The sequence below is a fragment of the Ursus arctos genome, unplaced genomic scaffold, assembly GCF_023065955.2.
Source record: "Ursus arctos isolate Adak ecotype North America unplaced genomic scaffold, UrsArc2.0 scaffold_30, whole genome shotgun sequence".
NCBI lineage: Eukaryota > Metazoa > Chordata > Mammalia > Carnivora > Ursidae > Ursus > Ursus arctos.
This window is the reverse complement of record NW_026622986.1, coordinates 29,637,278-30,161,746: the sequence shown is the minus strand read 5'-3', so window position 1 is coordinate 30,161,746 and position 524,469 is coordinate 29,637,278. Positions and strand designations below refer to the sequence as shown.

The 524,469-nt window shown below is 42.9% G+C and overlaps 5 protein-coding genes, 2 long non-coding RNA genes and 1 pseudogene across 15 annotated transcripts; 4 read left to right on the top strand and 4 right to left on the bottom strand.

The window, feature by feature from the left end:
- Positions 1-98,721: 98,721 nt before the first annotated feature.
- LOC130542198 (uncharacterized) lies at positions 98,722-101,624 on the bottom strand. Its single transcript, XR_008956573.1, has 3 exons — positions 101,064-101,624; positions 99,591-99,687; positions 98,722-98,970 (listed from the first exon to the last, which is right to left on the bottom strand). It is a non-coding gene; the product is annotated as an uncharacterized LOC130542198 (long non-coding RNA).
- LOC113241164 (U2 spliceosomal RNA) lies at positions 99,049-99,192 on the top strand (annotated as a pseudogene).
- A 19,156-nt stretch (positions 101,625-120,780) lies between the features above and the next one.
- ITIH5 (inter-alpha-trypsin inhibitor heavy chain 5) lies at positions 120,781-199,614 on the bottom strand. Its single transcript, XM_026478732.4, has 14 exons — positions 199,414-199,614; positions 189,920-189,964; positions 178,281-178,444; positions 177,212-177,313; positions 173,684-173,934; positions 158,401-158,570; positions 157,666-157,782; positions 140,159-140,327; positions 137,230-137,539; positions 134,438-134,991; positions 132,826-132,879; positions 130,665-130,781; positions 129,126-129,503; positions 120,781-128,080 (listed from the first exon to the last, which is right to left on the bottom strand). The coding sequence occupies exons 1-14, from the start codon at positions 199,501-199,503 to the stop codon at positions 127,779-127,781; spliced, it is 2,823 nt and encodes a 940-aa protein (XP_026334517.1). The 5' UTR covers positions 199,504-199,614; the 3' UTR covers positions 120,781-127,778.
- A 33,519-nt stretch (positions 199,615-233,133) lies between these two features.
- On the top strand, positions 233,134-269,508 carry ITIH2 (inter-alpha-trypsin inhibitor heavy chain 2). The gene is made up of 21 exons (XM_026478733.4): positions 233,134-233,473; positions 234,817-234,891; positions 236,466-236,498; positions 238,130-238,299; positions 240,924-241,028; positions 241,557-241,719; positions 245,657-245,764; positions 246,406-246,534; positions 247,930-248,046; positions 251,478-251,646; positions 252,248-252,373; positions 254,065-254,246; positions 255,278-255,463; positions 255,845-255,984; positions 257,516-257,685; positions 260,084-260,221; positions 264,629-264,742; positions 265,148-265,346; positions 265,878-266,050; positions 267,224-267,335; positions 269,219-269,508. Exons 1-21 carry the CDS (start codon positions 233,390-233,392, stop codon positions 269,364-269,366), a joined length of 2,841 nt encoding a protein of 946 aa, XP_026334518.2. The 5' UTR covers positions 233,134-233,389; the 3' UTR covers positions 269,367-269,508.
- A 6,799-nt stretch (positions 269,509-276,307) lies between these two features.
- Positions 276,308-310,041, bottom strand: KIN (Kin17 DNA and RNA binding protein). The gene is made up of 13 exons (XM_026478734.4): positions 309,864-310,041; positions 305,375-305,469; positions 301,018-301,061; positions 300,812-300,934; positions 299,610-299,791; positions 296,741-296,789; positions 295,667-295,724; positions 288,412-288,541; positions 286,147-286,197; positions 283,028-283,096; positions 282,025-282,124; positions 280,222-280,322; positions 276,308-276,619 (listed from the first exon to the last, which is right to left on the bottom strand). Exons 1-13 carry the CDS (start codon positions 309,975-309,977, stop codon positions 276,557-276,559), a joined length of 1,179 nt encoding a protein of 392 aa, XP_026334519.2. The 5' UTR covers positions 309,978-310,041; the 3' UTR covers positions 276,308-276,556.
- An 81-nt stretch (positions 310,042-310,122) lies between these two features.
- On the top strand, positions 310,123-330,294 carry ATP5F1C (ATP synthase F1 subunit gamma). Of its 6 annotated transcripts, none has more exons than XM_026478737.3 (10): positions 310,145-310,312; positions 320,430-320,464; positions 320,980-321,111; positions 323,645-323,849; positions 324,399-324,542; positions 324,648-324,712; positions 325,932-326,087; positions 326,548-326,644; positions 329,510-329,546; positions 330,148-330,294. In XM_026478737.3, exons 1-9 carry the CDS (start codon positions 310,257-310,259, stop codon positions 329,514-329,516), a joined length of 897 nt encoding a protein of 298 aa, XP_026334522.1. In that variant the 5' UTR covers positions 310,145-310,256; the 3' UTR covers positions 329,517-329,546; positions 330,148-330,294. The 6 variants fall into 6 exon arrangements, with proteins under 6 accessions (XP_048075386.1, XP_026334522.1, XP_026334524.1 ...); XM_026478735.4 differs by having other exon boundaries at positions 310,222-310,391; XM_048219429.1 differs by lacking the exon at positions 329,510-329,546 and having other exon boundaries at positions 310,123-310,312.
- Positions 330,295-331,308: 1,014 nt separating this feature from the next.
- LOC130542162 (uncharacterized) lies at positions 331,309-337,609 on the bottom strand. Its single transcript, XR_008956521.1, has 2 exons — positions 337,507-337,609; positions 331,309-331,682 (listed from the first exon to the last, which is right to left on the bottom strand). It is a non-coding gene; the product is annotated as an uncharacterized LOC130542162 (long non-coding RNA).
- On the top strand, positions 336,977-513,516 carry TAF3 (TATA-box binding protein associated factor 3). Of its 4 annotated transcripts, none has more exons than XM_048219427.2 (7): positions 336,977-337,069; positions 342,885-343,127; positions 464,572-466,400; positions 476,818-476,900; positions 505,356-505,611; positions 508,586-508,692; positions 509,497-513,516. In XM_048219427.2, exons 2-7 carry the CDS (start codon positions 342,935-342,937, stop codon positions 509,609-509,611), a joined length of 2,583 nt encoding a protein of 860 aa, XP_048075384.1. In that variant the 5' UTR covers positions 336,977-337,069; positions 342,885-342,934; the 3' UTR covers positions 509,612-513,516. The 4 variants fall into 4 exon arrangements, with proteins under 4 accessions (XP_048075384.1, XP_048075383.1, XP_026334525.1 ...); XM_048219426.2 differs by lacking the exon at positions 336,977-337,069 and adding an exon at positions 337,680-337,834; XM_026478740.4 differs by lacking the exon at positions 336,977-337,069 and adding an exon at positions 337,680-338,060.
- The last annotated feature ends 10,953 nt before the right edge of the window (positions 513,517-524,469 follow it).

Below are 524,469 nucleotides of genomic sequence, written 5' to 3'. Positions count from 1 at the left end.
CTCGGAGAAATTAAACCGTGTAAGTCTCGCGACTAACCACACAAGATTTCTCTATATATTGTTAACATTTTCTGAAAATCTTGGCAAAAAGAAACTTGACCACACCAACTGGTTTTAACTGTTATTTCATTCCTAAACAACGGCTACGCCGTGAATTATATGATTTTTAAAATGCACCTACACATCCCAGTTATGCTTTCAGAAGGACTTTGGGATTCTTTCATATGAATGAGGCTGAAATTATACAAAATATTAAATTTATATTTGTTAACTGGAAAATATATAGATGTTATTTCCATTTGCTTGATGATACAGCACAAATTAGGAATAAAAAATAACAGTTGGAAAGTTTCTTTCTCATATACTGTGGGTTCCTAAAGTACTACTCCACAAAAATTATTGCTGAAGAGTTCAAAATTATATGCATTTTTTTTTCATTTTATCTACGCTGTGATTACTTAAATCTTATTTCAGTCTTCACACCAAGAAAAATATTGGTCCGTTTGCTCATAATTATTTTGTGATTAAGTTATTTCCCACTGAGAAAAGGAAATGCCCTATGAGCACCTGGGTGGCACAGTCCGTGAAGGGACTGACTAGGTTTCAGCTTGGGGGGGGATCTCAGGGTCATGGGATCGACCATTGCTTTTGGGTTCCTCGTGGAGTGTGCTTGAGATGCTCTGTCTCCCTCTGCCCCTCCCATTCATGCTGTCTCTCTTTCTCTCTCAAATAAGTGACTAAATCTTTTTAAAAAAGAATAAAGAAAAGGAAATGCCCTAAAGAAGCCAACCATTATGCTTTCTTAATATAGCAAATCTCTAAAGAGATAATAGACATACTACCGTAACACAAAAACAGGAGAGGGGAAATGTCTCCCAAATACCCCTCCCTAAAATACCCAAATATTTGAAGAATTTGTGCAATCTTCCCCTTACGTATCCTGTCCTAGGTTAGTTAAGATGGTATTTTTCCATCACCTTCCTACAGTCAGTAATTGTGAAATCTAAAGACACTCCCTCCCTATGTTTTCACCCTTTTCCCTGATCCCCAGTTGAAGCACTGAGCTCCAGTATCAGGGTTCAGATGACCTCAACACTGCTCCATCACTAATTTCCTGTGTGACCTATCTCAGTCAAGTGACCTCTCTGAGCCATTCTTTTGTCATGGGTAGAGTAAGGGATTGGACTAGATGTTCTGCAAGGTCTTTTCAAACTCTCAAGAGTGCTTGTCAATCTACCCCAGACCAGTACCATAAATTGCTTTCCATAATATTCTAACACCATCTCTGTCCACTTGAAATGGCCAACGTGTAAATTCTGAGGTCACAAAGAGGAAAACAAAATGAAGAAAACACGGGGAGGAAGGGAGAAAGCATCTTCTTTGCCTGACTCCCTTGAAATAAAAGAATTGTTTGGTCATCTTTCTGCCTCGTTGAGATGACCGTTGTGTTTTATATTTGCTGCATGGGTTTTTTTGGTTGCCCACGGTAGTGTCAGGGCTGAGGTCAGTATGCCCATGAGAGTCCTTCTGGGGAAAGTGGGACAATAGAGATCACTATTTAAACGGGTAAAGTGCACTAAACGCACAGAGTGATTGAACAGTGGTCCACAGACCTATCACCTATCAGACAGGGCACTTTCTCATACATTTCTAAAAATTTCAGAAACCTGCTATTGCTTCTTATAAAATTTGAAGGAGTTTCAGCCTTCCCTGGCAAAAAAAAAAAAAAAGAAAAAAATACAGTATACGGGGCATATTAAAAACTGCATGATGTCTGAACTCCCCTATGACATTTATTTAAAAAGCAGACACTGTTTGCTTGCGGATGAGCCCGTTCTAACTGATGGCTTCTTTCTCGGCAGAGGACGAGGAACACCCCGACAAAAGTTGCACCCAAATTCTGAGGCTCCTTGTAAAGGTGGGTGCCTGGTATCACACACCTCTCTTGGGAATCTTATTTTATGTTAGGGAGAACGTTCTCCATCTTGCAGCCCTGCTTCCAGCCATTTCCAGAGGCGAGGAAGGAGAGGTAAATTCTTACACATGGCTGCAGAACAAGGCCTGACTCTCAACTACTGGTCTCTTCTTCTTCTACCACAGAGGAAGGGAAGAAGGAATTTATTTAGTACCCACTCAGAGCCAGATGCTCTTCTAGGTGTTTTTACATACCTGGTAGCATTTAATGTGTTCTAGTCTTGAAAGGGTTTTCAAGTATGTTTTAAACATATATCCCTTTACATCCAAAGCTAGGTTTTGGTCTACTGTCACTGGAACTCATGTGTGTATCCACGTTTTCATGGTGCTGGAGTTTCCTGGAATCATTTACATTCTCTCTGAGTAAGGAGATTTATTGACTAAATATTGACCAAAATGCACACACACGCGTGCACACACACACACACACACACACACACACGTACACGAAAAAACCAGCCCAGGTCAGGGATGTGGTTTATGACCCTGGAACAGTTTTGCTTCTGTACGTTAACTGGCTTAAATGAGACTGAATTCAATACTGTGCAAAAGTATAAAGAGTCCCATTGGGCTTATAACACGATATAGACTAAACAAATTAAAATAGGCAGCCGAAATCCCACATCAAGCAGTGGGTTTTGTGTATAAGCAAGTGGACAATTTTTATATGCACCGCCATAATAAATACCCAACTATCATATACGGAGAAGAAATGCCAGTGTTCAGATGCTGTCAATCTAGCCTTATTGTAACTTCAAAATCCCCAACCTATTTGTTTTCACTGTGTAAGTCACTTCAGATGATATTACTACAGAATAAATAATTATTATCATGATCAAAGAAGTCACGGTTAATAAACTTATAAAAATTTGATTTACAGCGCCACCTTCTGGAAGCAAATAATGACTCGCTTTCAGATTTTATCTATATCATCTATATCTATATCTATATAGTTGTTTTTTAAAGGAGAGACTGTTGGGAATAAGAGACATCACGGGTAAGAGAAGAATTGGGTTCTTACTATGCTTGATTACAGGTAATGATCCGGAAGCTCTAATTTTAAATAAACAGAAATATATTCGTATCAAATCATGTATTCTTTGAATAGCATGTAAAGTTCTTAGGTGCTTCTTTGAAAAGCAAAATTTTTTCCATTTTTTAAAATGAGTCCTTATAACTAGATTTATAATAGAGCACTATACTTTTTTTTCTTATCGATACAGTTGATGAATTCTTGGAGGTTTTCATTTTAATTTCATATTTTGTGGGGGGAGGGATGCAAAGTTTTCTCAAGGTTTCCCAAATCAATTTCTTGAAGAGGTAAATGTTTTAAAAACTAGATACAGAAGAAAATTAGCAAACGATAAATAAAAATAAACCTCTGCTCATATTTACTTATTCAACAAATATTTACTGAGTATTTCCTATGTTCTAGCCTCTGAAATACAGTGAACCAAACAGATACTTCATGTTCCGTGGTACTTAATTTTCATCATGGAGAGCTCTATAATAAATAAATATGTAACATGTCTTGTGGAAGGTAGTACAATGGAAAAGAAAAAAGCAGGAGAAGCTATAGGAAGTGGCAACAAGATCAAGTAGGGAGGACATTTGCATAGGAAGGGGTCAGGGAAGCTCTCCAATAAGGTGACATTTGAGCATCAGCTTGCTTGAGGGGTGTGCAGTATGTCCAGGAAGAGGAACAGTAAGTACAAAGGCCCTGAGATTGTCTTGGCTCCATTTCAAAGAAAGAAGCAAGTTTCTTTCTGTGACAGTTTCTTGGGGTTTGGTTGGTTGGTTGGTTGTGGGTTTTTTTGTCTTGTTTTGTTTTGGTTTTGTTTTTGTTTTTGTTTAAAGAGGGAGGGGCAGAGGGGGAGAGAGAATCTCAAGAAAGCTTTACACCCAGAGGAGAGCTGGGCAGGGCTCGGTCTCACAACCCTGAGATCATGACCTGAGCCCTGAGCTGAAATCAAGAGTCAAGACACTTAACCTATTGAGCCACCCAGGTGCCCCGTCACCCAGTTTGATGATATGCAACAACAGAAGCATAAAGCATTAGTTAACTTGTAGCGTCCAAGTGAAGCAAAGAGCGCTAGTACTTCCAGATGAGAAACCACAGCAAAACCATCAGTTCCAATGCTCCCGAGTCCACGCGTTCGCCAAGAGATCAAACCCAATTTCCCTGAGTTTCATTAGATTCTTAGGTTGAACAGGACCGTAAAATCACCTGGTCTAATCTCTGTCGTGCCTAACACCTGCCTACGTTGTCCCTGATAGTCATCCAGTCTGTGTTGGAACACATCACTCTTGACTCCCTCCAGAGACAGCCGGTCCCATCTTGGGACGGCTCCAGCTCTTCGCAAGTCCATACTTACACTGAACAAAACCCATTTCTCTGTTCCCTGTGTTGGGCTGAGCTTGCTGGCAACAGGAGAAGCCAGAGGGTCCCCTCTTCTTTTTTCTCACTGTGCAGGTGGCCTCTATAAGCAGGAATTTTACATATATCCTAGGACCTGTGGCTTTGCACCTGTCTTAATGGACATACAGTAAATACTGTATCTAGAAATGAATTCATTCATCCTCATGAAAATGACCCCACCTTCATAAAAAGTCCTCGGGCACACGGTGGTCCTCACAAGGGAACTGTGTTTCCCTCAGAGCCTTTAAAGCAATGGAAATGGAGTAGTGCTCTCAACTGAAAGACCTCTGTTTTTGGGCTCTGCCGACCTTTCATTCCTTGCTTGGTTTAAAGTCATGCTGAATCAAAATCAATCGCTTAGAGATGACATGAATGAAAACAGTCTGGAGAACATCATCAGTTATAAATGAATCTGCATCAACAGCATGGTACCTTTGCTGAAGGCAAGTTTCATCTGGCTAGAGAATTCAGAACAACAGCTAACCTTCGCCGAGTACGTGCTCCGTAGGGCCTAACACTCTTCCAAGCGTTATACATCAATTAACTCATTTAACCCCACGGCAAACCCATGGGGTGGGCAGTGTTATTACGCCCACCTTCTAGATGCAGAAACTGAGAGGCTGGGGGCAAGGAAGCAACCAGGTCACGAGTGAGCGCTAGTCAATGTTGGAGCCAGAATTTGAACTCAGGCAACCTGACTCCAAGGTCTGGGTTTTCATCCCAAAGCTACACTCCTATTATTTGTAAGAATAGAGATCCTAGAGTCTAAATATCATGGGTGGAGTGGGAGATTGAGGGAACTTGTGTGATTTAGCAGTGAAATTAAAAAGGGGGACCAAGGACAAGTTGCTGAGCATCGCCAATGTAAAAAAAAAAAAAAAAAAAAGAGGCAGTGAAACATGCAATTGTGACCGTGACCTTGTAAGTGACCTTGAAGATAAAAAGTGCTGAGGACATTTGGAACATGACAACAGCAGCAACAATAAAGAGCTACCATTTACTGCCCGTACATTCCATGAGAGGCTCTGTGCTAAGTGGTTGGCTTGCATTCGTCTTAATTAATCCTCATAAAGCCCTACAAGGCAGTTACTATCATCATCCCCATTTTACAGATGAGGAAACTATGACATAGAGAACTTACAGAATTGCTTAAGATAGTTATGACAGTGAGTTATGGAGCCGTTGCCTTATATGGCACATATGTATTCTGACTTTCGTTCTATTTGAGAGCCAAAACAGTTCGTGCTAAAGATGGGGCTACTTTGGGCACCACAAAAAGCTAATGGTTCTGTTTCCCAAATTTACCAAAGGCCTTCAGACACTCCCTGTTTCTGCTGAATCCAAGTCGGCCCCATGAGGCTGCGCGTACTGGAATGGAAAGATTGTGAATTTGGAAGCTGGAAGGACTACTTAAATCTCAGCTCTGCACTCTCCGTCTCCCTCCCTCTCCTTCTTTCTTCTTTGTCTGTCTCTAACTCAGTTTCCTCTATGTAAAAATGGGGCTAAGGACACCTTCTCCCCACTGCAACTTACTGTGAGGATTAAAGTTCTGTTTTAGAGAGATAGACTGGTACATAACAGAAGCTTAAGAAATATTACCAACATCTCTCCTACCATTGCCACCTACTCGAAATAGACATTGTTCATAAACTTTTAATACAGTGTTGAAATATTTTTAAATTCACATTTAATAACTATGTGTTGAATGACAGAATCAGACCACACCCCAAATTTGTTTTCTCTATTCCATGATCTCGTACCCCGTGTGATCCTTATTTTAGTTTTCCTCCTAAGTGAGTATCTTCTCCCTATAAGCATGATCCGTTCTCCATCACTCAGTAGTTTCCTGAAAACGAGAATAGAATATTCCAAAAGAAGAATGTGGCTAGCAATTGATTCATATGATATCAAAGGGCTTGAAGTTCTATTCTACTCACTGGGAACAAAGCCTTCACATATACCAATGCTATGTTATTTTTGTGAACCTATGTCAATCCTTCAAATTCTAACAAATTTTAACGCCTGATTTAAAAAGCAGACAAGCGGGGTGCCTGGGTGGCCCGTCTGCCTTCAGCTCAGGTCATGATCCCAGGGTCCTGGGATCGAGCCCCACATCGCGCTCCCTGCTCGGTAAGCCTGATTCTGCCTCTCCCTCTGCCTACAGCTCCCCCTGCTTGTGTTCTCTTTCTCTCTCTGTCAAATAAATAAATAAAGTCTTTTTTTAAAAATAACAAAAATAAAAAGCAGACAAGGGCATCAATCGCAAGTTCCTAGACAAATTGTTTTAAATTCACATGAGATGGGTAGTCACAGAATAATACTATAGTGCCCCCCAAGAATGTTAAAAGCAATGAAGAGACTTGGATTCAAATCTCAATGGCAACCCTTAGCAGATTCTTAATAAGTCAGTGAATTTCTCTGAGCCTCAGATTTACCAACTGTGAAAGGGACATAATAACGTCTTACCTCTTAGGATTGAGAGAATTGAGGGAGAAACGGTATACCCGGTGGCTGATGCAGGGCTTTGATTTGGATGCGACAAAAACAGAACCACATTTCCTTTAGTTCTTTCTCCCTTTTTGTTTAATAATAAACTAAGTTTTCAAGTCCAAACCATGAGGCAAAGAAAATCATAAACACCTTATAAGGCAGCTCTATAATCCAGGTCACTATAAATTATTGTCTGTTTATTCCAGGTATTGACGTGTGTGTTTACGTTTCACACTGCTTTAGGCTCTTAGAAGAGAGCTACAGAGATTTAATATATGACTGGCATTTCTTGGGGGTCTTTTGTGAGTGTTCCTTTGGCTCCTAAGAAAGAGAAGAAAGAAAGAAAGAAAGAAAGAAAGAAAGAAAGAAAGAAAGAAAGAAAGAAAGAAAGAAAGAAAGAAGGAAGGAAGGAAGGAAGGAAGGAAGGAAGGAAGGAAGGAAGGAAGGAAGGAAGGGAAGAAGGAAGGGAAGAAAAAAGAAAGAAAGAAAGGAAGAAAGAAAAAAGAAAGAGAAAGAGAGAAAACCTGTAAAAGCAGGAAGTTCTTTGAGACAGAAATATCTCCATCTTCTTTTCTCTTGACCCTAAGTAGCATAAATAACGTTGAATGAGCCGATATTTTCTAGTTAAAAAGGGGGGGGGCTTTTTTTTCCCTCTTCGTTCTTGTGTCAACTAAAGGAAAGTTTTCAACAAATTTTTAGTAGTGAAAAAAATCAGTATCTAATTGTCAGACCCTGAATCTGACACTTGCCAGATTAATGTGTTATTCAGCACACACACACACACACACACACACACACACACACACACACACACAATTGGTTCTATTTCTCTGGAGAACCCCGCCCATGATTCTGTTTCTCTGGGGAACCCTGACTAATACGGGTGTTTCTAAGGGATGCTTTAGAAATGTCACTTTCCTCTGGTTCTTTTCTGGCTATAAGCACAGCCTTACTGGTCCTGTTTCTATTTATTCGTTTATTTTTATCTATTTATTTATTTTTCTACTGTTTCCACTTCTATGCACCTGTTCTAGGTTCACACTCCTCTATGCTTTGGCCTCCTTCACCACAGAAGGGATATTGGGAATCAGGCAGAGGTCGGGAGAAGTTGAGACAACCCGATTTCGATGATTTGGGCCTGGTGGAGTTGTCCCCACCACAGCTAGCCTTCCCACGGCCACGAATGACCTAGAGTCTTCCTGGGCCGCTCGCCACTTAAGGGGCTGACCCCCTGGGAATGGTTTATGGCCCGTGGCCCATCTGACCCCAGTGTTCTGCTCAGGCATTTCTTCATATTATTTTCTCATACCACGTTATTTTACTATTAATCGCTAGAGACAGATGGGTATCAAAAACTCAATCTGTATATTTATAAACTGACATGTTGGTGACAACTCGACCTTTAGTCACAGTTTCTGACACTTTATATTTTACTGAGTATCTTTCAGTTTTGCTTCTGTAAACATAGAGCAGTATGTGGGAAACAAAGGCAAAAGAAAAATCAAATTTCCTTACTACTTACAGTGCACTGACAAGTTCTTAAAACAGGCAGAGTGACCTTCCTCTAGGAACTCAGCTAGGTTGATGCTGATACTTTGCTAACAGCAAAAGGCAATCTTAGCCAACTCCCCAAGGATCCTGTAAGCCTCCTTTAACATATAAAAATACTGTTGGAAACTTCCTTTGGCTCTACCCCCCAAGACACATGTTGGCAATCATTCTCCAAGCATATGGCTCACTGAGATATATCTGAAGGGTCTCATGACTAAGGTTTTATTAGACAGTAATAAATGACCTTTTCCTAACAATAGTTAGCCCCTCAAGGTCCTGGAAACCTTCCTTCTAAAATTCCTTAGAGACTTACGCTATCCCTGACCCCCTCCCAACTTGAAAGTATATAATGGGCCACTCCTCATGACCCCAGTGCATCTCTTTCTGCCTATGGGTCCTGTCCCCATGCCTTAATAAAACCACCTTTTTTGCACCAAAGATGTCTAAAGAATTCTTTCTCGGATGTTGGCTCTGAACCCCAACACCTTTCCTATCTCAGCAGTGCCTCAGTGAATAGATATTGCAAAGTGCTTTAGCCCCACCTTCAGAAAAGGTTCTGTCTGGGATCGCTGCTTCCCTCCCTGGTCCCTGGTCCGAGCCACCAGGCTCACCTGCCTCCAGGTGAGCTCACAGCAGTAGCTTCTTCACTGGTCTCCCCGATTCTCCTCTTACACTCTGCTGTCGGGGCTTCATACAGAAGCACAAATGTGAACTCTTAAAAAGTCAAACAAATCATGCCACTTCCTGCTTCAAACTCTCCAGTGGTTTCCATTCTGACTCAAGTGAGAATCTGAAGTCCTCACTCAGCCTATTTGCTTCCCTCTCCCACCTTCCCCTTGGTTTTGTCCTTCGCTTCCCTCCCTTGCTGTTCCTTGGACAAGGTGAACAGACTCCTTTCTTAGGAAAGAACAGCATTGGCTGTTCTCTCTGCCTGGAAAGTGCTTGCGCAAGTATTGGCTAATGTATTCCTTTATTTCCCGCAGGTTTCTAGTTCCCCAGCCACTCCATATGTACCAACACCCCGTCCCCCAGGGCCTCTCAGCTTCATTTTCCTTCACAGTACTTACCGTCATCAATATCGTATTATTTTTAAGAAATCTTATTATCAGTCTCTCCCATTATCATAGCAAGATGAGAATTGGGAGTTTCTCTTATCCATAGCTGTATCCCCCACCCCCTAGAACGAGCCTGGCACACAGTAGGTGCTTTATAAATATTTGTTGAATCAAAGATGAAAGAAATGCCGTAAATACAAAGTCTATCTCTGAAAAAGGCTCAAATGAATATGTTCTACATAAATTCTAGATTTTACACGATCTGAACTTCTAGATCAAATAGGAACATATTCGGGCGGGGGGGCATGTTTTCTGACCACCAGAGTGAGAATGTACAGGCAAGGTGTTTGCTGTACTTTAGGAAGGTTCAGGCACATGAGCACAGGAGCCACTGAAAGATCTCTTGCCATTGAGCACTTTGCCTTGTGAAAAAGGCACCTCCATTTTTTTGATCCTTGCCATGATCCCAAAATAGGATTTGAGGTCGGAGCTGCAGATTATCTTCCTTTTCTCTGTGAAGCTCCCACACTTCCAAACGAAGAAGAAAGACGTTTAAAACATTTCTTGCTCATCAACTTTTCTTCCCTGACTTTCGAGTAGATTGCAGGCATTATTCAAGCCTTATCTCATTCGTTGCCTTGATAGTCTGACAACAATGCCACATTTCACACCAGCACGGTAGAGAGTGGATCCTTCAAAAATAACCCATTGGGGGGCGCCTGGGTGGCTCAGTTGGCTAAGCATCTGCCTTCAGCTCAGGTCCTGATCTCCGGGTCCTGGAACGGATCCCCATGTCAGCCTCCCTCTCTCTCTGCCTCTCCCTCTGCCTGTGTACTTTCTTTCTGTCAAATAAATAAATAAAATCTAAAAATAAAATAAAATTTAAAAATACAAATAACCCATTAGGACTCCAGTACCCAGAAGGCTGGCAGAATAAGGGTTTTGCTATCGGGTGTTCAGCTCCTGCCCTGTGAAGTCTGCTCTTCTAGAAGCTCATAGCTCCGCATTCTGCACATTCGGTAAGGCAAGCTCCTAGATGAAAGACTTGCAAACTCCTATCTCATCTTAATGACCCTACAGTGCCATAATTAGGCTCCCGTGGTATAATGCAAATGACTCTGACTTGCATTTTAGGTGTAACTTCCGCTTCCGCTCCTGAGCAGCCTTTCTCCACCTATATGATGTTGAATGAGTGAATTAACCTCCTTCAGTCTAAATGCCTTTGGCTTAAAAGAGAGAGAGTAACAGAGAACTAAAGCACCCATTCCAACTTCTAAATCTAATGTTTTCCCTTTTTTTCCATTTCTCTCCTGTATTTCGGTGCAAGATGTCATCTAGGCTTAGCCATCTGAACGGCTATTCTGATCGCCTTCAAATTCTACCTCCTTCCCCATGAAGGAAACTATTAGCCACCACATCAACGTTAACTACTTCCAAGTCCATTAGCAGAAAATAAATCGAATGGTATTTCAAAGATGAAAGCAAAGGATTTCCTTTTGGAAAACAGAGAGGCAAAAATAAAGTTCTGCCAGGAACATCAGTCATAACTTGTTGCCAAGACCCAACCTTGTCCCTTCCATCATTTCCCCACTGGCAAACTGAAGAGGATGCTTGAGGTAAGCAACCACCACCACTTCAGGATGGAGAAGCAAGAGTGACTCCATCCCCTTTGCTCCTGCATGTAAACCACCGTGCACCGCTTTCCTGGGGAGAGAGAGCCGAGGGACATGGCTCATTGCTTTAGCCATGCTATTTTTCTTTTGAATCTCCACTTTATGTGCAGATCTTTCGTCCAACAATTGAATGGCTAAAAGTATATTCTTTTTTTTTTCAGATTTATTTATTTATTTGAGAGAGCGAGTGTGAGCACGAGTGGGGTAGGGGCAGAGGGAGAGAATCTCAGGCAGACTCCGTGAGCACAGAGCCCAATTCGGGGCTCAATCCCATGAACCATGAGGCCTTGACCTGAGCCGAAACCAAGAGTCAGGTGCTTCACCGACTGAGCCACCCAGGCACCCCTAAAAATACATCCTAAGAAAACAAGACAAGTTCACAAATATGTATGTACAAAGATGGGCATCACAAAAGTGTGGCAAATACTAACTTATAGGTGCTCAATTAAACCATGTAAAGTATAATAAAGCCTAATAACAATAAAACATAAGAGCAGACATTAAAAATTATGTTGTAGATTTATATTTATTGGCATGGAAAACATTTCAAAAATATCTATACTATGATCTCGTTTCTGTAAAAAAAAAAAAAAGTTGTAAAAAAAAAAAATACATGTACAGATGCCTAAAGACGGCATCTGGAAATACAGATACCAAAATGTCAAGTTCATTTCATGGTGGCATTATGCATATTTGCATTTTCCATTTTGTGGTTTTCTATATGTCATGTGATGTATGTTACAATAGGCATTTATTAGGTCAGAAAAAAAGCTTATCTTTTAAAAGATAACTCTTGCACGTGGTACAAAATTTAAAGACTGCAAAAGAGTCAATGATAAAAATTAAGGCTCCCTCCCTCCCATGGGCTCTTCCAGAAGGCGATTACCACTGCCTCCGTCTCCCCTAACCTTCCTGAGATGGTTTATGCTTTTCCATATATTACTTTCACCATCCAAAAAAAACAATAGCACTAGTTCCATTTTGGAAAAATAATTTTATTAAGATTAAGATGAAGTCTTTAGGAGTTAAAAGAAACAGAGGAGCCGAAGCCGTGACGTAACGACTTGGGTTTTCTTCTTCGTTCTGCACCCGAGCGGTGAATAGGAAATACTGAACACGGACCCAACTCTGAGTGAGGCGTAGGCCTTCTTTGTTACGTTACACTGACTTAAGGACACATCTTTCTCCCCCATAACCTGTACATCTTGGGAGGACAGAACTGGTGTCATGCAGTTTTTGTCCTGCACAGTTGTGTACATAGAATAAAATAATTGAAATAATCTTGGAATCATAATGTTTATAAATAACCAAGATTTTATAAGTTTTAAGGTTTTATTAACACAAGGAATTATCAGGGCACCTCATTTGGGCGGCCCAGTTGGTTAAACGGCCGACTCTGGATTTTGGCTCAGGTCATGATCCCAGGGTCGTGAGCGTGAGCCCCGTGTCAGGCTCGCAGGGAGCTCGGAGTCAGCTTGAGATTCTCTCTCCCTCTCCCTCTACCCCTCCCCCCATAGTCCCCTCTCTCTACATAAACAAATCTTAAAAATAAAACAACCCACTAGGGTTTATCATGACCAATAAATATTAGTTTGTATACACCAAGCAGGAAATCTATATCTGTTTAAGAAATAAATAAATGCATATGGTCTGAGACAAGATTGAACAACTTGTTAATCATTGATCTTGAGTGGCAATGTCGACAAATACTTATATGGTACTCACAACGTGCCAAGTATAGTTCTAAATACCTGACAGGCATTGACTCACTTCATCTTCTTAACAATCCTATAAAAAGTTTCCATTATTTTAAAGATAGGGAAAGCAAGGCACACTGGCTCACCCAAGACCCTCAGATGGGCTTGGGGCCGGGGGTCGAGGGAGGAGGGTGTGCGGTAGGGGCAGGGTGCTTATGTTAGTAAAATAGTATTTTTCCAACTAAGTCCCTTAAAGTATTTGGTAGAAGATAAATAACCCAGTGCTTCAATAAGACACTTAGTGTTGCTGTTTGTTGTCACGTGTAAGTGACTATCTCACTGTCACTGAGGGAGCTAAGGACTCTGATTTGGGCTCCTTGTTCTAGCATCTAGACCCGTTTCCCTCACCTGGAAACTCTGAGAGTTGCCTATTTTGAGGGGATGGACCACCGTCTGAGGAAATGAAAGGAAATACAGTGACTATTGGTCATTGAACAGGATGATAATTGTACTCAAAGAACATTAAGAGATATTGAAGGTAACGTGGATGGAGAGGGAGGTCATTGTATCAATGTCAGGGTCCGTGCTCTTAAATGTGGGTGAATTGAATTTAATCATTTCCCAGCACGTGGCTGTTATTAAACTGACTACGTTCAGCCTCTGATAGAGACTCCAAAGAAACTGTGAAAAGTGAAACCTCACTGGACTTTTTTCCAGGCTGCTGAGAGAAGGCACGGTATCAAGTGTCCTAAACTCCGTAGACAATTTCAAGCAGTGGGACACCGGAAACAGGAATCCTTGCTCATCTAAAGAAATACCTTGGGGAGATGAAAGGAAATGTGTGAATTATCATCATTGCCCAAAATATGGTCCTCAGAGCAACAGCACTAACGTCACTTGGGGCTGGCAGACTCTCAGGCACCCCCGTAGAAATCTCCCAAATTCAACAAGACCCCAGATAGTTCAAGTGCACATTCGTGTTTGAGAAACACTGACCTGTTCGATCTCAATATTTTACGTATAAAAACACTGAGGGCTATGAAGGAGCCCAACTTGCATGGCTCAGTCTTGATGGAGACAGGGTCAAAATCCAAGCTGGAAAATATAGGCTATTAATACAAAACTGTTTTACACATTGAGTTATAAAATGACCACTCTGTGTATAAATCATTTTTGTGGTTAAGTGTGGGAATGACGGGTGATGCTGAAATGGGAAGTAACTCCAACTTCTTTGTAAGCAGGTTGACCTCTATAATCAACGTCCCACTAGCCATCCTTAGCCCTACAAATTCATACTGTATATTGGGCAAAATGTATTTCCTTACAGAAGGTTATTTTTTTTAAAGTGATCAGTGAGTTTCTTTTCTTTTCTTTTTTTTTTTTTAAGATTTTATTTATTTATGTGACAGAGAGACAGCCAGCAAGAGAGGGAACACAAGCAGGGGGAGTGGGAGAGGAAGAAGCAGGCTCCCAGCAGAGGAGCCTGATGTGGGACTCGATCCCGGAATGCCAGGATCACGCCCTGAGCCGAAGGCAGACGCTCAACGACTGCGCTACCCAGGCGCCCCAGAAGGTTATTTTCTTAACATCTGTTTTTCCACCCAGTTTACAGGTGCAACTGCAGGAAAAAAAAAAAAAAAGAAAGAAAAAAGAAAAAAATTCTTTTTAGGCTGTCTTCTCTATGATATGGTAATTACTGTGATACTTAAAATGTAATCCTCTCCTAAAAATATAAATGTTAAATGCAACATCTTAGCTGTACACTGTGATTATCCATCATTTCAATTTCTCCATTGATTCTGCAAACAGTATCAAATCAACTACGTATTTATTAGAAGAATTTTTTTCTCTTTTCCTTTTGGAGTAAAGAAGCATTTGTATTTTCATCCACGGGAAAGAGAAAGCAATTATAGATTATTTCGACGTGGTTGGTCTCTATTTTAATTTCTTGGGAGGGGTTAACGATTAATTAGTACTTAGATGCAGATTGAAAATTGAATTAGCCCCCAAAGGCTTAGAGATAGTCATAGTGCACAATCGTTTGTCTTTAAAAAACTCAATACACGAGAAACAAATAATCAAATCAAAAAATGGGCAGAAGATATGAACAGACACTTTTCCAATGAAGACATACAAATGACTAACAGACACATGAAAAAATATTCAAAATCATTAGCCATCAGGGAAATTCAAATCAAAACCACATTGAGATACCACCTTATGCCAGTTAGAATGGCAAAAATTAACAAGGCAGGAAACAACAAATGTTGGAGAGGATGCAGAGAAAGGGGAACCCTCTTACACTATTGGTGGGAATGCAAGTTGGTACAGCCACTTTGGAAAACAGTGTGGAGGTCCCTTAAAAAGTTAAAAATTGAGCTACCCTATGATCCATCAATAGCAAAACTGGGTATTTACCCCAGAGATACAGACGTAGTGAAGAGAAGGGTCATATGCACCTCAATATTCATAGCAGCATTGTCCACAATAGCTAAATTGTGGAAGGAACCGAGATGCTCTTCAACAGATGACTGGATTAAGAAGATGTGGTCCATCATAGATATATATAGAACACTACACCCCAGAACCAAAGAATACTCATTCTATTCTAATGCCCATGGAACATTCTCAAGAATAGACCATGTTCTGGGTCACAAAACAGGTCTCAGCAGATACCAAAAGACTGAAATTATTCCCTGCATATTCTCAGACCACAATGCTCTGAAATCGGAACTCAACCACAAGGAAAAATTTGGAAGAAACTCAAACACTTGGAGACTAAGAACCATCCTGCTCAGGAATGACTCGATAAACCAGGAAATCAAAAATCAATTTAAACAATTTATGGAGACCAACGAGAATGAAAACACAACGGTCCAAAACTTATACTGCAAAGGCAGTCCTAAGGGGAAAATACATAGCCATCCAAGCCTCACTCAAAAGAATAGAAAAATCTAAAATGCAGTTTTTATATTCTCACCTCAAGAAGCTGGAGCAGCAACAGAGGGACAGGCCTAATCCACGCACAAGGAAGCAGCTGACCAAGATTAGAGCAGAAATCAATGAATTAGAAACCAGGAGTACAGTAGAGCAGATCAACAGAACTAGAAGCTGGTTCTTTGAGAGAATCCATAAAATTGACAGACCGCTGGCAAGACTTATCCAAAAGAATGGAGAAAGGACCCAAATTAATAAAATTATGAATGAAAAGGGAGAGGTCACAACCAACACCAATGAAATTGGAAGGATTATTAGAAACTTTTATCAACAGCTATATGCCAATAAATTAAGCAATCTGGAAGAGATGGAGGCCTTCCTGGAAACCTATAAACTACCAACACTGAAACAGGAAGAAATTGATTTCTTAAACAGGCCAATTAATCATGAAGAGATTGAGTCAGTGATAAACAACCTTCCAAATAACAAAACTCCAGGTCCAGACAATTTTCCTGGGGAATTCTACCAAACATTCAAAGAAGAAATAATACCTATTCTCCTAAAGCTATTTCAAAAAATAGAAACAGAAGGAAAGCTACCAAACTCATTCTATGAGGCCAATATTACCTTGATCCCCAAACCAGGCAAAGACACACTCAAAAAGGAGAATTACAGACCGATTTCCCTAATGAATATGGATGCCAAAATCCTCAACAAGATCCTTGCTAATAGAATCCAACAGTTCATTAAAAGGATTATCCATCATGGCCAAGTGGGATTCATCCCTGGGATGCAAGCGTGGTTCAACATTCGCAAATCAATCAGCGTGATACATCACATCAACAAGAAAAGACTCAGGAACCATATGATCCTCTCAATTGATACAGAAAAAGCATTTGACAAAATACAGCATCCTTTCCTGATTAAAACCCTTCAGAGTGTAGGGATAGAGGGTACATTCCTCAATCTCACAAAAACCATCTATGAAAAGCCTACAGCAAATATCATTCTCAATGGGGAAAAGCTGGAAGCCTTTCCCTTAAGATCAGGAACTCAACAAGGATGCCCACTCTCGCCACTGTTATTCAACATAGTACTAGAAGTCCTTGCAACAGCAATCAGACGACAAAAAGGGATCAAAGGTATCCAAATCGGCAGAGAAGAAGTCAAATGTCTCTCTTCGCAGATGACATGATACTCTATATGGAAAACCCAAAAGAAGCCACTCCCAAACTATTAGAAGTTATAGAGCAATTCAGTAATGTGGCGGGATACAAAATCAATGCTCAGAAATCAGTTGCATTTCTATACACAAATAATGAGACTGAAGAAAGAGAAATTAGGGAATCCATCCCATTTACAATAGCACCAAAAACCATACGTTACTTTGGAATTAACTTAACCAGAGACGTAAAGGATTTATATTCTAGAAACTACAAATCACTCTTGAAAGACATTGAAGAAGACACAAAAAGATGGAAAAATATTCCATGCTCATGGATCAGAAGAATTAACATAGTTTAAATGTCCATGCTACCCAGAGCAATCTACACTTTCAATGCTATCCCGAACAAAATACTGATGACATTTTTCAAAGAACTGGAACACATAGTCCTTAAATTTGTATGGAACCAGAAAAGGCCCCGAATCACCAAGGAACTGTTGAAAAGGAAAAACAATGCTGGGGGCATCACAATACCGGATTTCGAGCTGTACTACAAAGCTGTGATCACAAAGACAGCATGGTACTGGCACAAAAACAGACACATAGACCAATGGAACAGAATAGGGAACCCAGAAATGGACCCTTGGCTCTTTGGGCAACTAATCTTTGATAAAAGCAGGAAAAAAACATCCGGTAGAAAAAAGACAGTCTCTTCAATAAATGGTGCTGGGAAAATTGGACAGCTACATGCAAAAGAATGAAACTTGACCACTCTCTCACACCATACACAAAGATAAACTCCAAATGGATGAAAGACCTCGATGTGAGACAGGAATCCATCAAAATCCTAGAGGAGAACATAGGCAGCAACCTCTACGACATCGGCCAAAGCAACCTTTTTCATGACACATCTCCAAAGGCAAGAGAAACAAAAGATAAAATGAACTTGTGGGACTTCATCAAGATAAAAAGCTTCTGCACAGCCAAGGAAACAGTCAAAAAAACTAAGAGGCAGCCCATGGAATGGAAGAATATATTCGCAAATGATGCTACAGATAAAAGATAAAAAACTGGTATCCAAGATCTACAAAGAACTTCTCAAACTCAATATGTGAGAAACAAATAAACAAATCATAAAATGGGCAGAAGATATGAACAGACACTTTTCCAATGATGACATACAAATGGCTAACAGACACACGAAAAAATGTTCAAAATCATTAGCCATCAGGGAAATTCAAATCAAAACCACACTAAGATACCACCTTACGCCAGTTAGAATGGCAAAAATTGACAAGGCAAGAAACAACAATTGCTGGAGAGGATGTGGAGAAAGGGGATCCCTCCTACATTGTTGGTGGGAATGCAAGTTGGTACAGCCACTCTGGAAAACAGTGTGGTGGTCCCTTAAAAAGTTAAAAATTGAGCTACCCTATGATCCAGCCATTGCACTACTGGGTGTTTACCCCAAAGATACAGATGTAGTAAAGAGAAGGGCCATATGCACCCCAATGTTCATAGCAGCAATGTCCACAATAGCTAAATCGTGGAAGGAGCCGAGATGCCCTTCAACAGATGACTGGATTAAGAAGTTGTGGTCCATATATACAATGGAATATTACTCAGCTATCAGAAAGAACGAGTTCTCAACATTTGCTGCAACATGGACGGCACTGGAGGAGATAATGCTAAGTGAAATAAGTCAAGCAGAGAAAGACAACTATCATATGATTTCTCTCATCTATGGAACATAAGAACTAGGAAGATCGGTAGGGGAAGAAAGGGATAAAGAAAAGGGGAGTAATCAGAAGGGGGAATGAAGCATGAGAGACTATGGACTCTGAGAAACAAACTGAGGGCATCAGAGGGCAGGGGGCGGGGGAATGGGATAGGCTGGTAATGGGTAGTAAGGAGGGCATGTGTTGCATGGTGCACTGGGTGTTATACGCAACTAATGAAGCATCGAGCTTTACATCGGAAACCGGGGATGTACTGTATGGTGACTAATATAATATAATTAAAAAACATTAAAAAAAAAAGCAAAAAAAAAAAAAAAGAAGATGTGGTCCATATATACAATGGAATATTACTCAGCCATCAGAAAGAATGATTTCTCAACATTTGCAGCAATATGGACGGGACTGGAGGAGATTATGCTAAGTGAAATAAATCAAGCAGAGAAAGACAATTATCATATGGTTTCACTCATTTATGGAACATAAGAAATAGGAAGATCGGGAGGAGAAGGAAGGGAAGCATGAAGGGGGGGTAAACAGAAGGGGGAATGAACCATGAGAGACTGTGGACTCTGGGAAACAAACTGACGGCTTCAGAGGGGAAATGGGTAGGGGATTGGAATAGGCCGGTGATGGGTAGTAAGGAGGGCACGTATTGCATGGAGCACTGGGTGTTATACGCAAACAATGAATCATGGAACATTGCATCAAAAGCTAAGGATATACAGTATGGTGACTAACATAACATAATAAAAAATTATTATAAAAAAATTTAAAAATAAAGAAAATAAAATGTGACACTTACTAGTTTTTATCAAAGCTGAATTGAATAACCGTAGTTAACATCTGCTTCAGTCAGTTCAAGCTGCTGTAACAAAATAACCACAGCCTGGGTGGCTCACAGTTCTGGAGGCTGAAGCCCAAGATCAAGGTGCCCCCTGATCTGATGAGTGTCTGATGAGCACCTTCTCATCGGGTCCTCACATGGCCCAGAGGGAGCCAGCTAATCCCGTTCCTGCAGCTCCACGCTCATGACCTACCACCTGCCAAGGGCCCCACTTCCTAACACCATCACACTAGGAATTAGGATTTCAATATGAGTCTGGGGGGCACAATCAGTCCACAGCAACATCCCACTCCTGTACCCCAAATTCACATCCAGATGGCATACATTCACCTTGTTGGATTTGTCCACATCACCTATGATAGGGACCAGTCTCTTTCTCAACACCGATTTCCTTCTGTGCAAAAGAGTCAACTGGGATATTTTAAGCTCTTACTGTGTACCTGGAACCATAGTGAGCGTTTGCACTCACTTGATCCCATTGACTGTTCAGTGTGGGTTTACGTCTTAAACGGGCCATGAGTTTCAAGTTTCTAAAAACGATCATCCTCATCTGAGATTTATTCCAAAGAAACTTTTTTTTCCTCATTCAAGTGACTTCTTATTTGAAAATTCCTAATTGCCTATGGCTAAAAAATGATCAGCACTGCTGGGGAAAATGCAAGACTTGAGGCATTCCCAGGACCGCAGTTCCCACTGGACACAACCGTCTCCCTCGCTGGCTCAGGGAGCATGTCTGCGTGAATGGTAGTGGATGCCGGGGAGGAATTCTTATCCTGGAGCCAAACTCTCAAGGTCCTCTTCAGAAAGAGTCTTGGGGCGTCAGTCATTTGTCCTTGACAAGAAGAAATATGGTATTTCCCAATACGTTGCGAAAGTATGACGCTTTCTGCACAAACGGGGCTGTTAGAAATAAAAATGTTAAAAAATACTGTTAAACATGCCAAGCTGTGTTTTGAGTGAGAGTTAGCAAACACGAAGGGAAGTAAAGAATCTCTTTAAACTTGGGTTACTTGGACCATATCTGGAACGTTCCTCTCTCGCCTTCCGACCCAAAGGCAGAGAGGTGAAGAGGGAGGGAAGGAGGGCAAGACGGACAGAGAAATTCAACTTATATTCTTCAATTATCTGGCTCTTCAGGTCTGTGAGGACGGATGGAAAGGCTTACCTGAATCAATAATGAAGCATCAATTAGAGTATGTGGAACGGGCTTTAGAGACACCAAGAAAACACGTGTCATGACGGTTTGAGGTGATTACTAGAAAGAAACCCTACAGTCAGGTTTCGATTTAACCAATCTCATTTCATTCAGTCTTCCGGATCCTATTTGATTTAGAGTTTTTACAATATGAGTCTCCGTAGTCTCGCCGATGACATGGTGCCTAATTCCCCGAAGGCTTCATCAAACTCCTTTTTAATATATCTTTCATCACTGTATTATAGTCTGTCGGGTGATATATGTCTTTCTGAAGATAATTATATCCCTCTGGTATTTTTTTCTTTTTTGTTCTTCAATAACTGTCACAGTGTTTGAAATCTACAGTCTCTGCTCTTTTATCTCGCAGGGCACAACGTTTTCCCTCCTGAAGAGTTCTTTCATAAAGAGATCTTAAAGTTCTGTACAGATGTTAATTAATTCTCTCGCCAGGAAATGACTCTACCTTTTTTACATCTTTGGGAAGTTGAGGCAGAAAACAAAGCAACACATTGAAGTCAGGTAAAAACTCAGCCCCGGAGCTGGAATGATTATCTGCCAGATAAATTCTCAGGGTTCTCTTCGGGAAGAAATTGTATTCTGAACTTGAGACAAAGAACGATGATCAAAAAATCAGATCATAAAGTACAGAGACCTGCATAATTTCACTTCACTGACAGACAACCCGAAAAACCACTTACTCTTAATGAAGATTTAGTTGCTCAGGCTTCTATTACAACATTTTATTGCCACACACATACACACACACAGCAGGGCTTTAGTATCCTACTACGAAGTGTTATTTGAAATCGTTAAAGACTAAACTGCCCCTGTCAAAATAAATCAACCAATACATAGAGTGAGTCAGAATCGTCGCCTCTTTCTCCTTTCTATACACTCATTAATTCTTAATACTGTTTCCCATCATTAGTGTGGAATCTCGAAGTACTCCTGTCCTATAAAATAGTGAATCCAAATGAAATTGGGTATTTAACGCACAATTCTGTCTCTGGATTCGTCTCTCGGGCTGAGCTCCGTCACACAGTATGCCCTTAGAGTGCTGCCGTCTGGGGTTTCCACCTATAAAATGTTTTTACAGCTTTACGCTATAAAAGTCAATCCAGCTGACAAATTTTGGCTGTTGCCTTTACGTATGTCTGTTGATTGAACATGCTTCTGATTAACAATGGGGCTTCCTGATGCTGTCAAAATAAGTAAAGTCCGAAATGCCTTTCTAGAAATGACTGTTTTTAGAAGAGAGAGTAAGTAAACAAGCCATTCTTGCTGATAAAATAATTGATTATGTTGCTGACTATTTCTATTATGTGTAGCCAGAACTCCCTAGGGACAGTTTATGACATTAGCAGAAACAAAGAGCGAACTGAAGAACCAGCAGTGGCCATACTGTGAGGGCAGCACAGAAAGGGAGGTTGTAGATAATTTGTGTTTGAAAAGAACAGGACAAATTCTTTCCTCCTTGAAGTAACCAATGGATTGCAGGAAAACATACCCACGGATTGAAGTGTTACAAGTTTACCCACACTGTATGAAAACAGGGATGGAGGTGTTTTGTAAGTGACTCTAACAGTCCTCTAATGAAGTATGCAATTAAGAAAACGCTTTGGTTAATAAAGTTTAAATTCCTGACTTTAGCAGGCAGGAAATCTGGCCGGTTTTCGTTTTTATTTTGCTTCCTAACAGTTCACAGTTTTGTTTCCAACATTCTGGTTACACTCGGGAATATCTATTAACCTATTTTCCATGGGCTCCCTCGGTTAGAGTGTCAGAAAGAGAAATTGATCCACTTTCCAAGACACGCGTGCTGAGTTAGGCATAAAATGTGTTATTAGGAGACCCTGGGCTAGCCACTACATGGTGTTCCACTGAGATCTGCATGGTCCGTGATGGCTCGGTCATTTTTTGAGCATGTGTTTCCATTTGTGGATTAGGAAACATTTGTTTCTCCTGCTCCCTTGGGTTTTGCCAGAAGGAAAGAAGGAAGCAAACAGATAGCTGGTACCAATCCACTATGTGGATTTTCTATTGGGGAAAACTAAGGAGTTTTTACAAACTTTTTTTTTTTTTAAAGATTTTATTTATTTATGTGACAGAAAGACAGCCAGCGAGAGAGGGAACACAGCATGCGAGTGAGAGAGGAAGAAGCAGGCTCCCAGCGGAGGAGCCCGATGCGGGACTCGATCCCGGTATGCCGGGATCATGCCCTGAGCCGAAGGCAGACGCTTTAACGACTGCGCTACCCAGGCGTCCCTACAAACTTTTTTTTTCTTGAAATCTCCCCCGAAACTGTGTGAGGTAGCTATTATCTGCCTTTTTACAGTGAAAGAAGTGTAGACTTACGGGCACACAGCTAGAAAAGGCAAACTCTCCTTGGTGGCAAAGGGCAGGGTATTTCCAGGATGCCTGGGTGGCTCAGTCGGTTAGGCATCTGCTTCAGCACAGGTCATGATCCCAGGTCCTGGGATTGAGTCCCGCATCGGGCTCCCTGCTCAGCGGGGACCCTGCTTCTCCCTCTGCTGCTCCCCCTGCTTGTGCGCTCTCTCTGACAAATAAATAAATAAAATCTTAAAAAAAAAAAAAAGCGTAGGGGTATTTCTGAGCAGAGCAGGTGCCAGGGTGAATGTAGACCCTTCCTGGGTGGGAAGGATGGTGCTGAGAAGGAGATGGGCGAGAAGTCCCCTGCCTCCATCATACTGTGCCCGCAATGCTCCATTCAGATGATTACCTAGTATTTATCAACAGCACTAATACTAACTGTTCCTCCCATTTTTCAGAGGAAGAGCTGGCTGAGTAAAAGCAGCAAGAGAATCGTCTAAATTTAAGGGCCTAAGGGAACTAACTTGAAAATGGAAATAGTGTGTGAGGGTTGGGCAAATAACACCAGTGGATATAGAGATTGATACTAATTGTTTCTCTTCCTTAGATATTTACCGTGTAGCTTTTTAATTTAAGGATAAATGAAGGTCAAACATTCCCCCCCACCCCCGTCCTCGTTGTCAGTATATTTTGGTCCATTATATATTTGCCAATAGAAGTGTTTTCTGCCTTAAACTCTACTCATAGTAGCCCCCACCATGAGTGTGATCACAGCCCTTCCTTAGCACCTGTCATGGCCCCCAGCATGTATGAAGGGTCAATGAAGTGGAGGGGAGGTCCTGGGAGATTATCCCCGGAGGTTCAACAAGAATATCTTGTCACCTGTGCTCTCTGGGGTATAGTTTCAAAAGCATGAATTTTGAGATAAGAAAGGCTTGTCTTTATGTGTCAGTTAACTTGTCAAACACATGAATTCAAGGTTCCAATTCTGACTCCAAAACTAACCATGTTGCCTTGAACTTCACGTGGTTTTTTGTTGTTGCTGTTTTAACTCCCCTGAACTTCATCTATAGATGAATTTCTTCATCTATAAAATAGGGAGAGTATTTCTCATCTTACTGGGGTGTGGAGGTGTTCTCCAGGTCATGATTTCAAGGCTGATAAAGTGCAGGCTGCAGTAGGACCTGCAGGGCAGCTCCTGGTTGGGGGAGGAGGGCTGGCTGGAGTGTTGGAGATGATGAGGCAATAAAATCAGAAGTAAAATTTAGGATGAGAGAAGGGCATGGTGGAAAAAATCTGAGAAGAGCCAATCGTGTAGCTGGGAAGACAACAACAGAGGTCAAATCCACGTTCACAAGGCATGCTCCGAAAGATGAGCCCAAGTAGAGAAACGAGAACAGAATTGGGGCATGATATTGCTAGGACTAGTGCAGTGGCTTAAGGGGATGTGGGCAGCCCAGGCTGTTGGGAGGATTAACCAAGGTAATGTGAAGGAATCTTGCCTGGAGTTTGGAGTGGTCTCCCAATTTTTCCTTCAATTTTTTCTCCCCCTTTCCATTCCCTGTCTCTTTCCTATGAAATAGAGAGGATCAGCCGCTTATAAAGCTGCTAAAATCCAATCTGACACCACTGCAGTACTTTCAAATGGCGAGGCATTAAGTCAGTGATATGGCTGAGTAGGAATGCCCTAAATTCACACACCGCCAGATGTCCCTTCTATTTCGAATGACTGGATGTTCATTTGTGCACATTTTGAATTTTTTAAGTGATCTCTTCCTTAATGATTTATTCAGGGATAGAAATCAAAGTTCAGCCAACTTTTTTGGCTCAAGAAACCTACCTGTTAAGGAGATGGAAGTTGACATGATTTTAAATCCCTACCACATTTTCCGAAGCTCGGCTCATATCGTGAAAACACGGAATTGACTTGTGTGATTGAAGTTGACTCGAATAGTATATTTTGCCCTATTTTTAACTTTCATGCAAACATTTACAGCAATGTCATACTATAGGCCTTTTGCCATTAATCCATTCCCTGCCTTTCCCTCATACTATACATTACCCAAGACGGGAAAGGATTTCTCTTAGAAGGTGGCACCAAGTTTCTTCCACTGAAGCACCGATAAACAGATCTCATCTGGATGAGCCTCTTTCGTTGCTCCAGTCACCCAGACACCCACAGTACAACTCTACTCCATCCCTGGGAAGGTGCTGGAAACTCCTCTGGTGACAAGACAGTAGACGTGGGAAGTGACCAGATGTTTATGGCACGGACTCCAATTCCTCCCAAACCCAGCACACACTTCCAAGGCATTGGAGATGGACAGCCCGAGGTCTGAAACATACTAGCAACTTACTTCATCTCGCCAGTTTTCCCATTTGTAACATGGGGACAATAATGACAACTATATAGAATTTTGCAAGGATTAATGAAGATAGTACATAAAAGCACCCATCACATACTAGTGACCCACTAAGTGGTGAGTGCAGACATAATGGCTAATATTTATGGAGCATTTAACATACTCCAGGCATGGCAGTAAATGTTTTATGGGCATTATTCTTTTTGTTCCTTGTAACAACCTCAAGAACTAAGTATTATTGTACTCATTTTCCTGGCAAGGAGATGGAACTGTAGAGAGCTTACAGGATCTACTGAGGGTCCCCCAGATAGTAAGTGGTAGATGCAGAAAGCAAACTCCAGCTTGTGGATGCCCGTGATATGTCTGGTTAAATGTATCAAGAATAGACGCACAGAAACCGAGCACTTTGTAAATGATTTAGAACTTCACTGAGAAGTTGCCAACTGATTATTCTTAATAAAGAGCAATTTACATTATATACGAGTGAAGCAACATTAACTTGAATTACAGTAGACAGTGGTGTTTTTCAGAATCTATTTTTCTAGAACCTATTAACTCCAATCTTAGTGAGCTCTAAGTATCAAAGTCACATTATGATGAGGACCGTAGAATCAATCCTGAGAGGTAGAGGTGGCTAGAGAGAAGGTCATAATTCGCGGGCTCACCTCCAGGACGTGGTTTGGAACCATAAACTCTATTTGGGTTATGACATAACCATTGACTATCATCCAAAACCAGTTATTACTTGCATATAGCACTGGAATTCACTCTCAGACTAAATTTTTAGTGGTTGTTGTCAGCTTGTTTCTAAAGAGAGGATATACTTATTTATGAGACGAACGTGGTGGGTGTTTTTCTGTGTGTGTGTGTGTAAGGAAAAATCTTTTAAGCTAACTGAATGGGGCCGGCGAGTATTACAGACCCAGAGAGAGACATCATCTTATATAAAAGAGGGGGAACTTCCTATGACAAATGTGATGTTTAATGACATGAAAGCAGAATAAATGTGACAAAGAACAGCCCGAGCTAAGGGACGAGGGAAAGAGAGCATCTTCCTGATCTGGGCGTTTGAGGACATTAAGTATTATCATTAATTGCGTTCCTGTAATGCGCCGGCTACCAGGGCCTTAATGTCCACTTGAAGCGCTCTCTCAAGCTAGAGCAATTGAAAGATAATACGAGGAAAATGAGTAATGAATCCTTTTTATTGTGCGTTGTAAATGGCCTCCATTGAAGGTCTGCGTTTGGACTGGTCGTAAAAATGAGTGATGAAGGCTGACGTTTAACATGGGAATTGGTTTGAGCAAGGAACGTATTTTCTATTTTAAGAAAAAAAAACACACCTCACAAATAATTTAGGTTATGGAGAAATTCCTTGCTTGGAAACTTTCCGCAACTACTGTACAGTTTTTATAAGCCTTGGCAAGGTGGGTGTGTTTTGTTTTTCTTTTTGTGGCTTGAAACGTTGGCAAGAAGTGTAACAGTAACCAAGGAGCACAGGACTTTGTGAATTGTCAGTGTCTAGACCTCCGCGCAAACACGGGAGCATTCGGAAGAATTACGTTCGTAAAACACGTGGCACTTCGTAAGCACCAAGGACACTGCTAACGTGCAGGTCTGTTATTCAGATATTCAAACTGTAGCCTCATCTAGACCCTGAAGTCATTCATCCAACATTTTATCAGCTCTTCCTTCTTGTTTGCATTTTCCCCTAAAACAAAATGAATCCGCTTTACTGTTTTCTTACCCATCACGGTGCAAGAGTCTGAACATTGGGATAGCTCATTTTTTGAAAATTTACGTGTCTGGCACCCTAACCACAACCCTTACAGCTGCCCAGCAAAGTGGGGAGTTGAATCCTCATTTCGGGGATCAGTAAATTAAGGTCCAGAGAAGCCTAATGACTTGTCCACTAATAGGTGACAGAGCCTAGAGTTTAAAGCTGAGTTGGACGGGCTCTGGAGGCCATAGTCTTTCCACCGCACTGCCCCGCATCTCAGCGTTGGGTGGTACGTGGCAGTCACCTACCGAGATGCAACGATTACAACACCAATGAATCCCCTCCAGGCCTGCACGTCGTACAGCTATCTAAGCACCAGCTGGGAATGGAGATAACTGCCTGCACGTGCACACACATGCATACACACAAAAACACACACTGCGTTGGGGGGGGGTTGGGGTTTGTTTTTCTGTGTGTGTGTTTTTGTATGTGTTTTTTCTTTACAGACCTTGGCTTTGTCCTCAAAAGCCAATTCCCTGGAAAGAATGGGTAAAATGGGACAAACATGAAATCAGAACTTTGAGAGACAAGCAGTGGGGGAGAACTGTAGGATCCCTCCCTATGTGCCCCCTTGCCGGGAAGTGATCCATCATGGGTTCCCCAGTGTGACGGGGAAAGATTTCAGGCCATAGAGGCCGCACTTCACAGTGGTCTTTGTCACAGGAAAATAGACATGATGGCATGGTAAAAAGGGCTCCTTTGCCAGTCCCATGTTGCTCCCACCTTCAGACCACGTATGCAATGTCCTTGGACCTCTTGTGTGTCTTGGAATACTTAGCAACTGCTGCGAGACAGGATTGTTGTCAGGGATTCAGGTCAAGGTTTACGCTGTTTTTGAAACTGAAGCAGCAGGTAACATGTGCTTAAAATTAATAGTTTAAAAGATGGATTCCCACTTCGAAGCAAAAATCAAAACAAAACAAAAAAAACTCTCTGTTTGGGGCATCTGAGCACATCAGGGTGTTAGAATCCAAAGGACCCCAAAGTCGCTCAGATATCTTCTACAGACGGTATACGGCTTTCTTGCACTCACTCCGAAAACCCCTGCAATGTGTAAAATATTAATACGCCATAATTGGAAATGAAACATAACTGCTTCTGGGAGCAATCCATAGTCCACGCCAGCCAAACAGTAAGGCCGCAAGGAGATACAGCAAGAATGATTCTAGGAAGAATTTAAGAAACAGCAGCATAAAACCCGAGCCCTTGGTCTGGCCGAGCTGGCTCATTAGCTGTCAGAAGGAGAGTCTCGGGACACCCCTTTCCGATCTCGCTGTGGACTGAGCACAGTCATCGCCACACGTCTGGGGACCACCCGTGCTCCAGCTGGCTCAATCAGTATGTGAATTTCGCGATTGTCACCCACCCACTGTCGCTCACCAGTCTCCATGCCCGGGGAGTGACAGTAGCTCCATTTCTTCAGATTTTATAAAAGAAATACGTTGGTTTTTGCACACGTGCTTGTTGCTTTTCCATTGGATGCACTTCCCAGGGAAGCTTTCCTTGAGCCACTCCATTAGTTTGCAGCCCGGGCTGCGGCTGGACATAGGCGGTGACAATGAGGAGAGGTGGCGGGCAATGAGGAGGTAACATGGGGAGCCCAGCCTGAGATTCAAAACTTGTTGCGGGAAATTCAACACGTCGAAACTGTGCTATGGGGCTGGAGAAGATTCGGTGCCATGACAGAAGAAAGATGTGGGTCCTCGCTGTGCTTTCACAGTAAAGCTTAAATCATGCCATGCCGATGCCCGGCTCGGCTGTGAGGCCGTCCACTTGCTCCCCGTGGCCCTGGCTTTGTAACCCATCATTTATTTTCCCTACCCAGTCGAGGGAGAATCCAGTATGAAAATACCCTCTCGACAAACCAGTCAGGGGACTCCCAGGCAGGATAGATGGAAGGCCCAGGTGTGCTCACGGGGTAGTGCGCAGACTCAGTCCACGGGCTTGCGGGCCTTGCGCGGGTCCTGCTCCACGGTGGGAGGAAAAAGAGGTAGGGAAGTGGGGTCCATAACTTGAGGACCCCTCTGTGCCAGAAAAAGGATCATTTGTTTTCACATTTTACAAGTGAGCGTGCAGTTATGTCTCCAGGAACGTACAATTGTTTTCATTCCCGAACTGACTTGAAAAGTGTATAATCATAAGTTGCGTTGAATCTCTCTTTCCTTGTCTGTTCCTCCATAAAACATGCCACCACCTTGCACGGGGTTATGGAGATACTCAGTTACCACGACAGCCAGCATTACCTTGTGACTCCGTCACGGTGAAATAGGCAGGAGCGAGGGGCAGAGCCGTGATTTAAACTCTAGATTCCAAAGGAGGGGTCTCCAAAATTGTGTATTGCATCATAACCCTCCCTGTACAAAAATAAATAAGAAATAACCGCATCTATACTCTTTATGAAATGCATGATTATTATTATTGGTTATGCACTAATATATTTCTACTACTAATAGAATGCTAATAATATATTAATAGTACTAATGTGTTAGATATGGTATAAAACAAAAAGTGGGGAGGGAGAATTTAAAAGATGAGAGATAAATAAACTTTATTAGAAGTTCTCAGTTTTCTTCCCACACATCTTTTTTTTTTTTTAAGATTTTTTTAAGTAATCTCTACACCCAACATGGGGCTCGAACTCACAACTCTGAGATCAAGAGTCACATGCTCTACCGACTGAGTTGGCCAGGTTCCCCCCAACACACCATTAGATTATCTCCAACACCCCATTTTTTGAAACCATGAATCTAATGCAAAAGGAAAGATGGCTTAGTAAAAACATTCGTGATGGAAAGAATGGCTTTTTTCCAACTGTATTCATTGCAAATAAAGAACCCAAGAAAACAAAACTGCTAAGAAGCCAGCGACAGCATTTCAGTCCTAAAATATTTGCAACCCTGCAATGTTGCTACAAGTGCATTTTCTCTGGCAGAGAGAAGTGCCTTGGTCTCCACAGGCTTTGTCCTCCGTGGCTCCAGTGGGATGGGGCTGGGGGCACAGGCTCAGCCGCGTGTTAACTGCGGTGGCTCTGCACCTGCCGTTTCTCAGGAGATCCTGCCGGGGCTTCAGTGCAGAACACCCACCCTCCAGTTCTCCTGTATCTGTCTCTGCCGAATTGAACTCCCATCGGCTCTGTTCCAGCACAGACCTGTTTCACGTACTGATAGTCTCTGGTTTTCTAGTTTTAGAGCCAAATGAACCCCTGGAAGGAGCCACTGCTCATCTTAGCTGTGTGTCCCCCGTGCAGAGACCCGAGCATCGGGCAATCGATAGGACTTCGCAGCAAATTGGCAGGGTTCTGCTGTTACTTGCTGGCACATCAGAAACCTGGACACAGAATGACTTTTCCCAGAGGCACCCGGGAACTTCGTTTGAAGGTTTGAGAAAAAGACCTTGGGCTTCACTCTAGCTTCTTGCCAAAGTTTGGGAGTTCCAAAGGATGGCCCGAGTAAACTCATCAGGTAAATATTCCTTCACCGAGATGAATGAGAAAAAACTCAGCCCGAAAAAGGTAAAAAAAAAAAAAAAAAAAAAAAAAAAAAAAAAAGATAGTCTATCTACCCATAGATAATATAGGAAACCGGAAACTGTTTAAGTTCTCTGAGCTCATACAGCCCCAGAAATCAGAGTAACCAAGTTTAGAGAGCCAAGATTTCCACAGGTAATCAAAACCTAGCCTCACCTTGATAAGGACTGAAGTCTATGGCCTGGCTTGCGCCTCTCCAGGAAAGTGAGTTAGCATTAGGATAGTTACACAAAAATAGAAATTTTAGGAAGCACCAATGTGGGATGTGCTGCTTATATTTTTTGTTTTGGGGTTGTTTTTCGTTTTAATTTTAGAGGGCCAAACAACCTTAAGCATGAGCCACCATTTCAGTAACGAATCCCGGCTAGGAGAACTCACTCACTTAGGGTCACACGCTAGGTGGTAGTAGAGCAAAGACAACAAAAGCCAGACTCCTGACTCCCAGATCAGTGTTCCTTGATTTCCAGAAGGGTGGTACAGTTCATACAAGACGAGATGCTTTTCTTTCCGTAATGACAGCTCAGCCCCACCCAAAAGCAAACGTTCACTTATGTGTTTTTCAAAGCCTTTGTGACGAGTAGCTCTGATTTCAGGGCAGCGAAGTAAGTCATTATCTGGAAACCGAAGAGGAGGTTTGCCACTTTCACCGGCATTTTGAAATTGTCAGTAGATTCTGCAAATTTGCGCATCTCACACATGCTGTCGATAAATTCATAGTTTCACTTATGCATTCATTCCCCATATGTGAAAGGCTCTGGTTTAGACTCTGAGAATATTCAAGAGAGAATATGACACGGTCTGTGATATCACACCCATGTAAGTCACTTAATGATAAGCGTTATTGCTAAGCACCCTCCTTCATAGCATGGGAATAACTCACTTCCTTTATTTTATATAAATTGTTTAAAGTGTGGGACGCTTGGGTGGCTTGGAAATTAGTTAAGCCTCTGCTTTCAGCCCAGATCATGATCCCAAGGTGCTGGGATCGAGCCCCACATCAGGCTCCCTGCTCAGCAGGGAGACTGCTTCTCCCTCTGCCCCTCCCATGTTTGTGTGTGTTCTCTCTCTCTCTCAAATAAATAAATAAAATCTAAAAAAAATTCAAAAATTTTTTAATTTGATTTTTAAAACTTCAAATAGTGGCGCCTGGCTCAGTCGGTGGAGTGTCTGCCTTCTGCTCAGGTCATGATCTCAGGGTCCTGGGGTCCAGCCCCACATCAGGCTCTCTGCTCAGTGGGGAGCCTGCTTCTCCCTCTCCCTCTGTCTGCTGCTCTTCCTGCTTGTGCTCTCTCTGTCAAATAAATAAAATCTTAAAAAAATAAATAAATAAAAAAACAAAACTTCAAATCATAATATGGTTTGAAATGAAAAACAAACTTCCTTCCATCCCAGACTCCTGGTTTCATTCCTCAACAATTCCTTGTGTACCTTCCAGACATCACCTGTAGACACACATCCATTGAGGTTTGTTTTTTTTTTTTTTTTAGTGCAAAGGAGAACATCTAGATTATCATTCGATATCTTGATTTTTATGCTCGGCAGGATACCGTGGCAATCTTTCTATATCAGCACGTACCCCTCTACTAATTTCCTTCCAGCTGTGGGGCACTCCATTGAGATGATATACTGTCCATCTTTAACCAGCCCCCTAGGAGGGACATCAAAACGACTTTGTTTTTGCTCTTGCCAACACCACAGCAACGGTCACACTTTTGCATACATCCTTCTGTGCCTTTTCAGCACGCTTGTAGACTGAATTCCTGGAACTGAACTGCCGGGTGGAATGGTGCATTCATTTTCTAATTTTGTTAGATATCTGCAGTGCTCTAACATAGCACGAAACAAACACATCTAAGGACACTGAGCTAATTTCCAGCCCCATGCACAGTGCGTGTGAGGCTGGTTTCCCCAGGCCCTTGGAGCCTCTAGCTTGGTCAGTATTTGGGGCAAAATTAGGACCTCAGTACACCTTGCGGTTCTTAATTTTCAGTGGGTGTGAGCATCTGTTCATGTTGATACTGTATTTAGCATGATTTTTATGTTAACTATCCATCTTTTCCGTTGTCTTCTTAAAATGTATTTATTTTAATCTCTTTTTAAAGTTTTTTGAAGCAATCTTTCTTTGTCTTATGTATTGCAAATACTTCTTAGTTTCTCGTCATCTTTGGTATATTTTACTATCCTGAAGTTGAAGAGATTTATAGATCTATACATAAATGGAGATCTATATATCCATACCCATGTGTGTATAGCTATATATAAGTATGTATATGTCATATACATGACAGAGAAGGGGAGAGATGAAAATGTTTTCCTTATGACTTCTGAGGCTCTAAGGTTTGGCTCTTGCTTCGAAAGAACTTTCTTTATAGCAAATTGTAAAATAAATTATCCCATATACTCTCCTTGTGATTTTAGCGTTTTATTTTCTTAAATTCAAATGTTTGACTCTGACTTCTACTTCAAGTTAGAATGTAGAACATGAAAGACCTTCATTCACATGGAAACACCAAGAAAAATCCAGACATATAAAAATCATACTTTCCCATGAGACTAGCAAAGATCAGGCACAGAGAAAGTCTTAATGAACTGAATTTCAGAGACATGAGCCCCAAGCTGGCAAAGGCAGTCAGGACAGCTCTACTCCTGGGGAAGTTTCTGGTCTGGTATGGCAGGGTCCTGGAGAGACCTTGCAGGGAGAAGAAAGTGCCTGAGTTTTGGGGGTACTGGAGGCTAACAGGAGTGAATGCAGTGTGGAAATGTCCTAGCTGCAAAAACAAATGGGTCCAACCACTCTCATGTTTCTACCCCTGCCCTCAAACTTTGACCAAAAAGATTCCGGGAAGAAAGGGCTAACATACAGAGAAAGAAGACAAAGACCCTTGTGCTCCCACAGTACTTAGATTCCAGGGATCTTCTGACTTGAATCCAAAGTAAATGAAAAATATTAAAAATGGAAGCCCATCAGCTCAAACATCAATAATGTCTCTCAAAGTGTGAGAGTTCGAGGGTCAGCCTAAGCACATCTCATCTCAGTCTAATTAAAACTTCAGCCAAGACCCAGGTCAATTTGACTCTAGAAGGAATCTGAATAGCGAGACCTTCTCTTCAGCAGACAGAAGGAGACAGCCTATATTCTCTGAGAAATAAAGTTAAAACATTGTTGTACTTCAGCCTTCATTGTCTGTCTTAGATACAATAAAAAAATCACTAGGCATGCAACAAATGGAAGACACTCCCAATAATCAAGAAAAAAAATAGCCAATAGAGGCAGACCCACAATTAACCCCAGTTATTGGAAATAGCATCAAGAATTTTAAAACAGGGGCGCCCTGCTGGCTTCGTCAGTAGAGCGTGCGACTCTTGATATCAGGGCTATGAGGTCAAGCCCCATGTTGGGTGTAGAGATTACTTAAAAATAAAATCTTAAAAAAAAGAATTTAAAAATAATTACTATAAACATTTTAAACATTGAGAGAGAAAGGTGAATACAATGGGTAAAAGATAGGGGTATTTCGGGAGAGAAAAGGGAACTCTCATGAAGGACAAAATGGAAATGGAAATTCTAGGGGTGTAAATTGCAATGCCTGAAGTAAAATATTCACTAGATGACATTAACAGCATGTTGAATCTTCAAAAGAAAGTATTCACCAACTTGACATGGGTCGATGGACATTATCTGGCTGAGTCAGAGATTGAAGTGTAGACAGAATGTGGACTGACTTAGTGGAAACAATGCAAGTTAGAAGACAATGAGGAGTAACGTTAAACACTAAGAGAAAAAGCGCTATCAACCTAGAATTCTATATGCAGCAGAACTATCAGAAGCAGTAAATGGGTGAACCAGATGGAAAAGAAACAAAGTCCCAAGGGTGGCGATCCTAAGTAGGGAGTGACAGATGGTCAATTCTGAGGCCACACAAAGATGTCTGTCCCCAGAGTTCTTGTTGTCACGTTTGCTGGTCCTGGCTCCTAACTGATAAGAGACCATTGTTCTGTTTTCTCTGGGGTAGTGGATGCCCAGTCACTGATGTGTTTTCCTGATTCCTCTGTTTCTTTTTTTCTCTGTGCCTTAGGATAAAAAAAAGACAAGTCATCATTTAAAGTAGGAGAAAGTCTATTCCTGGCAACCTGAAAGAGAAAAAATAATATAATTTCTTGAGACAAGGTCACTTCCCATCCAAGTTTTTGATACATCTCACAAATACTTTATGTTAAGGCACAGGGAAGGCGCCAACATGGCAGACAAAAAGAACATAGGATGGCTTCCAGGGTACCAGAGTCCCTCCACACAACCGTCTCCTTATTCTACATGAGGACTAAACATTTTTCAATTAAAATTATGTAAAATTTCACAAACTCTCTTCAGAAAGAATGCAATACTACCCATTGGTTTACAAAAAATAGAAACAGAGAACAGGGGTGCCTGGCTGGGTCAGTTGGTAGAGTGTGTGACTCTTGATCTCAGGGTTGTGAGTTCGAGCCCCATGTTGGGTGTAGAGATGACTTAAAAATAAAATCTTTAAAAAAGAGAGAGAAAGAGAGAACAGATCATTGGCTTTGATGAGACCGTTCAAATTTTTAATGAAGAATGTAGACAAGCGTGGGGGGCGGACTGATGGCCATCAGGAGAGGAACAGTGAAGAACTTTTCATGGGTTTCTGCATTCTAAGGCAAATGAATTTGTGAGAGTCTTTTCAACATTACCATAATTATAATAAACTGTCCCCTGGTGGTTATCACTTAGCAGTGTGTTTTCTCTACAGCTTATATTCCACGAATAGCAGTTGAGCTCTTACTGAGAATCCTTATTGTAGGAAACATCACCCACCGGTCCCTCTATTATGATGCAATGTCACCAGTTATTTTTAGGGCAGTGTTGATTTTCTTAATAGTGGTTGGATTCCACCCTCTGCCAAGAGCAGGCTCAAACACGGATGTCCTGGGGCGCCTGGCTGGCTCAGTCGTTAAGCGTCTGCCCATGGCTCGGGGCCTGATCCTAGGGTCCTGGGATTGAGCCCCGCAGCGGGCTCCCTGCCCCGCTGGGAGCCTGCTTCTTCTTCTCCCACTCCCCCTGCTTGTGTTCCCTCTCTCACTGGCTCTGTCAAATAAATAAATAAAAGCTTTAAAACAACAACAACAACAACAACAACAACAAACGGGTGTTCTTCCATTGGTTCTTAAATCTTTATTTTACATACATTTGGAAGGGCTCTTTAGTAGCAATTTAATGAAGACATTAGCAGGATTAATAAAATGCAATTCTGACAAACCACCACCAATAGTTTACCAGAGTTTATCAAAGATTCTAGCTCAGATTTCTGAAAAGCCTAATTGCTCTTTTAGGGCTTGTTAACGTCACAAAGTCTCCCAAAGGGCATTCTGTCCTCAGTGCATGATCGCCCTCGGTGTGTCATTATATCAGGAAGGTTTGGGCAACCAGTGGTAGTATTCGCAATCCCATGTAACAGCAAGTCCAAAGTTACGGTAGCTCCTCTTCTCTGGGTCCGTCTTGGTTTTTCTGCCCCCAACCCCTATGTCCAGTTTGTCCCTCAAACTAGCACCTCTCAAGGTCGCGAGGTAGGTAAAGCATGTCTGGGCATTACATTTGACCCAGAAATGTCCAGAAGAGACTTGTGACCTGCCCACGCCTAACCCAATCATCAGCAAGGAGAATTGGACATACATAGACAATCTGGAATATACCATCTACAGCCAGGGCGGGGCCAGCCTCTGACCACAGGCTTGGTTGTGGAGAGGGCAGTACAGTCCTCAACAAATTCGGAGCTCTGTTAGGAAGGAAGAAGGACAAATGGATGTTAGGTGACTCAAGAAATTCGGCCCACGTTAGAATTTTCCATTGCTGGTATTATTGGGTTTTCATCACAAATTACAGTTTCTTTAGTTTCGATATTATTAATTTAGTTTGTCATGGACCGTTTGGCTAAGCATACAAGTGGAGCAATGCATATCTTTTGCAACACTGTTTGGACTGCAATTTTTTCCGTAACTACATTTAAAGACATGTGAACTTTGGGGGCCAGGAGTAGATTATCCACGTCCCGTGGCCAAAGCAGATACAGCCACAATCCTCGCCACCATCTCAGTACGCTCCATTGGCTTCTCTGGTGACCATTGTTGTTCCCAGAGTTTTTCTTATGAAAAGAGGAGTTATGTGTGCTTCTGGGGTGTGTTATTCTGCCTAAGTGGACTTCGCTCAGAAAGGTGTGAGAGTCTCTGCTTTGGGCAGGAACTCCCTGTGAGTTTCTTTCCATTCTCCTGTGCCACCAGGAAGAGAGGAAGTGACTCTGTGCCTTCGGATCATATATGCTGACCTCGGTCTTAGGGTGTGAGGACCCAGGGTCTCCTCATTAGTCTCCCATCTGGAATCGGCAGCAGCAAGATCACTTTCTCCAGCTCATGTAGAAAGTATAAAGGTCAAGTTTCAGGGGCGCCTGGGTGGCACAGCGGTTAAGCGCCTGCCTTCAGCTCAGGGCGTGATCCTGGCATTATGGGATCAAGCCCCACATCAGGCTCCTCCGCTATGAGCCTGCTTCTTCCTCTCCCACTGCGAGAACTTGTGTTCCCTCTCTCGCTGCCTGTCTCTGTCTCTGTCGAATAAATAAATAAAATCTTAAAAAAAAAAAAAGGTCATGTTTCAGGAACTACAAATACAACTACTCTGGCTGGAGTCATTCCAAGTCAATGACTACTATCATTCGGTATTAAATTAAAACATTGGCACTTAAAGTTATACATGTTTCAAAGTTCAGGTTCTCATCACCTCTCACGTATTATTACAACTGCTTCTCCCTTGATCTCTCTGGCCCCTCCAATTCATCTTGCCAGCCATTCCCAAGGGCTCTTTCAAAAACACAAATCTGGTCATGTCGTTTTTCCTGCTTAGAATCCTCACAACAACATCTACATGTGCTTGAGTCCATTTCAGCTACTAGGACAGAACACCGTAGACCAGGCAATAATGATAGGAATTTATTTCTCACAGTTCTAGAGGCTGGAAGTCCAAGATCAAGGTACCAGCAGATTTGGTGTCTGTTGAGGACTGCTTCCTGGTTCATAGATGGCCACCATCTTGCTGAGAAAGAGCTCCTGGAGTCTCCCATATGAGGGCACTAATCCATTCATGAGGGTTCATTTCTCAAAGGCCTCACCTCCCCATACCATCACACTGGGGATTAGGATTTCAACATATGGATTTGATGAGGGTGGGGGGGGGGATGGGAGTGGAGAGGAAAACAAACTTTCAGTGCATAAATGGTCATACTGACCATTCATGTTATGGCCTCTGCCTGTCTTTCCAAATTCATCTCTTGTCCTATCCCCCTGCAAAATTTCCCTGGGCACTACAGTCTGACACCATCATTCTTGCAGTGTCTAGAACATACCAGATGCTTCCAGACTGCACGACTTGCTCCTGCTACCTGGAATGTTCTTTCTCCTTTATCTTCTGTCACATTCCCATTTATGCTTCAAAATTCAATCGAAGCACCACATTCTCTTAAAAAAAATCTGCCTTTACTCTACTAGGAAAAGTTAGTTACCTATCTTTGATGCCATGCTTGTGATGTTTAAGACCATGGACTTCAGAGCCAAACTATCCAGGTTCAAATGCAAAGTTCACCAGCGCTTACTGGCTGTGTGACCTTGTCAAAAACAATGCAGAATTGAGATTTTATCCTACTTAATGACCATCAACCTTGCCTGTTGGTGTTTCATAGAAGCTGGTAGAAGACCCAACCCCTGGGTGAGAGACAAATGCAGTTGATCGAACTTCCTGTTGGCTCTGTTCGCTCCCCATGACCACCAAGTCTTCCGGTGGCCATGCAAAGGGCCCATTATGACGGCTACATAAATAGTGAGTTACATTATAGGAGAGGATCCCTGAAGTGGGGGAATCATCACTTTCATAATACGTGGAATAAAAAGCCTTCTCCTTATCCAGGGGGAGATGTTACCTCCTCTCTCAAGGATGTGCTCTGCAAACACAGCCCTAGGGATCAGCCCACGGAAAGAGCAGGGAGGACCTCGAGTTCTTGGCACACCCAGCAAGATCCTTCAGGAATGCTCGGGGTCCGCAGTGGACTGTCTCTCCCAAAAGTCTTGTATGTGCCATTTCACCTCTGAGTATCTCACTTTTCTTGTCCCAAGTTGGGAAAATAATAGTACCGACATCATAGGAACTTTGTAAGGGTTAAAAGCTGCCATGTGTCCAGCTCTCAACCAGCTCCCAGCCAGAACAAGTGATCAGTAAGAGCTGGTTATTAGTATTACTATCCCTCCCATCCTCCCCCCTCCCACTGTCCACATAGCTGATTTATAGCTTCATTACATCTCACCGTATTTGTTCACCCATTTTTCTTGTCCACCAACCTAAGTGCTTTTTCAGGCCATTCATCTTTGGATCCCAGATGCCAGTCCAGGATGGGTAATTCTTACACCTGTTGGCTAAAGGAATGAGTGAATCCTACGTATCAAACAGTGTGATCTCTGTGGCATTCTCTCCAGACGTTTGATCAAATTCGAAGACTCTCAACTCTTCAGTCCTTGGCGGGGTCGGGGGAGGGAGAGGACATTCTCTTTTACGTAGCTCTTTTTTCTCCCAGAATGACATGGCAAGGCAACCATGCACCCCACACAGGTAGATTAAGTCGTTCCTCCAGTTGAAGGAAAATCATCGATTCTTATTTGCTTCTAATTCAGGAAAATGGCAAGAATAGCAGGGTCGGCCTCCTATGCTTAGGACAGCGCTGAGCACCCACGAAATGCATGTTCGCCTCCGACTCCTCACTGGATCCCATATTCTGTTACCCCCACCCCGTTAGAGGAAGTCCTAGCGAGAGGTGTTTCAGTCACTGCTGATGCAGAAGAGAAAAGACAAATCTGGTTTCCACTGTTACTGTTTCAATCCAGATCACAGAACACCTGGGGACAGGGGGCAGCTGGGCCACTGCTTTACCAACACTGCTTAGAACTTAAGCCAGGTCAGCCCGTGGAAGGTGTTCTTGGGGTCCTAGCCAGACCCTGACCCAGCACCTATCACGGACCCTGGTCTGTGACTCCCGCTCTGTAAATAAAGGCACTCACGACTAAATTCATGAGGAAGGAGAAAGTTCCCAAAACTGTCTAACACGGTCCTCTTTTCACGCACCTGATAGAAAATCGTCACTAGTACTTTTTTTCTGAAATCAAACAGGCTCTCAATGGATGGCTGATTGTCCTACTTTAATGTCCGGTCCTTTTAGTTGAGTTTCGATGAGTTTAGGGTCCTTCACGCCCAAACTGCTCTGACTGTCCAGACCTTGCTGGAAAGAGACTTCCCCGTCAGCTGGCACCATGCACTGTTTTGTTAGCTAAAAAATGTCGCCTTTTCATCGGTGCGTGCTTTACTGGTCTCTGGTGTGTAGTGAACAGCCGCAGCCCCTCTGGCACAGAAACACAAGAGCAGAGAAACGTGCCCGGCCCTGCAGTGAGAGCGGACCGACTCCAGGTCTGAGCTGTCACGGGGCTTCACAACAGGACCCGTGTTTCTTCCACCGTTGGCCCCCTCCGACGGGACCGAGCCCGCTGTCGCCGCCAGTCTTCTGCTCGCCCCCAACGACACCCCCCTGCCTGGCTGATCACCCCGCAATCTGCAGAATACACACACTTCTTCTCGGAGACCGTCAGAAGATGTGATGAACAGAGAAGGTAGTTCAGCAAGTATAGAACATTCGAGAGTGGACCTTCTAGTCCCGGGTCTTACTCTGCCTGGCCTCGTTATCTGTCGTATTAGTCAGGGTTCTCCAGGAGAAAAGAACCTATAGGACGTATATCCAGAAACACCCTCGCGGACACACCAGAACTAATGTTTCCCTGTGGCCTCACTCTAGTTGACTCTAAAGTTAATTCATCACAGATACGTATAGTTTTTTACATGTGTGTATAACATAATACATATGTGTATATATTAATATATGCATAATATACATATATCTATACAAATATAAAATATACCTTTATACACATGTAAAAATATATATTCTTTAAAAAATAAATAACTAGTTACTTAGCTGAAGCGATCATAGAATATTATAGCTCTAAGAGCCTTTATTAGTTTTTACATCAAGACATGTGCTTTATGTCCAAATTCACATGCCCAGTCAAAAGCAGGTCCCGAATGAGCTCTTGGATGTTCTAACTCTCATTCTAAAGCCTTGCCACCCTGGACCATGGTTTCCCTTCTGTGCTTCTCGGTACTAACTATTCTATGGAATCCTTTGCATCTGAAAGAGCCTACATGAAGACCTCAAGCTCATTTTCCAAAACAACTAGAGTGAAGTACCCAGGAAGTCCGAGCGCTTTAGAGCAGTCACGAGTTCAGACAGAGAAATGAGGAACATGTCAGGATGCGGCTAGATGCTCACCACGCTCCCACCCCCTTCGTGGGCACATAGGACAGTCCACTGCCCCACCTCCTGGGAAGTTCGGTGGGGACCACGGGGCTGAGTTTTGGGAAAGGGCACCTGCAGAAGTGGCATCCTCACTATCAGCCTGGACTACCCAGCACCTTCCACGCTCTGCCTCCTCCCTGTCCTCATGGAGGGGGGCAGGGGGCTCTGAGACGGGGAACACACAATGGACGGAGAGGAGATTTGAGGACAAGCTGCCCAGGAAAGCTGCCTGCCCTGCAAAGAAGTGTATCTGAGCAAAAAAGAAAATCGTATTCTGTTAAACTGTGATATTAGAGCTGTTCGTTACACGTGGTACGAGGTTCTGTCGGTACACCCCCCACGTCCCCGGAGTCCATCTCAAAGGTCCCCTGCGGCTTCTGACTCAGGGCCCCGGGTCTCTGTCCACCTTAGGGCTTTCTCGGGCCCCAGGGTATTGCCTGTCATGCACGTAGAGCAGGTGGGAAGCGCTCGGGAGTTAATGCCTTTGGGATAAACCCTCAACCAAATAGGGATGGAGCTTGGTGGATAGAAAGCTCCGCTTTCTTGCCTTTTGGGGGGAGAACTACAAGGTATCTCCACATGTTCTTTCGGAGGTCCTACACAGACCTGAGCCCCAAGCACCCCGAGGTCCCCCTACTACCAAGGACTTAATTGGTTTTCCTTCATTCCCAACTTGCTACTCCATTCCCTCACCGTGCTTCTGAGATCCCTTCCCAAATGAACTACTTACCCTCGAATCATGCCTCAGAGCCCCACTTTGGGGAAGGCCAAACTAATACGTGGTAACTAGCACTCATTTCCCGAGTAAGAAGAATATAGTTCAACGAGTAAACGGTGTGGTCCCCAATTCTCCGGACTGTGACTTCTCACTCTGGCTGTGGTTCCCAGGCTTGATGCAGTTAATTACGGTAGTCTTACTTATCAAATATCTAATATTTGAGGGAACCAGCAACCCGGTCCTGAAATTATTTGCAAATGTTAAATAGTACTTTCAACATAATCAGCAAAAACAGGTAGTTTGTAAAGAGCGTTTTCTGGTTACAAAAGCAAAATGTAAATTTTGGAAAACCTATAAAATGTGGAAAACAGGAAAGCCTAAAGAGGAAAGTAAAATGCTTCTGTGGTTGCTTTTACAATTTGGTAAATTTGTAAAAAAATTTTTTTTTAGGGGCGCCTGGGTGGCACAGCGGTTAAGCGTCTGCCTTCGGCTCAGGGCGTGATCCTGGCATTATGGGATCGAGCCCCACATCAGGCTCCTCCGCTATGAGCCTGCTTCTTCCTCTCCCACTCCCCCTGCTTGTGTTCCTTCTCTCGCTGGCTGTCTCTATCTCTGTCAAATAAATAAATAAAATCTTTAAAAAAAAAATTTTTTTTTTAATTTTTTTTTTAAATTTAAAAATTTAAAAAAAAAAAAATACAATTACAGCCCCTCGGTACTTGGTTCTAGGCAGGGACTGAACCCCAGCTGTGTAGCCTTCGATGGTACTGCAGGTGTGTCTTAGGAAGTGGATTAGCTCCATCAGTCTGTGGATACAAACCGATAGATTATTGGGCTGTATTTAGCCTTTCCAGGTACCTGATATACTGAAATACAAATATTCAAAGATCAGGACGATTTCAAATTTACTGAGCGCCCTCCACGAGATCAGAGATCTTTGTTTTGTTTTTATTTTGTTATCTCTGGAGTCTAGAGTGATGCTTGGCACAACGAGCTTTCAATAAATATCTACTAAATTAAAAAATGAATAAAGGCAGCATTCGGCACCACAGTCCTGCTGGGATCAGAGCCAGTGTGTAGTTAGGGTGAAGCCAAGCTCAGTGTTTAGTAACAAGCCCCGTGATAATTGCTTATGCATTGGATCTATTTTATTCCTTTATTCTTTTTATCCACGCCCTGATTTCCAAAACAACCGAATGCCCCGGAACAGAAGTGAGGTTTCCCACGGGCAAGGCACAATTCATTCCTGTGGTGAGAACTTTCCCTTTCCCGCAATATGTCTTTGTAAATCATTCATGTATTACATTCGTCATGAAAGTGGTTGAGAGCATTTTACGATGCTGTCACCTAAATTTGATCGCTATTGCCAATGTGTGATCTTCCATTATGGGGGCCACAAAAAAAGAATCAACCCCTTTGCCTAAAAATGACCCAGCAAGGAGAAAAAGCTATCTGAAAAGCACACCCTAAGCTTTGCAGCTCCTGGTCTACAGGCAAGAGCATGTGTCTGGGAGAGCCGGAGACCTGGAGGAATCCTTCAGGAAATATTCATTCTGTGTATGAGGCCGCAGGTGCCGTGGGAAGCTCCATGTTCTACCAGAGAAAGAGTTCTGAATGTAGGGCTGATAGGAACCCAGCCCCAAAGCGCCATGTGGGGGCAGTGGTCGGGAAAGGTCAGTACAGGGCGGTCTGGTAGCCCAGGGGTCTGAGGGGTTTTCACAGAAATTATTCCCGAAGTGACCACCACCCTGAGAAGGACAAATAGAGGGTGGGGGTGGGGATAAGTGGTGGACATTTCCAAGAGTTTCCAGGTGGAGAGTACTGTGTATGTGGAAAGAAGCCCAGAAGGGAGACAGGGCACCCCCCCGACTCCTGTGCAACTTTGCGCAGGTTTTATCATGAACTTATGAGAAGTTCTGACACGTAATCCTCATGTCCCTCCTGGGAAGTCCTGAACTCATTAGAATGGTTTTGCTCTCTCTCATTCACTACATGACCGTTTGCAGTGTTCACTTTAAAGATTAAAATTAGAATTCATGGAAGGGAAGACTTCAGCGTGAGAAATGAGGAATTAAGGGCCTACATAAAGCAATAAACAATTCCGAAGTTATGTATCAGGGTATGGAACAGGTCGTTTACAGGAGGAAGTTACATTTTAAAACTCTATTTCACTCAATATGACCAGGGCACCTTGCCAAATAATCGGCCAAAATGTTGATAAAGTGACCCTGTCAAAGGACATAAAACAAACAAAAAACAACAACAAAAAACACCACACCAATTCCAGGGAGATTCTCCTACAGATTAGACATTTTATGCAGTGGATTATCTGAAGGGGTGGGTTCCTCAGGAAGATACAGCCTTGACTTGAAAAAATGTTGGCCAGTAGCAAAGAGGCGGCAAAGAGAGGTGGCGTGGCTGAGGCTGAGAGAGTAGTGTGGGATCGAGGCTGGGGAGCCTGGGGCAGCTTGTCCCATTTCTGTCCATCCCTCCTCCGTGTCTCATGTCCTCGTGAGAACGCCTCCTCCCAAGCCCATCGCCGGCCTTTGAAGAAGTGGAGGGAACCAGAGAGAAAGAGTGCCGAGCGCAGGAAAGGAGGCTGGAGAGGCTGGTGGTGGAGGGGATAAGGGGGAGTGGAGTGAAAAGAGGAGTGTAGAACCGAGAGGAGAAAATCAGGACCACCGCTCAATGCTGAGACGCCGAAAGCAAGACCATAGCCAATGTGGGTTTTAGTGTTTTTTTTTCCCCCCACATGTTTTTGCTTAAAAATAGAGCGAAAGTGTGGATCTGAGCGCCAGGGATGGGCTGGAGGCAAGAACATGGGGGACAAACGTCTCCCTAGAGCTCACCCTCTGGGCTTTAGGCCTCTCTATTCCAGAGCACCGAGTTGTACCAGGTGGCATTCTTAATTCTTGGGTCTTTATTGCCTTTAGTACCTGTTGCTTTCTAGGGTCTAACAACAGCTAAAAATGCCCAGGTTTCGCTCAGCAGGGCCCCTTCTGGAAGGCGCGTGATTCCTGACTCTTTATCAACCATCGAGATGCACTGTCTTCCCTGTGAGTGGGCTCTCTGCCGGAGAGTGGGTGCAGGGGATTGGCTGCACCTAGAACATTCACGTCTGCACACACTTCCTATCCCTGCCGTCTCAAACAACAGCCTCCCGGCTTATCGGAAACCTCCCCCTTCTTCATAGGAGTTCAACGTTCTTTCTTTTCCTCACTTAACCTTGACCCGCAGTGAACTTGGTTCAGCAGAAGAGTTAAGTTTCAGTGAGTGGAAACCCTCAAAGCTTCTGTATGTGCTCCTAAGGGCTCGGTGTGACCTCCTGATCTTTCTTTGGAAGGTGTTTCCCTGCCCTAAGCTCTTAATGGAGGACCAACTAGTTCCCTCCTTTCTCTCTGGGGCTCTTTTTCCCTTATGGTCAAAGGAGGAAGCCCCTTTCTCAGCGGCAGGCCAGGTTCTTGTGAACGGCTTCTCGTCTTTATTTCCAAAGGACCCCGTAAATGATGGGCTCCCTTCCACCTTCCAGAACCTAATGGACTCCTCCAGTTCAGGGCCCTGTGCTCCGGCTGCCCCTGCTCAGGAACAACCCTCAGGCCTTCCTGTGCTCAGCCTCTTCCGCCCAAGGCTGCAGAGAAGAGGTGAGCGGCTGAAACAAATACAAAAGCTCAAAACCTCACAGAATGGTGTGTGTTCCTATTCACGGCTTCAGGAAACAAAACCTACTCCTTCTGTTCCCAGTGAACTTGTTCTATTTGTTATTTTGCCCTTTAAGAATCCCAGTTAGGAGCCACGGCACCTGTCACAGCCCCATCACTGGTTTATTTTTTTATTTTTTTTAAGATTTTATTTATTTATTTATTTGACACAGAGAGACACCCAGCGAGAGAGGGAACACAAGCAGGGGGAGTGGGAGAGGAAGAAGCAGGCTCCCAGCGGAGGAGCCCGATGTGGGACTCGATCCCAGATCCCCAGGATCACGCCCTGAGCCGAAGGCAGACGCTTAACGACTGCGCCACCCAGGCGCCCCAATCCCACCGCTGGTTTCAATCCTGCAGCTTGAAAGTGCTGGTCCCTCAGCTCCTGACTTTCTTCAAGGACACCTGCAGCCGGCCTGGCCTTCTACGTCCTTCCTGCTCAAGCATAGATCTGCTGAAGCTGCCTCCGTGGGGCCGTCCCCCTGGAACCCCCCTCCAGCTCTGGAGTGCAGATAAGTAGTTGGGATGAGTAGTTGCACCCCGCAGGCCATCCAAGCATTCCCCAGGCTCTGGCGGAGTCCTTTACATCTCAAAGGAACTTCTGGCCACCGAATTCCCCTGGGGCTGGGATGCCGAAGTAATCTCACTGTTCCTCGTCTTGCCATCTTCAAGAATCAAAGTGATTCCTGACCGTGGCTCCGGAAAAAGTCTGTGATCCCCAAACTACATCTTCCCTGGGGAAGTTATCTGGCTTTTTGATGCCATGATCCACCCTCGAGAATTTAAGCAGCCCAGAAAAGTGCATGGAGCACAAATACCAAACCAGCTAATTCACTCCTCAGGACCGCGGCGAGGCGTGTCAGAGTCCCTGCTAGACCGCTGCTAAGCGGGCACATGGGGGAGACCTTACTTCAGAGTTCAAAGTGGTTAAAGAGTCAAGGGTCTGCCCACGGGCTGGAAGATTGTCAAGATGACAATATCCCCAGCTGATCTTCAGGATCAACACAATCCCTGCCAGAATCAAAGTCACTTTTGGGGCGCCTGGGTGGCGCTGTCGTTAAGCATCTGCCTCCGGCTCAGGGCGTGATCCCGGCGTTCTGGGATCGAGCCCCACATCAGGCTCCTCCGCTGGGAGCCTGCTTCTTCCTCTCCCACTCCCCCTGCTTGTGTTCCTTCTCTCGCTGGCTGTCTCTCTCTGTCAAATAAATAAATAAAATCTAAAAAAAAAAAAAAAGAATCAAAGTCACTTTTATTTTGCAGAAATTGACAAACCGATCCTCAAATTCATATAGAAACACAAGGGACCCAAAATAACCAAAACTGTCTCGAAAAAAGAACCCAGTGGGAGGACTCACACTTCACAGTTTCAAACCTCGTTGCAAAGCTACAATAATCGGGGTGGCATGATAGGGCCGCAGGGATAGATGCGTAAGTCAGTACACCGAATTAAGAGTCCAAAAATAAACCCTTGCCCTAACAGCCAGTTGATTTTCTACAGATATGCCAAAATGATGCAATGGAGAAAGAACAGTCTTTTCAACAAAAGATACTGGAACAACTGGACATCCATATGCAAAAGAGTGGATCTGGGCCTTGACATCCCAGCGTACATAAACATTAATTCAAAGGGGATCAAAACCCCGAAGTGCAAGAGCTGTAACTATAAAACTCTTAGAAGGAAGTGTGGGCAAACATCTTCATGCCCTGGGATTAGGCCATGGTTACTTACCCTGGGAACCAGGACGGTTGACCTTTTTTAAGGTCATCCTGCTTCCTATGGCTCTGAAGGTCTGCTATACGGTCCCTCTTTACTCTTGTTCCAGTCAGAGCACCAGATGCCATTTTGAAATGCGGCTAATAGTGCAGCTGAACGTGTGCGTGCTTGCTTGGACGGCACATCTGCACACCCGTGCTCGTGCACACACACACACGCACAGAGAGAGAGAGAGAGAGAGAGAGAGAGGTTGTTCCTTGCCACTCACAAAGCCTGAATTAGTCTCTTCAAAGTTTGGGCTCCTAGAAAAATTTCTACACACGCCGCAGTTTGGGTAAGGGAAGCACTTTGCTGCAGAAGCACTGGAAAAGCCAGGAGCCCCGGGGTCCTGCTGGCCTTGAAATGGTTTTAAATAGAGCCTGGAGTATTCTCTACCTTCATAAGCAGAAACGAAACTGGGTTTGAAGAACTACCAAGACCAGATGGCACAGATGTTCTGATCGTCTCTTCAGAGACCCTGAAAGAGGAACGCAAGAGAGAATCCTTCCCAAGGGACAACGTTCAGCTGCTGGGGCGCATTGGGGGCTTGCCCAGCCGGCAGCATCTGCTGGGGTGCGAGCACTGAAGAAGCCCATTCTCTGGATTTTCAGGCCACTAATGTGGTCGCCAGCAGCAGTCCCAAAGCAGCGGTATAGAGCTCTCAACACAATCCTAGCTCTGGACATTGTTCCAAAAATGATTCACAAATGGCCGATAAGTGGATGACAACACTCTGGACATCGGTGGTCACTAGTGGAATGCAAATCAAACCCACGATGAGATGCCCCCTCATGTCCCCAAGACTGTGATCAAAGAAACAGAAAATCAGTTGGCGACTATGTGCGTTAGCTGGAACCTTCCCACACTGCTGGTGGGAATCTGAATGGCACAGCCACTGTGTGCAACAGTTTGGCGGTTCCTCCAAGAGTTAGACTGAGGGTTTCCATACAATCTAATAATTCCTCTCCAAAGTATATACCTGAGAGAACTGAAAACACACGTGCCTACAAAAACTTGTCCACGAATGTCCACAGTAGCATTATAAGTAATAGACAAAGTGTGGGAATAACCCAAATGTCCGTCGGGAAATGTACGTATACCTATGGTATATCCATTCAGGGGAATGTTATTCACCCTTTAAAAGGAATGAAGCACGGGTCCATGCAACCACGTGGTCGAACATTGAAGACATCATGCTAGGTGAAAGCAACCAGGCACGAAAGGCTACATTTTGTATGATTCCATTTATAAGCCCACGGTATCCAGAACAGCCACAGAGACAGATCAGTGGTTGCTAGGGGCTGGGGGAGGGAGGAATGCAGACCGACTCCTTAGCACTACAGCATTTCTTTTGGAGGCTGTGGGAATGTTCTGGAACTAGATAGTGTGATGGTTGTACCACTCTGTGAACATACTAAACACCACCGGCCTGGATGCTTTAAAATGACTAAAATGTAAATCCTCAGTGAATTTCGTTTCCATTTAAAAAATGAAAAGAGAAAAAAGAAAGAAAAGAAAAAAGAAAGGAGGAAACCTCGTCAAGTATGTGGTTCTGGTCTGGAGGCAAGCCTTGTCCCTTGCTTTGCCCCAGCGCGGCTCTTGCCAGTCTGCAGAGCTTGCGGTCCGTCTCTTCCAGCCACACAGAGGGTGCAGCATTCAACGAGCATTCACAGTCTCCTTCTCTGCACGTGGCAGAGTAAACAATCTTACTAAGACTTGCTCCAGCCAGTGGGATGTGAGTAGAAGTCACACAAAGTTCCCACCAGGGAGCCTAACGAGCTGGTATGTGCAGCCCCACGTTGTCTCTGGCGTGGCGTGTGTCACTGGGCGGGGGGGGGGGGGGGAGTCCGGGCGCCTCCGCTCTGCATACCAGCTGTCCCACGATGGCCACTTGACATGAGAAGCAAGCCTTTGCTGTCTTATAACACTGAGGTTTGGGACATTGCTATATCCATGGCATCTATCCTGCCTACCAGAGGATAGTGGGCCCAGGTAACCCTGTAGGCATTCTCCCAATACCCCGAAGGGCTCGATAAGTAGGTACGGCTGCCCATCCTTCTTGTGCTCAGAAACATTTGCTGCAGATTCTTTTTAGTGCACTTAGGACGGTGAGAGCTGACAGGTCCTGGTGAGCCGAGGGCGTCTAACTTGAATGACCTCTCCCTCCCCCTCCCCTAGAGTGGACGGGAAGATACTCGGCAGGCCCATCACGCCTAACGTGCTTCGTACTCGTGGCAAATACAGGTGAAGGGAGAGCAATACGCTTTAGATACCATCAGCTTGAACTAGGCAGCAAAATAGCAAGACAGAAAAATCTCAGTTGCGGCCAAAGCAGACCAGTGTGTTCCAGGGATGCGTTGCAGAGAACGCAGTCATTACCAGGCTGTTCCCTGCCTCCCCTGGGTCTAATTAGCCAAGAGCTCAGCCGGGTGCTGAAGGCACAGTGGGAAAAATTCCTAGACTCTGCCTTGATGGCAACAGGTTGAAAGTGCTGATTTATGACTCTTGGCAGGAACAGCTTGGCCCCATGCCAGGGGACGCCACAGTGGCAGCCCCAAGGGCTGGTGGGCTCTCCCCTGCCCCCTGCCACCTCAAGGACAGTGCTCTGGGTTCCCAACTGCACTGGCTTTGAATAGAGAGACACAGCCAGAATCTCCAGGGATGAACTATAAAGATGAGGGGCACCTCCTGGGAATGGCCTGGAGTTAAATCAACACTGTGCTATTTTGCTCCGAACCTTCCTCCCCAGTCCCTCGCCCCGTCTAGCTTCCTGCCAAGCCGTCTAGTGCCTTCCTGCTGATCCCAGCTGTTTCTCCCTCGAGGCGGCCTGGCAACCCTTCAAACCTCTGATTCTGGTCTTTGGAAGGCCACCAGCGTCCCTCCTGTCAGGGCCACGGAAGGGGACTGGTTAGCGTACCCTGATAAAGGTAACCACACGAAAGTGTTCATGGCGATGTGTCTTGCTCCCAGGGAGGCTCGCCGCTTAAATGCTGGCTTCTGGACACATCCTTCACACAAAGAAGTGAATCTTTAATGGGTGTTTATTTTCTTGGAAGAATGAGGTGAAGAAGGAAACTTGCGGCATCTCTTAAAAATTCACCCTGAGACACATGTCCTTGTAAAGTAAGGCCATTCTTGCAGGCAGACTGTGAAATGTGTGTTGGGGGGAACACAGGGACTCTAGCCTTTGGGACAGTGTGGCAGAATGAGGCCCAGGAGCACTCGGACAACGGAGCGAGTTGGGGAGAAAAGTGTGTTTATAAACGACGATAGAGTTAGCTCCTACAAGAAAGAGTCCTATCCCAACGACGGGTGCGTTTTATTTTATTTTTTAAAAGATTTTATTTTATTTATTTGTCAGAGAGAGAGAGAGCTCAAGCAGGGGGAGCAGCAGGCAGAGGGAGAAGCGGACTCCCCGCCGAGCAAGAAGCCTGATGTGGGGCTCGATCCCAGGACCCTGGGATCATGACCAGAGCTGAAGGCAGACGCTTCACCAACGGAGCCACCCAGGTGTCCCCTGGCGCATTTTAAAATTGTCCTCTTTAAAAATTCCTCAATGTGTTTGGATTACTAACTTTAATAGGTATACAAACGTTTTAAAAACTTACCAGAATGGGAATGCAAAATGGTGCGGCCTCTTTGGACGATAGTGCAGCAGTTTCTTACAAAACTACACGTCCTCTTCCCATGTGATACAGTAGTTGTGCTCCTGGGCATTAATGCAAAGGGGAGGAAAACTTAGGCCCACACAACCTGCCTGTGGTTGCTTATAACAGCTTTACTCCTATTTGCTAAAACTTGCATGTGGCCATGATGTCGTTCAGGAGATGAGCCCATCCAGACACTGGGATATTAGACAGCACTGAATGGAAATGAGCTAGGAAGCCAGGAAATACATAGATGGACCTAGAATGCATTTCACTAAGTGCAAGAGGCCGGTCTGAAAAGGTTCCATATTGTATGATTCCAACTGTAGGACATTCTGGAAAAGGCACAACTATGGAGATTGGTGGTCGCCAGAGGAGAAGGGAGGGAGGGACAAATCGGCCAGAGCACAGAGGATCTTAGGGCCGTGAAAGTACTGTGTGTGACACCACAATGAGGGACACATTTGTTCAAGCCCATAGGGTGTCCACCACCAGGAGTGACCCCAGTGTAGACTCTCGGTGAGGCTGCCGTGCAGTGTAGTTTTGTGGACTGTGACAGCTGTCCCCCTCAGCTGAAGGATGTGGATAGCGGGGACACGGTGTGCGTGTGGGGCAGGGGGGATATGGAAAATCTCTGTACCTTCCCCTCAGTTTTCCTGTGACCCTAAAACTGTTCTAAAAAATAAAGTGCTCTTTAAAGAAGCTTACCAGTATTGATAACTTTCCTATAGATTAAAAATATTCTTTTTAAAAAGATTGTATTTATTTATTAGAGAGAGAGAGCACAAGCAGGGGGAGCAGCAGGCAGAGGGAAAAGCAGGCTCTCCCCCGAAAAAGGAGCCCAATATGGGGCTTGATCCCAGGACCCTGGCATCATGACCTGAGCCCAAGGCCGATGCTTAACTCACTGAGCCACCCAGGTGCCCCTAAATATATTCTTAAATGTTCACTGCTTACATCTACCAGGTAGAAACAATGAATTTCAGGGCAGAAGAACTCCTTGCCTTGAAACACTCAGAATATTACCAACCATGATATTGTTGTCCGCCAGGTTACAAATAGGCATAATTGCCTTTTCATAAGGGTTAATTTAGGACCTTAAGCTGTTTTTTGTATTTAAAATTCATAAGCTCTTATTACATTTATTTTTCTTTATTAAAAACGTATATTCTTCCTTACTACTTTCACCATACTAGTTTATTACAGAGAATTGAGAAAACAGAAATCCTAGAAAAATAAAGTAAAAGGCCCCATAATTCTACCACCAGGGATTCTTCCCTTAATTTTTTTTCTAAGCATATCGATTTTTAAAACTCAAGCTCAAACTATATTTAGTGCAATCTTTTTATATTTACTGGGTAGCTGTTTTCCATTTCTGGCTCCCACAGGGCCTGGCTGACCATCCTTTCTCTGCTCTCATAAGTTGGCTTATTTTGATCTCTCGATATTTTGCCTTTTTACTTTAATTATTTGCGTAGACTTCAATGGAAGTTATTGACTGAGACAATCTGTAATGTCATTTTGAATAGCTGAATACTGTTCTCTTGTATAAATACATAATCCAATTAGTTAATTCCCTGTTGGTTATATATGTATTAACTTGTTGCTATTTCTGGGCCATTTCAAAGAGCACTATAATAAATATCACTGGGGCATGATCTTTGCAAATATTTCCTTAGAGTGAATTATTAGATGAGGAATTAGGGGTTAAAGGAAATTAATATCATTATGCATTCCATACCCAGTCACGGTGTGTATGAATATTCCTGTTTTCCGCACCCTTGCCAACATTAAATTGACGACTGAAAAAAAGAAACCATTCTTCCAATTAAAGTAGCTAAAAATATTGTCTGCCTATATGGATTTATATTATTTCATCGCTGGAATTGTAGATACTTTCATATATTGATTACTCTATCAGTTATGCTGCATTATGAAATACTCATCTCACATCTTTATTCATTTTCTTCTATTTATTTGTTCATCTACATCCTTTCAACTTGTGAGTGTACTCTTTTTTAAAATTGTATTTATTTATTTGAGAGAGAGCGACAGCATGAGTGGGTGGGAGCGGCAGAGGCAGAGGGAGAAGCAGATTCCGCGCTGAGCAGGGAGCCCGATGTGGGACTCAATCCCAGGACCCGGGATCATGACCTGAGCCGAAGGCAGACGCTTAACCGACTGAGCCACCCAGGTGCCCTAACGAGTGCACTTTTTAAAATTAAGGACATTACACTTTTGAGGGTTATATATTTTTAAATTCTTCCTCCGCATTAGTTAATTGCTCTTAATTTTACATATGAGATATTTTGATATGCATTAAACACAGAGTCGTATCGTCATGTGGTTTATTCTCTCAGTGTCATAACTAGAAAGTGCTTTGCCTACCTAAGATTACATAATTACATACTTTGATTTTTAAGTGGGTACATTAGAAAAACAGTAAAATACCATAGCACTTAGAAATCAAATACTTAAATGACGTAAAATGGAGACATAAAGCAACATATTCTAAAATAAAGACAAAATCCATTGCTAGACCATCTCTAAACTTCAGGCATACTGCAAGTTACCAATTACGAGGCATTCTCTCTATAGGAAAACAAAGATGTTCTATCTCGAAATGAATTTCTTTTTAAAAGCTTTCCATCCTGCCTCAGATTTGTCTGGATTCTTCAAGCCATTAAACATTACCAGGGAAAAAATAAGACAAGAAAATATTAAGGAATTCAGGTGGCAAAGACTTTTAACTATTTGTCTCTTTCCTGTGGATAAAATTGCACAGAGGCAGTGATAAGAGAAAATTCAGTCTGGACCTCCAAATTCCTATGACCCCATTCTTTTGTGTAGGGAAGGAAGACTGTGATCATCTGAATGTAAAATGCTCTCATCTAGGGGATTGTGGAGTTCATCAGTGACATGGTTCCTATTCAGAAACGTCCCTGGAGAATCTTGAGTTGTCTGCCGCTTAAGGCTGCAGCCCGTAATTCACATGATTGTACGTATTACCAATTTTGGGGTCTTGTGGCTAGAGAGGGGAGTAAAAGCATGCATCGGGGGTCACAGGAGCTGCTCAGTGATGAGCTGTGATGCATACCAGGGATGTGGGAGGTGGAGAAGGAGAGGAAAGGGAGACCGAAACCAACATTACTAAGGGTGTGTAGCAAACTAGCTGCTCCGTAGCACATGTTGGGATTATTACCCCATTTTATAGATGAAGAAACAGAAGCCCAGAGAGGTCTAGCAGCCTCCTGTGGTCACACAGCCAACAAATGGGGAGAAGGGATTTGAAAACCAGGATGTTGGAAATAGCGGGAATAAGTGAAGACACCGAGAAGGGTAGCTTGTGAGACTCACATCAGTCCCCAAGGGTAGTGTTCAGGAAGACAAAATTTAGAACTAAGCATCGAATTCTTTCCAGTCAAGCACAAAATCATACGCCTTATTAAGGCATGCCTTCAGTTGGTTTGCAGAAAGTTGCTGACTTAGAATGGCTTCGACATGATTTTTCAACTTTATGATGGTGCAAAATGATACGTATTCAAGTAGAAACCGTACTTGGAATTTGGAATGTGCATTTGTCCCGGGCTAGCAATGTGCAGTCAGTCCTCTCTCGGACGCTGGGCGGTGAGCCGCAGCTCCCAGGCAGCCAGCGATCACGAGGGCGGACGACCCAGCCCGACCGCCACTCTGCACCCATCACCGTTCTGTCCTTCACTTTCGGGGCTGTCCTCAACACATGACACGAGACCATCAACCCCCGATGATCCAGTAGGCTTCCTACAACGTGATTTACCCACCTGCCGGCTGGTGGGAGTGTCGTGGGCACGTTAAGGCAGGCCAGGCTGAGTAAGCTGCGATGCTTGGTCGGTCAGATGTATTACACGCATTTTCCACTTACAGTATTTTCCACTTCTGATGGGTCCGTTGGGACATAACCCCACTGTAAGTCGATGATCTGTATTAATTTCCTCCTTCAAGCCTTCACTTAGGTGGGTAACTTGTGTCTTTTGCTTCCGAGTCAAAAGCGCTTGCTAATTGGTTTTATGTAAGAATATCTATCAATATGTTGCGATTTTATGGCCTGGTTCTCCCATAAGACCCAAGTCTAGTCAGGCTACCTCCCTATTGAAAATCAACAGATACACACTCCCAAGAACGTTCTCCTTTGAGGGGGGCCTGCTTTCCTCCGAGCATCATAGTGCTGCATACAGATGCTCTCTGGAGCCCTAGCTTGCTTATTCCTATTCAAGGGATGCGTTCTGCTTTTCCCGCCAAATAAAGCATCTCCAGGAACACCAAGCACATCTTTCTTTTTTTTTTTTTTTTTCTGTAGACTTCCTCTTGGCAGGATCAATACGGTTGATGCACAAATTACATGTAGGTGTGCAGAAGAGATGAAGTTTCCTCGGATGTGAGCCCGCTCGCTACACCTCCCACATGAGCAGATGTTGCCCTTAATTCTCAGCTAATCGCTTCTGCAAACATTGTTAGTTCCGGCCACTCAGGCTGCGCTCTGATCAAAGCAGCATTAGCTGTCCTCCGCGGAGGACAGGGGAAATAAGGTCCTTCGTGTTGCAAATGACTACACTCGAAGCACGAGTTCCCTCGTTTGCTTTTTGCTACTCCATATTTGCAATAGGTCCCTGTGTCTCCTTATTAGCGATCTTCATCGGGCGGAGTTAATTTGCCTCTGTCTTTTTTCACTATCAGATGCAGCAGTCTTTCTATTTGAATAAAATCTTTACAGGAAAGAGGAAGTAAGTGCCTGCAGTGATGTGCCTCTCCCATCTCTGACGCCGGAATGCAGCTGAGTGAAATGCATGCTGCTCCCCCTGACCGTGGCCACCCCAAAGGAGGAATTCTTCGGCACCGAGGACTAATTACCGGAACGTTGTGTGTGTGTGTGTGCGTGTGTGTGTGCATTCCAAGATAAAATTTTGGAATGGCTAAAATGTCTGGATCTCTGCATCATCCTACAGTACAACACATAAAAACCACACCGGCACTCAGAAACCCCATGTTCTCTCTCTGCCTCCCCCTCCCAGCTAGCTGCCTCACCTCTTTACAAAGGGAAGAGAAGGGCGGGGAAGGAAAGGCACAGGCAGGTGCCCTTGCCTCCCTCCCGCGTGCACACCCCCCTCTCCAGTGCGTGCTCTGGACTGTACCCCACCGATGGTGACGATCTGCAGGATGTGGCCACCTTTCCCGTTCCTGGCACCTGGAGAGAGAAAGCCACAGCCTAACCCTGGGATGTCGTGACTGTCGATCTTCTGTGGCAACCTGATGGGGCAAAGGGTTGCCCCGAGAGCCGGTAGAACATTATTTCCGGGCACGTCTGTGAGGGTGTCTCTGAAAGAGACTTCGCGTTGCCATCAGCAGGCTGAGTAAAGTAGATCCCTCCCGTGTTGCAGGAGGGACTCTCTAATCCATGCAGGGTCTGAGTGAACCAAAAAGATGGAGGAAGGGCGAATTCGTTCTCTTGCTCCACCTGTGACATCCGTCTTCTCCCGCCCTTGGACATTGGGCTCCTGGTTCCTCACTTGGACCTTCGTACTTGGACTGAATTATATCTCCGGCTTCCTCGAGTCTCCAGCTGGCAGAGGGCAGGTGCGGGACTTCTCAGCCTCCATAATTGTGTGATCGAATAGCTCATAGTAAATCTCCTCTTTTATATCTGTATCTGTGTCTATCTGTCTGTATGTCTACATCTATAACTATACCTATGCCTGTTGATTTCAGGAATATACAGCTAGCTGAAAAATATATGTAAATAAGAAACTGTGTAGACAGACAGAGATATGGTGGTTCTGCTTCTCTGGAGAACACTGAGCGACATGTGTTTAAAGACTAGAAATGACCACAATCCATTAGACACGAGGAACTAAGCGGTAAGACAGAGGGGAAGTGATTTTTCCGTGGCCGCCCATGCTAACAAGTATGAGAGCCAGGGCTGGTGGCTGGTTTTCAGTGCTCTCTGTCCATCGGCACCCTGCTCCCCGCTACAAGGCTCAGTGCCCCACGTCTGGCGCCGTCACACCAGACCCCGCCTTCTGCTTGGCTCAGCCTTCCCTGCTTGGCCTCACCCCAGTTTGGCGACACCTGTTACACAAAGTGGGAGGAACTGCCACCATATTTACAGACACACCAGAAAAGGGGTTTTCAACCAGGGGTGATTTGTCTCCCCAGAATTTTTTGTTTTTTTGAGCAATGTCTGGAGATACTTTCTGTGGTCACAACTTCGGGGTGCTGCTGGCTTGTGGTTCAGTGGAGGCCAGGGATGTTGCTGAGCATCCTACAGTGCACAGGACAGCCCCCCGCAACAACGACTCCTGCCCCAAATGCCAAGAGTGACAAGCTAGAGAAGGTTGGTCTGCCAAGTCCAGAGCCACAGGGCTCCCCGGGATGTGGTTTCAGCGGGAGCCTTCCCAGATCCGTGAGGATGATTGGGTACGGTGCAGAGCAGGGTTGCAGAAGGGCTAAGATATCTGGGTTGTGGCCCCGGCTCTGCTCTGAACCAGTCCTTGCATGAGAAGAAGTCACTTCCTGTGTCAGGCCTAAGACAGGAAGACACCTATGTTCGCAGAGTGGTCATGGTTGCGGAGACTGGGAATCGTTCAGATAGCACCCACAGGAGATGCCGAGGACACATCTGAGCATGCTCAGCCAGGCTCGGCTAAGGATGGAGGGCCACCTGCTGCCTCCCCCACTCTGGGAAAGTCTGAGCCAGAGCACAGCCCCTGTGGGCTAGGGTACGGTGACCTGGCTGTGTCGGCTTCCTCACCCCTCAAGTGCTCGGCAACCCTCCCCGACAGGCCGGGGCACAAGCCCCAGGCCCTTGGCATGTACCCTCCCCTTTCCACATCCCATAGCTTCCTGATACCATTGCTTAATTTCTGCTTTTGCTTTGCCTCCAGGCTTTAATTCCATTTTTAAAATAATTATCATTGACAATATTTAAGGCTCATTGCAGACCAGATGTTTGATAACAGTAGGTCCACGATTCCATCAATTCTCATACTAGCTTCCCACTAAATCCTGAAAACCAATAGGGAAGGCTTTCTACCTACTCTGCTGCTAAAAAGAAAGAGAGAAAGAAAGAGGAAGGAAGGAAGGAAGGAAGGAAGGAAGGAAGGAAGGAAGGAAAGAAAGAAAGAAAAGAAAAAGAAAAAGAAAGAGAAAGAAAGAAAAGAAAGAGAAAGAAAAGAGAAAGAGAGAAAGAAAAAAAGAAAGAAAGAAAGAAAGAAAGAAAGAAAGAAAGAAAGAAAGAAAGAAGAAGGAAGAGAGAGAGAAAGAAGGAAGAGAAAGAAGAGAAAGAAAGAAAAGTGCGGCTTTCCTGGTCCACCTGTCCACCAGCTCTGGCCAGATCCCCGACAACACCTGAGCCACTCCGCAAGTCCCATCTGCCTTCATTTCCCCGGATCCCCTCCAGCTAAAAAACACTTCCTGGAGGACCCTCAAGGTTCTTTGAGAATCACTGTTCAAAAGAAATTTTCTGTCCTAGAAATTTCTTGAGGTCCATGAATGGTTGTGTTTAGTGCCTCACACACAAGAAATGCTCAACAAATATTTGAACAAAAACTTGATTTGATAATCAGCAGCCCCGACAAATATCACTGTGTCCTATTGCTATGTGTGATCATTGCTTTATGTCTCAGGAAAGTCAACCGTGGGGCATTTCTGGAGTTTCCACGTCATCGGTACCGCACAGAGAGAGCGTGCCTTTTTCTTATCACTGTTAGTTTCTTATCCTCTCACCAGAAACCTACAGCAGTAGAGAAAAAAACAAAAATAAACAAACAAACAAAATCAAAGCAAAACAAAAAAACCAAAACTCTGAAAGATAAAGAGATGGAACCCAAAGGAACTCTTAGGGCTCCTGCTGACCCCAAATGGGAGTTTAGAGAACCCTGCTCTGATTCAAAGCCTTTCAACAAGCACGGATCCCATGAGAACACTAAGTTAAAAATTAACAAGTTCTGGCTCTCGTTTTATATATTTTAAAATACGGAGACAGGAACACATTCTTTGGGAGTCTCTGCCTTGTAGCCCAAAGGAGAACCAATTTCAGTAAATTGCTGTAAATGTGTCAGTTTGTGAACAAGAATCTGCTGATGGGCAAAGCCCATACTCTTCCATCAGGTCTACTCTTTTAACTGATACATCTCCGCGGAGCAGAAACCACAGCCACAAGATGTCACAACAGGGAGTGAAACACGGAGGGCACTTGTAACTCACAAGTTACCACTCCCTAGCTCCAGGGCGGGGTAGCAGCGAGATTTTCATTAATTGTGTGGGGCCCCAGGATGTGTTTTGGTTTTGCAAAGCTCTCTGGCAGAGCCTGCCTTCCTGTTTATCTGCCTCCGTACGCTCGCACAGCACATGCAATTCAAAACACAAGTGCATGTGTCTTACAATTCAGAACCAGAAGAGACTGGAACATTTTTAATTAGACTGAAAATAAAAAGATAGCAGCTTTGGAAGATGTGTTCCCCTAGCTCCTTTCCTCTTGAAGGCTGCAATTAAACATGTTTTCTGGAGAACTGATCCTTGCCACCCCAAGGAAAGGGGGAACACGAACCCCATTATTTGGTAGTCAACTTCGCCCCTAAAATAAGTGAAACCGCGAAGCTGTCTTTTACCAGACGCCCGGGGAACTGGCAGAAAACTGCACGACCAGAGTTTCGTACCCTTGGGGCATGATGTACACCAAGAAATCTGTCATCAGGGAGGTAAGTAGGGAACAGCTCCAGGGAGAGCCGAAAAATGATGGTGAAGGGTTTTTGTCTCCCTTTCAACCCTGTAAAACTAAGTGAACCCGATCTCTGATTGATTATTAAACACTTTGCATGAAATGGCCGGGAGATATTCTGCTCATTAAATCCATCATTCTTAGCAGAGCTATTTCTGCCGGATTATACTGCGGGGGTGGGGGGACAGGGACACAGATAATGAGGAGGAAGTAGTACCAAGTTGGCAAAACTCCTGAGGAAGTTGCAAAAAAGAAAAAGCAAGCAATTAATGTAGCAGCCTCCCCTGCAAACTGGAAAGCGTTCTTTCTGATGAAGGAATCAGGTGAGCAAATACAAGTGGGAAGCAGTTACTACGGGGAGCGGAAGAGTGAGGTCTAACGGAATCCTTTCTTTGTTCGGAAGGGCATGCACGCTAAACATCTCCCATTTGCCTCAAACTGTTCCTTGAAGTAGTAACGCCAACCAAGGTCATTGTGTTTCTCTTTATTTTGGTCATGAATTATAATGATTTCCGGCATCATTTGTGTGTGTGTGTGTGTGCCTTTTAAAAGATTTTGCACACCAGCGCCTCACACCATGGTATTTAAGAGAAATGAGATTCCTTGGTCTTAAGCAGACTCTTTAGTGGGACTCTGTGGTGTGAACACGGGAGGCATCGTTATGCTTTTATTTACTAGATGCGTTTTTTCCCCCGTTTTCGTGGTTTTTACTTTTTGCCCACTTTACTTCGAATAACATCGTCTTCACTGTATCTGGGAATAAAAGATGATTACCTTTTTGTTCAGAATTCCCTAAACTAATACAGTTATTCCGTGCGTTGCTAAGCAACTGAGCCGGATTCCCCAGAAGAATCCCACTTCACTGTTAGATCCTGGTTCTCTTTTTGGTAATTGACCGCGGAGAGAGTCTGCCGATGGGAAGAAGGAGCTCGTGACCAAGAGACTGGAGGAGTAAAACCATTTCACTGTCCCGAGTTCTGTGAAAAACTTTCATCTCAGATCAGCAAATGGTGGTGTATTCCTCACCACAGAATGCTATTCGGTGATGAAAGGAGCAGGACGCAGACGGACACAACACGGTTGAAACTGAAATGTGATAGAAAGGAGCCTGACACTAGACAGTCCTGGGCTGTGTGTCTTTCCTTCATTTGCATGGGACTGGGGGGGGGGAGGCACGTCTACTCTCCAGGGACAGGAAGTGGGGAGGGGTCACCTGGGGCTTCAGGTGGGGGTTGTCTGAGGCGGGGCACAGGGACCTTCTAGGGATGATGGAAATGTCCCCTCATCTGTCTCTTGATTGCGGTGGAAGTTGTGCATCAACATGAAATGGAAATGGGTGCGTTTTATTAAATGTAAATTACACCTCAGTGAAGAACCCAAAGCTACATACATATTAGACTTAGACTCTGTTGTGTTATTTTTAAGACTAGGAGTATCTTTTTCTGTTGCATCGGTTTTTTGTTTTTTGTTTTTAAACAGGAATAAAATTGACATCATCTATATAGGTAAAGTGCAACTTTGTTTTTAAAGAAAGAGTCTTACTTGGGAAGAATCACAACTAATATTTCGCCCTTGGTTGCTTTTCCCCTTTTACTTTTATTTTTTCTTTTTCATTTTTTATTAAAGTTACACATGCAAATAATTTGAAGAGTCTGCTACTTCACAGACACAATTACTTTCAACTGTTTTTTGCTGTTTCTCTTGGAAATAATGTCAGAGTTTTAGTAAACTGCTTATACTGCTGCTTCTCGATCTTTCAGATTTTGCTTTATTGGCTTCTCACTCTGGAAATTTAGTATCGAGTATCCCCCCCCGCCACATTTCCATCCTTCATCTTCCCAATGTGGTTATAACATAATTTTATTTAACTTTATTTACCTTATTGTGATCATGGAAATGCCATTCATTGCTGAGACAAATAGCAAACTGTGATTCTCTTTCCTTAGGGAAGGAAAGAGAATTTGTTTGTTTCCCCTGGAGTGACTGAGAGCTGGGGCTTGTTTTGCTGTGTGTTTATAATATAAATATATATAATATAAATATAATATATATTATATATATTCCTCAAAAATTATATATATTTAATATATATGTGTATATAAATATATATACGTATATATGTATATATATTTATTTATACATATTTATATATATTAATATATATATATATATATTTAGTTAGTTAGTTAGTTAGTTTTCTCAGTGAGGCCCCGTGATGTCCAGGTCCACGACACGATTGTCATGTGGGGTCCTCCTTCCTCACCGTCGCATGCTCGCATGCTCCCCTTCACCTCTCATTGTACTCACCTCTTTACCTGGCTTATGAAACTCTCTTACAGAGGATACATGGCAGGTCTGCTTGATTAGAACCCTTTTTTTAATCAGCCCTCATACGTTAAGGACTGCTTACCTGGGTGTAGATGTCTAGATTGAAATTCATTCCCTTTCTGAAATTTGAAGCTATTTCTCCACTTTAATCTCAGGTTCTAGTGTTGTTTTAAGAAGTCTGTGCCTTTCTGACACAACTTGGCTACAGGAAACCATTTTTTTTTCTGTGCAAGATTCTCCGAGATTCTTCTATCGTCCCAGTGTTCTGAAACATCACAGTGACCTGTCCTAGTGGGGGTTCCTTTTCACCCATAGTGAGCACTCAGCATGGTGGTTTGACTTACATATGTTGTGGAGTGATCACTACAATAGGTTCAGCTAACATCCACCTTCTCGTATGGATACAAAAAAAAAAAGAAAACATATTTCCTTCTGATGAGAACTCATAGGTTTACTCTCTTAACATCCCCATATCTCACCTGGCAGTGTGGGCTGTGGTTATCATGTCGCCCATTACATCCCGAGGACTTATTTATCTTATTACTAGAAGTTTGTTCCTTTCAATCACCTTCTTCCAATTTCTCCTCCCCACTCCCACTGCTGCCTCTGGTAACCACAGGGCTGATCTCTTTTCTATGAGTTTTGTTTTGTTTTAGATTCCATTTATAAGTGAGGTCATCCCGTGTTTGTCTTTCTCTGTCTGATTTATCTCACTTAGCTTAATGCCTTCAAAGTCCATCCAAGTTGTTGCAAATATGAGGATTTCCTCATTTTGTGTGGCTGAATAATATTCCATCGTATATATATTTACCACAACTTCTTTATCCATTCATCCGTCGATGGACACTTGGGTTGTTTCCATGTCTTGGCTGTTGAAAGTAATGCTGCAGTGAATGTGGGGGTGGGGCAGACACCTTCTCCAGTTTGTGTCGTTCCTTTTGGATATGGTCCCAGAAGTGGAGTTCCTGGATCATATGGTAGGTCTATTTGTAAGTGTCTGAGGATTGCCCATACTGTTTTCCATAGTGACTGTATCGATTTAAAGTAATTTTTTTAAAAAAGAAAGTCTTTTTTTTTTTTTTTTAAGATTTTATTTATTTCCTTGACAGAGACAGCCAGCGAGAGAGGGAACACAAGCAGGGGGAGTGGGAGAGGAAGAAGCAGGCTCCTAGCGGAGGAGCCTGATGTGGGGCTCGATCCCAAAACACCGGGATCACGCCCTGAGCCTAAGGCAGATGCTTAACGACTGCGCCACTCAGGCGCCCCTGATTTAAAGTATTTTTAAAAGTGTTTTAATTTTATATTTTGAATCAGTAATAGAACAAAAGAAGGACCCAGGAAAATATGCCCATATAGACAAAGTAAATATGGGAAAATACACAGAGAAGAATGAGAAAACATTGACCAAGTGAGACATGCAACAGGGAGGGACACTGAGGGCTTTAAAAAACACAGATTACTGGGACGCCTGGGTGGCTCAGTCAGTTAAACATCTGCGTTCTGCTCAGGTCATGATCCCAGGGTCCTGGGATCGAGTCCGGCATCAGGCTCCCTGCTCAGGGGGGACCTGCTTCTCCCTCTGTCTGCTGCTCCCCCTGCTGTGCTCTTTCTCTCACACACAAATAAATAAATAAAATCTTTAAAAACAAACAAACAAACAAACAAACAAACAAACAAACAAACACAGATTACTCCGGGATGGCTCAGTCTATAGAGAGTGCCACTCTTGATCTCGGGTTCATGAGTTCAAGCCCCGTGTCGGGTGTTAGATTACCTAAAAAAAAAAAAAAAAAAGATTTAGAAAAACCACAGACTATTCTGAAACAACAGGTGGGTGGGGTGATGTTACTGTAGGTAGCATCCTAGTTACATAACAGAGGACTTCAAGAGCAAAGGTCTTCCTGTAACTGACCCGAGCCACTGAAGCAAAGCCCGGCAAGACGGTTACTTGTTACATAAAGACTCCGGATTTATGCCTTTAATGGAACTGGGTTTTTCCTCTGCACGTTCACCATTTCCTCTCCCACGTCCCCTGCACGCCGTAAGCAAAGGAGGATAACTCTGTGGGTTCCCGCAGAAGGCGAAGCTCCGAGGCGCACAGAGGAGACAGGACCTCAGGCGACCCTGGTACGTTTGGATCGAAGAATCTCTCTGCCAACAGGCAGTGCAGTCCAATATTATCTATAATAACCAATCACCCCCAAATAACCAAGTGTCCAGCAATGGAGGGACAATTTAAAAAATGTTATATTTGTGTACTTTGGACCGATATTATCTCTAAACTTCACAACAAGCCTGCAAGACAGATATTTGCATCATTATTTTACAAAGACTGAAACTGACATGCAAAGAGGTGATGTGAGGCCCATAAAGTATTTACATTTAATGCCCAAGCCAGTGATGATCTCCCTGCATCTCGTGGCAAGAGAGGCAAGATGCCCTTTCCAGACATCCTCTCCTACGACTGTGTGTTTTTGTTTCCCAAGTTGATTTAAATGCAACCGATAGGTCTTAATTCTTACTAACCAGGGAAGCAAGAAACTGCAAGCCTTGCCAGCCGGAGAGAAGCATTTCAAACAGGCACGGGGGCAGACCCTCAGCAAGCCAATGAGCTGCCGACAGCGTCAGACTTTCCAGGTCCCTGGGTTAAAAAGGCAAACAGCACAAATCTACTGGCAGACTGCCCGTGCTTCTGTCTGTCCTCACAGCACAAGACTTTCAGAACTGTGTGCCCTTTGCTGATGGAAACATTGAAAAATACCTTCCTTCGAAGTATTTTGAAGCTTGAGAGGACCACAGGAAAACATCAGATGGCTCCTTCCCAAGCGAAGTTTCGAGAGACCACAGAAAACCTAACAAGCACTCAAAAGTGAAGATTTTCAATTTTAAAAAGTACAGTATGGAGCAACTTGTGACACTTACCCCCTCCAAAAAAACAGCTGTTCCTTTGGCTGCCAATGCCATAATCTTGTTTCCTAACTGAGACTTATTGGAGGAGATTAATCTTTACAGGCTTACTTTGAAATCAGTCTGCACGAGAACCAAGCCCCAAATCAGAGAACACACAGTAGAGTTGGTGATTACCCTGCACCATTTCTGCAACGACTGGCCCACCGAGTGCTCTGCAAAGCACCCAAGGGTTTGAAGGAGAACCTTCACTTTGAGGAAGATTAACAGATCATCTGTCCTTTGTAAAGTCATCTATATTATCAATGACAAGGCTCAAATTGAGGGGCGCCTGGGTGGCTCAGTCGGTTGAGCGTCTGCTTCTGCTCAGGTCATAATCTCAGGGACCTGGGTCGAACCCTGCATCAGGCTCCCTGCTCAGCAAGGGCCCTGCTTCTCCCTCTCCTCCCTGCTCCTGCTATCTCTGTCTCTCTCAAATAAATAAATAAAATCGTTTAAAAAAAAGAAGACTCAAATTGAGGTTTATGGCTTTATTTAATCATATTCCAAACAATAGTTCACGCTAAAGTGTAAACTACCCAAAGTGCGTTAAAATGCCACCCCTCCCGGGGCACCTGGGTGGCTCAGTCATTAAGCGTCTGCCTTCGGCTCAGGGCGTGATCCTGGGATCGAGCCCCACATCAGGCTCCTCGGCTGGGAGCGTGCTTCTTCCTCTCCCACTCCCCCTGCCTGTATTCCCTCTCTCGCTGGCTATCTCTCTCTCTGTCAAATAAATAAACAAAATCTTAAAAAAAAAAAAAAATGCCACCCCTCCAGTGAGCATTTGCTGTGAACCCCAAGACAGGCCAGGGGAGCTTCAGGCAAAGACGGGATCTCCTCACTGTAGAATTTTAGACAGGCGGGAGCAAAAGCAGAACCCCAGAGCTGGAAAAGACCCGAGGGATTGTCTGCACCTGTTTCCTTGTTTACAGAAACCTTGGGCATCAAGGCGTGGCTGGTGTCAGAACCCAAATTCCCCGACTCCCCAGTTCTGGGCTGGCTCCACTCCGCCACCTTATCTTTTCTATGGGGGAGGAAGGTGTGCGTTGTGACAGAGGGACCCGAGGGACCCCAGGGTCAGACAACTGGCTCCCCATCGCCTCCCCCAGGGTTGTGTGTGGGGTGGGGGACACGGGATGGGGGGGACAACTCTCAGAAAGAAATCCAATGCAGAAGCGTTTCCTGAAGACCTATCTCATGCAAGGTGGAAAATAGGGAAGACCATCTTGCAGTAGCATTTTGGCTTTAAAGCTCCTTACCTGTGGATACAAGAAAACCCTTCCCAGCAGCCTAAGTGCTCCTCGTTGTATTTCCAGTCATGATTTAAAGCCTTCGCAATGATCAGCGGATCGACCGTTTGAGATGTGACTAGTTTCTGCAGAGTGTGCTCTCCACAGAGCAGTTAAACAGCTTTATAGATGCATGTTTTCTGTTTGGAAAAGGCTCGATTTAATCTACATGTTAACGGCCCCCCTGAGCTGCACCTACAAGATGGGCCACCATTGCCTACGCTCTTCTGTTCTTTGGCTCTCCCTTTATTCTTTCTTGTACGTTCTTTTCCCTTATTCCGGTATGCACAATTGTTGCTTGAGATAACAAGGACCCAGCAAACAATTATTACTAATTATTCCCATGGACAATTCAAAATTTTGACGAGTTGGCCAACATAGTTTATTCATTTGCAGAAAGCTGGCATTTTTGGGAAAGTTATGGGAAAAGTCTCAGCAACTGTATTTTGTCTAAAGCTTGAATAGTTGAAGGCAGGGGGATGTTGTCCAATAGGAATCGAAGTGGAATTAGATTTTTGCTTCTAACAGCCTGATCAGATGCCGGAGAGAGGAAGAGCTGGAGGGCCCACTTCAGATACCCCATGAGCGACCTCTGTGTCCCTTTTACCCGAGCTTCTCATCGGGCACCAGGCTCAAGCTGATTGGAGAGAAAGAGCCAATTCTGCTTAGAAACATCTCCATGACATATTCTGCCCATTAGCCAGCACTCAGAGCGAACATGCATGGAACCAGGAAAGCAGGGGCAACAGGTGGAAACCCTGAGAGGAAAAAGATGATCTTTGCAGGCTTGCCGTGGACTCTGGTTACTGCGCAGATTCCAATGCCTCGGTGAGAATAGTACGGCCAGGTTGGAACGCTTCTCTGAAGGAGAGCAGGTGAGAAGCAACGAAAAGGACAAGGAGGCGGGTATGTGTAGATATTCCCAACATCTCCCCTTCTCGAGTGGCTCCTACGTGCCAAGGAAAAAGACGGCAGCCTCTCCAGAGTGATAGAATGTTTGATGAGTTGTGTGGTCCCATGAACTGACTGTAGGTCCTATCCCTGAGAACAAAGTTCTCAAAGGTACTTAACATAGTGCTTGCACATGGTATGTGTTCTAGAAGTTTTCCTTAAATCTCAATGTAATCTGAGTGTCTAGGCCCTGTTGTGCTTTATTGTAGGAGTATGACTTTCATGGTGTACAATTTCCAGGGAGGTAGGGAGGAAGGGCACAGTGAGTGAGATTGGATTGTTAGGGGACAGCACAGCTCCGGAGATAGAAGGACAAAGGAGAACAGGCGGCCAGTTACTACCCAACACCCATCCGTTCTCCCTTCTGAAAGACCAAGCCTCTTTTTTGAGCTGGGCACTAAATATTATGTTTCCTGACAGTTTGAAATGGCCACACAACTAAGTTGCAGTTGATAAAATGTAAGTGAAAATCGGGGGATTCCCATGAAGTTTTCTTGAAGGGCATAGACTACTAGGAAGAGACCTTTTGGCAGCGCTGTCATACTTCTTTCTGCTTCCTTCCTTGAGGATACGATGGCTGGAGCTCCAGCAATTATTTTGGACCATGAGGTGCCCTTGGAAATGAAAGCCATGGATTCACTGAAACTGTCAGAGTGGAAAGGTCAGAGCATGGGTCCCTAAAGACCACTGTAGTAGCTCTGTACTGCCCATTTCTGCCTTGCTGAAACAACCATTATCTGTGGGGTTTTTTTATGTGTGTCTAATCCTAATTTTAACTAACCTAGAAATCCATTCTCTTTTGCTCTCCAAATGCCCCAAGTGAATGTGAATGGCTTCCATTTACAGTTACTTACATCAAGTATGGTGACAGTTTTCATATCATTAAATGAGGAAGATAACTTTAAGGATTTCTTTGATTAAAACACTCATTTCTTTTTTACACATGCTCTTTCTGGTTTGCTCTTAGATTTCCAAGGAAGGGAAAGAAGTCACCCTGCTTTCGATGCACCAGTGGTGGCCAAAAGTAAAGCAGGATCCCAAAACTAGAACAGCCCTGTCTCTCGGTCCTCTCCCTCTAGCTCTAGAAGGCCCAAGAAGAAAGTCTCACTCTTGCTGCTGACATAGCCTTTTGCCCAATGACACCTCTCCTCCCTGAAGCTGCCTATGAGAGGCCTTTGCTCCTGACAAGCGTGCAGTCCAGACCTGCTCCCCTCTGTTCAGGTAATGACTTCTCCACCCTGCGATTTACTCCAAATGCACCCTTTCCATCTTCCTGTATAGCTTGCCACACGTCTGCTCTAACAAGGAGGTCTTGTGCTTTCGATGGCTTAAGTCGCTTTATTGAAAGAGCTCTTTCAATATTTGCTTGGTTTTTCATCACAGACCCCCTTCCCTGGAACCCCAGCTGGATTGCAAGTCCCCGAGGGGACGTTTCTATTTTATGATTCTTTGCATTGCTCACACCTAGCATAGTGTCTTCGTCTCCTGGGGCTGGTAGAACAAAAATACCACAGACTCGGGGGCTTACAAACAACAAACATTCATTTCTCTCAGCTCTGGGGGCTGGAAGTCTAAGATCAAAGCGCCAGCGGGCCTGGTGTCGGGTGAGAGCTGCTTCCTGGCTCATGGATGGCCGTACTCTCGCGGTGTCCTCATGTGGGGGTACGGAGCTCTCTGGAGCCCCTTAATCTACTCCTAAAGGCCCCACCTCCTAATACCATCACATTGGGGGTTAGGATTCAATGTATGAATGGGGGGGGGGGCGGACACAAACATTCAGATCGTAACACATAGTCCCTGACACCTGGAAGGTACGTTTTAAAGTTTTTGAATGAATGAGGGCCCTAGTGGCCCATAACATAAATCCATGTATTCTCTCTTCTATTAGTCTCTATTCTAACCTAAATAATCACCCTGGAGTCAAACTCAGCTCTTGTCCTTAAAGACAAGCTCCTTCCCCGGGGACTCGTATTGACCTATGAATATCAAAAAGATCTATCTTGGGATTGGGCGCTGTGCACAGTCCTGGGCCTCTTGGAAGGTCGGGGGGGGGGGGAGTGGGGAGAGGAGACAGTCCTTTGCCTGGGATGCTTGGCGGATCTTCCGAATTATTCCTACTCCTCTCGTCCCTACTCATAAGCTCAACATCGCAGGTATGGGGGTCAACATTTACCTGCAGAACGGCACACCTAAGCGTTCCAAATCCTCAACTTCCTGTTTTTCTCCTCCTTGTGCTTCCACGGTTCCTCTGATGATGGGGACACAGAGGAGGCACAGGGAAATGCTAGCCCTGGGACACCCACTTGGGAACGGGCAGGTAGAGGCCAAGAGGACAACTTTTAGGGGCCCGGGCTCGACTCCCTCTCGGGATAAGTTTAGGTGAAGGTGGGGGGTTAGTCCCTTAGCATCGTACGGCAGGAGAGTGCAAGACGGACACACTTCAGCTCCTGAATCTGGATGAGAACATGAGGTGGGGTCCTATTTACTAAACTCCTGTTGGAAAGAGCCATGCTGCTCAAATCCAAAGGGTAATGCGTGTATCCCATGAGCAAGTTTCTGCAGCCTCTTTCTTAGGAAGGTGGGAGGTGGTGGGCTGCTGTGCCACGGAATTCTCCAGAGTGAGGTGGGGACTGCAGCCACGGTGCCTGGTGGGGGCTCTCAGAGCAACAGAACAAGGGAAACTGGCCTAGCAAGTCCCCCCCCCCCACCAACACACACATCAGCTTACAGGACAACAGCACACTCCAGCTCATGAAATCACAACGGGGCGTGATCTGTCCTGCTTACTTATTAACTACCCAGCACCTAGAACAGTGCTTGGTATGGATAAGGAACCCCATAAATATTTGTGGGACTGATAAATGACAGCACGCACGTGCAATTGCCGATCCGTGACTTTAAAGCATATCTTCGGGAACATCACAAGGAGTTAATACAAAGCAGGTGAGGACCTGGGAAGCTTTGGTACATGAAGGAGCAAGTGCTGCCCTGAGGCCTCAGGATTTTGATAAACAGAGTGAGAAATCAGTAGGGTGGCACCGACCCTTATGTCCTTCCAGCCAGAGACAGCCAAACCTCTGGCTCAGCCCCCAGACGTCCCAAAACTCTTTCCTCTCTTTCCCGTCAAGTCAGCGCCTTGCTCTATGAAGCAGATTGGAGGTTGAGACACCTGGCTTCCAGCTGGAGTTGTTTTTTATTTTTTTCTTCAGGTTTCAGGTATTTATGGATCGGTGCAAGCCCCAGCACAGTACCCCAGCGTGATTCCGTGTGTTTAGACGGGAACCGTTTCCTGGGCGAGTGGGGGATTGTGCAGACGGCTTCTGGAAGACCTTCGTGCTCAGCAGCTTTGTAAGTGAAATGTTTCATTCCGAAGCCAGGACTTTCTCCAGTCTGTTGTCATCCCCATTCGCGGAGTAGAGCTTGCACGGATCACGGGCACCCGGTGCGTTTCCAGGGTTCTGGGTGACGCCCTCCTACCCCAGCTGACGTCTGGGTTGAACGATGCCAGGCCCACGACCTACGGCGCTGCTCCCGTACGTGCCGCGAGGGGCTAAGCTCGAAGGTGCCTCCCCCTGACCGAGGATCTCGTGTAACGGGGTTGGGGCCAGGGGCCTTGCCGTCGGAAGGAGGAAAGAATAAACCCGCAAGGCCTGGACTCAGTAGCCTCTACACTGAGGACGAATGGATGTCCAAAGTTACCCACATCCCCAAGTCCAAGTTTCACCGTTTCATGTGCATGTGAGTAAGTGTGTGTGGCCAGCGTGGTCGGATGAAGTCATCTCCCTGCCCCCCTGTCATGGGAATCGTGCACCTTCCTGCTCAGCTTAGCTCACGAGGGTGGGTGGACACCAAACGGAGGAATTAGCTTGAAAAACACCTTTAAACTTCAAAGTCGAAAATGCTGGGGCACCTGGGTGGCTCAGTCATTAAACGTCTGCCTTCGGCTCAGGGCGTGATCCTGGCGTTCTGGGATCGAGCCCCAGGTCAGGCTTCTTCCTCTCCCACTCCCCCTGCTTGTCTCTCTCTCGCTGGCTGTCTCTCTCACTGGCTGTCTCTGTGTCAAATAAATAAATAAATAAAATCTTTTAAAAAAATTTAAAAAATAAAATGCAGTGCGTGATTTATATTTTCTGGCTTTTTCTGTTTTCCCCCTTCTTCTGTCCTTAGCACACGTGTTCTCTTTTCTTCTTTTCCAACAGTCTTCTTATCTGTCTTTGTTGCGCTTACATGGGTTTGCAGCCTTTTAAAAAATGCTGGAAAACCTTTTCTGACCCTTGAGCTCCGTGTGGTTTTCTCTCCCACAAAACTGAGCAAAGGACTCGGTACAAAGCGGGTGCTCAGTGTAGACAAGGACTGAACTCACAGCCTCGACATAATTTTGAGGAAGCTCCTCATACGTTTTACGTAAAGTTTTTCCATTTCACCTCTGCGTTTCCCCAATTCCCTTCTAGAACATTCCTGGGTGAGTAACAATATACAATCTCCATGGGAACGTCTGTGCAAAGAGCAAAGGAGCTCTTCAAAAGCAGGACCCAAAAGCACCCAGTCAAAGGAGGAAGATAGCTTGAGTTTCCTTCAGGACATAGAACTTCATTTTGGCTAAAAATAGGACAATGGCGTGAGCGATGAGAGGACTTTATCCAGCCAAGCATGTCAGCGCCATGACTGACTCGCATCCACAGAGAAGGGGTAACATCTGACACGGCCTCTGCTCCCACGGGTTTGCTGGGCTCTGGAACGCTAAGGAACAATGACCACGCCCGACACTTAGCAAGTCCACATTCATTGCATCATTTAACAGCTCCCCCCACCCCCCAAAAAAGAAAGAAAGAAAAAAGCCAGCAAGATTATTCCAATCATTTGAGCAGGACAGAAATTGAGCTTGAGAGAAGATTAACAACACGCTGAGGGTCACCAAGGATGAACTAGCTTCCGGGTTCATTTCACAGTTTTCTTGATAGTTAATTTATAAATTTATTTTGGTTTTAAATACAGGAAGAACAAGTGATGCCATTCATTGTACAGTAATATTTGAGTTGCTCCAGACCTAAGCCTGCGGACAGCCTGTGGTTCCACACACCTTGCCCAGTCTACACCGCAGCCCTTGTGTGTTAATTTGATAAGGAATGTTCCTTGGTCATGGAAAGTCATTTTCACACATTATAAGTTTTGATGAAGTTGGTAGTGATGGTATGATACAGTGGGCTTGAACATCCTGTTTTTCATTTATAAATGTAATTTATAGAAATTCTAAAAAAGTTCTATAAAAATTATTAAAAACATTGAGAATCTAACAGGAAAAAAATCCCTGTTAATTTACAAGCCACAGGTTACGGAATATTGGCAAGTTTGTGCTACATTTCCTTCCAGCCTTCGTTCTTAAGTCCATAATTGGCATCACGCTTTGTTTGCCAGAAGGGTGCTATTTTCTTCATAGTAGGATTCCCCCCCCATGTCACTAAAACTTATATGAAAACATTTTTATACTTTTCAAAATGGCGCAACTTGCCATAATTTATTGAACTGTCCTCCCTGTCGTTCATTGGTCACTTAGATTATGTCCTTTAAGGAAAAAAAGTCATAAATAACTAAATCTATTTTTGCTTAGTACACATTCCCAGAGGAGGGTGACTGGGATGGGGGAAGACACCATTTGAACATTTGCAATGCAATCTGTTGCCAGCAAATTGCTTCGCAGACAGGCTGGGTCAATTTGCCCTGGCGAGGCGGACGCTCTCCTTGGGGGGTCCCAGGTCTCCCCAACATTTTGGGATTCATTCACTCCTGCTTCAGTCCTCTGGGGCAAATGTTCCCACTGCCACTTCCATGGTCTGGTCCCTTCACCTCAAACATCTGTCTCCTGATGGAGCCGGCGACACAGCTAGATAGAAGAGGGTGTCCGAAATCCCTTTTAGAAATCTGTGTCCATTGCCCAGCACAAGCTTGGGTGTCCTTGAGCATCGGGAAGCTTCCCACACACCCCCTGGGCCTCGTGGTCCACATGGTATGTCTGTGCTCTGGGACCTGCCAGGCTCCCCCTCCTGCGAAGGGTACTGTCTCCTGCCTGGGTGGACGGGGCAGAGGACATTTCCCAAGAAAGCCAACCCACGGTGTTAGGCGTGTAGGGGGTGCTACTTTGATCGAACGATGCAGCGCAGATGGCAGAAGCCTAGGACTTGAGCCTTTTAGGGTTCCGGCAAAGGAAAGGATTAATTCAGAAGCCGGCTCCTTGTCAGGGGTCCTGAATCCCCCAGCTGGTGGGTGATGTGAATGGAGACATTGATGCTGGAGAAAGCTGGGCGGTCAAGGACCCCAACCCGTGGTCTCTGGGTCAGTCCTGAATTGAGGGGGACGATTTCCTCATTGCAGACTCGAGCCTCCAGGCTGGACCCGGAGGAAGAGATCTGATTACTCTTGTGAGCCAGCGACCACATCTCTCATTCTCAGTCCTGTGATTTTTCTAGGTCAATAATACGACTTCCCAAGTTGTGGATAAAAGCCAGCTTGTAAAAAATGGGACTGAGTGCCAATGGCTTAATATACACTGTTCTACTGAACTATGATCATTAAGTCCATCTGAGAGGGTCTCCGAATGAGAAGTCAGGACGTGACTTTTGTTCTATAGAGAAAGAATATGTGGCAAATGATTGATCAGATACAACTTAAATCTTTTCCGGATGAACGTTGTCATAACATCTGAAATGGAAGGAAATGGTACGATGATGAGAAATGAACTCTACCCTGTTGCTTCTTTAGGCAGGAGGGGAGACAAAGCTGGGTTCTGCGGCATGAAAGCCCGGCCTGGTGAGGAGGAGAAAGCGAGAGGCTATAAATACTCAGGCTGACAGAGCAGCAGATGGCTGGGTTGGAAGTGGATGTCTGGGAGGGAAATGTGCTAAGTGGGACTGGCATATGCTTCCTTAAGTCTCTGACCTGCTTGTTTCTCAGAAGACTTTATTAGATGCTTGGAAAAATAGATTGGGAAGTTGATGCTGCAAAAGAAAGTTAGAAAAGGGAAAAAAAAAGAAAAGAGTGGAAAGAAGGAAGGAAGGAAGGAAGGAAGGAAGGAAGGAAAAGAAAGAAAGAAAGAAGGAAAGAAAGAAAGAAGAAAGAAAGAAAGAAAGAGAAAGAAAGAAAGAAAGAAAGAAAGAAAGAAAGAAAGAAAGAAAGAAAGAAAGAAAGGGAAAGAAAGAAAGAATTCCCCAAGGCTTGTGCCTCTCTCTTACCTATGTGATTGAGTTGTATTACCAATAAGCATTTCTTTCATCCTGAAAAATATCAAAGCTACCCCCTCCCAAATTTCCTGCTCCCTTGTCCCTGGCCGCCACCCCCACTGGCAGTAGATGGCAAAGCAGAAAGCCAGGAGAGCAGCCGGGCCACGGGCCTGCGGGCAGGTGCAGAGTCCCATAAGGACTTCCTGTTGATGGTCATCCCGGGACCATCCACACAGATGTTCATGGTGCGGCCCTGTTGGTAAGAAGAGCCCATCAACTCTGAGCTGTTTATTCAATAAAGAAATATATTTCCAAAGTGTGACAGCAGTTTTGTTCATGTTGGACCAAACTTTACGTTTCTGTTTGGCTTGAATTGATATTTTTTTTGACTGAGAAGTTACCCAGTGACCTTATTTACATTTATCCTTGGTTCACTATATTGTCAGCTCCCTGAAAGAAGGATGCTTCTCTTCCCTGCACCTAGCATGGGGCTTCTAGCTTGAGCCAGAAGACGCTCGTTCATTATTCATTGCATTGTTTATGAACAGTTCACTAGATTATACATTGATGGCATGAGTCATGTGTTCTCTTTGGATGTGGTGATGCTTCCGAGGACCAGGCAGGCATCTCGCACTCCAGACACTCACTAACTGTGGAATCGTCAGAGTCTGAGGTGGACAGAGTACACTCTCCTCTCTCCCCAGTGGGAGAGAGCCTCAAGGATGGAAAATGGGCCACCATGGGTCCATCTAGACCTGCCGGATATACCTGTGAGGACCAGACAGGGAAGCCAGCATTCCATCTGCCTGTAAGGTAGAGCTAGAGGAATCCTAATACTCACATTTGAGAAGGAATCTCACCTCTCATGATCCAAAACCTGGGGGGTGCGGGGAAAGTCAGTGGAATCCATGGGGGGGGGGTCAGATCCTAGTATGAGGGAATGAGTGGTGTGGTAGAGTGATCTAGAGTAGTGCCAAGACTCCCATCTTCTTTCTCCAGAACTTGCTGGCCTCCAGTCAGTCGTGACTGCCTGTCTCCTCCCTGGAACTTCAGTCCTACAGAGAGCAGAGCTCTGGATGACCAGTGGTGTATTGCTTCCAAGACTGGACCTCTGCATCCCCAAAGCAGCATTCCAGACCTTCTGTTGGCAGCTGGTGGATAGACAAGTGGACCACATCAAACCAAAAATCTTCTTTACACCAAAGTAAACAATCCAGAGAGTGAAAAGACAACCTACAGATGGGGAAAAAGATATTTGTAAACCAGGTAAGGTGTTATCTCCAAAATATATAAAGAACTCCTGCAACTCAATGACAAAAAATCCCCTGATATCCCAATTAAAACTGGACTAAGGACCTAAATAGATATTTCTCCAAAAAAGACATACAATGGCCAACAGATATGAACAAATGCCCATCACCGCACATCATCAGGGAACTGTAAATCAAAACCACAATGAGGTATCACCTCACACCTGTTAGAATGGCCATTAGCAAAAAGATAGGAAACAACAAGTGTCGGCGAGGATACAGACGAGTTAGAACCCTTGCAGAGCGTTGGTGGGAAGGCAGACTGGTGCAACCACTGTGGAAAACAGTGTGGAGCTTCCTCAAAAAATTAAGAATAGAAGTACTGTGTGATCCAGCCATTTCACATCGGGGTATTTATCCGAAGAAAACAAAAACACTAATTCGAAAGGATATATATACTTCCATATTCACTGCAGCATTATTTACAGTAGCCAAGACATGGGAAAAACAACATGTGTCCACGGATGAATGAATGGATAAAGAAGATGTGGTATATATATGTGTATAATGGAATATTATTCAGCCATGAAAAGAACGAAATCTTGCAACAACACGGATGGACCTTGCGGGCATTATGCTCAGTGAAATAAGTCAGACTGAGAAAGATAAATCCACATGATCTCACTTATCTGTAGACTCTGGAAAAAAAAAAAAAAACCACCAAAACCCAAAACAGAAGGAAAAAAAAAAGTTCATAAATACATGGAACAGAATGATGGTTGCCAGAGCGGGTAGGGAGTGGGAAAAACGGGTGAAGGGAGCCAAAACCTCCAGTTATGAAATCAGTGTCATGGGGTGTAACGTACGACATGGCAGCTGTAGTTAAAATACCGTATTGCATATCTGGAAGTTGCTAAGGAAATCTTAAAAGTTCTCCTCACAAGAAAAAATTCGCTAACGATGCATGGTGATGGGTGTTAACGAGACTGACTGTGTTGATCATTTCATAATACATATGAACACGGAAGCAATCGTTATGCTGAGCATCTGAAACGAATATAGCGTTGTATGTTGATGATGCCTCAACTGTTACATGACCACTTTGAACGTAATTTTATGTATTTAGAAAGCATATCCAACAGTTTAAACACACACACACACACACACACACGGAGGATACCATGCCTATGAGCCTCTCATTGTTTGTTGGGTGTTAAGCATATCCCTGGACTGCTCGATACAACATCTTGTTCTTAGGGCAGATAAATGCACCACTTTTTAACATCTTGTTGTCACCTTAGAGATTTCCAGCTTCAACAATGTAAGTTGCTTTCTCCCCCGTGTAACCAGGCACTGGATCAATAGAGTAAAAGCATAATGACTTTCCTGGCTTTATTTTAGTAGGTTATCTGATACTATTTGCTTTTTTAGTCTTAGTCAATATGGGTGTCTCCCGGGAGGCAGAGATGATATCGCTTCAGGAAACCCATTTCTTCACCATCCCAAATAAAAAGCCAGCCCGGACAAAGGATGTGGACCGGAACTGGTCATTTTTAAAGAGGTTTTCCAACAAACGAGAGCTCAGCCTAATTTGTGTCATGATAATTTCCTTTGCTATCCGAAACTGTGGTGTCCTCGCCTTTCACCGGTAGCTCCCAGTTGTGCCGGCTTTAAGGGTTGTGTTGTGTCATAGGGCAGCCCGTCCACATCGCTCCACGGAGGGCCTGCCACACTCGGTCCACAGCTTGGGGACAGATCTGAAATCTCAGGTGCAGAAATTCGGACTATGTTATCGAACAGGAGGGAAAAAAGAGATTCTCCCCACCCCCCACCTCAGCACACCCTGGTTTTCTCAAATTTACGACATTGTGGGAACACCATACCTTTCCCTTCCTCGTTTCTGAAAGCTTCCACTCCTTCCTTCTTTCTCTCCCTCCTGATTTCCTCAAGGGCTTATTTCAAATGAGTAAGACCCCCCCACCAAGATGAATTTTGGAGCTGCCCGATATGACCAAGAAAATGAGATTCCGCATAGAATAATTACCCACAGATCCTGTCTCCTCGGGCTTTCAAACAATCCAGTGTCGGAGAGCCCACCTTCGTGGGGCCTGTCTTCTTCCAAATCAGACTTTGACATCAGCCGTGGCAGCGGTCCCCAGGAAAGCCAGTCAGACAACTGCTCATCAATAATTTAAAAAAAAAACACAGAAAACTGTTTCCCCAGAAGTAGTGACAGTGTCTTTGGATGCTTTAACCTCGTGCTGTGACCATGGTCATTGCCTGGGCTCTCATTCCGTATGTGGATAGACTGAGGCAACAAGGAAATGGACTCTTTGAAACCCATAAATTGAGTATTGAAAAGGCACCGCTGCTGGACGAGGTCCAGTGTGGCTGTGAAAACAATATAGAAAGTATGGGCTGCTCTGAGTTCGATTCTCAGCCCTGACGGTAAGTGGCTGTGTGACCCCGAACAGATCCTTTTACTTTGTTATCCTCACTCATTGAAAGGGAAGAGGTGGAATTAGGTGGACAGGGCTTTGAGGTGCTACCATTTTCTGATTTCTGGTCGCATGTCCCACAGGACAAGGGGCATGCTTTGAAACCTCCTTACAATTTGCAAGTTATCTGTGCAATGGAATAAAATACTTCTTTCACGATGTTAGAATTTGCAATAGGGGAAAACTTTTATTGGGAACACTGTGTATGAGTCACCAATAAAACATAGCTCTTGAAAGCTTTATCTGCCAAATCATCATCTTTCATGGCTTTCCCACATGGAAAACGTTACCCTCCTTTCCTTGTCTCAGAGAGGCAAGATGATGGATGAAGAGGGTCGTTTTCTGAAGTTGCATTTTTAGCACTAGCATTTCTGGTCTTTCAAGCTGCTATTTCCAGAACATTAAGCATAACGTGTTGAATTTGGAGGTGCTTCCTTGCCTTTTCAGTGTTTATGAGCTAGACACTCTACTCATTGGTTCTGCTTCAAAAACCGAACCATTTTTACCCACCTAAAGATGATAATTCAGCACACAGGTCCTAGAAGAAATACACTCAAATGAATTCATTTTGTTTTCAATAAAATTACCACTCCGTACTTGTATTCAACTCCTGGAAAACGTTCAACAACAAAATTAAATATGGATTCCTTTACTACCTCTTTTCAGGATATTTCTAGATTAGCGTTTCTTAACTAGGGGTGTGTGCACTGTGTCCTGAACAGTATAAAATGGTTTTCAGTCCTCGTAATAGGGTTTTAAAAGACTTCACATGTATGTCTCTACCTGTAACTTTTTTCTTTCTCTCTCTCTTTTTTTTTTTTTTTTAACCTAGGAAGAAATTTAAGGGTTTTCATCCTATTTTCAAAGGAGACCATGACTCCCAACAGGACAGGACTCTCTGCTGAGACAGTAATTCATACACCTGACTCGCTGACAGCACATGAGTTCTTTTCATCCACTTCCTTAGCAGATGGGAGCTGGGTTACTTGAACCGCACTAAAGTTTTCATTTGAACTAGTGAGTGCCTAGGTTTAAAAAATAACCCACATTTCCAAACTGTCCACTTTGTGGATCAGAATCGCTACCAGTCTGGGGAGATGGGGAATTCTGTGTCCTCGGTACTAAGGATCTCTTTGGGCCCCACCTGGTACAAAGTTAATGTGCCGCGTTTATTGGTCTCAGGAAAACCCTTTTGTAAAATGAACGTGTACAAGACTGTGAATATCCTTTTAAAATCACATGTCTTCTGGGAAGGTGATTATGTTTCCTTTTTCTCTCATTACCAAGCAAACAAATAAAAATGCTACAAACCCCCTCTTTTGCTCTACAACTGAACTATCAAATCAGACCATTTCAGGACAACATTGACATGCCTGTTTTTCTTTTTCTCCCTTCCTCTTCACCAGTTTTGAAATTCGACTGAAGTTAAGGGACATCTGGGTGACTCAGTCTGTTAAGCGTCTGCCTTCCGCTTGAGTCATGATCTCAGGGTCCAGGGATCGAGTCCCACATCAGGATCTCTGCTCAGTGGGGAGTCTGCTTCCCCTTCTCCCTCTGTGTGCTTACTCGTGCACGTGCTCTCTCTCTCTCTCTAGCATTCTCTCAAATAAATAAATAAAATCTTAAAAGAAAATTCGACTGAAGTTAAGTGTATAATGTCTTCAGGAAGACTATTGGCAGAAATTGAATAACTACAAAAGGATTTAATGAAATAATCTGTCCTGTATACAGTCATGCAATTTATAATCTATGGCAAGAAGGTTCCTCTTTCTCTTTCCACTATCCAGCCAAGTAGGCGTATTGGACTGTATTTTTAAAAATAGATTCCCCTGTGACCTCGGCTGCAACAACTTCTTGCTAGACACGTCTCCAAAAGCAAGGGAAAGAAAGGCAAAAATGAACTATTGGGATTTTATCAAGATAAAAAGCTTTTGCACAACAAAGGAAATAGTCAACAAAACCGAAAGACAACTGACAGAATGGGAGGAGATATTTGCAAATGACATATCAGATAAAGGGCTAGTATTCAAGATATATAAAGAACTTCTCAAACTCAACACCCAAAGAACAAATAATCCAATCAAGAAATGGGCAGAAGACATGAACAGACATTTCTCCAAAGAAGACATACAAATGGCCAACAGACACATGAAAAAATGCTCCACATCACTCAGCATCAGGGAAATACAGATCAAAACCACCATGAGATACCACCTCACACCAGTCAGAACGGCTAAAATAACAAGTCAGGAAATGACAGATGTTGGCGAGGATGTGGGGAAAGGGGAACCCTCTTACACTGTTGGTGGGAATGCAAGCTGGTGCAGCCACTCTGGAAAACAGTATGGAGGTTCCTCAAAAAACTGAAAATAGAGCTACCCTACAACCCAGCAATTGCACTACTGGGTATTTACCCCAAAGATACAGATGTAGTGATCCGAAGGGGCACATGCACCCCAATGTTTATAGCAGCAATGTCCACAATAGCCAAACTGTGGAAAGAGCCAAGATGTCCTTCAACAGATGAATGGATAAAGAAGATGCGAGATATATATATATAATGGAATATTACTCAGCCATCAGAAAGAATGACATCTTGCCATTTCAATGATGTGGATGGAACTAGAGGGTATTATGCTAAGCAAAATAAGAGAAAGACAATTCTCACATGGTCTCAGTCATATGTGGAATTTAAGAAACAAAACAGAGGAACATAGGGGAAGGGAGGGAAAAATAAAACAAAACAAAATCAGAGAGGGACACAAATCATAAGAGACTCTTAATCATAGGAAACAAACTGAGGGTTGTTGGGGGGGAGGGAGGGATGGGGTAACTGGGTGATGGACATTAAGAAGGGCACGTGATGTAATGAATGCTGGGTATTATATAAGACTGATGAATCATTGAACTCTACCTCTGAAACCAATAATACATTATATGTTAATTAATTGAATGTAAATAAAAAAATAATAATAGATTACAAAATAGATTCCAAGTGCATAATGGGATCCACATAAAACAGTCAAGGTCATCCTGTAGAAACTATATTGTGGAAACTTCACATCCACTTAATTCATGTCTTTTCCAGGCACCTCCTGAGTGGCTGGCACCCGGGGAAGGACTGAGGAAGTGATGTGGGGTGCCTGATCCTGTGGCCTGTTCACTCAAATTGGTGGCTGGGATTCTCACCAACGGAACAGCAAGGAACCGATGTGTGGAGTATACGGTGCAGTTCTAAAGTAGACCCTGATTTAATCTACAGGAAGTTGGAAGAGGGCTGATTGAAGGCACTGAAGCAGTTGAAGACAAGAGTTCTAAAAATATACTTGGAGGAGGCCCAGGAGGTGGAGAAAGTGCTAGAAGTTGGGGCAACAGCATAACAAAGACTTTCCCGGGAATAGTGAGAACCTACTAGAAGGACGAGGATGAGCTGGGAAGAGTATGGGAAAAGCTGCATGGGGGCATAAACTGGGACTGGTGGTGCCAAGAGTCAAGTCTCAATCTTACTGATATGATGGCTGCTGGAGGCGGCGGTGGGTGAGGACACAGACCCCTGAAAGTCCCCTCACTTCAAGGTACCTCCAGGGTCAAGCAGTCCCTGTGGCGGGAATGGCACCCTAAAGACTTGGACATGAGCTGTGGTAGAGGGAACAAGAGAGAGGATTAGGTGGTGAGGAAGGGAAGAGAGAGAGAGAGAACAGAAGGGAATGCCTTATTCCGTTAGATAGCTACTTGTAAGTAGGGCTTCATAGGCCAACCCAACTTGGTGGCATTTCTGCTTCATGAAATGCTGCAGTGGGTATGGGAGCTCCCGTGTCATAAATACAACTCCGCAGAGATGTTTTCATCTCCCTAAGCTCATTTCTTTCTTGGGACCACGAGCTTCTTGACGTAGATGGACATCTCCCCCCTAATCAGGAGACCAATAAATGTGAATTAAACAGAACTAAATTTCCCTTAATATAGCTTATGAAGGATGACCTTGATTTTTTTCCCCACGTGGATTCCTTAACTTGGGTCCCACTGTTCACCTGGAGTGTGCTCAACAGTGTATGACCCGAGGGCTACTATGCAAGACAAAACAACAAAACCAACAAACAAAAAAACTCCAGGAAAAAAAAAAGACTTGGCGGGGATATGGAGACATTGGAACCCTTGTGTACTATTGGCAGACTTGTAAGGTGATCTGATCACTGTGGAAAATAGTATGGTGGCTCCTGAAAAAAATTAAAAATCGAATTACCACATGATCCTGCCATAACGGCTCTGGATATACACCCAGGAGAAGAGAAAGCAGAGTCTTGGAGAGGTATGTGGGCGCCCATGTTCACAGCAGCGTTATTCACCGTAGGCAAATTGTGAAAGCAACCCAATGTCCCTCACCAGATGAATGGGTGAGCAAGATATGACATATACACACAACGGAACGCTATCCAGCCTCAAACAGGAGGGAAATTCTCCTCGAGGACATACGAAGTGAAAGAAGCTAGTCACAAAAATAAAAATACAGTAGAATTCTGCCTGTAGGAGGCATCGGAAGCAGAGTCATAGACACAGAAAGCAGAAGGGGGGGCTGCCAGGGGCTGTGGGTGGGGGGAATGGGGACCTCTTATTTAACGGGGACAGAGCTCCAGTTTTGTGAGATGAAGAAGTTCCGAAGGTGGAGGGTAGCGATGATCGTAAAATGATGTGTGTCATGTAACTAATGCCACAGAACTGAACGCAGAAAAACGGTTAAGACGGTAAATTTGATGTCACGTGTAATTGACCACAATAAGAAACTTATAAACAAAAGAGGGTGTAGTCCAAAATAGAACGTAGCATGAGGTCCCACCGAGCGGAAGGCCCCCCCTGCAACCTGGCAGAGTCTGATCACTGGACCAAGCGGCTCAGCGAATGCCCTATTAAGCACTTAATTATTTCTCTTTGATACTGGCTTTTTTTTTTATCTTTTAATACAACAGTTTTACTGTCTCTGATAATTACTCCGACTCGATAACTCTGTTAAATCTAATGAGGCGTGGCAAACTCTCGCTCGACGAGGCAACACATCATTAGCTTTCTGCCTTTTTTGTCATCTTTTCTCACTCAATTACTGTATCGCCAGCCAGACACGAACCTGTCACTTGCCATTAGCCAACAGCGTGAAACGACCGGCCGGCCGGGCAGTGAGTAGCGGTACTTAATAAACTCCCGGTCGTGCCTTTTCTCCTGCCCACAGTGCGGGTCGAGGGGACCCCTGGTAGAAATCAGCTTTCCACCTACCTAATATTACAGGATCTTTAGACAGCGCCATCTGCTTTCTCACCCTCTGCTTCCAGGAGCGTCTAAGGTTTTGTCTCAAGAGCCCCTGAGAGAGGAGAGCAGTGAGAAGTAGAGTGATGAATGCTGGGTTGAGTCAGAAAAGGTTGGGACCGTCTTGCTGCACGGCTCACCATCTGTATGGCTTTGGGCACACCATTTCTCTCTGAGCCTAATTCTTAGCCCAAATGGCATAGGTTTGAAGGTGTCTTGAAAGGTAAAGGAGTTCATTGCCATCTAGGTTACAAAGCCACATCAGCTTGGAAAAAAGGTGACGTGGTTCCTTCAAGTCTACCTTTGAAAAGAGTGAGGGTATAAGTCAATAACAGAGTCGAGATGCTGTCAAAACTCTCTTTCTGGGGGCGCCTGGGTGGCACAGCGGTTAAGCGTCTGCCTTCGGCTCAGGGCGTGATCCCGGCGTTCTGGGATCGAGCCCCACATCAGGCTCCTCCGCTATGAGCCTGCTTCTTCCTCTCCCACTCCCCCTGCTTGTGTTCCCTCTCTTGCTGGCTGTCTCTATCTCTGTCAAATAAATAAATAAAATCTTAAAAAAAAAAAAAACTCTCTTTCTTTAGGTCTTCCTTCTTCCCCACACTCTGTATAACAGCCACCAAATTTCTGTTGCTTCGTTCCCAGATCATCTGCGGAGTCCTGGGGGTTTATTTACTTATCCGGCATCTAGCTACATTCCAGGCGGTGTGCACGGTGGCCAGTGAGACAGAGATGGACTCTGGCCTTGGGACACTGATCGTCTCAGTAAGTGTGTGCCCTGTGCAAGGGCAACCATAGCCACGGCTTCATGCAAGCGAAAAGAACAGTAGAAAGCTGGCCACCTTCCCCTTCCTTCTTCCCACTGCCCAGAGCAGTGCCCGGTCAAATCCAGAGTTCTAAGTACGGACAGCCGTGGCCTTTACAGTGAGCGAGTGTAGTGAGAAAGTGGACGACAGTGACCACACAGAGGTACCATTTTGAGGTTGTGCATGCGGCGTGGCGGAAAGAGCAGAAGATTTGGTGCCAAAAGACTGAGTTTTTGTTAACACTATGCCCTGGGCCATTAATAAAAGGGAGGGGATAATGCCCCTCATAGGCTCTTGTGATGACGCGGACTGAAGCATCTGAAAACGATAGACAGTAAATAGCTATGGGAAATATTTTTATTGATTTTGGTCATTTCTTTGAGCTGTGCACAAGATAATTACGATAGAAAGGGATGTTTTTAAATTAGCTTCTATTCTATAATAATGCTAATAATTCTATTAGAATAATTCAAATTTCAAGAACCGTCTCTCCCTCTGCCGTCTTTTTACGCCCATATTCTTGCTTTGCTGGCAAGCTCGTTCTAAATCTGATTCTGTCAATGAACCTGGGAGGCAAGATCCCAGGGAAGGCTTTCCATCTTATCGGGATTACTGATACCATGTTGAGGTGGGTCTCAAACACACACCGCCAGTAGAAGACCGGTTTTCATCCAAGCACACACATCTCTTCCATTTTCGGAAGATACAAAGTCAAGCCATTTGTCATTCGTCTTGTGTCTCTTCCAGGCTGTTATGTTGTGAGTTTGATCAGTTTACAATAAATATATCCAACTACATTTTCATGCTTGAAAGCCTGGAAAGACCATGGGAGTGTTACCTTCAAAAGTTCCATCCTTAGCCCAAAGCAGAAGAGCACGGGGAGTGGGGTGTGAGTGGGCATGGGGGGCTCTGAAAAATGTCAGCAGCAGTGGGTGTCCTTCTTGTGGCTGTGAGACCTGCTGGCTCCCGGGGTGCTCAGGTGCCCCGAGAAAAGCCACACGTCTGTTTTCCTCACACTGTCCCAACATGGTCACCAGGGTGCTTCCTCCTGGTCTGTTCCAATGTCCTGGAAGTCTCCTTTTCTCCCAGAGGGAACAGGTGAGAGGTGAGAGATTCCAGCCCCCATGAGTTGGTGCGCCCTGTTCGAGGGTAATAAAGTTCCCCTGCTCGCTGCTTGTAACCCCACGTGGAGACTGAGAGGGCAGTCACCTGAAACAGAGCTGGGCAGGCTAGAAACGAAACCGGGGCTGCTGGCTCAGAATGCCCCTAGAGTCCTGTCTGCCTTAGATCGTGAGCTCCCTGAGGACAGGGACCGCGTCCGCCCTGCCCTCCTTACGTCCGCAGTGCTCGGTGCAGGACCTTGCACCAAGTCAACACCAGGCATGTATTTCTTGAGCAAACGGATGGATGATGAGTGCGAGCCTGCCCCCGACTCCCTCACCTTGACCGTAAGTTCCTTCCCCACCCAGAGGTGTAGACTTGGACCCACCCCGGTAACCATAAGGTCCGCCTCAGGGACGCTCTTCAGAACATTGAGTAATGAGAGTTCCTCATTCCCTATAGGCCACACGAAGTGAGCTATGATGGCCACCTCCACCTGTCTAGTCTTCTGTATTCCTTCCAAACTTCGCAGGCTTATTAATTAATCCGGTCTTTCTTTCAACATAATCAGCTCAGCACCTGCCATGTGCCAGGCAAGCACTTTAAAGAAAATACATTATACACTTACACAACTCAGAGTGCAAAATGAGATTAAAAAGATACAAACTGAGAAAGCTCCCCACACTGGTGGGCATTTTTTCTTGTTTCTTATTTATAAACAAATATAAATACCTAAATCTTGCTTTGTGTGTTAGGAAGTGCCCTATGTATCCTGTTTTGTACCTGGGTCTTTCCATGTCTGCACCCAGATAGCGTCTTCAATATTTTTTATAGCCGCGTAGTATTCCATTACCATATGTACCATAGTTTATTCAACTTGTTTTCTACTGATAGGCATGGGTTGTTTCTAATTTCTTGTTACTGGAAGACAAAGTCACAGTGACTCCTTTTATACACACGTGTGCAAGCGGATCTGTAAGGATAACTGCCCACGAACGGGATTTGCTGGATCAAAGGGCAAAGGCATTTGTACTTGGAGGAGGGCAGATGGCCTTCAATAGGGTTTACATTCTGCACCCCCGCCAGCAATGTATAAGGTCCAGGCACTGTCACCAGGGGTGGGGACACAGTGGGGGCCAAGACGGACAGGAACTCAGCTCTTATAGAATGTACGCTCCGGCGTGGACGGCCTGACACCCTTCAAGTCCAAATACAGAGATAGTTGCAGCTGTCATTGAGCCCGGTGAAGACAGTCAGGAAAGCCTGACGCTGTGGTAGAGAGACCTGCAGAGTGGGGACTGGGGGTGATCCAAGACACAAATGCTGGGAAGGAGGCAGCCATGAGATCAGCCATGAGATCAGGAACATTCCAGAACATCTGGGGAGACAACACTGCAAAGATGTTTAGGTTCCTTCTGGAAAACAGTCCCCGCCCAACTCGCCAAATTGCCCCCCAGAAACAGGTGGATCAGCAAGGCACACGGCTTAATTCTGCGATTCCTGCGACACGTTAATCAAGGGCCATTGAATGTAGCTGTTCTAGATTTCCGACCCAAAGAGCATGTCAAGGTAGGTGAGGTGGAGAAAGGCAAGTTCGCTTTGTTGCTTAAAATTGGATCGTTTTGTTGTTCCCACATAAGATATTTTTTCATAATAGTTTTAAAGTTTCCAGAATCTAGTAGATACACACATTTTTTTAATTGTGCTTTTCAAAAAACCACATAACCTAAAGTTTACCAGCTTAACCGTTTTTAAGTGTACAGTCCCGTAGTGTGAGGTTATATTCAAACTGTTGTAGATCTTTCCATTTTTTAACTAAAAAAATAGAAGCCTAGGCTGTGATGGAGATTGAGAGCGGGGAAACATAACTAGAATGTTCAGCGGAGTTACGTGAGTGCCTATGACGCCACAGTTCAAGGGAAATCCAAAGAGGAAGTAATCGCTGTGGGTGAGGATGACACTGAGGGTCCTTGGCACCTGGAAATGTCTTTTCCTAAAAGGTTTGGGATGCAGTATGCTCACTGCCCACCCCCACCTGGGTTACAAAATCGTAGCAGCTTTTCAACTCCTACAGAGCACTTCCATGCTCGGGAACGAATCGCAGCTTTTACTCAGCAATAGGAAAGAATTAATGCCATTTAGTAAATGACTGAATGAAATGAAGTCAACAGCAGGCAGGTCGGTGTCTCTCCGAGGCTCCCCGGCTCACCCGTGTGCCTCCTGGTTTGCAGCGCCGCAGTCCCAGGTCATAACCGTCCTGGTTCCTGCTGAATCAGTAAGTTCCTGACCCCATGTCCCACGTGTATGCCCACGTGTGCTCTCTAGCCTCCCACATCCCCAGTGGGGATTACAGAGAGGATAAGAATTGGCTACTTTATAATTTTATAGCCAATGTATTAATTTAAAATTCTATTAGAGATATATCATGTTAATAACAGACAGTGGGCTGTATTCTGAGCCCTCCTTTATGGAGAGAGGATGATGCGATAGAAACTAGCTCTACTACCGAGAAATGAAGTGGGAAATCTACTGATAGTGAAATAAATATATCCATGAGTGTCATCTTGAGCTAGGAGCGAGGACCCATTATCCTTTTAGGTTTTTTTAATAATAGGGGCACCTGGGTAGCGCAGTAGTTAAACATCTTCCTTCGGCTCAGGGCGTGATCCCAGCGTTCTGGGTTCGAGCCCCACATCAGGCTCCTCCACTGGGAGCCTGCTTCTTCCTCTCCCACTCCCCCTGCTTGTGTTCCCTCTCTCGCTGGCTGTCTCTCTCAGTCAAATAAATAAACAAAAATCTTTAAAAAAAAAAAAAAGGAAAAATTAAAAAAAATAAAAAATAATAATTTTTTATTATGTTATGTTAGTTACCATACAGTACATCTTTCGTTTTTGATGCAATGTTCCATGATTCATTATTTGAGTATAACACCCAGTGCTCCGTGCAATATATGCCCTCCTTACTACCCATCACCGGCATTACAGTTTTTAATTCGTTCAGGTTGCCTTATGACTTTGAGCCACTAGATGGTGCTATCCACCTGTTTATCTGCCCTCTGCAGCTGCGCTCTTCGTGGAACCCAATTTTAAGACTTCAAAGCTAGAGGGCAAGAGTTCCTTAGAAATAACTTATCAGTTAAAAAATAAATAAATACACCAAAGATCCCTTTGAGTACAAAATGCCCACGAAGATCCCAGGCTTCTTACAAGGCTTGGCTTGCCGCAAGGAAGCAGTGCACGTGAGGGATTTGTGATTTCCTGGAGGTGGACAAAAGGCAAGGAGGACAGAATAGGAGACACCATAGAACACCCTCCCTAAGTTTCCGTGACCTGTGCCGCTGCGCGGACAGTGCGTCTTAGGTCTGTGAGCTTTATTCCCGGTTTCCGGCCCATCAAGGACGGGAAACTGGGACGCGGGGGGCATCCCCCCATTCCCGGGGTGGGCGCGCGGAGCTCCGGCCACCACGATGCGTCTGGGGAAGACCGTCATCTGGAAGTCATAAAGCCACATTGGATGTTACTGTTGGTGACCGAGGCTCATGTTTCAAGGTCTTTCCCTGGGCCTGAGCCCCGAGGCCCGAGTGGGCACGCTGGAACGTGCATTCCCACGGGAAGGTGTCCGGGCCGCTTTTGCCACAAGGGAGAAAGCTCGGCCTTTCTGGGGGTTCCCTGGCCTCGACCCTCAGCTGCCCGCACGCTCTCCCTTCCTTTCTGCTGACTGCCTTTGTCCCCTTTCTCTCTTACAGGAGCTTGATTTTCCCCTGTTCTGTGCCCTCCAGCCCGAACAGTCTGTCACTTTATCTCTTTTACAATTGTCCTTTTCAAAGTTTCCTCTAACATATTTGGGGCGGCGGGGAGGGAGGTACAGGGGCTGATTATTTCAGATGCACAAAGAATCGCACTTGTCCTTGGTGGGCAGTGATGACCAGACCCTTCACGCGGATGATCACCTCTCAACCTGTAAGTGGGGGCGGGGGCATCTCGGAGGCTGGGGAAGAGGCGCCCCTTCCTGCTAGACCGCCAAGCTGATGAGATGCAGGGTGACTGCTCTCCCCAGACCACCCCGGGCACTCCCACCCGCGTTAATATCAACATTACCATGGCGACGCCTCCCCGCTCCCCAGGAAGACGCCGCTGACACATTCAGGAGACGAATTCAAGCAAACACGCCGCCCCCCCCCCCTCCCGTTCCTGCGTGGTCTCCACCAGCGCCACCTGTCCCGTTCCACGCGCCCTCTGCTCGCAGCCCTGCTTTCCCCGGCCGATGGAGCCCTGACAACATTTGTTCCAAGCAAATGTTTTCCAAAACTGATTTAACTTCTTATTTATTTATTTATTTATTTATTTATTTATTTATTTATTTATTTAAGTAGACACCACACCCAGCGCAGAGCCCCAGCGGGGCTTGAACCTACCACCCTGAGATCAAGACCTGAGCTCAGAGTAAGAGTCCAGTGCTTAACCGAGGGAGCCACCCAGAAGCCCCTTTGATTTTGCTTTTTAAGTTGAAGAAGGAAGGTGTGGGGAAGCGGGAATGAGTGTGAACAGCTTGGACAATATGGGGTGAATTTCCCAACGTAAGTACAGTCATCGGAAGAGTCAAATGATTGTGGTCATTTCATTTAACCAAGGAGATGACAGAGATAGAGACAGAGATTGAGACAGAGACAGAGCTAGAGAGAGAGACAGACAGAGAGAGAGAGGGAGAGAGACACATGCCTGACAGATGATGGACAGTGGAACCTGGGCGGATGGATCTCGTAACTCTAGTTTATTTTTCATATCTGCAAAGGTAACCCAAAGACACTATTTATTCGTTTACCTCATAGAGAAATCCTATTAAAAGTGAGCTGTTTGCATATTTTGGTTAAATGAGCTGGAGATCCCCCTCGAGTCTGCGATGTCCAGCCAGGTGCCCTGCCTGGAGGAAGCAGGCAGTGGGAAGGGGCTGGAGGGTCGATCTCTATGAACAGTAACAACACAGCAGAGCAAGAATTTCGAGACAGGACAATAAATACGTATTTATTCTGCCTTTCAATGGCAGAGGGTCAGGAGACCTCCCCCAGGACACTGCGTGTACCTCCTTTCGAGGCAATCTCGAGGTGCAGGTCCAAGGTCATCCTGGGAGCACTGGTCTTCAACCCAAGAGCACCCTGCTGGTCAGCCAGCCCTGAGAGGAAGATGGACTCCTTTTTTTTTTTAAACCTATTTTAATTCAATTAATTAACATGTAATGTATTATTGGTTCAATGATTCATCAGTCTTATATAACACCCAGCGCTCATTACATCACGTCCCCTCCTTCGTGCCCATCACCCCGTTACCCCGCCCCTCCATCCCCCACCCCTCCAGCAATCCTCGGTTTGTTTCCTGTGATGAAGAGTCTCTTATGGTTTGTCTCCCTCTCTGTTTTCGTCTTACTTTATTTTTTCCTCTGGAAGATGGGCTCCTTGATGGAGGAATCTAACTGACAGAGTTCGGGCCCTTTTGTTGAGAAATCAAAATATTCAACTGGAAGTCACGTTAAGGAAATGCTCGTATAAATTTCTCTATGAGTCTTACACACATTCAGTGATCTAGGCATCCCTAAGGTTTGTATACTTACCTTGAATAAGCCACTTTAAAAATAAGAATGATTAGGAGCGCCTGGGTGGCTCAGTCCTTAAGCTTCTGCCTTCGGCTCAGGGCATGATCCCGGAGTCCTGGGATCCAGTCCCACATCGGGCTCCTGCTCTGGGAGCCTGCTTCTTCCTCTCCCACTCCCCCTGCCTGTGTTCCCTCTCTCGCTGGCTGTCTCTCTCTCTGTCAAATAAATAAAATCTTTAAAAAAAATAAGAATGATTAATTACGACCAGCTCCCCCTAGTCCTATCTGCTTTTAAAAAAGGATCCCCCTCCCCCCAACAACAGACTTGTTTTCTGGATTGGTTTGGATACAATGGGCTCGCTTGATCACAATACCACAGGGTTCACATTTTTTGCTGAAACGGATCAGGCCCCAGGGAGACCCTCCGTCCCCCAGGGGAGAAAATGAAGATCACTTCAAAGGTTTTGGTCTTGTGATTAATAACAATAAGAAAAAAGACTCGACAAAGTTGGAAGAGGACAGGGTCGGGCCCTCTGCCTTCACCTCCTTGTCAAGGGCTTTTCCTACCTCGGTGAATCCGGAAACATTTTGGTGGAATTCGGACTTTCTTTTTCCTTCTCCTCTCCTGGAACATTTTAAGGAACCAAAGGAAGAAAGACGTCTGTGGACAGCTGGTCAGATTTGGCTACTTTCAGTGCGGAACTGAGGATGAAAAGAGTGCTACCAGTTTCTCTTAATAGATGGTAATCATACTGCTTCATGATCCTAACTAGCCCGAACGTGACTGCTGTGGGGGGCATTTTTTCTTAGTTTATAATATAACTTCTAACGCAAAAGAAGTTTTTCTTATTTCTGACTACACGTGAAAGTCGACTGACATGAACCTAACATTGACCCCCCCCCAATCACAAAACTACTTCCTGACTGTAACCTCAGCTTATCCGTAAGATGCTATTGGTTTGGTTAAGTCGACGTCGGCTTTCTAGTTGATCTAGTTGACCCCCGGTCTGGCTGATTCATCCCGGGATGTTCCTTAAGCTCTCTGCATAATTTCCTCATTTCGTGAAAATGAAATGGCCTTATTACTTATGATCAGAGTTCTAGCAAAAGCAAGTAAAATATAAATATCATCACTTCATTCCTTCATTGAAGTCACTGGCACAAATGTCACAATGTATAAAGAACTACAATGTATATTTTATGTTCCTCTCATTCGTTCCTAGATGTCTGCCCCCGTGAGTGGCGTCAAATTGAACGCACGTGCAAATGTGTGAGCTGGAATGGCGCCGTGTAGACTCGAGGGGTGCACCATGATTATGGCTTTTAGGGAAACGTATTTCTTGGCTCTATGAGGATTCGAAACGGGTCATAGGAGCACTTTCATACATTTTACTGCCATTTCCCGAACGGATCTTACAGAACAGGACACCGTTCTCTGCACATGCAGACTCTGTCTCTAAAACATGCCGTGGTCCTTGTAACCAAAATTAATTGAATTGTGCATATAAATAAATACAAACTATGTATTTAACTGTCACTCATCGCTCTGCAGCAGAAAACTGGCTCTCGTGGGCAATCAGCAGGTGCTAAGTGAATCTGTAATTGCTGTTTGGTCTTTCTTTGCCTCCAAGGCACTTTTTAAGGAGGAAAACCTGATGTCATGGTGATAAGCTTTTCCTTTTCCTCAATCCTTATTTATTTGACTCATAGCATTTAATATTAAATGAACAGATCTTTAGGAAAACAGCTCAATCCATTTTCACTGGCTATGCCACCTTGCACTTTGCCTTTGATCTGGGAAAGTGGATTGGTCAGTTTCTTCGAAAGCTGTTGAAGATTCGGTGGTTGTCAGAAATGAGCCAAGTGTTCAGTTCGACAGATATTGGTTGGGACCTACCGCTACGTGCCAGACACTGTGCTGGGTTTGGAACATGCAGAAAATAATTAGTCTCCGCTCGGCTTTTGGGTTTGTGAAAAACAGACATCGGATGCTCCTGCCCTGTACTATGCTAGGCCCCGTCCTTTTCTGTTTATTTCTAGGTATAATCAGTTACTCAGCACTCATCTATTTTACAATTCATTCATTCATGCATTCATTCAACAGTCTCTCCTTAGGACTTACTACGTGCCCGGCACTGTGCTGGGTACCAAGAATGGAATGAGTTGCAACAGCAGGACCTGATTCCTGTTTGTGGAGCTCACTTCAGTGGGGAGAGAAAGATGTTAATCAAAGAATTGTCATGAACACACGTAAAATTGTACCCATGGCAAGTGTTGTGAAGGAGAAGGGTGGTGGCTGCTTTGAGTCATGGCATAGTGGAGGTGGGCTCTGGGCCTGGGATTGGAAGGTAGGTGAGGGGGTGAGAAGCAGGTGGTGTGACCAGAGCAGAGAGCACGGGGTGGGAAAGGCAGTTTGGTGTGAGACCAGAGAAGAAAGAAGAGCAAGAGTCAAAGCATGGCGGGCCTTAGAGGAATCATTCTGGAAGGAGTAGGGACACGTCAGATTCGGGTCTTCAAGGGATCTCTTTGGCTGCTGAAGTGTACCTTGCTGGGGGTTTTTAACTCCAAAGGATTCGTGGTATATGAGGGAGAGCAGAAGGATGGCTGCTTGTGCCTTGATGCCTAAGTGAGGGGTACTGTGTCCTGGTACTTCCTAGCCAGTCCTAGTGGTCGGGACTTGCCGGGCTGGTCTTTATAATCCATCTGCCAGAACAGACCAATAGCCCTGGAATAAAGTTACTTCCAGTGGAACACTGAAAAAAAATGTGGATTTTATCCATTATCTGTCTGTTGTAAAAAAACTATGAAAACATGGCAGAGTGAGTCAGATGGTAGAAGAAAATAACACTGTGGCCTCCTAAAATCCTCAGTACTTTGCAGCCTGCTCTCTCCACGGGGGCAAAAATCCATGCCTTCATTGCTGGGAAATCATGGTGCCCACGTTCTTCAGCCAAAGAATAATGGGAAAAGACTGGATCATTTAAATAAAATGGGATTGCCATTAAAGAACTGGCTGCCAATATAAAGTCTGAATTTTTTTAAGCCAGGGAAAGAGAAGCCACATTTTCCACCGTGGAGACCGACGCTGACTATTCTGATGGGACAAGCCTATGAACGGTGGTTTAGCAGCTCTGTTCCCTTCCCTTTTTGCTTCGTCACCCAATGAACCTTGCCTCGGATGCCACCGTGGGAATGCTACTCATATGGTCTGCAGCAGAACCAGGGGGACACTGGGGTTCTTCCTGGTGGTGTTTGGAGAGGATGCTGAGTAGAGTTGAGATCCAGTTTGGGCAGAGCTCATCTTTGCATCATAGCAAGAGACACAGGTGTGGAGTTTCTGTTTCCTCAGAGCTTCAGCTCCATGTCCCTCACATGGACCCTCATAAAGGTTCTTCGTCAGACCCCTGCCCCTCTGGTGTCCCGCTAACAATAGCACTTCCAGGAGCTTAAATGACCAACGTGCCCCATTGGTCAGGGTTCACTTGCCAAGAGCAACGTCTAAGCAGAGAAGGATTGATTACAGGGCGATAAGTGACTCCCGGGCTCATTGTGTAAGGCAGGAGAAATTGAAGAAACTCGACGTGGAGTTTCCAGGAACGACTCCCAAAGTCACAATGCAGAATTGGGCCACCAGGGAGCTGCGATCCCGTCATCATTACAGCCGCAGCTCTGCAAGTTCAAGGTCCCGGCCGTGTCTGAGCCCGCACACAGCCTGCCTTGCACCCCGCCTCTGTCCCTTCGACAACAGCTTGGGATTCAAATCCAGAGCAATTGCTTCTGTTTGGCCCAACATAGAGTTCATCTGGCCCTTGGTATCTGTCAGGGCTCTGGGGAGAGAGAGAGCCAATAGGACGTGTATACAGATAGTAAGAGATTTATTTTAAGAAACCGGCTCGTGATTATAGAGGCTTGGCTAGTCCCAGATCTGTAGAATGGGTCGGCAGACTGGAGACCCAGGGAGAGCCGATGAGGCAGATGAAGTCCGAGGGCCATCCGCTGGCCGAATCCACTTTTGCTTGGAGGAGGCTCGCTCTTTTTTTCCATCCAGGTCTTCACTGATGGGATGAGACCACCCACATTGTGGAGGACGATCTGCTTTATTCTAAGTCTATGAACTTAAACAGTATTGTCATCCACAAGCACCCTCCAGACACATCCAGAGTAATGTTCAAGCACCTACCTGGGCACCACCATGTGCACCCACGCTGACACAGAAAATGAACCGCCACACGCCCATTGACAGAAATGTCCGCTCCCCGCTCCCTGTAACACGGAAGTGGCCCCTGAGGGAGGCTGGAGGAGGTGGGCATGAGCCAGTCTGCAGAAACTGCTAGATCATCCTTCTGCCGTTCTAACAACTCGTTACTGTTTAAGTATGGAATCCTGAAAATCAAAGATCAGGTATCACTGTTCCTGTTCTTGGTTTCAATGGAAGGCGAACAGGTCTGTTTAAGTTCTGTCCTGGATGTGGGGGTAAACATAGCTCCATTATAGGGGCGCCTGAGTGGCTCAGTCGTTAAGCGTCTGCCTTCAGCTCAGGGCGTGATCCCGGGGTTCTGGGATCGAGCCCTGCATCAGGCTTCCTGCTCCACTGGGAGCCTACTTCTTCTTCTCCCACTCCCCTTGTGCTCCCTCTCTCTCTGGCTGTCTCTCTCTGTCAAATAAATAAATAAATAAATAAATCTTTTTTTAAAAAAATAGCTCCATTATAAGCATGACGATTTAAATTACTAAAACAAGAGCAGGGTCATAGGAACAAAGGAAAACTTACAGAGAAGTTTCTCCTAGTCTAGTTCACGGGTATTTACAGGGACTCCTGAAACAAAGATCTTCAGTTTCTGTATTTCCCGTAAATAAGGTAGAAGTCTCCCCATTTTTGCCCACTTCCCCAAATTAATAGAAAGTGACCAACTTCCAAGGTTTTTTAGCTTCTCTCAAAATGTCAGCCCAATGCTCCCCCTTTGAGAGAACGCCTCGGGTCCTCCCACTAGAACGGAGGCAGTGCAGGCTCAGAGCTTCTGTCTTGACCACTGAAGAGGCAAATCAGGTGCTAATTAAAGCACATAATGTAATAATCCTTCACCTTTCTCTTTTGAAATGTTTTCCTATCTGTTGCATTCTTTGGGCTTCCTGACAACCCTTGAGGTTTGTTTGTTTGTTTGTTTGTTTCAGATGAAAAACACCCCCGAAGTTCAGGTTCATTGAGTGCTCCTTGGAGCACAGCCATCCGTCCTGGAGGCTCCAGGACTCCACGCCAGTTAGAGCTTCCGGTTCCCGGGATGGCTCAACACTCGTTCCCGAATTCCAACACGATCCGTAGACCTAAGAACTCTTAGGTCATCGCAGCCTTGGTTCGTGATTTCTGAGGTGAGCCTCCTCAAACGTGTCGTGAGTACGCCAGGCCTTGACCCCAATTCCCTCCCACGGAAGTGCCTGTGAGGTGTCTATTCACGGTGGACCCAAGCCTGCTTCCTCTGTCTCAGTATTTCTCAAGCCGTCCCACAGGGGGACCCACGGTTCTTGGAGTGGATGAAAATTCTAGTACAGTCTTTCTTGTGATAGCTTGTTAGACGTTCTTTATTCATCACCAGACCAGAAAACTGACCGTTGGTGAATTTTGTGACCAAAACCTCAAGAAAATTGACTACAGCTTACTTGGTAAAAATTCTATTTTAATTCCCTAGTTTGAACTGTTTTCCGAAGGTTTACTTCCCTCACCCCCTTTTTGTTTGTCTCTGCCCTGTGTGGGTTTGTGTCAGTATTCTCTTATAATAAGGTCCCTCTGATGTTGATGAGACCCTCCCCCGCTCGCAGCACGCCCCCCTGCACAGGCCCCGTGGCATCCTGGGTGCAGCCACCCGAAGAACGGAGGTCAGAATCACGTTAATTTAGTGTTGTAGAGAAAGGAACCAGGCCACGGACTTCTTTGTCTTTGTCATAAGCCTGGACAATGGGGCCATCTTGGTGCCCATGTGGTAGGGTAGCTGTCCTCTGCATGAAGCAGCCCCTTGAACCCTTGTCGAAGGTAGAGAAGAAGGAAGGAGGGCACGAGGGGATTAATCAATGGTTGTTCTGCAGGAGAGATGGAACAGGAGGACCACAGACTCTTGAGTCCGGTGCTCATCCCTGCGACACACGCGTGTCTCCTGAAGCTTTGACTGCTTTGTAGATAATAGTCACAAACCCTGTGGGTGCGTCTCCATATCTCAACTAAATCTCTTGGAGATGCTGGAACAGTCGTTTCCAGCCTGCAATGTGTGCAAATCACCTCTGCAGCTTTAAAAAATTCAGATGTGTGGGCCTCACCTCCGGAGATCCGGACCCAGTGAGTCTCTCCTGGGGCGAGTTGTATGCACGTTGAATGGTGTATCCGCACACCAAAGGGTAAAAACCACCGTCCGAAAGAAGACCGCGGGTCCAAGCTACTGAAACCTGCAGGAGCTTGAAAGTAGTTCAATTTTTGTTCTTCCTCTTGATACGCTTTCTGCTGAGAAAGATGAGTCTGTTTTTCTCTCTTATTCCCTACAAAGAGAGCACTTCCACTCCATTTACCCTGGGGAGGTCCTTCAAAGAGTATTTCCAATTCTATCACCTGAGTGAGGCTTGGCTAATTTGTCATCGCCTCCCTGAGATAAACTGATACCCTCTTCCTCTTTGTCACGCTGGTGTCACTGGATATGAAAGTGGACTTCTAGAAAATTACAGAAGACTTAAGGAGATTCCAGTGGATCCTCTCTAAGTCAAAGCGATACTCGCTAAACATCATTGAACGCCTCGTGTGCCAGGTCTTGCGTGTCTCATGTAGCATTTTCTCATCTAAGCCACGTAACAATCCAATTTGCTACACTTTCTTATCTACACCTTAAAGATGAACAAACGCAGGCTCCCCGAGGCTAAGTGACCTGACTGGAGCTAAGGCACCAGGGCTCAGGGCCACCTGCTCTTCTTTGCCGATTCTCAACCACTGTGCCACCCTATTTCCTTCTGGAAACTCCATTTGAAAAGCATACATTTGAGCTTCCTTTAGCTGTCTTTAGAATTTATTGCCCTTTTTTGTTGTTGTTAAGACAATTGAATTACAGAAGGAAGAAAGGAAGGGAGGGAGGGAGGGAAGGAGGGGGAATGGGAGGAAGGAAGGAAGGAAGGAAGGGAGGGAGGGAGGAAGGGAGGAGAGAATCAGGGAAGAAGAAGATGCTCTTTGATCGTGCTCCAGGGAGTGGATATCTGGAAACTCAGCAGACCCAGCCGTGAATTGCAAGCTGGGGATCTTTCTAGATGGAAGAGTTTCTGGCAACTGCCTGTTATTTTGGGTGGGAATTGAATATGAACTAATTTCCAGCTCCCCATACAGACCTTATCAATTAGGGATGCCTCCATTGCACTTGCCAAAGACCCCAGTTTTGCCCTTGCTAAGTTTTTACGACTGCCTTACCCAACTGAGAAAAGATAATGCATGTTTGCAACTAGTTATGGCATCAATGTATCAGAACAATGGAAGAGACATACAGAGACTTGAGACTGGAATTTTTTGGTTTTGTTTTTCAGTAAACATAGGTGTGTGTTCCTCCAAAGCCACGTGTAAGACACAGAAACTGGCTTGCTGGAGAGACTACAAGAGTCACGTGGACATGGATGAGACTGGAGGGCATTATGCTAAGTGAAATAAGCCAGACACAGAAAGACAAATATCACATGATCTCATTTATATGTGACATCTTTTAAAAATGTCGAATTCAGAGTACCAGAGGGTAGAATGGTGGCAACCAGGGGCTGAGGGGTGGGAGGAAAGAAGAGATATTCATCAAAGTGCACCAACTTTCAGTTATATGACGAATAAGTTCCGGAGATGCAAGATACAGAGCAGGGACTGTAGTTGATAGTGTATCGTGTACTTGAAGTCTGCTCGGAGAGTAGATTCCAGGTTTTCTCATCACACTCACAAAACAAGGCACCTAAAGGAGGAGACGAGTGTGTTAGCTGAGGGTAGTGATCATTTGACAAGGTAGCCACGTAGCAGGACATCCCACCGTATCGCTTCTCGGCCTTTTGGCTAAGATCAAGTGTAGGACATCCCACCATACACCTTCAATGTATACTTTTTGTTAAAAGTAAATTTAAGAATTAGGTTTCGCAAAGGAGTTACGTAAAGTTCTAACCCTATCACTTATCTCTCTGAGCCACAGGAACAGGAAGACAAGTTTAAATAAAGGGATGTGGACCATGCGTTCTAATGCAGGTTTCGTGGGAAATTTAACCTGAAAAACAAGTTGATTGGCATCACTGACATTGAAAGACTGTGTGTATTCAACCAAAATGGCACTTCAACCTCAGTGCCTTTTCAGATACTCTGATTTCCTGCTGGAGTTCTGGTACTAAATAAAGGGCCGATGTGGGATCTGTTCTATTTATTGATTACCGTGGAATGGACAATTCCACCAGTTAGAGACTTAGAACAATACTAATATCTATTTTGTTCGTGAGTCTGCAGTTCAGACAGGGTTTGCAGGGGTAGCTTGTCTCTGCTCTACTCTGTCCGCTGGGGCTGGAATCTTCTGAAAGCTCATTCACTCACATGTCTGGTGATTCACACTGGCGACTGGGCTTTTCCACTGGAACATTTACATATGGCTTCCTCACAACGTGGCAGCCGACTTCCAATGGAGCACATCCTGAGAGGGATAGACAGAAGCCACATCACTGTTGATGACCTAGCCTCTGAAGTCCACTGCCATCCATTCCTTGAGGCAGCCACACAAGGAGTCCCACCCACATTCAAGGGTAGAGGAAGACTCTATCTCTTGATGGGGGCATTGGCAATACTCTAGAATAGCGTGGAGGACTAAAATATTGCAGTGTCCATTTTCTTTCAAAGATTTTATTTATTTATTTATTTATTTATTTATTTATTTATTTATTTATTTTGAGAGAGAGGGCATGTGCAAGTGGAGGGAGGGGCAGAGGGAGAGGGAAAGCATCCCAAGCAGATTCCGTGCTGAGCACGGAGCCTGATGCAGGGCTTGATCCCACGACCCTGAGATCCTGACCTGAGTCAGACACTTAACCAACTGAGCTACCCAGGCGCCCCTGTCCCATTTTTGGAAAATAAAATCTGCCTCGGAGTCCATTGTGTGGGAGTGCCCAGAGAGCCATACGAAGACAGCAACATCCTTTGATGGCAGGTGGGCACTCTGGAGAGCAGATTGTCACCATGGTAGGATGTCCCACTGCCCTCCTATGTAAGCTCTGTCTGTTGCAGGAAGGGCTGTCTTCTCAGAGTGGGCACTGAGCATTTCTGTCTCCTCTTGACTCCTGCTTATCCTACCATCTTTCAAGGCTCAAACACACCAACTCCCAGGCCTCCCCTGGCTTCTCTAGTTCACAATATTCTCTCCATCCTCTGAACTTTGACTGTATACGACTGACCGAGCCCTGCCTATAATTCCTCCTATTACGAGTTAATTTTCTTGTGTGCGCGTTTGCCTGGCAACTAATAGTAAGCCCTGCTGCACTACACAGAGTGGGCATTCAACAAACGGTCTTTGATTCAATTATACATTCACTGCGTCCCTGTAAAGCTAGTCTCCATGGGTTACAGATCAACGCAGAAGAAAACTGTAACCTCGTGACCTATTTAAAAATGTGACATCTCGCTTGAGTGCTGGATTGTCCTTCAAAGGCGAGAAAATAAATGTCAGATTTGTCTTGTTTTTCTGATCTGCGTGCAATCATGGCTTTGTACCTCTCAGGATGGGAAGAATTAGATCATTCCGTGATTGCTTAGAATTAATCATGAAAAGTGCTGAGGCATGTAGCCCTGGGGGTGGTAGGAAAGGAAGACGCTGGGAAGGGTTGGCATTAATGGAATCCGGTGGGGCACTCCTCGCTTTCTCCCTTCGTGGGGAGAAGAGCAGATGGTGGGAGGGCGGAAGAAATGACTGTTTCAAGTTGCTCCAAAAAGTAGGAGTGGGTGGGAATAAAGTGACTATCAGGTCAAATTACTTCTGGTTAGTTAGGGAAGTGGAGGACGGTGAGCCACGGCACTGACCTGTTGAGAAGAAATCCAGAGCCCTTCCAACGAAACACCCCGGCGCTCCCCAATGCAGTGCTTATGCTGCTTTTCCAGACGCGATTCCCATTGACTGACTGAGGCTCTGTTGTCCCTACGAGAGAAGGTTCTGTATCTTTCCTAATCTGAAAAACCCAGTGGGGAGAGAATTTGTGTTTGTTTTCTTCTGATCTCTTTGTTTAATAACTCCGCTCCCGGCTGTCTTCAGAAAACGTTCTTGGCAGAGGGGATGGGCAGAGCCTCCCTCCTACGCCAAGGACTTGAAGAATGTGCCCTGGGTAGAAGTGAAAAACAGACCGTGCGATGTGCTCCAGAGCGGTGGGCACCCGGGGGGAGAAGGAAGAAGGCTGAGGAGCTGAGAAGAATTGTAGCCGTAACGGGTTTAGAGGAATGTGACGATCCTGTTACTCACGGAAGAGCGGAGAATCCGGAATTCAGTTCTTTTTGATTGAGAATGCAATGTGCTGTCTTCATGTCAAGCTTTGCTTTTCAAGTAGTGTTCTCTCCGTATCATGTTACAATTTCTCTCTATTAAGATAGTGAAATGTGTCCTGGAAACACATTAGTTTCAGGAGTGAGAAATTTGTACCAGGTATCCATTCACAGATAACAGATGATTTTCTTTCATTCTTAGTTGACAAATAACAGCTATGATGATAAAAGGTGAGAAAACTTTTATTTTTAGCATGTTAGGTGTCTGTTTGAATTCCTCCATATTAAAAAATTTTTTTTTAATTTTATTTAATTATTTGTCAGAGAGAGCACAGCAGGGGGAGCTGCACGCAGAGGGAGAAGCAGGCTCCCCACTGAGCAAGGGAGTCGGATGCGGGACTCAATCCCAGGGCCGAAGGCAGACACTTAACTGACTGAGCCACCCAGGCATCCCAGTTCATCCATATTTTTAAAGCAGAGATTGAAGTTCAAGGAGGAGCCTTATTTTATTTCATCTTTTGTACTTTTGAGGTTAAACTCCTTGAGGACAGAGACAGTTTCTTAGGAGAAAACCCTGGGGTGTGTCATACAACACCACCAAAATAGGGAGTGTGTGGATGCCTGGGGGTAAGAACTCACAAACATCACGTACAAAGAACAGGATGAAAGTTTGACATGACATGAATTCTCCTCCTTATGTAAGAACAAACCTGAATATTACATTCAGATGAAGTCCGGACCAAAACAAGCCAGAGCTCTTTTCTCTTGTTTCCCATGACTAGATCTCTACATATGGCCCTTGGCATCTGCAGTCATTCCTTGTCCAAAGGATGTGGAGGCATCACTCCTCTCCAGAATAAGGTTGATTGTGAACGTGGCTGGTCCTTTGCAGTCCTGTCACAGACACACACCCGGCCAGCAGTGGAGACAAGGGAGTTGGGGGGGTGGGGCTCTCGGCGCTGTTGCCACGGCGCCCTGCAGTGTTTCCACAACACGGCCTTCCCACACTCCGGGCAAGCTGGCTTGGACGCTTTGCCCTGCGTGATGCGAGCTAGTCAGGCTGGAAAAGGATCAAGGCCCCTCTGGGATTGATACTCTGGTTTTGTGGGTGAAAGTTTGCCTCTGGCTGGAACGGGGCAAGCCCATGAGCGCAGGCTCAGGATGGAAAGGGGATGGTCCCAGAGTTGCGCAGGGGGCACGGTCCACACTCCGCCTCCTTTCCTTTCTGTCGGGGTTTGGTGAGCTTTCAGGGCGAGCCGAGCGTGTGCGTGGTGGGGCGTCTGTGTCTGGGAGACACAGGCAGCTGTAGGGGGAGGAACCAGAGTGAGACAAAGGGGAGGACGCGGCAGAGCTAATGGCAAGGGCAGGCTGTGGCTGACGTTTGTGGCTTCAAGATTTTAGCCTTTTCTACAAAAAAGGGTGTGCCATCTTCTCTGGTCCCCAAGCCCACCCATCTCACGATGCCTCCCTCGGTCCCGCTGACTCCATCGCCCATCCTAGTGACCAAAACAGACAGACTATCTGAATATTTCTTCCAAACTTTACCAGCTGGTGAAGTATGAAATCATTACATATTTGCTTTTCTTTTCTTCCCTATTAAACATCAAATTCATTGAGGACAGACATCATGCTTGCCGATGTTTCTATCCCCTAATCAACACGTCTGCCTGTACGTAATAAGTGCATGGCAAATACCTGTTTAAATAGCATAAATCAAATACGGTGGTGTGTTCCAGAGTGGACGTCTTCCAAAGTGGTTTCAAACACAAGGCAATGGTGCGATTTCGGGACCCCTTAATCTACCGGGAAATTTTTGGTGACAGTACAGATGATTCCCCCCCCAATACCCCACTCTTCCCAGGGAATAGATAAGTCAATACTTTTGTCAATCCATAAGCAATACTCACTTTCTTTCTTTTTTTCTAGACCCATCCTTACACGTGTGTATACATAAGGTACTCCATGCACTGCAGTGTGGTCAACACATTCTTTCACTGAAATAACACTGTCTTGATTCACATATGCAACCGGCATCCTTAGAAACACCTCTGTTGATTTATTTCTGTTGGAAAAGCACGTACCATGGGATCTACTCTCAACAGAGTGTTAAGCGTGCAGTGCAGTTCTGTGAGCTACAGATGCAACGTGGCGCAGACAGCAGATCTCTAAAACTCGCTCACCGGGCAAAAGTGAAGCTTTGTACCCATTGACTCACAGCTCCCCATCTCCATTCCACTCTCCGCTTCTCGGAGTTGGCCTATTTTAGATTCCCCGTCTAAAGGAATCATGCAGTATTTGTCTTTCTGCGACTGGCTTAGTTTCGTTAGTGTCACGTGTGAAATTTCACCCATGTTGTCAGACACGACAGGATCTCTTTTCTTCTGGAAGGTTGAGGAACACTCCTCAGTATGTGCATGTGTGCCGTGTTTTCTTTGTTCATCGCTCCATCGCCGGACTCTCAGTTGGCTTCCGTGGCTTGGCCATCGGGAATAATGCTGCAGCGAACGTGGGAGTGTGGGTCTCTCTCTGAGATCCTGAATTCAATTCCTTGGGATATACACCCAGAAGTGGAATTGCTGGGGCACCTGGGTGGCACAGCGGTTAAGCGTCTGCCTTCGGCTCAGGGCGTGATCCCGGCGTTCTGGGATCGAGCCCCACATCAGGCTCCTCCGCTGGGAGCCTGCTTCTTCCTCTCCCACTCCCCCTGCTTGTGTTCCCTCTCTCACTGGCTGTCTCTATCTCTGTTGAATAAATAAATAAAATCTTTAATAAAAAAAAAAAGGAGTGGAATTGCTGGATCGCATGGTGGTTCTGGGTTTCATTTTCTGAGGCAGCTCAGTACTGTTTTCCACAGATCCAGCACAGTTCTGTGTTCTCATGACCAGCGATTAGACTTGCTTTCACCGTTAGTAGATTGGGTTAGTAGTTTGTCTCTGGCCGTTTATTTGCTCTGACGAGATCCCCTATATAAAGCACCGCACATAGGGCGGGGTTCGGTGAGTGCTAGCAACTGCCTTTCCTCTGGCTGCTGCTAGGATCCTAACAGCACAGCACAGGCAGATGTGAGAGCCGGGAGCCCTGCGCTGGCTCCAGACTCGGCCACCTCAGCCACCTCCCTTAGGTGACCCGGAGGAAATTGCGTTAGCTTCTCTCATCTGCCGAGCGGGAGCCCTGGCTGTTTTCGCATAGGGATAAGACACTACACTTAAAGCACTTGGTGATTTCCCGAGAAAAGAAAGCTCCAGACCCCCGGCCACTTCTCTACTGCTTTTAACTAGAGTCACGTGTGTCGCATCAAGGCCTCCCAGCAGATAACTGGGTACATGCTTGAGTGAAAGCAGCCGCGAAGGCTGGACTCTCAGCAGAATGATATGTCAGGTTTTGGCCATCTCCTCCTTTGGGCACACGTCCAACTGTCGGGGAACTCCTCTGCTTTGAGCCCCGCCTCCCGTGTAGAATTATATTGTGGGGCCAAGTTTCCAGTTGAACAAGAAAGCTCTGCACTCCACCCTGCTGTTTTTCTTTTCCCCGGGGGCATGCTCCTAACAGAAGCCTGCTGGGGAAGATGCATTCCTAGCAGAGGATTTCAACTTTGGCCTTTCTTGGTCTAAAAAAGTTCAAATTCTGCAGTCCTGATTTTCAGAGGGAAAGAGAAGCACGAGGTAGAGTCGTTGGACAGGGAGGAGGTTGAAACGTCCACGGTCACGACTCAGGGTGTGGTCCGAGGACTGCAGCCTGGGCCTCCCCTGAGACCTCGCTGGGACCAGAGAATCTCAGGTCCATCCTCTTCTCACCCCAAATCAGAATCTACCATTTCGCGAGTTCTCCGGGGGACGCGTGAGCACTTTCACGCTTAGGAAGACTGGTTTAAAGAAAAGCCTGAGCAGCGGTGTTCAGAACTGTGAAAGGGAATGTGTCCTTGACCGAGTCAGGAACAGGGACCTGGTGTCAGCACTGAGAAAGAAAGTTCTAGAAGGATACAGAAAGAAGGGTGTAGTTCTAAAGCAGACATTCCATTGAAGAAGCTTCTGGGCTCCTTTAGCTGCAGATTACAGGCAGATTAAGGGTCGAGGAGGCGCGGGTAGGGAAGGCAGCGGTGGGCGGGAGAGAGAGGAGAGAGATCACATTGTTTTCTTATGAGTTTTAAAGTGATACATATCCAAAATAAAAATTTTAAACGCTACGTAAGAGCATCAAGTAAAAACAGACAATTATCATATGATTTCTCTCATCTATGGAACATAAGAACTAGGAAGATCGGTAGGGGAAGAAAGGGATAAAGAAAGGGGGGTAATCAGAAGGGGGAATGAAACATGAGAGACTATGGACTCTGAGAAACAAACTGAGGGCCTCAGAGGGGAGGGGGGTGGGGGAATGGGGTAGGCCGGTGATGGATAGTAAGGAGGGCACGTATTGCATGGTGCACTGGGTGTTATACGCACTAATGAATCATCGAACTTTACATCGGAAACCGGGGATGTACTGTATGGTGAGTAACATAATAAAATAAAAAAAAACTTTAAAAAAAATAAAAAAAATAAAGAATTGCCTTCCTGGGCACAGGCTCTGGAGCCAAACTGTTGGAGTTTGAAACCTGACCCTCGCGCTTGCCAGCTGTGTGACCTTGGGCAAATTATGAACTTCTCTGTGTCTTCATTTCCTCTGCTGTAAAATGGAGACAACAGCAGAGATGATGTTATGTGTGTAAAACCCTTCAAACCGAGCCTGCACGTAAGTCATGCATTGGCTCTTACAATTCTAATACTTTAAAGATACTTCACATTTAAAATTTGATCCCTTTGAGGGGTGCCTGGTGGCTCAGTCGGTTAAGTGACCAACTCTTGGTTTTGGCTCAGGTTGTGATCTTGTGGTTGCGGAATCGAGTCCCACATCCAGCTCTGTGCTAGTGCGGAGTCTGCTTCAGATTCTCTCTCCCTCTTCCTCTCACTCGTGCTCTCTCTCTCAAATAAATAAATAAAATCTTTAAAAAAATAAAACTTTGATCCCTTTGAAAAAAATAAGAAATAAAAAATAAAACTTTGATCCCTTGGGTATGAAAAGAGTAAGGAATTAAAGGAATTCGTTTTTTCTCCCAAATGGTTAGCTCATTAGCCGCACATCGTTTATTGACTAACCTCTCTTTGCAGGTGTCGTGTGGCTTGAATCGCATCCCCACAGCAGATACATTGATGTCCTAAACTCCAGTCCCTCAGAATGGGACCTTATGTGGAAACAGGGTCACTGAAGATATGATTAGTTAAGATGAGGTCGTGCTGGAGCGGGGGAGGGGGGTTTCGTCCGATAGGACTAGTGTCCTTATAAAAAGATGGAAAAGACAGAGACGCAGGGGTGCCAGGCAGCAGCAGACTGAAGCAGGGATGGGAATGACGTGGCCACGAGCCCACGACCACCCGGGGCTGCCAGAGCCTGGAAGATGCGAGGAAGGGCTTCAGAAAGAGCATGGCCCTGCCAGAACCCCGATTTCAGACCTCTCGCCTCCAGAACCGTGGGACCGTAACTTTCTGTCATTTCAGCCACCCAGTGTGTGGTACTTGTTCGTGCAACCCCCGGAACCAAAACAACGTATTTTTGTTCTTTTGGCCTCGTGGCTTAGTCCAATGCATTAGTGATAGGTTTTAATGAACTGTAAATCCAGTTCAGAAGAAAGAGATATTCAACATTCCCATTTTTTTCCAATTTACAGTTTTTGAGATAAAATTTGATATCTTGATACCGAAAGGGCCAAATCAGCAACTAGAATGGACCGTTGTAAAAATTCTCCTAGTTTTCTGAGAGTCTGAGCTCCTGTCAGCCCCAGTGCCCACTGAGGGACTCCCGACACCGTGACCTCACAAATAAAGAATTTAACATCTCAGCCGCCATGCCTCCTCCTATCAGTTGAGGGGAGATCATGAAACCTAGTGGGATGCCACCAATTAATAAACTCTATCCATGGAGGGCGCTGAAGACTCCATTTGTGCAAAATACGCCTTCATTCCTTGGCTTGATGACAATGTTAATTGTGTTAAGGACTCTCGGTGGAGCTGGAGAAAGAGAAGGCCAATGCCAAGTTCGATTTCGCTGGAGTAAAGAAAATCAGATTAAAATAATGAATGACACTCCGGGAACGCTGAGGTTTCCTGGGGGAGCTAATGAGTGTCCATGGTCTTAGCACGAGATCCCCTCTGTGGCATAAATAGGGATGCATTTCATAGCAGCTAAGCGTCAGGAAATATGCTTTTAATTATCACTTAAGATGTAACCTGTCAGAGGTATTAGTCTCACTTGCATTTAACGAGAATTGATTTTCAGATTGCATTACCCAGAAAGCTGAGGATAATGGAAACCCTGGTGCCTTCCTGAGACCTTCGTAGTGTCTATGCCTGTGCTGTCCCGCATGGCCAGCCGCCCGATATACGATCTCCCCACATGTGGCCCAGGCGGAGGCCTGCTCATTAGCCTTGAAGTGATTCCTGATGAATGAGACTCTGCAGAGCTGAGCCTGGCTCACAAGTTTCACTGCGAAGTGGGGGAGCCCCAGGGAAGGTTAATTAGGGGTTGAACTGCTGGCTGTGGTCACAGACGGGTCTGGCGCAGGGATATGGCGCAGAAACCAGGGCTGGTGGGAGAAGCATCCGTGTGAGCAGTGCCCACCTCCGGCTCGACCTTCCCCTGGTTTCCTTTCTGAGCTGGTCAAGCACGTCCTGGAGAGGCCGGCCAGGTGTGTCTCTGCCGAAAGGCAGCGAGAAGGAGGAAAAGATGTCTGGTTTTGCAAGTGTTTCCCCAATTTAACTCATTCACGTATCATAACCGCCTTCTTGTTTTTCTTGCTATCAACTTGTACTGCCTTTGCAATGATTTCTCTGATATCGTGTAAGCCTGAGGTGTGCCCCATGCTGGTTTGATACATTTAAATGTTGCATGTAGTGTTAGCACCTGGGTTGTGCAGCATAATTATTGTCTCTTTTTTGTGGTGGTGGGAGTAATTACACTTGTCAGCTATAGATGGGTATTGTGATGGTCCGACGGTCTTGCCTGGGATTCCTTTGTTCAAATGGATGCCGGAGAGGTGTTCCAGGCACAGTCACATTATCTAGAACCTTCTCTTTTTCCTTGTCAGACTCAGAAGTGTTGAACGAGAATTGGACAGGGAGTAACTTATTCACTATGAGATCCCACAGTGGTGATTTTTATGTCTGCATAAAACCTAAAAGAATGGTAATGTGTGTCCCTGTATTTGGGAAAGTGATAGGATCCATGCGTAATCCTGCGGGGGGCCGTGCTAGCAACGGTGGAGAGGAAGGTGGAGGAAAGGAGACAAAGACGAGCGACACCCCCTCCCCCCACGATCAGAGGGCTGCTTCTCTCCAGTGTGGAAGAAGCAGCTCTGAAAAGAAAAATGGTCCAACCTAAAATCAGCCCCATCTCAGTCTCGTGGTCCCTCCAAGTCACTCTTCCGCTTGGTGGGTATCAGTGGCCTCCTTGTATCCACACTGTGAGGTATCCTGGAGCCATGAGGACAAAGAGCACTGTCCTTAAAGGCTCATCTGGTTTGATAGAGACAGAGAGGTATGTGGACAGCTGGGGGGTCTACTAGGAAGTCCCCTGACTTAGATTGTGGGAGACAGGAAGCAGCAGAGGGGAGAACGTGGTTATTGGGGTACCACCCTAATGGAGTATTCTAATATGGGAAGTGGAAAGTCATCCCAATCAAACAGGCACGTTTTAGAAATAGTACACACCATTCTGGCTGGTTCGGCCCCCTGACTTTCCGGGTGAAGGGCAAGTACTCTTCCCTTCTCCACTGTTTGGCTGACTACAGAAGGGGAATACCAGTGCTCAACACCAGATGGCGCCAGTTATTAAAATTCCAAAGCCCAGCCCTGGCCATGTCCTAATTAAAAGTTCGCTCTGAACTCCCGAACAGTGTGGCTGAATGGCCTGACGTGGGGTCCCTGGTGTGGGTATTAGTCTGTGGCTCCCACTGGGCTCATTCTGTCTTCCAAGGTGACCTTTCCAAGCCAAGGAGAGGACGGGGCTGTGTCTCCTGAACTTACCGACCATGGTGCATGAGGAGGTGGCCACTGGCCTTGCTCTGCTCATCCTGGGCTGGGCCACAGTAAGAATCTGGGTGACGTCTCTGGCAGTTCTGTGGGTTGATGGTCAAGAAAGTGGTGAGGCTTGAAGCCAGAAGGATCTGGATCTGGCCAACTCTTGCCTACTCAAGCGCTGATGGTAGGGGTTCAACCAGTCACTCATAATTGAACCATTTCCCTGATGCTGTGTGGTTGTGAGCTCTACGCTTAATATCCATTTTCCTTCACCTTTCCTGATGACGGGGAGAAGCACAGGGGTTTTAGCTCCCCAGTGGGAGGTTGCCATGGGGTCGATGGCTAAGACCCCACGATGGACTCCACTGCCTTGTGTGGAGATGTTACTGTCCTGCCCAGCTCCGGAAGATTTTACTGCACAACACCCCAGACGCTCTGTGAGAGCCGGTCCTCATGATGCTTACTGTACCTTTCGTTGTCCTCATAAGTGGGTCCCGAAGGGTTCTGGAGTAGCACAGCCAGGATCACGGGTCAGTACAGGAAACTGGCCTCTGACGCCCTTCTGTTCAGGAGGGGGAGGAGGCCAACAGAACCCCCGTGTGTCTTCCTTGGCAGAGGAAGTTCTCTCAAGGACTGAGATCCCCCCCGAGAAACCCGTAAAACAATAAAGCCATCTGTCCTTCGAGTGGACAGAGAACGCTGCTCATCTCAAATGTCCCACCACGGAGTTTTACTTTGTTTGTTTTCGAAGTATTCTCCTTGGGGCATAGATCTATCTTGGTTTTCTGTGAACAGCCTGGAGACTTTGGTGACTCAAATTGTGTCCTGATGCTTCTTGTCCTTGCGATTCAGCCTCCAAATGAAGGAGGCATGATGGCAAGTTTAAACTAACATACTTGGTGGCTCTATTGCCTCGGTTCAGTCAAAGGACAGGAAGTGGAAAATAATCTGTCTTTGTTGTAACCCCAAGTGCATCAGTTGTAAGAAGTAGAGTGACCCCTTAGCTCCTTAGAGCATTCAGATGCTTCTGGTTTTTTCCAATCGCTGTGGTTCTACACCATCCACACCATCACACCCCCTTCTCCCCAAGCACTTTGAATCATAAAGATTCCTCCCACGTTCTTTTCTTCCACTTCCTTAGCTGCTAGAATCTTCTTTCACCAGAGACTCATCAGATGACCAGGAACATTGTGGTTGCGATGGTTGGAAGCGAGCCGACTGTGGGGAAGGAACTGGAGACACATGGACAAGAAGTCATAAATACTCTGTCTTCATTTCCCCCCTTCCTTCTACGACCTTCACCATCGTCACAATCCACCGTCAGGATTTTATTCAAAATCATTTCCCATCAATAGTAATAATTATTAAAATTTACATATCTCATTTTCTTTTTGAGGCCACGTTTTCTGGGTGGTGGACAACGTACCAAAAGAAGGCTAATGATCTTTAAAGCAGACGGGAAGTGGGCAGGCTACTGCTCACAAGGCAAGGGAGTACCAGGCTCCGATTAGTCCGCGCAACTTTAAACGTGATCCTGTAGCTGGGTCAGTGTGCGTTAAGTCAGGCATCTGGGTGCAGAAAGGATGCAATTATATTTGCAACGTGTGTTACAAAAGATGGAGACACACACGCATATAAATTCACCCGGAAAATGTATCTTTATTGTTGAAACTTTGGATACCTTTAAGTTAAAAAAAAAAGAGGAAGTAGTAATCGTGCATCACCTTACCACCCAAAGATAGTCACTCTTATTATTTTGGCTCATTTCTTCCAGTTTTCTTCTCTGTGGCTTGTATGTAGCTTTCTTTTCCATGAATATAGATGAACATTTTCCCATGTCAGGACTCCCTCGCATGACCACACCGTGATCAATGTCACCAACCCTCGCCTGTTAGACGCCCGAACCATTTCCAGTCGGGCTACACCATCGCCCATGGATCTCTTGCCTTCACTGAACGTCTGATGACGTTCACAGACGACACCCCTTGAAGCAGGACACGGAGTCGAGGAGTGTGGGACCACTTAAGACCCCACTTGCTGCCAAGTTGCCCCCAGACAGCTGGCACCAATCTTTCCTCCCACCCTCCGTGTACGAGGGGCTTGTTTTGCTGGCAATTATCCCGTCTCATGGACGCTAGAGCAGGGCTTCAACTTGGAATCCGGAGTGAGTTGGAGAAGACTTGATAATGATGAGGCAGGAATGGTTGCCCATAAAAGAAGAATTACATTCTCCAAAATTACATGAAATTTGGGAGTCCTGAGTTCGAGTTTGGTCCCCACAAGCTGCATGACGAGCTTGCACAACTTCCTTCCTCTGGCCCTCATTTCCTTTCCTAAAAAGTGAAGTGACGATTGAGGCGATCAGCAATAGGCAAAAAAAATCCCTGACGTTAGGCTTCCCGCTTCCAAATGGGCCCCGAGTGTGGGGCAGCTGCTCACGCTGCCTCCGTGGCTCTGCGTGAGAACCAAGGCGTGGTAATGCTCATTCCCCACGAGGACGCTCTGTTTTTGGCCAAGGCACGCATAGAGCCTTCCTCCCCTCATAACCGGTGGGGTCAGTTGTCAGTACTGATAACTGACTTGTAGGGCTCTTAAAACATTTATTGCCACACCAGTGGTCCCCTTCCAGAACTGAGGGAACCAAGTAGGCCGTGTGTTTGGGACCTGCCTGTAGGTTTTCTAGCTTTGGTGGACAAGACAGCAGGCCAAGCCTCCTCATTCCTCCCTGAATGCTTTCTTCCCGTGGGTGGCTGCCTCACGGGCCGTCAGCTCACCTGTTCGTGGATGACACGGATTTAGGAATGTGCAGATCGAGTTATAACCACACACTATGGACTGAATTGTGTTCTCCCAGAAGTCACACATTGGATCCCTCACCCCCAAAGTCATGGTAGTTGGAGTAAAGAGAGAATGAAGGATAAATGAGGTGATGAGGGTAGAGCTCTGACCCAGTAGAATTTGTGGCCTTACAAGGAGAGACACCAGAGCTCAAGTGCGTTCCCTCTCTCTCTCTTTCCTATGAGGACACAGCAAGGTGGCAGCTGTCTGCAAGCCAGGAAGTTCTCACGGAACTTTCTAGCATCATGCTTGTGGCCTTGCAGCCTCTGGAACTGTGAGAGACGAAGGTTGTTTAGCCCCTCAGGCCGTGGTGTTTCAGCATGGCAGCCCCAGCAGACACCCCACAACAGATTCAGGGAGAATCCCCGAGAAATAAGCCTGGCTTTCACCACGGCATGACCTCCGTTGTCTCCATCAAGCCCCAGAGAGGGTGAGGGAGGGGGGACGGCGCGCCAGGCACCGGTCTAGGGGCTGAGCGCCGAGCTCCTGGCGGCCTCACTGCTCTGGGGCCCGGGCTCCGGGCGGCCACCGTGAGCGTGGGCCCGGGCGCTGCCGGCCGTCGGGGGGCGGCCCAGTCCCGTCGCTGAGTCCTGTGTGCGGCTGCTGGCAGCCCACGCTTCTGGAACGCCACGGGGCGGGGGGGTCCAGTGTGTCCCGTAGACCTCAGCCTCCACCCCCCGCTCAGACTGTCTCTGGCCTGTGGTCCGGGCAGTCTCACACGTCTCACTGGCAGCAGAGCAGGAAGACAGAAACACGAGGAGGCTGCCTCCCCACCCACGCCTGGCGCCTGTCCCCCAGCCCCGAGAACCTGATAGCGCCCCGCGGGCTCGTGGCATCACAAGCCAAGTCAAAAAAATAAAAATAAAAAAGACCATGCAGGAGCAAGCTGGCCACTCCTCGGATACGCACGCTTCTATTGTCTTGTTCAGGAAGGGTCCCTGCCTAGAGGGTTCGCGGTGACTCAAAGCGTGTTGCGTCGTCGAGAAATCCAGCTGCTGGGCTGGTTACGGGCTAGGCAGCCTCCCCTTTTTTGAATACTTAGTGTATGCCAGACACAGCACCGGCCTCCGGACGTTAGCTCACTGATCCCTCCCAACAGCTGGGAGGCCGTCCCCGAGATTTCCGTATCACAGGTGAGGAAACTTTCAGGTCACCACGCGCGCACCTGCAGCCCAGGGAGGGGGGACCGGGACCCTTTCCCGCTCACGGGATGCACTTCTCCACAGGTCCAGTGCCTTTCTGGAGGGTCGGATAGACCCTCACTGGCAAGGGACAGGGAATCTAATTATATAAAACTACTGGGACCCTATCTTTTTCTCAGTGTTAGCTAAACACTCTGAATCTCGCTTCTGAGAACACATTTCTAGCTGTTCCTTGGCTTGGCTTACTCCAACTGTCAGAAGAGGGGTTGTACTCACAGATCATCTCCTGGAAGTAAGTCTCCCTTGAAAACAGCCTTTCCCCCAAACGGGACCAAAGAAGATACAAAAATCAAATTAAAAAGAAATTGGTTCTCTGGGATCTTCCTTATTTTCCAAGGTTTATTTAGACAGTCCACTTGCATAGAAATTGGTTCTCTGGGATCCTCTGTATTTTCCAAGGTTTATTTAGACAGTCCACTTGCATTATTTTGCAACCCAGGTCACAATTGTTCCTTGTTTATGATTGCAGATGGAAGGCCATCAGCCCAGCTGTCCGTGGGAGCACAGAGCGCCATCTTGCAACGTGTCCCCCCCTCCACCCCCACCCTGACTTGGGGTGCTGGCTTCGTGGAATGTTCTTTTCCACTGCTCTCCTCATGAGGGAGGCTAATGCAATGTCTTCCAATCCAGGAACAAAGCACTTCCACAGACAGTATCCTTTGTCAGCTACTCACAAGTGAAGCAAAGTCCTTTTCAACAGCTGAGAGTTTAAATACGAGACTAAAAAGCTGAATATATTTGTAATCATTTTAGAAGTGATTTTAAAAGTAGGGGTGTCTACTATTCATCTCATAGACCCACGTCAACTTAGTACCTCTCTTTTTCTTTAAAAAAGGATGATGTAAAGTTGTTGAAACCATGGTGTCAATGAATGATGGTCCATTTTGAATATTTTGAATTATGACAACTACTACTCATTTAAAAGGTTTTTTTTTCTTCTTCAAGGTTTAGCTTCTTGCCATGAGAGGGGTCGGTCACAGTGTTCTGGGTGTGCAGATGGGAAAGGGATGTGTCAGGGACACGGTGTTTCGCTCAGCTCAGCACGGTCATGTGGGAACCCTCCCCATCACAGAAGGGTATTGATCTAATCACGCCTTCGATCACATCAGAAAAGTGGGAGAAAAATATGTTACGTGGCTAATGTGTGTAAGCATTGGGGTGACTTAGTAAGAAACATAAGAGCAGATGTAAGATTTGATACAGAGAATGGAAGAGGAAGAAAGAAGGAAGGAAAGGAGGGGGAGTGGAAGAGAAGGGGCAAAGTGGGGAGGGAGGCCCAGGGAGGAGGGGGGAGGAAAAGAGAGAGGAGTTACCCTGCCCCATCCTACAGAGGAGCTAGATATTTTCCTTTTAGATTTCTTAAAAAAATTTTTTTATTTAAATTCAATTAATTAACATATAGTGTATTATTAGCTTCAGAGGTAGAATTCAGTGATTCATCAGTTGCCTGGAACACCCGTGCTCATCACATCACCTGCCCTCCTTAATGCCCATCCCCCCACTACCCCATCTCCTCACCCTTCTCCCCTCCAGCAACCCTCAGTTTGTTTCCTAGAGTTAAGAGTCTCTTATGGTTTGTCTCCCTCTCTGATTTAGTCTTGTTTTATTTTTTTCCTTTTAGAATTTAAGAACGATTTCTGGATCTGTCATCTACTTGTGCTGTTCTCTGCTTCCTACCTCTCAGGAAACTTGTCTTTACACACCCTCTTCCTTTTGTCAGAAAGAGCATTTTATCTTATTTTTTAAGTAGGCTCCATGCCCAGTGTGGGTCTTGAACTCAAGACCCTGGAATCAAGAGTCACACAGTCTATCGACTGAGCCAGCCAGGCCCTGCCTAGAGGGGTCTGGGGTCCCCTTTCCATCCCAGATGCTGATTACCTGTCTTCCAAGCGAAACCTTGAGTCGCAGACATCCCCGAGGCCTGTGAGGAAGGCCCCCCGCCCGCAGCTGTGCCACGGCCCAGAGAGGACCCAGGACGGGGCGCCCGCCTGGGATCCCCCCGTGGTCATGGGCCTGGCCCTCACTGCCCAGCTCACCTTCCCTTCTTCACTTTGGAGCCCCTGAGGGTCTGTTCTTCAGGTGGGAAAGCAAAAGACTGGGAAGGTTTGTTTAAATCATGGTAAAATATATAAAACATAAAATTTGAACCATTTAACCATATTTTGTATGTCATTCTTTTCATGTGGATTCTCTTCCCCCATATTTCGTAAGAAACTTTTTTGCATCCATGTTCATAAATAAATTTTGTTATTTTCTCTCATTGTGCAACTTGTCAGGTTTTTCTATCAGTGTTGTGCTCACTTTGTCTGTTGTGGTGAAAAACACAAAACACTGGGTGATGGCATGTTGGCTCCGGCAGGGGGGTTGATGGGGGTGGGGGGAGGCTGTGGTGGGGGGCGGGAGGCAGAAGGAAACCCCCTGCACCTTTCTCTCAGTTTCGCTGTGAACCTAAAATTGTTCTAAAAAATAAAGTCTAATTTTTTAAATAACAGAATGGACCCTCGTAACCACTGTTAAGTGTAGAATTGAGGGGCTTTAGGTTGTAAATTAGATCTCCTGAACTTTCTTCACCTTGCAGATCTGAAACTCTGCACACATCAGACGACTGCCCTCATCCCCTCTCCTCCAGCGCCTGGGAACCATCATCCGACTTCCTCTCTCTGAGTCTATTTTCAAAATCACATAGAAGTGGAATCATACAGTATCTGTCTTTTCGTGCCTGGTTCATTTCCCTCAGCACGACGTCCTCAAGGCGTATCCCTGTTGCAGCGTGGGACAGGATTTCCTTCGTCTTTAATGCTGAATTTGATTCCATTGTATGGAGAGACCACATTTGGCTCGTCCATTTACCCACTGATGGACCTTTGGGTTGCTTCCGAATCTTGGGTTTTATAAATAATGTTGCTATAAACATCAGTGTCCAACTATCTCTTCAAAACCCTGTTTGAGCCAATTTTTTAAATATTTAAGTGTTACTCTCTTAGCAAATTTGAATTCTACAACACAGTGTTCCCAGCTGTAGTCACCACACTATGCACGAGACCCTCAGATCTCATTTGTCTTGTAACCGGAAGTGTGTGCTCTTTGCTAACACGTCCCCCTTTCCCCCACCCCCAGCCCCTGGCAACCACTTTTCTTCTCTCTGTCTCCATGCGTTCGACTGTTGTCGGGTTTTTTTTTTTTTTTTTTTAAGGTTCCGCGTACAAGTGACGCCATGCGGTATTTGTTTCTGTCTGGGTTGTGTCACTTAGCAGAATGAACTCCAGATTCGGCCATGTTGTTGCAAATGGTTTTTCAAGGCTGAGTAATATTCCCTTTTCTTTATCCATTTATCCATTGAAAGACTGGTAGGTTCTTTCTGTACCTTGGCTACTGTGAGTAATATGAGCCTGGGGGTGCGGGTATCAACTCGTTTCCTTCCGACGCCTACCCAGAAGCGGGGTGCTGGGTCACCTGGTAGGTCTGTCTTTGACCATGTTTTCAAGGCAAAACTCAGGGACTTTAAGTGCATTCACACCGCTGTATGTGGAAGCTGAGGTTTTGAGAGTAGACCTACAAATCCAGATTCCCCCAAGAGAGGTCACCCCAATATCCAGGCCTAGAAAGGGAAACGTGGGGTGTTGTTGCTCTCCTGAAAGCTGGGGGGGGGCTTCTCATCAGCTAGTCCGGGAGACTTTGGCAAGGGACGGTTTGCCAAGAGGGGCCCCCATCCCCAGCTCTCCTCACCGCCAGAGTCTGATCCAAGTGCTGGTGCCCTGGGGCTTTCTTGCTGCCCACTCCCTCCCTCCCTCCTCCTCCACCCCTGCCCTGGCCCCAGGCAGCGCCCCTCCTAGCTGAGCACCTGCCCCCCCTGCAGACCCATTATGTCACCAGACCAGCAGTTCATTGGCCTGACCTGAACAAACTCCTGCCTGCCCCTCTGGAAATGCAGAGAGCCCCCTCCCTGGGCTTCCCAGCCCATCTCCCCGCACCCCTCCCAGCGGCCCTGCACTCTCCGTGGGGCGCTAGAGTTTCCAGGCGGGTGTGGGGAAAGTGCCTCCGGGTTTATCAGAGTTCATCTGACTGTCTAACAGCAGGCGCCGGGCTGCCAGCATCCCTGCGACTAGAATTTCAACCATTTTCTCTGCTTAACACCTTGCTGCCCCCTCCACCCCCCACCCCACATAATAAGCTCCATTCTTTTCCAGCCAGCCAGCAGCAAGGGCAGCCCGGGACCTCCCGCGTGGGGACAGAGGCCTCCCTGAGCCTGCCGGATAGTCTCCCCTTTCTGCCAGCACATTCAGCTGTAATCCTAGCAGGCCAGGTAGAGGGGCGCCAGGGCCGAGCTGCCCAGAGCCCAGCCCCGCCACGGTGCCCCGGGCTCATCGGCGGGTCGCTGGCTCTCGGCTTCCACCGTGACCCTGGAAGCGAGGAAGAATAGGCTTGCCTCTCGCTGACCTTGCAGGGAGGTCTGGTTGCTGCTTTGGTCTCGCTGCGGAGGAAGGAGAGGGATCGAAGTGAGGGAGACAAACCAGAAACAGGGCCAAGCATTGTCCCGAGAATTAGGCTCTGTTCCCTCACAGGACGGGTAGTTGGGTGACCCAGGGGAGTGAGGGTCATTCGAGGACCCGGACCAGATGAATTTGGCTTAAATCATCGCACAGGGCACTTAGCTTGGACTGTAGTGGGGCGGCCGCCTGAATATGGCAGGGAATGATGAGGACAGCTTTTAGTCACCGTGGCCAGCTTTTTTTTTTTTTTTTTTTTTTTTTTGAGACAGAGCTCGTAGTTTAGCTCTTGTATTTTGTCAGGTGCTCACGAGCGTCGGCGACTAAGGCGACATCAAGCACAGGACGTTAGGACCTGGTCGGCTTATCCCACACGTGCCGACGCGGTGGCCTGTGCGGTGATGTCACAGGCGTTCGCTTTCTACGGTAACAGGTGCAGCTCCACCGGCCCTGGGGTCCGCGTTCCCACGGTGACCGCACGCTGCCACCTTCTGACGGCCTTTACACCACTTCTTGGTGTCGGTGTGTTTGCTTTTATGTTATAAAAAGCAGCAAGGAACATCCCGAGCGCGTAACTTCGCAACCCTATGTGAGCTTCTGAAATACACAAAAGTCAACTGTAAAATGCCGGGTGGTGCGATGCGTGGAGACCCTTTGGGTCCCCGATGGGGCCAAGATGCTCATCTCCTCCCCGTCCCTCCCCCTCTGCGCCAAGCAGCTGGGGGGCCCGGTGTGGACGTGAGCCAGCAGACCCCACAGCGGGGATGGGGCCCAGAGTCCTTCACGGGTCTCAGGTGGGGGTGAGGCGCCCCAGACAGAGGGAGGGCGAGGAAGTAGGCTCAGGGGACACATGGGGGACCGCCCTGCATGGCCCACTCCAGCAGAACCCAGCCAAACCACAGAAATCTGTCATCAGTTCCAGACCGGGCAGGCTGTCCCTCTGGTTCGCGGCCCTCCTCCCCACGCGATGGTGGATGATGTCCCAACGAGGTTGGGTGACAAAGGAGACCTTCTCCAGGTCCTTTACCTCTGGCCGTGGATTCCCCACAGCACCTTCCCGCCCTCCTGCGTCCTTGCCTGTGGCCCCAGAGCCAAGTCTGTTGGGCCCCTTCCTTCCTCCCGGCCCACGCAGAGCTCTGCGGGACTCGCCCGTCCCCTCCTCAGGAACTAGGCCATGTCACCCGTGCCCCGCAGCGGCTGTCTGCGGGATGCCCGCGGCTCATGAATCACAACGGCACCGCTTTGTCTGCGCCTCTCCGAGGAGGGCGAGTGACATGCTGAAGCCGCTGAGTGTGCACGCGAGTTCTGCGGCTCCCGATTCTGTGTAGGTGATGGTTGCAGCTTGGGACCCCCTTCCCCTGCTGCTCCCCGCACCCGAGCTCCCCAGCCGCTTCCATGTCCCTCCAGCCCACAGTGGTCCGCCCCAGCCGCTGCCCAAGTGCTTTCTAAGGAAAAGGGGGAAGACGTGCGTGGAGCAAGCCTGGGGCCTCCAGCCCAGCACGTCCCCTGCCCACCTGGCGCCTGGACCAGAGGCAGAAAGCAGCCCAGCCTTCCTACCGCGGACACCCGCTTCAGAGGGAACCGGCGATGCTGGCCTCACCGCCTGGGGCTGCCCTGCGCCGTCCTCTCCTCTGTCCTTGCCCTGGGATGCACAGCTGAGCCCCGAGGGCGGGTGCTGGACGCGGGCCCCAGCCATCCACCGGAGTGGCAGCAGAAGCCGCCTTGGTGCCTTCTGGAGCATCCCAGGGTCACCAGATGAGCAAAGGCACTGTGGCCACACCGGCCTATGCTCAATGAGCGCCTCAGCGACGAGGCCGAGGCATTCCAAGTCCCTGAAATTTTCATTCTTCTACACAACTTCTTTTCCTTTAGTGTTTTTATTAAGAATAAATAAGTTCTGGGGGGCGCTTGGGGGGCGCAGTCGGTTAAGCGTCTGACTCTTGGTTTCAGCTCAGGTCGTGATCTCAGGGTCATGAGCTTGAGCCCCGTGTGACATCGGGCTCCCCACTCGGCGTGGAGTCTGCTTCAGACACTTTCTCCCTCTCCCTCAGCCCCTTCCCTGCTCGTGCTCTCTCTCTTTCTAAAATAAATAAATCTTAAAAAAAAAAAAGAATAAGTTCTGGGGGACACTTGGGTGGTGCACTTGGTTAAGCATCCAACACTTGATTTCAACTCAGGTCCTGATCCCAGGGTCCTGGGATAGAGCCCTGCCTCGTGTTGGGCTCCTGGCTCAGCAGGGAGTCTGCTTCTCCCTCTCCCTCTGCCCCACCCCCTACTCAGGGCCATGCTTGTGCTCGCTCTCTCTCTCTAAAATAGATGGATAAATCTTTAAAGAAAAAAAAGGAATACATAAATTCTTACATAAAATACTCCTAGTTTTCCCCTCCCAGCTTCCCCAGTCCTGTAAGACTAGACCCAATGCTGGTGCCCCCTCCCTGACAAGCCGAAAACAGGCCCTTCCTTTTCAAACCTGCATACATTTTATCTGAACCTTTGTGTGGGCACACGTCTGTCTTTTACAGCTAACTCCATGAAATGTTGTTATTTCCAGGGATGCCCTCTATCCCCTCCACATAGCTAGTGCCCACTAAATATTGGTTAAATGAAAGAATAGGTGAATGTGTTAGCTTTGAAACATTTTGTCTTCCGGGAAGGTTGCATGAACAAATAAAGATGTTACGGTCCATCAGTAATACACACAGTTTTATATTTTCATAGCGAGTTCTCAGAGTGCTCGATTTTAGCCTTCTAGGCAGGCTGAAAAGGTAGAAGAGGTTGAAAAAATAAAGAGTTGCCTCCAGATTGCAGAGGAGAACTTTCAGTTTCTAGAATATTCTTGGGCTCCAGCCTTCTTCAAAAGCAAATACACTTTGCTTCTGAGCTGAGCCTTTAGACTTTGAACTGTTTCCACTTTCCCCGTGGAAAGGTCTGTTTTTTCCACAGCATCCATGTGAACGTGCAGACTAGAAGCTGGCTTTCAGCACTCTATGACATTTATAGAGCTGGAAGATTCTAGCAATGTGAGGCAGACTTCTAGACGGAAATTTAACAGGATAAAACAGGCACGTATAACACACATACATTCATTCTGCCCAAACATCGGGACTATTGTCTGTTCTACACTGCCCTTATACACTTCAAATAACATTTATTTTTAAAGAGCATACGAAAATGTATTTATAATGAATTTGGTACTGGTAGTGCAATGAAATTATTTAATTGACATATCAATAAACTTTGCACGTGGGATTTTCATCTTATATAACCAGAAATTTCCAGTGAGGAATCAGGACATTGGGCCTTCTCTTACATAAACACAGCTGTTGTTTTGAGAAAATAATATGATTATCAGAGAATTTTCAGGAAGACTGCTGTGTCAATAAAAATTAATTTTAAATTGGACTCCTATAAATGTATCACACACACACACACACACCCTGAACTTTAGTTGCAACAATCTAAATAGAAAGAACGATTGCTGACTTCTACGTTTCTTCCCAGATCCCAAATACTTACAATAAAAACATAGACACTTTGAAGACAGAAAGTTTGCTTCTATTCCTGAGTTTGAGCTCATGCCAGAAAAACAAGTGTCCCCAGACGAGCAGTCAAGCCCATAAATCTATTTGCAGGGACCATCTAAGCAGAGCCAGATGGGGAAGCACGAAGTGAAGGAGATCCCTAAGGAAGAGCACAGAGAGGACCGAGGGGGAACCTGAGGGTAAGTCCATAGGTTGGTGGGAGGAAAGAAATTCGGCAAAAGAGACTAAGAAAAAAAAATTTTTTTTAATCACACAAAAGAAGCAAAGCGATCCAGAATTCCGAAGAGAGGAAGAGGCCGGCGTGGTCACGCAATAGAGGCTGAAGACCCTAAGGGCTGGATGCGGGCGTCAGGAAAGGCAGCGTGATGTCTGAGATGCACTGGCATGAATGTGGTGAGGACAGAAGCTGAATCTGAATCTAAGAGGTTAAAACAAACAGAACAGAGAGACGTTTCGAATGCCAACCACTGGAACAAGCCTGACGCGGACACGGAAGAGAAAAGACGGAAGCTCAAAGGAACCGGGCTGGGGACGACAGACTCCGAGCAGAGGGGCCTTCCAGAGTGGTGTTTGGAACCAAGAGGGCAGAACCTGGTGGGAAACAGGAGTCTGGAGATTCTAGAAAGAAAGAAAACCACTGAATCCCCTGCCCAGGGAACGCGAGAATGGAGGTGGCTGGTGATGCTTGGAAGGAAGGGGTGTGAAGACAGAGCCACTTTGATTCTAGCCCAAGCAAAGGAGGGAACTCCTTCCACAGTATCCTCTGGAAGCAGGAGCAGTGACGGGGAAGCTGTGGGGTGAAATGGTCCAGAAAGCTGGAGCGGAACAGAGAGGCTGTTGAGGGCAGGTGTGTCTCGGACAAGAGGGACCCGAGTTTGCTCAATGCCCCGGGAGCCCTGGGATCGGGATGGGCCGTGGGGAGCGGTGACTTTCCCTGGGCAGCCTCCGCAGCCGGGAGCGCAGGGCCAGGGACAGAACTGGCCCCCGAATCAGAATCCATCCGGAAAGGGGAAAGAGTGAGAAAGCTGCTGCCATTTGGAAGACACTCCCAGCCGCCTAGCATTAGAGAACGTGCGGGTCTGTGGTTGCCTCTGCACATACTCTTTCTGCTGGTGGTGCAAGGCTCTCCGTGTCTGAACTGGCTTCCCAACCACCTTCCCGCCCTCACAGCTGTGCTTCCGCGCAGCCCACGGCCAAGTTCCCGCACAGCATTTCTGGCGCTCTGTTTCCATCTTTGCATCCATTCTACCTCCTGCTCGAAACTGTCACCTCCTTGGAGGCATGGGCTTTGTTTTCCTCTGACTCCCTGGGTCTGGAACACTGGATCTCAAAATCCACTGGAGTCATCAGATGAATCATTTTGCACTGATTACTTGGAAGTCCAGGAAGTATCTTCATTGGCTGGCAGCAGATAAAGATCCTGGGGTCTCAGTGCAGCCCCTTCGTGTTACAGATGAAGAAGCCAAAGCCCAGAGGGGCTGACTTGACGCCCCGCTGGTTTTCTCTTTCACGTGGCCTTCCAGTGCTTTTGCTCATGCTCCATCCCTGTGCTGGCTCTGACTGGGGGATGCCCCGTTCAGAGTTTAACAGAGCTCGGTGGGGATCTCCACGAGCCCCGGCAGGACCGCTCAGCACCGGAGAGGCAAGGCCACAATCACGGGCTAGAAAGCCTGCTTGAGGAGGGAAGACACTCTAGACGCAAATGGAAGAAGGGGCAGCAAGATGGTGGCGGTCAGGGTGTGCAAATGAGGGACCTGATAAGCAGGTGGCAGAAGTTCTGGGCTGTGGGAGTCCCAGAAGCTAAGGGACAGAGAGGCTTAAGGTGGTTCTTCTGTGTTCGACAGTCACGTAAATCAGGTCAGGAATGGCTATGGTTCATGTGCTGTTCTGTAGCTTGTGTCGTCCTAACGTTATTCTTCCGAGGTCACTCGCTCCTCCGTTTACATACATTTGCACGTCATTCAGGAATTTCTATAAGCAAGCGGTACACTTGGAATCATCCAGCCTTATTCTCTGCAGGCCTAACTCCATTTCCCCTCAAAACAGAAACATACCGACCTGCTGTTTATCTTTAGACATCAATCTCTTTGTTAAAAAAAAAAAAAAGGCTCTTGAATGTGACCTATCTCATACCCTACTTATTAAACGGCCTAAAATAAATATTTAAAGTTACTTCTAAGTCTTTGCTTAGCTATGTTACTTTATTTGCTGTTTATTTTAGCTGGACCACGTTCTCAGGGTTCCAGGAGCCCTTCCGGTTGAATAACAGCACTGTATGCATTCTGGGTAGCTTAACCAAGGGGCCAGAACTCGTATTTTGGACCCAGTGCCTTCGTCAGCTCAGGCTGCTATTCCAAGAACACCATAGATCAGGCGACTTAACGCACGTTTCTTGCTCACAGCGCTGGAGGCTGGAAGTCTGGGATCGGGGAGCCTGAAGATTTGGTGTCCAGTGAGAACCTTCCTCCTCGTTCCCAGACGGCGACTTCTTGCTGTCCTCGCACGGGGGAGAGCAGAGGGATGCTCTCTCCTGCGTCTCCTCCTGGAAGGACACTCATCCCACCAGGGGCCCCACCCTCAGGACCTTGTCGCCTTCCAAAGGCCCCGCCTCCGAATACCATCCCCCTGGGGGTTTAGGCTGCAGCCTAGGAATTTTGGGAGGACGCAAACGTTCATTCCATTCGGTTTAGCCCAGAGATACATGTAAAGACGTGAATCCACCGATGAGGGTACGGGATTCAATGAAAGACTTCCTGGCAGGCCTGAGAGTCGAGGAGGGGTTCTACCCGGCTCCTATCACCCTGCAGCGGGCATGATGGAGCGTCACCGCATGGCCACCGTCCTGGTCCCCCTCCCTCTGGCTGGCAGTGGTAAATCCTCGAAAAGGCAGGAAGAAGATGGTAAAGCAACCAGGGTGGGTGGGCGGAGAACATCCCGTCCATTTTATTTGGGGAATGTGACGCCTTGAATTAAGAAGTCCTTAGAGAGGACCCCCGGTCAGATGTTTCTCTTTTTTTCAGATAAGGGAGGGGATAGGGACCCAGGAAGGGACCTGCTAAGACCCCAGTCGGTCAACTTAGCGGACATGCTTACACCAGCTGTGGTGAGAACACAAGATTTGCCTCCTCTGACTGCAACACAGGGGTCAGTCTCCTCAACCGCTCACTTAGCACCCGCCCCCCCCCCATACACAGGTGCTCAAGGGAGAGAAATGATGACCCACGTGGTGAAATCGCGGTAAAGCTAGCAAAATGAATTCTGGAAGTTCAACCTGGGCCTGTTCTAGCGCCTTTCACTTAATGGGGGAAAAATCACTCAACTGGACTCTGCCTCAGTTTCTCCACCGTAGAAGGGAATTCCTCCTTTCCTCTGCATTTACTTATAAGCAGTTTTTAATTTATTTTTTAAATTTATTTTTTTACAGAGAGAGAGAATGTGTGCACAAGTGGGGGGAAGAGCAGAGGGAGGGGGAGAGAATCTCAAGCAGACACCACACGGAGTGTGGAGCCTGACATGGGGCTTGATCCTATGACCCCGAGATCACGACCTGAGCCGAAGTCGAGAGTCGGATGCTCAACTGACTGAGCCACCCAGGTGCCCTGCATTTAAAGGTGTCCTTTAAAAAAGCTTGCTATCCACAACATACATGACCAACAGAAAATACTGTGTTTTCCAATCAAATTACAAGGTCCTAAGTATAACATGGCTGTGGAGATTTTTGGAGATATCACTGTCTTAGGTTAAAATAGATCATTTAATGGTAAAAAACTTACACAATAAAAAGACACAGACCACGAAGAGGAGGAAAAAGAAAAGTGGGATTTGTCTAAAGTAAAAACATTAAAATAAAAGCTCAACTTTGATACTCAAAAAACATTTTTTCCCCCAGAGGAGGACAATGAGGGGTACCTCGCTGGAATATTCTTCTCTGCTCTGAGAAAGCAGCAGTAACTGGTAATGTGCAATAACAGCCCTCCCTGTGGTCTTTCTTTTCCCTTTCTTTCTTTCCTTCCTTCCTTCCTTCCTTCCTTCCTTCCTTCCTTCCTTCCTTCCTTCCTTTTTTTTTCTTTTAGTAAACTCCATGCTCAACATGGGGCTCGAACTCACAACCCCGAGACCAAGCGTCGCCGCTCTATCTACCGACTGAGCCGGCCGGGCGCCGTTCTCCCCGCAGCCCTAAGGCCTGTGCTGGACTGCGGATCACCTCTGCAGGCGACAGGCGGGCTGGGCCGCGAGGCTCGCGGGACATCTGCCCGGCTGGGGCCAAAGTTATGTCACAGGGAGGTCCCGGGGAGCCTGACAGGACTGGCCCGCCCCGGCGCACACTCCTCTGCTTCCTCTGAGCTCTGAAACACGGGCGCTTCTGCGGCCGTCTGGGCTGCTATCTTCGCACCGCTGGCCTGAAAACGGGCAGCCGAGTCTGGGAAGATGGGAGTCCGAAAACCCAGAGCTGGGCAGGCACGGCCTGCCGGGGGCACAAAGTGGGGAGAGACCGGGTCTCTGAGACAGAACTGCAAACGCCCCCCTCCCCACAACCTCCTGAGGCTGCCTGGTCCAACAGGAACATGTGGATGTCATTTTGCTGCTCAAACGGTCCCACGGGAGGGCAAATATGATAAACAATTTTCTTAGCTCTGATTTCTCTCCAAGGGCTAAGCATGCCTGCACAGCTCATGAAAGCCTGCTCTGGAGTCACTCCCGACTGGAAGAGACCTCCTGTGAAGCCAGCCCAAAAGCTTTTGTTTAATTCAGCCTCACGTTGGAATATTCCATTTCTCTGACCCCGATCTTTCTTCCTCTGCCCTGCGGCTCAAGGGGCGTCTGCGTCCACGTGCGTCCTGACTGTGCCCCTCACCCAGTGAGGACCGGGCTCTGCTGGACCTCGGTGGCCCCGAGAAGACCAAACAGGGCAAAAGCAAGGACTGGGGAGGAGGGCAGGGAAGCCTCGCTTCCCCTGGAGAGGGTGACGGGCTGAGCACAGGGGGTCCGCTATGACAAGGGTGGGGCTCCCTGACCTCCGCAGCCCCGGCCACCGGTTTTAACCTTTCCTCATGGGAGCAGAGGGCTTGTCCAAGTGCTGGAACCAAAGTGCCCCCCTCACGCCGATGCGCTGGCTTCGCCTGTCGGAGGTGTGCAAGGCTTCTCAGCTGTGTGAGCGCACCCGCCTTCTGCTGACAGCGTGCGGGCCGACGCCCGGGAGGGGGCTGAGGACGCGCTCCGAGCCGGCTCTACCTCCCGTCCCCGCGCTGCGAGCGCCTCACCTGTCACCTCCCCGAGGACCGCCAGTCGGTAAGGCCGGAATTATGACAACGGGAGGACGGTGCCAAGTCAAAGGTGGGCCAACTCTCCAACCGAGACAGGCCAGTCAAAAACAGGCACGTGGGGTAGCCCCGTGTATTAGCTTTACTGGAATAAATAGGAGAATACCCATGAGCACAGTCGAGGGGTTTACAAAGCCCATTAGACATCGGTATCTGGAACGCAGATTTTCTATTTTCAACCAGTTTTTTTTTTTTTTAAATGAAAACTCACTTTCAAGGGCAAGAGATCACAGCGGAAGAAAATCCTCTCCTAAGACAAGACTTAATTGGTTACAATGATCAAATCTACGAGCTATTTGCCTGACCCGTGGCCGGGGCCCAAGGAGCGGTCCCCCTGAGGCAGAGGCTGGCCTCACATCTGGAGAAGACAGTAGTTCTAAGAGGAGAGAGTCCTAAGCATTAGCATAAGGCGAAAAGCAGAGTGCCCAAACGCGGCCGTTTCCACAGAGAAAGGGAGCTTAGTGGCAATGTTCCCTCATCAGCTACCTGTGACAGGCTATGAGACAGACAAGCCGGTTGGCACGAGACACAGACTTCTTGCTTTTAAGTATGACCTTTCCCCCTTGGGGCCACCATCTTTCTCTATTGGACGGAGGGAGGGGGAGGCAGGAGGAGGGAGTAGAAGGAAATAACATTTCCGCTTCCGAGTCCTGACTCTTCCCTTCACTCAAGCAGACACCGGGCCTACACGCCACCAGGGGAAGGTCACGGGTGGCAGCCAACTGCCAAGACATGAGGCACGCACAAGCGACAGGAAGCACACGTCGGGGTCCCCGAAGACCACTTCCCTGTCACGCACTTGAGCGTTCAGGCCGCTGGCGTCAGAGTCCCCTGGAGCGTCCCGGGCCAAATGACGTCTCTGAGTCAAAAGGATGGGCTGCCAGGTAATCTTTGTACTCCCCGTCGATCAGTTTGGCTGCGTTGTTCCTGGCAAACCAGCAGTCCACCTGCTCCTCCCCGTTGTAGATTTTCCGCTGTTTCCAGACCACCGGGACTTGGTGTCCTTTCACCTTTAGGACAGTCTCGGACTGCTCACCTGCCTTTGGGAGCAGAGGGTGAGTAGGGTCCTTGCTGAGCCCAGCAGGCTCCTCTGTGAGTTTGGCGTCCTGGTTCAGGAACTGACCTGGGAGGACACAAAAAAGCATCGGGTCTAAGTCAAGTGCAGGCAATCCTGGGTTGAAAGATCTCTTGTCAGTTTAGGCCACTGGTGACCAGCCAGTGCACGGTGTTACCCAGAGGCAGGGGGATGGATGCTGTCAGAGGAGGGGCTTTAACTGACTGCAGTCCTACGCTGGACTCTCCCAGAGGACTCACGCCTGTCCCGTGTCAGGGACAAACGCGTGTTTGCAGGGTGCGGACAGGGCAGTCCTAGGTTGGGTTGCAGTGGCTTCCTCTTCTGGAAGCCCCAGAAGCTGCTGGGGTGCTACCACCGGAAAGCCGTCTAACGACTCGTCTAGACAGATAACCACTGTCTTCTCGTGAGCTGGGAGAGCAGGACAAGCCAGACAAATAGGGAAGGAGGCCTGGCGTCTCCCCTCGCCTCCAGGCCACCGTTGCCCTCCTAGACTATGCATTTGGTGTGTATGGCTGAGGGGTGGAAAGCAGTCGCTTCAGCCCGTTCCTGATTCGCCTCACCAGAATTCTATAGGTCAAGTGAGGGCACTGCTAAGGCCGCACGAATGCCGGCCTGTGTCTGGGCGAGGCACTCATGCTTGGCAGTCGAGCAGGACAGAAACACGTCCAGTTCAAGTGCCAGGAAATCCTGCTTTCTAAACTGGGCCCTGGCAGCAGCTCACCCTTTCCTTGTGGGTCAGGAGCCCACGTGGGCCTGCACGTCGAAAGCCACTGGAGAGGATTGCCTGCAGCTCAGGGCAGGGTGGGGTACTCACGCCCGGGGCTGGGCTGCGGATGCCCCTGTATTGGCATCTTCTTGCCCAGAGTCAGGAGCCAGACCTTGAGAAGATGACTCCCAAAGTCTGTGCTTACTTTCCCAGAAGGCCAGCGAGAATTAGTGTATGCAGCCCCTTCCCTTTCCAGAAAGTCACCAGGGGGCAAGGCATGCACTTCCATGACTGCATTTCTCAATCAAGCCAAACACCCCGGCAACATCAGCCTCGCTTCCAGAAACTGGATGCTGTGCTCCGAACGGTGTGAGAGCGGCTGCCTACCTAACAGTCCGTGGCAGTTGCCGGAGAGGCCTTCGCTGTGGGAGATGTAGAAGCCCAGGTGGTCTCGCTGGTAGGGGGCTGGCCTTTTGTACAGGTGAACGAGGATGACGAAGGCAATGGTGCTCTGGATGGTGACGGTGACGTTGGCATTGGCGGACACAGACACCTCCAGCCCCCGACTCCCCACCACCGTGCTCTGGTTGCAGGGGAGGACCAGCCTGTCCCCACCGTCCAAGATGACTCTGCTGGGTGTGATCTCCAGATAGGACCTCTCGGGCTTGTTGACGAGGATGGTGATGGTGCGGAAGTACGTGCGCTGCTTCTTGTGGCCACCTGGGGGAGCCGGGGCCCCAATCAGCTCCCCGTTCACCGTCACGCCTGCAGGGCAGCGTGGAAGAGGACAGCGGTTAGGCACCACCCCACCTTCACGCTCCAGGCATCTAATACAGCTTCCTTCCTCCTCTGGCCTCACGGCCGTATCTCTAGCACCATGAAGTCTGACTCGCGGGTAGGGGCCATCATTCCTGCTGAATGAGTGAGGGCACGCGTGCGTGGAGGTGGGAGAGAAGCCGTCCCCATGCTGTCAATATGCTGGAGCAGGGGAAGCCAGACGTAGGCTTGCCTTCCCTGGGGCAACGGGAAGGGGGGAAGGAGAGATCCCAGCATGAGCAGAGGCCACGTGCTGCAGCCTCGAGGCTCCAGGCATCTCTGGCTCTTTCCGCGCTGATCACACAAACCCCAGGAACAGGCCCTAGGAAGGTGGATGCCTCCAGGGAGGGGTACAGTGAGGCCCCCATCTCCCTGCCGAGTGTGAGTTAGGGCAAGCTGTGATTTAGCTCAAAGGCTACGAAGCCTTGCAAGAGAACAAGGTGGGAAAGGAGCCCCGGGATCACACATGACGTAATTACATCACGCGTGTCACCTGGCCGTGGGAGGCTGGTCACCTAGCCTTCAAGAAATGCACCCTCTCGGAACCGAGAACTGCCACGTGGCCATCCCTCAGGCACCGTTACCTGCGTGTGGCTCGAGAGCTCCTTCACCCAGCCCCTCACAGACTGAAGATCGGAGCCCTGCTCACCTCCGTGTTCAGTGCACACAGAGCTGGGGGCTTAACACCCGCCTCGCGGAGGAAGCGAGAGAGATGGCTTCAGGACTCAGCCTTCCCACGTTAGCTTGGGAATGGACAGGCATGGTAGCAGATCCTCAATCTCTATAGACCTGTGCCTTTATAAAATGGCGTCCTGTCCATTACTGAGTTTGGTCTTCACAACAGCCCGGGGAGGCTGGCAGAGCAAGTGCCACTGTCTCCAGGTTACAAGGGAGATGCGTGCCCAGGCTAAAATCAGAGCAGGGCTTCCAACGTCTGTCTTCTTGACTCCAAGCCCCACGCACAGTGGACAGTCGACTGCCTTTAATGAGGCACCAACAATCCTCAGGGAGTGTCTGTGAGGTGCCCCCTTATCTACGTGGACGTCCGTCTCAAGATCAGAGGGGGCGGTCCCACCTACCTTACCCTTGCCCAGACGTCACAGAACGTACCAGAGTCCGCGTGATCCGAGACCAGCCTCAGGATGTCCCCCGGCTGCCCATCAATGTTGAAGCAGACGGTGAGCTTGTTCAGGGGGAAATCCACGACAAAATGGGGATCTCCATCCACTGCCAGACCGGGAAGAACCAGGAGAGAGCAAGAGAGACAAGACATTTACCGGGTGCCTTCCGTGTGGACATTCCCCTTTCTCCTGGCTCATGCGTTAGTTTAACCTGTCACCGATCCCCGACGTCGGAGCGAGGGAGGCGCCTGGGGGTGAAGGGACACACCAGTGTTACGCGGTCAGTGTGTGAGGTGCGTCTGTGAACTTGGGTCCCCTACGTCCAGACGTGATGCTCCTTCCACCACACTTCAGTCACAGGAAATCATTTTCCTGTCTCCTCTGACCACCCAAGGGAAGAGACGTGGGTGTGAACCCTCGCTTTCCTGTGACCGGAGCACCACAGCACTGGAGACATGGCACCAGATGTCCACAGTCCTGCGTGACAGTGGCCAGCTGAGGGCGGTGACCACGTGGGGTACAGAGTCACTGGGGGTTAGGAAGGACAGTCAGCAATGGCCACGGAAATCCTGCCTCTGGGGCACGTGGACTTAAATGCTCTCAAAGTTTTGTCCGCAGATAAGACCACAGAGGTTGGGGGCACCTGGTGGCTCCGTCGGTTAAGCGTCTGCCTTTGGCTCAGGTCATGATCCTGGGATGCTGGAATCCAGCCCCACATTGGGCTCCCTACTCAGTGGGGAATCTCCTTCTCCCTCTCCCTCTGCTGTTCCCCCTGCTTGTGCTCTCTCTCCCTCTTTCAAATAAACAAACTCTTAAAAAAAAAAAAGAGGCCACAGTGTTGTTGGCCCCTGTTGCTTGCGCGTTCTCCTCACTCTTGCCTCTGGTCAACCTGAGCAGCCTCGCCTCTTATTGTACAGACGAAATAATTCCTGACTATCTACGTCATTTCTCTCCCCTCACAAGACTGGAGAGTTCGTTTCTTTCTAATTTTCATGCCAAACACAAGGTGTTTCTGAATGTCTCTCTACATTACGTGCACACATGCACATACACGCACTTGGATATGGTCAGTCTTTTCAAGTTGCAAGCAAATTAATGTCCTCACTGTAACTGCTAAAACAAAACAAAACAAAACAAAAAAACAACCACTTTCTGTCCCCAGCATGACTCAGAAAGGCCCAGGAAAGACTCTGGGTGATCTCACCGTGATGGGCTGCCAGTACCCTATGGCATATAAAGAAATACGAGGTACTGGTCTTTTGTAGATGAGGAAAAAATAAATAAAAGATACCCATAGGAGACAAAGGTCCTGGTCCATATTTCTGGTGCTCTTTAGGTATGAATAGAACTATGTGACTGGTCTTCGAGAGTTTCTTGTGCTCATACCGCATCATTTTTACTCAAATCATCCAAATCCTTTTACCAGGGAAGATATTGCTTGTTTCAAAAAGGAGAGATGTCTGAAAGTCATTACCCCACGTGGCATCCAAGAGGAAAGTTTCTCGCATTCCACAAAGTGTGGATGTGTGTGTTCAAAAGAGCTGTACTCTCCCCATCGGAGACCACGTGCGTGTTGTCTGCACGGCTAATCTCTAGAACGTTCCTGGCACGTCGAACGCATCAGCAAGGCAAAAACAGACTTACAAAGGAAGACGTGTACATTTCAGGACTAAAACCCTGCCCTTGTGCTGCTGGTCCATCTGGATGCTTATCATAATCCCAGGAAGCCGGCCAAAGGAAATTTTATGGTATTTTTATTTGTCTTTCCCTTCTAAAGCCAAAGATTAAAATAATAGTGATAATAATAAACTCTGCACATCACAGATATTCGTACCACCGGGAGCTGGAAGCACGTGCATGTCATGTCTCTGAAACAAGTAATGTTTAAACTGAGCCATGATGCAAATGGGCCTCTGCTGTCCGTCTGTCCTGCTATCAGGCCTGCCAGGCTCCTTGGGGCGAGAGCCATGGTGTTTACGGCCACCCTGGTTCTCCGAACCGCCTCCCGCTGCTGCCTTTTGCTGAACGACTATGGGTCCTCGTGCCTCGTTCCAGGAGCTGGTATTTTAACTGGTGTCAGGGAACTCCGGGCCGTCTACCTGGAAACATCTCAGGCCTCAAGTCACACACAACCACATTCTTTTCTTTACCTGAGGTTTTGGAGACTTTAATTCTTGGGCTGTATGGTTTCTTGAGAGCAGGTCCTAGAAAGAAGAGAACCCCCATTGTTATTAAGGAGGATGAGGTGAGAGGCACAGACAAGAGGTTTGGGGTGAGTAAAAATATAGCTTTCAAATGCATTTGTGGTCATTTAAAAACATCACCTGTCTTAAAGGAGCTTGGCCTCCCAACACACACGTGAAGGCATATCATGTGAAGACTTAGTTACTTTACTCTTTTATAAATTAGATCGTATTCTTCCTAAGATTTCTGCATGTATAATAGGGGAAAACATTCTATTGTACCTATAGTTATGGAGTGGGGGGAGGGGAGAGTTGTTTAATGGGTACGGAGTTTCAGGTTTGCAAGATGAAAAAAGTTCTGGAGACCTGTGAAGATACCTCACACTACCGAGCTATACACTTAAAAATGGTTAAGATGGTAAATTTTATGTTATTTTTTTACAATTTAAAAAATACAAAAATGCAAAAAAAAAGACAGTTACAATCCAGATATAGTTACAATCCGCACCTCTCAATAAATGTCTAGTTCTACACCCCTTGACACAGAGGGATCTAACATTTGCAGAACGCTGGTTTTGTACCAAAGATGTGACACATCTAATCCTTGCAGTGGCCCTTCAGGGAAATCGTTAGTATCTGCACTTTATAGGCCAGGGAATGGAAGCCCAGAGAGGTTCAGACACCTGCCCCAAGCCACACAGTGGAAACAGCTGTGTCTGGATCCTACCCTTTCGCTCTACCTCGCCCAGGTGCGTCTCAGACTTTAGATCTTGAGGAATAACTGAGACAGCATTTGCAGGCTCTGAGCTCCTGTCCGTTCCCTCTCTTTTAGGAGATGTGAACTTGGCAGGAATTTAATAAACATGTTACATGTAAAAAACATGCTGTTTCCCACAAGCTGTTATAACTGAGATTATAATGCTCTGCTTTGGGGGAACTATTTTCCTCTCCTTTTCCTCTGCTTGTTGCTACTGATTTCCCCCAACAAAATGGCATGAACCTGGAAATGACCGTTTCTGCTTAGAGTCTAGTGATAAGCATGTAAAGGATGAATTCTCCCGAGAATCCCCAAGTCCGTTCCTCACATGTTGTCAGGACGATAAAAACCAGGCAGCGGCAGGAAGGTTTTCGCGCCTTCCACAAAGCAGGTGTGCGTGGGAAGGAGGTCGGGTGCCCCCCCTTGGGCGCAGCGTGTTTCCTGTGGGCTCATCTCTAGATGCCCACGGCTTCGGGCCCCTGCCGTCCAGCAGGTAAAGCAGCATGGCTCTGAGGTGCTCACAGAGGCAGGACAACGCTTAAACACGAGTACCATTCGTTTGTTCATCCTGGTGCCTCCAACATTGCCCCCTGCGGGGGGGGCACCCGATACCGATGATTTATCGCTAGACTGACTTTACCTGGCAACATTTCTGAGACAAATGCCACGTTTCCAAATTTCTCTACAGATCCAGCCTTTGCAACTGCATAAACCCGACGGCGTAGCACACCCTCTGACGCCAGGGCGCGACACGGTCTCCCGCAGTAAGGGACAGCCGCGGGGGGAGGGGGGGGAGCGCGGGGGCTCCGCGCACCTGCTCACCTGGCTGCGGGCTGGCGCCCCGCAGGCTCTGCATCACGGTCTCAGGGCCCACGGCGGCCGACACGCCCTGCGCCTCCTCCAGCTTCTCCGGCTGCCCCGCCGACCGCAGGTGCATGGCCGTGAGCGGGGTGAGGAAGCGGTAGGCCAGGGCCAGGGCCTGTGCCTTCTGCCGCAGGCGCTCCCGGTCCTGCTCGTCGCGGCTGTGCCGCCAGGAGCTCAGCAGCTCCTTCACCGTCAGGTAGCTCCACAGCCGCTCCACGTGGTTGCGCGGCTCGGCGCCGGCCTGGGGCCTGGCGCTTCCCGTCTCGCCGTGCCCCGCCCTCTGCGGCTCCACCGGCACGTCCGTCTTCAGGATGACGAATTTCTTGCTGTTGCTGGCCGTGACCTCCACGTGCAGCTGTCCCACCTTGCGGTCGGCCAGCTTCCCCGCGATGACGATCTCCGAGCCGTTGAAGTAGTTGGGAAACAGGGTCCTGGTGGTCTGCTCCACCACGGCCGGCGGATAATCGACGCGGATGTCGGAGAGGAGGGGGGTCCTGATCTCATCGTAGAACCTGCAGTGGAAGGACAGAGAGACAGAGTCGGGCCCAGCCCTGGCTGCCGACAGGACAGGTCCTACCTGCCAGGGGACCCACCGGTCTTGGAGGCCCTCAAGTCCAGCACTACCCGGCAGGACACTTCCGCTATGGAGCCGGGCAGCAGCGGCTTGAACACCAGTGGTGACAGAGAACTCACTACCCCACTGGCTTCTCGCCTCCTTTCAGGCCCCTGGAGTAGATCGCACCTTCTTTCCTGCAGTTTCACCCACTGATCTCTGTTCTCCTTCTGGAGCAACACCAGCGTTTAACCATCTGGCAAACACTGCTGTGTGCTCCTAGAAATCTTTTTGTGTCTCATCGATCCCCGCCAACTCCGTTTCCTAAACTATTCATATGATACTAACTCAAGCACCCCGAGCTGAGGGGCCGCTCCGTAACTTTCCTCTGCACATACCTATGTTTCTCAGAGGGTCCCTTAAAACACATTTCTTAGAACCAAACACATATTCCAGGTGCCCTTTAACTAGCCCATGAGCCTTGAGAAATCTCATCTTGACTCTGATACTAAGCTTGTGTGTAATGCCTATTTGCCGGCTTTAGCTTCTCTACTGGTTGTTACGAGGTTGCTTTTTGCTGAGTCAGGGGACCATCAAAACCCCCCTTCCAAAGATGTAGACGATAGCACAGGCTGTGGAAGCCAGCTCAGTCACTTCCTTGCTGTGTGTCTTGGGACATGTGACATGACCTCTCTGAACTCCGGTTTCTTCCTCTATGAAGTTGGAATGTTGAGTAGCTGCTTTGGTAGACTACGAGCTGTCCCCTCAAGCTCACTCTCCCCTTCTTTCCTAACTGAGTTCTACCCATCCAGCGATCAACTACATTTCTTTGCCTCTACTCTGGCCAAACATGGCCATGTTCTCACCAACAGACTCTGAGTAGAAGTGGTATGCACAACTTCTGCAATGCTTGCTTGAGATAAAATAGCTTCTTACTCTGGTTTTCTTTTCTTTCTCCCTCTTTGGGGCTAGAATATACAAATGACAGTGACCAGATTTCAACATTGCAGCTAAGGACGACACCCGAGGGGTGCAGAGCAACCAAAGGGAAAGAACGGGAGTCTCTGAGCGACTTCGTGGAGCAGAATCTAGCGTGTCCGGACATTACAGGCGAGGGTCGTCTGCACGGCAGCTTTACTTGGACCCTGCTACACCTGCCCCTAGGCTTTCTGTGAAGCTCGCCTGAGACAACAGGTGTAGGAGAGCCTGGCGCATCATCAGTTCTCGAAAAATGTTGGGTATTGGTGGTTTTGGTAATATGACAGTGCAGTTGGTTTGCTTCAATGTCATTGCTTTTGCTTTTGAGCGCGTTATTAAATCTTAATGTACAATGCCCTAGGTTCTCCCCCTTTGAATACAGTTTTGAATAACTGTGAAAATGTGGGAAGCAAATCTGTCTTATTATTTACATCTTTGAAACCTAGGGGTGGGGGGGGGGATGGTGGCTAGCCTCATACTAAGGATCCACTTTTACTGCCCATGTCAGAGACCTCTAATTAGGTTTATCACTAATGAATAGTCTTGAATACGGCTATTCAACAGCTGCAAATCTGCCCAAACCTCACTCTTCCTTTGAAGCGTCTACCATATATGCTGTCAAGAAGATCCGCGCACATCATGTGGAACGGAGAGTCAGCGCTTCCTCGAATCAACAGCGAAGTCATACCCTGTGTTTGGCAACGTGACAGCTGTGGGAAGGCTCCAAACGGAGTGAGAAAACCTAAGATCCAGTTTCTTCTCCACCTCAAAACAGTAAGAGAATCAGCAGCCAGTTTTAACCAGCACACAAAATGGAGACAGCACTATGTCTCCTACGTATGCCTCAGGGGGAATGAAAGCAAACACACTAGACAGTGTACCAGAGAATAGACTAGAAGTGTCCAGAAGACAATTACAACCGTAAGAGCTAACTGAACACCTAACATGCAACAGCCATCCTGCCAGTACTTTACACCGGTTTCCTCATTTGATTCTGTCGACCGACCGTACTCCTCATTTTACAGATGAGGGAACTGAGCAAGACTGGCTTCAGTCTTGCCTAAAGTCATGAAGCAGGGCCTAGAATCTGAAGGCGGATCGACCCGGGTTAAACTCTCCGTAGGACGTCTCCCAGCAGGTAGTGAGTTAGGACCCCACAACCCTCCGCCCCCTTCTGAGAGCCCGAGTCTCCCTGTCTGGAGAAGACGGACGTACGGACCCGATGAGCTGCGCGCCCGCGTCGTCCTCCTCCAGAACTCGCCGTGTGAGACCGCAGTTCTCCAGCGACAGTTTCTCCAGCAGCATGAAGTCCACGTCGTTCCCGATGCCGATGGTGAAGATGCAGATTTGGCCTCGGGCGGCCTCCTTGGTGTTGTTGAGAATCTTGAGGGTGTGGGTCTCCCCGACGGTGGGTTTCCCATCGGTCAGGAAGATGATGAGGGACACGCTGCGGTCCTCGATGTCGTTGTGGGCCACATAGTCGTTGAGCAGCTTGATGGCCCTCTGCAGGGCCCCGTTGATGTCTGTGCCTGGGGAACACCGAAATGTGCCAGCTCAAGCCTGTGTGCCTGCCTCGTTCACCCGGGCGCGCGGCCACCACTGCTCGAGCAGTAGCAGGAGGACGTGCGTGGGGAAAGAAGTCGCCTGCACCACTGGGGTGACGCCAGCCTATCTAGACACTTGGCACGGGTTTGCTAAATGAATGGGAATGGCCCGGAATTATCCCACTGGATGCCCCTTCTCCCGAAAGCATCTGACGGCGCCTTGGCTTGGAAGTCTTCAATGCCTTAGCGTCAATGGCTCCTACTCCTTTCCTGGGACTGGCTTTGCAAAGTGCAGGAGGGAGTTAGGTACAGGAATCTGGAGGGAGGGCAGGTCCCGGAGGGAAAGAAAGGGCACTCACTGCAGGTACACACTTAAGTACGTTTAGTAAATTTATAAAGCTGTATACTCATCACCACAATCCATCACCCCATCTGGAGTGATTTTTATCTACCCGCAAAGTGTGTGAGTGGACCAGGTAATTTCTCCCCATTGTTTCACATTCTCCAGAATTTCTGGCTATAAATAAATAAATAAATAAATAAATAAATAAACATGTCTAGGTCTGTGCAAACACACTGATAATTCTGAGATGCACACAGAGTCTGAACGTAAGGGAAAGTTACAGCCCAAACAGTTTTTAACATTTCTTTGGGCTCATTAACTTGCCTTTCTGGATGCCTGGCCTAGTTTCACCTGACCTCTGGATGCATGAGCCTGGACAAAAAGGCAGGTGTTTATTTTCCCTTTAATTGAGAACTTGGCAATGGTGCCAGATCTTTTATTCCATTTTAAGGCCAAGGAGAGTGCAGGCAAAGGGGCAGACTTAGCTTTCCTGGTACCAGGCACCAAGGCACAGCAGGGCCTGGAATCAAACCTACGTGAAGCCAGGGCATGTCCTGCACTCTTAAGAACAGGGAGGCGCCCTCCACAGGGAGACCCCCTAGAGCTGCCCAGCCATCCCGCAGAGAGACCACCCAGGTCAACAGAGGACCTAAGGGCACCAGCAAGAGGGACTGCTTGGGTGAAAATGGCCATGTCTGACACTGAAAGAGTTCTTCCCATGTACTGGCCACTGTTAAGCACTTCAGATATTTTAACTGATTTCATCCTCATCACAACCCCATTCTTGTCCACATGTGAGATGAGTAAACTCGGGTACAGACACACTCAGTGGCCTGTAGATGGTGGGGCTGCTTCAGGTCCAGACAGTCTGACTTCAGACCCTATGCTCCCAACCCTGCCGTTCCGCTTCTCTGAGAGGAACAGACTGACTTTCCATTCACCTGTAGAGTTTGGGGTGATGAGATGCTGAGAAAAAATAAAGGAAACTAATAAGATGTAAGGTGTGGATTCCAAAAGAACATAATACACATCAGCTGTTTCTTAAAGCCCTAACCCCACACCCTGTGCCAACACACACACACACACACACACACATCGTTCTAACAGTGAGTAGTGCCGTTGAAATACATTCAACATAACAAATACTCACTGAGCACGAGCTGTACATGTCAGGACCTGTGCTGGGAACCAGGGGCCACACAAAGATGAGGAAGAGTTTCCTCCCTCAAGGACCTGACTGTCTTGTCAACTTCCTTCCATATTATTAAACCCAATCTTTTATCTCTCTCATCAACCGATTAATCAGTCCCTAGGCCACACTGCTGTGGAGACAGGTAGGAAGTCCCAGGGCACGTCAGAGTTCCATCCAAGCAAGATCAAGTTCTAAATGAATTTTGCAGAGAAAGTAATACATAGATGAAAGATGAAAAATGCCAGAAGACAACTGAACTGGATGTTTTATATGTTCCCCAATAACCAAATTAGGATTAACTGAGACAATAACCCCAGGAGTCTCTGTAAAGGCCCTTGTAGAAAGGGCGGAGGGAGTCTGGAGGAGCTTCCATAAACACTCCAGCCCTGAGCACCTGTCACGGGTCCACGGTACTGGAGACAGAGACAGCAGCGAGCAGAAGCCCCGCAGTGTGCACTGAGGAACCTGCCTCCAGCACAGCTGGGCAGCATCCTGTCCTGATTGTCTCCTCTCCCTGGAATCCTGGAGGGCCTTTTCCAACCCCCACACTCTTCCCCGGGCACCACACCCAAGCCAAGGGTGCAAAGACTCGGAGCCCATCACACTTGCCACGCACAGCATCTCCCTGGCTGCCTGGTGTGCACGCTCCGCTCGCCGGCGCGGCCCTGCCAAGAGGCTAGTAGTTCAGCCGCACCGTCCCACCTGCTGTCTCCCAAGGCGCTAACTTTCGAGCACAGAAAACGTCGAACCATCTTTGGCTTTGATTCCTCACCCAAGAGCCATTTTCATAAACAGTTTCATTGTTTGGATCCAAGAGATAAACCAGGAAAGGCTTCGAAACCTATCAAGTATTTTCCCCCCTAACTTACTTGACCATCAGTTCGGGGCCTGGAAGACGAGACTTTCCAGACTTGGTGTTCAGAGAAACATAAGCTTCTGGGAAAGCTCTCGCCTTTATCTCCTTTCCTGTGATCGGCTTCAGCTTTCAAATCCTCGTCTCCTGGCAGAAAATTAGCTACTCGCTTATTATCACGTCAAAGGCCACAAGAAAACAAGGTTTCGTATTTACCTCCGGTGGGCGACATGTGATGAATATAGATTTTGCCGTCTCTCACGTTGTCGGGAGTCACCGACACCAGATGGTCCTTCCACACTTTGATGCGGTTGGAAAATCCGATGATACTGAAATGATCCTGGGGTCGGAGGTCGTGGAGAATCGTGAACAGGGCATCCTTGGTCTAAACCAACACAGAAGCAAAACCGATCACAGCTGATCACCTTCGTCCTCGCGTTCCCTGGCTTGGAAACTGCTCGCTGGGAACAATGCTGGGGTTACTATTAAGTGCCTGAGATATAAAGGGACTTGGATAAATGTCCAGGGAGCTCTGTCACCTGGCTGGAAAAACACTGGCGTGACCATGTTACAATCACGAATGGGGGTTAACAGCTGAAGTGTCACAGGCTGCTCCAAGTCATGCTGTCTCAGGCCTCCGTACCGTCACGGTGGCGATGGAAGTTTCTTTTCCTCTGCCTGACGCCCATTTGTCACCTGACAAGCTCCTAGACACTCTTCAAAACCCAGCTGATGCGCTATATCCTGCATCGGAAACACTTCCTAACTCCTCCAAAGAGAGCTGCTCCCCTTTCCTCTAGGCGAGCACTGCCCTCAAAATGCTCGTGTTATAAAGGGCACGACGGCCCAGTCGTGATTATTTGCTTTTTATCTTTGTCCCTGACCATACTGCAAGCTCTTGGTAGTCAGCTTCCGTTCATCTTCATATCGCCCCGTGCGCAGGACAGTTCCCGACACACGGGGGGCGGAGGCGAAGTTTAGTGAATGAATGCACGATACACATTTTACAAATTGTAAGACTAAAGGTATAAATAATAAACACACTAAGAATGTAAAAGAGAACGAAAACACGGGGCAGGGGGGCTGCAGCAGTATGAGAAGACTTCAGAGGAAGCAGGAATAGGAGGGTAAAAGGAACCAGATAGCTTGAAAGACTAGGAAGGGCATTCTGGAAAGCAGTGAAGACAAGTGAGTTGAATGAGTAAATGAGAGAGAGAGAGAGGGAGGGAAGGAGAGAAGGAAAGGGAGAGAGAGGTGTGTGGAATGCCAAATCCTTCAGAATACAAAGGAAGTCAGAGAGACACCCGCCCCCACCCTTGAGAACCACGGAAAGATAATCCTGAGAAGGATGATGTGTAGGAAACATAGAACTGACTGCTAGATCGCGTTGGAGTAAAAATAAATCAGATAATTACAATAAACAGATGTGGGTGGAGTGCGCTAAGTGTTGACGCGGCATTAGCCAGGAAGCTGGCAGGACTTCGACTCCTCACCCTTCCTTCCACTCGCGGCCGACACAAGCCCTGCGTGAGCCTCGGACGGGCCGGGCACCGCTCCCAGCCCCGCAGTCTAGACCTCCGGGAGGCCTGAAGGTCGGCAGCTGTGAGGGGACAGGACAAGAGCTAGCAGCCGTTGTCCGAGACAACAGCGCTGGGAGCCTAAGTCCACGGCAGGCCCTTGGAAATGCTCGCGCTGCTGTCTGCGGGCGCTCGGAGCTGGCCAGGCACTGGGCCGAGGGGTTGGACAAGGGGAAGCTTGTCGCAAGACTGGGGTCTGTTTAGGGGCTGGCATCCTCAGGGATCCTTAAATAGTGTGCTAACGACCTCGAGAGGGGCCCGCCTGGCTCCTCTGCTGCTATTTTCCTCCCACTGTGATGGATGTTCTGCTCTAGGAATAGTTGTCCCAGCCTCTCCGCCCTCCTCCCCTTCGCTCGGCAACTACAGGTTTCTTAGGACCTTGTAAGGCCACAGCTGCAGCGTATCCTCACATGCACCGAGGGAAGGCAGGCCAGCGGGCTCCCATGGCTCCGTTTCCAGTTGCACTGGGACCTTCTGGATGGCCTCCCACCCCTCATCCCAAGGGGCCTGGGTAGGAGCTGCCACTGCTGCCCGTGGCCGGCACCGTCCATGAACGCGCTGGGGGCTCTTCCTCTCTGCTTAGATGGGCTGACGGCCCTGGGCGCTCTGCATCCTTGGATGGCTTAAACGGCCAGCAGAAGGTGAGTGTCCAGATAGAAGAGTAAATGCGTGGACTTCAGCTGACGTTTCTGCACACTGTGTTTACATGCTGAAGATGAACACAAACCTTGCCAGGCTTTCCAAGAGTACAGTCCAGAGAACAGGGTAAGCACATTCCAGAAAGAGCAGAGGAAGCCCAGAAAGGCAGAGAATGTGCAGTCCAAGCTTGTGGGAAGGCCTGAACTACCCTGGAGGCAAAGAGGTGTCACAGGAGAGGGGTTGGTCTAAACCCTAAGGGCCTGGAGGACGACAACTGAGAAGACCTGTCGACCCTTCCAGTGCAGGCGGACGGACAGACAGACGAGAATGGTTACCGCCTCTCCCCCAGGGACCTTTCCAACAAATATGACCTAAAGGGAAAGACCCTGCATGTCGCAGCAAGCCATGTTCCTTGGCCTTCTTCCCCACCCCCAAAGCTCCACTTCCTGCCCTCGCACACTAGGAAGAAGCCTGCCTGCTGGAGACCGGGAACTCCAACACATACCACTGGGAGCGAGGATGCCCTGAAGTTAACTTATCACTAGGTGACCACCGGAGCCTGTGCAAATGTCCTCTTTGGGCACCTTTACAAATAGGCATGTACGACATACGGTTATATACTTTGTACAGAGCTTCTGTGGAGACGAATACAGTTGGTGGTTGGTTGTGATGAGTGACGGCGGCTGCATGTCCGGCATTGCCAAGCTACCCTCAGTCTCTGGGGTCATCAGAGTACTTCCAGCGTGTCACCACCGGCCATGTTTATTCTCGGGGACAAGGACGGGGCTTTCTTGGGAAGAGAGGTTCGGGGTACAGTATCCAACTGCCAGGAGGTCAGCCTGCTGGGAGGAATCAGTGAGTCTCGGGGAGAGAGGGCGCTCAGGAAGAGGCAGGAAAACCATCCCCTGTGCAGAGGAAGAGAAGAGAAAGGAGCATAGGGGGTTGTGGCTGAGGATGAGGAGAGAGTGCTTAGAGATCGGTTGGCCCCAGAGCCACGCATCTCCTCTGTGGGTGGGGAGCAGCTCCTGGAGGTGCCGGTCCATGGACACGGGCACCCACACGCTCCCTGCTGCTTACAGAGGGCAATCTGCAGACACTGGTCTATGTCCAGACCAGAACATTCCAGATGGTGTCTGGACTGAAGAAAGATGAAAGGTACACAGATACAACTAACAACATACAAGGACATACTTCGTACTATTCAGGTCGTGAGGAAGCACCTTGGCCTGCCAGGTCATTAAAGCTGCCTTTTAGTAGTAGCCATCTAGAACCGTGAAGAATGGGGACTGTTCTCTGCTTGAAACTATTTTATGGTGACAAATTCTTCTCCTCATGTGTACTTTTCTAAGGTTAGAAGGAGGAAACATTTCCTTTGAAAACAATGCATTAGAAGTTAATTCCAGCTCTGCCTTGGGGTTATTCTCAAGTCAGGCTTTTCATCTCTGTCCTTAAATTGAAGTGTTTTCAGGAACAAGGTAGATATAAATAACCACGCCCAAACTCTGTTTCCGATTCCCCACTCATTCAGTGTGGTTGGCTACGTCCCTGCTGCAGGGGGTCTTCAGGAAAGAGACATAAATGGTGCCCTCTGATGATGGTGTCCGTCCAGGGGCAGAGGCGGGTCCCTGGAGTTAGTGCGTGCCGGCCCTCAGCAGCACCATGGCCAGGGAGGAGAGCGCCCCGGAGCAGCTCTGGCCTGTGCACTTTGGGTCCCTGCGGTAAACCAGGGCAAGGGATGGAAACTTCCTCTCCCCCTTCCCTACAAAACTGACCCTCGCAGCTGCAGACTCTTGGCACAGCCCCTCGAGGAGGTGAGCATTCCACTGCGCTAACTACCACGTCATGAACGACCATTCAACATTTCACAAGCAGGGAAGCACCATATAATAAGACCCTCAGAGTGAAATGTCAGTGGAGCCCATGACAAACCCAGCTGCCTGGCCGCCCTTGGTTACCACTTCCATCAGGGTTCCCGACGACGCAGCTTTTCTCAACTATTTCTGTGTCTGCACCAAACCACACTCGACAGGAAATAACTCTGACACAAAAGGCCTTTTGTATCACAGCGTCTGGGTCCTTGGGCATCCTACAAGGGGAGCCATGACATCATAGATGAAATCCAAGTTCAAGGGTAGTAGATGTGAGCCATTCTATGTTCTCAGCAGAATGGTCATTCTGTTCTCTTAAGCAGTGCTATCACTTGCCTTATTCTAAAATGTTTACCGAGAAGTGCTCATTTTCCCGTTCATTTTTCCACATGGCCCTTTTGAATGAACCCAAGAGAAAAAGCGCCTATGATAAACAGCTTTAAAAAATCCCACAAAGAAACTTAAGCCCTTCTCACATCTGAGCTGGGCCACAAACAAGAATTGTGATCAACAGATACACACCATGAAGACAGCCCTAAGTTTCTGAGACAGAACACCAGGAAGTGGACTGTGTCCACTACAAACTCTGGCTACGGTCAGCCTGCTCCCGTGGTGGGTACAAGTAACAGGAGGAAGGGGGAGGCATATTTATACTGTCCTTCTGTTAGCCCACGGTCCTTCCTGACGCCAGCACGGGGAAGCCCTCACTACCTGAGGCGTCCTGCTCCTGGGTGTCAGTGTGTCCCTGTAGTCATTCTCTGCAAAGGGACAAACAAAATAAAAATAGTCTGTGACTCAGGGGAGCCTGGGTAGCTCAGTCAGTTGAGCGCCCAACTCTTGGCTTCGGGTCATGATCTTAGAGCCGTGGGATCGAGCCCCGCGTCAGGCTCCTCAATTAGCAGGGAATCTGCTTGGGATTCTCTCCCTCTCCCTCTGGCTCCCTCTCCGTGTCTGCTCTCTCTCTTAAAAAAAAAAGTCTGTGACTCCATGAAAGTTGGCAATATCACATCCTCACTGCAACCTTAAGTCTAAGCCCGCAGCAGGAGACTGGATGCATCGGCCACCCCAGCGTCTGTGTGCACACTCCACAGGCTTCCACTCCTGGCCCTGTCCCAAGTCTCCCTGGAGTCAGGGTCATGGTCGAGACCACAGTAACCACGACGTGCCAGGAGAAGTTGCAGTCCATGGGTATCGGTTATGCTTCAGGGGGACCATGGCATTTCAAGATCCCCAAAAAATCCATAAGAGGCAAGACAACCTTATATCTACACACTATAAATCTTTCAATGATTCGAAGGAAAGTTTTCTGAAATCTTACTGTGACTGACCCACCAAATTATCAGATTTTTTTTTTAAATCCCAACTTTATGAGCAAGGCAATGAATTGAGTGAGAAAGACTGTTTCTCCATAACATATTCATGTCTATATCATCGTTATACTAAAAAACAAAACAAAACAAAACAAAAAACCCCAAAAACCTAGCCACAGATTTGTTTCAGAGAAGAAACCGAAACATTAAAAAATGTCACTCCACTGATTACTGTATAAGGACACCTCAGAAGGTTCTGTGAACTCACAAAGGAAATCAGTGATCACACAACCCCTCTTGTCTCCTCTCCACCACAAATATTCCCTAAAACCAATCTCATTATATAATTTACATTAAAAATAAAAATTCCGAACTATAATACACGAAACAAAGTATCGAAAAAAGTGTCTCTGTCAGTTGAAATCTTGTTGAAAGAAACTAAAACTATTTTTCTACTGGCCAATATGTTCTTTACAAAAAGAGGAGAAACTAGGAAGGTTGCTTTATGGAAATGGAAAATTCGGGATAGAAGTCATCACATCTTCGAATGCTTTCAAAGTTTAGTAGAAGCTAAACAGTAACTTGAAATTTCACCTGGACGTAAATGTAGAAAACACTATTTCTTTGGTCTCTACATTTTAACGCTCATACTATTATGAAGAGAATTGTGAGGTTCCTGTATTTAAAAGTGTAGGATTTTACGCTGTCATTTCCTTTACTGTTTGAATTCCAATTTCGAACGCTCTAGGGCAGTACTGCGTTAGGCTATATACGGCAGCTCTGTTCTGATACTAATTTCTTATGTGTTTACCCAATCTGTGTAAAAATAGAAAGTGGCGGCGATTTCATAGAGAAAATCATCTTCTTAGCCTAAATACAGGTATTACTTCAGGACTGGATCTAAAAGAAGATGATTTGTTAAATACTAAATTCTGGCTAAATTCAGCCTTAACCAAAAAAAAAAAAAAAAGGTCTGAAAAGGTTTAGATATTAGAACATCCGTTGCAATATAAACAGAACCGCATTTCACAAGCCTTTGTGTTTGAGTCACATTAATCTAACCTGAGAAGCCAATGATCTCTCATGTTAATGCTCTGGCCAATGTTAAGATTCATTACTTAATGTTTTGACCTTTTTTTGACAAATGTATGAAACATTTGCCTAATAATGTCATTGTACATTTTTCTAAAAGCCTCTCTGCCAATAACATTAACATCTTTGATTCTTTAAGAGATTAAGCATATCCATTTTTCATGCTTTATGTGTAAATAACTCGAGACTCAAAACATTGTTTTTTCACTTCTCCTCATAGGGAAGGTTGATACTCCCTAGGATTTGCTCTCCATGTCGATCCCACCGTTCTGACTCTGGCCAAGGACGCAGCCCTACCACTTCTGTCTGTAGGCTCCCGGTGGCTGTCCGCAGGTGCAGCTCCTGCTTTAACAGGAAGTAAATAAGAGGATGGGGACCAAGAGATTTTCACCTACGTTTACTCCTTTATAACTGGTGTCCTTCATCCATGTTCTGACACACCTACTGACTGACCTGACTGATGTGACTGAATCCTTGGTCCCCTGTGCCTGGTCTAAATTGTTAAATTATACTGCCCAACTACATCTTTGGATTCGGGAACCTGCCTGTTTCATTCGACAGATTTTTGTTGGTAAGTGACTGACTCTTTGACCGCCCTTCGACTCATTCAACTTTCTCCTACGTGTGAGTTCTCATGATTCCCGTTTCCCTGCCATGGGTCCGCCCTATGCCACTCACTATAAATCTCCAGGGATGTGCCTTGACAAACATTAAGAACACAACAGAAAGACTGGGGAGGCTGAGAAAAAGCCATGCTAAATATGAAACAGTGTAACAGTTAACAAGTAAACACGGCGTATCAGCACGCTTAGACGGTATCCACAAGAAACTACTGAGAGGAAGTGGTGTCATCCCCTACCAGGCAGGGAGAGCCATGACATCCTGTGGCTCTTTCATCTTCCCATGCTCTTAAAGACACCATGAGACTGGAAAGTGAGATTCTGGTTGCCAGAGGGAAGAGATTCTAACACTAGGCGAACTTCATTCTTAGGGGTTGGTTACTTTTTCTTCTGAGTTTTGGTAACACTCATCCTTACTTGCAGAAAGGGACTGATTCTGGAGAGCTGGAGGGTCCAGAGAAGGGAAGGCAGGAGTTTCCCTCTGCCCACTGTTCTGCCGACGGTGCCATCCTTCAAAGGAACCAGCTTTATGCAAGGGTCCCAGGCTCAAAGCCCCACTTTCTGGCAATGGCATATTCACTCCTGTTTCAAAACTCTCTTCATGTTTTTCCCCAGCCAAGACTTCACTCCCTCCTTTCCTGTCAAGAAAACTGTGTCCTAGGGGTGCCTGGGGAGCTCAGTCAGTTAAGTGTTTGCCTTTGGCTCAGGTCATGATCCCAGGGTCCTGAGACTGAGCCCCACGTCGGACTCCCTGCTCAGGAGGGGCCTGCTTCTCCCTCTCCCTCTGCCCCTCCCCCCACTTGTGCTCTCTCTCAAATAAATAAAATTTTAAAAAAGAAGAGAAAAGAAAACTGTATCCCATCTTCAAGGATTAGTTCCTAGTCACCTCGGTCATCAATCTTTTGTTGATCACCTCAAGCTCTTTATCATCCCTAAAATTCTTTCTACTGCCTACAAGACATGTTGGTTTCATGAACATGGGATTGTTCCATATTTCTTTTCTCCAGCAAAATTCTTAGGCCCTTTTTAATTTTTTTTCTTAATTTAAATTCAATTTAATTAACATATAGTGTATTATTAGTTTCCGAGCTCAGTGATTCATCAGTTGCATAGTGCTCATGACATCACGTGCCCTCCTTACTGCCCATCCCCCCACCTACCTCCCCTCCAGCGACCCTCAGTTTGTTTCCTATAGCTAGGAGTCTCTTAATGGTTTGTCTCCTCTGTTTTCATCTTATTTTTTCTAAGGTCCTTAATTAGAGTGACTTAAGTAGGCTTCTCTGGTGCACGCGTTTTCTCTTGCTTCCATGCTTTGCACATGCTAGCCATCTTTCTCTATTTGGTTCCTCTGTCCCTTCCTACCCCACCAACTTGACTACCTTCTAAAAGACCTTTCAGACTCGACTCCCCCTGCTCCGAGAAGTCCATCATCCCTTTCTCCACTCCTACAAAGAACTGATCGGTGCCCGCTCTGTGCCATGACCGGACCATACACACATGTCTACCACAGGGAGCGCTCTGCATACAACTGTCACATGACTTTGCTTCTCCTCTGGACCTCTCAAGAGAAAAGGCTCTGTCGTATTTATCTTTGTATCCCCTATGCCTAGAACCTCTCCCACTGCATGTAATTGATATTTGCCTCCTTCCTTGAGAATCTGGAGTCTGAAGCCGAAGCCAAGGTGGAATCAGGAGGCAGAGTCGGGAGTCCTGCAGGGGGGCAGGGAGGGCCGCACTATGGGGCAGGGGCAGCGAGGAGGAATTCTACCCAGGTGCCATCTCCCCAGCCAGCCGGGGGGGCAATCCCTGATAAGACTCCCACATCTGTTATCTTGTTCAATCCGCTTGCATTGACAGAATTCATCTCCTTGTTACTTGCAGCAAGTTTCCTTTTGGGCCCTTCCCAGCCCTTTACAGAGAAAGTCTGCTGATCCGATCGGAGAGAACTGAGTGCAAAATTAGAACACCAGAAAGGAGAAGCTAGGCTTTTTGGTTACACCAGGACCGCGCTGTCAGGTGCTCACTAGGAAAACCACCACCTGAACGGATCGTGCGGGAGAACTCAGAGCTCTAGCCGGTTCACTTCCTCTGTATGAGAGCCACGCAGTGCCTGCATTCAGAGTCTCAAAACTTTTTATATGTGGCCTCATTTGGGTAAATCTTAACCGCCTCCACAATAAAGTTTTTTAAATGGGTGCCTCCGACTTATTTAAAATTATCTGTATCATCATTTTGGAGGGACTAATCTTTTTGAAATAAAAAATCCAAGTCTTCAGTGGTGACCTAGGGGAAAGAATACTGTGCCCTCTGTGCATGATTTATTTCCTCATATTCTGAGTCAGAGTCAAAAACACATTTTCCCCCACTGCCTTCTGTCCCCTGCCCGAAGCCCCAGATCTCTGTTTTGCAATGTGTTTCTGACCCACGCATCTACTGGTGGCCATGTTTGGACGAGAGCAGCTCAGTAGACGAGAATAAATACTAACCAACTGAAATGATCTCTAGCCATGGCCATCAGTCATCCCTGTGGACCAGGGGTCAGCAAACGATGGCCTGGGGGCCAAATCCAGCCTGCTGCGTGTTGTTTGATAAAACGGCTTCTCCGCAGATGGCCTAGGGCTGCCTCTGTGCTACGACAGCACATTTAAGGAGTAAGACAGAGACCATCTATCTAGTCTGTAAAGCTCAAGACATTTACTATCTGTCGCCATCGAGAAAGTTCGTTGACCCTTGCTCTAGAAAACCGGAAAGGGGGAAGCTAGATATTTTTTTATTAACCGAAGCCATGCTTTCAGATGTTTACAACAAGGCTGGTAGCCTGAAAATGTAAGTAGGAGCACCCAAACCTTCCATCATCCATTTTTATTTGTTCAAGAGACATATAGTGCCTACCTCCGAGACCCTCCAAATTTCTGAGACATGATCTCATTTGGCCTTCCTGCATCTTCCTTTCCTGAGCTCCTTCACTTGTTCAGGGAGCTCTCTCCTCTAACCAGGTCACTACTCCCCTGACGCCCTCTGGGTTCTGCTGGCCTTGTCTGGCAGTCTTCCTGGCCACTCAGTGACCCTCAGGCTGCCCTTCCTTTGATCCCCATCACACGAAAGCTACTTTCTTGACAACCTAATGTTTTCCCAACGCCTTCCCATTCAAACCGTGGCAGATCCACACGGTCCTGAAGAGGACAGCTGGAATGAAGGTCATGACATCACTGGACCTCACAGTCACCCACTTTGTCCTTCTCTCCCCACCTCTGCTATCTCTATGCCTGCACTCAGCCTATCCAACCCAACTCGTTAGAGGAAAGAAGTCTGCATCCCTGTCCGTGTCCATGGTGTGCTTAACGTGAAATAATAAAGCTCTAATAGTTAATTCTATGCATCAGAGCAAAACAGCTCCATTCATGACACCAGCTGCTGGCTGAAGTCTCTTGGCCTCTCAGGGCAGCTGACATCTACGTGCACTCACCCTCATCACGTTGCAGGGCCATGAGGACAGGTAGAGCCTGGAAGCTTGGGAGGTGGTCTGATGTTAGGATCTATGTCTAATACTACCATGAAGAATGGCATAGGGAAGAGCTGGGAGAGACTAGGCTTGATGTTGGACTTTTCTACTGACAGCATTCTGTATTTTAGCATAGTGATGTCACCTCTCTGCCCCTCACCTTCTCGTTTATAAGAAGGGGGTAACAATGCCTATTTCACTGGATTGCTGAAAGATTCAATGAAAAAATGTGTCTAAAATGCTTCAAGTGCTTGGGACGCACTGGCCACTCCATGTACCTACTGTGACTCAAAAGTGTGCTACATTTAATGTTTACGTGCTGGTATGTATTTCAGCAAAAATCATTACCTATGTGTCAGGCACAGTGCTGGGCTCTGGGAATACGTGATCAAAAACAAGATGCTTCCCGAATCCACGGAGCTTATAGACAGGCTATTTGCCTGTAGGGCTGCACATAAAGTGCCCAAATGGCTCTTAGAAACTGAATTTTGGACATGAAGATGAAACTGACGACCTAGAGCATGAAGTGAACCAATGAATGAAGCACAAACAATGTTCACATTTCCCCTCATTTTAATCTGGTAATTACTGATAAGAAGCATCATGCTTGTTCTCTACCCTCTCTACCCCCAATGTAAGTGACACCTACATTCAACAGAGAAAAGAAGACAGATTTCCAAAAGTTCCATGGGAATCTAGGATTGGCCCAGAATGGCACAGATGATGGGAACGAGTCTGTAGAAAGTTCTAGAATGAAAGGCATCTGGTAAATGATCCATTAGCCTCTGCTTGGTTGCCAGAGAGAGTCCCTCAGCAAAGTTCCTTAATATGAAGGTGAAAGTAGATCCAGTTACATAGATTAGGGAAAGGGAAGAGAAGAAGATGTAAACCTTGGTCAAGGAATAACGTATTTCACAGACATATATTCTCCTTACTGTCCCCGAGGACGTGTATTTGCTAGTGCCAGGGATTTAAGCATGAAACTTATCAGGAAAAAAAGGGCTACACTGATCACATTTTCTGTGGCTCTTCTCAGCTCCTCCTCCAGGAGGTTTTACAAGCTGGAATCGGGAGGCAGGAATCTTGTCTGACCTAGCACCAGGTCTCCCTCTCAACAGATTCACCGACAAAGGCTCGTGGGATAGAAAGCAGAGCCAAGTCATGTGCCAGCAACCAGCGGGAGGCTCTGTAGCTGTTCCTAAGCTGGTGAAGTCCTGGTTTCCAGGCTCACATTCCCACTGGGATTAGGACCAGAACCAGAAAGTGCCCAGGTACTGACATACCCTTTAGGGAGAATGCATTTTAAGATTAAAAAAATCTTACGACGATTCTTGATAAATCAATCGTTCAAACTGTTAAATTCCAACTCGGTGCCCTTCACTGTGATAAGCGAAGTGAAGTACTTCGGGCCCATCAATGATGAGGGGAGCCAAGAACCCCCAGGGGCGAATGATTCTTCACAGGATCCGAGAGGACCCGTGACACATGTCCGATATTGCCAAGCCTGGTGACGCATCGCAAAAGCCCCGTGCTTGGAGCCATCTTCCTCTTGACCAGTGGGCATGATATTATGTACAAGGCTCTACCGTCAACTAAGCTCACTCAGTGCTGTGGCCTCGGAGGAGCTGAGCTGCTAAAACACGCAGCAGTTTTCAGAACAGTCCAAGGCAGCGACGGGCTTTAGAAATTGCCTAGCGGCTTCTGACATGTGTTTGGCTGGTCCAGCGTGGTTCTCCTGGAAAGAGGCCACGCTGTCGCTTAGAAGCCAGCAGAGTGCACGCCAGACTTTCAGTGCCCAGCAAGTAATGGAATTTTAATATCCAGGAATGAGGGAGGAGGGGAGAACAGCAACTGGAGTGATGTCTATCGTTACACTGCTCTTGCACAGTGCATGGAAATCCCTCCCGAAATGCAGCCGTCTTCACTGGCTCTTGAGATATCGAACTGCACTCACGTTGGCTCCGCGTGCACCTTCTACTATCACACGTGAGAGCACTGCCCCATCACACGGCTAACCTGCCCCAGGACGCCACAACATCCTGGTTTGATTCATGGGCCTCAGTGTCAGATTTACTAGCTGAGTCATCCACCACCTTAAAGCCTTGGTTTCTCCATCATCAAAACGGGGATGACGGCCAAATTGTTACAAAGATTAAATAACTTTTTAGCCAATAATTCGTGTAATACCTTTAGCATGATGACTCCCATGTTGAAAATGTTCCATGCTGTATTTTTAAGAAGTGCCCGATTTTGCTTCATCATTAATGGTGAGTCTAGGAGATCCTGATTTAGTTCACTGGTTTTCTCTGGACAATTTGGGGCAGGCTTTACCTTTCTGGGGGTTTAGCAAGAAGATTCTTGATTGTTCTCCCACCGGGAGTGGAAGATCCTATGCACTAGAATGGATTGGGTTTGAGGTTAAATAAAGCCTGACGTGACTCAGACAGCTGAAGATATGAGTCATTCGAGCTGCTGTAGTCTTTGGGTGATTTAATGACCTTTGTGTGAAGATGCAGAACAGACCATGCATTTTACCATTTTTGGTGTTTCTTAATATTTACTGGGAAATAATTAAAATATTATAATTTCCTGAATTCTACAAATGCATACTATAGCTGTCATTGTAAGTAATTTACATGATTTAAAGTTTGACAATATCCTTTTCCTCTTTTGTAAATTGTTTCATATTCTTTGCCCGTTTCTTATATAAGATTAATATTCATTGATCTGGAATAGCTCTCTATATATTAAAGATAAACTCTTTGCTGCATAAATTTTTCCAGGCTTCTCTTCACTTTTATTCTGTTTTTACTTAAAACAAAAGTTTAAACATTTTTATATAGCTAAAGTTACTGATTTTTTTTCCCTTTAAAATTACTTTTCATGGCTTTTAGGCTTAAAAAGTCTTTCCCTACTTCAAAATTAATTAACTGACATATTTTCTTACTTATTTTTGGGTGTGGTTCATTGATTATGTTTCACTGCTTAATCCATTTGGAATTCTTACTCTAGTAACAGTTTTATGTGTTAATAAATTGGTATGCACTTTCTAGAAAACGTGGTTTTAATATCTGTAAAAAAACCAAATTAGTTAGTATTCCTTGCCCCAGTAATTCTACTTCTAAGAATCTAACTTAAGAAAATGATTAGCACATGGTCAAAGATTTCTACATCAGGACAGTTATCCCAATGCTGTTTATAATTAGCAAAAAAAGGAGATAACTTCAAGTCTCTCATGGGTGGTGGCACGAGTCAATGTTTTTCAGCTGCACTATCCAATACAGTAACCACTAGCCACATGTGGCTACTTAAATTTAAATGTATTAAAATTAAATAAGATTTAAAAATTTCAGTTCTTCTGTTGCATCAGTCACATTTCGAGTGCTAATAGCCACATGTGGCTAGTGGCTGCCACACTGGATACCACAGGTATAGAACATTCCCATTCTCATAGGAGTTTCTGTGGAACAGTACTGCCTCCTGGCCATTAAAATCGTATTTTTAAGGAATATTTAATAATATCAGATATATTCATAATATAAGGGTAAGTAAAAATATCAAAATACAAGATATTTGGTGGTAACACAACTTCGGATTGGTTGCAGTAATTTTAATTATCAATACCCTCATCAAGTTAAGTTATTTTTCCCCCAGAGGAAACCCAAATCCTGGCCTCATCAAGGTCATTGTCTTAAAGAAAAAGAAAAAAGAAAATATGAAGATTTATAGGTGCATAGAAATTTAATGACACACACATAGAAACCTAGTACATGGCACCCACTCAGTAACTGCTAGTTGATTCAAAATCCAAATGGGAATGACCACATTGGGTCAGATGCAAGGCCTAATTAACACTACATTCTACGGCCAACAGCGGTCTCCAAAGAAGCCACGATTCTCCTTCTTTCAGCATGTGTTATCCAGCCAACAAAGTCACAAAAACAACAATGGCACTTAAGAACTTGGAGTGCATAAAGCAAAGAACTTTTCAGAATATTCAGTAAATACGAAAAGGCAGTTAGGCCTCTCAAACATCAACAGAAAATCACCACTACATAAGAATGTTTCATGTAGGGGCGCCTGGGTGGCACAGCGGTTAAGCGTCTGCCTTCGGCTCAGGGCGTTATCCCGGCGTTATGGGATCGAGCCCCACATCAGGCTCTTCCGCTATGAGCCTGCTTCTTCCTCTCCCACTCCCCCTGCTTGTGTTCCCTCTCTCGCTGGCTGTCTCTCTCTCTGTCGAATAAATAAATAAAATCTTAAAAAAAAAAAAAAAAAAGAATGTTTCATGTATGCGTGATTAATACTTTGGGAAATGGTGCCCATAAAGAAAACCTACACGTAATTTGTACCGAACCTTCCCACTGCGAACAACTAAAAGAGCAATACGCAAAACGTATGTTTTTTAAAAATCTTGAAAGTATCAAAATAGTGAGAAAAACTATCTGGGAAAAGATGAAAATTTGAAGAAGCAGGCTCAGTATCTGGGATCACTGTTATCTAAAGGCTGTTTGTCAAGGCCAAAGAAATATCTGAGAAGCTGAGCATCACTTTAGTAGCTTAGGGAGTCAAAAGTTGAAGTCCGGAGCCCGCCAGGGCTGGGTGCTCTGGTAAGCTTCTACATTTTGTGCTATTCAGAAATAAACCAGTCTTGAAAGGCCTGAAATTCAGCATTGAGCCATCTGGGCTGCCCAGAAAAACTCAAGCCCTGAAAATGGACTAAAATGATCCCAGATGGGGGTGCCTAGATGACTCAGTTGGTTAAGTGGCCGATTCTTGATTTCAGCTCAGATCATAATCTCAGGGTTGTTGGATAGAGCCCTGCATCAGGCTCTGCCCTCAGGGACAAGTCTGCTTCAAGATTCTTTCTCCTTCTACCCCTTCCCCCACTAGCACGCACTCTCTCTCTCTCTCTAAAATAAGTAAATAAATCCTTTTTAAAAAATGATCCCAGATTGTAATCCCCCAGGTACCTGACAGAAACACCCCAAACCTTCTCTATCAGAAAAGATCATCATCCTAGGCTTTCAACTATTTCTACAAACAAATGTTTGAAAATAATGTTCATCATGCAATAAAAAATGACCAATCACATAAAGAGAGAAGAAAAACAATACAAACACATCCTAGGAGCACAAGTTTGGAATGGTCGCATATGGACTTTAAAATAACTATGTTTATGATGCTTGAGAAAATAAAAAATGTTATTAAAAACTTTGTGAAATAACTAAACATTCTAAAAAGTGACAGAACAGATTTGAAAAGAACCAAATGGTAATTCTAGAACTAAAAAACACAATAACTGAAATAACTCAATGGATGAATTTGAGAGTAGACTGGACATACCTGAAAAGATAATCTGTGAACTCTAAGATAGGTTTGGAATGAAGTATGGAAAAGCAAAAGTTGGAATAAATAGAAGAGAGCAAGGGAAACAAGATCCGGAGAGATTTTCTAACACTGGAATCCCAGGAGGAAAAGTGAACCAAAGTTATTTTAGAAATAATGGCTGAGGATTTTCCCATGAATCCACAAATTCAGAAAGTCCTAGGAACCTCAGGCAGGAAAAAACAACAACAACAACAACAAGAAATCCACCTCTGAAATCATAATAAAACTATAGAAAACTTAAGATAAAGAGGAAAATCTTAAAAGCAGTCAACAATAAAAGATTACCTTTAGAGGAACAACAGTTAATATGATTACTGACTTATCAACAGTAACAATGGAAGCCCAGAGACAGTGGGATCTATCTTCATTGGAAAGAAAATCACTGTCAATGCAGAATTCCATTCCCAATAAAAATATCCTTCAAGAACGAGAATGAAATAAATCATCTTCAGACAAACAAAAACGAAGAGAATTCTTTACTGGCAGACCCACATTTAAGAAGATATGGATGAGTATTCTTCAGGCAAAAGAAAAGTAATCCCAGATGGAAGGTCAGAGGTGCAAAAGGAAGGGAAAGCAATCTAAGTGGAGAAGCCAGCAGGCTGAATTCTGTACAAGGATATGAAGTACAAGAACTATGTAAGAACTACACGGAACTGACTGACAGGGCGAAGTTATCTATACAAACGAGAAATTGTATCTGGCAATCTCCTGAAAGGAAAGAGTCAAACCCTATTTTTGCATGGAATATATTTTTTTTTACTATTTTGGGGGGGAGAAAAATAAGATGCCATGAAGAAAAAAAACAACAGATTCTACGTGATTTTTTAAATACAAATGGCTAAAAAAGAACTTACAAAGTAGTAACTGAGAGAAAATATTGACAATAGTTTATCAGCTAAGATCAATTTCAACTACATGTGGAATGGGATCTAGGGGTGGGATCTCTTTTGAGGTTTGAGGTACTATTAAACCACATATTTATTATTAATTGATAAAAATAGATAATGAATTAAGACAAAAAAGCTAAGAGAACTAAGTGTTTGATGAATGTAGAGTTATAATTTGGTATGGAAGCCAGTAGCTTTTTCTATTTTCTGTTATGTGAGTTGAAATTATTTTATAAAAGCAAATTTGTGATATTTATGATACCAGAGTAAGATAAGGAATAGCCCTTTCTAGTGGTTTGTTAAAAAAATTTAATACTTGTATTTTCAGTATAGTTTAATATTTTATCATAGACTACATGTCCCTTAATGTCCCTCCTATCCCTAGAATTTTAACATTTACCTAAATGCTGTAAGAATTTCACTCCTGAGTTATTGAGATGGAAGTTCTTTGTTCTAAGGGTAGGTCAACGGGGCTGAATGATTCTCTTCCATTGCTCTGAAAGGACATGATTACCAAACAGAATTAGTCCATCAGCAATGATGCTGTTGAGTGTCCCTCTCAGTGTATTCCTGTCTCACCTTATCTACTCTGCCAGTCCCCTTTATTTCGAAGTGTTTCAATACATGCCCCTCTGCTCTCTTAAAACACCGTCCTGAAATGAGAGTTTATGTCAATGGCTGGACTAGATCATCAGTTCAGGAAGGTTCTGTGTAGGCAGGAATAGCCGGATGGTAAAGCAGACATGTGGCATCAACTGAATTTTATTCACAGAGTGCATCATGGTTCCAGGCAAAAGTGAGAAAGAACAAAATTGGCAGTTGGCCCTCACTCACCTGCCGGAGCTTTGTTCCTACCATGGAGGCACTGCTGTCAAGCACAAATACCACATTCTTGGGCAAGGGGGGTAGGTCTTTGGGGGCAAAGTAGTGCACAAAATAGCCATTTAGAACCTGACGGAGAGAAGAGAAAGTAAAAATGGTAGTGCCCAGAATAGACAGGAAAACTACCTAAAATGGACAGTCTATATAACTTTTACAAGTCAGAGTATGAAACAGATTTTATAAAGATAAAATCACCCCTTTAAAACTTATCACCTATGTTGACTAATTTAATTTTAATTATCCACCTCCTTATGGCCCTTGCCACTTGGAATTCCTGCTTCCTTTAATACATAGTTTTTATAAGTTGAGATGTCAAAGTTATCTACATTCTGGTTGCATGGTAATGCATCTTAATATTGCAACCCTGTCTCTGGAGCAATAAAACCTAAAGGGAAATGAGCCATGGACCAGGCTCTCTTAATTAAAATTGAAGATGAACTAAAATTCTAACTTCATCTAAAACACTGCAGGGAAAATTACATTACAGATTTCATTTGCTCTCCAGATTAGTGAAGCAGGAAATAGGAAGGGAACACCCTAGTCCCCTTGGAGACATATTTTAGGTTAAAACAAATGTCTAGGAACCAGAACGTTCTCCTCCCTTAGATAAGAACTGGAATCCCTTGTTCTAAGTCTAACTAAAAGTATCAAGCAACTAACACAAAATGGCAACAATGAGCCCATTACCTGGATGTCCCCAATGCTCTGTTCCCTGTTGACATCATATCTAATGATGAAATCTCCCAAAACGCCATTCTGAGCAATCCTGGCTTGTTGGACCACACTAGGCTTAAAAGTGACTTTGGCAAAAGTGTCATTTTGGTTGATAACAGTAGAAGGAGGCGGCCCAGAATCATCTGCAAACAAGATATAAACATAATTCATAACTGCACATATCAATATTTTTTGGAAAAGAAGGAGGGCTGTTTTACATGGACACAGAGGGCTAGACTTTATTTTGTTGCAGGTTTATATTCCATATGAACTTCACAGACTTCATACCGATAATACATCACAGTACAACAGATGTTAAAGGTTTCACCTTTATGCCTTCTTTTTCATCTTTTATGTGAATTTTCTAAACACACAAAAGTAGAGAGAAGAGTAAAATGAACCCCCAGGTACCTTTCACCCAATTTTAACAATTATCAACTTCTTACCTATCTTTTGTATCTGTTTTTACGAAGCCCCTCACCATCTCTTGCTAGAGTATTTTAAAACGAATCCCAGACATCATATGTCATCCGTAGACACTTCGGTATGTCTAACTATAAGAACTTTTTTCCGCATAAACACAAAACCATCATCACAAGTTACAAAACCAATGCTCAATGCCATGTTATCCCCAAATATACTCAGTCTGTATTGAAATTCTCCCAATTCTTTAGAATGTGTCTTGATATGGCTGATTCCTTCAAATCCGGATCAAAAAACGACCACACACCACATTGGGTTTATGTTTCTTAAATCTCTTTTAATCTACAAGTGCCCCCCTCCCCACCCCGCTGCCGCCTTTCTTCTAACGCTACGTAAACGTGTTGTAAAACCCTGGTTATCTGTCCAATGGAATTTCTCACATTCTGCATTTCGTGACTGTTTTCTTGTCTTATCTTTTAACTTCCTCCTCAATTCCCCTGGCTTCCATCCTTGGCTCGCACTGTAACATCTGGGGGAACTAGAAAAAAAATATTAATATCCAAGCGGATAGCTCATTTAATTGGTCTGGGGCATAGTCTGGGCATCTGAACTTTAAAAAATCCCCCATGTGCATCTAATGTGCCGTCGAAGTGGAGAACCACAGCTCCATCTTCTCTCCTTCCCTGTGTGCTGGTAGGACAGTTAGACGCTTGCTTAGATGCGGGTCTGTACCACCGACAGGAACACTTCACAGGTGATGCTGAGCGCTTACCACTTTTCACATCAGAAGCACACGGTATCTACTTGTCTGCTCTCAGCTGTAGTAAGAAAGATGCTGGGCTCCCATACTGTCAATCTGATCACCCGTTATAAAGCTCCTCATTGATCTTTCACTTCATAGTTTTACGAGACACCGACAATGTCTGTCTGGATCCACTATTTCATCAGAGTTGCAAAAGGGTGGGGTCTAATTCTATCACTCCTTCTATATGGAAGTCTTCCAGAAGAAACACCTTCCCCCACCAATCATTTGGTTGTCCTAACATACTGTTTGTCCAGAAAGTTTATGGCTCTTTTTAAGAAAACATCCCCCAAAGTTTCCCCCAGCATAAATCTTCAAATATGAATTAGAATTACAGAAAGATAAATCCACAAATGGATTTTATATGATTTAAGAAAAAGCAGTGGGATGACAGATTAAGTACAGCACAGCCCATTTTTTACTCCTGACTTTCATTTCCTATTAGAACAGAGAATCACTTTGCAGACGACCCATCTTTCTAAATCCAAACACCACGTCTATATACTTAACAAGAGAAAATCAGTTTTTAGCTCTGCGTGCACCAAGAGGAATATAAAAATAAAATGGAGGATACGTAAATATCAGTATATGTGGAGACTTTATCCAGATACTGAATCAAAGCCAGGCTTAAAACTGCTGCAAGGCATCTGATCACTTTTTTAAAAAATCTATTCAAGTTGATGCCGTACACAGAGTGAGCTGACCAGCAATCTGCCATCCCTAATTAGCAAAATAAAATAGGAAACAAGGCATAATTCGCCCATGGTAATTTGTACGTAAGAATAAACTTCCTCTTGCTAATGGTTTTAGACATTAAAATCAAAGGAAGTTTAAACATGTCCTTCAACAGAACAGACAATTATTTTTCAGAGACAATTTAGGTGTAACCTTAACAGGAACTACAGGGCAAAACTGATTCTCCTATTATTTGCACCCATCGAGGGCAGATGTTTCGGGAGTGACTAGAAAACCAGAAAATAGAAGATTTCATTCTTATAGAAGACAGCTGTATGAAAGATAACATGCTTCCAGCAGATCTGCCCATGTGAAGAAGGAGCTGGGAACATCTCAATGGCACGTTGACAAGTGCCAGCCTCCAGCTCACCAGCATGGTTGGTGACGCCTGAGAACCACTACAGAGGAGGAAGGGGAAAAAGGCTGAAAATGGAAAGGTCTTGGAAATAGAAGGAACATGCACGCTCTTCAGAGTCAGTCTCTCATTGGTGATGACTGGTAAAGCACCAAGAGTGCGAGGCGTGATAACACAGCTGAGAACTCGGAATCATGAATGAGTCAGAAGGACCTGCCTTCGATACTGGCTCGACCTCTCCTTCCTTACCTGTGAGACTTGGGGCAAGTTACCGAGCTTTGGTTATCTCATCTGCAAAATGGATTAATGGTCTACCAAACTCACAGTATTGAAAAGATCAAGTGATGTTATGGACCGTAGTCCTTCCTTATTCCCACTCTTATCCCTGTACAGACGATGCTTTTTTGAATACATACATATGACCAAGTTTAATTTATAAATTAGGCCCAGTAAGTGATTAACAACAACAGCGAATAATAAAATACAATGATAAGAACATACTGCAGTAAGAGTCACATGAATGTGGTCTCTCTCTCAAAATACCTGCCTGTGCTATCGTCAGCCTTCTTAGGATGACAGGAGAGGATAAAATGCCTATGTGCTGGATGAAGGCAGGTGAGGGACACAGGAGCTGTGACATAATGTGAAGCTACTTTCTATGCCTAAAGAGTGGGTTGATCATCTGTTCCCAGGACCGTGGGTGCTGGGGATAACGGTGACTGGGGGACACGAAACTACGGGTAAGGGGCAACAACTGTACTTAGGGTGTTCTGATTCATGCCAGCCAATGTTATCATCAACCTGAAAAATATACAAAATAGAAAAAGGGACAGGGGATTAAATGTAAGACAATTCAACAGACGAAACTTGGGCAAAAAGGGAAAGAACTACTGCTGTTTATACAGCATCTCACAGTCATTTTGCCTGGGAACATAGACACAGAAGAGAATACTCTCTATGCTTCCATTTACGTATCGCTCACGAGCAAGCACGACTTGTCCACGGGACGCAGAATAATGGTGAAGAATGGTAGCCACCTTTGGGGGGTGAGTACCTACTGGGAGAGGGTACAGGAGTCCTTTGGGGTGGTGAAAAAACTCTATGTCTTGGCCCGGAAGTAGTTGTCTGGGTGTATACGCATGTGAACATTCATCAAGCTGTACACATGAGATTTATACACTTTGTTCTATGTGTACCCCAATTTTTTAAAAACCTAAACTCGTTGGGAGCTGGATGGCAGAACAGAACGAACAGGCATTCCCTAGCACGGAAAGGAACCACGCTCTTTGCCAAACACAGCCTATCTGTTCTTTTCCTTAGGATAAGTCTGTAAGTGTAGGCATTTCTATGGGGATTAGGTGTATTCCGAGTAACTCCAGCTGGCAGAATTAGGACGGGGGTAGAGTTACTGGGAAGCACTCTCTGTGCAGCACCAGTAAGCTCCAGGGACGATGTGTGCGGGGAGAGGCAGCAGTCACAACGCCTCTCACGGCAGGTGTTCAAGCAAACCCCGGATGTGTCGATCACCTGTGGGGATGGTGCAGAGCGGCGCTCTTGACACGGTCTGGGACCAGCAGCAGCAGCAGCAGCCCCTGCGAACTTGCTAGAAACACAAACTCTTAGGCTCACCCAGAAACTCTGAATCAGAAACTCTGGAGGGCGGGACCCAGAAAGCTGTATTTTAATAAGCCTTGCAGGTGACTCTAGTTCCTGGCCAGAGACAATGGTCACGAGGCTTTGGTGTATGTAATTAGGCGGCACTAGGTTATCTCCAATTTTAAAATTCTACGTTAGATTCGACCCTCTTTATACTATCAGCATGTACCTACTCTTCCTTGTTTCAAATCTCTCTCATTGAAATGCTCTTTACAACTCCCCTGAATTAATACCATTCATGGTTGATTGAAAGCACTGAGGATTAAAAAGTATAATTTCTCTCTTCATAATTCATTTGACTGGGCTCTTTGATATAAGTCATGAGAAAGATAGTGTATTATTATTTTGGTTTCCTATTGACCTCTGCTGTTTGCTAGTTCATGATGAAAATTCATGAGATTCCTCTAAATGGGCTTATTTTCTATGCCTAAAGAGTGGGTTGATTCCCACTTTGGTTAAACACCAAGAAGCCTAACTCCTGGGGCTGACTTCCACCCATTAAGTATCAGACAGTCGATGTGACCCAGTGAATTTTCCGCTAACTATCAAAAAGAAAAAAGTTTGCTGGGAAAAATTCCAGAGCAATAACTCCAGAAAATAAAATCCTCTTTTTACTAGAGAAGGAAAAAACCTTTTCATCAACGAGGTTAATCTAGGCTGCCCCAGAGTTACTGACCCCAACATCCCAAACCAGAATAATACTGTTTAGCTTTTCCTGATGTGAACCGTGGCTCATACCGCTGACGGCCACAAAACAGCTCATGAGCACAATGAACTTGATTCGCAGGCCCTCCACAGTCACGGCATGTGTTCTAAACATAATGAAGAGTGCAAGGGAAGAGGCTGGGAGCAGACCAAAAGAGTGAGACTCTGACCTACTTTTCTAATGAGAGCCCACATGTCTTTCCTGCTCTTGGCTTTCTCTCCTCCGTGCCCACTTGGTTAGGGGAAGGAGTGCAGTGCAGTGATTACTCTGAATTGGAGGGAGCTGAATCTCCTGTCATCTTCCCATTTCGATGCAAGCATCCGTGCTCTCGTGCAAGATGACCTTCTGTGGCCCACCAGAGCCTCAAGCGCGTCCTTGGGAAAGTTCGCTAACCGCTCCTTCTCCACCCATTCTTCCCCGCTCCTCAGGCCACCAGCATCCCCAGGAGGCACTCTTCCTGTCTAGAGCCCTGCCTTTTTGAACAAGACGATACATGTTATTCTAGAAGCTGCATAATACCGAAGAAAGTGTGCTCGAAGGTTTGACAGACTCAAAATGACAGACTAATATCTCTGAGCCTCAGTTCCACATCCATTCGACTGGAGTCCATGTCATAGAATCGCTGGCAGAATTAAGTAAGATCACATACATAAGGCACCGAGCATGGGTCTGGCATTTAGAACGTGCTCAATACATACTAGCCCCCAGCCTCTGCCCCTTCTGAAGTAGCTTCTTATGCTCTTTGTCTAGGACGAAAGGCAACTCATGAGAAAAAAAATATATTCTTTGATAACATACAGTTTACATTTTTGCCGTAATAGGTTTCTCCATACAATTGAGAGCTTAGTAAAAATAAAATAATCATTATTTGGAGGAAAAAAGATAAATCATAATAAACATTCATAACAGGGAGTTCAAGAATGTTTATAGAGAGAACAATCTTTATAAAGTATAATGGAGTTGGTAGCTTCCCAAGAGGCCTCTGAAATTATATACAGAATTTTGCATAAAAATATATGCGTGTATTTTTTCTGGACAGAGGGCCCGTACCTTTCCCTAGACTCTCCAAAGAATCTGTATAAGGTTAAGAAGCATGCACAGAAATGCTATTAAATATTCCTCCCGCTGATTCTGTCTTGTAATGACAAAGCACTTCATGTATTTTAGAGAACACATATGTCCTTGGGTTTGTACTGGAAAATGGGTGTTATTCACAAATAAACATTCTCCTCCTAGACAACCACGCAGGGAAAAAGGAAGTCAATTGCTATGTTACGTGTCTAAAGGTGAAAAGATTCAGGAGCAAAGAACCACAGTCAAGGACATCAGCTGGAAGCTATGCCCTTTGGGGTCAACTGACAGAGGGGTTTCCTGCCTCTTTCCTGTGGACCCTGGGTTTGCCGACTGTCAGAGGAAAGCGGCCAACACCTGGTGCTTTTACAAAAGGATTTCCAAACAAACACTGCCTGCTCATTTCCCTTGGAAAAGGGGCTAAATTGCCTACATTTATTTATGTAACCTGCTCACCTGGACCCCAGTGGGGAGATTTCTTCAATATAGGGCAGTCAAAAGTATTGTGAATAATTGGGCAACTACCCTCGGATGGTAGCAATACAGACAAAATTCAAGCAAACTGGCAGGGTATTAAAAGAAAAAGTGAGGAGGAAGGAACGTACGGCATGGTGACTACAGTTAATAAGGCCGAACTGTACATGTGACAATTGCTAAGAGAGTAAATCTTAGGGCGCCTGGGTGGCTCAGTCTGTTAAGCATCTGCCTTTGGCTCAGGTCATGATCTCAGGGTCCTGGGATCGAGTCCCATGTGGGGCTCCACACTCAGTGGGAGAGCCTGCTTCTCCCTCTGCTGCTCCCCCTGCTTGTGCTCACGCTCTCTCTCAAATAAATAAATATAATCTTTAAAAGAAAGAGAGAGAGACAGTACATCTTAAAAGTTCTCATCACAAGAAAAAATTTCCATAGCTGTGTGGTGATGCATGTGAACTAGATTTAGTGTGGTGATCCTTTTGCAACATACACAAATGTAGAATCATCATGCTGTACACCTGAAGCTAATATAATGTTGTGTGTGACTCACACTTCAGTGAAAAATATAGATTGGTGAGGTCTCAGGGGAAAAAGCAGGAAAGTTGGGCAATAAAGATGAGAAGGAAGTTGGTTAAATACCTTCATAAGCCCCATAGTATCATTTTTTTATGGGAAAGGGGTTTTGTCCCCTAGATTGATAATAGGTATTTTAAATACTTTTGGAAAATAACATCATATAGGGGCGCCTGTGTGGGTCAGTCGTTAAGCGTCTGCCTTCGGCTCAGGGCGGGATCCCAGAGTCCTGGAATCAAGCCCCACATCAGGCTCCTCCGCTGGGAGCCTGCTTCTTCCTCTCCCACTCCCCCTGCTTGTGTTCCCTCTGTCGCTGGCTGTCTCTCTGTCAAATAAATAAATAAAATCTTTAAAAAGAAAGAAAGAAAGAAAGAAAGAAAGAAAGAAAGAAAGAAAGAAAGAAAGAAAGGAAGGAAGAAAGAAAGAAAGAAAGAAAGAAAATAACATCATATAGACATGACGGCAACACGTAGCATAAAATACTAATACAAATTGACAGCTCTAAGAGTTCCAATTCAACTCTATCCCTTCATAGTGAAGTGGCACTTGCGCAAATTTCTTAGAAAAGTTGCCCTCTTCACTAGCTACTCAATGCTCTTTCTTCCTAAAATGATACATTCCCGAGCTTCAGCTTTCCCTGTGTGACTGACTTTCCCAGAGAAACTACACATGAACCAAGTCAACTCTCACACATTCTACACAGTTACCCCTAAAAGCATGTGTTATATCCCTTCATGATATTGTTCTGTGCCCATGGAAGACCTTAAATACTAGCTCTCGAAGTATCTGAAACTACCAAATGCAGTGCCCGAGCAGCAGAGGAATCTAAGATCGAGAGATTTCGATTAAATGCCTCTACACTGTCCTCCCGCACGAAGGCGGAACACGGCCCAGTCACTGGGAGAACCTCCATGGCATTTCACAGATTCAACCTGCCAGTGGGTTTTCTTCCGTTATTATTCAAAACTGCCAACTCTACACACCCACCAGATGCCTACTATCAAAAAGACAGAAAATAACATGTGTTGGAGAGGATGTGAAAACCAGAATCCTTGTGCGCTGTGAGTGGGACTGTAAAATGGCACAGCACTATGGAAGACAGTACGGAAGTTCTCCCCAAAATTAAAAATAGAACTACCAGACGATCCAGTAATTCCGCTTTGAGGTATATGCCTAATAAAATTGAAAGCAGGATCTCGAAGATCGTGTACGCCATGTTTATATGAGCGGCACTATTCACAGTAGCAAAGAGTGGGCGCAACCCAAGTGTCCTTCAACAAAACGTGGTCTATGCATACAATGGACTATTTTTCAGCCATGGAAAGGAAGGAAATCCTGTTCTATGCCACAGTATGGCTGACCCTGGAGGGCATTACACTAAGTGAAATAAGCCAGTCACAAAAAGACAAATACGGTGTGATTCCACTTATCTCAAGTACCTAGAGTAGTCAAACTCACAGAGGCAGAAAAGAAAATGCTAGTTGCAAGGGCCTGGAGGGGTGGGGGGTGCGTGGTCAGGGGGCAACAGGGAGCTGTTGTTGACTGGATACAGAGTTTCAGTTTGGGAGGATAAAAAGGTTCTGGAGATTCATTGCACAGCAATGTAAGTAAATGCAACACTGTTCAACTGCACTTAGAACTGGTTAAGATGATTAATTTAACGTTATGTGCTTTTTTACCACAATTAAAAACTTTTTTAATTTTTAAGAATTGCTGCCTCTAAGTTCTTCAAGGGCAGCAGCAACGTCTTAGACACCTTTAGGTTCCAGGCATCTCTCACAGCTGCCAGGAACATGGTGAGAACTCAAGACAAGCTTGTTGAACACTCAACATGGCGGTGACTCAGCACATTGCACACAGCTGGGCAGATGAAGAGGGAGTCTTTCAGGAGAATCCATCTTGAGAGTGTTTTGGTGGGTGTGGCGGATATTCTCAGTGACCCATGTCACATGCCGTGGACACATCTCTGGCTTCAGCCACAGCTATGGTGGACAGTGCCACATGCCCAGACAGCATTCCACCTCATACACCAAACAAACAGCAGGAAAAAAGAAGCGATAGAACGCGGTCTCCCTGAGAAGAGTAGGTTGCTCACCAATGTCCAGTTCAAGAGAGAAGACCACCCTCCTGGGCCCCTCAGAGCCACCCTCCTCACAGCTGGCCCTGACTGAACTACAGCCCATGTCAGAACAAACGAGATAACATGGTTCTCATACAACATTAAAAACAAAACAAAACAAAACAAAACCAAGTAGGGAGCCAAATGATTCATACCTGAATAATTTCTGCACTGAACAATGCTGGAAACCCTCACATAACAACCAGATTATTATTTCCTGGCAAATGTACAGAGGCCAAACAGGGCCATTCCCTTCCAGCTGTAGAGTGGAGACTGGATCTGGGGGAAGAATACAGAACGGCAGGGAGCTGGAACCAGGGGTGAACCATCAGTCACAACACGGTCCCTTAATAGAGCAGAGCTGCCAGATTTAGCAAATAAAAACACAGGATGCCCAGTTAAATCTGAATTTCAGATAAACAACAAAAGATTTTTTTTTAGTGTGAGTATGTGCCAGAGATTACGGATATAACTGTCTATCTGAAATTCAAATTTAACCGAGCATCCTATATTTTATCTGGCAACCCAGGAAAAGGAGATCTATGTATTTGTAACCAGTCTTCTGGAACCAGGTTCTGCCTCCTAATCCCCCCTTCACAACCAAATAAGAGCTATACCCAACATCTGGCAAAATTAACCAACTTAAACCAGGAAAGTGTTGAAAACCTAGTTGCATCCTTTTTTGATTTTTTTTTTCAAGTCCTTTGCCCATATCTTCATTGGATTGTTTATCTTTTTTGGTTGAGTTGTAAGAATTCTTTATATATTCTGGACACCAGATGCTTAGACATACAATTTGCAAATATTTTCCCTATTCTGGAGGTTGTCATTTTAGAATGTATTTTAAGAGCACAAGCTGATACTCTTAAGCTTTCTCCTGTGTTCTTGAGTATAGGATCCCCACCAGATACTGGGAGAAAATGAAGACAGTTATGATGGTCTCCTAGCTCTTGAAACTAAAATTTCCTTTTAATGTCAGGTTAGGGTGACTTCACATGAGTCCATCGGTTTTGACAAAGATGAGGAGTTGAGATTACTTGGGAACTTCAGCTGCGAAGCTTGGAAATAGAGTCAGCAGCCCAGGACTAGAGTTTTAGGGAACAAAGAGGTAGGAATGAAGCTAAATAACACTTGAAAACGGGAAGGCATTCCTCTGGTTTCCATCCCTGATGACTCTAATTTAATTGGCATGGCTAATAGATCTCCAAAAGCTCCCCAGTTGATCCAAATGTGCACTGATGTTCAGAACCCACTGAGCCAGGTCAGGTTGCTGTGTGAAATGGGCAGGATGAAAGTGGACAGTAAGCCAGACTTTGAAAGGCAGGAGCCTCTGCTTTCACTGTGGTCTAGGGAAGAATGAGGAAGAGCAGGAGAGGTCCAGGAAACCATGGCGGGAATCAGGGAAAAGAGAGAAGCTCTTTTGACCCCCAAAATGCACTGAATGATCATGTTTATCTTTTCCAAGGAAGATGGGATACCTAGTTTAAGGGGCTCAAGAATATACTAGAAAGATTACACCAACCCCACTGGGATGGCCTCTTGGTAGTTCTCCATTTCAAGTTCCATCTATGTTGATGAACAGAAGTTGCGTACGGGAAGAGGTTATTTTCCATCAACTGTGTGAGTAATCCTATGCTGGCCTGTATCCAATTGTAAAAACATGTTGGTGGAAAAGAGAAACGATACACATTTTAATAAGGATCAAAAGTATTCCAAGGGTCCTGTGAAAGGGAAAGAGCAATCTTACTTATTTTAGAAGATGTTTCTGTAGGTTCAGATCTTGACATCGTCAATGTCCCTAAAGTCAGCTAGTAAGTTCAAAGTAAGGGTTCCCAACATTTATAGAGCATCAGAATCACCTGGGGTGCTTTAAAAAATACATAAGAACTAGGAGATCAGTAAGGGAAGAAAGGGATAAAGAAAGGGGGGCTAATCAGAAGGGGAATGAAGCATGAGAGACTATGGACTCTGAGAAACAAACTGAGGGCTTCAGAGGGGAGGGGGATGGGTGAATGGGATAGGCTGGTGATGGGTAGTAAGGAGGGCACGTATTGCATGGTGCACTGGATGTTATACACAACTAATGAATCTTCGAGCTTTACATCGGAAACCGGGGATGTACTGTATGGTGACTAACATAATATAATAAAAATACATTAAAAAATACAAATATCTGAAGAGACACAGCACATGGATTAGTGGCTGCCTGGGGCTTGGGTGGGAACAGGGAGTGACTGCAAAGAGATACAAGGATCTTTTGGGTGATAGAAATGTTCTAAAACTAGATTGTGGTGATGACTGTACAACTCTGCAAATTTACTAAAAATCAATGAATTATACACTTAAAATGAGAAAATTTTATGCTATGTAAACTAAACCTCAAAAAAACCTGCTTTTTTTTTAAAAAAAAAAAGCAAAGAATATAAAAGGGAAACTATGAAGGTCATAGAACCATACCTATTTAGTGATAGAAAAATACGCACCATTATTCTTTAGCTTTGCAACAAAATAAACATGTCAAAAGCACTCATATATTTTTTGGTTTCTCATATAAATTCATAAGAGAGACACACCCAAAAAACAGCTTCCTAGGGCTTACCCTGAGAAATTCTCATTCGAGTGTTTGAGGTGGGACTCAGGCATCTGTACCTTTTTTTTTTTTAATCTCTCCAGGTGACTCAAGGGATAGCTGGGTTTGAGTGTCATTCATGTAAAGCAAAAGGGGATAAAACAGGCAAGGCACCTTATTTCTTACTTTATCTCATTCTATTTTATTCTCAGCTCTCAGGGATCTGATCATAAATAAACATTTTCTGCCAAAAACAACTTGGAATCATGGAAAGGGCAGTAATTTATTTGCCCTGGAACATCAGGAAGCTCAAGATTTTAACACAGAAAGTGAAATAACCAGCCTTGAACCAACCACATACCTAGAATATCTATCTTGGCATACACCTTCAGAAGCTCACGCGTCCCATGATGTTCCAGGAGAGGCTTAGTTTCAGACACTCTATCCCACTGAGCTCATAACTCACCAAAATGTTTTAGAGGGGAGAGGAACTGGGGGGGGGGAGGACAAAAGAGAGAGGGAATCTTGTGTTTCACTGGAAACCAATTTATATATTGTTTAGATTTCGAACCATGTACGTGAGTTAAATATTTTAGTAATCCAGTAAGTATAAAGCTTTGACTTCTAAATTACACCTCACAGAAGTAGCTTTTACACTGGGAAGGAGCCCATGGCTTTATGCTGCAATGGTTCAGGGCCCGATCCCGATATACCAGACAACTACACGATCAAAAGCAGGCTCTTTGCTTTGAGCCTTTCTTTTCGTTCTTACACAACTAGGGAGAGACATGGAATGTGAACTCACACCCTTGGGATTTTACAATCTTCTATGTACTCAGTTCAGTGGGTAAAAGCATTAAGTTGGAGTCAGATAGCTCTGTGCTCAGATTCTGTTTCTAACAATAATTAAATATGAGTCCTTGTTCCTAGTACTTAAACTCTGCAAACCTTAGCTTCTTCACAAATACAGCGGGGATAAAAAGAGGGCTGTTACAAAGACTGAATGAGATACAGTACAGCAAGTGCTGAGTCTAGTACCGAGCACACAGTAATCCCAATCCAGAAGCGCATCCCTAAGGATGCTAATGGGTCCAGCGGTCAGAGATTTGTTTTGAGAAATTCCAGAAGTCTGATCTCTTAGCAGCAGCCAGATCTAGGAGAGGAATGTACTGGCATAGGTCCACATTCACACAATTACAGCTCATGTTCTGGTGCAAGCCCGATTCTGGTTTGATCTCTACCCTGGTTTCTTTTGGTGGCACGCAATAGTGTCCAGACAAACATCACAACCTCCTGTGCCTCTCGATGCTGGGGCTGCCATTTTGCAGGGAGAGTAACAGCTGAGCGCTGAAGGACAGCAATGAGCAGCCGAAAGGGAATCGGTCCACTGCACCTGGCTTGGATACACACTTGTGAAATCTCCATGCTTTGGAAGGCAGTATATCTGCTTTGGTACAAAAAGCTAGGAAAACAACTTTCTTAAAAATAAACACATCCCACGAGATCAATGGTCTGGAAAAATTCCTCTGAGATTCTCACAGGCCCAGAATACAAACAGTAAACAACTTTTCAGCTAACAATCATTAATTCATACAGCCTCCAAATATAACACACACACACACACCACAACTCATACACATACATCCCTGAAGAGTCACGGTGGTTCTGAAAATGAGGCAAAGTGTACCCATTACGTTACCGCAGCAGGACCACCTGAGTCATCTCCCACAGCTGAGTGCCTCCCCACGTAGCTGAGCCCCCATCCCAGACACGTGGCCACAGCAGCCCTGCCCTCTCGGAGATCCCAAAAACTCGTAGGGAATCTTCTTCCTCCTGAAAACATCCCTCCTTCACACGGCTGTACATAGGAGAATTTCCCTAGAGATTATGATTAGGAAGAAATGAAATGCTGAAACATCCTTTGTTATTAGTTTGGGTGTGTATTTCTTTTTCTTTCCTAATTTGCAAGCACGTAATTAGCTATCTACTGTTTAAAAGGCATTGTGTTAAATACCGTAAGGAGACAAAGTAATCGGACACAGAAGTGCCTTCCCAATCACTTAGGCTCTAATAGGGGAGATAAGATTTGCACAAGAAAAGTCAATATAAGGTGATAAATATTAATAATGATAAGACTTCGTTAGTAAGCCCTTACTCTGAGCCGGGCATTTCACATGCACACACACTTCCCAATTACCCTCTGAAAGAGTTACTGTCCCCTCAGTGCAAGCTGAGTCTTCCAAGGCCTAGGTCATTTTTTCCAGGGTTCTAACTAAGAGCGGAAATAAAATGCATGAACCAGACACACGGTGGCCTCTAGGACGTAAGAATGGTGTGTTGTATCTCTCACCATTTCTAAAAGTCAGGTGTTATACGCAAGTAATAAATCATGGAACTTTACATCAAAAAATAAATAAATAAATAAAATTTTAAAAAGACAGATACCTTGATGATATTTTTAATTTTTCAATGTGATCTAGATTGAGAGTATCAATCTCAGTGTTGGGAATGACCACATAACAAAAGACCTGAGTCCCCCACAGCACCAGGACACACTCCAGTCTGTGAGACGAAACGCCTTGTCCCGTGGACAGTCACGAACGGAACTGCGTGCGGGCGAGAGGAAAGCACGTCTTCCGCACGGCTCAATCTTCCGCTCACCAGCCCTGGGTCCTGACTATTTTCACATTATCTTAAATAACAGCGTTCTCCTTTCCCCCTCTTCAAGTCATGTCTCTACTCTACTCTCAGTCTCATTCCTAAATATTCTCGGCCAAGCAGCCTTCTTGGGATCCTCCAGACTCTCCTTGTGGCCACAAGGGCTGAATTCAGATTCTGCAAATTCACTTCTGCTCAGCCGTCCCCGGACCTCAATGTCACAGATACCCGAAATCGAGAGATTCTAATCCTGGTGCAACTTTCTGACCCATCTGTCTCAGTCTCCTTAGGGTGAGGCCCAACACCCATGAACATTTCATATAAATTATCAGCTGAAATTAATATAGTAATTAAGAGTAGATTGTATGGAATTTATCATTACCATTGCAACAGAGTGAGATTTAAAAAATCAGAATTTGAGAAAAACCTAAACAGTGGTCCTGGTAATAAACCAAAATGTCCCCACCCTCAATCAAATGTACAGTACACAGCTTTCACCATTTAATTTTAGAAAGAGTCTCACATCATTGAAATGTGTATGTTAGTGTTAAATGTTTAGTGTTTCAAAACTGGATTTTTAGAAAAATAACCCTGTAATCCCTCACCTCCTTGTATAAAAGCATTATTTTATAGACCTTTCTAATCTTTCGTCAACGTCACATTTAACAAACAACATACTTAACATTACAGAGTGTCTACAAGAGTGGCTTTTCCCCCCCATCACATGCTGCATTGTTTTCATAACCATATTTTACTAATCACGTTTGTGTGGCTGAATATTTAGGAAGACAGAACGTTTTTGTTACTACAAATGTTACCAAACAGGGTCCCGTGTGTAACATTCCCAATATTTTAGATGCCTCACCTGGATTAGATGTCCAGAAGTAAGATTAGTATGTCAAATGATTTAAACATCTCTAAATCTTCGGATAGAACCAGCTTTTAAAAAAAAAAAAACAAAAACAGTACAGAGCACTGCCTTTGTTGTGTTGCTATCTTTTAGATTCTCGCAACTCTCAGAGCCTTTGTTGAAGGGGTGCCATCTGTTTTATAGATTTCTCTAAAGCCAACGCCCCGCTCTGAGTTAGCACAGGACACCCGGCGATCGCACTCACCTTCCCCTCTCCCGCTGCCCTTCTGCCTGCTGTGCTGTAAGGGCAGCACCTCCAGTGACTCGATGCCAGACCTCTCCAGAATGTTCACTTCCACCATCAGCCTCCCCACCAGCTGCTGGGGCCGCACGCTGATAATGTGCTCATACTTCCCCAGCCGCCTCTGTAAGAGCTCTTCATAACTGAGGAGGAAGGCAGCTTTGTCCTTGCTGGGAATCACAACAGAGGCTCTGAACATATCAGTCCCCTTCTCCCTGTAAGGAAAAGAAAAGGGAATACAGGGTCGGTCAGAGAAAGCCAAGTTCCCTCAAATCCCCTCAGGGCCCTGGCCACTCTCTCAAGAGAGTCCTCAGAAGAAAAACTTCGCGTTAGTATTGGGAAGAGAAGCAAAGGCCTGCACTACAGGAAGGTTACAAAGTTTCAAGGAATACCGAAGAGTACAGAATTCAAAGACTGCTGAACTTTCCTGCCTCTCCCTGAGTCAGGCTTGAGGGGGCCAATGGGAAAGGGAATATTGAAATAGGTGAACTACTGGAAAAGAGAGTTTTGGGGTCAAGATATGAATTGCATTCTTCTCTTTACAGGAACGGCCAAATGAGCCTGACATCTGATGTAACTTTAAAATGGCTAATATATTGGGTTTTTACACTTGGTAAAGTTTGGTGGACGTGCCTGGGGTAAGGATAAAGAATAAAGGATTGCAAAGAATATAAAAATACAAGCCATTCCAAATGTTTCAGTGCTTGGAGTGAAGGTTCTCTGATTCAAGATGGTAGACAGACCATAAAAGGGATGGTAAAGGATTAAACCAAAGGAATGAGTGGTAGAGGCAACCATCAGTGGGTACGGCACTTCAAAACATTTCTGGAAGATGGGGAATTCAGTAGAGCAAGAACTCTGCAGCTCAGACTGTGTAGGAAGGGACTGCAGTGAAGGATCAAGATGCAGATCATCTACAGAATGTCAGAGAGATGGCAGGCTCTGGCTCAGCATGAGATGTGAGTGGGAAGGGCATCAAATACAGGAAGGAGACCTCCATGTCCCTATATGAATGAGTAACTAAGATGACAGGCTTCCTACACTCCTCTTTCCCAGAGCTAAAAGAGACACAACTATTAAGATGGAAAAGCTTCACTAAAAGCTGGGAAGAATGACTGAAAAAAGACTAACACTTAAACCCATTATTGTAAACTCTCAAAACATCAGGTAGAGGAAACACAGAAAAAGAGTGGTGTTAGTCCACACCAGATGCATCATCAGCAATGCCAGATCTTATAAGACACTGGGGGCAATGTCTTCAAAGTTGAGATGATAAATTATTCTCAATCTTAAACTCTATATACAGTCAAAATATTAATCAAGGTCTCAGAAAGTTTGCCTCTCATACATCCATTCTGAGGAAATTACTTCAGAATATACTCCAGCAAAGTGAAAATGAAAAAAGAAAGAGGAAGATATGGAATGTAAGGAGTAATAAAAGCAACCCAGAAGAAAATGAAAAGAAATCCCAGGGTAAACATTGATGACAAGGCTGCAAAGTGATGACAGTATTCCATGGACCTGGAGACACCATTCTTCCATGATTGACAGCTCTAAAATCAGGATGTGCCTCCCAATCAGTGATGCCTTCCAACTGCTGTTGGCAATAACATGGATATCATTGCTTGCAGAAAAACTCGGTCATTGCTTTCATTTAGTCACCATTTCAAAAGAGTTATGTGTCTTGCTAGATGTTAATAGTGACAATTTAAGTTTTATCTCATAAGAAAAAAGAAAGACAATTAAAAACTCCAGGAAAAACAAATGTATATGTTGTGATCTAACTGAACTCAACTGTGGCATAATGATGAACAAGTCATGAATTGTAATGAAACATAATCCTCATAAAACTCATCTGATAAAGACCACTTGGGATCCACCTGCAGTCCAACAAAATTAGGTTTTAATAAACTGCTGCAGTAAAGGAGACTACACAGCAAAGGCATCATGGAGAATCTGGCCAAACAAAGGAGGACACAAGGTAATATCACAGGATTGGGGGAAAAAGTGGAGTGTAGATAAGGTCAAACGAACCAGTGTTTGGAGGCTCGAAAAAAAGCAGGGCTGTGTGTAAAGTGGTTAGCATCAGCCTGGACTGAGAAGCAAACTCGAGGTTCTCTGTTCTTACGAACTACAAAGTTAAGATACATGTGGACTGGGGCGCCTGGGTAGCGCAGTCGTTAAAGCGTCTGCCTTCGGCTCAGGGCGTGATCCTGGTGATCTGGGATCGAGTCCCACATCAGGCTCTTCCGCTGTGGGCCTGCTTCTTCCTCTCCCACTCCCCCTGCTGTGTTCCCTCTCTCGCTGGCTGTCTCTCTGTCACATAAATAAATAAAATCTTTAAAAAAAAAAAAAAAAAAAAAAAAGATACATGTGGACTTTTGTGTCCAACAATGCCTTATCTGAAGCTGTGGACCTTGGCTGCTTTTTGCATCAAAGTAAACCCATGACTCACATCTTCCAGGCAAGAGTGAGATGTTCCATTCTCGCTAATAGGATTTCCAACAGCAAAGTTTCTGACAGTCTATGATTTTAAAGAACAAGCGTTCTCAAAACTAAATCCTTTTTTTTAACGAACAAAAACAGGTTCACAAGTTCACACCAACTGATCTGGATACCAAGATCATTTTTCTTCAAAGGGAACAGATCACTTTTCTTCAAATGGGCTAGTAGAGAGGGAAACAGAATCTTAGTATACCAAGTGACTCTGCAGTTAATGCCATTTATGTAATCGATAAACTCAAATACCGGTTATTGGTTTTCAATGTTTAGATTCAAGTTATAGACAAAACAAAGAAAATACATATCATTACAGATCAGAATTTAGATGTTGGTAATTCTGACAGTGCAAAAGTCAATGATCATGTAGAAAAAGATGGGCACTGGAAATGGGAAAGGGAAGGTTGGGTTTCAGTGAAGGAGAGGAAATTATCATTTAAGATAGTACGGCTAGTCTAAGATGGTGTAACACGGCTTACATCGATGGAAGAAGAGATAAGAATATAAAACTGTGGAATGCAGATGGAAGGTGGGAGTGTTATACATATGCTAAATCCTCTTCCATCACCGCAGAGAATCAACAGATAGTGTCTGATGTTCACCATGAAATTTTTAAAAAACTAGAGTACTGTAAGTTTCAGAGTTAGGGAGGTCACTGCAAAAAGAAACTACAGAAATATTAGAAGTGGATGTTTCTAGGAAGTGAGACCCGGGGAATGGGGATGGTAAAATGTTCCTTTTTATTATAAACCCTTTCCTGCTATATTGTTCACTATATATAGTGAATTGAATATATATATATTCAATTACTTGAATATATTGTAATATATACAATATATTCAATTGAATATATATATTCAATTACTTACTATATGATAACAATAAAAAGCAGATAAATCCTTGAAGGAAGGGAAGAGTTTGGGTAGGCAAAGGAAGAGGAAATGTGGCCCTTTGCTGAAGTGGATTTTAATTCCTTAACTCAGTGGCACTTACCCATTATCTTCTGAGGTTTTATTCCTTTTCTCTTTTACTTTATCACCATTTTTCTTTTCTCTCCCTGTAATTTCTCCCTGATACACCTTGTCTCCAATGAGCCTGAAACACAAGAGACAGCTGTGTTACCAACTTGCAGTTCCAAGACAAATTCAAACGTGGCTCTCATAACCATGACAACCCTAGAAAATATTTTTATGTGACTCTTGGATATCCAGAAAGAAAGCATTCCAGACCAAGGCACTACTCTGGAATCATTCATTTCATTCTAGGGCAATTTTCAACAGGTCTAAATAGTCAGGCCTGACCCATGGTGCCTCTGGGATTCTCCAGGAGGAAACCAGATCTGCCCAAACAAATTTCCATGAAGATTCACCAGCTTGAATCTCACCCAGACCCAAAACAAAACCCCCAAATCCACCCTACTTTGCATGTCTTTACCTCCTAGTTCAGAATAGAAGAAAAAATACAGTTTACCTCATATATCATAGGGATCACACTATCTCATCATTGAGATCTCACTTAAACACTGCCTCTTCTGAGCCACCTCCCTGATTTCTCCCTGCCTAGACAAGCCCCTCTCGGTCTTCCTTGCCATCTTGAAGCACTTGCTGTGCTCTGAAATGATCTCATCTATTGATTTGTTTACTCACTTATTATTTCTCCCCACTGCAATTTCTGCAGCCAAACAACACTGTCTTTTTCATAGAAGTATACTGATCACTTTGAGGTGCTTCTGGCCCAGAGTGGGCACTCATTTGTGGAGGGAAGGAGAGAAAGACAGGAAAAAAAGGAGAATCGAAGGCAAGAGAAGACAGGAACAGAATAAAAGAAGAGATTGTGAAAAGGAGGGAAGGAAGAAGAAGGGATGGAAGGGAGAGAGAAAGGAAAGAAGGAAGGTAGAGAAGGGAGGAGAACGGGAAGGAGGGAGTCAATCTTCTGAGCCACATGCCATCTGCTGGGAGAAATTCTCGTGCCCAAAGGCTGTGGAGCTCACATCCTCTCAGGCTCACCCTGGCCACCCCACACACATCTCCATTCCAGGGTCTCTGACCAGAGTGCTGCTTACATAGTGAAGTTGGTGATGAAAGCTGCAGCTGGAATCTGCATCTGAAACTCAATTTCTTGGTCCTCGGAAGCTCTATTCAGCATTCTACAGGAAACCGTAGTGAAGGCATAACGAGAAATAATGGTAGACTTCACTGAGAATTCCGTCATCAAGGGTTTGGTTTTCTGTTGGAATTAAAACATGCGGTATTTTCAGGGAAGTGTGAAAGTGGGAATCAACCATTCTGGGGTAGGTGTGAGGCTCTGTTTTCATCAGAGAAATAATCTTCAACTTGGGAGACTTTGACATGTGATTCCTTTCGTCTTTCTTTGTCTGGTCCTGGCTTTCCCACTCACCACTCTCTCCACTCGTAAAACAACTGTGGTTAGACAACCAGCTCATGAGACAGAAGCGCATCTTCTAACCTAACTTTAACAAATGGACACAGTTAAGATTTCCTATTTAACAGAGAATACACACTGTTGAAGAAGTTTAATGAGGTACCAGAATTTTAGAAGTGAAGTATGTGAGGTCTGTAATGCTTTTCTGTTATAAATTTTTAGATCACACTTACAGGGTCATGAATCGATGAACACATCAGGGTATACCTAAAGAAATTCTCATATTTTCAAATTTAATTCAATATCCACTTAGAGAAACTAGATTCCAGAGCTTTCCCATGGAGACTACAATCACATTACTGGAAAGTGGGGATCGATACTGAGCTCAAGACAGTATTTCCAGAAAAAGGAAAGTGTATGCTAATTAAATTTATCCCCTAAGCCTCTGGTAAGAACAATCGCTACATGGAGCAGATTTAAAAGCTGGTTAAAACTTTTCAGTGTATTTCTAGCCTTCACAACGTTGCTCCATCCAATGGCAGCTGGCAGCAGACGCTGAAGAAGGGAGGAAGCCTTAATGAGGAAATCAGCAGAGCAGTTCCTTAACTCCAAGAACTGGCTGAACAACTTAAAGGCACCGACTGAATGTTTGTGTCCCCTGCTGCCCCCCAACAAATTCATGTGGTAAAGCCCTAACCCCCAATGTGACAGTACTTGGGGATGGGCCTTTGGAGGTGAGTAGGCTTCGATGCGGTCATGAGAGCCTTCATGATGGGGTTAGTGCCCCAGAAGAGGAGACACCAGAGAGCTTGCTCTTGCTCATGCGGACACAGACAAAAGGCTGCGTGAGTGAGAACGTGGTCATCTACCAGCTAGGAAGAGTCCGCACCAGAAAATGAACCCTGCCTGATACTGATCTTGAACTTTCCAGCTTCCAGAACATTGAGAAAATACATTTCTGTTGTTTACTACCAGTCTATGGTGTTTTGTTACGCCAGCCCAAGCCGACCAAGGCAAGGCATTATCTCATGATGGAGTTGGACACACATGCAAAGTAGGTGTTTTTTATTTCCTTTTCATACATGAGAAGAAGTCAAGCTTGCAAGCTTACATACTGGCCCATCAGCATTCATGGAGATGAGACTTGAACTCAGTCCCACCTGCTCCAGAGTCCGCACTCACCACCATGATGCTAGGCTGCCTCTGTGGATACGTCTTTCTATTTCTGTGTACTCAAACCCCAGCATGGTCTTCAGCATGCAGCAGGCTCTCCAAAAATGCTGAATGGAACCAGGTTACTCTGATAGGATTCTCTTTTTCCCTACGGGAACTGACCTACCTAGTCAATGTTTATCTCAACCTGCGTCTGCTCTCTAAATTTCTTTCCAGCCCTAAGCTAGTTTTTAAATACATATAAGATGATGACCTGCTGATATCAAGGCATATTTCTCCTGTGATATACAGAGGGAACCTTAAACCCCATTTCAAGAGAGTTTCACAGAGCAGCACAGTTTAAACATGTTTAAATGTTGGAGTCAAATCATACCTTTCACAGCAAACCAACAAAAGCTGGACAGATACTTTATATGACTTGTTAGAGAGGTAGGGCTGAGCCCCCTTCAGCTGAAAACCCACCGAGAACACACACAAATAGCCGCAAGATGGGGAGCCACAAAGAGCAAGGCCAGAATGGGCGCGTGGTCAAGGGATTATTCATCCTTGTGGCTAAACTGCTGGTCTTGGTGACTCGAAAGGATAAAAACAAATGGTAACAGGCTCAGGAAAAATGTTGAGAGAATGTGTACCTTTGGATCGGAAAAGTTGGAAAGTTGGAAAAAGATAAGCACATAGGTTCAGTGAAGTGATGATCAAGTAGGAAAAAAATCTAAACCCATTTGAAAGATTTTTTCACCTGCAAGAGGATAAGTTCTCCGATTTGGTCTGAGAAGGAATTACATCAAAGCAGTGGTTCTCAAGTGTGGTCCCAGAACTAGCAAAAATGGGCATGCACCTGGAAACTCGTTAAAAACACAGAATCTCAAACTCCATCCCAGACCTGTGGAACTAGAAACACAGGGGATGGGGCCAGAAATCTGTATTTTAACAAGCCTTCCAAGGGATCCTGATGTTCAAGTCTGAGAACCACTGTTTTAAAGTAACACAAGGAGGTGGCCCTCTTCATATTTCTTCATCTCTAAGTTAAGAGGAATTAAATGAATCACTAAAATTACATCCATGTCTGAGACCCAGGAATCTAAGGCAAAGCTGAAAGTAAGGAATAAAACTGGGTTTTAGGAAACTATTCTAGAATTTTTAGAAATACTTGATTGTAAATAGTCTCCATGAAAATCTAGTCTCCTTAAGACAACATCTGTCTCTCCAGAAGCAACTTGGATTAAAAAGGATTCTAGATGTGGTTTAGCCAAATGCTTCTGTTAAATGATCTCATTAAAAATATATAACACAATTCAGGGTGCCTGGGTGGCTCAGTTGGTTAAGCCTCTAACTCTTGATTTCAGCTTGGGTCATGATCTCAGTCAAGTTTGTGGGATCAAGCCCTGCATCAGGTTCTGCACAGAGCGTGGAGCCTGCTTGAGACTCTCTCTCCCTCCGCCCCTCCCTCCACTTGTGCATGTGCCCATGCTCTCCCTAAAATAAATAAATAAATCTTTAAACACACACACACACACACACACACACACACACACACACACCATGTTTCAGTAAAGACAATAAGAATAAGGCTGGGGAAGGTGGTAATGATAATGATCTTAAAAGCACAATAACAGGTTGGGTTTTTATAAATTAAATTTTGTATTTCCTCATCTTATCAAAATGGAACCCTGAGATAAATTAAAGCATGAATTGAGATGCAGTATTTTACTTTCACTTAGGTTTCCCTGGAAATAGGTTTTCTTCCTAAATTATCCATATTTCAACATATTCTTTTATCTCCAATATCCTTACATTCTTATATATGTGAATTTGTGAAGGGTCTAAATACCACTGTGCACAACTTTAAATTCTATAGATGCATGAGGTAAAAAGGAACCAATCCTAAAAAAAAAAAAAAAAAAAAAAAAGTGAAGAAAGAAAAATCCCACAAACTCAGAAAATTCTAGTTATCATTCTCTACTTTAAAATGTAAACCAGGGGCGCCTGGGTGGCTCAGTCGTTAAGGGTCTGCCTTCGGCTCAGGGCGTGATCCCGGGGTCCTGGGATCGAGCCCCGCATCAGGCTTCTACACTGGGAGCCTGCTTCTTCCTCTCCCACTCCCCCTGCTTGTGTTCCCTCTCTCACTGGCTGTCTCTCTCTCTCTCAAATGAATAAATAAAAAAATCTTTTAAAAAAAATAAATTAAAAAAAATAAAATGTAAACCAGTTTTTAAAAAAGTATCAAGTAACATATGCACATGGTAAGACCCTCAAATTATGCAGAAAATAAAAGGAAACACGATGGTCTCCCTCCCGTCCTGGAGCTACAGTTCTGTTCCCCAGAGGAAATACTTAAATTAACAGTTTTTGGGATACCCTTCCATAAATACATGTTGTATTGATTTGCTTTAATTTCACCTAACAGTACAGTGTTCCTCTTTCTATATCTGCGCATGTTCCAATTATCTAATGCTACATGACAAACCACTCTAAAAACGTAGTGGTTTAACAATAGCAACCATGGCATTTTCTCTTGTGGTTTCTGTGGTCAGGAATTCTAGAAAGACTTGGCTGGCAGGGGGTCGCGGGGGGGAGGCTGGAGCTGTAAGAGTGAGCTCCTGAAGCAGCTCAGGGCTGGCTGACATCTATCTCATGTTGTCCCAGGGCCTCTCTATGCGGTCCTTCCACATGGTCAAGTTCAGGCTAACCATAGCACGGACTACCTCACACATTAGTCTGACCGATGACATGCAAGCTAGAGGCTTCATGAGTGCACATTTCCCAACATCGAGGTGGAAGCTATATCCCCTTTTATGCCCTAACCTTGAAAGTCACATAGCATCATTTCCACCATACTCTACTGGGCAAAAGAGGTGCAAAAGTATATTTGAATTCAAAGGCAGATTCAGATCCAGACCCTATCTATCTCAATGGGAGGAGTGGAGTATCAAAGTGCTGCTATCGTTGAACAATGCAATCTGCCACCGTACAAATCAATCCCTCTCATTCGTCCTTTAATAAATGCACAGGACTTTCTTTTTATAGATGCTCTATATTTTAATTAACCAGTCCCCTATCCCCCATCAACCCTTTATGATTATTTTTCCTGATTGTTTGCCCCTGCCCTCTGACTCATCTATACCAGCGGTCAGTAAACTACGGCAGACAGGCCACAGGATTTTGTAAATAAAGTTTTATTGGGACATAAATTCATTTACATCCATTCATCTGCATATTGTCTGTGGCTATTTTTTTTGCAGTTGAGTGGTTCTGTAATTGTGACAGACTGTACAGCCTTGCAAAGCCTGAAGCACCTACTACCTACTCCTTTAAGTAAAAGTTTGCTGATCCCTGGTCTGCATTATTTAAAAAGATAAAACCCTGATTATCAGTCATTAACGTACCTTTACTGATTGGTGTGTTTCAGGAAGAAATCTCAAATTATATAGACCACAGGCATTTTTATTTGACTTGCACAATCTTTTAAAATTTTTCATTAAGGGGACATTTAAAAATTGGAAAGTTCACATAGAAGCCCACAATGCCCATTTCTCTTGGAACAGATTGCAGGAGCAACTCTGGATGCACATTCCCGCATGACCATAGGCTGCGGGGACTAATGGTAGCTACTGGTCTAGATCAGACCCAAGTCCCATACTCCCAGCTCCCCATGCCCACCAATCCCAACTGTCTCACAAACACTAAGGCTGAGGGTGGGCAGCCATTTTCACTGTGTTCTTACTAGATTTTTTCTTGTTCCGAGCCTATTCTGCTTATCGATGCCCTCTGTTCCTACTAGATTAAAAGCGGCCACAATCTATACACCTATGTTCAGAGCAGCGTTATTCACAGGAGCCAAGATATGGAAGCAACTCGTGTCCATTGACAGATGGAGGGATAAACAAAATGTGGTTTAGACATAGAATGGAATATGACTCAAAAAAAGGAAGGAAATTCTGACACATGCTACAACGTGAATGAATTTTTTAAAAAGATTTATTTATTTTAGAGAGGGCAGAGGGAGAGGGAAGGAGAGGGAGGGAGAGAGGGAGAGAGAGAGTTCTGGAGATGGATGGTGGTGATGTTTGTATACGGTGTGAATGTACTTAATACCACTGAACTGTTCACTTTACAGTGGCTTAAAAGGTAACTTTTGTGTTACGTGTGTTTTAATAGAATAATGAAAAAATTGAACAAATTTTTTTTGATGACACAAATTCTTTGCTTTCTTGCCATTGAGAGGTGGAGTTGAATTCATTCAATCTTTGAATCTGGGCCACGGTGACCTACCACTTACCTCATTTATATAAAAGTAGAGTAATAACTGGGAAAAGAACTTAGTAAGTTCCAGCTTAGAAAAACACAGCTCCAGCTGCAGGCCATTCCAAATGAAATCTAGCTCCTTCAGTAGATAATCCTTGCCCAGCACTGATCGGACAATAATTCGAAATTTTCTTCACTTGGTACCCTTGAGACTGTTTGCGATGTCATGCTGAGTTGTCCTTATTCAGGAGTTAATTGTCAATTATCATTTCATTACACTTAAAATTAAAATGTGAAATTAGAAGACACCTGACAAAACACTAAGCTGAACCATTATGGTATTTTTTTTTTTTGGCCTCAAATTAAGATTATGGATATGGTAGAAATTTTCCACAATATTACATCAAAAATAGGACACATAGTTTATGGGCCCAAGAGACAGATTGAGAAAAGTTTCAAGAAACTATTTTAGTTTATTGCTTCTGCCCAGTTACTATTTTCCCACAGGAGCCCCCACTGTTACTTATGTCTTGTGGCCCTTGCCCTACCAGACAGCGCCCTCAGCCTACAATCTACTAAAGCCACTTATGCCCACACCTACCCCACCCCCAAGCTGCTCACCCCTTCCCCTGTCCCTACGAGACGGTACACAGAGCGGGACTGTGGCTTATTCCTTTTATTTATTTATTTTTTTACCCATAGCTGTCAGCATAGAGTAAAAGTCAAAAACATTAATGGAATTGAATTTTTGAATCTTTAACAGTGAAAGAAAAATACACATCTCCCCAAAAAAGAAATGGTAATTAACCTGAATTTTTTAACCACTACTCTAGATTAAATTCCATGAAGGACTGGGAAGACCTGCTACACGCGGATCCTTTGCTCAAGACGCTTATGATCACGTTGGGAAGAAAGTGCAAAAAAGAGAAAGCAACACAGGAAGATATATAGAGATGTACATATTCACTCGTTGCCTGGAAGACCTTCCAGAGTTCAGAAGAAAGAGAAATCAGTGAGGTCTGTAAAAGTAAGAAAAGGCTTTAAAATAGATGCAGAATTTGCATGTGGTGAAGGAGAACAAAAAGAACATTCTAAAAACACAAAAGGCATAGAAGCAGGATGGAGCCTTAGCACATGCCTGGAACAAAGAATCGAGCAGTTTAATTAGAAAGGGGGGTGCGTTGTGAGAAGAACATTGGACAGGTACACAAGACTGTCGGGAAAACGCCATGCCCAAGGCCAAACGCAGAATTTGGAAAGGCAGAGGTTCGTGAAAATTTGTCATAAAAGGAAGGACAGAAAATAGTTGCTTCAGTTTTTCCCAATGCACGGTTCTTAAAAATCCAACATGCTTTCCATATTTATAGTTAACCCATTACTTCATTTGGGGATGTCAACTGGAAAATCAGAGGCAAAATCAAGTCTTTCTGTGACAAAACAGCTTCTTCATTATTTTTCCTACAAAGGCTAAGCAGATGGAAAAGCAGTTTGAGGCAGGGAGTGTCTTAATTAGCTGCTCAAGGGACCAAAGCCTTCTGTGTGACTCATGTGAGTCACTTAAAATCAAGCCACAAGGAGGATGTCCTGAATTACCCAAGATGCCATCTGGAAATTAACTGAGCCATGTTTGGTCAGAACCAGGACTCTTCCCAGAAGATTAACCTTTTGTTGTTTTATTCTGGTCTAATGGTTCTCTGTGACAATGAGAAGAAATGATTTTGGAGATGGTAGAGAACCTTCAAAATCATGTAACTCCCGCATCCCCTCACTTCATAAAGGAGAAGGTTGACATTTGGCAGTTGGTGGACTCTGGTTCCAGAGACCTTCAATGAACCTTCATGTCTCTCCTTTTTGAGAAAAACAACCCAGACCATATTGTCGTTACTGAGGCAAGGCACCTCCCTGGAGGCTGTAAAGAAAAACACCCAGACCATATTGTCGTTACTTTCAGGCAAGGCACCTCCCTGGAGGCTGTATTTGCCACCTGGGTGACACAATTTTACTCCTCTGTAGACAGAGGGTAGCATCAGCTCTGAACTGACTGTAGTAATACATTCTACTGAGCAACCTTTCATTGTGATCAGAGGAAAGGAAACATAAAATGCAATTATCACCTTTATGTTAAGAAAAAAACCCTACTCTATACACCTCCTAACAAAAGAGAAACCACCATGGCTGGAGCTGGGACAAAGGAGACAGACACACACGTAACTAGCCCTCAGTGAGGTAACGACGCCCAGCACCATGCTGGTTGACTATATTTTCTATCTTCTTGGTGCTCTGGCATTTGGGGCCTTGCTCCCGAAGAGACTGTCCCTCCCAGGGAAAGCTAATTCCTAGAGACGGCACACTGCTCCTGCGTGAGCCCACCTTTGACACACAACCCACCCGTCCAGAGCCCACACTCCCAGCCACCTCCTTTGTCAAGGTCTCGCACACCAAGCCAAGATCCCCCTTTCCCCAAGTCACCCCAGGGCCAGATCCCAGACAACCAGAGACCAGTATGGTACCTCCTGTTCCTCGGGACCTTGAGTATAAACTTTTTCCTTCCTGATGGTCAATTCCAGGTCTTCATGTCTCACCATATCCGCTTATAACAAACCCCAAGTATAAATTTTAGAATACCTGCTATGAAGAAGATGCCAAGACATGATCCTGCCACTAAGAGGTTAAATGATGACAGTGAAAATCAGGACACTATCTGTTAAGGACCATGGATACTCAGATACAAAGATACCCCCTGCTTTCTAAAATACAAATTTTCTTTGCATATGTGTTGCCAGAGAGTGTCATAAAAAGGGTATCTAATTAGTTCACAAGAAAATCAAGCAAATCCCTGTGGTTCATGAGCTGGCAGTGATAGGAGAGGAACAGCTGTTGCCATCCACATTCTATTCATTAGTTAGAGAACATCCAGAGACCTTCAAATTAGTATGGACAGCTACAGCATGAAAGAAAGGGAGACTCACAGGATAAACTGAGGCAACACAGTCAGATCACACATGGCTTTACATGTCCTTGGAGTTTATCCCATAGGGAACGTGGAGTCACCAAAGACATTTGCAAAAGAGAATAATGCATCAGGTCTACTGCTGGAAAGATCATTCTGGTACCAGTTGGATGTATAAATAAAGTTAATGGTAAAAATGCATAATGTGCGTGAAAGTAAGACTTAAAATTCTTAGAGATTTCTAAGAAAATCTAAGCGATTATATACATATTCTGAGGTCAAGAATATCTTCAAAACCAAAAATGAAAACTCAAAGGCTATAAAGGAAAGGTAAACTTAATTATTAAGGAACTTAAAACTTCTACATGGAAAACATATCATAAACAAAGTTAATCAACAAATGACACATCTGGACGGGGGAGTTCTTCCAATTTGGAAGACAGGGTAGCCCTCCATACAAAGATCTCTCACATACTGACCATTGGGGGATAAAAGACACAATAGAAAGATGGGTACAGGACACACACACACACACACACACACACAAACAATTCACAGAAGAACCACTCTAAATGGCCAATAAATGTATAGGAAAAAAAGTCTCCATTTGTAAGTCGTCAGGCAAATGCTAGTTAAAGGGACAATGAGACAGCACTTTGTATCTAAGAGACCGATAAGCCAGAAAGAGTGACTGTGTGTTTGCTGGCACAAGTGTTCATATTTATCATTGCTGATAGAAATGGAATTAACGCAGAGTATTAAGAGCAATAGTATTCAAAAGCAGTCCAACATCTATCAAAATGTCAAATGTCCACGCACTTGGACCCAGCAATCTTTCTATTGAAAATCTAGGCTGTAGACTAAACAGCATCCACGTAACAGAATAAACAAAAAAAAAATTTTCGCAGCATTTTTTATGGGGGCCAAGAAACTGCAGACAAATTGAAAGCTCATCCAACTTATTAAGGAGAATGCTTAATAAATTACGGTGTGCCAACGACATGGAATATTTTTCATTATCTAAAAGAATGGCTACAGTTAGGCCAAATGACACACTGTGGATTGAAAATAGTAAGAAATGGGAAAAAAGACCTGTACTTGACAAGGCGGTGTGTGTGTTACGAGCACACACGGAAGCCAGATGTGGGACTCAAATCCTGGTTCTGCCACCTCTTCCCAAACATGTAGTCTGGGGTGAGTCACTCAGTCCCTCTGAGCCTCTCGTCTGTAACGCCTCACAGAATTGTACAAGAGTGACTGAGTTATGACACGCGGCACACTTAGAATAATGCCAGCCACACAGCAAGCCCTCAGTGAGCCTTAGCTGTCATTATATGATCCCACTGTTTGAAAGCGATGATCAGTAATCTCATATATGCAAATGTCTCTGTTTCCACCCTTTTCTTCTGGCGTGTTCTTTTTCTCAGTGACACCTGTCATCTTCTCCGTTACTAATACCATTCATTTATTCACTTTGTTTTTTGTCTATCTCTGCTCCACTTTAGAATTCAAGGTCTATGAAAGACAGGGTCTTTGGTCTGTCTTGTTCGTTGCTGTATACCCAATGCCTACAATGGTGTGGGGTAAATAGTAAGCATTCAGAAAAAGACCAGTTGGAATGGATGCATGCATTAACGAACGAATATGTGTACAGGTCTTGCTGGGAGACTATTCTCCAGGAGTCCCTGGTATTTCTGCCCATTTTTCGAGCAGAGGCACTAGCTCTTTGTTCTAAACTGTCTTTTCAAGGATGTTCGGATAGTGAACAGCTCTGGAAGAGTGAGGTGGGATCTCCCTCCAGAACAAAGGGGAAGCTGGTTTAGTATCTAGAATAATAAAGAGAATGTGCCCGTCCAGGGACAAAGATCAGGCAGGTTTAGTCCTCATTAGAGTCAGGTTCCCTATGCGGTTCCTCCTTTTGTGTGTTGGTGCCTTCAGGTGCTCTCCGTATGAACATTCGGGAATGGGATGGGGCCCAGGAATCGTACAAACTCTGACACTCTGGCACTGCTATTCTGTGAGCAATAATCAGCCTCTGTCTCTGACCCAGGAGTCTCCTCTTTCTGCTGGCATCCATGCAATGGCAACAAATTCACTCCTTGGCTTGCAAGCTGGGGAAAATCCAGGCTCTTCACAATTCTTGACGTGTTTATGTTCATGTATGTCTGTCTACGATTATGTGAACATGGAGACAAACATGAAAGTATCATCATGAAGTTAACAAACTTGGGAGGATCGGGAGAACGAAGGGAGAAGGGGAACCAAGCAGGGAATAATAAGAACACAATGTCGCAGCCCGGCAAAGACGGTTAATGATCGTGACATGGGTCATGCTAAAGCTAGAATTGACTCAGACACCGCCCAGGTATAGAGAGGCACTGGAGGGATGCCTAACCCCTGAGGAACTGCTGCCCAATCCACATCCCCGAGCCCAAAGGCATGTCCTCACATTCTGATACATGTCTGCATACGCAGTGTAAGGAAGACTGGGGATTGGTTCAAATAAGCTCTTCAAGTCCCTGAACACTTGCCCAAATTGCAATCCGATCGCCTCCAACATGCACCAAGAGCCCTGCTCAACTCCATTCCGTGAAGCTGTGAGCTACCAAGGCGGACTCTGCTTGTTTTAGTTGTTTCCTTCACTACAAAGCCTTTATTTCTTGTGTAAGAATGCCATAAAAAGTACAGGTTCATTTAAGTTTCTTATCTTTTTAAGGGCTTTGAAACTCCATCCTTTGTCCTTAGAGCCCTTCTGAAATAATCAGGTCTCTTTCCAGAAAGAAAAGTCCACTTCAAGAAAGTCTTATGAAAGCTACACTGTTTAATGTCAGCATTCTTCCGCAAGCAACTTTACAAGCTTTGGAGGAGGTGCAAGCAAAGCTAGGGCCTGGTCCAAAGTACATAGAGTTGTGAGGGCACAGACACTGGAGATGTACCAGGAATATACTTACCAGCCTTTGCAGCAGTCGGGCTTGCCTCGGCACCCTGGGTCCAACCTATAAGAAGAAGAGAGTTATGAAATATGATTGTGAATATCATTCTGAAATGCATTACATGGGGGGGGTTAGGATCGATTCAAATTCACAGAAGAGACAGTCCATCCTGAAAAGTAGATTGGACCTTCGATGAAGGAGCTGCAGGCCAGAGCTAGAGCCCATCCCCCTCAGCCCTGGTTGACTGCTTCAGCCGTGATAGCACTGTCTCATCCCCTGCGTGTTCTTCTGTCTGTTGGAGGAGCATGAAATGACAAGCACAAAGAATTCATCAGAATATCTGTATTCCATTTCATTCTATTTCTGGCTTCAAAAGAAGCTCTTTGCAATTGTGTCTGTGACAATGAGTCAATGTATTCAGTTCTACACTGAGGGGTTCAGTTATTCAACTCAAAACTTTAAGAAACTCTGCAAGTATAACTGAACTTACCTTGAATTTTCTCACTGTGTTTTTTCTGGTTATTTAACTATACTTTCCCACATGGGGAGGAGAGGCATGGGAAGGTGATAAAATCCTCATTTACGAAAAATTGTATTAATTAATCAGCCATTCTGACTAACTTAAAAGTCCTAGCTGGTTGTTGAACATTATTCATAGCAAATCACTGTTCCAGTAAAGTGTTAGCTACTATTGCCGTGAGTAACAAACCGTCCTTTCTGGCGGGCAGTTGGATAATGTTAATCAAAAACTGGAAAAATATGCCTGGACTTGATGTGTATCTTTTTTTTTTAACATTTCTATGATGTGTAATTTACAAACAATATAACCCATTCATGTAAAGTGCACAAGTCAATGTTTTTTAGTATATTCACAGAGTTGTGCACCCATCACCACCATCAATTTAGAACATTTTTATTATGTCAAAACTCTGCATCCCTTACCTGTCATCTCCCAACCACTAATCTGCTTTGTCCCTGTGGATTTGCCCATTCTGTACATTTCAAAGAATGGAATCATACAATATATAGTCTTCGTTGACTGGCTCTTGTCACTTAACATAATCTTTTCAAGGTCATCCCTGTTGTAGCATTTCTCAGTTCTTCATTCCTTTTCATGTCTAAATAATACTCCATTGTATGGCTATGACACATTTTGTTTATCCATTCACCCGGTGATATTCAGGTTTTTTCCAGTTTTTGGCTATTACGAATACATGAAACTTTTATAAACATTCACATGCAAGTCTTTGTGCTGGACATAGATATCTAGGAGTGGAATCCCTGGGTCATAGGGTAAATTGAAGTTTCACTTTTTAAGAAATTGCCAAACTGTTTTCCAAAGTGGCTGCAACATTTTTCCATTCCCATCAGTATGCATGTCTTTTAATTTAGAAATTCTACTTACAGAAAAGCACCATAAGAGGAAAAAAATAAGGAAATTCTTTAAAAACAATTGTTAATAATTAGAAAAAGCCTAAAATATCTTTAAAAAGAGGTCTGGTTCAGTATATTATTCAATATATTCAGTATATTATGATATATGGATTAATTACACGGCTATAGAAAATAATGATGTATAGGGCGCCTGGGTGGCACAGTCAGTTAAGCATACGACTCTTGGTTTTGGCTCAGGTCATGATCTCATGGTCGTGGGACTAAGCCCCACATCAAGGTTCCTCGCTCAGCCCGGAGTCTGCTTGGGATTCTCTCTCCCTCTCCCTCTGCCCCTCCTGCTTGAATCGAGCTCTCTCTCTCTCAAATAAATAAATCTTTTTTAAAAAGAAAAGAATGGTGTATCTATATTTATTGGCATCAAGAAACGTTCACTTTACTGGACTTCAGTGTTGTTCACCAAACATTTCCCTAGCTGTCTGCCAGTAGTATTGCATTTCCTGGGCCCATTGTGGGAAGGCAGGGGGCTGTGCAACTAGCTCCAGCCAGTAAGTTAGGAATGTAAGTAGCATTCGTCACTTCTGGGTCAAGTGATTTAATTACAGACGTACAATCCTACTGAACTGCTTTTGCTTTCTGGTACAGTAATTAGCAATGTTGGAAATGGTAGCTGCTCATCGGGCCCAACTTCTCAAGTGACCACCATTGACCCAAGATGAGCAGGTTGTCTAAGCAAGAAATAAATGTGTGGGGGCGCCTGGGTGACTCAGTCGTTAGGCGTCTGCCTTTGGCTCAGGGCGTGACCCTGGCATTCTGGGATAGAGCCCCATGTCAGGCTCCTCCGCTGGGAGCCTGCCTCTTCCTCTCCCACTCCCCCTGCTTGTGTTCCCTCTCTCGCTGGCTGTCTCTCTCTCTCTGTCAAATAAATAAACAAAATCTTTAAAAAAAAAAAAAAAGAAATAAGAAATAAATGTGTGGTATTTAAGACACTGAGATTTTTAGGACATTGTGACCACAGACTAACCTGATTAATATATCCATGACACATTTAAGTGACTAAATCTGGTAACAAAACATTATAGTTAACATGATCTAATTTTTTTTAAAGATTTTATTTATTCATTTGACAGAGAGAGAGACAGCCACCGAGGGAGGGAACACAAGCAGGGGGAGTGGGAAAGGAAGAAGCAGGCTCCCAGCGGAGGAGCCTGATGTGGGGCTCGATCCCAGAACGCCGGGATCACACCCTGAGCTGAAGGCAGACGCTTAACGACTGAGCCACCCAGGCGCCCCAACATGATCTAATTTTTGTAAGCGTCAGTGTTTATATGTGTAGAAAGTGCACCACCATTCTAATGGCTGCTACCTTCAGGTGGTTGAATTCTTTTTCTTTAAACTTTTCTGCGTCATCTCAGTTTTTTACAAATTAACATGTTTTACTTCTGTAACAGAAAAAAAAAACAATAAAGATATTCCTGTTTGGTAAGCTAAAGTCATCACAGTACTGTTTTAATCCCAATCCTCCTTTGATCTCCCCTGGGGGGGGGGGAATATATATATATATATATATATATATATATATAATATATAATAATGTGTGTGTATATATATATATATATATATATAATTGTAAATTATCATTATAAGCCATTACAGAGCCTCCTACTGTATAGAACACAGAATAGGAGAAATAGTATAGAATTTAGGTTGACACTTGCCACCCCGGGTCCAAATGAGAACCAAACAATTAATAGGAGGATACCGGTTTCTCTCTCTAAAACGAGGTGTTGTGTGAGATACTGTCCACAGAAAGCCATTCTGGGCAAGGTCTTCGCCAGCTCTGCAGGTTCATGTCAGGCCTTTCCCTTCCTCAAATTGTGGAATAGGCTGGGGACCACTTAACATAGCAGTGGTCAGAAGGAAAGCCCAACCTCTCTCAGGTATTATGAGCTGTGATTGATCTCAAGTATTTTCTTTGAAGTTTCCTCCTCTGTAAAATAGGTTTTCCAAGAAAATAAACAAGCTTTAAGAAGAACAGGAGAAGTTGGTTTTTCATTTTTGAGATGACTATCTGATGTCTCAGGGGATCGCTATGGCAACGCTTCAGTCCAAGTTTAAAGGAGACTGAATCAGAATCAAAGCTTCCCTGTACAGACAGACTCCTGGTGCCAGCGAGGATTGGAACTGGAAATAACACCAATGTTGTCATCGTTGTTTTTAGTTGGGAATTCCTGAACCCTTTTATTGTTTGGGTGTTTCCCAAAGCCTCATAAGAAATTGAGAGCAGGGTTTATGGACAGATACGTAACTGACTCCAGCTCACTGTCAAGGGTGCATGAGTAGTAATATCAAGAGCTTGGGGGCTCCAAATCATAGACTTAAGAGATGGCCCAAATAAGATTCTTTATTCCTCCTGAACTGAGCTTATTTCTCCAGCATCGGAACACGAGATGTCCAGGCCATGATATTTATTGAGAAACATAAGCCATGATCCCTACCATCAGGGACCATACTATATAACTTGAAAGAAAGAAACATACTCATGAAAACTTAATAGAGAGGGTAGTTTTTGTAAGTTACAAAGGAAATGGAAAAAACGTAGAGTTCGCTGTGCCCCTGTGCCCCTGGAGGTACGGTTGAGCCAGTCATGCAGGCATTCGCTGGAGGGCAGGAGAAACTGATGGAGCACCAGGTTCAATACAGGAGCTATGCTGAGAAATAGCTTCAGAGACCTACCACTGCCTCTCCAACTCGTATGGACCAAGCAGCACTCACTACCAGGAGGCAGAGGGTTGGTGAAGATCTCCTTTGCACAAAAAAATGCAGCAATAACACTGTTGGCCTGTAGAGTCTGGAATCTCCCATCTACATTATCAGTTAGTCCAGCTGTAGGTAAAAGATGGCAGGCATTGCTTAAATATTCATAATTTGAGTCATAGGGACTGTATTTCCCCCCCAGATTTATCACAGTGTTGGATCAAGATTAGAAAAGAAGAGAAATACCCTTACAGCATTCCAAAAAGCCCATAAATGGGAAAGAGCATGGGAAGAGAGGAAAACAGCAAAACCTAATTCTAACCTAGGTGAAAGATAGAATATGCAGGATTCCCTCTTGGCGTGAATGCTGTAGTGACCCAGGTTGATGGAACAGAGATGTCTGGGTCCCATAACAGATCCAAGGAACGCTGCATTTGGACCACCACCCACCCCCCCATCAAGGGACGAAAGTGCTGAGTTCCTACAGGGCTCACTGGGAACCCACCTACAGCTTGGCCCCCATCCCCTGAGGGTGTTCTGATCCTGAAACCAAGAGCCAGGAACTCAGGAGTCAGAGCCTCAGAGATCTGCCAGAGGGCCTGACACAAAACCTAGGGCTACAGGTTGGAAACGCATTGCAGTCTGTCACCTGGGCTGAGAACAATTCATCTGGGAAGATTCCTTCCTGTTTGGGTAACTCCACAAGCCTAGCACAGAAGTTTCATTCCTTCGAGTAATGTTGCTCCAGGGTGTTCAGCTAATCGCCATCTGCAATTCAGAGTGCCCATAACCTCAGCCACAGAAGAAGAAACTTCACTTCTGGGCTACAATTCCAAACAATTTCCAGGTAGGTTAAAAAAAAAAAAAAAAAGGCGACTGGCCTTAGGCAAGTCACTGTATCTTTTCACCTGTGAAAAACAAGGGAAATGGACTTTGCCTCTAGGAAAAAAAGACAAGATTCAAAAAAGCTTAGGTCTCCATCCCATGGCCCCATCTTCCTAAATGGAGCCAGCCAGCCGCTCGTTAGCTACAGAGAGCTAGCCAGGGTCTCCGACTGGAACTCTGACAGCACGGGAGGCAAGACCGCTTTCAACGGAGCATACAAGGTGTGGGGGAAATTGCTGGGTAGGAAAATGAAGTCTCATACAACTCATGGACCTGGTTCTCAGTAGGCCCCTCTACTACCTCCCCCTCCACTTAATGAAATGAGATGGCTCGTTTGGGAGTGAGTAAACCTCTGGACTCTCTCCCACAATACCCTCCTTCCCATTCAGTTTGACGACTCCTTTTTAACAATCACACCCATGCCCGTAAAGGAGACAGTCCTGAGTGGTCTGAAGCCCACAAAATCTTCTACTGACTTTACTTTATAAACAGTTAAGAACAAAGACAAAAAATTGTTGTCTTGATTCTTGATTTGTGTTTCCAAATGCAGAGGTTTGGTTCCGAGTGGCAGATTATAAAAAACTAAAACTCCAGAAATTCTCAATTCAGGGAATCAGAAATGTATCCCCACAATCGATGTGGTACCACAAGCATCTATTGAACACTACCCATATGCCAGGAGCCACAAATAAAAATCACATTGAAACAAATTCTATTACATTATAAATATGAAAGTGGCTTGGTCTTTGGAGGAGTCCTTGAAAGCCCAGCTTTGGCATTCAGCACACCTGGGTTCTAACCCAGGCTCTGCACGTGTCACTTCGCTCTGTCACTTCCCCCGGGTGGGCTTCCGTGGTTCTCAAGGAAAGCAAGCACTGAGACTTTCCTTGCAGTGGTAGTCAGAGATTTAACCAGGCTGTTCATAAACAAACAAATAACATAGTACTTTAGTGCTTACTGAATGCATGCACTTCGTGCGAATTAACCCACTTAATCTTCACAGCAACTGCAAGAGCAGACGTGGGTTTATTATTTTATTATTATTTAGAAGCTAATAAAAATGTAAGTTTCGGGATCCCTCATTTGTACAGTCCCTCAACAATGGGTGATGTCTGCGGTGTCTGTCAGCCTGTAAAAAGGTGGCGTGTGCTGTAATCTGTTTATCATCCTAAATAAATGTTCACTTTAGCACCTAATTTTTGTGGTCATAATTTGCTATTCTTTTTCTTCAAGGGGGCCTTACCAATTATGCAAACGTTAATTGCTTCTAAAAACCCAGATCTACCCCTGCCAATGACAGTAATAATTCTATCTTGCAGAGGATGAAACTCAGACCCAGAGAGGTTAAGTTACTTGCCCAGGTACACAGAGCCAGTTAGTGCCGGGATGCAGTTTTGAACCCAGGCAGTCTGGTTCCACTTGGGAGTGCTCTTCACCATATCCTTTACTGCTTCTTCTTATTTTTACATAGAGCCACTAGCAAACACTCTGAGACATTGGGAACACTCAATAATTAGTGGCTATCATTATTTTGTAAATTAAAAACTGCTTTTATAGTAATAGGAATACGGCCCTATCCTGATTTAAGGAAACAATATCAATTTGAAATTTAGGAAACAGATAAATCTGTAACAGGCTGATTTTAGACGAGACTTCCTTTTTAATATTAATTTCCTGAAAGATTTTAAAGCAGTATTATTCTACATGTGGTCAGTGGATTATCTGTATCAGAATCACCTGGGCCCCACCCCAAACCTAACGGATCTAAACTGATGGGAGTGGGGTAGGGGCTCAGGAGTCTGTGTATTTTTTAAATATCTTATTTATTCATTTGACAGAGAGAGAGAGCACAAGCAGGGGGAGCTGCAGGCAGAGGGAGTGAGAGAAGCAGGCTCCCCACTGAGCGGGGAGCCCAATGCAGGGCTCAATGTGGGGCTCTATCCCAGAACTCTGGGATCATTACCCGAGCCTAAGGCAGACGGTTAACTTACTGAGCCACCCAGGGCCCCGAGTCTGCATATTTGATGAGCTCCCTGAGTGTCCTTTTGCATACTAAAGTTTGAAGACCACTGCTGAGAGCAGTCCCTTGCTGTGGGTAATATTGTTTACAAATGGGGTGGAAGACCAGAGGAGAGAAAGGGACTTGAATTTAAGGTGTTATTAGTACTATTGCCAATTGAAGGTAAGCAACAAATAACAGTTGCGATGCAAGCTAATAAGCATGTTCATGGACATTACAATTTACATAAAATTGACATACTCATTTACATTTATAAATTAACTTTACATATAATTTTGAAGACCGTAATTATGGAGATCAAGTACTAACTCCATTGCCAGGTACTGTTCTAAGTTTCGATCTTCAATGTCCTTTTAATTAAGTAATCCCACCACCCCCATTCTAGAGATGAGTGAACAGAGACTCAGACATTAAGTAACTCTCCAGGGAGCGCAGAGTCAGGATTTGAACCCAGGGAGTCTGATTCTGGAGCCTGAGTCCTTAAATCCTACATCATTCACACACACACATACAGGTTGCTGTTTTTTGTGCGTGCTTTTTAAATAGAGATAAACAGTAAAAGTCGCAAATTTTTGTAGAACTTTGTATCTTGGGAATTTTCGTGTCATTTTCAAGATACATCAATACTGTTGTGGTTTGAAGGCAGCGTGAAATCGCTAAAATGGGCCAAACGCATGTTACTCTATGCAGTTAAAGTTTAGAGTGTGAAGCCTACGTGCACTGGCAGATGTTGGAGCTTTAATCCCTCCTCCTAGCTCACAAACAGAATCCTTGTTTAGGTTCCTCCCACACTTTCCTCCCCACACAACCTCCCCAAAACTTTCAAGCTCTTTACCCCAAATTCCTTGCCTCTGCACTTCAGCAGCCCAAGCCTGCCAGCAAGAGCGAACAGTAAGCACTGATACTGTACCAAGAACTTTAAGAATATTAACTCTTCAATCTTTAATACCCTTTTATTTCCCATATTTTACAGAATTGGAAATTGAAGCCCCCAGCAACTTGCCCAGCCTTCCAGAGCTGGCAAGTGACAGAACCAGGAATCAAACCCGGGCTGCCTGACACCAAGTCCCTGCCCTTAACCACTGACTAACATGTCTACATTTATTGAGCACCCACTGTATACCAAGTCCTTGACCCAAACTAGCAGCTGGATCCTTTCAAGGATGCCCAAGAGGAGCTGTATTCCCTGCCATGACCACCCAGAAAGGAAGGAGAAGAGAAATCAAACAGCCTGTCTAGGCCACACAGCTGTAAAGGGCAAAGTAAAGACCAGTCTTTCTTTCTGGACCCAAAGCCAGCACTCCTCCCCCCCGCCCACTTCTCGGCCTCCTGGCATCTGTACTGGTTACTACTCCTGATGACCCTACAAGAGAAGGATCACTTTTTCATTGTGCAGAAAGCACATCCATGTGCAGAGTCAACAAGAGAGTCACCGTCTTCCAGATCTGCTCTTCAAACCAAGCTGCTGGAAAAGGGGAGGGAAAGTATGCCTACTTATCTCTTGCTCCCATCATGTGAAACATGCTTTAAGCTAAATGATTTTAAAATAATTTAAATGATACATGTGGAAACAGCACCAGGAGATGCACATAAGCACTGTCTGCTTTAACTGGGACACAGCCATTGATCCAAAAGGTCTTTACATTAATACTTTTGTCGATTCGTTTTACAGTTTTCAAAATCTTTTCTGTTCCTCAGACATGGCAATGAGATTTCATACTTGCAGGTTTTATCCACCTGTGAGGCTGAGCCTTTCAAAATACAAACTCTGGCAGATGCGCAAGATATTAACTCTGGTAAGTGAGCCTTTCCTTGGTTTTTGGTCCTCCCAAACCGTCAGACCACCTTTGAACTGCTAACCCACTGATAAGAACCTAATGGGAAAGTCGAGTTCCCCTGGTTTCCAGGTGGGGAAAGTGGAGGAGAGTATGCAACTTCTAGATTGTGCTTTTTCTCCAAAGAGCTAGGAACAACAGTAACAACACACCACCCCATACATGCATCTTAAAAAGTGGAGGAGAGTATGCAACTTCTAGATTGTGCTTTTTCTCCAAAGAGCTAGGAACAACAGTAACAACACACCACCCCATACATGCATCTTAAAAAAGAAACTGTGTAATTGGCTTGGGGCTCTCTCTCAAAACTGAACACCATCAACAACAGGAGCCAAGACTTGGTTCTGCAGGGCTTTCAAGTCCCAGACACAATTCTGCAGGAAAGTTCACCATCCAAACTCTCGCCAAGAGTGACCAATAGATGCGGAAGCTTGCGAGCAGAAAGTTGGGGAACGGAGAGGAGGGGGGACGATGTGACAGGAGATGGGGGTGATCCCTTCCTTCCTTGCGTCCAGGAGCCATTCAAGGGAATCTGTCCAACAGCCACGCGCCCGAAGAAGGCGGCGGGAAGGAATGGCACCCTGAGCCCGGGGCCATCTCTAGGTCCTCCCAAGTCTACTTACTTGCTCCGAAGTGTCATCCCGGATCCGCGCGTCTTCCAGAGACCCCGCGCAGAGCGGCAGCCCCAAGCACAGCCCCAGCAGCAGGAGCATGGCGGGGTCGAGAGCGCGGCGGTGGCACTGGGACGAGGCGGGATGCGCGCAAAGGACAGCTCCGGGGCTCCGCGGCCGCAGACGTGCTCCGCCCCGCCTCCCCGCCCCTCGCCCCCGCGCGCCCCGCCTCCAGCCCGCCCCGTGTCTACCCGGGTCCCAGTCGGGTCTCTACTGCCCCAGGGAGAAGCCCGGCAGGCCAGCCTCACGGGAGCCCAGCTCGCCCCGGGGTCTCCTCCGTGGCCCGCCCTTCAGCTCCGCCCTCCTCGCCCCATTTCCCTCAGTCGCCTTCTGCCGCCACCTTCAGGGCTTGGGACACCTGCCACCCGACCCCCAAATCTTTCTCTCCTGCAAGGTGTGAAATGCTTCTTCCAGGACTAGCTTAAATTCCTGTGGCAGGAGGACACAGGAGTAACCAGCCTGACCCTCAGTACACTGCCCAACCCCCTTACCTGCTCTCTATACCACCCCCCACCTGCTGTGTATACCGCCACATCCCCTCATCTGCTATCTACACTACCCCTTGCCTGGTGTATATACCAATACCCCCCCCCCATCTGTTCTATATACAATTCCCAACCTGCTATACATACCACCTGCCCTCACCTGCTATACATACCACCCCCCAGCTCTATATACTGCTCCCGCACCTGCTGCCCATACCACCACCTGCCCTCACCTGCTATATATACCACCACCACCACTCCCCACCTGCTAGCATAAAGCCAACATGAGACCTTCTTACTTCTGCCCAGAAAGCAGCACATGCCTCTTGGCATCCTGCACTGATGCTTAGAAGCCAAATCAAGGGACGCTAATTAGTAGTCTAATGCAGAAAGTACCAGCAATGTACTGGCCTAAGGGGGCAAAAGGAGAGGCTAGAACGGCACTGTGTAGCAGTATTTCTCAGGTTTGGGTTATTAATCATGACAATGAGTATCACTGTGTATGTTAGTTACAAACTACTGGTGATATTTCTGTTCTTCCCTAAGAATTACTATCTGCCGCCATCCACACGCGGGCTTTTACAACTTGCGCCATCTTTTTATCTGCTAGACACACGGTGTAGCTAGAGCCACTTGTATATTTCAACTTTCAAAAGCCAATCGCTTCGAAGACATTTTCTCTGTCTCTATAAAAACTACATCTAAACCCATGAGCTGAGTGATTGTGAGAGACTGGCAACAAACTTGATGGCCAAGAACAGGGAAATGGCGAACTCAATGCAACGTCCGTCCTCTGCAGTATTATGCAGCCATTAAATAAGAATCACAAGGTCCTTGGAAACAGGAAAAATGTTTACAGTGTAATCTAGAGGAAAAAATCAGATTACATAACCGTATCAACAGTATGATTATATCGGGGCGCCTGGGTAGCGCAGTCGTTAAAGCGTCTGCCTTCGGCTCAGGGCGTGATCCTGGCGTTCCAGGATCGAGCCCCTCATCAGGCTCCTCCGCTATGAGCCTGCTTCTTCCTCTCCCACTCCCCCTGCTTGTGTTCCCTCTCTCGCTGGCTGTCTCTCTGTCACATAAATAAATAAAATCTTAAAAAAAAAAACAAAAAAAACAGTATGATTATAATCAGGTAAAAATACAGGTGCATGGATATAAGAACTAGGGAAAAAGACATGAAAAATGAAAAGAATGGGGTGGTTAGTTTATGATGATATCTCTTCTTAAAATTTTTTATTTACTCTTACTGAAATGTTATTTGTCCAGCAAAGGCACTAGGAGAGGAAGGAGAAATAGGCTGCCCATTGTAAAGCGAAGGAAAGAAAATCATTGTCATTAGCAGTTAATCATTTCCAAGCCTAACCACTGGCTCACTGAAACACACAACCAACAAGAAGTGACAGTAGCAGGTCCGGTGAGGTTTTACAACGAAACCGCCGGTAAAGGAGAACTCTGAAACAGGTCAAAGGATTTTTATCTTTAGTTCTTCGACATAATCTAACCATGAGGTTGCCAATGTACCCCCTACCCAGGCTGACTCAGAAACTTGGCAGTATACGAATCATGTGCACACCCTCTCCTCATTTCTAACTAAGGAGGACAGTCCCCAGTCTTTTGGAATCAAAGCTTGTCTATTCCCCCCCAACCCCCTGAAAGAAATACCTACTTGTGAACTCAAAGTTGAATTGGAACAAAGCTGCGTTTTTTGAAAGGGGACAACAGCGACTATTATCTCAATCCCGGAACAGAATTGGGATCCTGTCTTTGTCTTCCCCTTCCTACTATTCTTCTCTGCGTCTCAACTCTCCTTTTGGCCTTATATCTGTTCTTTTTCCAGATCTCTCCCAACTGGTTTCTGCAGAGGTCCAATGTCAAGAAAAAGGAGTTTTCCTTTCTTCATCTTGTAGGACTCTCCATTCTGCTGTAGGCCATGGGGCTGGGGCTTATTATGTTCATTTTAAGGACAACTTTACCAATTGGATAAGAAATTCCTTGAGGGAAAACATCTCCCACAAGTTCTAGCACTGTGCTAAATATATGGTTAGCACTTAATGAACATTTGATGAAGGGAATTAGGAGACGGGAGGCCTGGGGGTGGGAGCCTGAGCTGGCTGTGCTGGGGACGAGGAGGGCTGGGCTACAGGCCCAACTTGGCCACTATTGAGCTACATGACTTGGGATAGTTTCCGAAATTCCCAGTATTTGCAAACTATAATAGCCTAGGTTTCTTTGTGACTTCTGAGCATCTGTAGGACTGAATAGAGATGGTCTTTAAAAACTAGGTAGGTGTAATAAAAATAAGACCCAGTGAAAGTTTTCCAAAATTGTTCACAAGCATTGGCAATGATGTATATTGGCCTTATAAATAAGGATGAAAAAAATTAACTGTCCCCCCCGAAAAAGGGGGGGTGTCCTTACACACATTTGTCTTTTGATGTCATGTTTCTCACTTCACCTCCAGAGGAGCTGGTTTTCCAGCTTGAGACTACTGAGCTCTTAGAAACTCAGAGCTCAAAGCTCAAACCTCAAAAGACTCTAAGGACATCTAGCCCACTCCGGATATTTCCACTGAGACACCTCACAGGGCTTGCCCAGCACCACACTCCATTAGAGACAAATCTCTGGCAAGGCCCCAGGTGTTCACTGACAGAATCTACTGTGGGGTTCAGCAGCAAGGGCTTCAGAGAGAGGGATGAAGAAGAGCTGCCTTGCCCAGGTCCGAGAGGCCCTCTGTGCCAGCTCTTGCTAGGAAATGGCTCCCCAAGTAACTGAAGGGTGGGCCAATGGTTCCAAAATTTTAGCGTCAGACTCATTAGAGTTCGGGGCTTTATCCTGCTCTCTCACTTGAGAATGCCAACCGATGGCAAAGCTAGCCAGGGCAGAGACTGAAGAGGAAAAGGAGGGTTGTTGTCCATTTGTTTTCTTTTCCTCTCCCTTGAATCTGCACCCTGAAGCCCCAGGTTCCTCTGTCTAACTGTTCTGAAATTCAGGCCCTCCCCAAGTCCTCTGGGCTCCCCCTTTGGTCCCTCCTTTGCCCCATGCTCCTTTTGGAGTGTCTATGAGGCCATTGTTCTAATCTGGGCCAGCTATTGCTTCCCTCTCTGGTCTCACCATTTTATCTAGTTATATGGCCTTGTGGATCTCTTGGACCCCTGACAACTTTGTATAATTGCTACAGTTTCTTACAACCTTGGGTTTTGTTGTTGTTGTTGTTGTTTGCTTTTTTCCTTAATCAAAAGGCCTAGGGAAGAAATGGGTTCCCTTCAACTTTGGCTCCGTATTTCTCAGGAGCCGGGGATATCTTGGGAGTCTAGTTACACCTCCTTTTTACCTATTTTACCAACCACTGAGTTTTATCCAGGGAGAAGATTTGCGAAAGTAGAAATAGAGAATGCAGTTTTCTAATTTCTTCTGATAATGATTTGCTGAATTTATCAACTAATCGCAAAGTGTAACACATATTTTATTTTAATATGGTTTCCTAAATAGCCTCTTGCTCTCTCTTGACTCTTGCTCTTCATGGATTCTTCTCTTTTCTGGAATGCCTCCCATTCGCTCCCCACCCAATCTTGCAAATGTCACTTCCTCCTCGGTTCTGATCAAGTAGGTAAGTGCTCTTCATACCTCTGACGGAGCCCTCGTCTCTGTGTTTACATGTCTTTCTCACTAAACCAAGACCCAATGAAGTGTTTTATTCATCTTGCTAGGCTTTGTCAGCATCCAGCATGTCATCCAAGGTTGGGAAATATTTATTGAATAAGGAAGACTCAGAACGGTATGCTTTCCATATTGTGCATTTCACTGAGAATTTGTATAACACCAGTCTGCGTGGCCAGTGACTGGATGCAAGACCACACACAGAGTATTGACCTCTCTGGAGGTAAATATTTTCAAAGAAAAACATAAAATTTACTCCTCAATTCCCAAAAACATTTTAGCCCACAATTATCCCTCTTTATTATTTATCTATATTTGTAAGAGTTATAAGAACTGGGGGAAAACAAGTGAAATTTAGACCCTCAATATAATATTCTATGAGATGTTCAATCTTCTCTTAGACTATCACATTCCTGATAGACTTGAATTCTACATGGTGAGGGCAGAGAGTTCTACTCCAACAAAATTCCCCACTCCTACCTCTATTTTTCTATCCCAGACACCCTTGCTCCTTCAAGGATCTCCGCTCAAAAAATCTGCTTTCAGAGACTGCTACAGTCTGTCACCAAACACACACACACACATAAGAAGCATCTCCCTCCCTTGAAAAATTTTAAGGTTTATATGTAGTAATATAATTTCAGTATTCCCAAGGTCATCAGAAGGCACAATTAGCACTAATTTTGCCTTATTTCCTCTTGCCAGTTCTTCACTGTTTGGTATTAGGTGTAGATGGCTGTCTTTATCTTCTGCATCTGCATTAATGTGTGACTCAAAGCTAGCAAACAGTTCTGGAGAAATATTGGTCAGCAGAACAATGCACTGTCCCTATAGAAGTGCCCGTTAAACAGTGGACAATCTCAGTGCAAAGTTAAGAATCATTTGTATTTTCTTTTGGAAGGATGCCTAGGGCAACAAGTGGTGTCCTAGTTTTCTGGGCTTTAACGTGGGACCACAGAAGACTTGGAACAGCGCCAAAGATCCACTGACGCTATCACGGAGATGGACATTCAGTTCAACCTGCCTCAGTGCCCCATATTACTGTCCTATCCTGCTTCTGTCTCTAACTCCGGGGCATGAAGACAGAGAAGCCAGCGAAACCTGCAGTCGATCTACAGGGTGTGTTTTCTCCCTGAAGACTTGCCAGATCCTTTCCAGACAGATGTTGGGAGATGTCCAGAGAACGTTCACTGAAAGCCACAGGTGTGTCTTTGGAAGGCTTCTGACTAAAACAAAACAGTGTTGGTTTTGTGGTTGATGCTGAGAGATATATCGTACTCCATGAATCAGACCTAACTACAGAGCTGTCATCAGGTTCTTTCGGCGGTGCTCGTAGGCTTGGTGCCTGCTGGCAAGCAAGCAAGCCTCCTGTCTATGTAACATACGCAGCAGGTTTGGATCTCACAGGTGCGGACTAGCCAAACAAAAATATGTGATCCTTTCTTCCTACATCTCATAGTTTTCCCATACTGCGTTCCCATTCCCCCATGGAGAACACTCTAATCTTGCCAATTCATGATAAACCATCAATATGGAGTTTTTTAAATTAAATTATTGTTTTCTTAGTCAATTTAGGTTCTCTGCTTTCTTACCTATCCATTGGATTGGTTCTAACGTCCATTAAGTCGTCAGGGAATGGAGTGGAGATACAAAGGAGGGGCCTCTGGTCCTTACCTGTGTTATGGACTGAATGTTCATATCCCCTCCAAATTAATATGTTGAAGCCCTAATCCCCAATGTGATGGTATTTGGAGGTGGAGCCTTCAGGAGGTAATTAGCATTAGATGAGGTCATGAGGGTGGGGTTCCCATGATGGGATTCATGTCCTTATAAGAAGAGCTGTGTAAGGACACAGTGAGAAGACCACCATCAACACGCTAAGAAGAGAATTCTCCTCAGGCACCGAATTGGCTAGCACTTTGATCTTAGATTTCCAGCCTTTAAAAATGTGGGAAATAAATGTTGTTCCGGCCACCCAGTCTGCAGTATTTTGTCATAGCAGCCTGCTGCTGACTAATACAGCCTATCCGTGCTGGCATGTGCATCATCCCAATTGGTTTAGGACCACATGTCTACCTCTGTGCTGGACTCTGCTCAGTGACTCAAGTGGCCATATGGCCTCCGGTTATAGGGTTTATCTCCATCTACCCCAAGTCCCCTCCTTCCATTCACAAGGCCCTGCCAGGTCTGCTGCCTTTGCCCACCATCTTCAGTTACCTAGGGAAACCCAGACGCTTCCCCTCCCCATTAGGACCTCCATTGGACTTATTGAAGAGTTCTTAGACATAACCCCAAAAGCACAATCCATACAAGAAAAAAATTAAATTGGACTTCACCAAACTCAAAACTTTGGCTTATTAAAATACCTCACTAAGAGGATGAAAATACAAACTACGGACTGTAAGAAAATATTTGCAAATCATTTATCTAACAAACCACTTGTCTAACTTATCTCATACCTTGACTATATAAAGAACTCTTCAAATTCAACTGTAAACAAACAATACTATTAGAAAATGGACAAAGGACATGAACAGACGTTCACAAAGAGGATATATGGAATGCAGATAAAAACATGAAAAGATGTTCGATATCTTCAGCTATCAGGGAAATGCAAATTAAGAACACAACAAAATATCACCACATACCTATTAGAAGCACTACAGTAATTAAAAAAAAAAACCTGACAATACCTTGGGGCGCCTGGGTGGCTCAGTCATGAAGCATCTGCCTTTGGCTCAGGTCATGATCCTAGGGTTCTGGGATCAAGCCCCACATCAGGCTCCCTGCTCAGCAGGAAGCCTGCTTCTTCCTCTCCCACTCCCCCTGCTTGTGTTCTCTCTCTCTTGCTGTCTCTCTCTGTCAAATAAATAAATAAAATCTTTTAAAAAATTGACAATATCAAATGCTAGAAAAGATGTAAAAAAAACTGGATATCTCAGAATTGAGGGTGGAAATGTAAAATGATACAGCCACTTTGGAAAATAATGTGGAAATGTCTTTTAGAAAAAACCAAACAAACATACATTTACCATACAGCCCACCCTTACACATTTATCCCAGAGAAATAAAAACACAAAACCTGTGCATGAATATTCATAGCAGCTTTATTTGTAAAGACCAAAAAACTGGAAACAATCTAAATGTGCTTCCAAGACTAAATGATTAAACAAGCTATGGTATGTTCACCCCTGTAGAATACTCCTTGGCAATAAAAAGGAACAAAGTACTGATACATCCAACATCCTGAATGGATGTCAAGGGCATTATGTTGAATGAAAAAAGCCAGTCCCAAAAGGTTGCATACTGTATGATTCCATTTATATGATGTTCTTGAAATAATAAACTTACAGAGGGATGCCTGGGTGGCTCAGTTGTTTAAGCGTCTGCCTGTGGCTCAGGTCATGATCCCGGGATCCTGGGATCGAGTCCCGCATTCAGGCTCCTTGCTCAGCAGGGAGCCTGCTTCTCCCTCTGCCTGTTACTCCCCCTGCTCTCCCTCTCCCTCTCCCTCTCTCTCTCTGACAAATAAATAAAATATTTTAAAAATATGGAAATTATTTACAACCATATGCCAGATGTACAGAAATAAAGAAGAGATTAGTGTCTGCCAGGGTTTAGGGATGTGAGGAGGGGCTGGAGGAGGGAGGGACTGGGTATAACTGCACAGTGGTAAGAGTCTGAGACCTCTGTATCTTAGCTGCGGTGGTGGTTGTTCCACGAATCTACACGTGTGATAAACTGCAGACAATTGAGCACATACATAAACATGTAAGACTGGTGAAATCTGTGTAAGTCTGTGAGGGACCAATGACTACGTCCCTGATTTTGATGTTGCACTGTAGTTATATGAGATCTTTCCAGTGAGGAAACTGAATGAAGGGTACATGGATAGAATGTGTTATGTCTACAACTTCCTGTGTATCTATAGTCATCTCAAAATAAAAGTTAGAAAATAAAGTTTACTATACTTCATGTTCTTGTGAAAAATGGGGCTCTTGGTGGAGAATGGGGCAGGGAGAGGTGGGAAGGGCCTTTTCCTGCTATTTTTCCAGTAACTCTGTGTGTGTGTGTGTGTGTGTGTGTCACATGCACATGGGTGGCCATCTTCTACCTTCTCTATACCATAGTTACCACTTTTATTTTGATCTGTGTAATCAAAAATAGAAAAGAAAGTCATCACATCTTGGTTTATTCTATCAACTAGACATGACATAGAGGGAACTGCTGACCAACGAAATCCTACCATACACATTCATTTCTCAGCTCTGCCACTGGTTATATAAAATAGAGCATCTTTTAAAAAAATATTGCCATGGTTTCACCACCATTTAAATGAAAAAACAGTACATGCCCCCTTCTATCATAAGTCCTGCTAAGATAACTTTATAAACACAAGAGGGAAATCCAACTTGCTTCTCTCAATACAACCATATGCCAACATTGTGCTAAGTGTTGTGTATGACGTATCTTATTTTCTTCTCAGGACAATCTCCAACACAGATAAAAATATGAATTCATGAAGGTGAAGTAATTTCTTCAGGTGTTGAAAATGACAGAGCTGGAATTTAATAAATCCATGAATGTGTGAACTTCAAAACAGCTACATGGCTGCCCAAAGAAAATGAAAACATGAAATGAAAAAGATGAGCACCCAATGTTTATTGTAGTGTAATTACAATAACCAAGATATAGAAGCAGCCCAAGTTTCCATTGAGAAACAAAGAAGATGTACTATACACACACACACACACACACACACACACACATACACACACATACACACTGGAACAGTACTCAACCATAAAAAAGGATGATATCTTGCCATTGGCAACAACATGGATGGACCTAGAGGGTATTATGCTAAGTGAAATAAGTCAGACAGAAAAAAACAAACACCATATGATTTCACTTATATGTGGAATCTAAAAAATAAAACACACCAATACACTAACAAACAAAAAACAGAATCAGGTCCATAAATACAGAGAACAAACTCAGTTGCCAGAGGGGTGGGGGGTGAGAGGATGGGCAAAATGGGTGAAAGGGAGTGGGCGATATAAGGTTCCAGTTATGGAATGAATATGTCACTGGAATAAAAGGTCAGCATATAGGGAATATAGTCGGTGGTACTGTAATAGCATTGCACGGTGACAGATGGTAGCTACACTCGTGGTGAGCACAGCATAACATACAGACTTGCTGAGTCACTATGTTGTCCACCTGAAACCAACTTAACACTGTGTGTCAGCTACACTTAAATAAAAAATAAATAAATTCAAAACCCCAGCTATATAGCTTATATTTTCTCATAAGGCTGCTGTATTTTATTGAACATTTAGTCTCTGCCATATTCTATTTTAAATTTTGTAAGTCACTAAATATAGCATAGAAAATGCCACTGACTATGTAATTTAACCTGGTAATGGAGTTTCTTTTTATTTTTATATTGCCATGGTTTTGCCACTTTTTCGAGAGGAATACCAATAATGCTCCCCTTATACCAAGAATCTTAAGATAATTTTGTAACAACAGTGAAATCATTTTCTATACTGTATTTGTACAATGCGTAAATGATGTATTTATCGGTGGCAGATGCCAAAAGAGACCACCTGTATGAGTCTCATATAGTTGCTGTAACAAATGGCCACAAATTTAGTGGCTTAAAACAAAACAAATGTATTCCATTACAGTTCTGAAGGTCTGAAGTCTAAAACTGGGTTGGCAGGGTGGTGTTCTTTCTAGACGCCCTGGGGAAGAATAGTTCCTTGCCTTTTCCAGCTTCTAGAAGCCATCTACTTTGGCTCGTGGTCCCACTTCACCGCAACCTCTGCTTCCATCAACATATCTCTCTGAGCCTGCCCCTTCTGTCCCCTTCCTTCTCTTGTAGGGACTCTCACGATTACATTGGACCCTCCCAGATAATTCAGGATCATTTCCTCATCTCGAGATCCTCAAATGTAATCACAATGGCAAAATCCCTTTTGCCCTGTAAGGTAACCTATTCACAGGATCTGGAGATTAGTAGGACATGTAGATCTTCGTTATCCAACCTACCAAACCTTCAGAACATTTACTTTGTATTCTGCCCTAAGCCTGCGCGTTGCAGTCCTGAGGAGAGAAGAGAAGTATCTTCTACAAGAATTCTCTTTGGTGAATTCCCAAAGATCAAGGACAAAATGATAGGTCCTACCACATTGCAAAATGAGCACTGCACTCAGTGAGTGTCCCCAAACCAGTTTTGTGCCTCTTCACCCATCACCCTCCTCAAGGCTGGATGCGGAAAGGCTGAGGTAAGGAATCCCTTTGGAGAGGGATGTTTGGTGTCTCCCCTCCCCAAGAGGCTGGCTGAAGCCATCATGAGGGGTGAAGGCAACCTAAGAAATGAACAGCACATTGCCCAGGATGCTTGTGTGTCCATTCACAGCTGGCATGAGGTCACTTGGTTTCCACAGAAGAGGACTTTATAGAGATGCTAAGCTGATCCCAACAGAGGGCAGTAGACAGCAAAAAGCCAGACGCTGAAGGAGGCACTCTCAGCAGCTGTAGGGCAGACATGGCAACTGCCAAGAGATTTGCAGCTGGAGATTTCCCCACTGGCGAAGGTCCTGAGAGGCTGTAGTAGTCAGGATTCTCCAGAAAAACAGGACTAACAAGATGTGTACATATAGGAAACAGATTTATTTTAAGGAATTGGCTCACACAATTGTGGAGGCTTGGGGAGTCCAAAATCTGTGGGGTGAGACTCAGAGACAAGTTGCAGTTGGAGTCCAAAGCCATACTACTGGAGAATTCCCTCTTATTTGGGGGAGGTCAGCCTGTGTCTACTAAGGCCTTCCACTGACTGAATGAGGTCCACCCACAGTAATAAGAGCCGTTAACCTTATCCAAAGTCCACCTATTTAAACGTTGATCTCAACCAAAAGACATCCTCACAGAAACGTCCAGAATAATGTTTGACCAAATACCTGGGCACCATGGCCCAGCCAAGCTGACACATAAGGTTAACCATTACAGCACCTGTGCTGGGTCATAGCTGCATCTGTCCTGGCCCTTACCTCGCATCTCCCTCCCTGTATATCCTAGAGGATATTCCCGATGAGAGGACAAGGACCAAGGAAAAGGACCAATTTAGGGAAAGAGAGGCGAGCCATCCACCCCCATGGAGGGCTTCGAGCCTAATGCAAGACTAAGCAGTAACCCAGGGACTTTGGGAGCTCCCAACACTTACTTATGAATTCTGTGTTCAGCTTCTTCGCCCTCACTAGAAGGGTGGTTGGACCACACTGTAAATGCGCTAAATACCACCAAATCATTCACTTTAAAATGCTTAATTTTATGTTCTGTTAATCTCACCTAAATTTAAAGCAAATTACATTTACAAAAACAAAAACAAAACCCAGCCTTCTCATACTCCGATAGCACTAATACAATGAATTGACATTTAGGGGAACTTGGAACTACAAATCTCCAACAAGTACAAGTATGGTGGGATGAAAATGTAGAGAAAGTAAGGAAATAATGGAAATGTCTTTTTCTGTGAAAAGTGGTCATCATGGGTACTCATGCTAGTCTTTCTTTTACTTACGTTTTGAAATTTTCCGTAAGAATTTTTTGTATACATAATTATGTATTTTAATTTTATCTTTTTATATTTATTTTTTTATTTTAATTCCAGTATAGTTAGCATGCAGTGTTATACTAGTTACAGGTGTACAATACAGTGACTTAGCAAATCTATACGTGACTCGGTGCTCATCATGAATAAGTGTCCCCTTGATAAGTGTATGCTAAGTGCACTCTTGATCCCCATCACTTATTTCACCCATCCCCCCCCAACCGTCCCTCTGGGCACCATCAGTTTGTTCCCTATAGTTAAGAGTCTGTTTCCTGGTTTGTCTCTCTTTCTCCTTTGTTCATCTGTTTTGTTTCTTAAACTCCACATAGGAGTGAAATCATATGGTGTTTGCCTTTCTCTGACTTATTCTGCTTAGCGTAATACACTCTAGCTCCATCATGTTGTTGCATCAAGTCTTGCATCTTGTAAATGGCAAGATTTCATTGTTTTTCATGGCTGAATAATATATACCACATCTTCTTTATCCATTCCACAGTCGATGGACACTTGGGCTGCTTCCATAATTTAGCTAATGGAAGTAATGTTACAAAAGAAACATAGGAGTGCATGTATCCTTTTGAATCAATGTTTTCGTATTCTTTGGGTAAATACCCAGTAGTGCAATTAACTGGATCATAGGGTAGTTCTATTTTTAACTCTTTGAGAAACCTCCACACTGTTTTTCCACAGTGGCTACAACATTTTGCATTCCCACAGAGTCCATAAGGTTCCCTTCTTCCACATTCTTACCAACATCTGCTGTTCCTTGTGGTTTTGATTTAAGACATTCTGACAGGGGTGAGGCGGTATCTCATGGAAGTTCTGATTTGTATGTCCCTGATGATGAGTGATGTTGAGCGTCTTTTCATGTGTCTGCTGTGCTCCGGGATGTCTTCTTTGGAGGAATGTCTATTCCCGTCTTCTGACTATTTTTTATTTAGATTATTTGGTTTTTATGGTGTTGAGTTGTTTAAGTTCTTTATATATTTTGGATACTAACCTTTTATTAGATATGTCATTTTAAGTATCTTTTCCGTTCAGTAGGTTGTCTTTTAATTATGTTGTTTCTTTTGCTGTGCAGAAGCTTTTTTGTTTTGATGTAGTCCCAATAGTTTACTTTTGTTTTTGCTTCCCTTGCCTCAGGAGACATCGAGAAAGATGCTGCTATGGCCAATGTCAGACAAATGACCGCTTGTGCTCTCTTCTAGGATTTTTACAGTTTCAGGTCTCACATTTATGTCTTTCATCCATTTTGAGTTTATTTTTGTGTATGGTGTAACAAAATAGCCCAGTTTCATTCTTTTGCTTGTAGCTGTCCAGTTTTGCATAATAAGAATTTTTTTTAAAAGAAAACCTTGATTCCACTGGACAGGATGTGCTTGGCTGCATGTAATAGAATACCTAATGAACAGTGGCCAACTTCATAATGATATCTATTGTTCACTTCACAGGAATTCCAAACAAAAGGTTGCCACCATTGATTCAATTCTCCCATCCAATATCCACATTCTTTTTTTTTTTTTTTTTGAGAGAGAGTGAACAAAATCGGGGGCTGAGGGTGGTGCAGAGGGAGAGGGAAAGAGAGAATCCCAAGCAGACTCCCTCCTAAGTGTGGAACCCGCCGTGGGGCTTGATTTCACAACCCTGAGATCATGACCTGAGCCAAAATCATGAGTCAGATGCTTAACCAACTGAGCCACCCAGGCGCCCCCAATACTCACATTCTTTTTATCTTCCTGCTTTGTGTTGACTTTTCATACTCTTCCTTGTCACCTCAGGGTCTCAAGAAGATTGGTGTAACTGAAGGTGCTATAACATGTTTAAGACAGGAAAGAGAGAAGAGACAATCTCCAACCATGTCGGTCCTTTTTGTCGGGAAAGCAAACACTTTCTCAGAAGCCATCCAGCCAACTTCCCCTATGTCTAATCTGTTAGAACTGGATCACAAGGCCATTCCCAGCTGCAAACGGGATGGGAAGTCCAACAGATGGTAAAGCAGCGTCAAACCGTCATAATACATATTAACCAATCATGATTCATCACCTTCTTGGCCAGGTCTTATTGGCCAGGAAGAAAGAGAAATGACTGTTGAGTAAGGAGCCAAGTGGGTCTACCTAGCTGCCTGGTGCCTAGTGAATAAACTAGCAGGGCATCCACGGGCCTGCAAGATCATCTAGGTGCCTATTCTCTTCCCAGGCATGCTTTATTGCAGTTTCCATGCTTCATTCACTCCAGCCTTCTCTAGATCCCACGGACATGTCCATGTGGCCCTGTTTTTGAGTCTTTGTTCAGGCTGATAGTTGGTTGAGAATGCTTCCCCCATGCTCCCACCCACTGAACCCCTTGACATTTGGGGAAGCTCTACTTAAAAACTACTTTCCCCTTCCAGATTATCAGAGTCACTAGCATCATTCTCTGTGTTTCTTCATGGTTTAGTTATTTGTGTGATCTCACCTCGTCTATGAAATTCCTAGATTCTGCAAGGCAGAAACCTTGCCTTCCACATTCTCATAGCCTTCTGATTCATCCACAGTGACCGGCACTGTGTCTTATACCCAATACTTCTTTGTCCAATTGAACCCTACAGTGAGATCCTTTGTAAACTGGAGAATCAGTTTATAATAATTACAATGAGGACCAGCACTTGTATAGCACTATATTCCAGGCAATATTTGAAATGCTTTACAAAGACTGACCCTTCACAATAACTCTGTGAGGCAGCTATTATTATTCCCCTTTTACAGATAAGCAAACCAAGGCAAAGAGAGGTTAAGTAACCTTCCCAAGGTTACAGCTAATAAGTGATAGAAACTAAGGGTACACATTTGGGCTGTTTGGCCCTAAAGTCTATGCTCTTAACCCCTCTTCTATACTGCATAAAAAGTCTAACAACATGACTGTATATAGAAAATATTCAGTGAATACTGGTTGGTTGACTGGCTGATTAGTTTATTATAAATAATTATCCACATCTTTTGTTTTGTGAGCAAAGTTTTTGAATAGGGCGCCTGGGTGGCACAGCGGTTGGGCGTCTGCCTTCGGCTCAGGGCGTGGTCCCGGCGTTATAGGGTCGAGCCCCACATCAGGCTCTTCCGCTGTGAGCCTGCTGCTTCCTCTCCTACTCCCCCTGCTTGTGTTCCCTCTCTCGCTGGCTGTCTCTATCTCTGTCAAATAAATAAATAAAATCTTTTAAAAAAAAAAAGTTCTTGAATAATACCTGTAAGTGAATCACTACTGCATATTCATTACGCACGTGTATTGTAGTTCAGATCAATAGTTTTACTATATGACTACTTAAATACGTTTTTGGAAAGGAACACTACGTAATTGGCTCTAGTGATATTAGGCGTATGCTTATTTATTGACACTACAATATATACAATATAGCCCTGTATTATGTTATTCTCGAATGACATAGTAGTTCATATCCACCAACTGCCTGGTCAATATTTATGTTCAAGTTTGTCCCCTACTTTGTACGAGGTCCTTTGATCAGCTCAAAATAGGTGAGCACTTTACGCCATCTAGTGGGAACACATTTTGAAAAACATTTCCAGTGAGCTACTTAGCTACGAAAATGGTATACTGTTAACATCCAAAAGCCGCAGATAGACTTACAGATCACGATAAAAACAGAAACTTCGAATAAAACTAGAATCTTTGCTCCAATTAGCAGCAGCTGTAAAATCATTCTCCCAGACTCTTCCAGATTGCCACCCTCCTTTTCTGGATTCTGCATGGCAGCCGCCTACTAAAAACACTCCGATGTTTCCTAGAAGGGACCATTCTCCCTATCAGTTGACCCCAAAGATATTTTTCTTCACAATATGATGAAAGGGCTCCTGGGAAAGTCACTGTTGTGTCTGGTGCCCAGAGGAGAGGGGTGCAGGGTCTGGTGAAGGTGCAAATTCGTGACTTCAGTAACCCTTCGTCAGCTGGTCACCTTTGCTATCTAGGCAAATGTCATTTGAATGTGCTATTCCCTGTTTGATGGGGAGTTCAAGCCTCTCCCCCTCACCAAGATTTCCACAAATTCTGGAGCTAACTCCTACGGTAACATCTATTTTTATTCCCACTGAGCTCCTAACCTCTGGTAGCAGACATTATTCTACACGAAAACCTAGCTTCCTTCTATTTCCAGGCATAGTGAAAGATCGTAATTCCCTGTCCCCATGAAATTAAGCATGGCCATGTATGTGCCTTGCTCTGGCCAGTCAATATGAATGGAAATGACATGTGTCACCTCCAGGCAGAAACATATAAACAAGGTACTCCTCATTTTTCCATCCTCCCTACCATGGCTTTCTCAGCCTGAGCCTCTGAGTGAGGGCAACAGAGTGCAGAACCCTCTGTCCACCTACAATGGACGGACAGCAAATATGTTCAAAGTCTGTTGTTTTAAGCCACTGGGATTTGGAGATTGTTTGTTACCTAAACATAGCCTTAAAAAAATAAAATAAAATAAAATAAACATAGCCTAGTATTGACTAATGTCTTTTGCTCTCGCTCGAATTCTCTCTCTCTCTCTCTCTCTCCACCCCTTCACCCTCCTTCTCTTATGCACTGCTCTATCCATGGACTATGCCTCCTCTTTTTTTTAATTCTCCAAAATACCACTTTTGAAACCTTCCATGAAGATAGGAAACATTTTTAAGTTAAGCATTATACATTCTGGATCTTAAAGATTCTTTGTCCACATTCTCATCACACTCCTTTTTCTCTTCTCTCCCCAACTCCTGGTACACACAAAGCATGTTAGCAACTCCTTTGTCTTGCCCCTTCTAAACCACTTGTTCTCAACTCTGTCAGATCCAATACCCTGTTTCTTATAATAAAAATTTTAACACTCCCTTTAAAACCTTGAAATAAAATTCATAGATAATTAGCCTACCTACACACATAATTTTTAAACTTCAATATAAACACAATATAAAGGAGAAAATAATCTATAATAAAATCTGATTTTCGATAGGCACCTGCTTAGGTGTAACTACATGAGATGTTATGAAGGAGTCAGATGCTTACACATGTACAGATCACTGTGACTTTGACAGCACAAATTCAGACTGATAAAGATATGCGATGCTAGTAATGCAGACTCCATAAGCAGCATTGCCAGCGGCGACATTATTTTCCAAAATGGTGAAAACTTCTTGGTTCAAAGCACAATTATACCTTAATTCACACAGCAGTTGCACTTCCACAAATTTGATGTGTATTACAATATTTGAAAAATATGTGATATAAAATTACATTGTAGGACCAAACAATTTTAAACATAAATTTTCACTTACACAATGTCAGGAGGGCATTCAAATGTCCTGTGATCCTCAAGACAACGATTTCTTATTAGGCTTTGTCCTGTGCATAGCAAGACATCTAGCGTTCCTGACCTCATCCAGCAAATACTACTAGCAGCACCTTTCAATTATTAGGACATCCAAAAAATATCCCCATATATTCCCAAAATGACCCCTAGTGGCAGTTCACTTCACAGTTCTAAAACATTACAAAGGGGATTTCATTTTTACCATAAAGTAAGATACTGTGTGTATACATGTGTTTGTTTTTATTTCCGTATTTACACACACACTTACACACACACACACACACACACACACACATACACAGAGGTAGTTCTCACTTTGTATTGTGAGACCGTAAACACAATCATAGAGGTTGATACAGTGCAAACCAATCTTAATAATCAATAGGAAAAATTATAATTATTCCTTGACCTTTAAATGTTTTTATCAAGACATTAAAAATTCTGCCTAGGGACGCCTTGGTGGCTCAGTCAGTTAAGCATCTGCCTTCAGCTCAGGTCCTGTTTCCAGGATCCTGGGATCAAGTCCCATGTTGGGCTCCTTGCTCAGCAGGGAGCCTGCTTCTCTCTCTGCCTGCTGCTCCCCCTGCTTGTGTTCTCTTTCACTTTCTAACAAATTGTAAAATTTTTTTAAAAAATCAAAAAAAAATTTTAAAAACCCTTAAAAAATTAAAAATAAAACAAAAATAAAGATTCTGCCTAAGAATTATACTATGCAGTTATACATGCATAGGAAATTAATAAATACTATAATTTGTATTTATTTAATACACCATAAGTTCAAACATGGGAAATACTGGGAATGAAAGTGTTTCGTTTTTTGGTTAAAAACTTATCAGCGGGGGTGCCTGGGTGGCTCAGTGGTTAAGTGTCTGCCTTGGGCTTGGGGCATGATCCCAGAGTCCTGGGATCGAGCCCCGCATCAGGCTCCTCTGCTGGGAGCCTGCTTCCTCCTCTCCCACTCCCCCGCTTGTGTTCCCTCTCTCACTGGCTGTCTCTCTCTCTGTAATAAATAAATAAAATCTTAAAAAACAAACAAACAAAAAACCCTTACCAGCAGTAGTTTGAAGGGCACTGGCCTCCTTCTGCCCACTGGACAACTTAGGATATGAAGGGAGCCTCTTCTCTACACCTCCGGAACTGTCCACCCCGGTCTAAGTTTGGATCCTTCCAAACTCCTTTCCTCTGTGCTGTCCCTGTCGCCAGTGCTCCAAGCGTGCCTTCCAATGTGTTTCCTCGTGGCGTCGCTTTCTCTGAGACATTCTTTTCATTACAACCACTTCCCCCAAGGATGCCAATAAATTTGCCTTCACAGATTTTCCCGGCCACGCCTCCAGGGTCTTGAGGAGCAGCGGCGGCAACATTTCCCAGGCCCCTTCTTCCCTAACACCGTCGGTGCTCACATTCAAATTCCTTTCCTTGTCAGCACCTCCCGGGCCACGGGCTCTTTCACGCAGCCATTTTGTACAATGTCACGTGGGCCGGTCACGTGGAGCCGATGACACTGCACACGCACCTGCTCTGCAGTCTGTGGGAAGCAAATAACCGCAGAGGCCAATCCGGAAAGCGCGAAGGCCGTGACGTCATTGGTAGTTCATCCTGATGCATTTGTTATTTAGGCGCTGATTGGCGGACTGAAGGGCTGGCAGCGAAGGCCTTGGCACAACTACTCCGACGGATGTATTGCGATGTACTGAGATGTGAAGTAGGTTTGTTGAGGGCCGGTGTTATTTCACTAAACCACAGTAACTGAAATCCAGGCATATCAGAACCACGCAAAGCAAGGGTTCCCTGTAATGTAATATTGCTGTATGCGTCATTCATTTTCTGGAGAGAAAGTACACCGCTCCCTTAGGGACGGAAGCTACAATAAGCTGGGATTTGTAGTTTCCTCTCTTCCCCTCTTTCTGTACCAATACAAGAATATTCAAGGAGCTGACTGTGTGGACAGATGAATTGACAAACTTGTATCCACCTAAAAGACATAAAACTATAGTAAATTGCTTTATATAGATAGGATCCCACATAAAAAGTAAGGCCATACATGTAAATACAGGTCTTACAAGGGATTTTGCTTGTTTGCTAGAACTTGAAGAGTGCCATAGACCACACTGACCCCAAATACTTCTTTTTGGGGGGCACCTGGGTGGCACGGTCAGTTAAAGCCTCAGACTCCCGGTTTCAGCTCAGGTCTGATCTCGGGGTTGTAAGATACAGCCCCTCTTGGGGCCCCACACGCAGCAGGAATCTGCTTGAGTTTCTCTCCCTCTCCCTTTACCCCTCTCTCCCCTTGCTTGCTCTCTCTCAAATAAATTAATCTTTAAAAAAAAAAACCTTCTTTTTTGGTCTGCATTTTTATACCGCCTAATTTACTGGTCTCAAATGGGCTGTCCTCCAGATGAAGCAAGAAAGAAGCTGGATGGGAGGAGGGTAGGTGCTCTGAGACAAGTGAGAAGTGGAAGTCTTTTTTAGCTTTTCCGTTGAATGATGGAAACTTGTAGTCCCTTCCAGTTCATCTTCCCACAGTTTACCCTCCTGAGGCAGGAATCCCTTCTATTCTCTTCCTAAAATCTGATCTTGCAGCCTCTGTTTAGAGTTTAGACACTTTCATGACAGACATAGCATTAATAATAGTAATAATAATAGTAATTTTTATGATAATAATTATTATTGTAGCAGTTACTATTTAATAAGAACTTGCTATGTACCAGTTATTATAAAGATCTCTACATGTACCATTTCAATTAGTCTTCATAATAGCCTCCATTAGGCAGTCATTTCCATTTGTTAATTGGGAATCTCTGAAACTCCCTTCCTTTATATCATCTCCTACCACCCATTATTCCTTTCAGTGGATTAAAGATGACCCCAAATGCTTCACCACTCTTCTAATCAGAGATGGACTGTATTTGCCCTCCTTTGAATTTGGAGAGACCAGAGGTTGGATTTACCCAGGAGAATGTAACAGAGTGTCACTGTGTAACTTCCAAGGATGGTTCTATACCTTCCATTTTGGACACTTGGAATGCTCCTCTGGGAACCCAGCTGCTAGGCAGGGAGAAGCCGAACTCATATGGGGAGGCCACATAGGGGAAAACTGAGATGTTCTGGCCAACAGCCTAGGCTGAACTCCCAGCCAGCAGCTGGCACCAACACCAGCTGTGTAATGAGCCGTGTTGGATGTCATAATCCGGCTAAGCCTCCAGTAGACCTCAGGCACAGCCAACACCACATGGAGCAGAAGAACCACCCATCTGAACTCAGTCAACCCACAGATTCAGGAAAAATATTAAACTGCTCTTTTAAGACATTCCATGGGATGCCTGGGTGGCTCAGTTAGTTAAGTGTCCAGTTCTTGGTTTCTGCTCAGGTCATGATCTCAGGGTCATGAGATTGAGCCCCCGTGTTCGGGGGGGGGTCTGTGCTCATCGGGGAGTCTGCTTGAGAATCTCTCTCTCCTCTCCCTCTGCCCCTCCCCCCCACTCGTCCCCCCCCCCCTTATTTAAGATTTAAATAAAATCTTTTTTAAAAAAACTGTAACATTCCATATGCTGTTCTCTGGAAATATGGTGATTTAGCCCATCTCCACAGGACCAGTTTGGCCCAGTTTACCACCAATGGAACCTCGTCCTGGCCTAACGAATCCTGCCAAATTGCACCTCAAAGAAAAGTGCTGGCAGGCTCTCAACATTCATGGTGTTAGTTCCAGAATGGCCTGGTTTTACCCAGTGAACCTCGCCCTGCTCACAGCCTCCTCATACAGTGTTGATCTTGCTCATTCTTCTACCACGGAGATGGGCTGCCTGCCCAGCCACTTCCAGCTTGTGATTTCCTGGATTCTACCTTCTTTTGTCTGTTCTGGCATGGAGTCCCCACAGAGTGATCACCTCATAATGAACCTCCTCTTTAGCCAAGAGTTCTCATACTTGGATAGTTGTCATATCCATCCCGTGTTCTCCTTGTTGAACAGCCTTTTTCTTGAGCCGTGTATTTACATTATGTCCTCATATGGTTGTTTTTAAATCCCTACCTCTCCTAACTACCCTCATGGTTTACCTCTATTTGATTAAGGTCCTGCATGATACTTTGTTCAGAATTGGATGCAGGATTCCAGGTGTAGTCTACATTGGAGAATGCACTCAGGCAATACAAGGAGTGCTTTTAGAATTTATTTTTGCCTATAAAGATGCCTTTGAATTCTCAATCTGTCTTCCAAAACATTAGGCATCCTTCCCAACTACCTGTCATCTGAAATTTTGTTCAGCGTTTAGTTCAAGTGTATTGTGAGTATATTTTATTTTGAACAGGTTCCATGAATTTTAGGACCCTGTTTCTCACCACTAAATTCATTCCTTCAAGTTAACATCAATCTGTTCATCAAAGCTTTTGTGCTTGGATTTGTTCAAACAACTGGTTCTATAATTAACCAGTTGAAAAATCATTCTATTTTCATTTTCCCCTTCAACCATGATAAGCACATTAAAATCCATCTGTGCTTCTAACAAATCTGGGGCTCCAGTTTGGAAACCCCAGGGTAAAAAGAAGTAAAATGTGTTCAACTTGACATTAATCAAGCAGTATATAATCGCTGATCCTTTAGGCAGTAAATGGCTCTTTGCCATTCACAAACTCAAAAATCCAGGGGGAGAATTGACTATGACGTCTGGACAGTGTTCATGGATTGTGTGTGTTACCAGTTCCCAACTCCGCTGACAAATTAGGTTGCCTCTCAATGCCTGACCTTGGACTCAAGCCAACATCAGCATGCCCCTGAAGATGCTTCTGTTTCTCCTGCTTCCTGACCCTTCAGCATGTTTTTACAGTATTCTCTCAGCTTACCTTCGCTTTCAAGCTTCTCTCCTGCTTCCTGTGCACTCACCCCCCCCCCCCAGGATTTCAGTGCCCAGGCTGTCCCCTGCTCTCTGTGGTCCATTGACCCTCCAGTTCCACACTGATTCCTCATCACCCAGTGAATCTCCCACTATATTCCTGTCCCTCATCTAATGAGCCTTAGTTGTCAAAGCCCTTTCACATAGACATAATATTTTTTTGCCAAATAAAGTCAACTTCAAGCTCCCCCACCCCTAATTTCTAGAATCTAAATTTTTCATTTTTGGAAGAAAATTGAAGCAACCTAATAGTACGAATTTACAAACTCTTTTAACCTAGAACTTCTTTAAATTCCCTGGAGTGTCATTAGTCTGGGCCTAGAAACTATTCATTTGAATTGCTTCGGTGCAGTCTTCTTATCCACATTTCTCTTGGATTTATCACCCCTTGTCCATTGCTTGTGCTACTCTTTCCAGGCTGGTGGTCACATTCCAAGGAAAAACCAAGCTAAACAAACTACTCATTAACATGACCGCCTCTTTTCCTGGTTGTAGACCTACTGTTTTCTTAATTTTCCCACTTGTTCCAAATGTAGTTTGGAAAGTGAGTTTAGGTGTGCGTATCTCTCACGAGTCTCAACTTCTTCCCTCTTTTAGACTTCCCAGCACTGCTTTCACAAGGGAGTGCCCCTCTTGATTATGATTTCTTCATTCCACTTCTTATCCCATGTCCCTTTCAACTTCATCTCAGTAGAAGGAGAGGGAAGAGTGGGAGTGAGGGAAAGGATAAAGGTGGACAGCCCTTGATAAAAAGCTAAGAAGGACTGCCTTTCTCCTTAGCTATGTTCATTCTATTAAAATACCCTTAAGATACCCCGAGAAGACAAGAGAAGTAACATGAAGTGAAAAAAGCACGTTGTACTTATCTGAAGATCAGAATTCCCTGGATTGGCTTTGCTTTAATACTGCTGCTGCCGCTGCTGCTAATAATAATAATAATAATAATAATAATAATAATAACAACAACTGAGCAATTAACATGTTCCAGGCACTGTTCTAAGTCCTTTACAGGTGCTCGTTTGTGAGTACTATTTATTATCCCTCCTTTTTCAGGTGAGGACAGCAAGGCACGCAGAGATTTGCCCAAAGTCATGAAGGCAGCTAGTGAGCAAGAGAGACAGGTTAGGGCTGTGGTTAGTAGTGAGGCTCTGGAACCAGATGGCCCAACTCTGGGCCCATTGCCACTACCAGCCTGGCCCCTTATCCCCGCCCAACACCCCTCTCTATCTGCTACCAGCTTGGACAACTCTGAGCCTCTCTTCTATCATCTTTTAAATTAAAAGATCTGGCTAGATGACCTCTAACGTCCCTGTGGCTCAGATATCCAAAGATACTCGTCACCTTATTTATATATGAGAGGCAACCACAATAACTCATATGAAGGTTCCCAGCCTGGACATCAATACCAGCTCACAGTGTTATGGTGAAGGCAGCTTCCGGTGAGGTCCTTCCCCACCAGAAACACCCAGATGCCCTGGGAGGAATTCTGTAAGCTGCTATACTGGGATTGACTGGCCACTGGGCACCCCTTGGCCCCACTGTCTCTACTAGGGAAGTGGGTCTGACTGTGAACTTCTGAAGGAACACAAAAATGGAAATGACTCAGCAGCAAGGCCAAGTTTCCATGGCCCGAGAAAAGGATGAAATCAGCCTTATATTCTCTAATTTCCTGTTTTTGGCTCGTGGTGCCTTTATCCAATTTCTAACACATTTCTTCTAAAACTTCTTTACGTTCTAGCCCCAAATTACACTAACCCACACCTGTATTCAGTGTGGAAAAAAAAAAGTTGTGACAGAATAATAGAATATCATCTAGAGAAATTAAAATAAATAATCCTTGAAGAACCTAAAACAAAGTGACTTAACTTCATTATGAGAAGGAAGGCATCAGAGTTCAAATATGTGTAAAAAGCCGACTTTTTCCATATTATGCCTCATCTGGACCAATGAACAAGCACGTAAGGGCCAGATAGAGCTATCTGTAAGTTAGTTCACTTTGGATTTGGACTTTTAAAAATATACTCTTTCACAATGGTGAAACTCGAACTGAGTTTTATAAAGGTGTGCTAGCTTTTGCCATACCGTTAGCTAAGCTACGACGACTTACATTCAGTCATGAATCTCAAGTTTATTGATATTCCTTAGAATTCTCACTGAGTACTACATGAGTTCCTATGTGGTTTAAACATCACAGTATAGTAACATTTTCTTCTTTATACTTCCCATTGATTTTCGCAAATATGCACGTGAATATTTTTTGCAGAAGTGATTTCCATCCTACAAATCAGGAAACTTTAAGGACCAGTAGATACATTCAATACATTCAGGCCCGAGGCAGGCTGCGAAAGCCCCAGGTTCAGGACCCAGCGACCTGAACACACATTACCCTGATAGGAGCCGTGGTGCTTCTGAACGTCAGGAGATAACAAACATGGTGTTTTTCCCAAGGCCTTGGGATTAGGACAGAGGCTATCAGCATAAAGAGAGAAGAGTGACCCAGGCTGCCCTTAGTGTGGCTTGTGCCAAGGTCATTCTGAATACCTGATTACAAACAGGAGATGAAATGATCCATGGAAATCATAATTATTTCTGAAAAACATGCCATAGGGTCTCACTTGCTCAGGGGCACTATCTCAGTAGAGAATGCAAAGCTGGGACGGCATTTTCCGATGAGGAATGGGCTGAGGCACCCCAGTTGTCTGCGAGTTCACGCAGCCTGTCCTACACAAGGAAGGGGAGGGTTTGTTTTCTCCCTTCCATTATTCCAGGAAGTGCATTTTCCCAGAAGATACACCGCTGTGCTGTTCCCAAGGCCAAGGGAAAACCTAGGCAGAAAAGTAGAGACAACTTTCAGTTCTAGGCCCTGGGGTTATACTGTACATTCCCAGCTGGTTTTCTTTTGCCGTCTAGAACGATGACAGTGATGACACAGGCCCCGGGGTAGCCCCTCGCTTTGTGTCAGGCCCCGCTTGCTTAACCCCTTCCTCGGTTACTCTTCGTCGTAGCCGGCCTGTCCCGTAGATGTTACATCCCCATTCTACAGATGAGGAAAGTGATCAGCAGAGAGAGAAAATAACCTGCGAGAGTCACAAACCTAGTAAGTGGTAGGCTCCTGGGAACCAAACAGCACAATGGTAAAATGGGGAAGTATTTGAAAAGTGCAAGGATGAGTCAAAGACACTGAGGCACGGCTGTATGCAGTGCCCGCACACGGTAGGCTGTGTACGAATGGACGCTGAAAGAAGGACAGTGTGGGGTCTGTACTTGGGAAAACGTCGCAAGGCACATAACACGCCCCATTGCAGGAGTCCCCAAATGACACAAGTGATGAATGTCAGCCGGAGGCCTCGGCAGCATGTTGGGGACTGAAGTACAATTAAGTGGTTTTGGAAGATGGCTATGATTTCATAGGTAGGCACTGGAGAACGAGGGGGGTCTCTGGGGCAAGGGCACCGTGTGAGGGAAAGCAAGCGGTACAAGCATTCGGGAATGAGCATGGAGTCTGGCACTGCGGTGCACGGAGCGTCTATGGGACTTCAGGAGAGCGGGCTGAAAGGCGTGAGGGCCAAGAGCCTTGAACATGAGAATCAGTCAGCTGGCTCCTCTGTAGAAAGACAGTAGGGGTTTCTGAGCAGGGCTAGCAGCCTCAGAGCTGCTCTCGGACACCGCTCCGGCAACAGTGCGAGGTGAGGAGTTCGATTCAGAAAAAGCAGCCAAGTCCTCTCGAAAACACTGCCAATGTTCCAGAAACAGTGACAGTAATAACAGGGGGAATGGAGAGAAGGTGCCATTGACACCAGTGGGTACGTTCCTGGAAATGCTCACCATGGGGACTGTTAGCTGAGCCCAAGCATTTGGGAAGGTAAATTCGCTATCGAAATCATGCAGGGTGTGCTCACCAAAGCCACATCGGTACAGACAACCCGACCCAAGTCACCTTCATTCATTGAAAAGGCCACTCTACCTTTAACTAACTGGTACACCTGTTCACCTTAGATCTCTGTTTTCTTTAAACAAAATTAGGTGGCGTACAAAACAAGTGATTTTATTTATTCTGCCAAGTTTACCTTTATCAGTTGCTTAAAATATTTTTAACTGATTTGAAGCTGCTTTGTAAAAATTACTTTTTAAATGCGTATTTATAAAATATTTCATGCAAGAGTTAAAGCATAGATGTTTAGTGGAAGCAACTGAACTGTCCATAGGAAGGTGAACGTATAAAGGGAAAGTAAATGCATACAAGAGACTGTTATAACAGAGGCCACCGGGCAAGTCCCTTCTTCCAATCTGCTCCTGCGCTAGAGTGGGGATGGCATCAAACATAGCAGGAAGCTCCAGGCCCGGGGATGAGACACACTCCCCCCATCACCTAATTCTTCCCAGGGCTGGAGCTGCCTAGTTCCATGCCGCACCAGAGAGGCCACATTTCTCGTTTGTTGCAAGGAAAATAAAATCCTACCAGGACTGGCTAATACATACAATTTCTTCACTGCATCGGTCTGAAATGTGGGAACAGCTTTATGTGCTAATCTGATAGGGAAAGTTGACTATAAACAAAGCATAAAATCTAAGGTGTATGACAATTGACCTGTTTAGAAGCAAAACACAAAACATAGTAGCCGCTCTGAATAGTTTATGAAAGAGAACCTCAGAAAGCATTTAGCAAATATCATTTACCATCTACGGTGGGCAACAAAGTGTGCTGGTAGGTGCAGAATTAAGATTCACTCTCGTGAATCTGGAAAAATAGGAGAGGTGAATTTATGGATAAAAATGTTTCCATAGTATTAAAATCTATTTTTTGTATGTGTGCCCAAAATTTCCTTATAAAAAAATTGTCACTTTAATGATAACAGTAATTCGTAACTATAGCTACTCCTTATTGAGCATTTAGTATATGCCCAGTATTGTATATGCATTATTGTACTCAACGCTCACAAGAACTCTGTGAATACCCGAGTGTCCTGGTCGGCTAGGGCTGCTATACCAGCAGCATACTGGGGGTGGCTTAAGAACATACATTTATTTCTCACAGTTTTGGAGGCTGGGAAGTTTAGGACCAGCACTGAATCAGCCAACTGGGCTCGTGGTGAGTGGTGTCCTCTAGCCCTTGCAGATAGTCACCTTCTCACTATGGACAGTGTATTCACCTGGCAGGGAGGAGGGAGGGAGTAGACAGAGAGGGAGAGAACACTTTGGTGTCTCTTCTTATAAAGACACTAATTCTATAGGATCAGGACCCTAGGTTTATGACCCTCTCTAAACTTAATTACCTCCTTAAAGGCCCCATCTCCAAATCCAGCCACATCAGGGGGTTAGGGCTTCAACAAAGGAATTTGGATGGCATGTAATTCAGTCCATAGCAGTGGGAGATCATTCTCATTTTACTAACAAGACTCCGATTAGGTCTCACAACAAGTATGTCAAAGAACCAGAATTACGAACACAGGAAGACAGACTCCAAAGCCCAGTGCTCTTAACCACTACCCTAAAGAAGAAAGAATAAATTGTCCATAAACCCTCCAACTAGACATGACATTTTAGTCACCAAGGTTTCTTGGCTGTTTGCTGACTTACACATTATTTTATAACTGTAAATGTTAAGTCTTCATGAATCTACATGCTATTAAACAGTAATCAGCAATAATAAGCACATACATTTCTTTTTGGTGGGGGAGGAGAGCGGGGGTGGGAGGAGCAGAAGAGAGGGAATCTTAAACAGGCTCCACACCCAGCGTGGAGCCCGACATGGGGCTCGATCCCACGACCCTGAGATCACAACCTGAACCAGACCAACAGTCGGACACTTAACCAACTGAGCCACCCAGGCGCCCCCGGCACATACACTTCTATGTATCAAAAGCACGTATTTGCCAACTGACATCAATATATAGCATTTTGTGGGAGCATCTTCTGATTGGTCCCCACTGCTGCTGCCTTGGTTTAGACCCTCGTGCCTCTCCACTGTGTGAGCACCGTCCACCTCCTCAGGAGCTCCCTGCGTTTTGCCTTCCGTTTCCATCATTCTAGCTGCACCCAAACCGATCCTTATAAAATGTGGATTTTGTCATGCTTCTGTCCTCACTGGATCCCACTGCCTGTGGCACAAAGGTGAGAGTCCCTTGACGCAGTGTATCAGGCTCTCCTGCACCTGTCCCCGTGGCCATCTCCTGTCAGACTGAGGTGCACCTGGTGCCCCGCATGCCCCAGCCGCCTCTGCACATCCTAAGCTCACTTCCCAAGTGGCATTCTCTCGCTGTCAGCCTGGACAAATCCTCCCTTTCCTTCTAGACCCGTTGGAAGCAATGTGTCCTCTGTGCAATGTGCATCGTGTCTCAGATGGGTTGGCCACCCCTTCCTCTGTGCCACCTTCATGCCACATCCTTTCTCCTTTATCACAGGTTGCTGGAGTGCTGTCTGCCCTTCACACGTCCTTCTGCACCACTACACAGAGCCCCTTGACCATCAGAACTCCCTGTGATTTGCTTTTAGTATTCAGTACCTGTACAATTGATAAAGTCTCCGTTGGTGTTTATGGTACGCAAGCTAATTCATTAACAAATGAACCATTCTCTTAGCCATCCCCCCATTATTTGTCAAACTGCTTGTTGTCCATATTTCAGTGGCATAAAGTTTTCTATATAATTTTTCCCTTCGTATTATTTCCTGGGAATTTCTTTCCCGAGCAAAGAGAGTGTGGTAACAATTTTACAGTTTGTAGTTGATACTTTCACCATGTTACTCACCAGAGAGACGGAAGCAACTCCGGGGCCGCCAAGCAATTTGTAATCATCTGTCTGTCTATAACTTCCGGTTCGGTTTGTAAGACTCTTAATTATTTTTTAGCGGAATTCACTAGTCCCCCCCTTATCCAGAGTTCCAGTTTCCTGGTTCCAGTTTTGCCGGGGTTCCAGCCACGATGTAGAAGAGGGTCCTCTGACGCATGTCAAAAGGTCAAACCAGCCCCACGCTGCGTGGCGACGCACACGTCACGTCCCTTCATCTCGTCACGTAGGCATGTTGTCATCTCCCGTCATTGCAAGAAGGGTCAGCGCCCGGAGGATAAGGTATTTGGAGAGAGAGAACCGAGAGACACCACATTTAGGGAACTTTTCTTAGTCTAGTGTTATAATCACTCTATTTTATTATTAGCTGTTGTTGTTAATCTCTTACTGTGCCTCATTTATAAATTCAGCTTTATCGTAGGTACGTATGTGCGGGATCAAGCAGTGTGTACAGGGTTCAGTACCATCCGCTGTTTCAGGCCTCCACCGGGGATCCTGGAACTCGTCCCCACCCATAATGGGAGGATAAAGGTATGTGTTTGAGAGTAAATTAAAGCTGCTTTCATTCCATATGAGCATTTTTTAACCTGTGTAATACAATGTCTGCATTTCCTTGTATGTCATCTCTCTGCTTATCTGTGTCCCCCAGTGTGGGTAGGAGCCAGACCGTCTTTTTTATTTTTTTTTTTTTTAAGATTTATTTATTATTTATTTGAGAGAGAGCATGCGTGAGGTGGGGGGGGACGGACTCCCGCCGAGCATAGAACGGGCCTCATGGCTTGATCCCAAGACACCCCTCAACTTCCCCCACCCCAGATCATGAGCCCAGCGAAAATTAAGAGTCCAAGGCTTGGGGCGCCTGGGTGGCTCATTTGGTTAAGAGTCCGAGGCTCAGCCACCCAGGTGCCCCCAGGCCTTTGTCTTGCAGGTGACGCGGTAGGGTGCAGGCTCGCCAGCTTCAGTCTCTGTTCCCATCCTGCCTCCAGCCATCCGGAGCCACTTAACCTCTCTGTGCCTCCATGCTTTCATCTGTAAAGGAGGAGTAAGGAGATTGCAGCTTTCACCAGTCCTAGTAAATCATTTTTTTTTTTAAAGATCTTATTTATTTATTTATTCATGAGAGACAGAGATAGGGAGGGAGTCAAAGGCAGAAAGAGAAGCGGGCTCCCCGCAGAGCAGGGAGCTGGATGGGGAACTCGGTCTCAAGCACCGGGGATCATGACCTGAGCCGAAGCTGCCACTTACCCAACTGAGTCACCCAGGTGCCCAGTCCTAGTAAATCTTAACTGGTTTTGCTAATCACGTATATTTTACTCATTCTATTGTTTTCTTTTCTAAGTGTCTAAAAGAAGACCCAGCACATAGTAGCCTATGCAGTTTTCGTTACTCTTTTTGGCATGAAATTCTTCATTTAAATTTTTTGTTATATACGATATGAGCTATGGATTAAAGTTCATTCCTTTTCATAGCATTATCTAATTGTTCCAGGAGCATTTATTAAGGACTGAATTCAATCCATATTGCTTTCTTGCTATCCGATTCTATATAGCATATTCTGTATGACATGCATTTCTGGACTTACTATTTTATTCCATTGATTCGTATCTATATTTTTAAGCACCAAAGCGTATTTTTTTTTAAAACTTGTGCTTTGTAATGTATTTTAAAACGTAAACACTGGGCATAATTCTTACTGTTTAAGAACCACGTTTCTTTGGCTTTTGTCTTTTCGTCCTATAGAGTTTTCCAGTTCCATAAACTCTTCTGTGGGACACTAACATCAATATTTTATAAAATGTATATATAAATTTAGCTAATGATTTAATTATTAGCTCCTTTAGCTATTACCGTTAGCAATTAGTATTTTTAAGAATACAGTGCTCCATTTACTCATGGCTTTCTTCTTTTTACCAGAGTTTAAGAGGTTTCTTGTTATAAATCTCTGCCCCGACTTAAATTCCTATGTGCTCTTGATACAATTAGTAAAAAAAGGACTTCTTTCGTGCTATTTCTGGTGCACCCACTAATAAAGAGAAATGTAACGGATTTTGTGGGTTCACCTTATACCTTGCTGTTTGGCTAAACAATTTTGCTACTTCTAGTAATTTTTTTTATGAGATTCTCAAATTTTCTTGATTAGGAATCTCAGCCTTAAGAAAAAAAAAACAGATCTTTTGTTTCTCTTTTTAAGTGAAGTGTTTTTCTGCATGTGTTTCCTAATTTTTTCCAACTTGACTCTTGGTTTTATATACATGTATATACACACACACACGCACACACACACACTTCCCATCAAGTTAAAAAAAAAATTGCCTCCTGAGACTAATATTTTAAGCACTTTCATCTGAAACAGATTGTGGAATTTCTTGAATGGCTTCCCAGTAGCTATTGAAATAGTGAAAAAATTTTAGCATTTTTATTGTTAACGTTTTAATTTGATGAATTTTCTTCAGCAATATCAGCCTCAATTTCCTAGGCTAATCCCATCTTCCACTATTGTGGATTATTCTTCCCTGGTAAGAAAATGTTGTCCAGGATAATATCTACTATTTTTAATAAGGTAAATTGGTCCCGGGGTGTCTGGGTACCTCAGTTGGTTAAGCAGCTGCCTTTGGCTTAGGTCATGATCTCAGGGTCCTGGGATTGAACCCCACATCGGGCTCTCTGCTCAGCGGGGAGTCTGCTTGTCCCTCTCCCTCTGCCTCATGCTCACACTCTCTCTCTCAAATAAATAAATAAATAACATCTTAAAAAAAAAAAAAAGGTAAATTGGTCCTAAAATTTTTTTAGTGTATACTTCAGATTTGTGGGTGAAATGGTATCCACCTCATTAAATGAATTAAAGACCACAGTGTCACTTTCTGTATGTTGTTCAGATATTGTACATCCTATGAAGTTCCAAAAAAATAGTCAGGCTCAACGATTTTTTTTATGTACCTTTTTCTTTTTTCTCTCTGTGTTTTGGTCTGTTTACCTCCATATTATGGATTATTTTAAATATTTTACGTTTCATGTAAGATGTCTTATAAATTTGACACACTGGTCAATTCATGTTACTATTGAGCCTCTCACTTTCATTTTTAATTTATTTTCATATTTCTGCATTTATTAATTGGACAGATGGATCATTGTCTTCTAATTTAAAACTCTATTTTATCAGTTTTCTCCAAATTGTTGATTTCCACTCTTAGATTTAATTCTCTCTTCTGACTTTCTTTTTGTTACTATTTGCTGTGACATCTATTTTAACCTGATACCACCTTTGTAACACCTGCTTACAAGTCTCTGAAATAAACAGATTTTTAACAAGATATCAACTTTTAGTCTATTTTTATCTCGTTGGGATAAAATGTCTCATGGAGACAGCATAGGGTTGACCTTTTAAAAAAAATTGTCAGTAACCCTTCCTAATCTTACAGATAAATTTAATCTGTGTTCATCTTATATTCTACTTGCACCTACACTTTGAATTCTTTTTGGCATGTGCTTGGGTATTATAAATAAAATTGTACATTTTTAAGTACCATCCAGCACATTTTTCAACTCATAAGTTTATCTTTTTGGCATTGTCTTTGACTTTCTTTTTTTCACTTGCATTGTTTCTGAAATCTTTCAAACCATTTCCCTTTAAACAAAATCCAAAGGCTGTCTCAGACAACGGCCCGGTGTTCAATGTAACAATCACAGTGAGCCTTTGAGGCTCAAGTGTGAGTGTGGTCAGAATGGGAGCTGCTGGAAAGAACCCTAGAGCATCATGTTTCAGAGACCATAGCAGACTGCCTATGTCTATAGGGGTGTGAGCTCCCCATGTGAGTGGACGTTTAGAGAGTGGTCCTTTCCAGCAGCGGGTCCTTTCCAGCAGCAGGAGCTAGATCACGGAACTTTAGGCAGGAAGGCATGCGATCCATTCTGAGAAGGAAAGCCAGAAATAACGTGAGGGCACAGGTCCTCTGCTGGCCAAACTGGGGTCCACAGCATGACCCATGTTCAAGCAGACATCTGCAGTAGGGACTCAAGAAAGAGGCCCATTAAATAGACTTGCCAGCCAGATGGGGGAATTACAGGTGAATTCTAGTCTAGATTCACACCTGGCACCCTGGACCGCAGTGATGGATGGCAGGTTGCCTCTCCTGGGCCCATGGGGTCATGAACAGCAAAGGCTTTGGGCTCAGGCCAGACTTGCTGGATCTGTGTCTCTTCCTTTACTAACCATGAGATGTGGAATAAATGACTTAGTCTTATTTTCTTCAATTATAAAGGAGGACAAATATAGTGCCTACCTCACATGGTTCTTTCAAAGATTAAAAAATCAAAGAATTAAAGATAATACAGGTAAAAGCACCTGCCACGAGGAGGCTCAACACATCTTAGTTAACATTCTTATTTCATCCAGACCACAAATAGGCAAGACTACTACACAGAGCTTCCAGGCCAGGTTTTCTCTGGTTCTGGAATGGAGGAGAATTGATTCTCCACTGACCTGAGTGAGGCTGATCAGGGACAGCAGCAGGGACAGACATTGCTCTCTTAGTCAAAGACATTCATGAAACGTCCCCACGCTCTTCAGCGTGTCTTTGTATCTGGCCCAGCGGCGTGCCCAGTTCTTACCACAATAGGTACTTAGTTATCAAAGAGAGACGGAAAAACGCTAGCAGTGAATGTTCTGCTCAGAACACCATTGTGTTCCCTTTTCCACTTTTGCTAAACTTCTCCTTTCATTTAAACAAAAGGATTTCGTTTCCAGAAACTTTACACTTTTGCCCTTTTCTCTCTGACTCTGTTTCCCTGTCTAGTTTCCCACCTGGTCCTTCAAAGAGGATGAGGTTGATCTTCAGGTCTCTCTGATTCTGAGATGAACAGAAATCAGCAAAAGCCAAAAAAAAGCATGTCCATCTGACCCTGACTTGTCCACACAGCCCAGCGACTACCTCTGGTTTTACTGTTTGAATAACCTCCGGGTGTCCGATCCACCCCCACAGCTCAAGTTTGAACTCCAGAACAAATATTTGTCCTGTTTTTGAACAAAGTTTGAGAGCTTTCTTCTTCTTTTTTTTCTTCTTTTAAAACACGAACTCTTCTGCTGTTCCTTTGAACTGGGTTCAGCGAGGAGCAGAATTCTCCGGGGACCCTGCACGGAGAGCTTGGCAAAGCCACCCAACAAAATGCATCGACTCACGTGCTTTCTCATCTGTGTCTTTGTTTCTGAAACACAAGGCTTCGAAATCCCCACCAATGGACTTCCAGAAGTGAGTACTCCCAGAAACTCCTTGCTGTGGGCCTGTACATGGGCTCAGTAAATAGCCTGTGGTTATTGCTATTTGAGGACTGTGTTCTGTGTGGAAAGGAAATTTATGATAAAATTCATCTGAGTAAGAGTGTTCACTGTTGTAATTACTGGAACGTGTGTTTACCTTTTAAAGTGTGAATGGGATTTGCATGAGAATTCAGTCAAATTCAATGGACCGGCCCCACAGAGCAACATTTATGGAACACAGCTGACTACTCCTTATCTAAACAATGGGGATAATTGATCTAACCCAAAGGGTGTTAGGGGAATTAAATGACATATGTAAACTACCCTGCACAATGCAACCCTAGGAAGCACTTAATAATTATTAGCTGTGACGAGGATGACACTTCATTATCACTCTTGCACTAACAGTGTAAGAAAAGTCATTATCAAAGCACCATTGTCTTTCCTACCTACGTGAACAATGAGTCCTGTCATGAGGGCACTTTAAATATTGCTGTTAAGGGGGGGAGATGGCAAGTGGGCCGGCAGAGAGCAAGGATTATTTCCAGGGAGCTCAAGGTTTCCACTTCAGATCCTTGGCCATCCCCAACATAAGGAATGTCTTGGACTGAGTCATTTTGAAAGTCATGCAAACACTATTTTGATGCCAGAGAAGGAATGTGTATCATGGGAAGATCCTAGGAGATGCAGAGGCTTTGTAATACTTGCAGAGTGAATTACCCACAAAAATGCCAAGGAACAGGATGGCATATTTGCAGGAAAGAAAAAAAAATCACTCTGTCTGCTTGGAAACGATCTGATTTTCCAACACCTTAAGAACTGCCAGGGTGTGTTGGAAATCTCTTGGACAGAGCCAGGGATCGAAGCCAAGACATCCAAACATGTGTGTGCTTTTTCAGTCACTTCTTACTTGTATTCCTTTCCTATCAACACTTTTTTTCAACATTTTTAATTGGAAGAGATGTATGGGCACATTTATCCACTCACACACTTGCTGATGGCCAAGGTCTACCCAAGAGCTCCCCAGGGACCTACTTGATCACTGGGTTACTGTGACCCCGACCTGTATGTCCTGTCATCTTCTGGCGAACTAAAAAATGCATTCCTTCAACAAATGTGAAGAGAATAGCTTCCGTGGACTCACCTCTGAGACGTAGCTAGCAAATATAAATTCATTAAAGAAGTCATGGTATCTTTTTTTAAAGGGGATTTCCCAAAGGTATAGGAAACAAGATAGAAAAACAGGATGAATGTCCTTATGCCTGTCCCTATCTGCCTCCTTTATTCTAGATCGTTTTTATTAATAGAAATAAAAATCCTTAATTCTTTTTTAAGTTTGCAGAATACGCAGATCTTGTTGAACTGGCCCCAGGCAAATTTCAGTTTGTGCCGGAGAACCGGAGGTATCAGGTACAGTAAGCCTTAGTCTCGAAGGGGAAATAAATGAAAGAGATCATGATTGATGAAGTAAGGGGAGGATTAAGATGCTTTGTGCTAGATATTCTCGGAGCTTGTTTTTTATCATAATGGTCACCTTAGTTCCTTAAAGGATGGTTGGCTATGCGTTTTCTTCAAATTCTAAGATGGTGGGATGATTTTACTGCCTTATCAGGAAGGATTTCCTCTTAGGAGGGCATTGCTTCTCTTAGCTGAATGGTAATCTGGATGCCTCAGGCTATCCGGTGGAGGCAAACATGGCCCACTGAGCACACATCCTCCTTGGGGCGGTCACTGCTGCCTTTGGGGAGTAGCTCAGAGAGCATAGGGACAGGCCATGGCCAAGGCCGCATCCCAGAGGCCGCCAACAACAGCACGGATACACCCTCTAATTCATGGGGGAATTCTCCAGCAGGCCAGGAAGGGTGTGGCTTCTCCCACATGCAGCCCACGTGTTGAGAAAGGGGGTGTTTATGGAAGCAACGCTAAGCTGACCAATGACTTATTTTGTATGGGCGTGAATTTTTGACTTTCTAAAAGTCCAGATTTCTTGTAAACCAATAATATGAAAACCCAACTGGCATGTTCTCATGTCATCTAGTCACAAGAGCGAAAACTTCGTCATTGAGAATTGTATTCAAAAAATTCAAAAGAAGGCAACTGTTGACCTCACAATGTCACATAACACTCCCTACAACCTCAGCTCACTCTGAATCAGGCTAGCTAGACTTACATCCAGCACCTGACTTATTCTGCTAGAGTCCAACAGATAATAGATGTTCATCCATCTTTAAACCTAACTCGGCTTTAAAACCAATTCAGCTTTCCATGCCCAGAGGACAGTCCTTCATGTGGCTAATTCGCTGCCTGGCAGTGAAAGTGCAGGATTTTCCACACACCAGTCACTATGCCCGGCTCCAGGGCCACCCCAAAGAGGAAATACCTCGAAATCCCCAGCCTCATATAGCTGAGTCCAATGGAGGACACAGACATGCACTCCCACTGTCTTCCTTGGAAGGAAGAGCTTAGCTGCCATGAAAACTTAGTAAGAGAAGCTTACCTAGTTTGGGGATGGGCAGGAGCGAGCTTGACAGAAAATCCCCCTGAGCTGAGATCTGAAGGATGAGTGGGGGGGGGGGGGACGACACGAAAGCACTACGGACCTTGCAAATGGCATGTCCAGAGCCCCATGGTAGCCTGGGGCATCCAGATTACCATTAAGTTAAATAAGAAAATAAACAGGATAAAGGGAAGATAGGTCACTCAGCATGAGTTCCTTTGAATATTTTAATTTAAAAGTACTTGTTCTCGCATTATATCAAAAAATGGTGTGCTTGCCAAGTGGCTAGAAATGTGTCCAGAGAAACACACCAGTGGGAAAATACTTCGAGAATATTTGACATTTATATCTGGGCTCCAGTGAATGAGTTATAGCTTAGTATTGAAGGGAATAAAAAAATTTTTTTTGACTGAGAGAAAGCAGTTTTTGTCCTCTAGGTAATAAGTAACACATTTTTGAAGAATGATTATCTACCTTCCTTTCACAGAGAAGTGTTTCCGGAGAATCTGGAGAAACGATGGTGAGTTTACTTTGATTTTGTTAAAAATTGATGACCGAATGATTTTCCTGTTACCTATTATCTGGAGATCGATACGGTTGCCTCCTTTGTCTCTAGCCCTGAGAGCGTTTACCTGACTTTCGAAATACCCTCTTGCCCAATTCTGTTTGGAAGAGTGTCTAAAATTCAGCATGAAAGAGTATAGTATATATGTAGGAGAGATGTCACCAGGCGAGATGTCACCAGGAGCTGAAAATGTCCTTTCTATTCTCTCAAGTTTTGCCAAAAACCTAGATTTCACCCGAGCATACATATTCATTCCAACTTAGCTGTTTGCATTTAAAATATGACACCTAACAGATCTGGAGGGGGAAAAAGACAGTGTGGGAAAGGAGTTCCCAAACACGAAATGGTCCGATTTCCTGAGATGTTCAAAGAAGTCCTTCCTGTGGCGAGAAAACATCAAAAGGAAGTGGTTTCCATTGGCTTCCTACTCTGAACTGACAGAAATTGTGAGAAGCAGACATTTAAGGGGAGGGAGGACAAGTTACTCAGCCTGGATTTTGTCTTAGTTGGAGGTGAGCTGGCTGTTACAGAGTTGAAAGGCTTAATCTTGGCTGACAGAGTTTTGGGGATGACACCTAGTATCGAAATAAGCAAATCCTTTCGGAGAAGAAAGGAAAACCTAACGGGTCACCTAATTGCCCTAGCCCTGAAGGAGTCTGCAGTTCGCAGGCCTCTCCTGAAAGACATGTGCTCCTAGTACCTGGCCTTTGGGCACCATGATAGGCTGTAATTTGTTACACGGGAGCTGCCTCAAACCAGTAGAGCAGGGTTCGGAAAGGAGGCCCAGAGCACGGGACCAATCACGGCATCAACAAGGTACTTTCTCTTCATATTCCAATCACACCCATCAGTGTGTCGTATTTCATTCTAATTGGGGGAAGGAGAAGAAGACAGGGGAAAGATGGCACCATAACAGATAAGATGGAAGAAGGCAGGGGCGCCTGGGTGGCTCAGTTGGTTAAGCATCTGCCTTCTGCTCAGGTCATGATCCCAGGGTCCCGGGATCGAGCCCTGCGTTGGGCTCTCTGCTCAGCAGGGAACCTACTTCTGCCTCTCCCTCTGCTGCTCCGCTTACTTGTGCTCTCTCTCTCTCTCTCAAATAAATAAATAAAAGCTTTAAAAAAAAATGGAAGAAAGCAGATAACAATATGGAGACCACACACGTACTTCTACCCCACTGTACCCTTGGCTGCGCCCCCCTCTGAAGATACAGCCAGGGTCCTCTCAAACCCCACTACCTTTATCATTTCCCTTGCTAGGGTCCTGCCTTTGAAGTTATTTCTTGAACTTTCTCAATCCAGTCTTGCATTCCACAACCATTTTCTACTTGTATGCTCATTTTAAGCGTCATTATTAATAGACTCACAGAGCTGAACAGCATCTCAAGATATCTCAAAACGAAGGCAGCCTTCTGCCTGGCAGGCGGGTCCCAAGTTAGGAGAATGCTTAATACTCCCTGAGTGACATGCTTACCAATGCCTGAGGACTGATCATAATAAAATGTGATACTCTTTACCGTCAGATACGTGCTGAAGTTCCGGGTAATTTTGCTCCGCGTAACCCCCATGCTTTCTTGCCAATAACAGGAAGAGGCTGATCAAGTAACTCTTTATAGCTATAAAGTCCAGTCCACTATTACTTCTCGTATGGCCAACACCATCATCCAGACCAAAGTGGTGAACAACTCCCCAGAGCCTCAGAACGTCGTGTTTGACGTTCAGATTCCCAAAGGAGCCTTCATCTCCAACTTTTCCATGTGAGTAACTCCTATGTAGACTAGAAATTGGAAATCCTCTACTCAAAAACCCCAGCTCCCTCATAGTTAGAATGGCCCTTGGTAGTCAACTGCTCCTCTGGTTCTCACTCTCAGAGCTGTGGACCCACTGGATGTCAAGAGCCGTCGTGGGCTGGGTCCCCATACTTTGTTTCTGTTCAAAGTACCAGAATTAGTGAAGGATTTGCTTTTCATGTCTAATAAATTAAAGCAACCAAGCTATCTCTCTGGTAACAACTCTTACTTGCATTTTAATGTGCTTTCTTGTGGGGGAGGGGGTGTGGGGGTGGGGAGAAATCTGTGGATTACAGGAAACCATGTATGAGTGCAGAGCAGTTCCGTGCCACCTGTCATATGTTTCCCTATGGAGAAAACACATGAGAACCACTGATTAAATCCAATCATCTGTCCAGTGATTGAATTCCTCTGTTACACCGAGGACAAGTGGCTTATCCAGGCTCGACTTGAATATCTCTTTAATGATAAACTCACTACTTCCCAGAGCAATCCACTCAATGATTGACAGGTCTGTTAGAATTATTTCTCATACTTAATTGAAATCTGTGCCGTTTCTACCCAGTGACTCTGGTTCCACTCACAATTTTTTTTCTTCTTATTCTCTGCAAAATACATACTGAAGTGTTCGAGGATGAAATGATACGCTGTCTGAGATTGGCTTCAAAATAATCGAGGTGGAGAGGGTAGGGGTAGAGGTGAGCTGACACTGGCTGAGTACTGATAATGGTGTGGCTCAGGGATGGTTTCATGGAGGTTTCTTCTATTATTCTAGTTTTTGTCCGTTTGAAGATTTCCATAATTAAAAAGATTTTTCAACCACTCCAGTGCTTTTTAAAAAGTGAGGCCAGTTATCTTGTCCCGACTGGTAGCTTCATGTATCAAGGCTAAACATTCCTTATTCTTCCAAGTGTTTGGATGGCTTTCTACCCCCGACCATTTACACGGCCATCCCCAGAGTGTGCTCTGCCTGGCCGTGTCCTGTCCCCGAGCACAAGGCTCTGCATACAGTCTGGCTATCTTTTTTCCTAAGACATTAGATTGAGTTACTTCTCATCTGCTTTGGTCTTTCATCCACCAAGGTAACCAGCAATAACTGTGAATAGACAAAACATTCAAATACCATGTACTTTGGCTTCTAAAAACTACAGAGCACATTAACTGTATTTTCTAAACAAAACAAAGTAGGTGGGGAAAAGGCATTAGGTGACTGAATTGGTATCCTTGGACTTGGCTTAGAAATTTACTTTTCAAAAACATTTAAGGCAGTCTGTTCTAAAAAAGGAAATGTAGAAAGAAGAGCTTTTATGTAGTGGCATTGCATGACACTGTGTCTGAAAAATTATATTTAGAACTGTTGTAATAAATTTTTATTTTGAAGTCACATAACCAGAATTTATTCTAGATATTGCTTCTTTCTGTTTTCCTTTCTTCTTTTCTCCTTCTCCATCTCATGTCATAGAAGATTTGAGGTGACAAAAGATAGAATTATAACTTTGGTCTTGTCTTTGGTCTCCCTTCACTCAGGGTTGAATTTATAAGACCAGAGAAGGTAGACAACTTGATCACTGCAATTTCATATGAATTGCACAAAATATTTCTTCTAGTCAAAATATTTCTTCTGCTTCTTTTTATCAAGGTTCCGAATATTCTCCCATTAGGGACAACTTCCTTTTATCTTAAAGACTTCTTGGTCTTTGAACCTGAGTATGAGTTGATGGGAATAGTGTGGACCTGGACATGTGGGGTCTAGTTCTAGCTCTGTCTCTGACCAACTGTCTGTGTGACCTTGAGCAAGTCATTGTCTCCTGGCTCTGACTTCTCATCTAAAGAGGTGGCCTTCAAGTGAGCCTCCCCAAGCCTGTCATTGGCACTTGGGGCAGGAAATTGGCCCTCATGCTGAAGAATGTCTAGTGTTCTCCACATCGCGAGAGATCCTGTTTATTTGAATGCCATTGAGTCCATTTTACTTCTGCAATTCTGTAATTCGATGGCTCTGATCAATCATTACTTGGAACGTATTAGACGACAGTCACTTAAAATAAGGTGGATAGAAATGGAGTTGCAAACGGAAGTCCGAGGTCCCTAAGGGAAATGTTAGAGGGATAAACACAAATCTGCAAAGGGATTCCCCAATGCCTCCCTCCATCTTCCCGCACTCCCTACTGCTCTTGCTGGACAGTATGAGTCCCCAGGCTATTAGAATCATTTTCTAAACAAATGTAAGTCAGATTAGTTGTGATTTATCGATCACCTCTCCTCAACATAATTGTAATTCAAAAGGGTTACCCAAAGAGAACACCGCTTCATCTGAAGGGTAAAACTTGAAAATGAGGAACAATCTTAAGCATGAGCAACAGCACCCGAGGGGAAGCTTTCAGCGTAGGCACCTACCTCTTCAATCACACTCAGACAAAGGGTGTCCTGACTATAGTAGGCAGATGTCTCTCTTCTTGTTTCTTCTAGGCGCAAAATGATAATGGCCCGCGTTCACTAAATCCCCTTGGTTGGGTTGGTTGTTGGTAGTGTGTTTTGTTGAGACTACTGCTTGGAAAAACTCAACAACTCAGGGGCCTCCTGTCATTTTTTAGGACCGTAGACGGCACGACATTCACTAGTTCCATTAAGGAGAAGACTGTGGGTCGGGCGCTCTACTCCCAGGCGAGAGCCAAAGGGAAGACCGCGGGGTTGGTGAGGTAAGGGCCAGGCCGGCGCGGGCCACAGTCTCATCTGCTAGCTGCTCCCACTCCATCCCAAAGCCCCAATCAGCCTCGTTGAATAATTCTGCCATTTCCTCTTTAAAACTAAACACCTCAAGCAACGATTGCAGTAAACTTGATATGTATGTGTTTCAATAAGGACTTAACGCCAGAAATACATATTCCGCTTGATGCAGTCATAGGTTTCTTCTTTCTGAAGACTTTCAGAGATGTAAAGAATCTCTAGAACCAGCCTCCAATGCAGCAGAGGCAATGTGTGCTGTCTCTGGAATTACCAGTTTGGGTTTGAGCCCTGGCCCCACAACTGAGTAGCCTAGCGGTCTTGAGTGATCTAGATTGCTTCCTAGAAGCTTCAGTGATCTCGATTGTTCTTCCTGTTCATTTTCATAAACACCCGAGCAGGCTCGATTGCCCACAAAAGCCTAGGTGCCCTCTGCATAGATGTGGGGTCTTGCTTTCCGTCATGCATGTGCTGACTTCCGTCGGGGGGTGTTAAACCTTTAGGAGCAGGGCTCTTGATATGGAAAACTTCAAAACTGAAGTGAACGTCCTCCCTGGAGCAAAGGTGCAGTTTGAACTTCATTACCAGGAAGTGAAGTGGAGGAAGCTGGGATCCTACGAACACAGGCTCCATCTGCAGCCGGGACGACTGGCCAAACACTTGGAGGTGAGGCGGGGTTTGCAGGGCGTGCAGTGACCCTGTCCACTGATGGTTCCGAGCCCTGACTTACATTTTCTGCTGGTCACCACCCTTTGTGGCATTGGATGCTGGCAACTCAGCAAGACAGTGGGGTGGACTGAAAGGCTGATGGGTTTGGAGTCCACCAGGATGCTTCCTTACGATTTCAATGCTGGCTCAGCTCCATATTAGCTGTGTTAGTTTCCTAGGCTTGCTGCCATGAGGGATTACAGACCGGGTGGCTTAAAACAATGGAAATTCATTTTCTCACAGTTTTGGAGGCCCAAAGTCTGAAATCCAGGTGTTAGCAGGGCCTTTCTCCTGAAGGTTTGGGGGAGAATCTGTTCTTTGCTTCTCCTGGTGACCGGTAGCCACTGGCACTCCTTGACCCGTGGTCTCATAGCTGTAACACTCCAATCTCGGCCTGGTGGTCACACCATGTTCTCCTCCATGTGCCTCAAATCACCCTCTGCCTTCTTCTTATAAGAAAACGTCATTGGATTTAGGGTCCACAGAGTAGTGCGGGATGATCTCATCTCAAGATCCTTACCTTCACTTCATCTATGAAGATGCTTTTTCTAAGTGGGGTATCATTCACAGTTTCCAGAGATTTCCTGTAGACATGTCTTTGGGGGTATGGGTATCGGGGGAGAGAGCCATTCAACCATTACACTAACCTTCTGACATGGACGCATTCTCCTGAGTGTCCATTTTTTCTATCTGTGGAATGGGTGCTAGAACATATTTCCCATATAATTTATGGAAACAGGTGGCAAATAATAGGAACTCGGTGAATGCTAGCTGTCTTCCTCTCCCACCCCATGGTCCCACTGATACAAACTCACCTTTACTATCATCTTCACTTGTTGCCCTAAGAACTGAGACAGTCTTTGGGGGGGGGGGGACTTGAATCTTTGTGACATCCCGTGAACATTTTGTGTCCGAGCAGAGCAGGGCCAGAAGTAGCCCAGGAGAGTATACGATCCAATCTGCCTCTCCAGTTGACAGCTAGGAAGGGGAGGCCTCCAGGCAGAAGAATCCAGGGGATAAATTGATCATGGTGACATTTTTATTCCAGTTTGAAAAGGTGTATATCTGACCGATGGAACCCTCCTTCTTCTCATGACCACCGTGTGGCATCGGCTTGCTCTCAGGGTATCTGTCACTGAGTTATTTGCAGGGCCCCTGCCGGCACATCTGGGGCCTTTGTGAAAGCTAGGAAAAGATGCCCTTCATGCTGGCTAACGCAGTCCCATGTCAGGACACATGACTTGGCCAGTGGGCGAGGGGCTGGATGTCAGCACCCTTTGCGGCCCTGGCTGGAGGCTCTGCACAACTCAACACGTGACCCTGGCTACTTTTCTAGGAGCGATGATGAATGCGCCCTTCTCTCGCTCAAGTCTATGAATCGCATGGTGAATAGATGCGATTGGCATCTTGCCTCCAATGACGCGAGGGCCGAGTTTGTTAATAATATTAACAGCAACCGAGTTAGTGATATGAGAATACTTCTATGATATTTTGGATAAGATACTTATATTTTATGTCATTGACTCCTCTGCACTAGTTATAAAGTAGAGCTCATTAGCCCTGATTTAGAGAGACATATAAATAACTTGCCTAAGGAAACAAAGCTAAGCAACAATTAAGATTTGAGACTATGTTCTATGCTCTTCATCTAAGAATTTGAGTTTGAGTCCATGAAGATAATGATTCTTAACACACATACCACGTAGCACATAAATCTTTCTTATATTTCTGAAATTTTTGTTCATCCTTAAATTTCCCATGCTCTTAGGAATTCCTTGTTTTTTAAGTAAGACTGATAGAGTCTTAATTTATTAGCAAGAGTATTAGACAAAGCGGCAAGTTTCCCAAGTTCTGGTCCAGAGTTAGCAGTCATAGCTGTGGGCTCAGGGTGAATCCATTTCCTGGCCTTCAGTGTCTCATCTGTGAAAGAAGGTTGGACCAGATGATTCTTAAGGTACTTTCCAGCCCTAACAGTCTATGAAATATATTCATTTCTAAAGAGGTTTGATCTTATCCAGAGATAAATTAAGTTGAAATTATAAAATTAGACCTCCTCGTGTTTATTCCAGAAAAGCTTTCTAATCACCATCAGACAGGCCAGCCAACTGGAAATACATTTCCCTCACAGGAATCACAGAGAACACATCTCTTTTTAACCTCCACCCCTACCTTCTGAATGTATCAAATCTTAGAAAAAGATTTTATTCCAACTCCTGTAGCTGGTTACTTACTGAAATGCCAACAAATATGGCAAGTGACTCAAGGCCACCATGCACTGGTCCCAACCTGTCAAGGAACCAGCTGTGGGACCTTAGGTACACACCCCCAAAGCATAGTTTCCTACTTAGATTTGGGGCCATGCCTGCATCAAATTGAGCACAGGACTGCTAATAGCTTCTGTGACATTCCAGAAAAGATCCTCCTGCCATTTTTATGCTCTTGTGAAGAGACTCAACTTTGTCCTGAGTACCCTACACTTGTTTATAAATAGAACTTAATGGAAGAATGACAGCAGTGGCCCCAGTTTTCTGCAACTCCCTGACTTTTCTCCCTTTCCTCCAGGAGCTGCTCAATCAACTACCCACAATGGCTGGGTCGGGCTGTCCTGGGATATCTGATCCACCCGGTTCTGTGTAAATTTAGCTCTTCCCAACATAAAGAACCTGGAGCTAATGGGAATCTTGAAGGCAAACTGAGCTCACATCTTTTGCTGGAATTTGTAATAACCAAGAAAGGAAATGTTGGCTCTGCTTAGATAAGTGTCCATGACTTTATGAAAGCAGATTAAGAAAAAAAATCAGAGGGACACCTGGGTGGCTCAGTAAGCTAAGCACCTGACTCTTGATCTCAGCTCGGGACTGGATCTCAGGATCGTGAGTTCAAGCCCTGTGTTGGGTTCCACGCTGGACTTGGAGCCTACTTAAAAAAAAGTAAAAATCAGAGAAAAATCTGGCATGATTCCAAAGCCAGGGACTTCCAAAGGGGAGAGAGCTCATCACTGTTATACATGATCCTAAATGAGGAAGAGGCAGTAAAGAAACCAATGTGCATAGGGTTCCATCTGATGGCCTCACATTTAAGTGGGTGTGTGCAAAAGATGGGAAATTTCATGATAAACAGATAGGACATTGTGGCCGGGGGCTAATGAATAGTGCGGCAAAGTGAACTGAAAAGATGGAGCAGAAGCCATGGGAAGTCAGGAAGCAGTGTGGAAAGTGCTAGGAGCTCGGGCCCTGGGTCTGAAGCCTGGCTCAGCCACTTCCAAGCTGGGTCACTCTGAATCTGTTTCTTTATCCATAAAATACTCAATAACAAATTAAACAGATCATAAGAATATCGGTAAGAGTTAAATGAGTTCATACATGTGAAGTGCTTAGCAGAGCACTTAGAGTCTACAGAGGGAAATGGAAGCCATGACAATGGTTTTTCCAAGGATCACCCAAAGGGATTGCCTCCTGCTTCACTCTGTTCAAAGCATGTAGACAGAAAAGGAATGAAAAGGCCCTGGTCTTTTGTTGACAGATCCATAGACTAAGTGCAGAATCATTTCACAATGGCTTTCCTTCTTTTGTTTCCTTCGACAACATGAACACTCTTATAAACAAGAACAACAAATATAGGCTAGGATAGAGATGGGGAATGAAACCCAGAGGCGTGAAGCAAGAGAAGGGGAGCATTGAGTTGCCCAAAGGGTCTTCAGCCCCCGTGGTGAGATGACTCAGATCCCATGGCAGTTCAGGAACGTGCAGGAGTCATCATGGAACCATGCTGGGTCACCTCTGGGAAAGCCTGACGATGAGAAAAACAGCAGAGGGTGTAGTTATGGTACTTTTTGCTCAAAAAAAGGCTTGAAAGATACCTTGATGCTTTGAGTAATTTTCTTTCCCTTCTCTAGGTAGACGTGTGGGTTGCTGAACCTCAGGGAATAAAATTTCTCCATGTTCCTGACACATTTGATGGCCATTTTGATGGTGTTCCAGTCATATCTAAAGGACGGCAGAAGGTAGCATAAGTATTGCCTGTAGCAAAGAGTCCAAGTGGCCACTAGCCCTGGGTTCTTTGCCCTCCTGTGCTCTGGGGAACAGAAAAGTGGTCGGGTGGTGAACCCTGTGAAGGAACAGAGATCCCTGAGCAAAATCTATTGTTTCTTTGCATTTTGACCAGTGACTGTCCATTTTGGGGCCTCATTTCCCTCAAGTCATATGCTTGACCGTTGCTAGAATGCAACTTTCGCATAATATGTGGTGCATTTTCATTAGTCACAGCAAGAGATGCTCAGCTTTGTTCTCTTTGCTTCGTGATCAGTAATAACCAGCAGCGGAAGAGTCAAACTCCTCCGAGAACCTTTCATAAACTCTTGTTCACACTGGTAGCCATCTCTCTGATGGAGGAAGGGAGGAATTCTTCGAGTACCTTAAGAAGTCCTAAAACCTGGGCAGCAGCCCCACAGGCTGGCAGATGCCCCCTCACGTGCCCGGCCACTGTCCCTTGCATTGAGAAGGGACTTCGGATGCTGCCTGGGTGAGGGCTGGCCATCAAGCCATGGGCAATACGTCTTCACCTGTGTGCACAGGAAGGTGTCAGCCCCTCATCTCGGGAGGGAGAGGCGTAGAGACTGGGCTCTGATGTCACTGTTCTTTCCAGGCACATGTGTCCTTCAAGCCCTCTGTGGCACAGCAAAGAAAGTGCTCCAACTGCTCTGAGACTGCGGTAGACGGAGAGCTGGTGGTGATGTATGACGTGAACAGAGAAGAGAAAGCCGGGGAACTCGAGGTGGGTAAAAACAGTCTCGAGGAGGGCCGCCAGGCTGAGGCCAAACAAAGGTCTCTTGTAGGACAAACTCCCTGGCTTCTGGGTGGCTCCTAGCTGCCGAGGCAAGTGTCCAGTTGCAGAGAAGGGACTAAAATCGTATTTCCCTAAGTGTTACTAAGCAATATCTTCTCATGTCAAGAAAACAAAATGGAGCAGCATTGTGTTTCATGTCCTTGTCCCAGAAGGGTACTTCTATCCCTAATAAAAAGTACAGTAGAAACTCACAAAATGGGAGTTTGGGATAACCTTCAAAGGCCCTTTGCAATTAAACTATCGAAGAAAGCAGAGAGGTTATGGGGCTGGATGGACGAAACAACCAAGAGAAAAATCTGGACTAGTGGCGATTTCCAGGGCCAATGTTCATCGTGAGATTTCTTCAGTTTCCTTTCCCCCTTTGTCATGTCTTAGGTGTATGTCTGTATTTCCCTTGTGCTGAGGTAAGAGCCCTTAGAGGGTTTCCAAAAGTCTGTGCTTCTCTCCAGGATGGGGAGGTAGAGAAGTGTCCACAGCTACGCATTCACCAGCTAGGCACTGTACTGTCCTGGTAGACATGACCAAAGGACAGTGGAAAGAGAACTAGGGGAGCCAGGCATTGGAGCCTAGAGCAGAAGACAAAGATGGCGATCCAGAATCCAGCTGGAGCGGCCTTCTAGTAACTTCGAGAACAATCCAAACTCTCTAGAGTGCTGATAAAGGTCCTTCCTGATCTGTCCTGCTGACTCTCTACTCTAACTCCTTGAATTCTTGATCTCTATAGCTCTTGTGGTGCTGAGCCACTTACGGAACTCCTAGTGTGCCATATTTTCTCACCCTTGTCTGAAATTCTCCTCCCCACTCCTACCTGACCCCCCCAAGCCTGACAAGTCCCACGCTGGCAGACCAACTCCAAACTCATGCTCAAGTCCAGTGTGGATTCCATTTCTGTGGGAAAGACTCCCCCATCCGAGTCAGATACACGTCCACTGGGAGTTCTCAGAGTCCTTTATTTTCCTGAGCATAGCACAAAGTGCTCTGCTACAATTGTCTCTTTACTTGTCTGGATCCTGGGTTGGCCTGTGAGCCCTGTGAGGGCACAGACTCTGCCTGATTGGCTGTTGGCTAGTAGGGTGCCCAGAAGGCAGGCTCTCCATGAAGACTGGATGGAATGGGGTGGGGGTGGGGTAAGTGATATGCCCTGGGGAGTGAAACTACCCAGAAGGCTTGGACCTTCCCAGGAGAGGAATGGGGGAGAGCAGGAAGGAGGAGGGAGAGGCACAGATGGACACCAAGCCTCCTCTGCCCCGTGGCTTGCCTCTTCTCTCTCAGTCCCCAGGGCCCCATCTTCCTACGTGCTAAACAGTGTGCTCTGTTTTCCAGGTATTTAATGGATATTTTGTCCACTTTTTCGCTCCTGAAAACCTGGACCCAATTCCCAAAAACATCCTGTTTGTCATTGATGTTAGCGGCTCAATGTGGGGAATAAAAATGAAACAAGTAAGTACCGCCTTGTTGGTAGGGGTGCTCGGGGCTCCCTGCCTTCTTTGCTGTGCTCCCAACATGGCAGACGTTCAATGCATCTTCCCCCCCAGGCCTCAGCTCGGTCAGCTCGGGCTGCTCTGACCAAGCACCACAGGTCTGGTGGCTTATGAACAACAAACATTTCTTTGTTTGGAATCTCTTTGGAATCTCTTCTAATTACACCACAGCTCCTTGAGGGTGGCCATCCCATCTCATGTCTTCCAGGTTGGAGTTCAATAGAGGCTAATCCAACGTTAAAGGGTGTAGATGCCATTCTGCAGAACAAACCAGGAAATTTCTTGTTTTATCCATCAACCCACCCATCCAACCAATCTGAACAATTAACTAACCAATCAACCATCCATCCATCCATTCATTCATTGAGCAATCATTTCTGACCACCCAAGTGTTCATCAATGTTCTGGAATCCAAAAGAAGGACAAGGCATTATGCTCCAACACCAGGTTTCCCAACAGTGGCACTCCTGACATTTTGGACTAGATGATTCTTTGTTGTGGGGGCTGTTCTGTATGTGGTAGGGTGTTTAGCGGCATTCCTGGCCTTGACCTACTGGCTGCCACTAGCATATACCCCCTTAGTCATGACAATCAAAAATGTCTTCAGACACTGCCAGATGTCCCCTGGGGGTAAAGGTGCCCTCACTTGAGAATCTCGGCTCTAATACAACCGTGTATTCACTCTTTCTTTCCTTCATTTGTGCATGTAATGAATATTTATTAAGCACCTACTGTGTGTCAGGCACATAGTTCATCAGTTAAAAAAAAAATTGACCAAAAGCATAAAAAAACCCCATCCTTGCCCACGTGGAGCTCATGGAGTTTATGTTCTGTGAGAAAAGGGGGACAAAGAATAAGCAATAAGCATAATAAGTCATTTAAAAGTATCTTCAGGGCGCCTGGGTAGCTTGGTCAGTTAAGCATCCAACTCTTGGTTTCTGCTCAGGTCCTGATCTCAGGGTCGTGAGATCGCGCCCCGCATCTGGCTCTGCGCTCAGTGTAGAGTCTGCTTGTCCCTCTCGCTCTGCTCCTCTCCCTGCTCTCTCTCTCTCTCAGATAAATAGATAAAATCTTTAAAAAATAAAAATAAATAAAGTTATCTTCAGTGGTGGTGTTACAAGAAAGCTTTTTTGGGGTTTTTTGTTGGTTTGCTTTAGAGGAGCGTATTAGGAATTAGGAATGCCAATTGCCAATTTAAGATTTTAAACAGGTTTGGCATGTAAATAGGTGCTTCTATTGAGAAGAGCTTGAGGAAACCATTAGAAGGTGTCGGGGGGAGGCACGCAACTCTCTGGGGACAGACCCCTATAGGTGGCAGGGACAGCCAGGGCAACAGCTCTGAGTCAGATGTGTGCCAGGAGTGTTCAAGGAGCAGAGAGGAGCCAGCAGGGAGGGGAGGAGGAAGGGATCGGACAGATTGAGTGAAGCCCCTTAGGTCACTATGAGAAACTTGGCTCTAACTCAGAAAGAAATGGAGAGCTGCTGGGCGGCTTGGGGGAAGGAATGACATGATCTGACATGCTTTAAAGCCTATTTGTGGCCACTGGGTTGAGAACAGACTGGCATATGGGTGAGAGTAGAAACAGGGAGGCCAGAAAAATGGCTATTGCAACAATCCAGGCAAGAGATGATGGTGGCATGGACCAGAGTGGTAGCTGTGGATGTGTGCAAGAAGTGACAGGATTCTGGAATCTATTTGGAAGGTAGAATAAACAGAATTTCCTAAAGCTGTGAGCTATGAGAAGAAAATAAGACCCCAAGATGCTCCGAGCTCTTACCCTGAGCAACTGGAAGGAGGGATGCAGGTTGCCATCAATGAGCTGGAAAAGACGGGCAGAATGAGACTTTGTGGGGATATCAGGGGCTCGGTTTTGGACATGTGAAGTTTGAGATGTTATTAAACGGAGGTCAGTGAGGCCATTGGCTATGCAAGTCTGGTGTTCAAAAGTGAGATATCGAGATGTACCATTAGGACTCACCAGAATGTGGAAGGTGAGTCTCATTACAACGAGACTGGCTGAGAACACCAAGGAGCAAGTGTAGCTAGAGAAGAAAAACATGAGTGAACCCTAGGATATTGAGCGAGAATTCAGGGAGAAGAGGAAGAACAAGCAAAAAAAAAGAAGAGTGAGAAAAGGCAACCAGTGGAGATGAAGAGAAAACCCAAGAGAGTCTGAGGTTCTGGAAGATAATGAGGAAGTTGTATTAAGGCGGCAGGTGTGACCGGTTGGTTCAGATGTTGCTCGTAGGTTGAGTCCGATGAGAAGTGAGAATAGTCCATTGGATTTGACAACATGAAAGTCACCGAGACCTTGAAAAGGGCAATTTTAAGGAGTCCTGATGGCGAAAACCTGAATGGAGTGGGTTTGAGAGAGAGTAGGAAGAGAAGATTTGCAGCTAGTAGGTTTAGGCCAATCTTTCAAGCAATTCTATTGCAGAGGGAGACTGAGAAATGGGAGTAAGTACGAATGAGGCTTTTATCTCATTCTTTCTTTCTTTATTTATTTTTAAATTTTTATTTTTATTTCTTTGTCAGAGAGAGTGAGCGAGAGAGAGCACAAGCAGGGGGAGTAGCAGAGGGAGAGGGAGAAGCGAGCTCCACACTGAGCAGAGAGCCCGACGTGGGGCTTGATCCCAGGACCCTGGGATCATGACCTGAGCCGAAGCAGACGCTTCACCGACTGAGCCACCCAGGTGCCCCACGACTGAGGTTTTTAAAGGGATGAGAAATAACAACATGTTTTTATGTTTATGGAAATGCACCATTAGGGGAAGGAAATTCTGAATGTAGGAGATGCAAGGGCCAGTGGCTATAGCCACGTCCTTCAGTAGATGAGAGAGAATGAGAGCTAGTCCACCAAGGGATGGGATGTGCATTCAGTAGAAATCCTGCTAGTTCTCCTAGATCGCCAGACAGGAGGGTGCGAGACTGGGCATGTTTTCTTCTGACCGCTTTAGTCCCCAGTGAAGTTGGAATCCAGGTCGTGAGCTGAGACAGGAAGAGGGAGGTGTTGGTAGTTTGAAGAGAGAGGCAATGAGAAGTAGTCATTTAAGAGAGAGGGTGAGTAGCTGGACTTGAGAAATACATTCCAGGCACTACTAAATGGGCACCTGAAGTTTGTGATTCTTAACCAAAAGCGAGACTAGTCAAAGTGGTCGTGTAAACAAAATAAAACAGTAGAAGTTTGAGTATCAAAATGCAGACTATACATGTTCAGGATAAGTGAGAGACAGGTCAGTGTTGACTGAGGTGGGTTCGGAGGTCTTCTGGAAGAAGGGCAGCTTGAGTTGGTACTTGTAAGAAGACAGGATGAATTCTTGATCTTCCTCCTTTCTTCTTGGGCTTAGAGCTTATGTCATGAGACCCTTCTTCATCCTTTTTTGAAACAGACGGTGGAGGCAATGAGGACCATATTGGATGACCTAAGAGCTGAAGACCAATTCTCTGTGGTTGACTTCAACCACAATGTTCGAACCTGGAGAAATGACTTAGTTTCAGCTACTAAAACACAGATTGTGGATGCCAAGAAATATATTGAGAAAATCCAGCCCAGTGGAGGTGAGCAACTTTATCCTAGAGTCCAGTGAGAAATGCTCATAGGGTTCAAATCTTCATTCACTTAGGAAGTATCATTCCCTACCATGGTGGTCTTTGCCTGGCTGGCAATGCCTTCCTTAAATAATGCATGTATTATTCTATGATGAATACTAATTTCTTGTGGAAGTACAAGGTGTAACCCATCCCACACAAGTTTGTAACCTTTCCAATCTGTCTCAGAAAAGGGTGTCAGCAAGTGACACTAGCCTTCTTGTTATTCTTATACAAAAATGCAACTGTCCCCAGACCAGTGTTCCAGCATGTCAGCAAGGCTGATTTAGGGACCTTCAATTTGGTGTTTAACAAAATGACAGATGGGTGCTTTGAAACGATGAATTCCTGTTTAGGGGAATAGTTTATTACAAAGTGAATATTACTCCACTGGGGAATCTTGACCAGCCTGGGGGAAATTTGTGTCACTTGGAAAACATTTGAAGGATTTGGGTACTAAATAAACGATGCATGAGTAATCACCAGGCAGACGAATCTGAACCCAGGATGGGACGGTTTTTGTGCAAAGAGAGCGTACATAACAGAACAGCACATCGTGTTACTTTAACAGGCACAAATATCAACGAAGCCCTCCTGCGCGCCATCTTTATTTTGAATGAAGCCAATAATTTGGGAATGCTGGACCCTGAATCAGTCTCTCTGATCATTTTGGTTTCTGACGGCGACCCAACAGTAGGCAAGTAGCACTTCAATCTTCTAGTGACAAATATTTTACTCTTGGTTCTTGGAAACGTGCTTTGCTGAAAATGGGAAATCTGATGGCACTTGCCTGAGTTTCTAAACCGTTGTAGCCCCATGCTTTCTAAAAGGAGGCTTCTTTTGGGCCTGGAGCACTCACCCCTCTGAAATCCAGTCCCAGACATTTTTTGGTGATGCTCTTGAAAGCTCCCGTTTCGCCTCCACTATGTAGGGAAGCTTGCGTATGAATTGTGATAGTATGCTGTTGTATTTATTCCCTCAACTTAAGGTACGTGAGGCGGCATACGGGAGTGTGTGGGATGAGCGTGTCCGTCCCCAGTCTCCAGAAACCTCTGGGGTCTCCATCCTTCTCCATCCTATTCCATCCTTCTCCATATTCCCCCAGTCACTCACGGCAACTGGAGAAAGGACTTCTTTCTGATATATCCTGTACGTTATGCGTTCTTCACCATGAAATGGCCCAGCACCTCCTGGCTTCTATCATGGGCTCTCATTTTTACCTGCTTCATCTGTGTCTTTCTACTGCAAATACTAGAGTGCATGCTAGATTGGGTTGCAGCCTGCTGCGTAGACAAGGACCCGTGCCCGACACAGCTTGATGGAAGGAAGACCGGTGGGCCAATCACGACAGTGGCCACTAGAGTTTTAGACGAAAAGCAACCGTTTTATTAGTAGCGAGACTAGAATGGGAGTTGTTACGTAGTATTTGTGGTTGACTCAGTGTTTCTTCCCTCTCAGATCAGATTACTTCTCAAATTCAATTTGAGGGGCACTTGGCTGGCTCACTCAATGAACCATGTGACTCTTGATCTCAGGGCTGTGAGTTCGAGCCCCACACTGGGTGCAGAGATTATTTTTAAAAAATAAAATAAAATCTTTAAAAAAATAAAAATTAAGCTGGCCAGCTTAGTCGGTAGAGTGTGTGACTTGGTCTTGGGGTTGTGGGATTGAGCCCCACATTGGGTGTAGAGAGTACTTAAAAATAAATAAAACCTTTAAAAATAATAATAATAACAAATAATAAAAATTAAAAACTCAATTTGAGAATAAAATCATAAGGAAGAAAAGGAAACATAGCAAAAAACTAAGTCTGTTTCTAATTTCTGTCCCTTAACCATCCAGTTCCTGTCCCCGGAGGCAATCTTTGGTTAATTTCTTGTGTATCTTTCCAGAGATATTCCGTGTGTGTGTGTATATTTCATATGCATATATACACATTGACATGTGAATACACACACACACACACATATGCTTGCCTATATGCAAATACATCCCACATACACCGATTTTTACATTGTTTATCCCCCCTTAAAAATGTATCTTTGAGATCATCCAGTATAAATACATAGAGAGTTACCCTGCTCTTTTTAATAACTGCATAGTTGCAGAGAAGCTCACAGGTTGGATGTAGCATCATTTAACCAACCCCCTTACTGGTGTGCAATTGTTTTCAATCTGTCGCTACTCCCAATAATGTTGCTATGGACGATTGCCTATATGTCATTCCCATACGTGTGAGTGCAGCTGTAAGAATAACCCCAGAAGTTGAGTCTCTGGGTCAAAGGGTAAGTGCATTTTTATTTTGACAAATTTTGCTAAACAGCCCTCCGTGGATATTCCTATAACATTGGCTCTCCTTCTCTTCCTCTCTGTCGTCATCAACTTTAGGTGAACTAAAATTGTCAAAAATTCAGAAAAACGTGAAGCAGAACATACGAGACAATATCGCCTTGTTCAGCTTGGGGATAGGATTTGACGTTGATTACGATTTTTTGAAGAGACTATCCAATGAAAACCGTGGAATTGCTCAAAGGATTTATGGAAACCAGGACACATCCTCCCAGCTCAAAGTAACGCTTTTTTTCTGTTCTTTCTTCCTCCTGCACTCATAGTCATTCAACTAGCCAAATTTAAGTCACAGTTGTCATCACTTCAGCTACGTTCAGCCGTGACAATCAGAAAGTGTTCGATTCCTTTCTCACCCCACCCCGCGTGTGTATCTGCTGTGCACTGACAGTGAGATGGGAAGCAGGAGGGGGATGGGCACGCCCTCCCTACTCCCTGAGCAAGTCCTCCAGGCATCATCAAAGCTTCTGGGCTCTCCAGTCCTGCTAAACAACTGGTGCTCCTTACCATCATGGCCATTGTTTCCCTTTTAAAGTGCGTTGGCATCTCGGTACCAACTTTTTATAATGCAACATGATAGCCTGTAAGAGCAAACAATAGCCTGTGAGCTTTGAGGTTAAAGGAGAGAAATTACTTTTTAGTTTGACTCAACGGACAAGAAAAAGACGTAGGAGAAGAAGAACATACTTTACCCCACCCTCTGTCAATTCCAGGTACCATGGTCACCATATTTAAAGTTGGGGACAGGAAAGGGGTAAGGGATAATTTGGGAATATCAACCCTGCTGACTTTTCTTACTATGAGTATTTATGAGCTTTTTTTGCTGGTCATAAATGGAAAAAAACATGCTGGGCTCTCAAGTCCAGGGTACTATTCTTAACAATTTTTTAATTTCTCCATATCTCAGTTCTTCTGATAATTGTGAGAATTTTCCTTGTCCCATAGCTTTCCACAGAGATCCTGTGAGAATAAATTAAGAGATACCAGCCAAGCATTTGGGGAATCTCAGCAAAAAGTGCTTTACATGCACCTGGGTGGCTCAGTTGGTTAAGTGTCCGACTCTTGATTTCAGCTCAGGTCATGACCTCAGGGTTGTGAGATAGAGCCCTCAGTCAGAGTCCGTGCTGGGCGTGGGGCCAGCATAATATGCTCTCTCTTTCCCTCTCCTCTGCCCCTCCCCCCTCTTAAAAAAGTGCTTTAGACCGATGAAGTAGTATGAAAATAATGATTTCTCTGTTTTTTTTATGAATTGTAGAAATTCTACAACCAGGTCTCTACTCCATTGCTCCGGAATGTTCAGTTCAACTATCCCCACTTCTCAGTATCGGATGTCACTCAAAACAGCTTCCACAACTACTTTGGAGGTTCAGAGATCGTGGTGGCAGGAAAATATACCCCTGAGAAATTGGAGCAATTACAGAGCATCATCACTGCCACTTCGGTACTTTTACTTATCTCCTTATTTCTAAAAATATTAACTGGTCCCTCGATACTACGCATCTTGTAAATTAACAGGTTAATATCTTGCATTCTGAGAACGTTGCATGCGGAATAAAAGCAATAAAGTGAAAGGGAAGGCGTGAGAATATCTATGCCTTGGTCCCCAAACCATTCTGTCAATCCTTCCCTTGTCATCCCAAAGCCAATCCCAAACCTTGGATGTATGCACTTATTTCCTTTTTTGCATTCTTTTGAATTATTTTGCATTTCCCTTGAAGTTACATAGCGCCCTGATTCACTCACAGTAGATAGGAAAAATGTGGATTGATTAACTATAGTTCTGCTCTCCCGATGTCTTTCAACTGAATCTTCCATCATCCAGGCTAACACGGAGTTAGTCTTGGAAACTCTGGCCGAAATGGAGGACTTGGAGGATTTTCTATCAAAAGACAAGCATGCAGATCCTGATTTCACCAAGAAGTTATGGGCCTATCTGACAATCAACCAACTTCTTGCTGAGCGGTAAGAAGAAAAGAGTACACATAACAGGGATTTGCAAAAGTAAGAGGTTTGCCTCGAATATTTGAAGTAATACGCAAACAGGATGTGGAACCAAGAAAGGCAGCAAATTAATTTGGGATTTGGATTGTCAATTTCCATTGGTTCCAAGCACTTTAAGTACAGCTGAATTCACTCCTTTTTCCTTTTTATTGAGGCATAACATACAAAAAGTGGGCGAAGTGCATGAATTTTAAGTGTACATTTTAATGAATTCTTAGATGTGTCACCCATGTAATGTAAAGAGAGGACACTTCTGTCCTCTCTGAAGGGTCCCTTGTTCTCCTTCCCACAGAACATCCCCCGCCCCTGCCCCACCCCTGCAGGAGAAATCACTGTCACCATCCATTAGTTTTCTGTGACTGAACTTCTTATAATGATGTAACCTGTCTTGGACGTTTCTTGTTTCTTTCCTTCAACATGATGTCTGGGAGACTCATCCGTGTTGCTGGGAGTATCAGAAGCACATCTGCATTTACTTCTGAAAAGTTTACTGTCCAAAGAGAAATTTGCGATTCTAGTATCATCTAAGGACAGGTTCCATAATGGCTCTCTCTTTCAACTCTGGCTTCTCAGCCGACCTCCACTTACCCTGTACAGTGTAACAACTACACTTCTGAGTAATGCACAGTTCGTGGACCACGTGCAGCAGGGTCACATAGCAGGTGCCGAAGCAGAAAATCACCGTTCCCGAGCCCCATTCCACCCGTCACATCAGATTCCCAGGAAGACGGAGCAGTCTTCTGAACTAGGGCAGGAAGAAATGAAACACAGCTGAATGATTGTACTCACAGAGAAAATCTGTGATGTCAGGAAGATTGTAACACAGACACGGGGCGTTAGCTGTGGCTTGGAAGTGAGCAGAAACTATGCCTGCCCCTTTACAGAAGCATCCTGGGTGCATTCGCAGCAAAATTACAGATACGCAGTGGATTGCCAAAGTTAGAGATCGATTTCTCAGAAACAAGCCCAGCAAGCAGATCAGTGGTTGCCAGGGGTTGGGGGTCAGGATGACCAGGTGGATTACAGGGGTTTTTTTAGGACAGTGAAAGTGTCCGGTACGATAGCACAATTGTGAATACGTGCGATCACACGTTTGTCAAAGCCCATAGCATGTGCACCACCAAGAACGAACCCGAATGGAAACTGTGGACGTCGGTGATGATGAAATGTCAGCGTAGATTCATAGGTTGTAACAAATACAGCACTCTGGTGGGGGGTATTGATCGAGGCTGTGGTGTGTGGGCACAGGGAGTATATGGGAAATCTCTGTACTTTCTCAATTTTATTGTGAACCTGAATCTGTTCTGAAAAAGAAAGTCTCTTAAAAAAAAAAAATCCTTAGGACTGCATGGCTCAATAAAATCCTGGCTTCGTGGGGCCAGTTAGCCCTCTTTTATCTGTGGTCCCCAGGGTCCTGGCTGAGCCCGGAAGTGGTAGGATGTGGGACTTCCGTGCAGTAATGTTCTAGAATGCCTCTGTTTCCCAAATACAGAAGCCTGGCTCCGACAGCTGCTGCCAAAAGGAAAATTACAAAAACAATCCTGCAGATGTCTCTGGAACATCACATAGTGACCCCGCTCACGGCGATGGTGATTGAGAACGAGGCCGGGGATGAGCGCATGCTGGCAGACTCTCCCCCACCGGATCATTCCTGCTGCTCAGGTCAGTGCTTCTACCTGGTGGAGAAATAAGACAGGTCAGCTTTCTTAGTCTGCACCAGGGTCCTCCAACCTCTGCTCTTCTCCCCCGCAACCCACCTCTTGCTCCCAGCCCTGGGTCCCCATGTGCCCGAGCTCTTCCTGTCAATTTACTTTGGGATGGTTTATTGCTGTGGTCTTAGAACTTTTGCTTACTTAACTCCCAAAGTAATTTTGAAGACCTATGCAACCCTGCACCCATTGTTTAAATCAACATTTAGCCATTTTTCACTATGCTTAAATAGTTGCAATGAATTTAATTTGGGGTATATTTTAAACATTGAACTTTTCAAAAATATTTTTTATTTATTTGTCAGAGAGAGAGAGTGAGCACAGGCATGGGGAGCAGCAGGCAGAGAGAGAAGCAGGCTCCCCGCTGAGCAGGGAGCCTGAATCGGGGCTCGATCCCAGGACCCCAGGATCATGACCTGAGTGGAAGGCAGACACCTAACTGACTGAGCCACCCAGGTGTCCCAACACTGAACATTTAAAATAAACCTGTTACATCACTGTTTTAAGTGTATCCAATGACAGGGAATACTTAACGTGGTACTCTCCATCATCCATTAAAAAAGTACATGAACAAATTCTATTTTAATTATTGGAAATTTTATATTGTTCTTTTTTCTAGTTGAGCTGGTATTTCATTCCTGGCAGAATGATGTCTCAATGTAACACACCGTCATGCAGGAAAGCCTTTCACTGAGCATCCTGTTTCTCTGCAAGAAAAATGTTTACAAATTTAAATGTTTTTCTGTTTCTTGTGACCATTAGATTCTGATGTTCAAAATTTTTTTCTAGATTGACTTCTATTAAAACTACTACAAGTAGATATCTGGTCAAAATAATATGCATGGATTGTAAACTCAATATCCCTAAGTAAAATTTTATTGAAAATCATCTCTTAATGAGAAAAAAAATGTGACTCTTTTTTCGAGTATCTATGGGTATATGTTATTTATTAATAGATTAAAAGAGATCAGATTCAGTGTCATTTCTACTTTAAAAAAATTTTAGGGGCGCCTGGCTGGCTCAGCCTGTGGAGTGTGCAACTCTTGATCTCAGGGTTGTGAGTTTGAGCCCCAAGTTGGGTGCAGAGATTACTTAAAAATCAATCTTTAAAAAAATTTTTTTATAGGCCTAAGCCCTGATAAATCTTGTTGACATAGGTAAGTAGACAGGAATGGAATGAATTTGGTCATAGCAACTGTCACTCACATAAAACTTCTTCAAAGGTATATGCCAAACTCACATAGGATCTAGTAAGCAAAAATTATTTTTCATGATCTAAGGCATGACAGCTCGGGTCCTACTTCAACTCAGTTTAAAGCAAAGAACTGGGAACTGTCTGACTTGCAAACGGATTTGTGTCCCTTGCAATGGGTTGGAGCCATGCCAGTTCTCAGCACTACCCTAACCTTCCCGGGAGGTTTTTGGTGAGAGAGCATGTCTTCCACTTCTAAACTAGGACAAGGGGGTTTTCTTAGGAGAAGTACACGTGGAAGCTGAGAACCTCAAAATTGCCACAAAACCAACCCATGATTTCTGCGTCCTGTGGAAAGTCCTACGGTGCGCTCAGGGGCACATGTGCCAAGTTTAGAAGACGTTGGCTTATCTAAACCTTCCTGCCCTCCCTTTCTCAGGAACTAGTCCTATTGAAACAATCTTAAGAAGGGCCTGCATACCCTGGAGGGAACGCTTTCCACATTTTTAATTTTGTCCAAGTGAGATGCCAGCTTTACTGCAGGGGCCCAGGGTTCAAGGAGCTCTTACTTGTGACATCCCAGCCTGGGGCTCCACAGCTGAATTTATCTCGGAAGAAACTCATGCTAGATAAACTGCATTTAGAAGTGATTTTATATTGCCTAGATAAAACGCCTAGGTGAACTGTCATTTGTTTTCTTGAAGACAGAAGGCTGCCTGTCTGTATATCAAAAAGCAAAATGAACTTCTTGTAACCAGTAGGGGAAACTCGTCGGCTGAGAAACTGAATTGTGCAAATTGTTGTTTGGTGAGGAAATAGGAAAGGATCCAGGCAGAGGCTGACTGTAATCCACGGCTTCTCCAGGGGCTGGCCTGGACATCCTCTCCCCGGCCTACGCTGAAGACGTGCGGCCCTTCTGAAGCCTCTGTGGGGCAGATCCCACAGCCCTGGTCCCAGTCTCTGCAGAGATCCCTCTAGTAGGCCTACACAGCATAAAGACAGGGGGAGCTGGAAGAGACACAATTCTGGAATAAAAGTAATGGGAGCAAACCTTCACCGAGAACCTCTACGGTCTGCATAACACGGATTCTTGACGTTGTAAGAAATCTCTATGGAAAAGTAAGCTTGGAAACTAATGGCTACGGGTTTTTCTACACAGGGGCCCTGTATTATGGCAGCAAGGTTGCTCCCGGTTCTGTCCCATCTTGGGTCAACCCTTCCCTGACACCAATGATCCCAATGCCTGTGCTGGGAGCTCAAGTGCTCGAGGCAACTCCTCCTCCACATGTGATGAGAGGTAAGAGACCTTTACCACCACTTTCACGTCCTGGCGTCCAATCGGATCACAATCTTGTGGAGTGTTTAGATACATTTAAAAAGTCCTGGTAAACCAGGTGACTTCTATAGACATCGTTGACCTCCAGTGAGAGAAGAGAGTTCTGTGTATTAGCCAGCTTGGGCCGCCATAACCAGGTAACCTAGCTTAGCTGGCCCAAACAACAGACTTTTGTTTCTCCCAGTTCTAGAGGCAGGGACGTCCAAGATCAAGGTGCCAGCTGGGTAAATTTCATTTTCTTGGCTTGCACACGGCCAGCATCTTCTCGTGTGTTCACATGACCTCTTTGTGTGTGCCCCGAAGAGAGGAAGGGTAAGCTCTCCTGTGTCTCTTCTTCACAGGGCACGAATCTCATGATGGGGGCTCCACCTCCAAATATCATCATGTTGGCGGTTAGGGCTCCAACGTATGAATCTTGGGGGTACAATCCTGTCCATAGCACTCTATTTCCAACTGTATGAGGTGAACCCTTGGGAATGGAAGAGATGTTTTTCTCAGGCAAGGTGGGCCAATGGGGTATCAGTGAAAAGAACATTCTCTTCGGAGATTGTGTGTGAACTTAAGTAAGTTACTTAATGTTCCTAAATGTTGAAAATAGGCATAATTACACTTAGGCAGCCAGATTGTTGACTCTGTGAAACCATTTGAAAGGGCTAGCACATAATAGCCAATAAATAAAAGTTAGTATTAAAGATGAGACGCTATATATTTTACAATCAAAAATAACTTTAATGTGGTTTCCTGTTGTTTCTCTCCCTTTCCTAATCTGATATTTGCCACCTTTCCCCCACCGAGGTTACGGCTGCCTAGCAATTAGCTAGCCCTGTGTAGAAAGCCTGGGCACACTTTCTTTTCCTTCCTTTTTTCTTAGAAAAGACTACATTTCAATGTTCTGAGAGAGAGCACATCCATGACCCTATTGGAAGGTCCAGAGCACCAGCTTGGGTTGTTTGAAATTTCAATAGCAGAGTAGCTCTTGATGTTCCTAGAAGTATGCAGCTTTTCTAGACTGCCTGCAACACAGAATCTTCTAGCAAGAACATTTCTGACTGTCAGAACTGATTTCTCAAGGCTGTACACCCACCACTCTCGCCGAACACCATACTGTAACAGAGAAAACGTAGTGAGGACTTCGAATCAATTTTTAGAGTGAATGCAACTCACCCCTATGGCTTGTCTCTAAAATTATTCTTTATGGGCCAAAAGTGATTTGCTTCTTCCCCCCTCATCCACGGCAATGCTTTATCAAGAGGCCCCTCCACTGTCCCACCTGGCACGTCTGAGGATGAAGCTTCCTGAAGGGCTCTGCACTAGCTTCCGGTCACCAGTGGTAATTTTGCAACACTGCACACGTGGGGAGGGCATCCGTGTGTCAGGTTACAGCGCTGGCGAAACTGCCATCTTTACCACACCAAGTGGTTCTCAGAGCAAGAGACAAGGCGCCATGAGCCCCTCACACTATTGCTTTGCAAACCGAAGCTTCTATAGAAACATGTAGAGATAAAGCTAACCTCGTTTTCGATCTTCTTTCCAGTAAGAATGCGGTGCTTCCTCCGAGTTCATATAGTCTGCTGTATGATGCAGTCCTGAGAGTCCGACAGTTCCGGGGTCAAACTCTGCCCCCGTGACAGTGGGCCGGACTCTAGAACCTCTCTAGGTCTCCATGAGCTCACCTGTAAAATGGGGTGGTGACACATTGTGGGGTAGTTATAACGTCAGTTCCTCGTAGAAGCTCATAAACCCCGGGTCGTCAGGAATCTATGAAGTTAGTCATGGGAGGCCCCAATCTACCTTCAGCCTGATCTAAATGTAAGCCTGCACAGACTAAACTAAACATGGCGCCGCATTTCTGCTGTCTAGAATGGTATCAATTCACTGATACGTGGTTACCTACCAGCAGGTCTGATGAGTGGGATTTTGATTAATTAAAATGGCAAAATCACTCATTATCTTTAATAAAATCCATGTCCTTCAAAGAGTATTTCAAAACACCGTATTTGTGTAAGGGAAGAGGCTATCATAACAAAATGTTTTTTTTTTTTAATTGAAAAGGAGATGAGAACCTTTGTTCTGTGTTTTAACGATGCCCTCTAGTGCCCAGCTCACCACAAAATCAATTAACGAAGTATTTATTGACCTCATTGTGAGAGTTTGGTAGTGAGGGGTGCAAAGAAGTACCAGATTGTACTCCTGTTCTGGATCTGTTTATCTTCCATTTCATGTCCCAAAACACATACTTGATGTGAACGAGTGTATCAGAGTGGGTGGGAGAATGGGCTTGTCATTGGACAGCTTGGCTTTGGTCATAGCTCTGTCACGCACTAACTCTGTAATGTGACCTCGGGCAGGTGGCCTGTTCTCTGTGAGGATAGGATGAGAATTAGTTGAGTTAATGTTTGCAAGGGACTTGGCGATAAGATTTAGAAAACAATAATAGCCTCTCAATGAATGGAAGCTTGCTCTTTCGGTTTTATTCTAGAAAACACAACCACTATGGTTCTTACAGCTCAGACCTTCCTCCCTCTGGGGCCTCTAATGACTCAGGCTGGAAGCCTGGCTGATCTGAATTGTTCTCTGTGCTCAGTTACCAGATATTGTGGATTCTACCACAGGTCTCTGGAATCTTCCCTCGAGCGCCCGTCCCGTTTCCCATTCAATGTAACGTCTCTTGCCTGGGTTACTGCTGCGTTAGCTGCTGAGTGATCTTCCCACGTCCACTGTCTAATACTTAACTTACACCGTGACAAGTAATTTCCCCAAAATCAAATCATGTCACATTTATTCTCAAAAACTTCAAATAGCTCCCCAACTTTAAGCTCCATTCTTTGGCGTCGTGCTCCAACTGTCTCCATGACCCCCATTTTCGGTCTTTTTCTACATTCTTCAAGAACCCATCTCCTAGTTACATTGAGGTACTTTGCAAACAAATCACCAACTTTTATACCCCCAAGCTGTGCACTCAGAATAAAATCTCCGTCTCTCCTGTGTCATTTTCCTCTTTTAGCTTCAACACTTTGTGTGAACTCCTTCACAGGCCTTTCTCAACTGGCCAGGCGGGGCTGGTCACCCTTCATCTTTACCCTCAAGCGTTGCGTTTGTGCCATTTTTGTGTCACTTATTTTATTCTCTCTTCCCTCAGTGGTTGTGTCTGTCTCTATGAGAGAAAAACTGTGAAGGAAAAAAATTATTCATAATATTCGTTAGAGCACACACGGTCAGGAAGACCTTACTCAAGGGGGGCCATCACGATGGGTATGGGGACCCCCACAATGGGGTCTTGCAGTTGGGTGGAGAAGATTGGACTCAGCTCCAAATACAGCATGGCACACTGGGTGCAAAGTCCCTCAGAGGAAAGGGGTAAGGGGTATTCTGGAGTAAGGGGTAAGGGGGATTCTGGCGAAACCGACCAAACAAGATTCTTGCTGAAGGCAGCCAGACGATCAGACGTCGCCTGGAGGGCGGTGGGGGATGAGGAACCCCGTTAGATATCAAGGGTGCTCAATATGGAGGGTGGGGATTCTAGCTAAACCAACCTCCTAGGATTCTTGCTAAAATTGGACAGTGCAGAGACAAACATGCAAGTCCAAAAGTTGAGGCCGAGTTGAAAAGGTTGGAGGAGCCTAAGTGGAGTTTGGTCAAGGGGAGAATCTTGGTCACTCCTTCATTAAATTGTGACTTCTTGAAGGTCTTATAAGACCATGTCTTACTTATAGCTACACCAAACATTGCCCAATTCGGTGCTTTGGACATAGTTGTTGTTTTTTTCTCACCAACTATTTGTTGAATGATTAAACAAACAAACAAACAAGAAGGATCAGTCAGAATAAGGTTGTCCAGTAGCAAAGGAGTCCTTTGTTGAGAGTAGCTTGATGCTTCATTGCTCCTGGACTTGATTAATATCCATCTGTATGCCAACAAATAATATTATGTCTCCTTTATTTTTATGTATTGTGCATAGCTACTTAAAAATACATATCTTTTTATCTATCTATACAACACTCAGTGTATGTATATATACATACGTAATATATATGTATACATAGTGTATACATATGTGTGCTTTTCTTATTCTTTGTGTCTTTCTTATTCATTGTTTTATCTCTAGCTTAGATCATACGTGAAAGTTTCAGAATAAGTATAAACTATATTTGTAAAATAACTTTAAACTTTGACGGAAGCTCCATGGGGAAGGGACAATGGGTCTGGACCCCTGGGTCCCCAACACCTAGAACAGAACCTAGCATCTAGGAGAAACACCGTAAATGCTTGTTCTTGTGAAGTTAAAGACGTTCGGGAATCAAGTACTGCTCTATGTCACATTCCTTTCTGTGAGTTTGTTTGATTTCATTTTCTCTGTGTATTTTCCAGTTGAAAATGACCCACACTTCATCATCTACCTGCCCCAAAACAAAAAGAATATTTGTTTCAATATCGACTCAGAACCTGGAAAGATTCTCAACCTTGTTTCTGATCCAGAATCAGGTAAAATAAAAAGATGCTGTGTTTGAAAGAGGCAGTCAGATCATCGTCATGCTTCACTGTCACTACCTGGGATTTCTTTCTTTCCCACCTTACTAGAAGTCCTGTACCTTTCAAACGCTGATAACTAGTGAGAAATGAATTATAAATATATTCCTAAGGGAATTAGAATAGCTAAGAGACAGAGTATCAACTAGCAGATCGTACTGTGGTATAAATCGTTTAAAGTATAATAAGACGCAGTAACAAAGTGAGAGTTGCACAGGAAAAAAATGTTATGTAAGTCCTGAAGCAAAAAAGTAGTAATTTTCCCATATCGTCGAATTTGGTAAATTTGAATTATGGTGCCTGCATGCGCAAAAAAATGGCACACAGAGAGAGAAAAAAAAAGTATGTTACCTTCTCCAGGGATTTTGGTCAACGGGCAGCTCATTGGTGCCAAGAAACCCAAGAATGAAAAACTCAGCACCTATTTCGGAACACTGGGATTTTATTTCCAAAGTGAAGACATGAAAATAGAAATCAGCACCGAGACCATCAGCCTGAGCCAGGGCTCTCATGTGTCCGTCCTGTCCTGGTCTGACACAGCTCGCGTCATTAATCGGAGGTGAGTCCTCCACCCACGACTACATAAATCAATCCAGAAATCCCTGATTGAGACGTAGAACTTACAGTCCTCATTTTACATGTGACGAAGTTGAGGTTCAGAAAGATTGCTGTTGCCTACAACCCCGTTCCCGGCAGCCGAGTCCGCGTCTTTTGGCCACTGTGTGTCTCGGCGCCAGCCTGCAGCCTGGTGTGTAGTGAGGACTCGGTAAATATGTGCTGGATACGTGAATGAATCCATGAAAACTCCCCAGCCAACTCCATGTCCGAGTGTGCCCGGAAACACTATGATTGTGTCTTATGAGTAATATTTCCCCATGATTACCTGTTCATTGTTTTATATAAACTGACAGAATTCCGGAGCCAGGAGTGAAAACAACATTCTGTGGCAAAAAAAAATTGTTGTAGAGGGGCCTAGAACACTCGTGGGATCGTCCAGGGCGGGATGGCGAGCTCAGGTTCACGGAGGGAGGGATGGCTTCGTAGACAGTGTGCTCTAGAAACGTTGACTCCATTTTGGCTTTCGCCCCAGGGTGCTTGTCTCTGTGAAGAAGGAGCAAACTGTGACCATCACCTTGGATAAAGACATGTCCTTCTCTGTTTTACTCCATCGCGTTTGGAAGAAGCATCCAATCAATGTAGACTTTCTGGGGATCTACATTCCCCCCACAAACAAGTTTTCTCCTAAAGCACACGGGCTAATAGGTATGGTGTTGATTGACCATGTGGCACGTGGGTCTCAGTCTCGAGCAACTTTGGAGGTTAGAACTTGGACAGTGGCAGGTCTGGACCCAAAGGACAGGTTGGGGCCACGCTCTGTGCCTGGGTCTTGATTTATACAGGTGACTGAGTACACAGGGGGTCAATGCCATTGATAGAAACCTTTACTGTCACTCAGTTTCCCCTAGAAACAAAGAGGCGTGGCCCGCCCTGCAGGGCCACCCACGGAGGAAGGCCAGGTTTGAGTCAGGGACCCGATGCAACAGGTCTCGGCCAGAGCCTCTCCTGGGTTTCTGTGGGAAGACAAGGCAGAGCGGGGTGGGTCCAGATTGGCGAGCTTGAATCATTTCAGCAGGCTTTGGGCTCTAGGGCAGTGTACTTACCTGGCCCCTGGCCCTGGAATGGCTTCCGGGCCAGCTAGAGGAGGTCTGGCTCTGGGATGGTTCGCGTGCAGATCACAGGCACGCTCCCGAGTCCTCTGCTGTCTTTCAGAATTGGCTGGGCCTGGGAGGGGCAGTCTCTCCCCGGCCGGTCAGGGTTTTCGATGTCAGATCATAATATACAGAAGGTAACAGACATGCTCCGTGCAGCCCGACAGAGCAGTGCAGGGGCCTCGGTCGTGCTCTAGCCAACGCCATTTGCCATTGCCGGTGAGGTTTTCCCAGAAGCAGGATTTCATCCTCCCAAACCGGGCAAACAGAGGAGCAACAGACACTTTCCATTTTACCTGGAAGATTTTTTTTTCTGACTGAAGAGAGGTGAACTGGTTTGGGAAGTGATAACAAGAGGGGCGTCTAGGTTCACATTCTCTACTTTTTCAGGAACTGTTTGAGTTTAAGCATGTGGCATCCCAAACCTTGTCCCTGGGATCTGAGCCGTGTGGCCGGTGCTCACCCCGTCATCAGGGCGGGCGTTCCGGTCCACTTCCCGTCCAGTAGGTCAGCCTCGTATGTGAGATGACCATGGCATGAGCAGCGCAGCTTTGCTCTTGGGAAGGACCCACCCCTCCCATCGCTCTGCTCTTCTCAATATGTCTTTCTACCCTAGAAATTCTAGAGGGAGGACCGAAATGCAGCTTGGGTCAAATGACAATGAGACTGTTTTTTTTATTTGCCCTCGGGTTCCGTGTAAATCCGTGTCTGGGCTTTGCCTCACTAGGCCAGTTCATGCATGAGCCAAAGATCCGTATCTTCAATGAACGACCGGGGAAGGTCCCCGAGAAGCCAGAGGCGAGCATGGAGGTGAAGGGACACACGCTGACGGTCACCAGGTAGGCACTGGAGGCATACAACAGTAACGGAGAGCGCGCCTCCCGGGATTAAGCTCACACAGTAACATAGAAGCAAGAAAAGCTCTCGCAAGCGTGATCTGTGTCAGTCTGAACGGTTCATCAGGAAGAGACACATACACAACGTTGGCATAAGGACGCCGTGGGCAGGCCAGCCCCAATGCACACAAGGACTAGCTAGACAAGTAGGTCCCATTGAAGGCCCAGGGCGATTAAGCTGTTGGCCTCACCGTCGTGCATTACTAGCCCTATGGTCACAAGCTGGGTTACTGAAAAAGCTGATAAAGGAGGAAATCATAAGAATACCCGTGAACCAGGGCACCTGGTGGCTCAGTCGGTTGAGCTTCCAACTTTTGGTTTCAGCTCAGGTCATGATCTCAGGGTCGTGGGATCGAGCCCCGCGCTCAGTGTGGAGTCGGCTTGAGATTTTCTCCCTCTGCCCCTCCTCCCTCTCTCTCTCTCTCAAAATAAATAATAAATCTTAAAAAAAAAAAACAAAACAAAACCTGTGAACCATAGTGCTGGAGAATGAATGGACACATTTACGTAGGACTGGAGCCGCCTTCTTCTCAAGAATGAATCTACCAAAAGCATTTTTGTGTAGCTTTTCTCACACAAACCATATCCGCAGGCTTGGTTTCGAAGTGAGAATCCCATATCACAAAGCATTCTGAGTTTAACATCCTTATCAATCTTTTCAATCACTCCTAATCCACAGTAGCGGTCTCCCCTGTGGTATCTGCTAGCATTTTAAAGCAGGTGTTATTTTTGCCTTTTAAGAGTTTTTACAAAGCAATCCACTTGGCTTTATAAGAAATGACTTTTTTGCACACGAATGTCATTGGCTTCCACGTAAGTGAGTGATAAAATCGCAGTCATAATTAAGCCGTACGCACCGCCACACATTGCTTTGTGAAGTAAAACGATGAGCTCTTGGGGCGCCTGGGTGGCTCAGTCGGTGAAGCGTCTGTCTTCGGCTCAGGTCGTGATCTCAGGTGCTGGGATTGAGCCCCGCATCGGGCTCCCTGCTCAGTGGGGGGTCTGCTTCTCCCTCTCCCTCTGCCTGCTGCTCCCCCTGCTTGTCTCTCTCTCTCTCTGTCAAATAAATACATAAAAATCTTAAAACAAAAAACAAAAAAAGTATACCACTCCCCTGGTTCCAGCTTAGGAGACCAGTGAGTTACCAGTGGGCGTCAGTGAGCTCGTTTGATAAAGAAAGGGTGAGCACAGTTAATCATAAGATAAGCTTTCTGAGGTTAGTAAACACACATCTGCTATCTTCTAATGACAAAGGTAAATGTTGGGCCTCAAGTTCATCTACTGCAAGCACCTTGCGACACACGACTGACACTGAGTTGACCTGGGGCCGTGCACTGTCGTATATATTTTAAAGCTCATTAGTGACAATATGCCCTATGACTTTTTAAATCATTGGCTGCTTTGTCCTTTAAGTGAAAGGCATGAATTTCTCGGAAACAGCTGGCATTGCCCTTAAATAGAACACTCACCCACCCAGGGAAGATGGGAGGCATCTCCGATGCATTCTGCAGGTGACATGTGAGGTTAGCCCACGTCACTTCAGTGTTGGATTCCTGCCTTCTTTCCAACTGAACATTAATTTGCACTCTTTACCTTGCTGGAAAAGTCTATTTTGGTCACTCTCCAAAGGGTTACTGGAATCATCTAAGGATATGCTGCTTATTCTCTGTCCAGACAATGTTCCGTATGACTTGGGCGAGCAGATATGGCGCTAGAAGGAAGGCGCTTCTAGGAACAGCAAGCGAGGGGGCGTGTCTCCTTTCCAGATCCGCAGGCTGGCCAAGCCTTGGACCGTGTTCTAACCCCGTGCGCCATTTTCCTTGCAGAGGTCTGCAGAAAGACTACCGAACAGACAGAGTGTTTGGGACGGAGGTCTCCTGTTGGTTTGTGCACAACAGTGGAAAAGGTTTCATCGATGGACATTACAAGGATTACCTCGTGCCCCAGCTTTATAGCTTTCTCAAAAGGCCTTAAAGATGGACGGCTTTGGAAATTATCTGTAGGTACGTTTTTCCCTGCGGCCATTCTTCAGTCTGAATAATTAAAACACTAACCAGACGTCATGGTGGTTCATAAAACCCGTTAATGCATCTGAAGAAAATAAACACTTTGCAAAGAAGATTTAGGATTTTGTTGAGTTTTCCGACGTTAAGATGTGTCCATCAAGGTCATGCAAAGGAAAGTGGCTTTGGCCAGTCAGACTGGCCTCCGGACAGAGCCCTACATTTGTCATTTACTGAGATGATTTCATTATTCTCGAGTGTCAGGTCCTCAACCTTGTAGGCTGAGTACATTTTTACGCTGTCAGGTCCATGGGATGTTCATTTCTGAGAAGTGATTTGGTGAACATTGAGTAAGAACAGGGAAGTTACTTGATCTTGATTGTTCTGTGGCTGTAAATACTAAAGCCCTGTCACCAGCTATTGAGATAGACGTGCCAAGATTCCTGTGATGGCCCGATGTGGTTTGCCAGGATTCCCTCCACAGCGCTGGCCTTAGAGGTCCTTTTTAGCCATGAAGCCTGTGTAAGTCAGCGCTCCGGAGAAACAGAAATATATATGTGTATGTATATACAGGGAGAGAGAGAGATTTATTACGACCATTTGTTCACATCATTATAAAGGCTGGTAGTTTCAAACCTGCAGGGTGGGCTGACCGATGGTGCAGGAGACCCAGGGAAAGCTGATGTTTTTGTTTGAAGGCCATGCGGCAGGAAGGATCAGGGTTGCAGATGAAATCCACAGGCAGCTGGAGAGTTCCCTCTCACTGGGTCATCCTCTTGTTCTATGCAGGCCTTCAACTGATTAGATGAGGCCCACTTAGCAAAGGCCATCTGTTCCACTCAGCCTATGATTTAAATGTAAATGTCATCCAAAAACACCTTCAGAGAAACACCCCAAAGCATGTGTGACTCACTCTGTGGGTACCCCATGGCCCAGCCAAGTTGACACATAAAATACACCGTCACAAGGCCTTAGTTCACCAACCTCTTTCTGTTCTCAAAGCCATTCTCCAAATAAGATATGATACACATGGGTGGGCATCTGCTTATTAAATTACCATCCCTCCCAACAGTTCTGCCTCCCTGACGTTATCCCAAAGTCACCCCAGAGATGGTATGGCTCCCAAATTCTTCACATATTTAAAATCGCTCCGGACGTGACCTCACATGGCTGACTGCACACACTATTGATGTTACTACAAATTCAGAGACAACCACGGTTCCAAATTCTCTGGAAGCCACACGTTTCACACAGATTTAATGATCTTGAACGCAGAGGCTTCCTGAGTATTCCTTGCAGAACTTTGGTCTGTATTTAAGCAATTCCTGAGAGGAACGCCATTTACATTTTAAACCTTGTACGATTCGACTTTACTTCAAAATAAATTTAGCTAGCAGGTGATGTCCTAGCAAAAGGCTAACGACATTTATAAGGCAGAAGAAGTCTGCATTAATCTCGCGGATCTTGGTGATGTGGTGCCAATCTGATCCCTTGTGAGTCTGTACTTTCCTTTCTTTATAACTCCCTTTAAAAATCAATTCCTAGAATTAGGATATATTCCCAAAGGCCAAAGTGGTAAAAATGCACTTAAAAAAATGTTTAAATGTACATTGTTATGAATCTTTCTCTCCATAATTTAGTAAAAGTCATTTTTATTTTAGAAAGTACACAAAACTCCCTTTTTGGACACACCCAACTTGTATTTGAAAAATCAAGTGATTATCTTTTGACCTAATTGTAAAATATTAAAGAAATGTGATATTTCTAGAACCCAAAGGTGACCACAGTGCTGAGGGGGTAAATGGCCTGGCCTTTCAGCTTCATCTGTGGTTACCTATGATACATTAAAAAAAGTCTACGACATCTTTCCCATTTCCTATTTCAAAAATACTGATCTTAAAGTGCTAATATTTAACAAAAACTTCAAAAGTGGGTTCTTACTATTAATTCTGTTACTTGGTAAAAATTTAGGCCTTAAGAGTTTTCTACCTTGAAGACTTTTCTACCTTTAGATATATAAGTTTAGGTTGATTCCTAGTATTTTACATGTGCTCTGTAATTTTAAAAATAACCATGATCTTGGGCTGTGCATTTATATGCAGGATATTGAACAAGGGTTCTAGCAAATAAACTAGATTTAAAGTCAAATCCATGTTATGCAAATTATCAAAACCTTTATTAATAGCTGGTGTGTTGAATAATAAAACTAAACTCGTATTCATACTGTCCACGTGCCCCCATTGAGACCAGTAATATGCCTTCTCTCTATAATTAGAGTTAGATGAATAATCAATTTTGAATTTCAAATGAAAGAACCAAACTAACAGGGATAGCTGGAAAGGAAGAAATTCTTCCACTGTCTACCTCTTGGTTAGTTTCTGAAAGTATTATGCTTTAGCAATAAAACAACTTGACAATTACCTATATTATGTTTTCTTATTCTTTGGAGCACTTTGCAACCCACTGGGAATTGATCAGTATTTAATTTTGTGTAGAGTAGTGGTATTCAACTTAAATCTCCGCTGGGGTATCACAGGGCTGCTATCTGTCATATGTATTAATCATCTTTAGGACTTCTGTAGCCTAGCTTCAAAGTGCTTTGTAAGTATCAATCTAAAAGGTTTCCACTAAACCAAGCAAATATATATGTCTGATTGTCAGGGAAATGAGAGCCCATGTTTGAAAAAAAACAGCCTCTTGGCTCAGATCACATCTCTGTCATAAGTTTATATGTTTGCTTGTATTTTGAAATTACTGAAAATCAAGTACATTTTCAAAGAGTTGGAAAATTGGCAATCCAAAGAAATAACTGGGAAAACAAGGAAATTAAAGATTATCTCGATGTGTAGTAAAAATGAACTATGAATCGGGAGTTATTTTCGTACCTACTGGTGTGAGATCTTATGCAAATCATTCTACATGCTTTATAGGATGACTTAATACCATGAAAAGTGGCATTTTCTCTTCAGCCTTATCCCAACTGAAAGAGAGATAAGTCACTCCAAAGACCCCGTATGATCAAAGTAAAAGTTACCTGGCTGACTGAATACATAAAAATGCTTAAATAATACTCATGTACGCTGGATACATAAAAATGCGGTAAGAATTTAGTATTATTATTTTTAACACTTTTTCCACACTGGCCAAATCTACGGTGGTAACTTTCTCTGGAATATCCTTGTAGGAGAAAGAAAAATCAAGGATGTTTCCTTTTAATGAAAGTATAATGATTCAGTTATCCACTTAACGTTTCTGGGGGCACTTCAGCCAACCCTATAACCAACTTAACAATCAAGGCTGATTCGTATTCTAATCCTGGGATTCTATTTTAGCAAAGTAGGAACTGAGGTGTATCCTGATATTAGTTCATGGAGTCTCTTACTGAGGCCCAGCCAAGTTAGGGTGGATTTTTAAGTCGCTGCCCCAGATGATCAAGTTTCTCTTTGTTGGCCAATCATTTCATTTGAATATCAGTTCACCGAACACTGTCAATTCCTACACGACACACATCTTGGGTCCACACCCACTTCTCACATTTAAATTTCCAGCACCTACTGCAATGGCTTACTTACCAGAGACGCTCGGTAAATGTTTGTTCAATGAATTTACTCAAGTATGACAGCAAAAAATGGAGAGACAGGAGTAGATAAGGGGAAAACAGCAAAGAAGGCAATAGGATCCAATGGCAAGCCCCATGAAGAAAACTCAGGGAATGTGGTTTCCCAAGACACTATTACCAATAATTTCACATGACCTCAAATGAGATAATGAAAAAAATAAGAGGACAAACCACATACTGTGAGAAAATATTTGCAAAAGACGTATCTGATAAAGGACTGTTATCCAAAATACACAAAGAACTCTTACAACTCAATAAGAAAATGAACAGCCCAATTAAAAAATGGGCAAAAGACTTAAACAGACACCTCACCAAAGAAACACAGATGGCAAATAAGCACGTGAAAAGACGCTCAGTGTCATATGTCACCAGGGAATTGTAAATTAACGTAACAGCGAGACACCACTACACACCTATCAGAATGGCCAAAAATCAAAACACTGACACATCCTCACCGCTGGTGGTGAGGATGTGGAGCAAGAGGAACTCTCAATCACTGCTGGTGGGAATGCAAAATGGCGCAGCCACTTTGGAAGACGGTTCGGCAGTTTCTTACAAAACTGAACATACTCTTCCCATAGGATCCAGCAATTGCGCTCCTTGACATTCACCCTGATTTGAAAACATGTCCACATAAATACTACACATGGATGTTTATAGCAGCTAATTGACAAAATCTAGAAGCACCCAAGATGTCCTTCAGTAGGGGAATGGATAGATTGTGGTACATCCAGAAAAAGAAATATCATTCAGCACTGAAAGGAAATGAGTTATCAAGCCATGAAGAGACATGGAGAACCCTTACGTGCAAGTTACTAAGTGAAGGAAGCCGATCTGAAAAGGTTACATACTGTATGATTCCAACTATATGACATTATGGAGAAGGCAAAACCATGGAGACAAGAAAAAAAAAATCAGTGGTTGCCAAGGGGTTGACTTGCAGGGAGGGAGGGATGAACAGGGAGAACACAGAGGATTCTTCAGGCTGGTGAAACTATTCTGTATGATACTATAATGGTGAATATATTTCATTATCTATTTGTCCAAACCCATAGACTGTACAATACCAGGAGGGACGCTAACATGAACTACGGACTTTGGATGATGATGACGCATCAATCATCATCATGGGTTCATTATAACAGATGTGCCACTTCGGTGGGGGATGTGGGGAGCGAGGGAGGCCGTGCGTGTGTGGGGACAGGGGATAGATACGAAATCTCTGTACCTTCGCTTAATTTCCTGTGAACTTAGAACTGATCTAAAAAAAGACAAAAAAGTCTATGTAAAGAAAAGTAGCTTGTGATGTTTTAAAAAGAAAAAAAAGTCCATATAAAATTTGATTTTAGGTGCCTGCAGGCACTTTGTGTAACATAACCACTAATGGCCTCTAAGAACTTGCAGGAAAAAAATGTCCTGGCACCTAGAATCTTACTTTTGTGCTTCAGATTTTTTAAAAGTTAAAAGTCACCTCAATTACGCCACTTTATTTCATTCTGCAGATAATTTCAGGAAGATGTTGGGGAAAAGAATAAAAATGTGGGAGGTAGGAAGGAAACATTTTTTTCCTATGTTTTTCATCAGAAAACCAGGGAGGTGATTCCAAACTTAAGAGATTTGGGGGAGGCATGTGCAATCTGTCGTGGTTTATTTACCATATTATTATCGGGAAGAACCATTTTCCCTCCTGAAATTCTTCGGGCCAGATTAATACCAGGCCAGACCACAGACGTGTGGCTCCATTTACCAAACTACAACCCACCACCATGTCTGACACTTACTATGCATTTTCTGTAGTTCTCACAACAACCCTAAAGGGACACATTTTTTTTTTTTTCACAATTTGTGTATTAAAAACACTGAAATTCAAGAACATGATTTTTTCTAAAATTACATAGCTGGTGAAAAGAACATCCAAAATTCTATTGCAAGTCTGCTCAACCCCAAAACCCAGTTCCTTTTCATGGGACTATGCTGTCAAGTCAGTTCAGAAACACTTGAATTCCTCCTGGAAGAATCGTGTTGGCAAAGCTACTGACATCATCCTGTTACTATGTCTTGTGCTGCGTCTTCTGTTTCTGTTCACCAGCATATATTCTCCCAGCTTCTGACAAGAGAAGTTCTCACCTGTCCCTGATGCTAAGTCAAAGAGAGCTGGCCTCGGGGCTGGCACACAACCTGAGTCTGGCCATTCAGTATATTCCAACCCTTGCATTTGGAGTGATCTGTCCCAGGGTGGACCAGTTAAGACTCAGTTCTGGTCTTCGGTCTGAACCGTGGGAGAAAGGGAAGATGTGAAGCTGGAGATGCTGGCAGGCATCTGGCTGGTGTGAGGGGCTGAGTGGAGCCAACAGAGAAAGGAAACCCGCAGAGACCAACCCCCAATAAGGCTGTTCACACTCTGAACCCCGCTGGAAGCTAAGGTCTGCTCCTTTTATCCTGTGTACTATACATTCATTAATTTAAAAAAAATCTTTTTTAGGAGGTGGAGTTCCTATCTTTTGCATCCCTAATACACTGCTCTGTTACTTAAAAATGTATAGCTTAGCATTGTCGATCGGATTGTAAAATGGTGCAGCCACTTTGGAACAGTCTGGCAGTTCCTCAAAATGTTAAACATGGTATCCCGTGAGTTGCAGTGAGACTCAGCGACTCCATTCCTAGGCGCTGGACACGGACGTCCACAGAAAGTCTCGTACCTGAATGCTCATATAGCGGCATTACTCTGCCGAAGCAGAAACAGCCAAAATGTCCATCAGCTGACCGATGGATTTTAAAAAATGTGGCCTACCCACACAGTAGACTACCGCTCAGCAAGCAAAAGGGGGTGAAGTACTGATACGGGCCCCGACGTGATGGACCTCGAAAACATGATGCTACATGAAAGAAGTTCGTCGTAAGAAGAACACACGTTATATGATTCCACCGATGTGACGTGTCCAGAACAGACAAATCAGAGACCGGAAGTAGACCAGGGGTTGCCAGGGGAGAGAGGGAGGACAGGGAGCGACCATGAGCACAAGGTGCCCTTCTGCGGTGATGACAATGTTCTAAAAGTAAATAGTGGGGATGGGTGCGCGACTGCAGAGGTACTAAAACCACAGAATCGTGTACTTTCAGTGGGTGAAATTACATGGTGTGAACTTTATCTCCATAAAGCTGTGACTCTCTTTATAGTCTGAGTTTTTAAAATGTCCTTGTATTTATAGTTCACAGCTTTACTACAGAAAATAGAGAGTATATGAAAGATTTCCTCTAACTGTATGGTTCTAAATAGTCTTAATAGAAAACACTTTACAATAACATTCTTTTAATGAAGATAAAAAGTCATTAAGGAAATATTACAAAGGAAAGAAAAACAAGAACAAAATTACATTGTTTTGATTTTTCTATAAGCTTTGCTGAACAACTATACAGTAATATTTAAATAAATCCATTTGCTTTATACAAAAGAAACACCCTAACACAGTAGAGTCTCATAATGCCTTGGTGAACACCAATTTGATGCTTTAGGATTTTAATGTGTTAACAAATTTTCAAACTCAGGCAAGTTTCGAAATGTCTTCATATTGAATTCCTTCAACTCTGCGTCCTTTTAAAGGGCCCTACAAGTTAAAACAATTGAAAAAAAGATTAAAAACACCCAGGTACTTAGAAGACAAGAAAATGACACTACCTGTAAAGACCCAGCTGCGCCTTTTCCGTACCCCTGCGACCCCATCATGGGAGCCAACGCTGCTCTGTGACTCTGAACTCTAAACTACTCGATGGCCTACTCTTCACGAACTGCTGCGACTGCTTCAGTGACTGTGAAACGTGTCGTCACGACATGCTGTGGCAGGGACCTGCTGGCTGTTCGGTGTGTCCTCTGCTCCCTGGATGCCTCCCTGGTTCCCCGTGTGGTCAGGTGTGGTCGTGAGATGGAGCCGCGGCCACAGAGAGGAACGGAAGTGACACACACGGTCCTCGCATGCGGCCCACCCCGCTTGGCCTTGGCTTGAAGCACACGGACACGGCAACTGTCAAACCAACTTGCTGAAGGTGGTGGAGACACGAGCTGGAAAAATCCTGGGCTCACACATCACCCCAATGAGAAGAGCTGTTCCCCGATCAAGAACACCCATTTTGGACTTTTAGAATGAGAAGTTAAATTCTACCGTGTTTGTGCCATTGGAGACCTTCTTTTTCAACAGCAAATATTACGGTAAGCAACTCAGACACTCATACCAAACATGTTTGTCCCGTTTAGCTTGGACGGCTCGGTTGGTCTTTCTTACCAAAAATGAGCTCAACTTTAAATGCATTTGCTTTTGGGGCGCGTGTGGGGCGTCGGTTTAGCCTCCGACTCTTGGTTTTGGCTCAGGTCATGATCTCAGAGTTCTGGGATTGAGCCCACATCAGGCACCACGTTCAGCAGGGGGTTTGCCTGAGAGTCTCTCCCTCCCTCTCCTTTTGTCCCTCCTGCTCCTGCTGTCTCTGGCTCTCTCTAAAATAATAAAATCTTTAAAACAATAAATAAATGTATTTGCTTTTTCTGTTTGTATCCAAAAGAAAGGGAAAGGGTTAAACTAGATACTGGGAAATAACACCAGTCCCGAAAGTGAATACAACCTGGGAACACAGAGGCATGAGTGTGGGCCCTGAGAACAGACTGACCAAGTTCAAATCCCTCCTTCAGCAAGTGACGTACCCCACTGTCCCCAAGGGGGAGTAACAATAGGCCCAGCTTACCGAGCTGTTGGGAAATATTAATGAGTCCATAAAGTGCTTACACAATATTTGGAACATGATAGGAGTATGAGCTCAATAATTCTTGGCTCTTATTAAACCTTTTGGTTAAAATTTGAAAGCTGGTCCTCTCTTACAAAATATAAAACAATGATGATGAGGATGACTCTAACCCCGAAGGGAGATTTCAACATTTTTTATTGCAAATCATACGTCCCCATAACAATCCTTTATTAAACGCTATTCCTTTAATATAAAATAATGACTGTATCTAAAGAAGTAAGTTCCCAGATAAAGCACGACTCAGGTTAAATCTTTCATTATCAAGTATAAAGGCCTGTGGCCAAGTACGCTTCTCCGATAAGAATACAAAGCTGGGGAATGAGAAGGGAGCCAGTCATTCGGTTAATTAGACAAATAGGCTAAAAGGCTTAAACTGTTTTTGAACAATTTGTTAAACTGTAAAAAATCTGCTTAATAAATGAGTAAACTTCAAATATTTTGGTACTGATGCTACAATTTCAGATGTCAGAAATGATAAAAAAGAATGGCAAGAGAAATCCCTTAGAAAGTTCGCGTGTCTCGTGGCAATGATGTGAAGGAACCATGCGGACACGGACGAGCGGACACACGCTCACACAGACAGATTGTTTTTTAAGTGGGAGCGAGCTGCGCAAGAAAAGAACAGCAGCGGGTGGATTTCTCCTTTGAAACGTGCATGCGGCTTTGCAGTCAAGCAGGCCTTTCACGCGGGGCCCTCCTGGGTCCTGCCTCACTGCGGCTCTGTGCGCCATGCAAGGTCAGGAAGAAGCTTGGGTACGGCGAGGGAGGAAAAGAACAGGCCCGTGAAACCCACCCGCTGTGACCCAAAGGGATCTGGACGGAACCTAAAATGCCCTCCGCGGGGATTAGCTGTTTTGCGTTTCCCTGAGAAGAAAGCATGAATTGAAGCAGGATCTCATTTGGATAGGACGATGCACTTAAAAAGTGCAGGAGGATCATTTTGCCAAGGAAATATGAGATTTTCCATGACCTCATGCTGGTTGAGTCAGAGAGAAAAACTGACCAAGTTTTTAAAAAAACTTGATCTTGAATTTAGTCGGATCGCCACATTTCTCAGTACCAGGGGAGATGCCTTCTCCTTTCCTTCCCTTATGGTTTACGTTCATCAATGCCAGTTTTTAAGTTCATGTTGTCAGAGACAGGAAAAAAAAAAGCTCAATTTACTTAAATGCGGTTTCTCTCAGATAAGGACCTACACGTTTTGCCAAACAGTCCAGCGATGGGTTCAGGTGCTACGACCCCCTTCGCGCAACCCCTGAAACCCGGCAGTTACCCGTAGTTCTAGAGGGCGCTCAGGGCGGTCATCAGAATCTCCGAGGGGTCTATTATCCCCCCAAATGCTACCGCTTATGGTACTGGGTGTGAAAACGGATTTCACCGTGAGAGGCACCGCACAGTCATCTGTAGTTCCAAAATGGGTCAGGCGGCGGGGGAAAGCCCGCTTCAGGCCCTTCCTTCCCTCGGGAGATATCTCAGGCCTCACAGGGCCTGTCAGTGAGCCATCCGTTCCACGCCAGTCAACAATGTTACTTGCACATCAGATTCCCTGGAATTACTGACCTCTGCTATCTTTAAGCCCTTCATGAAAGAAGGGGAGGACTGTTAAAATGTTGATCTCTGGGGTTTTCCCTCCATTCCTTCTGCCTCTGTAGTCCCCACTAATTATGCCATGCCAAATTGAGTTTTATATTAGATGTGAGAGAAAAAGAAGTCAGGATGTGGAACTGTATATATTGCATACAACTTTATAAAATACAGAGACCGGAAAGGAACAGGTCAAACCATTAAAGCAGTTATCTGGCTGGGGGATTATGGGTAATTGTTAAGTCATTTGTACTCAATTGTCCTCTTCAGGTTTTACACAGTGAGTATCGCTATAGACTGAATGTGTCCCACCCAGGAGTCAGAGCTGTGACCTAACGCCCTATGTGATCGTATTTGGTGGCAGGGCCTTTGGGGAGTGATGAGGTCGTAGGGGTGGGGCCCTCATGAATGGATTGGTGCCCTTTTAAGATCCCAGAGAGCTCCTTTGTCCCTTCCACCGGGTGAGGACACACGAACCAGGAAGCACGCCCTCCCCAGACACTAAACCTGCCAGTGCCTTGTTCTCACATTTCCAGCCATCAGAAGTGTGAAAGGTACAACTGCCCATCAGCCACCCAGTCTACGATACGCCGTTACAGCAGCTCGAGTGGGCTAAGACACATATGCGTTTCTTTTGAAATCAGAACACAAAATGCTTTACGATGGCAGAGTCATTACCAAAACTAAGCTTACAGATTTCCATACAGGAAGACAAACAAAAAACCCAAACAAAAAACCCAGACTCTAAAATAAAACAAAGACCAACCCAATGAGAAAGAACAATGGCATATTTTTAAAGCATTCAGAAATTTCTTTGTGTCAATGTACGTACGGTTTCAATGACTATAGTAGCTGAGAAGGTCTTCTCGTTGATGGATTCTAAGGTGCCTTCATTCCCTCTGTAGCCTCCGTTTAAAACGAGAATTCTTTTTCCTACAGTAGAAAAGAATATCACCCTAAATGCAAAGAAATGTTCATTTTTTTCTTCTACTTTGTTACAGCAAAGTACAGTTACACTGAACGAACACGACGAAAACCAAAACCCCTCTTAGAAGTTCTCAATCATTTTAGAACTCTGTAATATTCTAAAGGAGATGTCTTGATCACTGTTAACATTATAAGAATCCTCATGGCTTCTTTCACTCACTTGTCAAAGGGATTGCAAGGAGTAGAAGGTACTTAGGGGAAATGTCTATAGTCCAGAAATAATCAGAAAAAAATTAGCTTACTTTGGCTTTTTCTTTCTTTTTTTTAAGAGAGAGAGGGTGTGTGAGTGGAGGGGGAGGTGCAGAGGGAGAAAGAGAGAATCTTAAGCAGGCTTCATGCTCAGCGCAGAGCCTGACATGGGGTTTGATCTCAGGACCCTGAGATCGTGACCTGAGCTGAAATTAAGAGACAGACACTTAACCAATTGAGCCACCCAGGCACTCCACTTTGCCTCTTTTTAAAAATCATAGGATGGTTTGGCAGTTTCATATAAATTTAAACATATCCTACTATGAGTGAGCTATTCTAAGTATCTTCCCAATAGAAAGAAACCACATGTCCATATAAAGACTTGCATATGAATGTTCTTGGAAATTTTATTTGTAACAGCCAAAAAAAAACTATAACCAACTGAAATGTCTATCAAAAGGGGACTGAATAAACAGAAAGTGGTACATCCATACAGTGAAACACTTCTTAGCAATAGAAGGAAGTGAGCTACACATACACGTGACAACATGCGTGAATCCAAAATAATTATGCTCAATGAGAGATGCTAGACCAAAAACCAGGACACATGGTATGATTTCATTCATATAAACTTCTAGACAGGAACTCATCTGTAGTGATGGAAAGCAGACAAGTAGTTGCCTCGGGCGACATGGGAGGCCGGAGTGGAGGGGTGGCAGAAAAGAATTATAAAAGAAAATAATAAAACTTTGGGGGGTGATGGGCACATTCATGATCTTGATTGTAGGGATGGTTTCGTGAGGAGTATTCACGGGGTAAAACTGATCAAACTGTATACTTTATACAAGTGCAGCTTACTGTGTGTCAATTACAGCTCACTAAAGCTAAAAAAAAATTTGTAGCCATAAGGTGAGTTTCATTTAAGTGGGAAATAAAGGATCTGATAAGTGGAAGTTTTAGAGACTAATAACACTGTCACCATGCCAGCAATGATACCACTACAAAGACTGGGTCAGAGGCAAACCCCCTAACCGAAGTAGCATTCATACTAGATATTTAAAAGTACCCAAATGATACAGACAATTAAGGACAAGAAAAAGCAAAACAATACAGATTTTTACTTTACTATCTCAGGTAGCTAGAGAAATATATTAATAACAACCACAGTATGACTGATTTTTTTTTTCTTGTAAGTTTGTGTTTTGCTTCAGGAAAAAAAAAAAAATGGATCCCAGGAAAGGAAAATTGATTCATGCCACAAAATAGCTTTCACAGAGGACCGGTAAACAAACTACTGTGTCACCTGAAACGAAGCACACCACTTATACCGGCAGCTATGTATTTCCAGAAAGGAAATCCGTGTCTCTAACTATACAGTAAGGTCAAGAAACTACGGTTTTAAGGATGGAACCACTCATTTTGATAGCATACACATTAAATGGTCTGCAAAAAGATTTACCTGGTGCTGGAATTACTGTTTCTAAATGAGTCTGGTCAAGTTTCAGCTTGTCTCCAGAGTCAATCATCTTTACAACAGCTGTATATTTGTCAATTACTTCCTGTCATGTGAAATCAACACTTTTATAATAGCAGAAATAAGTGCACACAAATTTCAAAGGACAGAAATAGGTAAGATGAACACAAACGAAATTCCAGTCAAAAGGTAAGAGTAACTCCTTCTATAAATGACACTGTTTTATAGATTCCATATACCACTACGCATTCTAGGCTCTTTTTAAATTTTCAAAAAGTTTATTACATTTTTATTTTAATTCCAGTAGAGTTAACAACAGTATTATATTAGTTTTGGGTGTACAATATGGTGGTTCTATGCTTCCTAATAAAGAATTCAATTCAAGGCTTAGCGAAGGTTTTCGTGGGGGAAAGAATAAAGGACTGGTTGGCGATCTTAGAATACGATTTCAATAAATACAGTGAGGGGAAGAATGCCTAGCTTGAAGTACAAGAGGAGGCATTTCTGCATGCACAATGCTGGGTGCCAGAATGGAACTATTTAGGAATGGCAACGAGGGAAAAGGACTGGAGCACAGACTTTAAAATTTTAAAATCCTAGAGCAACGAAAAGTCTTTCGGGCAAAACACAACAAGGAAGTCCTCCTTGGAACTCCGGGGACGTGATCGGCTTGCCCATCGTTAACAAAGAGGACGTGTCTCACTGACTGGCAAGGCACGTAGAGTGAGCGAGTGAGTTTAAGCTGTGCCAGCGGGATTCCATACATACGATTTGCTCCAATAAGAAAGCACACCAAGGTGAAATAGAAACTATGGTCGCAAAGGAATCATTTTTCCACCGATTATGAACCCAGCTTCTGGAACCATGAGGAACCTGAGACACAATTCTCCTCCCCTGAGGACGTGATTTTTCAGGAATATCAAAATGGCTTGACTCGGCCAGCCCCCAGCTCCTTTCACAAATTCCACCCACAGCCTCCCATTCTTACCTTCACAACACCCTTTTTCTTATGATATTTCTCTCCGAGTTTTTTGGTTATAATTTTCACGATGATTTCCTAGAAAACAACAACAGAAAAATAAAGATGGGAAAGACATAAAGTAAGCTTTCCGGTTTTCCTCCTTCACTTTACGTTCACCAAAAATCATAGCAAAACGTAACTGCTCTGCTAAATAAGAAATTTTGGAGTTCTAAGCCTTCCCAATTATGCAAAACATTCCCTTACTGATCCTTTGTTTCTTCTTTGTTTCTTCTTTCTCCCTTTATTCAACATGGTTACCAAAAGGGAAAAAAAAAATACCTGTCTCAAGGCTGATTTCCACACTGAAGGTCTCTTGAAATCTAGGACTTTTATCTGTCAATCTCAACCCTATTAATCCATGTCTTTCACAGAGAGCTTCTTTCTCTCTCTCCATTCAAGGAAGTGAAAAGGGCCAAAGATATTACACGATTGGTGTTCACTGCTGATAAAAACTCAGATGGCAGGTCTCACCGGGAATTGCAAGGAACTGGGTCTTTGAGCTTACGCATGACATTTTCTACAATGTTCTTTTCTCATTAGGTTACTCTGAATTTTTGATACAGACAGGATTCTTCCAGATTAGCTCCAGCTAAAAGTACCATTCTTCTGAACATCTAATTCTCAAATGGGAGAGAAATCTGGGCTTGTTTCATATTAATGCAGTCTGAGTTTGCTTCTGCATCATCATTTTTCCGAGTTAGATTAGCTGTCTAACAGCTGATCATGAAAATTCCATCGCCTGACTTAATGCTAAACTCACTACAGTGATTCTGTATTTCCTACTTCCAGTGAATGTAACAGAGGTACCAGACGGTGACAAGTAAGCCAGGCTAAAAATTTTATTAATCAAAATTCAGTAAGGACTTTGTAGGGAGGATATATTAGAGCAGAAAAACATGTTTAAGAGAAATGGTCTTACTCTTAAGCCTCTGTTCTAAGAACCTAAAACTTTCTAAACGAAGCCAGGTAACGCCAAAAGATCTTCTCTGCTTTAGCCAGAGTATTTCTGGGCTAAATTTCTCAAAGGCCCTCATGAGTACACACTTAAAATCTGAAGCTAACTCCTCACATCACTGGGCTTACTGACATGCGCTCACACAATAGATTGGGTCAAATATTTCTTTTCTGAGTTTAAACAGTAAAGCTCTCCAGTCTACCTGCGTGGACTGCTGGTTATTTTAACAACATACTGGGCATTTCCACATAAGAGACACACTGAGTCATCAGAGCACTGTTGGATGACCCTCACTTTTAATGTAATGCTCTGCAGGAGGAACTAGGAAAAACATTTGAATAATTTATTATAAGAGAGAATTATCGAACAGAAAATATAATTGAATTGAAAGTATTATCAATGCAAAGAAACTTTTTGGACTAAAACTTGGAATGCTTTCTCTCTCTCTCTGGTTTTTTTTTTTCCTTTTGGTTTCTTTTCTTTCTCCTTTAAACCAATGAAGGGCATACATCAGAATCACCTAGGAGGCTGGTGAAAATATGCATTTGACCATAGGAGACTAGAAAGTGGTAGTAGTAAAACATATGTAATCTGGAAAAAACACTTCTCTAAAAATTTGTGAATTACTCTCTGGGTAAGAACGACTGCTTTCAGCAAAATTCTTGGTTACATTTTCATAAACAATAATCAAACTATTCATATTTACATGCTCGTTACGGGAATGGAGAAAACAGAACAATACATGGGTGGTTTCTTGCGTTCAGATCCAGCCTTCACTGGTCTTGACCAAACCTGTACTCAGAGACGGGGAGTCAGGGTGCCTGAGACACCCCACGAGGTAGTTCTGTTGACCAGCTGAGAGCACAACCTACTGAATCAGATCGCCAGGGAGATCCTGGCTCAGTGCTTACCCTATGACCTTGGGGAAATTACTCAAATGCTTGATGCCTTAGTTTTCTCACCTCTAAAATGGGAATTACAACAGGAATTACCTTATAGGGCTGATGGAAGAACTCGTTGAGGTAATTCGCTGTTGAAAGCAGCAAGTACTGTCATGTTAGCTAACTTGCTTCCTCGGCCTTCACATGGGCACCGGGCAGAAAGGCCTCCCAAGTAGAAGACCACCAACTAAGACGCGGAGGCGAAATTGTTTTCCAGCTTAGAGGGAGCAGGACTATGGAGATCTGAATGAGAACTCTGGACTTCTTGACCTTCTAGGTTATTGTTAATCTTATTTTTTGAATCAAAATTATCTAAATGACATACATTCTCACTACTTTTCAGTCTCTTGTTATTGCTCAAACCAGCTTCTATCAGAAGCTATAACGAAGGCACCCTGAGCATCTTACGAAAACTTCCCACCTGGGTTCAAAACGGAGCATCAATAAATAATAATGTTTAAAGTTATGTAAATGTTTCAAAATTTCTATCTTAAAATAACATCAATAATAAATAAATATACAATAAAATACAAAGCTCTACTTCAGTTTGTAAAATAAAAACCGGCTTTTTTCGACAAAGTACCTCAAGGGAGATTCTAAGTTTAATAAACTGTAAGTTGAAAACAAATGCTTCGGCATCCACAGTTCTACCTTTCAGTCCCTGAAAGTCTGAAAACACAACCCTTGTCTTATAGCAAAAATTGGAAATAATTCCAGGCTTAAATTCAAGATGTCCACAAATGAATCTGACATTAAACTCAAGAAATCTGGGGATGCCTGGGGGACTCAGTCATTAAGCGTCTGCCTTTGGCTCAGGTTATGATCTCAGGGTCCTGGGATCAAGCCCCGTATGGGGCTCTCTGCTCAGCGGGAAGCCTGCTTCTCCCCTTCCACTCCCCCTGCTTGTGTCCCTCTCTCGCTGTCTCTCTCTGTCATATAAATAACTGAAATCTTTAAAAAATAAAGAAAGAAACTGAAGAAATCTTACCAGCCTATAAACGTCAAGTAACTCTCCAATACACGTGCAACTGATCATTTAAGATCAGATAAAAAGAAGTCATGAAAGTTATAGATCTATCCATATGATTTAAGTATATTTGAGAAATTCAGTCATTTATACCAAATGCTCTTTACATGATTCACTCTCTTAAAAGCATTCAGGACTTAGGAAGCTCCAGGTGGATACATACAGGCTGTAGCCAGTGCTCTGTTCGGGCAGTTCTTTTCTTTTCCTCTTCGATCTGTAGAACACAGAAGATACAGGATTCTCTCTTAAAAATCCTCAGTTTATTTCAAATACCATTCAATGTAGCAAAGGAACACCGTAAACCATATACCCGTGTAATTTACAAGCTCTGACGAGACATTGCAAGACAAGACATTTCTTGCAATTAATTTTTGATTAAAAGAAAAAAAAGCACTTGGGGGGGGCGCCTGGCTGGCTCAGTGGGTGGAGCGTACGATTCTTGATGTCAGGGTTGTGCGTTCGAGCCCCATACTGGGTGTTGAGACTACTTAAAAATAAAATCTTTTAAAAAACCATGGGGGGCGCCTGGGTGGCACAGCGGTTAAGCGTCTGCCTTGGGCTCAGGGCGTGATCCTGGCGTTATGGGATCCAGCCCCACATCAGGCTCCTCTGCTATGAGCCTGCTTCTTCCTCTCCCACTCCCCCTGCTTGTGTTCCCTCTCTCACTGGCTGTCTCTATCTCTGTCGAATAAATAAATAAAATCTTTAAAAAAAAAAAACCACACACACATACTTGGATGTACAAAAATATGTGACAAAGCACATCAAGTGGCCAAGAAAATAAACACAAGCGACCTCTACTTGGTCAAGACTGAAGGCCACGTGCCAGCGCTACATCAAGCAACGCTTTCATGTGGTAAAGACACAACACTTCAAACCAATTTTCTGCAGCACGGTCACTTCTACAGTGACGGCAAAAAGGAGCTTCTCTGTTTGATAAGGATAATAAATCCTATGAATGTAGGGCAAGAAAAAGATAACCACAAGAGATTAAGCACGAGGGTGTCCCAACAAAGAGCGCTGTCTGGCCGCTGAGGTGCCACATGGAGCCTTTTTCTTTCTTGACGGCCGTAAGTGAACTCGAAGTCCCAACTTTCCATGGGACAGAATGCTGCCATTCTTTGGTTGATCATGAATCCCATTTTAACGTCTCCAACTTTCCAATATGAACAAAGAACACTCCAAATTCAGCAGGTTTTACGAAGCCGGTAGATCTGGCTTCCCATTTTACTTTGAAATAGATTCAGGAACTTCCTGTCATGGCCTATTGAGACATGTAAGATGTTGATCCTACTTCCCTCTCAAACCACAAATGCTACCACTCTCATACCCGCCATGCTCCAGCCACATGGACTTTTCCTTCAAGATCTTTCCTGCCTTGGCACCTTTTCACAAGCTATTCCCCATGGCCCGCCCTCAGATCCCCTTAGCACTTAGCATTTGTAATAACTTACTCACCAGTTCACTTGTTCATGGACCGTCTCTCTTACTAGAATGAAAGCCCTGTGACACACAGGGACCGTATTTTTCTTCATACTACACAGACACGTGACCTCGCACAGATGCCCAGCACATAACAGTGACTCAATATATGCTCAGTGATGGAGCGACCACATCTCCCAGTGTACATTTTATATTATACTCTCTGTTTAGACCGCACTGCATCGTAAGAACACCCAGATATGGGGAAGACCACACAGTTGCCTCTATCTCTTCACAAATGAAGAGGAGCGTTGGAGAGACTAGAGGAAATGGTATGAGGGGGAAAAACAAGCCAGCTTCTTATATCCACTTCTTCTTTCTCTTTGCCTGTCCTTCTCCTTTCCACTTACTTCATAAATGTACTGATAAGGTAAGGCTATGTGTGGCAAGGGAGAGAAGAAGATTTAGAACTGCTCTAGAGGTGCAGGTAAGATTTAGAGCCAAAGTGTGGCCCTAGATCTTAAATCATGGGTTTTCAAGGATTCATCATGGAGGCTTAGCCATCAGGTTAAGTCAAATTAAAACTATGTCATAGCTTCTTCTCGCTGGCTAGGAGGTGGCAAGTGAAGTAAGAAACAAGAGGAGAGCACGGTCTGGTGGGAGGAATCCATGGAGGATGCCAATTTCACAGAGCCACAGAAGGGAAACAGAGCTTTCGTTTCTAGCTTCAGTGACCGCCAAAGTCCTCCTGATTGAATTCCACTGACCATGAACACACAGAGAGTTCTGAAGACAGCATGTGAGGCAGGAAAGTAAACCTGTGATGAGCGATTCCAACTCTACTCACATGGAACTGTGTCCAGACTCCCTTGCCCTACCCTAGTCTGCATGCATTTTCCGACTTTATGTTAATCCAAGGACTGGTGAGACTATTTAACTTTCCCTAGTTTGAATTATGCCATTCCTCTAACTGCTAAAACATCAATAAGCAGCTCGTAAACTATACCTCCATGATTTCGTCGAGTGCAGATTTCTTTTTTTTCTTTTCTTTTGATTGAGCTGAGCTCCGGGAGGATTCTTTTCTTTTAACTGACGCTGCATTCCCGATGGTATTCAATGCGCTTGGTCCCAAGGAACTGGTAAAAAGAAGAGCCATGCTTGTTAACAAAAACGATGCACAGAAGAAGGTTTTGTGATGTGCAGGGGAACAGTACAGAAGAAATTTGTGACACGATTAATTTACAACAGATCAGTCAAAACTACAGAAGACCCGTCCTTACGCCTGCAGGACCTGAAGCAGCACGAGAACACGTAACCACTCTTGCCTCAATGCCCTCTTCCCTCTCCTTGCCCCTTCACTTAGTGCCAACATGATCAGCACCGCACAGTGGTGACAGCGCCGGCTTCGGAATTAGGGAGATCAGGGCTTAAGGAGACTTCTGCTTCTGACCTTGGGCGATTGACTTTTCTAAGCTTCAGTTCCTCATCCATTCATGAGGATAACAATGTGACCCAACTCAGAGCTCAATTGCAAGGATTAAATAAAAGGCTGGCAAAGAAGTCTAGCCATTACTGTCAGTTCTATTTTTTGAAAGCAATCTCAACATGTCACCTAATTTCTGATTGCTCCTAACTGCCTAGAATTGACAGTGTAAATTCTAGTTTTTTTAGTGTGGTATAAAATTGTCACACTGGCTCCAGAATGCGCTCTCTGACTTCTTGCATACACTAGCCATTCTGAATAACTCGTTACTGAGCCATGCCAGTTTCATGCCTTTGCAAATTTGCATGCACCTCTTTTATACCTAGAACAATGTCTCCAATTATCTCCATTTGTTCCAATTCTTTAAGATCCACTCTTCATGAGGGTTTGGACTGCCACAGCACTTTGTAGCATGTATCACACTCCACCTTGTATTATAATCATTTGCATATATGATTTGTACATATAATAATGTGTGTATATTTGTATACATTTACTTTTTTCCTGTAAAGTGAGTCACTATCTCATGACTCACATAAAATACATGCTCAATTAATATGTCAATTAATCTTACCAGTGTAAATTTAGTTCGTCATATTTGCAAAAGACAAAGTACAAATACATGCGTGAAGCTATCATGGAGATAACCAAGAAAAAAAGTGTGATTAACAGAAAAACAATGGAATTACTACTTGGACTTTTTTTTTAGAGAAAGAGAAACGTGAGTGGGAGGGGTGGAGCAGACAGTGAGAGAGAGAGAGAGAATCCTAAGCAGGCTCCATGCCCAGGCCAGAGCCGGACTTGGGGCTTGATCTCACGATCTTGAGATGAAGACCCCGAGCCCAAATCAAGAGCAAGACACTTAACCAACTGAGCCACCGAGGTGCCCCTATTTGGACTTTTTTTTTTAAGGCGCTTAAATGTAGGATTAGACTTACTGGCAGCCAGGTTACTGCAAGGATTCCTGTTCAGCTTGGAGTCACCTATCAGCCCTACTACTTTTCTGTACAGGGGATGCAGGTCAAGATTCCCCCGATCGTTCCTCATGGAAGTTGTTCTTCCTTCACCAAACTGTAAGGTTTTATATTCACCCTTTTGAAATTTCACTTACTGGGTTTTGTCCCATAACTCAATCCCCTGAATAGACTTCTAAGTTCTGATTCTGTTACCGGACAAATCCCCCAGGTTTGTGACAATTATAAATATACGCATTTGGTTCTGAACAGATTAAGTCCATACATAGATGAACTCTTCAATTTGCTGCTTAAAAAAAAAAAGTTCTTTAGATTTAAAAGTACTTTCAGCTAGGAATCCGCCAAACTTACCACCAATTCCAGATCACAGTCAACCACAGTATGTCTATATAAGAGGCACGAATAACCGGAGTAAATGGGAAATGAGGACTGAGTGGGTATTTGGGGTCTAGTGATCATGTTTGCATGTTTGCGTGTTTGCAAACCACCTATTTCCTACTATGATCAGCAGGAAACGCTTGCTAGTCTTGTTTTCTGAAGATTTTTTTTCCGTTTTTGAAAAACATTAGCTTATTTTTCTGCTTTTTGACTCTCTTCAAATTCTCCATAATTCCTGAATTTTATCAACAGGGAATCCTCATATACACTGATAAATTACTTCAGTATTTTGGTATTTCTCTCAGCTTGGAACCTTGAGCTTACCCAAGGCTACTAGAGATTCTTCTTAAAACTAAGCTGCATAAAAAACAAACAACCCGGGGTGCCTGGGTGGCTCAGTCGATTAAACATCAGGTCATAATCTGAGAGTCCTGGGATCGAGTCCTGCATCAGGCTCCCTGCTCAGCGCGGAGTCTACTCGTCCCTCTCTCTTGCCCCTCCCCCCGATCGTGCTCTCTTTCTCTCTCAAATAAATAAAATCTTAAAACAAACAAACAACACAATTAAAAAATAAGCAAAAGTGAGGCCCCTGGCTGGCGCAGTCGGTTGAGTGTCTGACTCTTGGTTTCAGCTCGGGTCGTGATCTCAGGGTTGTGGGATCGAGCCCCACATCAGGCTCTGTGCTGGGTGGAGTCTGCCTGAGATTCTCTCTCCCTCCCTCCCTGCCTCTCCGGCTCATGCTCTCTCTAAAATAAATAAGTCTTAAAAAAAAAAAAAAGCAAAAGACATTTCTCCAAAGAAGACATATAAATGGCCAAAAAGCACACGGAAAGATGCTTAACATCACTAACCATTAGGGAAATGCAAATCAAAACCACAATGAAACACCACTTCACGTCTCAGGACGGCTGGTATAAGAAAAACACAGAAAACAGGAAGTGTTGGCGAGAATGTGGGGAAGCTGGGACCCTTGCGCTCTGGTGGGAGGGATGTCAACTGGGGCAGCTGCTGTGGCAAGCAGCGAGGCAGAGCCGTCATACGATCCGGCACGCCGCTGCTGGGTCTCTACCCAAAGGGACTGAAAGCAGGGACCTGCACAGGTATCTGAACACCAATGTTCTGAATAGCATCGTTCATGACCGCCCAGGGGTGGGAGTGACCGAATGTACTGACTGACGTAGAGATGAAGCCAATGTGGTGCGTACACACGAAAGGATATTATCCAGCCTTGAAAAGGAAGGAAATTCCAACACGGATGAACCCTGACGACATTAAAGTGGGTGAAAGAAGCCAGGCAGAAAAAGGCAATCGCTGTATGCTTCCCTTCCCTTCCCAATCCATAGAGACAGAAGGCAGAATGGAGGCTCTGGCGGCTGGGGGCTACCAGGAAAAGGGGAATGAAGTGTTCAATGGGGACAGAGTTTCAGTTTGGGCTGATGAGAAAGTCCGGGAAATGGATGCCGGTGACAGCTGCACAACAGTGTGAAGCTACTTATCGCCACTGACGCGTACGCTTAAAAATGGTGACAACGGTCAACTTTATGTTCTATGTATTTCATCACCCAAAAAAACTAAACTGAACAGAAGAAAAGTTTTCTATCAAGAACATTTATTTGGCGTTATTAAATGTCTACAGCATGACAAGCAATGGGGATAAAAAGATGAACAGAACAGCCCCTCCAGATCTCACGCCAGGGTGGGAGAGCAGACACCAAAGGATATTCCGGGAAGGGAGAACAGTAGACATAAAGGCAAGGAAGAGTGAGCCACAATGGCTCATTTAGGACAACACAAGTAATTTAGCATAACTGGAGGGCAAGGGGTGGGAGAGGCACCGGATCACAGTGGTCACACAGCAGCATGGGCAACAATGACAAGTTATCCCACAGGTGAAAGAAAGTCATTTAGAAAGATCCTTCTGCTTGTAATACCAAGGTTCTACTAGAGCTAAAATGAGTAAGGAAGAATATAAGAAATGCTGACAGAAGAAATTTTGAAGGACAGAAGTCAGTAACACAGAAACCAAAGAAATTACAATATCAAGAAAACAAAAAGTTGGTATTCTAAAAGATAAATAGCAAATTTGAGAGCCTAGATAAAAAGGATATTCTAGAAAATCAAAATTATACAAATTATTGAAATTTATATAATCAAGGTTATAATGAAAAGTTGAATAAACTAATGACCATAACAAAACTGAATCAGTAGTAAAAAGTATTCCCTCGCTTGCAAAAGATACCAGCACAATATTTTACCAAGTTTTACCAAGTTTTCAAACAAGTGATAATGCCTACCCTAAAAACACAAGAGTCCAAAAAGAATACCTACACAAATCATTTTAAGAGTAGAAAATTAAATATCAATCTCAATAATGAACTTTAAAGATGCAAAACAAAGTAGTCCATTTTTTTCAGCTGTGTATTATGATTATTATTAATTATTTTTTAGAGAGAGAGAGCTCCCCCCACCCCCCACCCTGTGCATGAGCCCGCAGAGGGGAGAGGCAGAGGGAGAGGAAGAGAGAGAATCTCGAGCAGACTCCCCACCAAGCGGGGAGGGCAATGCAGGGCTTGATCTCACGACCCTGAGATCATGACCTGAGCTGAAATCAAGAGTCGGACGCTTAACCGACTGAGCCACCCAGGCGCCCCAGCCGTGTATTATATTTAATCTTACACTAGCTGCTCTAACAATAACATCTCTCCTCCCCAAAGATGGTAACAGATTGGAAATGGAACGTTTGCTTCCAGAACAGCCCTAGAATTCTGCTTTCAGTAACTGGAGTGGATCCTAATGCGATTAGAGAAGCCCCAAAACAGAAATGGAAATTTAGTGACCTCTGTTCAAACACTAGAGAAGCAGGGCTTATCTTTGTACCTCAATATAATCTAAAGTATCCATTTTTTATATCTAGATCCTTTTGTTCATTCTCAGTTTTAGACATACAAGAGATATAAATCAACAGGAAAATAAATCTCATCCTCTATACAAATGGGCCATAATTGCAGAAAAAGAAAACTTAGATGAGTCTTTCCATTGAATTATCTGTGACACTATTTATGTGTTATTATAGATACCTGAGACTGAACTCATAGGACTGAGTCAAATAACACTATTTTTACTAATAACATCAGAGCCTGACACTGGGGTACAGAAGGCTAACTAGCAGACCCCAGAGATAACAGGTCCTCGTCCTTGGAGTTAATAAATGTTACCTTATTTGGAAAAGGGTCTCTGCAAATGAGATTAAGTTGTAGATACTGAGATGAGATTATCCTGGGTTGCCTGAGTGGGCTCTCTATGCAACCACATGCATCCTTTTACGAGGCAGATTTGACACAGAGAGAGGTGATGTGAAGATGAGCAAGGAGAAATTTGAAGACACTGCTTCTGAAAACGGAAGGATGCAGCCACAAGCTAAGGAATGCCAGCAGCCACCAGAAGCTGGAAGAGGCAAAGAACGGATTCCCCCCAGAGCCTCCGGAGGAAGCGTGGCCCTGCACATGGCTTGATTTCAGCTCAGGGACACTGACTTCAGACTTCTGGCCTCCAGACACAGAGTAAGTTTCTGTTGTTTCAAGACACTTGGTTTGGGGCGCCTGGGTGGCTCAGTGGGTTAAGCATCTGCCTTCGGCTCAGGTCATGATCCCAGGGTCCCAGGATCAAGCCCCCCATTGGGCTCCCTGCTTGGTGGGGAGTCTGCTTCTCCCTCTGCCCCTCCCCCTGCTCTCTCTCACGTTGCTCTCTGTCTAATAAATAAATAAAATCTTTAAAAAAAAAGATACTTCGTTCATGGTAATTTGTTACAGCAGCCATAGAAAACTAATACAAGGGAGCCCAGTTTGGGGGCCACTGGGACCAATTTTAACATTTTTTTTTTAAAGATTTTTTAAATTTTATTTGACAGAGATAGAGACAGCCAGCGAGAGAGGGAACACAAGCAGGGGGAGTTGGAGAGGAAGAAGCAGGCCCATAGCAGAGGAGCCTGATGTGGGACTCGATCCCAGAACACTGGGATCACGCCCTGAGCTGAAGGCAGATGCTTAACCGCTGTGCCACCCAGGCGCCCCGACCAATTTTAACATTTATCTACACTTAGGAATAGCAAATAATAAAGGAGAATGGTGAGAAACACGTACGGGTCTAAAACCATAAGGCACTTGTGATTTGGTGTATTTGAATCTGTTTTCCAGCTCATATCCTACCGATTTTTTGAAAAGAATTTTCTTTTCAGATGTACTGTATATGGAACCCAACTAACCACCTCCTTCATGGTATCTAATGTCAGTGTCAATTCTGAAACATTTAGATCAAGGTGAAGAGCCCTGGCAAGCCATTCCGTGGCAGTAATGCATTGCTCTGTCTATTTCCTTCCCTTCTGGCCACTTATCTAGTTGTGCAAAGAAGCACTAGCCTATAAATTAACCAAGAAAACTGAGTGAGGTCTTTAAAATAAACAACATATAACATACTAAGTAAAATAACAAATATTGGCCAATTCAAAACTAAATTCTGGTCGACGCTGGGAAGTACCAGTAGGAAGGTACCTTCCCGACTATCTTATTGTTTTGTTTAATCTCCATAACCAAACTGGACACACTGCACATCACTGATAGCGAATAAATATTTGGTGAAGGAACTGATAAGAACCGCAAGAGAAGAGAACGTGAAAAGGGAACAGAAGCACCTGACCACACGCTATGCCAGGGTCTGGCAAACTCCAACCAACCTGAGGGCCAAACGCAGCCTGCTGCCTGTATTTAGAAGATTTTACTGGAATACAGCCACGTTCATTTGTTTTGACACGTTGTCTGCGGCTGCGTTCTCTCTCCGACGGCAGTCAAGTGGTTGTGACAAAGACGTATGGCCAATAATGCCTAAAATATTTACTATGTGGCCTTTTACAGACAAGCTTGGTCAGGCCCCGCTCGGCTACGACACCAGGCAGCAGGGAGGGCAGCTAGGAGGGCGTGCCTCCTGCTACATTTACACTGTTCTAGGGGCTAAGAAGGTCGGAGAATAACCTAGTCTCTGTTCTCACAAAATCTTAACACACTAGGCAGAACAAAGACTGTATACCCCAGCTCATATTTAAACTTGGTAAGTGGGCTGTGATAGAAAAATCAACAGCACTGCCATAGCACAGGGGGACCCATTATGTGGAGAAGGACTCACGGAGAAGCAAAAACTTGTCACGTGGGCATTTAATCAGAATGAGCCTTTCCTCAGAAGCACCACATCATCATGGGCAGGTAGGGAAAAAACAGCTGCTAACCAACAAAACAAAACCACCGCCAACAAAAACGAGACAAAGAAGAAAATTACAACCAGAAAAAAAAAATTCCCAATCCTGCAGCTTTTAAAATGTAGTACTCAACATCTCACAAAAATTCTCAAGCTCTAAGGTGTCTGTTCACGGAGCTCACCTGGATTTGGATGACGTTGCTGCTGAACTGCAAGCTCCTTTATTCAAATTAAATGTAACTGGAAGAAAAACAAATGATATTTTTTTACATGTATATTTCATCACATATATAATATACATATATATAAATGTATGTGAGTGTGTATGTGTATATATTTCAGGAAAATTATAAAACTTATCAGATAAGTCACCATGATATATCCACATAGAAGCTCATGGACATTTTGAATAAACGAGAGCTGGAACGCTCCTATCCAGAGATGATGAATTCCTGCAGATAATACTGAGCAGATGCTCAGAGGTGGGTAAGATCTACATGTGATCGAGCTATAGGGGATAGCCTTGGCCACCCCCCCCCCCCCGCCTCCATGGCTCCCTCTCCCCACGCTAAGGGGACAGGACTCCAATTTTGTTTAGGTGTTTATTATACCTCTTATACATGTTTTGGAGGATGCTAGAGTCTGAATGTATCCCCCTAAAATTGATCTGTTGAAAAGCTAATGCCCAAAGTGATGGGATTAGGAATTGGGGGGCTTTGGGAGGTGATTAGTAAGGTTCCTTCAGCCAAGGTAAGCCAATCGAGATGATCCCACTTTCTTTCCCAGTGGCTGTGCTTGAGGTGGAGGCTGCTATGGACTGGCCAGTGATATTCAAAAGGAAGTCTGCTGGCAGGAGGAGTGTCTTCTCGGAAAAGTTTCCTTGCTCACAGGGCACCCCAGAAGAGATGCCCTCTGTCATCCTCTGGACAATGTTGGGTGTGCACACGATGGCCAAGAGTGCCGAAGCACCCTTGTGCCCAGCTGTTGACGGATGGCATGGCATCCAGAACCGCCATATCTCTGGGGACTCTTCTCCCGGCAAGGTATTCCCTTATTATTTAGGCTAATTTTAGTCGGTTTTGTTACTTGCAGCTGAAAGCATCCTACCTGATTCATTGTTACCTTTTCATAAATCAGTAAAAAGAATGCAGTCCCAGAAAGATTATATGTCTTCCCTCCAAACACGCTGCTAGTTTTTGGCAGAGCCAATACAAAATCATCTATATTAAAAGAATAAGAAAAAAAGTAAAAAGTACCTTTTTCTTCATCATTTTCTCTGCTTAATTCTGTAAAAATAGGAGCCTCCTAAAAGGAAAAAAAAGAGAGAGAGAGAGAGTATGAAGGTTTGGTTCACAGTGCATTTACTATCAATATTCAATAGTCCCAAATTATGACTTGCTACCCATGTTGCAAGGCAGCTCCAACATGCAGCTCTAAAATGATTAAGATCCAGCCACCTGGGTGGCTCAGTTGGTTAAGCATCTGCCTTCAGCTCAGGTCATGATCCCAGAACCCTGGGATTGAGTCCTGCATCAGGCTCCCTGCTCAGTGGGGAGTCTGCTTCTCCCTCCCCCCTGCTCATTCTCTCTCTCTCTCTCTCAAATAAATAAATGAAATCTTTAAAAAAAATAAAATAAAATAATTAAGATCCTAGTTAAGAAATTATATGTACTGCAAATATTCTTTAACTGAGAATTATTCTAAAGAGGAAAAAAGTGGCTTCTCTGTATCACATCGCAGAAGCTTACCTACATTTTTATTTCTACTACAATTTAAACAGGAAACAACATAAAACAATAAACCTTAAGAATTCTAGCTAGAGGATGGGGCGCCTGAGTGGCTCAGTCGGTTAAGCATCTGCCTTCAGCTCAGGTCATGATCCCAGGGTTCTGGGATCGAGCCCTGCATCAAGTCCCTTTCTCCTCTCCCTTCCTCTGCTCATGCTCTCTTTTGCCCACTCTCTCTAATAAATAAATAAAATCTTAAAAAAAAAAAAAAAGAATTTTAGCTAGAGGATTACTTTAGAAAGCAAAACCCTTCTACACTGTGGGATAGTTTAGTGTAAGATCAAGGGCCTAAGGCTAACTCAGACAGAACTGCAGGTCAAACCCACCTCTGCACATTATTAACTTCGTCACCTGTCAATCTCACGATCTCCCTATACCTCGATTTTTCTGTCTTTACAACAGGAACAATATGCATATTTAGAGGTGCCATAAGGATAAAATAGGATAAAATAAAGGAGGCATTTAGCATAATGCCTGCAATAGTGTTTGATAAATGTTAATTGTTCTTTCTACTAACAAAAATGTTGTTCTTGAGATCCTGCTGAGATACTCTTTTCTCCATTAGGATCTCACAAAGGAAGGTGAAAGACATGACGTTACTTTTTAAAAATTGGTAATATTTAGCAGTGCAATGAAGAAGTCCTGATCAGTAGGACTTCCCCTGCCATTCAGGGGAAGATGCTATTTATACTTGAAAAGTACGAATTAACGTGAAGATTTTAGTGGAATTAAGCTACAATGTTACAAAACAATGCTATTCCAAAAAGTAAATCAATTTCCTCTGTACAAGATGTGATCCTTCTTGATTTCCACAATAGGAAATTACCATTTTCCTTCTATTGAAAACAGAGGTTTAAGTATTAAAAAGGTGAGAGAATCGCAAGAATAAGAAGCTTTCAATCTCAGGAAGGGGTTTAAATTTGACAATACAGCAGTTTAACCATTGTTTTTATTTTAATTTAATACAGAAAACTCCTCAAAGACTGTGTGAATACACGCATATGAATACATGCATGTGGAAACAGTACCATAATACACATGCACATGCATCGCTTATCGAGGAGGTCAACTAACATGGTTGACTCATGTTAGTTGACTCATCAACGGATCTTTACTTTCTTATTGCTGGCTACTTCCTGCATCACGCCGCACTAAACAGCTTCTGTAAGGCATATACACTAATGATCAGAGCGGCTGTATTCACCAGAGCCAGAAACTGAAAACAAGCTGCATGTTTCTCACCAGGAGAATGGATAAACTGTGTGATAGTCATAAAATGGAATAGCAGACGTCACTTTTAAAAAAAAAAAAAGAGTTAAATACTGATAGGAAAGAACACAGGTACAGGAAACATAAAGAACGTTCTGAGTTACAGAAGCCAGACAGAGAGTATACAGTATGATCACATTTCTACAAAGTTCAAGAACACACTAACAGATAATCAATAGTGGTATATTAGAACCCTCGTTCCTTCTTGGGGGATGGGGAATATTAACGGGAATGACTATGACCCTGGCAACGGTCTATATCTTGATCTGGGCGGTCACTACATAGGCCATCCGCCCATCCATCTAAAGACACATACATGTGTAAAATTTCACTGAGCTGTCACCTCAAGATTAACGTCCATCATACACTTTATCACATGTATCTTATACCACGATAAGGTCTTTAAAAATACTAAATGGCTGGTAGTTTCACATATGTACTAAGTTATGTTTTCCTGTACACACATAACTTTTGGTATACAAGCAGCGTGAGCAGGGAGTTTTTACCTTCTATTTACTGCTCTATCCCCAGTGCCTGGAAGAAGGCCTAGAAGAAGGGGGTACCCAATAAACATTTGTTAAAATAAATGCTTTACTCTACTTATTCCAACACCTGAACCACCTGAACCATGTCCTCCTTCCCCGATCTGTCTGGGTTTTGCCCACTGATTATTCAAGCCCAGAGGCTGCATCTACCTTCGGATACTCCGCATCCTCCCCAGGCTGGGGCGAGTGCTGGCCCTCTAGGTTCCCACACCGTGTTTAACTCCAGCACTGCATTAATTCCAGCCAAGTGATGTCATCTGCTCTGTCTTCCCCATTAGCTATCGCCTGTGCCTTAGGGATAAGGAAACCAAGGTCTGGAAGATTATATAATTCTATAACACTGTGAGTCAGTAAGTTAGGAACTGAACCCAGCTTTGTCTTCACTCCAGAACCTGGGCTTTTATACTTGGCCACCTTCTTTCTCCTCTTAATTAAGGAACAAGACCTACAAATGTCAATTCAATGCTTAAGAATTTTGCTTGAGACCTTTTTCTGTTGCCTCCTGGAATGATATTGTTGCCCACCTGTTCTTTCCCTTCCAGGCCTCTTCTCACTTGTTCTTCAATAAATTTGGCTGTTTTTTCCTCATCATCAAGGTCCTGCTTCTTCTTTTTCTCTAGTTCCAGTTGCCGGCGGATAGTTTCTGGGTCCCTGTCTATGTACTGAATATACCAGCCTTTTGGGGTCTCATCCACCTTGCACAAACCTTAAAAGAAAGACAAACTTGTATACAATCAAAAGTAAAAGTAAATACAAATGTGTTCTATCTCTGCGTCATATGCTTATTCATTCAAATACATTCCCTCGAACACATTCAAACACACAAATTCATGCAGCACACAAATTTTCCATATTCACAGCTGATGAAACTTGGATATTTTAAGTGGAATATTTTATCTCCTCAGACAGAAAAAATTATTATTCTTATTTGTAACTAGCTAGGTTAAGTCAACTATGTAAGCAAGGTAAACATGTGAAAGAAGTATTACCTCGCTTAGTAATTATTTAACTGTGTCTAAGTAGTTAACATCCAAGGAGTACGTGATATTCTGCTGACTTAACTAAGTAGAAATTTTCCCCATAAAATGGAATAAAGTAACACTGAATAAGTAATATATTGACACAAAATTTCTTCCTCTTCTCTTCTACCGAGCTTCAGCCTATGAAGATCAGAAATGGAATAAACTGCAATAAATTGTTTAAAAGCTCCGTGGGGTGCCTAGATAGCAGAGTCCCTTACGAGTCTGACTCTTGATTTCAGCTCAGGTCATGATCTGAGGGTCAGGAGATGGAGACCCACGTCGGGCTCCCTACTAAGTGTGGAGTCTGCTTCAGACTCTCCCTCTGCCCCTCCCGCTCGTGTTCTCTCTCTCTAAAATAAATAACTATTTAAAAAAATAAAGAAATAAAAAGCTCCTTAAGCAGGGGTAACAAAAGTTTCTGAAAGTAAAATGAATATGGGGGTAAAAAAGGGGAAGGACTGATAGTAATTCTTACCCCAGATGAGAGGCTGCTTCGGTCACACGTCTTTGCCCTATCAAAGAACTATTCCAGATGCTCACGTTCAAGTGTAACACACGCAGTCAAGCCCGGGAGATTACGCTCCTCTCCACCAGTTCGTAACTGCCCTACTTGTCCTCGTTTCCGTAAATTTACACAGAAACTGTGACAATTCTCTCTCCACCGGAGCCACATAACCGCTAATGAAATCCTGGTTTATGCTTACCCTCTCTGCCCAGCCACTTAGTGAAATCAGTCAGGGTCTCCCACTGAGTGGCGTTCATATGGATGTGCTCTCGGTGGCTGATATACTCGTTATAAACGATGTTGTTGTGAACTCTCTTAGTGCCTAAGAACAAAACATGACACTGTCAGTTCTGCGCAGGTTATAACATCATGACGTTATTATATTCACAGTGCCCAGATGCTCACCAAAGCGTCTCCTGAGAAGTTCTAGGAAGTCATTTCGGAATTCCCTAATAAGGAAAGAAAAGAGAGCATTAGGGTAATTCTAAACATAAAGCATCCTCTTCCTGAAATGGGAGCCACCATACAGTGTGAATGCCCAAATGATATACAAAACATCTATGTGAATATCTGTTACGAACCCTTAAAAACTGAAAAAGGAACGGGGGCGCCTGGGTGGCACAGCGGTTAAGCGTCTGCCTTCGGCTCAGGGCGTGATCCCGGCGTTCTGGGATCGAGCCCCACATCAGGCTCTTCCGCTATGAGCCTGCCTCTTCCTCTCCCACTCCCCATGCTTGTGTTCCCTCTCTCGCTGGCTGTCTCTATCTTTGTCGAATAAATAAATAAAATCTTAAAAAAAAAAAATTGAAAAAGGAACGAATCCCAAAAGACTATAGCTTTCAAGAGCTACAGTCAAAAGTCAATCTGGAGTTGAAACTTTAGCCTTGGCTGAGCAGCTGTAACCAAAGTGACTATAGTCTTTGCAGAGGCTCCTTCATCAGGTCTCTTAATGCTACTGAATGTGTCATAACACCACCTTTTTGATGGTAACAGAACTTCCCTTACTCCACGGGAGACTGGCACTTACTGTCTCCCTCTGCACTGAGTACACTGTGCTAAGTCCAGGTAAACATAGGTGACTAAAACAGAAATCTCAACCCACGTTACAATCTAGCAGAAGCAATCAAAACAGAAATCACACTGCAAAAGAGATGTAATAAACTATCAGGGGAGTCAGGGAGGTGCCCAGAGGTGATCTCTAATATGGGTGGTGAAGTATAAATAGGACTTTAGAGGTGTAGAGGAAGAGAAGGCCTTTCCCAGCTGGCAGAGAGACACGAAAACACAGCATCTGGGAAATGATAATCTAATTGAGCTAATGTTGAGAGTAGGTAGAAATGAGGGAAAGAACAGACTAACGGGGCAGGGGTGGAAGACACAGCTGGAAAATACTGGTGGGGCTAATCTGTGAAGTACTGTGAACGTCATGCTAAGGAGGGTGCGTTTTATGCGTGCAGTGGAAAAGCACCAAATAATTTATTTAGGAATTAGTCTGTGAAAATCTATGATTTAAAAGATAATCCTGTAGAAAGTACAGAACAAGAATTCTCAGTGTGGTCCCCAGAACAGCGGCATCGACATACATCACTTGGGAACTAGATAGAAACGCCAAGTCTCCGGCCCCACGTCAGATCTGCTGACTCAGAACGTGCCACCGCGGTCATAAGCCCTCCAGCTGATTCGGGTGCAGGTAGTGGTTCGTGATCCGCGGGCATAAGACATGAACAGGAGGGGCAGAAGCTGCGGCTGAGAGTTCAGGGAGGCAGTCACAGAATGAATTTAGGCGAGAGATGATGAGAACTATCACTAGAGCCATGAGAATGGAGAGGATGCAGGTTTAACAGTCACTGTAGAGAAGAATCGACAACAGGGACTTCCCAGCCTGGCATACGCAGGTATCAGCCAGCCCAGGATAACAAGCAGGTGTGGTGGACAGAATACTGCCTTTAGCTTTAAAATGTTGGCTCTGAGAGAGCCTTCAGAAATACAGAACTGGGGCGCCTGGGTAGCGCAGTCGTTAAGCATCTGCCTTCGGCTCAGGGTGTGATCCCAGCGTTCTGTGATCGAGCCCGACATCAGGCTCCTCCGCTGCGAGCCTGCTTCTTCCTCTCCCACTCCCCCTGCTTGTGTTCCCTCTCTCACTGGTCGTCTCTGTCAAATAAATAAATAAAATCTTAAAAAAAAAAAAAAAGAAATATAGAACTGTGCAGAAAAAAAAAACTACAACTTAAGACAGATGTTAGGAATGAGCGGTAAGATGCAAGAGTCATCCGCCATAAAGGTTAACAGCTGGAAGAACAACAAACTCCTGCAGCCTGTGCACTATGGAGGGAAGGAAGCCGAGTGGGCAACATTCTTGCCCTTGAAGAGCTGGGAGGACAGGTAGAGGGGTTAAGAAAGAAAGTCAGCAGAGGGAGGAGTAGGAAAGAATGGAAAACAGAGAGGTGTTCGTGGACAGTTAAGAGCATTATGCACCAAAAAAAAGATAAAGGGGAAGATGGAAAGAGGCATGAGCAACCCTTCAGGAGGCTGGTGGAGGCGGAGGGCAGCTGCCGTGGATGCAGTGAACGGGGGTGGAGAGGAAGGCCCCAGTGTGCATGGCTCTCGCCAGAACGGTATTTCCCCAAATGTGGCACATGCAGCCCAGTGGTATTCCAGATGGTCTTAGGTGGTTCACAGATAAATCTTGTTTGCCTTTTTCACTGTGCTACTTGCCTTGATGGCACAAAAGCCAGGCATCTTAGCCTGGTCAAGGCAGTGGGCAGTGAGGCCACACTGTCCTAGCGACCCAGGTCATCTTCATGGGCAGGCACTCGCAGTGAAAGTCAATGTCGGTTTCATCGAATGTCCTGGATAACAATATCATTAACAGTATTAAATCTCACCCTTTGGGGCTATGTCTTTCCACTGTCCTGTGTGATCAAACAGGGTTATGAATAAACCACTTCCGCTGCTGGACAGTGGTTGTCTTGAGCGAAGTACGTGTGTGATTGTTTGAGCCATGCGCCGAACCACCTTTTTCCATGGAGCACCAATTTATTGGAAAGAATGACTGACAAATCAACCATGATTACTCCAAATTGGTTATTCCGTAGATATTTTCTCAAAAATAAACAACGGGAGCCTTGTCATGTCAAGGAAAACAATGGACAGTATTTGTTGCCAATGATAAAATTTGAGCTTTCGAGCAAAAATTTGAATCTGGTAAATTAACATCGGCCACTGGGAATTGACATACTTTCCCAAACTTAAAGACATTTCTGATGACACTGATGCTGACATTAATAAATCTGACTTTATGCTATTATGGAATGAAATGTATCATCATTCAGAATACTCAGTGAGCCAATGTTTTCCAAATGACAAACGCATGATGATATAAGATCATGCATGGGTACGAGATCCATTTAAAGTGAAAGACGGAGGGGTCACAGTGTAATAGAATGCGAAATGTTCACTGATGTGGTTTCGGATTCCGCACTGCAACTCATCTTCAAGAAACTACCACGCCAGGGCAGCCTGGGTGGTTCAGCCGGTTGAGCCACTGACTCTTGACTTCGGTTCTGGTCGTGATCTCAGGGTCCCAGGATCGAGCCCTGCGTCTCAGCAGAGAGTCTGCTTGTGGATTCTATATGCCCCCCCCAAGCCCACCCCCCCGCTTGTGCAGAGGCTTGCACAATCTCTAAAATTATAATAAATAAATCTTTTTAAAAAAAGGTTTAAGAAAGAACCATGACACTGTGTTTTAATGTAGTGTCAAAGAAGAATATCCAAACTTGTCTGAAAAAGGCTATTAAAATATTCCCTCATTCCAACTGTACATCTATGAACAGGGTGGGCTTTCTTTACGCGCTTCACCCAAAACACTTTGAAACAGACAGAGCACAGAAGCAGCTGTGGAACCAAGTGTCTTCTATTAAGTCAGACATTGGAGAGATTTGCAAAAGTGTAAACAATGTCACCCTTATTTTTTTGTTTTGTTTTGTTTTAGAAAAGACAGGCTTTTTAAATTAAAAAATTCATTTATTTTAACCTGTAATAGGTTTACTATTATTTTAAATAAATACATTAATTTTTTCATTTTTAATCCCTAATTTACAAATAGCAATATATCAATATCAAACATAAACAAAAGCTCTCTGGGACTCTTCAATTATTTTTTAGGGTGTAAAGGGGTCCTAAGACCAAAAGGTCTAGAACTTTGTAAAGTAAGAGTTATACAGAAGCAAAACTAAACATTATAGTAATAATAATTAACAGCTATTAATCGAGTACTGGGTGCTCTTCTTCTAAACACTTTAAAAGTATTAACTGATTCATCTTTATGTAAACTCTCTAAAATAAAGCGAACGATTGGAAGGCAGTGCTGTTTTTAGTCCCATTTTATAGATGAGCAGACAAAAGCATAGACAGATGTAAGTGGGTCAGCCAGTCACAAAGCTCATGAGTAGAGAAGCCTGGATTTGCAGGGTTTAAGGCAGGCAGTCTGACTCCAGAGCTGTGCTCTGAGCCATAACCGAGTGAGAAACAAAGGTAGTTTTTTATGTTTGAAGTGCAAGACTAAATGGTGAGAACCACTTTTGCAATAATTTCACACTACAACAAACTGTCAAAGGAAAACAAAACCTGAGCACAGGATAATATAGCTATCGTGTTAATGTGTAAGGAATGAATGGAGCTCCCAATATAGAAAATACTAAGCATCTACTAAATGTCCAACTGAATAAAACTTATGAGAAAAGGATTTCTTCACGTTACTTACTCTGAAAAATAATCCATAAACTGCTGGGGATTTTCAGAAGCCAGCAAGAGTTGTCTCTGATGAGATTCAGACATACAGTGACATTTGAAGCCATTCTACAAAAATGGAAAGGTAGTAGTTACATTCTGATTTAGGTCATCAAAATGAGCCCTAATTGAATCAACCCTAAAAAGCTGCTCTTTGATGATAACAGTAAAAAAAAAAAAAAAAAAGAAAAAGAAAAGAAAAGAAAAAAGAAAAAGAAAGAAAAGAAAAGAGGGAAAAATTCACTAGCTCTAAGCACACTTATTTTTATTTAAAAGTTTACGAGGTTGAGTTATGCAACCCTGCTAATTAAAGAATAATCCCAGATTAAAGAGACAGAAAAACAGTATTTGGAAAACAGACACTAGTAAGAAGCATGACAGGACACAGTACCAGAAGAGTGACTTTCTTTTTTAAATCACTTTGACAAATTTTATTGAGCACCTACTTCATGTAGTGCTGTGCGAACGCAGATGGAATGACGTAAAATGGGCCAGTAGTGAATTTCCATCAAGGGGACAATTTTCCCTCTGTTTTAGTTCATTATCTAAAATACACTGCGGCATATTACAGAAACCTCATGTTAAATACACTGAACCTGTATCTTCTTCAGATGACTATAAAAAAATTACAAGTCTTGACTTTGTATCTACTCAACATTTACTACTCAACTTAACATTTATAACTGATTCTTCACTAGAAAGAGAAATGAAAAATGTGTCTCTCCTCCCGTATTCCCCATCTCAGTGAATCGCACACCCACAGCCAGGACCCTAGAGCCAGGCACCCTCGAGTCCTCCTCTATGCCTGCCTTCCGTGTATCACTAAGTCCACTCTTGGCCTCCTTAACAACTCTTCTTCTGCCCCTCGGCTCAATCCCATGCAACTGGCCTGATGTCAACACTCCATCTTGCTTAGCCTCCCCAGCTTTGGCCACCCACAGACTACCTACACTATTCTTGCCTCATCTGTTTAGTACCTGTGAATTACTCTTACTTAAATGTATCTTAAAAGGAAACTTCGTATCAGTCTCATAATGAAAAACCAGTACTACTTTCCATAAACTGAAAATAAATCAATAAAATGAAAACAAAATGATGTTATTAAATTCTAGAAACCCAAGAGAGTGGATGGGCAGGAGGGGATACTCTGGATCTGACATACTTCCCCTTCAATCTTACAATACTGAGAGATGGGAAACAGGGGAGGACCTTGGAGGGGCCAACTTTCTCTTCCACCCTCCCAGGTAGGGAAGGCAACGAAAAGATATGAAGGCAAATAGGACAGAACCACTACAAGCGTCTTACTCTGAAATTGGTATCTAAAGGAAAGAATTAAGCTTTTATCCTCCTTTTCCCATAGAAACTATATTTTAGGGTAACATTTAAGGATAACCAAAGAGCCCTAGTTAATGAGAAAAAGCTCATTTTTATAAAAGAATGGTAGCCAATAATACATTTAGAAAAAACAGAAAAATAACCACTTTGCAACTCTTAAGGCAATAATGGACTCAAGCAAGGATGCTAAAACACCTTAGTAAAAGGTTGATGGGAAACTAGATATATCCTTTACTAGTTACTTGCTCATGCAAGAGGGAAAATATTACACTCTAACATTACTTTACAGGCTGTCATATTTACAATCTTAGCACTATCAGACATTATGGGCTTCCTTATGTGATGTAATATGAAATACACAGGATCACCTATCAAGTTGTCTTCCCCAAAATATTTCACCTGAACCTAATCAAGCCTTCTGCTCTAAGTTCCGGTTTACAGAAACTATAAGTTAGAGAAAGAAGGTCAAAAACAACCACAAGAAAACTTAACTGTTTCACACCAGAAAGTGGTAATGCTCCAAGGCAGTTACTGGCCTAGTCTCTTCAAGTCAATGTCAGAAAAACAACTGAACATCAAAGATATGGAAGCAATCAAGCATCCACTGCTACATGAAGAAGATGGATAAAGAAGACACACACAATGGAATAGTACTCAGCTATAAAAAAGAATGAGATCTTGCCATTTGTGACAATATGGATGGACCTAGAGGGTCTTATATCTCTGAAATAAGTCAGAGAAAGGCAAATTTCCTAGGATTTCACCTATATGTGGAATCTAAAAAGCAAGTGGATAAACAAAACAAAAGCAATCAATCAGACCTATAAATACAGAGAACAAACCAATGGTTGCCAGAGGGAGAGGATGGGGGGGGGGGTAGATGGGCAAAACGGGGAAAGGGGAGTGGGAGATACAGGCTTCCAGTGATGGAATGAATATGTCATGGGAATAAAAGGTACACCATGGGGAATATAGTCAATGGTACTGTAAAAATGTTGTATGGTGACAGATGATCACTACAGTTGTGGTGAACACAGCATAAGGTATAAACTTGCAGTATATAGCATAAGGTATAAATTATGTTGTACAGCTGAAACTAACGTAACTAATGTAATCTGTGTGTAATGTGTGCCAATTATACACATACAAAAAAATATAAAAAAAGAAAAATAATTTGGGTTTCGGGGGTGGGGTGGGAGAAAGGGTGAGGGAAGTGGGTTCTATACTCAGTTTAGAATTGAGAGAGAATTAAAAGTCCTAATAACCCAAGAGCAGAAAGTTTTAAGGAAATGAAACCATTCTCTATGATACTATAATGATGGATATATGTTATTATACATTTTTAAAATGATTTTATTTATTTGACAGAGAGAGAGAAAGCCAGCGAGAGAGGGAACACAAGCAGGGGGAGTGGGAGAGGAAGAAGCAGGCTCCCAGCGGAGCAGGGAGCCCGATGCAGGGCTTGATCCCAGGACCCTCGGATTACGCCCTGAGCCGAAGAGAGACGCCTAATGACTGAGCCACCCAGGCACCCCTGTTATTATACTTTTGTCCAAACCCATAGAATGTCCAACATCAAGAGTGAACCCTACTATAAACTATAGACTTTGGTGATGATGATGTGTCAGTATAGCTTTGATTGTAACAAAGTACTACTTTGTTGCAAGATGCTGATCGTGGGGAAGCTGTACATATGTGGAGCCTGGGTGTGTATGGGATATCTCTGCACCTTCCGCTCATTATTGTTGTGAACCTAAAATTGCTCTAAAAAAAAATAACCTATTTTTAAAAGTCCTAATAACAAATCTAATTCATACCTTTTGATTCGATCTTGGTTTGAAAAAAACTTTTAAAAAGCATTTGTGGGAACAAGTGAGGACATGTGAATATGGAGTGTGTATCAGATGACATAAGGGAGTTTTTATTAATTTTGTTATGTGGGATGACGTATTTTGTGGCTATGTAGAAAAATATCCAAATATCTTAGAGATGCATACTTAAGTATTTAGAGATGAAATATCCCGATGTTTGCAATTTACTTTAAAATATTTCTGAAAAAAGTAAAGATAGGCAAGTTGCCTAAAATGTTAAATATGGGTAATAGATATACAAATGTTCATTGTACTAGTCTCTAGTTTTCTGTGTGAGAATTTCATCTTGACTATTAAAAAGAAAGAACTGGAGAGAGAAATGAAAAAGAAAAACTGCATCACTGTTATTCAGTGTAAGTCGTACTTAAGTATCTCATACCTCATTAGCAAACACTGGAGTAGATTCTTCCAATTACCCAGTGTTCCTCTGCACCTACCCAATCCCACTCAATCTCCAGAGAAAAATACGATCCTGTCACTAGCTTGCTCTCAATTCTTCAAGGTGCTTTATCATCCACCTCATTAATTACAAAAAGTATAAACTCCATTGTACGGCCTACAAAACTTTCTGTGATCTGCCCAAAGACCCCCTGAGCCACTGTACACATAATCCACTGATTTAAAACTCACAATCACCGGTAAGTACAACTGTTATTCTCACTTTACAAGATAAGCAAACAGAAGGAAATGTAAGCAACTTGCCCAAGACTACACAGTTAGGAAGTGGCGCAGCTGGGATTCAGGATTCTGACAGTCTGACTCCCGTCCACAAGGCTATCTACAGTCCTACCCTGGGCCGGGCACACGGTAGGTGCTCCCCAGACGCTTGTTAGATGAGTAGTGTGCCAGAGCTTAGTTGTCCTTTTTCATCTGATCCTGAAAAGAGGTGTGAATCCTAACCACCCTGCTTCTCTTGAGTCGCGTCAGGTCAGAGATGACTGTCAATGTTATCTCCCAGGCATCCAGCTCTGCACTATTCAACGCCCCCGTTTTATGACAGTTCGAGGAGCATCACGTCTACGAGAGCTGCAAAACCTTATTTCATTTCTTTTTGGAGGAAGATCGTGGAGGAATGAGATGTTAAAGACCACTGGTTCCCCCAGGATGAGGGCTGCAGGTAAGGATGGCCCTACCGAGTAGAGTAGCTGACTCGCCTAGCGCGAACCCACGACTAGGGACCTGAGCTCCACTCCCTCACCCGCAGCGTCAGGGGCTTGAACCTGAATTTCCAGCCGGGCCCCATTCAGGCCCGCTTACCTCGTCCCGACACTGCTTCTGGCACATCTGGCAATACCAGCGCAGCTTCTGAAGCCCCTTGGACTTGATCCTGTTGGCGATGGCCTTTGGGGTAAGAAAATCTGACTTCCCCATCGCGACCAAGCTAGCGACAACTTTGCTGAAGCCCAGCGCCCCGCCAACCGGAAGCGGAATGAAGCTGACAGGGGTGGGTAGGCGGGACAAATCCCAAACGCGAGCCGGAAGGAGGTGGGGCCTCGGGAGGCTGAGCCCCCAACGCACGCGAGGCTTCCCTTCGTCTGGCGGGAGGAAGCGAGACTGAAGGAGAAAGCAGAGTGGGAGGGCGCTTCGGGAAGGCCCCGCGCATGCGCGGTGAGACCTGTCTGACCGACCTTCAGCCGGGCCGGTACCACCATGTTCTCTCGGGCGGGCGTCGCTGGGCTCTCGGCCTGGGCCGTGCAGCCGCAATGGTATGGCAGCTTGCGGAAGCAACGGGAGGGTTGCGAGGAATGGAAGAGCTCGGTCGGGGGGAAGAGGAAGCGAGTGGAGGCAAGTGGGACGGGACAGGGGTCGCAGGGCCTGCCAGGCCCCCTGTCCCGAGGAGGCCCCGGGGAGCCCGGGCTGCAGAAGCCCCTCCGTTCCGGGAAGGGTGCGCGAATGGGCTGCGGTGACAGCAAGGGCTCGCCACGTCTCCTGAGGCGGGGTGGGGTGGGGTGAGGGCCACGAGGAGCGGTCATCTTGGACCTCGGGCTTGAGACTTTAGTCCGGATTGATTTCAGGAAGGTCTTGGATTCACTAAGCTAAGACATATTTAGGGAGCCCCTGCTGCGTGCCGGGCAGGTGAAGACCGAGGAGTCTTTCCCCCGGCCCACAAAGGGGGAGGGGAAGACCTAAGGCAAGGTCTAGGGGAAGGTTAAGTTGTGCTTTGTGTCCTTGACGCCTTTTGAAACCCTCTAATGCTGGGCAGGGTTTGCATGGGCCAGTAAGAGCTGTTCGATTCAGCCAGGACGTGTATTAAGCGCTTACTCTGTAGCGCGGGCTCTTTGCTAGGCACTGCTGAGTAAAATAAGTGCCTTCGTGGGCTTATGGTAGTTCGGGTGCAAAAGGGACCAAAAAAATCCGCCCGATGGCGATCGGAAAGGAAAGACACCTAGCACTATCTTGAAACCTTTATGTTGAAGCAGTAACCCTGCAAGGTCATGAAATTGTCCCAAGGTCCTTAGGAGGAGGAGATAGATGGCTTTCAAGCGCCATCTGTTAACTGCCGTGCAAATTTAAGGATTTTAAACATTGGTTTCCGAAAAAAAAAAAATGCGTATTAGAAGTCCAAGCAATAGGCAGATAAACGTTGGTTTGTGGGTGGTACCATATAATAGGATGAAATGTCTTAAAGCTAGACGGAGTCTGGAAGAATTTCAGACACGGTGCTAAGGGGATTATTGGCTAAAAGCTGAGTGTAGCAATTCCTCGGTTTTACAGTAAGGAAGAATTCGAACGAGCTGCAGCGAAAAACTAGATTTTGTGTCCTAATTTTCATGTGGAGAGACTATAAAGCCTTAATGGAAATAGGTTCGTTTTTCATTAAGCAAAAAATTCATAATAATAGAGAAAAATTTTAGGGTAATAAGGTGATGAAATAGGATGTGAATACCTACATGAAACTGTTGGTGGATTGCCTTCAAAGTCAGATTTTTTTTTTCTAATATTGAAAATGAGTACTCATGGCAATTAAGTCACCTTAGTTGGATTCTCAGTCATGTAGGTTGTCCCATTTGTTAATCACTCAGCACACATTTGCTGGGTGCCTGCCCTGCACCGAGTTGGTACTGTGGAAAGTACTAAAAAGTTGGTGGTAAATAAATATATATGGTCTTAATGAGCGTTATGGGACAGTTTCTGGCATGCAGTGGTGCTCAGCAAACGTCAGCTCTCCTTCCCCTGTTGCTGTGCAGAAATGTCATCTGTCAGTATTTTTACCTGAGGTAGTATCCAAGTTCATCTTTAAGAAATGGAAAGAGTTTCTGAAATGAGGACAAAATATTTTGCATAAAATTGTAGCAATTTTTTTAAAACCTTGTAAGGCAATTTGAAGATCTTATAATAAAGGATGGTTTTAAGTAACAGTAGTGTGACATAACTGCTAGGCTTCTAAATTGGAACCTCCATTGGCAGATACAGGTTGTAATCTTGACCTTAACCCCTTTAGAATGTTGGTTTTAAATTGGTAGGTTATGAATCTTCATCAAACATTGAGGGAAAGCATTTTCACATATTCCATTTTTCTGGGTGCCCTTTTGCTTCCCACTTATAATTGCCTTTTAAGTACAGAAATGAAAACCATCTTAATGTTTCACACTCCACAGAATTAATTTGGAAGGGGAGAAAAATAGCTTTGCCTTTACAGAACCATGAAGGGGCATTTTCTCTGTTCTGTTTTGGTTATTGGAAGCTTTAAAAATGCAATTTGTTATTGTTACAGGTTTTGTTTCAGGGAGGTTAGCTTACTAACATAAGCTAAAATATTAGGCCTTATTAACATCTTAGTGAAATTATATTAATTGTTTAGGGTATCAGTAAAATACTTTAAGTTTCGGGAAATTAAATTTGTTTTTAAGTAGCATTTAAGAAGATGGAAATAAGGAAGAGACGTGTGATTTTTCTGTCTTCAAATCAGGGGAAGATAAATGTTATTTCATGTTCCCCATTCTCTAAAGTGGACTGTTTTATGGTAGCATACCAATAGCCATAAATTGAATTATATACGCTGAAAAGGAAGGGAGATGGCATTTCAGGATACACAAGGCATATTGTATTCGGAGATTGAAGTGGCAGATATTTACTTACTTGTAAAAGTAAAAAAATGTGAGGCATCAGGGTGTGTAGTGTAGGAGATCCACTCTGGAGCCAGACTACCAGATTTGAATCTCGACTGCCACTCACCTGGCTGTGTGACCCTGGACAAGTTACTCCGTGTCTCTGCCACCATTTCTTTATCCGTTAAATGGAGGTAATAGCGCACAGTTCAGCACTACTGGGTTAGCATGAAGATAAAATGAGTCAGTATTTAAATTGGTAAAGAACAGAGTGTGGTAGGAGAAATGCTGGTATGGATCCAGATACGTGAACTGAAAACTGTAAACGACATTATGCAGTTCCTCCATAAAATGTAAGAAGGTTTATTGTACTTGCCAAACAAGACTGGATCATGGGTGGTTGTGGGGGAAAAAGTGCCAGGGAGTCATTTTTTGTTGGAGAGGCAGGTGATGGACTTTCATACAGTGATTTATTATTAGAATTAGACATACTTCATAATCTTCCCTAAAAATTAGCTGATGCTGCTTCTTCCTTAATTTTTGTATTTATATAGCATGATACACTTAACATTCTTGCAAACTCTGTAATTTCTTTGAAGAATTGTTCCCCTAGCAACCTCGTTGTCTCCCTCCTCTAATACTGTTCTTAGCTTTGCTAACAATGCTGTATGATCATAGTAAATAATGGTAATCCACAGGGGTGCCTGGGTGGCTCAGTCAGTTAAGTGTCTGCCCTTGGCTCAGGTCATGATCCTGGGGTCCTGGCATCAAGTCCCACATCCAGCCCCTGCTCTGTGGGGAGTCTGCATCTCCCTCTGCCCCCCCCCCCATGCACACGTGCACTCGCTCTCGTTCTCTCTCTCAAAGATAAATAAAATCTTAAAAATAACAGTGTAATCCACAACCTCTGACTTTTCTATCCACTATATCTGGTATGTTTCAATTTTCTCCAGTAATCTCCCAAGGATTTCTCAGGACTTGATATAGTTTTCCGGAACAAACAACTGATTCAAAACTATATTTTCATTTGCAAAAATTATATATTCAGCAGAGCAAGTTGCCCCTAAAGAGAGTTGAGATCAGCTCGTGGTTATTCTTTTTTTTTTTTTTTTAAGTTTTTATTTATTTATTTATTTATTTGATAGAGAGAGAGAGACAGCCAGCAAGAGAGGGAACGCAGGCAGGGGGAGTGGGAGGGGAAGAAGCAGGCTCCCAGCGGAGGAGCCTGATGTGGGGCTCGATCCCAGGACTCTGGGATCACGCCCTGAGCCAAAGGCAGACACGTAATGACTGAGCCACCCAGGTGCTCCAATCGTGGTTATTCTGTATGTACTCAAATTTTACTTAAAAATGAAATAACATAGATGTCTTTAGAACTGAATGAAAGCTAAACATGAGAGGACTTCAAAATAGGAAATTAGGGCATGTGCACAGCATAATCACAAAAGATCCTACCTCTTCATACTTCTCACTTGGGAGACTTGTGGAAACCAAAACATTCTGTGTTCATCCAAATATAGCATGCAATTCAGATTTATTCCCTATGATATTCTCTGACTAGAAACTTACGTCCCTTAAATTGGAGTGTCTGCCTGGATCCATCATGTCCAAATGTCACTGCTTATAGTCTATACATTTAGATTGGTAGTGGTGAAAAAGTATATATACAAAAAAAAAAAAAAATCAACAAATGATGTTATTTTCCAAGTGCCATTATGAAAAGATGTTAATGGAGTGGTTAGTATGTCAGGTAAGTGTGCTCTGAGATAGTAGAGCTTGTCAATATTTGACAACTTCTTTCTTTTCCATTAGTGGATCCATTCTTAGAACAAGTCTAACATTTTTCATGTAGTCTCCGTCCTCTTCTATTTCTTTCTCTATGACAGTGTAATACCAGTAGTAAGATATATAAATCGAGATTGTTGGGACACCTGGGTGGCTCAGTTGGTTAAGTGGCTGCCTTTGGCTCGGGTCATGATCCCAGGGTCCTGAGATCGAGCCCCACCCACACTGGGCTTCCTGCTCAGTGGGGAGTGTGTTTCTCCCTCTCCCTCTGCCCCCCACTCGTGCTTGCTCGCTCTCTGTTTCTCAAATAAATGAGAATAAAATCTTTAAAAAAGAAAGAGATTGTTAAAAATAATGGTTTTGGTTATGACCTTTCAGATTTTTTATGCACATAAACACATAGAATCACAAAAAATGGGGTCATAGAACAATTTTATAATATCCTTTTCTGAGGGTATTGTGAAGAGGCTTTATATTTTAGTACAGTTTCAGATTTCTAGAACAGTTGAGCATATAGTACAGAGAGTTCCATGTACCCACATCCCACTCCGGACAGTTCTCGACTTAACCACATGTCGCATTGGTGTGGTGTACGTACTACAATTAGTGAACCAGTATTGGTACATTATTTAGGTGCATGGTTTCATTAAGGTCATTCTTTTGTTGTATATTCTGTGGATTTTGACAAATGCATAGTGACATCTATGTACCATTGCGGTATTACAGAATAGTTTTACTGCCCTAAAAATCTCTCCCCAGAATCCTAGCCACCACTGATCTTAACTCTTGCTGTAGTTCTGTCTTTGCTGGAATGTCAGATAGTTGGAATCAGACTTGATTGGCTTGGCTTAGCAATATGCAGTTAAGTTCCCTTCATATCTTCCGTGGCTTGATAGCTCACTTATTTTTATTGCTGAATAACTCCATTGTATGGATGTACAAGTTTGTTTTTCTGTTCATTCACATATTGAAAGACATATTGGTTGCTTCCAGTTTTTGATGATTGTGAATAAAACTGCTATAAACATTCGTGTGCAGGTTTTCGTGTAGACATAAGTTTTCAGCTCAGATGGGTAAATACCTAGAAGCGTGATTGCTGTATCGTATGTTAAGACTGTTTAGATTTTTAAGAAACTATCAAACCATCTTCCAAAGTAGCCGTATCATTTTTTATTCCCACCAGCAATCAGTGAGAGTTCCTGTTGCTCCACATCCTTGCCATCATTTAGAATTGTCATTTTAAAAAAAATTTAACCATTCTTGGGGCACCAGGGTGCCTCAGTCGGTTAAGCATCTGACTCTTGGTTTCAGCTGAGGTCATGATCTCAGGGTCGTGGGATCAAGCCCTGTGGGATCAAACTCCATGCTGGGTGTGGAACCTGCTTAAGAGTCTCTCTCTCTCTCTCTGCCTCCCTCTCTCAAAAAAAAAGAAAAAAAGTTAGCCATTCTTACAGGTGTGAAGTGGTATTTCATTTTTTTATTTTATTTTATTTTTTTAAGATTTTATTTATTTTTTGGTGGGGGGAAGTGTAGAAGAACACAAGCAGGGGGAGCAGCAGAGGCAGAGGGAGAAGCAGACTCCCCGCTGTGTAAGGAGCCTGATGTGGGGCTTGATCCCAGGACCCTGGGATCATGACCTGAACTGAAGGCAGATGCTTAACCGACTGAGCCACCCAGGTGCCCCAAAGTTTTTATTTTTTTTATTTTTCTTTAATTTTTTAATTTTTTTAGTAATCCCTACTCCCAATATGGGGCTCGAACTCACGACCTCAAGATCAAGTCATGCTCCTCTGACTGAGCCAGCCAGGTGCCCCATTTCATTGTTTTAATTTGCAATTCCCTAATGACATGATACTGAGCACCTTTTTAATGCTTATTTGCCATCTGTTTCTCTTCCTTAGTCAGGCTTGTGTTTAGATCTTTTGTTCATTTTTTATTTGGGTTGTTTGTATTCTTATTGTTGAGTTTTAAGAGTTCTTTGTGCATTTTAGATACAATAGTCCTTTATCAGATACGTGTTTTGTAAACATTTTCTCCTGGTGTGTGGCTTGGTTTTTCCTTCTCTTCATAGTGTCTTTTACAGAGCATAAGTTTTTAAAATTAATGAAGGCCAGCTTAATTATTTTTTTCTTTCATGGATCATGCATTTCATATTTTATCTAAAAACTTAGAGCCATACCTAAGGCACCTATGTTTTCTCCTGTGATATGTTACAGAAGTTGTATAGTTTTGTGTTTTTCACTTAAGATCTATAATTCATTTCACGTTAATTTTTGTGAAAGGTGTAGGATTATTATCTAGATTAATATTTTTTCCATATGGATGTCCCTTGTTCAGCACCACTTGTGGAAAAGAGTATCCTTTCTCCATTTAACTACCTTTGCTTCGGTATCAAACCTAAATCAGTTGACTGTATTTGTGTGGGTCTCTTTCCCTATTCCTTGTGCTGTGTCTTACTCCCCTGACTTAATCATTCTATAACTGGAAGCCTATATCTCCCACTCCCCTTCACCCATTTTCCCCACCCCCCCACCCCTCTCACCCTGGCAACCGTCAGTTTGTTCTCTGTGTGTGGGTCTTATTCCGCTTTTTATGTTTTCATTTGTTTTTGTTTTTTTTTATTTCACTTATGAGTGAAATTCTGGGCTCTCCCTTCTCTTCCAGTGATCTGCTTGCCCATTCTTCACCAATACCATACTGTCTTGATTACCGGAGTTGAAATCAGGTAGTGTCAGTTCTCTGGCTTTGTTCTTCAGTATTGTGTTGGCTATTCTGGGTGTTTTGCTTTTCCATATAAATGTTAAAATCAGTTTATTGATATATACAAAATAACTTGCTGAGGTTTTTGTCTAAAATTGTATTGATCAAGTTGGGAAGAATTGACATTTTAGTAACATTGAATCTTCCTATTCATAAATATGGAATCTTTCTCCATTTATTTAGATCTTTCATCAGTTTTGTAGTTTTCTTGTGGCATATTTTGTTAGATTTACATGTAGTCTTTTGTAGTTAGACTATATGTAGTCTCTGTGTTTTTTTATTGTGGTAAAATACGCATAAATTTACCATCTTAACCATTTTTTTAAAAGATTTATTTATATTTATATATATTTATATCATTATGTGTACTATGTATTTATAGATTTATTTACTTAAAAGAATTTATTTATTTGAGAGAGAGAGCACACACCAGCTGAGGAGAGGGGCAGAGGGAGAGGGAGGAGAAGACTCCCCACTGAGCAGGGACACCCCCTCCCCCCAGCTCCATCCTGGGATCATGACCTGAGCCAAAGACAGACACTTAAACTGAGTGAGCCACCCAGGTGCCCCCCGTCTTAACCATTTTTAAGTCTACAATTCTATGATATTGTTTTTCTTTTTCTTCTTTTTTTTTTTTTATGCTGTTGTTTTTCTAACTTTAAATTCCCAGTTGTTCATAGCTGGTAAAAAGAAAGCAGTTGACTTCTGTGTAGAGACCTTGTACCCTACAACCTTACTGTAATTGGTTCCAGGAGTTTTTTTGCCAATTCTTTGGGATTTTCTACATAGACAGTCATGTCGTTTGTGAATAAAGGCAGCTTTATTTCTTCCTTTCCAAATTTGTATACCTCTTATTTCCCTTTTTTGTCTTACTGCATTAGCCAGGACTTCCGGTACAGTGTTGAATTAGGAGTAAGGAGAAAGGACATCCTTGCCTTAGTCCCAATCTTAGGGGGAAACTCCCTAGTTTTTCATCATTAAACCATAGGGGGTTTTGGTAGATGTTTTTTTTTTTTTTTTTTTTAAGATTTTATTTATTTATTCGACAGAGATAGAGACAGCCAGCGAGAGAGGGAACACAAGCAGGGGGAGTGGGAGAGGAAGAAGCAGGCTCATAGTGGAAGAGCCTGATGTGGGCTTGATCCCATAACGCCGGGATCACGCCCTGAGCAGAAGGCAGACACTTAACCGCTGTGCCACCCAGGCGCTCCTGGTAGATGTTCTTTATCAGATTCAGGAAGTTCTCTGTTCATAATTTGCTGAGGGTTTTTGTGTTTTGTTTGTTTGTTTGTTTGTTTGTTTTTTACTGTGAATGGGCATTAGATTTTGTCCAAAAAATTCTCTGCGTCTATTGGCCATATGAGTTTTCTTCATATGGTGTGGTGGATTATATTATTTGATTTTTAAATGATGAACCAGCCTTGTATACCTGGAATAAATCCCAGTTGATCATGGTGTATAATTCATTTTAATACATTGTTGGATTCAGTTTGCTAATCTTTTGTTGAGAAATTCTGCATCCATGTTCATGAGAGGTAATGTCCTCTAATTTTCATTTCTTACAATGATTTTATCTGGTTTTGATATTAGGGTAATGCTGGTCTCATGAAATTAGGAAATGTTCCTTCTGCTTGTAATTCTACTTCCCTGTTTTGGCACCAGCTTCCATGTTCCATGAGTTACAGATCTCTTTCCCAAGTCTCACGTGTTTCCAAACCCATTGGACATTTCCACCTTGTCCCTGGTCTTTGTGTCATATTCATTAAAATTCATTATCTCTAGAGAGATCATCCCCACTCAGTTTTCCTACCTTGGTTAATGACAACACTGTCTACTCAGGTCATTAAATTGGAAATCATTCTTACTGGTTTCCTTTTCACTCTTAAGAACTCGCTCATAAATCTGGTCTTCCTGCTGCTTTGCCAACATGTTAGTTGAGGTTCTTACCTTCTCCAGTCTGGAAGCTGCAGCAGTCCCATGCAGTCCCCATGTCATCAATATTCCAACATCATTTTGAGTTTTTCACTGCCATCTGAGGTACTTAGAAACTAAACTGGTTGTGGGCTTATAAATACTCATTGTTTCCCTACCTGTGAAATAAAATTTAAGCTTATTAACCCAGCGTATGTCCAGCTTCAAAACTACATCCTATTTGGAATGTCCTCCTTAGGCCTTCTTTGCTTATGCACAAGTTTATAGATTCTTCAGTTCTCGCACGGAGCTTTCTGAGCCAACACAGACACTTTGTAGACATTTAAGGGCTAACAGTTAATTTATATTTGATAACACGTTGTCTTCCTTAATAGGGTGGCGTTCCTCTCCTGTTTATTTTTCATAAATGTAGCTTTATAAATATATACGTGTGTATATTTAACATGCATATAAGTCACATCATTTTTACTTTTATGCATTAGCACTTTAATCATAAAGACTAGAAAAATATTTAGTGTTACATTTTATGTAAAACCTTAAGTTTTTATGAATCTTGTTTATGAGATAATAGTATGCTTCTTGTGGTCACAGACCATGTCCTGGAGCATAGTGGCTGCTTAGTACATTTTTTAAAAAGATTTCATTTATTTATTTGAGAGAGAGGGAGAGCGAGCACAAGCAGGGAGAAGAGGGAAAGACTTGCAGGCTGGATCCCAGGACCCTGGGATCGTGAACTGAGCTGAAGGCAGATGTTTAACCAACTGAGCAACCCATGAGTCCCTACTTAGTACCTTTTTATTGAGTCGAGTTGGAGAAGTTAAGAATTGGTTTAAATAAACTGTACTTTCACACATGTGGTCATGTTAGAATATATAATTGATCCTAAGTGTTACTTGGAAAAGTTTCAGTGAACTAAGGAAGTCAAGGTAGCTTTTTAGAGGTGGCTGACCTTTGTTTTAAGTATACTTGGAAGGACTTTTCTGTCATAGAAACAGTGCCGGCAGAGGCATGAAGGTGGGACTAGAGCATGTGTGATCACAATCGTGACTGCGGTGGAAGGTCTGTGTTGTTAGGGCAGACAAAATGAGGCCTTAGGTAATAGGGTTCGTATCAGTATTAAGGGATTAAATATATCTATATGTGTGTGTATATATAAATATATGTATGTCAGAGTCCTATATTTAATAGATTGTTTCTTTATGGGGCATTCTTTAAATTTATTAACTTTGAAGGTTTTTCTTGTACCATGGGGCTATTTTTCAGAAAACTAAAATATTTTTAAAACCTTTATTTTCAGGATCCAAGTTCGAAATATGGCAACTTTAAAAGATAGTAAGTACTTTATCTCAATATGTGAATGAAGAAAAGCTAAATTTTGACAAATAAAAATAAAAATGCTCTTTAGCCCCACATATATTTGATCAAAATTGACAAAATGATTCTAGGTCATATGTGTGTGACATTGAATTTGTTTTGGAAAAGACCAGTGTGAGGCAGCACACGGTTCTGATTCTGTTGTCTGTACTATGCCAACGATAGGAGTAGAAAAATCTGTATTTAAATATTTTAAATGTATAATGCGCTGCCCTCTTCCATGGCCATCCTGTCCTAGGTGGCAGCTGGGTTTGACTTTCTGTTAGCACTCATGTGGCCACCCTGCCTGTCTGAGGAGCAGCTGGCTTTCACCTTTGCTCGGTACTCGTTCTGACTTCAAGCCTCAGCATCATGCTGTTAATCGATGGTCTGAGTGCTGAGTATTCTACCTTACAGTTTAAAAAGCTATTGCGATAAATTCACAACTGAAATGATAACTCCTTTTATCATAACATAGTACTTCTGTTTTTCAGTTACCAGGCGACTAAAGTCAATCAAAAACATCCAGAAAATCACCAAGTCTATGAAAATGGTAGCAGCAGCAAAATATGCCCGAGCTGAGAGGGAGCTGAAACCAGCTCGAGTGTATGGGGTAGGATCTTTGGGTAAGTGAAGGGTGTAATTCACAAATTACAAAGAACTGTTTAACAGAGATCACCACTAGTGACTTTCATTTGGTGCTTGGTGACGACGGGTCTAGTCTGAGTGTTTGACATTACTCATTTTTCACAGCAACCCTATAAGGTTAGAACTGCTAGAGTCCCTGCTTTACAGATGGGAAACACTAAAATCAAGTAACTTTTCCAAGGTCACATACTTAGGTGGTTTGGCGTCAAAGCCTGCCTCTTAACCGCTGTATGTGGCTTTGAATGTTAAAAATACTCTGAAAATTTTCCCAGATTATTAACTATATATTCAAAAGAACTTAGAAATACAGTGCATTCAACTCAGGTGCTTGACTTCGTCCCATGATGTTGTGATGTGCTGGTTTAAGACTGCGGGGTGGGGAGGTGGTACCCTGCAGTGGAGTTGACTGAGCAGGCGTGGACGGGACTCGTGAATACGTGAGTGGGATGTGTAAACGTCAACTGTAAAGAAGGCACATTTCGCTTATTTTGAAATTGAAGAAAATCTATGTAGTATCTGTGTATTGATATATCTACATATTAGATTTAATTGCCTCATGCAAAAGTTTCTTGTGCTCTTTCATGTTTTTTAAACATCCATTTATACTGGTTAAAAAAAAAAAAACAACAACTTCGTGTGAGAAAATGTAGAGCACTAGGCCTTGGTGGAAATGGGTCATTGCTCTAAAAACACCACGTTTAGTTTCATGTAACAGGTACGGAAGACAGTTGGTAGTTAGGGTTCAGCGATCCTTATCAACTCCAGCCCTTTGCTGTCATGAGTCCCATCCGGTGTACAACAAGTCCTGAGTGCCTTAGTGGCTCAGTAAAGTTTGGTTGATAAATTACTCTAGCCTATTTACATGAAGAGGGAAAGTTACTTCACTATTCACCTTTCTTGCCGATACAATAAGAATAATAAATTTGTTTCCCTCCAAAGTCTATAATCACAAAATTATCTAATAAAGAAGAACTGACTTAGGTGGCTGATTAGAGTATTAGTGGTAAAATATTAAAAATTAAGCCAAGGCTGCCAATTGGTTCTGAAGTCCTTCAGACCAAATACTAACTGTTAGGTATTAAGTGGCTAATCATTTTAAATATTTAAAATAGAAAATTTTAACAGGCATTTTATGCTGTACAATATAAAACATAAAAAGAGACTTAAATATTCTCCCCATTCCCCTGAACTGTGGAGGTGAGTATTTACTTCTCTCTGCTTTTTTGGTTTATTTGTTTCGAATTTTTATTTAAATTCTAGTTAGGGGTTACCTGGGTGTCTCAGTCGGTTAAGTGTTCCACTCTTGATCACAGCTCGGGTCTTGCTCTCAGGGTGGTGAGTTCAAGCCCTGCGTTGGGCTCCATACCCAGGGTGGAGCCTACTTTAAAAAAGAAAAAGTCTAGTTAGCATATAGTGTAACATTGGTTTCAGGAGTAGAACTTAGTGATTCATCACTTACATGTAACACCCAGTGCTCATCCTAACGAGTACCCTCCTTAATGCCCATCACCCTACTTCTCTGCTTTTTATGGAGGGTCCTCAGGTTTTGGCATTTGAGAATCCCTGCTCTATATTGAAAAAAGTATGTAATAGGAGGAATTTTGTTGACATGGGTGAATGTGGTGGCCGTGAAGATGCTCCCTGTGCCCGTGGGGGCACCAGCTGTTGGAATTCACCGTGTTTGCACCCAGGCCACGCTTCCCACGGGCCATGCCTAGCCAGCACCTGAGCAGCAGGATGCTCGAGCAGGCATGTTCTTGGGAGACTTGCAGCCCCCCAGCAGTCTTGCTGAACTTCCCCTCAACTGCACAGTGGTCCAGGAAGCTGCCACCCAACCCGTCTTCCCTCCTTCCTGCAGGTCAGACCTGCACCATGATGTGATGGCCCTCCCGACTCCTTCCTGCCTTCTCCCACAGCCATTTCCTCTCTTTCCCCAGTAAAATCTGTGCATATTTCATCCCGTTTAACCCCCTCTTGGGGTCTGCTGCTTCCAAAACTAGACCAACCAAGTGAGATGGTTAAAGCAATCCCCAAAATAAAAGTGGCATCTGCTATTTTAATGCCAAGTTTTTATAAGAGCTTGATATGCAGATTATATGAGCAGGTCAGTAAATACTTGCTTCTTTTTAAAAAGGCTTGTATGCTGAAGATTTGCATCCTTCACAAGTCTGATATCTAGATAAGTTGGTACTCTGTAATTCGGGTCTCCTTATAAATTCTTTAATTGTACTAGAGATTTCCTTAAGTCAACAGTTGAGGTAAATTGTCTGTTAATTGGCCCTTGGTGCCTTTATCATACAGAGATTTAAACCTTTATGGTTTTCAACCTGATTGTAAATTGAGTAAGTACACAGACAATTTTGATTATATCAGTTAGATGCCACCTAAATTGAAATGCATCATTTCAAAAACATCCAACCCTTTCAGCTCTTTTGTAAATTAGATTTTTGCTGTATTTGGTATATGTTACATATTTTAAATTTCTTGCTTTTTGTTTGTTTGTAATTTAAGCTCTGTATGAAAAGGCTGATATTAAGGTGCCTGAAGACAAGAAGAAACACCTCCTTATCGGTGTGTCCTCAGATCGAGGGCTCTGTGGTGCTATTCATTCCTCGGTTGCTAAACAGATGAAAAATGAGGTGGCCACGCTCACAGCAGCTGGGAAAGAAGTCATGCTTGTTGGAATTGGTGATAAAATCAGGGGTATACTTCACAGGTAATTTAAATAGATATTATTTGTGTGTAGATGGGTGTAAGCATGAATAAGTGGGAGTGTCTTTGATAGTTCATTTCAGCAAGGTGTCTTTTTTTGGTTACCTATTTTTATACCCACAGAGAGGTTTTTGTTTTGTTTTTATTTTTTCAGGACTATCAGAATATATAGATTTCTTCTGTTTTTTACTTGTCTTGTGTTTCTGCTTCATCCAGCCCATGAGTGGAATGCAACAGGAATATCAAAAGCTAGTTTTCATTTTACACAAACGAGGACTGTCAACAACTACCACAGCCTGCAAGTGTCAGAAGTGAGCACAGTTAACTGAGACGTGGAAGAGAGAGAAAGACTAGAGAAACACAATGCAGGAGAGGCCTGGTTACTAAACCTTAGTTCTTGAGCCACTGAGTAATCATGACAATGGATGGGACAGCTCCATTCAGTGACCAGCCCCTTTGAACCACAGTGATAAATTTTTTCCTTGTTCCCTGTGTTATTTAGACAGAAGTATTCCTTTAAACTACTCTGTGTGATCTCTGGATTCTCTTGTAGGACCCACTCTGACCAGTTTCTGGTGTCCTTCAAAGAAGTGGGAAGAAAACCTCCTACTTTTGGAGATGCGTCTGTCATTGCCCTTGAACTCCTAAATTCTGGATATGAATTTGATGAAGGGTCTATCATCTTTAATCGGTTCAGGCAAGAAAAATTTAGAAAGCGAAGCTTTTTGACCCTTTAAAATAAGTAAATGCTTACTTAACAGTTTATTGTTTTGAGATTGACATTTGCTTGTATAATTTCTAGGTCTGTCATCTCCTACAAGACAGAAGAAAAGCCCATCTTTTCCCTTGAAACCGTTGCAAGTGCTGGTAGGTAGTTTTTGCAGGAAAAGTATTTTTCTGTGTAGAAAGCAGAGATGTATACGTTCGGGAAAATAGCGTTTGTCAGGATGGCCTGTTTCAGCAGTAGAAAACGATGTCGGGCTCTGTTACCATGTATCAGTGGCTTCCACGATCTCTTAATCCATTCGTTATGACTCTTACTCCATTCCTTCATTAATAGAACATAAATAAATAAATGATTAGACGTGCTTTCTGTTCTCAAAGGTTGAAGAGCCTAGCTAGAATTGGCTTTGCATTCTCTGTCTGGGAGCTCTCTCCAAGCACAGTACAGTCCGCAGCTCTGAGTAGTGACGTGAACAGTGCTCACAATTAATGTACATTGACCCGCTCAGTTCTCGTCTTATTGTTTGAGTTAACGTCATCATTGCTCAGGGAAGCATCCTAGAAATAATATTCTGGAACCGACTTTATTTTCCTGAGGCATTTTCCCCTTTTATCCATAGTATTTCATGTATTAAGACGTACACTTTTTTAACATTTTAATGTCTCTGAAGGTGGATGTTTCTGCCAGTCAATGGCATGCCATTTTTCATTGACTGTTGTTATTTTCTTTCTTAATGGGCTAAAATTGGGGTTATCATCTGTAGCATTTTAAGTGTGATTAAGTACAATACTTCAGCACTTTACCCTAATGAATGAACGTCGAAGTGTGCCACTAAATTTCTGCAGCATAATCAAAAAGATGTAGGTTGGCCTCTGATTCCCTGCCCCCCTCTTCCATATTCCATTTCCCTCTCATTTTCCTGATGGACACCAGAAGATTTCTATAATCAAATGGCTAATTTGGGATTTTTGTATTCCACTAAACGAGTTTCAGTTTTTTCATTAATTCTTTTATTTAAATGTATTAAGTATTTGCTTACATTGTGCCAGGCACTCTGTTTGATGCTATCCAGAGGACTTGAGGACATGAAATGCAGAGAAGTTATTTTAATTGTTGACTTCTTAGTTTTTATTAAGCATTTGCAGTAGAATATCAAATGCCTTGTTTACACGTTATAGTCTGCTGAAAATCTGCTATACTCTGTAGTGTGGAAATAGATGAAACTTTTAGAACTGAGTGTTTTAACCTATCTTACATTGACTTCTGCTCTTTAATTAAGGGTTTTTATAGTAGTAAGCTGTTTTGATTAAATCCCTCTTTGCACTGTATAACTTCAAAGAAATTTATGACTTGTTTTAACAGAGAGCATGAGTATCTATGATGATATTGATGCTGACGTGCTGCGGAATTACCAAGAATACAGTTTGGCCAACATCATCTACTATTCTCTAAAGGAATCCACCACGAGTGAGCAAAGTGCCAGGATGACGGCCATGGACAACGCTAGCAAGAACGCTTGTAAGCACACAGTGGATCTCTTCTGAGAGCGTTCTCTTGCTGAGAGTAGCGTGAGGACCTTTGCATCAGAAAGTACATCCCTTAAGTACACCAGGAAGCAAGAGAACAAGGATCTAGTTCCAGGCTCTGCCACTGATTCTGTGATATCTTTGACCAATGACCATCTCTTCCCTTGAATGTTTTTCATCTCAAAACGTAAAAAAATAATCATCTCTGCCTTAAGGGAATATATATATCTCACTTGATAGACAGTAAATTTGCAAGTATTTTGAAAAAGTATCCATGGAAGCGGTAAAAAATATCTTTGTGAAATTTTTTGAGAGGCCAGGTTTGGTACTCAAAAAGACATAAAAATTCTTATTTTTAAATTAAGCAACATACATCTATGAATACGTTAAGGAACAAGTTACTCTTTCGTAGTGTTAAATTGTGTTGTCTAATCCCTTTGTTTTGTTTGTAGCTGAGATGATTGACAAACTGACTTTGACGTTCAATCGCACCCGCCAGGCTGTCATCACGAAAGAGCTGATTGAGATCATCTCTGGCGCAGCAGCTCTGTAAGTAGTGGCAGACTGCTTCAGACACGTTTCCTCCTCTCTCCGTGTCTGCTGGCTTAACATGAGGACATTTCCATTTGTTTTGCTTTGCTAAAGGTGAAATGATCCATTGCCTAACCTTGTAATCTACTTTTAGGATATAAAGATTTGGTGAAATGAGATCTCTGGTTTCTTCTGTTTCAAGCTGAAACTTTTGGCCTCAGTTTCTTCTTTTTACAAATCAATATATTGCTAGCTCTCTTTCCTAAAGCATTAGGAATAAGGATGTAAATAATCCAGTATCATTTATAAAATCTGTCTTTGGAACTTAAAACATACCATGCTCTCCAACTATAGGACTGGTTTTGGGTTTGATTTCATATAAATCTTGGGTTTTTTGGTAAATCTTGGTAAAAATTGGTTCTTCACTAATATGTCAGTACCATATGCCAATGTACCATTTTCCTCAAGAAAACTTCGTGGTTGTCTAGATATGTTAAGGTTTGTGAAACCAGGGTTGAGAAAATGGGGGTTCTGTTTTTAAAATGACTAAATTGAACCCCCACCATGTGCCAAGGTCAGTGCTAGGAAGTGTCAAAGGATGTAATCAAGGCATTGGTGTTCTAACAGGATACAAAAACATGCAGGTAGTTGTGATGAGAGGTAAATGTATAGTAAGTTGATTCATTCTTTCTTGCCTCCTCTTAATTGGTCACTAAGTTCTGTAAATTTTACCTTGTAAATGTCCTTTAACTCCTTCCCCTTTATGACCATCTAATGCAGATCCTTGTCATTTCTCTCCGGAATTAAAAAGGATATCAAGTGCCCCTTATGTGGCAGACCCTTTGCTAGACACTGAGGATGTAGTGGGGACAGTATTTGCCCTCAGAGAGCATTGACATTATCTTAAGAATTGGAGGAGACATCATCTTAGGAAAACAGACATTATCTTAGGAATTGCAGGAGAATAGGGGTCAGCGTGCTGTGGCTCAGAGCCAAGAGCAGTTTTGACATTTTTAAAGGGTTATTTTGTTTTAAAAACAGAGACAGTATGTGACTCACAAAACCTACCTTATTTACTGTCTGGCCTTGCAACAGAGTGTTAGGAGGAAAAGAGTAGAATCCATTCTCTTACATAATCACCCTGCAAAACACATTAGCTTGAGGTACGTGATCCTGTGTTTTCTGGCCACCAACACTCTCTAGTCTAGTCTTAACCGCCATCATGTCTCACTTCCCTTGAACTTCAGCCACATCGTTGTACTTCCAGTTCGCAAACATGTCATGTGCTTTTCCCTGAAATGCCATTCTTTTCTTCCTCTTGCACCCTGGATTCTTCATCTGATAGACTCCCATTTCTCTTTGCTGAACTGAGAGAAGCCTTTCTTCCAGGAAGCCCTCCTTCACCATTCGTGTGGGGCACCCTCTAGCATCCTGTGCTTCCCCTTTTCCTCATTTACACTGTTTTATTAGGAACTGCCTTTTTATTTGCCTGTATTCCTGTGGCTTGGGAGGGACTGTGTCTTACTCACTTTTGTAGCCCTGCCACCTGGCACATACTTCCTCAGTAAATTTTTTTTTTTTTAAAGATTTTATTTATTTATTTGACAGAGATAGAGACAGCCAGTAAATATTTGTTAAGCGAATGAGTGATGAGCCCTGGGAAGTGGAAATTCAGAAGAGGGAGAAATAACATTTCATTAGGTATGGGAAAATGTGGATCCATGTTTAAGGATCAGGGATAGATAGGTTTGACACGAAGGTGAAATTTAAATTGGTCCTTAAGTATTATCTCTCCAGGACAGAAACTGGGCAGAATGCCAAAGAGACACATAAAACTGATGGAGACCATTGTCTAAGTTGTCGGTCAGATCCATCAGCTTTGCCAGCCTAGGCGTCCTTGTCTTATTTTGCTTTCCAAGCATGACTTTGTTAAGACAAACCCATCTCTCAGTCTAGTCACTGATGTTGTGTTAGCATCATAGAGTACGGTGCAGTGATGAATGGCCCTGCCACTTACTAGCTTGATAAACTTGGCTAAGATACTCTTTCTGTGACTCAGTTTTGTCCTCTATAACACGGGGGCTAATGCAAGGATTACATAAGCATATTATTCGTTCTCTTCCTTGCTATATGTCCTACTGCTAATGCTAAGCTGTTTTCTTCTTGGGCGGTAAGTGTGAGGAAGCTGGGGGAGAGAGCTGCATTCTGCAGGTTCCAGGGACTGTGATCCAAAGAACCAAGGATCCTGTTTTGCTCTTGAAAAAGGAATGCCGGGAATAAAATGCGAGGATACAGCATCTGCAGAATTGAGGACCGTACCCTTTCTTGACTAGAAATGGGGGAAACCTGGCAAAAAAGGAGCAAAACCAAAGGAAATGAGGAGAGGGAGCTTGGGACATAAAAACTGAGAATCAGAAATTGACTATTAAATTTTGGCTTTCTAGAAAAGCAGTCTAAATCCTTTATTAAGGGTTGGCTGTGCAGTCCAAGCTTGGAGTGTTTATATGAGTGGATTGCATGCTCTGTAACCTATCAGTTATTCTGGTTACAACTTTACTATTTAATACAAACACATTTGGCTCCTTGGTAATAGATTGTGTCCTATTTATAGGGAGCGTAGTGGCTTCAATTACACTTGCGTAGTCTTGCCTTCTTGCATCAACATGGTTTTATTGTTCTAACCAGACTGAAATTAGTAACTTTTTATAACAGTCATTGAATCTGTTTTAAAGGAATATTTTGGTAACTAATTTACATGATAACGTTCAAGATACAAGGTGCGGAAATGGATGTTTTTAGTTGGAAATGATACCTGATTAACTAGCATGGATTGCTTCTTGACTGGCTTGTTTTGTTTGTCTTTTTTTCTAACATAATAACCAGGGATTAATGAAAACCAAGTTTCATCCTCAGACAAGAGGTAAAGTGGCAATATTTCACACTCTCTCCCCAAACCCCTCCAGAAAGAAATTCAGCTAGATATGATTGACGCTGATGAAGCAACAGTGAAACAGATTCTCTTGCGATTTAGATTTTGGCCCATTTATAGTAGCTGCCAGCTTGTGGTAGCATATGGGTAATGCCAGGGGGCTTTTTTTTTTTTTTATTTATTAAATAAACTTTATGGATAGAAAATTAGCATTATTTTGAAATATTAAATATAGATTGGTGAAGAGCGGTGGTTCTCAAATTTGATGGTCTTAGGACCCCTTCATGTCTGACATAATAGAAGAAAGCTAGATTTTCATCTATTTCTGTATTCATTCTGTCCTGATGTTACATGTCGTAGCCTCTGGAAACTGCTACCATATACTCTTGAGAATGAATAAAACAGGCAAATAAGCAAATAGTTTGGCCTTGGAAAGGTCCCGAGACCAAAATTTGAGAACAACTAGTATATAGTAACATTTTATTAATGTAAAGTCAGTTCTTTAAACCCCACTTAAATAGGTATTATCCCTTGACATGATGATTTTTCCCTCTAAAACTTACTTTTGTTTGTTCTGTACTTTGTTTTTCAGGTAAAGAAAGAAAATTCAGCCAGCTGATTTTATTTTTAGCTTACTGCTGTCCTTGTCAGAAGAAATTGTTGGTCCATTGTTTAAACTACTATAGACAGCAAAATGTTTGTAAATTATCTTACAATAAACAACTTACCATGAGAAAAATCACTGTCTTTTCTTATACAGGAACAATAGTTAATAGTTTTCAAAATGAGATGTTAGAAGTATTTTAAAATATTGACATGTTACTGCTAGAATTTTTTGTTAAAAAGATAATTTAAGAGCCTCTGCTCATTTTACAGTTCCAGAAACACCCTTCAAAAGTCCAGAGTGTTTGGGGTCAGGGGGAAGGAAGAGGCAACAGGCCACAAGCTAGCCCAGGCTTTCATTCTTCTGCTCTTTCAAAGAATATTCAACAAAATGAAGTAAAAATGCTATTGGAGTCATTTGCTCTTTCTCATCTATGGGATGTAGAATTCCAGGCATATACTTATTTTAAATTTTAAATATTCAGTGCCTGGGTGGCTCAGTCAGTTAAGCATCTGCATTCACCTTAGGCTCCCTGCTTGGCAGGGAGCCTGCTTCTCCCTCTTCCTCTCTGTGATCTCTCTCGCACTCACTCTCTCAAATAAATAAAATCTTCAGTAAATAAATAAATAAATAAATAAATAAATAAATAAAATTTAAATATGTTTTCCAAACACTGAGAAACCTTTCAGTATGATAATTCATTCCATATTCACATTTAAATAACCATTAAGATTGGATGCCTGACCTGATTATGCAGAAGCTGTCCATGCCAAAATGTCAGGGTTTCCTATTTGTTTAAAATAGCGAAATTAGGGGTTTTTTTTAATTACAAAAGTAATATATAAGTTACAAAAAGACTACAGAACTATAAAAAAATAACATATAAAAGTATATACCCATTCTAAACAATATGATGCTTTTGACTTTTTTTTTAAAGATTTTTTAAAATTTATTTGACAGAGAGACAGCCAGCATGAGAGGGAACACAAGCAGGGGGAGTGAGCGTGGAAGAAGCAGGCTCCCAGTGGAGAAGCCTGATGCAGGGCTCCATCCCAGAACACTGGGATCACGCCCTAGGCCAAAGGCAGATGCTTAACGACTGAGCCACCCAGGTGCCCCTGTTCTAACTTTTAAAAACCATTAAATACGTTTATTTAGAAAGATTTCTTCAAATGCTTTATTATTTTACCAACAACTATTTTCACAAAAATGAACAGTAATATAAAAATTGATGAGCAACCACAAATCTTACAAGAGGGCTGCCGGAAGGAAGAGAAACTGAACAGTATCCAGGGTCCTTTTCTAGCTTCCCTGAGCCTTTACAAGAGTCACTTGACATTCAATGTGTGTCAATGAGGCTGAGGCATCAGCTGGACACACGTGTGTTCAGGCTACCAGATCGCCTTCAGAAATGTCAGCAGGAAATGGGGCTAAGTGGTGGTTTTTCTCTTGCTTCTAAACCCCTTGGCCCATCTCCAGTTCTGAGGACAGCAGTAGAGCACGCTGAGGGTGAACTGCATGTTCTAGACAACACGGCAGGAAGAAAAGCAGGAACGTAAGCACATCGTCACATAAAAATCTGTCAGGCTCAACATGACAGACTCACAGGTTCAGAAGAGGATGACAGTTGTGGGGACCTCATGGTGCCAGCCCTCTGTCTCTGGAGTATGGACATTCTGGTCTCTCAGTGGTCCTATGTCATTTGCGTCACTGTCCTGGGTTGGAGCTCATTTCCTGTGTCACACGTTTCCCTCTCAGGTATTTTGGTGGTGTATACCTTCCAGGTAAATAGGTAACCCTTTTAAGACCTTGCATATCTTAAAATAATTATTCTATGATGTTTTCGTGGAGCCAACTGGGATGAAGACCCCGCTCAACCCTTAGCAGCGGTGTGATCTTAGGAAGTGACGTTCTTGAGGTCTTAACATTCGTAAAATGCAGATGAAAACAGTCCTTAACTTCATCGGGTTGTTAGGAAAATCAAATGAGCTAATGCTTGCCAAATACTTAGAATCTGATACGGGGTGAGTGCTGAAGAGAAAGTGATGCCCCCAGTGAGCTTGGGCCCCCCTCGGCCTGTGCTCTCACTGACTTGGCACGGGTTCTTTATCCTGGTCCCCAGCACTTTCATGTTCCACGTCCCACCGGGACAAGATGATAAGGACCAGGGCTCTTTGAGTGAGTCAGAGCTCTGCTTTCAAGATGAAAGTTCAGTCCACAGGTCCTGGGTCCTAGTGTGTCAACAAGACAGTGTGACACTCAGTATAGCAGCCACCCCCTGTCCCCACTGCTGCAGCTCTTGCAGGAGGCTCTTTGCCTCCTTGCCACCACTGTAGCTCACCTCGAATCCACTCTCAACACCTTCATTGAGAGAAAACGCATGTGCAGTAAACACTGTTTAAAAGTGCATAATCTAGGTTTGGGGTATAGACAGTTGTGCTCTAATTCTACACGCTCTTGCAAGATGAATTGTTCTAGAAGGCATCCATTTTTCGAGCACTGCCTGCCTGCTGGATAGACGCTGTCTACTGGGCATTGATCAGTAATTGAGGTGAACGCTAGCTGCCCTCCTGAAGCGTACAGCCAAGAACAGAAGGATGAGTTTTGTTTGGGGCCTCTGTCAAACAGTAAATTTGAGTTATAGATGGGATATCGAAATAGACATTAGTAGTTGATGAGATGCAGTTAGTTACACTAGTCTGAAACTCGGGAAAAATGGAGGATAAATCGTTATATTGGGGAGTCATCTTTATATAACCATGAAAATCACCAGAGTGAAGCATATAAAAAGAGAACAAATACTTAAAAATTAGGCAAAGGCATTAGAGGAGAAAGCAAATATTTGATATAATTGAAATCAGGGTTCTCACTTTGGGAGGAGGGAGATATAAATATGAAATGGGAGGAGGTAAGGAATATGGACTTAGGGGTTTGAATCAGGCATCAGTATGTACTTGCGATTTTTGGAATATTCATATTTTCTAGTTTTCTCCACCAAACGGCCCCTGAAGCAATGACACCCCAGTAATAATGAAGGTCAGCTAGAGCCCATAGCTTGGTTTCTAAATAGTGCTCCTCACTGGGAAGAACCAGAGCCCCTTGGAGCGATGGCTAATTCCAAGTCCAGGGCAGGGAAAAGCATAAGGTAAGCCTGGAAAAATCTTGTGCCACCAAGTACGGAAACACCCAGTGAATGACAGAGGCATGTTAAAAGCACACAGCAGCTGGCCTGAAAAGGCTCCTGCTGGCCTAATACGGGACAATTTAAGCAGCAAAAAAATAATAATGTTAAGAGATTCTAGCTCACTGAATAAAAATCTCTGACTTGATACTAAAATCATACTAGAAAAAATGAGGAAACTTTCCAGAACGTCTGCTAAGAAAGGTAGAAAAAAATGCTCGGGTTAGAAGAATCACCGCTTCATAACCACTGGAGTAATGACTGACTGACTCGGTGAGAGATCAGACGTGGCTGCTCATAAAACGACAGTGGTGAAAGGTTGTGGAGAAGCAGGTTATTCAAATCGTCTCAAAGTATCACCTTATAGATTACTTATTAATCTCAACGCTTAAAAAAAAAAGGATACCTTGCAATGGAGAGACTGGTAGACACCTAACCTTTACAAATGACCAAACTTTGTCCCTAGTGATGGCACAAAATGACCCTTGCTGTTAACCTGTGTAGGAATGTTGCCAAAAATGTTTAGCTTGAACCTAATCAGGTGAGAAAACAAAGATTGCGAGACATTCTATAAAATAACTGTTCTAAAAAAACAAAAGCAAAAACGATAACAAAACTCCTGGACTTTGCAAGAATGTCATAAAAGACCAAAAAAATAAACGAAAGCCCTACAAACAACTGGGGGGACCGATTTTATTGGAAAAGACTATAGAGATGTCAACGAAATGCAATGAGTGATTCTTAATTAGATTCTGGATTGAAAAATTAAAAAGCTATTAAAGGCATTTGGGAACTACGGGAAGACCACTCTATACTGGGTTATACTATTGTATCACTCTTGAGTCTGTCGTGTGCAACAATGGTATTATGGTGTGGTGGAAGGTGTGATGCTGGAACTGTGTCAAGAAACAGCCCTCAGCACTTAACCCTCTTTGGAATTGCCTCAGCTGGAGACTGCCCTGCCCCAGGTCACAGCCCCGCCACCCGCTGCAGCCCACACCCAGTGCCTGCTCAGTGTGGAAATACAAAGCCAGTCCCCCTTGCCTAAACTCAGAGGATAGCTCCCGTCCCCCATCCCCATCTTCTTTCCTTCCCTGGGTCCTGATCCCAAGAGCACTCACAGAGACTGATCTCAATCTCAGAGGCTGCTTTCTGGAGAGGCTCACTCCGGGCAATGTGTATTGGAAGGGGTGGAGGCAGTAGACACTAAGACAGGATTTTTGGAGCTGGGTCAGCCACCAGGCTGGCCCCAAGGACCTCAGCACTGGTGGTAGATGGCTCATGATAAGCTCCTGGCACAAGATAGGTAGTTCCAGAATGTGCAGGTTGTAAAACTCACCAATGGCGAACTAGGGCGGTATGAAGTGGAAACAAGTTGGTATGAGGTATCAGTGTTCAGATATTCAGGCAAAGTGGGGACAGTAGGACTGTAAAATACAGGCCAAAAGGGCTGTGCTTAACTGCGTATCAGTCAGAAGCCACATGAATGGGCTCATGATAAGAGACGTTAAGGGATTGGGGGAGTAAGTCACCTGGCGAGTTTTAGGGATGGCTCCCAGAACAAGGGTGGGTGAAACAGATGGGCAGCCAGTGAGTGGGCTCCTCAGTCTGTACCATCAAAATAATTCACGGACAGACAACTAGGTGGCTGAGGACATTTGCCTCGCTGAATAGGCATGATTCCTTGCCCAACATCTGGATCTGAGCCAGCTTTCAGACGAAACTCTTTAGCCTTTAGGAGGAAGAACTCAACACCAAATGGAGAGGAAAATGATTTTCCTACTCCTCCCACAAAGGAACCAACAGCCACTGACTCAAGTAACCATCCACTGGAGAAATGAAATACTCAAACATTTTGAGGATTGCTGAACATAGGGGCAGAGGGGCAGAAACCAGGAGATGCAGAGTCATCATGGGCCTGTTAGAGTGGGGGCAGAGGAGACCCAGTAATAAAGGAAGCACTAGGTCCCACAGTTGATGGACCCAGTCATGAGTCAATTCCCTGATTCCTCAATGTGTAGTTACATTAGACATATAGGGAAGTTGGCACAACCTCTACGTTGATTCCTTGGCCTGTGGGGTCAGAATTGTGGTAGTCGGGAGGCCAAAACAAGCTTTTGAGATTGGTCCCGCAGCTGGGGGGGGAGAGGGAGAAATTAGTGGCATCCTTAAGGACACAAAGGATGAAGGGCCGGTGGTCCCCATTGTATCTCCATGTATCATCTGATAATTTGGCCCCTACAAATGAACTCTCAGTGACCCACCTGCAAAATTGTTCTTGTCCCCACAACTCTGGCTCCTCCAGGTTGATAGTTCTAATTTGTAAAAAGAGGAATGCTTTCGCCACGGGACACATAGGAGTCCCACTGAAATATTAGCTACTGTTGTCATCTGAGCACTTCAGCCAGGGGTCAGCATGCAGAGAGAGAAGTCATTGTGCAGGTAGGAATAACTAACTACGATCATTAGGACCATGCCAGAGTTACACAGTGGGCAGCAAGGAGAAATGTGTGGCACCCAAGTGGTCTGGTTGGGTGTCTCTTGGTATTCTCTTGCCCCGTGTTGACGGACCACAGACAGGTTCAGCAGCCACTGGAGTACTCCTTAATCAACCTTCTGCAGGCTGATCTCCATCCCAGAAATGACTTCCTGGGGAATCGAACCCGTGACATATGGTTATGTAGGGGGAATGTTCTTGCTTTGAGGAGACACATGCTGAAGTATTTCTGGGTTAAGCATGATGAAGTTTGCAACTTATTTTCAAATGGTTCTGAAAAAAAAATGTGTGTATACGTATATAGTAATTCTAACAAAGCATTAACAATTGATGACTCTAGGTGAAGTATATGCCTGTGCTTACACTTTTCTATTTTAACTTTGATGTAGGTTTGAAATTTTCTGAAATAAAAGATTAAGGAGTTGAACACACACACACACACACACACACACACACACACACAGGCAAATGAAGAGGGGTCTAATACAGAGATTAGAAGGAACCTCCAGAAGTTTTGAAGGGGCAGTAAGAGAACAAGGTGTTGTGAAATCCAAGGTATAAGAGAGTTTCAAAATTAAGGTAGTGTTCAATGCTATCAAATGGCTACAAAATGGTCAAGTAAGGATAGGACTAAAAGTGTCCCATAGAGTTAGCATCCCAAAGGTCCCTGAGAATCTTGGGGACACAGGTGTCAGTGAAGAAAATATTACAGGCACCCCACCACCAAGCACCATCTCTGCAGAATTGTCATTTGGCTGAAGCACCACATTTTCAGTTCTACCGTGGTTTTAAGACTTTTAAAAATTGAGTATCTATTATGTTCACAGTTCTGGAATACTCCCTGTAGGGAGAATGTAGATCCGCTCAGAAACACGATTTATTGGGAAAGGCATATAAACTCAAATAGTAAATGCACTGTGCCAAGTAGAAGAACAGAGAAACTGACAAGAGAAATACAGAGGAGAGAGATGAGGGGAAGGAAGGAAGGAAGGAAGACTCCAGAACTTGGAGTGGGGGTGGGGGGAGCACAAAAGGACATACTTAAAAGACCATTAGATCAGCCATTACAATTGGCTAACCACAGGCTGGGTAATATTTACAACTAGAGATATTTATCACAAAGTCCCGATTTCTGGCAATTTGGAGAGATGTGGCAACAGTTGGCTGGGGCTAGGAGGAGCCTGGAGCAGACAACAGTTCCCCCTTCTCTCAGCCTGCTTCAACGATTTAAGGTACTTGTTTTGCACTCTGTAGGTAACTGAGTTTTACTGAACCCAGGGCTGGGATTAGAATGGGGCGAGCGAGACAGGAATTTGGGGGAGGTGGTTTGGATTTTTTAAAAATACTATATTAAAATATGATCTTCAGTTTTCTGGCGCTCCCATAAATTTTGCACCGAGGCTAGTGTCTCACTCGCCTAACTCTAACCTTTGAGCAGCTTGGGCTTGATTTAACCTATACACTGGTAAGTAGCAGCATAGGCAAGATCAGATCAGATCCGCATTTGGGGGCACTTAAGTTCCCACGCTCCAATTCCCGCCCCTGCACTCACAGCCTCTCGAGTTCCCACTTCTCTCTAAAGCCCGCATTTTAATTTCACATCCTGACTCCCTCTTTTGCCCCTAAACCACTGACGGTCCCCTCTCCCTTCCCCTCCAAGTGAACCCACCGGGAAGGCCCCAAGCACCTGCCTCCTCGGGCGCATCCTCCACCTGCACTCAACACAGCCGTTTCCTGCAGCCTTCCAGGCCCGAGAGTTGCTGCCGACACCATCGCTCTGCTCCAACAGGGCGGAGCTTCCTCATTGGCCCGCTCAGCATTCGGCTAGTGCTGCCTCGCCCCGGCGACCGTCCAGCGGGAGGCGGAGCGAGTCCAAAATGGCGGCTCTCAGGCTGGCGCGCTCCGTGCTGCTGGCGCTTTGAGGTGGTCGCCAGGGGTCGGGGGGACGATTTCCCCGCCGCGGGGGCCCTAGAGGATGAATCGAGGGCTCTGCTAAGGTTAGGCGGTGGGGGTGGAGAGAGTGGCAGCAAGGGCTGCGGTGGAGTCCACGGAGCGGGATGTGCGAGAGTTACTCCAGGTCGTTGTTGAGGGTCTCGGTGGCGCAGATCTGCCAGGCGCTGGGCTGGGACTCGGTGCAACTCAGCGCCTGCCACCTCCTCACGGACGTGCTGCAGCGCTATCTGCAGCAGTTGGGACGGGGCTGCCATCGGTACTCTGAGCTGTGTGAGTACCGGGCTGGGTGCGGGAGGGCTGCCTCTGGCCAGTCACGAGTGACACCTCCGGTCTTGCCTTCTCTATCTCAGCGTCTCCGAGGTGTTCGTCCTCTACCCCTACCCCGAGATCGGGCATTTTCTCGGCCTCTGACGCCCCTCGGATTCCACTGCCCCTGGAAACTCCAGTCATCCCTTTGGTGCCTCTTCCTCATCCACTAACTTCCCGCCTCTAGCCGGGACCCCTGTCTCCGCTCTCAGCTCCACACCCTCTCACCTCTTCTCTGATCGGAAATATGCATCGGTCTTTCTCATCATCTCATTTTTGCTGCGTGTAGAACCACCTCCAGAATGCTTTGCAGCCTCTTTTACTTTGGTCCTTTTCCTCCCTTGCCTGCAAACTACTACAACTAGTTGTCACAGGCGCTCCGTCTACCGGCCGTTTCTTACAAGGCTAGCCATTCTTCAGCTCATAACAACACATACTCGTTGACAGCTCTGCTCCGTTGGGGACACTGCCTCTTCTTTCTGTATCTGTTCATTTCATAGAGAGTGTCTCTGCTTACTGTTTCCCAAGGCCAACTTTGTCAGTTTCACTTAGATTAACTTTCACTTACATCTCGTTACTCATTGATTTGCTCCTTGATATTTTTATGTCAGTGGTTATCAAAGTGTAGTAGAGGGAACACAGGCAACTTACAAGGGTCCCCGGATAGTCTGAGCTGCAGTATTTATGGTTTTTAAGTGAGTGTCCAGTAGTATCTATAGCTGATGGTATTTAATACAGAATACTTAATAGAAACCACACGGCATCCCACTGATGTGAAGTGTGTGTGTGTGTGTGTGTGTGTGTTTGTGTGTGTTTGTGTGTATGTATTGGGGGAGCTACCGTTCATTGAAATTTCAGGTCGTTACTCTTAAGGTGGGTAAGCTGTAGAACTGGGTGAAGTGTTTAATAAGATATTTTGCTTCGTTAAAGTGGTTACTAGACTGGAAAATTGAGACCCACAGATACACTTTACTTCTTAGGCCCCCAATTCCATTCCAGCTTCCACAGTGCTGCCAAAGTAATCTGCACACATTTGATCGTGTCATTCTTAAAAATATTTTAATTTGTACTCCATTGCTTACAGGCTGAAAATCTCAACTCTTCAACAGCACGTGGTTTTCTTTGTAAGCTTTTTCTTACCTCCTGCTGTTCTTACTGCAACCATGCTGAACTACCTGCCTTATCCAAAACATTTTTAACTATCCATTCCTATACGCATGGGGTTTCCTAGAGTATCCTTCACCCCCTGGTCCATCATTAGTACTACTTCTGTTTTGAGATTCACTTATCACTTGATTTGGGAAACTCATGTCATCTGCCCTCAGAATTCTGCACATATTCCTGTATGTAACACCTTTTGTGTTTTGTAATCATCTGTGTCTATTTCTTACCCTTTCCTTTTATTCTCCCCAGGCGACAAATTTATTATATTTGTATTCTGTAACCTAGTACGGTGGCATCATATACGAGGAGATATTTGCTGAATAAATGAATGAACTGATGACCTACTACCATAATAGCTGTTTAGTCACTTGACTTTCTGAGTTCCAAAATGTGTATTTTTGGAATGCTTGATTTCACTGATCCTTCTTCTCTGAGGATGGCACTGCAAAGTAACTCTCATTCATTGTTATCTTGAAAGTACACCACCAGCACTCTCTTGGCTTTTGCTTCTTTTCCTTCCCTCCCCCTCTTCATGGTCCTTGAGTATACTGTTGTGGTTATGCATAGTCCAGATTATATTTTTGCTACCAAATTCCCTAAATAAGGACAGATGTTCTGTATTTTTAGGTAATGAAAATATCCCCTGAATACATAGTTACCTTTCCTGCATTATACACAGAACCAGAATCTGTGCTGGCATTGCAAGTAACCAGGTATTCCAGAGTCATCCAGTACTCATTGTTATGCGTTAATGTTAATCCCTTTTCTAATTACCCTATCTCGGCAGTCAGTTTTCTTGCTTTTAGTGAGAATGTGATTATCAGGTTCATTATTCTCCATCGTGGTTTTGTGACTTATTAAAAATGCCAATTCCTGGTATACTGACTAGTTATAGACTTTATTAGGTTCTTTTTCCTATACTGTCCTAGTTTTAAACTCAAGTTTTGACCTCAGGTTACCACTATACAGTCTTGTATTCTCCTCCTTTAAATCCTCTTTGTCTTTTTGACAACATTCACTGAGCGCTGCTGAGACCTGAGCACTGCGGCCCCTGGGTGGCAGAGTCGGTTAAGCGGCTGACTCTTGATTTTGGCTCAAGTCCTGAAATCAACCCCAGTGTTGGGCTCTGCCAGTGCACGAGTGCAGAGTCAGCTTGAGATTCTCTCTCTTTCTGCCCCTTCCCCTGCTCGTGCTCTAAATAAATAAATAAATAAAATCTTAAAAAAAAAAGAACTGAGCACTGTGTTGGAGACATCAATGTCCTAAGGCACGGTCCCTGCCCACAAGTTGTGGACAGGGGTGCAGACTGTCAACAAAATAAGCTGATGGTGTTTGCTCCTTTTTAAAAAATTGCTCTCAAGTTAAAGCAAGTATCAGAAGTTGCTATTAATTCAACAAATGATGCATTTTAAAATGTCCCTGAGGTAATGATTTGTGAAAGCATTCAGGGCAGATGTTTCTCGGTGTGTTGTATTATGTATTAAATACGTGTGTGCGCACCGAAAGTAGGTGCTAAATATTTCAGAATGACTCTTCAAGACTAGTACTTGTAACTTAATAATTGCACGATACAGGCAGTAAATGCAAAAGGCAGAAGGTAAAGGAGAGATGGCTGTGGGCTGGGGCAGGATGACTTCACACGAAAGATGAGGTTTGAGTTGAGCTGTGAAGCCAGCCTATACAGAGTTGGAGCTATACAGAGTTGGAGTGGATGCCAGGCTCAAGAAAAGCATCACCTTGATACCCAAGTAGGACTGAGCGTGATGAAAGTACCAGTGAGGTGGCCAGCTTGACGTATGTGGCCAGTTCATGAGGACGGTGTTACAGGAACATGTGAAGTGATGTGAAATCGGGCTTGGGAAGGACATAGAGGAAATGATAGCACGGTCGGAAACACTGCGTGCTTCTAAGGAGGGAAACAGTGTGATGAAAGCGGTATCTTAAGAAAATTGTTCTCTCATTGAGCGCAAGAGAGACTCAAGGGAGGAGACCTGGAAACTGAACTGGGAGAGTGATGGTAGGAAGAGAGATATTCAGAAAAAGTTCTGAAATCTGTGGCCAGAAATGGGCAGGAAGAGGGGAGAACCAGAGGGTCTTGTGTTGAAACTGCAAAGCATATGGAGGAATTCAAGACGATCATTTATTCCAGACTGAGAGAATACTAATGCTTTTCCCAGGAATAGAAGAGTTGAAATGCATATCTACATCATTAAGAGGAAGAATGAATCTCCATTTTATTTATCCCTGCTATTTTATACATCATGGAAGTAACCCCTACTTGTAGCAAAATTGAGAGATCACAGAAGTGTTTGAAGTTACAAGTGAGAGTCTCCTGCTTCCCTCCCTCTGCACTGCGGCTTTCAGCCCCTTAAACTGTTAACAGTTGGATGTATATCCTTCCAGAACTTTTTTATGTGGGCGTGAGCAAGCATGTGTCTAATTTTTATAAACTTTGGGTTATTTTCATTTTACAGCCTGATTTAATTTCAGACATACTCAGTTTGAAGTGATCACAGGAGATTTCAGTTAAAAAAAAAACAAAACACCACTTTTGTAGAGAGAATCTCAACTTTGTATCTTTCTATCTCTATCCATTTGGTATGGTGCCTTCTAATGACATTTAAAGTCTGTATATAAATTATCTTTCTGATCTAAGTGTTTTCTGTAAATTTTCTGGGATTTAAAAAATTAATTCAGTGGCATACAGTAGTCTCCCCTCATCTGCGGGGGATACGTTCCAAGACACCCCCCCCATGGATGCCTAAAACCACGAATAGTACCAAACCCTATATATTCTGTGTGTTTTTTCCTGTATGTACAAAGCTGTGATGAAGTTTAATTTATAAATTAGGCACATTAAAAGAGTAACAACAACAGTGAATAATAAACAGCACAGTTATAACAGCGTATTGTAGTAAAAGTTATGTGAATGATCACTTTTTCTCTCTCTCAAAATATCTTAATGTGCTGCACTCGCTCTTGTGAGGAGGCGAGATGACAATTCCTGCGTGATGAGATGAAGTGAGGTGAATGACATAGGCATTGTGACATAGGGTTAGGCTACCATGGATGCTCTGATGATAAGTCAGAACGATCATCCGCTTCAGTGCGCTGACTGCGGGTAACTGAAATGGACAAAGTGAAGTCTGGGATGGCGGGGGAGGAAGTACTAGAGTTCATTCAGCACTATTTATTGAGTGCCAGCTGTATGCCAGCCACTGTTTTAGGTTCCAGAGATGTATCCTTGAACAATGGTGAAAATGTAATGGACGTTTACTTAGCACAGCATTTTAGTTGTTTGATAAAAAACAGTAGTAGTGATATTTCCTGGGCATTTACATTTTGTCGGTAAACTACTTCTGATATTTATTCGGTCCCAGCCGACTGTTAGTGTGAATTGTCTGGTTGTCAGATCATATTTCAAATTGACTTCAGGAATCAGCTTTCTAATATTTAAACAGTATGCTGTTTTGTCTAAAATCTATTATATTCTTTCCAATAACTCAGTCTTAAGTATGTACATTTAATTCTGAGCTACATACGAACCTAATACTTATTAGTATTTTAAAAAGTATTCGTGGAATTTTCTTAAAATAATTTGCTTGGCTTTTGACTTTGTTTCAGATGGCCGAACAGACCCAATTTTGGATGATGTTGGTGAAGCTTTCCAGCTTATGGGGGTTAGTCTTCATGAACTAGAAGACTATATTCACAATATTGAACCTGTGACTTTCCCACATCAAATTCCTTCATTTCCTGTTAGTAAGAACAATGTCCTTCAATTTCCTCAACCTGGAAGTAAAGATGCAGAGGAAAGAAAAGAATACATTCCTGATTACATGCCACCCATTGTGTCTTCACAAGAAGGTTTGTGATTTTTTTGTTTCCTACTCATACATTTATAACTATTTTAATGTGTTTTTAATCTTCTTCGTTTTCCTAACTGAATTATATAAAATGCTATGCCAACATAAATTCTAGAAATGCAGTCAAGATGTTTTAATGTTATTTGCAAATTAGTCTAATCTTTAAGCCAACAAACTTGCACTGGCATCACCAGGCAGAGCCATGGCAAAGTCAAGGTTATGTCTGATGAGGCATCTATTTCCTTTCTAAATTTTCAGTAGGGAGAACAGAATGTGACCACAGGGAGAAGCCTTTCAATAGATGTATTATATGGGAAGGGGATATTAAATAAATTATAAAATCTTCACATCATAAAGGAAAATCGGGGTTGCTCTTTTCCTCTCCTTACTGTAAATGTGAGTCAGATGATACTGGAACAGAGTGTGAGTAAATATTCACTAGTGTTCTGCAGATTTATCTCCATTTTTTAATGATGAGTAGAAATGTTTATTGTTTGGCCATATAGAATTTTTGATTAAAAAATAACAGCTACTCAGGTACAGTCGTCAGTCACTGCAGAGGTCCTTCCTCCCTGCATGATTTAACATGTTGGTCGTGTAAGTTCACTAAGGTTCTGAAGAGGTACATAGTAATTTGTGATCTCTCATGCAGGTACACAGTGTTTTTCCTTGTAAAAATGGAAAAGTTGTAATTCATTTCCTTTGTACCTTTATATTTGCATCATTTTACCTTCCACCAGCAGTGCTCCCAGGTTCCAGTTTCTTGTCATTCATTTCTTATAAATTCCTGCTCCATTTTAATAGCATCTTGGAGTGCTCCCCATTTGTTTCGCGGACTAGCTTTAGACTTGGAGTAGTTGTACAATCTGTGTGTCAGTGTTGCCTCATTTGAAAAACTGGGAAAAAACCGGCCCTGCGTGGTAGAGACTTACTGTGGGTTGGCATATCTTCCTCGGACACTCCGGATCTTGGGTGCAGGGGGCCCTCCCACGGGGTGCTGGTGCTGTCGTCAGTGGGTTGAGGATGCAGCACCGTACCCATGCTTGTTGGTAGTTGTGTACGTATGGAAATTTAGATAGGTAGGCATCCTAGTTTTCTGAGTTGAGTGGCTTGGGATGTTGACTTCGCTTGTCGGCTCAGCGCTTCTCTACTGCAGGGTCTTGGGGATTTAATACTGACTAAAGCAGGAATTAGTATCACCAAGTGCTTTGCACAGAGCGTGCCTTCAGTAAGTGTTCTGGAACTGGGTGAGATGCTATTTGTAAGGTCTTGTCTACAGAAGTTCATTGTTTCTCCTCCTTTCCAGGCCGACTTTTATATTAGTAACAGCAGGACTTGGAAATCTACAGATGTATCTCAGTCATCCCAGCTTCCCATGGTACCTGCTTAAAATTCTGTCTCCTCGTCACCATTGACTTTTTATGTGTCTGTAGCCTGTGTTGCCTTTGAGGAAGTCTTACCCTTCATAAACCCCATGGTCTGTCTTGTAAACCCCTCATTCCCTAATGTCAGCGTCTTTGACCTTAGAAACCTATATTTGTTACAAATTCTCTAAACATGTATTTGTTTACTTTAAAAATATATCCAGTGCATTTCAGTATCATCATTATCAAAGGAGAGTTTCTTGGACAGAGGGCTGGTTAGTAGCCGGATTGCAGAGAATTCCATTTTCTGTTATAGACAGGTCACGAATATCAAGCAGGCCTGGAATTTGTTTCTTTGCTGTTGTCACTCAATATGATTTATTAAGCATCCTAGATGTCTTCATGAAAGCAGTGTTAAGTTAGCCCGTGATAGGTCCTCTTATGCTTTAAGAGTAATTTTTGAGTGACTCTGAAATTTTTAGCTGAAAGGCCACTTTAAAGGACAAGAAGTACAAAATTTGGAATTGTGCTAAGAAAGCAGGAATGGTAATCCAATGCTGGGAGAAACCTTAAGGTGTTATATAGGAGGAAACTGAAAGAGCCACTCTAATGTAAATAACGGCGCATCAGCGAGTCCCTGGATGATAGGTGATGAGTTTGATATCGGTGAATTGCGGTAAGTTTTACCAGCTAGGACGTCTGTGCATTATCAGTTGGCATGTTTTTGAACCAAAGCTACTGTCGTCTCCATTTATAACATTTTAGTCCATTTTCTCTATGCCTTTTGGAGCTTTCTAACTCTGTTTTGTGGTTTACGTATCTTTCTGTCTCCTCTTCTGCCTCCTATTGAATAAGTTACTTAATTTTTTTTTCTGGCCTTTTAAAAAATTTGGGCTCAGATGGACATTTGATTAATCTTAACCCGTGATTCATGCACAGGCTCATCATTGGTCCATGCATAACCTGCATTTATTCACTTAGAGAGTTTATGGAATCGTGTTTAATAATCTAATAAACCCTACCAAGCTCGGTACTGAGAACTTAGCTCAGGACTTTGGTGATCATCAGTACTTGACCACTTAGTCCGTCTCGTTTTATTTTTACAGCGTGCAAATGACACACAAGGAAGTTCATGGTTAGCATTTGTAAGTACTGCCACAGAAATGTAACTAAGATATCAGTAAAGGAGGAGGAAGAACAATTTAGGGATTTTAATGCTGACTTCAGTCTGAAATTACTACAGTAAATCTTTGAGTCTCTCTTCTGTATTATTTGAAGCAAAAAATTTTATTTGAAGTTGCAGGCAATATAAATTATAACCATTTTGAAAGGAAGATAACATAAGCCTTGAACACTTCTTTTTTCAGCTAACAATTATAGATTCTCCCAGGAGCAGAAATACTGCTGATTCATAAGGTATGCATACGGGTCCTAAGGATGCAGTGATAGGCTGTACAGTAAGATGCTTATCAAACCTCTTGCTCCCATTCAGGGAAAAGGATATAAAATGCAGTCCCGTGGTTACCATTTTTTGATATAGCCTCCCGAGTCAATTTAAGAAATCATCGACAATCTGAAATCTTTTTCTCCCCACGGGTGCAGCATGTTAGAAAGTTCCTAGTATTCTGGTTAGTGGTGCAGCGTGCGGTACAGATGTCCACACCTGTGATGGTCATGCTTGTTCACCAGCTGCTTTATTAAGAATCACAGAGTCACAGACAGGGCCAGACTTCGGTCATACGATATAATTAGCAAAGTATGGTCATGACACTACCCACTTCTCGATCCTTCAGCTTCGCTCCTGTCAGAAAAGCATGGGCATGTCTTGTCTGCTTGCAGCACCGTGAGCGCTCTGCGGAGGGTGTAGGAACGGGCGGTCGTAGAGGAAACCTGGGCCCCGTGGAGCCATTCAGGTGTGACTCCACGGGCGATTGAGTTTCTCATCTTACCATCTTGCTTTGCCTCTCTGACCTTTATATGCATCGTCTGTAAGAGGTTAATAATACCTGCCACATGGATGTCCATGAGGACTGGGTGAGGGATTTGGGAGACATTTGTGTAGACTCGGACAGCGCTTCACACGTAAGACACCGAACAGTGAATGTTCGTTCTCTTCCCATTTCCCCTTCCACAGTCTTAAGGAATTTACTTTTCAGTTGAAATACAACATGCATTTGTGAAGTAACTCCACAAGGAGAATAAATCCAGAACGGTGGGAAGCATAGGCTGGGGGTCCGCGGGCGTGCACACCCAATAGCTGGGCTGCAGTGGATGCTTGACGGAGGAGCAGTTCGACTTGGTGGCCCGGGGGTGACGCAGGAGATGGTACAGAAGGAATTTTGGCCTAGTGTATCAGTCGTATGTTTAGAAATGAGACCTCTCTGGAAATGGTTTATAAATGCACATTTTGCTTAGACTCTTCCAGTTCTGATGGCTGGCACCCGGTGTGTTTTATCCAAGAACATTCTCTCCTCAGCTTGCCATACATATTTTCAGATTCACATGAGTAACATATTTTTTGCTCCCTGTTTTGTTGTGCTGAAGAATGCCTGAAAATAGCTTATTATGCCAGAGTCATTGTTGGGTTCTGAGTGTGGTCACTGGATCTCTGGTCTATGAGAGTCTTCTAGGTGGTCTGTTGACTGGTCCAAGCTATCTGTGTGAGAACAAGAGAAATAGATTTGCTCGGCTCTACTTACTATAAGAAACTTACCCACCTCAACTTGCACTTGGTAAAGGTACTGTGGTGATGCTGCCTTTAGGGTTTCTGTATTTATTTTTATTTTTTGAATTTTTAAATAGACTTATTCTTTAGAATAGTTTTAGCTTTACCTAAAACTTGAGAAGGTAAGTACAAAGTTCCCTTATATCCTGTACCCAGTTTCCCCTATTATTAATCTTACGTTAGTATGCTACATTCATTATAATCAATGAACCAGTACTGATACATTATTATTAACTAAAATCCATTATCTTTAGTGTTTACCTATTGTCCTTTTTAGGTTCCAGGATCCCACCCAGGATGCCCATTATTTTATTGTCATGTCTTCTTGGCTCTTGTGGGCTGTGACTTTCTCAGACTTTCCTTGTTTTCGATGACCTTGACAGTTTTAGTTACAGAATGCCCCTCTCCTGGAATTTGATCAGACAGGGTTACTAGTTTTGGGGAGGAAGGGCACAGAGGGAAAGCTCCACGGTCCTCACATCGTAGCAAGCGTGCGCACTATGAACGTGGTTTACCACTGTCAGTATTGACCTGGATCACGTAGCTGAGGTGGTGTCTGTGCGGTGTCTCCCCTTGAAGTTACTCTCTCCCCCCTTCCCATGCTGTCCTCTTTGGAAAGAAGTCACCATGCGCAGCCCACACCTAAGGAGTGGGGATCTAGACGCCTCTCCCTAAAGGTGAAGTATCTCTGTAAAATAAACTCTTCTGCGGAAATTATTTGGAGCTCTTTTGATTTGTCTCTTCTCCACCCATGTTCCTATTTTTAAATGAAGCCCTTCTAAAAAATAAGCGTTTACAAGTTTAAAATAGTAAAAGTAACATAAATGTTGAAAAATAAAATATTGTCCCAAGTATACGAAGCATAAAATGAAAGGTCCTCCTCACTTTCCTTATACTCCCAGTTCCCAAGAGTAACCTTGTTTAACAGGTACGAATCCTAGATCTTTTCATGTGAGGCACTGTGACTTCTGAGTCAAGACTCTGTCCACTCGGAAGCCTGCCATTTATTTCTCAAGCTGTGCAACCTGACTTCTGCCCCATCCCTGTCTTGAAACAGCTCTCACCGAGATCAACAATTCCTACCTAACTGGCTGACCGAAAGGAAATTTTGATCCTACCTGCTCTTCTTTTGGGGGAGGTGTGGCTTCGTGAAGTATCGTAAGGCAAATACCTTTGAAACCGCATCCCAGTTCAAGACATAAAACTTTACCAGCTACCCCCAGAAGCTCCTCCCAACCCCATGTGCCCAGCCGCACTCACAGCCCCTTGTCCGTGCCTCCAAAGTAACCCCATCCTAATTTCGTAGGGACTACTTCTTGCTTGCCTTCAGTCCGTCAGCCAAATGTGTAGCCCTAGACCCTTTAACTTGATCCACCTCCGCTTCCATATGATGTGCCTTCTAAGTCTCTTGCCCTGGACAGGCCCCCACACCCCTGCCCAATTCCTGTCTTTCTCTTACCATTTATTTGTTGGGAAATCTGGGTCATTTGACTGGAACGATTTCCCGCAGTGGATTTTTCTGACTGTGTGCTTATAGTGTGGTTCAGTATGTTTTTAAACATTGGCAGCGAGAATCTGAGGCTTAATCAGACTCTGGTTCAGTACCTTTGGCAAGATACACGTACTGTCGTGTTCCTTCGCCAGGAGGCTGATAATGTCTAGTTTTCACTTTTTTGATGTTAGCAAAAAAGTTTTGATGTTGATACTTATTGTATAGATGCATTAATCCCTTGGAGTTGTGAGGTTTTTATTTCATTCTTTCGTTAGAATAATTTTACCAGGGAAGCCTTTCGCTCATTCCCTATTTAGTTACTTAGTGGCACAGTTCAGACAGGGAAAGGAAGGTAAACCCTTGAAGGTAAAATGCTCTTTCATTTTATACACCCAGTTTTCAAGATAATGAATTGGTTCCTTATCATCCATAGGTGTTATCTTTTTAATGTCATTATGAACTCGTAGATTTAAACGTATTTGATAGGTTTCCTCCATTACAATATTTACCCTTATTAGAACTCGGATTAACTTGTAGATTTAAACATATTTGATAGGTTTCCTCCATTACAATATTTACCCTTATTAGAACTCGGATTGTCCCATCGTTGGCCAGTGGCAGCCTTTTCAGTCTGGCTTCTGAATCCTTTTAACATGACGCTAGTTGTCTTCGATAGCGTCCTTGCAGCCTCGTGTATCAAAATGTTGTAGGCTTATCTTGTATGTTCTTGTCCCACACTTGCAGTCCTTTTCCAAGGAGCCCTGGCTTCCTGGGAAATGGCATTTCATGTCCATAATCTGGGCACTAGGGGTACTTGTTACAACTGATCATTGTTTCTAGGTAGTAAGTAAATATTTATACTCACAAATATATGTATACATGTATGTGGTTAGATGGATAAGAGGCAGGTACCTCATGAGTTCATACCGATGTTTCCAATTCAAATTCAGGCCCGTGAGGTTTTTACTGTTATATCAGTAGATACTTTTGTCCATAACTAAGAAATCTGGTTCCCAAGGATAAACAGGAGGATATAATTAGAACATTCCATAACCACACTTTTGCTGCATCCAAGATGACACATAAAATGGTAATACTGATACTGTCCTTCACGATTACTGAAGCAGGCTAATTTTTTTTTCCTTTTGCTATCCTGTTACTCATCCCATGTGTCTGCGATTGCACCGTGTACACGTTGTCAGGTCATGCAGCTACTTTCTTGAGTTCTGTCACCTCATACCTTAGTTTTTCTAATGTTGATTTGTGTTCTTTCATGTCTTTTAGACCATTTCAAAATCGTACAGTAGCGTTTTCATCTGTTTTTTGAGTATGTGTTTCTCGTGTACTTTCGTTGCCTGTAGGGATGTTGTTTTGGTGTTTAAGCTCCGTTTTGTTACAGAAAGCGTGTGTGTGTGAGTGTAGTTCTTCTGAACATCTAGAAGGAAGCTCACAGCGCTCCCTCTCCTGTTGTTCACTGTAATGCACAGAAAATGCAGCTTGCTCTCTGAGATTTTCTTTTTTCTTGCACCGCTTGTATTTGGATCTTCTCTTTCCGTGATGCTGGTTTCCTCTTCTGCTCAGTCATGATGTGGTCCTAATAGTGTCTTCTCAGCAGGCTCTGTCCTGAGCAGAGCAGTGGAGGGTTGTATGTGAAAGCTCAGGGTCTGGACTCTGAGCCTCTGTAGATCCTGCCTCAGGTCTTGTGTCCTGCCCCCCACCCTTCCTGTCCCCATCCTGGAAGAAGTCACACGTGTTGCAGCTTCTGGGCCACTCTTCTCACATTGGTCTGCCAGGCTTTCAGGGCGTACCTCCTGGTTTTTTGCGGTTCTGTTCTCTCAGGCCAGTCTCTCCATGGCTTCTCACCATTTGCACCGGCGCAGATGGGTAATACTTGGCTTTTGTGGCTCTTGGTGGTTGGCCCTCACCCCTCGTATTTTGGCATTGCTGGGTAAACTGTCACCTCGTTATGTTGCTGTATTTTTATGTAGCAGTTTGGAAAGATCCCAAAAGTATATTGCCACACCTGCCACTTTTCTTCCCAGGATTACCTTCATCGAACCTTTTTGCTGAATTTACTACTTTTGGGCACTTCTTGAAACTACTTTTCTTCAGAGACAGAATATCTTTAATGCTCCGTCTATTATTAATTTATTCTCTGTGCCTTTCATGGGCCCATCTTCCGTGGCTCTTCTAACTCTAAAATATAAGTGCTCCTAAAATCTTATTTTTGACCTATTGCTTTTCCTACTTTATATAGTTCGAATGTGTGATCTACTCTACTTCATGGTTTCAAGAACCAACTGTATATGATGATTCCCAAAACTGCCTCTCCATACCATGCCTTTCAGACTCTATCCAGTTGGCAGTTGGCAATTTCCACATTTCCCACAGGAACCTCAAATAGGTACGCCAAAGGCAACACACATTATGTCACCGTGAATACATTTGTATCATTTATGTCAGTTGGTGGCACCATCAAATACCCAGTCCCTCAAGCTAGAAATGGGTCTTTGACCCCTTCCCTCCTCATTCTACTCCTTTGTTCCCCATAAACACTTCTGCTAATTTTATTTCCTAAAAATTTCTAAAATACTATGCCATCATTCCTTTGTTTAAATCTTTTCTTTTGTGTGTGGGGCGCCTGGGTGGCACAGGGGTTAAGCATCTGCCTTCGGCTCAGGGCGTGATCCCGGCATTCCGGGATCGAGCCCCACATCAGGCTCCTCCACTATGAGCCTGCTTCTTCCTCTCCCACTCCCCCTGCTTGTGTTCCCTCTCTCGCTGGCTGTCTCTATCTCTGTCAAATAAATAAATTAAAAAAAAAATCTTAAAAAAAAAAAAAATCTTTTCTTTTGTGTGAACTGTCCCCACCTTCCACAAAAAAACTGTTCAACAAAAAGTAAGTATATTCCACAGTGTAAGACACTTTATTAGCTTCCTACTGCTCACAGTTAAAGTGAGCAACACCTTTTTTTTTTTTTCAAGGAAAACCAATAATGTCTATGGGGAGCAATTGCATTTTTTCTTTCCAAATGAAAATAGCTTTTAATGATTTAGAGAAAAGCTGCTTATTCTTACAATTTGGATTACTTACTAAACGAATAGAGGAACTTTAACGAGGAATTTTGTACTGCTTTTGAGACACTAAAATAGTAATATTTGTGTTTATTTGAAAATAGCACTATAAAAGCAACCTTCAGATAATTTATCTTAGATATCATATGGTGTGTTCATAAGCATTATCTCATTTAATCTTGAAACAACCCCTGGAGGCAGATGCTAGTATCATTTCCACCTTACAGAGGAGAAATGAAAATTCCAGAAAAAGGGTGCGTTAACGCACCTTGAGTTACATTGTGAACTGGGAGCAGAATTGGATCAAGATTTAGTCGACGACACTCAGTGCTGCCGTTTTGGGAGCCCACTATGTGTTGAGTCCTACACAGGAACTGGAATTGAAGGTAGATGGATAAGATGTCCTCCCTGCTCACTTTTGGCCTTTCTGTGGTTATTGGAAGGCTCTGCTTGGGTGTGACATTCCTAAGTGGAGAGGTACCATCATCAAACCAGTTTTCTCAATGGGCAGACTTGCAGAATTTCTTCTGGCCCCCGAAGTTCAACCTCACTCCTAACCCCTCCGTGAATGTGTCGCTGCCTTGCCTTTGACACTCAGATACTTTCCCTCTGTTGCCTTTCAGGGCTAGAGTGCGAGGGTGTGGGCCAGGTTTACTCTGTGCATCCATGGTTGTTTCCTGGATGCATTGTCTTGTTTGTTTTTCTAGCTCTGTAGCATCTGAGCCGAGAGGTTGCATCTGAAGGATATCAAGGGCTGATAGGTGGTGCCTTGCCTGTGACGTTCCAATCACAGAGATCTCCGTGAGAGCATAAGGGCCATCTAAAACCAGACTTCTGCCTACTTCACCTACTAGTTTTCTGCCCCTCATTGCTTCAGGCGTGAATCTCCAGAATCACAAACTTGCTTTTGTTTCCCAAAAGGAACTCTGGGCTTCCATATCTTTACTCAGGCTGGTTTGGAGCTCTGCTCCCTCGCCGTGCTCCCCTGGGTACCTGTGTAATATGTATCTCTACCTCACACTGAATGTATTTTTTAATTATTGGTTTTATTTTTCTCAAGAACTTACATTGGTCTTGCTCCTTCTTTCAATCCTGCACTCATTCTGCATTCCACCTTTTATTGCACAAAACTGAAGTCCTTTGAGGCTGCCCGAGAGGTAAATTCAAGACATGAACACTAAGGGACTGCTGTCTTTAGCAAAATTTGTTCAGAATGTTGGGGAAGCTGTCTCAAAAAGTAACCTCCCTGAAGTCACACAGCTCTGAGTGGCAGAGAGGACAGTCAGGTCCTGGACGTCTTGATCTTAGCCTGCTGTCCTTTGCATCCTTTATTACCTGGTATTATTCTCAGGATATAGATATAAAAAGAGAAAGGTTTATCTTGTGACTCTTGAAGTTTTTTCTTTTCATCTCACATTGACTTCTTGAATCTGGTTACTTGGGGAAAAAAATCATGTTTTGATAACATCTTATTTGATTCTTTTACTCATGTTGCTTTTCCTGCTTGTTATTGTCATCCTTAGAAATAGTTTTGATCTACAGCATAAGGATTACAGTAGGTTTTTTTTAAAAAGCAGGTGTCTTGGGGGGTCTTGGTGGCTCAGTCGGTTGAGTGTCTGCCTTCAGCTCAGGTCATGATCCCAGGGTCCTGGGATCGAGTCCTGCATCGGGCTCCCTGTTCAGCGGGGAGTCTGCTTCTCCCTCTGCCCCTCCCCCCTGCTCATCCCCCCTTTAACTCTCAAATAAATAAATAAAGTCTTAAAAAAAAAATTGGGTTTTTCTCTGGCTTTGCATTCAAACGAACAAAATTAGCCCTAAAGTAGAGATGTATGCATTTCAAGATAGAAACTAAAACTACCATCATACCCAGATATGATAGATCATAATTTATAATGGTCTTGGTCAAAATTCTCTTCCCTACTCAATTTTTTTTCCTTTAATGTCTCTGGATTTATAAAAATAAGAATAGATTTCCAATATTACTAAGATAGTTTTTATGTTTCTAAATCAACAAAGTAATCATGTCAAGTGTCTTAGAAAAAGTAAGTATTTTGATATTTTACTTACTGTTTTCCCCTTGCAGGCATCCAGAACCACAACAAAAAAAGATTTTGATATTTTTCCCCCAAATTTTAAAATCACCGGAAATTTAACACCTCTCTTGTCCAGTTATATTTTTAGGAAAATTTCCCCCACTAACACATGTGCATGTGTGTGTGTGTGTGTGTGTGTGTGTGTGTGAAGAGAGGGAGGTCAAGCAGGTGTAGGGCGAAAGCTGTTACATGGCTAGTGATATAAGACCCCAAAGTTAATGCTTTTATTGTAAGTTAGGATTTATTCTGTCTCGTTTTCCTGAATTGGAGTTTTTTCAGTGCAGTAATTGCATTTTATTTAACTAATCACCTGCCTTCGTTACATAGAGCTTTCCTATTTCTGATAAAGCAATGTAAAGTTATTTGCTTCATTGACGGTGCGTATATACTGATCTTGTGCCAGTGGTGCTAAAGGAGAATCAGAGTCCCTTTGTCATTCATCCACGTGGCTGTGGAGAGCCCACTGTACGCCAGGCTTGCTGCTTACTGCTGGAGATAGGTGAACGAGAGAGACAGGGCCTTCCTTTCCCTCCTAGAGTCCGATCCATATGGAGAAAGAGAGATGAGACTAATAATTACATATGATTTTAATTCATAATATGGGATCTCTACCCAGTATTCTATAAGGAATGAGGAAATCAATGGATATTTTTAAGGCTGGGACTGGGACACGCTGCTTAGATTAGTGAATTCTGGTGGCAGTGAGAAGGATAAACTAGAGAGGGGGCTGTGGGAAGAGAGTGTTGCTAGAGCTGCTTGACGTAGTCATCCAGGGCAGGGATGATGGGGCCTGCATCCTGACTGTGGTGAGGAAGAGGGCAGAGGAAGGGCTAGATTTGAGAGCTATTGATGGATGGGATTCGGTGATAGATAGGTTGTAGAGAATATGATAGAAAGAAGAGCCAAGGTTTGGGAGACTGTGGGTAATCTAAATATCCATCTCTTAAACAGACAGGCCTGATCTGGAGTTAAAATTTAGAATGGATCTCATATCCCTCAGGCAATGGTCTAACATAACCATGTATTTATTTTTGAAAAAGAGTAATCTGGTAGAGTTCAAGACTGTAATCTGTCATGAACCTGAGACACAGTGCAGACTTTGTTGCTTATTAAGGGCAGTGGATACACTTGCTTTAAAAAAGGCATTGTTATTATTACTAGTTATAGAGTTATAGAGTTTCCACTCTGTGCCGGGCACCATAGTGGGGGTACAAAGGCTCTCCTTTCATTGACCTCAGGTGCAGTGAGTCTACTTAACCATGGCCCTGTTTGTCATTGTAAGACATTGAATTAACGTTTATTGAATTCTTAGAACAGAAATTGCTGGAAAACACCTAAAATTAGTTTTTTTTTTTTAATTAAGAGATTAAACATTAAGTTTTAGTTTACTGCTTTAGGACTTTGACTGCCAAAAATGTGTAGCTTGGTATTTCATTGCAATATGACAATTTAAAGACATTGTTTTACTTTCTCCCAAGCAGAGTGTGCCTACTCACTTTTTCCTCTCTCCTAGTTGCCACGTTTATAAAATGGGAATAATGGCCTCCATTGGATTGTTATAAATGAATGAGCAAAATCTTATCCACTATGGTAGATCTTCAATACGGTCTCCTTAGTATCCACCACATTTATAGTTTTTTCCTGAAGATCTCAGCACCAAGTATAATGGGTGTCATACCACGATATCCAGAAAACACCACGTACAGTGCAGTCAGCGTACACATTTGTCATGCCATCCACCCTCGTTCCTTCTAATGCAGAAGCCCTGACCCGGTGTGTGGGGTGCTGTGGTGTGGAGTAGGCTCAGTGCTCACCTGCCTGGGGACTTCCCTGCATGCTGGTGAAGTGGGGTGTTGTTCCAGCTGCCATGGATTCTTTGACCCTGAAGACCGTAGCATAACTCAACATTTTATACAATCGATTAGCTTTGAGAGAAATAAAATGGCACAGGTGGACATGCCATTTGTATTGGCCAGATCTCTACAGTTCCCTCCTGAATTTCTGTAGGTCTCTTCCATTGTTTTTTTAATGGTAGCCTTTAGTTTTACTGATCTACTTTTAAGAACTTTGAATCAACTTTTTCTAAACCTTAGACATATTTGAGAATTTCATTTGCGATAATTCGAATAGTTATTTGCATCTAATTTTACCACAGGAAGGAAGCAGTAATTTCTCTCTCCTCTTGTTGTTGTTGTTGTGAGCATGGTGATGTTCTGTGATGGTGCTGGTTGACCCGTCACTGTTGTGTGCTAATACAGTGCGTGGGCACGGTTTACACCCACTAATTATTTCTCCTTCGTGTAATCAGACTGATTTAAACTTGCAGTTCATTTTTATCAAGTATTAGTAGTCAAATGTCATGTTTAAATATAGTCAGTAGTATTTAATGATCCATTTTATTTTTGCTGGAGACTTCAGGTTCTGCAGTCTAAATAAGACCATTGATTTCTTTTTCTAATGCGAAAGTGATTGCAGTTCAGTAGGTGGCACTCTTTCCTTTTCTGTTAGTGTTAATGAATGTCCAGTTAAATGACAAAAACACATTTTCAGAGTCGTAAGAAAAACCCGACAACTTAAACCATCACTGGCTTATTTCAGAAAGAAAAGTAACAATTTTGTTAATGATTTTTAGCTTCTGTGCAACTTTGTTAGAGCAGTTATAAGTCAATAGATTTAATAATTATTTTCCTTAAGGAAACTGTATCCAGAGAAAAATCCCTTTTATCATTTAGCAAAAGCCTTGTTAGCTATTCTGAAACTAGATTTTCTTTTTAAAAATTTGAAATTACCATCCATTAGTATCTACTTCCCTTCCGTGTTTTGATTTTTAAATATTATCTTCAAAGTCCCATTAGAGGATACTTACTTTAAAAAATGAATGCACTTTCCCTGACTTAACCTAACAGTTTTACTGATATTTCAGTGTGCCCATCCCTTTTTTAGTTCTGAAGAGAGTATTTGGTTAGTTGAAATAATTAATACAATTTTCTTTTACTCTTTTTATTCAACATTATTTGTGTTCTGCTTTTTTATAACATAATATTTTTGTTGTGTGTTTTCCTTGAGCAGTTTAGTCTTTGGAAGTATTGGCATTTCATGATATTTATTTCTTCTTAGAGGTTTTCAAAAGAACAAAGAGAAAATTTACTTTAAAAAAAATTGAATAACGTTCATTCTATCCTGCCATTACCATATGGTTCCCTTGAGTTCTTTTATAAATCTACATTACATTTTGTGATCTTATGGATTATATTTTCCTGTATCTTGAAACATTTTGCTTATTTATCATCATAAGAATTATTTTATTATGACTCATCATTGCTCATCAATTTTTCCCAACTGTGCTTAAAAAAAAAAAAAAGAATGATGGAATCGCCTAGATGAGGATGATCCAATAGTGAAATAATTTGTCATCCTTCATTTTCCTAATTGTGGAACCAGAGTATTTAATTCTACTTCAAGAATGTTTTAGAGAGGCCTGGAAACACCATGTTCTTGTCTCCTTTTAGATTTCATTGAATATAGTTGAAAATTTGAAGTTGTTCATTCTCCACTTACAGTGGAAAAGAGAAAAACTGGCATGTTTTACAATTATGAGACAAATTAAGAATACCTGCAAAGAGTTAGCCATGTTTCTGGTCGATGCTGCTGCTGCTGGTGATGTGATGAAGAAGAGAAAGAGGAGGAGACAACAGGAGGAGGAGAAAAGGAAGTAGTTGATTATATAAAAGAAGTCTCAGACTCTGGGTCTTCAGATGACAATGTGCTAGATGAATTTGCAACTTAAAATTGACAACTGAACAGTGTTTCTCAGGACAAATAAGAAATAAGGTTTTCTTATCCAGTTAGTCATTCATCAGGAAGCGCTTCATGATGCAATATTTTTGTAACAAGAACCAAAACCATTTTGTTTTACTACAAGGATGTGTGACAATATTTTTTCATTTTTCGTGCTCTTATACACCAAAATTTACATGCTACAAAGGGTGTGCTGTGTTTATAGTCTTTTTTGTTTTTGTTTTGTTTTGTTTTATTTTATTTCATTTTATTTTATTGGTTTTATTTTTTTATTTTATTTTTTTTGTTTTTTGTTTTTTTAATAATAATTTTTTATTATGTTATGTTAGTCACCATACAGTACATCCTGTGTTTATAGTCTTATCACAATTTCTGATGAACTAGTTTTTGCTCTCCTTTTATTCTTACTCATGTAAATTATATGTAAAATGGCTTAAAAATATAAAGGTTCCATTGGACCCAGATGTCAAATGGTCATAGCAATTTTTCCTGATGTACTGAGGGTTAAAGTAAAAAAAAATATTTGTCAGATTTAATGGCACTATTACATTTTAACACTTCTTTTTAGTATGCAACCCTAATTATATCTGACAGACACAATTGGGAATAGTTAGAAGGAAGTAGGAGTTCTGAACCAATCGGCAGTGGAATGAAACACTCAGGAAGTCCCAGTGCCATGGTAAAGGAGAAAAACTCACTTTTCATTTCCTCTCACGTACCGTGTGTTCAGATTAACTTTAAAGGAGCCCAGGACGTAGGTCGGAGACTTTGTCTGCAGTTGAGTGTTATCTGTGTGTGGAGCCCGCCTCAGCAGGCCTCTCGTCGTCAGCTGACAGACCTTTCCCTGTCCCTTGAGAGCTGCTGGGTATCCTATTGCAAGTTAAATATGAAACAGGGAGACACTTAGGTTTGCACTGAAAGGATTTCTTAAAGCTCGGCGTCAAATGAGGTGGTTAGTGCGTCACTTGTATTAAGGCTGACTTTGTTGGGAAGGAAAAGCTAACTAATACTGTCCTCTACGTTAGGACGGAAGATGCTTTGGGAAAATACAATGAATGGCATAAATGCTCTACCTTAACATATCTGTGTGGTGCTGTCGTATGTCCTCTCCGTAGTACTGGGCAGTTGTCAGGCCTGCCAAAGTGATACTTAATGTCCTGTGGCAGGAGAGCCTATCAGCAAACGTATGTATATTTATAGTTTAATAAATGTTAAATGTTTCAACAAATGCTTCATAATAGGGTTGTTTGGAGACTTTGGTTTTTCAACTTAGTCTTTCCAAACTTTAATAACAAAAAGAAATAACACATGGTGAGTTTATAACAGCTTGAGGGACAAGAGACCAAATTCTGGATTGGGAGAAACTTAGTAGACACCTGTGACAGTAGACAGCCTGACTTGGGTGCTGCACACTCTTCTCCAGGCATTACCCACACGGACTCATGTATTCCTTGTAATAACCCTATGCCTTACGGACTGTTACTGTCCTCATTCTGCAGATGAGCAAACTGAGGTGTAAGGATGATAAACAACATAAGATCACACACTAGTAACTGGGGGATCCAGGATTTGAATACAGGCAGTTTGACTCTAAAAAACTAGTTGCTTGGTTTTTTTTAATTACTGAATTTTTGTGCTTAAATTCTATTTCTAGGGGCACCTGGGTGGCCCAGTTGGTTGAGTGACCAACTCTTGATTTCAGGTCATGATCTCATGGGTCCCAATGGACCCCTCATCGGGCTCCATGCTCAGCTGGGAGTCTGCTTGGGATTCTCCCTCTTCCTCTGCCTCTCCCTGACTCGTGTGTGTGTGTGTGTGTGTGTGTGTGCACGCGCGCACGCACGCTCAAATAAATAAAAATTCTATGAGTGACGTTCCCATTTATTTATAAGGTTGAAAGATTGATTAGGAAGATTTTAGATGCTATACCACTGGTTTCATCCTGTAGATCTTAGACTTCTGGAAGACTTGGGGTTATTGCGAGGGATGTGTGAATTTACATTGCATAGAGCATCATGTGTAGGCTAAGTAAAACATATATATATATACACACACACATATGTATATATACATACATATATGTACATAACTACTTTAAATGCGTATAACGGTGGCTGTGGCTCATACCATAACATACATAAATATAACTTAGTTCAGAGTTTTCTGTTATGATATATTTCCCTAATTAACATATAGTAAAATTACAACGGTGTTGTTGGGGTTCATGAAAACTTTTGATGTTAAAATAAAGTGTGTATTTATTAGAAATGGTTGGGAGCCATTGAGCGACAGATGATAGGATTTTGCCTAACATGGATTCCCATCTTCTGATGAACCCTCTGTCCAGGCCAGGGTAGATTGCTCAGCTAACAACAGTGAAACTCAGTGTTATTTTCTGTTCTCAATGCTATACCTGTAGATTACGTCTTTGCTGTGTTTTAATTAAGAAGCACACCTGACAGTTACCACTCTGTTCATTGATTTGCTCTCATGAATGAGAGTATTCATTTTATTTTGGAATTGATAGGACAACTCATGCCATCAATTTGGGCAAGTCCTATGTGGGAGGGAAAATTCATACCATATGTACAGTTAGAAAGTGATAGTATTTAAAATATTGGCTTTGCAGTATATAGTCCTTCATTAAACTTATTCAGCACATACTTATCGATTGTTTGTTGTTTGTGCCAAGCACCATTATGAACACAGAAAATACGCAAGTGAGCAAAACAGACAAAAATCCTTGCCTTTATGGAGTTTACACTTCACTGGGTGGAATAGACAGGAATAAACACAATAAAATAAGTAAACTCTATAGCACTTTTTATAGTATTTATTGGGGAGGGTACTATGAGAAAGAAACAGAGCATTATAAGGAGAAATGAAATGCTAGGGGTGGGGGAGATAGTTGCAATTAAAAATATGGCAGTCAGGTAGATGTTGAGAAAGGAGCACCGGAGCACAGATTGAAAGGGGATGAGAGAGACATCCTGGAGAAATGGTGTTCAGAGAAAATCCGAGCAAAACCAAAAAGGGCGCATGGCTGGTGCATTTGACATGGGGGTCAGCGCGGCTGGTACAGAATGGTGATAGAGGGGCAGACTGTTCGGAAGGATGGTCAGGAGGTAACACCAGAAGGGATCATCATGAGAGGCCTTGTGGTTGGAGTGAGATGGACTTTCAGTAAGACAGATAGCTATTGAAGCATTTTAATATTTTAAAAAACATATTATAGAAAAATTTTAACACGCAAAGATGAACAGACTAGCATAATTCACTTCTCCATATTAATTACCCAGATTCAGCACTCTTTTCTCATGGCCAGTCTTACTTATTCTGTCTGTATTCCTGTATACTTCTCTCCCTTTCATAGTATTTTGAAGAAAGCCCTTGACATCATATTAATTTGCCCATAAACGTTTCAGTGTTCATCTCTAAAACATAAAAATGATTTTTTAGCATAACTACAATAGTATTATCATACCCTCAGAATTAACAGTTCTTTAACATTGTCAAATAACCAGTCTTTTTTCACATTTTAAATTGTCTCATAAATGTTATAAATGTATATTGGTTTATTTTCCATTTTTTAAAATCAGGATCCAGATAACACATTGTGATTTGTTTATATCTGTGTGTGTGTGTGTGTGTGTGTGTGTGTGTGTGTGTGTGTTTCCCTCCTCTTCCCTCTTTTTCCCTTTCCCTTTTGCATTTGCATATTTGTTGAAGAAATTTGGTTGTTTTATAGAATTTTTCAGTCTCAGTTTTGCTTATAGTATCCCAGTGGCTTTGTTTTCCAGGGTCTTCTGTATATCCTGTACATAGAGTTGGATCTAAAAGTTTGATCACTGTCAGGTTTGATTGTTTTGGCAGCACCACTTCATAGTTGGAGATGTGCGTACTTCCATCTGGGGACACGTAATGTCATTGTGTGTGTGTGTGTGTGTGTGTGTGTGTGTGTGTGTATGTGTTAATGGTGGCAGTTGCAAAATGGTGATAGTGGCAGTTGCAAAATGGTGATAGTCTAATCCTATGCTGCTTCCATCTTTTATCAGCCAGATTTCTTCTTTAAAGAAACATTGCCTTCATCAACTATTTGGTTACCTAGTGGTACAGTTTACAAATGAAAGGCCAGATAAATGTTTGATCTCTTTTCTTCATTCATCAGTTTTCCAAATAATGGATTGGTTCCCTAGCTTCTTCCAGTAGTCATCAACTAGTTGTGCTTGTGTGTGTGTGTGTGTGTGTTTTCCCCCGTAAGTATCATTGTGAACTCATGGATTTAAACAGGTTTGATGGTGTTGTTATTATTATCTTACTGATGTTCAGATTGTCCAGTCCTTGGTGTTTGGGACCAGTGATATGCTGGACCTGGCTCATACCCTCCTCCGGGAACCAGTTGTAAGTATTCCAGAAATTTGTGGGTTGGTTGTTAAACACAGCCTTTATTAAAAGTTAAGTCGTATAAACTTACAATTACATAACTTACATTAAATGCAAAGGTACTCAAAACTGATCACATCCTAGTTGCTTTGTCCTTGAGGTTTACTGTGTCTGTGTGGGGGAGTGTACTATATAACCGTGTGTCCCTGTGCGTGTCCTCCCAACTCCACACTCAGAGACGTGACATTGGCAGTTTGAAACCAGTCGTGGTAAGAGTATTTATATCACAGAAATCAGCAAATGCTATTTTGTTGATTGTCTACACTTCAGAAAGTAATGGTGAAAAATGTTGTAAATATAGATTAACTTCAAAATATGTCATGCCTGTAACTGTTCCCTTGTAAATTGTACCAAAAAGTGAGGGGTATTTGTCGAGAATTCTGAGACTGTTGTATATGAGTTAGCGAAGAGGTTGCTCACATAGTTGACAATCATGTGAAATTCTGATCTGAGCTTTCCTTGTTTTACTTTAGTTTAAAGCAGAGGTCGACAAACGATTTCTGGCCAGCAGCCTGATTTAATAAATAAAACTTAATTGGAAAACAGCTATGCCCGTTTGTCCAGACCAAGGTGAAATGCCTAGAGATAGTGGCGCAGACATTTTCCAACTAAGTAGCCTTGTCAGATCCCTCTAAAGTGAAGCCCCCGCTTCACAAGCCCCCGGCCCCACTGACTTACTCAGAGCTCCCAACTGGCTTTTTAATTCCACTCTGAAACGTGAGCAGATAACCAGGGATTACCAGACAATTGAAAAAGCTGCTAATGTGAAAGAAAACAAAACAAACAGAAAAGCAACCTGGAGGAAACAGAATCATGCAAGGGGGAAAAAAACTTGATAATAGCTCTTAACTAATATCCTCAGAGACTTAAAAGGAAATATTGTAACCGTAAAGCAAGAACAGGACACTTTTTAAAAAGGAGATGGAGGAGAAGAAGAGAGGCAGCAGAAAAAGCATTCATTCCAAGACCAAAAGAGCCTTCAGGAATTAAAAATCATGGGAGCAGAAATAAAACCAAAAAAGTCAATAGAAAATTAGAAGGTACAGGTATAGAAAGGAGAACAAAAAAGATTTTAAAAGGGAGAAGATTTTTTTAACCATTGTGGAACCCATCCAGGAGCGCCACTATCTGAATAGCCAGTCTCAGGGGGGAAGCCCAGAAACAGTGACCCCCTGAGCAGCATAAGCACCATCAGAGCCAGATTGTTGTCTTGAATTTATTTCTCCCTAAGAGGAACCAGGGCTCCTTGGAAAAACGGCTGTTTCCAAGTCTGGGCAGGATATCTACAAAGTGTTCTAGAACATTTTGTCATACCAGATAGCACGAAAGCCATCAAAGACCGGGAGGGTAGTATCGAAAGGACTCAGAAGCCAGTTTGAAGAGGGGCCCATTCACTGGCCTTCTGACGTTTCGCAACTGCTCCCCCTCCCCCCACAAAAGAAAGTAAATGCATTCCCGAGTTTATGATAAATTTTACCAATGTAAAAATGTGTGGTATGCAATTTACAAATCATAATAATAATATAAACACTACTCTCTGTTGTAGATTCCATGTAGGCAACTGATGTGCACAGCATGCTGTTGCTAAATTTTGCTAACCTCCTCTTATCTATGACCAAACTAGTGCAGCCGACAAACAGGTATGGTGCCAACAGGAAGGGCGGTTGGTATCTGTTCTTACATTAATGAGGAAGACAAAAGCGAAACAACAAATGTGTATGTTGAAAGTTCACTCATTCATTGATAATATGAAGGACTTCTTTGCTGACTTAGATGCTGGTTTTTGAATTCTGGCAGAATATTGTTTCATTTTTTTGTGCTGTTTACAATGGAATGGCTATAGGCACAACACACTTTTAAATTTAATCTGCATTTTCAACATTTTCTCAGTCACTTTCTTAAGCCTAGACAGTCAACAAAACAGTAAATCATTCTGTGTTTTGTAGCATTTACCCATTTCCAAGATGTAAAATCCTCTCCCCATTGGTCAGTTTCACTGAGTGCAGTTTTGGAAGAGAACCAGTGGCTTACATTATCATACAGTATTCTCATCATACAGGTGCAGTAGGTGTAAATAACCAGAAGACGATCCTAATCAGGAGTGTTGAGCTCTAAGCATTTGTTACTTTTTCTTTCCATATAATTTAATTGTAAGCATATAATATTTAACTCTAAATCTTTTTTTAAAAAAGAATTTATTTATTTTTGAGAGAGAGAAAGCATGAACAGGGGGAGGGACAGAGGGAGAAGGAGAAGCAGACTCCCTGCTGAGCAAGGAACCCGATGCAGGACTCAGTCCCAGGACCTTGGGATCATGACCTGAGCCAAAGGCAGACGCTTAACCGAGCCACCCAGACACCCTTTAACTCTAAATCTTATACCTACTCCAGCACACACTAGGCAGGTCTCCCTTTTTGCGGTAGGTGTGTATCTGGAAGTTGATGTGACTCAAATTTTTTAAACTAGAATTTAAAATAAAGACAGAATGCTCCCTGCTTAAAAGGTGCTTGCCTCAAATCCTCTGTAAAGTGAGGAATCCTTCTGTAAAGCAAGTAGTGACCTAAGTTTCAGATTAGTTTTTTGAGGAACACCTATCTACGCACAAATAAGATCATAAAACCCAAGAGAACTAGCTCGAACCTTCAGCTCACTAGAGGGAAGGTAGGTGGTGCCTTGTACTTAGAATATTATGATCCTGATATTGTATTCCATCATAAAAGAGTAACTTGAAGACTATAGATTTTCTGGTTAATGTTCTAAAATTTCTTTTGAATTTACTTCTTAATGAAATCAAATCTCTTTTTATTTGAATAACGATCAGTGCAAGTAAGCATTTAATTTAGTTTCTAAGGTGCTATTATTTGGATGGTCACACTGACGCCTAAAATAAAGGAATGTGAAAGGAAGAAGAAGGAGGACAAAACAGAGATTAATTGACTGAAAATGCAGGCTCATCAGCAAGCCATACAAACCTTTTTCTGAAACCGTGTCTTTCCTATCACAGGTACATCGTTTTATCCCATTAGTAAGTAAGAACTGTTTCTCACCACTGCTCTCTCAGACTATATGTCTAGGAGAAAGTTCTTGGGAATTGGAGGCGAAATTGGCTGGGTGCCTGTGGGATAGCAATAGGTACTCCCAGAGAGTCAGAGTTGGTGCCGGAAAGTCTTTGGGACATTCAAGTAGACACTGGATAGTGTATTATTTGGTGGACTGTCACAGGACTCTACTCAGACTTGTTCTCAAGTTTTAAAAGGCATTTTGATTTTATGTTGCTTGAATTCTTCATCCTATTTGTGAGTTATTTCATGAAAGGGTGATTGTATTTTGATTTGAGGGAAATAATGACTTTTTTCTTTCACACGGGTATGAATATCATCCAAGAACAGCTCTTGGCTCTCTCTTAGCTTTTTTACATGATTATTTACCTCAGTATCTTAAGTGATGTTTTGTTAAGCTTAAGAAAGAAAAGGTAGGAGAAAATCAGAGAAGTTATGAAACTATTAGCTTTCTAAATTCATTAGGGGAGAGCTCTGTTTTTCAGCTCTGCCACACTCCAGGGTTCTTTGCAACATTTCTGAAATTTTCTTTTCCCCCTACGGACCTCAGAAGTTTCTCAGAAACTTTAGCTATTTGTCAGTTGAATTATCTGGGGGGAGGCAAAAGTAGGGAAGAGTGGAATTAGAGGATTTATAGGGTTAACAGCTTGCAAATAGGTTTGAATGGCTTCGGTAGCACATTAACTTTTGAGCTCTGTTGTAGTATAAATGGGGACATGAAATCATACTACTCTCTCTTATACCCCATAGTAAAAAAAACGCTGTTTCAAAATAGTGACTGATCTCATTGTTAAAAAAGGTCTTTCCCAAAGAATTGTAATGGTAGAATAGTAAAATCTTCAACTTCATTCCAAAGCCATTGATTTACAAATCATCAAAGAAATGAAAGATATTACAGGTGATTTTTAGTAACTTTGTATAGTTTGGACTTGGATTCTGGTTCCTGTCGCTAAATTACATATTTAGTTTTTCTTTTTGGCACTTGGTGCTTTAGAACTCCCTGTATGACATCATAACTTAGGTCAACTATGCTGTAGTTCTTATCATTGACAGAGTTGATGTATTCTTGGAGAGTAAAAAACTCCTTAACTAGTTTCTCATGGCTTCTGGTCGTTACTGATTAGTTGGGAAGCTTTTGGCTTTTGTATTCGAGTGTGTCTGCAAACCCGAACACTGAACCCGAGTCAGAGCCTCAGATTCCCAGCTCAGTTGTGTTGAACAGTGTCTTAGCTTATAAATGAGTTCTATCTCTTTGTTTGTTTTGACCTTTAAAGATACATCTGTTATTAACTAGGACACCCTTTAGGGTTGTTGTGAAGTTAATACACATAACACACTGAGGACAGGGCCTGAAATCTAGTCAAGCGTCCAGTGCATGTTTCCAACGATTGATGATTTTCATGTGAACAGCATCATCGCTCGATCCTTGGTATTACAGTTTTTCCTTGTTTTTGTTTGTTCGTTTGTTTAGTTCACCCAAGGCACTACTCTACTTGTAGAACAGAAGCATGAGAAAGTGCTTGCAGAGTTACGCCTATGGCTGTGCTGTTTATCTGAAACGAATTCCCTTCAGAGTGGCGAGGTAGAAGACTGGGTATCCTCAGGTGGGAAAGGAGTAAGAAACGAACAGTTGATTCCTCCACCTCCCCAAACAACAATTTTATAGAGAAAGAGTTCTCTCCTTTCCCTTTGGTGTGTCTTTTATGGACAGTGCTGTCTGAGCCCAAATGACCAAGCCCCTCTCGCCCACTTGTTTCTAGAAACAGGATGCCTCAGAATGCCAGTGTAAGCACAAAATGTAGATAATCTCTTATGGTTTGTTGTCATACAACTTGGACTTAGTGTGCCTTCAGATAGTACTTAATTATAAAGGCTTTTGCCGTCCTCAAATTTCAAACAGACAGCAGCTGACACTGTTGCTCGCAGCACTTGGTATCTGCTTTTGAGTGGAGCTTAAAGTGGAGTTTCTGTTTGGACGTTTAGGAATGAACCGGCTTCTTTTGAGCACCCACCATGTGTTACGGTCTGCGTATTGCTTCAAATACATCATCTGTTTAATCCTCACAGCCACACTGGGGAGTAGCTATCGTCATCCTCATTTTTTTTTTTTTTTAAATATTTTATTTATTTATTCGACAGAGATAGAGACAGCCAGCGAGAGAGGGAACACAAGCAGGGGGAGTGGGAGAGGAAGAAGCAGGCTCCTAGCGGAGGAGCCTGATGTGGGGCTCGATCCCATAACGCCGGGATCACGCCCTGAGCCGAAGGCAGACGCTTAACCGCTGTGCCACCCAGGCGCCCCCGTCATCCTCATTTTTGATGAAAAATTGAGGCCTAGACAAGCGACATAATTGTCCAAGATCCTGCATTTCTTACGTGGCACAGCCACGTTGTCGAGCCAGCTTTGCAGCACTGTCCGTGTGTAAGTTTCTGCTGTTTCTTAATTAGTCTTGTATCATACAAGTACGAGTGACAGTGGGATGCATAGGGATTCTCAAAATCAATGTTGTCCCTGTCCTGTTTAAGTTAGAGACTTGTTGGTGGGGATGACATCGGAGGCTTTGCTGTCTACAGTATGTGTGTTTATGTGAGTGCGTGTGCAGGAGTATGTCTGTGTGGGGGAGAGAGAGAGAAAGAGAGAGTGTGTATGTGTGTGTCCTGCCTTAACTGTTTGCTTCCTCGCCTTCTGACGGTCTTTATTCATGCCATCTTCTCACCGAGACCTTTCTAGAACACCCTGAGAATTGTAACCCCTCTTCTATACACACGTGTTCAATCTTCAGGTCCTGCTTTGTGCATTCTGGCTTCCAGGAGGGCTTGGTCATGAAGTCACCTGACATGGGTTTGTTCTTTAGCCCATTCCAGACTGGCCTAGGGGGATGACAGGGAGCCATATTCCAACTTCCCCAACTCCTGAAGTCATGTCCAGGATACAGTTGCCTGCTGTTTACTGGCCCAGTCTTATCTCCTTCATTTCTACCCTCAGTGTCTTTACCCTTGAGAAAGAAAAGAACTTCAGACTGTCCTTCATTTGAGAATGAGGTAAGGAAATAGAAAGGGATTCATCTGCCAGTTGTGTTACATTCCATGTTTTTCCGGTGGTGCATTAATGGCCGCACTTTACTGTAATTTATTAATTTCTTTTCTCTATCTTCCTCTACTAGAACAGAATCCATGAGAAAGGTCCATTTTATTAACTGTTTTCTTCCCTGCACTTACACAGTACATAACCCCTAGTGGGCCTCGTTAAATGTTTGTGGAACAAGTGGCTATTTCCTGCAGGAATTATTTCATGTTGATGATTATGTATACTGCCCTGGCATCCTGGCTTTATGTCTCCCAATTCATTTTACTCTAAATATGGTTACTAGTGGCTGTTGTTTCGGTTGCAATTCATCCTTTGAAATTTTATTCAAGAAATGAATTCTTAGGTGTTTGAGGTTTGTTGTTTGAAAAATTGATTTTATAAAAATGATTAGTGTGACAGGAAGATAGGATCCATAGTGCAATAAAGTAGTGCTTTTTTATAAGTGAATTTGATTTATTACCTTTAAAAATATATAATAATTTGTACAACTAATTAACTAGTATGAGCAAATATATAGTGACTAGTTATACCGTTGCCAAACTATGCTGAGGTGTTCTGGGATGACACAGTGAACCGACACGGGTGCCATAGGATATTTTAAATTTCTAGCAGAAGACACCGCTACTTAACATATTCCAGACACTTGCAAATATTAGCTCAAGTAGGTTATAGTGTTAACATTAGATCACACTAAATATATGTGTTTACAAAACTAGATTTTTAGTGGTTGCTGTGATTAAAAATAAGAACCGTGTGTGAAAAGCATGGTAGAACAGGAGATGAGGATGCTTGTATCCAACCTGTCTGCAGGAGCAGAGAAGTCGTGCAGTGTGGACAGGTGCACACATCCTATGAGTAAGTAACTGGGGTGTCTAAGACCTAAAACACACAGTTATGAAGTATGTATGTTATATATATATAGTTGTCAGGTTGTTAGGACAGAAGTGCTGACTTAGTTTGGGTTAATTACTAAGTAAATTTGAGATACTTCTTTTGGCCCTGGTGGACCTTGAAAAACATTACTGAGACTCACTAAGGCCTCTGTGGAACTGAGATGTTTGGGTACCTCTGACGTAGGCTGGTAAAGGATAATGGCGCCATCAACAACACATTTTTTATGGGAGGGGGTGTATAGGAAGCAGTCAAGAGATACATAACAAACTCAAGGAACTTAAATCGATTAGATTTAATCAGCAATCCCTAGCAACTTTAGTTTCTATAGTTCTGTGAACATTATATATATGATTCATGTGTATGAATTTATTAAGCTTTGTTTTATTTATTTTTTTATTTTATTTTATTTTTTTTTAAAGATTTTATTTATTTATTTGACAGAGATAGAGACAGCCAGCGAGAGAGGGAACACAAGCAGGGGGAGTGGGAGAGGAAGAAGCAGGCTCACAGCGGAAGAGCCTGATGTGGGGCTCGATCCCATTACGCGGGGATCACGCCCTGAGCCGAAGGCAGACGCCCAACCTCTGTGCCACCCAGGCGCCCCATTAAGCTTTGTTTTAAATCTTATGTTGCTTTGTGAACTGTCTTTGATAAATTTTGTGTTAGAACTCTTGGAATCATTTATAGTTAGCAAATGTACGGAAGCCTTGTAGATCTTTAGGTCACTAATGGACTTCTCCATCCAGGAGCAGGTGTTTTTGTCTTCAGAAAGGTTTTGTTCTGATCCAGCACTCAAATTTCTGTATCCCAGATAAGGCATTGCTAACGCCAATGTTTTCAAATTGGAAAGGTTCTATGTACCTATTTTGAAAGCAGTCTTAGAGGTTTAGAACTGAGAAATTGAAATGATCTATTAGGTTATTTTGCCCCTTTCCAATCACAGTCCCTCTAAAAGTAGTTGTATATTAACTTTTGAGTACACATTGAAATGGTTTTATAAGGAGACACTTCCGCTCAGGAACTACTTGGTTACCCAGTAGTATAGTTCATATAAAACAAAAGGCAGGATTAATGCTTGACTTATTTTATATACTGTTTTCAGGTGACTCATTGACAAAAGCATGTATAATGGATTTTAATCCATTTCAGTTCTTATCCTTCTTGGAGCCCAATTGCCCAGTCTTTTGCTAGCAGAAGCCTCTTAATATTTGCTCCTTATTCCTTTTGACTTGCTCTTTGATAGATTCCTTGCTATCTGATGTGTCAAGTTGTTACACGTTCGTAGGGTTGGTCTCAGTTGATTGCCTTTTCTTTGAGGATGGATCAGATTTTCCTGTTTCTTCGTATGTCTAATAATTTTTATTTTCTTCAATGTCTAATAATTTTCGATATTATGGATGATAGTTTATAGAGACTGTGGATTCTGTTATATTCCTCTGAAGAGTGGTGATTTTTTGTTTTGGCAGGAAGCTCATTTGGCTCCACTTGGACTCCAAACTGTGCCTCTCATATGTTGGGCAGCTGCTGTAATCTGAGTAGTGTTCATTTTTTCCCCCTGTACTATTGCCTTAAATTTCTTTCCAGCTTAATTGAGGTATAAATGATGCACAGTAAGTTCCAGATGTTTAAAATATACAATTGGATAAGTCTTATATGTGTATACTTGTGAAATCATTGCACAGTTAAAATAATGAACATATCTATCACCCTCAAAAGTTTGCTCAAGCCCTTTGTAATCTATCCCTTCTTCCCTCCTACCTAAGTTTTTTTCCAGGCAACCACTGACCCGCTTTCTGTTGCTATCGATTATCTTGCATTTTCTAGAATTTTATATAAAGGAAATCATAGTATATTCTATTTTTCTGCCTGGCTTTTTACGTTGAGCATAACTATTTTGAGATTCATTCATGTTGTCACAAATATCTGTGTTTTATTTATTTTTATTGCTGTGTAGTATTTTATTATGTGGGCATATCACAATTTGTTTACCCATTCATAGACATTTGGCTTGTTTCCTCTCTTGGACTATTTCAAATAAAATTGCTGTGAACATTTATGCTTCCAATTTTCTTGGATAAATACCCAGGAGTGGAATGGCTGTGAGTAATAAACTCTTCCTTATCTGAGTCAGGAGTCTAGTGTCTTCTACCGGAATCCAAGAAACTGTGGCAGACTGACTTCAAGTACAGTAGCGTTTCAGACCCTTTATTTATGCATTCACCTGCTGGAGGACATCTTGGCTTCCAAATTTTGGCCAATTGTGAATAAAGCTGCCATGAATATCCGTGTGCAGGTTTTTGCGTGGACATAAATTTTCCACTCATTTGGGTAACTGTTTGTTTGTTTTGTGTTTTGTTTTGTTTTGTTTTTTTTATCATTATCTGATCTGCTTGGAGTCTGCCCTGCACATGCATAGTTTAGAGGTCAGAGATTTGGGCAGAATTTATCAGCAGGAATTGGGGGCTCCCCCTCTGTGGCTCTCTCCTTTGTAGGATTCTTCCCTTACTTTCCAACTATTATAACTCTAAACCCTGTCCAGTAAAACTGTAGGCTTCTGAGTTCTAGTCTTCTCTCAAAGCCCAGACTGGGGCCTTCCCTTTAGCAGAGAGCTGTAGGACTAGGAGACTATTCAGTGCCTCTCCCTTTTTCTAAGTGGTGACACCCTTATGATTCTGCTTTTGGTTGCTCTCCAGTGCCTTCTGATAATTGCTTTTAATACTTCATCCAGAGTTCCTAATTGTTATCTGGGGAAGGCTTGGTCTGACCTGTGCTATTCTGCCTTTACTGGAAACTGAGCTCCAATCACCACTTGTTCTTTTGGGAAATGGCATTTCAGAGCCTTTGCTGGTTGTCAGGCCGCTTGCTGCCATTGGCTTAGCCTGTCATTTCTGGGTCTTTCCTTGTCCGTATGAATCACTTGTTCTTTTTGCTTCAATGCCCAAAAGAATTGTTTTTTTCTTTTTCTAAAATGTCTGTCGATTTTACCAGAATATCTTGGCATTTGTTGCTCGGGATTGAGATCCTCAGGTACACTGTGTCCTCTTTCAATATGAAGTTAAAAATCTTCGTGAGGAAAATTTTCTTCAAGTACCACCTTAGTGTTTGTTCTGTTCCTTTACGTTGGCTTTCTTTTTTAGGACTTCTGTTAGCCATATGTCGGGGCTGTTTTGGCCTTTCATCAATATTCTTTCCTTTTTAATTCTTTCTAATCTTCTAATTTCAATGTTCCAAATTTCCTTCTTTTCACCCCTCTTTCCCATGAGGCATTTTTGTGTTTATTTGACTTCGCTGTTTTCTAGTTTAGTCTTTGTTTCTGAAATGCTTTTTAAAAAAATGTCTATTTTGCTTTTGTCACCTTGTTTCTGAGTTTTTCTAATTCTGTTATTTGTATAGCTTAAATAATTTTTAAAATGTTCTTTAGCTTGTTTTGAAATAGTATGTTTCAGTGTTGAACTGTTTGTTTTTTTCGATGTTTTTTCCGATGTTTTTGAGTTTTTCAGTTTTGCTTTCATTTTTGATAGGATGTTAATCTTCTTTTTTCGTATAGTAACTTTGTTTGAGTTTTGACCTTGATACTTTTCGGATGCTCATTTTCCTTGAGATTAGTTTTCTCGAATGCTTAGAAGGCTGGGTTCAGATAGCCATTCTAGCTTCCCAGAGCTCCCTCTTTTGGTGTTTACACGTAGTGTTAAAAAAATCCGGCAGTTTGACTTCTGAGATTAGCTGGCATTGTGCCCCTTGCCCACTTTGTATGACTTCATCTTTCTTTCGTCTCTGGGGTCCATGCTCTGCTCAAGGTGGAGTCCCATGCTTTGGTTTCTCGTCATCGTGGGGCCCTTTTCCGAAAGGGTGCCCTGGCAGGTATGTCCTGAGAGTTCACAGAGACCGGACTTGACCAGCCCCTGCAGACTTGACCACAGGGCTCAGGACTCCTCTGGTTTATAGTGGCCAGAACCACTCTGGGGTCAGCCATGTTCTCACAGTGGCCCCTGCACTTTCCAGTGTATGTCTGTTGATGATTGGGGTCCTTCTGTTCTCAGGTTAGGTCAGAGGATCTTTTGCTTTCCTCGACTTTCTCCGTAACATGCTGAAAACGGATGGATCTTTTGCCTCTTGCTTGTTTGTCCACATCTGCTTGTCTTTTGAACTTGTTGCGGATACCTTATCCCTTAGTTTGTTATAAAGATGATCAGTGGGGTTTGGATTTTGCTGTCTCATTGTTCTGTCTTCATATGGAGCCTTAGAAAGATCCAGATATTACTCTGCTACCACTACCATTATTTTCCTAGAGTTTTCAAGGTACTTTTTAAAAGCGTGAATCACCCCAGTAAGTCTCCTGTGCCCCTTTGTCATCAATTTCCTCCTCTCTTGACCCTTCCCCCCCAGCAACCACTGATCTGTTCTATCCCCGTGATTTTGCCTTTTCTAGATGTCATAAAAGGAATAATTCAGTACATAACCTTTTGAGTCTGTCTTTTTCTGCTTAGCATAAGTGCTTTTAAAATTCATCCATATAGTGTATGCCGGTGGTCATTACTTTTCATTGCTGAGTTGTATCCTATATTATGAATGTGCCACGATTTGGTAATCCGTTCACCAGCTGATGGACTCTGTTTAAAGAATTTCTGGCGATTGTGATAGAGCTGGTATGAAACTCATGTGGGTTTATGTGTAGCCATGAGTTTTCATCTCTCTTGGGGGTGAATATCTAGGAATAGAGTGTCCAGGTCATATGGTTTGGTTGGTTTTTTTTATTATTGAGATGTCAGAATTCTTTATATTTTCTGGTCACCAGTCCTTTATCATACATGTGTTTTGCAAATATTTTCTCTCAGCCTGTGTTTTGTCTTTACATTTTATTAACAGTGTCAGACGTTTTGGAGCAGCGTTTTACATTTTGATTAAGTATTTTATCTTCTTTTTTTTTATTTGTACTTTTGTGCCCCATGAAATCTTTGCCTATCCCAAGATCACACAGATTTTCTCATATGTTTCCTTCTAGAAGAAGTTTTATAGTTGTAGGTCTTACATTTGGGCTATGATCCACTTTGAGTTAATCTTCGTGTATGGTCTAAGAGTAGGCTGAGTTTCATTTTGGGGTTTTTGGTGTATATGAATGTCCATTTGTTTCTTGCAACTTTTTTTGAAAAGCAATGCGTTCTTTGTTGACTTGCCTTGACTCCTTTGTTGAAAATCAGGTGACCAAATATGTGCATAACAATTGCCTTTGACAAGACATTCGCCAGTCGTAATGGGAGGATTCCAGCAGAAGTAGGGTAGATTTGGTGAGGATGGGGGGGAGGAGTTCCCAGCCATCGGCTCCCAGATGAGTGTGTTGAGCTGAGAGCAAGTCAGTGGGTCTTGAGTTGGGAGCGCAGAGAGGATGGAGAAGGTAGGAAGGCAGGCCCCCTGGACACAGGCAGTGTGGTTGTGGAGTTGCGTTGAGGGCCTGCTCTGAGGTTGGTACTAGTGATGGGGCTGCTGGTGCTGTTCGGCTTTCGCCGTGTCTGGCAGTCTGGATGCAGGTGCAGGGAAAGTGGCCGCTGGATTCGTCTAGATTTAGGGCTTCTCACAGGCAAGAGAGAACGAAATAGAAGGGGTAGTTATTTGTCTTGAATGGGCAGTACTTTCACTTAGTTTGAAAATCAGAACAACCGCGAGAAGCTTGCTCCTGCTCCTGTGGCTTGCCCACTTTATTTCATTTCCTCCTGCTGCTCCCTCTGGGTACTTACTTTTATGTTTCTCTTTGCAGTTTATTTAAAAGCAGCCATGACTGTATTTTACCTCCCTCCCCCCTTCCTACATAAATTGGAGCTTCATTGTACACTGTTTTGCACCTTGCTTTGTTATCGGACCTAACACTAAATTCTATTGATTTTCCCGTTAGTAGTTAAGAACTTTTGAGTCATCTTAGTGATGAATGTGTCAAAATATTAATAGCAGTTTTATTTGGAGTGTAAAATAATTTAAAAATGTTTTCCCGTATTTTTCTAAGTTCCTTCATTGTGCATATGTTATTTTTATGATTAGTCAATTTGAAACGTTAAATTTAGTTCCGTTAACAGATGTATACTTTGTGCCCTCACTGTTTTCTAAACACTGGGGATGTAGCAGTAAATAAAACCGGCAGGGTTCTGCTTCAGAGCACCTGCGTTCTAGTGAGGGGTAATGGTAATAGTCACCAAATAAGAAAAGAGGAAAGTGTGTGTGTGTGTGTGTGTGTGTGTGTGTGTAGAGAGAGAGAGAGAGAGAGAGAATCAACACAGTGGGGCTGTGATTGTGACCCGCTGTGGGATTTCAGGGATACCCTCCTTCAGGAGGAGAGCATTTAGGCCGTGAGGACAGTGACCGCAAAGCAGGTCATGATCAGGGGAGAGCGGGTGCTAGGTAAGACAGCGAGCTGGTGCCAGAGGTCTAAGGTATGAGGAAATGCAATATTTTCAAGAAACAGAAGTAAGGCCAGTTTGTCTAGAACCTTCTGCGAGGGAGAGTGGTAGAAGATGAAGCAGAGGTCAGTTCTTACCTGGTAATCAGGGAGGAGAATGAGGATTTTCTTTTAACTACAGTGGGAAACCATCGAAGAGTTTAAGTTCTTAGAAAGAAAACGAGCTTAAGTAAGGCTGCAGTTGACAGATGAGTTGAAGGAGAATCTAGAAGGCCCAGGTAGAAGCAAGTCTCAAGAAAACCCTGCAGCGTTAAATGCATCAGGTGGATGCTTAGGTTGAGGACCAAAAAATGGTTTATTAATTTGTTTTTATGGTGCACTCTAAAATCTAATCTACATGAAACGGTAGCTCCAAATTCAAAAGATAAATTAAATTTTAGATCAATATACAGTTTAAATTCCAAATGGAGGAAAGCAGTTTTTAAAGATGTGATTTCAAGTATACATTTAAAAGGTATTTTATATTTTAAAGAATTAGTACTTAGTCACTCCTTTCCTCCAGAATTATTATGCTGACACTTCAGGAAATCCAGCGTTTAAATTGGTGCTCAAAAACAAATACCTCCTCACTCGTTTAAAAATCATAGCCTGGCTCTGAATTAGCCAAGATGTTTGTGTTTTACTGTTAGTAGATTTACAGCGTACCGGAGTATGTATAGATTTCGAGGAAGGAAGGTCCATACTCATTCTGTATGGTGTTTGGATATGGAGCAGACAGGATGACTACTAGAAGTTGAAGGGTGAGGAGGGATATAATCTTGCACAGCTTTTACTAGGAAGGAAGATTGAGGGGCACCTGGATGGCTCAGTTGGTTAAGCATCTGCCTTTGGCTCAGGTCATGATCTCAGGGTCCGGGAATCAAGCCCCGTGTCGGGCTCTCTGCTCAGCGGGGAGTCTGCTTCTCCCTCTCACTCTCCCTCTATGCTCTCTCTCTCGTTCTGTCTCTCAAATAGTAAATAAATCTTTAAAAGAAAAAAAAAAAAAGGAAGATTTGTGTATTTGTTAGCCAAAATGAAGAGTTAGATTTTTATTATACAGACAAGTGAAATGTTCTGGAATAAGCATAACAGAAAATCATCACCCAGCAGTAGTAATAAGAACAATAGTAGCACAACTGTGGTGACCATTTAGGGGTAGAGGCAGTATAATATAGTGGTTAAAACCTCGAGCTCTGTAGGCACACAGTCTCGGATTCAAATTCTGGAGCAACTCCTCAGTAGCCGTGTTTTATTGGATGAGTAACTTAAACGTTCCAAGTCTCATTTCCTTATATGTGACATGTACATAATAAAGAGTTAACTTCCTCACAGTGTGGTAGAGGAGATGAAGTGATAATCTGGGCAAAATCTCAGTGCCCTGTCTTCTGGCACCTAGAAAGTGCTGGGTAAACAACAGTGATATAATTAATATAATGATCATTGTAATTTTGTTACCTGTTTTACTCATATCCCATAAGGCAAGTATTAATACCCCCATTTTTCAGATGAAAAACCACTTAGAGAACTTTAAGAAATTTTCCAAAGTTCACCTAGCTAGCAAATGCAAAGGCAGGGTTTCAACTCAAGACGATCTGACTCTAGAATTCATGCTTTTAATCATAACTGCATAGCATCTTCTAAAAAGACCCTTCCAGGATCAGAACTCGCGTCATCGGGATTCAGAGTTCAGAGAGAACAATTGTTCAGATAGAACAGTCCCCCTATTTTGTCTGTTACTCTGAAGATGTTACACTACATTCTCATGTCCCACTCCTATTTTAAAAATAAAAACTATCACATAAGAAAGATATTAATTTTAGAAAAATTTAAAAATACATATACAATCAAATAAAGACATCCCTTAATAACCTCACTACATAATGGGGTATATCCTTCCTGTTTTTTTCCTCCTTTGTATGTGTGTATGTGTATGCGTGTGTGTGTGTGTGTGTGTGTGTGTGTGTGTGTATTCTTCTTGCTTTCTTTTTTCCAAAATGAGATCACACCATATGTATATGCTGTTCAGATTTGGTTTCCTTCCCCTCTCTTATTTTATTATGAATGTCTTTCCATGTCTATTACTATAGCCTAAAGGCAGCTTAGTGTTGCATTATATATGTGTGCCATAATTCATTTACCTCGTTCCTTGTTGTAACAATTAGGCCATTTAGAATTTTTACCATTTTAACAGTGCATTCATGAACATCCGTGGTCACATATCTGTTTGTACTTTCTAATGATTTTCTTAAAAGAAGTTCTTAGTTGTAGAATTGCTGCATTGACTAAAAGGTTGTTGCCACATTATTTTTTAAAGATTTTATATATTTATTTGAGAGAGAGAGCTGGAGCACTAGCAGGGGGAGGGGCAGAGGCAGAGGGAAAAGCAGACTCCCCACCGAGCAGGGAGTCTAATGCAGGACTCTATCCCAGGACCCTGAGATCACGACCTGAGCCAAAGGCAGGTGCTTAACCAACTGAGCCACCAAAGGCGTCCCCTATTTTTAAGAAACTTTTAAGGATACCTGTTCCAAATTGCCCTCCAGGAAGGTCATCCCAGTGTGCCCTTCTGTAGCAGCATGTGACCACCTCTTTCTCAACACTTGTATCTGTAGTGGGTATTAGTTTTTATCTTTGCTGGACTGGCAAAGAATGTTTATATCTTACATGCCTTTGATTACCAGTAAATACATTTGTGAACTATTTGTCTTTTTTCCATTATAAATTGCCTCTTTTTCTTTTAAGATCGTCAGGAGAAATGAAAGATGATCTGTAATATACAAATAGTAATAAAGGTATCAGAAGAAAATAAACAACATACTCTAAAGATTTGTCTTCTTTCCTTCTATGTGTTAGATTAATTATTAGGAAATAATAAAAAATAATAAAACTAATAAAATTAGGAAATAATAAAATTCTGATCCCAGGAATGATCAATTGGATCCTTTCCTTCTTGTAATCCTAAACTCCTCCTTTAATTCTGAAATTGTTATCAGTCATTGTTGTACTTTGGAACTACTTAGACTTTAAAGAAATATGTTCTTAAAAAAAAATCTTATGATCCATCAGGATCTATCCCTTCCATTTTTACTTCTATTTTAATTCTGTGCTGGTATCATATTTATTTTTTGTTTCTTCTCTCCCAATGGTCAGTTCGAATACAGTTTCTTTCCTAATTGAAGATATTTTCTGGTGGTCTGTTACAAAATTGAGAATTAGCTGTTGGTGAGAAATGGGGGTCTTTGTTGAAGGCGACTCAGGATGGTAACTGGTTAAACTGACCATCCACAAAACTCTTCTCACTTGGGAGTTTCAGCCCTGACCTAGCAGCAGAACTGGACCCATTTCTGCTTCCTTCTCTTTTTCTCTAGATTGTTCCTTGAACCTCTTAACAGCCCGTCCGAGACTTTACGCTCCAGCCTGACAGTCTCCTGCTCATGGGCTTTGTTCTTGATCCCTTTGGTGGAGGGATCTCACTCCTTGGTCCCATTCCTTCTACTCCTCCCTCCTCCCATATTTAAGTTGCTGAAAGACTATATTCTGGGCATCACCATTCTTGAAGCTCAGAAGTTCATATTCTGTAAAACAAATTGGTTTCCTATATAGTCATGAAATTCTCATACTACTTTTTAAAGTACAATTTCCAAAACTTAGATTGCGTGGATCTGCCACAGGGATAATCTATGTACGAGGAAAGACAGCGGGTAATTTTCTTCCATTTTAGGGATAAGGAATAGTTTCTTTTGGCTAGAGGTTTAAAAATCATGGTATGTTGAGGTCAGTTGAATGTACTTGTTTTCAAACTTTTTATTTGTTCACTTTTTAAAAGTTTCGTATCTCACAATGTGTAAGAGTCAAAGGTTTTAAAATACATGTAATTTTAAGTCTCCTATTGTGATTTCTTATAAGTCAGACTTTAATATGTGGTAGAGTTTTTACTTGAAACAAAGGAACTATATAGTAATGATGGTTATTTGTTAATTGAGGTCCATGTGCTAACCATAGATTGTTAGTTGTTGCTGAGACCAAGCGTATTCTTACAGAAATATTTACAGATTTAAAGAAATACTTGCTGGCTGAGAGAAATAAATAGGAGAAATAAATTTTCTCTGAATCTAAGTTGGTTTGAAATATCTATTGCTATTGTGACATTATGACATTATGTGCATGATGGGTTGAGACGTAGATAAAAACCCATTTAATGAATGAAATTCCTTTAATGAATTCTAGTTTCTTTTACTAAATATGCAAATTTTAGGATAAGAAATAGTATTGATGAATTATCCAAACATTTCTAATATTTATTCATCATTTAAAAAAATAGTTTTTCTTTTAGCCAGATAGTGTATATTTGGAAGCCATATTTCTAGAATTTGATTTTCAAAACTATAAATTTCATCAAGAAGCTTTTCAAATGTAAAGTTAAATATTGATTTAGGTTTAAAGTGACACAAGTTGGATTTCATTATATTAAAGGAAGGCAACAAGATTTTCATAATTAAATTTTTGTTCTTGGCTTTAGTTTCGAAGTAAAATGTCATTTTTTCCCCCTGCAAAGTTCTACACTTATCAGTAGAGGGCACTGTTGTAACGTGATAGAAGCGTTTTGTTGCTTTCACTAACTCCCCCAACTGCTGTTGCAGTTTGGAAAGTGTTTTTAAAAGCAATGTTCTCTGTGTAATTAAAATCAGTTCCCTGTATAATTAGCGATGGAGCCTTATTCTTTGTGGCAGAGTTTGTGGGTGGTGTTATTTTTTTTAGTCGGCTCTCTTCTGTAGCCAATGCCAAAAACTGTCGCCTATTAAAATATAGAAAGTTGTATGTGGTTTATCAGCACTAAGCAATATTGTAGATAGAATATATAAAATTATAGTATGTTTCATTTAGGTGCTCTGAGCAAATTATTTGATAGGGAACGTTTAAAATTCCTGGTTCTATCTTGAGAAATAGCAGAGTTAATGTGCCATAGTAATATCTTGTGTTCAGGTACCCTGAATAATAATAGAGGACAACGAATTCTTGCCGGGTTTTTAAAAATGTACCAGCATTAGTGTACTGCTTTAAAAAAAAATTGATCTACTTAGCAAATTCTCTGTATAATTTCTTTCTTGTGCTGCTTTAAAATCATACAATATTGATATAGATATTTAACTACTAAAATAGTGAATATTAAAGCACAATTTAAGTTATACCTCTCTTTCTTAAAGGAACATAAATGTCATATAAAATGACAGTAAATATGCATTTATTTCCTGGCTACCTTGGGAAATGTTTGGGGGCTGAGAGGTTAGAGGGAAAAATCCAAGCCTGAGTTTTTAAGTTGTCAGAGGTGTGATTCATAAAGTTGTAATTTATCCGTAAGTCCCAGAGTCCCCATAAGTAGTCTAAAGCCAAACAGAAATCTTACTTCAAATCAAATTATAGATTATTAGCTATATAATTTTCAGGAACTTTAAAAAATTTAAGTAATAATTTAATATATTTGAGATTAATTTGTTTCTCTGCTTTAGTATTTATAAAAGAAAAGAATTTGAGAATTAAGAGTCTTTATTTTTTAATCTTTAGTTGATAGAAAGCCATGTGAAACTAGGGAATTAACTAGCATTTTCTGCAAGAATTTTTTTTTTTTTTAACTTTATGAAATGCTCTAGTTAAGGGTCTAATTGACTGCTGGAGTTGTGTCTTAAAACAGGCCTTTATTTTCAAAGGTGAAGGAGGGCTTGCTTTGGCTTACTTTGTATATCACAGACTTTGAAAAGCACAATAGATAATTTCATGTTAACTTATTTACTCTGACAATAAAAATGTAGGGGTAAAATCTGAAAGAGGAGTAAGATTGTTGAAGGAAGCTACCATGTAATTAAAAAAAAAAAAAACACCTTAGAAACGTCCTTTATGCATTAGTCACTGTAGGTGTAATTTTAGAATATTTTAGTTGAGTTGGAGTAAAGCGTGAGCTGAAAATTTATGTACACCTTAAAAAAGCTCTCTGTCACTTTTTTTTCTCCTGTTATGATGTTATGGATTTCCCTAGAGGAAGGCATTCTCATTTTGTCCCTCCCTCATATTAGTAGTCTCACACTCCAGTGCTTTCCGTGCCTTGTGAGATAGATGGGGCCAGATGTTTTGAAGTAGCCAAATAACAGAAGAAGAATATTCTAGAAGCTGTACTAGTTTCTTTTTAGGAAACTAAAATGTGTTAGGTCAATGAGAGAAAAACTTAATGCTATTTATCCATAGATCTAAAACTATTGTTTCCTTATTTCCTTTTACCAAAGTGAGAATAAAACAAGTTTTCATTTTGTTGAAACATTTGTATTGAGTACTTACAGTTCCCTCTATCATCTTGGTAATGATTATCGCTGTGTTTTCCCCAGGGAGGCCATCCCGGGTTTTAGTCTAGGCCATTTGTATTCAGCAAGGTCAAGATAAGTTTTATCTCTGCAGATAAGTCAAGTGCATTAGAATCAATAGGTAATAGTAAAATGCACTGAAAATATTATTGCCAGTCTCTTAATGAATTTTTAAAGCTGTGAGCTTGTCATAAAATATGCCTCTTATATTTTTATTTATTTGCATGGAGCTCAGGAGTGCAATTAATTTTACAGACATTTTAAAGAAAAGAAACTTAGGAACGGATTAAAGTAACATTTTTAGAAATCCTTAATTGCTCTGGATTTAAAGCTGTACTGATGAAGTTTCAGAGGCTAATATTTTTAAAGAAAAGAAATGCAAAAGAATAAATATTATAAGGCACTTATAAATTACAAACATAACTTGAGTTTGCTTGTTAAGATAATCATTTTTATGAAGTTGTATATATCTACCCGTGGGCTTTCCTGTGTAAGTCAGATTTCAGCTTCCGTGATTGGGGGACAGTGGTGGGCAAAAGACCTCTTACACTTATTGAGGGATGATGGTATTTCATTATTTTAGAATTTCTGTTGTAACCTAAATATATAAATAAGCTCTATGTGTCTAAAGACAAAAAGGATTTTTCATTGGTTTTTTTTTTCTTTCTTGGAGGAATACTTCAATGGCTTATATTCATGAATGTATTAAAAAATATAGATGCTAAAAAGAGTGTTTTGTCCTCATTTTTTTTTCCGGTCAGTTTTTTGTAGTAAACATGACCACAATCTTAGGAGAAATAGCGAGTGAATTAATTTTCTCTGGAGGCACAGATTACATGGAAAAGTTGTCCACGGATTACTTACCTACAAATATCAGCTAACTATTCAGAACACATATACTAAAGAAATTATGTATTGAACTTCAGTTCTTTTCCTTCTTCAGTATTGCTGTTAAAAAAGAAAGCCTTTCTAAACTTGATGGGTTTATCGTTTGGAATTGTGCTGTGCCTGCTTTCTTAATTTCCCCAAATGCGCTGTTTTTCCTTTGACTCTCATTTAAAAGATATCAGTTTGTAGGTTTTCCTTGTTTTAAAGGAAGCTTGCTTATCTTGGCTGTTAATTGAAATCAGGAGACTGAAGCCAGTTTTCATGTTGCTTTTAGGTATTATTTATCAGCCATTATTTATATGGTAGTAAATAAAAGACTGTGCTGTCATAACTGACCCTTCTAATTTTTTTGCCCCTTCTCTCCATACTTCATACATTGTTTATTTATTTAACCGTTTAAATTGAAGGTAATATAAACATCTGGCACCGTTTCTGGAAATTGTAACTGTTTTCTTTGAAAGTTCTTGGAAAAGATGGTCTTTGAGACTTCCATTCATTACTCTTCATAATACGGATCTATGTTTCCACCCACTTAGCTGTTTCTCTTTCTGGCTGAAGGATGACGATGTCTCCTTAACATGAGGCCGGTTTATTTCTTTGCTGGAGGAGATAGGTTGTGCTGTAACAAAGAGAAGATCCGGAGGTGTGCAGGGAGGTGTGCAGGGAGGTGTGCAGGGAAGTGTGCGGCAAGTGTGGACAACTCCGCTGGAAACGGGGCTGGGCTGGAGCGCGCAGGCATCAAGAGTGCCGCTGGCGGTCGGTGCGGAGCAGCTGGAAATAGAAGTTGACTCTCCCTTGGAAAGTCATCTCTGCGTGGTGGTCCTTAATGCAATTTTCAGAAAATTAGAGCCTGAAAAATAGAACAATGGTCCTTTTAAAATATATCTAGTTTAATGAATTTACCCCCCAAATGTCTGGTGTCTCATTACTCAAAACAGAAGAGAAAAAGGAGAAATCCTTATCTACTGACAGAAAAGTACATTACAAAAAGTGGCACTTTTTTACTTTTCTTCGTGGAGAACATTTTCATTCTGCTTTAATCAGGAGGGCAACTAAGAACAAACTTGGTTTCAAAAGCAGGCAAACTTTAAAATATTCATTTTTTTTCTCCCCATAGGACTGATTTTACTGACAGAAACGAACTCCAAGTGATAGCAATCTCATGTTACTCTTAAACTTTAAAATTTATATTTCCCAAGAAAAGAACGTTAATTTTCCCTTCTTACTTATGTTTGCCTCTTCTGTATAATAAAGGGAGACACCTAATGACGAAAAGAAAAATGTTACGTGTATATAAATTAGTGTGTGCAGGGCTTTTTCTGTTTTTCCTTTGTTCCTGAATAGTCATAAAGTAGAAGAGTCTAATAAGAGAAAGATGAGACTATTGTTTAGGGTTAATTTTCTAAAATAACATACAGTGGGTGATTTTTGTTGTTGTTGTTTTAGTTTAAAAAGATGGTTACCTGAAAACAACATGCAGGGCCTCCATTTCTAACTGTGGAGCTTATGGCCTCAACATTTAATTATGAACTGTTGTATAGGTATTTTATTTTGAATTAAATGGGTCATGTGCAGGTATTTTAAGTACAAACTGTTTTCTACAAGTTTTCCTGTTGGTTTTGTAAGAATTAAATTTGAAAGGACAACTTATTTACTGTCACAGTAGCTACCAGAATGTTGTTATGAGAAATGATTTTATTGTCTACATAGGAGAAAGAAGCAAATGGCAGTCTTATGGATTCATGTATGTGAGAGCTGTGTGCAAAATCGTGGTATTAATTGTTATGTCGCATTCTGTGTATTTGTTTTTAATTAGCTTATTTGAAAATATAAATGTATTGTCCTAAATGTCATAAAACTTATGTGGTTATTTTCTTTTATCTTTGGGGTATAGTCAAAATCTGTTGTTTTACTGAAATCTCCATCCAGGCTTTGAATTGTCTGCCACCAATTAAAACTGTTTTTTCACCTCCCCGAACAGACTGCTTAAACTTTAGAAAGTGCCTGATTCTTCTTCTGGACTTTTTTCTTGTACTGGAAATAAGACAGTGCCAAACCTATCACTTTTACTTTGATTTGCTTCCTTTATCTTTTAGCAAATCTAAATAAAACTGTCATCCTGATTTTCAAATCTGTCTTTGAACTTCCTTTACCCAAATTGCTCACTTTCCTATCTGCTCACTACCTTTCTTTTTTTTTTTTTTAAATTGAGATTCTACATCTGATGTTTATTTTTTACCCTGTTACTACACTTTTTGGATTTTTAAAAATACTTTTACTTTATAACTTTTATTAGTAGTTCCTGCCTTTCTATAACCACAAATTTAGTTGAGAATCTTAGAGAATAATTGAGAAAATTGTCAGTCTCCAAGAATCTTTAAGAGTAATTAATTCTGATTTTATAAATTTTTTTTTAAAGATACTTGAATTTGTGGGGCGCCTGGGTGGCACAGCGGTTAAAGCGTCTGCCTTCGGCTCAGGGCGTGATCCCGGCGTTAAGGGATCGAGCCCCACATCAGGCTCTTCCGCTATGAGCCTGCTTCTTTCTCTCCCGCTCCCCCTGCTTGTGTTCCCTCTCTCACTGGCTGTCTCTATCTCTGTCGAATAAATAAATAAAATCTTTAAAAAAAAAAAAATAAAGATACTTGAATTTGTAACTTTAGGAATCATCAGTAGGGATCGAGGTAGTGGTAGTAAGATTGTGGGTACCTAGGAATGTTTTTTTCTTTTACATTTGAATATAGTTCAGATAATTTCTCAGTATTATAAAAGCATTGAGTAAAATAGGCAGACAACTTCTTAGTCCAGAATTGTCAACAAAAGTTAAAAAAGAAGTTGGAATTTCTTTTTTTTTTTTTTTTTTTTAAAGATTTTATTCATTTATTTGACAGAGACAGCCAGCGAGAGAGGGAACACAAGCAGGGGGAGTGGGAGAGGAAGAAGCAGGCTCCCAGCAGAGGAGCCCGATGTGGGGCTCGATCCCACAATGCCAGGATCACGCCCTGAGCCGAAGGCAGACGCCCAACGACTGCGCCACCCAGGCGCCCCAGAAGTTGGAATTTCTTGCTCATTTCTTTATGACACGTTGAAAAAAATATTGTAAAAACTATCCATTTATTTATTCCTAAATACTTAGAATATGAATGAGAATATGCCATGGTATATTATTAGAATTTTCAAATATTCTTCTAGCAAAACAAAAAATAGAAATGCTCTTCCTTTATCATTATTATCTTAGGCTAAGAGAATCTAAGAATTGCAGAGCTGAAGAGACCTATCACATTACAGCCCTTCTATCTAAAAGATAAGGCAACTGAGGCCAAGTGACTTGACCAGGGCTTAAAGGCTACTTCGTGACAGGGATAGAGATAGAATAAGGTTCCTTGGTGTGTGCGTAGTCCACTTTTTAAAAACCATGTGTGAATTCAGTGTCCCTCCCTCCCCCTGTGAGTGCCCCTTATACACTATATATATATATATATATATATATATTGTTATGGGAAAAGTCTAGCTAGAGAGGTAGTTAACGTAGTGTAATGACAATTCAGATCTAAAATGTATTCGAGCTAATGTGTCTGTCACCTTACCTGTCATGGTTTCCTTTGAATGACTTTTATTGTACTTTCCAATATGGCGTTTATTCAGTAGATTATGAGTACATGCTGTGTGCCAGTGGCATGCCAAATGGTAGGTCACAGATAATGTGCATCTTGACCTTTCTGTGCTTTTAGTCATTTTAAAACATGACTTTCAAAAAGAATACAAGATATTTCATCCTATGGATGTATTCAGGAGCAGCTCCTGGTTTTGTGAGGCCAAAAGCTTATATAATGTTGGAAGCCTTTGTGAAGAAAGTAGTATAAAATGACAAATACGAAAACAGATTCAAAGGCCTAGCAACTGTAGAATGGATAAATAGCTTGTGGAATATTATATGGTGATGAAAATGGTGCCCAGCTGCGCGTAGTGCAGAAAAATCGCTCAAACACAACTCAAGTAAAAGAAGCCAGACCCACCCAGTACTACTTCTGTTCCTAGAGGACCCTGTAGTGGATCCAGAGGGGGTGGGGGGGGAGGGTAAGAGGAGCAGCGGGGTACTGCTGAGGTTCTTCCCATGAGCTGAGTGTGTTTGGTTATGAAAATTCATCAGGCTGTATGCTTATAATATTGGTACTTTGTCTATGCATATCATATCTTAATAAAACATTTTTAAAAATCAGATATACAACCTTAGGAGGGGCTCATGTAAGGAACCCAAAAGCTATTAGCTTCATGGTAAATCCCCCTCCATATACACCGTAATAAATAAATGTTTTAGACACATGCTGGTTTTACTATAGATGTCTCCCTGAAGCTGAAAGTTACAAATTTATAATTTTATAAAATGTTTAATATGCCCATGTTTGGGGTTTTTTAAAGTACTGTTTTCAAAGAGTAGAATAACAAGGGGCTCTTGTTTTCTTTTCTCTTTTCACACTTTTTATTTTAAGAGGTTGTACCTTTGGTATAAAATTTTCAGCACCAATTTTAAATATTACACCGTGGTAGATAACTAATTGCAAGCTTTTCCGTGAAAGAGTTTTGGAGCTATATACTATTAATGCAAGGCAGTTGTGCATCACAGCTGGTAAGATGCTACTATGTACTCAGTACATGTTTTATTTTGTACGGTTTTGAGTCAGAACTACTTTCAGTATATATTAAACAAAACAATGACGCTCACCCTCATTTTGTCACAAGATTAAAATGAACAGCAGCAGACTTTTTTTTTAAGTTTCCAAATGACTATTTTATCAGATTGTTTGAGTAACAAGGAACTGTTTTCATTTGGAAAATGGCACAGTATTATTTTAGATGACATTTAGAAATTTTATATTAATTAAAAGCCCCAAAAATGGACTCCTTAAAGAAATACAAAATGTAACCACAGATTCTTTTAGTAAGATAATTTAGACAGCATTCGAAATAATGGGAATTGTTGTCAGGATATTTGCTTTCTTCCTCCCCCTGTTGGGTAAGTCACTTTGTCCGTCCAGTGGAGCACAGTTACTTACCTTCCTAGCTTTCAAAATACTGTTTTGATTTTGGTTTTGTTTCTTAGTCTTAATCCTATCACCCTGTATCATTAAAGGGGATGATGCATGTAAAGAAAAATACACACTCGAATATTAAACTTCATTCCTAGAATCCTTACCAGTTCTTCACATTATTCATTCCATGACACACCTGTGAATTTACAGGACAGACTATACGGAAGCCAATCCACATCTAACAGAAACAGTCTCTAGTGGTGTTATCTCTGTGAAAGAATCACAAAATGCAGTTCCATAATTCTTTTTTTAAAAAGTAACCCGGGCAGAGAAGGTAAGTAACTTATCCAGAGTTACACAGTGAATTAGGTTTAAAGTTGGAACTAGAACTCAAGCCTAAGGCTCCCCTGTCAGAGCTCCTTCTACTGCTCCACTCTGTCAGCCTGGCCTGAAAATGCTGCCTCTAGGGAAACCGTTATATTTAAACCTACAACTCACTCGATCCCGTTGGAAGGGCTCTCTAGAAATTGTGTCTTGCTCTCTCTGTTTGTAAAACATATATAAACATATATTTGATATAAAAACAAATTATTCCTAAAGTTCACGTGTTATTACAAAATTTTGTACCAAATCTGCTGTCCATTTTGTGTGTTTGAGAGACAAAAGTCTTTTGTTTATCTCCTTCCTAATTGAATTAGATCACCCTGTTTTATAACATATGGTCCTTTTAAAGGGAATTCTGGAATTCTGATATAGTGCTGACATGGAGGCATTAATTAAAGGCAGCTCTTGAAGGTTAGGACCCAGGATATCAAAATATAACTGAAGACTCTTGGGATAGACCGAAGTACTGCAACACATGGTGGGAAAACAGTGTATTAAAAGAACGAACTTTCTGAGGGAATCCTTTTGTGATGTGAATTTCTCCCCAATTTTTCTCTTTGTCCTTCTGAACACTGATTTTTTTGGTATTTGCAGAAAATTAGATATGCTAATATTAATAGGTTATGTAGTTTAAATAGTATTCATTTTATAGTACTCATCATCAGAAATGATGTCTGCCAAATTACAAACAGCTCAGTAAATACAGCCAAGTGATGAGTAATAAGTTGATTCTGGTAACCCTGGTGGTCAGAATAGAAATCATTCAGAAAATGCACACAGATGAGAGACTTAAAGCATGGGAAGATGTAACTTGTTCTATAGATTCTAGCTTTATCTGGGAATGTGAATGCATTTATAAGAAACTGCCCTCAAAGAAACAATGGCAGTGAGATGAACTATCATACCATCAATGTAAGAACATTCTGATACACCTTCTGTTATGACACTGTTTACTACCATCTGAAATACTCCTCAGCACTGTTGTGCAGTGTGGGGGTACTGATCAAGATATTTTTGATTTCTCACATCTGCTAATTTCCACCAGAATTTCACCTAACCTAATATATTACATTTCAGAACAGATGATCACATTAATCAGGAAATATTTCTTGTTTTCAAATGTACAAAAATGTTTCAAGTGAATGCATTCTCCTAAATGAAGGTTTTCATCAGTTGTCCCAGTAAGAGCCTGCATAGCAGAAGGAAACAAGAACATGTCTGGTCCCGGATCCAGTCCAGAATCCCACGTCGTGCTCAGTCATCATGTCTCTTTAGTCCTTTCATCTAGAACCGGTCTTCAGGCTGTCTGTGCGTTTCGTGACCTTGAAGTTTTTGAACAGAACAAGTTAGTTACTTTGTAAGGTGTCCCTCGACTTGGGTTTGTCTGGTATTTACTCATGAGATTCAGGTTATGTATTATTGTCCCATAGCAAGTCCCACAGCAGTCCCCATTCTTCTCTAGCGTCACGCGAAGAGCCCCGTGATGTTGATTTCTCGTTCAGTGTACCTGGAGAAGATGGTGTCTGTCGGGTTTCTCCACTGTCAAGTTACTAGTTTCCAATTTGATATTGATAACTGTCTGCTGGGTAGATGGTTGGCGAGGACGTAAATATTCTGTTTCTCAACAAATTTTACCAATTTTTTTTTTAAGATTTTATTTATTTGACAGAGAGAGAGACAGCCAGCGAGAGAGGGAACACAAGCAGGGGGAGTGGGAGAGGAAGAAGCAGGCTTCCAGCAGAGGAGCCCGATGCAGGGCTCGATCCCTGAACGCTGGGATCACGCCCTGAGCCGAAGGCAGATGCTTAACAACTGAGCCACCCAGGCACCCCTTACCAAATTTTAATATCCACGGATGATTTTTACTTGGATGAGTTATTACTGTCCTAGTTGCAGGAGGGTAAATGTCTAGTGTCATCTGTCCTCCTACATGTATTAGTTCACATTCTACTCTAAGGAAGATTTTCCATTCTCTCCTGCTTATTTATATGTATGTTTATGTCAGTTCACTTGTGGATTTTTATTTCAGTCAATATATTATCCTCCATTAATGTCATCATTTATTTTGGTGTACAAATTGCCCCTGATTTGGCCCATGCAAGCCCCTCAAGCTGTCTGCTATGCCCTTTCCTTTATTTTTATTATTTGAGCAATTCATTACTTTCTGGCCCAACAAGGTGATCTCTTTTTTGTACTTCTCAGCTCTTGTCCTGGAATCAGCCCTTCTCCAGAGCACAGGCTCCTGTTTTTTGAAGAACAGAGTTTAGAATCCAAGATCGGGACACTAGAAGATCATTGCTACTACGCATGCCCTTGCTTTGAGATGCTCTTAGCAGACAGAGCTAGGAAATACATTTATGTGAATACACACACATCTGTATTTCCACAATTATTTCTCCATATGGAGTAAAAGCGTGAGTTCCTACTGATAGCTCCAAATCTAATTCAAGCACAGAGTTTATTCTTTTATTTGCTTAGTTCTAGAATGCACAGAAAGCAGCTTCAGAATTGCTAATTCTTGGCAATGTGAAAAACAAACCCACTAACTAGACCTAAGGTTTTGTTCACCGTTTTTTGTTTTGTTTTGCTTTGTTTTGTTTTCATCTTTAGCTTGAAGGTATGTAGTCAAAATTGTGTGCTCAGAAGTTGCTTGGAAGGGCTAGCAGAATGTGGCATTATGCTTCCTGGCCGCAGAGTTTCTGCTTGGGACGCTGAAAACAGCTTGGAAATAAACCTTGGTGCTACCTGCACAACATGGTGAATGCAGTTCATGCCTCTGAATGGCCCATTTACAAATGCTTTAATTGGCAAATATTACATTATTATGTATTTCACCCCTCGCACAAACCAGTGAACTGGGATTAGTTTCCTTCCCCCCTCCCCAACCTCCAGTATGGATTCGAAATGCATTTGTAATATACGTAGGTTATCTTGTTTCTATTTATATGTCAAATATGAAGGTGGTTGCAAACACTGGATGTATACTCAGGCCAGCGTCACAGTATTGCCACCATCCTTCACCCCTCCACTTGTTCCCGCCCACCTCGGCGGATTCCGCTCTATCCCTCAGGTCTCTTTTAGATTCGTTTTCTCTGTTGCGCCTCCATTTGATGATAAGTGTTTCTATTTCAAATATTTCTTTGTGTGCCTTTGATCTCGGTACTTCCCACATGGTGTCCTCTGTCCCCCAAATAATCAACCATTCCTCCCCAACGAGGACAAACATGCATATGTTCTCTCTTACTAGCAAATGCCCATCTTTTCTCTACGTGGAGGCTCTGTGAGCTGAAACTTCTCATGGGTGCTTGCCTCCAGAGTATTATTTTTGATTACTGTTTATTAGTGTTTTAAGTTTGGAGAACCCTGGTTGGGCCAAATATCCTCTGTGTTGATGCTTTCAGACGAGTCAGGCACAGGTGACACAGCTGGCCACCCCTCACCTTGCACCAGCTGTTCGTCCCCTTCTGAAGGACTGGCCTCACCTGGGTCCCCTCCTGTCCCTCTTTTGTTTCTGAAGTATGTTCTTTGTTTTCTTTCTCCTACTTCTTTGCTTTTTATTACCATCCTTCCATGATCTCCTTTAATTTGCTTTTTATCCTTAATATGTAACTACAGTTGTTTCTTTCTTTACGCACAGTATGTAGTAACCAAGGAAAAGTATGGGCTTTGCATTCATAGATCTGGCTTAAAATGGGCTTTCCCACTTATTAGCTGTATGACTCTCTTAACCCCTTGCGAACTGACATTTCCTTATCAGCAAAATAAGGGTAATAATATCTCACAGGGTTGTTGTAAAGATTAAATGAAATAACATATATACATCATAGCACATAGCAGATATCCAATAAATGGTAAGCCCTTTCCCATTTCCCCATCTTGCTCATTTTACTTTCACACTTATAACCCGATCTCTGCTTTCAAGTAACTTTTGTGAGTCTTATATAGGAAGTGAAACTTATATTCATGACATTAATAAAAAATAATAGAGACTGGAGTAATCTTTATTGCACCTACTTTAAATACCTTCTTTAAGATTATCTTTACATTTTGTTTGAATGCTCTCTCTTATATAAGGGATACAAACTGGTTAAGGAAACGGAATCTAAAGCAGTTTATGGACTGATATCGTCATTAAAGGGGTTGCTAAGGAAAATGAAATTACTCGGGGGACTTGCCACTTTATGTAAAATAGTGTAGCTATGAACCGGGCTTGGAATTTTGCTTGCAAAAAACTTTTTGTGATCACACCTATCGCACAGAATCAAGAAAGGCTTTGTCCTGACAATGAAAAAAGACTCCATACTAGTAGCTCTTCCCTCTTTTTCTCTTTTCTTCTTTTTCTTTCCCAACTTCTGCTGCTTAGAGGGAAAGGAAGCAGGAGATCTGAGAGCAGAGTAGATGAAAATGCAACCGAAGACTTTGCCGGAGATAACCATGAACTGTTTAGGCAAGATGAATTGACGGCCTGTGACTGAAACAGATAAGAACCCCAGGAGTGTTTTGATGCTGAGTCATCTGAAGTCCTGAGAACAATCCTCAAGAAAGGCTTTTCCATCCAAGCGAAAATTGGGGGTGATAAAGGAAAAATTAAGGATTACAGAGGAAGGGGCGCCTGGGTGGCGCAGTCGTTAAGCGTCTGCCTTCGGCTCAGGGCGTGATCCCAGCGTTCTGGGATCGAGCCCCACATCGGGCTTCTCCGCTGGGAGCCTGCTTCTTCCTCTCCCACTCCCCCTGCTTGTGTTCCCTCTCAGCTGGCTCGCTCTCTCTGTCAAATAAATAAATAAAATCTTTAAAAAAAAAAAAGGATTACAGAAGAAGATACCTGATTGTACCTTTAGGTTATTGAAAGTCTTTGTAATTGTAATTGGCCATTTTAAACAGAACACCAATGTAAATTAGAGTTGAAAAAATGCAGCATTTTAAATCTGAGCTCTAGGTCAGAGGTTCCAGCTCTGTGCCGAGGAGCAGCCATAGCAGAATGACTTCAGGGCTTTTTTTGCTTTTTTTTTTTTTTAAAGGAGATTTCTGGGCCCTGAGTCCATATTGTAAAATACCCCTGCAGTCATGGTGACAGGACCCACCTTCTAGCTTAGGGTCGTTGCTCCCGGGAAAGCCTTCGCCTCTCCTCCCGGCAAGTGGTCTCCCTTGGCTTCTTCCCACAGCCCACACATCACTGCAGGTTACTCCCATCTTAAGAAAACCGTTTAAAGCCCTTTTAACTCCCATCTTCGTCAAAGCCAAGATCAACACCCCTTCTTTCTTTTACACCCAAGCTTCCCCAAAGTGCTCAAGTGCCTTTTCTTTACTTCCTCGCTCTCTTAACGTTGGCAACAGTGGTTCCAGAGTGGAGTGCACCAGGTGACTCATTGGGACTCATGTTTAACTTCCATTTATTTTTATCTAAATTTATTTTTTAAAAACTTTATTAATATTGATACATTTAACTGGTTTATATTTCATACATTTCAACGTTAATACTCTAATTCAGTTCTTCAATGTTGAGGGGTTGACTGGAGTCATTCAGCCATTTGTTTTCGGTCTGTAGCAACGTGTAACAGTTTATGTGTGCCCGGTTAGGTACGTTCGTGGATTATGTAGGTTGAACCAGATGAAATTGCCAATATTTGACAATTTTTTTACCTACAAAAGTGATGATTTCATATGGTTCAGGTAGATAATATCTAATTTTAGCTGAGCCTGCTCTCACCAAATGGAAAAGTGTCTTAAGAAGACACTCACCCTGGGGCGCCCGGGTGACTCAGTCCTTTAAGCATCTGACTTTGGCTCAGGGCATGACCTCGGAGTTCTTGGATTGCGCCCCACGTTGGGTTCCCCATTCAGCGGGGAGCCTGCTGATCCTTCTCCCTCTGCCCCTCCCCCCTCCCATTCTCACTTTCTCTCAAATAAATAAAATTAAAAAAAAGAAGAAGACACTCATTTAAAAGGCTTTCATTGCATCCTCTGTGCTAATTTAATGCAGGCACAATTGAACACTGAGAAAGTGTCGATGCTTGTTGCATGTCTATTCCTGGTACGTGCTTGTTGTGTGCTACGTTGTATGTTCAAAGTCACCATCTAACCTGATCAGGCAAGAAATTCTCTCCCCGGATTGGAAGTTCTTAATCAAACTATTTGAATTGGGTTTCATCTCTTGCATCATTGGTGTTTGAAAATGTCATCAAGCATATACTCTGCCTTGAGAGATTAGTCAATGTTAGTAGTATAAGGATGTCATTTATAACTAGAGATAGAATAATTGATGTACAAATCTATTTTTCTATATATGGAGCATATAATTGTAAAAATTTGGAGACCAGACCATTGCTTCTGCTTTTATTCAAATCTCCAATGACTTCTTAATTCCTGAATCCAGTTGACATTTTCAGAACTTTGCTTCCTATCTCTGAATTGCTCAATATTGCTGACTTTTCCCAAACTGTAGGCTTTTTTGGCTTCTCTAACAGTACTCTGCCCTCTTCTGCTTCTCCTCTGCTGCTTTTTCGCTTTTTCTCCCTCTTAAATGATAGTGTTTCTGGGGTTTCCTCTTTGGTCTCTTCAGCTCTCCACATTTGGAGGCTGATCTCAGTCATACAAATAGCTTTGGTCATAATCACAACAGGAGCAACAAAACCTAATACCCAGTAGCACTTTCTACCTGCCAAGCTCTCTTGTAAACACTTCATACACACTCATTCTATCATTACAGCGACCTGAGAAGGAAGTATATTAACCCCCCCTTTTTTTTTAACAGATGTGAAAGCAAAGGCACAAAGAGGTTGAGTAATTTGCCCATAGTCGCAGAGCTAGGAGATGGCAGAGCCAGGATGCACAGTCAGCCTGGCTCCTCGGATCGTGCTTTTCTCCATTCGCAGATACCACTAACGTGTCCTTCTTCCTCACGCCCTCGCCTCTTTTGTGAGGTCCAGACCCACGCATGCAGTGGCTTACTGGACAACTCTCCCCCCGTCCCGCCCCGTCCCATTCAGTATCTCTAACACCAGGTCAGTTATTTCTCCCGCTGGTCTGGGTCTCCCATGTCCACATCTTGGTCACCAGCCTCCATCATGTGTCTCATTTCTGGTGCTCAAAGCCTGCCGGTCTTCTCAGCTTCTTACCTTCCACACTCATCTCATAACCGCTCTCTGTTTCTTATCAATGCTACCTCCTAAATATTGAAATGATACACTTTACTGGTCCCACAGGCCCTGTTCTGATTTGGATTTCTGATTTTACAGTTGGCTTCCAATTTATAGTTTCTTCCATCCTCTATCTCCCATACTGCGCCAAAGCAGTATTTCTGAAATAGAAATCTGGTTAGCAGTCTACTTAATCCTTCACATTGTCTTGCCTTCCCAATAAAAATCAAACTGTCGGCCATGGCAGGTAAGACCAGCCTTACTTTGGTCAGTTCCCCTTTGCCCTTACTCACAGGCCCGCACCGCTGCCATTTGAATGCACCATGGTCTCTCACCTGCCCGCCTCTGTCTCCTCTGCCTCACAGCCCTCCTCTTATCTGTTTGCTGAACTTCTGTTTCCCTCTTCACATTAACTCATGTCAGGTTCCCTTTAACCTCTCCCGGCTGTCCAAGCTCGCTGGATGCTCTTAGCATCCTATTCCTATTTCCGTTGTGGTATTTTATCATACTGAACTATCTCTCCCACCAGCTAGGGAGCTCCTGTCTTTGTGGTTCAGGTTCCAACACAGTAGAGAACTCTTATCCTTTCACAGTTGGTCAGTTTAACACAGAAAAGAAGTTAAAGCAGGGAATTGTTTTTTAAAAGTCATACGTGAAAACCTTAAACACCATATTTCCAGTTAAGATACAGAAATGTACGTTCACTTGTCTTTTCAAGTGGGGTTAGGGCTGTTCAAGTCTGATTGGAATTTAACATTGCTTTTCTTGAGTAAACCACACTCTAGTGTATCGCTTGGGATCTCCAGTTTCAGTGGAGTTAGAACTTTAAAAACTTGCAAAGTAATCAGAGCAGAATCCTTCTAGATTTTAACTTCTAATCCTTCTGGTTTATTTTTTAAATCCTTGCCCATACTTAAATCAACAGACACTTCCCCCCAGTGATTAGTCTGTATTGAGTCTTTCTGAAGCATTCAATTTAGTTTTCATTAGAAACAAGTCTCTTTTTGCACTCATATTTCCTTGGTTAATATTTAATTAAGTAACCCGGCAACAGTAACCAGTACAACTGGCAAAAACGAGTTTGAGAACATCACAACTGATTTTTTAAAAAAAGATTTATTTATTTATTTGAGAGAGAGAGAGAGAGAGAGAGAGCTTGGTGGGGATGGGCAGAGGGAGAAGGAGAGAGAGAATTGCAAGTGAACTCCCCACTGAGTGGGGAGTCCAACACTGGACTTGATCTCACAACCCTGAGATCATGACCTGAGCAGAAGTTAAGAGTTGGACACTGAGCCACCCAGGTGCCCCGCACAACTGATTTTTAATAAGCACATAGCTCAACTCTTTACTCGCTGCATGCTTTGCACAGACTGGGAGTATCAGGAGATAGAGTTCAGAGCATGTTAGTTAATCTAGTGAGTCAGTTAAATGAAGGTTAACAGGTTTTTGATACAGATTACGTTATCTGCCTTTGGTTGATGGTTTTAATTGTTTTTAGCTGCTATCATAGTTTTATCCATTTTGATATATAAGAGTAAATTGTGAATCACTTTTAACCTTTCATCTTTTATGGATTTATTATTTGTATCACTACTTTCAAAAAAGACTTGAAGTGCTTATAGTAAAAGATACAAATAAAAGTTAAATTTTATACATGCAACCATTAAAAAAATTCTGCAAATTATATCAATTTCAAAAAACTTAATGTAAGAATTCCGTTATTTTAAGTGATTGTTTGTGTGCTAACTGGGCCCTATTGTACGAACCAACCAATAAATGTATTGAAAGGCATGATTGATTCCTATAGTATACTACTTACAGAAGAAGTTAGAAAAACATTTTTTCCTAAAAATATCAGTAAGTTTTTTAAAAGTATTTTAATTCCCCTCTTTTTTCTCTTTACCCTCTTGCCTATGTTGTTGTTAGAAACTTTTTTTTTTCCTTAAGATATTTGATTATGGCATAAGGCAGCTAATTTAAGCATCTGTTTATCACTGCCTGGCTAGACTGAATGTAAAATTTCAATTGAATTACCTCCCAAGAGAGCCTTGAGCTCTTAGGGTAAAACACATCATTTTCTCTTCTCTCCCCTGGGATTGTCAGCAGAAAGAATTCATCTAAATAGTTTACATGCATTTTGAAAATGTTGTATCTACTGGACTTAGCTTTGTTGTTTGTGGAACATTGCCAATATAAATGGAATATCTACTTTGCTTGTTAACTCAAGCACACTAGTTTTATATGGTATTACAATATGCAAATAAATTGTAACAGTGAATGACTTTTGCTGATAGTTAACTTATAACCACTTTTCATATTAACAAATAAGAGATTTTCCTCTTTTAAAAATTTAATTTCAAAACCCAGATGTTCATTCAAGTCATTCATAAATTACTGTATATACAACTTTATATATTATGAAATTCATATATACATTGTAAATGCTTTTTTGCCCCCTTTCTCTGGAAGAATTTGGATTTTCTGTGTACCTTACTGTTTCGGAAGGGCTTGATTAAGAAATAATTGAACTGAACTAAACATATCAGTCTGCAGATTCAGCGTATACTCTCTGTCAAGGACTGCAGCACGGACTCAGTGTGCGTGGGTTCCTGAGCTCTTAACTTGGGGACTCTTCATTCCTTCTTCAAATACAAATTGCATGAGAAAGCACCATAATTTTCTTTTCTTTGTTCTACTTGATTGCAACATTTTTGCAAGCATCATGATGAAAAAAACAGACAAAAACTCGATTGTTCTAGTTTTTCTTCTGTTATAACAACAACAACAACAAAATGATTGTTTTTTAAAAGCAGCACATGGTATTTTATAATTTCTTTAAATACTTTAAAATATTAAATCTTACCCTGGTAAAAGAGAATATGTTGTCAGATTGTTAAAATAAAAATATTTATCAGTTCTGTCAAATTTAGGTTGGTTGTTGAAACACATTGTTTTTTTTTACAAAATCCCAATAGTATATGTATCTGTCAGCCCATCAGTTGATCAGTTGTCTGTTTATCTTTACTTTGAAATCTCAAGGAGTCTGAATTGGAAGTAACTTCATCATTTTAATATGTTTTATTAAAATTTGTAAATAGGGGCGCCTGGGTGGCACAGCGGTTAAGCGTCTGCCTTCGGCTCAGGGCGTGATCCAGGCGATCTGGGATCGAGCCCCACATCGGGCTCTTCTGCTATGAGCCTGCTTCTTCCTCTCCCACTCTCCCTGCTTGTGTTCCCTCTCTCGCTGGCTGTCTCTATCTCTGTCAAATAAATAAATAAAATCTTTAAAAAATAATAATAAATAAAAAAAAATAAAAAAATAAAATTTGTAAATAGGCATTAAAATGCAATCTGATTCCAGTTATAAAATAAGTCACAAATAAAAAATAAAAAATAAAATAAAAAAATAAAATAAAAATAAAATAACAAATAAAAAACAAGTCTCAGATGAAAAGTAAAGCATAGGGAAAATACTCAGTAATACTATAATAACATTGGTGACAGATAGTAACGTACTGGTGGGAGTGAGCAGTGTGTAATATATACTCGTTGAAACCCCATGCTGTACACCTGAAGCTAGCATTGTGTGCCAACTACTCCCCGGTAATAAAATAATAATAATAATAAATAAAATACAGTCGTTAGGTATTTGAGATGAATGTTGGGAAAATTGCCTAATTGTGTGTTTCTTAAACTTGCTGTCTTTTAAGAGAATGGTGTGAAGGCCTAATTTCTGAAAGAAAGCTTTGTTATTTAATAATGGATTAGTATAGGCCTAACAGGGAGAAAAATTTTATCTATGATTTTAAATTTGGTAAGATTATCACTTAAAAGACATATTGCTGTTTATGATCAAATGCACAGGTAGGAAGCAGGGAGGAGCTATGTGACTCTGTCCTGCGGGCGACCTGTAGGGAACCGTGCTGAGCCAGGGACTGTCACCCTTTCCCAAATGTGCCTGTCTCAGAGCCTTTTCCTCTGCGCTCCTTTCTCAGGTGGCTCTGGGCCTTCGCTCCTCAATTGCCTTCCTATTGTTGGTTATATCTGTCACTTCTTTTTCTTTCCTGGAGCCGGATGTGTCCTGGTCATCTTCTGCTTTGACTGTTGCCACTTGCTTCTCATCGCTCCCCACACCTCTGCTGTTGTCCTCGCCTATCTGAAGCCATGTTTACTAAGGTTATCTTTTCCTTCCGCTCTTCCAGCTGCAGCTTCTTACCTCTGCTTTGCCCGTATCAACCTTCTATCAGCTATTCTTAATCCTTGTTAGGCTCTTTCTTATATAAATTCTCCTTCATAATTAAAGTACCATCTCTTTTTATATTTCAGTACACCCCATATCTATTTAATCATCCTTCTCAAAGGAACTTTTAAGAAAAACAGAAAGAGATGGGGTCAGTCTCCGTTACTCTCTCTTCCCCTGTCTTTAACCTGAGCTTTCACCAGCAGAGTAGGCACAAAACTCAAAATACATTTCTTCTCTCCAACTGAAATATTCTGTCCTGTATCAGTAAGGGAATTGCACATTTTTTTTAAACCTAAAATTATCCTTTCTCTTTTTTATTTTTATGTTGTCTTTCTAAAAAAGATTTTATTATTTATTTATTTATTTATTTATTTATTTATTTATCAGAGAAGAGAAAACACAAGCAGGGGGAGCAGCAGGCAGAGGTAGAAGCAGGCTCCCCACTGAGCAAGGTGCACCATGCGGGACTCGATCCCAGGATCCTGGGATCCTGAGCTGAGCCGAAGGCAGACACTTAACCACTGAGCCAGGCAGACGTCCCTATTTTTATGTTGTCTTAAAGTAAACTCTCCTTTGACAATTAGCTATTCTAATGAAAGCTATGGAGTATAATCTAGAGTTATAGTTACTCTCTATATTTGACTTTGGAATGTCACACATTTTAAGAACTTTACCTTCCCCCAGCAGTACACATTCTTCAGTGACATAATTACTATCCCTACTGCCAGCAGGAAATGTTAGTCCTCAAGAAACACATTTGGTCATAAAACAAATAAGAAAATGACCCCATAGAGTAGAAAATGATAATGTAGAAAAACAGAACAACCAAAAATTGTTGACTAGCATTATCTCAATGCTGCCTGGTTTCAAACACAGGTCTCTGAAGTAGAGACGAAGTCTCGTTCGTCCTAGCAAGTGCAGTGTGTTGTATGAGTGAGCCAACTCATTCCCTGGTGATGACTGCAACTGGACTATTGAAAGTAGAATAATAATTTGCTATAGGTCAGTGTTGTATTTTTTTATTATTTTTTAAAGATTTATTTATTGAGAGAGAGAGAGGGAGAAATTTAGAGCATGTGTGGCATGTGGCGGGGGGGGGGGGGGAAGCGCAGAGGGAGAGAAAATCCCAAGCAGACTCCCCAGTGAGCTCGGAGCCCAGTACTGACCTCAGTCCCATGACCCTGAGATCATGACCTGAGCCAAAACCATGAGTCAGACGCTTAACCAACTGAGTCACCCAGGCACCCCTCTGTCAGTGTTTTAAATTGGAGTTTATTTCCTGAAAACTTATTTTCTATTTATTTATTCAGTCACTTAACATTTATTTACCACTCACTTAAAAATGTCAAAATCATCTTTGAAAACGTAATATATGTTTGTTGAATATACAAAATCAAGTACAGTTGATTCTTGAACAACACAAGGTTTGAGCCGCACAGATCTACTGATATGCTAATTTTCTTGGATGAAGACAGTACAGTACTATAAATATCTTCTGTCTTCCCTATGATTTTCTTAATGACATCTTCTTTTCTCTAAGTTACTTTAACATACAAAATAGGTGTTAATGGTTGGTTTCTGTTATTGGTAAGGCTTCCGGTCAACAGTAGGCTATTAGTAGTTAAGTTTGTGAGGAATCGGAAATTAGACACAGATTTTTGACTGTGTGGTGGTGCCCCTAACCTCCGTGTTGTTCAAGGGTCATCTGTATTTAATATGGAACTACTTTAATGTACATTTCTCTTGGAGAGTTTTTCTTGGCAGGCTAGAGGTATAGGCTAAGACTTTATTTAAATAGAAGTCCAATGATGTTTTGACCAAACTTCTTCATTTGCTGTATAGGAAGCCTTCATTGCTCCAGTAACTTTCAAACTGTATTCAAATTAGGGTCTTTTGCTCTTGAAACATTTTCTTTTTCCTTTGATGTACTTGTTTTAAGCCTCTACCTTTCTTCAAATGGTAAATTTTAAATAAGGGACAGTTTCTTTGGTGATTACTTCAGTGAGCCCTTGCCCACTGTTGTTATTGGCCCGTTAGATACCTGCCTAGAATTTTTGTGCCTTCCTTTTCAGTGATGTCAACTTTTCTGGAAATTCTCTGATGAATCTAAATTTAGATCATGTGACAGTTATTTCTCTCCTGAAGGTAGCAGACAAGTCCCACTTGTTCCTTAGACGTGGCAGGGTCCTGTCTTCGGCATTTGGAAGAGAGGTAATACTTTCTTAGAATCGGTGCGTCATGTTTCTTATTGCCGTCTTAGCCTGGCACCGGTTAACTTGTCCACCCACTTCTAATCGCTCGGGCTTTGGGTCACTACCATAGGAATCTCATTTACAGTAAAAGGGAAAAGAGGATAAAAGTGCAGGGCTCAGGGCTGCTGGTTGAGTCTTGGTAGATTGGGACCTGATTTTAACTGGAAAAAAGCAAATGCACGGGCTTTGGAGTAAGACTTGCCATCGTACACATCTTTTCACTAATTGTGCGGCTGGCACGAGTTAGAGAGCCCGTGCTTTCTCATCCTTAAAACGGGGGTGACAATACCGACTCTGTAGGGCTGACGGAAAGATAACATGAGATAATTTATTGCAGTTTCTCTGGCATTTAGTGGACATTCACAATGCTGGTGTTGCTTGAGCCCCATCCTTGCTCCTAGTTATAACGTGATAGGAATCCACAGTGTGCTTAGTAAATGCCAGCCTCAGCATGTGAAGGTAGGAATATTAAATTGGGCCAGTAACTATACTAGTAAAGGAGTAAAGATTGTACTTGGGTGGTGGAGGGGGTGGGGGGAGGGGAAGTGGAACAGGAGCACTGGGGCAAGAAGAGAAAAGGCATGGGGTTGCTGATGACAGTTCAAAGTAGGTTACATCCGTTGCTGCTAATTGGTCCCCTGCCTTAGGTTACCTAGCCCTGGAATAGAATATTGGAACTCTGTTCTATTCTGTTATGATATAAAGCTAGGTTATAATATAAAGTCTGTTTCAACCTTCCAATTTTCTAAGAAAGTAATAACAGTCCTCTGTATTGTTTTTCTCAGATCTTTTAATATTGTATTTTGGCGAATGGGTGGGAGGGGAATGAAGAGCAAAGTCAGTTCTTGCTGAAGCCTTCCTCCTTCTGGGTATGGTCCTCTAATACTATCCTGTGTCACTGCTCCCAAGGATTCTAGGGGCCAGGCAATACTAGGGGCCAGGCAAAGACGGGGCTCTTACAACATTGTATTTTAGATCGGTTCGCTTCATGAGATTCTTGACTGGCAGGCTTCAGTTCCTTGCAGCTGTAGGACTAAGGTCCCTGTTCCCAAGCAGCTGGCTGCTCAGAGGCTGCCCACATTTTTTACTACATGTTCCCTTTATCCTCAAGCCAGTAAGGGCCCATCACATTCTTTTCATGCTTTGAATCCCTGATCTTTTTCTCTCTCTTTTTAAAAGACTTGTGTGATTAAATTAGGTGTAGTGGACTAATCTCATTTTTGCATCATCATGGAAGTGATATTTCTTCATATTCACAGATACCCCTACACTCAGAGGGCGGGAGATTATATACAAGCAAGAATCATGTTTAGAGTTCTGCCTGCCACAAATCCTTTGGCTGAATAAAAAATTCAAAATTGATATTGATTTTCCTATTGCATTTTTAAAGGAATTACTCCATTATCTTAGCATTTAGAAATACAGTTGAGACACCCTGTGCCATTCTGAATCCCGATTATATTAGTATTTTTTCTCTAGCAAATTTAGATTCTTCTCTTTGTAAGCATATTTTAAAATTTTGAAATTTCTCTGTGATTTGCTTTGATGGGTCTCTCTCTCTCTCTCTCTCTTTTTTTTTTTTTTTTTCCTTTTGTGCTACTAGGCCCTTGGTGGGCTCTTTTGACCCCTTCTCTGATGAAGAACCTCAGGTCTTGTGCCAGAGTGGAGAAGGAGTGGTTGCCTGGCTGCTTAGGGTTGGAGAGGCCGTACTGTAGCTGAGTCCTGCTGCGTTCAACCAGTCCCCGTTTTGTTAGCCCTGTGCTCCACCTTCCCAGGGACCCAGTGCCTCTGATTCCTGAACTTTATCGTGATCAATCCTGGGCAGCAGTTGATTTATTCATTTGCATTTCTCTTTGCAGCGTTCTTTAAATATCAGCTTTTCCTTTCCCTTCAAAGTTAGATACACCCACTGATTCGCCCCTTCTCCATCTTCTAAAAACATTGACATCACCATCCACTATATTCTCCTCTCCTGTTTTCTTTATCATTGTGGATTTAACACAGTTTTAAGTTCCTTTAATAACCTTTTTTTCTTTTTGGCAGGAGGATCGGATGGGAGCAGAGATAAATCCCCCTCATTCTGCCATGTTGATCCAGAAAGGCTCCCTTCTTTGATCATTTAATCATGATGATTTAATCTTGGCTTCACTATAAAATGCCGTTTTGTGACATAGAGGACCAAATTACAACATGATTCCTTTTTAAGTCAACTAACTTGTGAATGTATACTCCAAGTACAGCAGTGTGTTAAATGGGGAGGGGGGCACTGGGCAGAAAGGACATAGTCTGTGTCCTCAGGAAGCTGTCAGTCCTGTCAGTGTTGAGGAAGAACACAAGGAGACATAAAGGAAAAAATTGGAAGGGAAAACCTAACTGTTCAACAGTAGTAATGTTATTGAACAAATTATTTATAAGATAGACTCTTGAGTGCTCATTAAATAATGTTTTTGAAAATGAATTAGGGATGTGCTCTTTATAATACGAAGTGAAAATGGGATGTGAACTCTTTAGTATGATTTCAGTTACATAGGGAAAAATATAGAAAAAGTGTAGAAAAATATTAAAAGAAAATGAAAACTCTCATATTAACAGTGATTTTTCCCCCTAGATTGCAGAATTATGGTGATTTTTAAGGAAAAAGTATCTTTTCATCTGTAATTAGGACTGCCTTTCCCCTCATTTTCTTCCATTGCCTTATTAACTAGCATCTACTTATATCTACTAGGGTATCAGCACTTTTTTATTTGCCTCCCCATTCCTTGTCTATTGAATATTTTGGAAAGGAGTAGATATATCTGTAATGGTGTAAAGCTTACACCAGTAAAATGTACTGACTAGTATAACTTAGTATGGCTGATTATAACATCACTTTTGCCTTTACCTTAAGACTTTTAATACCATAAATTTAACAACTGCTTACCATTTTTCCATGTTACTTCTTATTGTAAAAATAAGTCTTCTTTAAAAAAAAGTCAAGACTTGATGAAGTGTACAAATAGTCTTTTATAGCAATTATTGCTAAATTATACTTTTAATAGGGCATTTGTCTCAAAATCATGTTAATGAAGAAATGAACAGAAAATTGTATCATTTCTTGGGGTTTTGATTGGTTTTGGTAGCTAGAATGTTATAAAAACAGGTGACTTTGTTTCCCCAAAATAAAGACATTTTTATTTCAGCAATAACATCTAGGATTTACTTAATCCACTTCCACCATTTCTTTAATATTTCAAGTTTTTATTTAAATTCTAGCCAGTTAACATATAGTGTAATATTAGTTTCAGGAGTAGAACTTAGTGATTCATCACTTACATATAACACCCAGTGCTCATCACATCACGTGCCCTCCTTAATGCCCATCACCCATTTAGCCCATCCCCCCCATCCCTCTCCCCTCCAGCAATACTCAGTTTGTTCTCTATAGTTAAGAGTCTGTCTTATGGTTTGCCTCCCTCTCTTTTTTTCTTTTCTTTCCTCAATGTTCATCTGTTTTGTTTCTTAAATTCCACATATGAATGAAATCATATGGTATTTATCTTTCTCTCATTGGCTTATTTCACTTAGCATAACGAACTCTAGTTCAATCCATGTTGCAAATGGCAGGATTTCATTCTTTTTGATGGCTGAGTGATATTCCATTGTATGTATATGTATGTATCTATAATATACATACATATATACAACATACATATAATATATACTATAATATACATGCATGTATGTACATACATATATACATATGTATATATAATATACATACAAAATATATATTATAATATATAATATAGGTATATAATATATAATATACATACATATACATACCTACATATACCACATTTTCTTTATCCATTCTTCAGTCAGTGGACATTTGGGCTCTTTCCATAATTTGGCTATTGTTGATAATGCTGTTACAAACATTGGGGTGCATGTACTGCTTCGAATCAGTATTTTACATCCTTTGCGTAAATACGTAGTAGTGCAATTTCTGGGTCGTAGGGTAGCTCTATTTTTAACTTTTTGAGGAACCTCCATACTGTTCTCCAGAGTGGCTGCACCAATTTGCACCAACAGTTTAAAGGGTTCCCCTTTCTCCACATCCACACCAACATCTGTTCTTTTCTGTGTTGTTAATTTTAGCCATTCTGACAGGTGTGAGGGTGATGTCTCATTGAGGTTTTGATTTGCATTTCCTTGATGATGAGTGATGTTGAGCATCTTCTCATGTGTCTGTTGGCCATAGGTATGTCTCCTTTGGAAAAACGTCTCCTTTGGAAAACATGTCTTTTCATGTCTTCTGCCCATTTCTTAACTGGATCAGTTTTTGGTTGTTGAGCTTGATAAGTCCTTTATAGATTTTGTATACTAGCCCTTTGTCAGATATGTCATTTGCAGATATCTTCTCCTATTCCAAAGGCTGCATTTTAGTTTCGTTGATTGTTTCCTTCGCTGTGCAGAGGCTCTATCTTGATGAGGTCCCAGTAGTTCATTTTTGCTTTTATGTATGACTACTCTTGCCAGGTGGGCGGGCTGAACAGTGAGCTGGCCAGACAACTACTATTTTGTGATTCTGAAAAGAACCAAGAAAACAAGCACAAATGTTGTGAGCCGGTATCATTGAAAACTCATACGCCCCTATCATGTGGACTGTGAAATCCAGTCTCAGAAAATAGAAAATGGAGGGCTAGGAAATAGTTTAGATTCCATGAATTACTACAAGAGAAAAACTCGTTTTATAAAAAGCATCACTCATGAGATACATTGAAGTAACAATTTTCCCAACTTTCAGGGAGATTGCATAAGGAAGGTACATCTACAAATCATAGGATATTGTTTATTTTTAAGTTACTCTGTTTCATAAAACATTTTTCTCTTTAGGATTCATATTAAAAAAATTCAGGTTTTGACTGGAACTGTGTGAATTTTATCCTAAGTTAGCAAGAGATCATAAAAATTGTTTTAATCAACAAATTCATCACAAAATACTTCACATTTAGTATGCCATTTTAAACATTAGAAAATAATTTTCAAATTATTTTTTAAAGTCATGCTTCATTAAGTAGTAGTGTATATAAATATTTATAATTTCTTTCAGCATGGGTAAGGCAACTTTCCAGATGTTCACTTTTTTTTTTTTTTAACCTAGACTCATGATCTCAAAACCAGTGTGTAGGTTACACATTTAAAGTTACTAAGATCCATTGTATTTGATTATAATTTACTTATTAAGAATCCCTCATATTATAAACCTAGTTTCTTTATGAGGCTTTATTTAGGCATGTACTGTCAATGATATTATTTAAAGCTATTTGTCATGGAGTTTAAATACTGTAACACCATAATGTATATCCTTAAGATAAAAAAAAAAAAATACCAGAGATTTTAAAACAAACAAAAACATTCTTGGAATGTTTCCAAACCTAAGCATAGTCCATGCCACAAAAGTAAGAAGTCTTTCTTGAATGAAGTTAATTACCCACAGGGAGCATGTTGGTCACTCTTTAAAATTCTTATACAAACAAAGAAATTAATTATCCAGTATAAAAACAAGTCATACTCTTTCTGGCAAACATTCAATTAACTTTTTAGTGCTTGCTATTTAATGTTGTTTTTGACCAACCAACCATTGAAAACTACTTTCCTTTGAATTTGGGCTTGAGTGGAAAACCATGTTTGTAGCTGTTTAGATGGCCAGTTACATTTCATCAGCAACTTCTCTCTTACAGTCTTTGAATTCAATGGCTCGTTACATTTTAGACTCACTGTGAGGTTTGCATTGAGCAGTTATTCTGTGTTTGTGCTTAGCAGAGTTAATCTCTAGAATGTATTGGGAATAAAGAAATAAAAATTCTTAAATGGGTATTTAATATTAAAACATTTCAAAAATTTCCTAGTATTGAGAAAATTTTCTGCCTGATCAACTAAGGTCTGTGATAGTTAAATTTAAAAAGAAATTGGGGGGCTCGGGGTGCCTGGGTGGTTCAGTCGGTTAAGTGGCCAACTCTTGATTTCGACTTAAGTCATGATCTCAGGGTCCTCAGGTTGGGCTCCTTGTTCAGCAGGGAGTCCGCTTGAGGATTCTCTCTCCCTTTTCCCTTTCCCTTTGCCTCTCCCCCCACCCCATGTGCACACACGCGATCTCTGTCTCTCCCTCAAATAAATAGATCTTTTTAAAAACCTTTTTTTCCCCCAGAAAGTAAGTGCTTGCATTGCTCTTCTTTTTGATATTTTGACTAATAGATATCTTTTGTATTTTGGAAGGTGTATTGTGTTTGAAAGGTATTATTGGTAATTTTAACCGTTTGCTACATTGGCTTTCTTTCTCTTTGAACACACACACACACACACACACACACACACACACACACCCCAAACTATTTTCTGAACCACTTGAGTGATTGCAGATATGGTGACACTTCACCCCTGTATATTTCAGGGTGTTTTTCCCCCCGCAAAAAAAACATTTCTCCTGTGTAACACACTTAGGAAGTTTAACATCAACACAATATTCTTGGCCAGTATTTAATTTTCCCCACTTTTCCCAGCAATGTTATTTGTAGCTATCTTTTTCTACCACTCAGTTCAGGATCCAGTCAAAGATCACACACTGCATTTAAGTTCTGTCTTTTTAGTCTCTGACAATCACTAAGCTTTTTTCCCTGAATCTTTTATTAATGGTGATATTATTGAAGAGCCCAGCGCAATATGGGCGTGTGTGATTGTTTCCTCATGATTAAATTCAGGTGAAAACATGGTGGCAAGGATATTTCATAGGTGGTCTTAGTTTCTTTCCAGAGTATTACATCAGGAGGCACATAATGTCAGCTCATCCAGTTTGGTTTTTTGGTAACAATCATTAAGTTAAGGTGGTGTCTGCCAGCTTTTTTTCATTGTAAAGGTACCTTTCCCCATTTGTAATTAATATGTGGTACACCAGGGGTTAGTTGAGCCTATGAGAACATTGTATTCCTCAGCCTTCATTTAGCATTAACTGATGATTCTTGCTTAAATCAGTTGTTATGATATTGGCTGTAAAATGTTGATTTCCATTGCTTTCATTTCTTCTCCATGGAAATTCCTCTGTTTCTGTCCCCCTCCCGTCTCCTTGGAAGTTATTAGACTGGACTCAGAGTTCTTTCTGTATTCAATTTGTAATCCTCTCTTTATGTCATTAAAGTTTTACATATCTTGCTGCTCTAGTTTCCCCAAAGTGAGCCAGCGAACACCCCTGAAAGCTGTCCTCTGACGTGCCCCCATCTGCTTCGCAGCACTTTCTTCCCTTCTGGAGCCACATTTCCAGGCTCACTGCACTGTCCTTCCCTTGTCTCAGCCTTGGAAGCAGCCATTTCTCATGAAGCCCCTGTTCCTTTTAGTGGGGAAATGGTAAGCAGCAAAATTTATGACTTTTAATAAGTTCGGAAGTGTTCAACTGTATTATAAATGTGTGGTTTAATATGCCTTTATCTTGGGGAGTAATTTCTTATCTATGAAGCAGGGAGGTGTTATGATTAGTTGGTATTTGAAATTACTTAGATGATCCAGAGTGTGGTGTACTGTACAATATATGTGACATTAGAATTAATTGTAGGGACGCCCGGGTGGCTCAGATGGTTAAGAGTCTGCCTTCTGCTCAGGTGGTGATCTCTGGATCCTGGTATCGAGCCCCACGCTGCCTCTGGCTCCCGGCTCAGCTGGCAGTCTGCTTCTCCCTCTGCCTCTCCCTCCTGTTCATGCTCTTTCTTTCTCTCTCCCTCTCTCTCTAAAATTAATAAATACAATACTTAAAAAAATTATTTTAAAAAAGAATTAATTATAAAAGTACAATTTTCAGAGGACTACTAATATAATAAAGATGAGACTATGAATTTGAGTTTAATTATCTTTGAATTTAATTATTTTTTTTCAGGAAGGCAAAATTATTTTTTTATTTAGCATGTGTTTACTTAAGAGGTATTTATTATTGTACTAGATAGGTTCATAAGTATTAAGGTGAGTAGTACACAGATCTTACCCTTGAGGAGCTTATAATCTGAATATTCAGAGATCTGTAGTAATCAGAGATCTATATTCATTGATTTATGTCATGAGATCTTTATCCAGAGATCTGTAACGTGAGATAATTACAATAAGCATCACAAAATATTTTAAGTTGTCATGGGGATTCAGCAAATAGAGATCAGATCTGACTTCAGGTATCAGAAGAGTTTCATCGTGTGTTTGAGTGAGAGCAGAGTCCACACTACTGAGGGCCACAAAGAAGGGAAGTAGTAGAAATGGCTAAAAAGGAGATCGAAACCACCTTCAGGAGGCCTTGAATTTCAGTCTAAATTTGTTGTGAATCCAGTAGACAATAAGGGATTGTTCATTTTTGAGTAGTGTGTTTGGACATGTTCTTCAGAGCAAATGGGTGGATCTCAGTGGAGACCAGTTTGAGTGAAATGATGGGGACCCCGCAGTAAAGAGTCTTCCCTAACCAAGGAAGAGTAGGCTGTGTTTTAGTTATGCTTTGTAGTCCTAACAGAAATGAAATTAGAGGCGCCTGGGTGGCTCAGTCATTAAGCGTCTACCTTCAGTTCAGGGCGTGATCCCAGGGTCCTGGGATTGAGCCCCCCATCAGGCTCCTCCGCCGGGAGCCTGCTTCCTCCTCTCCCACTCCCCCTGCTTGTGTTCTCTCTCTTGCTGGCTGTCTCTCTGTCAAATAAATAAATAAAATCTTTAAAAAAAATGAAATTAAATCATCTTTGATAGGTTTTTTCTCTAATGTCTGTCGCCCCCATTGGAATGCACGTAAATGCCACATGAAAAGACCATGCCTGTCTTGTTCATAATTGAGTATTCTCTCCCTAGCATAGTGCCTGACACACAGTACGTATGCATCCCGTATTTGTTGACTACTTGAGCGAATTGGAGAGTCAGTAACAGGACAAAGTGAAGGGACACACAGAGGAATAGACAGACGAGCTGATTGTGCATGTGGTAGTGATGGGGAAAGCTGGAGGAAGAAGAGAGAAGGCTGAGCAGAGGCTCAGGTAGTAGACCGGATCTGTTTAGCTTTCAGTGTGGGCCTGCGTGATCTTTTTAGGAAATTTGAAATCATTGCCAGCATTTAAACCTTGGGATTTTTCTGACTTCTCTTGGAAAGCTGGAAGGTCTGGTGATCCTGGGCCTGGCTTAATTGGCTAAAGCCAAACAGAAGCAGGCTTTCCACACTTGGCGTTGCCTGTGCCGACCCCAGCTCACTGCAGTTCCCTCCCCTCCCAGTAGCTCCTCTGGGACTTGCCATTTCTCATTTCACCTCCCTTGCACTGTCCTTTTGCTTGTGCCTTCCTTGGTTTTGTTTTTTTGGTAGAGTTAAGAGGAGAAGAGAAATATTTCTTATATCCATGTCTTTTAAAAGTGAAAAAAAAAAAAAAAAAGAACGAAAGGCTCTGCGTTCCAAGAAGGATGAGAGCATCTTCCTTTGTGGGTGTGAAGAGTATTCTTAGTCTTTAATACACAAATAAAATGTGTCTGTATTGAAAGAATGCAACCCAAGGGGCTGTTCATGAAACTGACCCCAGAGACTTCCCCTGTAAGCATTAGAGCGGGAGAGCCCTGAGGTGCCCTGGACAGAAGCTGACAACGGTCCGATGAAGTGATGGACAGGAGAGAAAACAGCTGGCCGAGTGCCGCCTCTAACAGAAACAGGAGAGTCAAGAGAAGCGTGTGCTTTTGGGGGAGCCAATGATTTTGACTTTTGAATTTTTGCATTTTAACTAATTTTAATTCAAATAAATGATTGGTTAAGTGTTTTCTCTCTTTTGGCCCTAGTCAGTTTATTTTCATACACAATGACAATGTAAGTAGTGCTTGCGATCCAGCTGTGTTGACATTTTGAGTGCGGTTAGCAAGGGTTTAGTAGCTAGAGACTTCGGTGTTACAGTCTGTTCCTGAGTATTTTCTATGACATTTACGACTCAAAGGGTAAAAATACTGCAAGGCAGTAACATTCCTTTAGGAATTTAAAATTAGGCAAAAATTCTACCTTATATAGTTGTGTTTGTGAAAAGAGGTGGTAAATGCACCAATTTGAGGCAGAAAGTTAGATTCCAAAAGCTTTTTGACAACTGCCAACCAGGCCAAGGGCGGTGTCCTAGCATGTGACTTAAGGGAAATGCTTCGGGAGCGGTCGAGGCGCTCGGAGAGTAGGAGCTGGTGCTAGGAAAACGCTTCTTTTGTGGCTTGAGTGCTTTAGGATATGTAGGTGAGGTCTCTTGTCTTGTCCCCTCGCCTTTCCCCTAACGTTTCCTTCAGTGTTTCCTACTGAAGTGACTGCTTCATAGGGTCCTATCTTGAATTTCAATACTGGATGGTAACATTGCTGTTAATTATCGGAACATCATCCTAACCAAGAAGTAGAACAAATAAGGTAGGTGATAAGCCCATATTTAACCAGAACAAGATTGCGGTATAGAATATCCACTCTGGCCTAGCTCTCAGAAACCGGTGGTAACTACAGCTACGTGAGTCTTATTCAAAAGAAAAACCTTACATTTGATCAGAGAAGGGTCCACTTGCTGATTAAGATTGTACGCTGAAGCGCTCTTCTTTCAGAGTTAAACTTTGAATTTGAAAAAATAAAACAGTAAAATATAGAAAGATTTAGAAAGGTGCCTGTTTTATGAAAGATTAAGATTTCCTGGTGATTTGCTCTATGGAACCGGTGCCGTATGAACAAAGACATCGTGCTCTGTTGGTCCTTTGTAGCCTCTTGACCCGCTTAACCAAACAGCCTGTTTCTTATCTAAGGCTCCATAGGTGAACATGAGCCCTTCCGTGAGTCTTTCCTTTCTCCCGTGCATTTTGGGCTGAAACTTAGGTGACTCTTGTTGTGTGAGCAGTGTTCTTGTGGCCAGCTGATTTAGCTTCCTGTAGACTTGAGTCGCTTGAATAACTTTGAGCGGTTTTTGTAGAATCAAACCCAGGTTCTGGCACATGCAGAGTACCAGCAGTGGACACAGAATCTCCCCGAGTCCACAGGCCAGGCACACTCACATCTCCGTTTGTTGCGTTGTTGTCTCCGACCTTCAGAGCACCCGTGGACCAACAGCCCTGCGGAAGGTACTGCAGAATTGTCGTGCCAGGGAGATCGCTTTGATCCAGCAGTTTCCAAAATGGGAGGTACTGGCAAGCGGGGTGATTTTGGGTAACAAACAGATGAGCATTTCAGTTTTTTAATTTTAATGTATGTTAGAAAAATGTATTTAACACAAGGGTAAGGTGGGTGTGTCAGTGTAAAATTAGCTGAATATTAAGAGAAATAAAGGAATGTTAATTCAGACGTTATGCCAATACTGCAAAAAAAAAAAAAATTAGAAAGGTAATACGCAAATGCCAGAAATTTGGGAAATCCTGATGTAGTTGAACCACAGGCAAAAAAATGAAAAGTGAAATGACTTTCCCAAAGTTAGAGGTGTGATCTGTAATCGAGCTTTATAGCTGACCCACTGTCCTGTCCACTCTGTCACATTGTCTTCTGTTCTCTGCTTATACCTCAGGAAGAAAATCTACAGTAAGTCACTTAGTACTGTGTGTTCGTTTAAGTGCTGCTGTTTCAGACTAGTTTTCTGTTCCCCATCCTTGCTACATGTTGTGGTACCCTGCTCTGCTCTACTGTTTAAAAGGAAAAAATAGATTGCTACCAGCCTTAACCCCTAGCACTTGGGAAGGAAAGTTCCTGTGCCTGTCTTCACCCTACTGCCTCCTTCTCTTTGTCCAGAATGTGCAGTATGTTAATTATTTTTGCTAGTGTGGTAACTGCGTAGGTGGTTGTTTACATTTTTTGTTACTTTAGGGAGCATAGGATTTTCTCAGAGCTGAGGACCTTGAGTTTATCGTTGGCTTGCTTTCCAAAAGGGTTAAAAGGCTACATAAAAAATAATAATAATAAACCAAATTGTATTAATTAAGGGTAGGGTTAAGCTGCAGTAATTAAAAGGCCAAATAAAACAGTGGCTTAAATGAGACAAGGGTCTGATTCCCCAGTGGACACTGTGGCTGGTGTAGGCTTGCAGGACAGCTGTCCTCCGTGGAGGACTGCAGGGACTCCGTTCTGGCCCGTCTTGCTCAGCAGTCCCTCGGAGAACTGACCCAGTCTTCATGGTGGAAGCTGAGTGACTGCCAGCTGGGTGTCCCCAAATCCAGAGAGGCTTATTTGTCACTTGGAGATCATTCAGAGCTAACCCGCTTCCATGCGTACCCACTCGAGCCCTACTTAGTCACGTGGCCATAGCTAGCTTTAAGGAAGGCTGTGGAATGAACTCCCTAGCTGGACAACCACAGGTGCCCAGGGTGAAGGCAAGAAACGGATTGTAAGGGACAACCGGAGCAGTCCCATGTTCATCTTTTTAGTATACACACATCCCAGGTGAGTGTTCTCATGAAGGAGAAGGTTCTCTGTCTTTGTTCGAGAGCCCATATTATAATAGTGTAGACCTGTGAAAAGTTTTTGGCCAGAGGGCAAAATGAGCAGGTATGTATTTTAGAAACAGCACTTACAGCAGTGTAGAGGTGGGAGCAAAGCTGGGAAAGACTCAGGACAGAAGCTAATAAAGTGGGTTCTGTAATCATCAGCACAAGTTGGTGCAGACTTAAACTCACTGCAGGAGGAGTAGAAAGAGGGGATCGGTTCCAGAGGTATTGAGGCATCAGCAATAACACTGATGTACAGAGTAGTGTATAGACTCTGCCTTGTGCCCACACATAAACTGAATTCCCCACCGAAGCCTTTCTTCAGCATTTCCAACCTGCTTTCACTCTGCTGGTCCCTTTCTTCCCTGTCCCCTCTGTGTGTAAGTAGACAGATACTTCCCCCCCCCCCCCCCCGAAGCAGGGGCCACTAACTCAAATGCCTTCCAGAATGAAATGAATGAAAACAATTAAGGGGCCTGGGGGTGGGCGAAGGAACCTTCGACTGAAGAGTGCTTTTTCTATCTAAAGTGCAGCCTATATTGCCAGGTTTTTCAGTTTTAAAAATAGAAACTGGAAATTCAGATTATTCATTGAAATCTACCGATGTTTAAATGTCGGTTGCTTTAAATTCTGACCATAGTTCTTGCGTGGGATGGCTGTGAAGATAAAACGGGTTAGTAAATACAAAGGTCTGAGAAGAGTGCCAACATGTTGTAAGCGTCTTCTGTCACTAGCCAGCATCATCACTGTCTTCGTCCCCACCTTCTGTCCACCTTCTGTCCGTCCACATCCACGTTACTGAGAGCTGCTGGAGGAAAAACAACGGAGCTCTTTCTCGCTAAAGCGTCCCTCTTCCTCCGTGCTGCCAGAGTCACAAAGCACATAATGAGCCAGGCTAATATCAAACATTTTTCAAGCCACAGGACCCTTCCTTCCACCAGTGCTTACCTGGAAACCCGCTCTGTAGGGGAGATTGATTTAGCTCTGCTCTGTTTGAAGTGGTTTTGGAGAGTTGAACAGAGCAGCGGTTCTCAAACTTCAGCTTGCTGCGAATCCCTCAGGAGGCTTAGTAAAGCACAGATTTCTGGGCCCTAACCCCAGAGTTTCTGAGGTAGTGTGCATCTGGGATGGGCCTCAGAATTTTTATTTCTAACCGGTGCCCAAGCGCCACGGCCGCCGCTGCTATTTCAGGGGGTGCGGGGAACCACCGTTGAGAACTCCTGGGCTAGAGGTTACAGTTCTATGTATCAAAGACTTGCTTTGAAAGAAAAAGAACCTGAGGAGGATTGTCACTTCCCCGCCCGAGGGGGGCGCTTCCTTCCTCCTTGCAGGCCTGTCTGGAAGGGGTTTGGTGGTCCAGACCCAGTGTGAGCAAGACCTGCAGGCAGCATTCGCATCGCCCGGAGCTTTCTATGTATACCAGTTCCTGAGCCCCCTTCTAGACCTATTGACTCAGACTCTCTTGGGCACCCACGATCTGTCTTTTTAAATCTCTCTGGTTGATTCTTATACATGCGGAAGTTTGAGAACCACTGGCCCTACTCCGAAGCTGGGGACAGCCTTAGAGACTCTCCATGGCTAGAACTGTTCGCTACTCTCAGGACTTGACCTCCACCACTGACTACCCCTCTGAGCAGCCCTTCTGCGAAATGAAAGGCCCTGCTTCTAACAGAAGCTTCCACGGCCTTCACTCCGCCAGTATCACTGGATAAACGGCCGCACCAGCTAACAGCTTAATTTCAAAAGTGGTGCAAGTTACAGGATATAAGATGGGTGGATGAGCCATTTGTTATGTAGGAAGGATGACGAATTGAATTTTAGAAATAGTATTTGTGGTTGATGGTCATAAATCCAGGGCAAAAGCAAACTCACATTGTCCAATGTATTAGACTATTAAACACTATTAGTCTGCTGAGTATGCCAGATTCTTTTGTGGCCCCCATTTAATTCTCATAACAACGAAGAGAATTACCGTTGTAAAGTAGAATTTGCAGAAGAGGAACCAGCTAGGAATTGGCAGAGCCAGGATTTGAACCTGGGTCTGTATGACACTAAAACCTATACCCTCCACTCCATGGTAGTATTTCCCTGACCTCTTAGAGCCCTTTAATCTCCTCCTTATAGTGAGCACTTAAAATTTGTAAACGCCAAATTTTTCCTGCTTTATTTAGCTAGGAAGTGTCTAATAAAAATATACTGTATAGTATGATGTATAGCAAATAAGCAACACTACTGCAGTATAAAAACTGCTAAATATCAGGGCTTTCGAAATTAATTCTGTACCTTCTAAACTTTAAACAGATTTAATTTTGAGTATTAAACTAAAATTAATTTTTCAGGGACATTAACACAACTACTAACCAAAAGCTAGAAATAATTTGGTGAAATTCTGAACTGAATTTAAATATTTAATTGTATGCAGAATCATGAACCAGGCCAAAATCTTTAAAAAGTATATCAGTAAGTTCAAACCAGAAGTCTACATACTTTCTTAAGTTGTCGAATAAGAACAAAACTGGGGCAAATAGTGTCTGACCCAAAATGATATTTTACTTGCTACGTAGAGCTCCTGATCTTGATAAGATAGCCGGTTGACTTCAGCTTTAAGTATCTTTGATTTTTTTTTTTTATTATTTCCCACAGCCGCAGTGCTAAATGATATATGATATGTTTTGGGGGTTTGATATGGTATTTTGACTTTGGTTCCGTGAATTTGAGTAAAAAGACAGATTTGAAAGTTTAGTCTTACTACGTAGATCTTTCTAAGAAAGTGTTTTGATGGAAAATGTGTGTTAATTGTTGATATGATCAAAACACGTTTCCATAGAAAATAGAAATCATAATAAGCAAATGTAGGGAAAGGCTTGAATGTTCAAATCCATGAGTCATTTTGATTATCTTGAGTTGGTACATGAAATCTGGCCTAATCTGGAATGGTAATTTCTCTCATTGAAGAAAGTAAATTTAGATTTTTAAAAGAAAATACTTACATTACTGAATTTATTTGTAAACAAAAATGACGTTTTCTTGAATTTCGCAGAAGACATCGATTCTTTCTCTGCCAACTGACAGAGAAGTAGATGCAAAATAAAATAATGTATTTTAACAGATGCCTTTGTTGTACTTAGTGTGAGTACGGACCTAACACAATATTATTCTATGAAACTACTACAGTATAGCGTTTAGCTTGATTTTGTAGATTTTAGGGGCTGGCAACAGCAGGACATTTACCAGAAGTTGCAAACGAGTTAGGGCATGGGGTATAATTTTCATTCATCCCGCAAATATGTTTAGTTTGACTCACACAGTGTATTTTAAAAATTTTTTCTTTCATTGCCAACATTTTTAAATTGGATAAATTTTATATACCGAGCAACTCGTTTTTAGATCTTCCCTTAAAAACCGAAAGATTTGGGAACATTCAGCTTCTATTCCAGTAATGAACACAATTATCTAGAGCTGAGACTTGCCCTCTCTCGTTTGCTCAGTGGCCAGGACTCCTTTCTGTAACACATCCAGCTGGCTCTCCTTCTTGCTCTCTTTCTGCTGCTTGCTTCTGCTTCTTGACTACATGTGTCTGGTCCCCGAGGGCATTGGGGTTGGGACCCATGCTGCCACAAGGAGTCACATTCACCTTAGTAATTTTGTCATCTAGAATTCTGAAATCCTAATTATTAATGATTTATTTATTATTTACATGTACATTTGTTTGGGGAGAAATTTTTTAATATTAATAGAAAACATATTGTGCTCATTATCTCATCGTTCAGGAAACCTGTCTTTGAGGAATTGAAGTGGAAAAATAAACAGCCAGTAGATACAATAAAATGTGAACTTGGCACTATCTATGATAACTAAACCAAGTCAATTAGGAGAAAAAATCTTAAATGGTAATTTTTCTGAGTAAGGAATAACATGGTGTAGTGAAAGCAACAACAGTTTAGGATTTTTTGTCCTGGGACCAGCTACATGTCTGGTTTTATAATTTCAGTACCTTCAGTTGATCTTGATTTTATCTGCAAAATTAAGACCCAATGACCTAACCCTGCCAGGTATGAATGCTACCATTTCCTTAATTTCTGGAAATATATAGCGAGTCTGAAGGTAGAAACTTTCAGAAATCTTTGGGAATTGGCACGTCTGCCAGTCAGAAGCTTTAGCAAACAATAGCGTTAATACAGATAGATCAGTTCACATCTTCCTCCAAATCCACATGCAGCGCAACAGTTCTAGCCGGCGGCCGCATCCGGCAGCCCAGGTCCTCTGTGGCTGTGGGAGTACTCTCTGGGGAGTAAGCTGCATCCACGGTGCTTTTCTTTTTCTTTCTGCATTGGGTCCCAGGATGTCCTCTGCTAGTTTTTTTGTTTTGTTTTGTTTTTTCACCTATCAGGTTTTTAGATAAAAATGAAATAAGAGTGAAGGACAGATTTCTTTAGAACGCCGGAATAAGATGAGGACGTCCCACAGCAGCCACATCACCTCTTTGTCCCTGTTTGCTCCAGGCAATTCCTGGTATCCTGTTTCTACCTCTTTATCTAATAAATAATGGAAGTAGAGAAATCAGAAGCATGCTCCCACTTCTAAAAGGTGGCTGCCCCATTTAGGCCATAGTATTTTAATATTAGTATTTCAAATCCTTTTTGATGAGGAGCTCCCCACCAATGTACAAGCGAGCCTGTGTGTCTGTGCACATCTTCTCCAGCATCATTGCTAGCCTCTGTCTCCCGGACAGTAGTCCCTCCTGCCTCAGGAAACACTGCTTCCCACTGTGCCAGAGACAGTCTTCAGATCATCCCATTGGTGAATCATGGCAGTGCTGAAAGTGGGACAGCTAGCGTGGCATGGTGAGAAGTACACCGCATCTCCTGTGAAGTGTTCTTGCCAAATAGATTGAACTTGAGTGTGATCAAGACTTCAGATCCAGCCTCAAGCTTATAGGAAGCATAGAGGATAGAGGAGCAAGTGGAACGGTACCACGAGGATGGGAATGTGATATTCTGCTAAACAAATGACCCAGCAAATTAATGGCGTAAAAAGGAGAGGGCAGGGAACTGTTACTGCTTGACAGAGACTTACGTGACAGTTCAGCTAATTGCCCCGTGTGATTCTATTTTAGATGCCGACTCCAAGAAACCAAATATAAAAAGACTTTTTTTTTCAATTTTTGAGGAAACTTGGATATGAACTGTGTATTAAAATTCTTATTAATTTTGCTTGGCGTGATAATGGCAGTGTGGTTATACATATTCTTTAAAAGTCTTTTAAAGATAGGTGCAGACGTGTTTGCTGGTGAAATAATATGATGTCTGCGATTTGTGTTAAGATGGGCAAGGGGCAAAAGAGAGAGATGGTTGGTTCTTTATCCTTCAGGTCTCAGTTTCTGCTCTCTCCTTGGGGGGTCCTTGGCCAGAGTTTGCTCCACCCCACTAATTTCAGTCATGCTTATTTCACAGCATTTATCATAAGCTGTAATTAAGTATCTTTGTCTATTTATTTGCTGTCTTTCTTATGACCCCAGACTCTAGACTTGAGAAGACCAGGGACTACCTCTGGTCACCACTGTATACTCAGGACCTCGCACACCATATGGCACGTGGTAGGCTTTCAGAAAATACGTATATAGAAAAATAATAATAAGTGACGGAAAATCTGATTTCCTATCACGTTTGCATTTTACTGTTCTCAAATTTGGACTTGCACTGTAAATTGTTATCATCTCTTGTAAATGCCTGAAGCTTCTTTGCTTACCTTCGTTTGGCAGGAGACAGGGGAGACAGTAAATGCTGCCTAAACTTTTGTACTTGAGAACTCAAGTATGAGATAAATATGGACATCTTAAATAGTAGCTTCTTTAATCATTGGTGCTTTGTTACTAGTATTGACGGTAGAGTGAAAACCTTATTGTTACATCACTGACCCATTAGGCCTTTCCTCATGTGCAGTAAACACATACTTAACAGCATGTACCTGTTGTTCCTGGATGCTTGCACACGTTTTCCCTGCTCCTTAGTGCTTTCCTGAAAAACCTGTTGCTCTTACCTTTGCTCTTACTTTCCAGCAGGTGCATGAATCCTGGTTAGAGTTTAGGATGAGGACTTTTGAGGCTGCTGAAGAACTGTGCCTTCCTGAGTTTAGTAAGGCCATGGAGCTTTTAAAGCCCCAGTCTCCTTTAGAGTCTGCATGGTCCTTCAATCTGTCCTATTTGTTGTGTCAAAATGTATGAATGGGGGATGGCTGGTGGCTCAGTCAGTGAAGCATCTGCCTTCAGCTCAGGTCATGATCCCAGGGTCCTGGGATCAAGCCCTGCATCAGGCTCCCTGCTTGGCGGGGAGTCTGCTTTCCCTCTCCTCCCACTGCTTGTGCACTCTCTCTCTCTCTCCATCAAATAAATAAATATTAAAAAAAAAATAATAATAAGTGAATGGTTTGTAAATTGTTTCAATATAGTTCTTTCACTTAATCCAAAAATGTTTAGTTTGGATGTGACCCAACAGGAATTGTTAAGGTACTATACAAAATAGAAACTTCACTTTGAGTCAGCTAGATATTTTCCTTTATAAATACATTATTACATTATGTCTTTGTCTTATTTTTTAATATTTTCTCTTTTTTTAAGATTTTTATTTATTTATTTGACAGAGAGAGAGGCAGTGAGAGAGGGAACACAAGCAGGGGGATTGGGAGAGGAAGAAGCAGGCTTCCCGCTGAGCAGGGAGCCCGATCCGGGGCTTGATCCCAGAACACTGGGATCACGCCCTGAGCCGAAGGCAGACACTTAACGACTGAGCCACCCAGGCGTGCCAACATTATGTCTTTGTCTTAATCTTCTTCAGTTATTAATACAGGTATTCCTATTTTGACCATGTTTTTAAGTTGCATACACATGTAGAAACTAAAGTGTGGATTATTCAAAAAATTTTAGAAAGTTTTTTTATGGAAAACCTCAATCATATAAAAAAGTAGAATAGTGTAATAAAAAGCTTCACGTACCCATCACTCAGCTTCAACCCATCCACCTCATATGTAGATCTTAGCTGTAAGATGTGACAAATATAAGAAGTCAGTCAATTTTAAGAATATAAGAATTGAGGGCGCCTGGGTGGCTCAGTCAGTTAGGTCATAATCTCAGGGTCATAATCTCAGGGTCCCGGGTCCAAGCCCCGCATCACATTGGGCTCCCTGCTCAGCAGGGAGCCTGCTTCTCTCTCTTCCTCTGCATACCGCTCCCCCTGCTTGTGCTCTCACTCTCTCTGTCAGATAAATAAATAAAATCTTAAAAAAAAAAAAAAAGAATATAAGAACTGAATTCTAAAACGATGTCAGTACATCTATCGATATACTTAGGTATCTCAGTCATAGTAGGGTTTGTTTTAATAACTAATACCATGTATGGTACACACTTTCCTGTTTAACATAACTTTCCAGATAACTAAACTTACAAGACTTGTAAGGCATGTTTTTCGAAACCAGTGAGATTTTAAAATTAAAGTTTGTGCATTTTGTTTGTAAATCAAATCGCAGTGTAACTGCTCTAGCGTAATTTCTTATTTAAAGGAATTTTTTTTTTTTAAACTCAGTTCTATTTTTGTGTTTATAGATTTGAGCTGTCCTGCATCTTGTTGCCTTAAACCAACCCAGGAGTGTATGTAGCTTTCTTCTCCCAAAAAAATTTTGCTTACTATTTGAGGCATATTCTTTATCTTAAAACATAATAAAGTGTTGAAATAAGTTAATTGGCTGACAGAAAGTAACTTAATTGGATTTATACTCATTTCTCTAATTCTCTCGAGTAGCACAGGCAGTATGTTGTGTCCTAGAAAGAACTCAAGCTTTGGAATGGTGGGGAGCTGGGGTCGAAGGGTCGCCACTGCTCACTGTAAGTGCTTGAGCAGCAGGTATTTGTTGCATACCCGACCTATGTGCTCAATGCGCGAGGGGGAGACACATCAGTAAACAAAACAAACACGGCTCTTCCCCTAGTGGTACCACACTTCGCTTGGGGAGACGGGCCATATAAAAAGTAACTAAAATAATATTTGATAAAATTTCAGATAGCAGTAGGTGCTGTGAGAAAAAGAAAGCAAGGAAGGGAAGAGAGTGAGGGCGAGGAGTCCAGAGAGGAGCTCCTTTTGAGGGAGTGGTCAGGTCCTCGGAGCAAACCTAATGAAGACATTCACGTGGATGTCTTTTTTCCTTCAACCTTGCAGATACCTTAGGTAAAGCTGTTTGAAGCAGAGGGTGCGGCAGGTACACCTGTGCCCCCACAGAAACAAGCTTTGCCCTTTCTAGGAATAACAAGGCAGTCTGTGGCAGAGCAGAGCCTGGAGCGAGTGGAAGGAAACAGATGTGGGGGGTTGATGAATGTGAGAAGCAGGCAGGAGCCAGTTCATACAGGGCCTGTGGCAACAGTGTGGAGTAGAGTCTGGATCTGTTCTCGTCTGAAAGGAGTTTTGATCAAGCGAGTGGCATGATCTCATCTATATTTTAACAAGATCACCTTGGATGCTATTTGGGGACCAGAAGGTAGGGGTCACGTTGGGAGGCTGTTAGCAGGCATGGGGGAAAGTTAGTTCACACTCAGAGGTGGCAGCGGAAGGGCTGACAGGTAGATTTGCTAATGGATCGGATATGGGGTATGAGGAAAAGGGCCACCTTGGAAGCCAGTGAAGGAGGAAGGCAACTAAGAAGGAAATACTTTTGAGAAGTTATGGAAGATGAAGACTGAAAATAGACTGTTGACAAGACCCTGACAAGAGCGATTTCGATGAAGGGTTGGGAATGAAAGTCTGATTGGAGGACGCTGGAGAGAGAACAGGAGGCAAGGAAGCAGAGACAAGGAGAGATGATTTCAGAGCATTTATTAAACATAATAAAGAGTAGACACTTGGGAAAGTAGCTAGGTCAAGGGAAGTTTTTTATTTGTTTTGTTTTGCTTTTAGGATTGGAGATAGTACATCCTGGGTGTATACTAATGGGAAAGTCCTGGTCGAGAGGAGTCAGTTGATGGTTAAGACAGAGGGTAAGTGGAGGAGTAAAGTCTTTGAGTAAATTGGCAGATTTGGGAACAAGAGGTAGTTCTGGTTGCTTCTGCTGGTAGGATGAGCGAAATAAGAGGCATTTAAGGACTGAGAAGGAAGGAAGGAGAAGGGGGTGTTGAAAGTTGGAATAGGGAGGAGAAGTATGAAATAGTCTTTAAGAAAGATGGGAGAGAGGGGCGCCTGAGTGGCTCAGTCGGTCAAGCATCCGCCTCTTGATTTCGGCTCAGGTCATGATCTTAGGGTTGTGAAATTGAGCCCCATGTTGGGCTTCATGCTGGGCGTGGAACCTGCTTGGGTTTTCTCTCTCCCTTCTGCCCCTCTCTCCCCTCTTTCTCTCTCTCTTTCTTTCTCTCTCGGAAGGAAGAAGAGAGGAGGGAAGAGGGGAAGGGTGGGGAGGGACAGAAAGAAGAAAAGAAAGAAAGACCGGAGAGAGGGTTACCAGGCAGTGCTGGAGGCCTATTTAAAATACATGTTTCTTTGTTCGGAGAGAGTCCAGCCAGAGTTAGCTGGCTGGGTAGAGGCCTAGAGTAAGTGAAGAGTTGAGTTCACTGGGATTGGCATTGGGCCAGTTAAGTGTGATGATGGAAAAGAGGAGCAAGACACTTGAGAGACCGCAAGACTGATTCAGAGTTGGCCTGTGGTGTCTAACCTAGGAAAAGAGGGAGATAAGAACATGAGGGAGGACTGGACACTGAATATGTAGTAAGGTCAGATTCCGTGATTTTCCTCCCATTACAGATGAGGAAACAAAAGCACAGGGAGGTAAGGCACTGTGCCCACCGGTGAGGGCTGACGTGGGAATTCAAAACTTGGCATCTGGCCTTCGAAACCATTACATTATATTGCCTGGGTTCGCTAGAGTAGAGGTGGAGAGCACAGGAAGCCAGGTACTGACGATGACTGCTACAAGCAAGAGTAGCAAGTGGGATTACCTCGTGCCATGTGCTTCAGAGGAACTGTGGAAGAAGGGCAGGAGGAGCGGGTAGTCTAGAAGCAAAACTAGGAGCAAAGTGGAATTTACCTCACCTTGGACACTTTGGTGTGTAGCGTATGGGAGAAAACCATGGCTCCGGTTGAGAGGGCTGTGATAGAAGTAGTATCCTAAGAGATCTAACAAAGGCGAAGGAAGCATTTGGAGAAAACCCTGGGCACATAGGAGATTCTGCTAAATGATAGATTGAGAGTTTCAGAGGGCACAGAGTCTGGGCAAGATGGGAGACCGAGTCAGACTAGGGGCTGGAAAAATACAGGGATCAGCATCCAGGTGGTGATGGATGGGTAGCCTGGGTGGTTTAGCCTCTGGAGGACAGATGACTGAGGTCATAGGGGATGTCAAGTATATGATATCCATCTTGATTTTCTCTTAGAGGGAGGTGATAATCTGCTTTACTCTAGGCTCCTTCTGGTTTGGTCTCTTCTGCAGTGTGTGGCGGTGAGGTGGACAGTGTGGAGCCCAGGGGAGCCGAGGACTCGGTAGTCCTTGCTTCCATCTTGCAGAGGGTGCTGTCCTGGTGTTACTTAAATAACTGTACTTGGAAGCAAGTCATGTGGCCTATCCAGGCGTCAGTGTTTTCACTTGTAAAATAGAAAGTCCAGTCTTGCAGTTATTTAAGATTTAGAAATAATGTGTATATAGATCCCCAGTAGGGGCTGGGCTTATAGTGGATGCTTAATGACATTTTTCCCCGTGTAGGTACTTAGAAAAATATTTTATACATTTCTAGTCCTTTGCTCATATTTTGTGATCGTTCATTCATTGTTGCTGTTATCCTCAAGAAATAGACACACGTGCACACGTGCGGTTTATTTGCTGGGTTTTCTCCCCAACTAGATGAATGCTGTGTGAACTGTGTGATCCCAGTCTTTGTTTATAATGTTGAGCTTTTCATGCTGTCCATTTTGTTCCGAGATATAAATGATAAAATGTATTTCTAGCCATCTTATACCAAATAAAGTCATATTGATTTTTTGCCTAGCATATAATGAAATAGAAAATAATCTCCTGGTGTCTATTCTGTATTATTCACAGAAACAATTTCTAAAGAACAGGTCTGCGTTTGTACAATATAAATGCCTTATCTTGTTTACTCGATAGAAACTAGCATTTTTTAAGTCAGAATGGAGATAAGAACCTGAGTTAATTGTTGTCCTTCTTTAACATAATGTGACTAAACCTAAAAAGCTTTTTGATTTGCAAGTAAAACATTTTTTAAATAAACCTTATCTTTTTACCAAATATTTTAAGGAAATTTGGTAGCATTGAAATAGAGTGAATTTGTTTTTGTCAATTTAGAAAGGTAATAATTTTGTTAACAGTGATTTATACTGTAGCTAAAAAGCTGTCATGAGTCTCCCAAATCCTAAAGCTAACTGACCTTGCATTTGAACCCAGATGTAATGTAAACATTCTCTTGAGCCGGGAAGGGGTTGGTCTAGTCAGTCTGGAGGATATTAGTGGTGTTCTGTTTGAGGGAAATTAGAATCCCTAGGTAATTCTCAGGAGCTCTTTTTTAGGTCAGAAGCTGCCTTAAACATTATATATTTCTTAATTCTTCCTCGGCCTTGTTAACAATGCATACTGTTTCTCTTGGAAATCTAATTAGTAAAAGATGTAATTATCTTTACTTTGAAGTAGGAAGGAAGAGTAAGTTTTTGGGGTGGTTTTTTTTTTTTTTTTTTTTTTTTTGGTAGTTTTTCTACTCTTTCCAGTTTATGTAGATGCTAAAAAATGTGATGTAGTATTCAGAGTACTGGGCTTAAACTTATATTGCCCTACTGCCTTTAAAAATTCTTACTTCTCAGTATTCTGTTACTTAGCCAAAATATTTTGTTTAAAACTGAACTAAAGACTGTTTCAGCTCTCTTTGACACCCCGCTCGTGAGATGTACTGAGCACTGTTTTCCAAACTTCAGGTCATGACCCATTAATGGTTAAGTCAGTTTAGTGCTTGGAAATCAACGTTAAAAAAAATTAAATAGAATACATCACTCACAGTAAGGGATGGAAATTGTCACGTGACACTTTTGTTGTATTTATTACATGTATGGTGTGTAAGTATGAAAAATGTATATATACTTCATACTGTAGGTCACCTTCAAAATTTGAAAACTGTTGCTACAAAGAGTATTTCAGGTAAAGATTTCATTTTTTTTATTTTAAAATATTGAACTTTCAGCTAGACGGCTAATACTATTGTTAGTTGGATATTTTAGAAAAAAAGACAGTAAAGGGTTTTTTTTAACTACATATTTTTTAAAAAGTGATTTTTAGTTTCTAGTTCTGACATTGTCAAAATATCAAAAGCTGAAATGTCAGAGCTACCCAAAAGTCATGCTTCTCTTAATTCAAGAAACATTTATTAAGGCTCTCATGCTAGCTAATAAGTCTGTTGACCTATATAAGGTACAATTCTCCATCTCCAATAAGTCACAAATTTTTGTCAGACTCATGTTGAAATACATCTGTTCATATTTGTTTTAATTTTTTTCTCCTTAAAAATGGTGACCTGTTTACTTAATAAATTGACTTTCAGTATCCAAGGTCATAGGAATTTTAAAAAGAAATATTTGCTTCTGGAATCTTGTCGGATTTCTCAAGGCTATAACTGAGTATTTCTTCATACTCGAATTTTTTCTTTTCATTAAATAAATGAACTATCATTGAACCAATGTTAATTGTTAAAAAGTTTTGGACTCGTTTGTATTTGGGTCCTAATTTGGTGGATATCCTGGTTACTTTTTCTGCAATCAGGTGAGGACCAGTTTGTGAGTTTTAAACATGGAGGGTTTTCCCAGTGGGATATTTGCTCTGTCTTAATCCCATCCCTTAATGTTGCCAAACCTCTGGTTTCCTCTTCTGTAGAACACAGATGGTAATCAAGTCAAACTCCAAATAACAAATAGATGCCTCAGTATCTAATTTAAAATAATCCAGTACTCAAATCCTGAAGACATTGCAAATCACGATGTGCTGATTTATAATACGGATCATAATGTTTTATGGACAGAGAACTGAGATGCCTGCCTGGAGGTCGAGACATGACCGTTGGCTCAGAACGGTGGTTGTCCTCTGTCCTCACTTAAGTCATTGGTTGTAAAACAGATGGCTAGTAGTCCCTCTCTCGTAGTTTATGACTTAGTTATTAGTGTTTCAAGTGTGTGTTTTGACTACCTAACTCCAGTTGTACATCCCAGAACATGTAAAAGGTATTCGATCTTCAAGCAGTGTTACAGAATAATGATGCCCCTCCTTGGAACGTTTAGAAATCACCTCGAGTGCATGTATCACTTTGAGAGAACAAGAGCAGATTGCAGTGCATAATTGGAACGGTGCATTGGCCTGTCATAAATAATAGGTTTATTAGAGAACTTGTATCTCCCAGCTTACACATTTGAACCACCTAGAAACACTAGTTTCTCTGAAGGTGTGTAAAGCTTCTGCGTAAGATTTCTGGTCTGCCCACCAAACAGTTAATTTCCCCATACTATCTTTAGTAAAAGTTTTGCTTTCTCTGTGAGTAAACAGAAGTCGTTAAAATGAGCAACTGTGTTCAAATCCTATTATGATTATGACAGCCATCTCCAATAGCAAAAGAGTTCACCGTGAAAGCTGATATTCTATATCCTTGATTCATGGCATGTGAACAAAAATAAAGAGTCATAAGAGCAGGGTATCAGATATAATTGAAAATTGCTTTGTGTCACATCTTAAATAATGATATATAGTTTGGCTTCTTATTAACCTTTTTGTTAGAGGTTTTATATGCATGTGTCATGAAAATGGACTCCTGTGTACTTTGGAGGGGGTTTATTATCTGTAATCTGTAATATTACTTGCATGAAAACTCATGCTGATTCTTATTGTTCCAGTTTTGCCACATCTTTATGTTTAAAATGCTCAAAAGGATCTTAATTATTTTTTCTGACTTTATTTTTGAAGTTAGCATGACTGTCTGCTGTGGAGCAAAAAAGCCTTTTTTTTTTTCTTCCAGCCTAGTTGTTACATCAGTTTCTAGTTGCTTTGGGTGTTCATCCTGAATTAAACACAATAGTTGATGCATGGTTTTAATTTTTTAAGAGGACCTTCCTGCTTTAAATGCAATCAAAATATGGACTCCCTTCCCTAATTTTTTGGATTCCTGTACAAACACTGCAGTGGTTGATAGTCTGCGGTATTGGAATAAATGGGGAAGGAATTGAATTTTTTGCACACATGATTGACTTTTTTATATAAAAACCAAGGTTAGATATCTTGAATAAGAAATTTGTATAGAGGGGCGCCTGGGTGGCGCAGTCGTTAAGCGTCTGCCTTCGGCTCAGGGCGTGATCCCAGCATTCTGGGATCGAGTCCCACGTCAGGCTCTTCTGCTGGGAGCCTGCTTCTTCCTCTCCCACTCCCCCTGCTTGTGTTCCCTCTCTGGCTGGCTGTCTCTCTCTGTTAAAGAAATAAAATCTAAAAAAAAAAAAAAAAAATTTGTATAGAACTGACATTTGATATAAAGTAATAATGAAACTGCTTATTTTCACTTTGAAAAAAAAGGGACAGCCCAAGGTATAAAGTATGTTTCATAGTCGAATTTTATAAATGTTGATAGAAACAGGAAAACGAAGACAGTTGAACTATGCAGTTGACAATATTTAGACTATAATTTCATTTAAAAAAATGTTGAATACCCTCATGCCATTAAAAAGAAAGCATTCAGGGTCTTGACTGCCGAGAATAAGTTTGAATATATCATTCTTAGACAGTGTTTATTATTTACTGTTCTGTATTCAGTGCTGGGGTATTTGAGAGTCGAGGTAGAAACAGAAAGCCAAAGCTGATGTTTTGGTAGAATACACCAAGTTTGTTTTATTTTGGGCTAACTTGATGAGAAAATGTATTGGCACAACAACATTGAAGAAAGCAACAGTTCTCTGCTAGCATGTTTCGATTTTGAAGTACATCGAGTGGCCTAAGCTTTTTGTCCTGTTAATGTAGGTTTGACATGGTATCGGTGCTTCATTTATCATTTAGGAGTTTGAAATTCCTTGTGAGCCTTGCTTGTTAAGTCCGATGGCCTGCGTACCAAACAATAACAAACATAGGAATCAGCATGCAAGTCACTTACACATCTTTATGGGGTATGTCTGCCATTTTCTCTTGAGCCTTTTTCAACACTAAACTCATTTCTCTTGGTTGAAGTTAAGAGTTCACTATCTTGGCGGTGGTGCTATTAGCAAGATCAAGTGTTCTTTAAAAAATCTGTTCTTTTTTTCTTTTAAAATATGTATAATGTTACAGAAAAATTGGAAAGTGAAAAAGCAAAACACCTACAACATCATCACGCCATCACTATCTGTGCTTGCTTGTGTGTGTGTGTGTGTGTGTGTGTGGCAGAGAAGGGAGATCAGTGTTAAAATTTAGAGGAAAATCCCTAGTTCTCTAGTTGTCATATTAGTTTCATTCTATCATAGGACACAAGTGTGTCCAAATCTCATTTAAAAGATAAGCTATTCAGAAATTATAGGTTGCTGAAGATTCTGCTTTTTGGATAATCATGTCAGTTTAGTTTCCTGATACCTTATCTTACTACTGTTTCATGCTTCTGAGAGTGAGAAATACCCTAGAGTCATAATGTTCAAACTGTAATTTTTTTAAAAAGTCATTTGTTCAAATGCGTAGGGCACCAAATTTTAACCCTCAGGAGATCACCGAGATATTAACTAATACTGACAACCCAGTATGTTTCCTGTGAACCTTGGGATAAAGCTCTTGTTATTTTTGATTAGTTTTAAACTCCACAAATGGGTAATTGACTAGAATTGTAGTTCTTTATTGACCTTTTGAAGAGTTTTGTACCCTACACGTTTGCTCCCATAAAAGTGAACAAGGATGTGTGTGTGCGTGTGACACCCTCAGTTGCCGGCCTGGCAAGGTGCTGGCATGTCACCTCAGCGTAGACTTTCCATCTTGCTTAGTGCTCATCTTGGCTCCATTGTAAAATAGCAGGTAAAACGATCTCAATATATTTTGTCATGATGACCTTGGAATATGGTGGTTTTAGCTTCTTTTATAAATATGGAATGCTTTTTGTCTGACTTGATTCATATTATGTCGTTATGAATAATTAATTGTGGTAACAAAGTTTTCTTGAAAACCCAAACTTATTATTTCAGTACCTTGATTAATTTAATTGACAAATACCCGAGTTTATAAAGTAAGCTGTTAAAACTGTTAAATAATGCCTTCAATAGTTATGTATAAATTTTTGCTTTAAAAAGGATTTTATTGTTTATAATGTTTATAAATATTGAAAATCTCTGATATAAAGAAAGCAGAAATGGCAATTATAGATATCCTTTTGATTTAAAAAATTGTCCTGTGGAAATAATTTCTTAAGTAAACCAACCATATCAGTGATGATCTGAATGAGGAACAGTGATTTAATTTATAGCCATTCTGTGTGTGATCTAAATAATTTTATGGTATCATCCCTCTTTATTTATGGCCTCAATGGGTTATTTATCTTGTAATATATCAAGACTCCTTTCTTTTATTAAAGCGAGAAAAGGGGGGTTAGCTACCATAGCATCGTATGTCCTGTAGATGTTCAGTAAGTGCTGTCTTACTTGGCTGAATAAAAGTTAAACTTCATTCATTCAGAATTTTGATGATTGATCTGGGCTGAAAAGTATTCTTCCACCACCCTAATTAGGAAAAGTGTTTCTGGGTACATTAAATTACAAACAGAATTACAGAGTGCTTATATTTTGCCAATTAAAAAAACCCAAACTATTTTTTAAAAACTTTATGATACTAGTTTTTAATATATGAGGCATCATTGCTGCTTATTATATATGAGTTATTTCTATTTATGAAGTAGGTTCAGCAGCATGTCTACCTAAGATCTTTGAAAATCTGTACAATTGCTCTGGTCATTTGAAATTGAAGCAAACACTGTCTTTAAAATGTATCCTCCGTTACATGTATTCACTAATTCTATGCCTTCTTCCTTTTTAGTTTCTAAATTTGAGCACATTATGTCTGAAATAAAAATGTCAGTTCTTTGTGAAGTAAAAGACTAATAAGTGGTATTTTTAAAACTTTACTTCTTTTTAATCGTGAGTGCATTAATTTTATTTTGTCAGCTTATTGCAACATTTTAATATTGACATTCTCAGAGAATTAACGATAATGTCCTTTTGGGTTCAATATTATCGATGACAGTAAGTTAGATGTTGAGGGTTAACAGGTAGAAATGGCCCACCACTGAAAATACTACAGAGAGGGAGACAGACACAGAAAAAGACAAGCACATTATAACACCTGTGGAAAGATAAACTGAGGCCTATTAAAATTCTTAAGAGTTCATTCTAAGCAAAAATGGATTCGAATCAGGCAGCATGTTATCTAGCAAGTAGAAAGGAGCTCCGAGGAGCTGTACAGAATGAGACTGTGATAGCCAGAAGGGAGCGGGAACAGAGAAATTGTACGAGGCAAAAACGCGTGTTGGTTGTTGTAAGGTAACTTTCCTTTAGGAGGGGGCAGGGGTCTGTCAGGCAGATGACCTAGCTAGTGCTGATCACGAGTTTCCTGACTGACTGGTTGAAGGTTCTATTTCTGGGAGAGCCATACTGTCATTAAGTATCAATTTGGTGACATGGGGCTTAAGCATAAGCAACTCCATTTTGGACCTGTTGTCTTATTTTTTTTTAACAAATGATAACAGTGTGGCTTATCAAAGGATAGAGATGAAATGCATAGGTCCTTTGTAAGTATGGTGAAGGGGCACTCGTTCAAACCGAAGATTCAGAGGTTTTAATGAAGTCTAGCGTATCAGTTATCTCTGTCGTGGATCATGCCTTTGGTGTTGTATCTAAAAAGTCATCACTGTGCCCAAGGTCATGTAGGTTTTCTCCTGTGTGATCTTCTGGGTGTTTATAGTTTCGTGTCTTACATTTAGGTCTGTGAACATGTGAGTTAATTTTTGTGATGAGTGTGAGTCTGCGTCTAATTCATTTTCTGCATGTGGTTGTCCAGGTGTTCAGCACCATCTGTTGAGAAGACCGTCTCTGCTCCGTCGTATTGCTTTTGCTCTCTTACCAAAGATCAATTGACTATTTTTATGGGAGTCTATTTTCAGAGAAGTTTTTCTGAATTAATGTTATATTCTCAACCTTTAAAATCCACAAGGTTAACATTAATTTTGAATGGTATCGAAGGTAAGCGCGCCAAGGAGAGGATAATGAACACAGATTCTTTTGTCCCTGCTGATACATGCTGGCCATGCAACTTCAGTTTTCCGTATTCTCCTCTCCATTCTCCTCTTGCATTTACGTTTTTCCATATCTTCTTTGGACATCTTCCAATACACTTGTGGGTGAAAGTCATTAAAGCAGTCCTTGCTAGTGGTCTTTCAGTTTTAAAGAATTGTTAGCTCTAGAACCCATGCATGGAAATGTAGAGGACAGTTTCTCGACTCCGCCTCTTTTTGGGCTCCCTCAAGTTCCCCCACAACCCACACCAGGGTTCTTTTTTCTCTTCTCCACCAGTATCTCAGTCCCTCGGTACCGGTTTTAAATAATATGTAATCAGAATCTTTCATGAGTTGACCAGTAACTAATTTACAAAATGGCTATTCTGAATTTTAACATCAGATAATGAATGTTCAGAATTGCTTTAGATTCTGCTCTATGAAAGTCTGTTATAACCCCATCCCTTTTTGGTCAAATTGTGGTATCAAAAAAATGTTCATATATGTAGTTGGTAATATAATATGTACCACCTAACCAGCTTTATAAAAAACGATTCAAGTTACACTAATAAAATAACAATATAACAGTGTTTTGCTAATGAAGAGGCATTGTTCCCTTTTCTTTAATCATGATGAGTAACCAGTGAGTTGTGAAAATAGTGGTGTGTGTTTGTGTAAAATGTGGTCTGCCTTGCATTCAGAGGGAAGGTGTGTTTTCCTCTAAACCTGGACATTGTTTTCTTGGCCTTTTTCTCTTTGGAGTTCTGAATTGTTGATGAAGAATTATTATTATTTTTTTTTTTACTACTACTAGCATTTTATTTTATTTTATTTTATTTATTTTATTTATTTTTTAGTGCTGAGAGGAGCTTGAGAGGGAAAGGGGAAGAGTGAGAGAATCTCAGGCAGACTCCCCACTGAGTGCGGAGCCCAACCTGGGGCTCGATCTCGCAACCCTGAGATCATGATCTGAGCCGAAATCAAGAGTTGGATGCTTAATTGGCTGAGACACCCAGGTGCCCCTAGCATTTTATTTTTTAAAGAGACTGATCAAAACTTGATTTTGAAACAAAAGATTAAGAGCTCAATTCATTTGTTCTGGTTTTAGATGGATAAAGTGATTTAAATATCTTTGACATTTCTACGGTAAGAAGACCTTAGAAATAAATAGAAACTACTCATACTGTTTTGTCTGTCTATGCTGGGATGTGAGTTCGACATGGACAGCCATTTTGTCTGTTTTATTCACTGCTGTGAACAGCACTAGACCAGTGCCTTGCACATAGGAAGCACTCAAGTAATTGTTGAATGAGCTCATCAGAAGAGTTATAACACAACAGAAGTACATTTATCCTGCATCTGTAGGTAATTGGAGGAGTTGCATAAATAGATTTTCCATGAAACTTTACCTTTTGTGTCAAAAATGCCATTTTAATATATTTATGGATATTTTCAAATTATATCATGTTTTATTAATATCTTACCTGGAGTACTCCAAACATACTTCATCTGCTGGCTCAAGTATGTCATTATGAATAATAATTGCTATTATCTAGGCAGTGGCCTACGACTGGCTCCCGTCCTCTTAGCCAAGTAATGCAGGTCTATGGCCATACTACCCTGAACGCGCCCAATCTCATCTGATCTCGGAAGCTAAGCAGGGTCGGGCCTGGTTAGTACTTGGGTGGGAGACCAAGTAATGCAGATGATCTTTTTGGTAAATAATTACTATTTTAGTAGCTTTTGTTTTTAGGTTCGGAGAACTGTATTCTGGAATATCAAGATTTTTTGATGCCTGACCCATAGAGAAGTAGGCATATTATAAAATAGGTTATACTGTGTAGTTGAAGGCACGCGCTTATGAAATTGTCATCTCTAAAGCAGAATTGCTTTTTAGTGATCTGTATTTGTACTGTTTGAAATGGCACATTGAGAATATTTACTCTTTGCATAAACTTGAACTTAATGTAGTAACTGTATTGGTTCTGCAATGCATAGTTATGTTTTAAGGGAGGTTTTTTGCCTTCCAGATTGTTTTCTTTCTGCTTTTTATTCCACTCAGAGGATTTAATTCATGAATGTTTTATAGAGCGACGGGTCTTACTAACTGTAACTAGAAATACAAGAATTTCTTCATCTATATTAACTGAGAGAAGTAAATTTTTTTCCTCTGTTTACGATAACAATTTTCCAAAATCCCCGTTGTTGTTATCAATTCCGTTCTTTCCAGTTAAGGAGGGTTGTGTGAATGAAGATGAACACCAGGAAGTAGTACCTCTGGGGTAAAGATCATGTGTGGTTTTGTTTGTTTTGTTTGTCCATCTGTTTGTTGACGTGCCACATTGCTTATCTGTGTTTTCTACTTTTTAAAAATCATAAGTCTCTGTTATTCAAGCAATACATTAACAATAAATAAGAAAACTGTAGAACACTGTTTTTGTTTACTTAAGAGTTGGGCTTTAATCTACAGTGGTTCTAAAGTAATAAGATGTAGGGGCGCCTGGGTGGCACAGCGGTTAAGCGTCTGCCTTCGGCTCAGGGCGTGATCCCGGCGTTATGGGATCGAGCCCCACATCAGGCTCCTCCGCTATGAACCTGCTTCTTCCTCTCCCACTCCCCCTGCTTGTGTTCCGTCTCTCGCTGGCTGTCTCTATCTCTGTCGAATAAATAAATAAAATCTTTAAAAAAAAAAAAAGAAAAAAAAATAAAGTAATAAGATGCAGACAACAACAGCAACAACAACAAAACACGTCCAGAAGTGACAAGAAAAGGGAAAAATAAGTCTGAGTGAATAAACCCAAGTAAGAAGTATTGGTGTAAATGTGAAGGACTCAGCTTTAGAGAGATCCTAAAAGGCTAACAGTTACATAGGCAAGACACATTTTTAGGTAGGAGGTGGGCAGGTAGGAAAGGAGAAAAAGATGGACAAATATATACTTACTTGAATTATATGTAACTGATTCTTGATTATCCATGAGTAGGTTATTAAGGTCATGTGTTCCCTAAGAAATGGAGTCCATGTGAAAAAGTAATTTTGAATAATTAATTTTTGTAGTCAGCAATACTATAAATGTACTTAATGCTGGTGTTCAGTTTTTTTCTCTTACTGCGAGAAGATTAGCATAGGAAAATATAGGGGCTCTGTTTTTGTAGCACATGTAATATGCTAATATCTCTCCAGGAGTAAAGGATCTTTATCTTTAGAAATCCCACAGCTCTCCCTTTCCAAAATTGCATCTACCAGATCTGTGGGATACACTTTAAGTATAGCAAGAAGAACGTAATGTGAACATACATTACTAAGTTTGTTGCCATCTGATGCCAGTAAGTGAGGCTGATTTAATTAGTAGCATTGCCTGCTTTTTCTGGTTGTTTTTGATTTTCATTTGGTTTTTGCTTTATTTAGTATTATGCTTGATTAATCCATCAAATAACCCATATAACAGTTAAAATATATTGAGTGTTTAATATGTACCGTGTGTTGTCTTGGTTAAAACCAATTCTTGGTTACTTTGAGAAGTGAATCATCATTATCCCCATTTTACTGATAATGAACAAGGGCGTGGAGAAGTTTCCTCTTCATGTTCTGCTGCTGATCAGTAGGAAAGTTGGTCCTTGAACCCCAAGAAACTCTGTTCTCAATCACTATGCTGTGTTTCTATTTTTGTTGTTCTTGAAGTTGGTGTAAGACTGAGCTCCCTTACTTTTCACCCTGGGGTAGACCTGCCATGGATACTTGAAATTGTGGTTAACTATGGGCTTGGGTCCCGGGCAATTAAAGCCCACAAGTTAAATTCTGGTAGACCACAGGGACAGGCCTTCAGTTATTTTATGTTTCTGATACAATAAGATTTTGTAAATAAACCGAACGCAGATTTTCATGAAGGTTCTAAAATGTAAATGTAATTATAACCTGAAGATCTCAAAATGGAAAATAAAGAGCCCATATTTTCAAATCTTAGATTGTGATAACATTTTATGTACTGCAGTTTGTGTAAATTGATTCTGGACAGTCAGGCAGTAAGTCCTGGGTACCCATTTCCTTTGTTCGACAGACATTTGTAGGCAGTTGCTATATACCAGGTATTGGACACACAGAAATGATTATGATGGTTCCTACCTTCTCATATTATTGTATTGTCTCTAATCTTATGAATAAGACAAACACATTGTTTATCATACAGTGGATTGTTTATCATACAGTACGAGCAAGTGAAAATCACAGAAATGCACTGGGTGTTTGAGGAGTACAAGGCGCTATCAAAATGGCACTCTGCCAGAATATGTTTTTCATATGTTATTGTTAGTCAAAAATATTATTGTAGGAACGCCTGGGTGGCTCAGTCGGTTAAGCGTCTGCCTTTGGCTCAGGTCATGATCCCGGAGTCCTGGGATTGAGTCCCACATCGGGCTCCCTGAGCAGGGAGCCCGCTTCTCCCTCTCCCTCTGCCTGCTGCTCCCCCTGCTTGTGCTGTCTCTCTCTCTCAAATAAATAAATAAAATCTGAAAAAAAAAAAAAAAGAATATTGTATTACCCTATGTAGGGATGCAGAAATTTAAAAATCCTGTCTGGATTTGTGTTTTAGTTACTTTTTAGAAAAAATGAGTATCAGAAATTTAACTAGGTCCATATTCAATACTGGGAATATAGTCCATTTTTTAAAAAGTAAAACAAGATGAACACGCAGTTAACTGCAGTGTTAACCCAGTCCTTACTTGCTTTTCTTATTGATCTCATTTTCTTTTGACTCTACATCTCTTGCCTTCCCCTTCCTGCCATTTCTTTACATTGTTAGAAAGGAAAAATGACCTGTATCAATCATTGTGACAGTTGGTCCTATTTGAAATAGTGTGAGGGATAGATCTGTGCACTAAAGTAGATACCAGTTTTCACCTGGGCTGATAATTCACTCCCTTTCTCCCCTCTTCTTAGAAAATACTAAAGCTCAATGACTGTGGAATATACTGGCCACATTTGCATTGAGTCCAGTACCGAGAATGGTATCTCCGCTAGTTAGTATTCCAGCAGATAGCACAGACCCTGGAAGTCCTGGGTCAGTGTTTTCTGCAGTGAATATCCAGAAGGCGGGGCGGAGACTAGGGGGAGAGGGATGACTGTTTGATGGCTTGATTGATTATGTGTGGAACCAGAATTTAAATGTACAGTCGGAATCACCAGTAAAACTAAAACATCTTTATATTCTCTAACTTAAACTAATCCCAAATGTAAACACCAGTTGTATTAGCCTCTTTCTTAGCCCAAAATAAAATGTTTAACTGATGTTGGTTTATGTTATACTTAATATTAAATGAGCAATACTTGAAACCCAATTCTGCTTAAATCCTTGTAGTTTCAGTTTGATAGTCTTGGCTGCTTAAAAAAAAAAAAAGTTGGGGACCTGCATGGCTCAATCAGTTAAGCAACTGCGTTCAGCTCAGGTCATGATCTTGGGGTCCTGGGATCGAGTCCTGTGTTGGGTTCCCTGTTCAGTGGGGAGCCTGCTTCTCCCTCTCCCTCTGCCCCTCCTCCTGCTCATGCTCTTTCTCTCTCTCTCAAATAAATAAAATTTTTTTAAAAAGAGTCGTTTTTTTAAAAAGTCATATAAAGTAAACCAAAAAAATAGCTGGTTACTCTGAAATGAGAAGGTGTTATATTGTCTTCAAGATTTCTTTCATCTCTATTTCATATTTCACATTACTGAAATGCAGTTACTTAAAACATATACAGAAATTTGCCCTAAGAGCACAAACACTGTGGCATTTTGCTTTTTTAAAATGTCAGTTCCCTGAAAATACAAGTGGTTACATGAAATAAATTCCAGATCAGAGATACACAGTGGAAAGAGTTTATCTCGTCATGCTCACATTGTAATGTTCTCAATGCAGCAGCTCTGTGGAACCCACCTAAGGAATGGAAATCCCCAGTGTCGAGCCAAGGGCTGCATGGCAGGCTCTGATGCGAGCTCAGATGAAACCTCGCTGAGGCCATTGGAGAGCAGATCTATCACCGAAAATAGCTTTTCCAGTAGTGATAACATCTCTAAGGGTAATTTCTGTGCTGGGTTCCCTCTTCTCCGTCTTGTCCTCTTCCCTCCACCTCCCCCTCCTCCCTAAATCCAAGTAGAGAGAAAAGTAGGACACTATTGACAGTGATAAAGCGATAGTAAAAACTTCCTCGGCATCCTCACACAGGTGTGTGCACGCACGCGAGTGCTCATGCATGCACGCACACACTCACGCACATCAGTGCTATCTTTTAGAGATCTCTCGAGATGGGTCTTTCTGCCATAATCCTCAGTGGTGGAAAAGGGAAAGAAAAAGATCAACATAAAGTGAATATCCAAGACTAACAACAGAATTATGGAAAACATCCTAAGACTATTTCTTTGCTATTATATATTTAGGGGAAAAAAAACATGTTTTCTGGATTCTAAGATGCACATCTTTTCATATTTTAGCATTTCTGGAATCCAGATGCCTCTTACGGTCACTGCCTGGCAGCTCACCTGACATAGTTGTCATCACCTGCACACATGCACCAACGCTTACAAAACGAGTGTCATGGCTTGTGAGAAAATCCCAGAGATGCTCGTTGAACACAGAATGCCGTATTTCTCACACTCTTGATGGCATAGAGATTGATATTGTGTGGTAAAGCATGGATTTTGACAACTCAGCGTTGAAAAGTAATTCAGAAGAATCAGACACTGAAAGTAAAGAAGTTTTAGGACTACCTTAAACTTACTTCACTTTTCTTTTTAACATATGGATGAGTGATATATTAAAATCTGTCTAAATACATCTAGAGCAGCTCATTCTATCAGTCTATCAGCCTAAAATAAAATTTCTAAGTGATGAAAATGCATTCTCATAATTTAATTGCCAGGGGTTTTTTTAATGGTACATAACGTAAGTGTGTGTTATAATTGGCATCTTACTTTTAAAGAATACAGTAGTTATTATTTCCTTATTTAAAGATCTTTATCTCCTTCCTCTTTGTTAATATTGAAAAGTACTATTTTTTTTTTGAGCAGTAATAACGCTATTAAACGCCAAATGCTAGCACTTTGTTAAGTGGTCCATTCATTCATTTCAAAAATTCATTATGCTTTTACTATGAGGCAGGCACTGTTCTAGAAGCTGGAAACACAGCAGTGAGCAGAACTAAAGTCTGCTGTCATGAAGCATATGTTCTAGGGAGTACAATATACATTTAAAAATAAATATTAGTGTCAAGTGATAAATACTAAGAAGAAAAATAAAGATAGGCAGAGGGACAGAGAGTCGTGGGTTATTGAGGTAGGTTATTGAGGGGAGGTCTCTCTAAGAAGTAGTAATTCCATAAGACTGAAAAGAAATAAGGGAACAGGCCATGTGGTCACATAGCGGCGGCATTCCAACCAAAGGGAACAGCAAATTCAAAGACCTTGTGGCTGAAAAGCGTTTAGTTTATTCAGGGGACGGGGGTGGGGGGAGACAGGAGACAAGTGTGACTGTAACTGAGTAAGTGGGAGGGAGTAATAAGAGGTCTAGCAGGGAGGATGTTTATGACTGTGACAAGCGCTTGAGGTAGTGTGAGGTGGGAAGCGTGAGGAAGCTCTGGACCAGAGGAGTAAAATCATCTAGACTGTCACTCTGGCTGCTAACCATCACGGGCTCAAAGATGGAGGCACCGAGACCTATTCAGAGGCGGTGGGAATCGTCCAAGAGAGACTGTGACGTCTAGGACCAGTGAGCTGGTCGTATATTAAAATAGAGAGGTGGTGTGATTCTAACCATGGTTTCGAAGTTGTAAATAAAGCCAAACGATGAACCGTGAATTAGGATGGATTCTGGTAAACAGAATATTAGTATGCGCTCATTTCTTTGGATACATGGAAGTTGAAACAGTGTGGGTAACAATATTTTCTTGGATAAAGAAGCCTTGCATAATTTTTTTGTCTTCTGGTTACACCTCCTTTTATTTTTTTTTCTTTTAGGACTTTATTTTTTTATTATTTTTAACACATAATGTATTATTTGTTTCAGGAGTACAGGTCTGTGATTCATCAGTCTTAGACAATACACAGCACTCACCACAACACAAACCCTCCCCAATGTCCATCACCCAGCCACCTCATCCCTCCCACCCCCTTCCATCCCAGCAACCCTCAGTTTGTTTCCTGAGATTAAGAGTCTCTTATGGTTTGTCTCCCTCTCTGGTTTCGTCTTGCTTCATTTTCATCCTCTCTTCCCCTATGATCCTCTGCCTTGTTTCTCAAATTCCACATATGAGTGAGATCATATGATAATTGTCTTTCTCTGATTGACTTATTTCGCTTAGCATAATACCCTCTTGTTCCATCCATGTCATTGCAAATGGCAAGATTTCATTTTTTTGATGGTTGCATAATATTCCATTATATATATACCACATCTTCTTTATCCATTCATTTGTCGATGGACATCTGGGCTCTTTCCATAGTTTAGCTATTGTGGACATTGCTGCTGTAAACATTGGGGTGCAGGTGCCCCTGAAGGTCACTACATTTGTGTCTTTGGGGTAAATACCCTGTAGCCTTGCATAATTTTTTAACAGTAATTAGCCATTGTGGAATCTATCGAAAGCTATAAAATGTCATCTCTGGAAGCTTCCAGTTGAGGAAATAAAACATAGGAGAATTTCAGTATCAGGTCAAAGTAGTATATGCTTAAGGATCATATGTCAGCTAGTTCCTTTAGACTGAGAATAAGAAAATTCTGTGAAAAGCTCCAAAGAAGTGTAAGACTTGAACTGTACCTTTTTAAAAAAAAGTAGAGTTGATTTTTTTAGAACAGTTTAAGCTTTACAGCAAAATTGAGCAGAAGTACCAAGGCTGCCATACACTCACTCCTCGTTGTCCCACACAGCCCCCCCACTGAAGGCATCCCCAACCAGAGTGGCATGTTTGTTACAATCATGGAATCTACATTGACATGTCATTATCATCCAAAGTCTTTGGTTGACATTAGGGTTCACTCTTGGTGTTATACATTTATAGGTTTTGACAAATGTGTAATGACATGTGTTCACCATTATAGTACCATACAGAATAGTTTCACTGTCCAAAAAAATCCTTTGTGCTCCTTCTATTCATCCTTCTCTCAGAAGGGGTCAAGAGCTGAAAACCAGAATTATTTGAAAGTCTGTAAGGTGCAGTGACCCTTAGGTACTCATTCACTACTGGGTGACTGACCACTTCCCCATCAATCTGCACAAGATGAGGAGTTCATTTGCTTGTGTTTGTTAATGGGCAACAGTGAGTGAGTGAACTCAGCAGAGCACAGGGTTGACTCTCCGTACGGAAATTGGAACTGAGGTGCAAGTGTATTCCTACCTTACAGGAAATCAGAGGAGCCTTCCCTGAAGACACTGAGTAGTCCCAGAGAAAATACCCACTGGTGATACCATTACTGTTAGTGCTTCCTTGTCTTAAAATGAAGCCCACCAGTCAGCAGAGTCCCAGCTGTGCCACACAGAGCTTCCAGCAAACTTTCTATTGACTATTTAACTTTCTGTTGACTCTTAAGTCAATAGAAAGACAGCCAATAACTACCAGACATTGGAGGAAAAATAACCAGCATGAAAAACAGAAAGAGAGACAATAAACAGGAGAGAACTCCAAAGGTGCACAAATGTGTGCACACACCCACATAGACCCCTCAGAGAGATAAGAGCAGGAACTGTCAAAGAGGAATAAACAATCACAGAACAAGAACAAGTTGTTGGAAACTGAAAGTATGGTGATCAGAGTAAAACGCTCTACAGGGGCGTTTTAAGATAAAGTCAGGGAAATCTAAACAGTTAAATTGAGAGAGGAACAATAGAGGAGACAAAAGTTAGACAACTACAGAACCCATTGGAAGGTCCTAGAGCCTACTGAGAGGAATTCCAGGAAGGGAGAACAATATGAAAACAAAGGAAATGAAATTATCAAAGAAATAATACAAGAAAATTTCCCAGAACTAAAGGATATGAATCTCCATATTAAAAGGGCCTAAATGGTACCCATAGCAATGAATGAATAAAAAATGCACACCAAGGTACATTATTATGAAAGAGGCCATCAGAGATCAAGAGATAATCATACATGCCTAAAATCACATGCAAAGGATTGCAACTCGTAGTGGTGTCTGGCTGAAGGAGCACTGTCTTCTAACTGAGTGGTACATGCCATTGAAATTGAGAGTGAAGTCATTTCAACCTTAGCTTCTGTATGCAGCCCAGCAAGCAGGTGACAGGAATAGAACAGGAACATCTTAGACATGCATGGTCTGAAAACATTTACTTCTCACACAGCTCTTATCAGGAAACCACCAGATGATTTGGTCTAATTCAATAAAATAAAGTATTTGAGCCCTCACTATGTCTTTTCGCATGATGTCATGCATATAATAAATAGCCTATGAATACTTAGAGATTGGCAAAAGATTCAAGGAACAAAGATGACTTAAGGCACAGTTTGTATCTTTGACAGACTTTGAGCTTTCAAAACCTGAGTGACGCAGGTAAATAACTGTATAAAACATAATAAGCTCAAGTATTCTGAGAAAGTTAGAAACTGCTATGGGGATTTGGGGAATGAAGAGGTCAAATTAGATTAGAAGAAGGGTTTCATGAAGGAAGTTATTATTTGAGACCGTTCTTGTAAAATAGATGAGATTTTGATAAGCAGGTATGGGGGGAAAAAGCTTTCAGACAGAAACAATATAACCCAGAAGCACAGAATTGGAAAGCTCATGACTTATTGACTAAGTAGTTCGGTGCTGGGATGAAGGAAAGTTAGGGGGGAAAAGAGTGAAAGTCAAGGTCAAACCATATTATAGAGAGCCACAAAAATCTAGCTGAAGGTTAAAAAGGTCATCTTCAGTTTCGTAGGCAAAATGGGAATCACTGAAAGATTCCATCTGGAGAGCTTTCTTTCAGGACAGTTAATTCAGCAGATTTATCATGTTTTGCCTGCTAGATAGAGCTCATTGACCGATTGAAAGTCTTTCTATGTCCAGTACTTTCCTTCCCTCTTGGCATTGACTCAATATGCAATAAATATTTGTTGAACTAAAGTTTAAATGAATGTAACAAAAGAATTTCAAGAAAGAGTGGTCAGCAGTCCACTTACTATATAGAGATCAGACAGGATGAGGATTATTTGTAATGAGAAATGAAAAAGTCCCAAGGGACTGTGGGAAAGCATTTCCAGGGAATGGTTTGTCAGTCAGATAGGTAACAGTTTTAAGAGTGAATGAGTGGTGAAGGGGAATGGTCAAGTAAAAATTTATTCTTCAGAGCAATTTGACAAAGGACCAAGAACCCCTCTTTTCTGATCTGACAGTCCCCTTGCCTCGCTGTGTTCTGATTTTTTGTGTGCGTCTTTCCTGCTAGACTGAGTTTCTTGGGTAGGAAATACCTTTCCTGCTGACTGTTTACATTAGATCTGGAAAGCAGTAAGTTCTCAAGGAATCACAAATAGGTAAAAAAGCATTAACTTGAATTGGGTAGCAGTGTTTTTGTCTTGGCTGTCATGATACAGAAGCATTGAACTTATTTGTAAGCCATGAAGGAGAAAGAAAGAAGTATATGTGGGATCTGGTATTATGTTCTTACTTTCTTAAATTAAGTAAGATTTTACTTTCGAATACTGTTTGTTTTTAATAGGCCCATCTCAGTTACTTCTTGTCATTTCCCCCAAAAGTGTCAAATTGACTGCAGCTGAAGAAGTCAGGAATATTTGTTCTGAGGTCAGTTTCTTCGCAAATGGGGTTGTGTCCTGTCACTCCACTTCAGTTATAGCTCAGAAGGTGACAGGTTCGCATTTTTACTAAGTTCTGTAACGTTCTGTTAGTTACGTTCTTATAACTCGTAATTCTGATTTGGTAGAGGTCTCTCTGTGAGAGTCCGGGGGAAAGGAGAGTCCATGTGGCAGCTGTCCGTGGTGATACATAAATTGCGTTTTATAGTTCTCAGTAGGGCTTTCCATATAGAATGAGTATACTGTATAAATACTGCTTATCTGAAAAGATACTTAAGGTAAATATTTTATCACATGTATTTCTAGCCTATCTGTTCTAATTAAATTCCACTGGCATTTTTAAAGGATTTGTCTCTGGTAGTTCAGGGTTTGTTTCAGCTGAAAATTATACTTTTTTTCTTCCAGCCAGAAACATTTTAAAAATGTATCTTCATATTTATATGATACTGCCTCATGGAAGTAATAATACTATAAAACATTCTTGTTGATGGGCCTTTAAAACCATACGTTTGTCCTTTCTTAGTTAAACGAAGTTCCAGAGAAAGCGTTAGAGGATCTGTTCAAGTTCTAAGTCATTGCCACCTGAGAGGATCCTGGGGTAGGTCCATTTCAGGCTTTCTGGGAGGATTGTACACACAGATTCCCAAGAGGAGCTGGGAGTGCATATGTCCCGTTTCAGGTGGGCGGCCTTACTCTGCCCCCATGGAATGTGGTTATAGAATTCTAGATCTTCTGACATTTTAGTAAAGGCAGGAAATTTAGATTTGGGAGGAAGGGGGATGTTTCTGGATTCTTAAATCTTGGCAGCCAATTAAAAATGTTTAAAAACATCATGCACCACCCCCCTCAAAAAAAAAAAAAAAAGCTGCTTTCAGGCCCTTGGGTTGACCCTTGGGATCTTCTGGTCTCAACAGGAATTTGACCACCAATCACAATCACCACTGCTTGGGTTCACGCCCTGTCACCTCTCTCCTGGGCTACTGCAGTCACCCCACAGCTTCTCTCTGTGACCGGGTTTGTGCCCCCAAAGTCTTCTCAACACAGCAGCTATTGTGATCCTGCTAAAATCAAGTGTCAGCACTGCTCTTGTAGCCCTTGTATCCCGAGGATAACAGAAGCAGGCTCATGTCAGCCTCACCCTCTTGGGTTCGTTCTTCTTCTGGATCCTGGCGCTACAATTGCAGGTCCCTTGGTGGCTCTCTGAGGCCTTCAAAGAGATGAGAGAGAAAGAAGAGGGAGGGAGGGACAGGGAGAGAGCTCGCTCGCAGATTTTTCTAGCTGTTCTCTGGTTGGGCTTCATCGGAGCAGCCTGGTCAGCCAGTGCTAGCAGCAGAACTCCTCTCAGTGGTCTGTGTGGGGACACAAGTCTTCCTTCCAAAACCTAGTGACTTTCTATAGGGGAGAGAACCTAGAAGAAGATGTGAATATAAGAAAAAGCAAAATGAAATGCTGACATCTAGACAGAAGCAAGCATAAGACGTATGGTAATGAAGGTAAAGAAAAGGTGGTGAGAATTCAAATGTCCTCCCACCAGAAAAGGAGAGCAAGAGAGTCTGAGAGGGGAGAGGCTTGGAAAGCGAACCAGCATGACAAGCATTCAGTGCGGGTATTACATTGTCACATACAGAAGTGGCACTTAATGTCCCTTCTAAAGTGCTCAAATTAACCATAGTGAAGCTATCGCTTACTCAGCAAATAAGATCTCACTGACTTCTTGACATGGATTGAATGCCTGGAAATACTTAAGGCATTTCACAGAAAAGGCATTTCCCTGTGTGGGCTTGCCATGTAAAACAGACTGTGCGAAAAGAGAAAACAGCAAATTCAGGGTAGAAGCTAGTCAAGCCAGTTGATGGGCTAGTTGTCTTTCTTTTCTCTCTCTCTCTCTCTGGCTGAATTTTTTACTCTACCATTTAGCCAAAGCACTATGGAGAATATTAAGTCCATATGGTAATGATTTGTTAAATATTTATAATCAAAATTAGTCATAAAATGACAGGAGAGAAAGATACCTTTTTACAACAGCACACTTTAGTTAGTTCACTATGTCAGGTCTTAGACTGAAGGATCCATTATGGAGGAAGCCCATCCGCATGGGATCTCTAGATTCCCATCTGCACTGCCGTCTAATTATTAAAGCACGCACACACAAGTGCACAACACATGAGTGTGGGTAAAAACATGCTGTCACCCCATCCCCGTTTATTTCCCAACCTGCACTGTCCCTTTATCCTCCCTTTTTTTTTCCCCCGTAGCATAGATGTTTGGGATTTTTATTTTCTATCCCCTTGAAGCTCGGAACTCTCTGTTTCCATCACTGTTGTATCCCCAGTGCTAGCAGGAGTGCCAGCCACCCAGCAGACATCCACATCATCGTTGAGTGAATGATTGTTGTAATAGAACAACTTTATTGGGATATAATTCATGTACCGTACAGTTCACCCATATGAAGTGTACAGAGCTCACTGGTTTTTAGTATATTCATAGAGCCATGCAGCCATCACCACAGTCAATTTAGAACATTTAGAACATCCTCTCCTGCAAATAAACCCCATACCCATTACCAGGCATTCCCCACCTCCCCCAACTCCTGCCAGTCCTAGGCAGCTGCTAATCTACTTTCTGTCCCTATAGATTCGCCTCTTCTGGACATTACATATAAATGGAACCATGTAATATGTGATCTTTTGTGACTGGCTTCTTTCACTAAGCGTAGTGTTTTCAAGGTTCATCCAGGTTGTAGGATGTATCCAAACTTCATTCCTTTCTGTTGTCAATAATATTCCATTGTACGAACATACCACATTTTGTTTATCCAAGAGTGAATGAGTTGTTAATAGCAAATGTAGTAGTCCTAAATTGATATCGCCTCCCTACAGAGCATATTTCTGACCAGTGCACCCCCACCCCATCCCCAGTCTACCTTCTAGTAAAGTCTCAGCAAAGACCATGTAAGTTTCATATTAATCTAGAATAAACATGATTCGATGGTGCATGTTCTGGAAAAGTGTGACTCATTTTTATTCAACAAAGATTTGTTAAACCTAGTGCCTATCATGTCTTAGGTACTGTTATATATACTAGGGCTTCAGGGTGAGTAAGTCAGGTTTTCTGACTCACAGGCTAAGAAGAGAAACAATGATAGAAACAAATGTCTCTTACTCACAGGGGAGGGAATTATTGCCGGGAAAAGAAAAGGAAGGAAGCTGATTGTCAGGTGCCCTCCATTTGTTAGATACTATGTTAGGGTTTTCACAACAACCCTACAAAGTATATGTTAGAGAGGAACATGTAACTCAGAGAGGTTAAGGGCTTTGCCTAAAGTCTCAGAGCTGATACTTGTCAGAATCACACTTCTAACCTGGGGTCAATTTGATTCTAGGACTCTTGTTCATTTTTGTGTTCTGTGGAAAGAAGATGAAAGCGATCATTCTCCAAGGAGAGGGTCGAGTCAGGGTTTTTCTGAATTCTTAAGATGTGTCTTAAGTATCTTCTTTAAAAAAAAAAAAGTCTTCTATAGTAAGGAGGGCATTGAAATTTTCTTCTATACTGCAAATGTAGGGAGAGTTGTATGGACAGATACAGAGTTACGAAAACCATTGAAGATTTTTTTTTAGCTGAAGAGTAGGCGTGATTAACGTCCTTGATTTCAGAAGATAATTCTGATGACAAAGTAGATGTTGGATTGGAGGCAGCAAGAAATTGGAAACCAGAAGACCAGTTAGTATTTCATTTTAGTAATCCAGGCAAGAGATGGTTAAAATCTGGGCTGTTGACTAATTATAACAACTACCTTTCATTGGTCACTTTGTATGTAACTAGCTATATCCTTACACAAACCCTATGACATAGATATTAATCCAGATCATCCCATTTTACAGATAAGGCTTAGAGACCTCCCCAGGTTCACACAGGTCGCAAGCAATGAAGACAGGATGTGAAGTCAAGCCATCCGACTCCCAAGCCCATGTACTTAATCACTGCCTTATGTTGTGTTCTTGCAACCAGACAGAGAAGTGGAGCAAAGTTAGCTAATTCGACAAATGTATATGTGAGTAGGGGATTTAAAATCTATTCTTGTGAGCACACTGTAATCTAGGGGAACTACAGATTCTGGTTCTAGGGTACCAGGTTTCTGTGTAACTCTGACCCCCACTTCTCCTTGTTAGTACACAGTCCCCTGTAGGCCCTAAGTGTTTGTTCCTTTTTGGTATTTTCTCCCCTGCTTTATAAACTGCAATTTTTTTGCAGCTATTTCTGATACTGTTTCTCTGGTTTTCTTTTAATTGCACATAGTCAACCACATATTCAGTCTTTTTCTTTCTGCTTCTCGGTCACCTCTTGATCCGTACCTTAAAAACTTCTAGTCTCCAACCCAACTTGTCCTGATGGAATTCTAGACCTGCAAATCCAGCATGGTGGCCACTAGCCACAGGGCTCCACAGAGCTCTGGAAATGTAACTCACCTGACTGAGGACTGATGTTTTAATTTCATTTAGTTTTTATTGTATTGTATTATATATTTAGTATTTATTTAGTTTTACTTAAATTTAAAAACTGATGATTTATTCACTATTAAAAAATGTCTATGTATGTATGGAACAACTGAGGTATGTACGTTTACTTTTTCAATTGTAAATGTTGTATAATTACATTCAAATCAAGTATTTCCAATGAAAATTTAGCATCTGAATCGGTAAGTGCTGTAAGTATAAAATACACCTCATATTGCAGGCTTAATATGAAAGGAAGCTAAACAAGCTCATTAATAATTATTTTCATATGATTATATGTCAAAATAATACTTTTGATATATCGAGTTAAAATAAAATTGGTTTTACCTACTCTTTTTGATATTTTAATGTGGCTACTGAACAATTTTTTATTCTATTATGTGGCTTGCGTTATATTTCTGTTGGACAGTGCTTTTCTTACTATTTATTTCTGAAATGCCTTAGACTCTGTTTACTTTTTAGTATTGCAGACTACCTCATTTTAAATGATATTTGTTTCTCAGTTGGCAAATTTCATGTGGATAAGCATTTTGAGGCTCTTTTACTTATTTGAGTTCTTTCCAAGATTTTATTTATTTGTCAGAGAGAGCGCACACAAGTGTGAGCACAAGCAGGGGCAGAGGCGGAGAGAGAAGCAGACTCCCCACTGAGCAGGGAGCCCAATGTAGGGCTCAGTCCCTGAACCCGGGGATCATGACCTGAGCCAAAGGCAGATGCTTAACTGACTGAGCCACCCAGGCATCCCTTACTTATTTGAGTTCTTAGCACGTGGTACCAAGCACATAGTAGGAAGCCTCTCTTTTGCAAACTTTGTCCACGTGGCTTCCAAGCCACATACCATTCTTCGCTTTCACTACCAATTCCATTCTAGGTGCCAGGTGTGTCTGAGAGCCACCAAACTTGGACACTGCCAGACACAAAGTTAATATGGCCTTGAAAAGTACTTTTCAGTGTTCTTTGAGTTGAAGGCTTACAGATGGTAGGTGCCCAGTAAACATCAAATGCGTGTGTGCCTCTTAGCTTTTGTTCTTCTGTGACAACTGAAGTTCTAGAGGAACTAGAGGCAAGCAAGAGTTAGTTAGGGGGTTTTCAGCTTTCTATTAGCATGTGCTCTACAGCAGTTACTAATGAATTTAAAATCACTGTCCTAGCATATTCGTCTTTTAGCAGAAATAGTCAAGAAGTGATGTATCTGACTTGTTTTGTTTGGAGGATAAGTAATTAAAAACAACTTTACCCCTTTGTAGACCACATTTGAGTGAGGTTCTTTGTACTTTGAAAATGGGATGGGTTTTCTTGTTCTATCTGCAATTGATATTAAGAGAAGAATACAAAACCATAAGTCTGTTCATGAAATATACCTTTAAGATATCTGCTCATTTTTAAAATGTGTGTGGGGGGAGGAGAGAGAGAGAGAGAGAGAGAAAGTAACTTATTTAGGCACGATTGTCAATTTGCTTTTATTTTCTATCTACTTATTGTTTTGGATAAACATACTGGACTACTGCCAAAAATTCAGGTGGCTGAATACTAATTTTGCTGAAATTAGATGAAACAGCCATCCCCTGCCAATTTTCTGTCTAAATTATGCAAAAATTTGACTCTTGCAAGACATAAATCTGGTCAAAAATAGAGTCCTAATTTTCTAGTTAGTCACTAAGACCTTCAAGAGACTAATTATTCTTGTTGCAGCTTTTATTTTTTATGTAAGAAAAGAAATCAAAGAAAAATGAGATGCAGTAAAAGTTACTAGTCATTTTTCTCACGTGACCCAAATGTAGATTTGCAGTGTTAAAGAACATAACATTCTTAACTTGTCTGATACAGAGCAGGAGTGAACCTCAAAAAACAATTAGTGCATCTTTCAAACGTACGATAGTTATTGAATAATTACTCAAATAATGGTCAGTAATGGAATACAAAGGGTTATCGCTTAGCTAATCCTCAAGTAATGGAATTGGTGTATCTCTGATTTTTCCCTTAGCCTTCCAGGGTTTAGAAGAATGAGACAATAGTGATTATGGGAACTAGAGGGAGCCACTGGAGGCCAGCAAGGAAAGGAGGCCTTATCTTAAGCAATTAATCAAGAAACTCATATTGTGGGACAATTATTCCGAGCTAATTCTAAAATAGCTTTAGAGCCCCAGGTCTCGAGATCTTGTTTCTAGAATTTTGTCAAGGTCATTTAGAGCACCAGGACAGTCTTTCGTTAGAGTAAAGGTTTGGTTAACAATATATATTACTCTGTACCTAGGCATATCTGCAACATGAAATGTAGCATCAGACAACTTAAACGTGGTCGTAATTTTTTTACTTTATTTTCATTTTTGTGGGAGTAAACTGTCAACATAGAGTAAGGTATTATCCCAAAGACAAACAACCTTTCTTAAGTGCATAGGCCACTGGCATGTGTCTGTTTCCTTTACTGTGTAAAAGTTAGATAACAGTGCTGACCATGTACACCTGTGGGGTTTGGTTTTTGGGGTTTTTTTGTATATAGTCATTTCATATGGTAATTGATTTCCTATTGGGTGTGGTTGTTTTCAATTGGATCAGTCATTTTAAGCCTCATATTACTGTTTCATTTTCACCCCCCCGCCCCCCCCCCCCCCCCCCCCCCGTTAGTGGAATAGGTTGTTTTCTGGTTCTTTTGTGTGTCTTATCTGATAGTGGATCTTGTTGCTCTGCACAGGGAGCATTTTGAAACCTTTCCTTGGCTTTCTGTACCTGCCTTTCTCAATCTTGTCCTTTCTTTTAACCAAGCTTCCCTGCTCATAGGCGGCCAGTGGCTTCCCATTGTGCTCGGACACCGTGGACCGCTGGGCACGGAAGACAAGGAGAGCTCTGACTCTGCGCGCCAGCCTCCTCCACAGGCCTCCCCCCAGCACAGTGCCTGGTTCCCGTGCGCTGAACACGCGAGTCTGTTCCCACAGCAGGGCTCGCCTTGCTCTCTTCTCTCCCCAAATATGCCTGTGCGAAAGGTCATCTCATGGCCAGTCTTCTTACGAATCTGGTCTCAACTAAAATATCCCTTCCTCCATGACTGTTCTTTCCAAAGTAGCCCTTCCCTGCCAGCACATGATCTATTCTGTTTTATTGTCTTCTTAGCACTTCATCACTATGAATTTCTTTTGTGTTTATTTGTTGCCTGCCCGGCCTACCAACAGGTAAAGTCCATGAGAAGAGAAACCTTGGCTTTTGTTTACTTACATCTGTATTGCCCGTTGTACAGACTGTCACAAGTATTTGTCGGGTGAACAAATGGATGAGACTACTTTAGTGTGTGATAAACAACTTGCCCTCCAGCCTTTGCCTCCACCACTAGACTGAAGCTGTTCCCTCAGGACACTGGGGACCTACTTCATATTCCTTTCACAGCTGCTGGAGGAACCTTTCTCCAAAACAGATCAGGGGTGCCAAGGTAGCTCATTCAGTTGAGCATCTGACTCTTGATTTCAGCTCAGGTCATGATCTCAGGGTCATGAGATAGAGCCCCACATTGGGCTCTGAGCTCCGTGTGGAGTCAGCTTTGGATTCTTTGTCTCCCTCTCCTGCTGCCCCTCCTCCCTCTAAAATAAATCAATAAATCTTAAAACAAAAACAAAAAAACAGATCAAACTTATAAAACCAACTCTTCACCATGACCCGTGAAGCCCCATCTACATATCCAGTCCATCACATTCCCTCTGACTCTCACATTACACTGGACACACTGGTTTCCTTTCAGTGCTTCAAACATAACAACCACGTTATACATATGGCTGTTCTCCATGCTGTTCCTTGTGCCAAGAATACTTTTCCTCTGGCTTGTCTCTGACCAGCTGTTCCAATTATTCAGATCTGTGTTTAACCAATATTAGGATAGTTTCTTCATTCTACCAAAGACGATGGCACTCTTTCTCACTACTGCCTCCTTAATTGCTATCTTCTGTGATTTTATCCTGTTTATTTATTTCATAGAACTTATTGTGGAGCGTAATAACTTTTGGGGGGTTGTGGTATGCTTGATGCTTTTGTGATCTTTGGCACAATTGAATACTCCTTTCTTGTTGAAACCCTTTCTTGTACTTGCCTATATTTTCTCTTCTGGTTTTCTTCCAACTTACTGGCTGGTCAAGCACTGTATATTTCCTCAGGTGACCTGTTCACATACTGTATATTTCCTCAGGTACCTTTCTTACACCCCCAGCTTCAGCCACCCTCGTGGGAAAAACCGCATGGTCGTTACAAGCTTTTGCTCGACAAATATTAAGGGCCTCCTCTGGGTTAGCTACTGTTTTAGACACTGGAAATACAATCTAGAAGATACAGCCCCTGCCCTCAGAAGGCTTACATTCTAGTGGGTGAGACAAAAACAGCTGAGCAAATAAATAACAATGTTAAAGGGGAGTGACTGCAATGGACATAAAACAGGGCACAAAACTGCCTGGGAGGCAAGTAGGTCTCAGAGGGCAGGTGATCAGAGAAGACCTCTGAGGACGTGACCCTGGAGATGAGAATAAAATGAGAGAGGCAGCCATGAGAAGACCTGGAGGAAGAATATTCTGGGCCATCAGGAGAGTACTGGGAAGCAGCACAGTGAGTTTGAGGAACCCCAAAGAGGCCGGTGTGATTGGAGAGGAGGAGCAGAGGGTCAGGGTGGGACAAGGTCCTGATAGGATGTTAGAAGTCACAGTAAGAGTTGGGATTTTAATCTCATTATGACTCGAAGCCATTGGAGGCCCTTGAGCAGGGAGACGATGCCATTCTGCATTTGGAGGTGGAGAGCCCTCAGCCTCACCCATCCTATGGCCTTAATGGTGAGTAGGCACAGTCATGTTAGCTTTTGGTAGTCAGAACTATTTATTTGCAAAGTCACAACGGATGGAGACATTCATCCCTGAGACATTGTGACTTCCTGACATACCTTTCATCAAAGAAAGTTTACGTGAAGTTCCAAGTAGTATATTATTAAATGCAGTACCTCCGATTCTGATTTTTAAGAATTTTTAATTTGTAGTTGAGGTATATGGTAACTTTCTGTTACAAGTTGATTAACCTCTTGGCTCCCCTCCCCTGCCTTTCATCCCTGCCAGGAAAGAGTCGATTGTAGTTTCATAGCATTTTTCTAGTAATTTTTATACTAGTTTGGTGATGTACTTGTTTTGGTGACTTGTAATAATGGATGGCTTCTTGGGGTGTTTTTTGCTTGTTTTGAATCACCAAATTTGAGAGACTAGCAGCAGATTTTATAGGCTATCTCCTAAGTATGAGGATCTTTGGGATTGATGGAATGAGACAATGAAAACCAGAAGCTTAAATACTGATATTCTTTCCCCATCAAATTTATCATTTGGTACTGAACTGATGTTTCTCTTACCATATCAAACCGGAGTCATCCCGAATTTGGTCTTCTTTCTAATCTTATTCTTTAACAGCCATTGTGTAATTATCCTGAGCCTTACTTTTTTCTGGATTTTGTGGAAATCTCTGGGGTCGTACCTGCGTAGTTGGGGGGAGAGGGAGAAGAGTGAGTACAGGAGTGGCTGCTCCCGGCAGCTGGCTCCTGGTCGGGGCCGGGTGAGTGGAGAGGGTTGCAGCAAAGGGCCTGCCATCACTGACAATCCATGGTCATTGGTCATTGGGATTTCACAGAGTTTTTATTGACAGTGCATGATAATCCTATGAAGCAAGTAGGGTCAACAGTATTTTTGTGTGTGTGTGTGTACAGTGAAAGAGTGTTGTGCTCATCAACACAAAGAACAGGAAAGGGCTGGTTCCTTAAACCAGGATTGACTTCTAGTTCACTGCCATTTCCACTATAATGAAACACTGCCTTAATAATAAAGTATGGACTTGAAATAAAGAGCATGCATCTAAATGCAGAGGTCATGTGCCAGGTCAGTCTAGTAAAAAGGATTGTATATAAGATCTAACTGATGAAGGGATGTCTTATGTAAGTGACGACAGGAAGGGAAAGAAAATGAAGACCATAGAGCAACAACCAGATCACCACTTACCTGCGCCATTCTCGCTGAGTCACAGTTTGTAAGTCCTCCCTTCTTGGGCCTTTGGGTTTTAGGTTTGTCCAGTTTACCGTTGCTTTAATAGTTTAAAACAGTTTCTCTGGGTTCTAAAGAAGGAATATGGTAAGCATGTAATTACAGTTTGGAACAACTGTCATATTTCATTGACCCTAAGACATAATCAATGATAAGAAGCACCACTCTTTTCTATACCACTAAGAATAAAAAACACAACTGCCAATCAGACTAAGAAACAGTTTTTTCTTATGCTATAAAATGTTACTTTTTAACTGCATCGAACAAATATTTCTGCTTCAAATTTTTTAATGGTTTGTTGTCTGAAACATCTAGGAGTTGCAGTGTCCAGTCATTTTACCAAGAATGACAGGTTCACCCAGAGGCAGGCAATGACCTACATCACTATTATTGTTTGTCCAACAGAAACAAGATGCTTTGATTATAAAACATATCCCAAGTTCAGAGATACACACTTTTTTTTTACATGTTAAGAACTTAGAATCAGTAAAATCTGCTAAATAGTTTTATTTTTCTAATAGTACTATTGCTGAAAAAAATATTTATTGTTATCCTGGGATGATTGCTTAGCAGCTACAGGCAAATGTGGTTCCTGTCTTGGTGGAGCTTAGATGGGGAAACAGATAAAACCTGCACTAAGAATCAGTTAGAAGTTGTGACTCTTTATTTTGGAGATAGGGGATGACCAAAGAATACTCCTTTGAGGAGGCAGTACATAAGGTTAAGATTTAAACGGTGAGAAAGAGAGACAAGCATGGACATAACAAAGGAGGGAGTGTTCCTAGCAGAGAGGAACAGAATATGTGGCTATAAAGACGCTGAGAAGGGAAAGAGCTTGGTAGGTTCCAGAAATTCAAAGAATGGCCATGTGGTATGACCAGAAAAGTTTGTGCATAGCTAGTACTCTGACATCTTGAAACTAAAATATGTCCCAGTTTGGGGTTGGAAAAATGCCTTACCAGATATGGTCACAATGTTACAGTTCTTAAAGCATATTTAATCTTTTTGTTAAATGCCTTCTGAGGACTGGAATTACTTTCAAATAAAATCTTTTATTTTAAACCCATAGTCCATAAAAGTATTTGATATATATAATTAATTATATATAGTTGATCCTGATCACGCATGGAGTCCGTATTTGCAGTTTTGCCAGCACACTAAAATGTATACGTAGCCCCAAACTCAGCACGCGTGATGCTTTCACAGTCACTCACAGACATGCGAAGTGTGGCGAAGAACGTGAGTTGCCCGACATGTACGTTTCTAGCTCAGTTCAGACAAGGGGACGCTCTGCCTTGTTGCTTTAGCTCTCATATTGCAAACAAGTGTCCTTTCCGTGATCGATTTGTACCATGTTTTTCTATTTTCTTGCTTTTTGTCGTTGTCGTTGATTACGCTGTTTAAAACGGCTCCCAGGCATGATGCTGAAGTGCTGGGTAGTGTTCCCAAGTGTCAGAAGGCTAGGATATGCCTTGTGGAAAAAATACATGTGTTAGATCAGCTTCAGCAGGTGTGAATTACAGTGCTGCTGGCTGTAAAGAACGAGTTCAGTGTTAATGAATCAACAGTGTATGTTAAATGACATAAAACAAGGTTATGTATTGATCTGCTGACAAAAATATGGTGACAGGAGCCTCACAGGAACCTAACCTTATATTTCCCCTGGGAGCAGCGGTTCGGTTTCTGCTAATTTAGTGTTCACAGCACCTTCGTAGAACAGAACCACCGCAAATGACAAGTCCGTTTTACACGTGTATGTGAATACATGATTAACATGTCGCTGTGTAGCAAGCCGCCCCAAAATCGGATGGCTTAAAGTAATAGCAACTGTTCATTAGCTCACGAGTGTGTGGGTTGGTATTTGGGATTGGCTCAGCTGTACAGTTCTTTGGCTGTGCTTGGTTGTACGTTTGTAATCAGCTGGTCATCACTCAGGTGTCTGATGATTGGACTGGGGCCCTAAGGCATGCACTTCTCATCCAGCAAGCTCACCTCGGCTCATTCATGTGGGGGTGGTTGCAAGTTTCCCATAAGCAGCAGGAGGGCAAGCCCCAGTATACGAGTGGTTTTCAAACCTCTGCTTATGTCTCATTTGCCAACTCTGACCCACTGGGCAAAGCAAGGAGGCTCCCCCTCTTGATGAGGAGCCCATTGAAAAGGCATCGATGTGGAGAGGGGAAGAATTTATCTTCTGGTTTTATACTCTAACTCATATATTAAGCACTTTTGCTGGATTCTTTACATACTTTGTCTTATTGTTACTTGGAAGCCAGAAGGTAGTACTTTCTGTTAACCCTACTTGGCATAAAAGGAAATTGAAGTTCAGAAAGATGAAGCAACTACATAGCCAATCATTGGCAAAGGCAGGTCACAAGTGTCTGAATGATTGCGAAGTTTTTATTCTTTCTCTACTCTTTGCCTTCTGATAGACAAATGACTAATTTGCCTAATTTGTTTGGTCCTGGGGGGAAAAAACAGCAGTAAGATGAGTTTCATCAATATGGGAAAGAAAAAAAACCTGCCATTGTTTGTCTTGGAAAAGAAACTGTGTCACTAGTAAATGTGGTGTGCACGATCTTACTAGTATAGTGAGTTTGAGGAAGTCAGGGCGACGGTGATTTGCAAATGTGTGGTGCTTGATTTGCACGAAAGGCCTACATCCTTGGCATGGAATCTGAGTTGTAATAGAATTTATTCCGAAAGACTTTAAGGAAGTTGATTAAAATATTAGAGATATTGACGTTGTCTGAAGAGATCTTGTATTTATTTCTTTAAAAAAAATCCACAATATTACCATAGCTAGGCCCTATTATGCTATTGTAATCATAGTTGAACCAAGAAGGGTGATTAACGATAGCAATTTATTGTACCTGAGGAGGAGAGAAAATAGGAGATGTTGTCGTTATCATAAATCATATCATAAATAACCAAAAAGAAGCACTCAGAATGCTTGTGTGGTGTCAGCAGCCAGCCCCTTCAGGCCCGTTAGCCCGGGATGTAGCCATAGAAACCCCAAAGTCATATTGTTATCTTAGTCTTGCTGCAGTTATGTGATACAACAGCATTAACATATAGATTAGGCCATTTATAATACTAGGTGTCATTTCAGGTTGGCTTGCTTATATAGCATTTTAGTTTTTTATTGTGCAGAATGTTAGGGAAATAGTGCTTTTTTACAGGTCAGTGTGTGTATAAGTATTTATAACACATCATCCTCACTCTGCTATTAATTTATTGTGTTATTGATTGGTTGTACCATATAAATTGTCACTGCCTAATTGTCTTGTCTTTGCTAGTAATTTCATTTTTTTTAAGTAAATAGGCTAATTTAAAAAATACCTACCCACTTATACACACTGAGTTGTGTTTTAAGGGTCTAATTTCTGTTACATTGTAGACAGCGCAATTTGAAGAATATTTTATGAGGGGATGTAGTTGGGATTTTTTAAAAAAATTTTAGCCTCATTTGGAACTAAAAATAAAATGTTTCTGTGGGCAGTTTTTGTATCGCTACTCTTCCTGTCTTTCCAGGCGTCCAGTGTCCACCTGCCTGACCAAGCCTTGCCCCTTCAGTACCCTGTGCTCTAAACCCTCTCTGTCCCCAGTGTTCCATAAGGTTACTTCAGTTATGTTCCATTTGCTCAGTCTCCTTACCTCAAAAAGTAGGGGAGAGTCGTTCATTTGTTAGCTTTATAGCCTTAAAGATATTGGCAGAAGCATTTTAAAGATGCTGCCTTCGGGGCGCCTGGGTGGCACAGCGCTTAAGCGCCTGCCTTCGGCTCAGGGCGTGATCCAGGCGTTATGGGATCGAGCCCCACATCAGGCTCTTCCGCTATGAGCCTGCTTCTTCCTCTCCCACTCCCCCTGCTTGTGTTCCCTCTCTCGCTGGCTGTCTCTATCTCTGTCAAATAAATAAATAAAAAATCTTTTAAAAAAAAAATAAATAAAGATGCTGCCTTTATCCAAGACATAAACGTAGTGGTCAGAATGCCAAGCACTGTTGCGTGTAGTCCATGAAATACTTAGGGGCAGAAAGAGCTCTGTCCTGCCCTTGAGATCATCCCACATGTACAGTCCACTATGTGTGGAAATGACCCCAATAAAAAGATCCTCAGCTCTTACAAGTAGGAGGTCAGATGTCAATACTGAGGTTTGGCAGATGTGAAAACTTAGATGTGAGAGAATCAGTGGGCTGGGCAAGGTGGACTCATGGCACTGGTAACAGAGGCCACACGTGGTTTCAGTCTAGACCCCCCCTCTGTCCTCATCTCTCCAGGTGTGGCTGTATGTGTACCTTAAACCGATCCCTGCCACAGCACTTGAGCCGATGGCCACAAAATGTGGTTGATTCTTAAGGATGGGAAATCATGTCCTATTTGACCTCATACAGGATTGAACAGAGTGCTTGCCACAGGGAGATTCAGAAGACACCAAGCAGACGAGTGAGTGAATGAATGAGTAGTGGAAAGAGTGAGTCCTTCAAGGAACTGGCGACAACAGTATCCAGATAGATAGAAACGTGTTTGAAAAAATATGCATTCTAAACGAATCCTTTAGTATTTGTTAATAAAAGAGGAATCTCTTATAAAAACAGCAGGATGCATAAACTAGCAAGAAAATAGGTAAGTTTGTGTCATTATTGCTAGAAATTTCTGCATGTATATTTCTTTAAAAAAATCACAAGAAATCTAGTTTTAAATACATTTGATTTTGGTGAAATATATATAGATAGCATTTTATTGTCCCTATATTTAAAGTTAGGAATGCAAGTATAGTTTCTGCCTATTTTGAGATCATGCCACTAAATTTTAAAGTTGCATGCATCTGTGTAATGAGATAAAAAGCTTTCCGTGCCATATGAAAACAATTTCCTTTTTCTCCCCTAATGTCCATGAGCTCTTTAGATTATAGTGTTTCTTTAAAGGCATTTATTATTCTACTTAAAAAGATATTTTGTTCTAAGTCAATATTTATAGAAACTTAGAATTAACCCATTAAAAACCCTTTTGGTGTGTCCAGGCCTTATTGCCTTGTTTTATCTTTTGTTCAAGAAGTTTGGTAAAGAAGCATATTTTTCTCATTATTCCTCTGGGAAATGTAGCGAGTGTGGATTATTTATTTGTGTCATTAACGAAGAAAAATTGGAGTGGAATTTGTAGTGAGTCCCCTACCCGCATCAACATCTGTGAAAGTTTTAAAAAGACGGACATTACCACGGACCCGTCTTATTTCTGATCTGTAAGTAGAAGGGAACTTGACTGTTGTTCTGCCGTCAGTCACACACTGAAGGAAAATGTTAATTCGATGAAACTGGGTGAAGGGTATTCATGAGTCCTTTGTAGTGTTCTTACAACTTTTCTGTAAGTTTGAAATTATTTCAAATTAAAAAGTTAAAAAATAATTCTACGATCAAATGTTGACCTGGAATCATTGATTGTTTAAATGAAAAGACACCTGAGAGATCATCTCTATCTCCTTCTTTTTCCATACCTTATGATAACATATGGAATTTGCTACCAGTTAAGTGTCTCTTTTAAATTGTATTTCTGACCATGGTGATAAATTTGCGCTGAGTCATTCACGATATTTCCCATCATTTCCTTTTTTTGACAAATGAGAAAGCATACCACATATGCAAAACTCTGGCAGGATGAAAAGTTACTTTTTAATATGGTAGGTTTTTCTTAGATTGAATTATAGCATGTATATAATTTATAATTATAGATTGAATTATAGCATATATATGTAAATTTTATTGAATTTATATGAAGAATACGGTTGTTGGTAGTGGGCATGAGCCTTTAGCAGAAACTTGACATTTTTTTTTAAATAAAGGTTCCTGTGCTGGTTTAAGTGTGGTTCTTTGTGCGTCTCTTTTCTTACTGTCAATAGCTTTTATTTCCCAGACGTGTAGGCGTTATATCATAATTTATGGTATTCTTTGAAGAATGACAGTACTAATGATCGGTTATAACAGATATCACAGTTTTGAATAAACTCTCACACAAAGGATAATCAAATCAAAAGTCTTATCACCGTTAACGGTAGCCAAATTTTAACACAAGCAGAATAGAAAATACCAGTTTTATTAATAATTCCTTACGATACCTTTAGCAGCATAACATTAACACTTGCCCAGAAGCAGCTTCCCTCACTTAAAATATCTGTTCTCCTTAAAAAGTGTCCCCAGCCGCTCTGGACTGCTTCCATTGCAGGTTAGGGTCATTAGACCAGGCGGAAGAGGTGATACCCATTTGACCTAAATGCTAACTCAGGACTTAACGCTGTCATGCGGAGTTTGAAAGATTAGAGTAAGGAGAGTTGGGTTTTTTTTGTTTGTTTGTTTGTTTTTGTTTTTTTATCTTCTCAAAAAGGATTGCAGGGTTAACTTTATAATGTATATCTGTTATTGATCGGTGTTATTATTTAGTAGTTGAATATTGAACTCTAATTAGTTGTTCTGCCCAAGAAAAACAAAGAACAGGCCTTTCATCTGGATGACCTATAACAAGCTCTCTGTTAGTCCTGGAAGTTCCCTTTCTAGGGATTGCTTCCATTAGAGTAATCCCTCTGCCCCTGCCCCTCCCAGGGCATCCACCTACGGCCCTGTCTGGGGGACTCACCCTCCCAGAGCTGACGTAGCCCCAGATGCACCTCCAGAGGTAGGAGAACAAGACAGGCTTTAGCACATCTAAAGGCCCCTGCCTAAGCCAAACCTTCCTCTTTCTGCTTTGGCATCGCTGGGATTTATGAACCTCTGTCAGGTAGGAGGGGGCTCTTTGGAATTCAGAAATAAAACAGTAATGAGTACTCTGAAATGTTTTCTTCATTCACTTGAAGAATATCTTAAAGCTCTCTTCTGGGGCGCCTGGGTGGCACAGCGGTTGAGTGTCTGCCTTCGGCTCAGGGCGTGATCCCAGCGTTCTGGGATCGAGCCCCACATCAGGCTCTTCCACTATGAGCCTGCTTCTTCCTCTCCCACTCCCCCTGCTTGTGTTCCCCCTCTCGCTGGCTGTCTCTGTCTCTGTTGAATAAATAAATAAAATCTTAAAAAAAAAAAAAAGCTCTCTTCTTTCTCATTTTTGATGTTTGCCCATTAGCAGTTGAGAAGATCCAAGGTCTGTCTTGTCATTCTGATAAAAGATAGGGTTGGAAGGGGCCGTTCAATTTTTCTGACCAGAGTAGATCTAGGACAGGAATCTAAAAACTTTTCTGTAGAAGGCCAGATAGTAAATATTCTAGGCTTGCTCATTGCTTATATAACCAGAGTACGGTAGAGCCCAAAGCGGGAGGCTGGCCATTTTCCAGTTGCTACGAAAAAGTGTCACGGAAGAGGGAACACGTGATTGGAGGCTAAGAAGAGAGAGTCACCGAAGTGTCAGGGGGGGTCCTTCCAGGTGGAGGGAGCTGCACATGCAGAGGCACAGCAGTGTGTCCTTGAGGAGCTGCAAGTGAGTCTGCGCAACAGAGTGGCAGAGGGCCCAGGACGCAGTGGAAGGTGAGGTGAATCACGGAATCAGATGATGGAGCGCCGGATAGGAGGTGCTGGAGAAATTGGGTTAATTTTACATTTTAGAATACTGGCTTTCATCCTGTTCTAGCCTCACAACAAAAGCTTTTGTGGAAGCTCAGCAGGTAAAATAGATAACCTTAGGGGTAACCATTCCACTTAATAGAGAATAGGGGACCCAGTCTGTACTGTGCGGTACTTCCAAAGGGGTTCCACAGAACCCTCAGGCTCCAAGGAACTCCTTGGCAAAGTAGTGACGTAGGGACCTATGAAAGGTTCTTGAGATGGGGAGTCATATGCTCGGATTTGTGGTTTCGGAAGATCAGCATAAGGCAATGTGAAAGATAGGAGCTGGAGGCAGTGACACTAGTTAGAAGTATGGAGAAGAGGTGTTGAGGATTCGAGCAAACGGTAGTAGCAGTAGGGAGAGCATGTTACAGGAAATGCAGTAGAAAACTGTGTTCACAATGCAGAAATAGAGAAACAAAGGAAAGAAGGCGTCTGGAATGATGTTTCTACTTAGGTGCTTGGATAGGTGATACTGTCGTTCTCCAGTCATGCTAACAGTACTTTGTCTCAAATTTGTCTTGTGCCAGACGTCATTAACCGTTCACCCAACTCCATGTCTAGGGCTTGAGCTAATTAATAATCATCTTTCTTCTCTACTTCCTTATTTCTCTTAATGACCGCATTGCTCACTGCCCAGGGCTCAGAGCCTTGAGATGGTGCTTGACTCCTTTCTCCACTCTTAGACCTAATCATTTATTAGATTCCATTCATTCTACCGTCAAAATCTCACCTACTTCTATTGCTTCCTTTTATTACCACTGTTCTAGTTCAGACCCTATTGCCACTTACCTACATCATTTCAGTAACCCCTAACTTACTTGTCACATCTCCATTATTATGTTACCTCCCATCCATCATGTATGTTCCTGCCAGAAGAATTTGCTGACATATACCCTCAGATTTTTCTTCCTTGTCTAAAACTCTTCACCAGGTCCAAACTACCAGTAGAATAAAGATCATTTAGTTTTCTCTGGAATTCAAAGCTTCTGGGGTCTGGATGCAACCTTAGTAAGCTCACTTTGTACTCTTCCCCGTCTTATACCCTGCTTGCCAGATGAATATTCCCTGGCCTCCTGTGTTCCATCTCCATCTCTTCACCATCTGTTCCTTCATCCTGTGCTTCCCCATTCCTAGTCTGCAGATATCCAAAGCACTACCTAATTGGTGAAATCTTCCTTAGATCTTTAATATTGCAGTAATCTTTCTGCTTTGAACTGCTGTAGCTCTTTATCTGTCTTATGGGGCTAATCACTTTCTATGTGCTGTACACATACACTGTGTCCCCATGCTTTATTAATATGTGTAGAGAGAAAAAATGTGATCTTAAAGCAACTCAGTCAAGTAGGCAGGGCCAGTAACATTAACCCCTTTTGAAAGGTCAGGAAACAGGCTGCAGGGGTTAAGAGATTGCTCAAGGCCTGTTGCTCTCTAGTGCCAGAACGCTGGCGGAAACACCATCCCTCTAATGCCAAAGCCAATACGTTTGCCCTCGCACCACACTGTCTCTCAAAGTGGCTGAACGGCAATCAAGCAGAAGAGAAGACGTAAGTAGTATACGAATTGTATCCAGGTTGGACACTTGTATTTTCTCAACTCCAAGAATTAACATTTGTTATAAGAGTCCTAAAAAATGTATGCTTTTTTGTAATTTCTGAGGTAGTAGTCATATAATAACCCACCTCTTGATCTTCAGCGGTATGGGGGCGGGGGTGCACGCGTATGCATACCTGTACAGAAGAGGAAGAAGGAAGAGAAAGACAGTATTTAGTCAGGTTAGGAAAATAATTAAGGAAGGAGGAGACAGGAAATACTTAGCAGACTCCAGCTCCTGAAAGTAGGGCCAAACCACTCAAAAAGAAAACAGTCTGTCTGGATATCTGCTGTCCCTGATTGCCACCCTTCCGATAACGATGGCGTGCGAGTTTGGAAGATCGTTGAGGATCTGCCACTTTACTTACCCTCTAAACACTGTCCATAAATTCCTTTCTTTCCCAGAAATCACGTTTGAAGCATTGCTGTTATTTGTTTAGAAAGCATTGCTTTCTAAATATTCTGCTAACAGCTCTTTTCTTTTCTTTTACCAGAAGAAGAAGAAGAGCAGGTGCCCACTGATGGCGGTACGTCCGCTGAAGCCATGCAAGTTCCCTTGGAAGAAGATGATGAACTGGAGGAGGAGGAAATTATTAATGATGAGAATTTCTTGGGTAAGAGACCGTTGGATAGTCCCGAAGCTGAAGAAATGCCTGCCATCAAGCGACCACGGCTGTTAAGCACTAAAGGGGACACCCTGGACGTAGTAGTATTGGAAGCTCGAGAACCCCTCAGCTCAATAAATACCCAAAAGATTCCGCCAATGCTCTCTCCGGTCCACGTACAGGACAGTACAGACCTTGCCCCTCCGTCCCCAGAGCCACCGATGTTGGCTCCAGTGGCAAAATCACAAATGCCAATCACAAAACCATTAGAAACAAAGTCATTTACACCGAAAACAAAGACTAAAACTAGTTCTCCGGGACAGAAGACTAAATCACCTAAAACTACTCAGTCACCAGCAATGGTCGGAAGTCCTATTCGGTCACCAAAAACTATATCCAAAGAGAAGAAATCTCCTGGACGCTCTAAGAGCCCCAAAAGCCCCAAGAGTCCCAAGGTGATGACTCATATTCCCCAAGCACCTGTCAGACCGGAAACACCAAATAGGACTCCTTCAGCTACGATAAGTGAAAAACTTAGTAAAGAGGCCATTCAGGTAAAACAGATACAGACCCCCCCAGATGCTGGGAAACTCAACAATGAGAATCAGCCGAAGAAGGCTGTCGTGACCGATAAAACGATCGACGACTCCATCAATGCCGTGATTGCACGGGCTTGCGCCGAACGAGAGCCAGACCCTTTCGAGTTTTCTTCTGGATCAGAATCCGAAGGAGACATTTTTACCAGCCCTAAGAGGATTTCAGGTTCAGAATGTACTACTCCAAAAGCTTCCACCTCCTCCAACAATTTCACAAAGTCAGGATCCACTCCTCTGCCTCTTTCAGGCGGAACTTCAAGTTCTGACAATTCATGGACAATGGATGCGTCCATAGATGAGGTTGTGCGGAAAGCAAAAATGGGAGCCCCTCCAACTATGCCTCCCAGCTTTCCCTACATCTCTTCTCCTTCGGTCTCTCCTCCCACCCCCGAACCTCTGCACAAGGTGTATGAGGAGAAAACCAAGCTGCCTTCATCTGTGGATGTCAAAAAGAAGTTGAAAAAGGAACTGAAGACCAAAATGAAGAAGAAGGAGAAGCAGAGAGATAAGGAGAGGGAAAAAGACAAAAGCAAGGAGAAGAGTAAAGAAAAGGACAAAGTGAAAGAGAAAGAGAAAGAGAAGGAGAGCAGCAAGGAAACCAAGTACCCCTGGAAGGAGTTTCTTAAAGACGAAGAGCCAGATCCCTATAAGTTTAAAATAAAAGAATTTGAGGATGTCGATCCCAAAGTGAGATTGAAAGACGGAATGGTGAGAAAAGAGAGAGAGAAGCATAAAGATAAGAAGAAAGACAGAGACAGAGGCAGAAGGGATAAAGATAAGAGAGACCGGGAGAAGTTTAAAGAGAAGGGGCGGGAGGACAGGCCCAGAGCAGCCCCTGCGCCTGTGGTGCTGCCCCCGAAGGACGTACCGCTGCCCTTGTTCAGCCCCGCAGTGGCCGCCAGGGTCCCCGCCACGCTGCCAGCTCTGTCGTCAGTGCTCCCTGAAAAACTGTTTGAAGAAAAAGAGAAGCCCAAGGAGAAAGAAAGGAAAAAGGACAAAAAGGAGAAGAAGAAAAAGAAGGAGAAAGAGAAGGAGAAGGAGAAGAAAGACAAGGAAAGGGAGAGAGAGAAGAGGGAGAGAGAGAAGAGAGAAAAAGAAAAGGACAAGCACAGGCATGAAAAAGTAAGCACCTTGCCATGTCCGGCGCCGTCCGGACCCCGTCGGGCTGAAAAATGCAGGTAGACAAAGCCCGCGGTCCTGTCTGTGTTCTGGATGTGCATTGCCCCTAAGTGAAACGGGAAGATACTTGTAATGTGGTGATGAAATTTGATTTTAATTCTAAGACCCACAAACTTGTCATCAAGCCCCCTCCGTGCTAAAAAAATGTTACAGATTCATAGCCCAAGAGGAATCTAATCGCAGACCATAAACCCTCTAGTAAGCAGACAGACTAACTAGTCTCCGGCAGGTTAAAAACATCTGTCACCTTAAACTGTAGAAAATATTTATGTAATTACCAAGTGTACCGCACACTGCTTTGTGCCCAAATTATTAGATACCCCAAAAAGACAGCATCCATTTTACTCAGGGCATGCAAAACTGTGGCCCTGTTTTCAGAGGACGGCTAGGCCGGTGGAGTCCGTCTGGAGGATTCGTGTCTCTCTTTGGTGAGCCGTGTCTGCAAGTGTTTAAGGTTATGACTGTCTACTCCTTTCTGTAGCATCTCTTATCCTTCTATTTTCTGCTTTAATAAGATTAGGACATGTTTCCGAGTATCGAGGCTGATCGGGCAGCCTGGCTGGTGGGCAGAAAATAATTCCAAATATTCTACAATGTAAGTAAATCAGGCTCTCATAGAGTACAACCAAGGAAACTGATCTATATCCCGCAGTTTTGTAGAAACGGGGACCTCAAGCCTTGGGGTCCAGGATGTGACCTCTGCTTTTATGGCTTTGCTCTTCAGTTCATGGTTCCTTGGATTACAGTGGTCGACTGGTTGGTTTGAACATTTCTTTTAAACTTTCTGAAAAAGTGTCTAAGTATTCATGGTCTGTCATACACACAGATTCTCGGAGACCCTTTCCCTGCCCCTCTAGAAGCAGTCCTCTTGGAGTTTAGCCAGAAAATAATAACACAGTCATTTTTTCCCACATAATAAAATAGATGTATTTGACACATGGCAGATCTATGATCATCAGTACTTTTGCAATATTTCAAATTTCAAACTTACTACCTAGAAAAATTAGTTTAGCTGACAAGTAGGAATGGCACCTCTCAACATTTTTCTGCCTAACTTCATGCTTTTTCTGTCCCCCTTGGCTATTCCAAAATATAAAGAAATAGAATGGAACTCCTGATATAAATAACTAAACATCCGCAAGTTAACAAGACACAGAACTCCAACTCTTGTTTCCATTTTAAAAATCATCTTCTTATGTTTATGTGGCACCTGGCACTCACACGTACCTTATTTTCTCCTCCTAACACACCTGTGCCTGAGGTCCAGCAGGTATTGTTACCAAAATTTGTGGATGAGGAAATGAGTCTGAGAGGGTGACTTGTCCAAGATCAAGGTCACACAACCAGCAAAAGCCAGGTCACTGACACGAGGATCCTCTTCACGGTTTGGAAATGCTTACTGCTGGGGATCTTGCCCGGTAGCAGTTATCACTCACCCATCACGTACCAGCACCTTGGCACCTGAGCCCTCAGTAGGTCAAACAGGGTCCTGTTCCTTTCATCACCGTCTTAACTGTGGAAAGTCAATGGAGTTGTTTCAACGGCCATTATGAATTTGAGTAAAGCCCATCAGATTAGATTAGTAACAGCAATCCTCGCCTTTCTGCAGCTTCCACCTGACTTTGGGAAAGAAAAGTCCCTCGGACTACCTTGGTTGGAGGTAAAGGCTCAGTTACGAGTTGCTAGATTGCACCTAAGAGAAGGATGCAAGTCCTTGTATCATGTCCGATGGGTTATGGCTCAGATGAATGACAAAAGATAAAGATTTATAAAAGTTGGCTATCTTATAAGGTCTTCAAAAAGAATAAACCGTATTGTCTCTAGAGTTAAATCTGAGTTCACATCCTGCCTTTTTTAGCTGTATGACACTGGGCAAGTTACTTTTGTGAGTAGTAAATGAGATTACATCTGAGACGTGCTCGGTACTGTGTCTGGCACGTAAGTAAATGCCCAGTCAATGCAGATCATGCTGGAGATGGAGTCAAGTGTTCTTATTTCATTTTGAATCAACCCACAAAATGTGCAAACCTAGAGTTTGCTACTTCATTGGACCAGACTAGCTAACTTACGTATGACGGGGGACGTCAGCTATGCTTAGCAGTGTTGAAAAATTATTTCTCCTTCCTTGGCATCCTTTTAAACTTTAGCTCTTTATAGAGAGAGGAGAGGATAAAGCCAGTGCAGCCCATGCAGATGCCCCTGACAAGGTGTAGAAATTGAGATATTAACGTAAACCTTGACTTCTCTTCTTTCAACTCCACTTATTCCTCCCTGAGCATCAAGCCATACGACTAAATGAAAGTGTACCTGAAATTGGGTTACCTAAGGCTTAAGAAGTCCCTTACATACCCTCAGATCAAAATAACGCACGTCTTAGCTGCCCCGAGAAAATGTCTCTTGTCACAAAAATGAGGGCCGCGGTGTCCTTCTTCCTTCTCATCGTGACCAGCTCACAGGAGCAACTCTCACAGACATTGACCCCAGTTCAGCAAGCAAGGGCATTGTTTCAATAAAACAAGAAAAATCTCCCCATATTTATTTAACCTGCCTGTAAAGTTTTTACCATCCACACCCACATTTATCGATACAGGAACCACTAATGATACCATTAGTTAGACGGGAATCTGCATGGTAGGTTGAAGGAGACTTGGGCTCTGGAATCCAGCAAATCTGAGTGAAGATCCAGGGCGGGTTTTTTTTTTGGTTTTTTTTTTAAGTTTCTTTACACCTTAGATGCTCCACCTTTAAAGTAGGGATGTGGTGACACTTATTGAAAACAGCAGAAGACTAATAGTTAATATTCATTGACTAATTAGTATATGCTAAACACCATGTAAATACTACCTGTGAGTTTAATTTCTTACCACAACTCTATAAGGTAGATACTGTAGTTGTTATCACTTTAAGATGAGAAACTGAGGCTTGGAGAAATTAATAAGGTTGCCCACGAGCACACGCCTCAGAAGTGATTTAGGACCCATGATTGCAACCCAGGCCATCAGATGCCATCATTGATGTTTCTTAGCCACTACACTTGCCTACATTAAATTAAAAATGGATTAATTGAAATAACGTATGCAAGGCACCTTGGCTTAGCGGTGCATCATCGGGAAGAAAAATCATTTTTCTAGTAGTGGTACTAATCCACCATGTAGTGACTTACGCACAATTTGTGTCCCCTTTATGTGCGATAATATGCACTGGTCAAGGTTAGGAGTCTGATCTTTTGCTCTTTAAAATAGAAGCAAACTGACTTTTTGGGGACAACATATTAAGTGCAATTATGCTGAGCAGTCGCAAACGTGACAGGACGGCTTCAGCAGCGAGAAGCCAGCAGTACCGTTCAGAGTGGTTACAAGTTCCCGTTTGTGCTTATTGCAGTCAGTGTGTGTACCACGTGACTTAATTTATCAATAGAAGGCTTTTGAAGTTTAGATGAATGTTACAGGTCTACTTTAATTCACATTGACTCTTGGTATTTGAAGTGTTTTTTGGAAGGAGGATTGCTGTGAAAAAAAATAAGAAAATGTCTCATTATTTGTTAGTGGAATTGAACAGTTGTCCATATAACCCAACATAGTACATAAACCAAAATCCACCTGTTGTCAGATATGGAGATATATTTTTATGCTCTTGAGTACAATCTGAGAAGGCATGGTAGAGTGTCATCCAAAAAATGACAGTGTCACAACCTGCGGGTACATAGGCCGAGTGCTGGCCCAGGAAGATCATGGGCTTTGGCAGTCAGACTGACTTGGATCTCGTTCGAGCTCTACCACTTACTAGTTACTCACCAACCTCTTCATACCTCTCTGAGCCACTACTCCCTCCCCTCTGTCTCCTTCTTCCCATTCAGTACTGGAAAGAGACAGCGTCATCATAAAGTATGGGTTACCTCTGCTCAAAAACAATGGTCTCATACCTTCCCCAGCAATATTTTGGCTTATAGAGGCCTTCTCTTCTACCCTCTCGTGGAAGACTGTAAGTGAAGACCAGTTGGTATCATTTAAGATGACTCTCCAGAATTTCCTTACAACTAACCAGTTATATGGATGATCGACCCACATGTCATTGAGATTTGCTTGTAATGAAAAGGTCGTAAATTCTAGAAAGGATTCCCCCAATTTTGATCCTATTGATTGATGAATGTTACTTTGAGCCAACATCAGCTATTGGAGGAACTAACCCAGGTAGTAAAGGATACTAGCAGCTGCTGCTTAGTGCATACGGCGCCAGACCACCCAGCTCGGAGGGTTTGGTCCTGTTGCTGCTGTTTGAGTAGAAAAACACCACAGAAAGGTCAAGTAGCTTGCTGTAGCTGGTGGGTGGAGGAACTGGGACTTGGCCCCAGGTGTGTCTGAGCGAAGCCTGTGTCCTTTGTCACCCAGAAGGGCCTTCTCAGCCAGTCACTACAAAGCTGATGAGGGAATAAACACGGTTTCACGCTCGGGAGTAAGGTGGACATCATGATTTTAGGAAACTGTAGTCCCTGAAGAGACCTTAGAGAGCTCCTCTTCAACCCCATATTTCAAAGAAGGGGCAAGGGGGGTCGTCTGCACTTAATGACTTCAGTTATCAGAACAATTAAAATGTTTGACGTTTCTTTAATCTATCCCCAAATCCCTTAGCATTTGCCCTCAAATAATCTTTTATTGAATTTAAACAGTTTTTTCTTTAGAGAATGACAGATAGTTGTACTGGTTTGTGCCTTTAACAAAAGGTTGTCATTGTTTTCTCTTCTGTTTGGAGTAATTTCCAGTCTTTTCTCATCAGCTCTCATAATTAACTAGTGAAATGAAGAGTTTTCAGTCAATACAATAGCTCAGGAGAAAGGGGGAGATGTTCTCTTCCTGTTCCAAGAGGAAACCAGTAACTTAACATTTACACAAGTGTGTTTGAATTTATAGATATTTACCAGAGGCCATCTCCAAGTCTCCATGTGAACAAATTTGAGCGCCTAGTGAAAGCCTGCGTTCTGTTTCACTTGCCCTTGCTGGATTCCACTTGTCATACTTGACCACACCGTAGAACCTCTTCTGACTGTCCTTTTAATGTCTTAAACAGTTTATCAGTATTTAGACTATGTTTCTAAATTGAATTAATGTAAAGACCTTAATTGCAAAGAAAGACAACAAGGTGCTCACTGGTCATCATAATTCTGCATCCAAAATGTTAGCTTATTGAAATTAGCTCTTCATCAGTACTATTTCTGGGATATTTTGCTGACCCTTTAGCATAGATGGGAATCTGAACTAGCATTCGCTGAACTTGCTGCCACCCTATCTAGCATACATTTTTTTTTTTAAATGAAAGAAGTTTAATGTTAAAAAAATAGAAAATAAAAACTTGGCCAGATTATATTGACAAAGCTGCCCATTACCTTTGCAGAAAGTCCCTGTCAGAAGATAAACTTTAAAGCTGGAATGCATGAAAGAGTTCCAAGATAGAATTTAAATTTAAACTGATTCTTTATAGATAAGCTTTTTAAAAATCCACCTCTTTGCTTCAAGTCAGGATTTTAAAAATAAATTTCCCCTTTAAATCTCTTGAGCGATTTTCATTTTTTGCAAGGCCGCACTGCTGGTGTCCTGGAAAAATGGAGAGTTAGAGCTTTATCAGTTGGTGCCCTGAGGTATGTGGCAAAGAAGCTAAATCCTTGAAGATTAGCAAAAAAAATGCAGCACATGGCAATAAGGGGCTTATATGACTACTAGTATTAGTTCAGGTGAAAGCAGTATTGCTTATACATAAAACTGGACAAATCCACTGACAATGTATTTTTAGTTAGCTACAAAGGAGTCTTCTATTACTGGACTTTGCTCTTTGGTGGATTGGGAAGCTTAGTAATCCACTGTAAATGCTCTGCGCGCCCCAATTCTCAGCTCACTCTCAAGTGCAGTGCTTTTATTTTAACCCTTAGAAGCTCATGTTGTCCCCAGAGTTTGGCTTCATGCCATTAAAAGATGGCCTTAGTCTTATGGGTGAAGTAATTCAAATAATTGTCATTTATTTAGTTTCTTGATTTCTGGGAAGAACACACGAGAAATCATTTTGTGAATGCAGGACATGTCTTTGTTTTTATTTGGGTAGGCATTTGGATAAAGTTAATGTAAATGGAAGTCTGATAAGAAATTTTAGTTTAGAGACGGTGTTTTCTGTATCTGTATTCTTAGCATCCTCATTCATCTTTTTTTTGGTACTTGCTTGAGTGTTATCTTTAGGTTAAATCCTATTTAGCTTCTTTAAGAATGAAATTAAGGTTTTAAGTATTTGTAGGGAAGGTTACTGTATGTCCTGGTTTGCCTAGGACAGTCCCAGTTTACACACTTTTGTGGTGTAATTAATAGCTCCCTCTTTCACTCCCAAAGGTGTCTCTGGATGATGTGGTCACCCTGAATTTACCCTAAGATAAAATTTGAAGCTGAGGTAACGGGTCCTGAATCATTCATTAATTCCACAAGTTTACAAAATGTCTTTAGTCTTCAGGGCACATATATACCATTTTTAATTGGACTTACAAAATGTATCTCTATTTTTGTTTGCTTATTTTTTTTACATATCGTATCATTTAACTTTTTAAAATAGTAGGACATAAATAAACCATGTCTTGATTCTTTTATCCTGACAAGTTACTCAAGGTGGCATCAAAAACCCAGCCAGTTTAGTTGAATGGAGGTGAGGCCAAAGTCAATCACTATTTCCATATGAATTAGTTAGCCTTACATTGAGAAAAGGTATTTTACAGCCGACACTAGGGGCACGTGGGTGGCTCAGTCAGTTAATCCAACTCTTGATTTTGGCTCAGGTCATAATCTTAGGGTTGTGAGATTGAGCCCCACGTCGAGCTCTGAACTGGGCATGGAGCCTACTTAAGATTCTCTCTCTCCCCTCCCTCACGTCCCCTGGCCCCTCTCTCTGCCTCTCTAAAAAACAAGAGCAACAACAAGCAATTCTAGCCATCTCACAAATCTATGTCATTTATCATAAAAGACATTTACAGAGAAAGTGAATAGCCAGCTCCATGTAAGACCCCAGCATTACCAGAACAGAGGACTCAGCGGCATGGTAGAGGTGAGGGTGAATTTAGTGTCAGGAAACCTACAAGTAGATCATTTACTTACTGACTTTTTCACTGTGGGCAAACCACTTAATCCTTCTGGTCCCCAATACTTGGGGATGATAATACCTTCCGCACCCAACTTACAGAGTTCAAAGAGCAAATTGGATCATGTATATTGAACACACTTTGTGCTGTGCAAGTGTGAGTTATGATGATTGTGTAGTGTGGTAATAGAAACGGACCTAACAGCATTATTATTAATATTATTTGTATTTATATTATAATAGTCCCTATTATGAGAAGCATAATGATAGTAAAGATCTTTTTCAAGGTAGAGCAGCTTTATTTTTAAATAAAGCCTAAGAAAAGGTTAAGTGCTTAAATAATAGTATTGCAGGCTGAAGGATGTGGAATATTACTCATCGTTTATAACCGTATGGTGCTAAAGTTTTTTAGAATTAAAAAAACATAGGGACTTTATATAATTTTCCATTCTCTGAAACAAAATAACTGAATCCAATCCTAGGTTTGCTGTTTGTGTGACCTTAGAACAGAAAAAGGAAAAGAAAAAATGATTGCTTCATATATGATCAGTTTCCCTATAAAACAGAAACCCTAATGCCTACCTCACATGTTTGTTAAAAAACCTATATGAGAACATCTGAAAAATATCCAGCCACGATGCCTGGCAGGTAGTAAGTGGTTTAAAATGTTTGTTTGTTTTGGATATATTTGTCTGTTCTTCCATAGATAATTCAGAAAGGTGAGAAAAATAGAGAAATCTTAATAGTCTACAAAATAGACCAAGCCATTGGTTTTCAGATTTGGTTAGATCTAGAACTCTGTTAAAAAAGGAATGGGGGGAAGTGGGTGCAAACCCTAGCTAGTTGTCCATGGGTCTTGCTCTGACCCCACCCCAGTGGCCCTTGCTCCCCTAGGGCCTTAAGGAGAACCACTGGACATACTGTCCAAAGAACTGGGCAAATGAAAGAGACGTGTGCCAAAAGTGAGACCGTTTAAAGGAGTAGTTTTTTGTGGGGAAGTTAATAAGTTAAAGTTTAGATGTAGTGAGATGAAACACAGGATATTGAGTTCAAAATGTTCAGTAGGCAATATTCTGTTATGGTCTTAGATTCAATCAGTGCTAGTCTAGAGACAAAGATTTCGAAGACATGACATATTGTAAAACCTACGGCTGAAACCATGAACATGGATGAGCTCACTGAAGAAAGTGTCGAGGGACAAGGGGAGGGGGCCCAGTAAGGTCAGGCAAAGGCAGAGGACCTGGTAGAGGAGAAGGAAGGAGTGTGGTAAGATGCCCAGTGGAAAGCATACCAGGACATCAGGAAACGACTGGTGTCTGAGGAGAGTGGTTTTAGTGGCCTCCTTGGGAGAGAAAGTAGATTGGAGTGAGGTGAGGAATGAGTAAGTGAAGAAGGAGACAAAGATGTGAAACTGAAAAATATAAGAGGTTGTCAGAGAGAGGCTGAAGGGCAGGCAGGTTTTTTTAAGATCGTTGAGCATATTTAAAAGCTAGCAGAAAATTGTGGAACTGCAAAGTTGAAGATGCCTACGTGAGGAGGAAGTTTCCTCAAGAGACCAGAGGAGGAGGACTCTAGTATAGTTGCCGATGCAGAGAAGTCTGTAGGGGCTGAAGTTCTCCTGCCTGGTGGCCTCAGTGTTTGCTCCTGTGGAGCTTGAGGGGCAAAGGAGGAAAGGAAATCACGGAGATAGGTCTGGAAGGAGGTAAGGGTTTGAAATCATTGCTTCAGATAACTTCTTTCACTGCGCCTTGTGCACTTAAGATATGTCAGCCTGTATGATAGGCACTGCGAAGCAGCAGTGAGCAAAACCGATATGGTCTCTGCCCTTACCTAGCCGAGCGGGTAATCCAATAAACTGCATTGAAGGCGTAGAAGGCGTAGGTGGAATTGGAGTCTGATGGTGGACGTTTATGTGATTTTGAAATTTTTCTTTGGAATGACTTGGTGCCCGTGAGGATGATTTTAGATTGGTCCTGGACAGATGGTGAAATAACCAAGGGGCAGGGAGTTGAGCGTGCTTGAGTTGTTAACTCAGTATTTTAGTGCCTCCTACATACCAGGCACCACTGTTCAGGAGGATGGTCGAAACCACAGATCTTGATGTGACGATGGATTTAAAAAAAAAAACAAAACAAAAAACTCAAGGGGGATAGTTCAAAACATATGAAAAAATAGTAAATTTGATCGATGTGCAATATGGAAATTAGACGATATAATAGATTGAGCATTGTATTATACGAATATTCATTTCCCTCCAGTACTACCACACTGTCCTATTAGGATTTAATTCTTGGGCTTAAAATGTGTAAGTCAGTGGTTTGCAACTAGTCGTCACAGGGACTAGCAGGGTACTGTTGGCAGGTGGCAGGACCCCAAGACCAAGGATGTTGAACATCTCCCACTGCCTGCACCGTTCCGTTCAACAAAGAACCATCCCACCAGAAAAGCCCAACAGACACTTGTGGGAAAACTGAAATAGATGATAATGTGAGCTACAGAGCTTTTGTTCAGTTTGTTCATTCAAAGCATTATACCATAGGATCTTTACACCAAGATGTGTGAAGGACCCTTTTAAAATCATGCTTGATTTGTGTATTCCCTTTCTGACCATTGACTCAAATATTTGGGAAGATCTTCAGACTATTCAGCAGCTATCGCCTTCACTACAAATCCTAAAAACCACTATTTTTTTCTTTTACAGTATTTCAGATCTGCTGACCACTAGCCAAAAAAAAAAAAAAAAAAAAAAAACCCAGCAGTTTAATGCTGCCATTATGCTTGGTGTTACCGTTTTCTTGTATGATAATGCAAACTTAGGATGGGTTTCATGTTTCTCACGTTCCATAAACGGATACATTTTATCTTACAGATGCAGATATCACTGCATTTTTTTCTATTTACGTGAGGTCTGACAATTACTTAAATGTTCACCAGACTGGGTGAGTTTTTGTTTAAAAATTCTAACAATAAAAATCCAAGAAATTAACCAAAGCTAAGAAAATGCAAAAATAATTCCCACCACTTACATGAAATAATTCAAGTTTGTAGAATTTCTCATGAAGCCAGAGAGCCTGCAGTTGTTGAGAAACAAAAACAAAATAACCCCGACTGTCCTCGACTGTCCTCGAAGCTAACATTTTAGTAGCATTTGAGGCTTAAACTGGCTTATCAGGTTTGTGGAGATGAGGAAGTAGACGAAGAGGTGGGAGGGATTTTGTTGAAAATGCATTTAACTCTAATGTAATAACTTCAACAGATAAAAGTGGAGCCAGTTGTTCCAGCCCCAAGTCCGGTTATCCCCCGATTGACTCTCAGAGTTGGTGCTGGCCAAGACAAGATGTAAGTAGAAACGTTTTCAACTAGAGTGAAATAAATTGAACTTAACCTTCTCTGCTCTTTCCTAATGGGTGTAGAGCTCTAACCTTTTCCAGGTACGAACACGGAGAGTCAAGCTTTACTTTGGGAATTCTTCATTTTCAAATTGGATCAGTTTCTTTCTCAAAGTGCTTTTTGCTTTGTTTGACGTACAGGAACCCTTCTTTCTTGTTCTCTTTCTCTTCTTTAAAGACATGACAGTGTGTCTGCGTAATTGTTAAGGTCCTGGTTATCTGAAAAGGAAGAGACTATGTATTGAGTGGACTGACTGCCATATTCCGCCCAGGTGGAGGTAATGTTATACCTTCTCGAGTATGGATTCTCTGCCCACCACGACAAAAAATGGAGATTCTCATAGTTTTATTCTGTACCTGAAAACAAAGGTACTGCCCAAGGCTTGGTGAAATAGTGTATGATAGGAATAACCGAAGTCTTAATTATCATCTCGTGTGTTTGTTTGCTTATTTGTTAAGAAAAGATTGGAAATATGAACCCCATGTTCACTGTTCATCTTAATTTTCACAGAGTCATCCTATCAGCCCACCCTTCTTTAAAGTAAATTAGTTGACTTTGTTTCTTTTATTCATTTTTGGGATACGGATTAAGGCCTACAATAAATACTCTAAACGTTATTTTAATAAGGTGATTAAACCTTGATTTCTTTTTGTAAATTATGTTAAAAGATCGTTCTTCTTGTTGTAAAAATCATGCTATTTATCATTTAAATGAATTCCACAAGTTAAAAGTACTAGTTTACAATCTTATTTTTCCAGTAAGCCTGAAAATGGATTCGTTTACGTTGCAAACAATCAAATATTGTGTAGGAAATGGGCTTACAGAGCACTGAATTTTCATTCAGTTTTTAGCCATAATAATGAAAGTAAGAGCCATGCACTTACATAGTGGGTAGACAACAGAAAATATGCTTTGTGTTCTCAGTGGTTCATTCCATCTTAAAAGTTTGTATTTTGTGCTGTTGCTTGTGCGAATTCCAAACGTAACACAACATCCATCATTAGGATGAATGATGTTGTAGAGGCAAACATGGTCTTCCAGGAAAATGTATGTTCTTTTGAAGATTGAAAAAAGAAGAAGAAAATCCAGATGGTTCTTCCTTTTCTCACCTAAATTATTCACATAATTTCCACATTACTCTTTTCGGTTCTATCAGTAGAAACCTAGACAGTGGGTGGTGGTGTTACTGACAAGCTTAGACAGTGTTAATAAAAATACTGTAGATTTAGCTCTTCTTTAACCAGATACCGGTTTACCCTATGCCCCCTATTTTACCTACAAAAAATGTGAATAATGTCCTCCTCTGTCAACCAGTAGAAGGCTGATTAGCAGGGCGACCCAACCAGAGTAGCTATTGATACTATCTTTTTGGAAATTCTGTACTTGGGCTCGTTCCTCTAAGCGAAAGATATTCTTACTTATCATTCAACAAATACTTTTCTCTTACTAGTTCACATTTATTACTGTTTTCTCAGTAACTCGCCATTACTTAATCTTTACGTCCACAAAAGAGTTTGGCTTGCTCATTCCCTTCAGAGAAATAAGGTCTGTGAAAAGGCTTTGATAATAATATTCCTCTCATCCACCCTTCAGCATCTTTCATTCATTCTCTTGACTATTTTTCTCCTCTCAATAAATTACTCATGCACCTGAGATACTGGGAAATGTGAAAAATAGATCCTGTTATTCTGAAACAGATTGTCCAGTATTGGGGAAATTATAATACTCAGACATTATAGACAAATTGCCCATGAGAGTATAACATTATATAATATGTGAACTTTCAAATATTTAGGTAAATAACCATGTTATATGAATCATTAATCACTTGGCCAAAGTCAGACACAAGGAAATACTTACAATGAACAAAGGAATAAATTAAGTGAAATAGATTACTTTTTAAATTAAGAGAGAAAAAGAGAACTGAGTCACATAGTAATAGGATTTTGTGTAAAATATATCTTAATCAGTGAAGAACTTTTTAAAAAAAATCTAAATCATGGATCAGCACACTATGGCCCATGAACCAAAATCTATCCCACTGCCAGTTTTTGTATGGCTCGCAAGCCAAGAATGGTTGAAAAAAATTACAAAAAGAATATTTTGTGACACATGTAAATTTATATGAAATTAAAAGTAATCTTTTATTGTTGTAGCATAAGGATACATGGCTTATTCCATGGCAGTAATAATGGAAAAGAGGAGGTAGACTCATATAAATGTGCCTTTACTTAGTTTGTACACAGTTGGGGCTACAGTACTCTTTTGAAGTGACATTAATGAGCAGAGTGGGATTCAGGAAGGGGGTCTGCATAGTCCAGACGAAGGGTTTGTTTATTGCTGAAGAACAGGCGGAGGATAGTCTTTTGAAATTATGGGAAAAAGGAAAAAGCTTTACAGGGTTCAAATTATACCCTCTCGTTGGAAGATCTTTAAGACAATATTTAGTTTCTAAATTTTCCTAAATAAAGAAGGTCTTCTGCCCTTGATCCAGGAAAATACTTTGAGGTTAGACTATTTCCTCGGTTCTCTGATGTTCCTTGTAGTGAGACTGAGGCACCTTGTTTTTGCCTTCATTTAACATGCATGGAGTCTGTATTCTAAAGGGTCTGTGGGAAGTCCAGTGCCTCCACCAGATAAGCGTTAGGATACAAGATAACTCTGCGAGGACCGCAGATCCCTTTGACTTGTCCCCCAGTAATGGGTCTCCAGAGTTGCCCTTAGTAACCCTGAAATTATCATCTCTGCACCTATAAAGTTCGTGAGTAGTACGAGTGGGAAGCACATTGAAGTAAATTGCAAATCCCTCAGCCTGGCCTACCCTCAGGTGGGTCTCAGCTTGCCCAGGAACAGCCGCCTGCACCTGTGTTGATGAGGGTCGTGAACTCGCACTTGTACTTGGGGACAAGGGTTAGAATGTCCACCAGCACGAGACGGGCAAGGGCAACATAGTGTGGCCATGCTATTTGTCATTCCAGTCTTACTATGGACTGAGTTAGTTTATGTGGCGCAAATTAGGAAGAGTGAGCTGACTTATGGCATCCATTTATCTCTTCATGTCCATGCAGAAAATAGGGCAAAGTAATGTGACAGGAGTATGTTGGGGGCTGGGACTGTTTGACCAGACCGGCAGGAAGGACAGGACAGAACCGGGCCCACAGCTCTTCTAAGTTTAAATGTGTGTGGTTTGATTTTTCAAGCTCAAAATTCTGTTAATGAAACTTCTCATTAAAAGGAAAGATAATTTTAAATATTGGTAAAGTCTTAAAAATCAATCAATAAATATCAGTAGTGTATGAAGAAAAAAATTAAATGTATATAAAGATTGGGGTGAATAATAGTGGCAGGTTGGGGGTTAGGCATTCCCCCCTTGCATTTCTCAGATGCCTCTTCCTTGCTGCCCTCTGCCAGCGCTGGGGAGGAAGGCTCTGTCTTTTTCTCCATCCAGTGCTTCGCTCTTCCCCTTGAGTGGAGCCCTTCCCCGGTGAATCTCCCACCGTCTGTCAGCTCTGTTACTCTGGCTGGTCAATGGGGGTTACTGTGTCGGAGAAACTGTGCACTGGTCCATCTGCCCTCAGGACGCTGTGCCCTTATGCAGTAAGCGCACCAGAGAAGGGATAATTACTTGAGCTCCCCCCCCAACATCCAGTAATGGTTGGTCATTTTTTCCAATTACTCTTTAATAATATATTTGATCAAGTGACATGGAATCATTTATGATGCCTTTCAGAGAACAATATTATTATCAATGATAATTCTAAATTTTCTTTTGACAGATTACAATAGATTGTCCTTTTATAGATGTAACCCCTTTCCCAAACTATGCAAATTATACTGAGATAGTTTTCAGTGACCACTTTGCTGCTGGCAGTTACGGTTTTCTTTCTGCCAGTGTTTTGGTTTCCACTGTCAATACAGCCCTGAGTATTAGCAGATTCCTCATGATTCTGGAAACTTTCATTAATCAGACCTCTCATAGCAGAGGTGCTGAAAATTGGTTGCTTTCCTTTTTGTGTAAGTCAGTTTTTTGTTGCAGTTTATGGAACTTAGTTATTTCTGGGAGGGGCCTTTTAAGAGTTGGAATTTCTAAATCATATGTACTATGAAAATGGGAGCTAAAAGTTTGCTCATTAATCTTGAAAAACATGAAGGGTTTAATCTTTAAAAAGAAAATACTCATAGATATTTGTTGTCTTTTTATGATCCAAACTTTCCTGAATAACGCTTTTTGACAGTACAGCGAGAAGTAGAGAATAATCATGAGCAATTACAAGAATAATCACTTAAAATATTTTTAAAGAAAATAAGCATTTTACATTTTAAAACGTAGCCAGGTTTAGCTGAAAGACATTTAACGGGGTGAAATGTGTGTCGTGGTTTTTATTGGTAAGTTCTTTAGAGAAATAATAGCAACTGATTTTTATCCTACTTTCTGCATTTCCCTCTTTATGTGAAACATTGTTTATTCATATATAATTTTTTCCCAGTCTAAACAAATTTACAGTAGCTTAAAGAGGGAACAATTAAGTTATTAGAAAAAAGGCATAGGAAACTAATACCAAGAAAAGGAAAAAGAAGCGAATGATTGCATGTCAGATAGGATTATGGCTTTCTAGCAAGAAGGGCAGACAGTGAAATACAATTTTGAAAAGGAAGGTAGCTCTGAGTTTCTCAGGAGAGACAAAGTTTTTCAGGGTACCAAATTTAAAACTTTATTTCCAAGCGGAACCAGCTGACCCCCCAGTGTCTTCTCTAGCAGTTTTTATAGCAGCTGCAAAGACAGGTTTTGTTTATTTCTTGTAGGGACCTTGAGTGTAAGGGTACAGCATAGTAACACAGTCGGCGAAGACAACTCTGTGTCAAAAATCTTCTCACCTCTAGTGGAAACGCTGGTGTTTTCTTTTTGTATTAATCAAGACTCTTAGTTCCAAGTAACAGAAACCCAAATCAAACTAGCTGAAAGGGACAAAGTAAACAAGGTTTCTTTGACTTTAGGTGAGGCAGTATCCAGGGTTCAAAACGTATCATTAGGACCCTGCTCACTTTCTTTTACTCCGTCTTGCCATTGTATGGTGGCAAACGTGGTCCAAGTCACCCAAGGCTGGGATGGTTCCTAGTGCTCCGCACCCCTGGTGAAGCCCCCACCATCTCCTGGCACCCGATGGCAGTGGCCAGCCTGGTTCCCCAGCACCTGTGGATGTGGAGACACACTGTCAGAAGGGGCAATGGTAGTCCCAGAAGGAAAGGAGGACTCTTACTAGAATAAGGGACGAGGGGCAGGCAGAAACAACTGATAACGTTTTTCAGGAAAAGCAGTCATATTTCATATTTTAATAAAAGCATGCTGAGGAAGCCTAGCAAAGCTTGTTGGTTTAAAAAATCCTTTAGGGCGCCTGGGTGGCTCAATCAGTTAAGCGTCTGCCTTCGGCTCAGGTCATGATCTCGAGGTCCTGGGATCAAGCCCCACCTCGAACCCCACCTCGGGCTCCCTGCTCAGCCGGGAGTCTGCTCCTCCTTCTGCCCCTCCCCCCTCCTCACACTCGCGAGCGTGCATGTGCACGCTCTCTCCCCGTTTCTCGCAAAAATAAATAAAATTTTAAAAAATAAAATAAAAAAGGGTCCTTTAGAAGCAAAGCTCAGGAACATTTCAGAGCATCATCCTATCAGACTTAGAAAGGCCTTTTGCATTTCTATTTTTAATTCGTTTCCCTTCCAATAAAACTGCTTTCGATTAAAGAAAAAAAAAATCGAAGCATGTTGATAATTTTGTTTTGCCCTGGTTAGCTTGCCATTGAGACTAAAACATTTCATAGGTATTTTGCCTATAATAGAAGCCAAATAACAGGAACAATGACCCCCCCCAACAAAATCCTAAGAATAACTATATTTTAAAAGATATGGCAAATGACTTATTTGTAATGCTAGTGACAGATGGCAACATTACAAATGAAGTTCCCTAGCAGCTAAACAGCTGGAACACAAGCTGTGGGCTGTATACATTATTCTCGCTACCTTATCAAACTTATAAATTCAACAGAGCCAAGCCCATATGTCTCAGCTGCAGTTCCGAGGGGAAGCAGGTAGTTAAAATCTTTCCCATTCAGGCCTTTGGCCCTTTTCTGACTTTCGCAGACAAGGAGTTCTTGGCCTCCATCTCTGACTCTCATTGTTATTGACCTAAACTTATGATGAAATCTCCAGGTTTAATTTCCTCCCCTGGCATGTTGTAGTTTGTTCATTAACACCAAACATGCAGTATGTGTAAGGAAAAAAAATAGCATGCTGTCCGGAAAACTGGCTGTAGGTTTGGGGAAATGCTTTTACTACACAGTAAAACAAGTGGAAAGATTATAATCAAAGCATTTCCATCTTACTTGTAAACAATTACAGCCGTTCTTACACGGATGCCACATTAGAAGACTTGGGGAGATTTACTGGATTCCATTCTAATGCAATTAGAGCTAATTTTGTTCTTTAAATGAATAAAAGGTCAGCTAGTAAATCTAGCTTATCTTGAGTCCAGACTTCAATAAATTGTTTTATTTAATTTGTTGTAAAAGATCTTATCCTTAATGGGTCTAGGTCTTATTAGTTCACTTAGGCTTTAAAATATTTATGACCACCTTTTTAGATATGATTTGAATGATAGTTGGAAAGTTTCTCTCTGCAGTGTTATCAAGGCCCAAGATCACTAATTGAGTGAATATAGGAAGGTACTTAAGATTTGTTATCTAGAAAAAGCTGATGTGAACTTCCAGAATTTAAATGTTCTTTAACCTGTGACAGGCAGAGATAATTTAGCTATATCATGGTAACCTTTTGGACACTATCGGACTATAATTTTCCCTACAAATCAAACGACTCACACTTCTAGTGTTTGAAAAGAATATTGCACCTGCTGATGGAAACACGGAGGCATTCTTACCATTACTGACAACAACATAGAAAATTTAAATTATTTGCATCCTATTATTTCCTGTCGTTTTACAGGGTATGATATAAAGACTCTAGAGGCATAGTGTAATGTTTCTTCTTCTCTGTCCCCCCTCTTGCCTTTGAGGTTTAGAAGATGGGCAACCACGTCACTGCAGGACTTCTGTGACTTAGAATCTTGCAGCTTTTTTTAAAAAACGCGGTTGCCGAGGTCTTAACGCATGGGTTGAAGGATGTGTCACTAGCTGACTGGCCATATGTAAACCTGCTCCCGGTTCCCCGGCTCCCTGCTAAATGCCAGAAAAGCTGCAACGACTTCCTCTTCTCGCTCTGACGGCTCCGATGTCCTTCCTTCTGATGCTTCATGCCTAAACGTACTGCGTTCTGGTTTCCGCCCTAGAAACTTCTCTGGAGCTTCTGCGGGCCTGAGCTGCATCCAGGGAACACGCTGCGGCCCTGCGACATTCGTGCTTTCTGCTGCGCTAGACGCCGCTCTTCCGCCCTCGCCCTTTCTGAAACTCTGTTCCTTTGTTTCTCTTGCTCCTTCACTTGACTGACTCTCTCATTCTCTGTCATTCCTTCTGTTTTTCTCGTGGACTTCGTTCTTCTTCTTGCCCGTGGCCCACTTTACTTTGTTCTTTCTCCCCAAGTCCTCCGGCTCACTCCTACGTTTCAGTTGTGTGGTGATGGTTTCCCGCTCAGGTTTCTCCCCAGGGATGCAGACCAGCCTTCCCAGTTACCTGACTGGGTGCACAGAGGCACCAAAAACATAGCATTTCCAAAATTGAACACACGGTGACCTCACCCAGCCTGGCTTTTTTTCCTGTCTTTGAATGTGTCGATGATGAGACCAGAGCCTCCATTTTCCAGGGTAGCTTGGAAGAAGGCAAAGGCTGTCTGACTTGTGGAATCGGGAGATTCTGTTTGCCTTAATACCAGCCTGTGTCTCTTGAAAACTAAGCTCTGAGGGTCTCCATAGCTCCAAAGGGTTGTTTTGAACAAAACTTAGGGAAGGAAAGACTCTGTCCAAAGAAGCCTCCTCGATCTTCATTTGAGCTCTCAGCGTCTCGTAACTTCGGGCAGCATCTGCAAGTGCGGATCTCCTCCTTGGCTAGACGCGAGTGGCCAGAGGAAGGAAGGATGTCCGCATCCTCAGACACAGACATCCATAACTGGCTCCAAGCAGAGACACCGTTAGCTAGGAAACAAAGAAGCCATGAGATGCCCAGAGAGGTGTTGCTTCCCAGAGAGATTAAGTCATTCTTTTCGAAGTTTTTCGTTTCTCAAGCACCCAGCACAGATCATCCTGCAGCTGAGTTCTGAGCTCCAGCATTCCCCGCCACACTCACAGAAGCGTGAAACCCAAGGAGGGGTGACACCTCTCTCCCTCCCTCACAGCCGCCCCCACCCAACAGCCAGCCTGTCCCCAGTCCCTGCCCGTTCACCTACTAACATTTCTCAGTTCCTTACCCTCTCCTCCATTCCTGCTCCCACTCGGAACTCTTCTCCATACTTGCTTGCTCCAGACCATCTAGCTAGAACCCGTGAAAGCGTTTCGCAGCTTGCTTGGTCCGTGTAGCACTACCGAACTGCTCGCGGTTCCCCACACGGAGCCGGGCATTTGTCATCTTTCTCTTCTCAGGTTGTAGCACCTGCCTGGCAGTGCCTTGCACCTCCCTGCCTCTTCATCAGAGGCACATTCCTAGTCATCTTTTAAAATTGTCATCTGCTCTAGGAAGAGGCGGTCACAGCCCACCTCCCCATCCCTACCCCTAGCTGGTCATCCCTCTTCCCAGAGCCCAGAATCCACTGTTTTCATCTGTGTTGGAGCACTCGGTATGCTTCGTGTATCTGTCTGTGGCTGTCTTCTCCCACAGACCAGGAGTTTCATGGACATTGGCATGTGTGCCCATTCACCTTTTTACCTCAACTACCAAAGAGGGGGAGACGTGGTAGACTGAAAATAAATTTATGGAGTCTTTTAGCTTTTCAGCCATGGAACTGATTTTTACTGTTTGAGCAAGTCTTTCTAGATTTGGAGCAGTATCCAAATAGAATTTAACTGAGCTACTTTTACAGAATTGCTTTCACGTTAGGAACAGCTATGTTTTTATCAAGTAAAACAAAAAACAAAACCCTTAAAATAAGAGAGCTAAAGGAGCCTACAGGAAGCTTGCTCTTTTATTTTACTTTTTCATTTGAGTATAGTTGATGAGGAAACTTACTCTAGCCCTATAGTAAGATTTAAAAAAAAACAAAAAACACCCTGCATTTGGCGTGGAAGTCTTTTGTCAAAGATTGCTTTTCCTTCCTACCCATTGCTCTTATTTTACCTAATTTTAGAGGTAATTTGAATAATAAGATGCTAAAAAAATAAGTTGCTTAAAGGAATCAGAAGGTCTTACAGGTGGAGTGACTAAAATTTCCAAATTTGTTTTAATAATATGAAGTTGGTCCCTCTGTAGTCTATGTAAAAAGGAAATGTGGATCTTTTTAAGACTTGTATTATCTTTATAATAACAGGTGTACCACTCTGTACTCTGAATAGATAAAAAAGGACACCTGTCAATTTGAAAATGAAATTATTAGAGTAGCTTTTCTTCCAGGGCACACTGATTGTCCATCTGTGGCTCTCTGTGCCATATATAGTTAGGATTTTATAATAAACAAGGAGTAAATAAGAATATCTGGGAAACAAGTCATAAAACCCTGTTAGGATTTTAATAAACAAGCAGTAAATAAGAATATCTGGGAAACAAAAGTCATAAAACCTTGATCAGGATATAATAGGTCTTTAATAAATGTTAGTTATATGTTTCTTCCTTTTAACAAGCTGACTGGACATTTGTTTTAAAGAAAAATACTTTTCACAAAGATGTTATATGTAGTCTTTTGCATCCTTTGGGTAAAACCAGGTATAAAAATCAAAAGGGCTTTTCTTTTCTCTTTTTTCCTTTTTTTTTTTCAAGATTTTATTTATTTGAGAGAGAGAGACAGAGATAGCGAGAGAGAGCATGAGCAGGAGGCAGGGTGAGGTGAGGGAGAGGGAGAGGGAGAAGCAGACGCCCTGCGGAGCAGGGAGCCCAACGTGAGGCTCGATCCCAGGACCCTGAGATCATGACCTGAGCCGAAGGCAGATGATTAACCAATGGAGCCACCCAAGGCGCCCTTTTTTTTTTCTTAAGATTTTACAAAAGGGCCTGAACAAGTGCAACTAACTATGGAAGTACTTGACTTTGTGTCTTAAATCTTTTTTTTCTGATTATACAAATAATACATGGCTAGTATTTTTTGGGTTTTGGTTTTTTAAGATAAATTGTCTAGAAACGTCTAGCTCAGGATGTGAACCCTCCCCTAAACCCATCCTTCCAATAATACTCCTTGCTGGCTGTTTGCGGGGGGAGGGGGCGGGGGGGGGGGGAACAAGATAGGATCGTCTTACACATAGATTTTACAACTGGCCCCTCTTCAGCATAGCAGCGCATCATAGACTTTTCCCCAGGTCCGCACGACATGGTAGCTTATTTTACTGTGCTATCCTAACTCATTTATCTTTTCAGTTTCCAATTCTTGGACATTTCAGTTGTTCCAGATTTTGCTATAACAAATAAACAGCATCCTCATACATAGACCTTTTTGTGTTCAGATGTTGTGTGGTCCAAAAATATGAATATGAACAGTTTAAAGATTTTTAAGAAATCATTATGCCATATTGCCAGCCAGAAGTCCATACCAATTAAAGGTCCCACCACCAGAAACGAGAATGAAATGACTCTATGTAAGAAGGATTGGTTAAACCTGATGGTCCTGAGGTTCTGAGAGACTGTGGGGCAGCTATTGAGTTATTTTTTGCGTGTGACTAGCCTGACGTCTGTCCTTTCTTGACGAATCTGTCAGGCCAAGGTTTGTAACCTTTCTCCCGTTCCAGGCCGTTCTTGGTGTGACAGTACAGTAGGGAGAACTCTGAGGAGACCAGACGACCAAACTCTGAAGTAGTCTCTCAAACTCACAGCTAACTTCTGTAGTTAGGCTGCGAAGTATGTAGGAGCTGCGTGACCTTATCGTTTCTTCCTTTTTTTATTCTTTTTCTCTCCTTCTGTGAGAATGATCTTCCCTTTGAGTGCGACTCTGAAGTCGGTGGAATAATTCCAAAAGTCCTTTTCTGCCTCAGAGAAAATTTTAGAAACATTATCTCATTTCATTTCATTTTATTTTACTTCATTTACTTACTGCTTTAAACTCCCTTGCGGGGCGCCTGGGTAGCGCAGTCGTTAAGCGTCTGCCTTCGGCTCAGGGCATGATCCCGGGGTCCTGGGATCGAGTCCCACATCGGGCTCCTCGGCTGGGAGCCTGCTTCTTCCTCTCCCACTCCCCTGCTGTGTTCCCTCTCTCTCTGGCTGTCTCTCTGTCACATAAATAAGTAAAATCTTAAAAAAAATAAACTCCCTTGGACTTTTTTTTTAATGGGTCTTCTTATTCATAAAGATCCTTTAAACACTAAAGCAGCCAAAACGATTGCCCATTAAATATTTTATCAATGTTCAGTGTAACTCATTTATTTCTTTGGAGTGTGAGAAAACATCCTTTTATCTCATCTCCTGTTTTATAGTTTAACAATTGGACATGTTCATTTCCAAACAAATGGGTGAAATCCCTTCACGCTCATTTTTATTATCTTTATTATCAAAGATATAAGAAAGATATAAGATATCTTTTCTCAAAGATATAAGAGCAAACAATCTAAGAGGAGAAGGGTTCTGCATATACTGGCGTATACATGCACAAGCCGGAGTGATAGGTGCGTACAGGAACTGTCAGGAGTAGGCTGCGTAGCACAGTATGTAAGCGAATGAAAAAACACATATGCGTGTAACTGTTGGAATGGAAGTTTGGAATATATACATGTATGTAAATATATGCACACGTATTTTTCATGTATATATATATACATTATATACAATGCATATTCACTTACTTTAGCCCACAAAGATGCCAATACATATATGTGTGTACATCTATAAATATTTCCCATGCTGTTTACAGAGGAAGATAAGAATTCATGGGAAACATGGTGATTTTTTTGGTGAAGACACAGCAGCTGTTATCAGATTTTAATATCTTCTAAAGTAGTGGTGTTGGATTTTCCAAGCATGACTGCAGTAATAACTGAATTTTATAACTCTCCAGTGAGATACAAATCTCAATCACAATCTTGTTCATTTTTCAAGTTCACTGAATATCATCTTACTGCTTTGAATGTTTTCAAATAACTGAGATGTTCTTATAATCCGGACATGAATGAATGAGTGAATGAATGAATGAATGAATTTCTTTTATGGTTAACTTGCAAATTTAGCATATTGTCATATGCTAACGCATGTTTTTCTAAGTAATTAAGCACCCTCCTCAGAGAGGAGTATCAAGAGAAAGTCCCCCTGTGTTGAATGTTAGTTGCATTTGGCTTTGCTCTTCCTCACAAAGGCACCCTCTTACTTGCGGGAGAGAAGCAGAAGCCTTTCTGCAATGACAAAATCTTTTAGAAGTTCTGACTCCAGAAAATTTAGTTTTTGAAAAGAACCCTGACAGTGCCCTAGAGAACACCTTCATGGGTTTCCGTTTTTTAAAAATTGATCTGCATTCAACAAATATTAATGTTGATTATATACATAGTACAACTGTGTCGAAGGAGATAACACTTATGCAAGTGCTAAAATGGAATCAGATGTTGGTTCCCCTCCCAGGAACATAGATAGGAATAATCACAGTGGAAGGGAGAAAGTGTTAAAGGCTATAAGAGGTACATCTAAAATTTGATGGAAGTTCAAGGTGATTACTTGCAGCTGGGAAGAGTTAGAAAAGCCTTGGGGGAGAGGAGAATTTGAATAGAGCCCTAAAGGGTGAGTAAAATTTGGAGATGGAGAAATATGAAGAGGAAAAATACAAGCAAAGATGCGTTAAGGCAAATACCCAAAGCACATTTACCTTAAGAAATGTTAATTATTCTGTTGATACAGGAGTGCACACGTGCCCTGGCTTTTTTGTGGTTTATGAATCTAAATCATTCTGGATAAAATGCATATTACCAATATTTTTTTAAAGTTTTTTATTGTGAACATTTTCAAACATAACCAAATAAGCTCATAAACTTTCATGTACCCACCTCCTGATTGATCTAACAGTTATCAAAACGCTGCCACGCTTGCTTGATTGAGTCCTTCTCTTTTTTCCTGCCCAAGTCACTTTACGTCCTTGTACTTTAACATGCAGCTCTAAAACGACGGTTATTTTCTTGTATACTCACAGTGCCATTACCACACATCAGGTATGTGAACATTTTCTTGCTACTTACTATCCAGCCCATATCCAGTTGTCTCCCTTTGTCTCAAAAATATATTTTGACAGTGGCTTTGTTTGAATCAGGATCCAAACCAGACTAAGTACCTTTGAATCTAGAGCTCTCACCCTCTGTCCTTTGCCACGCAGTTCACTCCTTGAAGAAACCAGGTCATTTGTCCAGTGAGAATGCCTCACTTTCTAGATTTCTCTGCTTACTCCCTTGTAGCGCCATTTACATTGCTATTCTATCCCTGTCACAGGCATTTAGCGCTAAAGACTTAACAGTTCTAAAGATTTGATCAGATTCAAGTTCAGCTCTTGTTTGAAGAGGATATTTTGCTGCTCTATTTCCAGCTGCCGTCAGCAGGCACATGTCTAGCTGTCATGACGCCACGAATGCTGGACCAGTCATTGCATTAGGAGTTGTGAAATGGTAGATTTTTTTTTAATTAAGTCATTCCTTTCACATTTATTAGCTGAAATCCTTCAATAAAGACAAATTTTTCTTCATCAACTAGGGCATTTCGGTTACCCTGAAGTATAGCTCATGTAAGAGGCAGGGTAAATGCTTAATTCTTTTTACTTGCCAAACTTTAGTCTTAAGGAGTTGGTGGAGTTCACGCCCTAGTTAATCTCCTGTGGTGATTGTTGAGTTTTGGTTTTAGAAAATACTCTCTCCCTCTCCTCCTCCCCCTCTTCCTCCCTCTCTCCCTCTCCCCTCTTCCTCCCTTTCTCTTTCTCTCTCTCTCTCTCTCCCCCTTCTCCCCCCCCCCCAGTTCTTTTTAATATCCAGATGGTCCCAGCTTCACTGATGGGTCTTTGTGTCGTCTTCTGGGATTTATCACAACCCCATTCATCTTTGATAGCTTTCTCACTTTCTGGTATGAAATGAAACGTTCTCGGTTTATCTTCTAGATTTCCTGACCACAGACCTGAAATTAGTCGTTCCTTAAGCAACACTGACTGTTTCCTTTTTGTGGGGAATGGTTTTTAGGAATCACAGTCTGGGGCTAGAGGTACTCATTGCTATTGGGGATGTCCTTGATTCTCGGCCTTTACAATGGAGACAAATTTATAAATTTATACTGCTATTTCCAGTTAAGATTTAACGTTACTGTTATTTCCTTGAATTTATTTTCGCATCTTTTCTTTTACATTAGAAGTCTTGATCAGGCTCCTGCTTCTCTCTCCCTCTGCCTGCTGCTCCCCCTGCTTGTGCTCTCTATCAAATAAATAAATAAAATCTTAAAAAAAAAAGACTTGATTGTTAACATAATTACATATTTGCTTTATTCTACAAGAACTATATGAAAAAGTAATGCCCTCTTAGTGATGAAACAACAGTACACTATTACTCCTACTAATAAGACTGCTGAATAAAGATTACATTTTTTTCATTCTATTTGTTCTTAAGATAAATCCTCAATGGATGTGTGACCAAAATGCCGTCCTTCTAAAGTCACCTGAATTTTTTTTTTCTGTGTGGTTGTATCAGCAGCATGGTACACATTGAGGTTCCTTTATTTCCATTTATTTTCAGCTTGTAGGCAATTTTATAAATTCAGTTTGCTGAATATGTGAAAAAGTGACTTGACCCCAAAGTTGAAGCTCTAGTAAGATCTATCCAGAGTGGTCCTGCGGTCATGTCTTTCCCTTTACCCTTCCTATTCCTTTCCCTGTAAATAGTGACCACTTTTGTTCCAGTTTTTAAAAATTATCCTTCTACTGTATCTTTTTGCAAAAATGAAAAAATATTCATTATTTATTATTTATCTGAATATTAATGCCCTTTTAGAATATTTTACAGATTTTGAGCATTCGACAATACAAGTATAATCATTTGGGTATCTCCTTTGGAACTGAAGATTGGACAATGGCTATATTTTCCTCTAATTACTTCATGCAATTTGTTTCATTTTTCAAATAGGTCATGCCTGAATTAAAAGATAAAATTTTTCCTACTTGATATGTTCTTGGGCTATGACAAGATAAAATATCCGTTTTATGAGATGATGTAAATATTCAAGAGGCAAGCCATGAGCTTGAGGAATTAAATCCATTTACAGTTGTGTTAATTATATGAATGCTAAAAGTTGAGCTGTGAGGATCAAGAAGAATAAGGAGTAATGATTGATTTGAAGAATCAACATAAAACCAATTCTCATAATTGTCTTTGGGTATTTGTTCCTTTTGATCAAATGTGAAATATGGAAATGACACTGTTACAATTTGGCATTTTAAGCACTGATACTCTAAAACATAATTTCCCCTAAATTCTGAATATTTATTTATATACCTAAATGAGATAAAGTAAATACTTGGTATATTTCTTACTTCCACATAACCAATGACCCTAAAACTTAGCAACTTATAGCAATAAACATTTGTTGCTTCCTAGTTTCTGACCTTCAGGAATCTGGGTGGTTCTGACTCAGGTCACGCGTCCAGCTACTGTGCAGGGCGGCAGTGAGGGGCTCACCAGGGCTGGGCTCTTGGCAGGAGGCTGCCATTGCCAGTCACGTGGGCCTCATCCAAAGGCAGCGTCCAGGTCCCCCGACGTAGCAGCTGACTTGCCCAGAGCAAATGATCCAAGAGACAGCAAATCAGAAGCTTCAGTGTCTCTTCTCACAGAGCGTGGATGCTGCCCACCATTGTTTTCACAGAACCCTGTTGGTCCAACAAGTCAGCCAGCCCATCCCCTGAGGGGGACACACAGTGCAGGAGGACGAGGAGGTGGGGCCCTCGGATGCTGATTGCCACACTTTGGGGTATTCTTTCCTTCTTTCTTTCTTTCTTTCTTTCTTTCTTTCTTTCTTTCTCTCTTCTCTCTCTTTCTCCTCTTTCTCTCTTTCTAAGATTTTATTTATTTATTTATTTGAGAGAGAGAAGGAGCGGGAGGAGGGGCAGAAGGAGCAGGAGGAGTGGGGAGCTGAGGCAGGACTCAATCCTGGGACTCCGGGATCGTGACCTGAGCTGCAAGCAGACACTTAACCAACTGAGCCACCCAGGCGCCCCCAGCATAGCATTTCTAGGACTTTCACAGTGAAAAGAAGAAAAGAAAACCGTGATGTTTTATAGAACCACTGTGACCCAAATATGCAGTTTTACAGTAATATGAAAGTGGAATCTCAGTGGGCTTTTTGTATGTGTTGTAAGGAGTTAGTTTAAAATACAACACAGGAATTTGATTTCTGTGGTCTTTCAAAAGGTACATGGTATTTCTGAGATTGACTAAAATGTTAAATCTGAAGAAGAAAAGTGAGTTGTGGCTTAAGGAACATATATATAGATATGCTTTTTTTAATCCAAGTGGTTTTTCTTCCAGACAATGAAGAACTTGACTGCCCCAAAGTTTACATTAAATTCCTGGAGGTGATTACAATAGTTTTTACCTATGGCTTTATTTTGTTACACTTAAAAATGGCTGTTCACTTTTAAGGGTGAATAAGTGAGCCATTGTGAGGCAACTTTTGAACTTTGTATGCAAGTTAGTAGCCAGTTATTCTGACTTTGAGAATTCAGATTACCAGCTTCATAGTGTTTGCACACAATAGCTGAATAATAAGGATCATAAACCCCCTGGGCAGACAGATCCACACTGTGTTTGCCTCTAACCTTGGAGGCTCTGTGGCTGGAGAGGTGAGGATTGGTTCTTTATTGACTTGTCAAGCTGTGAGTTTGCATTTCAGGCCAAGCAGCCCATGACCCATTCTATTTCTTTCACTGTTTTGTGGTGGGGAAACAGGTAAAGAAATCCCACTGAAAATCCCTCTTTCTACACATTTTTATGAATAACGCCAGTGTTTATAGCAGTTAGGGCACTCTGATCAAATCCTCCAAAAGATGTAACGTTAGCAGCATGGAGCCACTGTGGGACACAGCTGTGGGCGGTGTTGGTTACTCTGTGCGACTTGCTTATTCAACAGAAAGCTGGGGGAGAACCTGCCATGCAGTTACGTAGGGGGAAAAGGTGATACTTCAGGGAGAAAAATACAGAGAAGCAAAACACTGTTTAGAAGTATGGAACAGTAAAGATTGGCCCTGAAGGCCCTAGGAATCCAAAGTTATTTTTCCAATGATCTTAATTAGGGTAAGTGATGATAATTTATCTCACAAGCGATGAGAAATTATATCATGGTATACTGTTTATTTTTCCTGGAATGTGCAAAATTGAAGAGATAATGAAAGGATTGTTCTTAAGGCTATGTATCCGGTTACCACAAAAGTCACCTAGCAGCTAAAATCAAAAATAACTTTTCAGACTCTTGTGTATTTTCTCATGGAGTGCAAAGGGATAGGAAAACACAAGTCACTTTAGTCACTTTCGTGACCAGCCTAATCTCTTGGAAACAGAAAATTAGGACATGTTTTGTCTCATCAACACTACCCACTTTAGGGGCGCCTGGGTGGCGCAGTCGTTAAGCGTCTGCCTTCGGCTCAGGGCGTGATCCCGGCGTTATGGGATCGAGCCCCACATCAGGGTCCTCCGCTATGAGCCTGCTTCTTCCTCTCCCACTCCCCCTGCTTGTGTTCCCTCTCTCGCTGGCTGTCTCTCTCTGTCAAATAAATAAATAAAATCTTTAAAAAAACAAAACCAAACCACTACCCACTTTAATGTTTTTCCTTTTGCCACTCAGAAAATTTGAATGAGAAACAGACACCCACACCCACACACACACACACACACACCCACACACACACACACATCTTTAAGAGGAATGATTCAGTTGAAGTAGAGAGGAGTATCCGGCGTTTTGGAAGGATTATTGTTATTATGAGTGATTTTCATCAAAATGCCATCTGTCTAAATTGAAAAATAAGGTATGTACGAGCAGGTACGTCTCTGAGTTTCGGGCCCCGCTGCATGAAGTGATCGCCAGTCTCTACACCCATTGGCTGTACAGCTAATGCTAAGGCATTCTCAGGGGCACCATTCACAGGCCTATAGGTAAGAGAGAAATCTAAGAGAAATGGAAGACAGTGAAAGGGATTGGAGTCAGGCAAGGCAGATAATGTTCATTATGTGTTTGGTAGAGCTCAAAGCAACTTGAAAGCACTTCCAGACAACAGATTGAAACTTTCAAGATGTGCTTGATCCTGAAATTGACGTGATCATCATTCTTGGTCTGAGGGTCAGTTCTCAGGTGAGGAATTCAAACCCATGCTGGCAAATAGAAATCTCACTGGTCTTGGAACTCTTTACGTATTATGACAGGAAGGAAGGAAAAGAGGAAATTGGCCTAGTCTAAAATCTTTTAAACAGACAAAAATATTCAAAAGTAAAATAATTATTTTCAAGAGTTCTCGATGCCTAATGGCTTATTAAAGTTGATGAATATGTATTCAGACACTGTTTTATACTGCAAATAATTCAAAGACAAGATACCTACCTTACTCCTAAGAAATGTACTGCCTGATGTGGATGATGGAGACAGATATGCCAAAATTGGGACACAAAGCAACTGTGCACATTGTATTCCTTTGAAAAGAAAAGACCCAAGACTGTGAACCCACCTTAGTACCTCACGGGTGTTCAAATGTATGATTTTAATTGTGTACCAGGATAGCATAGCTTTATGGGGTTCTTCTCCTCCCTTGACCCTTTTCTTGTTGATCTCTGTTAATGATGATACACTCAGCTGAGATACTCTTACTTGAGCAGCTTTTGAATTTAGCTTGGGACTTCTGTGACCAGACCATGGTCAGCATTTGGCGGGAACCTTTAGCCAAGCCATCGTGTTTTCCCAGAAGTTTATTAAATAAACTATAATGTACAGAAAAGTGGACAAATCATAAATGTGCAGTTCAAACCATCATTCACAATTCCCAGCAACATTTTAGATGTATATATTGTGGCAAGTGTTTTTAACTTAAATTTTTATTACACAAGTTACATATGATATTTACAGATAAAACCAAAAGAAAAACAAACAAACATCTACCACTATATCAGATACCCGAAACTAATATAACCCTGTGTATTAACTACACTGGAATTAAAATTTAAAAAATAAAAATTTTTAAAAAGAAACAACCCCTATAGCCCCACCATGCAGAGCCAATTTCAGGACATTTTGGTGTGTATTCTTTTGAACTTCTAAATACACACTCATATGTTCTTATTTGCTTTTTTTTTTTTTCTTACAAAAATTGGATTCTCTTATGCATACTATCCATAACTTTTTAGGGGGTAAACATCACTTATGTGTGTGTGTATCATCTCTTTGGATATCAGTGGTATTTTGTTTATCTTCATTTATTTAACCGATCCCCTATTTAGGGGTATTTTAAATTATAGTCATTGTAGTTTGGGGGGTTTTTTGCAATCATAAACAATGCTATTCTTTACCCCATATCTTTGCATAGTTGTCTAGTTATTTCCTCAGGATCTGTTTCTACACATGGAATTGCTGGTCAAAACTAGTACATTTTTAGGGGCGCCTGGGTGGCACAGTTGTTAAGCGTCTGCCTTCGGCTCAGAGCGTGTTCCCGGCGTTGTGGGATCGAGCCCCACATCAGGCTCCTCTGCTGGGAGCCTGCTTCTTCCTCTCCCACTCCCCCTGACTGTGTTCCCTCTCTCACTGGCTGGCTTTCTCTCTCTCAAATAAATAAATAAAATCTTAAAAAAAAAAAAAAAGTGTTAAAAAAAATTTTTAAAAACTAGTACATTTTAAGTGTTCCCTCTCTCACTGGCTGGCTATCTCTCAAATAAATAAATAAAATCTTAAAAAAAAAAAGTGTTAAAAAAATTTAAAAAACTAGTACATTTTTAGGGTTCTGGTAACCATTCAGAAGTGCTGTACAACCACCCCTCCCATTCCCCCATCTTGACATCTTTTTAATCTGTATCAAAAAAGGTATTTTATTGTTACTTTCATGTTGGTGTCTTTGATTACCATGAATGTAGAACTTTTTTTTTCCTGTGGGCAGTTTTTGTTTCTTTCACTCTCTACCACCTGCTTGTGTCCTTTGTCCATGTTTTAATAAGAATGTTAGTCTTTTTGGTTTTGATTTGAAAGAACTCTTTATATAATTGGAACTGAACCCTCTATCATGTATATTGCAAATAATTTTCCTCCATTTTGTCTTTTGCCTTTGCTTATGATATTTTATGGTATTTTGCTTAAGATATTTACAATTTTCGCACAGTCAGATCAGTGTTTTATGGTTTCTACTTTTGCGGAGATAGTTAGAAAATCCTCCTCTCCCCCAAGATTAAAAAGATACGTTTACTCGTTTGTTGGGGTATTTTAATGGTTTTATGTTTTCTTTACCAAATGTTTAATCCTTTTAGAATTTATAATTTGCAATATACCCTCTAATTTAAGTTATCTCTTTTCCAAATTAACTACACCATCTTAAAACTCAAACGAAGCTAATTCTCAGTTTTGTATGATCATTGTCAATTAGATCACGTGAATACCTAAAAAGCATTTTAGGTAATAGGTTCAGTTGCTACCTCCAGCAAACATTTTCCACCAGAATAGCTAACAGTAAAGTTGAAACAAAGTGATAATCAGGGAAACAAATTATTTGCATGTCCTTTTGTAAGTCCCCACCCATCATTCTTGTAAAGTAGGTAGGAGATAGAAAATGTCCTTCCCTCCAGTAGCCTCCTCTTAGTATCTTTGATTTTCAGGCGTGTTTCCACTTCTGATTCTCACAGGTCACAAAGCCGTCTCTTCTTCCTGTCCTCCTCCTGTTCGCCCCCCTCCCCCCCCCCCATTGACTCCACAGAACCCACAACCGCAGGTGCCTGGGTCTCCCCCACCCTCCTAACCTGTCTGGTATTTCTTCACTTTCTCTCCTTCTCACTTTACTGACACCCCATATTTGTCTCCTGTCCTTTATCCTTTCTTCCCACATCATAGTGCATATGACTGCAGTTTTCTCCTGTAATTTTTGTTGGCTAGGAAAATTTCCTAAATATATCACTTCTTCTAGGAAACCACTACTTGCAGGACCAGCTTTTGTTTGGTTGATTAGTAAAATTAAATATGTTCATATTTATGAGGTGACTACAAATGCTGGTTACCGTGTTAGGTGCTGAGGATACAGAAATAAAAAGGCTTTACATTCCTTTGAGGAACTGTTAGCATAACGAGGGTAACAGGTATGTGTACAGACTATTCAAATGATTCTTCAGCCTTATGGGAATTGTTTGCTCGGTTTTTTTCAGTGTGTTCTTGAAAAGAATAAATAGTTTGTATTTGTTGAGTACAGAGTTTTTTAGATGTCCATTGGGTCAGTTTTGTATTTTTGTTATTTTGTTCAAAACTTATGTATCGTTACTGGGTTTTTTGGGGTTTTTTTTTTTAAGATTTCATTTATTTGAGAGAGACAGTGAGCAAGAGAGGAGAGAGCACAAGCCAGGGGGGAGGGGCAGAGGGAGAAGCAGACTCCCCACTGAGCAGGGAGCCCTATGTGGGGTTCCATCCCAGGACCCCGGGATCATGACCTGAGCCAAAGGCAGATGCTTAACTGACTGAGCCACCCAGGGGCTCCTCTTGACTGGTTTTTTGACTGCTTACTCTGTTAGTTCCAGATAGATATCCTAAAATCCCCCGTTATACTGGTGGATTTGTGTGTTTTTTACAGTTCTGTCAGTTTTGCTTTATATGTTTTAAGGATATGTTTCTAGGTGCATTCAAGTTTTAAATTGTTATATCTTCCTGGCACATTGGGACCTTTTATCATTGTGAAGAAACCTTCACTTCCACTGGTAGTTCTTGCCTCACAATCTGTTTTGTGTGCTGTCACGTTTCCTTGTGTTCACATGCCTCTTTTGCTGGCCATTTCCCTCAGCTTTTCCATTGCTCTGTTGTTAGACATGTTTCTTGCAAATAGCATCCTGTTTGTTTTACCCAATCTGACAAGTAAATTGTTTAGACCATTTACATGATATAATTATTGATCTTTAGAGTTCTAATCTACCTTATCTTGGATTTTCTATTTGTCTTACTGTCCTAGGTTTCTCCATTCCTTCTATCAGATTGGTTATTTTTTTTAACATTCCATTTTTCTCCATACTGGTTTAGAAGTTATACATGTACTTCATTCCTGATCTTTACATGGTTACCTAGAAATTACCACATTTTAAATTTAATACCTTTTATACCTCCTTCCAGATAATAGAAGTGCTTTAGAATGCTTTGGCTCTATTCATCCCCTGCTCGTTTATGTATTATTGTTTCCATGTATTTTGTGTTTTGTAAATAATACCATAATATGTTATTATTGGTTTCTTTAGTCAGTGACTATTTAACTTTACCAACATGTTTATCATTTTCCCTTGCATCTCAGACCTTCTGATGGGATCACCTTTCTTTTCCTGAAGTACTTCTTTTAGAACAGAGGTGCTCGGAGTGATGCATAGGCCCTCAGATTATTACAGCTTTTCGATAGTTTACGTGTCAAAGTGAAGAGGGATGAAATAGGAAGCACTAATAAAACTCTTTCTCTCCATACTAAAATATTAGTATTAGGTAGTTGTCTTGAGGAAACTGATTATGTGATTATTCAAGTTGCAAGCTCAACTAGCAGCTTTTTTCAATATACCATTTTTACTTGAAAGAGCAACTGACAACAGTGGTTATTCAGACTTGGCTATTTGGCCAACATTTCCTTAAAAATAAACAAAGGAGGGGTGCCTGGGTGGCACAGCGGTTAAGCGTCTGCCTTCAGCTCAGGGCGTGATCCTGGCGTTATGGGATCGAGCCCCACATCAGGCTCTTCCGCTGGGAGCCTGCTCCTTCCTCTCCCACTCCCCCTGCTTGTGTTCCCTCTCTCGCTGGCTATCTCTATCTCTGTTGAATAGATAAATAAAATCTTTTTAAATAAATAAATAAATAAATAAATAAATAAATAAATAAATAAATAAATAAAGGAAGCCTGTTACTCCATGGAAAATACCTGTGAATATTTGTTATAAATGATAAAATGGCAACTTCTAAGTAAAAATTAGAGTCTTAGAAAACGTATTACAAGTTGATAGCTCCTCAGTACTCCCCAGACATTTTTGGTGGGATGATGGTAACACCAACAAATGTGATATTTTAATATTGTATAATGAAATGTGTATAATGAAATTTGGAAGATCTGGATAATTCAGTGAACCAATATTACAAACCAGTGCACGATGTTATAAAACCATGCGTGGGCAAAATAACTATTCAAAGTGCTAGCAGTTCAATGAATTTTAATGTAACACAATATGAAAAGCTTACCAATACAGTTTCAGAGTGTACATAGCAACTAACGTAAGAAACTATCACTCATTGCATTTTGGTACAGTGTTGAAGAATTTACACAATTATCGGTAAAGGCCATTAAAACTTCCCCTCTCCAGTTACATATGCATACATTAAGGAGATTTTCAAAAGTATGAAGCTAGTGTTAGTCTTCTCACAAATCGTTTTTTAAAAAATGTTATCTGTTAACATGTAGTGGGTTTATTAGTCTTACTTTTAAATGAGTTACTAAGTATTTTTTAAATTTTCATTCTTGATTTTTAATATGGCAAATATTGACAGATACAATGCACATAAAGCAAAGGTTCTTTGGGTTTTTCAGTCATTTTTTTTTAAAGATTTTATTTATTTATTTGACAGAGATAGAGACAGCCAGCGAGAGAGGGAACACAAGCAGGTGGAGTGGAAGAGGAAGAAGCAGGCTCATAGCGGAGCCTGATGTGGGGCTAGATCCCATAATGCTAGGATCACACCCTGAGCCGAAGGCAGACGCTTAACCACTGTGCCACCCAGGCGTCCCAGGGTTTTTCAGTCATTTTTAAGAATGTGAAGTGGTCCCTAAGACCAAAACATTTGAGAATCGCTACTTTAGAATTTCTTTTAGTAAAGATCCACTGTTGGCAAGGCCTTAGATTTCACTTGCCTGAAAATGTCTTTATTTCATCCTTATTCTTGAGCAATGTTTTCTTTTTTTTTTAATAATTTTTTATTACGTTACATTAGTCACCATACAGTATATCCTTAGTTTTTGATGTAAAGTTCCATGATTCATTATTTGCGTATAACACCCAGTGCTCCATGCAATATGTGCCCTCCTTAATACCCATCACCGGGCTAGCCCATCCCCCATCCCCTCCCCTCCGAAGCCCTCAGTTTGTTTCCCAGAGTCCATAGTCTCTCATGGTCATTCCCCCTTCTGTTTACCCCCCCTTCATTCTTCCCTTCCTTCTCCTGCCGATCTTCCTGCTATTTCTTATGTTCCATAAATGAGTGAAACCATATGATAATTGTCTTTCTCTGCTTGATTTATTTCACTTAGCATAATCTCCTCCAGTCCTGTCCATGTTGCTGCAAATGTGGGGTAATCATTCTTTCTGATGGCTGAGTAATATTCCATTGTATATATGGACCACATCTTCTTAATCCAGTCATCTGTTGAAGGACTTCTCGGCTCCTTCCACGATTTAGCTGTTGTGGACAATGATGCTATGAACATTGGGGTGCATATGGCCCTTCTCTTCACTACGTCTGTATCTTTGGGATAAATACCCAGTAGTGTAATTGCTGGGTCATAGGGTAGCTCAATTTTTAACTTTTTAAGGGACCTCCACACTGTTTTCCAGAGTGGCTGTACCAACTTGAATTCCCACCAACAATGTAGGAGGGATCCCCTTTCTCCGCATCCTCTCCAGCAATTGTTGTTTCCTGCCTTGTCCATTTTTGCTATTCTCACTGGCGTAAGGTGGTGTCTCAGTGTGGTTTTGATTTGATTGAGCAACATTTTCAAGGAGAAAATGCATTTTCCCTCAGCACATTGAAGATGTTATTCCACTGTCTTCCAGTTTCATCGTTGCTGCAGAGAAGTCAGCCGCCGTCTGTACTTTGAAAATAATGTTCTTTTTCCCCTCTGGCCGCTTTTCAGACTTTCCTCTTGCTGATGTTTTGTAGTTTCACTCTGATGTGTCTAGGTGCAGATTTCTCTTTCTTTATCTCACCTGGGACTTGTTGGGCTGCTTAAGTCTGTGGATTGGTATCTGCCATCAGTTCTATAAAAGTCTTCAGATATTGTTGTTAACACTTTGCCTCTGCCCCATTCTTTCTCTAGAATTATGATTAAACATGTAGTAATTATTAAACATATCGTAATTTATTGTAGTCTCTCCTTTCCCCTCCAAGCTACATTCTAGTTCATTTCTTCTGTCTTCTTACTGAGTTTATGGTTCTCTCATTCTGCTGAGAGTAAATTTGTTGTTGTGTTTTTCATTTCTAGGTCAGTTTGTTTCCTTTCAAATCTGCTAGATTACATATTATAACTTTCTATTACCTGCAGGTAATGTCGTGCTTTGCCTTTTACTTTGTTTGAATGTTGTAGGCAGAGCTGCTGTATAGTTGATAATTCTAGTCTCTGTGGTCTTTACGGGTCCCTTTATTCTGTTATCTTCTGGTTCTCTCTGATGCTATCTCTTATGTTTGGTTTTCTTTGATTATGTGCTGCTTTTTTTTTCTTAATAACTATTTGCATTAATAATACAAGGGCTAGATTTTAAGTTACTTCCTCTTGAGATGATTAGTGCTGGGTATCTAGGCACATTACAAGTCCAAAGTACTTTAAATATAGTGTCCCGGACCAGCAGAGCTAAGAATTCACAAGGCTCTGATTCATTCTTACTTAATCAGTGTAGCCCGCTGGGAGTTTTTCATGTGGGATGGAAGTTCTATTAGATTTTGCATTTTGGCAGGCCTGGGCTTCTAAACCTGTCCTCTTTATCAAAACCAAAGATCAGGTTTGTGGTATGCACACGCCCTCAGGGCAAAACATCTGTGTTCTACTCACCTCTCTGGGTTCCTGCTTTTCCTTTAGTTTTGGTTCCAGCCCCTATATTTCAAACTGTTATGGGAAATTGCCTCCAAAAATGGTGGGTAACATTTTAGGCTAACCGTAAAAATAAGGAGTGCTTGCACTGTGGATATTAATATGCCCAGAGTAAGGTCTTTGAACTCCCTTACACTTACACTTATGCATGAGGCAAAACTCAGTGAGCAGTGAGGGAGATGGCATAGTGTGTTGTTAGGGTCACAGGTTCTGAAATCAGACTGCTGGGGTTGAAATCCTGGCCCCACCTCAGAGTAGCCTATGAATCTGTACAGGGTACATAATCTCTCTGTGCCTTGGTTCCTGAAAGGACAACAATCAGCGTTGCTCATTTGATTGTTGTGAGGATTGAGTGACTAAGGCAAGTAGTAGACATTTAATACAGCGCCTGTCGTGCAGTTGGCTTGCAACTGCTGAGAACATTTGGGTACTTAGTAAGTGCTCAATAAATGTTCACTATTAATTGTGTTAAGCAGTACTGAGTGTCTTCTGCACAGACAGCCTATGTTAAATTTTCTTGGTCTTTGGCTACATTCAAGTTGGGAGGGCAGTCCCACTTGCATGAGACAAATGGAAGGCAATTAGACAGCGTTAATTATTTGCTTACATCATGGAATTTTAAAAGTAATTTAATGGTTTATAAACTTCTAATGGGCATAGCAAAGAATCAATGCTTTTTAGTGGAGGTGTTTTCTAAGCGAAGGCTTTAAGAAGGTAGAATTATACAGGCTGGTCATGGTGATGTCATCAGGGATTATCATGAGCAGCAGCCATCAGTATAATGCTGGTGCTCACACTTTACATTTAATGGTTTTTGACATCTATATCCAGGTTCTCAGTGTAACTCTCAGAGGCAACTGTCTGTGTTTATACTTTGTTGATCAGCAAAGCAGGGCTTGGGAAGTTTATTGTGTGATAGTAGAAAGAGGAGATAAGTTAGTGCAGTCATTTTAGGCAACAGCTTGGGATTCCTGGTAAAGATGAAAATGTGCATGCCCTGTGACCCAGCAACTTTATTCCCGGGAATATAGCCTGGGGAAATTCTTGAACGTGCTTCCAAGTCCACATGTAACATTTACAAGATAGTCTGTTTTACCCTCAGTAGGGCAGTGGGCACAAACCTTCTGACTTATTCATACCATGGAATATTATGCAACAATTAAGGTGAATGATACAGATCTATATGTATCAACATGAATAAATCAAGGGACCTAAAACTAAGTGGGCAACTGTAGGTAGATAAGTAAGTTCTGGAGATCTAATGCAGAGCGCCGAGACTGTAGTCCATATTACTGCATTATAAACTTCCAAATTGCTAAGAGACTAGATCTTAAATGTTCTCAACACAAAAAAGAAATAATTATGTGACATGATAAAGCTATTTGCTGACCCTACTATAATAATCATTACTGTACTAAAATAATCACTACCATATACAAATGTACCAAACCAACGCATTGTACACCTCAAACTTACACAGGTTATATGTCAACTATATCTCAATAAAAAAAAAGTAAGGAAAGCTAGTTGCAAAGAATAAATATAGTGCAATATAATATTGTTTATAGAGTTGGAAAATATAAAACAGTGTTAAGTTTATGTTGTCTGTGGGTATCTACAAAGAGCATCCTTGCTGCCTAAGGACAGTGGTTCCTTGCAGAGGAGGAAGGGAGATCAGAAGCGAATGTGGCAAAGGGCGTATGTCTGTGTATCTGTTTCCTAAACTGTGATGCTGTCTTCTCTCTGCTCGAAATTCTATGTAACTTTTTCTCTCAAATAAGGAATCCTTTTTAAAAAATGAAGAAAGAATTTGGAATCGGATAGACCTTGGTTCAAAGCCTGCCACCCATGTACCCCCATTCCTTTCTCTAATCCTGTTTCCTCATCTATGAAATGGGATCGCGGTAACTTCTTTGAAATTGTTGTGAGGACCGGATGAGGAGATACATGTAAAGTGCCCAGGACGATGCCTGCCTTGGTACAGACGCTCAGGCAGTGTATTTTGAAGGGACTTCTGGGGCTCACAGGGCTAGCCTGTGGCAGATATAGGGTTTGAGCTCGAGTCTGCAACTGCCTGAGCTCTGGGGCTGCGCCCTGTTCCTGGAGAGACCTGCCAGCTGGAGATGGCAGGAAGGGGGCCTTGCACCCCGGCTCTACAGCTGTCCCCCGACGCTCACTTGGAAGACTGTTTTGCTCCTCGAAGAAGAAAGTTATTCTGTGACAATGTTTTAAATGCCTGATTTTACTCCACTGTCCTGTTGTGACTTCTCCTTTTCTCTCTCTTGTTGACAGTGTCATCAGCAAAGTGGTCCCAGCCCCCGAAGCTAAGCCGGCCCCTTCTCTGAGTAGACCCAAGACCCCACCGCCTGCTGCCGCCCCCGCCCCTGTCCCCGTGCATGTCGCCCCCGCCCCGGTGCCTTCGCCGCTCCTCACGCAGTCCGCCGCGGCCCCTGCTTTGATGCCAGCCCCGTCCCCAGCCATCTCTGGAGCCGGAACGTCCAAAGCCCCGGTCCGAAGCGTGGTCACGGAGACCGTCAGCACTTACGTGGTACGCTGCCTTTTATTTCTGTAGTAGTTCAGGAAGAGCCACCTAGGAGCTCACTTTTCCACCAGGAAGATGTTTTCAACTACAAAGCAGTGTCATGTGTCTCGGAATTTCAGAGGCAGTTCTTTATGACTAGAAAGGTATTTCCACTGCATTTTTAAGCTTTGGGCTGTAGAACATTGTATAAGGTATTTGCATATTTAGTCTCCGTAAATAATATCAAAGCATTGTTTTTCTTTAGTTTCTTTGTTTTATATGTATATGCAACAATGTCAGTGTATAAATATAGGAATGAGTAGTGATATTTAAATCCCACATTGAATTTCTTGATCAAGGAATGATTAAGTCATGTGCACAGATCTTATGGGCCAGGTGCTGTTTCTGGGTAACAGCGCTAATTACAGTATTTTATTGGCGAAGGTCTAGAATATACCAGGGCTTGCATGTTAAAGAAATGAGTTTAAGTATGGGAAACATGTCTTCAGATGGTAAAGCTCAGCTTGTTGAATGAATTCACATTGTTGTCATGGGACTGTTTTCAGGTATTTTCCCCATATTCAGTAGTATCAGGTCTTATTCAAACCCTGAAGTCAATCTAGTAATGACGTGTTTTTACAGATATGACCTTTGAGCACTGTGGAGTGACATACACACACACAACAGAAAGATTTTAGGCGCATAGAGGTACTCTGTGTACTGATACTGCTATGACCACCAAATGTGTAGACTGTGATCTGTCAGCCTCCTGGTGGCACAGACCTGTCTGAATAGATAGAATTGGAAAGTAGGACTCATGATGGATGTTAAAAATCAGGTAAATATTATATCTCTTTAAGGCATTTTAGAAGGAAATTTCAATAAATCATTCCATATTTCAGGCACTATAGTGATATAAAGGATGAGAAGAAAATCTCAAAAGTATTGAGAGAGGATATAAAGACATGAAAAATTCACAGAAAAATACTAAATTGGCAATTCAAGACAAAATTAGAAGATGCGATAAAATCTGTGATCATCGGGGCACCTGGGTGGCTCAGTCGGTTAAGCATCCGGCTCTTGGTTTCAGGTCAGGTCATGGTCTCAGGGTCGTGAGATCAAGCCCCACTCAGGCTCTGCACTCCGTGTGGAGTCAGCTTAAGATTCCCCCTCTCCCTCTGCCCCTGTCCACTCATGCACGTTCTCTATCTCAAGGTAGATAGATAGATAGATAGATAGATAGATAAATCTGTGATCATCAAATTGGTCCATTCAAGGACCAGTTGTTCTGGGTGTTTAAATTGAGGTTACATCACCCCAAGATGGGTTGGTTGATCAGGAAAGATTTTATATTTAACCTCTTCTACCTCCATTGCTTCATTTGTGATTAAGGGGCTCATGTTAGAGTAGATGATCAATACTGTGTGTTCTAGCCTAAAATTTCTGATTCTCCAGTGGATTTTTGGGCTAACTCCCTGGTTCTGATTGGCATGGGGAACATGGATGGAAAGCCTTGTATCGCCTCAGAGACACTTTGTAGACAGAGACGAAAATGTGTGATTTGGGGGGAAAACATAGGCTGTCGAGCCAAAAGGCTGATTTTGTCACTGCCTAATGGTTGGATTTTGCTACTGTCACTTACGTTCCCCCAGCTCCAGTTTCTCTGTTCGTTACCTATCCAAGGGTTGTTTCAGGATGAGTAAACAAAGTAAGATGGTTGAAAGAACTCAGTGCACTGGTTGGATGTTAGTTATTAAGGATGCTATGGCCAATTTCTCATGTAGCAACAGAGTCACAGCCTTCTCATTTCAAGAGAGGTCAACCAGCAGCCCGGCTGGCCATGCATGGCTGCTTCAGGGCATAGGACGGTGGACCAGTCTTACCCATAGACAGCTGGCACCTAGGAACTGGTGGTTCTCAGCCTTCAGACGTAGAGAGGGCTAAATCAGAGCTGTGGCTGCCCAAGTTTCTTCAGAAAGCCTTCCTATCAGTGGAATGAAGCATCTGTGTCTCCAGTACGCCCATCACACATGAAGAGAGCCATTCTTTTCTGAATATCTAGTCAGTGTTGTATTTGAAAGTATAGGAACCGACCGTACCTTGCAAAAGAAACTGAATGAGACTATTTGCCGTGTTCTTGTAAACACTTTTGAAAATCTGCTCGTAGTCACTGCTGGTTTTCAAAGGCCTGTCACAGATTGTTTCTTCCAAATTGGTTTTGTTAACATGGAATTTGAGGAAGTGACATAATTCGGATGCTTCTTATTTGGAGCTCCTAAGTTAAGGAAAGCAAACTCCAGAGCACACCACAGTTATAGCAAAATGATGTTAAAATGTGTAGCTCGTTGGCCTCCTGCACCCCTTATTTTATTTGCCCTTTAGTTGATTGTGCTTTGCTGAAAATGTCATAAAGGGAATGGAAAGTTACTTAGTAACAGCTCTTTTATATCCTTGATCTTATCAACTAGTTCAGGAGAAGGGCTTGGCTAATAAGTAATAAGGTGATACACGTACATTGGGCTGCATACATTAATTCCATGCCTGTGAATGTGACTGAGGAGGCTGCATACGGTCGAGCTCCACGGCTGCACAAATACCAGCTGTCACTGCTGTGATGACCCGAGTCAGTACCAACTTATGTGTTTGCAGTAGTTTTTAGATCAAAGTGGCCACAGGTCATATAGTTCTTAGAACTGGTTATGAAATGCTTTGTTTTTATGACTTACAAAAGAGAGTTGAAAATTTTCATTAGGAATGTCTTCTCATTGAACACGTAGTAGCTCTCTCTTTTTCATGGGATCCCAGGGTAGTGATGATGGTGATCGTGGCTTCGAGAAATTGTTAAACCACTGCCTCTCTTTCTAGTTTAACTTGTTTGTTTATGAGCTTCATGGGATAAAATGATAAAGTAATCATTCTTATCCTGTCCTCTTTTTGGTTCTTTTTTCCCATTCTGTCTCTGTTTTTACCACCCTCCCATCCCTGCATCTAAAAACTTCAGATCCGAGATGAGTGGGGGAATCAGATCTGGATCTGTCCCGGATGCAACAAGCCCGACGACGGGAGTCCCATGATCGGCTGTGACGACTGTGACGACTGGTATCACTGGTGAGCGCTGTGGGCCGGGCTGGCCGCGAGGGGGGCTCCTTGGGGCACAGCGGTGACCGTGGTCTGTCCTGGACACACTCCCGTTCCACTACTGTCCTAGGGGCAGTGCAGGGAGCAGAATCACAGTAAGATCAACATGTAATTAATATTAACGCCAAAAATCGAGACTCTTTGGACTGTTGTTCTTCAGCCTAAATTCCAAATATTTTGCCTAGCCTATATATCCTTCTTATTAAAAAAAAAGGGTAGGGGAAGACAAAGGGTTTCCCTTTCCTTTCTTCCCAGTAACCTGCTGTAAGCTGCAGCACTTGATGGTAGCATTGAGGGAACCCCTTGGTAAACACGTCACAAGGTGCAGGAAGAGACGGCTGGTCTGCGGGTCATACCTCTCCCGACCGCGCCCCGAACCAAAGAAGCACTGCCAGAGTTTATGCAGATAATCTCATTTTACAGTTTAAAAATCAGATATAAAAAGATAGAAATCCATTCAGTCACCCGATATAGGAAACCTGTAAGATAAAAACCAGGCCACCACTTGGGAAATCTAGCCCATTTCTGGCTGAAAGGAGGAATGACCGCTAACTCCGCCAGCAGGGCCTCCAAAAGGGCAACGGCATAACCCAGGAATCTGCACGCCCAGCAGCGCCGCTGCCTAAATTACCGTTCTTCAGCCTGGACTCTGCTGAACGGACTACAGACTTAGAAATCATTTGATTTTTTTAAAATTACTTACATGGGGAAAGAATATATACATAAATAAAGCTGGTTTATCCAAAATCTTTTTTTTTTTTTATGCCCCTGTAGGCCCTGTGTTGGAATAATGGCTGCACCACCAGAAGAAATGCAGTGGTTCTGTCCCAAGTGTGCCAACAAGAAGAAGGATAAAAAGCACAAAAAGCGAAAGCACCGGGCACACTGATGTGTCACACGGCGGAGACGACAGCATTGCCTCGGAGGGGAGTTGGGGCAATCCTGGCATCCCGCCTACCACCCACATTCCTGCAGAGAGCGGGTCTCGGAAGCCCGAGGACAAGAACACATCGTCCACCCTGGATTTGGCCCCCGTGACGGACCGGCCTGTGCCCCACATGGCCGCAGGACTGAAGACAGACTCGAGGCGTGGCTCAGGGCCGCCACGCCTCCATTTTTCTATGACCAGTGACAAGTATTATTAATAAAAAGACCGTAATCTTCCCTTCTGATTTTCTTTATTCTCTCCAGGGCCCTTTCGTTAAGGTATTAGCTGAGAAGACCATGTGTCAGCCGCCTCGACTGTAACTCCCGGACGCCATTGGTCTGTGTACAGTTTGCAGCCTCTCCCCCTCTCTCTAGTAAGATAATCATAATGACAGAAAAGAAAACTCCACTTGGAGTACCGGTAAATATTTTTGTGATGAAAATATATGAAGCTTCCTCACCCCCCCAACCCCCATTTTTAGGACTAACATGTAAAATGTTCAGGCTTTTGTGAAATACCTTATATTTTTTAAGAAAAAGGTTTCTATCATGTCCTGTTTGCTTTGGCGCAGATTATTTTTTGTTGACTCGCACATGGTTTCTACGTTCGTGGCATCCTGACTGTGCCCTTCTCTAAACTGCTGGCGTTCTTCTCACGGCTTCCACATTTCATCGACTTGTACAAAAACTCCCCGCCTAGAAGATCTCCCCTAATGTAAATAATAAATATTTATGAAGTAGTTATTTTTTAAATTTTTATCGTGTTTAATTCTGGCTTTCTCTGAAATCCACGGCGATTTCAGCCACGTCTGTAATTACCGCTGTACATACGCGAAGAAGGCTAGAAGCAGAGCCATAGTTCCCAGTAATCTACCTGGAGCTGAGCCCGCGCCGTGCCCCAGACACCGTGGGGGAGAGGGCCCGAGCAGTTGGAAGGACAACAAGGCAATTTAAGTCTGTAGTTCATGATTTGAAATTGTTTTGTTATGTCTAAGTTTCTTTGACTTACTTTTACTAAACGGACATGTAGATTCCCCGAAAGTAAAAAAAACAAACAAAAAAAAAAACAAAAACAAAAAATGAAAAAACATATATACTGTAGCATTTTGTGTTTATATTGTTTTATTTCTGCAAATCTGTTCGTTGAGATTGTGGTTTAAGGCTGAAATGAAGTATATTATGAATTTTTTTTTAAAGAAAACATCAAATTTCAGGGTATCACAAAACTTTATTATATTACTATACTGCCCACTATTTATTATATGTTATAGATGTCTGAGAGATAAGCCAAATATTTTATTTTTAATGTAAAACATCAAATTTAACTTTATTAGCATATTTTAGCAACTTTGGAATAAATATGGACTTTTACTTGATTTTGAAATAATCCCAATTTGGGCCAGTGTAATGGATATCTTGAATGCTAGAATATGGGCTTTGAACCTAATACAAATATATTAATAGAAATTGTGAATTTTTTTAATGCCAAGTAAATTGATATTAGTGTATGAATTAGTCATATTTTAAAACTTATTATGTTGTTAGAGAAATGAGGTTTTCTGCCATGAATGTTAAATTGCAAATCAGTGGAAATGGAGCTGACCTTTTCAGGGTGCAGTATTTCACTGCCCTCCTTGTTCTAGAAGCCAAAATGTTTCTATCCCTACAAAGAAACGAAGCATCTATGTTGAGATATGTGGTTTTTTTGTTTTATTAATTTGAGATCATCCAAAATACTTTATACAGTATTTTCACATGCACAGATATACCCATTAGTGCTTTTCGGAGAGGGATGGTGGGGTGGGGAAGTGCAAAATAAAGATTATTGGCTATTTCATAGTTTGCTTTTCCATTTTCTTTATTTAGGATTTAGTCCCTTGAGGCATGGTCAGCGGATCTAAAGTTGCCACGTTTAAGTGAGCTGGTCACACTACTGAAATAAGAATGGAGGTGCCTCTCTATAACTTTCCCCCCAGTCCTGCTGTTGAGAGACTTCAGCCCATAATACATTGAAGGAATTTCAATCAGTTGTTGTCCCTTGCTATTTCATGGTTGCTTTCCTAAATCCAGTTCATGATTTTATAAATGGCCTTTGCAATAATAAAACCAAAGAATCATTTTCAGGGGGCTGGATAGCTCAAGGGATTAGTAATGGAATACAGAGCCTTTCACCTCTAGGTCAGTGAGTTGAATCCAGTGCAGGTCACTAGAGACCCAAAGTTGTTACCATCTTCTGACCGCTCCGTGGCCTGTGTGAATTAGCCTGGTGGTCTCAGTCTCTGCCGGACGGCCGTCTGTGCACAAGCCAAGGGAAGTGCAAGAAACTGCCCAGAGATGTGGATTCGAAAATAAAACACCTGTGTTACCGAGCAAAGTGAGAAAGCTGAGCATCGCCGTTCTCCACCAAGTCGAATGAAGAGCAGCAGATATGTAACTTAGAAAGAGTACAGACAGTAAGAGCGAGCAGACATGATTTGCTTTGCTTAATGAAGTGAAACAAAATCGGCAAAGAGGTGGCCGGCACTGGACTCGAGGGGGAAGGAAAACGTATTGGGAAAGATGATGTAATCTGGAGAAAAGCTTTAGGGGGGCTCGAGCCATAAGAAAGCGGGTTCTGACTTTTGATGGAGAAGAAAAGCCGAGCAGCAGGAAGGACTGTGACAGGACTGGGCACCGGGGGACAGGAAGGTCTGCCTCTGCAGGGGTAGAAGCCTCCCCAGTGTCCGCCAGCCCAGCTGTCCCCACCCAGGCCACCACCACCATCTGCTCTGGGCAGGCCCCACTTCATAAAGGGAAGTAGTTGAGGGGGGGTACCCACAACATCCTGACTAGTGATTTTCTTGGAGGAGGTGGTATTTAAGAAACAGACACCCTCATTCCCCAGAAACAGCTTCTGATGAGATCATCCGTGTGCAGAGAGCCCTATGTGGCCTGCAAAGTGCGATCCCTGTCTGCCCGACATGGGGTTTCTCTCATGAAGGTGTCTGCAGCCAAATACAGTGAGGATCTTTATCCTCCGGCTGATTTGTGGTTCCCAATGTCCCGAAGAAAATCAGAGGGTATCAGAGCATTCCGGCTTTGTCGGGCTTTTTTCAGAGATAAAATATAGTGTCTTACTCCACTGTATCACCTAAACCGCCTTTGTTCCCTTTTCAATAGGACGATGAAACAAAGGCCCACTAACCAAATTAAAGTCTAAAGTGAACACAGATATGGAGACGTCGCCAGTAAGAATGCTAATGAATGAAGTTCACGAAAGGCATGCTGGCTAAGTTTTCAATACGAACAGTTTTACGGCCAATCTCGTTAGATCACAGCAGTTTTCTTTAGAAGGTTTAAGTCTAAAAGTAGATGAGTTCCCCTGACTGAAGAGCGAGACAGATAGTGTTCTGAATGAGGTCTCCCCGCCGCGGTATCAGCCGTTCCGCGAGGAAAGGATTTCTTTGAGAATCTTGCGTTAGTCGTAGCTAAAAAGTATAAAGTAACAGTGAATCCATGCGTGCAGGCCAACAGAGGACACTGGAATTAGATCTTCAGATGGACAGCGAAACAGTGCGTGCTTAATGTCGTTTCAACGCAACATTCGGTGTGGGCGCGTGTTACTAGAACGACTGCAATTAACCACCTCTTCAATCTGGACAACTCGGTCGTTAGTTTCTTTCCTAGAAGAACACTTGGAAACACTTCCATCTGTTGTTTGCTGGGCCCCTTTCGTGCACATGGCAAAAACGGGTTAGAGCCAAGTTCGGTTTTTCCCGGGGTCTGGCTTGTGAGGTATGCTAGTTTCTCTTTCTCCAGGCTGCTGCCACGATATACTAGGTGTTAAAAATCCTGGGAACCTTCCATGCTGTTCTTCTGCCGTTGTTCTATACATAACCTTTTAGCCACCCAAGACCTCTGGTGGTTTTGATGTTAATAGAGCTTTATGCTTTGAAATGTTTGTGTTTACGAAAAGAGATTTAAAAGCTTAGCAAGTGGTTACATTATCGTAGGAACTAGCAGAGCTGACATTATGAGTATACACTAGGCAAGATGTAAATGTGTGAGGCATTCAGAACAGAAGCAGCATGGGGGGTGCCTGGGGGGCTCAGTTGATTAAGCAGCTGCCCTGGGGCTCAGGTCATGATCCCAGGGTCCTGGGATCGAGCCCCAGGTAGGGCTCCCTGCTCAGCCTGCTTCTCCCTCTCCCTAAAAAAAAAAAACAACAAACAGAAGCAGCATCTTTTCTGTACTTTGCCCTAAACAACGATTTCCTCTTGTATCCTGGCAACCCAGGCAGTATGTTGGTAAATGTTGGAAGTTTTGTCAGGGTTTTCAGTTTGGTCTTACTTTGACTAATGGAATGTTTAGAATGGGACTGTCTTGGGCAAAATGATACAAACCTGAAGAAGACCATTGGTACTATCCCTTAATGAGCTAACTGTGGCCAGGTTAAGTGCTTTGAAGAAAATATCGGTGCTGCTTCTAGTTATCTCATTTAGACCTATCGAAGCGCTTATCAGAGGGAATTCAAATAGTTGAAAAATATTACCAGGTTGTATTCTGATTATTTCTTAAAAAAAAAAAAAGACTTCATTTATTTGAGAGAGGAAGAGAGAGAGACCATGAGCAGGGTGAGGGGCAGAGGGAGAAGCAGGCTCCCCACTGAGCAGGGAGCCCGACATGGGGCTCAATCCCGGGACCCCAGGATCATGATCTGAGCCAAAGGCAGACGCTTCATTGACTGAGCCATCAGGTGCCCACCCCACCCCACCCCCGATTATTTCTTTTGGAATGTTGGTTAAACTTCTTTTACTAACTTTTAGAAACTGAATTCTCTGTAAGTAGATTTCTAAATAACCTTCAATTCCTCACTTTCCTCTCTTCTGTTAATTTTGACGTAGCTATTTGCAACATTCACAGAAACAAATAGTAGGCCCAGGATGTCTTACATTTAGCCATATCGTAGCACTTCTCAAAAAAATCTCCACCCGTCCTCTCTCTAGGCAGGCACATCAGGCACCACGGGGGTGCAGAGGTGAAATGAGACACGTCCCCAGTTCTGTAGAGAGCTGTCACCAGCAATCACATTGGAAACGTGTTCTGCCCTCACAATGGATCCCAGCCGGAAATGCACGGTAAGACGACAAATCCTGCCCAAGGTTTGACCAACTCTGTGCCCACCTCTGTCAAGGTGCTTACGGTGTTTCCGTTGAGCTTCACGCATTAAATTGATGCGTTCTGCTTTGCACATCTTCAAATTGTGTTCAGATGTTTAACTGAATTTTGAGGAATCTAGCATGGTAGGCACCAAAAGCACACTTTTTTTTTTTCTTTTTAAGTCAGAACCTGGATTTGAATTTGAATCCCGGCTCTTTTGCTCAACTGCTCAACGAACTTGAATAAATCACATCTCTAAATCTCAGTTCCCTTCTCTGTAAAAAGAGAGTAAGAACACCTGCTTTGGAGAGTTGTGAGATTTAATGAAATCGTATACCACTTTGCACCTGGTAGGGAGCTCAGTAAACGTCAGCCATAATATCTACCGTGGCTTCTGCTTTTTGAGCTCACTCCATTAATATGTATTATCTTGCTCTTTCCATAATTCCTCAGTGCTCTATGAATTCTGGATTTTCTGCGAGCCTCAGATTATGGGTTTCAACACGCCACCAAAAGAGCAATGTTGATATGACAATCGAAGCTTGAAATGTTGGACAAGGCAGTTACTAGGCAACTTTATTATCAAATGAGTTGATTATTGGACATGGGCGATCACCAGAAGGGAGAGGCGTTCTCCCAGTGCCCTTTGTCTCCAGCATGGGCAATGCACCTCGACTTTAATCTCGCCTCTCTGGTGAACAGAGGCAGAGAGTAGAAGGAGACGCATGCCACCATCCCAGACCCAAGTGCATCCATTCACAGGACCGTAGGACTAATGTCAATATGCCGTAAGTCAAAATGCAGGTGATTTGGAATTGGCATTTTCTAATTCTTCCACTAAACAATCTCGGGGAAGTAACCAGAACAGTAAATCACGGAGGACAGGCCATATTAGCTTCACTTACGTTCAGCAGCCCATTCTTGAACAACCTCAGGCTTCAGGGCAGTACACGTATCACATAAGGAAGCCCAGCTCACACTGAAAATGAGGGATTTCTCACAGCCTGGGCAACTAGCCCCGCGGCAGGGCCGCACGAGTCTAGGGAGCGCCCTCTAGTGGAGGAGCTGCTCCTCAGCCCTCCTCTCCACGTGGAAGACTGTTCAACACACAAATACTCAGTCGTGGGGCTCGGACGGTTGAGCAGCATTTCCTGCGATGATGGAAATGTTCCATAATTTCTGCACTGTCCAATGCAGCAGCCGTGACCACATGGCCTATCGACACTTGAAATGTAGCCACACCAGCTAAGAAGCTGAACTTTCAACTTTATTTCATGTTAACTCCTTGAAAGTTAAATGACCACGGGCAGCCAGTAGCTGCCGCACTGCACGGGGTCGTTCGAGAACATGCACAAACGTAGACGTCCCTTGCCACTGCATTGTAGCTCCAGTCCTCCCTACACGCGAGGACGCTGTGGAAGAAGGAGGAACGTCACAGCCACGCTTCGTAACAAAGTGTGCACTCCGCCCTCGCACTCGGAAACAGAGATGTCATGTGCGGTCCACAGACTCTCGTAGCTCCAAGGTTCTCTGCTGGAGGTTTGAAAAGTTATAAGGAAGGTCTGTTTAGGAGGCAGTGACCCGTGAAATCTCTCCAATGCCTGTTATGATGTCAAATCCATAGGTGAAGGGATGTGTGTGTTGTGTCATAGAACCCAGTTGGAAACTACTTCCCCTCAACACTTTTCAAATCACACCTTCAAAACACACATGTGTTTTAAAATCACAAAGAATAGGGGACGCCTGGGTGGCTCAGTCAGTTCAGCATCTGCGTTCGGCTCAGGTCATGACCCTGGGGTCCTAGGATTGAGCCCCGTGCAGGTCATGACCCCAGAGTCCTGGGATCGAGACCTGTGTCAGGCTCCCGGGCTCGACGTGGAGCCTGCTTCTCCCTCTCCTCTCTGCTTGTGCTCTCCTTCACTATCTCTGTCTCTCTCTCCCGAATAAATAAAATCTTTTAGATAAATAAATAAAATCACAAAGAATAGGCTTAAAGTAAAAAAAGAAATCAAATTAGGGTACAAAAAGTAGGCACAGAAGCTGTCCTTTTCAGACTGTTTATCTCTTGCAAAAGAGCAACTTTTAAAAAGAACACCAGAAGGGCGTTTCTCCAGGGGGCAGAGATGCGGTGGAGGGTGTATACTGACTAACATTTCCTGCCCAGACCGCATCTTTAATTACAAAAAGTTGGATAAAACAACATGGAAGCTTGTATATTGCTTATAGTCGACAAAATGGAAAAAGGCAAGCTGAAGAAAGTTTGTTTTCAACTAACAGTCTTCATTAGTACGTGCTTTGTCTCCAGGACTCTGAACCTATGTACAAAGTCAGTGGTCAGGGGTTTGTTTTAGACGTCAGTGAACATTCGCTACCTAATCGATTTAACCGTTCATAGGAGCACGACACGGGCTTGTTCAGGCACATACATCCAGCCTGTGCACACGTGACCTGCCTCCGTGGCGCTGGTAGCATCGAGGAGGTAACATATATCAACCCCTTCAGCATCCCCTTCGCTTCTTGGACAGCGAGTTATTTTTTCAAACATTTTTAATGTGCACATCATTGTCACCCAACTTTGTTTCAAATCGCTAAAAACAATAGAGCAGGTCCACTTATTGATTACAAAATACCAGGCCCCACTGGAAGGCTTCGGGTTACCAGACCACCAGACAAAGCTGGCCCGTGTCTCAGTTTGTAGTCACCGACAATACAGCGATTTAATGCCGCAGAAATCCTGACCGGAGTCGAAAGGTAGATGGTATTTCTGCCATGAGGGGTTATTCGCCTCCTTTCCCAAGTGGCTGGTTCTCGTTGTTAGTTGTCCACTTTGTCTCGGAGGGGCGTATCGAAGTTTCCGTGCATAGATTCATCTGAAGGACGTCCACATCCAAACACACGGTGTCATTATGACGTACACCTCACAGACCGTCATACTTGTATATCTATGTGTGTCCGACGTTTGCAGTTAGGCAGTGTGCAGACACAAAAGTCACACTAAATGGCTACCATTTGTAATGGGTGTCATGCACTCCGGGAACAAGATCAGAGTTTGCAATCTCCTGCTGGTGAATATGGTTGCTTTCGTCCTCAAAGATCAGAAGAAAGAGATCGGAGCCATAGTAAGGAAAGGTCCAGGTGAGTTGTCTCCGCCAGTCCCTGCTCAGGCGCGATGACAGCCCATGTCACTAAGACAAACAAACCTCAACCCAGCCTTTCACTGATCTTTGCTGGCATGGTCTGATTTTTTTTTCCCCACAAGAAAAGCTGGTGTTTCATATTAAGTGGAGTCATGTCAGAAATTGGACAGACAGGGTGTGCAAGGACGAGTGGAAACAGTGCACCTTACGTAAAGAAGCCACACAGGTTGAAAAAGTGTGCTAGAATTTCAGTAGCTTGACTGTTTGCACTCAAGTGAGGGCACTAGCTGTTGGAGCCAAAAAAGAAAAAAAAAAGGAAAGAAAAGAAAAAGGAAGAAGAAAGAAACATTAATCATGTTGTACTTAGGCCAACCCACAAATCAGGAATACAAATATGGGGCTAAGATATTAAGGTGCTATGGAAATGGGGCCGAAGAGTGAACATGAAAGTAAACATTCCAAAGTCCCTCCCCCTCTCACACCTGATCCAACGGAGCCGCCCAATGCCTTCACACAAGGGGAAGCAGAGACGGCTCCTTCCACAGTCTACTGCACGCTTTTAACTGGACTTCTATGAAAAACCCGGTTGAAGTATCTCCTGGGATCAGTGTGATAGTTGCCGGTGGGCCCCATCGGCTCAGCCACCCCGCAGTTAAACCCCCACAGTAAATGGAAAGCACCACGTGATTGCCCAGGTCCACCCTGGCTCCGGTTTCAAGGTCTCTCCTGAAAGTTGGCCACATAGATAACCTGGTTTCCATGCTATTTATTGCCTAGGAAGGAGGAAGGGTTGCGCCCAGCCCCTCTGGGATGTGAACTTGCGGTTCCAGGGAGTCTAGGGAATCAAATCTCTTGCTTTCAGCACCGCGCTGCCCCAAAGAGAGAATCCAGCCAGAGTTTTCTCTTAGAACCAAGATGGGAACCGAATTACAATAGCTCTTTCTTAGTTGTGACACATTAAAAAAAGAAGAAAGGGGAAAGAAGGTTTCCCTAGTACTTTAGTATTTAGTATTTAGTATTTCACGTGTGGCTTTTGCAAATAGTACATTAAGAATGAATTCCTTTTAATATTCTTTTTATTAACTGAAACATCATTTCACCTGGGACCTCCATTTACCTGTGGCAAATCTGGTTAACTTCCAACACCCCGTATCACTTCTGCCGTCAAAATTGATTAGTCCGCAGGTTGGGGAAGATTATATGGTTAGGTCAGACTCCGCCCCTCCTCCCCAGCATTTTAGCAAAGATAAAATTCAAATGATGTTTTTAGTAAAAATGATTGGCTTCTTTTAAAAGATTGCATTAAAGATAACAGCGGAATGATAATTTTTCTCCAACAGAAGTTTGGTCTCTTTGTAACGCGATTTACGAAACCTCTGCCTTCCATGTACTTGGAGGCTTTTGCTCTGGGTGAATTCTGGGCAGGCGTTCCTCATGCTCCGTCGGGTTGACGCGATGATGAACCTCAGCAGGCAAGACTTATTTAAAGACAGTGACAAATTTACCGCCTCGGCTTCTGAAAACCAGTTCTTAGGCTGCTCTCAGTCTGGGAGAAGATTTTGCAACTTGCAGCGAGTCGCAGGGAGGAGCACCTCTGGCCACCGTGTCCTCCTGAGCATTGAAAAGCAGATTTTAACCTGTCCTCGTCGCTCCTAGAAGAACGTCTGCATCCATTTCTCAAGGTTCGGCCACTCTGTGGAAGACTCGTCTGAGAAATCCGTTCCTCCGACGTGCTCTGGTTTCACGCGACGGGAACACAGCCCACCCTGAACACCTGTCAAGGGGCATCTTGGTTCCGAGCTTTCACTGCTGGTTTAAATCTGTTTAGAGGAAGTCGAGTCCTGATATACAATGACGTATGTGTCCTCCCGCGCAGAAAATGCTTCCTCTTCACTCCAAAGAGCTAAAACTTTGGGCCCCACGCCCGGCACTTTAAATAAAGTTGCCTGTTCCGGGATTATTTATCACGGTTAGTGGTGGCCATCAGTCATGAAAAGTTAACAAAGACCTATTGGGTTTATCTATAGGCAGCTAAACAAACATATCTTGCTCTTCTGTTATCTTCTTGTTAACAAAGCCCTATCAGGATGTTCTAAACATCAGCATTTACTGCGCCGGGGTCCTTTATCTGGGATGATATATAGAGAGCCCATCAATTAGCGGGAGGGTTTGTAGATACCTGCCATATATTCCTGAGCGGCCGCGGCTCTTCTCTCTCCCATCGCTGCCCAGTGCTGTGGGGGGCTTCTACGGGGTGTCCCCGCTCCCCTTCTGGCCTTTGGTTCATCCCGGTGGCAGTGGTGAAACTGTCAGAGTGCCTCGGGGACCGCTGTTCTCGGAACACTGCCCCAGCCCCAAGGGACTGAGGTCCCGAGCAGCAATATGGAAACAACACACAGACAAACACGAGCCTTGCCGGCCGCTGCTTTTGCCCGAGCTTTTTGAGAAACAAAACCGCAGGGTAATCACCCACTTCCCTCGCGCCGCTGGAAATACGGAGGCAAACGCTTATTCTATTCACCCTCCCCGGTTCCCCAGGGCCCACCACAGAAAGCCATTTGGCTTGACCTTCAAGGCCCTTCATGGTCATGGGGCCCGACCCCTGTCACTGTTCTCCTCCCAGGGCAGGCCTCATTTCTCAGTTTATTGACGTCCCTGTGCCCCTTCCTCAACCCTGTGCCACCAAACTTGCCTGCTCCATTCTGGAATGCCCTTCGCCGCCTGCTCTGCCCCACGAACTCCTGAACATCACCCGAGACACAGATCGAGCGTTGCCAAGGTGGTAAGGATCTCAGGAGGCCCGGGCGTTCCGTCCCCTGGGCTCCCGCACCAACGCGCCACGCATTTACTGGACTATTTACAGCCTCTATAATGGTCTCTCTGCTTGTCTCTCTTGCCACGCTGCCCGCCGAAGTTTCCACCAGAGAAAGTTGCCCACGTTGTAGCCTCAGAGCTTAGCAAGGTGTTCATTAGGGGAACACAATGTCAAAGGGAGGAAGGAGTGATAAGTGGATAAAAAGAAATGCTCATACCTCTGCGGGTGATCCTTGCCACGTACTGAGGTCTGGCAGGAGAGAGGGAAGTCCGCGGAGTGATGACAAGAGCTGGGGTCAGGCCAGGCGACCGCGTCACCTGTACAGAGGGACAAACCTATCTTAGAGGATGTTCTCAGTATTTAATGAGCAGTACCTTGTAGCCCGCGGACGTTACGATGGATGCAGTTACTATTATTATATAATAATATTGTTACGGGTTACCCTTGGTAATCTGGGGGGACTGTCTCCCAGAGCAGGATTGCCAGCAGTTTCCCCCAAGAGAGCTCAGTTGGAGGTGAGTGGTGTGACATGCGCTGCCTTAGAACGCGTGGATGGCAGACTTGTCCCACCCAAAGCTGACCGTCAGTGAAGGCTCCCGCGGCCGCCGTGACTGTGTTCGCCCCCACTTACTACAAGCTGGCCTGCAGCTCGTGGCACCCATGAGCCTCCCCCTGCACCCCCGAGATCTGCGGCTGTTCTCCTACCATGCCTCAAATGCCCGGCTTCCACACTCAGCCGGACCGGGTCAGACCCAGCTCTGAGACTGCCCTTCCATCCAACTCCTGGCACCGTCGGGAAGGTGACCTCTGACCCTTGCAGTGGAGAGGCCAAGACCACTTTCTGCTTCCTCCTGCCCTTGACCCTCTCCCCGCAGCTGGACTCTGACACACATCCACACTTAGGATCTCTACTGGGGCGCCTGGGGGGCTCAGTCGGTGAAGCGTCTGCCTTCAGCTTAGGTCACGATCCCAGAGTCCTGGGATCGAGTCCCACATTGGGTTCTCTGCTCAGCTGGGGGGGGTCTGCTTCTCCCTCTGCTGCTCCCCCTGCTCGTGCCTTCTCTCTCTGTGTGTGTCAAATAAATAAAATCTTTAAAAAAAATTATAAAAGGATCTCTACTGGGGTCACGGCAGCACACCCCATGCCCCATAGCCCCTCCCCAGCACCCTGCCCTGCCTCGGTCAGCTGCTCTAGATGCCAGCGTCCTGACACCCCTCTGGGAAGGCCTAGCAGAAGGCGAGCTGGAATGAGGGTTAATTTCTCTAGATTATGTTCCTGCGGGAGGCGTGTAGGTGTGGAGAGGACAGACACCAGGAAAAGCCTGCTGACTTGAGGAGAAAGTTCCCTCCTCCCTTTCTCTCCAGGATCTCCCTTGCACTAGGGGTCCCACTGCCCCTTGAGTGGGGGTGCTGTTAAGGGGCTGTGAGGACCCACCACCCACGGATCTGTTGGTCCTAGTCGGCCTCGAGCCAGGCGTGTTCCTCACGGGGCAGGCAACATCACCTCTGTGGTTGAGCAGAGCGTCACCGTCACCACGCTCTAGAAAGAGGACAGTGGGGGGTCCCCTTCTAAGGGCGTCCCCTCTGGCCTTCGTTGCTGCCTGCTGGTGGAGACGGACTGTCAGGCAATCCCAGGCTTGACCCTTGGAGCCTTGGCGCACCCCGCCCTGCTGATCTAGGAGCCCAGCCCCTCACCTTTACCCCGGCACACGGCACACGTCTGTCCCTGCCCAGCTCAGGCGCCCCACCGGGGTGTGCAGAGGAGCCAGCCAACTCTGCTGTGGCCGCGTCCTGACTGGCGGGTGCCCCAACAGCTGGCGATGGGAGTGGCCCGGAAAGCCCTCCGTAGGGACATGCCCCTGGCCATGCGCTGGGGCAGGCTCCCGGCAGTGGGACGGTGGGAGGCAGGCACTCTGGGGGCTGGAGGAGCCCACGAAGGCAGTCACTGCGGCAGGAGGCTGGTGGGAGCCCCATCTTGCAGGTTGAGTTCACAGAAGGCTCTGGAGCCCAAGACTCCCGCCCTAGGCCCCCAGTGGGTCCACCATTCCCATTACAAGAAGAAAAAAAAAGACAAAGGCTTCGAGGCTGAAAGTGAAGGGAAAGAAAGGAAGGAAAGGAGAGAGGGAGGAATTGGGAGAAGGTGAGGGAAACCGAAGCGTTCGCCATCAGTGGCCTTCCTAACCGCCCTGTGGTGTGGGTGGCCTTGCAGTTTGGGGATAGAATGTTCGCCATGCTTGCTGGAACCTGGACCAGTCTCCGGGTTGGGTTATGTCCTTGACTGACTTGGCCCAGACGTCCCAGTCCTGGGCTCAGCGCACCCACCAGCCCCACCCCAGGCCGGAGGGGGAGAAGACTGCGAACCAAGTCCCCGCTTTCCCCAGCGCCCCCGACGGGCTGGCCACCGGCCGGAACGTGCGCCGCCTGCAGGCCTTTCTGTGGCAGGAGTGGGAAGAGAAACCCAAGCCCCCTGCGCTCTGGCAGCTGGCTTCTTCGGAGCCCGGCGGCCAGCACGGCGTCCCTAGGCACCCTAGGGAGAGGCAGCTCCCAGGATGGAGAGGAGAAAGGGGTGATGCCCAGAGGGGACACAAGGTGGCTGTTCCTCACGGCACGCGGAGAAGGAGCCTCCCTTCGCCAAGTCGGCTGGCGGGGGTGGCGCGCCCGGGAAGCCCGGTCCTGTCTGCACTTCCGATGTTGCTCCTGCCTCTTACCCTCCAGGTCCCAGAGGTGGCGTCTGAGAAGACCCTAGGGGATGGGGACGCGAAGAGACCCCTGGCCCCAGCGCGGGCGAGCGCCGTGGAGACGATTGTCCATGTGGGGCCCGCGCTGCCTGTGCAGTCGCCGCCAACACAGAGCGGTACAATGCCACCCCCGGTACAAGTGCAAACTAGTTTCTGTGTTGGGGGAAAAAAGAGAATAAAAGTTTAATAAACGTGTGCTGTGTCGTGAATGACTTTGTGACGACCTCTGCTGCAAATGGCCTATGCATGCGGAATAATGGTCTCCTTGCAGAGAGGGAAATAGCTTAGTGCTATCGTCGTTGCCTCGGTAACCATCAGAGCCCCCATCTAGCAAGAGAGAAATGAGTTATGAAAAGGCTTGAGTGAAGAAGGGATTAACACATGATCCCAGGGACAGTATGTCAATCAAAATCAACTGAGAAATTACACTGCTCTATTTGAGAATTTCTCCGGAACCCGAACGCTGGTGGAGTCGGCTGCGGGTTTTTTTTCCCCCTCTTTTTTTAATTTGAGAAAGAAGGGGAAAAGTAGCATCGTGATTAGTCTTCATGACTATCATTGAGAATTACACTGAGGGAAGGGAAAGACTCACCAAAAGAGGGTTATTTAGGAAGACAGGGCCCCCCCCAGCCCACCCCGCGAGGTTCGGGCACCTGGCTCTTGTGTCCCCCCCCCACCCCCAACCTCCGCACCTTGTCCCCCATCCCGCTGCCCCTCTGGCGTGGCGCACAGACACCTCCCCCCACTCCGCAGTCTCACGCGCACCGGACGAGAGGCCTGGGGCAGGGCGCTGGGCCTGGGACGCACCCCCAGCCGCGCTCGAGGAGTGGGGGGCCGGGGGGGCCGAGGGCCGGGTAGGATAGTGCGGACCTGGGTCCCAGTCTAGGGGCCTGAGCAGCAGCCTTCGAAGCAACCTCTGGCCGGCTGCCTACTGCCTCCACTCCATTTCCGACTCAGCATGGGGGGCAATAAGCCGCAGGGTGAACCCCAC

What these genes read in the sequence shown, in the direction of transcription:
- TAF3 (XM_026478740.4), top strand. Translation starts at nt 337,895, where the DNA reads ATGTGCGAGAGTTACTCCAGGTCGTTGTTGAGGGTCTCGGTGGCGCAG. An exon ending in CCATCGGTACTCTGAGCTGT is followed by an intron (nt 338,061 to 342,884) that starts GTGAGTACCGGG and finishes ACTTTGTTTCAG; the next exon opens with ATGGCCGAACAGACCCAATT. An exon ending in AGACCGTCAGCACTTACGTG is followed by an intron (nt 505,612 to 508,585) that starts GTACGCTGCCTT and finishes TAAAAACTTCAG; the next exon opens with ATCCGAGATGAGTGGGGGAA.
- ATP5F1C (XM_026478735.4), top strand. Translation starts at nt 310,315, where the DNA reads ATGGCAGCTTGCGGAAGCAACGGGAGGGTTGCGAGGAATGGAAGAGCT. An exon ending in TGAAACCGTTGCAAGTGCTG is followed by an intron (nt 324,713 to 325,931) that starts GTAGGTAGTTTT and finishes TTGTTTTAACAG; the next exon opens with AGAGCATGAGTATCTATGAT. An exon ending in CAACGCTAGCAAGAACGCTT is followed by an intron (nt 326,088 to 326,547) that starts GTAAGCACACAG and finishes TTTTGTTTGTAG; the next exon opens with CTGAGATGATTGACAAACTG.
- ITIH2 (XM_026478733.4), top strand. Translation starts at nt 233,390, where the DNA reads ATGCATCGACTCACGTGCTTTCTCATCTGTGTCTTTGTTTCTGAAACA. An exon ending in GCATCATCACTGCCACTTCG is followed by an intron (nt 255,464 to 255,844) that starts GTACTTTTACTT and finishes TCCATCATCCAG; the next exon opens with GCTAACACGGAGTTAGTCTT. An exon ending in CACACGCTGACGGTCACCAG is followed by an intron (nt 267,336 to 269,218) that starts GTAGGCACTGGA and finishes TTTTCCTTGCAG; the next exon opens with AGGTCTGCAGAAAGACTACC.
- ITIH5 (XM_026478732.4), bottom strand. Translation starts at nt 199,503, where the DNA reads ATGCTCCTGCTGCTGGGGCTGTGCTTGGGGCTGCCGCTCTGCGCGGGG. An exon ending in TCACATGTCGCCCACCGGAG is followed by an intron (nt 137,540 to 140,158) that starts GTAAATACGAAA and finishes GGTGTTCCCCAG; the next exon opens with GCACAGACATCAACGGGGCC. An exon ending in GCGGGCGCGCAGCTCATCGG is followed by an intron (nt 134,992 to 137,229) that starts GTCCGTACGTCC and finishes CTTCCACTGCAG; the next exon opens with GTTCTACGATGAGATCAGGA.
- KIN (XM_026478734.4), bottom strand. Translation starts at nt 309,977, where the DNA reads ATGGGGAAGTCAGATTTTCTTACCCCAAAGGCCATCGCCAACAGGATC. An exon ending in TAAGTGGCTGGGCAGAGAGG is followed by an intron (nt 299,792 to 300,811) that starts GTAAGCATAAAC and finishes CTTTCTTTTAAG; the next exon opens with GTTTGTGCAAGGTGGATGAG. An exon ending in CTACTATAGTCATTGAAACC is followed by an intron (nt 276,620 to 280,221) that starts GTACGTACATTG and finishes TTTAACTTGTAG; the next exon opens with GGCCCTTTAAAAGGACGCAG.